Here is a 446,442-nt window from a genome sequence, read left to right on the forward strand (position 1 = left end):
TATTATCTCTAAAGTATAGAAATGCAAAGTTATTAACAACTGAGGTCATCTATTAATAAAATAAACCAATATATGGTCACAAAAGAAGCTCTGTTGAAGGATTATTACAGCAGGTTCCTGCAGAGAAACAGGATAAGGTACAGAACCATAAAGGAAGTAATACAGCATTGCCAAATCTTTCATAAACTCGCCAAACAAGCTTCAAGAGGTTTTCTGAAACGTGTGGGGTTCCTGGCCTGTAAAGAAGGAGAACAAATCAGAGTAAGCTCCATGGCGAAACAAACAATTTACTGCAACTTTAAAAGCAGAAAATGCTGAAAACTCTCAGCATGACGAGCAGCATCCGTGTGAAAAGATTTTAAGATCATAGATCGGAGATGCTTCATCACAAGTGGGAAAAGATAAATAACTTAGTTGTTTGGGAAAGGACAGGTAGAACAAAAAAAAACTTCTGATAGGGTAAACATATTAAAATGGCAGCTTTAAAATGTTGCCTGAACTTGTGAGCGTTTTCTGCTATTATTGCAGATTTTCAGCATCTGCAGATTTTATTTTGGAATCGACTTACTGCTGTTCAAGACAAAAATAAAGAGATGGTAAAACTTGAAATGGGATTGTGGTCATTTGTAGGCTTTGAATGCGTTTGTTTGAGTTTAAATAGTCTGTCAGGGCAGCTGGTGCTTTCAGAGTGAGTAATCAAATTTAAATTATAATAGCAATGAACCTTTGAAAATTATTACATAAATCACTGAGTTTAAGCTTGCAGTGTTGGCGTAATATAGATGGGCGTGTTAGAGAAAACCACAAGAGAAATGAAAATGAATCCAGTGCTAGATATTATAAAAATGCTAAGGGAAATAGAACTTGTTATCATTGCAGAAAAAAATGAGGAAACATTATTTTTCACGCAAGATCACAAGGAGGATAGATGAACGGGTTATTTAATTTGAATTATGAATGCAGAAGTTAACTATGCAGATATAAAATGAACCAGTTTTGAGCAGAATCTTGATTATGGCTACACCAGTATCTTTAGCAATGGCTGAGACACAAGAGACTGCAGATGTCTGAATCGGGAGCAAAAAAACAAACCTGGACGAACTGAATGGGACAAGCAGCATCTGTGGAGGCAGAAGAGGTTCCACAGATTTTGCTCGACACGTTCAGTTCCTGCAGTAGGTTGCTTTGGTAACCAGCAGCTATTTATATGCGGCCAAGAAAACAAATTGGAGAAAAGGAGCTCATGGTATTAAGTTTTAATAATAATAAAAATAAGTCATCAAAGTGAATTAATATCCAGAACCCGTCTTCTGCCCAAAACCCCAGACCTTCCTCTATATCCAGTAACCCACATGTTTTTTCCCATTTGATTGAAGGAGTGCATCTCACTCACACTTATTGTCTATCCCCAGTTGCCACTGAACTAAAGCACTAATTGAAGGGGTAACCACACTGGTAAGTTTAGAGCAGAGACAGCCCAGATATATCACACAAACCAGCCTTCCCACCACTGACACCGCCTACACTGCTCCATGCCTTGAGAAAGCAGGCGATACAATCAAAGAAACAAACAATCTGCTGGAAGAATGCAATAAGTTATGCAAAATCTGTGGTAGGAAAGGAATTGTCGACATTTTGGGTCAGACTCCTGCACCAGGACGGAGAGTGAAGGTCATCACATAAACCATTGAGTTTATGCTGGCAGTAATGGTTATCTCACCTCACTGGCTGGGAGTGGAGATCTCTCCTCTCCGCTCTCATTCTTGTCACAGGGTTTCGATACAAAATGTCGGCAATTAATTTCCTCCCACAGATGCTCAGTTCCCCTAGCAAATTGTTGCTCCAAATTCCAGCATCTGCAGTCTCTTTTCCTACAAAAGGAAAGACTCAATAAGCCCATAAGATATAGGAGCAGAATTAGGCCATTTGGCCCATCAAGTCTGCTCCACCATTCAATCATGGCTGATCCTTTTATTTTCCTCGCTTCAGTCCCACTCCGAGCTTCTCCCCGTAACCTTTGATGCTGTGGCCAATCTATCAATCTCCACTTTAAATCCACCCAATGACCCAGCCTCCACAGCTGCCTGTGGTAACAAATTCTTCCACATCTCTGTTTTAAATGGATGCCCCTCTATCCTGAGGCTGTGCCCTCTTGTCCTAGATTTCCCCTCCATGGGAAACATCCTGTCTAGGCCTTTCAACATTCTTAAGGTTTCAATGAGATCCCCTCTCATCCTTCTAAATTCCAGGAAGTACAGGCCCAGAGCTATCAAATATTCCTCGTATGATAACCCTTTCATTCCTGGAATCATCCTTGTGAACCTCCACTAAACCCTCTCCAATGCCAGCACATCTTTTCTAAGATGAGGAGCACAAAACTGTTCACAATACTCAAGGTGAGGCCTCACCACTGCCTTATAAAGCTTCAGCATCACGTCCCTGCTCTCGTATTCTAGACCTCTTAAAATAAATGCTAACATTGTATTTGCCTTCCTCACCACCAACTATACCTGCAAGATAACCTTTAAGGTATTCTGCACAAGGACTCCCAAGTTCCCTTGCATCTCAGATTTTTGGATTTTCCTTCCCAGTTAGAAAATAGTCTGCATATTTCTACTACCAAAGTGCATGACCATGCATTTTCCAGCATTGTACAGGTGCACATTCCTTTATCCGAAATTCTGAAATCCAAAAAGCTCCGAAAACCGAAGCTTTTTCTTGCCAACAGCTGACGTCACTCAGGTGTGACGTGGCAGCACTAGCAGAGGCTGCCAGACGTCAGTTGTGGCTCAGCGCTCGTACTGGTTACACGTGCATTTGCTGTTCACTGATATTTTGTGTTCACTGTTGACTTTGTGTTTAATTTCACTGTGAAAATGTTGAAAAGAGCTGCAGATACCCCTATGGGTAACAATGAGAAAAAGAGAAGGAATCTTCGCTATCAATAATGCAGAAAGTGGAGTTATTGCAGAAGCTTGATCGTGGTGTGTTTGTGCGTCGTCTTACTGAAGAAAATAGTGTCGGAACTACCACTGTATATAATAAACAGAAAGACAAGTTACTGAAGTTTTATAGTGACAGTGACGTTCTACATTTATTCCAATAAGTCATTTACCATGTGTTTGATTTGGTTCATTTGAAGCTGTATATTTTTATGCTTTATTGAATGTTTTTGTTGGAAATAAAATTTCTTCTTGTCATTATACTCTAAACAATACAGTATAACAATGATTTATATAGCATTTACATTGTATTAGGTATTATAAGTAACCTAGAGATGATTTAAAGTATACAGGAGGATGTGCATAGGTTTGGTGCGCCGCCGGGTCCTAAAGTCCACTGCACTGAGACAAGTTAAATAAGGGACTTGAGCATACATGTTTTTTGGTATCGGGGGGGGGGGGGTTCTGAAATCCTAAAAATTCTGAATTCCAAAATGCAACTGGCCCCAAGGATTTCGGATAAGGGATTGTGGATCTGTATTTCATTTGCCACTCTCTTGCCCATTCTCCTAATCTGTCTATGTCCTTTTGCAGCCTTCCTGGTTCCTCAACACTACAAGCCCCTCCACCAATTTTCATATTATCTGCAAATCTGGCAACAAAGCCATCTGTTCCATCATCTAAATCATTGATATACAGCATAAAAAGAAGTGGTCCTAACACCAACCCTGAGGAACACCACTAGTCACAGGCAACCAACCAGAAAAGGATCCTCTTATTCCCCCTCACTTCCACCTACCAATCAGTCAATGCCCTAACCATGCCAGTAACTTCCCCATACTATCATGGGCTAACTTGGTAAGCAGCCCCATGAGTGACACCTTGTCAAGTGCCTTCTGAAAGTCCAAAGATACAACATCCACTGCATCCCCTTTATCTATCCTACATGTAATCTCCTCAGAGGAACTCCAACAGGTTTGTCATGGTTTCCCCTGAAGGAAACCATGCTAACTTTGGCGTATCTTTTCCTGTGTCACCAAATACCCCATAACATCATCCCTAACAATTGACTCCAATATCTTCCTAACCACTGATGTCAGGCTTGCTGGTCTGTAATTTCCTTTCTGCTGCCCCCCCTCCCATCTTAAAGAGTGGAGTAACATTTGCAATTTTCCAGTCCCCCAGAACAATGCCAGAGTACAATTATTCTTGAAAGACCATTAATAGTGTCTCCACAATCTCCATGGCTACCTCTCTCAGAACCTTAGGGTGCAGTTCATCTGGTCTGGGTGACTTATCTACCCTAGGTCTTTCACCTTTTTGAGCAGCTTCTTCCTTATTTTAGTAACTACACTCACTTCTCTCACACCCTTCAACACCTGGCACACTATTAGCGTCTTCCACAGTGAATACTGATCCAAAATACTCATTTAGTTTTTCTGCCATCTCCTTGTCCCCTGTTATCATTTCTCCGGCCTCATTTTCTAGCGGTCCTATATCTACTCTCATCTCTCTTAGTTGTTACATACTTGAGAATGCTTTTTCTATCCACCTCGATATTTTTTAATAGCTTGCTTTCATATTTCATCTTTTCCCTCCTAACAATTCTTCTAGTTGTTTTCTGTAGGTTTTTAAAAGCTTCCCAATTCTCCATCTTCCCACTAATTTTTGCTTTGTTGTATGCCCTGTCATTTCCTTTTAGATTAGCTTTGACTTCCTCTGTCTGCATCGGTTGTACTATTTTGCCATTTGAGTATTTCTTTGTTTTTGAAATACATCTATCTTGCACCTTCCTCATTTTTCCCAGAAACTCTCGCCATTGGTGCTCTGCTGTCATTCCTGCCAGCATCTCTTTCCGATTTACTTTGGCCAACCACTGTAATTTCCTTTACTCCGTTGAAATACCGTTACGTCAGACTTTATTTTCTCCCTATCAAAGTTCAAGTTGAACTCAGTCATATTGTGATCACTGTCTCCCAAGGGTTCCTTTACCTTATGCTCCCTAATTGCCTCCAGTTCATTAGATAATATCCAATCAGGTAAAGCTGATCCCCTAGTAGGCTCAATAACAAACTGCTCTAAAAAGCCATCTCATAGGCATTCAACTAATTCTCTCTCTTGAGATCCATTACCAACCTGATTTTCCCAATCTACCTGCATGTTAAAATCTCCCATGACTATTAAACCATTGCCCTTTTGACACACCTTTTCCACTTCCCATTGTAATCTGTAGTCCACACCCCAGCTACTGTTTAGAGGCCCCAGTATAACTGCCATGAGGGTCCTCTCACCTTCACTGTTTCTCAACTCAACCCACAAGGATTCTACATCTTCTGATCCTATGTCACATCTTTCTAATGATTTGATGCCATTCTTTTACCAGCTGAGCCGTGCCACCCCCTCTGCCTACCTTCCTGTCTCTTCCTTACAATGTGTAACTTTGGACATTCAGATTCCAACTACAACCATCCTTCAGCCATGAGTCAGTGATGGCCACAACATCATACCCAATAACCTGTCCAAGTGCAACGAGATCATCCACCTTATTTCTTACACTCTGTGCATTGAGATGTAACACTTCCAGTACTGTATTTGCTACCCTTCTGATTCTGCATCGTTAATGCACTGATACTCATTCTGCCGGCTCCAATTCTGTCCTATTATCTTCCTGCTAGTCTGATTGCACGCTATCTCTGCTTTTTTTACCATCTGTCCTATTCTAAGTCCCTTCACTCTGGTTCCCATCCCCCTGCCAAATTAGCTTAAACCCTCCCCGGCAGCTCTAACAAACCTGCCCGCGAGAAAATTGGTCCTCCTCAGGTTCAGGTGCAACCCATCACTTCTGAACAGGTCATACTTCCCCTAGAAGAGATCCCAATGATCCAAGGACTTGAAGCTCTGCCCCCTGCACCAGTTTCTCAGTCACACGTTTATCTGCCAAATCATCCTGTTTCTACCCTCACTGGCCCTGGTTATTCTCTCTCCTCCTCCTCCTGCCCTGCCCCATCAGGCAGAAGACACATAAGCTTGAGAACACACACCACCAGACTCAAGGGCAGCATTGATCCCACTATTTTCAGAATCTTGAACAGAACTGTTGATCTCTCAGTCTTTGCACTTTATTGCCTACCTGGACTGCACTTTCACTGAACACTGTATTCTGCATTGTTTTTCTTTCTCTTGTACTGTACTAGCTTGATATACTTTTGAATGGAATGATCCATCTAGGTGACATGCAACAACACCATTTCACGGTACACGTAAACTAACTACCACACATTAGCTGGATAACGTAGGGACAGCAGGGAATCAAGATTGGGCTCAAGGACAACACTGTGATTTCATTACTGAGAATCCCTTTATTTTAATCCCAAATTTAAATACCCCTGGTGCCACTATTGAATATTGTTAATTGACTTTAAATCGATAGGATGATTTTGCAACCTGATATAATCCAGTTTAACCATTAATGTTTCTCATCGTAATTTACAAGAATAGAATATTTTGTTCAACAAAACAAAACCCATCTATTGTCAAGCTGCATGGACTACATTCTCTTGTCAACTAATTTTTAGCTGATCGCTCCTATTTTTCCTCTATTTGCAGATTAAAAATCACAAACAGACAACCTATTCTCTTCAACAATGCACAAAAGAAAATTGAATACTGTAATGGAATATAGGTTTGGAATTAATAAATGGAGTATATTTCAGCGATTTATTCAAATCAACTAATTGTGAATGAAAACTTCAGGAAAATGTACTTACTTCAACATAAAGATCATTTTGTTAACTGCAAGTCATCACATGGGTTGGAAAGTGTCAAGGAGCAGACCAGGTAAATCAAGTGTAATGGGTAAACAATGTGAAGTTAACAGGCATTGATCATCTAAGTAGCTCTTCAATAATTAAAATGAAATGCTGAATTCTATACTTCTCTGGCTTGTTTTTTTTTGTACACGATTGTATTTAGTGGCATTTGATAATTAATTGGCAGGAAAATGTAAATTGCTAGAGAATAATAATATAAAAATGAAACCTGTAATTCTGCATAACCTTCAGAGACCAGTTAAATAAAAATAATCACTGTAAGTACATGTGAAACTTACAATCACTGTAATTAGTATGAAGAACAAGCTTCTGAATAAAGGGACCCATAATTAGCTGAAAAAATGTATTATCTTTTGCATAATCATTACTCAGGAAAATAAAGGCTCCTATTGTTATGTCTGCTGCTAAGCTAGAGTATTACATAATGATTTGGTTGTTTTATAGATGTACTTAAGATCTTCATACTTAAAATGATGCCACTGAACCATATTCCGATATTCAAATTACAGTCCAGTGGGACCTCGTGGACCACTAGCACAGCACAATGGTGTATCCACAGGCAACTAAACAAAGTACCATCCACTAGATGATCAAGCTCAAGTTTATTGTCACTCGGCCACGTACATGTACACCGCCAGGGGCACAACACAAATAAATTAACAAATTATAAAATATATTCCACTCACAACAAAGTAAACAGTATCACGCTTCTAGTATTTCATAGGTGATGAGACCTGGGTGGTGAAAATAGTCTCACCCCCTGGGGGAAGAAGCTGCTTCCCACCCTAACAGTCCTTATGTTAATGCGACAGTATCTCCCATCTGAGGGTAGAGGGCCAAAGAGATTGTCGGACAGATGGGAGGAACCCTTGACAACGTTAAGAGCCCTGCATATGCAGTGCTTATAATAAATATCTCAGATGGGTAGAGGAGAGAAAGAGAGACCCCAATGATCCTCTCAGTAAGTCCTCGCCATCCTTTGAGGGGTCTTGTGGTCCAGTGCATTACAGTTCCCACTTCCAACCAGTGATGCAGCTGATCGGGATATTCTCAATGATGCTGCTGGAAAAATTGGTTAGAATGGGGCAGGGAGCCTCACTCACCTCAATCTCCCCGGGAACTGGAGACGCTGCTGTGCTTTCTTGACTAAAGAGGTGGTGTTGAGGCACCGGGTGAGATTGTCCATTATCTGCACTCCCAGAAACTTCATGCTGCTAACTCTCTCCATGGAAGAGCTGATTATGTCTCCGTGAGGAGTGGTCATCCTGCACCTGTCACATGCTGGTGATAATAAACCTGATTCTGATTCTTATCCTGATAGCTAAATGCAAACAGGCTTTTTCCACTGGGGTTGGGTGGGACTAGAACTAGAGGCCATGGGTTAAGGGTGAAAGGTGAAATGTTTAAGGAGAATATGAGGGGTAGCTTCTTCACTCGGAGGATGGTGAGGATGTGGAAAGAGCTGGATCTAGCAATCCATGCATTAGCAGCATGAACAGCAGCGGGCTGTGCACGCAGCCCTGGGGGCGCCGGTGCCCAGCGTGATGGAGCTGGAGATGTTGCTGCCAACACGGGACAGACTGTGGCTTTCGGTCAAAAAGTCCAAAATCCAGTTACGGAGAGAGGCGTTGGGTGTCGAAACCCAACAAGGACAGTTTATCCTCCAGCATCTGAGGGTTCATCATATTAAATGCTGAGGTGAAGTCCGTAAACAGTATCCTGATGGATGAGGCACTATTTTCCAGGTAGGGCAGAGCAGAATGGAGGGCAGAAGCAATGGCATCATCAGTGGACCAATTTGAGGGATAAGCAAACTGGAAAGGGTCAAATGTAGCAGGAAGATGGGATTTAATATGATCCATAACTAGCCGCTCAAAGCATTTCATTATTATTCAGGTCAGTACCACTGGGCGATAGTCGTTAGGACAGGTTACCGTTGCCCTCTTGGGCACCGGGATTATGGTGACTGCTTTGAAGCCTGCGGGGACAGCGGTCTATTCCAGAGAGATGTTGAAGATTTCTGTTGGCACCTCTGTTAACTAGTCTGCACAGTCTATCAGCACCTGAACAGATATGCTGTCAGGCCCCTCAACTTTACGTGGGTTGGCAGCGACTAGGGTCTTTCTCACATCCGCTGCGACCAGACAGAGTGCCTGATCGTCAGGGGGAGGGGTCCCTCCTCACCGGCAGCTCATTCCCTGCATCAAACCACGCATAAAAGACATTCAGCCTATCAGGAAGAGAGGAGTCACTGATGTTAAGGCATAGCGTGGACTTGTGGTCTGTTGTGATCTGAACGCCCTGCTACATGTGCCTCATGTCTTTGGTGTCACAGAAATGGCTGTAAATTCTCTGTGAATAATCCTTATCTTGCTTTCCTGATGGAGCAGGAAAGCAAAGATCTTGCTACCTTAAGAGCTCTCTTATCCCCCGATCTGAAGGCAGTATCCCAATCTCTCATAGTCATAGTCATACTTTATTGATCCAGGGGGAAATTGGCTTTCATTAGAGTTGCACCATAAATAATTAAATAGTAATAGAATCCTAAATAGTTAAATAGTAATATGTAAATTATGCCAGGAAATAAGTCCAGGACCAGCCTATTGGCTCAGGGTGTCTGACCCTCCAAGGGAGGAGTTGTAAAGTTTGATGGCCACAGACAGGAATGACTTCCTATGACGCTCTATGTTGCATCTCGGTGGAATGAGTCTCTGGCTGAATGTACTCCTGTGCCCAACCAGTACATTATGTAACACACATAAAAGTTGCTGGTGAACACAGCAGGCCAGGCAGCATCTCTAGGAAGAGGTACAGTCGATGTTTCAGGCCAAGACCCTTCGTCAGGACTAACTGAAAGAAGAGCTAGTAAGAGATTTGAAAGTGGGAGGGGGAGGGGGAGATCCAAAATGATAGGAGAAGACAGGAGGGGGAAGGGATGGAGCCAAGAGCTGGACAGGTGATTGGCAAAGGGGATATAAGAGGATCATGGGACAGGAGGCCCAGGGAGAAAGACAAGGTGGGGGAGAACCCAGAGGATGGGCAAGGGGTATAGTCAGAGGGACAGAGGGAGAAAAAGGAGAGTGAGAGAAAGAATGTGTGTATAAAAATAAATAACGGATGGGGTACGAGGGGGAGGCGGGCCATTAAAAGAAGTTAGAGAAGTCGATGTTCATGCCATCAGGTTGGAGGCTACCCAGACAGAATATAAGGTATTGTTCCTCCAACCTGAGTGTGGCTTCATCTTTACAGTAGAGGAGGCCATGGATAGACATGTCAGAATGGGAATGGGATGTGGAATTAAAGTGTGTGGCCACTGGGAGATCCTGCTTTCTCTGGCTGACAGAGCGTAGGTGTTCAGCAAAACGATCTCCCAGTCTGCGTCAGGTCTCGCCAATATATAGAAGGCCACATCGGGAGCACCGGACACAGTATATCACCCCAGCTGACTCACAGGTGAAGTGTCGCCTCACCTAGAAGGACTGTCTGGGGCCCTGAATGGTGGTAAGGGAGGAAGTGTAAGGGCATGTGTAGCACTTGTTCCGCTTACAAGGATAAGTGCCAGGAGGGAGATCAGTGTGGAGGGATGGGGGAGACGAATGGACAAGGGAGTCGCGTAGGGAACGATCCCTGCGGAAAGCAGAGAGAGGTGGGGAGGGAAAGATGTGCTTAGTGGTGGGATCCCGTTGGAGGTGGCGGAAGTTACGGAGAATAATATGTTGGACCCGGAGGCTGGTGGGGTGGTAGGTGAGGACCAGGGGAACCCTATTCCTAGTGGGGTGGCGGGAGGATGGAGTGAGAGCAGATGTGCGTGAAATGGAGGAGATGCGAACTAGGCACAGGAGTTGCTGTAGATAAGGTGACTCTGACAGGAAATGATAAATTAGTGGTGGTGGGGGAGGTATAGGGGGTGGGTTAGTAGGTTAATGTAGATTAAATTAGCTATAGCTTTATTTGTCACATATATACTGAAATGTACAGTGAAATCTGTTGTTAGTGTCAATGACCAACACAGTCCAAAGATGAGTGGGAGGCATCCTGCAATACTTGCCATACTTCTAGCACTGACATGCCATACTTCTAGCATGCTCATAACTTACTAACCCCTAGGTCTTTGCAACGCAGGAGGGAACTGTAGTACTTGGAGAAATCCCATGCGGTTATGGGGAGAACACACAAACCCCTAACAGACAGTGATGCCAACAACAACTCCTGACAGACGACTCCCTATTGAACCCCAATCGCTGGTGATATACAGCGTTACACTAGCCAATATTCTACCATGCTGCCTGGTTTAACACGTACTCCTCTTGCAGGACTTGCTGTAAGTGCTACATAAATAACTTTTACACCATGCACATTTAAACAGACACAGGACCATGTAACAGACAAATGCACAAAATTCTCGTACTCCCATCGCTGAATCCATGCTCTACCTGATTGCTCTCTTTGCTTCAGGGGTCCCAGAGACTGAAGTGACCACTTGACATCTTTCTGAAGTGGTGGCAGACCAATCATTTTCCATGACTCATTAAAGACTTTTAAAAAAAGACAGCTTTGTTTTCAATAATAAGTGAAGCTAGAAAAGTCTTTGCAGCAGTTTGGTTACTAAAAAGTTGCCACCACTTATTTTTTTTAAAATTAAGCACTTAGAAACTAATAATTTATTAGTAGGTATCCTGCACAAGTTCATACACATTTGCTAGCCAGGCTCTTATTTTTTGCTCTGTGTCTTGCTGAAAAAGCAGAAGTTTACAATGGGCTCAAATTACAGAAAAAAGAGTGCTGCATCTCCAGAATACAAATGGCCAAGTCATTTTACGTGGAGCACCTGCACCTACTCTTCAGGCACTTAGAAAGTGCCAATGGTAAATTATGTAGTGGATGGGAGACTTGGACAGCATCCTCTTTCCAGACACCACCATCAGAGAGTCCAGTTCCATCCCCACAACATCACTGGCCTTACGAGTGAGTTTGTTGATTCTGTTGGTGTCTGCTACCCTCAGCCTGCTGCCCCAGCACACAACAGCAAACATGATAGCACTGGCCACCACCGACTCATAAAACATCCTCAGCATCGTCCGGCAGATGTTAAAGGACCTCAGTCTCCTCAGGAAATAGAAACAGCTCTGACCCTTTTTGTAGACAGCCTCAGTGGTCTTTGACCAGTCCAGTTTATTGTCAATTCGTATCCCCAGGTATTTGTAATCCTCCACCATGTCCACACTGACCCCCTGGATGGAAACAGGGGTCACCGGTACCTTAGCCCTCCTCAGATCTACCACCAGCTCCTTAGTCTTTTTCACATTAAGCTGCAGATAATTCTGCTCACACCATGTGACAAAGTTTCCTACTGTAGCTCTGTACTCAACCTCATCTCCCTTGCTGATGCATCCAACTATGGGAGAGTCATCTGAAAGCTTCTGAAGATGACAAGACTCTGTGCAGTAGTTGAAGTCCGAGGTGTAAACAGTGAAGAGAAAGGGAGACAAGACAGTCCCCTGTGGAGCCCCAGTGCTGTTGATCACTCTTTTGGAGTGTTCGGACCTCTGCTGTCAACCGTGGAGTCTGATTCGGCCCCACAGAGATGTGTTTAATCATAGTGATGTCCTCAATGCACTACTCTACGTAGCCAGTCACAGATCCCGCGTATTCATCGATATTAATGTGATGGTCGTAGGCAGGCACCTCCCTAAACATGTTCTACTCTGTGTTTTCAAAACAGTCCTCTAATGCTGGGGTTGCTCCCTCTGGGCAAGTCTTTATCTCCCTTTGATCTGGTTTGACTTGTCCAATCAGCAGGAATTAGCATAATAGATCAGAGTATCCGAGGTTGATAGGGGGAGGGGGGCAGCCATTTAAGCTCCATGGATGTTGGAATAAACCAGGTGTAATGTATTCTCACCTCTGGTAGCAAAGTCAACATGCTGATGGAATTTAGGCAGGACTGTTTTTAAGTTAGCATGCTTGAAGTTGCCAACAACAATAAGGAAACTGTCAAGTTGTGTGGTTTGCAGGGGCCTGATGGCACTGCAGAGTACATGCAGCGCTTCACCAGCATTGGCACGGGGGAGGCAGTTGTATACAGCCACAATCACAATGGCAGTGAAGTCCTTCAGCAGACAGAAGGACCTGCACTTCACTGTTAAAAATTCTACCAGAGGTCAACACTGGATACACACACTAGTTCTTATTAGCATAGATACACAGACCCCCTCTGCGGCGTTTCTATCTGCCGGAAAAGAGATACACCCATCTAGCTAGATGGCACTTGCAGTGAATTCATAGTCATACCTAACACATTATACAAATTACAACAAAATAACAGCTTCTTGGAGATTTGAAAAATAATCTCCCCTCAACCTACTCCCATATTCAATCAGGTCCAAAAGCAAAAAAGAAAATTGCTTGAAGAGCTCAGGTGGTCAGCATCTGTGGAGGCAAAGCGATGGTCAACATTTCAGGTCAAGACCTTGCATCAGGACTAACTGTGTGGAGGGGAGATAGATGGTGTAAAAGGGAGGAGTGAGGTAGGCAATTGGTGGAACCAGATCAGGAGAGGGAAACAGTTGATAGAGTATGAAGTTTGGAGACAAATTGGACTCCAATGTTGCTAAAAGTATCACTACTTCTATTCTCTCCAATTTATTGCTGGCCTCAGTTCCACTTTCCCAGAGTAGATGTCTCTTGGCCTTTACTTTATCCAGTACTTTGTACTTCATACTTTATTGTCACCAAACAATTGGTACTAGAACGTACAATCATCACAGCGATATTTGATTCTGTGCTTCACACTCCCTGGATTACAAATATTAAATATTAAAAATAGTAAAAATCAGTAAATATTAAAAATTTAAATTATAAATTATAAATAGAAAATAGAAAAATGGAATGTTAGGTAGTGAAAATAAACCGAGAGGCAGATCTGGATATTTGGAGGGTACGGCCCAGATTCGGGTCAGGATCCGTTCAGCAGTCTTATCACAGTACTCTCCATCACTGCTATACAACACGTGGTATGAATCAAATCAGATGAATAATGGTATCTACAGTAATTCCAGTAGGCCTTACCTTGTTTGTTTCATGCTTGGTCTAGTAACTATGTCCTTTAGCAGTCAGCCAGTTCATTTGTTGGTAGTGCTACCTCAGTAGTGGCCATTTAGTGATAGACATTACGTTCTGACTATGCTATTCACATCATGGTTGTGAAAAAAAAGAAATAAAATTGTTTACAAAGTGGAGGTCAGAGGATAAGCAGCTTATTTTATTAAAGCAGGGATGCCTAAGAGGCTATCTACAGGAGCTTAATACAAATATGAGTTTTCATGAGATAAATAAAAAGTTGTGTTCAGCAGCTAGAGAGAAATATTCTGTATTTGATTGTCAGGAAATAAAGTGAACTTTTCTGTGGAGTGAAGTCCAATGATTCTATTGCATGATCTACTCAAGCCCATCGTTATTTAATTCTTAACCATCAAGATATGAAAACGTAAGTAAGATGCTACATTAAGTCATATAATAGTTATTTAGCATTATTGGAGATATAATAAGATAAAGTTGTATTGATAGCATTTATGAATAAAATTCTGCTCAATTTAAAAATTAATGTATTCTGGATCCATCAACACAAGGCTTTTAGGTATGGTATTGCCAGAGGACTTACTGACTCACTATCTGCAGAGGTCATCTAGAAGCTGTGTTCTGTACTGGTACAAATGACACAGGCAGGAAGAGAAATGAGGAACAGAAAAAATATTGAACTAGTCCTCAAGTTGAGCCTCAAAATTGGGGGTGTGGGGGGGGAGCGGTGAGGAAGGATTCAAAATGAAGCTCAAAATTCACCAGTCTCTGGCTAAAGAAATTCCTCCTCCTCTCTGTTCTAGTCACACCCTGATATTCTGAGGCTGTGCCCTCTGGTCCTAGACTCCCCTGCTGTAGGAAACATGCTCTCCAGATCCACTCTAAGTCTTTTTATATTCAATAGGTTTCAATGAGGTCCCCCATCATTCTTCTAATCTCCAGCGAGTACAGGCACAGACTCATCAGGTGTATCTCATTCATTAACCCTTTCACTCCATGAATCTTGTCTGGACCCTCTCCAATGCCAATACACTGTTTTTTAGATAAGGGGCACAAAACTGCTCCTATAAGAGTAAAGGGCAAGGCTAGCAGGATTAGGGAATCTTAGCTGGTTAAGGACATTGAGAGTCAGGTGAGGAAAAAGGAGGCAAATGTGAGATACAGGCAATTGCGATCTGGTGAGTCCATTTAAGAGTATCAAGGAGGTAAGATTACACCTAAGAAGGCAATTAGGAGGGCAAAAAGAAGCCAATGCATATCCCTGGCAGATAAGATAAAGCAAGATCTTAAAAGTTTCTATTAACATATTGAGTAAAAGAGTAGAAAAGGAGAGAGTATGTTACATTGAAGATCAACTAGGTAATCTATGTGTGGAGCCATGAGAAAAGGGAGAGATTTTAAATGAATTATTCCACATCTGAAATTACTAATATTTTTGGAGGCATGAACATTACAAAGGGGAGATGTTGGTGGCCCTGAAATGTATAAAAGATGGTTAAACGTCTAGACCCTGACAGATGTATTCTAGGATATTAATGGAAACTTTGGAAGAGTTTTTGAAGACCTGGCAGAGATATTTGCATCTTTATTTGTCACAGGTGAGGTACTACAGAAAACTGGAGGGTGGCTGATGTGGTGCCTTTATTTAAGAAGGGATGCAGGAGTAAGTCAGAGAACTACAGGCCAGTGAGCCTTACATCAATGGTGGGAAAGCTATTGGAAAGGATCCTGAGAAACAGAATATATTTGCATTTGGAAAGGCAAGGGCTGCTTAGGGAGAATCAGAATAGCTTTGGATGTAGGCAATCATGTCACATGGATTTTAGTTTTTTAAAAAGAGATGACCATGAATAATGAGGGCAGAGCAGTAGACATTGTATAAATGGAATTTAGCAAGATCTTTGACAAGTTCCCATGCGGTAGGTTGGTCCAGAAGATTGGAACACATGGGATCCAGGGTAAGCCAGCCAACTTGATAAAAAAGATTGACTTGGCAGTAGAAGGCAGGAAGTGGTAGTGGAGAGTTGCTTTTCGGATTAGAGGTCTGTGACTAGTGTTGTTCCATAGAGACTGGTGCTGGGACCTCTGCTTTTGATCACCTACATTAATGAAATGAATGGGAGTGTACTGTAGGTGGCATGATTAGTCAGTATTAATATTGGCCTTCCAGTAAACAAATTCAGCACACCCCATTCCCCACTCTGACCTTTTATCTCTTCTCACCTGCCTATTACTTCCACCTGGGTCCCCTCCACCCTCCCTTTCTCCTGTGTTCTACTCTCCTCTCCTTCCAGATTCTTCTTCTCCAGCCCTTTACCTTTCCCACCCAACCAGCTTCACCTACCATCTTCCAGCTAGCCTGCTTTCCCTTCCCGCCACCTTTTTATTCTGGCATCTTCCCTCTTCCTTCTCAGTCCTGAAGAAGGGTCTCAGCCCAAAATGTTGACTACCTATTCATTTCAATAGATGCTGCCTGACCTGCTGAGTTCCTCCAGCATTTTGTGTGCATTGCTTAGTCAGTTTACAAATGACACTAACATTGGTGGAAGAGTAGGCAGCAAAGTAGTTTGTTTTACGATACAACAGGATATTGATCAACTGGGAAAGTGAGCTCAGACATCGTAGATGGAATTAACTCAAGACAAGTGTGAAGGGATGCAACTTGCTAAGTTAAACCAGGGCAGAACATACACAGTGAATGGCAGGGCTTCTGGGAGTGTTGTTGAACACAGAGGACTTAGGGTAAAAGAACATAGTTCCCTGAAAGAGACTACATAGGTAGACAGGCTGATAAAGATGGTATATGGCTTGCTTTCATCAGCCAAGGCATTGATCACAAGAGTTGGGATGTCATGTTATGGTTGTACAAAATGTATGCAGTTGTACTCACCATGTTAAAGAAAGGATATGATTAAGCTAAACAACACACACAAGATGCTGGAGGAACTCAGCAGGTCAAACAGCATCTATGGAAGAGAGTAAACAGTCGACACTTTGGGCCAAGACACTTCATCAGAACGGAAGAAAGAAGATGAGAAGACAGAGCAAGAAGGTGGGCGTAGGGGAGGAAGATATGCAAGGTAGTAGGTGATAGGTGAATCTGGGAGAGAGGGAGGGATAGATGGAGTAAGGAGCTGGGAAATCAATTAGTGAAAGAGGTTCAGGGCGGGAGAAGAGGGGAATCTGTTAGGAGATGACAGAAAGCCATGGAAGAAAGGGAAGGGGGGAGGAGCGTAAGAGGGAGGTGAAGGGCAGGGAAGGAGATAAGGTGAGCGTGGGAAATGGGAATGGGGGATGCCAAAGAGGGGGCATTACCAGAAGCTGGAAAAATTGATGTTCATGCCATCAGGTTAGAGTCTACCCAGATGGAATGAAAGGTGTTGTTCCTCCAACCCGAGTGCAGTCTCATTGTAGCAATAGAGGAGGCCATGGACTGACATGGCAGAATGGGAATGGGAAGTAGAATTAAAATGAGTGGCCACTAGAAGATACCACTTTTTCTGCTGGATGGAGCATAGGTGCTCGGCGAAGCAATCTCCCAATCTAAGTTGGGTCTCACTGAAATACAGGAGGCCACACCAGGAGCACCAGATACAGTAGATGACCCCAACACCTAGAAGGACTGTTTGGGGCCTTGAATGGTAGTGGGGGAGGAGGTGTACAGGCGGGTGTAGCACTTGCTCCACTTGCAAGGATAAGTGCCAGGAGGGAGATCAGTGGTGGTGAGGGACGAATAGACAAGGGAGTCGTGTAGGGAGTGATCCTTGTGGAAAGCAGAAAGTGGAGGGAGGAAAAAGTGTGTTTGGTGGTGGGAACCCATTAGAGATGGTGCTAAGTGGTGGGACACCATTCATTCTGTCCCAACCTGATGGCATCAATATCGATTTCTCGAACGTCTGGTAATGCCCCTAACCACTTTGCCATTCCCCATTCCCATTTACCACTCTCACCTTATCTCCTTACCTGCCCATCACCTCCTTCTGGTGCTCTTCCCCCTTCCCTTTCTTCCATGACCTTGTGTCCTCTCCTATCAAGACTCCTCCTTCTCCAGCCCACTATCTTTTTCACCAATCGATTTCCCAGCTCTTCACTTCACCCCTCTCCCTCTCCCACTTTCACCTATCACTTACTATCTTGTATTTCTTCCTCCCCTCCCCCACCTTCTTACTCTGACGTTTCATCTTTTTTCTCCAGTCCTGACGAAGGGTCTCGGGCCGAAGTATTAACTGTACTCTTTTCCATAGATACTGCCCGGCCTGCTGAGTTCCTCCAGCATTTTGTGTGTGTTGCTTGGATTTCCAGCATCTGCAGATTTTCTCCTGTATATGATTAAGCAACATAGGCTGCAGAAAAGACTCACATGAAGGTTGACTGGAATAGAGAGTTTGAGCTATAACTAGAGAACGCACAGGCTGGAACTATTTCCCTTGGAGCAGCGGAGGCTGACGTGGCAAGGTAGAGGTATACAAAATTATGAAAAGCATACATATGGTAGAAAGCCAATCTTGTTTCACATGGAAGGGGTGTCTGAAAGCATGAGGCACAGGTTTAAAATGAAAGGGAGAAGATTTAAAGGGGATCTGGAATGAGCTGATGAAGGAGGAGGTGGAGGAAGGAACAATAAAAGCACTTAACAGACATCTGGTAAGGTGCTTGAAGGAGCAAGGTTTGGAGAGGTTTAGATATTACGAGCAAGTGAGATTAGGATAGACAGGAGTGATGGACTTGCAAAGGTGCAGTGGGCCAGAAGGCCCATTTCTATGCTGTACAACTTGATGACTCTAAGGTCGAGGATCTGAGGAAGATGGCACAGTCCTTAATCTCCTGTATTTAATGATGTAGTGTGAGGAATCTTTTCATTGCATAAAGAAATTCAAGGGCAGTTTCAAACAAGGAAAGTCTATTGATTCCCTTTTGCTGACTGATGCAATCACCTGTATGAAAGAGGAAAAATAAATGAGTTTCTTTGAGAAATTACAGTTCTAAATGCAGGTACATGAAAATACTGAAGCAAACATAGATCAGGAAAGGCTGCAGATCAGCCAGCCTGCTCTCCCACTGCACTGTGTGACAATCATGGAATCCAAATGAGGTGAGGCAACAATAATAAACTCCACTTTTCAAGGAAGGAATCACTGAAAAAAAAAATGGAGCAATTAGAGAAGTCAGGAAATAAAAGGATTTAGTGCAGAACAAAAAAAGATCTTGATAGAAATTTAGAAGTATTTATGAAAGTCACAAGTAGCGATGACAAATTTCAAGAAATGAAGGTACTTATTACAAAGGGAATGAAATAGTTGTGGGTGTCTTTAATCTACACACAAATGAGACAAGCTGGATTAGCAAAGCGTCCCAAGTGCATATCATGAACTATTGAGGATAAATTTGAGGACAATCAGAATCAGATTTAATATCACCAGCACATGTCGTGAAATTTGTTAACTTTACGGCAGCAGTACAATGCAATACATGATAATAGAGAAATAAAAATTGTGAATTGCAGTTAAGTGTGTATATGTGCGTGTGTGTGTGTGTGTGTGTGTGTGTGTGTATATATATATCAAAGGTTCAATTATTATCAAAGTATATATTAAATAGTTAAATAAGTCGTGCAAAAATAGAAATTAAGAAGTAGAGGAGTAGTGTTCATGGGTTTAATGCCCATTCAGGAATCAGATGGCAAAAAGGAAGAAGCTGTTCTTAAATTGTTGCAGAGATGAAACCTGTTGTTTTAGATCTGGTCACAGGTTGTGAGGGATCTTTTAGGTATGACAGAATTTGATTTTCAATTTGGAAAGCTGGAATTTAACCCTGAAACTAGGGTCTTTGATGTAAATAAAATTACATGCTGTTTGGAGGTGGGGAGGGGGTAAAGGAGGCAAATTTACATTGGGGAATTATATTAAAACTGCAGTGATAGATAATCAGTGAAAGATATTTGAACAGTTTCCGCCAGTAAGGTATGAATGGCGATAAGGATGATCTGTGGGATAGGGAGACATGGAGAGCCATGGAGCCAGGTGACTCTAGATTTATAGAGTCAAAGAACAATACAGCATGAATACAAGCCCTTCAGTGTAACCAATCCATCCCAACATGGTGTCCATCCAACTAGTCCCTGCATTCCTGCATTCAGCCTCTACCCTCTAAGCCCCTTCCATGTTCCTACCCAAGTGCTTGTTAAATGTTACCATTGTACCTGTCACAACCACTTTCTCTGGCAGCTCATTCCATTTACTCACCAGCCTCTACATAAAAATGTTGCCCCTTGCAACTTTTTAAAATCTTTCCCCTCTCCCCCTAAATCTATGCCTCCTGGTTTAGGACTCCCCTTCCTTGGAGAAAAGACAGATACCATCCACTTTATCTATGCCTCTCTTAATCTTAAACACTTCCATAATCCCGCCCCTCGTTCTCCTACGTTCCAAGGAATAAAGACCTAGACCAGCCAACCTCTCTCCATAACTTAGACCTTCTAGTCCTGGTAACATCCTCGTAAACCTTTTCTGCACTCTTACCAAGTTAACAACATCTTTTCTAATAATAGGGTGGCCAGAATTGTACACACTGCACTTCTAGAGTGGCATCACCATTGATTTATAGACAATAGACATTAGACAATAGGTGCAGGAGTAGGCCATTTGGCCCTTCGAGCTAGCACCGCCATTCACTGTGATCATGGCTGATCATCCACAATCAGTATTCAGTTCCTGCCTTATCCCCATAATCTTTGATTCCGCTATCTTTAAGAGCGCTAACCATCTCTTTCTTGAAAGCATCCAGAGACTTGGCCTCCACAGCCTTCTGGGGCAGAGCATTCCATATATCCACCACTCTCTGGGTGAAAAAGTTTTTCCTCAACTCCGTTCTAAATGGCCTATCCTTTATTCTTAAACTGTGGCCTCTGGTTCTGGACTCACCCATCAGCGGGAACATGCTTCCTGCCTCTAGCATGTCCAATCCCTTAATAATCTTATATGTTTCAATAAGATCCCCTCTCTGCCTTCTAAATTCCAGAGTATACAAGCCCAGTCGCTCCAATCTTTCAACATATGACAATCCCGCTATCCCGGGAATTAACCTTGTGAATCTATGCTGCACTCCCTCAATAGCAAGGATGTCCTTCCTCAAATTTGGAGACCAAAGCTGCACACAGTACTCCAGGTGTGGTCTCACCAGGGCTCTGTACAACTGCAAAAGGACCTCTTTGCTCTTGTACTCAATTCCCCTTGTTATGAAGGCCAGCATGCCATTAGCTTTCTTCACTGCCTGCTGTACTTTCATGCTTGCTTTCAGTGACTGATGTACAAGAACTCCTAGATCTCGTTGTACTTCCCCTTTTCCTTACTTGACTCCATTTAAATAATAATCTGCCTTCCTGTCCTTACCACCAAAGTGGATAACCTCACATTTATCCACATTTAACTGCATCTGCCATGCATCTGCCCACTCACCCAGCCTGTCCAAGTCACCCTGCATTCTCATAACATCTTCCTCACATTTCACACTGCCACCCAGCTTTGTGTCATAGGCAAATTTGCTAATGTTACTTTTAATTCCCTCATCTAAATCATTTATATTGTAAACAGCTGTGGTCCCAGCACTGAACCCTGCGGTACCCCACTGGTCACCGCCTGCCATTCTGAAAGGGAGCCGTTAATCGCTACTCTTTGTTTTCTGTCAGCCAGCCAATTTTCAATCCATGTCAGTACTCTGCCCCCAATACCATGTGCTCTAATTTTGCCCACTAATCTCTTATATGGGACTTTATCAAAGGTTTTCTGAAAGTCCAGGTACACTACATCCACTAGCTCTCCCTTGTCCATTTTCATAGCTACATCCTCAAAAAATTCCAGAAGATTAGTCAAGCACGATTTCCCCTTTGTAAATCTATGCTGACTCGGACCAATCCTGTTACTGCTATCCAGATGTGTCATAATTTCATCTTTTATAATTGACTCCAGCATCTTTCCCACCACCGACCTCAGGCTAACCGGTCTATAATTCCCTGTTTTCTCTCTTCCTCCCTTCTTGAAGAGAGGGACAACATTAGTCACCTTCCAATCCACAGGAACTGATCCTGAATCTATAGAACATTGGAAAATGATTACCAATGCATCCACGATTTCTAAGGCCACCTCCTTAAGTACCCTGGGATGCAGACCATCAGGTCCCGGGGACTTATCAGTCTTCAGACCCAACAGTCTATCCAACACCATTTCCTGCCTGATATAAATTTCCTTCAGTTCATTCATTACCCTAGGTCCTTTGGCCACTATTGCACCTGGGAGATTGTTTGTGTCTTCCCTAGTGAAGACAGATCCAAAGTACCTGTCAACTCATCTGCCATTTCCTTGTTCCCCATAATAAAAGCACCCATTTCTGTCTTCAAGGGCCCAATTTTGGTCTTAACTATTTTTTTCTTTTTCACATACCTAAAGAAGCTTTTACTATCCTCCTTTATATTCTTGGCTAGTTTACCTTTGTACCTCATTTTTTCTCTGCGTATTGCCTTTTTAGTTACCTTCTGTTGCTCTTTAAAAGTTTCCCAATCCTCCGGCTTCCCACTCGTCTTTGCTATGTTATATTTCTTCTCTTTTATTTTTATACTGTACATTACTTTCCTTGTCAGCTACGGCCTCCCCTTACTCCCCTTAGGATCTTTCTTCCTCTTTGGAATGAACTGATCCTGCACCTTCCGCATTGTTCCCAGAAACACTTGCCATTGCTGTTCCACTGTCATCCCTGCTAGGGTATTGTTCCATTGAACTTTGGCCAGCTCCTCCCTCATAGCACCATAGTTCCCTTTGTTCAACTGTAATACTGACACTTCCGAGTTTCCCTTCTCCCTCTCAAATTGTAGATTAAAACTTATCATATTATGGTCACCACCTCCTAATGGCTCCTTTACCTCGAGGTCCCTGATCAAATCCGGTTCATTGCACAACACTAAATCTAGAATTGCCTTCTCTCTGGTAGGCTCCAGTACAAGCTGTTCTAAGAATCCATCTCGGAGGGACTCCACAAACTCTCTTTCTTGGGGTCCAGCACCAACCTGATTCCTCCAGTCTACCTGCATGTTGAGGTCCCCCATAACAACTGTAGCATTACCTTTGTGACATGCCAATTTTAACTCTTGATTCAACTTACACCCTACATCCAGACTACTGTTTGGGGGCCTGTAGATAACTCCCATTAGGGTCTTTCTACCCTTAGAATTTCTCAGTTCTATCCATACTGACTCTACGTCTCCTGATTCTATGTCCCCCCTCGCAAGGGACTGAATATCATTCCTCACCAACAGAGCCACCCCACCCCCTCTGCCCATCAGTCTGTCCTTTCGATAGGACGTTTATCCTTGAATATTCATTTCCCAGGCCCTGTCCACTTGAAGCTATGTCTCTGTTATTCCCACAACATCATACTTACCAATTTCCAACTGTGCCTCAAGCTCATCCACTTTATTTCTTATACTCCGTGCATTCATATACAATACTTTTAATTCCTTACTCCCCTCACCTCCCATATCAGTTCCTATTTCACTTGGCCATACTGTACGATCCCTTCTTGAGCTTTCTGCTCTGTTGATTCTGCTGTCATTCTTAACTTTTCTTATTCTCACTTTCCCTTTATCTCCATCCTTATGTTTCCAGTTCGTCCCCTCCCCCCCACTACTTAGTTTAAACACACCCGTGTTGCAGAGGCAAACCTGCCTGCCAGAATGCTGGTGCCCCGCTTATTAAGGTGCAACCCATCCCTTTTGTACAATTCATCCTTACCCCGAAACATACCCCAGTGGTCCAAGAATGTAAATCCTTGCTTCCTGCGCCAGTTCCTCAGCCACACATTCAGATCCATTATCTCCCTGTTCTTGCCCACTCCAGCACGAGGAACTGGAAGCAAACCGGAGATGACCACCCTGGAAGTCCTGCTTTTCAGCCTTCTTCCGAGTTCTCTGAAGTCGCGCTGTAGAATGTCTTTCCTCTTCTTCCCCACGTCATTTGTGCCGACATGCACCACCACTTCCAGATGTTCACCTTCACTCTTGAGGATTCCCTCCAATCGGTCCGTGCCATCCTGGATCCCGGCTCCAAGGAGGCAACACACCATCCTTAAATCTTGCCTGTTGCCACAGAAACCCCTTTCTGTACCTCTCACTATGGAGTCCCCTACTACCACTGCTCTGCCTGACATCTGTCTCCTCGGCTTTGCCTCAGCGCCAATTGTTGACTTGCAGACCTGACCGCCTCTCAGGCTGGCATCATCTTTAAGGGCCAGTCTAGCACGTAAACAAAGACCACTGCTCTGAAACCTAAATAAACACACCAATTAGGATCGGAATGTGAGCTCTCTTCTGTCACTCATCAACTCAGTTCTCTGGAACCTCAGCAAATAGGTGTTTTGTTAAGTTAGGCTATTTTTAAAATTAACTTAATAAAACACATCATTATCACTAACATTCATTACCAGAGTTCTACACACATAACTTAACACCGAGTCCCAGGATACGAGCTAAAACATATGCGGTATACCACTTATAAAATATTTATGTATATTTTCCAAATATTGCAGTAAGTACTTTACTGAGTTGAAACAGCTTTGCCACCTGGTTTCACACAGTATTTTCATATTAATGTAAAATTGGCTGTCTCATCTCTATCTTTCAATCTACGTTTGTAGTTCTAGATGAAGAAGGAAACTTCATCCATCCATTTCCCTCCGTTGAGTTCGTTTCTTGCTCCACATTCCCAACACCTACACAGTCTTTTGGTTGACAGATCCTTTTCCTAAAAGAATGGGAATTATGATAACCCTATACTTGTGCAGAAATAAAGAAAATTCGGCACCAATTTCAGAACAACAAGTGAAACTGATTCTGTTATAAGAAGAGTTTATCAGTTTTTAGGAACAGCAAAGACAGGAACAGCTCCTTTGGGCTGGTTACATCAACACTTTCCCCATGTCTGCAACTTATTTGCTACAGAAGAAAACAAGAAAAAAAAAATTCCATGAACAATTCCAAATTCAAATGACAGGAAATATAAATAAAATGGAAAAGGAAAACCTTGCAAATGATCCCCAGATTGGATCTCATTATTGTTGGCCTGTAGGCAGACAAATTACAGCACTGATTATTATCTGGCTGCATACTGTATTTACCTCACAGGCAAAGTCAAGTAATTATCCAAGATGAAAATCTGTAACAATCAATAACTACAAGCAAGAAAATTAGGACTACTTTGAAATTTCAAGGATAAATGCTAAATTATTTGATTACTACAGCTTTAGAAACTCTGTGGGTACCTTTCAGTGTGCAACCTGGACAGGAACGGTGCGGTGTGAACACCCTCCCACTGGAAAACCTGGTCCATTTTCCTGCCTTTCATTTCAACAGGATGAAAATCTAGCAAGATATTCACTCAGGCACCTTACCATACAGGTAGCGTGGTTAGAACATAAAACGTAGAACAATGCAGCACAGTGTGGGCTCTTTGGCCCACAAGGTGTCAACCAATATAAACATACACCATGATCAATCTAACCCTTCCCTCATACACAGCCCATAACCCTCCAATTTCCTTATATCCATGTGGCTATTCAACGTCCCTATTGCATCAGCCTCCAACATCAGCCCAGACAGTGTATTCCAGGTATCTATAACCATACATAAAAATCCCTACCTCTGACATCCCTCTTAAATTTACCCTGACTCAGAAACAGATGTCTTCTGGTAATGGGCACTGCCACCCTGGGAAAGAGGTGCTGGCTGACCGCTTTGACTATGCCCCTCATAATCTTATATCCTCTTATCAAGTCACTTCTCATCCTCCATTACTCCAAAGCAAAAAGCCCTAGCTTGTACAACCTTTCCTCATATGACGTGTTCTCTAATCCAGGCAGCATCCTGGTAACCAACTCTGCATCCTCTCAAAGTTTCCACATCCTCCCTGTAATGAAGTAACCAGAAGTGAACACAATACTCCAAGTGTGGTCTAACCAGTATTTTATAGAGCTGCAATGATATTTCATGGTCTCGACTAACGAAGGCCAACACACCATACGCCTTCTTAATCCTATCAATTTGTACAGCAACTTTGAGGAATCTATGGACGTGGACCGCAAGATCTTTCTGTTCTTCAACACTGCTATGAATCCTGCAATTAACCTTATACTGTGCCTTCAATTTCAATAATCCAAAATCTATCTGTTCACACTTTTCCATATTGAACTGCATCTGCCACTTCTCTGCCCAACTCTGCACCCTGTGGTAAACTATGATAACCTTCTACACTATTCACAACACAATCAACTTTTGAGTCATTGGCATACTTACTAACGTACCCTTCTACTTCCTCACCCAAGTCATTTATACAAGTCACACAGAACAGCAGTCCCAGGACAGATCCTTGTGGAACACCACTGGTCACTGACATCCAGGTAGAATAGGCTCTGTTGACTATCATCCTCTGTCTTCTGTAGGCAAGCCAGTTCTGAATCCACACAGCCAAGTTTCTATGGATCCCATGCCTTGTGACTTTCTGGATGAGCTTACCGTGAGATAGTTTATCAAACACCTTACTAATATCCATATATACCACATCCACTGCTCTACCTTCAACTATTTTCTTTATCACCCCCTCAAAAAAACTCAGTTAGGCTTGGAAGGCATGAGCTGTCACTCACAAAGCCATGCCGACCATCCAAAGCAAGACTATAATTCTCCAAATGCTCACATATCCTGTCCCTAAGAATCCTCTCTATTAATTTTCCCGTCACTGTGGTATGACTCACTGGACGATCATTCCCAGTATCATCCACATTACCTTTCTTGAACAATGGAACAACTTCTGCCATACTCCAACCTCTTCCCTTGTTTCCTGTAGTAATCTGGAGTGCATCCTCTCCAGTTGAAAGCTACTCCTGGTGTTTTTCAGTTGCAATAGCAGCTTGTTTGAAATGTGTTTCAATTTGTCGTATTAGTTAAGTGAATATAAAAAAACAGAAGTAGTAGGCTGCCCAATTGAGGACCCGAGTTAGAGAGGGATGGGGCTGGCTAGGATTTTATTTATTGGAGTATACGCAACTGAGGGCAACCTTATAAAAGTGATGAAATCAAGAGGGGCAAAGATAAGGTGAATGCTAGTCTTTTCTCCCAGGGAAACAGACTCAAAAATGAGACAGCATAGGTTTAAGGGGAGAGAGGAAAGATTTAAAAGAAACATGAGGGGTATTTTCTTCATGCAGAGAATGATACGTGCATAGAGCAAATGGCCTGAGGAACTGGTTGAGGCAGGTAAAGTGATAACATTTAAAATATAGTTGGACAGGGACAAGGATAGAAAGGTTTAAAGGGATCTGGGCTAAACAAGGTCAAGTGGAACTAAATGGGTATCTTGACTGACTGGGCTAAAGGGCTTGTTTCCACACTACGTTATTCTACGTGCCTTCTCTGCTATTCAAAAAGGATATTTGCCATAGTCACTGCAATGAAAGAGTGGTACGTACAAATGTTCCACAATAGTCAAAAAGCTTAAACTCATAAGATGGAAGAATGATTAGGATGTCACTGCACTTAGGCCTTGGGGTTACCCGCACTTTCCGCCAAGGAAAAGAGCTGCCATTGACCTAATGATGTGCCCACGTTGAACGCACTTTAAATGATATTGTATATTGAATGAGACAAGAAGTAATCACAAAATCATAAATGTATGAGGAGAGACACAAGTGATGGCAGATGCCAGAATCTGGAGAAAAAATGAAGGAACTCAGCAGATCAGGCATTGGTAAATGGAAATGCTTCAGCTCAGTCGATGCTTCGGTTTGAACCCTTCATCTGGATTGAAAGAGTAGAGTGGAGATGGTCCGTATAAAGATGTGAAAAGGAGGAACAAAAGTTGGCAAATGGTATCAGGTGAGGAGGGTCCGATTAGCAGGTGGAGCAGAAGCGGGAGGGAAGGGTGGAAACAGCGAAAGGAGCTGAGGTAGGTGGAGGCAACAAGAGGCTGCAGATGATGATGGGATCTGACAGGAAAGGAAGGTGGAACATGGAGCCATGAAAAGGTGGGGTTGAGCAGGTGGGAATAGTGAAGGGAGGAGACGCAGTGAGAGTGTGTGGGTGATGGACAAATGGAGATTACAGGGAAGGGGAAAGAAACAATGTGATGGGCGGGGGGAAACGGGTGGATGTAGGAATGGTTGAAGGGAAGAAAAATGTCCAAAGGAAGGTAATGAAGGTTTAAAATGACAAAAAATAATGTTTTTTTTGGGAGATGAAAATTATATCTTAACAAATCCCTATCAAGGTCACTGGATTGCTCCAAAGACTACATCTCAAACCTATTATTGTATTTAGTGCTACAGTGGCAAATTTCAATGAATGTTCTTTTATGATGTGACAATAGAGTCAAAGAGTTTTACAGCAGAGAAAAAGGTTCTTTGGCAGACTATGTCTATGCTGACCAAGCTACATTCTATCCATACAAATCCTATTTGCTTACATTAATGCTGCATCACTTTCAGGGAACTGTATACTTGAACGCCTAGGTCTCTCTGTTCAACCGGGAATGACAATTCACTCTGTAGATACTGCCCTGGTTTAACTTCCCAAAATGCAATACTTCACACTTCTGTTAAATAAATTCTGCCTACCATTCTCTTGGCCACTTTCACAGTTGACCTATATTGGCAAAGTAGACTTGATAGTCTAATTCCGCTACTTTGTCTTAAGGTCTATATCCATTTGTAACCCTTAGACAAGCATCTTCACTGTCCACTGCACCACCAATGCTTAAGTCATCTGCTAACTTACTAATCATGCAACCTACATTCTCATCCAAGTCAATAATATACATGTTATACAACAGAGGTCCCAGCAGTACACCATGAGTCACAGACCTCCAGTGTGAAAATACCCCCACTACCACTCTTCGGCTCCTACCAACAAGCCAACTTTTTTTTAAAAATCCATTTGGCCAGCTTACCCTAGATCCCATGTGTTCAAACCTTCTAGACCACAGCATTGTGCAGGACTTTGTCAATGGTCTTGCTAAATTCCACATAGACAACATCTATAGCCTTGCCCTCATCAGTTTCAATGGTCACATATTCAAATTTGAGGCACATGATTTTTCACATGCAAAGTCATGCTGATTATCCCTAATCAGTCCTTGCCTTTCCAGATGTAATTTAATGTTGTCTCTCAGAAGACCTTACACCAATAAACTTTCCCACCATTGATGCAAATCTCACTAGCCTGTAGATCTCTGGCTTATCCCAAGCTACCCTTCTTAAATTAAGGTACAACGTTAGCATTCAGACATCCAGTACCTTGCTTATGTCCAAAGAAGATACAAAAATCAGCAATCTCCTCCCTTGCTTCCCAGAACATTCCTGGATATGCCTAGTTAGGTCCTGCCCATACATTCACTTTTTCAAATTTCAGGCTGTCCAGCATCTCTTCCTTTGTAATGTTGATATCTCCAATTCTTTCCCTCCTGAACTCACTCATTTCCATTTTTTTCTACACTAAAGACAGAAAAGTATTCATTTGAAATCCCTCCTATTTTTTAGTACACACATCCTTAAAGAGGTCAATATAACCCTAATTACCTTTATGGTCTTAATATATTTTTTTTTTGAATCTTTAAGATTTTCCTTTACCCATTTCTTGTCCTCCTCCTCTGCATTTTGCAACTCACATATTCTTTTGTCTATGATCTTTAGACCAAAAGACATAGGGACTGAATTAGGCTATTTGGCCCATCAAGTCTGTTCTGCTATTTCATCATGGCTGATCCAATCTTCCTCTCAGCCCCCATCTCCTGCCTTTTCCCCGTGTCCCTTCATGCCATGAGCAATCAAGAATCCATTAACCTCTGCCTCACATATACATAAATATGGCCTCCACAGCAAAGAATTCCACAGATTCACCACCCTCTGGCTAAAGAAATCCCTCCTCATCTCCATTCTAAAAGGACGCCCCTCTGTGTCCTCTGGTCTTAGACTCTCCCATCATAGGAAACATGCACTCTGTCAAGGCTTTTCATGCTCTTCATATGACCAGCCATTTAACCCAGGAGTCATTTTCTTGAACCTCCTTTGAACTCTCTCCATTTACAGCACATCCTTTCTAAGACAATGGGCCAAAAGACTGCTCACAATACTCGAAGTGAGGCTTCACCAGTGCTTTATAAAGTCTCAACATTACATCCTTGCTTTTGTATTCTAGTCCTCTTGAAATGAATGCTAATATCAGATTTGCCTTCCTCACCACAGCTCAATCTGCAAATTAACCTTTAGGGAACCCTGCACAAGCATTCCAAAGTCCCTTTGCGCCTCAGTTTTTTGTATTTTCTCTTCATTTAGAAAACAGTCAACCCTTTCATTTCTTCTGCCAATGTGCATGACCATACACTTCTGACACTGTATTCCATCTGCTATTTCTGTGCCCATTGTCTTAATCTGTCTAAGTCCTTCTGTAGCCTAATTCCTTGAAACTACCTGTCCCTCTACCTTTCTTAATATCATTTGCAAACTTTGCAACAATGCCATCAATTTCATCATCCAAATCATTGACATATAACGTAAAAAGAATCAGTCCCTACACAGACCTCTGTGGAGCACCACTACTCACTGGCAGCCAACCAGAAAAGGCTCTCTTTATTCCCACTCTTTGCCTCCTGCCAATCAGCCACTGTTTTATCCATGCTAGAATCTCTCCTGTAATACCATGGGCTTGTAGCTTGTTAAGTAGCCTCATGTGTGGCATCTTGTCAAAGGCCATTCCATCATGGCTGATTTATTATGCTTTTCAACCCCATTCTCCTAATTTCTCCTCATAACCATTGTTCTTGACTAATCAAGAATTTATCAACCTCTGCCTTAAATATACCCAATGACTTGGCCTCCATAGCCATCTGTGGCAGCAAATTCCACACATTCACCACCCTCTGGCTAAAGAAATTCCTCTTCATCTCTGTTCTAAAGGGATGTCTGTCTATTCTCAGGCTGCACCCTCTGGTCTTAAGACTCCACCACAATAGGAAACATCCTCTCCACATTCACTCAAAGTTCAAAGTATATTTATTATAAAAGTGCATATATGTCACCATATACTACCCTGAGATTCTTTTTCTTTTAGTCATTCACAGTAAATACAGAGGCACAACAGAATCAATGAAAAACTGCACACAGCAAGACAAACAACCGATGTACAAAAGACAACAGAGTAAATACAAAAAAAAACAAACAATATTAATAATAAATAAGTAAGCAATAAGAATTGAGAAAATGAGATGAAGAGACCTAGTTTGTGGGAATAGTTCAGAGTTGAGGTGAGTGAATTTGAGAGAAGTTATCTCCTCTGATTCAAGGGCCTGGTGTTTGAGGGGTAATAACTGTTCCTGAACTTGGTGCTGTGCACCTGAGGCTCCTACACCTCCTTCCAGATGACAGCAGCAAGAAGAGAGAGTGATGGGATGATGGAGATCCTTGAAAATGGATACTGCTTTTCTGTGACAGCGCTCCTTACAGATTTGCTCAATGGTAGGGAGGGCTTAACCCATGATGGACTGGGCCATATCCACTACTATTTACAGGCTTTTCCATTCAAGGGGATTAGTATTTCCATACCAGGCTGTAAAGCAATCAATGAGTATAATCTCCGCTGTGCATCTATAGAAGTTTGTCAAAGTTTTAGATGACGTGTTGAGTCTTCGCAAACTTCTAAGAAAGTAGAGGCAGAGTCATGGCTTCTTTGTAATTGCACTTACATGCTGGACCTAGGACAAATCCTCTGAAGTGATAACACCAAGGAATTTAAAGATTAAAATTTAAAGTTGCTGACCTCTCCATGTCTGATCCCATGATGAGGACTGGCTCATGGAATTTCAGTTTCCTCCTCCTCTGGTCAATAATCAGCTCCTTGGTTTTGCTGACATTGAACAAGAGGTTGTTGCTACAGCATCATTCAGCCAGACTTTCAATCTCCCACTGTATGCTGATTCATCGCCTTTGATTCAGCCAAAATCAGTAGTGTCGTCAGCAAACTTAAATAAGGCATCAGAGCTGTGCGTAACCTCACAGTCATAAGTATAAAGAGAGTAGGAAATGCAAGTGAGGAAATTCAGGATCCAGTTGCACAAGGAGATATTGACGCCTAGGTCTTGGAGCTTATTGATTAGTTTTGAGGGGATGATAGTATTGAATGCAGACCTGTAGTCGATAAAGAGCATCCTGATGTATGCATCTTTACTGTACAGATGTTACAAGGCTGAGTGGAGCCAATGAATTTCCCCCGGGATCAATAAAGTATGACTATGATTATGAAATGGCATCCGCTGTTGACCTGTCATGCCGGTAGGCAAAATGGAGCAGATCCAAGTCCACCTTGGCCTTTCAGTATTCAATAGGTTTCAAAGAGATCCGCCCTCAGTCTTCTAAACTCCAGCAAGTACAGGTCCACAGCCAGCAACCCTTACATTAACCCTTTCATTCCCAGAATCCTGCTCATAAACCTCCCCTAGACCCTCATCAATGCTAGCACAGCTTTTCTTAGACAGGAGGTCCACACAATACTCTAAGGACGGTCTGACCAATGCCAAAGCCTCAGCATTCCATCCTTGTATTTATATATTCTAGTCCTCTCGAAATGAATGCTAACATTGCATTTGCCTTCCTCACCACTGACGCATCATGCAAGTTAACCCTTTGGGTAGGATTCACAGCCTATTTTAAGCTATGGACCAATACCATTAAGCAAGGGGTCCATGGACCCTGCTTTAGGAAATCCTGTAAGAGGACTCCCAAAGTCCCTTTGTTACTCTGATTCTTGAGTGTTCTCCCCATTTAGAAAATGTTCTATACTTTTATTCCTTCTACCAAAGTGGATGACCATACACTTCCCGACACAATATTCCATCTGCCACTTCTTTGCCCATTCTCTTAATCTAAGTCCTTCTGCAGACCCCCTGCTTCTGAAACATTATCTGTCTCTCCACCTATCTTTGTATCATCACAAATTTGCCTACAAAGCCAACAATTCCGTCATCCTTATCACTGACATTTGACATGAAAAAAGCAGTTTGAACACTGACCCCTGCGACACACCACTAGTCACCGGCGGCCAACTGGAAAAGACTCCCTCTATTCTGGCTCTTTGCGTCCTGCCTGTCAGCCAATCTATCCATGCTAGTACCTCTCCTGTAACACCACAGGAATTCCTAACCTGTTACTTCCTCAAAGACTTCCAACTGATTTTTCAGGCAAGATTTCTCCTCAAGGAAACCATGCTGACTTTGGCCTGTGTTATCATGTACCTCCTAGTACTCTGAAACCTCATCCTAAATAATGGACTTTTGTCAATGTTCACACATTCCAGCTCAAAGCTCCTGTTTGCTCAGACCAGAGAACCTATTTACAACTTATCCCCATGGTCACTCTGGTTTTACCCTCTCAGAAATACTCCTTTCCCCAATCTTCACTGCAGCTTCATGAGATTATTTTTCCTCCTTTTTAGGTGTGAAAAAGGGTCTTTGACATGAAATGTCGACTCTTATTCTATTCCCACAGATGCAGCCTGACTTGCTGAGTCTATCCAGCATTTTCTGTTCTTGTTTTGGATTTCAGCATCTGCATACTTCTTGATTTTCAGGAAGGATTACTTCCACTGTTAATTGAGCTGCTAAATGCAATGGATTTTCACAAAGCTAATGTCGCAGCAGAAAGAAAAGGCGATTTGGGGAAGATCTTTTTCGTATGTTCAAAGATCATTAGAACATGAAATGAATTCAAGATTAATTGTGGAAACAAAATGCAGAACAGCTTCCAGATGAGAAGTCAATACTTATTTGAAAAGGAATAGTGTAACAGTGTGTGGTCAGAAAGCAAAGGAGTAAGGCTCATTTGGAAAGCTGGCATGGTGAAAAAGCAGAAATGGTACACGAATATGTCATTCAGGGTGTGAAATGTAGACAAATGCAAGTACAGCTGCCAGAAGTGGACCAATGGTGGTGGGGAGGGGGAGGGAGGGGAGTGTAAGAAACACACAGGAAGCAAGGGTGAGAGAAAAATCATACGACTGTGTGTTAATGGGCTGGAAAAGTTACAGGTGCAGGGAGAGATGACTCTATGAAGGATTTAAATTTAAGAGTTTGACTTATTAGGTATTAGGGAACATATGACAGTATAAACCAAGCAGCCTAGAAACAATAGAGAGGGGATTTAGTGCAAAATGTGAAGTGACCAACAGAGATTCAGATGAGCTAATATTTAATGTATAGATAGAGGGTCTTGCCTCCAAGGGGGCCACAACTTGAGGCCTGCCTGCATCAATGACCCTGAGACCTATGCTGGCTGGAGTCAGGGCTTTATGCTTTGGCTCTTGGTAGGGTCACCCATGGCAAACAGGTGAAAGGGTAGAGGCCAGACTGAGAGCGGTGCACTGATCCTCCAGGTACGGGGGTTCAGCTCAGGGTTAACAATCCTGACCGGTCAAGCAAAACAGTTACAGAAACAGCAATGAAGAATATTACTACATCGGTGTGCGACGGTATTCCTGAGTCTCCACCCAGGACTTGCGTGACTGACAGTAAACTGAGAGGAAGCTACTGACATGATGATGAAGGAAGCCACGAACACCAACAGAGATGGAGGCCCTTCATTGCTGCCATAAACGCCAGCAGCATAATGGGCAAAAAAAGGTCTTGACTCAAAACATTGACAGTTTCCCTCCATAGGTTCCACCTGATCCACTAAGATCCTCCAGCAGCTTGTTTTATGCTCCAGATTCCAGCATCTCCTTTGCCTCCTAATGTTTGAAGATGGATGCTAATGGGACACTAGCCAGGACATGCATTGTAAAGGGTTAATCTTTGTGCTTGACAAAAGGCTCACTACCGTGGTCAATGAGAATGCAACACATAGTGGAAACCCAATGTGACATCCATGAGAGTACAGCAGTGGGAACATTGAAGTTAGGTGAACACAGGGGTGAGACTCATGATGATTGGTTCTGGCCCTGTAGTTTGAGTTGGTGCTAATTTATTGGTCCACTTCCTGAGGAATTTTATATCAGTGGAGAGGGTATAAAAAGAGTGTTCTCAGGGGACTTGAGATCGTTGTTTGGGGCCTCAATGATGGTCTGGTTGTGTATGGCGTTGCGAATCGAGTGGAAGGTGTGCTGCAGTGAGAGGGGCCTACATACACATAGGTAAGTGTTTTAACGCTTGCCCTAACAGAGAAAGTTTTGCAGTTCTAAGTAGATAATTGGAACATCCTTACCAAGCCAATTCCAAGAATCTCTTGGTGTAAAGAAACAGTTTAAAAAAATGTGAAAATGATGAGGAATGGGAATTGGGCCTAGGCTGGGTGAACAGAATGATGGAACTGGAAGCTCAGCTCAGTCTCATATACAATCCCAAGTGTGAAAACCATCTTCTTCCCTCTGCGATAGCTAATGGAAAGGAAACTTGAACTTGCAGTGAGAACACAGCTTGTGAAAAGGCAGAATTTTTGGACTTTTAACATGAAATACAAATCGCCGTTTTATTATTTCTATATTTCCCTCCAGCCTTTGGCCTATTGAAACTGTAGTTATAGCTGTAACCTATTCTCCACACCTTCCACTGCTCGCATACCCACTAGGGGTCAACTTACAGTGGCTGATTGATTGACCAGCCCATAAATCTTTGGGATCTGGGAGGAGACCCACACAGACACAGTGGTAACTTACAAACTCCACAGACAGCAACAGGCTTCAGGATTGAACCCGGACTGTTGGAACTGTGAGGCAAGAATCTCTACTGGCTGTGCCTCAGTGTGCCCAACTTACTACACAAACAGAAACATTTCAGAAATGGGTAGCTGTTCTCTGTGAATAAACTACAGGTGCAATTTGATTTTTTACTCAGTTTCAAAACCCCATTGGGCCCAGGCTTCAAAAACAAATGAGAAATAATTTAAATGTTTCTGCAGAGTTAAAGATTAGTTTTATTTGTCACACATACATTGAAACATACAGTGAAATGTGTCAAATCAAATCAGAGAGGATCGTGCAGGGGCCCCCTGCGAGTGTCAGAATATCTCCGACATCGGCCTAGCACGCCCACAGCTTACCGACTCTGACCATACATCTTTGGAATGTGGGATGAAACTGGAGCACCCGGAGGGAACTCATGCAGTCACGGGGAGAACATACAAACTCTTTACAGAGAGCATGGGAATCGAACCCTAACCGGTGATCACTGGCACTGTAAGGCAATGTGCTGCAGAGTTAGTACTGTTACTAAGTTTTTTTGCAGATAGTTGTATTAGCATATTTGCAGATCATCATACTAGAAGCACTAACAATTACTGTATTATTAACACTGGTAACTTATAACTAATGTCCAGTAAAGTGTCAGTAATTGGCTCCACTTTGGTTAGTGGGGAACTTTCATGCTGAACACTCTGATGAGAATGATCCAGTGGTTGCGGATGATTCATTGCACTGTCATTATGTTGATACAACAGGCCAACTTGGTGAAACATTTCTTTCAAAATGTATCGTCTCTTTACAACAAATAGCTGTGTTGCAAAATAATTCATCACCTCATGGGGAACTGCAATATTTGCACAGAATTGAAGGCAATTCTTTTAAAAAGGTCAAGTAACAAAATTTTTACTCAAATTATGTCCTGTTCCTACCCATGGAGATGTTGGTGCTCCCCCTCCTTGCTTAGTCATCGTACTTACCACTGTATTAATAATTACAGAATTTACAAACGAGTAATTGTTTGCATTCAAACACAAAATAATTTACATTACCTTGGGGACCCAAGTTACAGGGAAAGGTTAGGTTAGGACTTTATCCCCTAGAGCACAGGGGAATAAGGGGAGATTTGATGGAAGTACATAAAATTATAAGGGGTGTCAATAGGGGAGGGTGACAAGGTGAAGATATGTCACTAGCAAAGGAGGTGTAAGGCGCTCCTTCCCTCCGCTAGCTTGCAGGTCACCATTGGTCAAGGTGTACCACCTGCTTAACCTCCCCCCCCCCCCCCCCAATGATCAGGGTCACGTGAAGCCATGGGGGCTGTGGTGGATGGTCGTATGAGCAGCTGGTGCACATCACTAGTACTGGTTATGCGATCACTGATGCCAGACAGACAATCCCAGAAGAGTATTGATAATGGCTGGGGTCGCCTGTCTTGCATCGACACTGCCCAGAAGGTGGCAATGGTAAACCACTTCTGTAGAAATATTTGCCAGCAGCAATCATGGTCAAAGACCATATTTGCCCATGTGACATGGCATAATGATGATGATAGATAGATAGGGTAAATGCAAGCAAGCTTTTGCCACTGAGGTTTGGTGAGACTAGAACTAGAGGTCATGGGTTAAGGGTAAAAGGTGAAATGCTTAAGGGGAACATGAGGGGGAAATTGTTCACTCAGAGGGCGGTGAGAGTGTGGAACGAGCTGCCAGCAGAAGAGGTGGATGCGGGTTTGATTTCAACATCTAAGAGAAATTTGGATAGGAGGGGTATGGAGGGCTATGGAGTGGGTGCAGTTCAATAGTTTGGCATTGACTAGATGGGCAGAAGGGTTAGTCTATGTGCTGTAGTGTTCTATGTTCTGGTCTGTGAATCCTGAACGGCACAGCTACAAATGCCAGACTAATATATTGCCGCTGAAAGAAAGAGATTGAGTTGTTTTGTTAAATCATAGAATGGTTATTTTATTAAAAAGGCCACTAGATTCATTATCTCAACGCCAGGTCCCTAGAAGTGCAAATCAAGGTTCATCCTAGTCTTTTCTACATAGTCTTGCAAAACTTTCCTCACCAAACGTTTATCCAATTTCTGCTTGACGGCCACCTGGAACCTACCTCTCTGCCTCCAACACATCTGCAGCGAACTCATCCTAGGTTCTTACATCATGCTGCATATCTTCCATAGGACCATAAGATACAGGAGCAGTAGTAAGCCATTCAGCCCATCGAGTCTGTTCTGCCATTCAATCATGGGCTGATCCAATTCTTTCAGTCATCCCCCACTCCCCTGCCTTCTCCCCATACCCTTTGATGCCCTGGCTAATCAAGAACCTATCTATCTCTGCCTTAAAAGCACCCAATGACTTGGCCTCCACAGCTGCTCATGGCAACAAATTCCACAGATTTACCACCCTCTGACTAAAGTAATTTCTCCACATCTCAGTTCTAAATGGACGTCCATCAATCCAGAAGCCGTGCCCTCTTGTCCTAGATTCCCCTACCATGGGAAATAACTTTGCCAAACCTAATCTGTTCAGGCCTTTTAACATTCAGAATATTTCTATGAGATCCGCCCCCCCCCCCCATTCTCCTGAACTCCAGGGAATACAGCCCAAGAGCTGTCAGATGTTCCTCATATGGTAACCCTTTCATTCCTGGAATCATTCTCATGAATCTTCTCTGAACCCTCTCCAATGTCAGTATATCCTTTCTAAAATAAGGAGCCCAAAACTACACACAATACTCCAAGTGTGGTCTCACAAAGCCTTATAGAGCCTCAACATCATATCCCTGCTCTTATATTCTATACCTCTAGAAATGAATGCCAACATTGCATTCACCTTCTTCACCACCGACTCAGTCTGGAGGTTAACCTTTAGGGTATCCTGCACAAGGACTCCCAAGTCCCTTTGCATCTTGGCATTTTGAATTCTCTCCCCATCTAAATAATAGTCTGCCATTTATTTCTTCCACCAAAGTGCATGGCCATACACTTTCCAACATTGTATTTCATTTGTCACATCTTTGCCCATTCCCCTAAACCATCTAAGTCTCTCTGCAGGCTCTCTGTTTCCTCAACATGACCCGCTCCTCTACCTATCTATGTTTCATTGGCAAATTTAGCCACAAATCTATTAATCCCATAGTCCAAATCATTGACATACATCATAAAAAGCAGTGGTTCCTACATTGACCCCTGTGGAACTCCACTGGTAACTGGCAGCCAGCCAGAATAGGATTTCTTTATTCCCTGTTTTCTGTCTGTTTTCTGTTGATCAGCCAATGCTCTACCCATGCTAGTAAGTCCCCTGTAATTCCATGGACTCTTATCTTGCTAAGCAGCCTCATGTGTGGCACCTTGTCAAAGGCCTTCTGAAAATCCAAGTACATCATATCTACGACATCTCCTTTATCTACCCTGCTTGTAATTTCCTCAAAAAATTGCAGAAGGTTAGTCAGACAAGATTTTCCTTTCAGGAAACCATGCTGTCTTAGGCCTATCTTGTCATGTGCCTCCAGGTACTCTGTAATCTCATCCCTAACAATCCCTAACTATAGCTATGATGACAGTTCTAATTAAATATTTCACACATTGTCAAATTTGCCCACAATGAAGGTGCAGGCCATTCAACTCATTGAACCTATCCCACTCTCAGAGATATTCCATCAGCCCCATTTTCACACTTTCTTACCTGACCATCAACTCCCAACCAACTCCTAGCTCCCAAATTTCCTGCCACCCAACTAGACCAGGGACAATCTACAGTGCCTGATTAATCTACCATCACATCTTTGGGACATGGGTGGAAACCAGAAATCTTTGTGGAAATCCCCACAATCTCGGGGAGGGCATGTAAACTATACACAGACAGCACTGAATATACAGTGCCTTGAAAATGTATTCAGTTCTCAACCTTTTGGTCACATAAATGAGTTTCATAACCAGCAATTTTGATCAATTTAACTGAGAATTTTTATTTGTGAATCACATGCTCCTTTTTTCACAGTAGAGCCCCAAAAAAAACAGGGGAAATTGTAAAGCATGAAAAGCTAAAAATTCAAAAACTGATATGTCAGCAGTTCGAAAGTATTCATCCCCTTTTGCTCAGTATTTAGTTGAACCACCTCTCACAGCTATTACAGCCAGGTCTTTTTGGACAAGTCTCTATTAGCTTTATCCATTAGATTTGCCCATTCCTCCTGATAAAATTGCTCAAACTAGGCCAGGTTAGTTGGGTAGCAGCCACTAAAAAGAAACATATCCTTGCCCATAAAGACTTTGCAAAGTGTCACTTAGAAGATACTGTAAAGATATGGAAGGAAGTCTTGTAGTCGGATGAGACTAAAGTGGAACTTCTTGATTTCAACACTAAGCAGTACGTGCAAATCTAACACTGTGCATCAGCCAGGTAACACCATCCCTACTGTAAAGTATGGTGGAGGTAACATCATGCTATGGGGATGCTTTTCAGCAGCAAGGACTGGCAATCCGGTCAGGATTGATAGAAAGGTGAATGATGCTAAATACAGAGATCCTGGATAAAAATTTATAAGCCTCTGCTGGAAAGCTTAAACTGAGGAGGAAGTTTGTCTTTCAGCAGTACGACGACCAAAAGCACACTGCCAGGACAACCATGGAGCGTCTTCAAGTGAAGAAAATTTATGTCTTTGAGTGGCCCAGTCAGAGACCTGACTTTAACGTCATCTCTGGTAAGACCTCAAGATTATTCTCCACTACCGCTCCCCAACTAACATGGCACAGCTTGAGCAATGGGCAAATCTTGCTCCATCACATTGTGCAAGGCTAATAGACACTTACCCAGAAAGACTACTGGCTGTAAGAACTATTCAAGTAGGTACAGAACAAAGGGGGATGAATACTTTTGAACTGCTGACATTTCAGCTTTTGAATTTTTAGTTTTTCATGCTTTACAATTTTCCCTGTTTTGGGAGTCTACTGTGAAAAAAGGATCATGTGATTCACAAATAAAAATTCTCAGTTAAATGGATCAAAATCACTGGTTGTAATACTCATTTATATGAATGGTTGGGGGCTGAACACTTCTTCAAGGCACTGTAAGGTTTGAATACTGGTCATTGATCATACTATTGTATTGAGAGCTTAATAGCCACATTAATGATCTCTTCTCATGTGAACTTCCACTACTGTTGTGCTGTATACAACTCAGACATATTAATGACGTGTATGCCGTACCTTCAAGTATTTAACTCCAATTCTACAAGATTTGGAAATAATAATTTGACTATTGTTGAAGATGAAAGGGTGCTGAGATTTCTTAAATTAATCCACATCATACTGAAGCAGTGCCAAAATTCTCCAAAGCAAAGAGGTGATGGGAAAGGCAAGAGAGCTCACTGAGATACACTAAATGTTAAACCAGACAGGAAAAATAAACTGAAATATTGTCAAAATGGGGTAGGCAAGCAGGATTAGAGTTAATAAATTTGTGAATATTAAACTTAAGAAAATTATTTAAAAGTTTTACTTTGCTTGAAATATTTCAAGAATAATCATCAGTGTTTATAACAGAGTTAAAGGGAAAACTGTGAGATTTGAGCATCCAATAGCCTATTCCTATCCCAGTTGCATTCACCGGACTAATACTCAGTGCGTTAAAATAATCTGCCCTGCTCTGCTGGGGGAGAAGCTGACAGCGATGCAGGTGGATGCTTCCCTGGTGTCATGGATTCTTGATTACCTGACTGGCAGACCACAGTACGTGTGCTTGCAACGCTGTGTGTCCGACAGAGTGATCAGCAGCACTGGGGCTCCACAGGGGACTGTCTTGTCTCCCTTTCTCTTCACTGTTTACACCTCGGACTTCAACTACTGTACAGAGTCTTGTCATCTTCAGAAGTTTTCGGATGACTCTGCCATAGTTGGATGCATCAGCAAGGGAGATGAGGCTGAGTACAGGGCTACAGTAGGAAACTGTGTCACATGGTGTGAGCAGAATTATCTGCAGCTTAATGTGAAAAAGACCAAGGAGCTGGTGGTAGACCTGAGGAGGGCTAAGGTACCGGTGACCCCTGTTCCCCTGTTTCCATCCAGGGGGTCAGTGTGGACATGGTGGAGGATTACAAGTACCTGGGGATACGAATTGACAATAAGCTGGACTGGTCAAAGAACACTGAGGCTGTCTACAAGAGGGGTCAGAGCCATCTCTATTTCCTGAGGAGACTGAGGTCCTTTAGCATCTGTCGGACGATGCTGAGGATGTTCTACGAGTCGGTGGTGGCCAGTGCTATCATGTTTGCTGTTGTGTGCTGGGGCAGCAGGCTGAGGGTAGCAGACACCAACAGAATCAACAAACTCACTCGTAAGGCCAGTGATGTTGTGCGGATGGAACTGGACTCTCTGATGGAGGATACTGTCCAAGTTGCATGCCATCTTGGACAATGTCTCCCATTCACTACATAATGGACTGGTTGGGCACAGGAGTACATTCAGCCAGAGACTCATTCCTCCAAGATGCAACATTGAGCGTCATAGGAAGTCATTCCTGCCTGTGGCCATCAAACTTTACAACTCCTCCCTGAGCTAATAGGCTGGTCCTGGACTTATTTCCTGGCATAATTTACATATTACTATTTAATTATTTATGGTTTTATTACTATTTAATTATTTATGGTGCAACTGTAACGAAAACCAATTTCCCTCAGGATCAATAAAGTATGACTATAAACAAGATATTGTTCTAAAAACAGAACCTCAGGAGTGTTTTCCAATGATTAAGAACTAAAATTAAATTCCACTAAAATCCTGCTAGCTACCATGTCCTACCTAACAACAATCCTTTTGTGAATAGAAGATTTAGGTACCTCAGTGGTCGGTCACACCTCAGGAATGCTTCAGTTGTTGAACTCAACAACTTCCATGCAGTTGAAAATATTCAGCAACAATGTAGTTCTTCTGGGTAATTTTTTTTTAAGGAACAGTGTTGTGGAGTTTTGCCTGTTCATGTAAATTATCAGAAATCACAATTGATTTAATTCTTTACCTAAAGGAACACTCTGATACATACCATAAACACTATAATTACCACAAACACAGAGCACAAATAGAACAGATACGATGGACTGGTATCACTACTGCAGTAAAATCTCTGGGCTTAGGAAAACATTACTTCTTGGCAATTAGTTCCATTTTCTCATAGGTCAATTATTTTAAATTGCTAAATAACATTTTTTTAATAAATAAATCCTGTTTCCAATGGTGGGTGGACATTCAAGGAGATAATCTATATGTCCCTTCCCTGCCATCGATATGATTGGCAAAGGCCCACCTAAAAGAGAAGCCATCGCTGCAGATGTTCTCAGATAGCAAAGACTGGAATCCATTGAGAACAGCCCCTGCAGCTGGACAATCAAGGAAAGAAATTATTCTGCAGTCCTCTGCTTCCAGTAAAGATCTGTAGATTCCGATGAGGCCAATGTAAGACCCATGACTCTGCCACAGCTTTGGTAACTGAGGATCAGCAGGCAGGAAGGTGAAGACACAATGAGTTGACATATTCCTTTTTCTCCTTTTACAGCATATGATGGCCTTCTATGTGCCCCTGATGAATGAACACAAAGTTCATAATGCTCCTTTGCTATTTTGAATGGTCATAAACCAGGGATTTCCATATGTTGGAGGGAAAACTTTGGAGAAATCCTTGAATCATTCCTTCAGTTCACCTCTTGCCACGGCAGAATTGAGAGTCAATTTCGGGAGTCTGATGTTCAGTATGCAAATGGCACAGCCCGTCCACTGGAACTAAATGAATACAAAGTGTGTGTCACTGCTGGGTATGTTGGTCTGGGAGAAGCTGCTTATTATTCCAATGGAATTGAGGATTTTCCAGAGGAAGGATAGTGGAATCTTCCCAGTGTGGGGAGAGACCTGTTGTAAGTGGTCTATGATTCAGAAGTATACAGGAGGGCAGCGATCACTGCTTCCTATTAGACCATAAGCTTCATTGTACATTTGAGCTTTGAAGGGAAGATGTTAGAACAGGGTCGAAGATGCAACCACCTGTATGTCAAAAACGGCAGAAGGTGAAAAGAAAACAAGATAGAGAGGAGGACTGGCAACCAAATCCAACTTTAAGATCCATTAAGAACCCTTATTATCCAGGACATTCTCTCTTCTTATTACTATCATCAAGGAGGAGGTACAGGAGCCTGAAGACATACACTCCATGTTCTGGGAACAGCTTCTTCCACTCAGCCATCAAATTTCTGAATGGTCCATGAATCCATGAACACTACATTATTATTTTACTGTCTCTTTACACTATTTATGTTTATATTTCTCATTGTAATCTATAATTTTTATTGCACTGTATTGCTGCCTCAAAACAAAACATTTTATGCCATATGACAGTGATAGAATCAGCTAATTCTGATTCTGAAAATCAGCAACTTTCAGAAAAAAAAGAGAATTAAAACTTGCGGTGAAAGAAATAAAACTGATATGGACCTAGGAAAAGATCTTGAGAGTTATCAGGAAGAGATCAAAATTAAGTAAAATTAATCAAAATAAAGGTGACAGAATGCAAAATATCAGCTTGCACCAAGTGATTGTCACAAGCAATACAAAGGTCTTGATCACAAGCTCAAAGTGTTGGAGGGGCAGCCCAGAATTCTCACCTATTTATGGTTACATCAATGCTGACAGAGGGTTATAACCTGTTGTCTATGTGAGGGGGTTTATTGGGAGGGGAGAGGCTGAAAAGAGGAGAAATGAATATTGCCTTGAAAATAATAAATGCGGATTTCTGAAGCAAATGGGTTGGATGCAAAATTATTTAGATTTATTGTTACTTTTACGAAAACAGCAGTGAAATTATCTTCTTCCAGGCTGCTACTTAGAACACGAAGAAAGCTTAAAATGGCGGACTAACCAGGTAGTTGGTGAATCACGTTAACTGATCTGACAACAGATCAATTTGAATGTTGGTTGCAATTCCATACTAATTAGTAATTAAGCTAAGTCATCCACAGAGCTCCCTGCTAGTCTGTCTCCACACTCAATTTACTATTAATTGCAGGCTTTCCATACAGGGCAATATACACCAGCTTCAACTGGATCATGGAAGGAAAAGTGATATCCTTAAAACAGAGCAAAAATATCCATGGAGGAAATCATCAAATTGATCACCCCACCTCCCTCTGGCTGGTAATTGTCATCTATGAGATTAATTTGATTAAAGTGAAAACGAAGTTGGATATAAAACCTGTTAAATAAAGGCAGGTTATTATTTTAATAAGCCTTCCCTCGTGTCCTTATTCACATTTTCTCAAATCTGTCAAATAAGAACTAAATAGTATTTCTAACTCATACGAAAGCGTTCGGCTCTGTAAAATTAATTTGACTGTTTCACTCTCAATTCTACACTTTTGGAAGCAAAAATAAAATGAGTCAGTTTTTTAAAATAAACATCAACTAAATATATGGGGGGGGGGGGGGAGTTAATTTTAAATTGTCAGAAAAGCCAATTCTCCCAATGTGGCATCTAACTGTTTGTTATTGAGATATGCAGTGTCTCTTCTCTTACAAGGCTCAAGGACAACTTCTTTTATTAAGCTGTGCAATTTTTCTTGCGTTATGGTAAATCAAGGTAGTCATTATTTCCATATAAACCCTTTCTCACCACCTCTACATTCCCAAGGCCCAGCTCTTCATGATATTCTTCTTAAAATTTGTCCTTCCGCAGTTTGAATCTCTGTTGGCTGGGCTGACTTAATTGCCTCAATTCAAATTGATATTCTTCATTTACTTGGCTCAACAGTATTGTACACATCTTGCTGAGATCCCATTAAAAATATTCTTTCCGTAGTCTGTGTTTCTTTAATCTTACTTCACAACTCAAAATCTCATGGTTTTACGAGGTTGTTCTGTTTGATAAATTTGAGGATATAGTGAGGATTTCCGATAATCACCACTCAAGCAGCTTATTACCTCTTATATTGCAGACAAAAAGAACTGACACTATCTTTTAGTTTTGCTTTAGAAATACCACAGGCCAGACCAGGACTAAATAACTCAGCTTCAAAGGAAATGTTGCTTTTCCTTTTTGTATCAGGATCAAGTGTTGTTAAAATGCAGATCAGGAAAACAAAGGCACATAAAGCAAGATGTAAACTCAAATTCTCAATTCAGAGTTTATTTTATAGGAATAAAGATTTTTTTCTGATTGTCTTTAGTTCTTGACTGAATATATGCAATTTAAAAATATTGAAACTTGTTTTATGTTCCTAATGTTTACTGATTTTCGAACAGTTCTGATTACCTATTTACCAGAAATAGAAAGGCTTTTTGCTGCTTAAATAACCTAGAAGCTCTAAATTATTTACCATGCAATTCTTTTTCTAAGTCAGCCAATCCTTATAAATGCAAGCATGTCAACCTAGGCACTTAATGTCCAAATTACAGAAAGAACCTCAGTGAAAAGGTTTCTTGTAAAGTGTGACCAATACAAAAAAAACCGTTTATTCAAAAGGTCAGAGATTAGATGAACCAGTATAGAGAGGAGTGATAGAATCTGGAGGAAGTCTACTGGAATGTGGAGAAAATAGGGAAATGGGTTTTATGTAGGACTACTGGCCTACGGCAGGTAAGATTTTTTGGCATGGAGTTGGTGGATTGAAAACCCTGTTTCTGTGCTGTATATTTCTAAGACTCTATGACTATGACTAGTAGCTGCAGATTCCCAAGCTACACAGCACTTGACTTGGAAATACATTGCCACTGGAGTTATATAACACATATTGTTCGCAGACGAATGGATCGTCACTAGGTCCTAGTCTTGGAAGTCCTCCCACACCAGCAATGTGGACACACCTTCAACTGCAGAGGCTCAAGGCTTATCACCATTAGCTTCTCATGGGCAATGAATAACAGACCTGTCAGCAATGCTCAAATTCCCCTAAATTAATAAATAAAATAACTGTGCCTGCTGTTATTACCTGCGCCTTTAAGAATTTTATTGGCTGCAGAACAACTTGTTGCTTGTCGGTGACAGTCTTTGTTCCTTATTGGCCAACAGGAGGCCTGATACCTTACTGAAGTATTTCCAAATCAAGCCACTGAGGAACCAACACAAGCAGCTTCTGTTTTCCCAATATGGAAGAGGCATCCTCACACGTACAAATGTTCCTCACTGAATGTTAATGCGAGACAGGGTCCCGGAGTGTGCTCAGAGAAACGTCTGGAGTTTAACCAGCTGATCCTACACAGCTACCTTTCATGGTGCTTAGCCATCCAGCACTATCTGTCAAAGTGCTAATTTGCAGGAGTGCTGGCGAGGTGAAAGCCACAATCCCTGTTGACAGGTTAACACTGGAAAGAACTCACACTACCTCCTGTAAACATTTCATTTGCTATATTTAGTCGCTGTTATTTCCCCAGGTCAGTAGTTGCAAGCTCTGACATTGCCATTGGGCGATGTTGCAGCACTATTTCCAAGCAAAAAAAGAAGAGTTATATTATGATCTGCGCCAAAGAAATAAATAACTTGTCTTTGTGCAGCACCTTACCAAGCTGCTGCAAACCCATGAAAAGGTCTATGAAACATGAATTGCATTCTGCAGGTACTGCTATGCAGTGAGAAAAAGACGCCACTATCTGCACACACCCAGGTCTCAGACTAGGTAGCACCATAAAATTTGAAGTACCCACACAAACAACTAGAACTGGCAAATTTAATTCAACGCCTGAATAGAAAAATCATTTCCACCAACACAGCATTCCCTCATTACTGAACTGTAATCTAGACTTGGCACTTAAATGCTGGAGCAGGGCTCAAACCTCCCACCTTCGAATCAGAGGAAAGCATTATCAATTAGACCAAGCTGCAAATAGAAACCTCTTAAAAGTATATATCCCCTTATTAATTCTCACGTTAATAAACTGGTCCTCCAGAAGATAGACTGATTATTTCTAGAATTCTGTTTTTCATTTAAGAATGCTGAACAACTTTTTCATTTTAAAACAGTATGTTGATTTTCACCATTATGGATAACACCTTTTTTGTTTTGGCATCAGTTAGAATGCAAAGCTAAAAAAACATATTTGGCTCCAGGCTCTCATGTGCATTTTAACTAAGTTTGTTCAGTGTACCTCTGAAACTAATATTTAGCTTCCCGAGAACACAAGTCTCTAATTATTATATCCAATCTGACAGCAGATGTGTTTTATTAGACAGATTCTGACAAAATGCATTTGTAAAAACTAAGCGTTGGTGGCAAGAATTAAATAATATTAACAAGAAATGTGAAAATGATGAAAGGTTGTTGTACTGCGACCAAGTAAATGACCCAAAAAGAAAAGTGATAAACAATTAAAGATTATCAGGCATTTTTCAACTCTCAAAGCTACCTCAGTCCCCGGGGATGGTGACAGCCAGCAATACCTAGTGTAAGTGATTACACTTTATACACAAGCTTCAACAATAAGTCAAAGGAATATTTGACAATAGAACTGTCAAAGTCATGAGTAATTACATCTACATCCAACTTCTGCACAAACAATAATTACAATAAAAGTAGAAACTGTCAAAAGAATGTTTTCTCCTTCCTTACTTCTGTGATAGATGACAATGGTAGTATTCCTACTCTGCCTTTGCTGCGAACACCTCACTCAGTACTGATGGTGGATATCCTAAAAGGCACGACAAACAGGGCCATATACTACAGGAAAAATATTAACATGAACAGAAGATAGACTGAATGGCAGGAGGCAAAGAGAGGGATCAAAGGAGGCCTCTTCTGGTTGGCTGCCGCTGGCTAATGATGTTCCACAGGGGTCGGTCAGGGATGGTTTCTTTTCATGCTATATTGTTAACGATTTGGATAATGGCTTTGTGGCCAGGTTTGCAGATGGTACGAAGGTTTCCCAACATGGACCTCTCAGTTAATGGTCCATGGCATAAAAAAAGGTCAGGAACCCCTGATTCAGATGGATTAGGAGAATGGGTAAAGAAGTGGCAGATAGAATACAGTGTCAGATGGTCATGGCCTTTGGTAGAAGATATAAAGGTGTAGGCTATTTTCTAAACAGGGAGCAAATTCAGAAATCAGAGGTGCAAATGGAGGTGGGAGTCCCCATACAGGATTCTCGAAAGGTTGACTTGCAGGTTGAGTTGGTTTTAAGGAAGGCAAATGCAATGATAGCGTTGATTTTGAGAGGACTAGAGTAATAAAGCAAAATTGTAATGCTGTGGCTTTATAAGGCATTGGTCAGACTTCACTTGGAGTGTTGTGAACAGATTTTCGGCCCCTTATCTAAGAAAAGAAGTGCTTGCATTGGAGAGGGTCCAGAGGAGGTTCATGAGAATGATTTTGGAAATGAAAGGGTATGGGGAGCATTTGATGGCTCTGGGCCTGTACTTACTGGAGTTTAGAAGAATAAAGGTGGGCATCTCGATGAAACATACCACATATTAAAAAGCTTCAATACAGTGGGTGTGGAAAGCATGTTTGCTATTGTTGGGGAGTCTAGGATTAGAGGACACAGCCTCAAAATAGAATGACTTCCATTAGAATAGAGATGAGAAGGAATTGCTTTAGCCAGAGCGTGGTAAATCTCTGCACTCCATTGCCACAGATGGCTGTGAAGGCCAAGTCATTGGGTGTATTTAAAGCGGAGATTGATAGGTTCTTGATTAGCAAGGGTATCAAAGGTTATGGGAAGAAGGCAGGAGAATGGGGTTGAGAGGGGTAATATGCTGGAATGGTGGAGCAGATTCAATGGGCCAAATGGCCTAATTCTGCTTTTATGTCTTGTGGTCTTATATGGGTAGAGATTAAAACCAAAAAGGGTGGTGTCATTTTGTTGGGGGTATTACAGACCTCCTAGTAGTTAACAGACCAAGTAGATGGATAACAAGAAGATGTAATAAATATAGTTTAAGGTACAGAGGGATTTCAGTTTCTCAAACATCAATTGGGATTGCCTTTGTATTACAGGCAAAATCTCTGACACACAATACGTTTACTGAGCTTTTCGATGCAGTATTTAGACAGTTCAACAAGGCAGGGAGCATTAGTCAATTTCAATGTGTGGCATGCAGCTGGTCAAGTGGAGCAAATACTCATGGGTACATTTTGCAGAGAGTGACCACAATTTTGTATACTTTAAAGGGGTTGTGAAAAAGGACCTGTAATAAAGGTCTTAAATTGTGGGAAAGCCAATTTCGTTATCATAAGGAAGAACCTTAGGTTGGAGGCATTCAATGGAGATATAGCAAGAGTTCAAGGCCACATGTTCCTGTAAAAGCAAAGCAAAGGGTAACAGGTATGAGGAAGCTTAGATGTCGACTGATACTGAGGGTAGGATAAAGAACAAATAAAGTAAACATATGTCAGGTTTAGGGGACTAAGGTCAGGGGAGTCCATTCATGACTGTGAGAAATGTAGGGAAGTGTTTAAAAAGGTAATTAGGAAGACTAAGAGAGGTCTCAAGAAATAGCCAGCAGGGACAATAAAAATAAATTTGAAAGCATTCTTTAAGTTTGTTAAGGACAAAAGACTAACCAGGGAAAAATTAGGGCCCGTTAGGAGAAATAGGGCATGGAACAAGTCCTTACTACTTGAAGATGCCAACATAGGTAGAAAACAGCAGTGGAAACCACAGGCTTTTTTTTATATTCCTGAGAGTGCACACCTCACATTGCCTCTCATGGGCCCAGAACCCATTCTTCACCATTAGGAAAGCTCACCAATGCCCTACTCTCTGAGGAGGCTGAAGAAACCAGGACTATACACATCTATACTCACTTCCTTCTACAGATGTACAACAAAGAGCATCCTACGGAAACTGCACTGTGGCACGCAGGAAGCCTCTGCAACAGGGAGTCAAAACTGCTCAATGCTCACCGGCACCAGCCTTTCCACCATCAAGGACATATATAAGGGAAGGTTCTGGAAAAGGGTCAGTGGCATCACGAAAGATCGCACCCACTCTGCTCATGGACCGTTTGTCCCACTCCCATCAAGGGGAAGGATACATAGCAGTCACGCCAAGACCACCAGACTGAAAAACATCTACTTTCCCCAAGCAGTAAGGCTGATCAACACCTCCACCCACTAACCCACCCCACCACCGTCATTTCCTGTCAGTCACCTGGTGTACAGCCACACCTGTACCACTCTCAGTTTATGGACATATGATCAATCTATGTATATAAGCTATCTTATGTATTTATCCTCACAGTGATATTTTAAAAAATCATTATTGTATTTGTTATCTTGTGTTTTTTTGCGCTGCATTGGATCCGGAGTAACAATTATTTTGTTCTCCTTTACACTTGTTTATTGGAAATGAAATTAAACAATCTTGAATCTTGTACATGGTTAGGAAGGCATATAGGATGCTGGCCTTCATTAGTAGGAACAATCCACACAGAAGCAGAGAGGTTATGCCCCAACATGATAAAATATCTCAGTGAAACATCATCTGGACTACTGTATGCAATTCTGGGGCCAGATTAGGAGTAAAGGTCAGGCAGATTGCAAGGAACTTGTTCCAATATGAAAGCTAAGTAAAACTAAAAAAACAGAGGTTTACGGTAACAGGGAAGGGGAAAAGATGAAGAGGGGATATGAGACGAACCTTCTTCACTTGGAGTGTAGGAAGCACGGGGAATGCACAGCCTGAGTGAGAGTTTGAAACTGAGTCACTGACAATGTTGTGCTTGATACTGAGGGATGGTGCAGAGCAACTGGTACCGAACTTTAATGATAAACCTGCTTGTACAGTCTGTGAACTCCTCCCATGTGGGAGTGGCATAGGAATAAACCTATCAACTACTACTACAGACAGTATTTAGGAAGTGTCTTGAATCGCTTAGGCACAGAGAGTAATGGACCAGGTACTGAAAGATGGGATACACATGGAAAGCTGCCAACTGGTCAGAGGGGATGAATTGGGCTGAGTAGCCTGCTTCCATACTGTAGGATTCTATCATTCTGGTTCAAGTCAATGATCCAATGAGTGGCTTCCATTCTGCATGGTTCAGTATCACAGCAAGTTCTGTACAGAACCGAATTTCCTGGACAGCAATGCCATGGAATTGATTTCAAACCTGCATTAATCATAATCATTCCTCCAACTCTAAAGCAAAAATGATGATGAGACAGGCATAAGGCGGGCAATGTCCCGCTGATAAGCCCAACCATTAGTCTTCTGTCAATCAATAATGTCAGTGGGTAGAAAGAAAAAAAATCACAAGATCAAAAAGCACAAACTCTATTGGAAGTTAAATCTATGAAAACGTTTTCTGACTGCACTGTAGCACAGAGTTTGGAAAGGTGCCCAGCTGGCAATTTTGGAATGCATTTCTAACATAAGTGATTAAAAATCTGGAATGCGCTGGCCTTATTGAAATCCCCTTGCCTCAGCTTCTCATTTTTCATTTTTTGTTTTAAAATAAAATATTTCTGTTCATGCCTGGCCCTTTCATTACTCTGTTCTGTATGTACAATGTCCTCAGGTTTTGGCCATTATGACACACACTCCATTATTTTTGAAAGCCACAGGTCGATGCTTCAGCCACTATCTGATCTGCACAATGCACATTGGATTCAATCAATACTCTGTATACTATAATATGACCAGAATAAATGATACACGTATAATAAGGTTTGTTTGGGATTGCTGCAATCAAGCAAGCTAATATGAAATGCCACAATAATAAACTTTTCTCTAATCCAGGGGGAATTTTAGGTGCTTTCTGTGGATATATCGAGTCAATGCACCAAGCAGTGGAAATTATGTAGTTGCTGAATTGTCATGACATCACTGCCTGCTTCAGCAACATTTTAAACAGGACAATTTGATAGTGCCAAATCTTACCCAGGGAAAGTTTTAGCTTTCTGTTTGCCTGCAATTCAAAATGCCACCTATCAAAATGAGGACTAATTTAAGTAAGCTTTCAAATAAATCAGGGTATATGTTTGAATTAATGACCATGAGATTCATCTCATGCAGTAGATTATGTCATATACTGTTTGCGACTGCTACCTGTGCTGCTAGTCACGCTAATGTAATATCTGTAATCATGCACTTGGAAGTGGAACTTAAACGAATGCAGTGATGACTCATTTGATCCCTGCGGCACGTACACTAGCTTGACTGTTCAAAACCCATAAGCCAACATTCGCTCCTCATTTTTCCTCCCTTCCCCCTCCTCAACTAAGTACTTGAAATGGAATATGAACAGTGCCTGGAGAAAATGGAGTGAGATTGTATCATTGCATCAGCTCAAGCTGCCCAGTGGCTTTTAATCCCTGCCCACATTACTTTAGTCCTGTTTCACGGTTAATGCAGCATATCTTTGTGTGTTGTCATTTAGCCCCTATAATTACATTCTTAATTTCCCCTGTTTGTACAGATAAGATTCTGCTTAAATATTTAACAGCAGCTCACTGCTTCTACTGGTATCACGTGGAACATGGATTGCGGTTTCAGGTAACTGGGGATATAAGATGGCAATCAGCCAAAAGAGGTTTACGGGACTATGGAAACCCTACACTGCACAACACTACATTTAAGCTGAATGCTCTGCAGATACTAATGAATGTTTTATGTGGCAAGCTTAGCTTCTAAACTAAAAGGTGCAGGAGGCTGTGCGGGGTGGATTAAATCCTCAGCCATCTCACTTACCAGATGTGGCAGGTGGGACGTGGAGTATATTCTCAAGGATAGGCAATATTCTAATAGGTGCATACAGTGTTACCACCATCACAGCCTCACCAGGAATATTAAACACGTTGTTAAATATATTAAAAATGCAAGCCCTGCTGTCCTGTAAAATGCCTAGCATATTAAATATACATTATTTTATAGAAGTACAATATTTAAATATAACCTTTCTGCTAAGTGCCTTAGTAAAGTGCCAGTTATCCAGGAATCCTTCAGATTTGTTTGGCATACAGCAGGGGGATAGATGTGCACGTTCAGCTTCTTCACGATTGGTAATTCACAGATCAACTCTAAACTTTCAGCGCTGTCCTGAATGTCTCTAACCAATGAAACAATTTAGTGGCAAACATTTAATGTGTGCACAAGAAGATGTAACTGTGGAAGTGGCAGCAGAGGCAATTACTTAGGGTTGCCAGAAGGTGGAATGAAGCTCACATTCATAGGATGTGGAAACATTTTACTGTGTACAAGAACAATGTTCACATGCTGTCTGTAAAGGTAAAGAAAGTATCAACAAGAGCTGTGTTTTGTTAAATTAAAAATATAATTCCTCTCTACTTACACTCACTTTCTCACTTTTGCGTGCAGATTCTTGTATTAATCCAGGACAACAGCAGAATGCTCAGGGGGACACACTGATTTATGCACTTGTGCTAAATTAGTAAATCGGAAATTCTAGCAGAGAAATAGCAGATGGAGTTTAACCTGGACAAGTGTGAGATGGTACACTCTGGGATGTCAAAAGCAGGAGGAACGTATGCAGTAGATGGCAGGGCTGTAGGAAATTTCCACAGGTGTATCATGGAGAGCATTCTGGCTGGTTGCATCTCCATCTGGGATGCAGCTCCAATGCACAGGATTGGGAAAATTCTGCAGAGGGTTGTAGATTCAGTCATCATAGGCACTGGCCTCCCCATCTTTGAGGGAATCTTCAAAAAGCAATGCCTTCAAAAGGTGACATGCATCATTTGAGTGGCATAGATCGCATAGATAGAGTCTTATCCACATGGACTTAAATGTCAAACACTAGAGAGCATAGAGTCATAGAAAAGTGTAACACAGAAACAGGCTATTCGGCTCATCTAGTTAAGATCATAACGCATAGGAGCAGAATTAGGCCATTCAGCCCATCGAGTCTGCCCTGCCATTTCATCATGGCTAATCCCGGATCCCACTCAATCCATACACCTGCCTTCTTGCCATATCTTTTGATGCCCTGACCAATCAGGAAACTATCAACTTCTGCCTTAAATATACCTACGGACTTGGCCTCCACCACAGTTTGTGGCAGTACATTCCATAGATTCACTACTCTCTGGCTAAAAAAAAGTTCCTTCTTAACTCTGTTCTAAAAGGTTGCCCCCTCAATTTTGAGGCCGTGCCCTCTAGTTCTGGATACTCCTACCACTGGAAACATCCTCTTCACATCCACCCTATCTAGTCCTTTCAACGTTCAGAAGGTTTCAATGAGATTCCCCGCATTCTTCTAAACTCCAGTGAGTACAGGCCCAAAGCTGCCAAACGCTCCTCATATGTTAACCCCTTTATTCCTGGAATAATCCTCATGAACCTCCTCTAGACTCTCTCTAATAACAAGACATCCTTTCTGAGATATGGGGCCCAAAACTATTGACAATACTCCAAGTGCAGCCTGACTAGTGTCTTATAAAGGCTCAGCAGCATCTCCTTGCTTTTATATTCTATTCCCCTTGAAATAAATGCCAACATTGCATCTGCCTTCTTTACCACAGAATCAACCTGTAAATTAACCTTCTGGGAGTCTTGCATGAGGACTCTTAAGTCCCTCTGCACCTCTAATGTTTGAAATTTCCCCCATTTAGATAATACTTTCTATTATTGTTCCTTTTACCAAAATGCATCATCATACATTTCCCAACACTGTACTCCATCTGCCACTTTTTTGCTCATTCTTCCCATTTGTCTAAGTCCTGCTGCAAACTCATTGCTTCCTCAGCACTATCTATCCCTCCACCCATTTTTGTATTATCTGCCACAAAGCTATCAATTCTATTATCCAAATCATTGACAACCAATGTGAAAAGTAGCGGTCCCAATACTGACCCGAGGAACACTAGTCACTGGCAGCCGAGCAGAAAAGGCCCACTTGCCGAACCACAAACTGTCTCCTCGCATCAACCTGCACAGGCACAGGGATCATAGCTCACCATATCCCTACTCTCCATGTACCCATCCAGACATCTCTCAAATGTTGAAATTGAGCTCGCATGCAACACTTGCACTGGCAGCTGAGTGAAGAAGTTTCCCCACATGTTCCCCTTAAACTTTTCACCTTTCACCCATGACCCCTAGTTGTAGTCCCACCCAACCTCTGTGGAAAAGGCCTGCTTGCATTAACCCCATCTATACCTCTCGTAATTTTGTATATCTCTATCAAATCTCTCAACCGTCTACATTCCAAGGAATAGATAACCCAACTGAACCCAGTTGTGCCAGGAAGCTAAAATTACCTTTGCAATGGAAATCTTATTTTGGAATTAAATTATACACAAGTTACATTGTTCAGTTCTGCAGTACTGAGCAATATTCAGATTAAATGAAACAAGATACATTCACGTAACTGGAGGAGTATCACATACGTCTTCATTTTTTGGCATATAACACACTTAAAGGGGTGGCACAATGCTTTATAGTACAGGCAACCAGGTTCGATTCTCACCACTGCCTGTAAGGGGTTTATACGTTCTCCCTGTGACCACATGGGTTTCCTTCGGGTGCTCCGGTTCCTCTCACCTTCCAAAGACGTACCGGTTGGTAGGTTACTTGTCCCGACTAGGCCAGGATTAAATTGGGGGATCACTGGGCAGCGTGGTTCAAAGGGCCAAATCCACACTGTATCTCAATAAATAAAATAAAAACGGAAAATGTATCCAAATTCAATTCTCAGGGAAGGTCTGGGTCGCAACCTCAGCTTTGGAAGATCCACAGGTAAATGTCCACTTCAAAGAATAATTAAACTCATTCCACTTACCTGCCCTTTCCCCACAGCCATGCAAAATCTTTCTTTTCAGATTTTATCCAGCTCTCCTTATGAATGCTGCAGTTTCTTGATTCTATCAACATGACAGAAATAACTCTGATGAAAGTCTCCTGCATGTTCCCTATAGCCTTTCGATCCTTCCTAAAAGGTGGTGACCAGAACATAATATTTCACTTGTGCCTGAAGTCTGGGTTTTGCAGAAGTTCATCAGTATTTCCATGCCTCCGTGGGGTTTATGGTGAGAGGAGGAAAGTTTAAAAGACATATGCGATGCAAGTTTATTCAGAGAAGTTGAGTGCTTGGAATGCGTTGCCATGTGAGGCGACAGGAGTAGATACAACAGTAACGCTGAAGAGGCATTTAGACATGCACATGACCCATTACAGTGGAACCTGTAGCTGTATGCAAGGGGACTTGCATAAATTCAAAGGGGAAGGGTGCAACTCTGGTTAATTAAACCCAAAGATGTAATGTGAGAAAACACCACCTGTGGAGGGATGAAAACGAGGTTTACTGAATTTTTTTTTAAAAAAAGAGAACTTGAAAAAAAGTGATGCGAGAATGAGGCGTGGATAAATGACAGATAACGCAGCAAACACTATAGAAACTAACTAAAGATAAAAACTGTTACTAGTAGTTAGTATCTCCACCCCACTTACTGGAAATCCTCAGGGTGAAACTCCTGGAGGAGAGACGACATCGATAAAAGATTTATTGAAGCTAAGACTATAAAGAGCATCAACTATAGCAAGACGATGTCGGCAGAGAGTAGTGTCCAAAATCTCTACCGTGTAACCAGGAATTAGTTCTGGTAAATCATACCAAGGGATTGGTCAGACTTTTTTTTGTGTAGGTTTGTGAGTCGACTTCCTGTGGATGATCCACTATTTCATCCAATGAACTAAGAAGCAAGATGGTGAGCCACTCAAGATTGAATAACCAGCGTGTTTCAAGGCGTAGTGGATTTGATATGGTCGAATCTATAAGTTAATTTCTCATTCGAAGGATCTGAATTTGATTTTTTGAAAGAATTGATTATTTTGCAAGAACTTTGATAAGTGACTGAATGAGATTTCAATTGAATGAATTGAATTGACTTGACTTTATTTCTTACATCCTTCACATACATGAGGAAAAATGTTTATGTTATGTCTCCGTCTGAATGTGCAATTTATAGTAATTTGTAATAAATAGTATGTACAACAGGACATACAGAAATACAGTTGTGTCAGCATGAATTAATCAGTCTGATGGCCTGGTGGAAGAAGCTGTCCTGGAGCCTGTTGGTCCTGGCTTTTATGCTGCGGTACCATTTCCCGGATGGCAGCAGCTGGAACAGTTTGTAGTTGGTTGACTTGGGTCCCCAATGATCCTTCGGGCCCTTTTTATGCACCTGTCTCTGTAAATGTCCTGAATAGTGGGAAATTCACATCTACAGATGCACTGGGCTGTCCGCACCACTCTCTGCAGAGTCCTGCGATTGAGGGAAGTACAGTTTGTTTAAAAAGTTGTGATGTTGGAGAATTGACATGAAAGGAGTTGAGCTGTATATTTATACTTTTGGTGTTGAATTTGAATTTGTAGACACACTGACCTGAATCTGAAACTGAAGTTATCCATAATACTTAAAAATAGGAATTCAATTAATGTCCTAACTAACTAGAAATAAATAAAAATGGAACTTGAAACTTTTAAGTGGCCTTAAAACATAGGATCTGATTAGTTAGAGAAACTGGAGTACTAAGTTATTCTAATGAAAATCACTGATTCTAACTAAAAAGAAAATTGGAGTTCGCTTGATATCTCTGAGATTTGGAACCTAAACAGAATATTGGAATTTGCATTGTTCTTACTCATGTAAATATTTTCTATATATTGCTTTCCTTTTATAAACAAAACTTAACCTCCAGAAGCGTGGATTTTCTACTCACTGCCTTCTTCCAATACCTAGAGCTTCTGATAGCACCTGATAGTACTATGTAATCTGATTTTCTCATAAAGAGTGCCGCGACCAGTCACACAAGATAAGCCAAGTACTACACAGGTGTTACATATACAAACAACATGCAAGGCAAGCTGATAGGATTAGCTTAGATTGGCATCACGGTCGGTGGGTCAAAGGACCTGCTCCTGTGCTGCACTGTTCTATGTTCCAGGGCATAACAGCATTTTACAGTAAGATTTATGGTCCAATGTGATAGCAAGAGAATGCTCACATATGCATTTAAACTCAGCAGGTTAATGATAGGCTCCTGTTGGAGTTGTGGGAATCCTGCTTTTTTGCCATGATTTAGACAACCTGAATGACAATATGCAGCAGGCAAGCCTAGATCTTCATATTAAGATTAACTGTATGGCACATTATAAGCTGGAGTTTAGGTCTCCCTGCAGTCTTCATCTGACAAACCTGAGGTTCACATTTGGCAAAACAGATCTTCCCTTTTGTTCTCCTCATTATCCAAGTTTATGCAGAGAAAGGGCTAGTTAGTTACTGCCTGTTACACCACAGGTGATTAAGGCAGCAATGAAGCTCCTCCATCTCTGTCTGCCCTTGGCCAAACACCTTCGCACACGGATATCGTAGGATTCTTCGTTGCTGCTTCCGTAACAGTTTTTATTTTGGCCAGTCAGGGTTGTTAGTCGTGAGCTGAACCCCCGAACCTGGAGGATCAGTAGACCACTCTTAGTCTGGCCTCTGCCCTTTGATCTGTTTGGCATGGTTGACTTTACCAAGAGCCAATGCATAAAGCTGTGATTCCAGCTAATATAGCTCTCCAGGGCACTGCGGCACACAAACCTCCAAACCATACCAAGGTTATGGTCCCCTTGGAGGAGAGAAAGGGTTGGGATTCACAGCTAAATGACAAAACATTTCTGTGTCAAAATGGAGAACTTTTTTGTTTGTGTTTTGCATCTTAGCGAAATAAACTTCCAATATTTTAAACAAAACACTGAGTGGCAATTATTCCCCCAACCAAAGTTATAAAAGGCACACTTTTCTACAGCCACCACCATTCCAATTACCAACACCAGTAATTGGAGCAACCTCATTAGACTCTCATGCATTAATGCACAAGAAAATTAGCCGTCCCAGAAAAATCCAATAATATTTAAAGATATACTAAGTTTAGATTAAACTTGTAGAATGGAAGGTTTCAGGAGTGTTCCAAATGAAAGGCCATAGCAGGAGGAGCACCAGGAGTACAGGATGTGAAGACACTCATTACTTCCATTGAATCCAGAGTGATTTTATGTTAATCTGACATCAGTGAGGTTCAAAGTACATTTATTATCAAAGTATGTATATTATATGTAACCTTGAGATTCATCTTCTTACAGGTAGTCAACCTGTAACCAATAGATCCCATTAAACAACCAATGTGCAAAAAAAAAATAAAAGTACACAACTAACATTCAGAGAGGAAGTTCACGAAAACGAGTTCATAGCCACGATCTAAGCCACAAACTCAGTTCAGCACAGAGACGAGTGAAACTCGTGGAGAAGCGAGCTGAACTCCGGCCCATCCCTTGCCTCCGGCCCCAACACCATGACTAAATCGGCCAAACCTTGGGTTGTTCCTCGCTCTCGGCCCCAGGCCCTGCCACTTCGATACGCTCTTGTACCTGGGCTCCGCAGCCTTGACTCGACTCGGCCCGGCCCATACCCATACCCAATCTTTCCAATCTGGCTCGATGCTTAAATCAAACAGTGGGTCATCCCTTGCTTTCAGGCCCCGGGCCCCACTGCCTCGACTCTGCCTCACCTTGGTCCTGCCACTTCAAATCACCAAGTCAGTTCCAGCAATGACCAAGCATTGGCTCAGTCCCCACTCTCGGGCTGAGGCCCTGCCAGCCTGACTCTACCCCCTCCCACCAAGCCACAAGTATCCTGCGCCACTTGCACCAAAGAACCGAGAAATGGTCCACGAAAGCACTATTACTTCCCTCCAAAAGAGATGAATTCTATAGGATGGGAAAGAGGGGATTATGCATTGTCCGCGTGTTTTTTTTTGGGGGGGTGTTAGGACAAAAAGTAAATTCCTTCAGCAACAAACTTCAGCCACTTCAGATCTGAATATGGAATGTAGATTGAACAGCTCTGAACAAAGGGTTCCTAAAAGTTGTGAACTGCAGTTAATTGGAAGACCAGACAATGCTGATTTAAATATTTTGGTGGCTTTGTGGAACAATCCATGTTCCAAGCCTGTACTGGTATCTGTTCCCCACTTTTCCTTCGCTACATCGACGACTGCATTGGCACTGCTTCCTGCACACATGCAGAACTCGTTGACTTTATTAACTTTGCCTTCAACTTCCACCCGGTCCTCAAGTTTACCTGGTCCATTTCTGACACCTCCCTCCCCTTTCTAGATCTTTCTGTCTCTATCTCTGGAGACAGCTTATCTACTGATGTCTACTATAAGCCTACGGGCTCTTACAGCTACCTGGACTATTCCTCTTCCCACCCTGTCTCTTGAAAAAATGCCATCCCCTTCTCACAGTTCCTCCGTCTCTGCCGCATCTGCTCTCAGGATGAGGCTTTTCATTCCAGGACGAAGGAGATATCCTTTTTTTAAAGAAAGGGACTTCCCTTCCTCCACCATCAACTCTGCTCTCAAACGCATCTCTCCCATTTCACGCACATCTGCTCTCACCCCATCCTCCCACCACCCCACTAGGATTAGGGTTCCCCTTGTCCTCACCTACCACCCAACAGCCTCCGGATCCAACATATAATTCTCCGTAACTTCCACCACCTCCAATGGGATCCCACCTCCTCTCTGCTTTCCGCAGGGATCGCTCCCTACGCGACTCCCTTGTCCATTCGTCCCCCACATCCCTTCCCACCGATCTCCCTCCCGGCACTTATTCTTGTAAGTGGGACAAGTGCTACACATGCCCTTACACTTCCTCCCTTACCACCATTCAGGGCCCCAGACAGTCCTTCCAGGTGAGGCGACACTTCACCTGAGTCGGCTGGGGTGATATACTGCGTCTGGTGCTCCCGATGTGGCCTTCTATATATTGGCGAGACCCGACGCAGACTGGGAGACCGTTTCGCTGAACACCTATGCTCTGTCCGCCAGAGAAAGCAGGATCTCCCAGTGGCCACACATTTTAATTCCACATCCCATTCCCATTCTGACATGTCTATCCACGGCCTCCTCTACTGTAAAGATGAAGCCACACTCAGGTTGGAGGAACAACACCTTATGTTCCGTCTGAGTAGCCTCCAACCTGATGGCATGAACATTGACTTCTCTAACTTCCGCTAATGCCCCACCTCCCCTTCGTACCCCATCCGTTATTTATATATATAATTTTTAAAATTCTATTTATTTATTTATCTATCTCTCTTTTTCTCCCTCTGTCCCTCTCACTATACCCCTTGCCCATCCTCTGGGATTCCCCCCTCCCCTTTTCTTTCTCCCTACGCCTCTCGTCCCACGATCCTCTCATATCCCTTTTGTCAATCACCTGTCCAGCTCTTGGCTCCATCCCAACCCTCCTGTCTTCTCCTATCATTTTGGATCTCCCCTTCCCCCTCCCACTTTCAAATCTCTTACTATCTGTTCTTTCAGTTAGTCCTGACGAAGGGTCTCGGCCCGAAACGTCGACTGGACCGCTTCCTATAGATGCTGCCTGGCCTGCTGCGTTCACCAGCAATTTTTATGTGTGTTGCTTGAAATTCACATGTGTGTCTGTAGAGTTGGTGCGAAGAGGGAGGTGCAAAAGTTATATGTAATTCAAAGGAAAGCACCTTAGGTACTTGTAAATATAGAATTGTCATTTGATCTTTAATTGTCATGTAGTGCTGGGTCTCCGAAAGGGTCTCAGTTTGCTGTGTCTTATTTTGTTGAACAAAGCGACTATTTAATGTCTACCAGTTACTTCTGTCCAGTGACTTTGTTCGTGCAACAGTATTGCCTTTGAACAGCTATATCTGCAGGAACCTCTTATTTGCAATATTTTAATGAAATGGACAGCGTGTTGGCATTGCTTCATCACTGAGTTGCATTTTAGTTTGATGAGTTTTCAGTGCTTATGATGGTGAGCTCCCGGCTTGGCAGGCTGCTGCATGCACTCTGCATTATTACAATGCAACACCTTTTGAAAATGGGTAATTTTAAAGTTATGATTTAGCTATTATCAGTTCTGGTCAAAGAAGGGGAGCATTGTGTGACAAAGGGAGATTTTATGGGTGTTCATATATGCACACAAAATCATTCATAAATCTGTTGATTACTACCTGTATTCTTCCAGTTTGCCATTGCAAGCAAAACCTTCCAAAGAGCTGGGAGTTACAAGGTGCCTAGGTGGGGATAGATGGAGTGGGAAGGACAGGAACCCAACTGCTGAGTTAACAGTACTTAATTCTTCTCCTTGTATAAATTCACCATGTTTCAAATTCCCTCCTGCAAGTGCAAAATGTGAATTATTTTTCACAACTGACAACGTGAAGCCACAGCCCGATGGTTGTATGACTCAGGAGACTTGACTGTCTGCTTGAACTGTGCTTGAAAAATGCGACTCATCTAAATGCTGCAGAGAAAAATGGATGAATTTAATTGATTCCGACTAAAGAAGTCAGAACCGGTCTTTTCCCTGGAGGAAAACACAAGAGCTGAAAACCCTTTCAATTTATAAGCCGGTTATCATATATATAAAAAAAGAACAAAATACCTGGTCTAAAGGATCACACATTAGTCAAAATTGTGAGCAAGAGGCATGAAATAACTAATGCAATAAGTTAAACCTGGTACAAATCACTATTTCTTGACAAGATCCATTTGTTATTTTGATGGATTACTAAATAAGAACAGACTAAGGAGAAAGGTGCTACCAGCAGCTGTTTGAGCACCTACAGCACTGTGGAGCAGCAAATATACAATTACAGACACTGAGTCACCAATTAAAAGTATCGGCTGTGCTAATTGAAAGTAACAGGTGCTGCTGCACATAGCACACATTTAACATATCTTTAAATAACCCTTGCACAAGTAAATGATACAGTATTGCAAAGTGCTCATCACTAGCTTTAAATAATTAGTAGACGTGGTTATACTTAAAGTGTACCTTTTTGCAGTTACATTTATATCCCGTCTTACAGGAACACAAGAGATTCAGCAGATGCCGAAAATCCAGTACATGTTTTGGGCCGAAACCCTTCATCCGGACTCATGAAGGGTCTTGACCTGGATGCCAGCTCTTTATTTCTCTCCATGGATGCTGCCCGACCCCCTGAGTTCCTCCAGCATATTGTGTATGTTAACTCAGTCTTAGAGTTGTTCTATCCCTAATCTGTCATAACATATTCTGGATATGTAGCGGGGTGAGTGAATTGGGATTATGAGAAAGAAATCATATTGGAAGGAGAGGGACAGGACATTTAATCCAATCAATTTATTGATTGAAATCAAATTTTTTAACAATCCAACAGCAATTTAGATGAGACATCTAAAATAGAATAGCTGAGTATTTCCAGTAATTATACACACTCTCCACGGTCAGTATTTCACAACACATTCCAACTTTTGACTGCAAGGAGCACAGTGCTGGTTATTATGTGTGTACTTATATAATTATGAACTTCAGTTTTTAGTGGACAATGCAGTCGGTTCTCCCGGAACCAGAAGCTTCGATGGTGACCTGGTCACACGCGTTCAGTGTTGAACAGAAATTCAGTAATAAAATATTCTAGCATTTACCCACGCCAAGTTTGTCTTTATGAAGAACAAACATAATATGGTGTCAGAAGTCAGCATGAGGTCTAAACATGGACAGTAAATGAATACCATGCATGGCTGCAAAAGAGACACTAGTTACAACGAAGAGTGATGGAGAGAAGCAGGCCATCAAGGCGACTGAGTACATTGCGTGCTGAAATTCACCAGATTCACCAAGAGAGGTTCAGGTGAGAGGCCGAGAGTTCCTGTCATGGATAATCTAAGTCCTCCTGCACCTATGCAGTTTACTGGCAATCTAATGGATAATTGGAAACGCTTCAAACAGCAATATAAATTTAGCTGCTAGCGGAGCAGGAGGGGCTGTTGAAAAATTAAAAGTGTCTGCATGTCATTGGCGAAATGCTTTGGACATCTATAGCAGCTTTCAAATTGATGAGAGAGCTTTTACATTGGATACCCTGATAACAACATTTGAGAAGTATTTTGTCTCAAGTAAAAACATCACATTTGAGAGATACGTTTTTTCCCAGTGACCAGAAACAAAATGTTAGCTTTAACCAATATTTAGCTGAGCTTCACACACTGAGCAAGTCCTGTGAATTTGGATATTTGAGAAACTCACTGATTAGAGACAGAATAATTTGCGGAATTTCAGATGGTGGACTTGGAGAAAGACTGCTCCATGAAAAAGATTTCATTCTGGAAATGGCTATGGATATGTGTATGGCAGCAGAGACTACACAAGCACAAGCTAAGCTGCACAGAACAGACACAGCAGCGTACGGTGTGAAAACAGGACCGGACCAGTGCACAAGGTGTTTCCCAAAGCATCAGCAAAGAGGACGGCAAATGTGGAGGTAGTCACATTCCAAAGATGTATCCTGCTTATGGAAAGTCCTGCAATAATTGTGGGAAGAAGAGTCATTTTGCAAAGTGCTGCAAAGCCGGGGCTACCAAGAGAAAGGGGCCCACGGTTGATGACAAAATGGAGAAGATCTTTGTGGATTCTCCGCAGACTGCTAGTGCTGGTAAAACAGAATGGGTTGTCCCAGCGACTGTGAATGAGACAGTAATTCCATTCAAGCTCTAGTCTGGAGCCCAGATGAAACGGTTATCCATGGATGATTACAAGACTCTCAAAGCAAAGAGCAAGGTTTACCCAGCAAAGTTAAAAATGACAGGCTATACTGGAGAAAATATTCCAGTAAAAGCAGGCTGTACAGTGACCTTCAAGCACAAGGGGCAGCACCTAAAGGCACAATTATTGATTACAGAAAAGAGAGTACAGCCAATATTAGGGTCTGAGTGCATGTGAATGTCTCAACCTGATGAAAAGAGTTTTCACAGTGGCTTCACAGACCAAAGATGACCACACCAGCACAAGCTAAGGAGGTCATGGAAGAGGACACAGATATCTTTGAGGGGCCTGGATGCTTACCTGGTGTACAAAAAAATTCAGATTGCTGAGACAGTGGCTCCTGTTTTCCAGGCATGCAGGAAAGTTCTGTTTGCACTTCGAGACAGACAAGAACTAGTATGCATGGAATGGATAACTGTCATACAGAAAACGGAAGAACCAACAGACTGGGTGTGCTCACTGGCCATTGTGCAAAAGAAAAATAGAGCATTGCAGATATGTCTAGACCCAAGAGATCTCAATAAAGCCATCGAGAGAAAGTGTTTTAAATTGCCATCCCAGGAGGAGATCATTAGACCATAAGCAGCAGAATTAGGCTATTTGGCCCATCAAATCTGCTCTGCCATTTCATCATGGCTGATCCATTTTTCCTCTCAGCTCAAATCTCCATATCCCTTCATGCCCTGACCAATAAGAATCTTTCAATCACTGCCTTAAATATACATGAAGACATGTCCTGATTTGCAGGTGCCAAATGGTTTAGCAGGCTTGACATATCCTCTGGGAGATGAAAGCTTGATGAGGCAAGTTCAAGACAATGTACTTTTGACATACCACAGGGAAGATACTGCTTTCTCAGCTACCGTATGGGATTCTATCCACACTAGAAGTCTACGATAAAACCATCCTCACGATCTTTGAGGGCATGGTGGATAATGTCATTGTCTGGGGAGTCCAGCAAGTAACAAACCTGATACACGACTGAGACAAATGCTGGATGTGACATGGAAATGTCAATTTGATATTCAATAAAGAGAAATGTGAGTTTGGTGATAAAACACTGATTTTCATAGGAGATGAAGAGGGAGCAGAAATATAATATGAGGATGATCTATACACTGGGAAAATATATGTTTGCAGCTAAGAATGACTGACCAATGTGCATTCAGAGATATTGGGCATGCAGAGCTGAACTGTCAGTAGTGGAAGATGCAGTTTTCAAAGGGAATGGGTTTATGATTTCAGTGTCCCTACACAAGGAAATGCTCCAGAAGACACACAAAGCACATCTTGCTGAGGAGAAATGTAAATGTACAGCTTGTGATATGATGAACTGCCAAGAATGAACCAGGGCATCAGCCAGACCACGGCTTCATGTGAAATATGACTTAACGACAGACCAAAGCAACAAGCAGAACTGCTTACACCACACTCCATACCAGGCAGGTCATACGTCAAATTTGGTGGGAATTTGTTTGAACGTAAAGGGAAGAGTTACATTGTTGTAACAGACTACTTTTCCAATTACCCAGAAGTTGCAACACTGCAATCAGCATCCAGCAAAGCAGTCAACGTCTCGGAGGCATATCAAAGCATGGAGTTCCATGTGAAGTAGTACCAGACAATGGTCCACAATTTTTGAGCCGTGAATTTGAGTCCACTGCCAATGATTAGAGGTTTTGACATATCACTTCAAGCCCATATCACCCAAAATCTAATGGCCTAGCAGAGAGTTCGGTCAATATAGTGAAGGGCCTCCTGAAGAAGGCACTGGATGGACAAGAGAATTTCCACAAAAGTCTGATGATTTACGGAAGTGCACCACTGCAGAATAGCCTCTCACCTGCCCAAATGCTGATGGGTTGATGCACAGACACTAACCCTCCAGTGCATGAAAACCTGTTGACACCAAAGGGAACACACAAGGTCAAATTGGCTTGAGTTAATTGGAAAGGAAAACAGAAACAGTATCACGACTAGACTGTGAAAAGCCTACCAGTCCTGAAGCCCAGAGATCAAGTGCAAATCAAGATCATGATTCCGGCACAGGGTTCATGCAAGGATACGTGCAAGAGGAAGTTACTCCACATTCCTACCAGATCCAGACGGAGCAAGGGACCCCTCTGAGAAGGAACCACACGGATCTACGTCCACAAGCTCCAACCCACAGCTGTAACACGTCACCTGTCAGTACACCAAAGGGGCCAGCAGATGTAAACAAAAAATGAACGTGTTGATCCAAGTTCTCAGAAAGACACAAATATTAATGCACCAAATACAAATAATGCACCTGTGGAAATATATAGCAGACCAAAAAGGATAATTAAAACACCTGAGTCTGATTGAGAGATACTGAGTGAAAAAGGGACTGGCTACAAAATGTGTATATCTTCTTTGGAAAGGATTATTGTTTTTGCATGTTTATGAGGACATAGTATTGTGTTTGTTTTTCTTTAAAGCGGGTAAGGTGTGTTATAATGTGTGTACATGAGAAAGAAATTCAGTTCACCCGGAACCTTCAATGGTGACCTGGGCACTCAATGTTGAACAGTAACTTAGTAATAAAATATTCCAGCGTTTAGCCACTCAGGTTTGTCTTTATTAAGAACAGTCATAACAAGTGCCCTTGGCTTGGTTCCTATTTTCTAACTAATGGCTCATAAAAATGATATTCAAACAAAAATCCAAGCATTTTGAAAAGATGGGCAAAGTTGACTGGGAGCAGCTACTTGTAAAGAGTCATTTATAAGAGTGAAAGGCAAGGCCAGGCCCATTGAACACAGGATATCATGGGACACAAGGCTGGATAAAGAAAAAATAGGAAGCATATGGCAAGGATAGAGAATTGAAACTGGAGAAGGTCCAACGGATATATAGAAAGCGCAAGTACAGGGCTAACAGGGAATGTCAGTAGCAGGTAATATTAATGAAAATCCCAAAGCATTTTGTAAACATGTGGGTAATGGAGCCATTAAAGATAAAAGGGGAAATCTGTGTGCAGAGTGAGAGGATATGGGCAAAATCTTATATGAATACCTACCATCTGTTTTCATCAAGAAGGACCTTATGGTTACAGAATTCAAAAAGGGGACAGCAAAACCCTAGGAGGTGGTAATAAATGCCTTAGGTTTAAAGATAGATGAATCCCCAGGTGCTGATGAGATGTACCATCAGCAGCTATAGGAGGTGAGGGAGACTGCAAGGGCTCTGATAGAGATTTTCAGATATGTGCTAGGTGACTACAGACTGTAAATGTTGTACATTTATTCATGAAGGGCAGCAGGGATAAGCCAGGTAATTACAGGCCTGTGGGTCTAATATTACTGGGGGAAAAATTCTGAGGGACAGGACTAATCTTTATTTGAAAAGGCTGAGATTAATCAGGAGGCATCCTACCTGATCAATTTGACTGAATTTCTCAAAGTTATCAATGAGGGCGGTGCACATCATGATGCTTATGTGGGAGTTCAGTAAGACCCGGCGTGAAAATGGTTGTTGTGATGCGTCTACTGTGATAGTGCAGTGGGTAGTGCTTGTCGCTCTCATTTTCAGCTTATACCGCTGGCTGGCAGTCTTGCGAAAAGGAAAGCTGAATGTGTAAGTCTCTCCCTGCCAGTACACAGTCTCTCCAAAAGCAATCTTCATGTAGTGCCTCCTCGCTGGCGACACACAGAAACTGAACTCCTTTCAGATTCAGGCTGAACTACAGAGGACGGGGAGGAGGTCCAGCCCCTGCACACGTGGACATGCCCTGGCGCTCGTGAACCAGATCCCCAGCTATGGGTAAATTACCCCACTGCCTTGTGAGCAGCCTCGGGAGAGACGAAGGCTACAGGAGTAAACCCAGACAGCAAATCTGAAGTGGAGCCCTTAAGGCGGCTGGATGCCACTGAACATCCTTCCAGCGGTTTCTGCAGCCAAGCTGCCAAACGTATTGCTTAATAAGCTTTCCTTTGGACTATGTCAGTGAGGCTGAGAGGGGGATCCTGACAACTGGGCATCTCAGGATCTCCATATCTTCCGCCCAGGCTTGTGATAATGATCATCACCCATTGTTCTTTGGGTCAGATGGATGCCAACTACCAGTGAGACCTTGACAAGGTGTTACATGGGGAGACTATTCCAAAATGTCACACCCCAAAGGTCAAGGGCAAAATAGCAAATTGGATCCAAAATTGGCTGGGTAATGGGAGCGAAGAGTGATAGTGAAGAGTTGTTTTTGTGTTTGGAGTCCTGTGACTCAGGGATCAGCGTTGGGACATATCATATACTTTGTCAACCAAGATAAACTCCTTCCTGTTGCATAAGGATGATCAAACGTTTCAGACAAGTGATCACGAGGTAAAAAATTCAAAACCCCAGCTGCAAAAACAGTATGCAGTGTTACCGGTTTTCACAGGAACTCTCCAATTATCTTTCAAAACTGTAGAAAATTTGCATCTATTGCACGTGCTGCTAACTTATTACAAACCACTTTAGATCTAAGCTGTCTTTATGCTTATGGAATGCAACATTTCAAATGTTTGCTGAGGCTCCTGTGAATTAATGTATCAGCTTACTGTGTTAAAGCAGTGATATTAATGCCAGCTGCTACGGCACATTCCATTCAACAGGTTTCCTTTTCCTTTCCAATTTATTAAATTCAAGTGACTATCTACGTGTACATAATCTGGTATCCTCATAATTTTGGATATATTATAAATAACATCTCTTGTAGTCTTAAATCTAACATTTCCAATTCTGTTAGGGTTTCATCATTATGTTAATAAAGTGACTTTTTCTCAAAAATTCTGTCCTTTCTACCAGAACTCAACATCAATCAGATTTTACTCTTAAAAAAAACAAGTAACACGTGCCACAATTAAATAACAAACTGCCAATAATTTATAGCAAAGAAAAACTGTTCAGTGAATTGCTGACCAATATGAGTTGCTTCCCAAAAACAGCACAGTACTTTCAGTGAAAAGGCAGCATTTGCAGTTTAAATGTCCAGCACAGAGTTAAGTCTAAAAAGTGACAGGTGAGGTATCTTTAATAATGGCTGCCAGTGAACATCTCCTGCCCAGAAGTCAGATATTGAACACAGTGTAATTCCCTTTCTGCAGCGATACCTGCAGAAAGATATGACGACTGGAGCTTCATTTACAGGCACTGCGCAGTAAAAGAGAGTTTGTGCTCACAATCCAGAAATTAAGCTAAAGTTACTGTTTCCCAACATGGGCTGAGAGAACCAAACGTTCTGAGTGCAGGCCGCCGGCTTTGAGAAACAGAACAGCTGTGTGACAGTGGGGAGTCAACAAGTCTGGCCACCTGGCTGTTTGTTTACCCAAAAGAATTAGCCTTCACAAAAATTGTCCTAAAATAGAGGTCCTATGCATCTGAATTTTAACCCAAGAAATATTTTGAAATACAGTACTGACATGTAGGGGTTGTTTGCTTACACATGGTTTGGCTTGGTTCAACGGTAGAAAGCAAGTGCTGGGAACTTTAAAACTATTTCCTCACTTAAAATACTGAGATAAACTAAGCCTGTGTAAATATTAAAATTGTAATTAGCAAGTTGACACAGGTAACAGGCAGGGAAGAAGATGAGAAAGAGACCTTTCAGGCCGAGTGCAAAAAATTTAAAATCAAAGGGAATTCTGCCGTTTCTTTTGGTTGTGGCAATGGAATATTTGCAGTCACAGAGTTAAAACATTCAGGACATGACCCACAGTCAAGTCAGAGATTTTAAAAGAAGATTAGTTTTATTTGTCACATGTACATACAGCAAAATGCATCAATGCTTCAAATCAATGAGGATTGTGCTGGGCAATCCGCAAGGATCGCCACACTTCTGGCACCAGTGTAGCATCCCCACAATTAAAGGTCTATAGTCAGCCGCAAGATTACTATAATCAGCATAGGAACTACTGTCGGGACAGAGTTGTAATAGTCAGGGCAGTGACTACAGTCAGCCACAAAATTGCCACAGTCAGGACAGGGACTACAGTTGGGACAGGGACTACAGTCGGGACAAGGGACTACAGTCAGGGACAAGGGACTACAGTCGGGACAAGGGACTACAGTCGGGACAAGGGACTACAGTCGGACAGTCAATACAGTGACGAGAGGAATGGAAAGGCATCCTAATGTCTGCTGTGCACCAAGATTATTGTAATCTTCCAAGTTCAAGTAAAGATATTTCAAGGCAGATCCATTAATTCTGGCTCATTGCCAATTACAAAAATGCAGTTTTTGGTATTCTGGCTAATTGGGCCAACTCTTATATGGGACAACTCTTAAAGAACTAAAACTGATCAAGAAAGTATCTGGGATTTTCTTTGTTTATTTGGGATACTATGCCACTTAAATAGAGGGGTGTCCTTTTAGAACAGAGATGAGGAGTAATTTCTTTAGCTAGAGAGTTGAGAATCTGTGGAATTCTTTGCTACAGGCAGCTGTGGAGGCCAAGCCTTTATATATATTTAAGGCAGTGGTTGATAAGATTCTTGACTGGTCAGGGCTTGAAGGGATGCGGGTAGAAGGCAGGAGATTGGGGCTGACAGGGATAAAGGATCAGCCATGGTTGAATGGTGGAGCAGACTCAATGGACAAATGGCTTAATTCTGCTCCTATGTCTTATGATCTTAATTGGGACAGGATGCCTTTGCTCAACAGTTTTGAACTACCATCAGTCGCATGCACTTGTGTGGCTGTTGGACGTTACACTGTGCTTAGAGAGAACCATTTTTAAATAGTGTCAGTTCTGTATACTTGTGTTATGTTATTCATTTGGGCAGATGGACACAGAATTAAAAAGCAGTGATTTTTTACACTACTTCATGCAGGAAAGCAAAGGAGGCAGTACATTATCTGCACTAGGTGTCTGCTGGTTTGCTCATTTAGTTAATCAAAAGAACACAGCAGCATACACTCGATGAATTCATCTCTCGATAACTGGACAGACTATTCAATAGTTCTCTCATATAATAAGTTCGACTCTTGATGGCACAATCTACCTTGTTATGAACTTTTACCATATTGAATATCTGCACTGTACTCTTTGTAGCTGATACACTTAATTCTGTACTGTTGTTGCTTTATCTTGTTTTGTGTAATGATCTAATCTGTGTGAACAGTATGCATGGCAAGTTTTTCCACTGTATCTTAGTACATGGTGATAATAAATTAATTCCAATTCATCTTGGAGTCCAGGTGTCATTTTAATAATGATATTGTAAGGCATTAAGAACATTTGACTGGTCTGCCAGCATGATTAACATTTCAGGTCAATGACTTTTCCTCTAAACTGCAAAAAGTTAACAAACAAGTATAAAATACAGTAAAATGGGGAAAGGGAGGAGAGAGCTAAAGAAGATATGTGATAAGTTGCAGGCAGGAGGGATTAAGTGACAAAAAGGGGATGATCTCTCCACTTGGTCTTGTAACACCTGAACAACAGAAATACCCATGTCAGGCTGCTGTTACAGCTCAGCACTCAACACCATCATCCCTTCAGTACTAATCACCAAGCTTCGAAACTTGGGACTCTGTACCTCCCTCTGCAACTGGATCCTTGACTTCCTCACCAAGAGACCAGTCAGTGCATATCGGACATAACATCTCTTCCTCGCTAACAGTCACACCTCAAGGATACGTGCTTAGCCCACTACTCTATTCTCTCTACACTCATGACTGAGTGGCTGGGCACAGCCCAAATACCATCTATAGTCTGCGATGACACAACTGTTGTGGCAAAATCTCAGATAGTGACGAGGAGGCGTACAGGAGTAAGATAGTTGAGTGGTGGTGTAACAACAAACTTGCGCCACAGACAGCATTCTGCCTGGTTGCATTACCGTCAGGAATGAAGGTACCAATGTACAGGATAAAAAAAGCTGCAGAGGGTTGTAAAATCTCCATCAGGAACACTTTCCTCCTGCTACTGAGGACATCCTCTAAAGGCAATGCCTCAAACAGGTGGCATCCATCATTAAGGACATACCCTCTTCTCATTCCCCTCATCAGAGAGGTGGTACAGGAGCCTGAAGGTACCTAAAACATTGAGGAACAGCTGCTTCCCCTTTGCCACCAGATTTCTGAACCCATAAGTACCACCTCATTATTTCTTCTCTCTCTTTACACATAAATAATGTTATAGAAATGTACAGTAAACACGAGAAAATCTGCAGATGTTGGAAATTCAAGCAACACACACAAAATGCTGGTGGAACGCAGCAGGTTAGGCAGCATCTATAGGAAGAAGTACAGTCAACGTTTCGGGTTGAGACCCTTCGTCAGGATTAATGGAAAAAAGAGATAGTAAGAGATTTGAAAGTGGGAGGGGGAGGGGGACATCTGAAATGATCGGAGAAGACAGGAGGGGGAGGGATGAAGCTAAGAGCTGGAAAGTTGATTGGCAAAAGGGATACAAGACTGGAGAAGGGGAAAGATCATGGGACGGAAGGCCTTGGAAGAAAGAAGGGGGGAGGGGAGCACCAGAGGAAGATGGAGAACAGGCAAGGAGTTGTTGTGAGAGGGAAAGAGAGAGAGAGAAAAATAATAAATAATAACAACTTAGGGATGGGGTAAGAAGGGGAGGATGGGCGTTAATGGAAGTTAGAGAAATCAATGTTCATGCCATCAGGTTGGGGGTAACTACCGTTCATGCCCCTCCTCCCCTTCTTACCCCATCCTTAATTTATTATTTATTACTATTATTTTTTTTCTCTCTTTCCCTCTCACAATAACTGCTTGCCTGTTCTCCATCTCCCTCTGGTGCTCCCCTCCCCCTTTCCTTCTTCCAAGGCCTTCCATCCCATGATCCTTCCCCTTCTCCAGTCTTGTATCCCTTTTGCCAAAATGTCTTCTCCGACCATTTTCGGTCTCCTCCTCCCCCTCTCAAATCTCTTTTTTCTGTTAGTCCTGATGAAGGGTCTCGAGCCGAAACGTTGACTGTACTTCTTCCTATAGATGCTGCCTGTCGTGCTGCATTCCACCAGCATTTTGTGAAATGTACAATAATTTTTGTTTTGTACTGTACTGCTGCTGCAAAACAAGAAATTTCACTAATGATAATAAACCTAATATTGATTATGCTAAAAAGCAAAGTAATTATCAGAAAAGGATGCTGGGAATCTGAAATAAACACAGAAAATACCATACCTGAAATTACTGCACTTATAGTTGAGCAGAGAAGGCACTAATGCAATGTCAGTAGATAATGTTCCTTGAGCTTATTATTGTACTTTCCTGATGTGCAGGAAGCTGAGGACAGAGTGGAATATAGAATTTAAGTGACTTTACATGAAACAGTTTTATGCTGTGTTTGTTCTTAATATTAAGAGCAGAAAATGAAATAGAGGTAGATCACTGATTCAAACGGAGAAGTTAAGTTTTAGAATGCCGGGCCCAGAAACAGTTTTTAAAAATTATTGTAAACTCAAGAGGTTCTGCAGATAGAGGAAATACAAAGTAACACATAGCAAATGCTGGAGGAACTTAGCAGACCAGTCAGCATCTATGGACCCCTGAAGGGACTCAGTCCGAAACGTTGACTGTCTATTTATTTCCATAGATGTTGTCTGACCTGCTGAGTTCCTACAGCATCTTTTAATGTGTTGCGGAGCAAGGATTGCGCTGCCTTCATTTTCACAGGAAGGCCCCATGGGAAAATGAATGGGGAATGGTGGTGACAAAGGAGTAGAATCTTTTCATGAAAAGGGAATTCACTGGTTCAAGCCCCTACGTTGAACAGCCACAGTCAATGACAACAACCTGTTAGTCACAATAGCATATACAGTGGCATTAAAATTTTGGGCACCCCTGGTCAAAATTTCTATTACTGTAAATAGCTAAGCGAGTAAAAGATGAACTGATTTCCAAAAGGCACAAACTTAAAGATGACACATTTCTTTAATATTTTAAGCAAGAAAACTTTTTTATTTCCATCTTTTACAGTTTCAAAATAACAAAAAGGACAAGGGCCCGAAGCAAAAGTTTGGGCACCCTGCATGGCAGTACTTAGTAACACCCCCTTTGGCAAGTATCACAGCTTGTAACCGCTTTCCATAGCCAGCTAAGAGTCTTTCAATTCTTGTTTAGGGGAATTTTGTCCATTCTTCCTTGCAAAAAGCTTCTAGTTCTGTGAGATTCTTGGGCTGTCTTACATGCTCTGCTCTTTTGAGGTCTATCCACAGATTTTCAATGATGTTTAGGTCAGGAGACTGTGAGGACCATGGCAAAACCTTCAGCTTGCACCTCTTGAAGTAGTCAATTGTGGATTTTGAGGTGTGTTTAGGATCATTATCCTGTTGTAGAAGCCATCCTCTTTTCATCTTTGGCTTTTTTACAGACGGTGTGATGTTTGCTTCCAGAATTTGCTGGTATTTAATTGAATTCATTCTTCCCTCTACCGGTAAATGTTCCCCGTGCCACTGGCTGCAACACAAGCCCAAAGCATGATCGATCCACCCCCGTGCTTAACAGTTGGAGAGGGGTTCTTTTCATTAAATTCTGCACCCTTTTTTCTCCAAACATACCTTTGCTCATTGCAGCCAAAAAGTTCTGTTTTAACTTCATCAGTCCATAGGATTTGTTTCCAAAATGCATCAGGCTTGTTTAGATGTTCCTTTGAACCCTTTGAATACAACATTTTGGCTGCAATAAGCAAAGGTATGTTTGGAGAAAAAAGGGAGCAGAATTTCATGAAAAGAACCCCTCTCAAACTGTTAAGCACGGGGCTGTATCGATCATGCTTTGGGCTTGTGTTGCAGCCAGTGGCACGGCATTTACTGGTAGAGGGAAGAATGAATTCAATTAAATACCAGCAAATTCTGGAAGCAAACATCACAGCCTGTAAAAAAGACAAAGATGAAAAGAAAATGGCTTTTAAAACAGGATAATGATCCTAAACACACCTCAAAATCCACAATGGACTACCTCAAGAGGCACAAGCTGAAGGTTTTGCCATGGCCTTCACAGTCCCCTGACCTAAACATCATCGGGAATCTGTGGATAGACCTCAAGAAGAGCGCATGCAAGACGACCCAAGAATCTCACAGAACTAGAAGCCTTTTGCAAGGAAGCATGGGCAAAAATCTCCCAAACAAGAATCGAAAGACTCTTAGCTGGCTACAGAAAGCGTTTACAAGTTGTGATACTTGCCAAAGGGGGTGTTACTAAGTACTGACTGTGCAGGGTGCCCAAACTTTTGCTTTGGGCTCTTTCCCTTTTTTGTTATTTTGAAACTGTAAAAGATGGAAATAAAAAAGTTTTCTTGCTTAAAATATTAAAGAAATGTGTCATCTTTAACCTTATGCCTTTTGGAAATCAGTTCATTTTTTACTCGCTTAGCTATTCACAGCAATAGAAATTTTGACTGGGGTGCCCAAACTTTTGCATACCACTGTACAATTGCCTATCTAACTCCAAATCCATTCCGTTCCCAGAGGACTTAATACATAGTTACTAAAATACTGGAAATATTCAACAGGATTTTTAGCACAAATTGGGTAAACTTTTCATTTGAACTGAGTGCATAAGTGTTTCACAAGACACAGGCTGATATTGGTTATATGGCACAACCTTTTGCCCTTCCCTTACCAGTTTTATAAAATTAGCTCTGCTCCCCAATTTTCCTCATAACTGCAAGTTTTTCCTTTTTAAATACTGTATATTATTTCCCTTGAAAAGTTAGTATTGAATCTGCTTCTATTGCTGTGCCAAGTCAATGTATGCCAGATCAAAGCAGCAAATCAATTTTTCGTCCTAAATCCATGTATTCTGGTTATCAACAAAACATTAATGTTTGTATTTAACCTTCTTCAACTAATTATTTGCACCACAAATTTCTGTCTGCACAACAGTGATTTCTTAAATACAGAATCTGTGTCACACATAGGTCACTGTTGAAACTTGAAAGTGAAATGGACATAATCACAAATTCATTCCATCTCTTAGATTATCTACTTGCTTCTACCTCTGCACATTTCCCATGTCCATCCCTGCCTCAGTTCACAAGCTGCTGAAGTCTTTACTCATGCCTTTACTACCTCTCAACCTGACCTTCAGCAATGTGTTCCACCCATCTTCCCTTCTCCACTAACTTGAAGTCATTCAAAATTCCACATTTTCCCCTTCAGTCTTCTCTGACAGACACTGGTTTCTGAGATTATCAAGCCTCGGTTTTAGAATTTACAGTATTATTTTAAAATCCCATGATAGCCTCACCCTTTACGTAACCTCCATCAGGTCTTTTCTCCTATCAGGCCTCTGTGTTGCTCTAATCCTGGCCTCTGCATTTCTTATTTTTATTGTGCCACTGGACCCAAGCATCAGGAATTGCTCCTTAGTTTTATGTAAAAGTCACCAGAAATAACATTGAATCCACTTTCCCAACCAAACTATGAAACAATGACAAATAGATGAGTGATCAGTGCAATAATGGTTGACCTTCAATTAATCAGGGTGTAGAAACTTTATTTTGTGGGCACATGGCCAAGTGGTTAAGGCATTGGACTAGCAACCTGAAGGTCGTGAGTTCGAGCCCCAGCCAAGGCAACGTGTTGTGTCCTTGAGCAAGGCACTTAATCACACATTGCTCTGCAAGGACACTGGTGCCAAGCTGTACGGGTCCTAATGCCCTTCCCTTGGACAACATCGGTGTCATGGAGAGGGGAGACTTGCAGCATGGGCAACTGCTGGTCTTCCATACAATCTTGCCCAGGCCTGTGCCCTGGAGAGTGAAGACTTTCCGGGTGCAGATCCATGGTCTCGCAAGACTAATGGATACCTTTATTTATTATTTATTTAGAAACTTTATTTTGATTGGCAATTATATTTCACTTGGCATAAGCATTAATGGATCTGCAAATTCTAGAAGGTTAGAGCACCAGATTATTGTGACATTGCATGACTGACAGTGTTGTTCTCAAGCATGTGTGGATTCTTACCCTCTGCCTAGATCTGAATGGAAATCATTGAAGTCAGTAAGTTAAAACTGTGTGAATGAATTAAACTGAACATCACACCCCTGAAAGTCTATGAAAGGTTGTTTCCTCTAGAAACTTTGTTGTTTATAAAACGTGGAATACCCTAGAAGAAACTCCATTTTAATTTACTCACCAATCATAACTTTATTATAATATTTTATGTACCTTGTGGTTATACCGTTAAAATGATAAATAAATCTGGGTCTAGAGATAAGGACCTAGAGACAGAATAATGTAATAGACACATAAGCTAATATGATGGAGTTGTTTTCCATATGGAAGTCTGGAGCAGGTGCAGGGTATTCCACAGTAAACAATTTATTAATCCTGAACAATCTATCTCATTTCTTGCTTGCATCTGTCAATGAAAACTATGTATGTAACAAAATTGTGCATTTATTGTAAACACAGAACAAAAGACCTGCAGCAGACTTCATGTAAGAAAACAATGGCAAGGTTGCATGTTGCAATACAAAGGCACTGCACCAGACCTTGCCAACCTGAAAATAAATTGTTTACTCCTACTGACTTTTATCCTTTAACCAATCTACTGTCCTTTAGCAAACTCACCCTCACCTGATCCCTCTTAGTAGTTCATAATTAATCTGATCTAAGATAATGACAGATACTTTACAAACACTTTGTCAGTTCCAGAATATCAGGGGTTGTTGGGCTAACAGCGACACTAAGAAAGAAAATATTTGAGGAAGGAAATTAAACTAAAGATAAAACACATACATTTGTCTAAAGAGTGCTGAAGCAGGACTTATGGAATTCTGCATTTAGTTTTGGAATATTTTCAATTTATGAGCTCATTCATTTTTTGAACAATGTCATTGACCGATTTTCATATTACCCAATCCCTCCTGTCTCCATAAATTCCTATTCCTGAGCACCCATTCCTCATAAAATCCATTGTAATCTTAGCTGATCTTTTACCTTAGTGGAATTTTAGTAGACTCACTGCAGCTTCAAGCATTCAGGCTTGGAGATGCCAGAAACAGCTGGAAGTGAAAATGAAATTACTTCACCATTTCAACAAGATTATTAATCCTTTTCCTTTTCTCTTTGGAGTGACAGAGGATAAGGTGTGACCTGATAGAAGTGTATAAGATGGTGAGAGGCATTGATCCTGTAGATAGTCAGAGGCTTTTTCCCAGGGTTGAAATGGCTAACATGAGAGGGCTCAGTTTTAAGGTGCTTGAAAGTAGGTGCAGTGGAGATGTCAGGGGTACATTTTTTTTTACACAGAGAGTGGTGGTGATGTGTGGAATGGGCTGCTGGCAATTGTGGTGGAGGCTCCTGGATAGTTACACGGAGCCTAGAAAAATAGAGGACTATGGGTAACCCCAGGTAATTTCTAAAGTAAGTACACATTCGGCATAGCAATGTGGGCTGAAGGGCCTGTATTGTGCTGTAGGTTTTCTATGTTTCTAAGTTAATAATCTTAAGTGTTACAATGAAAATGAAGAGTTGAAAAACGCAGTCATCTAAAGCATTGTATGAAAGCAGTCCTTTATCTGTTCCAGGTGTCTGCACTAATTTTGTTCACTTACAGTCTTTGATAACTATTAGGAATAGTTTAATAGTAGTGTAGAGGTGTTGGTAGTGTTTTAATTTGTTCTGTACTTCATTTAAATACGTAAATTATTTCTCAGTGAAATGGTAGTCTATCCTTTTAACTATTTCATGAAACTTCAGCTAATTAGGGCAGGCACTTAATTATGCCAAAATGTACTGTCCCGATGTGTCTCAATTAATCAAAATCCACTGTTATCATATTCCAGTTTGCAGATGTTACATGGAAAGTAAGCTGTTATAAGGAGGCTCATAGTTTGGAAAGGGTGTATAGACTAAACCGGTAATTAGGAAGGTGGCAAATGGATATATGAGTAAACAGTAATGGTGAGAAACTTGTGACAGTTGGTCTCATTGTGCTGGCTCATCAAACACAAGTGAGATTGTACAGGTCTTTCATCAGACCTCACTTGGAGCATGCTTTGCAGCAATCTCAATCTCTATACCTAAAGGAGGACATACTTGAAGTCAATACAGCATTGGTGCATTACATTAATTCCTGGGATGACAGCTATAAGATTGCCCTATTCTTGCTGAAATTTGAAAGAACACAAGCGAGCTCTTTGAGATGCTCAAGAGTCAGATGCACAAGATGCACAAGAGCAGTTGATTCCAAGCCACTGTTTCCTCCATTTGGAGAGTCTAGAATTTGGGTCAAAATCTCTGGTAAATTTAGGGCTGAGATAAGTGTTTTTATGCAGAGGGTTGTAAATCTTTGAAATATTCTGCTGCAGAGGACTGTTGAAGCTTGATGATCAAGTATTTTTAAGATTGAGACTAATAAACCTTGGGACACCAGAGATATGAAATTCCTTGCGAGTACACTTGAAGAATGGGCTCAGTCATGATTATACTGAATAATAGAACAGGCGCTAAGGGCAGAATGCCTTCTTGCAGCATCTATCCACTGGCAAATTTATAAATAACCAACTGATATTGAAAACAGTGTGAGGCTAGTGAGGAGAGACAAAAAGACTGAATAAAACTATGCAACGAATTAAACCAAATAACCTCACCTCACTGAGTGACTTCCACCAATGCTGTTCTGGCCAGCCAGATGAATCCATTGTATTAGCCACTGCTAATGTTAGAACTATTTGTGATGCCTATAATAGAAACCATGCAACACTTGGCAAACCTGGATAGTATCTGAAAATGAAGTTTCATGTTCTTTTATGGTACTAAACTTTTTTTTTGTATTTTTCTAGGACCCGCTGAGTTCTTCCAGTATTTTGCGTGTGTTGCTTGGATTTCCAGCATCTGCAGATTGTTTCGTCTTATGACCCATCCTTACTCGAGGCATAGTCACAGAAAAGTACAACACAGAGACAGGCCCTACGGCCCATCTAGCCCATGATAAACCATCTAAATTGTCCACTCCCGTCAACCTGCACCAGAACCATAACCCTCTATACCCCTACCATCCATAGACCTATCCAAATACCTCTTAAATGTTGAAATTGAGCTCCCATGCACCACTTGCACCGGCAACTCATTCCACACTCCTACGACATACTGAGTGAAGATGATTCCCCTCATGTTCCCATTAAATTTTTCACCTTTCACCCTTAACCCATGACCTCTGGTTGCAGTCCTACCCAACCTCTGTGGAAAAATCCTGCTTGCATTTACCCTATCTATACCCCTCATAATTTTGTATATCTCTGTCAAATCTCTCAACCTTCTACATTCCAACTGAATCTAATTGTGCCGTGAGGCTAAAATTATCCTTGCAATGGAACTTATTTTGTAATGAAATTATACAGAAGTTACATTATTCAGTTCTGCAGTACTGAGCAATATTCAGATTAAATGAAGCTAGATACATTCAGATTAACAGGAGGACTGTCACATACATCTTCATTTTTTGGCATATAACAAACTTTAAATATTACCTTCTAGATGTGCATGGTATTTTGAAACAAAATGGAGAATTTGGATACCTTTTAAAATCATTTTTCTTTTTTCTTTGCAAAAGAAACTTCAAAAAAAATTGAGTTTGGGTGTAGGCTGTTCCACCACCAAGTGAATATGTATCCAAATTCAATTCTCAGGGAAGGTCTGGGTCAGCTTTGGAAGATCCACAGGTAAATGTCCACTTCACAGAATAATTAAACTCATTCCACTTACCTGTACTTTCTCCACAGCCATGAAAAATCTTTCCTTTCTGATTTTATCCAGCTCTCCTTATGAATGCTGATTCAAATCCATCTTCATTAATACACACAGCCTTGTAAATAAGACCCAAACTATGGCGATGGGGAGCGTTAGATAGGACTCAAGTCACCTTTGGTTCTTTTGAAAATACTCTTCATTCTATGCCCCTGATTCTTGAAGCATCTGCAGTGGTGAGTGTCGTTCTACTCTGTCTGTACCCTTCACAACCCAAACACTTCCACTCCCCTTACAACCTTCTCTGCTCCAGAGTGAATAGTCACAGCTTCTTGATTCTATCTATGTGACAGAAATAATTCCAATGAACGTCCCCTGCATGTTCTCTAAAGCCTTTATATCCTTCCTAAAAGGTGGTGACCAGAACATAATATTTCAATTGTGCTTGAAGACCAGGATCCCACAGGTTTTTTTCCAACCAATTCCTCACCCTACTCTAAACTTTTAGTCTTATGGAAGCCCTTCATAATAAAAAATAACAATATACTGATATACATTTTGACCCACTGTAAGCATTCACCATTCAGGTCACCAGTTATCTGGCCCTTTTCCTCCAAATGGGAAAAATATATTGCACCATGCTCTCCAAATGGCTGCACGGGTAATTTAAGGCCATGATACTCTGACTCCCAGAGCTCAAATTACCATTAAGGAGCATATTAACTGACTGCTGAACCAAAGTGCTCTTCAGTATTCCATCTTTTATTCAAAACATGGTTGGCTAAAACAATAACTAGGCAGGTATTAAAATATCTTGAATCGGGATCTAATGTGTTCTGCTCATCATTACAATTTTTACAGCTGGCAAATTAAGTTCAAAATTCAAAGTTCAAAGTAAATTTATTATCAAAGTACATATATGTTACAATATACAACTCAGATTTATTTTCTTGCAGCCATTTATAGTAAATACAAAGAAACACAATAGAATCAATGAAAAAACTGACACAAGACAAATGACCAATGTGCAAAAGACCACAAACTGCACAAATACAAAAAGAAAAAAGCTAAATATTTTCTTAAAAACCTAAATAATAAGGATAATAACAAATAAATAAGCAATAAATATTGAGAACATGAGATAGAGTCAAAGTGAGTCCATAGGTTACGGGAAGAGTTCAGTTTGGCGGGAGTAAAGTTATCCCCTTTGGTTCAAGAGCCTGATGGTTGAGGGTTAATATCTGTTCCTCAGCCTGGTGCTGTGGGCATGAGGCTCCTGAATCTTCTTCCTGATAGCAGCAGCAAGAAGACAGAATGGCCTGGATGATGGGTGTCTTTGATGGTGGATGCCACTTTCCTGTGACACCGCTCCACGTAGATGTGCTCAATGGTGGGGAGAGCTTTACCTGTGATGAACTGGACTGTATCCACTACCTTTTGCCAGCTTTTCTGTTCAAGGGCATTGGCGTTTTCATACCAGGCTGAGATGTAACCAGATTTTCGAGATGACACTGAGAATAGACGGTGATGTTATGCAGGCTACTCATAAAACCTCTAGATCTACCTCTTCTGAAGTTATAGATTATACCTCTAATGTGAGTAGAAAACCATTCTAAGCCAACAAGGGGTTCAAGTGCATGTAAAGATCAATCAGGCGAAACACAAATGCTCCAGTACAGTTTCTGTACTTTTATTCCTCAGAAAACTATCTCCTGGGGCACTACTTGCAATTCCCTTTTCTATGATCAGTCAACAGAGTTCAATGTCCGTTTGAACTGCTGACCCAGGCACAACTTAAATCAAATCCAATCTGACTACTTACTTTGCTTACACACAGTAGACATGTCAATCACAAGCTATCATGGAGGATACGGAATATGTAAGCCTACACCAACAAGAGTCAGAACAAAGTCTCATGCAATTCCTTGGATTATCCAAAAGCAGTAAACAGGAAGATAAAATCCTCAACTATCTGTATATCCACAGTTTCCCCAAGGAGGTTCAAACATCTTCTAACTTCCTCCACATTCACTGATCAACTCTGCAGACATCCCCAGTTGTAGCATCAGGGTTAAACACCAGACATCCTGTCAACACCTCTGGACTGACAGCATTTCCCTGGTGGATGCATTTTGTTCCCAAATAAAAATACAGATGGTTTCTGAAGGAGACAATCGGAGCCCCTCATTCGAGCTGTTAGATAACAGTGGGCCACATAGTGTGCCAACAAACAGTTCTAATCAGATGCACTTTATTTTAACAGAATCCAATCAATACCTCCAACCTAGTCACTGGTTCATTTTACAGAACAGGTAAAATCATACCGGATTTTATTTTGGGCTGGGCTGTAACTGATGTTGGTCCTTATGCTGCTTGCTGATGCTACAAAATGACTCTCAATGACTCTCAATTTTTGAAATCTGTTTAAATGCCCTGATTTCAACATGATTCCAAACTAATTTAAGATTAACACCTGAAGAATCAAACTTCAACAGAGCACCATTCTTGAATGTGGTGCAGTGGGAAATCTGCCTTCCTAGAAACTCATCACGTGCAGTAGTACCTTCGATACATATTTGGTCTGATGCCCAGAAACTGCAATCTAATGTTTCAAAAAAATGTTAAGAAACATGTGCATCTGTATCAATAGTGTGAGCAGTTGTTTTAAATTCTAGATTTCTACAACTCATTTTCATGCAACAACTTCACCAAGAGATAAAAAAAAGCATTTATGTAATACATTCCTTATCACTCTAAAGGTATCAAAATGCTTTGTAATGGATTAAATTGTCGCAGGGAAGCACAGCATTTCAAAGTCACAAAAGCAAATGACCAAATAATGGTAGGAAGTAGGAAGAGAAGTAATTGCTGTAGATGTTCAAGAAATGATTGAACATCAGAGCATTCAATACCGAGTTTTAGATAAGAATAGTGTCGTAGACTGCCACAGAGGGGTTGGCAGAGTCATTTGTGATTCAGTTAAGTGTCAAGATCCCAAATCTGATTTGGTAACTGTAAAAGTGACAACGTGTAGAAGACCTGGGAAATAGATAATGGAAGGTTCAAGAGTGGATTTTTTTTTGTTGTAAAAACAGCAAAGAGAACAGCGAGATGTCAATGACATGGAGACTGAAAAGGAAAACTGGACAGTCACCACTTTTATTTTATCTTATTGAGATACAGCACAGATAAGTCTTATTGATATGATAAACTCACAGAGGACACAGAGCGAGTTGGAGGAGAAAAGAGAAGGCCTCGGGCAAAAGGGTAACAAGAAGAAGATTTGGCTTGCTGGGCAAAAGAAGGACAGGAAGCAGCAGAGAAAATCCAGGAGATAATCATAGACATGAGAGTTAGTGGCATCTTGAGTGAAATAAAAACATCTTGATAGGGTGGATGTGAATAACATATTCACTTCTTTAGGAACGACTAGAATTAGGAGTCATTATTTTAAGATGGAGATGAGGTGAAAATATTCTTCTCAGAGGATCACGTCTCTGCCATGGACGGTGCCAAGCCCAGCTGTGAAAGCAGGAGAGTTGGGCAGGAGGTTAGCAACCTCATCCCTTTGAAAACAAACGGTTGGGAGAGTGAATGTGGAGATGCCCACAGCAGACACATGAAACTATTACCCAGAGAATTAGAAGACAAATACAGAACATCAGAAAGGCAACAACGGATCCTAGATGGACTTGTGAAGGTAAGACATTTAAGGAAATGGTTTTATGAGATAGCTGTAGTGGAAACATTCCAAAAGAATTCTAAGGATATGACCAACATACAAGGAAGATGCCAAAAACTATTTTACCAGAAGTTCAAATGGATTAACTTGCCATGGACACCTCATACAGGATGTCATCTGTGAATCTTTGTTAGGGCTATTTTGGTATTGTAAATTGAGCAGAAGCCAAACTTAAAGAGTTCAAACAGGAATTTAAAAAGCCGTCATCTAAGAAATTTGTTCACATAAAGTTATAACAAAAAAGTTACTTGTTCATGTATAAGCAACACACATCAAAGTTGCTGGTGAACGCAGCAGACCAAGCAGCATCTGTAAGAAGAGGTGCAGTCGACTACACCTCTTCCTACAGATGCTGCTTGGCCTGCTGCGTTCACCAGCAACTTTGATGTGTGTTGCTTGAATTTCCAGCATCTGCAGAATTCCTGTTGTTTTCGTTCATGTATAAGTTCGTTCTTCTGAAACATTACCTTCTTAATGAGTTGACTGTATGACATTCAACTTATTTTTAAGTTACATCCATTGCAATAAACATGCACACTCAACATACAAGTAATTTCCATGGCATAGAGGAAATGCAATGTCAGTAACATTCGATTATTACAGTCTGTGAATTAGCACATCCCAATTCTGTAATTTCATCAAAAAATATTTATTTGTTCAAAAAAGTCAACTTTGAACCCCTTAGGCAGAGAAAAATTTGAACAAATTCACAGTACCAATACACTTGCTCAACTCAAAACATTTATTACAAAAGTAATCTAGTTTACATAAGAAGTTTAATCAAAAGACAATGTAATTGCATTTCTCCTAATATGCATTAACAAGATTGAGTAAATGTGTATCAGCTTTCATATTATGAAACAAAATCATTGTAGATTTTACCTAGATACAAATTAAGTTTTATTGTGATAATATGAAGTTAACAAGATAAAGAAGTAATCAGGTGGACTGAGATACATTGGTTTAGCTAAGGATGGAAAACAGATAATGAGAGCTTACGTAAGAAACCATGCTTTCTTTTTTTTTAAGCATTGCTGGTTGCAAAAAGAACTCATGATGATAACCTCCTATAACCCATCTTATAATACTGCATAAAAATGCTACGTCTCCTGGATCTCTGGTTTGCATGTGGTGGGTCTAAACCGAATGCAATGTGTTCCAGCCCACCTACTGCTTGACCTCATTTCCCAAGCTGTGTGTGTCTCAGTGAATTCAGCTGATATGGAAAGTGAGGAAGCAGAAGAAATGGCTGCATTAGGGAATGAAAGCTCTCTGCAATAAGATGTTATTAAAAATCTAACCTAATAAAGAAACATGGGATCATTATATTTACAACATTTAAGCTCTATTATATGAATCTTGGTACATAAGCCATTCTTGTGACAACTGCATTTTCAAAACTAAAAGATTGAGCTTTAGAAACCAAACATTAAAGTAAACTTTACATTAACACAAACAGGGCGGTCTTTACTTCCCTACTATCTTCTCTTCGACGTTTCCAATTCTACAGCAACTTTAAAATAATATTTAGGAAAATATACACTTCAAGGTTAACATTTCTTTAAAAAAACAACTCAGTAGTTAACACCATCTTGGTTTTATTATCTATTTATGTCTGGTTCCATTTATAAGCCAACCTGGTTTGAGCCTAAAACATTTCCTTTGATTACACATAACAGCCTTTAGATTTATTTGTATTCTACAATACTGACACAAAACATTTAACATCACACAGGTTATAACTGTTTTTCCTTGGGTAATGTGTAACTAATTACAGGCGCCAAACTACGTACATGTACACAAATGAAAGTTATCACTCATTTCTCAGAATCTCTTAAGTATTTTTCCATAAAGTAAATCTAAGAAAATTCTACCAATGGCTCCAGATAAACTGTTCAGCTGCAAGCCAATATAAAGTTATTCCAAGTCTTCCACTCTGTGGTCCTTCCATGAAAAACCCATTATCTTCTCTCCTCCGGGTATATTTTTGTGAGGGTCAGTGCTCACAAACTGAAGTGTTACTTAAAATTCAGGTTTGAATAGCACTTCTGACTCTGTTCCATCTCAACATCCTGTTTAAAGGGAGAATTCAATCTTCATGAGAGACTGAGGATACACTCAGAACAATTGCTTCAAGCAGGGATTTATTCAGTTTATGCAAGGAACACACCAGAAATACAAAAATGTGAACTGAAGTGGGGTGAGAAAGGATTAATGAACAGGTGGTATAATATCTAAACTTTCCATCAATGAAAGTCTTAGTAGAGCACTTACAGAGGCTATGTGAAATAATAATGTGCAAGAAAATTTGACACCTTGAAGGATTTGTTCTATCACAAAAAATGTATTACGCCACTGTGCCAAATGTTACATATTCCAGGTTATTTGACAATTCAATAGAGTTACCTGTTTTAATTTGTGTATGCAGGCAATTCCTGTGGATTCTCTTCAGCTCTACAAGTCAGATATATTAAATTAGTTAAAGTAGGATTTTTAGTTTCAATTCTTCAAACTATTGGGTTTTGATTTATTTTCCATTATCAACTTTCCTTGTCTCTCCTCAGTCCTACACTAATAAATGCTGTGCCATTTTTTGTGCAGCTGATTTGGCCTCTTCCTGTTCCCTTTCCTCCTCATTATTCTGGTGCCACACAACCACGTTGTTCCCTCTGCATGCCTGACAAATTCCATCTCCCACTTGTTCACACTGTCTATTGCAAGGATTTTCCGTACATTTCTTAAATTTCAAATTTTACATTCTATGGAATCCCCACTCAAACAATAAAACAGGACTTTAAATGACTAATCCACTGCTAAGTTCAAGGATCAGAGAGCAGCTGTGGTGTCATTTCCTCCACGCCAGCAACAAAAAAAGTGTACTGAAACAGAAAAAGAGATACAGAATCGAGGAGATGTCTTTGATATTTGATGCTTTGAAAGCAAAAGGCTGCAAATGGTACTGGAGCTCTTCCAAAATCAATGTAACGTAAGAAACCTAGCCAGACTCCTGCAGTGTTCTCTGTATGTAGATACTGCCCACCCATTCCAGCAGAGGAAGTAGAGAGTTTTAACACACAGCATTAGGGTTGATCAACTGGTTCTTTGCTGCCCTGCAAGTGACTTCTGGAGTCACAGAGTGACTCCTGCATGGAATCAGGCCTTTCAGCCCAACTGACCGATACTGACCACAGCATTCTCCCTGTGAGTCCCAGTTGCCCGCATTTAGCCCATAAGCCTCCAAGCACCTCCCATCCATGCACCTACCCAAATGCCTCTGAAATGTTGTAATTGCACCCGCCTCAATGATATCCACGCTGCATTGCTCTAAGACTATACAATAATACAAAAGAGGATGCCAAAAGTTGTTTTTCAGATATATAGAGAGTAAAAGAGAGGCAAGAGTGGACATCTGACACGAGAGAGATAGTAATGGGGGACAATGGCAGGCAAATAAGTATTGTACATCAATCTTCACTGTGGAAGACACCAGCATTGATTTCTTTGGAGGAAATCTTGCATAACAAATCTGCTGGAATTCTTTGAGGAGATAACAGGCAGGATAGACGAAGAAGAGTCAGCGGATGTTGTTTATTTGGATTTTCATAAGGCTTTTGACAAGGGGCTGCAGGTGAGGCTGCTAAACAAGATGAAAACTCATGATTTTAAAGGAAAGATACCAACATGGACAGATTATCTCACTGGCAGAAGGCAAAGAGTGGAAGTACAGTCGTTTTCTGGTTTGCTGACAGTGACTAGTGGTGGTCCGCCACTTTTCACATTACACAATAATGATCTGGACGACAGAATTGATGGCTTTGTGGCCAGGTTTGCAAATGATACAAAGATAGGTAGGTGGAGGGGCAGGGGAGTATTGTGAAAGCAGGGAGTCTGCAGACAGACTTGGGTAGATTAGGAGAATGGGCAAAGAAGCAGCAAATAGAATACAGCAAAGGGAAGTCTATAGACATGAAGTTTGGAGAAAGAATAAAGATGTAGACTTTTCTAAATAGAGAATAAATTCAGAAGTCGGAGGTGCAAAGGAACTTGGGAGTCTTCGTGCTAGATTCCCTAAAGGTTAATTTGCAGGTTGAGTCGGTAGTAAGGAAGAGTTTTGATCCCCTTATCCAAGAAAGAATGTGCTGGTAATGGGCTTCATTACTCTACTGCGAAAATGTGTCACACTATTTTCCCCAAAGTCCAGTTTTAGAGAACCTATACCCATCCTAGTTATAGACCAAATATCACTACAGATGGTCTTTTTTCCTTGCAAAATATCCCATCACGCTCATGTCAATTCTATAAGATGCCAACCATCATCATAGGCTGAAACAAGTTGTTCCCTGGTAATGTGTTTCCTTTCTAGTCTGAATACAGGTTAATATTCTCTCTAACATAAAGACTGCCAAATTCCACCTCCAAAACACTGTCAAACTGCACACTACTTCACTTCTTGGGTTACAGAAATCTCTATTCAAGGTAATCCTCACATTCATACCTTTTCAGGCTTCCATACTCCATATACTTGATCATCTCACTATCTGTAAGCTATCTAATCCTGCTGAACCATTATATGTACTGGTTTTTTAAAAATTATTTTAAGCTTTTGCTTTAAATCCTTCTGTAATCGTTTCTTTCTCCATCTCTGTAAACTCCTGTCATAAAAACTCTTACAGCATTTTTATACATCCACAACCTCTTCCCTTTCACCTAGTGATGCAAGTGGTGGTTATGTCCAATCTTTGAAAATTCCTCCCTAATCTAACTGTTTCCTTGTTACATTTTACTCCCCAAATCCCATCACCCTTACAAACTAGCTTCAAGCAACCATTCTGTCAGATTTCTTACTCGTTCCTTCTTGGTGAAGAACCTTGGGACCTTTCCCACCTTACCAGAAATACTGTAAATGCAAGTTGCAGTCATGATGGTGCAAGATCTGGATGAATCTTGTGAAAGGAAGAACAGCTTATTGTTAAACCTTCAGAAGTATTCATAGGACAAAACATGGAAATATAGAAGGGGCACTCATTGGAGAGGACCAAAAGTTTAAAAAAATAAATTGTAAACAGAGTTTGCTGTTGACTAACCAAACAAATCTTACCAAGTAAAACAAATTCATTTCCCCATTTCAACAATTCTTTCCATCAGATCTCCTGCTGTCATACCTAAATCTCCCACTAGCAAGCTGGAAACTGACTTGTTCTTAAGATTTAATCTGTTACAGAAAAATTCCAGAGCACTTTGCCAAAAAATACAATTGATCCCACACTAAAATAATAATTTGTCCCATACAAGGGTAATTGAAAATATTTTTGTTTTTTTTTTAAGCAGTGTGGAGGAACAGAGGGGTCTTGGAGTCCACATCCACAGAACCCTCAAATTTGCCATGCAAGTTGATAGGGTGTCTTTCTTCATTAGTTGGGGGACTGAGTTCAAGAACAGTGAGGTAACGCTGCAGCTCTATAAAATCCTGGTTAGATCAGACTTGGAGCATTGTGTTCAGTTCTGGTCATGTCATTATAGGAAGGATATGGAAGCTTTAGAGAGTGTGCAGAGGAGATTTACCAGGATGCTGCCTATATTAGAGAGCATATCATACCAGGATAGGTTGACCGAGTTAGGGCTTTTTTCTTTGGAGCGAAGGAGGACGAAAGGAGACTTAATAGAACTGTACAAGATGATAAAAAATATTGATGGGAGTGGTCAGCTAGTGCCATTCTTCCCAGGGAAGAAACAGCAAACACCAGAGGCATAATGTTAAGGTGACAGGAGGAAAGTATAATGGGATGTCAAAGGTCGGATTTTGACACAGATAGCAGAGGGTATACAGAATGTGCTGCTAGGGGCAGTGATGCAAGCAGATACATTAGGGACATTTATGAAATTCTTGGATAGGCACATGGATGAAAGAAACATGGAGGTCTATGCAGAAGGAAGCATTACATTTCTCTTAGAATAGGTTAAAAGGTCAGCACAACATCAAGGCTGACAGACCTGCACTGTGCCATACTGTTCTATGTTCTATTTTAACCTGTGCATGAACTAAACAAGGTTGAGTGAATTTGCTTTGCTTTCAACTCCATATAAAATTAATTACTTATGAAAGTTGGTTGTGTGTCACTTCAATAGTTTGTTTTTCTTACTTGTTACTAAGTCTTCCGGAACTCTTACTTGAATTTGAATGCATACTTCAATCTTCCAATTTATTCATACAAAGATTTTGTAGAAACTATACACAAAGTACACATATCAACATCAAGCAAGGATAGAAACAAATCCAGCTGTGATATTCCTAGAGCAAAATGATTGGTTGCAGTCACATTTGGGCTTAAACTCCAAAAGCTGCAACTGCCCACTTCATATTATACCTCCTTGCAAGGAGTGGGAAGGGAGGGGGAGGACTGAAGGAGAAAGAAAAATACTGCATTCAATGAAATATATCAATGAAACTGATAGGATAAATACTTCTTCATTTTCTGGACTCTTGGGGCACAGTTCCAACAAGGACACTACGAATGTAGTGTTGACTGACCATTTAGAACTGAGAAATAAAACATGATTTTTGCTTTCATGGCCACTAGGAGGAGACAACAGTGAGGGCCTTCTTGATGCCTCCAATAACAAAAGGAAGTACCACACTCTTTCATTTTACATGAATGTGTACATTTTAAAGTCAGGATATAAGATTTATACTTTAAATCTTGATTAAGATATTCAATTATGTTAACCAAGTAAACCATATGTCCTGCTGCTTTTATAAGTTGAGTTCCAAACAATTTATGATTGTCACCACCCAAGAAGCTCCATTTGTATCTATAAAACAATTAAACACTTTGCATAACTTGTTGACCTAATTCTTTCCAAATCATTCCCTTTTTCTTTTTAAGTTTGTACTATTTCCTATACTACATTTTATAGGATCCCAGGACAGTTTAATTCTTTGAAAACCTTTGCACAGTCTGATCACGTTTCTCCATTATGATACCTGGATATGCAAGCATAGTATATACTCCGCACTAACATTTGTGATTAATATATCATGTATCATGGTTCATGAAGGTTACAAACTCACCTTAGAGGTTCTGTCATTCCAGCAGCACGTGAATTTCAACCACAATGTTTAGATGAGGTACAGAACACTTGAGCTTCAAGACCCTTAACAGTTAATGGGGACTTCAGAAGGCACTTTGGGCACTGATGTTCAACGTCCCCTTGATGAAAAACAACCTCTTCACTGCTGCTGCTTCTGCAAGTTGTGCAGAAAAAGGTCTTCGAACAAAATGGACATGTTAACTGGGAAGAATCAAGAGACTTCTCGGTTCCGCCAATGCAATTGCTCAAATGTACCTTACACTGGTCTACAATCCTTCTCTCTTCATGGAGATCACAAAAGGACGTAGCATCTGTAATGTGTCTGCAAAAAGGTTCAGTGCTGACAGCACTGTGCTCTGATGAAATCTCAGTCTGTTCCTCATCAATTCTGCAATGATCAATTAAGGAATTAAAGATGGTCCATAGAACAGTGGGATCTTGGCACTTATGATAACTTTGCCAGTGCCTGAAAATTTCAGACTTGCTCCCATATTTCTGTTTGCATAAGATACAATTAAATCCAACATTTGTAAAAAATTGTAGTTTCTTAACCTCAGGAACTGTGCTCGAGTCTGCAGCATCTAACTGGAGCTGTTCTTTATAATGCAAGACCATATGCTTCTTCAACTTAAAGCAAGAGTGGAACGCTTCTTCACAAATACCACACTTTACCACGTTCTTCTTCTCGCCAAATTGCTTCCAATAGTTTGCTGCATGCTTGAAAAGCTCTCGTTCTGTTTCCGCACTAGAGTAAATAGGAAACCCACTGATGCATCTGCTTTTCTCTTTCACTGATCCTTCTTCCACCCTCAGCTGCAGCTCTTCCTCATGAACACACAGCAGGTGAAGTTTCATATCAATGAAAGTGGGGGTAACAATCTGGCAGCGGGCACATTTTATCTGCAGGGCACCTGGGACAGCTACTTCAGCTCCTGATTGCTCACCTTCAGCTTGCTTTCTGAAAAGACAAAATTACAGCAAAGCTAAAATATTTAACAAATCAACCTTGGGAAATTAACAACTTGTTGCTGCATCTTGGGAAGTACAATGCCAGAAATAACAGTTTTTAACATAAACACACACACACAACTACTGAAGGAACTCAACAAGTCAGGCAGCATCTGTGGAGGGAAATAAAGAGTTGACACTTTGGGCCAAGTTCTATGATGAGTTTTACAGGTGGACTGATAAGTATAATCCATCCAGCCTTGGTCTCCAGTCACTGGTGCTTAATACAGTAGCACTATCTGACACCAATTGTAATCACTTTGTCTCATATGGCCACAGTGAAATAAATGGGACAACACTGTGTGACCTGGAATACAAACAGTAACAATGCACATGTATTTAGTGCTAATAATCAAAAAGACTTCCCACCTGGGAAGCAAATATCATCTGCTAATGATCCTTCTGCCCTTACTTCAATGATTACCAATATATTGTGAAAGATGAATGAAGTCCGAGAAAATTGATTAACTTTGAATCTAGGATGGTAACATTTAAAATAAATTTTCACAAGAACACAAGAAAATAGGAGCAGGAATAGGCCCCTCGGCACCTCAAACTTGCCCTACTAGGCAACAGAATCATGGTCGTAGAGAATCATCCATGGCGCTAATCTGAAGCTAGTACCACTTGCCCATATTTGGCTTATATCACTCTAAACCTCTCTTACCAGGAAACTTATAATTGTTCCCATGTTCAATGTTATAATTGTAACTATTTCATCCACTTCTTGTAGCTCATTCCATAAATGCACCACCATCTGTGTTAAGAAGTTACCCCTTTCACCTCTCAATTTAAACCTATGCCCTCCAGTTTTTTAGTTCCTCAGGAAAAAAGCCATGCTGCATTCATCTTCTCTATACCACTGACGCCATAAGAATATCCCTCAACCTCCTACATTCCAAAAATAAATTCCTAACCTACCCTATAACTTAGTTCCTCGAGTCCTGGCAGCCACCTCATAAATCTAAGGAATAAGACACAGGAGCAGAATTGGGCCATTTGGCCCATCGAGTCTACTCTACTATTCAACCATCCCTGATTTATTATTCCTCTCAACCCCATTCTCCTACCTTCTGCCCAAAATCTTGGAAGCTCTTGCTAATCAAGAATTTATCAACCTCTATTTTAAATATACCAAACATCTTGGCCTCTACAGCTGTCAGTGGCAATGAATTCCATAGATTCACCAGCTTCTGGCTAACAAAATTTTCCCTCGTATCTCTATTATTTCTAGGTTAATGATGTTGTTCCTGTAATAGGGCTACCAAAAATGTACAAATACTCCAAGTGCAGTCTCACCAGTATCTTGTATAACTGCAATGTAATGTTTGAACTTAATATTGAATGCTCTGGCTGATGGAAAATCAATGTGCTAAACACTTCTTCACCATCCTGTCATCTGTGATGCTACTTTCAGGGAACCAAGTCCCAGAAAATACCCCAGGGCCTGATCATTCACTGTATAAGTCCTACCCTGATCTGACTTCCCAAAACCCAACTTGGATAAACTGAAAGCCAATTAAAAATTCTCAGCCCACTTATCTTGCGGATCAAGATCCCACTATATTTTTTGATTAACAATCATCAGTGATCAGTCGAAGCAAGCAGCTGAAGAAGAGAGTGGAAGAATTCGGGTAGAAAAAGTCATTTTTTTTTCTTAAACACTGCTCGGGGAGAAGGGTCTGCACTGCGCAGGCGCGTGACGTAGCGCGCCAAGGTTTAAAAAGCAGACCACCATATACAGCGGCCATCGTCGGAGTGGACTGAGTCAGAGTGGGACAGCCTTGGCTCAACAGGCTTCGGCGAGAACAGGCAGAGGCCAGGGTAGGTTCTGGTAAGTTTTTTATTCAGATTGTCTAGCGTAGAGAGAATGTCAGGCAGGATGTTGGAATGCTCCTCTTGCAGGATGTGGGAAGTCAGGGAGCCCTCCGGTGTCCCTGATAACGACACCTGCAAGAAGTGCATCCAGCTGCAGCTCCTGACAAACCGCGTTAGGGAACTGGAGCAGGAGCTGGATGACCTGTGGGTCATTCAGGAGAATGAGTAGATTATAGATAGTAGCTACAGGGAGGTAGTTACGCCAAGGGAGCAGAGCACAGGAAATTGGGTCACTGTCAGGCGAGGGAAGAGGAAAGGGCAGGCAGAGCAGGATTCCCCTGTGGCCATTCCCCTCAACAACAAGTATACCGCATTGGATACTGTTGGGGGGGATGACTTACCTGGGACAAGCTGCAGTAGCCGGATCTCTGGCACTGAGTCTGGCTCTGCAGTGCAGAAGGGAGGGGGGAAAAAGAGGAGAGCGGCAGTGATAGCGGTAGTTAGAGGTGCAGATAGAAGGTTCTGTGGTCGTGACAGAGAATCCAGGATGGTTTGTTGCTTCCTGGGTGCCAAGGTCAAGGATGCCTCTGATCGCTTGCATGACATTCTGAAGTGGGAGGGTGATCAGCCAGATGTCGTGGTGCACATCGGTACCAATGACATAGCAAGGAAGAGTGAGGAGGTCCTGGAGGGTGAGTATAGAGAGCTTGGTAGGAAGTTGAAAAGCAGGACCTCGAGGGTGGTAATCTCAGGATTGCTACCTGTGCTATTTGTCAGTGAGGGTAGGAATAGGATGCTCTGGAGGATGAACAAGTGGCTGAGGAACTGGTGTAGGGAGCAGGGTTTCAGATTTCAGGATAATTGGGACCTCTTCTGGGGCAGGTGGGACACGTACAAGAGAGACCGGTTACACTTGAACTACAGGGGGACTAATATCCTTTCAGGGAGGTTTGTTAGTGCTATTGGGGAGGCTTTAAACTAGATTTGCAGGGGGATGGGAACCAGAGTACCAGAGCTGACAGTGTGGCTGGGGTGAAAATAAATGGTGTTAAAAGTTCAAGCAAATCCGCTAATAGAAAGGTTGTGAGTGGTGGTAAAAATCTTCTGAGGTGTATATATTTCAATGCTAGGAGTATTGCGGGGAAGGCGGATGAGTTGAGGGCGTGGATTGACACATGGAATTATGACGTTATAGCAATTAGTGAAACTTGGCTACAGGAGGGGCAGGACTGGCAGCTTAATATTCCAGGGTTCCGATGTTTCAGATGTGATCGAGGCAGAGGAATGAAAGGTGGGGGAGTAGCATTGCTTGTTGGGGAAAATATTACAGCAGTGCTCAGGCCGGACAGATTAAAGGGCTTGTCTACTGAGTCCTTATGGGTGGAGCTGAGAAACAGGAAAGGTATGGCCACATTAGTGGGATTGTATTACAGACCACCCAATAGCCAACGAGAATTGGAAGAGCAAATATGCAGAGAGATAGCAGGTAACTGCAGGAAACATAAAGTTGTGGTGGTAGGGGATTTTAATTTTCCATATATTGATTGGGTCTCCCATACTGTTAGGGGTCTAGATGGTTTAGAGTTTGTAAAATGTGTTCAGGAAAGTTTTCTAAATCAATATATAGAGGGACCAACTAGAGGGGATGCAATATTGGATCTCCTGTTAGGAAACGAGTTAGGACAAGGGACGGAAGTCTGTGTAGGGGAGCACTTTGGTTCCAGTGATCATAACACCATTAGTTTCAACTTGATCATGGACAAGGATAGATCTGGTCCTAGGGTTGAGGTTCTTAACTGGAAGAAGGCCAAATTTGAAGAAATGAGAAAGGATTTAAAAAGCGTGGATTGGGACAGGTTGTTCTCTGGCAAGGATGTGATCGGTATGTGGGAAGCCTTCAAAGTAGAAATTTTGAGAGTGCAGAATTTCTATGTTCCTGTCAGGATTAAAGGCAAAGTGAATAGGAATAAGGAACCTTGGTTCTCAAGGGATATTGCAACTCTGATAAAGAAGAAGAGGGAGTTGTATGACATGTATAGGAAGCAGGGAGTAAATAAGGTGCTTGAGAAGTATAAGAAGTGCAAGAAAATACTTAAGAAAGAAATCAGGAGGGCTAAAAGAAGACATGAGGTTGCCTTGGCAGTCAAAGTGAAGGATAATCCAAAGCGCTTTTACAGGTATATTAAGAGCAAAAGGATTGTAAGGGATAAAATTGGTCCTCTTGAAGATCAGAGTGGTCAGCTATGTGCGGAACCAAATGAAATGGGGGGGATCTTAAATAGGTTTTTTGCGTCCGTATTTACTAAGGAAGCTGGCATGAAGTCTATGGAATTAAGGGAAACAAGTAGTGAGATCATGGAAACTGTACAGATCGAAAAGGAGGAGGTCCTTGCTGTCTTGAGGAAAATTAAAGTGGATAAATCCCCAGGACCTGACAGGGTGTTCCCTCGGACCTTGAAGGAGACTAGTGTTGAAATTGCAGGGGCCCTGGCAGAAATATTTAAAATGTTGCTGTCTACAGGTGAGGTGCCAGAGGATTGGAGAGTGGCTCATATTGTTCCGTTGTTTAAAAAAGGATTGAAAAGTAATCTGGGAAATTATAGGCCGGTAAGTTTAACGTCGGTAGTAGGTAAGTTATTGGAGGGAGTACTAAGAGACAGAATCTACAAGCATTTGGATAGACAGGGACTTATTAGGGAGAGTCAACATGGCTTTGTGCGTGGTAGGTCATGTTTGACCAATCTACTGGAGTTTTTCGAGGAGGTTACCAGGAAAGTAGATGAAGGGAAGGCAGTGGATATTGTCTACATGGACTTCAGTAAGGCCTTTGACAAGGTCCCGCATGGGAGGTTAGTTAGGAAAGTTCAGTCGCTAGGTATACATGGAGAGGTGGTAAATTGGATTAGACATTGGCTTAATGGAAGAAGCCAAAGAGTGGTGGTAGAGAATTGCTTCTCTGAGTGGAGGCCTGTGACTAGTGGTGTGCCACAGGGATCAGTGCTGGGTCCATTGTTATTTGTCATCTATATCAATGATCTGGATGATAATGTGGTAAATTGGATCGGCAAATTTGCTGATGATACAAAGATTGGACATGTAGTAGACAGTGAGGAAGGTTTTCAGAGCCTGCAGAGGGACTTGGACCAGCTGGAAAAATGGGCTGAAAAATGGCAGATGGAGTTTAATACAGACAAGTGTGAGGTATTGCATGTTGGAAGGACAAACCAAGGTAGAACATACAGGGTTAATGGTAAGGCACTGAGGAGTGCAGTGGAACAGAGGGATCTGGGAATACAGATACAAAATTCCCTAAAAGTCACAGGTAGATAGGGTCGTAAAGAGAGCTTTTGGTACATTGGCCTTTATTAATCGAAGTATTGAGTATAAGAGCTGGAATGTTATGATGAGGTTGTATAAGGCATTGGTGAGGCCAAATCTGGAGTATTGTGTTCAGTTTTGGTCACCAAATTACAGGAAGAATATAAATAAGGTTGAAAGAGTGCAGAGAAGATTTACAAGGATGTTGCCGGGACTTGAGAAACTGAGTTACAGAGAAAGGTTGAATAGGTTAGGACTTTATTCCCTGGAGCGTAGAAGAATGAGGGGAGATTTGATAGAGGTATATAAAATTATGATGGGTATTGATAGAGTGAATGCAAGCAGGCTTTTTCCACTGAGGCAAGGGGAGAAAAAAACCAGAGGACAAGGGTTAAGGGTGAGGAAGGAAAAGTTTAAAGGGAACATTAGGGGGGGCTTCTTCACACAGAGAGTGGTGGGAGTATGGAATGAGCTACCAGACGAGGTGGTAAATGTGGGATCTTTTTTAACATTTAAGAATAAATTGGACAGATAAATGGATGGGAGGTGTATGGAGGGATATGGTCCGTGTGCAGGTCAGTGGGACTAGGCAGAAAATGGTTCGGCACAGCCAAGAAGGGCCAAAAGGCCTGTTTCTGTGCTGTAGTTTCTATGGTTCTATGGATCTAACAGATTCAACTTCTTAGATAATCATTTCATCCGAAGAGTTAGTCTAGGGAATTGACTGTGGACAGCCTCTAGCAAGTATAATCACAATTATATAATGGGACAAAAACTGAACATGTGTGGCCTCACGAATAGTACAATTCAACATGCAAAAGTGATGAAACATACATTTCTTACATGAAGAAATATCTATAGCATCTTAATAAATTTGAACTATGCAGAAGTACAGGAAAAGACGGTGTGTCATTCGATATGTGTTAACAGGTTGGAAAACAAAATGAAGCCCTGCTGCAATCGTTGTCGATTCAGTGGGCTCTTTATGATATTAACTTACTTCTCTACAAGCTTATTCGCTTGAATTCAGCCTCTAAATAGGAAGCTTGCACATTTGGCTATAGGATGGGTGGTTGTCAGTTTGCTTGGAAGGGGAGGAGTTCTACTAAATTCGCTGGCAAGCTGAAGGAAACATGCCAACATGTGTTGTTCAGTCTCAGCAAGCACAGTATCCATGTCCTCCTCCAGAGAAACTCTACCAAGAAAAACAAAGGCCTGCAAGTGTCTGGATTACTTCATGATCTCAAATCCAACAAGTGTCCTTATATTGACTTGCATAAAAAATTTGAACTGGAAGAAAATGTTATGACATTGTACCTAATGCAATTATTCTAGACTAGTATTTGAGCAAGTAGTTTAAAATGTTTTACTGTTGAATGGGTTTTCTCCTTTCTTTCTCCAGCTGCCAGCTCAACTCAGCTGTAAACGAGTTTCATTCGCCAGTAAACCTCCTGGTTCTACACTGCTTTCCGCCCAGAAACATCACAGGGTCACAGAATAAAAGCCCGAGAGTACATATTAATAGCACAATCATTAAAGGTGAAGAAAAGCTGATCTGACGTTTTATTTCCACAGCACATGCACGGTGAGTAATGCGACACATTTCCTAATATGGTGTCCAACTATTCGTTACCTAATAAAACCACGAGTTACACTCTCCAACGCCCTAATCACAGGTTTGATAATCCTTTTCAAAAACTTGCAGCAATGAAGAAACATTGAACAATGCAGCACTTAGATTAAATAATCAACAGTGGAAAAGCTAATCCATCAGAAAAGCAACCTTCAAGACAATTTTACCGTTGAGAAATTCAAACATTCTGAAGAGGAATTAACTGTTCACTATCAGGACTAAATTGCGTTCATAAAGCAATTCATCTTTACAGTACTTCACATGAAAGAGAGGAATTAGGGTGAGGGAAGTGTTTTAACAGGAATTCAAAGGCACTTCTTTTGAGGAGCTTCTGCATTGGAAGCTGGAGTAAATAATTTAGGATAAACCTAATAGATAGCAGAGGTATTTAGTTGAAGAATTTCCCTCAAATAGAACACAGAACAGTACAGCCCATAATATCGTGCTGAATTAATCAAGCTAAAGGGTACTAAAGGAGGTGGCTCTGGAAATTGCGGATGCATTGGTGATCATTTTCCAATGTTCCTGATTCAGGATCAGTTCCTGAGGATTGGCGAATGGCTAATGTTATCCCACTTTTTAAGAAAGGAGGGAGGGAGAAAACAGAGAACTATTGCCCTGTTAGCCTAACATCAGTAGTGGGGAAGATGCTAGAGTCCATTATTAAAGATGAAATAGCGGCATATCTTGATAGCAGTGATAGGATTGGGCCGAGCCAGCATGGATTTACCAAGGGCAAATCATGCTTGACTAATCTATTGGAGTTTTTCGAGGATGTAACCAGGAAGATAGATGTGGGAGATCCAGTGGATGTGGTGTACCTTGACTTTCAGAAGGCATTTGATAAGGTACCACATAGGAGATTGGTGGGTAAAATCAGAGCTCATGCATTGGGGGGGAAGGATATTGACATGGATAGAAAACTGGTTGGCAGATAGAAAGCAAAGGGTAGCAGTGAATGGGTGTTTCTCAGAATGGCTGGTGATGACTAGTGGGGTGCCACAGGGCTCGGTATTGGGACCACAGCTGTTTACAATTTACGTCAATAATTTAGAGGAAGGCATTGTGAATAACATCAGCAAGTTTGCTGATGATACTAAGCTGGGTGGCAGTGTGACATGTGATGAGGATGTTGGGAGAATTCAAGGTGACTTGGATAGGCTGGGTGAGTGGGCAGAAACTTTGCAGATGGCGTTTAATATGAATAAGTGTGAGATTATTCACTTTGGGAGCAAGAACAGGAAGGCAGATTGTTATCTGAACGGTGTGGAGTCAGGTAAGGGAGAAATACAAAGAGATCTGGGAGTACTTGTTCATCAGTCTCTGAAGGTGAATGAGCAAGTGCAGCAGGCAGTGAAGAAGGCTAATGGAATGTTGGCCTTTATTACAAAGGGAATTGAGTACAAGAGCAAGGAAATCCTTTTGCATTTGTACAGGGCCCTGGTGAGACCACACCTGGAGTATTGTGTGCAGTTTTGGTCTCCAGGGTTAAGGAAGGACATCCTGGCTGTGGAGGAGGTGCAGCATAGGTTCACTAGGTTAATTCCTGGGATGTCCGGACTGTGTTACACAGAGAGGTTAGAGAGACTGGGCTTGTATACGCTGGAATTAAGGAGATTGAGGGGGGATCTGATTGAGACATATAAGATTATTAAGGGATTGGACAAGATAGAGGCAGGAAATATGTTCCAGATGCTGGGAGAGTCCAGTACCAGAGGGCATGGTCTAAGAATAAGGGGTAGGTCATTTAGGACAGAGTTGAAGAGGAACTTCTTCTCCCAGAGAGTTGTGGAGGTGTGGAACGCGCTGCCTCAGAAGGCAGTGGAGGCCAATTCTCTGGATACTTTCAAGAAGGAGCTAGATAGGTATCTTATGGATAGGGGAATCAAGGGTTATGGGGACAAGGCAGGAACCGGGTATTGATAGTAGATGATCAGCCATGATCTCAGAATGGCGGTGCAGGCTCGAAGGGCCGTATGGTCTACTTCTGCACCTATTGTCTAATGACAGCTAATCCCGACCACCTGCACATGGTCCATATCCCTCAATTCTCTGCATCTTCACATGCCTATCTAAGTGCCTCTTAAATACCTCTATTGTATCTGCCTCCACTGTGTGTGAAAAAAATCTGTCCTACACATCTCCATTGAACTTCCCTCCCACCCCTCAACCATCCACCACCCACCACTCACCTTAAATGCTAGACTTTTCAACCCTGGGAAAATAGACTGGCTGTTTACTCTATCTATGCCTCTCATAATTTTATAAGTGTTATCAGGTCTCCCCTCAGTTTCCATTATTCCAGAGAAAACAACCCTTGTTTCCTTGTTTGCATAACCACTTCTAACAGCACATGCCCTCTAAATCCAGCAGCAACCTGGTAAAAATCACCATTGCCTCCACATCTTTCCTAGAATGGGGCAACCAGAATTGATGCAATTCTCCAGAGGCGCCCTGACCAGAGTTTTACAAGGCTGCAACATAACCTCCTGATAGCTGAACCCAATGCCTCGACTAATAAAGGCAAACATACCATATGCTTTCTTTACTATCTTACCAACTTGTGCAGCCACTTTCTGGGAACTTGGATCCCCAAAATCCCCCTGCACATCAACCAGTTAAGGATCCTGCACACGCGCATGCTATATTGGTGTTGGAAGCATGGCAACACTTGTGGGCTTCCCCTTGGATTGTGTTGGTCATTGACGCAAATGATGCATTTTGCTAAATGTCTCGATGCTTCAATGTACATGTGACAAACAAAGCTAATCTTATTTCTTTATTTAAATTTCCCATTGTAGGCTTTACATTCGATCTCCCAATGTGCAAAAACCCAGATTAAGCTCCAACTGCCATGCCACTGTCCACATTTGCAACTGGTCTATACCCTGCTGTATCCTTTGACAATCTTCTAAAATTATCAATGACTATCCAAGCTGCTACCAGTCTGTGTTAACTGCAGATGGATGCATGAATAAGAAATGACACTCAGTCAGATTAAACAAGAGCTTGGCTAGGAAATACCTCTGGAGAAGATTTCATTCAGAACTGGATGAGTCTGTGGAGTCTGAGCAGATTGATTCTTCAGTATAACTGGGCAATGCCCTTAACAGTCTTCTGCAAAGTGAGCATGTAGTGTGACTAACGGGATTAATACAAGCTGGCAAAAACCTAGTTCATCCCTATTAAAAGAATGGGAAATTTGGAATCACTGAAGAATTGGTAACCAAATGTCATTTAGTTTCAGTGATGACACTGAGGAGAAAGCAGCACTCAGCCCAGATGATGCCACAGACATAATATTTAGAGACCAAATATAAAAAAATGAAGATGAGACTCCTAATCCATCCAAACAAATCATGGAGGGGGAAAAAAGGGATTTCAAGAATTACATAACTGCATGGGTCAACAATATTTGTACTGTTTGTGCAGTGGGTATAAAGTTACTTCACAAAATATGAGTCACAATTAGAGGAGAGATTGGGATGGATTTTAGAGTCTAAAGGATTTACAATACTAAGGCCAAAGAATGGGACCCTGTTCACTTACCAAACCAAGCCCAAACAGGATTTCAGAGGCAGTGTGTTAGGATGTATCAGGAGTGGAGAAGGCAGAAGCAACGCTAGAATGAGATATGGATGGAGAGTTAGTAGCCAAGATTATATGACTGTCAGTTGAAAATAATGATCAACACTACTGTAGTCACCAAAGAAGAATAGCCCTTAACTCAGCAGTGGAGTTATTGGGGCACCGTCATGACGGTGTTTCCGTAGAAAGCTATTCTTGTTTTTCCGAGGCCATGTTGCTAGCTCGACGCTCAACCCGACTTGGATTCGAACTTGGGAACCTTCGCTCCAGAGTCCGGCGCTGATATTATTGCGCCACCAAGCGGGACAGTCACTGAAGAGGTAGCAGAGAATTTGGTCATACTAAGCTACTGGTTCACTAATAGAGGAAACTTTGAGACCTTAATGTAGCTTAGAAATCAAGATTCTCAACAAGAACCTGAAAGAAGTTTAAACATAGAATTACAACAGAAAATGCTGGAAATGTCTGGCAGGTCAGGTAGTTAGAAAAACAGATTGTATGTTTCAGGTCAAAGGCCTTTCATCAGCTCTGGCCTTCCGAGTTCTTCCAACATTTTGTTTTTATTTCAAATTTCTACCATGTGCTGTTCTTTGATTTTGATTTTGGGTAATGGTAGACTGAAAGTGAAAATCTAATAGTTAAATCGCAGTCATTACAACTTCTCGCTTCCACATTTTTAATGCATTTGTTACTGTAATATTTCAAGTTTCCAGCCACCACACCACCCTTACCCTCCCTATAGACATGGTGCAGCACTGAATACAGCTGCTTTTGCAAGCTCCATTTAGGGCGATCATGGCTGATCCTCAAACATAACTCCACTTACGCTTGAAATTCAAATATCTATCAATTGCTGCTTTGAATTTATAATTGAACATTCAGTCCTGCAGGGTCGAGAATACCAGCACTGTGAGTCAAGGCATTTTTCACCTCAGTTCTAAGCAGCCAATCCTCAATTTTCAGACCTCTGTGGCCACCAGCTAAATGTTGCAACTTTATAGTTTGCATGTTTAGATTCAATCATAAATACTGGCAATGAAATTAATATATGAGGCAAAATTGCCATAATATAGAGTGCAGAGTGAACACTATATCTCCTGTTATCAACCCTTCAGCCAAGGTTATACTTGCTTGTGAATCCTAAACTGCCTTTTCAGCAAATCGACTAATATCTAACTTCACTTGAAATGGATCCTTGGGCTTGTAGGGGAAATTACCATCCTATTTTTCATTTCTTCACACTAATGGAATTTGTAATATTTTACCAGCCTCTCCTGTTTCCATTCAGAATAGTCCACCCACCATCAGCTATTCACGTAATCTTTCTCTCTCAAGACATTAACTTTTATTATGTTTCTTCCTACAGTCATATTGAAATATCTCTGCCATCTCACCGTCTCCTGTTTTTTCTTTAAGTTGCAAGTAATTTCACCCACGTCTTCTCTTTAATTTTGTTTTTCCTTGCTAAACCACTTATTTTTGCAGTTGTAATGTACAACTGCAATTAAAATTTTAAGTTATTTCTTTACCCTAGACGCTCACATACTTCCACATACTTCGTTATTTTCATATCTTGAATCCTCATCCACATTCCCAACAGGAATGTTGGCTAACTGTTAAATCTATCATTAATTAAAAATGAACTGTTGTGCTAATGGAGAAAATTTTAATCTTATTATTCATCTACTCATACCAATGGATTGTGTGTCATTTATCAGCCTCTCCTGTTTCCATGCAGATAATAGTCCAACCACCATCTGAGTTATTTGTGTATTCTTCACCTCTTTAAATGTTATTATATTCCTTCGCTCAGTCATAATGAAATCTTTTCCGTATCACTATCTGCTATTTTCTTGTTAAATAGAGTAGTGAGCAGCTTTTCTCGCATCTTCTCATTTTTTTTTGGTTTTCATTACCATGTGGTTATTTTTCCAGTTCTAATGAATGACTGCAACATTTTTTATTGATTCTTTAGCAACGCACACAAAGTGCTGGAGGAAATCAGCAGGAAAGGCATCATCTATGGAAATAAATAAGCAGTCGCTGTTTCAGGCTGAGATTCTTCTTCAGGACTGGAAAGGAAGGGGGAAGAAGCCAGATTAACAAGGTTGGGGGGGCTGGGGTGAGGGGAGCACAAGCTAGGTGTTAGGTGAAGGCAGGTGGGTGGAGGAGGTGGATGAAGTATGACACTGGAAGGTAATAAATGGAGAAGGACTCCAATAGAAGAGGAGAGTGGATCATGGGAGAAAGCAAAGGATGAACGTAACCAGGTAAGGTGATATGCAGGTGAAGAGAAAGGGTAAGAGGCCAGATTGGGGAAATGAAGAAGATGGAAGGAGAAGAGGGAAAAATTGCCATGTTGGAGAAACTGATGTTTATATCATCAGGATGGGGGGGGGGGTGTATCTAGACAGAATATGAGGTGTTACTCTTCCAACCTGGTAGTGGCCTCATTGTGGCGAAAGAGGAGCCGTGGAGTGACATGTTGGATCGGGAATGGGGATAGGAATTGAAATGGGACCAGCAGGAAATTTCACTTCTTACGGATGGAGCCAAGGTGCTCGACAAAACCGTCCCCCAATCTACGTAGGGTCTTACCAAACTAGAGGAGGCCACACCGGGAGCACCAGATACAGTAGATTACCGCAATACATTCGGACGTGAAGTGTTGCCTCACCTGGAAGAACTATTTGAGGCCCTGAATGAAGGTGAAGGAGGAGGAAGAGAACAGGCAGGTATAGTACTTCTGCCAAAGGCCAGGAAGAAGATTAAGAGGGAGGAACAAATGAATAAGGGAACCATGGAGACAGCGATCCCTGAAGAAGTCGGAGAGTGGAGGGGAGGTAAATATGTATTTGGTGGTAGGGTCCCATAGGGGATGGCAGAAGTTGTGGAGAATGCTGTGCTGGGTGTGGAGGTCCATAGGGTGGTAGGTGAGGACAACAGGAATCCTATCCCTGTTAAGTCAGCGGGAAGGTGGAGTGAGTACAGATGTCTGGGAAATGGAGGGGATGCGAGTGAGGGCAGCATCAATGGAGGAGGGAGGGAATGCCTATTCTTGGAAGAATATCATTACATAATCATAACACCACTACATAATGGACTGGTTGGGCACAGGAGTACATTCAGCCAGGGACTCATTCCACCGAGATGCAACACAGAGCGTCATAGGAAGTCATTCCTGCCTGTGGCCATCAAACTTTACAACTCCTCCCTTGGAGGGTCAGACACCCTGAGCCAATAGGGTGGTCCTGGATTTATTTCCTGGCATAATTTACATATTACTATTTAACTATTTATGGTTTCATTACTATTTAATTATTTATGGTGCAACTATAATGAAAACCAATCCCCCCCCCAGATCAATAAAGTATGACTATGACTATCATCTCTGATGTCCTGGAAAAGAAAGCCTCATCCTGGGAGATTAAGGAAATGAGAAAAGGGAACGAGCATTTTTTTTTTAAATTGGAGACTGTTACAGGAATCGGTAGGCTTATAAAAGACAGTTTGTCTCCAGTGATGGAGACAGAGAGATTGAGAAAGGGGAAAGGGGAAAGGGGAGAACAAAGTGAATGTAAAGGCAGGGAGGAAGTAGGAGACAAGTTGATGAAATTTACAAGCTCAGCATGGGTGCATGAAGCACCAATCCAATCATCAATATAGTGCAGGAAGAGTTGGGGAACCTTACCTGGGAACGCTTGGAAAATGGCCTGTTCCATATAGCCAATGAAAAGAAAGGCATAGCTGAGGTTAATGCAGGAGCCCATGGCTACACCTTGAGTTTGGAGAAAGCGGGAGGAGAGCCAAAAGAGAAATTGTTGAGGGCGAGGACCTGTTCCACCAAATAGAGGAGGGTGGTGATGGAGGGGAATTGGTCACGTCTTTTGTTAAGAAAGATAGGAAAGTCTTAAGGCCTTCTTGATGGGGGATAGAAGTGTACAGGGATTTTTCCATGGTGAAAATGAGTCAGTCAGGGTCAGGGAATTGAAAGCTATTGAAGAGATCGAGAGCATGTTAAGTGTCATGGATATAGGTGGGAAGGGACTGAACTAAGGAAGGTAAGATGGAGCCAAGGTATGCGGACACAAGTTCAGTTGAGCAGGAGCAGGCAGAAACAGTGGGCTTATCTGGACAGTTAGGTTGTGTATCTTGGATAGGAGGTAGAAACAAGCAGTGCAGGGTAAGGGAACCGTGTTTGATGGCCATGGATGGGAGATCTCCAGAGTTGGTGAGGTTGGTGATGGTATCGGAGACAATTTTCTGATGGTCCTGAGTGGGGTCCTCTTCAAGGGGTAAGTAAGAGGCGGTGTTGAGATTTTCCGCCTGGCCTCAGCAAGACAGACTTCAGTCCGCCACACTACAACAGCACCCCCTTTGTCTGTGGGTTTGATAGTGAGATTGGGATTGATGTGGAGAATGTGGAGGGCAGTGCTTTCAGAGGGGGCAAGGTTCGAAAAGGAGAGAGGAGTGCTGAAGTCGAGCCAAATAATGTTTCGTTGGCAATTAAAGATGAAAAGACATAGGGCAAGCAGAGTCCTAGAGTGGGGTGTCTAAGAAGAGGAGGAGGGTTGGACATGGGAGAAGGGGTCATCAGTGCAGAGTGGGGAATTCTGCCAACACAGTGGGGTTAGAAACAGGGATGTCAGAAGCAAGAAGAGCTTCTTGTTGTGGTGGGCACAGGACTCCCTGAGGTGTGGGCGAAAAGTTAAGGCCCTTGCTGAAAATGGAACATTCCACCTCAGGGAAAAGGTCAGAGAGAATGGTGAAGACATGGCAGGGATTAAGAACTGGGATCAAGGAGGGATGAGAATTGAGGGCATTAGAGGAGAAGGGAGGGTTGGGTGTTCAGGGAAATTAGGGTGGGGGGGGGGGGAGATGGAGCCTCAGAGGACCCAAGAGGTGATGGGGAGCCTGAGAATCCCAGAGTTCCAGTGCAGTGGTGGTGGTGAGGGGGAGGGGAGACCAGTGACCCAGCAGCAGTAAAAAAGGTCTCAACCTGGAGGTTGCTGCGGCTGGAGTTGAAGCTGGAGCAGGAGCAATCTGAACGCATCTTGGGCCTTTGGAATCAAAGTTGGCGATGGTGGGATATGCGGTCTGGAGGCAGCCAGGGCCATTGGAACTGGAGGGAGGAGATAGCAGGATCGGAGATGTCTCTGCATTCCACAGGGATCGCTTCCTCTGTGATTCCCTTGTCCATCCTTCCCCACAAATGTCCCTCCTGGCACTTATCTCTGCAAGCAGCATAAATGCTGCAAGCCTGCCCATTCTCCTCCTAACTCAACACTATTCAGGGCTCCAAACAGTCCTTCCAGGTGAGGCAACACTTCACATGCAAATCTGCTGGGGTCGTCTATTGTGTCCAGTGCACACGGTGTCACCTCATCTACATTGGTGAGTCCCGACATGAATTGGGGGAACACTTTGTCAAGCAACTCAGCTCCATCCACAAAAAGCGGAATTTCCCGGTGGCCAAACATCTCAATTGCTATCCCTGTTTCTGTTCCAGCATCTCAGTCCATGGCCTCCTCTTCTGCCACGATGAGGCCGCTCTCAGGAATATCTCATATTCCGTCTAGGTTACCTCCAACCTGACGGCGTGAACATTAATTCCTCCAACTTTTGGTAATCTTTTCCTCTCCCCCCTTCCCTCTTCTTCATTTCCCTGCTCTGACCTCTCACCTCTTCTCATTTGCTCATTACCTCCCCCAGGTCTCCCCCACCCCCCCAAACTTACCTTTCTCTCATGATCCATCCACTCTCCTCTCCTATCAGAATACTTCTCCAGCCCTTTGCCTTTTCCACATCACCTCCTAGATTCTGACTTCATTCCCCACCTACCTAGCTGCACGTATCACCTTCTAGCTTGTCCTCCTCTCTGTTCCCCACTTTCTTTACTGGCTTCTTTCCTTTTGCAAGAAGCCATTAAGTACAATATCTTGAATTTATCTCTCTGCCATTTGGAAACACTTATTTCATTGTTACATGGTGGATTGTGGGTCTAGAATTACATGGTAAATGTACGTACAAATCAATATCATAATGCTCGAAGTATTATCCTACCTACTCCAATTCACTCTACAATTGTTGGTGGAGTTACTAATTTTTTTCAACCTGCAACCAGTAAGGACAATAAACAGGATACTGGAAGAAATCAGTGGATCAAGCAGCATCTATAGAGGCAAAAAGAGTAGATCACTGTTTCAAATCACGACTGCAAGCTGCTTCACCTGCTGAGTTGTTCAAGCATTCTGTTTTATGTTCAAGGTTGGAGCATTTGTAATCCCTTTCAGCTTCATACTAAAAGACAACGCTTTCAACTAAGGCTTTAATTCAATATTGAGGAAACCATATTATTATAAGCCAACAATTATAACAGCCAGAAGATTTCTAAATAGTAACTCTTAATACCACACAAATTAAAGCAAGAGTAAGGTGAGATTTCTGAAAGCAATAGTTTTCAAATATTTGGGATTTTCTGCTTGTTATTCCTTTAAAGAATTCCAACAGATTTGTCAGACAAGATTTTCCCTTGAGAAAACCTTGCTGACTATTGCCTATTTTATCATGTGCCTCCAAGTAGTCCAAAACCACATCCTTAACAATCACCTTCTACATCTTCCCAACCACTGAGGTCAGACTAACTGGCCTATAATTTCCTTTCTTCTGCATCACTCCCTTCTTGACGAGTGGAGTGACATTTGTAATTTTCTAGTCTTCCAGAAGCATTTCAAAATCTGATGATTCTTGAATTATCATTACAAATACCTCCACAATCTCTTCAGCATCCTCTTTCAGAATCCTGGGGTGTACACCATCTGGTCCAGGTGACTTATCTACCTTCAGTACTTTCAGTTTCCCAAGAAACTTCTCCCTAGCAATGTTAATTTCACACACTTTATGACCCACACCTGGAACTTCCACCATACACCAGGAGGAGGAGAAGATGGCGACACGACACAGCACGTGCTGCCTCTCCGGTGAATGATATCTGTAATCTGTCAAGTAAAGGACCATGTACAATTCTGATTTGATGGAGAGAGGCGTGAGAGTACGGAGGAACATCTGGAGAAACTACTGAAATGCCCGGTTTGCTGCCGCAGCTACTGTGTGGTAATTGGAATCTCCAGAACAGAAGGCCCCGAATCCTCGGCTTTACTTGTTTCGGTGGCCGGGGCTAGGTCGAAGGTGCTCAGCAGAGGATGGTGCTCGGGAGGCTGTATCAGAGGGGTTGGTTGGAGGCTCGAAGTTTTCGGATGGACGGATTCGGTGTCGGCTGTGGTCGGCTGCTTCCAAGGCATCGACAGTTGTCAGTGCCTTGGAGGTTTGTGGCAGGGAGTTTCTCCCTTTTGCCGCCTGCTATCGGGGACTCAGGAGTCGATCGGGACTTGAGACTTTTTTTTTACCGTGCCCATGGTCTGTTCTTTATCAAATTATGGTACTGTTTTGCACTGCTGTAACTATATGTTATAATTATGTGGTTCCGTCAGTGTTAGCCTTTGGTTTGTCCTGTTTTCTGTGATATCACTCTGGAGGAACATTGTTTCATTTCTTAATGCATGTATGCATTTCTAAATGACAATAAAAGAGGACTGAGTGTTCTCATAATCTAATACTACTAATATCTTCTACCGTGAACACTGATGCAAAATACTTATCCAGTTCGTCCGCCATTTCTTTGTCCCTCATTATTATCTCTTCAGCATTGTTTTCCGGTGGTCTGACATCTACACTTGCCTTTCTTCTACACTTTCTGAAAAAACTTTTGGTTTAATATCATTGGTTAGCTTACTTTCATATTCCATCTTTACTTTCTTAATGATTTTTTTAGTTACCTTCTGTTGGTACTTGAATGCTTCCCAATTCTCTAACTTCTCACTAATTTTTTGCTTTATTATGTGCCCTCTCTTTGTCTTTTATGTTGGCTTTGACTTCTTTTGATAGCCATGGTTGTGTCATTTTTCCTTTAGAATACTTCTTCCTCTTTGGGATGTATATCTTGTGCCTTCCAAATTGCTTCCAGAAATTCCAGTGATAGCTGCTCTGACGTCATCCCTGCCAGTGTTCTTTTCCAATCAACTCTGGCCAACTCATCTCTCATGCCTCTGTAATTACATCTGACTTTAGCTTCTTCTTCTCAAAATTCACAGTGACCACATCTCCCCAGCTGTGGCATGCATGTTTCTTTTCACGAGGCCTGTTTTGTTCATGTTTTGGTAGAGTTTGATCTTGGAGAGATCCCAAACTGGGATTTTTAAATAAACCCCATTTAGACTTACAGATTATGGATGCTGCTTTTGTCACCTGAGTACACAAAATGCTGAACTACATACAAGAAGTTTAGAAAGTGGTGTCATGCAACTAGAGTTAAGAGCTTCCACTTGGCAGCCATACAAAACCAATGCCAAAGTCTAATGTGAGCAAAATTTAAAAAAAACTAATTCCACATCTGAAAAATCTGCCACATAACAAGCTTATATTATTGTTGCTGTAAGATCTGTTAATTTTTTGATGCTTTTGTTGTGAGATGGCTATATTTTGAAAAGACTTTCTTTTGAAAGGAAAGGACTTGCAATCTTAAGATTATAAGGCAAGAGATTTAGCACTAAGAGAAGAAATATCTTTGATCAAAGGGCAGTGAACCTGGGTAATTTACTACCTCAGAGCTGTCAACAAAATAGATGTATTTTTAAATCCCATAAACATTATTGGTATGAGGGGAAAGAATGGGGAAAACAGGGTTAATATAGATAATGACTCATTATTGATCAATCCAACTGGTGGAGTAGGCTAAAGGTGCAAATACCCCAAATACTCCTATTTTAAACACAAGAGATTCTGCAGATGCTGGAAATGCAGAGCAACACACATCAAATGCTGGAGGAACTCAGCAGGTCAGGCAGCAGCTATGGAGAGAAATAAAGAGTCGATGCTTCGGGGCAAATCCCTTCATCAGGACTGGAAAGGAAGGTGTGAAGAAGCCAGAATACGAAGATGGGAGGAGGTGAAGCAGTACAAGCTGGCAAGTGATAGGTAAAGTAAGGTGGATGGGTGAGAACGTGTGAGAGGGGGCTAGGAAGTGCGAAGCTGGGAGGTGATAGGTGGAAGATGTAAAGGGCAGAAGGAGGAGGAATCAGATAGGCGAGTGGATCATGGAAGAAAGGGAAGGAGGTGGGGCACTGGAGGCAGGTGATAGGCAGGTGAGAAGAGAAGGGGCAAGGGGGGAGCCATAGAGGAGAATGGAAAAAGACAGAAGAGAGGGGGAAGGCAGAAATCGATGTTCATGCTGTCAGATTGGAGGCTACCCAGACTGAACGAGGTGTAGCTCCTCCGACCTGAAAGTGACCTCAACATGGTAGTAGAGGAGGCTGTTTCCTTGACTTAAAATGAATACATTTTTCAACTCTCTGCAGAGCCAAGATTACACATGCCTAAACCTCTTTGGGCCAAACAATGCCGTTTTAATCACTGACAAAATAAAAATACTTCACATTTCTTCTTTCTTCATTGATCAGTTTCTCAACAATGCTGAAATACATGAAATGGAGGTACAATTGAATATGTACTATTCTGTCATGGATGATCTCCAACAGGAAGCAACTGGAGTTAAAAAAGCATAGATGGATCTAGTCATTAGTGTGACTATATTATGTTGACAAGCAGAAAAAGTTTGCCAAAACTTTACAATTCTCCTCACATTATTCACCTCAAGTCACAAGGTATTTCTTTCAAATTATAAAAATGCGAGGTTTAGTTTGGCACTGATGCTCCTAATATTTTCTTTAATATAATCACTGGGCTTCACTGGCTGAGCCAGAATTTAAATGCCCATTCCTGGTTAAGAAGGTGGTGGTAAGATGCTTTCTTGAACTGCTGCAGATACTTCTTAATGAAGCAGGCAGACTTTAGGTGCCTCTCTTTGAAGAACTACAAATCAAAATGAATTCTTGGATGAAACTAACATTAGAAGTACAAATAAGGCTAAAAATCCTACTTGTTTTAACTAGTCAGATGAACATTTAGGACATAATATGTTCAGTCAATGGAAAAGTTTCATAATTAAGGATGTAAGTGCATGGTAAAAAATAAATATGATTTTCTTTCCATTTACTTTCTCCAGAAAGTAAATTATGTTACCAGTTTTTGTCAACTGAAATTGAGGGTGTTTAAAGCAGACATTTGCTCCCATGAAGATGTAAGGAACAGTCAATTATAGGGCCAATAAATATCATTACCCGGTGAATATATCTAGAAAACATTCAGTCAAGTAAAAATGACACCAGACTTGGTTGTGATTCTCCTAAGACGGAATAGCTGTTAGCAATCAACATCTTACCCATGATCTCTTTTAGACTTCCTTCTGTCAAGCTATTACAGTCGAAGACAAGGACTGAGAGGACGGGTAACAGCTTCTCCCACCCCACCATGCTATGAGACATCTGAACACCCTGCTACCACCCAGTACACATTATTTATGACAGAGATCATAGCATTATATAGTTGTATATTTAACTATATGATAATATTATTTTAGATGCTGTATGGGATACTTGTACTGTGTTTTGCACCTCGCTCCCAGATGAACATTGTTTCGTTTAGCTGTATACATGTATACATTTGAATAACAATAAACTTGAATTTGAAGTTGAATTTACACAAGATTTAGGGTATTGTTGGCAAAACCAGTAAACTTACACTCAAGGGTTTTTTCCTTTTATGACCCAATGTGGGACCCCCAGTAACGGCAAATACAAAGCAGGGAAACTTGCAAAACATGCAGTTAGTGTTAACCTGAGTTTTTTGTGTAGAAGCTGCCACATCAAAAAGTTTCATAAGGATAACCTATATGATTGTCATTAAAACTACACTCCTGAATTTGAAGTATTAGTGTCTTACTTAAGACCAAACATGTTCTTTGAAATGGTACCAAAAGGTCAGAGTTGGATTTTAGTGGTTATATTCTGTTCACACATTTAGTAACCACAAATGAACAACTATTTGAAGCCAATTTTAAACAAAGGACATTCATATAAAGGGCCCGGCTCAACTTACCAATCAAATAGCACCATCCGTTCACACATTTTATTCAAAGATATACTTTATTTTCAAGATCCCTTTATGATGAATCTTACATGAACAGAGTTGTTTCTTTTATCCATTTGCTTACTGTGTTGGCTTGGTGTCTCATCTTATCTCACTGCCTCTGCTGGCAAATGTCTTCTTCAGCTACTAATTCTCCAGATTCTAAAAGTAGGGAAAGGGCTGGCAGGTTGCAGATTCTCTGGGCTTGAACTAGTCATATAAAGTCAGAGAATCACAGCACAGAAACAAGCCCTCAAGCCCATCTAGTCCACACTGAATTGTTATTCTGCCTGGTCCCATCGAACTGCATCTGGACCATAGCCCACCATACCCTCCCCACCCATGTACATATCTAAACATCTCTTAAATGTTGATATTGAACCTGCATCCATCACTTCCTCTGGCAGCTCATTCCACACTCGCACCACTGAGTGAAGAATGAAGTCCTATCCTATTAAACCTTTCTCTACAAGTCACATCGGCAAGTCGTGAAACTATAAAACTATAAAACTCTGGTTAGGCCACACTTGGAGTACTGTCCAGTTCTGGTCACCTCACTATAGGAAGGATGTGGAAGCATTGGAAAGGGTACAGAGGAGATTTACCAGGATGCTGCCTGGTTTAGAGAGTATGCATTATGATCAGAGATTAAGAGAGCTAGGGCTTTACTCTTTGGAGAGGAGGAGGATGAGAGGAGACATGATAGAGGTGTACAAGATAATAAGAGGAATAGATAGAGTGGATAGCCAGCGCTTCTTCCCCAGGGCACCACTGCTCAATACAAGAGGACATGGCCTTAGGGTAAGGGGGGGAAGTTCAAGGGGGTATTAGAGGAAGGTTTTTTACTCAGAGAGTGGTTGGTGCGTGGAATGCACTGCCTGAGTCAGTGGTGGAGGCAGATACGCTAGCGAAGTTTAAGAGACTACTAGACAGGTATATGGAGGAATCTAAGGTGGGGGCTTATATGGGAGGCAGGATTTGAGGGTCGGCACAACATTGTGGGCCGAAGGGCCTGTACTGTGCTGTACTATTCTATGTTCTAAGTCCCAGCAATATCCTTGTAAATTTTCTCTGTCCTCTTTCAATCTTATTGATATTTTTCCTGTGGGTAGACGAGTAGAACTAGATGCAATATCCAGATCTGGTCCCACCAACATCTTATACAACATCAACAAAAATCCCAATTCCTGAACTCAATTGTTTGATATATGAAGGCCAAAATGTTAAAAGATGCTTTACCGATTGTGAAGCCACTCTCAAGGAACTACAGATCTATACTTCCAGATCCCTCTGCTCTACTACACTCCTCAGTGCCCTACTGTTCACTGTGCAAATCCTACCCAGCTTTGACCTCAAAGTGCAACACCTTACATTTGCCTGTATTAAATTTCATCTAACATTTTTCAACCCTTTTTTCCAGCTGGTCAAGATCGTGCTGCAAGCTTTGATAACCTTCATCACTGTCTACTACATCCCCAAACTTGCTATCATCCACAAATTTGCTGAAACAGTTTAATATATTATCATCCAGATTGTTAATACAGACAATTATCAAATCCAATTTACTACGTCATCCTGAAAGCCAAGTGACTAAAATTTCTTGACCAGCCTCATATGCAGGAGTTTGTCAAATGCCTTGCTGAAGTCCATGTAGAAAAGAGCCACTGCTTGTCTTTCATCAACTTTCCTGGTAACCTCCTCAAATTAAGTGTGTTAAAAATCACACTTAAAAGACTGCTTTTTTCCCCCCTTGTGGGCTTTCAGCATTCATCTCTTCATACGATAACCCCTTTTCTGTCCAGTGCCCAATATACTCAGAAATGAAATAAGTCTAAAGAGCAGTAAGTAATCAGATAATCAATTGTGACATCATTTTCTTAAACGGATAAAATAAAGTTAAAAGTCAGTATTTCTCAAATTTTCTATTTATGAGATCAAAGAGCACACCCAGTGATCAAGATGATTCACCTTCAAATTTTCTTTCCAGCTCAGTTGGGAAATATTCTGTCTCCGCTGAGACTTCAGAAATAGCTTGGGTGAGCTTAAGAACTTCTACTGCAGGCAACCTGCATCTCAAACCCACATCCTGTTTCAACACTAAGACATTACATTAATTACCTTACTGGACAAACAATAACATCCCAATTTTCAAAACCTGCAACTCATTTTTTATCAGTGATATTATCTATGCTGAAGAGATATGGGAGGATAAGCTAATTTAAGCAGGGTCTTTTTGGTGAATAAAAGTATGCATTTAACACCCACGTGTGCACTTTCCAGTGAATAACTTTCACCGCTGCTTGAGTCAAAACTAGGCAATTCATTAGAATTTCAACCTATGACTCTTTACATCTATGTGATTCAATGCCACACCATTTGGAGTAGTCATCTGCCACAGCACCTATCATTCAAAATTCAGAAGTCATAATTTTTACAATATGTAACAGAATCCATACATATGTGGAATTGCAGCTCATAACACACAAGGCCAGTATAGACTTTCAATCCAAACTTGCCTGACTAGCAAATTTTCCAGAGTACTGGATGTTATTTATTAATGCACCAAAACACTTCTAGTTCACACTTTTCAGAAAACATGCCTCAAAACTGCAGTAACAAAACTTATACATTATAGCTTTTTTTTAAGTTCTGCTAAAATTACCAGACAGAACTTTTATAGCAGTACAGTACAATCTCTGAAGCTCAAAGAACTCAACCAGCACAATTCAGAGACAGAGTCAGAGAAAACTTCAGCACAGAAACAGGCCCTTTAGCCCATCCAGTCTGTACAAAACCAATTTAAACTGCTTTGTGGGAGAAGCCAGAGAGTGTTGGTAAAAGATTGACTGGAGGCCTATGACCAGTGGTGAGCCACAGTGCTGGGTCCTTTGTTGTTTGTCATCTATATCAAAGATCTGGAAGATAAAGTGGTTAACTGGATCAGCAAATTTGCAGATGACACCAAGATTGGGGGTGTAGTGGACAGTAAGGAAGGCTATCATGGCTTGCAGAGGGATCTGCATCAGCTGGAAAAATGGCAGATGGAATTTAATGCAGACAAGTGTGAGGTTTTGCTCTTCAGTGGGACCAACCAGGGTAGATCTTACACAATGAGTGGCAGGGCACTGAGCAGTGTGGTAGAACAAAGGGATCTGAGAACACAGGAGATTACTTCATTGTAAGTGGAGTCACAGGTAGATAGGGCAGTAAAGAAAGCTTCTGGCACATTGTTCTTCATAAGTCAATGTATTGAGTACTGGAGATGGGATATTATGTGTAAGACATTGGTGAGGCCTAACTTAGAGTATTGTGTGCAGCTTTGGTCACCTACCTACAGGAAGGATATAAACAAGATTGAAAAGAGTACAGAGAAAATTTACGAGGATGTTTTCGGGTAGGGGAACCTAAGTTATAAGATTAAATAGGTTATGACTGTATTCCTTAAAACGTAGAGATTGAGAGGAGGTTTGAAAGAGGTATAAAATTATGAGGGGTATAGATAGGGTAAATACAAGCAAGCTTTTTCTACAGAGGTTGGGTGGGACTACAACCAGAGGTCATGGGTTAAGGGTGAAAGGTGAGAAGTTTAAGGGGAACATGAGCAGAAGCTTCTTCACTCAGCGGGTCGTGAGAGTGTGGAATGAACTGCCTGCACAAGTGGTGCATGTGAGCTCAATTTTAACTTTTAAGAGAAGTTTGGATAGGTACATGGATAGTAGGGATAAGGAGGGCTATGGTCCCGGTGCAAGTTGATGGGAGTAGGCAGTTTAAATGGTTTTGGCATTGACTAGATAGGCCAAAGGGACTGTTTCTGTGCTATACTTCTCAATGACTATGTCCCAGACCCTGCCAACTGGGAAACAATGTACCTTCCAGGAATCTTTTGATGGCTTTGGGCCTACACTTGCTGGAGCTCAGATTAAGGGGGAAAGAGGTGGGGATCACACTGAAACCTATCGAATACTGAAAGGTCTAGCTAAAGTGGATGTAGAGATGATATTTCCAGTAGTGGGGGAGTCTAGGACCAGATGGCACAACCTCATTATAGAGGGACAACCCCTTAGAACAGACATGAGGAGGAATTTCTTTCATCAGAGGTAGAGATTCTGTGGAATTCTTTGCCATAGAAAATTGTAGAGGCCAAGTCTTTGGGAATATTTAAAAGTTTTTGATTAGTAAAGGTATCAAAGGTTATGGGGAGAAAGCAAGAGAAGAGTTGAGAGGGATAATAAATTAGCTATGTTGGACTGGTGAAAAACTTGACAATACGCCTTTATGTCATAACATTGTCTCTAAGATGGTGAGGGGACATTTCTTTTTGCATTTTCTACATTGTGATGCTTGATTTAATGAATGCCTTGTACAATGTCTGGGAAAATTGGGTAAGTGTTTAACGTAATGAAAAAGAAAGGACTGTGGGGAGAGACTGAGGCAGTGGAAATAGTTTTGAATTGTTTTTAGTGTGATTAATCTGTTTCTGCATGGTGGTTGTCCCTCGTGTCTGATGATGACAGGAACCCTGTGCGGGTGAGTTTTTAAAGTGGAAAAACTGTTGCATTGGGGCAGTTTCACTCTCTCAACCTCAGAAGTCATCCAGGTCGTGTGGTACGAACCAGCCTCACAAACTGGGGTCTATGTTCGTTGCAGTGGATGACTTCTGTGCTTTGTCATGCCCTTGGCTCTCCACGGAGCGTCACAGTACTGCCTTCCTGGCTATTGGATTGCTCTGTAGACCACATCCACCCGGTCCACCAAAACTGACTTTGCACGTTAGGTCAGGTATATCCCTATCTCACTGGGGTATGAAGTCGCTAGCAACCCTCACCTTGTTAGTCACACCTGTCAAAGCGGTGTACCAGAGTGTGGCTACTATTGCATGCAAACAGCTACTTGGAGCCACAACTGAGAGCCAAGTGTCTGGTGAAGACCAGAGGTGAGTGAGCTGCCCCAGGTTGGACATGATAGGCCCCTTAAATAGAGATGCCTCCCTTCCCTGGATAACCCACACATCCCAATGTCTCCTTGGGGACTGTGACAAGCAAAAAGTGCCGACTGCCTCCACTCACTTCTTTTAAACGCTGTGTCCCTGTACACAATCTGATGCCTCCTCAGAAACCATGGCACACAAAATGCTTGCTTCTATTAAGCTCACTTTGCCTCAGCACAATCTGATCTCCCCTCCGGAACTGCGGTATACAAATCTTACTCAGTCATATCGACATTTAAATGATTCTACATAATCATTGTTGAATGAAGCTCAACATTAAATAGTTCTGCAACAGTGAACTACTCTAGTGATCTTTGGTAGAATGTATTTTTTTATCTTAAAAACAGTGCACCTCAGTAAAGAATAGAAATCACCTGTGGCCCTCTCCGGAATCATTTAATTGAATAAGATTTTAAACTTCACAGTTCCACATATTGACTGGGACTACTGTATTGCAAAAGGGATGGATGAGAAAGAGTTTGCCAAATGTGTTCAGGAGATGTGTGGGATTAAGTTCAAGGTCTTACAGCTATACAAGACCTTGGTCAGACCCCACATGGAGTACTGTGTTCAGTTCTGGTGACCTCATTACAGGAAGGATGTGGATACTATAGAAGGAGTGCAAAGGAGACTTACAGGGATGTTGCCTGGATTGGAGAGCTGCCTTATGAGAATAGGTTGAGTGAACCTGGTCTTTTCTCCTTGGAGTGACGGAGGATGAGGGGCGACCTGATTGAGGAGTTTAAGATGATGAGGGGCATTGATCGTGTGGATAGTCAGAGGCTTTTTTCCCCCAGGGCTGAAATAGCTAACACAAGGGGGCAAAGTTTTAAGATGCTTGGAAGTAGGTACAGAGGGGATGTCAGGGGTAAGTTTTGCACAAAGAGAGTGGTGGGTGTGTGGAATGCACTGCTGGTGACAGTGGTGGAAGCGGATATAACAGGGTCTTTTAAGAGACTCTTAGATAGGTACATGGAGCGTAGAAAAATAGAGGGCTATGCAGTAGGGTAATTTGAGGCAGTCTCTAGAGTAGGTTACATGGTTGGTACAACATTGTGGACCGAAGAGCCTGTAACGTGCTGTAGATTTCTGTGTTCTATGAAAGTTTCCTTAGACTGCCACCAGAGGGTCATGGGCTACGGGTGACAGGTGAAATGTTTAAAGAGATCATGAGAGGTAACTTCCTTCACTCTGAGGGTAAGGCAAGGCAAGTTTATTTGTATAGCGCCTTTCAAATACAAGGCAGTTCAAAGTGTTTTCCATAAAACAAGATATAAAAATCAAACATCAAATTTCAGACAATATAAAGAGAATAAGACTGCACATAAAAATAAAGAAATTAAAGTTATAGTGCAGGAGATTCTAATTAAAAGCTGCAGTGAAAAGAAAAATTTTAAACCTCAATTTAAAGGAGCTTAAAGTTGGGCAGGCTTCAGATCATCTGATAGGTTATTCCAGATATGTGGAGCATAATAACTAAAAGCTGCTTCACCTTGTTTAGTTTTGGCCCTGTGGACGGTAAGCAGATCCACCCCAGACAACCTGAGAGCTCGGAAGGTTCATAATGCAGCAAGAGCTCAGAGATATATTTTGGCCCTAGATCATTCAGTGCCTTATAAACCAGTAGTAATATTTTAAATTCAATTCTCTGATGGACAGGAAGCCAGTGTAGTGATCTAAGAACTGAAGTGATGTGCTCTACTTTCTTGATCATGATCTTAGTGAGGACTCTAGCAGCAGTGTTCTGAATGAGCTGCAGGCGTCTGAGGATTAATTGTTTTTTACAGAGACCTATGAAAACGCCATTATAGTAGTCAAGCCTACTAAAAATAAATGTATAGACGAGTTTTTCTAGATCTTACTGAGACGCAAGATCTTAAACTCTCGCTATATTTTTCAGGGTAGTGACCGTGTGGAACGATCCGCCGGTGCAAAAGGTAGATGTGGGGTCGATTTCAATACTCAAGAGAAATTTGGATAGCTACATGGATGGGAGGAGTATTGAGGGCTATGGTCCAGTTGCCTGTCGTTGGGACTAGTCAGATTAATGGTTCTGCACTAACTAGATGTGCCAAAAGGCCTGTTTCTGTGCTGTAGTGTTCTACGTCCTATGATTGCAATACTGTCATAGAAACACACTTTACCATCAATCGACTTCTACATTACCTGTCTGATGGAGGCAAACAACACATGGTTTCCATCTGCTCTGACTTTCCACTTCGCTGGTTCTTATTTTGCATAAACAAATTGTTGGAAGGCTCATCACTGATTAAGACCTTGTGGATCTCCTTCAGGTGAAAAAAATAAACTCCAATATTTCCAAAAAGCTTTGCACAAAACTCGCAGCACATGAGCTTTTTCCGTCGTACTTCACCGTGACATCGTTTCATATGAGTGCTCAGGCTGCCTGAGTGACTGTAGGCCTTGTGGCAAATTCTACAGCAATAAGGCCTGGTTTTGGAGTGAATATTCAAATGATCTTGAAGATGATGTTTAAACTGAAATGTTCGATTACAAACATTGCATTTATATGCTTGTTCATTCAAGTGCTCAGGTAGATTTCTGCAGTAGACAGACGTGTTGGCGGCTTGTACAAAATTACCAATCTTACTTATTGTTGTACTGCTTGGTGCTGCCCCTGATTTTAAACTGTCATGGTTCTGCACTGCAACAATTCCTCCTGAGAATGCCAGCGGGGCTACAGCTTGCATAGCAGCCACAGGTTTTGGCATGATGTTACAAAACTTTTTCAACACAGCTGCTGTTTTGGCTGAGTTTTTATTTGTCATTGTTTTTATATTTTCTTCTTTAACTTTGTAAGTGCCACATTCCTGAAAAGAAACACATTTTGTCTTCTCCTTATCTTCCTGCACTTTGCTCAGATCACAGGTCTGAAACCTTTTTGTTTTACATACGGCCACATTGTCTGTGACTTTTCTTTTCCTTGCTAATCTGTGCTTGAGTATATTGCTGCTTGGCCTCTTTAATCTATTTATAATCACCTTTTTTGAAGTATGTGGACTAACTCTTTCTGCCGGTATAAATGTCAGCTGACTACGTGGTTTCTGAGGCCCCACCCTGTGAAAATCAGAAACCACACAAATATTTTTAGGCACATTAGTCGACTGATCATTTCCTGCATTTGCTGAGTGAACTCTAGACATGAACTGAGGAGATGGTGCCACAGGAGCTTGATTTTGTTTGGGATTAAGAAAGATGGTGCGTTTTACTTGTGAGTAGGGTAAAATGGGAACTTTGCCTTTTGGAGCAGGAGAAGGTGCAATAAACTGAACAGAATTTCCAAACTGCATCATTGGCAAAGAACCAACAGATTGATTTTGCTTTGAGATAACAGGGGATTGTTGGTCTGATTGGACAACAGACCAAGATGAAAGGCTACATGCTGCTTTCAACAAATCTGGATTTGATTTAAAAGAATCTTTAAATATCGCAGTGTTCAGCATGGATCTGTTCATGCTGGTTGAAACAGTAAGGGATACTGTTTGGTTGATTTCACTGCTTTTCAGATTGTCAGCTTTGGAGGTGGATGAGTGTCCAACATCAGCATCTCGGGGTAATGTGGCAGAAACTGTACTATCAACTGCTGCAATAGCTGTTTTCTCACTCTCAGTCAACAATCCTGTTTTAGGTGCTTCAACACTTGGATTAATTTGTGAATGCCCAGGTACTGGAGTTGGTTGCACCTGTACTGACGTCACTTTTGATAGACAATGAAGATTACTAGGCTTTACCACTGCTAGTTTTGAGGCTCGGCATTGCTTTGTGGCTGGTTTGGTCCAGAGGGACTGATACCGTGGTATTGGTAACTTCTCAGTAGCGGCAGCCTGAGGTGCTGTCTTTCCAAATACTACCGAAGACCCGCATCCTTTAGAAACTTGTGGCTGACCGGTGCAGGTTACAGTTGTCTTGTCAACTTTTAAAGAAGCTTGTGAGGGAGCTACAGCAACTTGTGACAACGCAACCAGTGAGTATGTTCCTTCTTTACCCACAATGGGCATCAGCGCATAGCTCCGAGCAGGCATGATAATGGGCTTTGGTGGACATTTATTGGACTGAATATCGGATGAGGTGTTGGATCCAGAAGAAATTCCACTGATGGTAGCAGATGGAGGGAGAATAGAAGCAGGTGCCATTACTGGTGAGAGACTAACTTTTGGAGCAATGGTTCTGAAATGACCCTTGGCCTGCAAAGTCCTCTTCTGCCCAGCCATACCTGATGAAGATCCTTGTGCATCTGTGGAAAGATGAATGTCACAATGAGCTATTTTGATTTACGAGACTAATACTGGTCATTCCTTTAAGTTTCTTCACCTAATGATAGAAAGATTACTGCATGGAAGGAGTAATGCAATGCAAGAGAAATGCATATTTTTTAAGCTTTATTCTCAAGCATTCATGTTCCTGTGATTAAAAATTAGAAATTAACCTGATGCACAAGTCAAATTTAGCCATTATGAAATAATCACAGCAACATCACAAGAGCAATCATCAAACCAAAGAATCTATGGAGCTGACGGTCAAATTATTCAAACGCTCCTGGGAATGCAATTGTCAGATGCACGGAAAAGGTACTTAATTCACACTCAACATCTCTTCAAGGAAGAAAGGTTCCTTAATTTATTTTTGAAAATTAAAGACAAAATTTATTTTTTTTATTTTATATATAAAATGATAAACAAAAATACTAGGGATTAAAGGCAGCACTTATTCTACATGCAAAGATCTTCAAACATTAGCAGTTGAATAGCAGCCTCAACATGACTGCTGGGAGCTACACACTGATGGCTGTTGCTAGTAACTTGTAGCCCTGCTCTGGTTGCTGCAGCTCCTTCCCCAGCACATCTAAAGGTTAACAAAACCAGCATAACCCATTTTAGTTGAGGAAACAGTTGGTCAAGAAACTTGGAAAAGCATCTTCTTCCTTAGTTCAACATTCTTTATCTGAACCACCAAAATAAAAATAGACATTAATATAAAGATTCATGCTCATGGCTTCACATTAAGCAATGGACCAAGAACCCAGCCGACAATTCTGACAGATACTTACCGATCTTACTTGCATTCTCCCATCCATACAAATCTCACTCCCCAACATTTTTCGTAAAAATCACCCAGGTGCTTTCAAATCAACATTTGCTCAAGGCAGGAAAATCCTTCCTAAAACTTGTATCCTCACTACAAACATTTTTGACCAATTGGTTTGAATTATATCTAGCTTCTGTGTCCCCACAAGAAGGTAAGCTGTTAGAAATGGGATGTGTTACATCGGGTTGCTCAAAACAAATGATGTGAAAAAGTAGAAAAGAAAATGAGAATTGAGGCATTTAGATTATGATAAATGTGTTGCCGTTGAAGCATTTGTCCAGCTTTGTTGGGTTTCCGCTTTAAATAATTTGTTTGTAACTACTTTCTAGTTGAAGTTAAAGATAAAATTCATTGTCTATGGTATATCGCAGCACGTGATGATATCATCTCCGGTTTCGCCGCGTCTTGTGGGTAACTTCTGGTTTGGAGAAAGAGAAAAGGTGGGGTCCCACGCGTGCAGCATAAACGTGAAGAGCTCCGTTTCTACCCACAAAGAAACATTATAGAAGCAACGCCGTAAGTCCATATGACAGTAGACATGTTGAAGTAACAATATTAACACGGATTCTGTTAAGGAAGCAGCGGTTGGAGCGGCGCGCATGGTGGCTTTTCAATTTCAAATGCAGGGTCGGCTCAAGCCTGGCGGCGGTTTGACGCAACCCCCTCCCTACTCTGGGCAGCTGTAGACTCTCACTAAAAGAAAAGAGCGCGCGTGTTCTCAAGAATGAAACAGACACTGTATATGTTTTTTTTTAATCAAACGTTTTCACCATACGAGGTTAATGTGGAAGAGTGAATAGTAAGTGGTTAACCTTACTACGACTGGAGTCGCAGAAAGAAGCGTAGAGCTTTGAGACCCGTCCTGACGAAGGGTCTTGGCCTGAACCGTCGACTGCACCTCTTCCTAGAGATGCTGCCTGGCCTGCTGCGTTCACCAGCAACTTTTATGTGTGTTGCTAACCTTACTACGACTCTGTCTTCATTGGCTCCGGTTTAACTTGGTGTTTAGTTAAGAGTTTCAACACACTGCACGAGGACACTACAATAAAAGTTATCTCTATTGAAAAAATAATTTGGATTTTTTCAACAGGCAATTTTGAAGAAAGCAATTTTCCATCTCATCAGCTTGTCCCAACAGCAATCCCTAATCCTTTCAACATTTGTTCACTTTCAACTAGTAAACAAAAAGCAAGTAAGAGTCAAAGAACTTGTCCTGCTTGAATTTAAGAAAAGATCTCAAATGGGTCTACAGAACTATAGACCAGTCATCTTTACTTGGCTCAATGGTAATATAATCTCCTCAGAAGGCAAAAGCACAAGACCTTTTAGCAACTAAAAATATATGAATACTTAAAATAATGTCAAGTGCAATGTCTATTGTATCTATATGTACAGCTTGATGACAATAAACTTAAACTTCAATTACGAAATAGTAAACAAAGTATTGTGGAATCCGATTAACTGGGTCACATCGGGACCAGTACATTTTAGCACAATTAAATAGCTTCTCCAATTAGCCGAACTTTGATGGATATAGTTAAAATGGTATAAAAAAAGACAAACCACCATTTAACTGAGTAACAAATTATGTATTTAAATTATATACAGGTGTAACACCCCTCATCCAAAATTCCAAAATCTGAAAACCTCCGATATCGAAATTTTTTTGAGTGCTGACATGACATCACAAGTGGAAAATTCCACAACGTGCTGGGAAGGTTTCCAGATGATGTGTGGGTCTCTGTGCATCACAGACAGTTCTTAGAACTGATTTCACATATGTAACGAACAGAAGTTGATGAAAAATAAAAAACTTCATAAAGCATATAATGAAGATCTCGATGTGTATTGAAAGAGTGGATACATCAATGTCAAAGTGAACATATGCCACTTAACAATATGCTGATCATGAAACAAGTAAAGATCTATCATGATGAATTGAAAATTGAAGGTAACTGTGAATATTCAACAGCTTGGTTGCTGAAATTTAAGATAAGGTAGGGTGTTAAATTTTTTTAAATTTGTGTTGATAAAACATCTGCTGATCACGAAGCAGCAGAGAAATTTTCTGATGAGCTTGCAAAGATTGTCACTGATGAAAATCTAACACACTGAATGGCTGCATCAGTTCATATGTGTGATGAATAAGTACAAGACAGACTGCTTAACAGTAGCACTTAAATTTAGAGTCAGCAATGATGGCGATGCCAAACAGCCACCGACAGACCACCTGGACGGTCGAAGTAGTGATAGTTTACGTTTCTGATGGTTCAACATGCACATTATTGACTCATGCAAAAAAATTATTCAAATATTATATAAAATCTTCAGGATATATGTATAAGCTGTATATGTAACGTAAATGGATTTTGTGTTTCAACTTGAGTCCATTCCTAAGGTATCTCATTATATAGATGCTAATATTCCAAAATCCGAAATCCCCAAGCACTTCAAATAAGGGGTGCTCAACCAATACAGAAAAAATTGGAATATTACTACTACAGTACTATAAAACTGTGTATTCGCTCCTAATAGTTATCAATAGAAGAATTCATTGAGTGTAAGCTGCTACGTCCTTTCGATTGATCATGGACTGCCTTCATACAATCCTTTCAATGACTGCATCCTCCAAATCTTCATTTTCAGAATCAGAATCAGGTTTATTATCACCGGCATGTGTTGTGAAATTTTAATTGTAACATTCAAGATGATTGTCGATACCTTCATTTTCTTTGTAGTTCCTGACTTGTTAAAATAGTGAAACAGTTTCATTTTCACTCCCAGCCACCTCTGGCATCTCCAAGTCTGAATACTTGAAACCACTGTGAGCAAAACAGTTCTGAATTGTCTTGCTGTTTATTTTGCACGAACAATCAGTGACAAAAATCACTGCATTTTGAACATGGTTTAAAAAATTAAGGCAAAGAAGAAGGAAGAAAATAAGTTATCAAGGAATATTCTAGAAGAATGCAGGGGGTCATGACAGCACACATTTTAATTGTTAATTTTATTTTAAGTTATAACAGCAAAACAAGAAATTGTAAAGAATTCATATTTGATCTGTCACACTCAGTGAGAAGAAAAACTGAAGTGGAAAAGGGGGGGTTGCTGAGAATGGAGAATAAAGAAAACTAATGAAAGGAATTTGGAATGGCTTGTTTCCTGTGTAGTTAGCACCTTTGGACGATCAGTTGCAGAGGTGTCCATCCTGTGGGCTGCATTTTCATCGCACTTCAAGTTACAGTGGTCCATAAACCTCACTTTTATTTGTGCTTTTGGATACAGGCATGGATAAGTAAAATAAGAAGGTGGTCATTCATGAAAAGCATTTGCCACTAAACAGAAAGCAAAGGAAATAACCCAACAGCAGTTGTTAAATGATAAAATGATGAGCGCCTACAGAGAGGAGGTGGAAGAGCTCGAGGCCTGGTGCCAGGCAAATAACCTCTTCCTCACTGTCAACCACTCTCATCCCTCTTTATATCGGTGGCACAGCAATGGAAACTGCAAGCAGTTTCAAAATCCTGGGAGTGAACATCCCATACAATTTCTCACAGTCTCAGAACACGTCCTACACAATCAAGAAAGTTCACCAATGTCTACTTCCCGAAGAGGCTGAAGAGCACTGGATTCTGCACATCTGTATTCACGTTCTTCTCTTGATGCACAGTAATATGCCACATCACTGCACGGCACAAAAACTGCACTGAGGCAGACAGGAACGCTCTAACAAAGGTAGTCAGAACCGCCTAATGCATTACCGGCACCAACCTACCCACCATCAAAAACAAACATACAGAAAGGTGCTGGACAAAGGCCAAGACATGAAGAATCCCCCCCATGCTGCTCGTGGAGAGTTTGTCCCACTCCCATTGGGGAGAAAGCTATGTAGCATCAATGCCAGGACCACAAGAGTCAAAAACACTTACTTTCCCCAAGCAGTAAGGCTGATCAACACCTCTACCCACTAACCCAACACACCACAAACCCCACCACCGCTACTTTATCATTTCCTGTCAGAGTCACCTTATGTACAATCACTTTTGTGCCTAGCATTACCTTATGGACATTTAATCAATGTATGTGTATGTTATCTTATGCATATTATTTTTATTGCATTTTTATTATGGTGTTGTTTATCTTATTGTATTGTATTTTTTGTGTGTACTGCTTCAACTACTGCACAGAGTCTTGTCATCTTCAGAAGTTTTCGGATGACTCTGCCATAGTTGGATGCATCAGCATGGGAGATGAGGTTGAGTACAGGGCTACTGTAGGAAACTTTGTCACATGGTGTGAGCAGAATTATCTGCAGCTTAATGTGAAAAAGCCTAAGGAGCTGGTGGTAGACCTGAGGAGAGCTAAGGTACCGGTGACCCCTGTTTCCATCCAGGGGGTCAGTGTGGACATGGTGGAGGATTACAAATACCTGGGGATACGAATTGCCAATAAACTTAACTGGTCAAAGAACACTGAGGCTGTCTACAAGAAGGGTCAGAGCCGTCTCTACTTCCTGAGGAGACTGAGGTCCTTTAACATCTGCCGGACAATGCTGAGGATGTTCTACGAGTCTGTGGTGGCCAGTGCGATCATGTTTGCTGTTGTGTGCTGGGGCAGCAGGCTGAGGGTAGCAGACACCAACAGAATCAACAAACTCATCCGTAAGGCCAGTGATGTCGTGGGGATGGAACTGGACTCTCTCACGGTGGTCTGAAAAGAGGATGCTGTCTAAGTTGCATGCCATCTTCGTCAATGTCTCCCATCCACTACGTAATGTACTGGGTGGGCACAGGAGTACATTCAGCCAGAGACTCATTCCACCAAGATGCAGCACAGAGCGTCATAGGAAGTCATGCCTGCCTGTGGCCATCAAACTTTACAACTCCTCCCTTGGAGGGTCAGACACCCTGTGCCGATAGGCTGGTCCTGGACTTATTTCATAATTTCCTGGCATAATTTACATATTACTATTTAACTATTTATGGTTCTATTACTATTTATTATTTATGGTGCAACTGTAACGAAAACCAATTTCCCCCGGGATCAATAAAGTATGACTATGCCTATGACTACTATAATGACATTAAACAATCTTGAAGGCACTGAATTGATTCACAGGTTCATTTAACTTTAATTCTTGTCCTTTCCCAAACCAATGAAAGTATAATAAAAAAAATCAAAAAAGTGAAAAAGTGAGGGGACCGCACATCACAGCAAAAATTCCCACACCTGCACCTTTCTCCGCCAAGTTTGTCTCAGCAACTACTGGTATTATTTTATTTAGAGATTCCGCGAAGTAACAGGCCGTTCTGGCCCAAGGAGCCCACACCATCCAAAATTACACCTATTGAACTACTAATTTGTACATCTTGGGATGTGGGAGGAAATCCACACAGTCATGGGGAACGTATAAACTCCTTACAGACACGGTGGAATTGAACCCATGTCAATGGCACTGTAATAGTGTTACACTAATTGCTACACTTCCATGCTGCTCTATTATGTCTACTCCAAATGGAGCTACTTGAAGCCCAGGTTCCAAAAGAAGGACAAAAGTTCTGATCTTCTGAACTACAAAACGAGAGGAATGTTGTAACATATTTTACTTAACCTTTATACATCACTAATTCCTGAAGCAAGAATAGCAGCTTCCAGGTTTTCCCCACAATATTGTTGTTTAGCCAAAAGATTTTTAAAAATCTATTTATTGAGATACAGCGTGGAATCGGCCCTTCGAGCCACACCGCCCAGCAATCCCCTGATTTAATCATAGCCTAATCACAGGACAATTTACAATGCCCAATTCACCTACCAACCAGTACGTCTCTGGGACTGTGGGAGGAAACAGAAGCACCTGGAGGAAACCCACATGGTCAGAAGGGGAACGTACAACCTCCTTACAGGCAGCGGCGGGAATTGAACCTGGGTCACCTGTACAGTAATGGGTTGTGCTAACTACTATACCACCCTCAAGCATCTCTAAAGATCTAGCTGATTTTCAGACTCTAGTGGCCATCTAGTTTTTGCATAGCTTCACTCATTATTTGACAGTAAATTGTTATGCCAGATTCTGTTGATTTTTGACACCCCCTTCCTCTCCTTCTAGTCCTGTATACAGAGAAAGATATTTTCCTTCATGCCTCTCATATTGATTATGCAAGTTATAACAAAATGATATTGTACACCCAGGAGAGAAAGCCATACAATTACTTCTAGTGTAATGTTGCTTGTGTGATGGTTAAAATTGTCAAATTGACTTCAGCAATTCTCAGTTATTCTTTTACTCTGCATTCATGGAAATTTTCTGATGTATATTATTTATTTATTGTTGTTAAATCATATGGTTTAATATGTAAAATGAATATAAACTACCATCATTTATCCAGTTTGGCTGGTATGTCGCACCTATCTACAACAGTATGGCCATCCCTTAACTGTTTTCTGAAATGGCCAAGTAAGCTAGCCTAGTTTGGATATATGAGAGATAGTCAACAAATGCCAGCCTGGTCATCTACATGTTTATTTATATATAAATAAAGGATTCCTGTGTATTTATTGCATCACCATTCTGTAATCCTGATTACTTATAATTAAAGCTAATGATTTACAATAAATCATACTCTGTTATGCAAATAATTTATCAATATCACTGTGACCACTATTCATTGTTTCATTAACCTCATAGTTTTCTGAATCCTTCAGCCAGTATGGCAAACTTACCAGGGTATGCCTCCTGAGGGAAAACCAGAAAATACTTTAAATACTGTTTTGATGAAATGCTAACTCTGTTTCCATCTCCACTGAAGCTGCTTGATCTGTTGATTATCTCCAACATTTCCAAATTATAGTTCAGATATGCAGCAACTGCAGTAGTTATCTGTTGACTTACTTTTTTCTCTTCCTTATAACTTACCACAGATAAGTAGCAATCGAAACAAAAATGAATGGGGTGTCTGGAATGGGCTGGGGAGGAGGGGTACTGCACAGGACCAAAAGAAGCTACAGAAAGTTGTAAAATTAGTCAGCTCCACTTGGCTACTAGCCTCCATAGTATCATGCCACCTTCAAGAAGCAGTGCCTCAGAATGGGTGTGTCCATTATTAAGGACCCCCATCACCCAAGGCATAAGACCATAAGATACAGAGCAGAATTAGGTCATTTGGCCCATTGAGTCTGCTCTGCCATTTCATTGTGGCTGGTCATGCCTCCTTTTCATTGTCGCCATCAAGAAGGTACAGAAGCCTTAAAACACACACTCAGCTATTCAGAAACAGCTTCTTCCCCTCTGCCATATGGACAATGAATCCATGAACACTACCTCACTTTTATACACACACACACTTACTGTAATTAATCTACTTTTTTTTTCTTTCTATATTATGTATCATATTGGACTGCTGCTGCTAAGTTAACAAATTTCACAACACATGCCGGTGATAATAAACCTGATTCTGATTCTTCACTCACCCTGGAATATCTTGACAGCAAAGATGCATACATGAGGATGCACTTTATCGACTACAGCTCAGTATTTAATACCATCATCCCTTCAAAACTAATCAATAAGCTTCAAGACCTTGGCCTCAATGCCTCCTTGTGCAATTGGATCCTCACTTGCAGATTCCAGTCAGTTTGGATTAGCAACAACATCTCCTTCACAATCTCCATCAGCACAGGCGCACCACAAGGCTGTGCAGTTAGCTGCCTGTTCCACTCACTCTACACTTATAACTGTGTGGTTAAGTATGCTCCAATGCCATACACAAGCTTGCTGACGAAGCCACTGTTGGAGGCCAAGTCAGATGTGGTGACGAATCAGCATATAGGACAGAGATTGAAGGTCTGGCTAAGTGGTGCCATGGCAACAGCCTTCTGGTCGGTGTTGGCAAGACTTCAGCAGAGGAACCCTGAGGTCCAGGAGCCAGTCTTCATCGGAGGATCAGAGGTGGAGAAAGTCAGCAACTTTAAATTCCTCAGTGTTATTATTTCTCAGGTCCTGCCCTGGGTTCAACATGTAATTGCAAAGAAGGCACGGAAGCACTTCTACTTCCCTTAGGATTTTGCGAAGACATGGCATGACATCTAAAACCTTGATAAACTTTATAGATGTGCACTGGAGAGTTTATCTTCTGGCTCCTGGTATGGAAGCACCAACACCCTTGAAAGGAGGAGGATCATGGGAAAAAGGAGAGTGAGAGAAACAACACCTTATATTCTGTCTGGGTAGCCTCCAACCTGATGGCATGAACATCGACTTCTCTAACTTCCGCTAAGGCCCCACCTCCCCCTCGTACCCCATCTGTTACTTATTTTTATGCATACATTCTTTCTCTCACTCTCCTTTTTCTCCCTCTGTCCCTCTGAATATACCTCTTGCCCATCCTCTGGGTCCTCCTCCCCCCGCCCCCGTCTTTCTTCCCAGACCTCCTGTCCCATGATCCTCTCGTATCCCCTTTTGCCAATCACCTGTCCAGCTCTTGGCTCTATCCCTCCCCCTCCTGTCTTCTCCTATCATTTTGGATCTCCCCCTCCCCCTCCAACTTTCAAATCCCTTACTCACTCTTCCGTCAGTTAGTCCTGACGAAGGGTCTCGGCCTGAAACGTCGACTGCACCTCTTCCCACAGATGCTGCTTGGCCTGCTGCGTTCACCAGCAACTTTGATGTGTGTTGCTGGAAACAATTCTTTACCATCCTACATTCTACCATCTTTGCCAGGTGAACACTCTAGTGGACACAGTCAGAGTAAACATTTAAGCACTCACCTAAAGTTATACCTTTTGGAGAGTGGCCAAGGATATCTTGACCAATATTAATGTCTCCTCTGATTCACATCTCTGAATACCAGGCCAGTTGCTCTGTTCCCAATAATGCAAATTTATTTGAAATGTCTGGGACCCAAAATTATCAAGGCCAGCTAAAACAAGATACAGCTCTGATCCCCAACCCCATTCCCAAGGAAAAATTCTCCTTCTTCCAACACAAACACATGAAAGGTAAAGCAGAAATCAAACTGGGAAAATTTGCATCAAGAATGCATTAATGTAGATAAGATGATACAAATCTGACTCGCAAGTACATAGCAAGTGTAACCCAACACAAAGTAGCACTTAGAAAAACACTAACTCCATGTGATACTGATTCTTCCCATGACTCCGTAATCATCTTAGATCTGAAGCACATTAAATAACTGCATATTTTTCAGAATTAGATCAACAATGTACTTCAGTAAATATTTGATTGGAAAATGCACCATTATCCTTTGAACTAAAATTTCCTCCTTTTTACCAAAATTCTTAAAAAGTTTTAATTGTAAATAATGTTGATATTCCATCAGCTATTTATAAAACGTCAGCAGTGTTTCGAAGCCAAGTTAAAATATATTTATATGTTGCTTCATTTTTAAACAATGATGAAGGCTAATAAATATTAAAAGTCCAGTTATATATGAATTTGCTCATGATGCTTGCTGGTGCGCATCAACACAAAAATATATCATGGAAGATAATAAAATTAGCAAGGTGAAAGTCTTATCTTAATCCCTTCAAGTCAGCCGTGTTACACCAGACTCCATTCATAACGAAGAGGTAAATTATTCTGGTCAAATTCCCTAAACACAGCAGGAAATGTCCATTGTTCCAATCACATTTTATAGCTATTAAACATCCCTCTTTATCAATTACCTATTTATTAAAGATAACACAAGATAACCATTACTTCGTTTTGTCAGCGATTAATAGCACAGTGTTGACAAACTACTCTCCCTTTCTCATTGAATGACTATCATGCAAACCATCTGCAATGTTAACATCTGTTGGTGGTCTCTTGGGCAGATGTTTTAGTCTTGCTTTCTTGTCACTGACCATAGCAACATTATTGTAACAGATGTATACAATAAAAAAAGTGCTCATTCCCATGGTGAATTATCCAGGACTGTTTACTATCATTTTGCATAAGCAAAGAGGTGCACCTGCACATTATGGTAATGATATAAAGGAGGGGCAAGCATTGCTCTCAAGAACCTCAATTACACGGGCATTTGGAACTGGATCCAAGATGGATTTTTAATCAGCAGCTATTATTCTGTACACCACAAATTACATAAGCTAACAAAATGTATAGGAAAAATACTGGAAATCGGGAAAACAGAAATGTATAATCTGGATGAATATTATGATGCCCTTTCACAAGAATGTAATAGGTTAGAGCATCAGTAACACAAGAAATTTGTCCAAATGCTGGAAATGCAGAATAATGCATCCAAAATGCTGGAAGAACTCAGCAGGCCAGGCAGCATCTAAGGGAATGAATAAACAGTTGACATTTCGGGCTGAGACCATTCATTGGTCCTGATGAAGGGTTTTGGCTGAAACGTCGGCTATTTATTTATTTCCTGCGAGATTCTGTGTTGCATTTCAAGGCCCCCAAAATATTTCTTCATTTGTTGAGATTACTATCACAGCCATGGGGCTCAGTGAAAGCCATAAGTGGAGTAGGCATTGATAGTGCAACCCTGCTATCAGAGATCTGAATGATGAATTCTACCCACCTGTGAACTAGAGCTTTTCTCTTTGGAGTGAAGGAGGATGAGAAGGCAACTTGATAGGAGGTACACAGGTTGTTGAGGGACATAAGTAGAATGGACAGCCAATGCCTTTTCCCCGGGGCGGAAATGGCTAATACAAGAGAGCATAATTTTAAGGCCATTGGAGGACAGTATAGGGGAGATGCCAGAGATTTTTCTAAAACAGAATGTTGTGGGTGTGTGGAACATGCTGCCAGAGGTGATGGTGTAGGCAGATACATTGAAAACATTTAAGAGACTAGTGAAATGAGTGAAAGAGAAATTGAAGGCTATGCAGGAGGGAAGCATTAGGTTGATCTTGCAGTAGGTTAAAAGGTTGCCATAACATTGTGGGCCGGAGGGCCTGTACTGCGCTGTAATATTGAATGTCCTATATATGTCACTAAAGACAGTAATCGTAATGGGCATGAAACACTTTTTCACAATGAACATTCACCTCATGCCAGATATTAATATAACATTATGTTGAATCACTGTAGGGTATGTCCTAGGTCTAAAAATATATTCATAGTGTTTCAGAGGTCTGCTGGTAGGATGGAGAAAATAGACAGATACAGAGAAAATAAAAATCTAATGAAAGAGACCAGAAAAAATGCACAAAACAGTTCCAGAAAAAAAAGCAAAGGGATGCAGAATACTAAGTGATGCTGAGTAGTTGAAAGCATTCTCAAAGAATAACAAAAAAGAAAACACACAAGCAAAGATCCAACAGTAGGACATCTGGTGGCTTCATTGTGGTTACATTATGAAAGTCAACATTATTGATGTGTTTGGATTTGCAAGCAATGAGTCAACCTGGATTTACATCCAAAATTATCAAGCATTTGGTCATCAAATCCATGTATTTAGACGTTTGCATGTAATACTGGAAGGAATTTTGACCTGAGCAGTGAGACAAATGCATTAATTAAAAGGAAGCAGAGTACTTCAAATATAAATCTGACATATAAAATTAAGTATTGCAACAACATTGAGTGCTTCACTCAAATTTGAACTCGGCATAAATTCAACACAGTTTAAAGCCATTTCTTCCTGGTTTGCAGACTTCAGGCTTTGGTGAGAAAGATTAACAACGGCAAATTGTAAGCATCACCACCCACTGATGAACAAATCTGAATGTGATACACAGCTCCATACATTAGCATTTAACAAAATGACAGGCAACATTGTTTGCAGTCTCTGAAAGAATCTTGTAATTTGGTTGCTCCTACTTCTCATGACATTTCATTCTTATAAAACTTTATACCAGTTCTTGTAGCTATTGTGCAAGCAAAAGACTGGCAAACTTTGCCATAACTTCTAATCATAATACAACTGCCAAAAGATAAAAATAGATCATTATACAGGACTGGATAGAGAATACAGTTTCAACAACCAAAAGGCAAAGTGAGAGGCAAGTAATTAGAGTAATAGAGTCATAGAACAATACAACACAGAAACAGGTCCATAATTAACTCACAGAAATTAAACTACAATCACTTTTGTAAGTGAAAAATACATACTTCATCTTATTTCTATTAATTAGTCTATCTATTGTTAGATAATACTTTACCAGGGTACTTTGATGAATCATAGATAAAATCTTGCATCTGCCCACAGGTTGATTTTTTGCTGTTGTCTACACTGCCTGCTTCATTCCTGCAACAAATGAGGGTTGGAAGATGTTGGAAATTGCAAAAGGATTTATAGGAAGAACAAAAACATAATATATTTAGAAACATGTATCACTGGTATTTTGCGTCTCTTTCTTTCAGTCAAGCAATTATTTTTTAATTGGTCCCCATCGTATAATTCAAAAGCAATATGGCATAGCTCACATGGCAGAACATTCATCTCTCATCCCAATCATAAAAGAGGACCACAGCCCCAAAAGAAAAAGAGTTGCTCAAACACAAGTTATAAAAGGTGTCATTGGGAAGAGAGAATGAATTATTAAGTTATGTATGCACTCATTAATTACAATGAGTTTACCACCACTAGCTAGTTAAGTCTTATTCCAACATTGTAGTTGTACATTAATCAATGATAGAAACTTATTTTCAGTCACTTACACAACACTGTTGTACATTGTTGTCCACGTGTGAAATACACTTCATTTAAGTTAAATACAATGAATTGCTGAATGAGGGCAAAACATTAATTTAAAGAAAATTAATTTCAAACAACAGATTTTAGCTTATTTCATAGTAAGGTTTTAACAAAAAGCACCATGTTTACCCACTTATTCAACCTAATGAGGAACTATGGCATAGTTCAACAACTGGCCAAGTAACCTAAGAGTTCGATCTAATAATCCAAGGAAATGCAAATTGAAAGCTTAGTTTGAGAATTAGATTCAGTTTAGAAGATAAAATGGAACACAAATCTTTTCATCATGAAAGAACAATTTGTTGCTTTCTGAAAGGAAAATTATTATATATTGCTCCACATTTTACAGTCTCTTCCACCCCTAGACCTTTAGAACTGCACTCATCAAATTCTGGCATCTTGTTCATCTCCAGAAGTTATGTGTTCCATCACTGCTTTACATATATCCACTACAAATTTCTCCCCAAATTGTTCTGCTTTTGAGATACTTCTTAAAAACATTAACTTTGACCAAGCATTTGGTCAAATGTCCTGATATATGTTTGAAGCTTGATGTCAAATTAGGTTTGGCAAGTAACACTGGTGTTTTACCATAACTAGAAAGCTCGTTTAATACAAACATAAAAGGTCACATAAGAAATATTGCAGTAACCCCAATATTCCTCAACTCTGTTGATATCTAAAAATCCACCTATACCAGTCTACAATATACTGAGTCTCCAAAACCTTTGTGATTAATTACAAATTTCACTGCCCTGAAAGACCTACCCCTTTTTGAGAGGCTGTGGACCAAGGTTCTAGACACCTATCTACATTTTTTTTCCCTACCTTCTCAACTTTTCTGAAACTCAATAAGATCATTTTTCATTCTGTAAACTCAGTCTTCTTAATCACTTCTCATGACAAGCCGACCTTCCCACCTATTGTTCCTTATATGGGGAGAAGAGACTTTTACACAAAATACTCTGCAGATGCTAGGGTCAAAGCAACACTCACAACACGCTGGAGGAACTCAGCAGGTCGGACAGCATCTGTGGAAACGATCAGTCAACGTTTTGGTCAGTCCTGACGAAGGGTTCCGGCCCGAGACGTTGACTGATCGTTTCCACGGATGCTGCCCAATCTGCTGAGTTCCTCCAGCATGTTGTGAGACCTTCACACAATATTCCAAAACGCTGTCTTACTAGGGTCCGATATAATTGGAGCTGGATATCTCAACTCTTGTGCTAAAGTCTTCTGGCAATATAGTTCAACAGACCATTTGCTTTCTTAATTGCTTGCTGTATCCGCATGTCATCTGCTTGTGCTTGGTGCACCAGGATACCCAGGCCCACGAAATACCCAACAACTATGAAACTCTGATTAAGACATACTCTGCATTTTTAACCTGTTCTTCCACATTACCTTTCATATTATATTCTTACCCATTCATTTGTCAATGCATTTCAGAAGCCTCCTTATATCTGTTGAATACCCTGCACTGCCCCCCACTCCCCAAGCTTTGTATCCTCATATCATATCATCAGCAAACCTGGATATATCACACTGGATCTTCTGATCCAAATCAAGCCGGTACAGTGAACAGCTGGGGCCCATAATTTGCACTTTATTTCATCTGTATTATCCACAAGAGTACATTACTCTCAGTATCTTATGCTCTAATTTTGCATTAAAATTTTGCATATAGAACAAGATACTTCTAGCTTTTGTGATCATATTCTGTGCCTGCCTAAAATTCCCAGTCTGAAAGAAAATGCCATATTCTATAAATGCCAATTGTTATTTCAGTAAAGAAGCAATCATCTTAACTGTACCCTCACAATTCACTGAACTACTCAGGTAGTAAGAGCAATTTAATTAAACATGTATACATCAATCCTTGCTTGGGTCATGCAGGAAAACTATGAACATTTGAACTCCAAATCATGAATATGACGTAAAAACAAAAGAGGACCTTAAAAGATTATTAGAATAATACAATAAGTAAAATGTAATACCTCAGTGCAAAGACCGAATAGAAAAGATATCCATTAGATAGAAGTCTTTAAATAATGAAAGGGTTAAATAAGGTGAAGCTATAAAGGGTGTTTTCATTTGCAGACAAGAACAGAACTATGGGTTCTGCAAACAAGATAGATGCTTAAAAAGTTATTTTAAAAGTTGGAAAAGAAAGCCAAGATCCAATTTAGTCAAAGACCTTTCCCCAGAGGATGGTTAGAACTTATTACATCAAAAAACGGTTTTTACTCTGCAAAGATAAAAATACCCAGATGGGAATTAAATACATCCAGCCATACATGTGCCACCCCACCACGGGAAATAAATTTCAATGGGAAATAGAAAAAGCATGAATTAAGGGCAATGTTACAATAGTCATGGGGGTTTCAAAGTTCAGGTAGATTGGGAAAATCAGGTTGGCACTGGATCCCAAGAGAGGGAATTTGTAGATTGCCCATGAAATGGCTTTTTAGAGCAGCTTGTGGTTAAGCCCAGTAGGGGAAAGCCAATTCTGGACTGGGTCCGGTATAATGAACCAGATTTGATTAGAGAACTTAAGATAAAGGAACCCTTAGGAGGCAGTGATCATAGTGTGATAGAATTCACCCTGCAATTTGAGAGGGAGAAGATAAAGTCAGATGCATCGGTATTAGTTCAAGACTTCAGGATTGTTTGTCATTTCCTGTACACAAGTGTATGGAGAACAAAATAATTGTTATCCTAGATCTGATGCAACACAAAAAACAAACACAATAATAATTTTTTAAAAACACAACATAAGATAGTTTATATTCACAGATGACTGTATGTCCATAGAGCGAAGATGGGCTGTACGTCAGATGAGTGACAGGAAATAATGATGTAGTGACAGGAAATAATGATGGGTTAGTGGGTGGAGGTGCTGATTAGTGTTACTGCTTGGGGAAAGTAAGGATTTTTGAGTCCGGTGGCCCTGGCGTGGATGCTATGTAGCCTCCTTCCTGATGGGAGTGGGACAAACAGTGCATGAACAGGGTTAATGGGATCCTTCCTGATATCCTTTTCCAGCACTATTCTGTACACTGTCTTTGATGGCAGGTAGGCTGGTTCCAGGGATGCGTTGGGCAGTTTTGACTACACGCTATAGTTTTCCAACCAAGCAGTGATGCAGTTTGTTAGGATGCTCTCTACAGTGCATCTGTAGAATGACACGAGAATGTTGAAGCTTGGTGAACTATTTTGACTGTGTAGGATGTGTTCTGGGACTATGAGAGATTTTGTGTGATGTGCACTCCCAGGAGTTTAAAACAGGTTGCAGTTTCCACTGCTTACCGCAGTGGAGTAAAGGGAAATACAGAGGCATGAGAGAGGAGCTGGACAAAGTTGATTGGAAGGGGACACTAGCAGGGATGACAGCAGACAGCAATGTCTGGAGTTTCTGGGGGCAATTCAAAAAGTGCAGGATAGATACAGCCCAAAGAAGAAGGGCCAATGAGGCAACCATCGCTGTCAAGAGAAGTCAAAGACTGCATAAAAGCAAAAGCGAAGGCATAGAACAGAAAAAAGTGGGGGAGTTCGAGCATTTAAAAACAGAAGGGAACTAAAGAAATCATAAGGAGAGAAAAGATGAAAGATGAACGATGAAGGTAAGCTAGCCAATAATATAAAAGAGTATACCAAAAGTTTTTTTTCGACAAATAAAGAGAAGTCAGAGTGGATATTGGACCACTAGAAAGTGACACTGTAGAGGTAGTAACAGGGACAAAGAAATGCATATTTTGCATCATTCCTCACTGTGGAAGAAATTAGCAGTATGCCAGAAATTCGAGAGTGTCAGGGGGCAGAATTAAGTGCAGTTACAATTACTAAGGAAAAGGTGCTTGGGAAGCTGAAACGTCTGAAGGTAGATAAGTCATCTGGACCAGATGGACTATACAGCAGGGTTCTGAAAAATGTAGCTGAAGAGATTATGAAGGCATTAGTTGCAATCTTTCAAGTATCACTGGATTCTGGATTGGTTCTAGAGGACTGGAAAACTGCAAATGTCACTCCACTCTTTAAGAAGGGAGGGGGCAGAAGAAAGGAAATTATAGTTCGCTCAACTTCAGTGGTTGGGAAGATGTTGGAGGCCATTATTAAGGAAGAATTTCGGGATACTTGGAAGCACATGATAAAATAGGCCAAAGTCAGCATGCTTTCTTGAAGGAAAAATCTTGCCTGACAAATCTGTTGGAATTATTTGAGGAAATAACAGGCAGAACAGATAAAGGAGACACAGTGAATATTGTTTACTTGGCTTTTCAGAAGGCCTTTGACAAGGTGCCACACATGAGGCTACTTAACAAGATACGACCCCATGGTATTACAGGAAAGACACTAGCATGGATAGATGATTGACTGACTAGCAGGAGGCAAACAGTGGGAATAAAGGGTGACTAGCAGAGTTCCGCAGGGGTCGGTACAGGGACTGCTTCTTTTCATGTTACATGTCAATGATTTAGATGACGGAATTGGTGGTTTTGTGTCGAAGTTTGCAGATGACACAAAGATAGCTGGAGGGTATGTAGTATTGAGGAAGCAGGGGGTCTGCAGAAGGACTTGGGCAGATTGAGTCAATGGGCAAAGAAGTGGCAGATGGAATATAGTGTCGGGAAGTGTATGGTCATGCCATTTGGTAGAAGGAATAAAGGTGTAGACTATTTTCTAAACAGGAAGAAAATTCACAGGTGCAAAGGTACTTGGGAGTCCTTGTGCCAGTTTCCCTAAATGTTAACTTGCATTTTCAGTTGGCAGTAAGAAAGGCAAATGCAATGTTAGCATTCATTTTGAGAGGACTAGAATATAAGAGTAAGGATATGTTGCTAAAGTTTTATAAGGCATAAGTCAGACCACACTTTATTGTAAGCGGTTTTGGGCCCCTTATTTAAGAAAGGTTGTACTGGTGTTGGAGAATGCCCAGAGAGATTCATGAGAATGATTCTGGGAATGAAAGGGTTAATGTAGGAGGAATGTTTGATGGTTCAGGGCCTGTACTTGCTGGAGTTTACAACTTTGGGGGGTGGGGGGGAATCTCTTTGAAACCTATCGAATATTGAAAGGCCTAAATCGCGTGGATGTGGAGAGGATGTTACCCATAATGACATAGTGGATGAGTCTAGTACACAGCCTCACAATAGAGAGACGTCCACTTAGATCAGGAATGAGAAGGGATTTCTTTAGCCAGACTGTAGTGAATCTGTAGAAATCATTGCCACTGATGGCTGTGGAGACCAAGTTATTGAGTATTTTTACAGTGAAGTTTGATAGGTTTTTAGTTAATCAGGGTGTTAATGATCACAGGGAGAAGGCAAGAGAATAGGATTGAGGGGGACAATAAATCAGCCATGATGGAATGTCAGAGCAGACTTGATGAGCCGAGTGGCCTAATTCTTATGGTATCTAACAATTGAGTAATATAGTATCGAAATGCTTAAGAAGAAACTTAATGGGCACCTGAGATAAGAAGAAACAGAAGGATAGGTAAAGGAAAGGAGATGACTTATGAAGAAATAATACATTTACGAATTGCTTAGGGTGTCTAGTCTATTCCTGAGTTTTAGATACTTCACACAAAAAAGGCAATTCTAATAAAGCCAGCATTGCCTTATTTATATGACACTGTTGATCTGGTAACTTTGAGGAAATTCTTCACAATTCTGCTCTTCTCATCACAATGACAAAAATATTGTCCCTATAATGGTCATAACAGTTCATAACTATTCAGTCCATTGGGTCCATGGCAGCTCTAGTAATTCTTTTAGTTCCATCCTTCCCCTTCATTAGTTCCCGTATGGATTTCTGGTAACAATTAGAAACATTATCATTTTAGCTTTGAGACAGAAACTAAGTTGTAATCAAATGTCTGCTGTTTCTATGGCAAGAGATCACTAATCGAGCAAGCCAGGAATTTTGCCTGAGCTCTTGTTGATCTGTACAGTTGCAGAGCACATTAATCATCAGCACTACAGAGGAGGTCAGATTGTTGGCCCTAGTTTATAATCAAATGCATTCACATTAAAAGAAAGGAAAAAGAAGCAACATGGTGTTGGAGTGTGGAAGGCATTGCAAGATCAGCTCATTTACCAAACAGGCTCCAAGTTCTTTCAGTACAACATTATGACACTGGTAATGAGATGTTGAAACTATTTTAAACCAGGAATCTAATACATACGAACAATTAATTAACCTCTCTAAGTGGCCAATAGAATCCGCAAATAAATGCAAACCACAGCCCTGTTCTGATGTGGGAAATGCTCCAAACTGAAAAGCTGTATTGATCAAATAATCGATTTTTAAAACATGATTGAAGGATAAACAAGGGCTGGAACACTGAGGAAAACACTCCCGATATTTCTTTGAAAGAGTGCTGTATGATCTTCTACACCCACCAGAGAAAGTGGATAAGGCTATCATTTAACATCACATCTGAAAGATAATTCATTCATACTGTAATTGTACTTCAGCTCAGACAAATTGGATTTGCCCTGCATGTAGTGAAGTCCAAGCTACAACCGCTGTATAAGTTTAATCACTGGAGGGGGGAAAACATTGAGGCATATACTTTGCAATAAGGTAAAGAATCTTTACTAATACTGAAGAACATTATTTATTTATTGAGATACAGCACGGAATAGGGCCTTCCAGCTGTGCCGCACAGCAAACACCAAACCCCCGATTTAACCCTAGCCTAATCACAGGACAATTTATAATGACCAATTAATCTAATAATCAGTACATCTTTGGACTGTGGGAGGAAACCACAGCATCCGGAGAAATTCCACGGGGAGGATATACAGACACCTTACAAATAATGTCGGAATTGAACTCCGAACTCCAACGCTCTGAGCTGTAATAGCGTCATGCTAATGATCTTCGTGTGACTGAAAAACAAACCTTTCCTTTTCTTATATTGGTAGGCGTTTGGCATTTTTTTTAATGTGACATGCTGTCCGACAGGTAACCAGGTTAAAGATTTTTCACAGGAGGCATTTTGAGCACTGTACTGAATCTTTTTAACATTCGGTGCCTGGTAGAAGGTGAAATATCTTAAATATATTTAATGTATAAAAATATTTTAGAATTCAGTATGTTTTGTGATACTTACAAGAGGGCAATTACAATCTACACATAGAAATCTGCTTCAATAGGGCCAAGTAGTTGTTATGAAGTAAATCAGGCTTGATAAACTATATTCAAACACCCACAATAGCCAATAGAGAAATACACACAGAAATGGGCCAGCCCATTAGCCCAACTTGCCCAAGCTGACCAAAATTGACTAAGTCTGCCAGACCCATATCCCTACAAGACCTATGGACTTATCCAAGTCTTTAAATGTTGTTAATGTACCTGCCTCAACCACTTCCTCTGGCAGCTCATTCCATAAACTGACCATTCTTCTAAGTGGGAAAAAATTCACCTCTCAGGTTCTTATTAAATCTCTCTAATCTCAGTCTATCCCTCTAGTTCCTGGTTCCCCAACATTGAGAAGTTGGGGAAAAGACTGCACAATCACCCTATTTATGTCCTCATGATTCCACACACCTCTGTAAGATCACCCATCATCCTCAGTACTTCAATGCACTATGTCCCAATCTGTTCAACCTCTCTCCATAACTTATTCCCTTGAGTCCTGGCAAAATCCTCATAAATTTCCTCTACATTCTTTCCAGCTAAATAGCATCTTTCCTATAGCAGGGTGACCAAAACTGAAAACAATATTCCATATGTGGCCTCACCAACGTCTTGTACAAGTGCAACAGAATGGCCCAGTTTCTATACTCAGTGCTCTGACTGATGAAGGTCAACAAGCCAAAATCATTCTTCATCACGCTGTCTCTCTGCACTGCAACTTTCAGCGAGCCATGTATTTGTACTTCAAGGTCCCCCTGTTCTACAACTCTGCCCAGAGCACTACAGTTCTCTGTGAAAGTCCTGCCCTCATTTATCTTCTCAAAATGTAACACCTTGCACTTACATTAAAATTTATTTGCCACTCCTCGGTCCACTTACTCAAATGATCAAGATCCCTCTGTTGATCTTGATGATCACATTCACTGTCAAAACATCATCTACTTTAGTATCAAATGCAAACTTACTAAGCACAGCTTGTACATAATCATCCAAGACAGTGAGACAAGAATGGAACTGACAGCACTAGTCATGGGCCAAACTCCCTAACTTTCCTGAACACGTTCAACAAATTCCACCCTTTCTAAGCCTTTAGTACTTTGGCAGTCCTGGTCTAGATTTTCATAGTTAAAAAGCACCCTACTCTGAAAATCATGTTATTCTTGCAACTTTCTGCAGTCTTCCTGCATTCCTCTAATTCTTGTTGAATACAAGGCAGCCTGCAGTGTAATCCCAACAAGATGACCATCTGAGCTCCACCCACCAAGCCTCATTGAACAATCGCTTTGTAATTTCATCTTAAACTATTGCCATGGTGTTCTCCTTAATCAGAAATGTCACTCCCAACATGCACACCATTCCCACCCCCACCCTTTCTTCCACTTCTATGCAATCTGTAACACTGTACCCTGGAACATTTAGTTCCCAGCTAAATTCCCTTATTATTATTTTATGCTCTTGCACTTCATTGCTTAGTTGCACTGCACTTTCTCCGTAGCTGTTACACTACACTGTATTCTGCATTGTTATGGTCTTACCTTGTTACACTTCAGAGCACTGTGTAATGATTTGATCTCTATGAAGAGTATGCAAGACAAACTTTTCACTGTATATCGGTACCTGTGACAATAGCAAACCACAAGACCATAAGACATAGGAGCAGAATTAGGCTATTTGGCCTATTTATCTGCTCCGCCATTCAATTATAGCTGATCCTTTTTTTCCTCCCCTCAGTCCCACTCCCTGGCCTTCTCCCTGTAACCTTTGATGCCATGTCTCATAAAGAACCATCAAATTCTGCCTGGCCTCCACAGCTGCCTTTGGTAATAAGTTCCACAAATTCACCACCCTCTGACTAAAGAAATTTCTCCACAACTCTATTTTAAATGGACACCCCTCTATCCCGAGGCTGCGCCCTCTTGTCCTAAGCTCCCCCAACATGGGAAACATCCTTTCCACATCTACTCTGTCTTGGCCTTTCAACATTCGAAAAGTCTCAATGGGATCCCCCTCTCATCCTTTAAAATTCCAGTGAGTACAGACCCAGAGCCATCAAACATTCCTCGTATAACTTTTTCATTCCCGGAAACATCTGTGTGAACCTCCTCTGAACCTTCTCTAATGCCAGCACATCTTTTCTGAGATGAGAAGCCCAAATCCGTTCACAATACTCAAGGTGAGGCCTCACCAGTGCCCTATAAAGCCTCAGCATCGTATCCCTGTTCTTCTATTCTGGACCTCTTGAAATGAATGCTAACATGGCATTTGCCTTCCTCACCACCGATTCAACCTGTGAGTTAACCTTCAGGGTGTTCTGCATAAGGACTCCCAAGTTCCTTTGCATCTCAGATTTTTTTTATTTTCCCCCCCGTTTAGAAAATAGTCTGCACATTTATTTCTGCTACCAAAGTGCATGAGCATGCATTTTCCAACATTGTATTTCAATACATGGTAAAGCAATAGCAATAATCCAACAGTCTTTCCTTGCTCCGTGCCATGCTAATGAACTTGCTGTCACTGAATTCAGTCTCAATTTGCAGCCTCACATCTGCCTCACCTCTAATTCGGATCCCACCATCATCAATCTAGTTTACATCCTCCCTAGTAGTACTAGCAAATCTATCGAACAGAATATTGCTTCTCCTCCAGTTAAGGGGAAACCTTCTTGCTTATACAGGTCAACTCTGTCCCAGAAGACATCTAATAGCCTAAAGGACTGAAACCATGCCCACTGCACCAATTCAATACAACTTTTGTTGGCTGGCAGAGTTTCAGATGATGATGAGGAGATGTACAGGAACAAGATAGATCAGCTGACTTAGTGGCGGTGCAGCTACAATCTTGCATTCAGCGTTAGTAAGACCAAGGAATTGATTGCAGACTTCAGGAAGGGGAAGTCCTTTTCGAGGGATCAGAAGTGGAAAGGGTGAGAAGCTTCAAGTTCTTGGGTGTCAACATTTGAGGATTTATGCAGGGTCTAGCATACTAATGCAATTACAGGGAATTACAAATACAGCAGCTATTTCATTAGAAGTTTGAAGAAAATTGGTATATCACCAAAGACACTCGCAAATTTCTACAGATGTACCATGGGGAGCATTCAAACTGGTTGCAACAATATCTGGTATGGAGGGGCCACTGCACAGGATCAGAAAAAGCTGCAGAAAGTTGTAAACTCTGCCAGCTCTACTTGGAGCCTCCCCAGCATCCAGGACACCTCCAAAAGGTGGCATTCCTCATTAAGGAATCCTATCAACCAGGAAATATTCTCTTCTCATTGCTACCGTCGATGAGGTGGTACAGGAGCCTGAAGCTACACACACAACGTTTCAGGAACAACTTATTTACCACCACCATCAGATTTCTAAATGGACAATGAACTCATGAACACTACCACAGTATCTTTTTCCTCTCCTTTTGCATTACTTAAATTTTTTTTATATATAAACTCTTTATTGTAATTTATAGTTTTTATTATACATTGTAAAATACACAAAACAACAAATTTCACAACATATGGCAGTGATATTAAACTTGATTTTGATCTGTTCAGTTGCACATTCATTTCCTATTTGTACCCTGAAATATTTTCATGGTGTTTCATTGCAAGACTTGTTGACAACCAGTCATCAATTTGCATTGACTGTTGTGAAAGAGACTCTGCCAGCTATAGAAAAGTGAATTAATGAGTGGTTACTTGTTGACACTGAGCGTATATGTGGTAATTCAGCATTTGCTACCAGTTTAATGGTGTTGATTGAGCATAACATTGATAATTTAAGCCTCCATACGTGTCCAAAGTCTGGCTCTGAGAGTTTCAAATAAATATTTAATGCTATTGATATTTGTAGACATGTTTTTGTATGAGATTTTAAATTCCATTTACAACAGAGAAAATACAGGCAACTACTCGAAGGACTTCATTTACAAATATCAATTTTTGTCTTGCACTCCTCTATTCTCATGGTATGAGACATTCCCAAAAATAGTGAGCCACATGGAGAATATGCATTTCACTTTATCCAATATGCACATGACATTACTGCATTCTGGTACTGACTTGTATCTGCAATAGGAAAACATTACTTACATGAGGACACCAAAATATTTCAACAACCTATGGACTCACTTTCAAGGACAGTTTGTTCACAATATTTTTTGCGTATTTATTATTATATTTTTTCTTTTTTTTTGTATTTGCACAGTTTGTTGTGTTTTGCACCTTGGCTGTTTGTCTTTGTTATGTATGGCCTTTCATTGATTCATTATGTTTATTTGTATTTACTGTGAATGCCCACAAGAAAATAAAATCTAGGGCTGTACATGGTAGCATACATGTACTTTGATAGTAAATTTACTTTGAACTTTTAACATATTAATTTCCAAATTACTGCATGCAAGCTATAGAACTAATAAAATAGGTAACTAAAACAGAGTCATAATCTCGATGGTGTAAAGGTGAAACTATTTTCTTCTGATGACTGTCAGAATTATTTATCATACTGTTGAGATAATGAGGAAAAGGATGCAAGTGATAATAATTAACCATGGAAACAGACTGAATGCACTGCTTTTAATAGTTAGAAGAAATACCTTGTCCTTCACTGTTTACTTCAGGGAATCGATTACCTTGTCAGGAATATGTAGTGGACAAGCTATCCTGGAAGAAAGGAAGATCTGGAGCATAGTTTCAAAACTAGATAGAATAAAACTTTTTGGAGGTTTATTTAACACATAATAACTACATTATAAAAACAGGTTTTATTTACATGTTGCAGCTTCAGCCATAAAAAGCGATAGCATTTCTTAATCAGTTCTGTACATTGAGCATCCTGCCACAGGAAGAAGGTTACAACATTTTTTGTATCAAGCAGTAAAATCAGCCACCTGATGGGCAAAAATTCTGCAACTAAACATGAGATGTAAAAACTGTTTTAAAGTGCATGCAAGTGAGTCAAACATCCACAGAAAGGGACATGAGCCTCATAATGAACATAAAACATTAACTTTGTTTCTCTGCCAAACAATGCTACATAACTATTGAGTGTTTTCAGTATTTTCTCATTTTGTTTCAAATTTTCAGCATCTGCAAAGTTCAGATTCTCATTATGGAGTAACAACTTTTGAACAGGCACTGCATGGGGAGGATTGGACTCAAAGTAAGTACAGTGAATTCCGGTGAATTGAGACACATTAGTCCAATTAAGCCACCGCCCGAATTAGCCAAGGTCTCATGGAGATAGTTAAAAACATACAAAAAGGACAAACAATAGTTAAACCATAAATACATAACAAATTAGAACACCACTAATACTACTACAGTACTATAAAACTATGTATTAATTTCTAATACTTATTGACAGAGGAATTCATCTGTGTCGCATTCTTCTGACTGTATATGAACAAAATCACCTCACACACCTAGTGCTGAGAATGGACAGCCTTTTGCATCCTCCAAAATCTTCACTATAATTGTAACATTCAAGGTGATTGTTGATACCTTCAAACTGTTCGTAGCTCCTAACTTGATGAAGTAGTGAAATCATTTTATTTTCACGCTCGGCCATTACTGGCATCTGCAACCTGAGTGCTTGAAATGGCAGAGAGGAAAAACACTCTGAGTTGTCTTACTGCTTATTTCTCACTAACAATCAGTGACAAAAATCACTGCTTTTTGAAGACAAACACATGCAACTAACACTGTTTAAAAACTGTTAGCTCGGAACACGTGTATTGTTGAGTGGCCACACCAGCGACTGGCGCTAGTTAGAAACTGTTCAGCAACAGTTTCCTGCACCAAGTGGCACAGCATCTTAAATAAACGAAGAGAACCCCGTCCACTTTCTCGATTAGTGTTTGTTCTTTAAGAGTTCTGCCAAATAAGCGGCTGCCCCATTTAACCAAAAGCCTAATCAGAATCCACTGTACTTTCTTCTCTTGACTTCTTTTATGTACTGGAGCAAAGAAACAATTTTTTTCCCCACATCTTGCACTAGTCTATTTTCAATCTATTTTATCTACCACTTTATTCGTTACCTTTTGCTTTTCATTTAAATGTTTTTCTTTTAGCTCTTTTACGTATGAACAGCATTTCTTTTCTGGCTTTCCAATGGCGAAGGTTTATACCAAGACTCCAGCATATTAATACAGTAAGTGTTGCACTGTCCGGAGCACCTCATACACAGGAGATATTAAACAAATGCACAATAGACAAATGATCCCTTCATGCATTCAACAGTTTATCCTCAGTGTCCTATTCCTCAATCAATATCAGATTTCTTTTCAGTTAAAACTTTGCTCTTGTTAAATTGCCTGTTGCACATCCGAATGTATAATGAATGTAACAAGTACTCCAGTGAAGCACCTTGAGAGGATGAGGTCGTAAAAACATTTATACATATTTACACATTTTTCCTTACATATCTCAATTCCTTTTATTATTACTAGAATTTCTCATCCAGCTTTATCAGTTACAAAAATGCTGCTTACAATATTTGTGATGACATACAAGTCACTTCTTCAACTTATGATACATTATCTTAGAAATCACTCACAAAATTAATTTTAAGTGTATAAAAAAATGTAAACCAAAAATTATATTTAACATTGGTTGCAAAATTTTATGTAATCAATGCCTTAGCTAACATCAAAGTTAAATGAAGTGGTTTATTGATAAACTGAGAGCAACAGCCTGATTTTTGAGGTAACAAAACTTATACTTCTCATTCTAATAATACCACAATGTCCAATACTCATTTCCAATAATGTCACTGTTGACTCATTTTCTTTGAAAAAAGAAAAACAAGTGAACCTGATACCTTGAAATAAAGCAAATATTCCGAAACATTCTCCTGCTTGTACCTGACATCTTTGGCGGTGGGGGGGGGGGGGGGGGGGTGAAACTGACGTAATACAGTATCCTTAAACTTACTATTTCTCTGATATTGAAAATGAAATATTCTGAACTATAATGTGAAATATAACCTGGTTTTGCTCTATTTGTACAACAAAATGCAAATAAAATTGCATTCACAAGATCTCATTTTATCATTATTTTATCACCTACATCCAGGATATTTTTGGCCATCTATTAGCAAAATGAAATAGATTTAGAACATGTCACCGTTGATCACAATCAGGATTCAGTCAAGGTTAGTCTGAAATCCTCAGGGCATTGTTCACCATTTCTGGTCTATGGGTGGGAACTTCCTATAGCAGCAGCTGTAACCTTGTCATCAAAACAGAAATGCTCACAAAAACATCTGGCATTTATGTTCAGGATAATGATACTAACATTAGTTTAACACATAAGAATGGCATAACAATATACTTTCTAAACCAGGAGTTCACTTGATTTAATTTCTGCTGATTTGCATTGCAGTCAGTGCACCTGTTTCAGAAATTGTGAAAGCTTAATATTTGTGAAAATTGTGATGATTTATTAAAAAGGGACTAGTTCACAAAAAATATGCTCTTTCCAGCTCTTGGTTTGTAATTGAACAACCAACAAGATCAGAAGATTCCAGCCTCCATTTCTTTTAATTCTTAAGCCATCCATCAGGACAGAAGATAACTTACTTCCATTTCACTTTTGCAAGCTTTATATTGGTATAATGCCCTGGTTAAGATTTTTTACTGGTAATGCTGTAGGGCATTTCATTTAGTTGCTTTCTTTAGAAGTGGTGTGTCCTGCTGATAGCATGTTTGGGTTTCAGGAAAAAGAAGGGGCTATGATGTTCAATTTAGGAATGTTGTGTCAGCCAATCAGGTTGGTGGAATTGGGAGAAGGTTCTGAGGAAAGCGGGGCGGAGAGAGATTTGTGAGGTATGCGAGTGGGGTTGATGGTCTTTTTGGTGGGAGGACAGGAAGGATGATGACTGAGAATGCCATGGGAAGGTGTGTCCCCGTCGCAAAGTGCTTTGTGCAGATGAGTGCCTCCAAGATAGAAGGACCAATACCCCTATTTGTTCCCTGTACCTAAAAAGACCAAGGTAACATGTCTGAATACCTGGCATCCTGTCGCACTCACCTCAATAATAAGCAAATGCCTTGAGAGGCTGGTCAATGACTACATCTGCAGCATGCTACCACCCACACTGGACACCCCTACAATTCGCCTACCAACTCAACCGATCGACAGATGACACAATAGTCACAGCTCTACACACCGTTCTTACACACCTGGAGAAGAGGGATGCTCATCTAAGAACCCTGTCCTTAGACTACAGTTCAGCATTCAACACCATAATTCCCTCCAGGTTTGACAAGAAACACAGAGACCTCAGCCGTCAACCTGCCTTGTGCAGCTGGATCCTGAACTTCCTGTCAGATCGCTGGCAGGTGATGAGAGTGGGCTTCCTCACCTCTGCCCCTAAACACAGGAACCCCTCAGGGCTGTGTCCCAAGCCCCCTCCTTTACTCTCTGTATACCCATGACTCTGTGGCTACCCACAGCTCCAATCTGCTAATTAATTTTGCAGATGATACTACATTGATTGGCCTTATCTCAAATATTAACGAGGCAGCCGACAGAGAAGAAGTCATCACCCTGACACAGTCATGTCAAGAAAGCAACCTCTCCCTCAATGTTGCAAAAACAAAAGAGCTGGATGTGGGCTACAGGAGGAATGGAGACAGGCTCACTCCTATTGACATCAATGGATCTGGGATTGTGAGGGTGAGCAGCTTTAAATTCCTCGGAATACACATTACTGAGGACCTCATATGATCTGTACACACCAGCTGTGTGGTGAAAAATGTACAACAGTGCCTCTTTCACCTCAGATGGTTTAAGTTGCTTGGCATGACTCCCCAAATCCCCTTTTTACAGGGGCACATTGAGAGCATCCTGACTGGCTGCATCACTGCCTGGTATGGGAACTGTACTTCCCTCAATCGCAGGACTCTGCAGAGAGTGGTGCGGACAGCCCAGCACACCTGTAGATGTGAACTTCCCACTATTCGGGGCAGTTAGAGCGATAGCTGCATAAAAAGGGCCCGAAGGATCATTGGGGACCCGCGTCACCCCAAACTGTTTCAGATGCTACCATCCAGGAAATGGTACAGCAGTATTAAAGCCAGGACCAACAGGCTCCAGGACAGCATCTTCCACCAGGCTATTAGACTGACTAATTCATACTGAAACAATTGTATTTCTATGCCGTATTGACTGTGCTGTTGTACATACTATTTATTACAAATTACTATAAATTGCACTTTGCATATTCAGGTGGAGACCTAATGTAAAGATTTTTAGTCCTCATGTAACTGCAGGATGTAAGAAATAAAGTCAATTCAATTCAATTTACTTCAATGGATTTCGAGTGACATTCGGAATGTGGTGTGTGCTTTCACATAGATTCAGGGATCCAGTGCAAGAGTTAAAGATGACTCCAGTATGAGCTCTAACTTTATGTGCACATTTTTAACCAAAATGGGCCCTGTATTTTTTTCCTTCTCTTTTTGCTACTAACTGTTCAATAAAGCAAAAATTTGTTGATCTACTTTCTTTACAACTTTATGCAGTGTACGATTTGTTACTTCCTACCGACCGACAATTATGCATGGGCAGTACTTACACTGCATTCACTCAAATTGAGGTTTCTTTCATCTTGATAAGAGTGTGGTAGGTTCTTGATTGGACACGCCATCAAAAATTATGGGGAGAAGACTGGTGAGTGGGGCTGAATAAGGGAAAATAAAATCAACCATAATTGAATGGCAGAGCAGACTCAATGGGCCAAATGGCCTAATTCTGTTCCTATTTCTAATGGTCTTAATCAGAACATCACAATGTTCCTATTTGACTGAACCCCAAATCATATCGCCCCCCAAACATATATTGTTTATGAAAGGTGGCATTCTTGCTGCTAAGTCCCATGGGTGCTGGTGAGGCCGGTGAGGAGCCAAGTTTCCATATGAGCCTGGAGATCGGCAAAAGCAGCCACTATGCAAATCACAGACTCATCCACAGGTGGGTCAGGAAGTGCCTGAAAGAGCGACCTGAACAGAATTACTGACATATTGAACATAGAATGGTACAGTGCCGAACAGGCCCTTCAGCCCATCATATTGTGTCAAGTAGGTTCCAAATGCACACTCCCCACATTGTGAAAAAAGGTTCTTCATCAGAACCGCTCTGAACCTCCTACTCCATACCTTAAACATACACCGTCTAGTTTGAGCAGCTCTGTTATCTGCTGCAACCATGCTCTCCTTAATTGGGCATACCTCCTCAATCTCTACTGCTCAGGGTTATTAGACCACAGTAAGGAACTTCCTTCTCCTCACCAGTCCTTCTGTCAAATCCCACATCCTCTGTCAAACACTTACTGTTATTCTCATAACACAATTTAATCAAACAAAAGCACAAAGTGAGTCCATTATCAAAGTACATACATGTTACCATATAAAACCTGAGATTCATTTTCTTGCGGGCATTCACAGGAAATATAAGCAACACAAAAGAATCAATAAAGGCAACACACAAATAGCTGGAGGAACTCAGCAGGTCAGGCAGCACCTATGGAAATGAATAGATAGTCGGTGTTTTGGGCCAAGATCCTCCTCAAGAAATCTTCTTCAGGAAAGATCGTGCCCTCTCCCCCCAATATGATGGAATGTGCAAATACAAAATGTGGGGGGAAATCAGCAATAATAATAATTAAATAAGCTATAATTATCAAGAAAAATAGTTGTAGAGTACTTGACAGTGATGCCACATTGTGGGAACAGTTCGGTGATGGAGCGAGTGAAGTTAGTGACTTTACCCCTCTGGTTCAAGAGTCTGATGGTTGAGCTATTCCTGAATCTGGTGTTTTGGGTTTCAAGGCTCCAGTACCATCTTCCTGATGGCAGCAGCAAGAAGACAGCATGACTGGAAGGTTATTACCATCAATTTACCCCCAGATTCTACCATTCATCAACACCCTTGGAATTAATCTATCTCCACAGAAAATAATCCCAATCCATGCAATTTCTCCTCTGACTGAAATGGTGGGATGAACAGAGCGTGTTTTGCTGTTGTGTTGTTGCTTCTTCTGTTCTGTATTGTTTGGATGAACATTTTGGCATGCTGTGTTGACACCAGAAAGTCAAGCAACACTTGCGGGCTGCCCCCAGCACATCCTTGGTTATTAACACAAACAACAAACTCCACTGTATGTTTTGATGTACATGTGATAAATCTGAATCTGAGTGTCTATTATCCCTTGTTTACCACTTGATCTACATGTGCTGCTAATTACAGGGATCCTTTTATCTGTGCACAGAGGTCTCTCTGTTCCACAACACTCCCTCCAGCTCTAACGTTCACTGCTTGTAAGCTATACTATTGATTCTTTCAAAGTGCATTACCTTGCACTAATCAGCATTAAATTCCATCTGCCTTTGCTGCCGATCTATATCTTCCTGAAGAATATGACTACCCTTCACACCAATAACAGCCCTCCTGATTTCAACATCATCTGTGAATTTACCAATCATACCTCCTACATTTCAATCAATAAAACAGTTTAAGACTCTTCCCAGGGTGTCGACTTTGGGAATCTGACGGCCATACATGTAAGTGGTTTGGCCTACCAAAGAGGATACAGCCATTAATTCCCTTCGCCATCCTGTGAATATGGAGGAGTTTTTGGAGACATTATTGGTAGTGTTTTTCCAATGCCTTATGGTGCTTGCCGTTGGGAATCCAGATCTCAGAAACACAGATTACTGCTATCTGTGACTAAACAATGAATTTTGTGCCAAACCCAGCATTTTGATCTTCAAGCATTTTGTGTGTGTTGCTCAGATTTTCAGCATCTGTAGATTTTCTCTTGTTTGTGTTTTGATTTTCAAATATCTTTTTTCCAAAAGGCAGTGCTGGCAAATTTACAAGGTGAAGTTTAATTTCATCATCAACTGCCTTGACTGAACGGTGCCAAAGGAATCAGAAGTAATCCACGCTTCCAGGGTCTCGACGTAAAGTTCTAGTGCTGAGAGACCGTTTCGTGCAGGGAGTAGGTCAATAACGAACTTTGTCTTGTTGATGTTGATCTTCAGCACCATCCTCTTGTATGCTTCAGTGAATCCAAGCATTCTTAACTTTACAATTTTCTCCCTTCGTTTCTCCTCCTGTGACTGAACTAACACTCCAATTTACACTTCCTTTTGAATGCTTACACTGTTAATTTAATAATCCTTTAAGTTGATAGGGTGGGGAAATGCACAGTTGGTTTTCCTGCTCAGTCAGATGCCAGATGTGCTGTTTCTCCTGCAGTTCTGACTTGAGTTCAGAACTTGGTAGGTAAAAATCGGAAGTCAGCTAAAATTCACAGGTGTCTAGCTTGCTTTTACAGGGGCTACACTGCAAGCACATCTTGAACAGCCGCCTCCATAATCAAAAGACAAGGAGAGTCATGAACTTTTGTAGACCAATAAACACAGTACGAAAAGTTGGCACAAATGTACTCTAGAACAAGTACATACTTTACAGTGTGATGTCTAATTTAGTACCAAAACAACTGGCACTAACAATAGTACTTAAAAAGTACAGATTCACATTTTTTCAAAATGTAATTATTATAGATTTTAAAAATAAAATAACTTTACAATTTTCCTCTACTTCTCTCTTTATCTATCTTTCTTTACCATTATTTTGACTATTGTACACCATTTTACAGTGTACTTAGATCTAACTCGCAGCTGCGGTTTCAACCATCTCAGAGAGGATTCTTGACCCTGACTGCTTTAAGAGCCATGATGCTCTTTCTCTCTTCACAAAGACCACAGATTCCCCACAGAGGGTACTGTGCTAACTCCGATTCCCACTGAAGTAAACTACTACTCTGAAACCTACAAAAAGAATCTACAGGCAACTGCAAACATAATCAATGTCGAATACCGCTGTGTTACCGGGGACTGAAGAAGTTGGGCTTTTAAATGTAGGTGGTTTACTCTAAATCTTAAATTTTTACAGAAAATTAGCAGTCCTCTCTCTACCTTCTCACAGTCCAGTTCCCCCCTCCTTTCTGCAGTTCCTCCGCTTACAACCTTGGCTCCATCCCATCCATTAACTGAACTGCTTTGAAGCTTTCAAGCATTCATCTGCACTTTGACTGAAACTTCAGCAGTGTTAGAGAGGCATCATTTCAGCTTCAACCCTCCACTATTCAGCATCCTTCTCTCCTCCACTCTGATGTTTTCAGTGCACTGTCAGTGCAGAAGACCAATGTAATCCAGCTAAGCCACTGATCTACAGCAGTTTCACATCTGCTGCGACGAAGACAAGCAATAGAATTGATTGAAAAGACAAGTAGAAAAGTGTGGAGAAATACCGGAAAAAAAAAGTAGTAATCCCCACTTCCATCTTTCCAATGATCTTATCACTGGGGCTTCTTCAGCTTGCTATTGCTTACCCACTAGCTCCTGTTATTTCAAACACTGCAGGGTACTGGTGCGATAACAAGGATCAAGATAGAAAACTCAAATACGGGAGGACACAGGTTTGAGGCGGGGATGGGGAGTTTAAAGGAATTTTGTACGGCAAGTTTATAAATAAAAAGAGTGGTAGGTGCCTGGAACAAACTTCCAGAGTGATGATAGGAACAGATGTGATAGCGACATTTAGCAGACATTTAATAGGCTTAGGAACAGGTGGGGTAAAAAGTGATGAAGAAGAGGGTTATACTTCAGTCGGTGTCTGAGGAGATTTGGTATATCACCAAAAACTGGCAAATTTCCACAGATATACCAGGGAGAACATTCTGACTATTTGCATCACTGTCTGGTATGGAGGCTCCAATGGACAACATCAAAAGACACATCCCTGCTCTTATATTCCATACCTCTAGAAATGAATGCCAACATTGCATTCGCCTTCTTCACCACCGACTCAATCTGGATGTTAACCTTTAGAGTATCCTGCACAAGGACTCTCAAGTCACTTTGCATCTCTGAATTTTGAATTCTCTCCCCATCTATATAATAGCCTGTCCGTTTACTTCTTTCACCAACGTGCATGACCATACACTTTCCAACATTGTATTTCATTTGCCACTTCTTTGCCCATTCCCCTCAACTATCACAATCTGTTTCCTCAACACGACCCGCTCCTCCAGCTATCTTTGTACCATTGGCAAATTTAGCCACAAATCCATTAATCCCATAGTTCAAATCATTGACATACATTGTAAAAAGCAGCTGTCCCAACACCAACGCCTGTGGAACTCCACTGGTAACCGGCAGCCAGCCAGAATAGGATCCCTTTATTCCCACTCTCTGTTTTCTGCCGATCAGCCAATGCTCCACCCATGCTAGTAACTCCCCTGTAATTCCGTGGGCTCTTATCTTGCTAAGCAGCCTCATGTGCAGCATCTTGTCAAAGGCCTTCTGAAAATCCAAGTACACCACATCTACTATATCTCCTTTGTCTACCCTGCTTGTAATTTCCTCAAAAAATTGTAGTAGATTAGTCAGGCAGGATCTTCCTTTCAGGAAACCATGCTGGCTTTGGCCATCTTGTCATGTGCCTCCAGGTATGCCATAATCTCATCCCTAACAATCGATTCTAACAACTTCTCAACCACTGATGTCAGGCTAACAGGTCTATAGTTTCCTTTCTGCTGCCTCCCACCCTTCTTAAATAGTGGAGTAACATTTGCAATTTTCCTGTCATATGGTTCAATGCCAGAATCTATCAATTCTTGAAAGATCATTGTTAATGCCTCCGCAATCTCTCCAGCTACTTCCTTCAGAACCCGAGGGTGCATTCCATCAGGTCCAGGAGATTTATCCACCCTCAGACCATCCTGAACACCTTCTCAATCGTAATTTTCACTGCATATATTTCACTTCCCTGACACTCTTGAATGTCTGGTATATTGCAGGTGTCTTCCACTGTGAAGACTGATGCAAAATATGCATTCAGTTCCTCTGCCATCTCAGCGTCTCTCATTACGATATCTCCAGCATCATTTTCTATTGGTCCTATATTTACCCTTTATATACCTAAAAAAGCTTTCAGTATCTTCTTTGGTATTAGTCACCAGCTTCCATTCATAATGCATTTTTTCCTTTTAATGACATTCTTAGTTTCCTTCTGCAAGTTTTTAAAGCTTCCCAATCCTCTATCTTCCTGCACAAGAAGGATGGGTTGATTCTTAACCGGAGGTGGACCAAGATCCTCTGAGAGAGGTTTGCTAATGTTACTCAAGAGGTTTTTGAACTAGTTTGAAGGGGAAACATAGCTAGATCAGCAGGTCAGAATGTTAAGAATAAAAAATTAAGAAAGTTAAGATAAGAATTAAGTAGGTGGTAGACGTCATGACCAGAAAGAACAGGTAATGGACAGAATGGGACAGATGGGTTGAAGAACCTGCATCTTAATGCAAGGAGCATTATGGGTAAGACTGATGAACATCATAGTTCCATGCTGTTATGACCATAACATAGACTTGGTTGAGAAAGAATCAAGAATAGATCTTTAATATTCCAGGATTTAGATGTTTTAGAAAATACAGAGATGGCGGGGAGGGAGTTGTGCCATTAATCAGGGACAAAATAATAACTGCACTCAGTGGGGACACAATGGAAAACTCATCCACTGAATCTATGTGGGTAGAACTCAAAAGAAATAAAAGTGCAATCACTCTGATGGGATATACTACAGACTGCCCCAGTAGCCCAGGAAATTATAGACCAGTGAGTCTTACTTCAGTGGTTGGTAAGTTGATGGAGAAGATCCTGAGATGCAGGATTTATGAACATTTGGACAGGCATAATACGATTAGGAATAGTCAACGTGGCTTTGTGAAAGGCAAGGTCGTGCCTTATGAGCCTGATTGAATTTTTTGAGGATGTGACAAAACACATTGATGAAGGTAGAGCAGTAGATGTAGTGTATATGGATTTCAGCAAGGCATTTGACAAGGTACCCCATGTCAGGCTTACTGAGAAAGTAAGGAGGCATGGGATCCATTGCTTGTGGATCCAGAACTGGTTTGCCCACAGAAGGCAAAGAGCGGTTGTAGATGGGTCATATTCTGCATGGAGGCCGGTAACCAGTGCTGTGCCTCAGGGATCTGTTCTGGGACTCCAACTCTAGATGATTTTTATAAATGATCTAGATGAGGAAGTGGAGGGATGGGTTAGTTAACTTGCTGATGACACAAAGGTTGGGGGTGTTGTGGATAGTGTCAGAGGTTACAACAGAACGTTGATAGGATGCAAAACTGGGCTGAGAAGTGGCAGATGGAGTTCAACCCACATAAGTGTGAGGTGGTTCATTTTGGTAGGTCAAATATGATGGCAGAATATAGTATTAATGGTAAGACTCTTAGCAGTATGGAGGACCAGAGGGATTTCGGGGTCCGAGTCCATAGGACACTCAAAGCTGCTACGCAGGTTGACTCTGTGGTTAAGGGGGCATAAGGTGCATTGGCCTTCTTCAATCATGGGATTGAGTTTAGGAGCTGAGACGTAATGTTGCAGCTATATAGGACCCTGGTGAGACCCTTGGAGTCTTGGACTACTGTGCTCAGTTCTCTTCCCCTCACAATGGAAGGATGTGGAAACCATAGAAAGGGTGCAGAGAAGATTTAGAAGGATGTTGCTTGGATTGGGGAGCATGCCTTATGAGAATAGGCTGAGTGAACTCGGCCTTTTTTCCTTGGAGAGTCGGAGGATGAGAAGTGACCTGATAGAGGTGTATAAGATGATAAGAGGCATTAAACGTGTGGATAGTCAGAGGCTTTTTCACAGGGCTAAAATAGCTAGCATGAGAGGACACAGTTTTAAGGTGCTTGGAAGTAGGTACAGAGGAGATGTCAGCGGTAAGTTTTTTTAATGCAGGGAGTGGTGAGTGCGTGGAATGGGCTGCCAGCGACGGTGGTGGAGGCGGATATGGTAGGGTCCTTTAAGAGACTCCTGGATAGGTACATGGAGCTCAGAAAAATAGGGGGCTATGGGTAATTTCTAAGTTAAGGACATGTTCAGCACAGCTTTGTAGGCCGAAGGGCCTGTATTTTGCTGTAGGTTTTCTATGTTCCTAGCCAGTGGGACATTGGTGAACAGATATGCAGGCTGATTAGGGAAAGATGTAAATACAACAGGGTTGTTGTAGTGAGTGATTTGAACTTTCCTAATATAGAGTGGGGCTCCTGGGTGCAAGAGGTTCAGATAGGCAGAATTGGTTAGGTGCATTCAGGAGTGTTTCTTACATAAATATGTAGATAGTCCAACAAGAGGGGGGACTGTAGTGGACTTGGTGTTGGGTAATCAGCCTAGCCAGGTAAGTTACCTCTCAGTGGGACAACAGTTAGGAACAGTGAGCACAACTCAGTGAGTTTTAAGACAGTTATAAAAAAATGGCAATGTGTGGACCTTGGGGGAGCACAGTAAATTGGAGTTGAGCAAATTATGTATTAGACAGGAACGAGGGAGATTAATTGGGAACAGCTGCTTTTGGATAAGTCCACATCTGACTTGTAGAGAGTGTTTAAAACCAACTACACAGGGTTCAGGATAGGTATATTTCAGGAGAAGGATATGTATTAAGCAGCATGGACAAGGACAGCAAGGAAAGGGAACCTTGCATATTGAGAGAGTGGTGAATTCAGTTAAGAAAAAAACGTAAGTGCATATAAAGCTAAAATCAAAGAGTGTCCCAAAAAGCACTAAGAAGTGTAAAAAGAACTCGAAGAGAATTAGAAAAACCAGGAGAGGCTATGAAAAGTCCTTGGCAAGTAGGATTACAGTAAATATTATATATGTATGTGTGTATTTTATAGGCATCCATTAGAGTCATGAGACCATGGATTTGCGCCTTGGAAGGTTTCCAGGGTGCAGGCCTGGGCAAGGTTGTATGGAAGACAGGCAGTTACCCATGCTGAAAGTCTCCCCTCTCCGCAGCACCAATGTTGTCCAAGGGAAGGGCATTAGGGTGGATACAGCTTGGCACTGGTGTCATCGCAGAGCAATGTGTGGTAAAGTGCCTTATATATTAAATAAATAGTGCAAAAAGAGGGAAAAAAGTCGTGTTCATGGGTTCAAAGTCCATTTAGAAATCTGACAGCAGAGGAGAAGAAGCTATTGCTGAATTGTTTAGTGTGCCTTCAGGCCCTGGTACCTCCTCTCTAATGGAAGCAATGAGAAGGCATGTCCTGGGTAACAGGGGTCCTTAATGATGGATGCTGCCTTTTCAAGGCATTGCTCCTTGAAAATGTCCTGGATGCTTGGGAGGCTAGTGCCCATGATGGAGCTGACTGAGTTCACAACTTTCTGAAGCTTATTTTGATCCTGAGCAGAAACTCCCACCCCCCACCCCCCCATACCAGACAGTGATGTAGCCAGTTAGAATGCTCTCCACGGTATATCTGTAAAATTTATGAATGTCTTTGGTGATATACCAAATCTCTTCAAACTAACGAAATACCCTTGGCATCTTTGTAACTGCATCGATTTGCTGGGCCTAGGATGGATCCTCGGAGATGTTGACACCCAGGAATTTGAAATTGCTCACCGTTTCCAATACTGTTCCCTTGATGAGAACTGGTGTAGGGGTACCCTTGTCTTACTCTTTCTGGTCTACTATTAATTCTTTGGTCTTACTGATGCTGAATGCAAGGTTGTTGCTGCGACTTTTGTACACCTCATCACCATCTGAAATTCTGCCAACAACAGCTGTGTCTTCAGCCATTTATAGATGGCATTTGAGCTGTGCCTAACCACACAGTCATGAAGGAAGAGACAGAGTAGAGCAGTGGACTATGTACACGTGTCTGAGGCACGCCAGTGTTGATTACCAGCAAGGTGGAGATGTTATGTCCAATCCGCACAGACGATGGTCTTCCAGTAAGGAAGTCGAGGATCCAGTTGCAGAGGCCCTGGTTTTAGAGCTTTTTGATCAGTACTATTGGAATGATTGTGTTAAATGCTGAGCTGTAGTCAATGATGAGCAGCCTGGCGTAAGATTTAGTATTGTCCAGGTGATCCAAGGCTGCATGCAGAACCAATGAGATCGCATCCACTGATGATCTATTGCAGTAATAGGCAAATTACAACGGGTCCAGGTCCTTGCTTAAGCAAGAGATGATTCTAGCAGGGGGATTTTGGGGTCCAAGTTCTTTAGCTCCCTGAAACTGGCTATGTAGGTTGATAGGGTAGTAAGGAAGACAGATAACATATTTGCCTTTATTAGTCGAGGAACTGTGTTCAGCAGTCAGGAAGTTATGCTGCAGCTTTATAAAACTCTAGTTAGGCTGCATCTGGGGCCATTGTATTCATTCTGGTCATCTCATTACATGAGGTGATATCAAGGCTTTGGAGAGGGCGAACAGGAAATATACCAGGTTGCAGCCTGAATTAGAGTGGAGGGCATATGCTATAAGGAGAGGCTGGACAAACTTGGGTTGCTTTCTCTGGAATAGCTGAGGATGAGGGGAGACCCGACAGAAGTTTAAAAGATTATGAGAGGCACAGATAGAATTGACAGCCAGCATCTTTTTCCCAAGTTGGAATGTCGAATACCAGAGGCAATGCATTTAAGGGGAGATGGGGTAGGCTCAAAGGAGGTGTGTGGGGTAATTACAATTTTTTTTATATGCACTGAGTGTGGTGGGTATCTAGAATATGCTACAAGGGATGGAGTGGAGGCAAATACGATAGAGCTGTTCAAGAGGCTCTTAGATACTTGGATATGCAGGAAATGGAAAGATATGTACATTTTGTAGGCAGAAGGGATTAGTTTAGCTGGATATTTGATTACTAATTTGTTTAGCAAAACATGGTGGGCCTGTTCCTGTGCAGTACTGTTCTACATTACTGTAATTAGTTGCGGAATCCCATTGTCCACACCCTCAACTGGATCCTCAGCCTTTGCAATATCCAACCTGTTTTTTTAATATTATATGCAATGAATTGTCTTGGCTGAAGGTTGACTTCTGTGATGGATAAGGCCTCAGGAAACCAAGATGGATCATTGCTTCATTCTTCAGGCAGAAGATATTTGCTGAGCAATCACATGTGGCATTCTGGCATCACTGAGGATAGATGTGACTTCGTCCCTTTAACTGCCTAATATCATTAATAACCAGTTTATCAAATGGAATAGGTTTATTACTCTTTACGTTTCCCTTCCACTATTTTAAATTATGGGTTGGACCGAAAAAGAATTGAGTGAATGCTTTGTATCTTCCAACTCAGTCTGTATGCATATCGTCTCTAGCTATTGAGGTGATGTTTGATCATTGATCAGACTCAACTGTAAATGGCATGCAATTAGTCATGCAAGAAAAGCTAATTGAAAACCCAAATTCTGTACTCCATTCCAATCGGTAGACTGGACTGTATTCAGGGATTCAATTTCAAACCTGGATGAGTATGCTGCAGTTGTTACCAACTTCATTAAAACCTGTGTGGATGAGTGTGTGCCCACAAAGACTTGCTGTACATTCCCAAACCAAAAGCCGTGGATGAACCAGGAGGTGCGTCGTCTGCTGAAGGCCAGATCTGTGGCATTCAAGTCTGGCAGCCCAGGCCTGCACCAGAAAACCAGGTATGATTTGCGAAGAACAGGAATTCTGCAGATGCTGGAAATTCAAGCAACAATTCAAGACTACTGTCCTGACGAAGGGTCTCGGCCTGAAACGTCGACTGCACCTCTTCCTACAGATGCTGCCTGGCCTGCTGCGTTCACCAGCAACTTTGATGTGTGTTGCTATGATTTGCGAAGAGCTATTTCAAGGGCGAAGAGACAATTTCAAATGAGGTTGAAGGCGACAGTGGATGCACGGCAACTCTGGCAGGGTTTGTAAGACATTACTTCCTGTAAATTTGCTGTCGATACAACCATTGTTAGTAGAATCTCAGGTGGTGATGAGAGGGCGTGCAGGAGTCAGATATGCCAACCAGTGGAGTGGTGCCGCAGTAACAACCTGGCACTCAACGTCAGTAAGACGAAAGAGCTGATTGTGGACCTCAGGAAGGGTAAGACGAAGGAACACATACCAATCCTCATAGAGGGATCAGAAGTGGAGAGAGTGAGTAGCTTCAAGTTCCTGGGTATCAAGATCTCTGAGGATCTAACCTGGTTCCAACATATCGATGTAGTTATAAAGAAGACTAGGCAGCAGCTATACTTCATTAGGAGTTTGAAGAGATTTGGTATGTCAACAAACACACTCAGAAACTTCTGCAGTTGTACCGTAAAGAGCATTCTGACAGGCTGCATCACTGTCTGGTATGGCGGGGGCTACTGCACAGGACCAAAAGAAGCTGCAGAAGATTGTAAATCTGGTCAGCCCCATCTCGTGTACTAGCCTACAAAGTAACCAGGACACCTTCAGGGAGTGGTGTCTCAGAAAGGCAGCTTCCATTATTAATGACCTCCAGTACCCAGGGCATGCCCTTTTCTCACTGTTACCATCAGGTAGGAGGTACAGAAGCCTGAAGGCACACACTCGGCGATTCAGGAACAGCTTCTTCCCCTCTGTCATCCGATTCCTAAATGGACATTGAATCTTTGGACACCAGCTCACTTTTTTAAAAAAATATTCAGAATTTCTGTTTTTGCATTTAAAAAAAATCTATTCAATATATACTGCGATATACTGTGTCCGGTGCTCCCGATGTGGCCTTTTATATATTGGCGAGACCCGACGCAGACTGGGAGACCGCTTTGCTGAACATCTACGCTCTGTCCGCCAGAGAAAGCAGGATCTCCCAGTGGCCACACATTTTAATTCCACATCCCATTCCCATTCTGACATGTCTATCCACGGCCTCCTCCACTGTAAAGATGAAGCCACACTCAGGTTGGAAGAACAACACCTTCTATTCCGTCTGGGTAGCCTCCAACCTGATGGCATGAACATCGACTTCTCTAACTTCCGCTAGGCCCCACCTCCCCCTTGTACCCCATCTGTTACTTATTTTTATGTACACATTCTTTCTCTCACTCTCCTTTTTCTCCCTCTGTCCCTCTGAATATACCTCTTGCCCATCCTCTGGGCCCCCCCCTCCTTGTCTTTCTTCCCGGACCTCCTGTCCCATGATCCTCTCGTATCCCCTTTTGCCTATCACCTGTCCAGCTCTTGGCTCCATCCCTCCCGCTCCTGTCTTCTATCATTTTGGATCTCCCCCTCCAACTTTCAAATCCCTTACTCACTCTTCCTTCAGTTAGTCCTGACGAAGGGTCTCGGCCTGAAACGTCGACTGCACCTCTTCCTAGAGATGCTGCCTGGCCTGCTGCGTTCACCAGCAACTTTGATGTGTGTTGCTTTATTCAATATATGTAATTGATTTACCTGCTTATTTTTAAATTTTTATTTGTTATTATTTTTTTTCTCTGCTAGATTACATATTGCATTGAACTGCTGCTGCTAAGTTAACAAATTTCGCGTCACACGCCGGTGAGAATAAACTTGATTCTGATTTTGTTTCTGAAGTCAGGCATGGCTTCAAAGAACCCTCTTGCAAAGGTGTAAACTTTATTTGGCAATAAATTTTAAAATGTCAATCATATTGACTCGCAAGAAAGAGCAGAGTGAAAATGCAAGGTTGCCGAACAGGCAATTACTTAAAAGGTAATCAAAAAAAAAATCAAATCTCAGCTTAAATTTTCATGCAAGGTTGGCTAAAAACACACATGCCTTTTTATTACAGCTACAAAACCAGAACTCATTTATTTGCCTGTATATTTCTGTACCTTTCTACACTGACAAACCAGAACATTCCCTTTTTAAAAATATCATAATTTTGTTGCATTACATTCTGCACTCAAAGGCTAAAGCAGTGAGTATGCATTTAGCCCTACGAAAATGACAGTTTGGTGGACTATTCTGACTTGGAAATCAGAGGGTTGAGGTGTTTTTTTTTCTGATTAGAGGCCAGTGACTAGTGGTATTACAAAATGTTTAAAAGACACCTCGAAAGATTTATGGATAAGAAAGGTTTAGAGAAAAATCAAAAATCAAAAGTGCAAAGGGACTTGGGATTCCTTGCAACACACATAAAAGTTGTTGGTGAACGCAGCAGGCCAGGCAGCATCTCTAGGAAGAGGTGCAGTCGACGTTTCAGGCCGAGACCCTTCGTCATGCCCTGACAAAGGGTCTCGGCCTGAAACGTCGACTGCACCTCTTCCTAGAGATGCTGCCTGGCCTGCTGTGTTCACCAGCAACTTTTATGTGTGTTGCTTGGATTTCCAGCATCTGCAGAATTCCTGTTGTTTGGGATTCCTTGTGCAGGATTCCCTAAAGGTCAACTTGCAGCAGGCTGAGCTGGTGGTAAGGAAGGCAAATGAAATGTTAGCATTCATTTCAGGACAAGAGTATAAGAATAAAGGTGCAATACTGGGGCTTTATAAGGCACTGATGAGACTTCATTTGGAGAACTGTGAGCAGTTTTTGGGCCCCTTATCTAAGAAAGATTTGTTGGCATTGGAAAGGGTCCAGAGTAGGTTCATGAGGATGATTCCAGGAATGAAGCTGTTAATGTATGAGTAGCGTTTGATGGCTCTGTGCCTGTACTCGCTCGAGTTTAGAAGAATGGAGGGGGGGAAATCAATGAAACCTATCGAATATATAAAGGCCTAGAAAATATGGATGTGGAAAGGATATTTCCTATAGTAGGGGAATGTAGGGCCGGAGGACCAGAGGACACAGCCTCAGAATAGAGGGATATCCATTTAGAATGGAGATGAGGAGGAATTTCTTTAGCCAGAGTGGTGAATCTGCGAAATTCATTGCCACAATCAGCTGTGGAGGCCAAGTCACTGCGTATATTTAAAGTGCATGTTTATAGGTTCTTGATTAATAACAGCATCAAAGGTTACGGGGAGAAGGTAGGAGAAAAGGGTTGAAGGATAATCAATCAGCTGTAATGGAATGGCAGAGCAGACTGGATAGGCCAAATTGCTTAATTCTGTTCCTATGTCTTATGGTCTTATATGGGCTGGAATTTTAGACTGCATGCTATGTTTCAGATTTCCAAAGGATAAAATTGCTCTCTATCTATATTTTAAGCAGAATTTTGAGGCATCTCAGTTAAATTGCCCCTCTAAGCAGTGTGTTGGATGGGGTCTGATCAGGCCTCTATATAGCTGAAACTTAACTTTTGCTTCCTTAAACATAAAGACCACATCAAGTTTTAAATTACATTTTATCATTTGTGGTGAGACTTGCCCCACAAGAAAACAATTGGACTATGCATGCCTGGATTTCCCTCCTCCCTCTATCATATACAGGTCCTACCCAAATTACAGTTCTTGAGAGAATGGGGAATGAGATGGGGATGGATTTCCCAGCTGCAAGCAATTTAGGACAGGTGTGAACACAGAACAGTGCAGCACAGGAGCACACCCTTTGGGCCCACAATAGTGTGAATTGGGCATTGTCAAGCGCTTTCTTTCCCCAACCAACTGCTACCCTCCCCCAAAAAGCTGCAACAATTGGTGCTGGAAACGCTAAGCAGACGCTCACTGAATCTTTGGCCGACTGGCAGCCGCTCTTGCCGCACCTGCTCGCTCTCCTGTCACAGCTGTTTCAGTGATCCCCTTCCACACACTGCTTTTGTTTACTTCTGACTTACAAACGGTCCAGGTCACAAATGGCACTCAAGAAAGGAAGCCTGTTGTAACTGGGGGCTGTGGAATACACATCAAAAACTGAACCAACACTTCCCAAGTGGAATGATCTATTTTTTTTCTTCAGGACTGAACAGGGCTCTCTGCCATCCACTATTCAAGGCCCATCAACTTCCACTTAATTCTTATCTTGCTCAGACTGAGTCTGATCTGAACAGTCAGGTCTGAGGAGGCCCAGGGATTACAACTGGCAGGGCCCCATTGGAAGTCAAGTTCATACAGGTTCTCACCCAGACGTAAAACTAAGTCTCAAGTTCCTACCATTTTTAATATAACTCTTCTGATTTTTTCATCTGGCAGTGCATCTTTATAAAACAGAAACCATTTATTTTTAGCTCTGTGTAAACAGAGAATGAACTTTCTGAATTAATATGCTCCAAGTAATTGATAAAAACCTAGCAATCTCACAACTATTTACAAGGTTATTTCAATAGGCAAATGTTTACATGGAAGTGAACAGAATTCAGATTAACTGCTTACATATGCACAGCATGCAAGTCAATCCAGACAGTTATGCCAAACACAGGCATAATGTCATTGAGGCTTTCTGCAACAGTTGTTACAAAGCTCCCACATCTCCTATTTCTGAATTTTCTCATTTGGTTTGGCAGTCCCAGACTTCAGACACATGCACAATACAACTGTCACAAAAATGCATCCTGTGTAAACAAGTAGCACATACAGGAGAAAAGATTTAGCTACTTTGAGTTATCAGTTTACTGAGTAGAATTCTGAATCACAAATGAGAAATGTAAACAGAAAAAAGCAGCTGCTATGCCAAGGTAACAGTTTTCAGAGTGTGAATGAACTGATTTAATTTGCAACTTTTTACAAAAGGGTCAGATCGGCATCTTTTTTTAGATGGGTTGAATTAAAGTGAAAAGCTGAGTGAATGGTGAATTGCTGAGTATATAAGGGAGACTAAAGTCATTGCCCATCTACAGTTGGGACACTGATGTAATTAACATTCAATGTGCATGCTGCAATTTACAAGGATTTATTTCCCTCGCCCCTCTCTTGCTGTTTCAGTAATATGTACAAGGAATAGTGCAGTAACCCAAATAATGTCCATGCAGACTTTCAGGGAATGGAGACTCAACCAAACAAGAAAAAACGATATACAAAACAAGAACAAAGAAGGTTATCAATGCAGGAGTCCAACCAAGGAATAAAATCTAGTCAGTCTCCCATCAACTTCAAACACCTACACTGATTTGATACAAATGTTATCATATTCCAGATATGATAAAAGATAACATGAACAGCACAGAAGTTACCAGACTACACAAGAAAAACATTTAGTTGACCAGGTGGGGTTTAACTTCTGTAGTCTGTGAAAACAAGACTTGTGGCAATTGGATCCTGGATTTCCTCACTTGTAGATTCAGTGAGTTCTACAACATCTCTTCCGTGATGTCCATCAGCACAGGTGCACCACAAGGCTATATGCTTAGCCCCCTGCTCTACTCACCTTGCGCCAATGATTATGTGGCTAAGCACAGCTCCAATACCATATTCACTGTTGGGGGCTGAATCAGCATACAGGAGGGAGACTGAAAATCTGGCAGAGTGGTGTCATAACAACAACCTCTCACTCTGTATCAGCAAGACCAAGGAACTGATTGTAGACTTCAGGAGAGGGAAACCAGAGATCCATGAGCTAGTCCTCATAGAAGGATTAGAAGTGCTGAGGGTTTGCAACTTTAAATTCCTGTGTGTTACTATTTCAGAGGACCTGTCCTGGACTGAGCAAATAAGTGCAATTGTGAAGAAAGCACGGCAGCACCTCTATTTCATTAGGAGTCCGTGAAGATTTGGCATGATATCTAGAAAGAACTTCGACAAACTTCTACAGATGTGTAGTGGAGTGTATTTATTGGCCACATCATAAACTAGTATGGAAACACGAATGCCTTTGAATGGAAATTCCTACAAAAGGTCAACACGAGGAAATCTGCAGATGCTGGAATTTCAAGCAACACACATAAAAACTGCTGGTGAACGCAGCAGGCCAGGCAGCATCTATAGGAAGAGGTACAGTTGACGTTTCGGGCTGAGACCCTTCGTCAGGACTAACTGAAAGAAGAGATAGTAAGAGATTTGAAAGTGGGAGGGGGAGGGGGAGATCCAAAATGATGGGAGAAGGCAGGAGGGGGAAGGGATGGAGCCAAGAGCTGGACAGGTGATTGGCAAAGGGGATACAAGAGGATCATGGGATGGACAGGAGGCCTAGGGAGAAAGAAAAGGGGAGGGGGGAAGCCCAGAGGATGGGCAAGGAGTATAGTGAGAGGGACAGAGGGAGAAAAAGGAGAAAGAGAAAAAGAATTAATAATAATAAAAGACAAATAAATAACAGATGGGGTACGAAGGGGAGGTGGGGTATTAACGGAAGTTAGAAAAATCAATGTTCATGCCATCAGGTTGGAGGCTACCCAGAGGGAATATAAGGTGTTGTTCCTCCAACCTGAGTGTGGCTTCATCTTGACAGTAGAGGCGGCCGTGGACAGACATATCAGAATGAGAATGGGACGTGGAATTAAAATGTATGGCCACTGGGAGATTCTGCGTTCTCTGGCGGACAGAGCGTAGGTGTTCAGCGAAACGGTCTCCCAGCCTGAGTCGGGTCCCCCTCCCACTTTCAAATCTCTTACTATCTCTTCTTTCCGTTAGTCCTGACGAAGGGTCTCAGCCCAAAACGTCAACTGTACCGCTTCCTATAGATGTTGCCTGGCCTGATGTGTTCAGCAGCAATTTTTATGTGTGTTCCTAAAAAAGGTAGTGGATTCAGACCAGCACACTATGGGTAAAGCCCTCCCAACCATTGAGCACATCTACATGAAATGCTGTCGGAGGAAAGCAGCATCCTTCATCAGATATCCCCACCACCCAGATGATGCTCTCTTCCCGCTGCCGCCATCAGGTAAATAGTACAAGAACCTCAGGTTCAAAAACAGTTATTACCCCTTAACCATCAGTCACTTTACCAATCATTGAAATGTTCCCACAACCACTGATCTCACTTTTAAGGACTCTTTATGTCATTATCTCATACTATTTTATTTATTGCTATTTATTTATATTTCAATTTACGCAGTTAGTTGTCTTCTGCACTCTGGTTGATCTTTTACTGATCCTGTTTTAGTTACTATTCCATAGATTCACTGAGTTTGCAAACAAGAAAATGAATCTTAGGGTTGTATATGGTGACATTTATGTACTTTGATAATAAATAATAAAATTTACTTTGAAAACCTTTTTACTTTGAAATTTACCAGTGATCCCTGTTTCTATCCAGGGGGTCAGTGTGGACATGGTGGAGGATTACAAATACCTGGGGATATGAATTGACAATAAACTGGACTGGTCAAAGAACACTGAAGCTGTCTACAAGAAGGGTCAGAGCCGTCTCTATTTCATGAGGAGACTGAGGTCCTTTAACATCTGCCAGACGATGCTGAGGATGTTCTACGAGTCTGTGGTGGCCAGTGCTATCATGTTTGCTGTTGTGTGCTGGGGCAGCAGGCTGAGGGTAGCAGACACCAACAGAATCAACAAACTCATCTGTAAGGCCAGTGATGTTGTGGGGATGGAACTGGACTCTCTCACGGTGGTGTCTGAAAAGAGGATGCTGTCTAAATTGCATGCCATCTTGGTCAATGTTTCCCATCCACTACATAATGTACTGGGTGGGCACAGGAGTACATTCAGCCAGAGATTCATTTCACCGAGATGCAGCACAGAGCGTCATAGGAAGTCATTCCTGCCTGTGGCCATCAAACTTTACAACTCCTCCCTTGGAGGGTCAGACACCCTAAGCCAATAGGCTGGTCCTGGACTTATTTCATAATTTACTGGCATAATTTACATACTACTATCTAACTATTTATGGTTCTATTACTATTTATTATTTATGGTGCAACTGTAACAAAAACCAATTTCCCCCGGGATCAATAAAGTATGACTATGAACTACCTGCAAAACAGGCTACAAGTATACAATGTTAACAGCACCATTGTCAGTTAACTTAGTCAAACAACTCAAGTTGTTCAGACTTGATATTTATGCCACTAATTTGTGCTGACTTTCGTTGACAGATCATAATTTCCAAATGCCAAATGGAGATTTAAATGTTGACTCCAGGTTATCACATACTGTCTTAATCTGTGTTTCTTTATGCTTAACAACACTTGGCAGAAGTAATGAATAAAGCAAAGGCAAAGAATATAATGGGCTTCAATGTCCCAACTATCTACGACTGCTTAATTAATAACCCTCCAAATTTCACTAGATCAGAAGTGGAAATGTTGCCTGAAAATTGCACTCTTCAATTTCATTCAAAACTCCTCAGCAAATAAACAAAACATATTTGTATATAATTAGAACTAGACAAAATTCAGGCATGGACTCATAAATGGCAAAAATATGCTTGGCAATGTCCATCTCCCACATATTGTTCCAACTATCTACCCTTGACATTGAATGGCATTATCATCACTGTGAACGCATCAAAAGTGGGTGTCATCACTAACCAGAAACTAAACTGACCAAGATTGGGAAATACAGTGGCTGGCTTTCCTGTCGCAGGCAAATCCTGGCATCACAAAGACTTTCCACCATCTACAAGGCACTAATCAGTAGTGTGATGGAGTACTCTCCATCTACCTGGATGAGTGTCCTACCCTTAACGTTCACTCAGTCTACCAGAGCAAGGTGACTTCATACATTACAGAGTACACTTCACATGCTTATTTGGGCAACTGCAACCGCATATCTCAAATCTGCAGTCTTCATCACCAAAGAGGACAAGGGCAAGAAGTGAGTGGCAATACTATAATCTGCATTTTGACCCTCCAAGTCGTACATGATCCTGACTTGGAATGGTCACAACAATTGCCCCGTTTTAATACTGAAACACCTTAGCACACCGAGTTAGTTACTTCCACCACTTAATCAAGGACAAATATGAACTTGGCAGGAATATGCAAATCCTAATTTTGTTTTTAAATTCCATCATTACAAATCCTGATTGTCAATAGACTTATTGAAGAAAATTACTCCTGGGGTATGTTGCTGTTAAAGTGATGTAACTTTTTCATAGCCTTTAGAACAGACCATGGTCTAGTAATGAATTACAGGAAATGAACTCGAAAAAGATTCAGAGTTTAACAAAAGGTCACAAATTTTAAAAAAAGAAAAACCCCAATATAACCTTTTTTTTCTTTTGCATCACCAGACTGAAAGGATGGGTGGTGCCAGAAGACTGCATTTACATTTACAGAAAGGGAGAGGGATAAATCCAGCAACTTTAAGTTAGTATAAAGTCACACTGGGGAATAGTGAAAATATACAGTAGTGTTCTCCGCATTACTATTAAGCCCACTGTTTTTATTTAGTCATACATTTAATAATCTGGATTTGAGCAAACAAGGCAGAAATTCAGCATTTGTTGCTGGCCAAAATTCTTCCTTTTCCTTTGGACTGACAGGGTTGGAGATCTTGCAATCATCTGTGATCTCAATCAATACGATTGGTTAACTCCTGACAGGACTCCTCAAGTTAGAGAAGTCGGAAGATAGGCACCAGCTTGAAATCTGGAAATTATTTCTGACAGAGGCTGTCAGAAAGGCAATAATCTCTCTGGTACAGTTTTACAAATGTCACAATTACCTGTAGAAAACTATAATCTGTTGGACGATAACAGATCATCCAGTCTGCTCTGGATAGACAACAGTGTACAAAATGGTTACAGACTTGAATTCACATTAATTCATCTGCAACACATACTAGCAAGAATAAATTACTGTTAGACATGAGTGTTTTAGGCGAACAATAAAATGAAAAGCTAAAAAAGATTTTTATTGGCTAAAGATCCTTTTATTTGAACAAACAAAATGAGGAAATTTGACTGGGGTGACTCACTGTGATAATTGTAATGCTCATAAGAATGTTTCTATTTATGTACAACCTACATCGGTATTGTCAGTGAACCTGAAATGATGTCATATTACAGGAAATCACAATCTCCTGCAGGGAAAGAGATTATGAATAACAATCCAGACACATGAGCATTCAACTGTCTCAGAGCTGGTTTATAATGACTAAACACATATTCCCTTATGAACATCTGTATCAAAGTTATTGAAATGAAGAGTATACATTAATTAAAAAAATAATTAACAAGTCAAAATAGTTACTGGTAAAAAACAGATTAAACTGTGTCATGTTAATCAAATCAGTCAAATTACCGCTAAATTTTCTACAATAAACAAATAGAGTCGAAGGTACTAGACAAACTTTCCATATACCAACTTTTAAAGTGCTTTCTGAAAGCTCAGCTTGTCCCTGTAATTATTACTGTAAACATTCCTTCTATCTGGAATGCAGATGTCAAGAATGTGCAATTCACTCTGTATTTCAGAAATGTTTCCATCTTTGTTTTCTCTTTTCTCAAGCATTGTCTACGACTTTAGAAATTCCACAAGATGTCCAAGATAAAGAGACAGCCAAAACTTAGTTATGAGTTAGCATACATAAGACCATAAGACATAGGAACAGAATTAGTCCATTTGGCCTATTAAGTCTGCTTCACCATGCCACCATGGCTGATTTATTACCCCTCTTATCCCCATCCTGCAGTCTTCTCCTCATAATCTTTGACACACTTAATAATCAACAGTCTACAAAGCTCCACTTTAAATAAATCCAATGACTTGGTCTCCACAGCCACCTCTGGCAATAAATTCCACAAATTTACTACCCGCTGGTTAAGAAATTTCTCATCATCACCGTTCTAAACGAATGCCCTCTATTCTGAGGCTGTGGTCTCTGGTCCTGGACTCCCCAACTAAAGGAAACATCCTCTCCACATCCACTCTATCAAGGACTTCCAATATTCAACAGGTTTTAATGAGATTTCTTCCTCATTCTTCTAAACCCCAATGAGTACAAGCCCAGAGCCATCAAAAGTTCCTCATATTTTAACCCTTTTGTTCCCAGAATCATACTCGTAAACCTCCTCAGTATTCTCTCCAATGCTGGCATATCCTTGCTCAGATAAGGGGCCTAAGGCTGCTCACAATACTCCCAAGTGTAGTTTGACCAATCCTTTATAAAGCCTCAGCATCACATCCTTTCTTTTATATTCTAGTCCTCTCAAAATGAATGCTAACATTGCACTTGCCTTCCTTTCATTAACATTTAGGGAACCCTGCACGAGGACTTCCAAGGCCCCATCGCACCTCTGTTCTTGAATTTTCTCCCTGTTTAGGAAATAGTCTACACCTTTATTTCTTCAACAAAAGTGTACAACATACACTTCCCTATAGAATATTCAGCTTTCTGCCACTTTTTTTTGTCCATTCTCCCAACCTATGTTCTTTCGCAGACTCCCTGCTTCCTCAACATTGCCTACCTCTCCACCCACCTTCGTATCATCCGCAAACTTGGCCACAAAGCCATCAATTCTGTCACCCAAATCACTGACATTAACGTGATAAGAAACGGTCCCAACAACAACCCCTGTGGAACACCAAGAAGTGAAAATGTGCAGATGCTGGAAATCCAAGCAACACACACAAAATGCTGGAGGAACTCAGTAGGCCAGGCAGCATCTATGGAAAAGAATAAACAGTCGATGTTTTGGCACGAAAGCCTTCATCAGGACTGGAAAAAAAGATAAGAAGAGCAAAAAGGTATAGGGACAGGAGAAACAAGTACAAGGTTGCAAGTAATCGGTGAAACTGGGAGAGGGGGAGTGGTGAAGAAGAGAACTGGGAAGCTAATAGGTGAAAGAGATAAAGGGCCAGAGAAGGGGAAATCCGATAGGTGAGGGTAGAAGATTGTGGAAGAAATGGAAGGGAGAGGAGCACCAGAGGGAGGTGATGGACAGGTAGTTAGGGTGAGAGAGGGAAATAAGAATGGGAATGATGAAGAGGGGAGGGGAGGAGGCAATTACCGGAAGCTTCAAAAATTGACGTTCATGCCATGGGGTTGGAGGCTACCCAGATGGAATACAAAGTGTTGCTCCTCCTACCTGAGTATGGCCTCATTGTGGCAGTACAGGAGGACATGGACTGACATGTCAAGTGGGAACGGGAAGCAGAACTGAAGTGGGCAGGCACCGGGACATCCCGCTTCTTCTGGCAGATGGGGGGGGGGGGGGGGGGTAGGTACTCGGCAACGCAGTCTCCCGATCTACATCAGGTCTCAGTGATATACAGGAGGCTGCACAGGGAGCACTAGGTACAGATGACCCCAACAGACTCAGAGGTGAAGTGTCAACTCACCTGGATGGACTTTTTAGGCCCTGAATGGTAGTAAGGGAGGAGGTGCAGGCTCCGCATGCAAAGATAAGTACCAGGAGGGAGATCGATAGGGAAGGATGAATGGAAAAGTGAGTCGCATTGGGAGCGATCCGTAGGGAAAGTGAGAAGTGGGAGAGAGAGAATGATATGCTTGGTGGTGAGATCCCATTGGAGATTGCAGTAGTTACGGAGAATTATGTGCTGGATGCAGAGGCACAGGATATATACATCCCAAAGAAGAAATATTCTAAAGGCAAGATGATACAACCATGGCTAACAAAAGTTAAAGCAACATAAAAGTCAAAAAGAGATGGATAGATATTTTATTGTTCCCAAAGGAAATTAAAGTGTCACTGTAATCAAGTGCACAGATATACAAATACTAGAAGAGAAGTAAGAAAGAATAAAAAAATAAGTTACCAACAGTTTAAAAGGAGGAGGTCATCACTTCCCCAGCTATAGATTGACTCATTATAGGGCCTAATGGCCGAGGGTAAGAATGACTTTGTATAGCGCTCTTTGGACCAGCACAGTTGTCTTAGTCTGTTACTAAAAGTGCTCCTCTGTTCAGCCAAAGTGGCATGCAGAGGGTGAGAAACATTGTCCAGAATTGCCAGGATTTTCCGTAGGGTCCTTTGTTCTACCACAGCCTCCAGTGTGTCCAGTTTGACTCCTATAACAGAGCCAGTCTTTCTAATCAGTTTATTGAGCCTGTTGGCATTATCTGTTTTGATGCCATTGCCCCAGCAAGATCGTACTGGTGACAACAGACTGGTAGAACATGTGAAAGAGAGGTACACATACTCCAAAGGACCTCAGTCTCCTCTGGAAGTAGAGACGACTCTGGGCATTCTTGTACACAGCAACAGTGTTGGTGCTCCATTCAGGTGTGTCATCCAGGTGCAACCCGAGGTACTAGTAGGACCTCACTACATCCACGTCCTCACCATCAATAGTAACAGGGAGCAGAGCAGGCTTAGTCTTCCTAAAGTCCATCACCATCTCCTTTGTCTTACTGATGTTGAGCTGCAGATGATTCAGCTTGCACCATTTGACAAAGTCCTCCACCAGGGCCCTGTATTCATCCTCCCATCCTCACATTATACACCCAACTATTGCTGAGTCATCAGAGAATTTCTGCACATGACATGACTCAGTGTTGTATCTAAAGTCTGAGGTATACAGGAAGGGAGCCAATACAGTCCCATGGGGCCCCAGTGCCGCCTATAGCCATGTCTGACGCACAGCTCTGGAGCTGTACAAACTGTGGTCTGTCAGTCAGGTAGTCCATTGTCCAGGATACAATGGAAGTGCCAATCTGCATTGAACAAACTTTTCTCCCAGCAATGAGAGCTGCATGGTATTGAAGGCACTTGATAAATCAAAAACCATGATCCTCACAGTGCTGCCCTGCTTATCCAAATAGGAGTTGGCTCTGTTCAGCAGGTAAATGACAGCATCATTGACTCCAATGTGCTCCTGGTAGACAAAATGCAGGAGATTAAGTGCTTATCTGACCAGGGGTTGGAGGTGAGCCAGGACCAAGCACTCTTAGGGTCTTCATGATGTGTAAGGTCAGATCCACTGGATGTATACTAGACCAACACAGAGGACATATAATTGAGCAAAAATTAGTAAGAAATTAGGGGATTGGGAAGCTTTTAAATACCAACAAATAGCAACTTAAGAAGCCACTTCAGTAAGTTAGCCAATTACATTAAGGAGGGTACCAAAAGTTTCTTCAGATGCATCAAGTGTATAAGAGAGGCAAGAGTGGGTATCAAACCGTTGGAAAACGATGCTGTAGAGGTAGTAATGAGGGACAAGTCAAAGGTGGATGAACTAAGTAAGTATTTTGTATCACTCTTTACAGTGGACAACACGCAGTATGGTGGAAACTCTGGGTGTCAGGGGTCATGAAGTGTGTGAAGTTACCATTACTACAGAGAAGGCATTTAGGAAACTGAAAGGTCTGAAGGTAGATAAGTCACCTGGACCAGATGGTGCACACCCCAGGGTTCTGAAAGAAGTGGCTGTAGAGATTAGGGGGCATTAGTAATGATTTTTCAAGAATCATTAGATTCTAGAATGGTTCCAGAAGACTAGGAGATTGCAAATGTCACTTGACTCTTCAAGAAGGGAGAAAGGCAGAAGAAAGGGAATTATAGGCCCATTAGTCTGATCTCAGTGCTTGGGAAGATGTTGGAGTTGATTATCAAGGACAAGGTCTCAGGGTACTTGGAGGCACATGATAAAATAGGCTGTAGTCAGCATGGTTTCCTCAAGGGAAAATCTTGCCTGACAAATCTGTTGGAGTTCTTTGAAGAAACAACAAGCAGGATAAACAAAGGAAAATTTATTGATATCGTGTACTTAGATTTTCATAAGACCTTTAACAAGGTGCCACAAATGAGGCTGCTTAGCAAGCTACAAGTCCACGATATTACAGGAAGTATTCTAGCATGGATAAAACAGTGGCTGATTGGCAGGAGGCAAACAGTGGGAATAAAGGAAGCCTTTTCGGTTGGCTGCTGGTGACCACTGGTTTTCCACAGGGGTTCTGTGGTGCGACTGATTCTTTTTACATTGTACGTCAATGATTTGGATGATGCAATTGATAGCTTTGTTGCAAAGTTTGCAGACAATATGAAGATAGGTGGAGAGGCAAGTAGTTTTGAGGAAATAGGCTACAGAAAGAATTACACAGATTAGGAGAATGGGCAAAGAAGTGGCTGATGGAATACATTGTCGAGAAGTGTATGTTCATGCACTTCTGTGGAAGAAAAAGGTTGACTGTTTTCTAAGTGGAGAGATAAAACAAAAGTTTGAGGTGCAAAGAGATTTGGGAGTCCTTGCACAGGATTCCCCAAAGGTTAATTTGCAAGTTGGGTCCATGGTGAGGAAGCCAAGTGCGATGTTAGCATTCATTTCAAGAGGATGAGAATATAAAAACAAGAATGTACTGTTGAGACTTTGTAAAGCACTGCTGAAGCCTCACTTGGAGTATTATGTGCAGTTTTGGGCGCCTTATCTTAGAAAGGATGTGCTGAAACTGGAAAGGGTTCAAAAGGAGGTTCACAAGTGATTCCAGAACTAAATCGCTTGTCATATGAAGAGCATTTGATGCCTCTGGGCTTGTATTCACTGGAATTTAGAAGAACGAGGGGTGACCTAATTGAAACCTATTGAATGGTGAAAAGCTTTGATTTAGTAGATGTGGAAAGGCTGTTTCCTATTGTGGGAGCGTCTAAGACAGAGGACACAGCCTCAGAATAGACGGGTGTCCTTTTAGAACAGAGATTAGGAAGAATTTCTTTAGCCAGAGAGTGGTGAATCTATGGAATCAGCTGTAGAGTCCAATTCTTTACGTATATTTAAGGCAGAGGTTGATAGATTCTTGATTGATACAGGGGGAAGGCAGGTTGGGGCTGAGGGGAAAAATGGATCACCATAATGAAATGGTGGAGCAGACTTGATGGGCCAAATGGCCTAATTCTGCTCCTATATTTTATGCTCTTATATCACTAATTCTGGACCAATTCTTATTGCACTAGAAATGTACTAATAGACAAAGAAAGAGCAAAAAAAGCATTTACTAGATACTTACCTTGAGTCTCAGCGTGTTCTTACCTAAGCCTGTTGAGCCAAAGCCTGACCACTAACACAGGCCCACTCGAACAATGGCTGTTCCCATAATGACTACTCTGCTTAAGGTTTGTTTCTTTTTATTGGCGCAAATGAAACTCACTCCCAATGAGACTTGAACTTTTCAAATGGCCCCCTCCCAGAAACGGCCCTGCTCTCTCACTCGCTAATTCATACGAGAGCAAGGTCAACATTAGAAGAGAAAGGAAAAATCAATTTGGTATGCTTGCCACTAAGTGCTGTCAAACAACAACTGAAACTGTACTTCTGATACTATCCAAGGACGAGGTCAAGCTTAGTTGCCAGTTACTGTGCTCAAATGCTCACTACAGCCTTCTTTAGATAAGCAACGCACACAACGTAGACTGGAGCACCATATAAATTGCTAATGTCTTTACAGGAAAAAAAAGCAACAACAACATTAGCATTGAAAGTAAAGAATTAAGCAAATCTGCTCTAAATTTAATTTTTGACTGTCTTGCTCTTAATGTTTACAGATTTCAATGTTTAAAACTAATACTGACTTGATATCATTTTGAAGAATTCCTCTTTGATCAGATTCTCTTGCAATATCTTCAACATGAAGCATTGGCTTTACATCCTGTATCAAGACAGAAATTTTTGGAATTAAATATTTTTCCCAAATTTATGATTTCTGGTCAGAAGAAATAATACAGACACATCAAAAAGGAAGCAGGGGCAGGGGCAAGTTCTTGAATGGACACCTATTCTTATTATCGTGTTTAATTCAGTATTACCTGACCACTTCAAAAAAAAAGGGAAAGCAATTTAACAATCTATCCATCCATCTATTTATTAATTTGGAGATCCAGCACCATAACAACCAGGTAACAGAATGGGATAAAAAGGTAGTCTTAGTGCAAAAATGAAGAGAAGGAGAAGGAGAAGGAGGTGGTGAAAAGGATATTGAAATGTGATTTTGGAAAGCAATGAATGTTGCTCTAACAATGCAACACCCCATAGTACTGCAATGGCCAGTTTAGATTACACCGGACAACAAAAGATTTTCCTTCTTTAATACCGTTGGGTGTATCTTAGAGATTTTGGGAAGCTGATCATGAAAATCACCATGAAATTTACCTATCAGCACCATTTTTTAAAATCGCCTGTATTTGTTATTTCAATTCAAATCAGAATATCTGGTGTCAACATCAAGGAATTCATTTTTGTGGGTCCATAAATCAAATCAGTCATCAATGAAAGGCAATTCGAAGAACTTCTAGTGGGTCTGGAGAAAATCGCCTGGAAGTCATTTAAGGATGTTGCTGAAAATTTTCTTGGCAACTACAGAGCACTAAACTATGTGCAGCTTGACAACATGCTTCAAGCAGACAAAACCATGAACTGCAACATGTCACTCAAAATTCATTTTTTGCATTCCCATCTGGACTTCTTCCCTGCAAACCTTGGTGCTTTCAGCGACAAGCATTGCGAAAGGTTGCACCAGGACATTGCAGTCATAGAGAAATGGATATATGGGCAACTGAAATCCATCAATACTGGAGTGAGAAGCATCAGATACTCAGCACAAATGAAAATCTTCTACAAAACATTTTTAGGTTTGTTGAACTATTGCAAAGCACCAGTACCATAATGCAATTAAACACATTATATTCAATAAAAGATAATGTCTTGTTTCTTCAAGGTACCACATGATACATGCAGTCTGAAATTATATTTGTGTTCAGCATCACGTGGTCTAGCATAACCAAAAAAAGATTCTGAGGAAGCAACACTTTCAAAAAAAATTGTTGTCCAGTGCTCATGTCCTACAGAGGACTTTGTTTCCAAAATCTTGTGAATCATAAGGGGCACATCTATCAACTGCTCAGTCAACCCAAAGAACAAAAGGTGTAGATAATTATAGTCCTTCATTGACAATCACATACAGAAAAAATAAATAAAATTGGCAGTGCAACTTGCTTCAATTTTATTACAAGTTTTATTAGGCTTTTTTTTTTGTGTCCTGGCTCACTGGTAATTTTAATATTTTTTAGTAAAACCATAGGAGAAACGAGAGGAAACTATATTTAAATAAACCAAATTTACTTCCGTTACTTACCTGAAACACCATTTCTTTCTTTGCAGACGCTTCACTAATTTCTTTAAAACAGCCATTTGGATCTTCATTCATCAATATTTGTTCCTTGGCTGTGAATACAATTCAAGAATTTAGATACCATTAGAAAACAGTGATGAGTAATTGCTACAACCTCAGCCAAAACTGAGTCGACACATTTTCTCGAAGAGTAAGATTCTTCTATGTCCAACTAAAGTTCCTCTGGAAGTGGTACTCTTACATCTTATCATATTGCAGAGATAACAAAAAATGGTGCCAACGCCACTGATCAGCACAAATCTGCCGTCAGGCGCAGTGCTGAAATGGCATAACTGAGCAACAATCATCTGGTGATGGACAACCTGCGATGATAAAATGATGACAAAGAATAGCCATCTCCTTTGCCAACAGAAAATCAAATAAATTTTCATATACAATTCCATACTTGAAAATTAGGCAATGAATTCCACTGTAGAGCCAGTGACGCATGGCTGAATTTCACCACTTTCCTAAACACACATCAGGCAACACCAGAGGCCATAACTGAACTTCAAATCCTGGACATAACCTGACGATTAGATCTGCAACATTAAAATGATATCTAACTAAACTATTGCTGAGAAAATGAAAAGAAATTGCTAGATTAGGACAAATTCCACTGACAGAAATTTGGAGAAACATAAAACATTTTTGACCCATGCAAACATGAGGAATTCTGCAGATGCTGGAAATTCAAGCAACACGCATCAAAGTTGCTGGTGAACGCAGCAGGCCAGGCAGCATCTATAGGAAGAGGTACAGTCGACGTTTCGGGCCGAGGACTAACGTTAGCCCTGACGAAGGGTCTCGGCCTGAAACGTCGACTGTACCTCTTCCTACAGATGTTGGCTGACCTGCTGCGTTCACCAGCAACTTTGACATTTTTGACCCAGGTGTGCTATCTAGTTCATTTAAGATTAGATCAGACACGATAGTGCAACATAACTTGGTTTGGAGAAATGAAAGTCTCCTCAGGTAGTGTTTCACTCAAATTCTAATCTAAACATACAAGAAACATGAACTCTGCAACAGGGGTGACTTCAGCCATCAATACTCAGCATTCCACACACTTTGCCAAGCTGACTACCTGGTAGGAGTCCAAGAGCATATCAGACCAATTTGGTACATCACTTTTCCTGCTGTTGTGCATTCTGCAACAATTTCTAACTGATACCTAACAGCCATGTTATAAAAACTTCATTTAGGGCATCTTAAAGTAGTGATGTTCAACATGATTTGTTTCTAAATGGAACTTAACATTAATAACTGCAGTATTGAAGCAAGTTCCTCACAACCTCTCCTAACAGAATGTCTGGTCAACATAGATCACTCACTGAACATGTTCCTGGCTTGTTATTTATGTCACCAGTTGCACCTTGCAAATTATATTCCTCTTCCAAAGGAGCTCCTTCTTGCCCATTTGTTACCCTCCTTCAAGAGGAAATCACGCTGATACATTTTTTCAGTTCATAAATATGAATAAAATGTTAATAATTGACGTCAGTTATTCTTCCAATCTACTTCCTACCTAACAAAAGATGATTTCAAGGAAACTACATCTACTGCTAATACAAGAACATGTTCCCACATGTCTATATCTAAGACTCATGACTCAAGATAATTTAAAGCAGTGGGTAGCAGAACTTTATAGATCAACAAGACATCAAGTTCTATCCCTGATCAATGCAGTTAGTTCACCTCACTAAGACAGCCCTAGCTGAAAACAACTGACAACTCAAACAAAGAAAGGGGGAATTAATTTGGATTGGAAGTTAAACTGTGAATGCTAGAAATCGAAAAAACAGGAAATGCTGGAAACACTTAAATGTTCAAACAGCAAATATGGAGAGCAAAACAAATATATCACTTAATGTAAGGACTCAAGTGAATAATGACCACATGTGTGAGATCAAAGACATGGGCTGTAATGTATGTCGAAAACTGACTGGAAAATTCACACAAACATCAGGTTACCTACAGATGAAAAGTCTGACAAAGTGACAAGGGATTACGTTTGATAACAGGGTATTATGAAACAATTCTTCATATAGATAACTAGGAGTATTTGAACAATGTTTCTAAAAATCATATTTTGTTCTGAGGTTGTTTTCAACTACATCACCTCACACTTGCTCTTATAATTAAAACAAACAGAAATATTAAACATCATTGCAGGATTCACAGGGTTTAGAGATTCAGTTACCTGCTCAGATTCACAGTAGGATAAAGGCCATGCCTTATGGGTCCTCAAAATATATCCTGTTTATACCATACATTGAAAGTTAATTATGTAAATAAACCTTAAACGCAGCTTGTGTTTAAAGAGGCAATATATTCCTTGGTGGTTTGGCTTCCAGCACACCTGTTATAGTGGGTGTGCTAAGTAGATTAACATAATTCTGGGTTTACAAATTTATTCCTTAAACAATTCCTTCAAAATGAGATTTTTGAAGAACACCTGAGCAAGCAACAAATTACCAGCTATTAGCAAGTCATGCTTGCTACAGACACACTCTGTGACTATTTTATTAGGTACACCTGTACACCTGCTTGCTAATGCAAATCAGCCAATCATTTGACAGCAACTCAATGCATAAAAAGAAACAAACATGGTCAACAAGTTCAGTTGTTGCTCAGACCACACATCAGTAAGGGAAAGAAATGTGATCCAAGTGAATCTGGTGCCAGACAGTGTGGTTTGAGTATTTCAGAAAACGCTGATCTCCTGGGAATTTCACGCACACAATCTCTAGAGTTTACAGAGAATGGTGCAAAAAAAAAAGGAAAAAATATCCAGTGAGTGGCACTTCAGTTCGTGAAATTGCCTTGTTAATGAGAGAGGACAGAGGAGAATGGCTAGACTACTTCAATCTGACAGAAAGGAGACAGTAAACTCAAATAACTATGCGTTGCAATAGTGATGTACAGATGAGCATCTCCAGACACACAACACATTGAACTGTGTAGTGGATGGGCTACAGCAAAAGACGACCATGAACATACTCACCTCACAGTGGCAACTTTATTAGGTACAGCAAAAAGTAGTGGATGCAGCCCGGTCCATCGTGTGTAACGTTCACCCCACATCTACAAAGAGCTTTGCGAAAAAACAGCAGCCATCAGCATCCATCATGAAGGACACCCACCATCCAGGCCATGCTCTCTTCTCACTGCTGCCATCAAGAAGGTGGTATAAGAGCCTTAGGACCCACATCAGGTTCAGGAAAAGTTATTACCCTCAACCATCAGACTGTTCAACCAAAGGGGATAACGTCAAACAACTTCACTCACCTCAACACTGAATTGTTCTCACAGCCCATGGACTCACATTCAAGAGCCCTCCATCTTATGTTCTCAACATTTACTGCTTATTTATTCTCTTGGCCGTAAGATACAGGAGTAGGATTAGACCATCTGGCCCACCAAGTCTGCTCCACCATTTCATCATGGCTGATCCAATTTTCCTCTCAGCCCCAATCTCTTGCCTTCTCCCCATATCCCTTCATGCCCTGACCAATCAAGGATCTATCAACCTCTCCTTTAAACATACATAAAGACTTGGCCTCCACAGCTGCCTGTGGCAAAGAATTCCACAGACTCACCACTCTCTGGCTAAAGAAATTCCACCTCATCTCTGTTCCAAAACGACACCCCTCTATTCTGCGGCTGTATCCTCTCATCTTAGACTTTCACACCATAGAAAATATCTCCTCTACATCCACTCTATCAAGGTCTTTCACCGTTCAATGTTTCAATGAGGTCATCCCTAATTCTGCTACATTCCAGGCCCAAGAGGCAACAGACTCTCTTCATATGATAAGCCATTCAATCCTGGAATCATTTTTGTGAACCTCCTTTGAATCCTCTCCAGTTTCAGCATATCCTTTCTAAGATAAGGGGCCCAAACCTGTTCACAATACTTCTAAGTGAGGCCTCATCAGTTTCAACATTACATCCTTGCTTTTATATTCTAGTCCTCTTGAAATGAATGCTAACATTGCATTTGCCTTCCTCACCACAGACTCAACCTGCAAATTAACCTACACAAGCATTCCCAGGTCCCTTTGCACAACAGTTTCTTGTATTTTCTCTCCATTTAGGAAATAATCAATCTTTCATTTCTTCTACCAAACTGCATAACCATGCACTTCCCAACACTGTATTCCATCTGCTGCTTCTTTGACTATTCTGCTAATCTGTCTAGGTCCTTCTTCTGTAGTCTCTCTAATTCCTCAAATCTACCTGCCCTTCGACCTATCTTCTTATCATCTCCAAACTTTGCAATAAAGCCATCAATTCCATCATCCAAATCACTGACATATAATGTAAAAAGAATCAGCCCCAAGACAGACCCCTGTGGAACACCATTAGTCACCGACAGACTATTTTATCATGTGCTTCCAAGTACCTGGAGACTTCATCCTTAATAATCAACTCCAACATCTTCCCAACCACGGAGGTCAGACTTGGAACGTCCACCATACTGCTAATGTCTTTCATGGTGAAGTCTGATGCAAAATAGTTATTCGGTTCATCTTCTATTTCATTGTGCCCCATTCTACCTCTCCAGCATCGTTTTCCAGACATCTAATATCAACTCTCTCCTCTCTATTACACTTTCTGTACCTGAAGAAACTTTTGAAATCCTCTTCAATATAACTGACTAGCTTACTTTCATATTTCATTTTTACCTACTTAATGAGTTTTACAGTTGCCTTTTGTTGGGTTTTGAAATCTTCCCAATCCTCATAGAGGAATCAGAAGTGGAGAGAGTGAGCAGCTTCAAGTTCCTGGGTGTCAGGGGGCGTCACGTGATGACGTGGGATTGAGACGTGTAAATCCAGCTCTCCCGCAACAAATCAGTAAAGTACCATTTAAACAAAACAAAGTTAGTAAATATTTTCTGAAAACTATTTATAAACTTTGTAAGACTACTTTACGATATGCCTCCTAAACAGCAACAAAAGAAGTCTGCTGTTGCGAAGCAGCCACGAGACGGGAAGAAAAAAGGGCCTACTGTAACGATGGAGCCTCAGACTCAGGTTGGATCTCCTTCGGTAGAACAGGGAACAATAGCGGTGGTAACGGCTTCTTCGAAGAAGACACCGGAAATGCGCATGCGCAAATCGACGCAACGCAAACTACAAGAACCGACAGCCACTGCAATTGAAAATGACTCAGAGTCAGTATTGGATTCTGCAGAGAACACAGATGAAGAAGAGGAGGAAGAATTGGAAGCGATTAGAAGTAAAGGAGATGATAGAGATATTTGAGAGGCTATATTGCAGTTAACAGCTGAATTAAGAAAAGTAAGAGAAGAGCTTAGAGATACGAAGATGTGCTATGATAAAGTTATGGCAAGACAGGACAAAATGGATAAGAAGCTTCAGAAGATGGAAAGAGCAATGGGGCATATGAATGATAGAGTGGAAAAAACAGAAAATGATCTGCTTGTCTGGAATTCGGAAAGAAACCGACTCTTGGAGAAAGTGGACATGTTGGAAAATTTTAGTAGACGTAATAATATTAAAATTGTTGGTCTTAAAGAAGGTACGGAGGGAGATAAACCAATAGAATTTTTTCAAAGATGGATCCCGGATGTTTTGCAAATGGAAGAGGAGGTTGGACCAATTGAAATTGAGCGGGCACATAGAGCTTTAAGACCAAAACCAAAAGATGACCAATATCTACGATCGATTTTAATAAACTTCTTAAGATTTCAAGACAAGGAAAGGATTCTACAGGCAGCTGCTCGAGCTGCCAAAGATAGAAAAGGGCCATTGATAATTAAAGGGAACAAAGTTTTTTTCTACCCTGATATAAGTTACGAACTTTTGAAGAGAAGGAAGAAATTTAACCCAGTGAAAAAAACCCTATGGGATCATGGTTATCAATTTACACTGTGTTATCCTGCAACCTTGAAGATTTTTTTGCCTGGTGGAGAAAAAAGATTTTTTGATGACTACCAGAAAGCAGAGCAGTTTGTGCGAGATTCTCTGAATATTCACCAGATACAGGAACAAACCCAGGAGAGCGAGATAGATTGAAGATGAAGATTGGGTTAAAGAATGGACTTGTTGGATTTTTGAAGCTGGATGAATGTATAAATATATTATTAATTATACGAGGGGGGTAAAAAAGGTTAAAACTGGAGGAATATTAGTTGGGAATAGTAATACTAATTTTGCATATATATATATAATGTTTTTTTTGTTGCGGGGGAGCTGGAAGAAGCACTGATCGATTGCTACGCTAGTCATGTGTGCAAGCGTGGCTTTTTCCACGACCCGTAAAATGGAGGGGGGTAGTGTTGTGTATCCTTTCATTCACAACATTAGTGGGGGGGTATTTTGTTTTTTCTTTTTTTGTTTTTTTTCTATCTCCTTTTTTCTTTTTGCCTGGAAGGTTGGGAGGGAGACACATAGCAACATGGTGAAGTTTAAAGAGATTCCCCAAGGAACTATGAGAGTTGAGAAGATAAATAATGTTTTAGATTGGAGTAACTTGTTAAGAATAATGACTAATTTATTGAATTTTTTGAGTTTTAATGTTAACGGGCTTAATGGACCAGTGAAAAGAAAAAGAATCTTAACACATTAAAAAAATGAAGATAGATTTAGCTTTTTTACAGGAAACGCACCTAACGGAAACAGAACATCAGAAACTAAAGAGAGATTGGGTGGGTAGTGTTGTTGCGGCTTCATTTAATTCAAAAGCGAGGGGAGTAGCAATTTTGATCAATAAAACGTTACCAATTAGAATACAAAATCTAATAACTGATTCTGCGGGGAGATATGTGATTATACATTGTCAACTTTTTTCTGAACTATGGACTTTTATGAATATTTATGCACCAAACGAAAATGATGCAAAATTCATACAAGAAGCTTTTCTGAATTTGGCGGATGCGCATGAAAAAATATTAATTGGAGGAGATTTTAATTTTTGCTTAGACCCAGTCCTAGATAGATCAACCAAGGCTGTTATAAAATCGAAGGTAGTAAATTTAACTTTATCATTGATGAAGGATTTAAATCTGATTGATATATGGAGAAGAATCAATCCTAAAGAAAGAGACTATTCGTTCTACTCCCATAGACATAAAACTTTTTCAAGGATAGATTTGTTTCTATTATCAATGCATATTCAACACAGAGTGAAAAATATGGAATATAAAGCAAGAATATTATCAGATCATTCCCCTTTATTAATGACAATAATAATGGCTGATAAGGAAGAAGTGGCTTATAGATGGAGATTTAATTCAACATTATTAAAACGTTAAGATTTTTGTGATTTTATGAAAAAACAGATTCAATTTTTTTTGGATACAAATTTTAATTCAGTGGATGATAAATTTATATTATGGGATGCGATGAAAGCATATCTTAGGGGCCAGATAATAAGTTATACATCTAAAATTAAGAAAGAATATATGGTAGAACTAGATCAATTAGAAAAAGAGATTACAAAATTAGAAAAAGAATCTCAAAGATATATGTCAGAAGAAAAACGAAAACAACTTGTCAATAAGTTACAATATAATACACTTCAGACATATAGAACGGAAAAAGCAATTATAAGAACTAAACAAAGATATTATGAGTTAGGTGAGAGAGCACATAAAATTCTTGCCTGGCAGTTGAAAACAGAACAAGCTTCCAAAACAATAAATGCAATTAGAACAAGGGCAAATAAAATATCTTATAAACCTCTTGAAATAAATGAAACCTTTAAAAAATTCTATTCTGAATTATATCAATCAGAATCCCAAAATGATGTTAACGAGATAGAAAGGTTTTTATCACAAGTTTCTCTTCCAAAATTGAATTTGGAAGAACAGAAGGGATTAGATATGCCTTTTACATTAAAAGAAATTGAAGAAGCTTTAGGATCACTCCAAAGTAATAAATCTACAGGAGAAGATGGTTTTCCACCTGAATTTTATAAAAAATTTAAAGATTTATTATTTCCTCTTTTTATGGAACTAATACGTCAAGCAGAAAAAATACATAAACTTCCAGAATCTTTTTCAACAGCGATTGTAATAGTATTGCCAAAAAAAGACAGAGATCCTATGAAACCCGCATCATACAGGCCTATTTCTTTATTGAATACGGATTATAAAATAATAGCAAAAATTTTATCGAATAGATTATCTAAATATTTACCAAAATTAATACATCTGGATCAAACAGGATTTATTAAAAATAGACAATTGGCAGATAATGTAACCCGGCTACTCAGTATAATTCATTTGGCACAAAAAAGGGTTGAGAAGAGTATAGTAGTAGCTTTGGATGCAGAAAAAGCATTTGATAGATTAGAATGGGATTTTTTATTGAAGTACTAGAAAAATATGGGTTAGGAACATCTTTTATAAATTGGATTAAAACTTTAAATTCTAACCCTAAAGCTAAAGTAGTGACAAATTCTCAAATTTCAACACCATTCCAGTTAAAAAGGTCAACTAGACAAGGTTGTCCACTATCACCTGCTTTATTTGTATTGGCGATAGAGCCATTAGCAGAACTAATTAGAATTGATCCAGATATTATGGGTTTTAGAGTTAATCAGGAGGAATATAAAATTAATCTTTTTGCCGATGATGTTTTCATCTATTTAACAAACCCACAACATTCGTTACATAAATTATCTTCTAGATTGGATGAATATGGGAAGGTATCAGGTTACAAAATAAATTGGGATAAGAGTGGAATTTTACCTCTTACTAAAGGAGACTATAGTCAATGTCGATTAGTAACCCAATTTAGATGGCCGGTAAATGGTATAAAGTATTTAGGTATAAGACTTGATAATGATGTAAAGAATTTATATAAATTTAATTATTTACCACTATTGGAAAAAATTCAAGAAGATCTTGACAAATGGATGATATTACCAATAACATTAGTAGGTAGAGTCAATGTTGTAAAAATGAATATATTTCCTAGATTACAGTATTTGTTTCAAACATTACCAATACAATTGCCACAGAAATTTTTTCAAGAGTTAAATAAATGTGTGAGAAAATTTCTTTGGAAAGGTAAAATGTCAAGAATATCATTGGAAAAATTGACATGTAAATTTGGGTTAGGAGGGTTACAACTTCCAAACTTTAAAAACTATTATAAAGCAAATCAACTTAGATTTATTGCATCTTTCTTCGATGATCGAAAACCAGCATGGATTAAAATAGAACTAGACAAGATAGGAGAAAATAGACCTGAAGATTTTATATATAAATGGGAATCTAAATTGATACGGGAAAAGAAAGAATCTCCTATATTAACACATTTGATTGATCTATGGAATAAGATAAATGTTGATAATGAAACACAGAAATCTCTATTAGCAAGGAGGCCTTTGTCCCAAAACAGACTTATTCCTTTTACAACTTTTATATAATTGGTACCAAAAAGGGATTAAATTTATAGGAGATTGTTTTGAACGAGGTATATTGATGCCATTCGAACAATTAAAGGATAAATATAAAATATCTAATAATACTTTCTTTTGTTACTTTCAATTAAGGGCTTACTTAAAAGGTAAGCTGGGTCAAACAACGTTTTTGCCAAAACCTAATGAAATTGAAATTTTAATACAAAAAGGGAAAATTAAAAAATTTATTTCTTGTATGTATAATTTGATTCAAGAACAGACAATTAAACAAGGAACCCATAAGTCAAAGCAAAAATGGGAAACAGATCTGAATATTAATATTGATGAAACAAATTGGTCAAGACTTTGTCTTGACAGTATGACAAATACAATAAATGTTCGACTTAGATTAGTACAATATAATTTTTTACACCAATTATATATTACACCGCAAAAAATAAATAGATTAAATTCAAATCTATCTGATAAATGTTTTCGGTGTAATCAAGAAATTGGTACTTTTATACATTCTACTTGGTCTTGTTTTAAAATTCAACCCTTTTGGATAAATTTAAGAATCTTATTGGAACAAATTACTGGAACTCAACTTCCACATAACCCTGTATTATTTTTATTAGGTGATATTGAAGGGATAAAACCGAAACTTAAATTGAATAAATATCAGAAAGAATTTATAAAAATTGCATTGTCAGTAGCTAAGAAGACTATAGCAGTTACTTGGAAATCTGATTCGTATTTAAGTATGGATCGTTGGAATAATGAAATGGCTAGTTCTATTCCACTCGAAAAAATTACTTGTAATTTAAGAGACAAATATGTAACATTTTTGAATATTTGGCGCCCTTATTTACAAAAGATAGGATGGCATATTTAAGTGTTCCGATAAAGACTTGGTCACTTGGGGAAAGTAACGAATAATTATACCAAATTTATTCTGAATCCCATGGAGCATGTGGAAACCTTCCAACACCCAGGCGGCTCTTTTCTTCCTTTCTTTCTTTTTTCTTTCTTTTTAGGTACGACTATATATGGGGGGGGGAGGGTTAAGGGGAGGGGGGAGGGCAGATTCTATTTTTTCATGTATTCCTTTTGAAAATTCAATAAAAATTATATTACAAAAAAAAAGTTCCTGGGTGTCAAGATCTCTGAAGATTTAATCTGGTCCCAACATATCGATGCAGTTATAAAGAAGGCAAGACAGTGGCTATACTTCATTAGGAGTTTGAAGAGATTTGGTATATCAACAAATACACTCAAAAACTTCCATAGATGTACCATGGAGAGCATTCCGACAGGCTGCATCACTGTCTGGTATGGGAGGGTGGGAGGGGCTACTGCACAGGACCAAAAAAAGCTGCAGAGGGAGTAAATCTAGTCAGTTCCATCTTGGGTACTAGCCTACAAAGTACCCAGGATATTTTCAAGGAGCGGTGTCTCAGAAAGGAAGCGTCCAATATTAAGGACCTCCAGCACCCAGGGCATGCCCTTTTCTCAGTGTTACCATCAGGTAGGAGGTACAGAAGCCTGAAGGCAGACACTCAGTGATTCAGGAACAGCTTCTTCCCCTCTGCCATCCGATTCTTAAATGGACATTGACATTGGACATTGAACCCTTGGACACGACCTCACTTTTTTAATATATATTATTTCTGGTTTTTTTGCACAATTTTTAATCTATTTAATATATGCATATGGTAACTGAGCTACTTATTTATTATTATAATTATATTTTGTTTTTTCTCTTCTATATTGTATTGCATTGAACTGCTGTTGCTAAGTTAACAAATTCAACAACACATGCCAGTGATAATAATCCTGATTCTGATTCTAGCTACCCACTAATTTTGGTTCTATTATAAGCCTTCTCTGGCTTTTATGTTGTCCTTGACTTCTCTTGTTAGCAATGGTTGTGTCATCTTGCCTTTGGAATACTTCTTCCCCTCTGGGACGTATATATTCTGTGCCTTCTGAATTGCTTCCAGAAATTCCAGCCATTGTTGCTCTACTGTTATCCCTACCAGTGTTCTTTTCCAATCAATTCCGGCCAGCTCCTCTCTCATGCCTCTGTAATTCCCCTTACTCCACTGTAATACTGATACATCTAAGTTTAGCTTCTCCTTCTCAAATTTCAGGGTGAATTCAATCACTTGTCCCTCAAGTTTCTTTTACCTTAAGCTCTCTAATCAATTCTCATTCATTACACAACACTCAATCCCGAATAGCTGATCCTCTAGTGGGCTCAACCACGAGCTGCTCTAAAAGGCCATCTCTGAGGAAGTCTAGAAATCCCCCTTCCTGGAATCCAGCACCAACCCGATTTTCCCAATCTACCTGCATATTGAAGTCCTCCATGACTATTGTAACATTGCCCTGTTGGCATGCATTTTCCATCTCCCATTGGAATTTGTTGGCCACATCCTTACTACTGTTTGGGAGTCTATATACAATTACCATCAGGGTCTTTTTACCCCTGCAGTTCTTTAGCTCTATCCACAATTATTCAACGCCTTCTGACCTTATGTCACCCCTTTCTAATGATTTAGTTTTATTTTTTTTTAATGAACAGAGCAACACCATCCCTCTGCCTTCCTGCCTTTCCTTTTGATAAATTGCGTATCCATGGACATTAAGCTCCCAGCTATCATCTTTCAGCCATGATTCTGTGATACCTGCAACATCATACCTGCCAATCTGCAACTGTGCTGCAAGTTCTTCTACCTTATTCCGTATACTACACACATTCAGATACAACACCTTCAGTCCTGTATTCACCATTTTTGATTTTGTCAAACCATGCACAAACTTTTGATTCCTAACTTTCTCTGAGGTCTTACCAACATCTGCCGCCATAACTCTCCGCTAACTGTTCTGGCACTCTGGCTCTATCCCCCTGCAACTCTAGTCTAAACCCCACCGTACAGCATAAACAAACCCTCCCACCAGGATATTTCTCTCCCTCCAGTTCAGTTGCAAACCATCCCTTCTGTACAGGTTGCACCGTCCCTGGAGAGAGACCAATGATCCAAATTCTTATGTCCTCCCTCCTACACCAACTCCTTTGCCACATATTAAATCGTATAATCTTCCTAATTCTAGCCTCACCAGCATGTGACACAGATATCAATCCTGAGATCACAACTCTGCAGGACCTGCCCTCTAACTTAGCAGCCAGCTCCCTAAACTCCCTATGCAGAACCTCATCACTCATTCTACCCATATCATTTGCACCTACATGGACCATGACTCCTAACTGTTCACCCTCCCACCTAAGAATGCCAAGAACATAATCTGTGATATCCTGGACCCTGGGCCTGGCATCCAGGAGGCAACGTGCTATCCGGGAATCTCAATCTCACCAACAGAACCTCCTGTTCCTTCTCCTAACTAACAAATCCCCTACCATCACATTGTGCCTCTTCTTCTCCCTTCCCGTCTGAGTCACAGAGGCAGACTCAGTGCCAGAGACCCAACCACTGGGACTTTCCTCTGTTAAATCATCACCCTCACACCCCCAACCCCCGCAGTCAGTATTCAAAGAGATACACCTATTGTTAAGGGGGATGGTCACAGTGGTACTCCGTACCAGCTTCTTCACCCCTTTCCCTTTCTGACTGTTATCTAGTTTCCTGGGTCCTGCATTTTGGGTGTAATTACCTTTCTACATCTCCTATCTATCACCCCTTCAGCCTCCCGAATGATCCAGAGTTCATCCAGTTCCAGCTCTGACTCCTTAATGCAGTTTGTTTGAAACTGCTGCTCAGAATCAGAATTAGGTTTATTATCACCGGCATGTGACGTGAAATTTGTTAATTTAGCAGCAGCAGTTCAATGCAATACATAATATGGAACAGAAAAGAAATAATAATAAGTAAATCAATTACAGTATATGAATATTGAATACATTAAAAAACATGCAAAAAACAGAAATACTGTATATTAACAAAAGTGAGGGAGTGTCCAAAGATTCAATGTCCATTTAGAAATCGGAGGGCAGAGGGGAAGAAGCTGTTCCTGAATCGCTGAGTGTGTGCCTTCAGGCTTCTGTACCTACTACCTGATGGTAACAGTGAGAAAAGGGCATGCCCTGGGTGCTGGAGGTCCTCAAAAAATCAATGGTGCCTTTCTGAAACACCACTCCCTGAAGATGTCCTGGCGCCCAAGTTGGAGCTGACTAGATTTACAACCCTCTGCAGCTTCTTTCAGTCCTATGTAGTAGCCCCTCCATACCAGACTGTGATGCAGCCTATCAGAATGCTCTCCATGGTACATCTATAGAAATTTTTGAGTGTATTTGTTGACATGTCAAATCTCTTCAAACTCCTAATAAAGTATAGCTGCTGTCTTGCCTTCTTTATAACTACATCGATATGTTGGGACCAGGTTAAATCCTCACAGAGCTCAACACTCAGGAACTTGAAGCTGCTCACTCTCTCCACTTCTAATCCCTCTATGAGGATTGGTATGTGTTCCTTCTTCTTACCCTTCCTGAAGTCCACAATCAGCTCTTTTGTCTTACTGACGTTGAGTGCCAGGTTGTTGCTACAGCAGCACTCCACTAGCTGACATATCTCACTCCTGTACACCCTCTCATCACCACCTGAGATTCTACCAATGGTTGTATCATCAGCAAATTTATAGATGGTATTTGAGCTATGCCTAGCCACACAGTCAAGGGTGTATAGAGAGTAGAGCAGTGGGCTAAGCACACACGCTAGTGTTGATCATCAGTGAGGAGGATATGTCATCACCAATCCGCACAGATTGTGGTCTTCCGGTTAGGGAGTCGAGGATCCAATTGCAGAGGGAGGTACAGAGGCCCAGGTTCTGCAACTTCTCAATCAGGGTTGTGGGAATGATGGTATTAAATTCTGAGCTATAGTCGATGAACAGCATCCTGACATAAGTGTTTGTGTTGTCCAAGTGGTCTAAAGCCGTGTGGAGAGCCATTGAGATTGCATCTGCCGTTGAACTATTGCGGCGATATGCAAATTGCAATGGGTCCAGGTCCTTGCTGAGGCAAGAGTTCAGCCTAGTCATGACTAACCTCTCAAAGCATTTCATCACTGTCAATGTGATTGCTACTACGCGATAGTCATTAAGGCAGCCCACATTATTCTTCTTAGGCACTGGTATAATTGTTGCCTTCTTGAAGCAAGTGGAAACTTCCACCTGTAGCAATGAGAGGTTGAAAATGCCCTTGAATATTCCCCCTAGTTGATTGGCACAGGTTCTCAGAGCCTTACCAGATACTCCACGGGGACCTTCCGCCTTGCAAGGGTTCACTCTCTTTAAAGGCAGCCTAAAATCGGCCTCTGAGACACAGATCACAGGGTCATCAGGTGCAGCAGGAATCTTCACGGCTGTAGTTATATTCTCCCTTTCAGAGCGGGCTTAGAAGGCATTGAGTTCATCTGGTAATGAAGCATTGCTGCCATTCATGCTATTGGGTTTCACTCTGTAGAAAGTAATGCCTTACAAACCCTGCCAGAGTTGCCATGCATCCAATGTTGCCTCCAACCTCGTTTGAAATTGTCTCTTTGCCCTTGAAGTAGCCCTCCGCAAATCATACCTGGCTTTCTGGGTTGCCAGACTTGAATGCTACAGATCAGGCCTTGAGCAGATGACTTACTTCCTGGTTCATCCACGGCTTTTGGTTTGGGAATGTACAGTAGGTCTTTGTAGGCACACACTCATCTACATAGGTTTTAATGAAGTCGGTAACAACTGCAGCATACTCATCCAGATTCAAAGATGAATCCCTGAATACAGTCCAGTCCAACAATTCAAAGCAGTCCTATAGGCGCTTCTATGCTTCCCTTGTCCATACCTTGTTGGTCCTCATTACTGGTGCTGCAGTCTTCAGTCTCCAGTCTCTGCCTATACTCAAGGAGTAGAGTACAGCCAGGTGATCAGACTTCCCGAAGCGAAGGCATGGAATAGCACGATAGGCATTCTTGATGGTGGTGTAGCAATGGTCCAGTGTGTCGTTTCCTCTGATATTGCAAGCGATCTGTTGATGGTAGTTGCTAAGTGATTTTTTGCAGACTGGCCTGTTTAAAATCTCTCAAAACGATGGCGAAAGCATAGGGTGCACTTCTCACAGTTGTAGTGGTCATGGATACCGGAGGTCTCCCTGCCTTACACATCCCACAGGAGGAGCATTTCACTATCCCGTCTGTCATACCTACTGTCCTAGCTAGCAGATATAAAGAAGAGAATGAAAAAAAAACTTTTCTTTCCTTTGCTTTCTCTGAGTGAAACCTCTCTTTGCTGAACCTTTGAAGAGCTAAAGCCGTAAGATCACCACTCAGACAACGGCCACTGCAGTGATGGCTGCAGTGCTTGTCCCTGCCTTCCTTTAACTTGCTCTTACTCGTCAATCTGAAACACTGACTGGCTGCTGGTCAAACCTCTATTACACTGCCATGACCCACTCGTGCCTTTTATCCTCAGGCAGTGGACCTGATTGAAGTCTCCTCCTCTCCAAACTTCCAGTGTCCAGATTGGCCACTGGTCAAAGCTCTATTTTGTTTTTTTCCTGTTTGTATTTGCATAGTTTGCTCTCATTTTCACATTGGTTACTTGTTGCCTGTCTTAGGTACATTTTTTTTCCACTGATTCTACTGTGTTTCTTTACATTTACTGTGAATGCGCACAAGAAAATGAATCTTAGGGCTGTGTATGGTGACATATTATATACTTTGATAATACAGTATATAATCTAGGGTGCTTAAGATTTTTGTATAGTACTGTAATTATCAATGTGGAATGGAGAGCAAGTTTGTATATCTGCCAGGAGTGAAAAAACATTGGGAATGCGCCCCGGGAAGGTTGTGGGACAGGTGGTAGAGAAGGAGAGCCAGGGTGGGGTTTGGTACAGGTGCAGATACACCCAGCCCTGACACAAATTCATTTGATTCCAAACAATTGTTTTATTGATCATTACCAAATGTCTCACTGGTGCTACCCACTCCCCACCTCTCCATTCCCCTTTTCCCTACAATTTGCTCTTCCTGCCCCCTTCCAACTCTCAATCCACTATCGGGGCCCATATCAGACTCAGGTTTATCGTCATGTCCATATCATGAAAATTGTTTTTTTTTGCAGTAGCAGTATAGTGCAATACATACTGTACTGTGCAAAAGTCTTAGGCACTCTATAAGTGTGAGGTGGTTCATTTTGGTAGGTCAAATATGATGGCAGAATATAGTATTAATGGTAAGACTCTTGGCAGTGCGGAGGATCAGAGGGATCTTGAAGTCTGAGTCCATAGGACATGCAGAGCTGCTCCACAGGTTGTCTCTGTGGTTAAGAAGGCATACGGTGCATTGGCCTTCGTCAATCATGGAATTGAGTTTAAGAGCCGAGAGGTAATGTTGCAGCCATATAGGATCCTGGTCAGACCCCACTTGGAATACTGTGCTCAGTTCTGGTCGTCTCACTACAGGAAGGATGTGGAAGCCATAGAAAGGGAGTAGAGGAGATGTACAAGGATGTTGCCTGGATTGGGGAGCATGCCTTTTGAGAATAGGTTGAGTGAACTTGGCATTTTTTCCTTGGAGCAACAGAGGATAAGAGGTGACCTGGTAGAGGTGTATAAGATGATGAGAGGCATTGATCGTGTGGATAGTCAGAGGCTTTTTCCCCCAGAGTTGAAATGGCTAGCACGAGAGGGCACAGTTTTAAGGTGCTTGGAAGTAGGTACAGAGGAGAGGTCAGGGGTAAGTTGTTGGTTTTTTTTGTACGCAGAGAGTGGTGAGTGCGTGGAATGGGCTGCTGGCGATGGTGTATATATAGAGAGATAGAGATACATATATATATATATATATAAAAAGCCGTTTGCACAGTGCTGTAGATTTAATTGGAACTTTGAAATCCCATTACCAGGGTCCTGATAACTTGAGCTAACAGATTCAAGAATACCTCTGAAAAATGTCAAACTTTGTACAGCACCATATTTCTTTTCATCACTATTACTCAATTTTAAACTTCCTGAATGTAATACTTACAAAGAGTTACACAAAATACTTTAAAGTCTACAACCTGTTATGAAGCCTAGGATGGTGAATCAATGGAACAATCTGCCAAAGGAAATGGTAGAGGAGTGTATAATACAAGTTAAAACGCATTCGGATAGGTTTGGTGAAGAGGGATATGGCTCTAATGCAGGCAAATGGGATTGGCAATCCTTTGTCAACATAGACTGGTTGAGCCAAAGGGCCCATTTCTGTGCTATAGGTTCAATGACCTGCCATTTCAGGATTGTGATGCAAAAAGCTTCTAATAATCAACTGCTCGTCAATAAGCAATGACAGTCTGGAGATCCATCAGTACAAATATAATCGTCAAAAGCTCCCAAGTGAAGCTGCACTGTGATAAGATTTTAAACCTGACTGTGTTAGAAAGGTTGTGAGAAACCAAAGATTGCGGATACGTTGAGTAATAATGAAATATCAAAATACCCTGACTGTGTTACCACATAAGGTTTACTCAGTAACCTTTGAATGCTGTTTCCTTTGCTCTTTTAATAGCAGCATGTGATAAGAGGTAAAGAAAAATAAAATTGACTCCGAGACTTCTCTCAGGACTGCAAAATGAAGTTGACAATTCCCAGTATTAAGAGTAACAATGCTGCCATTGGCTACATCCCCTCCTTGCCCTGCACCTACCATCCACACATCTCCACATACTAACAACTACTGTCTCAATCTTCATCCCCCACCGGCTCCCACCTTCCACCAATTCCCCAGTCACCTTCACTACTGAGCAGGTGAGAAGGGCTTTGGGGAAACTCTGACCTGGCAAAGCACTGGGGCCGGATGGTGTGAATCCCAAGGTCCTGAAGGAGTGAGCTGAGCAGGCGTGTGGAGTCCTCCAGCGCATTTTCAATTTGAGTCTCAGCCTGAAAAGGGTCCTGACTGTGTGGAAAATATCATAAATGGTCCCAGTACCTGAGAAGGGCCAACTGGAAGTCTTGAGTGACAACCATCCAGTGGCCCTGACCTTACACATCATGAAGACCCTGAAGAGGCTGGTTCTGGCTCACCTCCAACCCCTGGTCAGATCAGCCCTCGATCCCCTGCTGTTTGCCTACAGGAGCACGTTGGAGTCAATGATGCTGTCATTTACCTGCTGAACAGAGCCGACTCCCAATTGGATAAGCAGGGCAGCACTGTGAGGATCATGGTTTTTGATTTATCAAGTGCCTTCAATACCATACAGCTCTCATTGCTGGGGGAAAAGTTTGTTCAATGCAGGATGGCACTTCCTGGATAATGAACTACCTGACTGACAGACCACAGTTTGTGCAGCTTCAGAGCTGTGCATCAGACATGGCTATAAGCAGCACTGGGGCCCCATGGGACTGTATTGGCTCCCTTCCTGTTTACCTCAGACTTTAGATACAACACTGAGTCATCTCATCTGCAGAAATTCTCTGATGGCTCTGCAATAGTTGGGTGTATAAAGGGAGGAAGGGAGGATGAATACAGGGCCCTGGTGGAGGACTTTGTCAAACGGTGCAGGCTGAATCATATGCAGCTCAACATCAGTCAGACAAAGGAGATGGTGATGGACTTTAGCAAGACTAAGCTTGCAATGCTCCCTGTTATTGATGGTGAGAATGTGGATATGGTGAGGTCCCTCAAGTAACTTGGGGTGCACCGGCATGGCAGACTTGAGTGCAGCACCAACACAGATGCTGTGTACAAGAATCACCTCTACTTCCTGAGGAGATTGAGGTCCTCTGGAGTATGCATGCCTCTCCTTCAAATATTCTACCAGTCTGTTGTTGCCAGTACAATCTTCTATGCAGTGGTGTGCTGGAGCAATGGCATCAACACAGATAATGCCAACAGGCTCAATAAACTGATTAGAAAGGCTGGTTCTGTTACAGGAGTCAAACAGGACACACTGGAGGCTGTGGTAGAACAAAGGATCCTACGGAAAATCCTGGCAATTCTGGACAATGTTTCTCACCCTCTGCATGCTACCTTGGCTGAACAGAGAAGCACCTTAGTAATAGATTAAGACAACTGTCTTGCTGCAAAGAGCGCTCTGTGAGGTCAATCTTACCCTCGGCCATTAGGCTCTATAGTGAGTCAACCCACAGCTGGGGAAGTGATGACCACCCCTCCTGTTAGGCTGTTAGAGGTAACTTGTTTGTTTATTCTTTTTTTACTTCTCTTCTAATATGTGTATATTTGTGTACTTGTGATGCTACTGTGACACTAATTTCCTTTTGGATCAATAAAGTATCTATGCATCTAGAGTAACTGGAACACTTTAGATATAATTCCTCACTCTGGACGGACACCTTAATTAGTATTAAACACAGGGAAAATGTGTGCACACATACAGAATCAACACTCTACCTTGTTCAGTAACTTGCCAGTCATTTGGTTTAGTAGCAAGACCGACCTGTCCATGACTAAGAATGTCACAATGACTCACATAATTTAGAAAATCCAAGCAACAACCTGCTGACAGAACTCCATGGCTCGAGCATCATCTGTAGGGGGAGAGGAATTGTCAACAATTTGTTCCTATGCATCTGCAGTCTTTTGAGTCTTGGGAATCTCCAAACTTTTGTCTAGTATGGATTGTTTCCACAAAACTATTAAAACTTGCATCAAATATCTGACTGAGACAGTACGGAGGGGAGGTGCATGTCAAATGGCTTCTCCAAATAAACTGACCTTTGTTTTCTGATAGAATCATGATTACTTTTGTGAGACAATACAGTGCACCCAGCACGGATTACTGCATGTGGGTAAGAAAATCAGTCACAAATTGCGAAATTTTAAGTGTTGAATAAGTTCTTATTGATTAGGAGCAACTGACACTCACTCATTTTTAATGCACTTGAAAGACACAAAATGCAAGATTAGTGGGTTCATAGTATTGTTCAACTCCCTTCAAACCCAGAAGACTGTGAAGGAAACTGAGACACCCAAGATGATGAATCAGAAGAATCTAGTTTAATATCATTGGCATATGTCATGAAATTTGTTGTTTTGCAGCAGCAGTACACTGCAATACATAGTAATGAAAACTATAAACCAGAATAAACAGCTATAAATTACAAAAATATTAAAAATTAATTAAGTGGTGCAAAAAGAGAGCAAGAAAAAATAGTGAGGTAGTGTTTATGGGTTCATTATCCATTCAGGAATCTGACAGTAGAGGGGAAGAAACAGCTCCTAAGACATTGAGTGTGCGTCTTCAGGCTCCCATGCCTCCTCCTTGATGGTAGCAATGAGAAGACAGCATATCCGGGATGACGGGGGGTCCTCAATGACAGATGCTACTTTTTTGAGGCATCACCTTTTGAAGATATCCTTAATGCTGAGGAGTCTAGTGCCCATAATGACGTTGGCTGAGTTAGAGACTTTCTACAGCTTTTTCCAATTCTGTGCAGTGGCCCCTCCATACCAGACTGTGATGCAACCAGCTAGAATGCTCTCCACAGTACATCTGTAGAAATTTGCGAGAGTCTGTGGTGAAATAGCAAGTCTCCCCAAAAACCTAATGAAATATAGCCACTTTTGTGCATTCTTTATAATTGCATCAATATGCTGGACCTAGGAGAGACCTTCAGAGACGTTGACAGTCTACGTTTCTATCCTAAAAGGGTCAAAATTGCCATTTTTCTCCTTATGATCAGTTAGACACCTATCCTATGTTTAGGCTCTATGATAGTATTGGGTTCATTGTCCACAAAATCCTAAACTCAAAAGGAGATTTTCCCTGTCCAATATATGTATTATGGGTACCCTCACCATAGGGAGTTTATAATACATCAACCTACTGTTCAAGGACCAGCTAATTTCCACACCTAGTGTCTGCAGCGAAGTCCAGTTGCCAGTACTCACTCTGAGTGGTGGGTCCCCCTTCCCTACCATGGAAAAGATATTTCCAGCTAACTAAGTAGTTTACACAGAGTTTGTTTAATTTTTAATGATACACATTTAAATTTAGACAAATAGATCTTAAAACACATTTAAAACTCAGAGAATTCCTGATTTATAAAAATTTCAGAATAACAAAAGATTTATAAGTTACAAAGAATTTCCAAACACAAGTACAATTCTTACAAACTTAAAGAGTATAATAGTCTGTCACACAAACTGAAGGAAGAGGAATGAATTCTAGTTCTGCTTTCTGTCTCACCGTCTTTGTCATTCTCCTTGCCATTCCTAACAATCCCAATTGCTTTCTAACATCTATACCGTTTTGCTACTAGTTGACATTATTTGCATGTGACGTTCTTCAAATACCCTTGATGAGACAAAGTAATTCACACAGATGGTCCAAAAGCTTCAGGGGAAAGAGATCCGAGACACCCAATATTATTGCTGAGGGGTGACTCTCCGAGTACAGAAATTTCCCAACTATCAACCATACCTGCAATACACATAAAAGTTGCTGGTGAATGCAGCAGGCCAGGCAGCATCTCCAGGAAGAGGTACAGTCGACGTTTCACGCTGAGACCCTTCGTCAGGAAGATGCTACCTGGCCTGCTGCGTTCACCAGCAACTTTTATGTGGGTTGCTTGAATTTCCAACATCTGCAGATTTCCTCGTGTTCGCGTTTTTAAAACCATACCTGTAACTATTTTTAATGTGCTAAGTGACAAAATCAACGCACATAAATTGCTGGAGCAACTCAGCAGGCCAGCATCTATGGAAGAGAGTATAGTTGACGTTTCAGGCCAATGCACTTCATCAGGTCTCTGCCTGAAATGTCAACTATACTCTTTTCCGTAGATGCTGCCTGACCTGCTGAATTCCTCCAGCATTTTGTGCGTGTTGCTCAGATTTCCAGCATCTACAGATTTTCTCTTATAAGTAACAAAATCAGACAGAACATAGAATAGTACAGCACAGTACAGGCCCTTCGGCCCACAATGTTGTGCCGACCCTCAAACCCTGTCTCCCATATAAGCCCCCACCTTAAATTCCAGGTCTGCAAATTTCCTTGAACTCAGTCACAATGGACAAATAACTGACCAGTGTTGCCTGGTTCAATGCAGACCAATTATTATAACTCCTTTGGCTTAAGTTGATTAAACACGGGCCTACATGACCTCCTTGTTTACTTGTTTACAACATTAAGATGAACAAGGAATATTGGTTAGAAACTTTGTTATAAACAATTCTGACCCTTTGAAAAAGTCATGCTGCTGTGCTAGAAGTCTCTTGGGCCCTGTAAAGTGAATAATTATCACAGTTTAAGGTAAAGGGTAGGAGATTGTTTGGGGATTTAAGGAAGAATTTTTTCACCCAGAGTGATGCTGAAATTTGGAACACACTTTCCGAGGGGCAGTACGCCAAGGGATCTTTACAACATTAAGTACTCCATTGAGTACTTGAAGGCTGGCAGAGATGTCCATAAACCAAGTACTGACCTTCATGTTCAGTATACACGATAAGCCAAAAAGACATCTTTCACCATTTTTGCAACATCACAGATTTAAAGATGATCTAACAGCATTGTGAAAGTTCTTTCATCTCTCAGACCACAGTCATTCAAGCTAGTAGAACAGGACTCATTACTTTGCTAAAAAACACTAAACAAAAATAAATTCCAGCCTTTCCAATGACCATCATTTCTGGAGGACAAAATTTTGAAATGTGTGTATTTTTGATTTCTTTGAACATCATCAAATGGAATTTTTTGATACAGTGAAAACCACATAGTAGATTTCACTTTCAAAAATATGTAGAGTGCAGCTAAAAGCTCTTAAAGTAAAAATTAACTAAAATTTTATATGAAATTCAATCAAGTTTTGTACTGTGCATTACAAACTGAACAGTACCAAACAGCATCATAAAAAAAACTAAATACATTAAAAACACTTGTAAACAACAATTTATTAAATGTGCTATGTTCAATATCTGAAATTATTGATGTTTTCACCACCAACTTCGACTCCCAAGATATCTCTTATTTTTTGTAATATTGTTTCACTGTACACATTAAACAAATCAGGGGAGAAAACACACCCTTGCAAGTATGGAGGAAGAACTACAAAACTTTATTGATATAGTTGTTGAAGAAAGTGCAAAAATGGGTCTATCTATCAATTGCAAAAAGACAATGTATGGTGATATCCAAAAAGAAGGAGAATCCTTTAGGAACTGGGTGACATCAGATGGCAGGTGCAACATGGACATCAAAAGAAGAATAGGGATGGCAAAAGGCACCTTTACGAGAACGAAGAGTATACTGACCAACACTAAACTAGGCCTGACAACCCACCTCAGAGTACTGAAATGTTACATTTATCCAGTTATATGGCTCAGAATGTTGGACAATATCTAGTAATACCAGGAAATGAATTGAAGCAGCAGAGATGTTGTTTTTGAGGAGGATGCAAAGAATATCATGGATGAAACAAATATCTAACAAGGATGTCATGAACAGAGCAAACACAAAAAGAGAAATAGTGTATGAGGTCATGAAAAGGCAACGTAACTTCATTGGACACCTGATTGCGAAAGAGGAATTAGAATGCACGGTAATTATGGGAAAGATTGAAGGGAAGAAAACAAGAGGAAGACAAAGACAAATAATGATGGACACAGCAGCCAGAGAACTGGAAATGAATACCAATGAATTGATCCATTTGACCTGAAAGAGGAGTGTGTGGGCCATGGCAGTCAAAGCTCAAACTGGGCACAGCATCTGATGATGATGATGATGATGATGATGATGTTCAGTATCATTCCCTCATATGAAACACTGTGGTTTAAGAATGCTTGCAATATATTTTTTATACTTTTGGTCTCCTGATGTCTTATTTACAGATATGTGCTTCTCTTTTCATATGATTTAATTCTAATTCACCAATGTAATTTCTCCTCTTTCACAATTTCTCAGTCATTTACGTTTCATATGATAAGGATAAACTCTGGGGTTTGCTGCTAACAAAGGAATACTTGATAATTAAAACATTATGTTCTGGAAATATGAAATAAAACAAGAAATGCTGTAAACACTCAGGAGGTCAGGTAGTATCCACAGAAACAAAATCAAAGCCTCAGTTCTGAGCCCCTTTGTCAGATGCATTAGATGTCCTGTTAGCTTTCCCATCATCACCTTACACTTTCATGCTATGAGATGTCCCTCTTCAGCTCATAAACTCCACTCAGAACTGAAGTCAGTAATAAAGCCAAATAATTGCAACTTCAGAATCAGAATAGGCATCCGTTAGTCTCGTGAGACCATGGATTTGCGCCTTGGAAGGTTTCCAGGGTTTCCTGGGCAAGGTTGTATGGAAGACCGGCAGTTGCCCATGCTGCAAGTCTCCCCTCTCCACGCCACCGATGTTGTCCAAGGGAAGGGCACTAGGGCCGATACAGCTTGACACCGGTGTCGTCACAGAGCAATGTGTGGTTAAGTGCCTTGCTCAAGGACACGACACACTGCCTCAGCTAAGGCTCGAACTAGTGACCTTCAGATCACTAGACCGACGCCTTAACCACTTGGCTACATGCCACAGAATAATGCTTAATGTTACTGTCTTATATGATGTGAAGTTTGTTACTTTGCAGTAGCAAAGTTTGTTACTTTACATTGAAAGATTTTATTAAAATTACTACAAACAGCAAAATAAATTGTGCATTAAAGATTAATAATGAGGTATAATCATGTGCTCATAGGACATTCAAAAATCTCATGACAGAGGGGCAGAAGCTGTTCTTGAATCTTAGAGTGCGGGGGTTCAGGTTGATGTACCTGCTCCCTGACAGTGGGAATGAGAACAGCGAGGGACCTTAATGATTGATTCCATTTTGTTGAGGCACCACCATTTGAAGATGTCCTCGATGGCGGGTGGGTTGTGACTGTGATGAAGCTGACTGAGTCTACAATCTTCTGGAGCTTCTTGCTATCCTGTACATCCATACCAAACTGAAGTGCAACCAGTCAGAATGCTCAATGCCACACATCTAAACAAACTTGCAAGAGTTTTTGGTGCCATACCAAATCTTCTCAAACTCTGAACAAAGTAGAGCCACTTTGTGTCTTCTTCATGACCGCATAGTGTTGGAGATGTTGATAAATGTGAACTTAAGCTGCTCACACTTTTCACTGCTGACTCTCGGTGCATGCTCTTCCGACTTCCCTTTCCTGAAGTCCACAATCAAATCTCGGTCTTGCTGACGTTGAGTGTGAGGTTCCTGTTGCAACAATCATCAACCAGACGATCTACCTCACTGCTCTACACCTTCTCGTCACCGTCTAAGACTTTAGCAACAACTGGGCTGTCAACTGCAAATTTATAAATGCCATTTGAGCTTTGCTTAGCCACACAGTCAAGGGTGCAGAGAGAGTGGAACACTGGTCTAAGCATCCTTGAGATACACCTGTGTTGATTGCCAGTAAGGAGATATTATCACTGATCCATGCTGACCATGGTTTCCCAATGAGGAGGTTGAGAATCCAGTCCCAGAAAAAGGTACAGAGGTCCAGGTTGAGAAGCATGGAGATTAATAGTGAGGAGATGATAAACTCTATGCTCTAATTAATAGACAAGAGCTAAAATATCAACTCTTTATTTCTTTCCATAGATTCTGCCTGACCTGGGTTCCTTCAGCATTTTGTGTGTGTTGCTGTGGATTTCCAGTATCTGCCAATCGGTTGTGTTTCCGATGTATGTCCTGCTGTTTTCTAGGTATTCCAAAGTTAAAAGAAGAGCCAGTGAGATGAATCTTCCAGTAAGAGGGCAGTCCACTTGGACACAGTGACTTCCCTGGGTCAAAACAAAGATGCAATTGTTTATCCTTCATGTTGTCTTCTTTTTAAAAAAATAAATCACGAGACACTACTAGACATTAAGAACATCAAGTATGGCAGGTCTATGCCACTAGCAAGTTGCTGGATAGCAATGGAGCTTGACTTGCTGTGCACAGATTCACAGTCTGCTTTAACCACCAAGGTGGTGTGTGATCCAGCAAACAGTGGAAATGATTGCCTTTTTCATTCTTCTTGTGATTGCAAGACCGACCCTGTTGGACATTGATAATGTAGAATATTGCAAGTCCGATTCACTCTTGCATTGGCAAGTCCGACAGCAGGGCAGCTGTATTGCCTCGGACGTTGCCAAAGTTAAGTCACTGGAGGCACAGAAAGCATTCTTGGTGGTTGAAGATTGATTTCATTAAACTTTGTAAATAATTCTGACAAATAAGCAATGTCATGCCTAATATTCTTGAGTTGATTACTGAATGAAGCATTTGAGTCTTCTAAAGACTTTATCAGTTTCAAAAAAGCACATAAAATGTTTCAGACAGTTTCCTTCTAGGAGCCATCTGACTTCCGTGTTCAACAGCAAGCATACAAACTGTTCATCATTCTCAATACAGTGTATAAAGTTCTCTAAATAATCAAGAACTGAGAGCATGGGAGTTGATTTTAATTACCGCTGTGATAACAGTATTTAATGATTTGTGCAGCCAATCATTTGGGTTTTTTGCAACAAGAATTTGTCTGTGAATTACACAATGAATGGTAAATAAGTTGGGATTCAGCTTTCTTCTAGAAAGTGATAACCCCACAGTGGCGTTTTGTTATTAATGGTGCCCCATCCGTTACCCAAGCAAGAAAGTTGGTGAGTGGGATGTCTTTCTTTTTGAAAAATTGCTCAACACCCGAAAAACTGACTCCCCGAAATAACAACTCTTGAACCATGCTTTCACCTTTTATTAAGCAAACGTAACCAAGAAGCAAAGAGTCGTTGCCTGGCAAAATAGGCTCATCCAACTGCAGGGCAAATTCTGTTGTCCTAGATATGTTCCACAATGTGTCTTCCACATTTTCAGAGTTGTCACTGAGCAGAATCTCTCTAATTATTTGGTCCAGTGACTTATGCAAAACTATACTCAGAATCTCCCTTAGTGTTGGCAGAATCAGTTCCTCTCCAATCGTATGGCCCTTGTGGCTACGGGGGTCAGGGGGTATGGAGGGAGGGCTGGGGCGGTGTTCTGAGTTGGATGATCAGCCGTGGTCATAGTAAGTGGCGGTGCAGGCTCGAAGGGCCGAATGGCCTACTCCTGCACCTATTTTCTATGTTTCTATGTTTCCAGATTTAACAATGAGCAATTAAATGTTGTATAAAGTGCACAAACCATCACTGTTTTGTTGTGAGATGTTGGCATTTCTGAATGTTTTCACAAAGTAACTGAAAATAAGCCAAGTTTTTGTTTGCTTTTTCAGAGTGTATTCTCTTCAAATGTTCAAAGAACCTGGATGGTTTCATTGTCTCATTTGAAAACAACTTTTTCACACAACGGACACATTGGCTGCTGTTGGTTGCTTGGTGCTGGAATAAATCCGTATTTCAGATACTGTCCACACTTCTTTTTCATTTGGTTTGCTTCTGTCATTTTCATTATGGATTAATAAGCACAGTCAATCACCTATTGTTTAAGTCCAACCTCAAGCGCTGCAATCAATAAAGGGGAAATTAATGACATCATCATAGCTCAGGCAAAACCTGACTTTCTGCCTGAAGGTAGATAAAGTGGGGCAGCAGCATCTCTGTTCGCCTTGGGCTCGAGAAGGGTGGTCAAGACTATTCGATAGGGCAGGTTCTGAACTTTACTCCGTTGAATGCAATACCCTAATTCACAGGAATTGGCACTGTGTGATTAGAATATGGGAATCGTACTAGCAAACACTGTACTACGGTAGTGAATAGCAATAATGTGCAGGCAGAAACAACACAATTTCTTTAAACCAGATTTCTCATGGTGTTCCATATATAGAAGTGTCCCATTGCTTTTCAACAACTAGAATGTGCTTCAAGCAAAATCTTAAGAGAATGGTGGGTTAGCAAGAGTTGAAGTGATTACATGATTACTGTAATCAATTATGGAAGCACTGTCGATCAAATGCATATAATAAATAATTCCTTTCTTAAATTAAGCCTGTAATCCCTCAGTTACTCCCCTTGCTACCAAGTGCACCCCTTCATGACCCCTTTATATTTATTGCCCCCTTAGAAACTCCTACCAACCCCTGGGTGCCCACTTTGGAAAACAATTAATTAGAGCAAAGTTTTCACTAACTTGATAGTGAAAGTAAGAAAGACATTTAAAAACTGGTTGTGTGGGTCTTGTAACAAACTGATACAGGAAGTACACTAAAATACAGAGCTATATAAAGAGGGAGTACTTTCTTATTTTTTTAAAGAACCAACCTACTCATCTGTAACGTCAAAAAGAGACAACATCTACAACACAAACCACACTCGAGAATACACTGAATTTTTTGAAACTTTCAATCAGTATGGCTACATTCTCAATATAACAAGAACACAACTCAGCCAATGTCTCCCCCATCCAAATTTCCATATAATCATATAACAATTACAGCATGGAAACAGGCCATCTCGGTCCTTCTAGTCCATGCCGAACTCTTACTCTCAGCTAGTCCCACCGACCTGCACTCAGCCCATAACCCTCCATTCCTTCCCTGTCCATATAGCTATCCAATTTAACTTCAAATGACAACACTGAACCTGCCTCAACCATTTCTGCTGGAAGCTCATTCCACACAGCTACCACTCTCTGAGTAAAGAAGTTCCCCCTCATGTTATCCCTAAACTTTTGCCCTTTAACTCTCAACTCACGTCCTCTTGTTTGAATCTCCCCCACCCGCAACGGAAAAAGCCTATCCACGTCAACTCTATCTATACCCCTCACAATTTTAAATACCTCTATCAAGTCCTCCCTCAACCTTCTATGCTCCAAAGAATAAAGACCCAACTTGTTCAACCTTTCTCTGTAACTTAGGAGATGAAACTCAGGTAACATTCTAGTAAATCTTCTCTGTACTCTCTCAATTTTGTTGACATCTTTCCTATAATTCGGTGATCAGAACTGTACACAATACTCCAAATTTTGCCTTACCAATGCCTTGTACAATTTCAACATTACATCCCAACTCCTATACTCAATGCTCTGATTTATAAAGTTTTCTTCACCACCCTATCCACATGAGATTCCACCTTTGGGGAACTATGCACCATTATTCCTAGATTCCTCTGTTCTACTGACATTCTTCAATGCCCTACCATTCCACAAATAAAAGAAAGTTTATCTGACTGCTGAGTTCCTACAGCATTTTGTGGTGTTCATCTGTCTTGGTTCACATTCAGAAAGCACAAGCAAAGAAAGTGACCTGGTCACAGGTCAGTGGCTATCTGTAAACAGCAATTACAGAAAAAGGAAGATACACTGCCTGATAAACTAGATTACTTCTGCCAGGGCCTCATTTGCCTGCCTGCATACACAGCAGATTTGAACACATACACTGCAATCAACACAGAAAAACATAGAAACACAGAAAACCTACAGCACAATACAGGCCCTTCGGCCCACAAAGTTGTGCCGAACATGTCTCTACCTTAGAAATTACTAGGCTTACCTATTGTCCTCTATTTTTCGAAGCTCCACGTACCTATCCAAAAATCTCTTAAAAGACCCTATCGTATCTGCCTCCACCACCGTGGCCAGCAGCCCATTCAACGCACTCACCAGTCCTGCATAAAAAACTTAACCCTGACATCTCCTCTGTACCTACTCCCCAGCACCTTAAACCTGTGTCCTCTTGTGGCAGCTATTTCAGCTCTGGGAAAAAGCCTCTGACTACCCACAAGATGTGAAGTAAAACTCAAGTGAAGGCTCAAAGTCAAAGTAAAACTCAGCAGCCTTAGGATTTTAGTGGCAAGATGAGCAGCTTTGCCAGAGTACTGAAATATTACTCTACTACCCCGATGCATGATTACTTTGTTTTTGTTCAGTCTGTCCCCTGGTTATGAACTCCCTATTTTTGGACAAGCTCCTGTAACATTATGAAATTTAAAAATCCACTATCAACATATGTTCACTCCTACAAAATACAAAACTAGATTTCTCCTTCTCGTGTCAGTCTTATGTCCTTTCTTATCAGTTCTGCGTGTTTTTGACGCCATTCCATGCAGACATGGTTACTTTCTTCGGGACAAAATCAACTGTAAACGTCTGTAAAAACAGAACACATTCATTATCCAGGGAAGGCCTGTACAGACTATAATAAATTCTCCAGTAAATCTAGAGTTTAAAAGGAAACCTAGTGACTTACAGCCTATATGTTTCAGGCCCACACTCCCAACCCATGTCTGGCCACACATCTGGACTACAATATGGGCCCTGGCTCTTGCTGCAAATCTACTTGCATACCTAACTCTCAGTAGTCCCTATCTTGTTGTACTCCTGGCTCATACTCCCAGCAATTTATGACAGATCCTCAGATAACAAGGGCTTATCAAATCAAGTTTAATTGCTATTCAAACCATACATGGATACAGCCGAAGGAGACAGCTTTTCCCTGGAGTCAAGGTGCAAAAACATACATATGCATTCAAAATAACGAGAAAGGAAAAAAAATGAACATAGCCACGTAAGAATACACATTTTCAGTCCAAGGCCCTGAGCGATAAGTCCCGCAAATTGATAGTTCCCCGCCATCCAGCCTGTAACTCCACTGACCCACCACTTGGGACAGCATCAACAGCAGCGGCCACCCCCAACCGAGCCCAGACGCCAGGCTACAACACAAGCCCGAGGCTTGAGGCCTAGTCGTTGCCACAATGAAATGACACTGCTGCTTCGTCACCTGTCTTGCCACCAGACAAGGGAAGCAGGCCTGTGGCAATCAATGTCCAACAGGGTCTCATGATTGCAAAAGAAACGTCCAAGACAGTCACTCACATTTTCACTGCATGCCACCTTCACGCCAACTTGAAGGGACCAACTCCAGTGGCTCCGAGTAGTGGGCAGCAGCACGGTCTGCACTCAGGTCAAACCCAATCCGGCTTCTCCTGCACCCCAGCACGGCAGCCCAACTTGAACCTACCAGACCAACTGCCCAACTCTCCAACTCGAACCTCTTGGCATGACGGCCCAACCAGACTCTATCACTCCTCCTCTGAACCACCAGCCAGCACTTATGACACCCCATCTGGATACTCCAAATAATGAGCAACTCACTGATGCGGTGGACCTGCTGTACACGTAGTTATTGGAATCAAGAATAGTCTTACTATGTATAAAAACACACAAAGAAAGAAAGAAAAATTATCTTTTGTTCCCCCCCTGCCCCCAAGAGACCACGGCCTTATACGTGCCACCATCTTAGTATACCAATGACTGAGCCATATGCTGATTCATTGAACAATTAAGCAATTAAGACACGTTGAACTCAGAGTTACGTGTTAACTTAACATAGCAAAGAGAAAGGATTAGAGTAGAAAGATCCCTATTGTACGTAATCAGAACATGCTAACCTGACAAACTGCACACTAAAATTGTTGCACATGTTGCTCAGCACACAAGCAGAGGCATTTTCCAGCACAGAGTTTCTCAACAGCCACCCACGTTCTCAATGAGGCATCCATTATGTCATGACACCCACCTTAACTGATACCACACTTTTAAACATACCCTATTTTACCTACATTTCGATGTTAACAATATGGGGGGAATCTCAGAAAAGTTTCTACATATGTTGTGTTAAAGCAAGAGATGGGAATCCACATTGCTCCTCCTACTGAAAAGCAAACTTTGAATTACTGTCAAAGTAAACAGAGTGACTGTAAAAATTAACAGGGGCAGACACAAAAAAACTAAGCTGTAAAGTGAGTACTGTACATTAAAATGGGAACAGGGGTAGGCCAGTAGGTTCATCTCAGCCGTTCATCAAGATCGTGGCTGTTCTCCTACTTCAAGATTCCTTCTACCTCATTTTCCTGGGTTACCTGGGTTCCATAAATTTCTAAACATCTATGGATCTGTTTCGAATGAATTAAATGACTGAGCCTTTACAATATGCTGGGAGGTAAAATTTCAAAAGAACTGTTTTATTTTGTATAAAGAAATAGCCTACCCTTTATTCTGACACTGTGGGCCCTACATCAAACCTCTTCAGCTAGGAGACTCCTCCCCAAATCCACCCTAATGAGCCCTATAAGAACTTTATTTCTGTCAATGAAACCCCTGATTCTTCTGAACACTAGAAAATACAGACCTACTTTACTTACTTTTGCCTGGTATGACAAACTCACTGTTCCTGGAATCAATATTATGAATTGTGGCAAGTACATTTTTTCTTAGGTACACAATTCTTGAGGTGTAGTCTCACCTAAGGTTGTATACTAGTGCAGAAAGGCATCTTCATTCCTTATCCTCTTATAATAAAGGGCACATAGCATTTGCCTTCCTAATCACTTGCTGCACCTGCACGTTGAGTTTTAGTGACCTTCACCCAAATCCCTTTGAACATCAACATTACCCAATCTTCTTCATTAAAAAAACTGCTTTGCTATTTTATGCATTATTTTTCAAGTTCTACTCCATCTGCCATGCCAAGCGCTTACTCACTTACCTCATCTATGTTCCCTGAAACTTGTTTACACACTATCCCACCTATTTTGTTCTATTGCCAGTAAATTTGGAAAGATGACAATTGGTCCCTTCAGCTAAATTGTTGATAATGATTATGAAAAGCTACAGCAAGGCACTGGGAAAAAAACTACTGCAAGTAGTACCCAAGCAGTCCCCACCCCCTGATCAGAGAGAGATTCATTTATTCCCACTTGCTTTCTGTCCAATAACTTATTTTAAATACATGTCAGTATATAACCCCCAATTCTGTATGGTCTAAAATAAACAATAGAAATGCTGGAAAAAAAACAACAGGTTAAGCAGCATTTATGGAAAAAGGTGAAAGTCTGCTGATGTTGATAATCCAAGCAACACACACAAAATGCTGGAGGAGCTCAGCAGGCCTGAAACTTTGACTGTTTACAGCAATTTGGACATCGAGGGAGAGAGGAAGAGGAGAGCCATCCACAGTACCACCGATGTGGCAGAGAGGACCTCAAGATGGCTGTGGCTCAAAAGAGGGGAGCCATGGAGTCATAAGTAGCTAGCCATCTGGACACAAGCTGGGGTCTGATCAGCCCCGACTGGGTCACCTGGAGGAGGTTGTATGATGTTGAAAGACCTGAAACACCCGATGATTCCAGGAACATCACTGAAGATGTGTCCAGAAGCATCAGCAGATGTATGTACACAATTTGCCATATATGCTGCCTGGCCTGCTGAGTTCCTTCAGCGTTTTGTGTGTGTTGCTTCAATATAGGACCTGTTCTCTTTCCATAGGTGCTGCCTCACCCAGTGCGATTTTCCAGCAATTTCTGTTTTTTTTTTATTTTAAATTTAGAGCATCTGAAGCTTTTTTTCCTCCTTCCATATGCTCTGGCTTTGCTGTCCAACCATCTGTGTGAGGCCTTCTGAAAGTTCCAAATATACTACATCTACTATGCCCCCCCTCCCTCCCCACAGCCATGCTACAAGTCATATCTGCAATGAACTCCAGTAGATAAAGTAAAACATAATTGCTCTTTTATAAATCCATGATGACTTTGTTCCAATCTATTATTTCCCTATTATGACCCTGTTAATACATCCTTACTGCAGATCCCAGCATTTTCCCTACTAATATAGCATTAATGGTAAGACTCTTGGCAGTATGGAGGATCAGAGTCCACAGGACACTCAAAGCTGCTACGCAGGTTGACTCTGTGGTTAAGAAGGCATATGGTGCATTGGCCTTCATCAATCATGGGACTGAGTTCAAGAGCCAAGAGGTAATGTTGCAGCTATATACGACCCTGGTCAGACCCCACTTGGAGTACTGTGCTCAGTTCTGGTCGCCTCACTACAGGAAGGACGTGGAAACCATAGAAAGGGTGCAGAGGAGATTTACAAGGATATTGCCTGGATTGGGGAGCATGCCTTATGAGAATAGGTTGAGTGAACTCGGCCTTTTCTCCTTGGAGTGACGGAGGATGAGAGGTGACCTGATAGAGGTGTACAAGATAATGAGAAGCATTGATCGTGTGGATAGTCAGAAGCTTTTCCCCAGGGCTGAAATGGCTAACACGAGAGGGCATAGTTTTAAAGTGCTTGGAAGTAGGTACAGAGGAAATGTCAGGGGCAATTTATTTATTTGTTTATTTATTTGTTTGTTTATTTATTTATTTATTTATTTACACAGAGAGCGGTGAGTGCGTGGAATGGGCTGCCAGCGGCAGTGGTGGAGGCGGAAATGATAGGGTCTTTTAAGAGACTCCTGGATGGCTACACGGAGCTTAGAAAAACAGGGGTCTATGGGTAAAGCCTAGATAGTCCTAAGGTAGGGACATGTTCGGCACAGCTTTGTGGGCCGAACGGCCTGTATTGTGCTGTAGGTTTTCTATGTTTCTATTAATATGCAGTAATCCCCCTCTCCCTCAGAGAATGATGAGCTTAGTGTGATTGCTATCAGGAACTCAGCATGCCAGGCAACATCTATGGAAAAGAGTACAGTCAACGTATCGGGCTGAGACCCTTCTGCAGGACCATGTCGACTGAACTCTTTTCCATAGGTGCTTCCTGGCCTGCTGAGTTCCTCCAGCATTTTATGTGTCGTGCTTTGGATATCCAGCATCTGCAGATTTCCTCTTGATAACTAACTTTTTTTAAATTAATTCTTATTTCCTTCAGTTACTCCTTCTTGCTAGTGTGTGTTCTTTAGTATTTCAGGCAAGTTTTCTGTCTTCTTCTGTGAAGATTGGTTCAAGGTCATTGTTTGGTTCCTCTGCCATTTCCCTTATTCTCCATTATGATCTCTCCAATCTCTCACTAGTCTTTTGCTTTTTACTTCCCTATATATATATTTTTTGTTGCCAGTTTGCTCTCATCTTGTTTTATTCAATTTATTGGTCCACCTTTTCCAAGTTTTGAACTGTTTCCAGACCTCAGGTCTACTGCTATTTCTACCAACTTTATAAGCTTGCTCCTTACATTAATACTGCTGTAGACACTTAACTGTTGTATATCTAACTTCAATAGTCAAAACCTACCACTACAACTAACCAAAAGCCAAGGTCTTTAAAGCCCCTAATATTGCTTGAGAAGATTTTTAAACAATTGGTTCCTCTACTAAACAAATTTGATCCTTTATATTGTGAAATCTTTACGCAAAGTGATGAAATATACAACCCTTTGCCATTCAGTTATTCCATTACAGTTTTAAATGTCCCTCTATCAAATCCAGGATTAGTACTTTTACTTGTGCCCACATGACTTAATCCCTTCAGGGAATTCAGGACAAATTTCCTAGCTAATGGAAGTCTCATTCAGCTCTGTAAGCTCTACCCATAAAGCAACGTCTTAGCATCAGTAGGGAATAAATGGTACGAGCAATTTTTGGTGATCAAAACCAGTTCATATCCTCTGGAACTGTTGAGTGTAACTTAATTTACCCTGTCTATCATTATTGGATTTTGTACCTGAAGGAAAGCATCTTTTCTGCAATTGTGCTTTATTTTAAATAAATTTTAAATATTTTACCTTTCAATGCATTTTCCCCATCAGCAATAGCCAACTCTCCCTTCCGTTTGTTTAGATGCAAGATGGCAGTTTAATTCAAAACTAATTCTGATTCAAACTCTATGTAAAATTTTATATTATGGCCCTATTACAACTGTATCAATCAACTTTTACTCTTTTCACTAATTAAGACCGAAAACAGCATTTTCCCAAATTGGATTCTCAATATATTGATCTGGAAAACTACCTTGTATACATGCCAAAATTTTGCCTACCCCCTACCTTTGATAATTTAATTTGTCCTGTCTATTCCCCAAATGCAAAATCAAACCTGGGCCCAGCAGGAAGTGCAAATATGAAGAAAGCATGGCAGCACCTCTACTTCCTTAGAGGTTTGCAAAGATTCTGCGTGACATCTAAAATTTGACAAATTTCTACAGATGCGTGGTGGAGAGTACATTGACTGGCTGCATCACAGCTGAATAGGGAAATACCAATGCTCTTAAATGGAAAATCCTACAAAAAGTAGCAGATGCAGTGCTGTCCAAGACGTCTAAAGCCCTCCCACCATTGAGCACAGAGCAAGAACGTTTTCACAGGAAAAGAGTGCCCATCATCAGGAACCCCAGCTTCAAGGTCATGCTCCCTTCTTGCTGCTGCCACTAGGAAGAAGGTGGGTGATAAACTCAAGACTCTCACCACCAGACAAAGGAGCAGTTATTACACATTAACCATCAGGCTCTTAAACCTGAGGAGATAACTTCTCTCAAATTCCCTTGCCCATTACTGAACTGTTTCCACAACCTATGGACTCACTTTCAAGGATTCTTCATCTCATGTTCTCAATATTGATTGATTATTTATTTATTTCCCTCCCTCCCATCCCTTTCTTTTAGAATTTGCACAGTGGTTGTCCATCCTGTTGGTGCAGTCTTTCATTGATTCTTTTATGATTATTGGGATTTATTCAGTATGCCAGCAACAAAATGAATCTCAGGGCTGTATTCTTTAATAATACATTTACTTTGAACTTTGAAACCACACCAATCCCCCACAGCCCCTTCCCTGTCCTCTGCAAGGATATTTCCCTGACCTGCTGAAATGCAATCCGATCTGCTCATCCCACTTTCCCTAGAAAAGACCACAATGAGTTTAAAAGCTCTCCAAACAAAATTTGATTTACAAAGAAACACAGAAAAGCTACAGCACAATATAGGCCCTTCGGCCCAAAGTTGGCCACAAATTTACATTTCATATGTCCCAAGCAAATAATTTGCCAGTTAATAATGTGCTAAATGTTAATCTTATTCAATGATTATCTACCCTTGCAGATAGGGACTAAAGCAGCGTGTCATAGGCATCAGATGCAACTCAATTGGGCACATTTGAACTCAATCAGGTTGTGAATTTGTCACGTGCACTGAAATATTGATACACATTTCAGTGGAAGACCAAAGTGCTATATGACTAAAGGCGGCATTTTTCAGATGAGACTGAACAAACCAAGGCTCCATCTGGAAAACTTTTACACTTTCCATGAATTTATCCTCCTATTTAACACTATAATATTGCAATCACCTATCTCTGATAAAACCCAATGTCATAGCTAATTTACTCATTCAATATTACCAAAACAGATACCTGATCATTACCACAGAGCTGCTTGTAAGAACAGATTGTGTACAATTAGGCTGCCATTTCTCATAAATACTTCTGACACACTTCAATAGCTTCAAGATAATTTGAAATACAGTATCCCAAAAGGCATTTGCAGTGTGGTTTAAAAAGAAAATAACTTTCTTATCATCTTCACTTCTTGGGATTACAAATGTCCATTTTACTATGATAAGGGATCTACGCAGAAAAGGAAGGTCCATCGGAATAAAGTTCAAGATAGCAACTTAAAAAATAACTATGGAGGGAATTGTCCAGGCAATGAGCTCCTGATAAACATATAATAAACCATGTTAAATTATACTCCAATATTGAGTCTTAGGCAAGGGGCGGAATATGAATCACAGACATATGCACATGGAAACAGGTCTTTCATGCCTCGAGACCATGCCAACCATCAGCACCCATATTACATGAATCCCTTTTTTTTTATTCTCCCCACATAGCCTGCATTGCTTCCTGTTACTGTTGATGGTGAAGACGAGGATGTGCTGATGACCTACAAATATCTGGGGATGCACCTGAATGACAGACTTGAGTGGAGCACCAACACAGATGCTGTGTACAAGAAGGGCTAGTTATCACTACTTCCTGAGGAGACCGAGGTCGTTTGGAGTATGCATGCCTCTCCTTCACATGTTCTACCCATCTGTGGTCACCAGTACAATCTTCTATGCAGTGGTATGCTGGGGCAATGGCATCAACACAGGTGATGCCAACAGGCTCAATAAACTGATCAGAAAGGCTGGCTCTGTTATAAGAGTCAAACTGGATACACAGGAGGCTGGTGTTAGAACAAAGGACCCTACAGAAAATCCTGCCAATTCTGGACAATGTTTCTCACCCTCTCTATGAAACCTTAGCTGAAAAGAGGAGCACTCCTAGTAATAGACTAAGATAACTGCACTGCCCCAAAGAGTGCTACACAAGGTCATCCTTACCCTTGGCCATTAGGCTCCATAATGAGTCAATCTACAGCCGGAGAAAATTACCCCCTCCTGTTAGACTGTTTGAGGTAACTTATTTCTTTATTCTTTTTTTACTTCTCTTCTAATATTTATATCTAATATTTATATCTGTGCACTTGCATTGCTACTGTGACACTGTAATTTCCTTTGGGATCAATAAAGTATCTATCTCTAACTCTAAACAGTGTCCAGACATGGTTTACCCACTTTAAGAACCTGCTGGGAAGCCTCCAATGATCGTGGAAGAAGAAGAAGAAGAGGACATACCCACGATACTAACACAAGTCGACAACCATGACGGCCCATTCACCACTGAGGAACTGAAGGCAGCCAAATATGCACTCAAACAGGGCAGGAGCACTGGACCAGATGGGATACCACCAGATGTCCTGAAGAACTGCGACCTGGACGACATCTTGCTGGACATATGTAATACGACACTGACGAAAGGCGACAAACCAGAACAGTGGTCATTCTCAAACATTATCCCAGTCCCCAGGTCTGGATCCCTCACAAAGACATAACTACCACGGTATCAGCTTGACCTGCATCTTAGCAAAGTTATACAATCGGATGATCTTGAGCAGGATTTGCACTGCCATTGACCCTAAGCTAAGATTCAATCAGAATGGTTGGCAGAAGCACACAACAGTAATGCAAATACTTGCTGTCTGTAGAATCATCGAGGAAGTCAAGAAGAACAACCTACCAGCTGCGCTTACTTCCATCGATTTTCGCAAAGCTTTTGACTCCATTCACCGAGGTAAAAAGCTGAAGATCCTGAAAGTTTACGGAGTGCCAGACCATCTACTGAGAGCAATAGAGTCCAGCTATACCAAAACCATGGCGAAAGTTGTATCACCAGACAGAGAAACAGCAGTGATCGAGCTCCTAGCTGGTGTGCTGCAAGGAGACACTCTGGTACCCTACATCTTTATAATCGTCCTTGATTACGCTCTGCGTCAAGCTACCAAAGATCATGACATGCTTGGTTTTACCATAAAACCAGGACAAACCAAAAGGGTCAGACCAGTTACACTCACAGATCTCGATTTTGCAGATGAATTAATCCTGCTCTCTGACCAGATGGAGGGAGCATAGCAGCTACTGACAAAAGTGGAAATTGAGTGCAATAAAGTTGGACTTCACCTAAACACTAAAAGGACAGAGTACACGGCGTTTAACTGCAACGAAGGTACTCTCAAGACCGTAAAGAATGATACCATTAAGAAAGTCTTTGACTTCAAATACCTCAGTTCAAGAATGAGGAGTTCAGAGAAAGACATAAAGATATGTAAGGCGCTGGCGTGGAGGGCTATGAATGACATGAAGGAAATCTGGAAGTCAAACCTGACCAGAGGGCTTAAAAAGAGGATCTTCATAGCAGTCATAGAGTCCATTCTCATGTACGGATGCGAGACATGGACAGTCACCAAGACTATGCGAAAGTCTCTAGATGGTTGCTATACACGAATGCTCCGGATGGCTCTTGACGTGAGTTGGCAACAGCACATGACGAACATCGAGCTCTATGACGACCTACCGATGCTCACCACTAAAATCGAGGCGAGAAGACTGCAACTAGCGGGGCTCTGTCTATGCCACCCCGAGCTACCTGCCAGCCTAGTCATCATATGGGAGCCCAAGCATGGGAGGATGAACCCTGGGCGCCCTCCCAAGACTATGGTCAACACGCTCCTAGAAGACAGTGGTGCGGCTAATGTAGATGAACTGAACACACTGATGAGGGAGAGGGAGAATTCAGGAAACTCATCCATGCAAAACCTTAATATAGGCCACCTGTATAAATCGTAATAGCAGTTATCAAGCAGGTTTCTGGTGGTATTGCATAAAGAACTGAATGATCAAGTGCAAATAAATATTTTTGTTTCATTATTTTTTCACAAACAAGGACATTCAGTGATACTCCAATCTCAACTATAGGATGGCTTGGTAGATTCTGAGAGGTGAAGAATTGCCGTGCATTCAAGTTTTCACAGCTGAAAAAAACAATTAAAAATCACAGTGAAGCACAACTTTATTTATAATTATTCTTTAAAGAAATATAAATCAGAATAGCCAAGCCTACTTTCTTATCTTTACCATCTAGCATACAATAATTCCCATTCATTTCAGAACCAGTACTGACCATTATATGGTCAGGGAAAGGGATTCTGTTTTGTTTTGCCAGGGTATCCTGCTGGCAGTAAAAACTGTGTTTGCTGGCAGTTTCAATCCATGCATCTTTTGGCATCCATTCAGGGTAGATGAGCCGTGTTATAGGACACCAATTCAGTTTGGATTCAATGTGCCTTGCTCATCAGTAAATGAAAAGAGGAACTTTATTGGTTGTCCTCAATGCCATTCAGCAGAAGTAGACAGTTTGCACTCTATGTGAAAAAGCACTAAAAGTGCATGAATGGAAAATAAAGCAGGATGAAGAAGAGACCTCTCAGCCCATCAAGCATGCTCTGTTATTCGATACAATTATGGCTGATTTGCTTCCAGCCTTACCTTCACTTTTAAGTCATCTCCCCACAGTCCTAAATTACTTGAGCTTTTGGGAGTTTAATTGTGCCAGGGGTCCAGATAGGTCAGAAATTAATTGGTTCATCCAGGAGGATTTCTTGTAGCAGTATGTAGGTATCTAAATAGAAAAGAGGCCTTACCAGATCCTTCACTGGGATCTGGCCAGGTAATCTGATTTTCAGTGGGAGAACATTTTGAGAACAGGGATCTGGGAACTCAAGTTTTAAGATAAAGACTAGCTCTCCAGTGTAAGTGCTAAATTTGGAGGAACCAATTTTACAACAGTATTCGGCAAAAAGTAAAGAAAGTAGATGGGAAGCAGCTGTTTGAGGTAAATTCATAACTATCACGTTGAAATCCTTTAAAGGCCAGCTGGTTAGGATAGTATCTGCTGTGAGGATGAAAGATACAAGACAAAATTTGGGACCTTGAATGACATAGAATATTGCAAGTTTCATCAAAAATTTAAAAAAATACTGCATGTAAGAATCAGGAAGCTGAAATTAGACAAGGTTCTTGAAGCAGGAAAGAACTTAAACAAGGAATTTAAAGGGATAAGAGGCCACAAAATGTCCTTCAAAATAATTGAAAGGCATTTTGTCTGTACATTAAAAGCAAGAGAGCAGCTTAGGAAAGAGCAAGTTTCCTTAAGGCAGAAGAGATGATTTATGTGTGGAGTCAGAGGAAGAGTGCAATATCCTTAATGAGTATTTTGCATTGCCATTCACCAAGGAGGACAAGGATGATGCCGAGATCAGTAGGGGTATATTGATATTCTAGGCACATCAGACTTAGAACTAAGAGCTATTGGATGTCTTGAAAAACACCAAGATGGGCAAATGCCCAGGGACTGATGAGATGTATGCAATGATGCTGATGGAGGCAAGGGAAGAGATTTCTGGGGCATTGACAGAGATCTTTGTATCCTCTTTAGCCACAGGCAAGATATCAGAAGACTGCAGAATTGCCAATGCTCTTGCTTTAAGAAAACCAACAATGATAATCCAGGATATTATAGGCCAGTGAGCTTTACATCACTTATAGTAAAATTATTGGAGAAGACTTTTAGAGACAGCACTTCTCACATTTGGAAAAGCATCTCCTCACATTTGGAAAAGTATCAATGTATTAGGGATAATCAGCATGGTTTTAACATGGGCCAGAAACTGCCTCACAATTTTAACAGTGTTCTTTTTAAGGTTTGTAGAGTCATAGAGAAGTACAAGCACAGAAGCAGGCCCTTCGGCCCATCATAATCAATGCCAAAACCATTTAAACTGCCTATTCCCATCGGTCTGCACCAGGACCGTAGCCCTCCATACCCCTACCATCCATGTACCTATCCAAACTTCTTTTACACTTGAAATCAAGCCTGCATACAACATTTGTGCTGGCAGCTCATTCTGCACCATCATAACCTTCATATTCCCATAAACATCTCATCTTTTACCCTTAGCCCATGACCTGTGGCTGTAGTCCAACCCGACTTCAGTGGAAAAAGCCTGCTTGCATTTACCCTATCTATACCCCTCATAATTTTGCATTCCTCTGTTAAACCTCCTCTCAATCTTCTACGTTTTAAGGAATACAGTCCAAACCTATTCAATCTTTCCTTATAATTCAGGTCCTCCAGTCTCGACAACATCCTTGTAAATGTTCTCTGCCCTCGTTCAACCTTGTTTACATCTTCCCTGTAGGTAGGTGACCAAAACTGCACACGAGACTCAATTAGGCCTCACCAACGTCTTATACAACTTCAACATAACACCCATTTCCTGTACTCAATACTTTGATTTATGTAGGCCAATGTGCAAAGCTTTCTTTACGACCCTGTCTACCTGTGACACCACTTTCAACAAATTATGGACCTGTATTCCCAGATCAGTGCCCTTTCGTTCACTGTGTAAGACCTACCGAAGTGCAAAACCTCACACTTGTCTGCATTAAATTCCACCTGCCATTTTTCTGCAAGCCATGATAGCCTTCCTCAGTGTCCACTACACCCCCAATCTTGGTGACATCTGCAAATTTTATGATCCAGTTATCCGCAGTAAAGTACTCTTTGAAAATCACAGAGAGTGGTGTCTGTGAAACGTGCTTCCTGGGAAGGAAGCGGAAGTAGACAAGGCATTTAAACTGATATCTGAACGGGCATTAGATGGATGCAGTCAGAAGGGTGAGTTTAGACAGCAAGACATGACAGGGCAAAGGACTGTTCTTGTGCTGTACTGCTTTATGTTCTTTTCCAACTTTTTCTACATGACAGCCAGGTTTTCATGCTAACACTCCTCCTCTCGTGCCATGGGCTCTTAGTTTAAGCAACAGCCTCTTTTGTTGCACTTTGTACTGTACTTAATTCCCAAAAGCATTTGGCATCTAGAGGGTCCCTTCCATCAACTTTCTTGTCACAGTCATAAAGGATTCAAGCACATTTACTAAACATGGATTTACCTTTCATAAAACCAAACAGACTAGGTTTAATAATATTCACCTTTCTTAAATGAATACAAATACCTTCGTTGATTACTGATTCTCCCATCTTGGCAACAATAGATGTTAAACTAATACTTCATGAAGGGCTAAGCTGCTGAACCAGGTATCCCTTATCATTCTATGCATTTCACCATTTCAGGCAACAGCTGCTTGCAACCCAACCAGAAAGCTGGTCTGTGAACTAATGTTTACTGGAGTTTATGTTCACACTGCCAAAATCCACTTTTACTCATACAATTCTCCTACTCAACCACCCCCACAAAAAGCTATTACAGATACTGGTATTCACTTCAGCAGCAATTCTAAACAATTTTTGCTGTCAGAATCACAAAGGATTCTTACAATGTAACTGGACACCACAGCATCAGATGGAAAGGCAGCATAACTCAAAAAATTAGTTATTTGCAGGAAATAACTGCACATTTGTTTTAATATTTCAGTTGCAGTAAATGTCTCACCTGAAACAATAACTGGATTTGAACCTACACAATATCACAGTACATTATTGATTTATGTAATTATTAAAATCACTTACAATATCTGATTCCCTGGTTCTAAATTCTCCCACAAGAAGCATCCCCATGCAGTCTGGCAAGGTCGTTCATGATTAAATTTGTTTCAATCAAGTGCCCTCTCACTCTCCTAAACTTGAGCGTAGCCAATTAAATCTTTCCTCGTAAAATAACCCACCTATTTCAGCAACACACATAAAAGTTGCTGGTGAACGCAGCAGGCCAGGCAGCATCTCTAGGAAGAGGTACAGTCGACGTTTTGAGCTGAGACCCTTCATCCGGACTAACTGAAGGAAGAGCTAGTAAGAGATTTGAAAGTGGGAGGGAGAGGGGGAGATCCGAAATGATAAGAGAAGACAGGAGGGGGAAGGATGGAGCCAAGAGCTGGACAGTTGATTGGCAAAAGGGATATGAGAGGATCATGGGACAGGAGGCCTAGAGAGAAAGAAAGGGGGAGCGGGGAACCTAGAGGATGGGCAAGGGGTATAGTGAGCGGGACAGAGGGAGAAAAATGAGAGAGAAAAAGAATGTGTGTATATAAATAAATAAGTAACAGATGGGGTACAAGGGGGAGGTGGGGCATTAGCGGAAGTTTGAGAAGTTCATGCTATCAGCAATCAGATTAGAGTCATGCTCTCAGCATGATAACAGGACCTTCAGCGTAAGAAATCCACCACCAATTAAAGTTCAAAGTAAATTTATTATCTGAGTACATACATGTCACCATATACAACCCTGAAATTCATTTTCTTGCTGGCATTCACAATAAGTATAAAGAAACACACAAAAACTGCATAAAACAAACTGTACAACTACAAAAAAACTAACGATAATAAATACTTTAGCAATAAGTATCAAGAACATGAGATGGAGAGTCCCTAAAAGTGAGCCCATAGCTTGTGGGAACAGCTCAGTGATGGGGCAAGTGAAGCTGAGTGAGTTTATCCATCCCCTCATTTCAAGAGCCTGATGGTTCAGGGTTAATAACTGTTCCTGAACCTGCTAGTGGTGCTGAGCTATATTTCATTAGAAGTTTGAACAGAATTGGTACATCACCAAAGACATTCGGAAGTTTCTACAGAAAGGCCATGGAGAGCATTCTAACCGGTCACATCACCGTCTGGTAAGGAGGGTCCACTGCACAGGATCAGAAAAAGGTGCAGAAAGTTGTAAACTCAGTCAGCTCCCCCATGGGCATTAACCTCCCCAGCGTGGAGAACATCTTCGAAAGGCAATGCCTCACAAAGGTGACGTCCATCATTGCTCAGGACATGCCCCCTTCTCATTGCTACCATTAAAGTATAAGAGCCTAAAGAGACACAGTCAATGTTTTAGGAACAGCTTCTTTCTCTCCACTTCATAATGTTGAAAAGACAATGAAGCCATAAATATTACCTCAGTATTTTTTCCCTTTTTCCTCTTTTTGCACGACTTACTTTTTTTTTAAAATATATACACTTGTTGTAATCTATAGCTTTTAGTATTGTGCATTGCAATGTACTGTAGACCTATTACAACAGTAGACAAACTGCAGTTGGCTCAGCTGCTTGCCCAAGCAGGAGTTGATTCTGGCTATAACCAACCTTCCAAAGCACTTCATCACAGTATTCATCAGTGCTATTGTGGATAGTCATAAAGGCAGCACACCCCGTTCTTCTTGCACATTGGTGTGACTGATGCCCTTTCAAAGCAAATAGAAATCTCCAACTCCAGCAGTAAGAGACTGAAGATGTCCTTGAACAGTCCTGCCAGTTAGATGACACAGGTTTTCACCGCCCTGCCAGGTACACCATCAGGACCCATCTCTTTGTGCAGGTTCACCTTATTGAAAGATGTTCCGATGTCAGCCTCCAGTACAGAGATCATAGGGTCACCAGGTGCTGCAGGAATTCATACAGGTGTAGTCTTATTCTTCCTTTCAAAGCATGCATAAATGGTGTCGAGCTCATTTGGGACTGAAGCATCACAACCATTCACGATGTTAGTTTCAACTTGTAGGAAGTAATGGTCTGCAAACTCCACCAGGGCTGACTTGCATCCAATTCCATCCCTAATCTCAATCAGAATTGTTTCTTAGCTCTTAAAATAGGCTCTATGGATCATTCCTGGACCTCTTGTACAGTTGTGGATCACCGGTTTTGAATGCTACAGATTTAGCCCTCAGCAGACTGGTTCATCAATGGGTACATCTGGGATGTTCTCATTCACAAAAGTCCTGATTCAAAGAAAAATCCCTGAATGTTGTCCTGTGCACCAATTCAAAGCAGTCCCATAAGCGCTTAACCACCTCCCTTGACCAGTAGTCCTCACCATTGGTACTACAGTCCTCAGCCTGTCTGCTGGGAATAGAACTACAACCAGTTTAATACAGAGCTCCAGCAATCTGCTCAGTGACACAGCATCAACTATTATAATTTTCCTGAATTCTTCCATTCATTCCAATTTCTGATCTACAAATATTTCTGGAATCTTACCTGCATCATCCATAACAATACAAAATATCTTTATGAATCATCTACCATCACTATTTCCAAACTATGCATTTTTCAGTTTATTTCTTTATTAAATATCTATCAAATTCATGTTCTTTACAGTTTTGTCTAGTTTTATGTCACATTCTGGGGTTTCCTTCCATATAATTTTTATTTATTTGTTAAATATTTTTCATACTGCTGTCAATCTGCTGTCCTCAAAGTTTGCTTATAATACTAGTCTTAGACTCACTCCTTCCTTCATCAAATTTTACCCACATCATGATCAGTTCTACCATGGGATACCTTCAGAATGAAGTCATTAATTAATACTTATCATTGACAAGAATAGATCTCGTATAGCCGACTCTTTATGCTGTGCCATTCTAATAAATTACAGCATCCAAAATCGTCTTAGAGAACAAGATTTTCTTGACATATGTTTTTTACAGCCTAACATATCTTAAAATGTTTTATCATTGTTGCCATACCTTCCTATTAAGCTTCTTTCCAACTACACCGTGGCTACTGTTGGGAAACAGTTTCCACAAGTGAATTCTTCTTTATATTTTTTTCATTTCAAAACTAAATGCTTCTCTATCCACCCTTTATTCTATGCAGAGACCATCATTAATACAGCCAGACATTACCATTTGCTTGCTTCCTGTTCTTCCTAAATGTCAACTACCCATCAATATTCACAACTTGTTCCACATTATCCTCTACTCTTGTCACTGTAATACCTATAAGATGTTTGTTTCTATTTGTGCACTCAGTTGATGTTCTTTTGAATGCTATGTACAGTCACATACAGTTACAGTCTTTAGTTTTAGCTCTAGCCTAATCCATTGATTTAGTGTTAGATTTGGACACTGTCTTTTCCTGCATTAAATTCTGTGGACTTTAAAGAAGCACCAGGATGATATGTTGCTTCCCAGGTGCGAGGGTCAGTGATGTCTAGATCGGGTCCTCAGCATTCTAAAGCAGGGTAGGGGGAGTGAGCAGCTGGAAGTCCTGGTACATATTGGTACCAATGAAATACGTAGGAAAACTGAGCAGGTCCTGAAGAGACAATACAGGGAACTGGGCAAAAAGCTGAAAAGCAGGACCTCCAGGTAGTAATCTCAAGATTGATGCCTATGCCAAGTGCCAGTAAGGGTAGCAACTGGTACAGGGGGAGGGCTTCAGATTTCTGGATCATTGGGATCTCTTCTGGGGAAGAGATGGTCTGTACAAAAAGAAAGGGTTGTGCCTGATCCTGAGGGTTTAAACCAATTTGGGAGGTAGATCAGAATGGGAGTGATAAGGCTGAAGATGATGTAGTTGGTATTTTTTGGGAGATACAGCGTGGTACAGGCACTTCGAGCTGCACCGCCCAGAAACTCCTCATGCAACCCTAGATTAATCATAGGACAATCTGCAGTGAGCAATAAACTTACTGACCAGTACAGCTTTGGACTGTGGGAGGAAACCGAAGGACCCAGAGAAAACCCACACATTCCATGGGGAGAGTGAGCTGACTCCTTACAGATGACATCTGAATTGAATTCCAAACTCCAATGTCTCGAGCTGTAATAGTGCTGTGCTAACCATTATGTTACAGTGGCACCTGGACTTAATGTACCTTGGTATACAAGTAGATGCAGTGTGTTGTGAAACCGAGCAAGGACAGGCAGGTGATACAGGAAAACTGCAGTCAGTGGGATGAATTGAAGTGTAACGTGGGGGCAAAAGTGAAAATTAAAAGGGTGATGAAAACAGGACTGAAGATGTTATATTTGAATGCATGCAGTATACTGAATAAGGTAGATGATTTTGTAGCACAGTTAGAGATTGGCAAGTATTATGTGGTCATCACAGAGTTGTGGCTGAAAGAGGATAATATTTGGGAGCTTAACACCCAAGCATAGGCAGGTAGGCAGGTAGAGTGGTACTGTTCATAAAAATGATATTAAATCCTTAAAAAGAGGTGGCATGGGATCAAAAGATGTAAAATCCTTGTGGGTAGAGTTCAGAAATCGCATGGGTAAAAGGTCCTGATGGGAGTTATGTACGGGGCTCCCAAAACAGCCAGGATGTGAGATACAAATTACAACGGGAGACAGAAAAAACAAGTCAGAAGTTTGCAGACAATACAAGGGTAGGCAGAGAAACAGGTAATGTTGAGGAAGTAGGGATTAGATTAGATTAGATTAGATTATGAGGACACTCAGTCCTCGTTTACTGTCATTTAGAAATGCATGCATGCATTGAGAAATGATACAACGTTCCTCCACAGTGATATCACAAAAAAAAAAGACAAACCAAAGACTAACACTGACAAGACCACATAATTATAACATACAGCTATAGCAGTGCAAAGCAATACCATAATTTGATAAAGGGCAGACCATGGGAATGGTAAAACAAAAAGTCTACAATCTCGAAGAATTGTCTATCAAGCTTGAGGCCACACAGCATACTCACGCTTTCATTTTTTTATGCTCTTTCTGGTGAACTGCTTCCTCAATAATTTTGTCCAAAATAAAATCATCAGCAACTTCACATAATTTTTGCTTGTCTAGATCAATCTATGTGTTCTACTTCATGTTGCTTTCTACAATTCACTTGGAGTTGTCACACAATGAAGATCAGGAGCAAATTATGAGCTTGAGGAGAATTTTTTGATCACTAAGAGAAAAAATTGGTTTTCTGCAGAGATTTGTACTGGGCTACCAACTGCAGTCACCCAGTTACCAACTATAGACACAAGAGATTCTGCAGATGCTGAAAATCTTCAGCAATACATACAAAATACTTTAACAGATTAGGCAGCATCAATGGTTGGGAATGAGCAGTCAACATTTTTGGCCAAGACCCCTTAGCAGAACAGGAAAGGAAGAGGGCAGAGTAGAAGCTGGCAGGTGATAGGTGAGATGGAAGATGGGATGATATGAGAAGCTGAGAGGTGATAGGTGAGAGCAGTAAAGGGCTGAAGAAGAACAAATCCAATAGGAGAAGACAGTGAACCATGGAATAAAGGGGAAGGAGCTGGGGAACTAGAGGGAGTTGACAGGCATGCCATGAGGGCAAGAGAGGAGAAGGTAACCTGAATGATGAAGGAGAAACTAAATTCCAATGTGTCGGTATTTCAGTGGAATATAAGAAATTACAATGGCTCGAGAGGGGAACTGGCCAAGGAGTGGAAAGGAACACTAGCAGGAAGGACAGCAGAGCAGCTATGGCTGGAGTTTCTGCGAAAAATGAGGGATGAGCAAGACGGATATATTCCAAATAAGAAGAAACTTTCAAATGGAAGAAGGACACAAGTGAAGTCAGTGCCAAAGTAAAAGCAAAAGAGAGGACATACAAGGAAGCCAAAGCTAGTGGGAAGATAGAGGATTGGGGAGCTTTTAAAAACTTGCAGAAGGAAACTAAGAAGGTCATTCGGAAGGAAAAGATGAATTCTGAAAGGAAGCTGGTAACTAATATCAAAGAAGGCACTTGAAGTTTTTTTAAGTATATAAAGGGTAAAAGAGAGTTGAGGGTAGATTTAGAACCAGTAGAAAATGGCACAGGAGATATTGTAACGAGAGACACAGAGACGGCAGAGGAACTGAAAGCATATTTTGCATTAGTCTTCACAGTGGAAGACATCTGCAATGTACCGGACATTCAAGAGTGTCAGGAAAGGAAGTATGTGCAGTGAAAATTACGACTGAGAAGGTGTTCAGCCTAATGGTCTGAGGGTGGATAAATCTCCTGGACCTGATGGAATGCGCCCTCAGGTTCTGAAAGAAGTAGCTGGAGAGATTGCGGAGGCATTAACAATGATCTTTCAAGAATCGATAGATTCTGGCATTGTACCGGATAACTGGAAAATTGCAAATGTTACTCCGCTATTTAAGAAGGGTGGGAGGCAGCAGAAAGGGAACTATAGATCTGTTAGCCTGATATCAGTGGTTGGGAAGTTGTTGGATTCAATTGTTAGGGATGAGATTACCAAGTACCTGGAGGCACATGACAAAGCCAACATGGTTTCCTGAAAGGAAGATCCTGCCTGCCTAACCTACTGCAATTTTTTGAGGAAATTACAAGCAGGGTAGACAAAGGAGATGCAGTAGATGTGGGGTACTTGCATTTTCAGAAGGCCTTTGACAAGGTGCCGCATATGAGGCTGTTTAGCAAGATAAGAGCCCATGGAATTATAGGGGGGTTACTAGCATGGATGGAGCATTGGCTGATTGGCAGAAAACAGAGAATGGGAATAAAGGGATCCTATTCTGGCTGGCTGCTGGTTACCAGTAGAGTTCCACAGGGTTCGGTGTTGAGCCTACTGCTTTTTACAATGTCTGAAATAAACGGGTGGATTATTTAGTTGGGGAGATAATTCAAAATGCAGAGATGCAAAGGGACTCATGAGTCCTTGTCTAGGATACCCTAAAGGTTGAGTCGGTGGTGAAGAAGGCGAATGCAATGTTGGCATTCATTTCTGGAGGTATAGAATATGAGAGCAGAGATGTGATGTTGAGGTTCTATAAGGCACTTGTGAGACCACACTTGGAGTATTGTATGTGGTTTTGGACTCCAGACTTTAGAAAGGATATACTGACATTGGGGAGGGTTCAGAGAAGATTCACGAGAATGATTCCAGGAATGAAAGTGTTACCATATGAGGAACGTCTGGCAGCTCTTGGGCTGTATTCCTTGGAGTTCAGGAGAATGGTTGGGGGGGGGGGGGGGGGGGGATCTCATAGAAGCATTCCAAATGTTAAAATGCCTGAACAGATTAAATATGGCAAAGTTGTTTCTCATGGTAGGGCAGTCTAGAACAAGAGAGCAGTATTGAAGAACATCCATTTAGAACAGAGATGCGGAGAAATTACTTTAGTCAGAGGGTGGTAAATCTGTGGAATTTGTTGCGTGGCTGTGGAGGCCAAGTCATTGGGTGCATTTAAGGCAGAGATAGATAGGTTTTTGATTAGCCAGGGCATCAAAGGGTATGGGGAGAAGGCAGGGGAGCGGGGATGACTGGAAGAATTGGATCAGCCCATGATTGAATGGCGGAGTGGACTCAATGGGCCGAAAGGCCTACTTCAGTTTCTACATCTTATGGTTTTAAGGAGAGGAGGGGGTGGGTAGGAAAAAGGTCAGACCAGTCAACATTTACTCCATCAGACTGCAGGGAACTATGAGTTACTAGTAAATAACTATGATTTGGACATTTCTATCCCCATCAGAAAGGCCTCAAGGCTCTGCACTTCTGTCTGGGCAACAGACCAGAAAGGAGTGGAGCGTTCCATTTTGCTCCAACATGTCCAGCAGAACTGGTTACCTTCAACAAGTTCCTCACACTTGTTTCAACCCAAAGGTGTTGCTACGGGCACTTGCATGGGCCCTGAATTGTAATTGGCTACATGGAGCCGTCCATTTTCCAAGCCTACTCTTCATGAGTTACATTGATGACTGCATTGGTGCTGCTTCCAGCATCCATGGTAAGCTTGTCAATTTTATCAAGTTTACCTCCATCTTCCACCTTGTCCTCAAATTCACTTGGTTCATCACTAACACCTCATTCCCTTTCTCGATATCTGTGTCTCCATCACCGGTGACAGAATATCTGTAGATATCTTTTATAAACCCACTAACTCTCAGTTACCTTGACCGTATCTCTTCCCAGCCTGTCACTTGTAAAAATGCTATCCCTTCTCTCAGCTCCTCCATCTCCGCTGCAACTATTCTCAGCATGAAGCTGCTTTTCTACAACAATTAAGACTTCTGTTTTCTTTAAAAACAAAAAAGGGTTTCTCTCCCACCACCATCATTACTGCTCTCATCCACATTGCCTCCATTTTCTGCACATCTGCCCTCACCCCATTCCCAAGCCATTGTAACAGAAGTAGGATTCCCCTTATCCTTACATACCTATGAACTTCCATATCCAATACATCATTTTCTGCCACTTCTGCCATATCCTATGGGATCCAACCTCTAAGTGTACCTTTCCTTCTCCCTCTCTTTGCCCCTCCCCAGCTTTCCGTAGGGATCACTCTCTATGTGACTCTCTTGTCCACTTGTTCCTCACCACGATCTGACCCTGTCACTGATCCCTGCATGGGACATGAGCTACAACTGGTATTCAGGGCCCCAAACAGTCCTTTCAGTTGAGGCTACATTTCACTTGCGAGTGTCTCGGGGTCATCTATTTTTACCCTAGTCTGACATCCTCTACATTGGTGAAATCAAACGCAGTTTAGGGAACCACTTTGTCAAGCACCTTTGTTCCCTCAACTGCAAAAGGCAGAATCTCCCAGCAGCTACCCACTTCAATAGGACTTCACATTCCCATACTGACATGTCTATCGATGGTCTCATCAATTTTCCAAATAAGGGTCAAACTCGGGTTGTAAAAGCAATACCTCATACTCTGTCCTGGTAGCTGCCAACATGATGGCATGAACATTAATTTCTCGAACCTGGCTCTCTTCTACCCCCACCCTTTTCACTTTTTCCATTCGCCATTCTGGTTACCCTTCCACCCAATCTCCTTACCCTCATGACCTGCCATCATCTCTCTCTGGTTCCCTACCTCTCCTATTACATTCCCTCATCTTCAGCCTTTTGCTTTTTCCACCTATCCCCTCCCAGCTTTTTACTTCACTCCCCCCCCACCCACCCAAGTTCTCAACCACCTGGTTTCACCTATCACCTGCAAGATTGTACACCTTCCCCTTCCTACCCCACCTTCTTATCCTGACTTCTTCTCCCTTCCTTTCCAGTCCAGCCCAAACCAGAGACTGTTTATTTCCCTCCACAGATGCCACCTGACCTGCTAAGTACTGCCAGCATTGTGAGAGAGTAACCTGGAGGGATGGACTTTGGAGAATGAAAATGGATATTCCTTTTTTTCTCACCATTGTACCTCGTCATGTTTTATGCCAAAATTTGACTTTCAGTTACAAGTCAACCTGCTCATTTTTGCCTCTAACACATGATGCTCATGTTCAGGAGTGCTGTGTCTTTTTCACTAATTCTATTTTAGATCTCAGGTTGTCCAAGGGGCACTGATTAATTTTCAAGATCCCTTGAAATAATTCAGTTAAGGTCTCCGTTGTTGATGACATTCAAATGCCTCCACAGCACTAACAAGTTCTTTATCTACCCAGGACCTCAAGCTAGAACCAAGCTCCCTGTATATTCATGACTGTATTGCCACCCACAGCTCCAAACTGCTAATTAAATTTGCCGATGAAACAACATTGATTGGCCTCATCTCAAACAATAAGGAGGTGGCTTACAAGAAAGAAGTCATCTCTCTGACACAGTGGTGTCAAGAAAACAAGCTCTCCCTCAATGTCGCAAAAACAAAGGAGCTGGTTGTGGATTACAAGAGAAATGGAGACTGCCTAACCCCTATTGACATCAATGGACCTGGGGTTAAGAGGGTAAACAGCTTCAAGTTTCTCGGCATCCACATCACTGAGGACCTCACATGGTCTGTACACACCAGCTGTGTGGTGAAAAAGGCACAACAGCGCCTCTTTCACCTCAGTTGTTTGAGGAAGTTTGGTATGGGACCCCAAATTCTAAGAACTTTCTACAGGGGCACAATTCAGAGCATCCCGACTGGCTGCATCACTGCCTGATATGGGAACTGTGCCTCCCTTAATCACAGGACTCTGCAGAGAGTGGTGCGGACAGCCCAGCGCATTCGTAGTTGTGAACTTCCCATGATTCAGGTCTTTTACAAGAACAGCTGTGTAAAAAGGGCCCGTAGGATCACTGGAGACCCAAGTCACCCCAACCACAGTCTATTCCAGCTGCTACCATCCAGGAAGCAGTACCGCAGCATAAAAGTCAGGACCAACAGGCTCTGGGGCAGCTTATTCCACAAGGCCATCAGACTGATGAACTCATACTGATTTGAGTGTACTCTATATTACATTGACTGTTCTATTTATTATAAATTACTATGATTGCACATTGCACGTTTAGATGGAGACGTAACTTAAAGATTTTTACTCCTCGTGTATGTGAAGGATGTAAGAAATAAAGTCAATTCAATTCATAATCGGCCAAGCACCAGAAGCATTCTTCTGCATGCTTCTGAGTCACGGACAACCTACAGGAGGCACCTCAGAACACTCAAGAAATATCAAAGTCATCTCCACAATTACCCGTGGCATTATTCCAAGTAGTTAAGTGGCCAAGTGGTTAAGGCATTGGTCTAGTGATCTGAAGGTCGCTAATTCGAGCCTCAGCTGAGGCATCGTGTTGTATCCTTGAGCAAGGCACTTAACCACACATTGCTCTGTGATGACACTGGTGCCAAGCTGTATCGGCCCTCGTGCCCTTCCCTTGGACAACATCGGTGGTGTGGAGAGGGCAGACTTGCAGCATGGGCAACTGCCGGTCTTCCATACAACCCTGCCCAGGCCTGCGTCCTGGAAACATTCCAAGGCGCAAATCCATGGTCTCACAAGACTAACGGATGCCTATTAATTCCAAGTAAGATACACTACACAAATAAGTGTTGCATTGGCTGTCTATGTGTTTTTTTTGGTAACTCTGGAGCTTTATTCAAAATCTCACTTTGCAGTTCATCTGTTTCTGTCTCCACCACCACTCAAGATGACATCCAGTGTAGGTACATTAGGTGCTGATTTATTTTAAAGTAAATGGACAAGTAGATTTAATACAAAAGCAAGCAGATTTAAAGAATTGAAGTCAGGGGGGGAGAGGAAGAAGCAGAGCATAAGGGACATTTTTGACATGACAAATGGAGGGGAGGATACTATAAAAGAAATGTCAATTATCTGATCCATGAAAAAAGTAATAAATTGAAAAGGCATTAATTTATGGGAGATGTCATAGAGCTACCACCTGATATTTAGGTGGTTGGTAGAATTCCTTGTTCTGCCAAGTCCTTCGTTCAAAAAGAGCCCTCTGGTAATAGTTATGGAGATCTTTCAGTATGGAAACTCACCACATTAATTCACTGGGTTCCACAAGTTTTCCTCAGTGATTTTCATGGATTGACTAGCAACAATCATTTAACCAACAGGAAATTTAGAAATCTACTTGATTAACACAATACCAAACCGTAACTAATAAATGTGCAAGCAATAATCATTAAGCATTCAAAGCTTTTTTTAAAAAAAGATTATTCATGAAATCCTACAACCATACAATTAAACAAAATGTTTACAAGCAATCAGAAGGTTAAATTTGGGCTTAGGCTCTGCTAAGAGGACATGGAAAATCGCCTACATTTTTAACTGGCCATTAAGGCCTCAGTAACTTTCATCGATTGGAATCTTGACAACTGATTAGCAAGGGCTCCAATACAGACAAATATCATTGAGAAAATTTGATGCAATCTGACCAAACATGGCTATCACACTACCTTGTCATTTCTCCCTGAAAAGTTAGGCATGATAATGCGTTCGACAGTTTCTCACTCAAGGATTTAAAAAAATATAAGCAAGGTTCCTGAGCTTTTTTTCTCTTCTTGTTCTCTATTGTTCCTTCCTTTAAGCAAATGACTCAAAATTAAAATTACAAATAATCACAGAAAAGGAAATATTTGAGACATGTTTGAATTATGAATTCTGTTTCAAAATAAATGAGAGTACCAGTACACATCTGTAGTTGCAATGTTTCAGGTAAAAACAAATGTTTTTTTAAAGTAGAAATTGGCAGGTGAACAAAAAATATGCGTTGGCTCAACTATTAATCTCGCAGTAAAAATATTTTGACAGGATAAAAATGATTGCAATATGCCAACACATTTTACTTCATTTTTTAATTGCTTTCAATATTTCTTTCCCAGCTTCAAGTACTTGACATAATAATGTCTGGGAAAATATAAGAGCTATTTCCAAAAATAAGAAAGCTTCTACCAGGCATATCACTGAAAGCAAATCATGCCATTAACAAAAGGTATGTCTGGACATACTTCCTGTCATGTGGCTATCATACTGATAATTACTGCCAATAAGTAGCAAAAGGTAGAGAATGTATGAAAGATTAAGCCAAATGGCTATAAAATTAAATGAGGTATAGCAACAGCATTCCTGATTAATTAACCGATAAGGGCAAAGCATGCTAAATGGGTGAAAACATTATTTTTTAAAAACTTTGCAGATGTTTCTGATCTTGATCGGCTAATGGAATCATTTCAATGAGGTCTCGAACATAATGATATAGATCATTTCATTCAGACAACTGAATGTGTAATGTGTATTTTTAGCAGCTTGATGGGAAAATCTTTGTCTTTAGCTCAATCAGTACCTGCATTTTAGTTTCTCAAAATAATATGTAAGAAAATAGCCCAAGTTTGAAGTCCAAGTGCTTCATTAAAGCAAAATGAATTATGGGCAAAACCAGAGTGTATGTGGTTACATGCAAGAAAAGAAATGCTGAAATAATAGCAAGAACACAAACCAGTATTAATAACTTGCAGTCCTTGCATTTGTTTATTTTTGAATTCCAGAACAATATTTTTCCTTTCAGTAGCAAAGTGCTTAATATATCTTCAATTTAAGTGTTTAAATTTGATATCGAATTTACTAGGAACATATTTTTAGTCACTTAAGGTCAAATACAAAATTGCAATTTGCCTTAATATCTGAAAAAAAGTCATCCATAAATAGTGGCAGGGATATAAAATTTAACCTAATGCTTACATTTGTTGACTGGTGTTTGCATAGCGGAGGCGTTTTTGTGGAGCTAATTCCTTTCGTGTAGTTGAACAGAAAGCCACCGTGATGCAATGAGTGTTTCTTTGCATAATAACCTGGCTGGTAGGTTAACAGGCAACAGTAGCTTACACCTATGGGGAAACAACTAGGGTAATAAGATTGGTGGGATTGCCAGCACAGACTTAAGATGAATGGCATCATTTTATGTTGTAAAGAAATACAAAGAATATTAACAAAAACTTTCAGTAGTTCTCAAAATTCTCTCTCCCACTCCACCCGCCCCTATCATTTCTGTAAAATAGTTTCGAAAGTGTGTTGTTGACCAGATAAACCAGAGAGACAAAGAGGTGCGAACTGTTTGACGTGCTGGTCACAACAATGCTGTTTCACTAATTAAAAGCAAATGCAAATACTAGTAAAATAGCCACATGTTTACTTACAATACCAGAGAACCAGAGAAGGGACCATATAGAAAGTAATAGAATCTGATATTTACTCAGCTGGTTTATTCTGTGTTCTAATGAAAAACATTTTTCAAAATCTACTTGCTGTGAAGCTTTACCCTGGTTCCTTCCAAGATCTGAAGACACCATCTCAATCTTGATGAAATATTTAAAAGTTGATTATTTGCCAAGTAGGAACATTTTCCATTTTAAAGCAGTTGTCCAGTCAAGGACAAACAGCCATTTTAAAGCAGTTGTCCAGTCAAGGACAAACCACCTCCCTGTGTTCAGCTATAACCTGCACGTTTATCAATCCCAAATTACAAGTTTGCTCCATTGGTCAGTCAGTGACCTGTTCCAGTCACTCAAACAACTCCGCATTTCCTCTCTTTGCTTCCAGATCCAGGGGTCACAGTGTGACAATCAGTGTGACAGTGTGACATCACAAAGTGAACAGAACTCAATGACGGTGTTTGTGAATTATGTAAAACAGTTTCTACTATGAACAACATGTGACATGTCACCCATTACATTTCCGTACAATACCATGGTGATGGCATTAAAGCTGTCACACCCTAGGATTTGTACCAAATTTCTTTTCAAATCCAATTGCTTTTCTGGAGCAAAGGTGCATCTCAAAGTTACGGAGTCCCTTAAAAATCATTAATTCCACAAACGGAACAAAACCCCTTGTCTCTACCATCCTATCAAGTGAATACAGAAACAAATTTGTTTAGTGTTTATAATCTCCATTCATATTACAAATCCGATATTTGCACACACTTCCTGTCATTCTGTTTCCATTAGAAACTATTTAATTTTTTTGCCCTTCCCAAACTGGCTGAGGGGTTTGTATACTTTTCAGAGGAGATTACACATGTGTCAGTAACAGGAAACCTTAGGAGACCTGGTACATTGTTGTAGAGTGACCAACAGAGACTGTCTTTTCCTGTCAGGCTTCTTGTATATTTGTAAATTAACAAATTATTATGTGAAGATTTAAGAAAACCTATAGGTGTCACCTTGCTATCCAAGTGGAATGCTGAAGTACAACTACTACCACAAAGATTAATCATATTGGCACATGGAAATAATAGAAATATAGAGTAAGTTTGATTTCAAACCAAATGCTCGCACCTCCTGGTCCAAACTTGTCACAAGCCACTTCAATTAATAGTCATCTTTCATTTTGCCATGCTTAACACTGAGGGAATTTGCACTGTTAAATATAAAAAAAAACCCTTGCACACATCCTGCATAGCTGTACTTTCTTACTAATCACACTTTGTTAATAACATCTCCATCAATAGATTACTGCATATTGTTCACTACCATTAAAGATGACAGATTACCTAGCTAAGATTGGAAAAACTAGCACAAATTGCAAACTTGCTGGAATAAATAAAATCAGTTAAATCTTGCCCCTCATGCTTGCCTGAAATGGATAAATATGCCTTGTGGTGCTGGCAGTTGTCCAGCCTCACTGCATAAACATTTCTGCGTGCTTACCACACAGTGGCATTGTTCCAGTCTCCTTACATTTATGCTGTGCAAGGCTTAATTAATTTAAAACATTGCAGTCCAATTCCTAAGCTTTAGGTCCAAGGAAATCAATGACTGCAAAATGAGTTGAACAGCCTTCTAGAATTCTAACATGCTGCTATAGACATCCCCATCTTCTCTTTCCTTGGTAGCTCTCCTAACAGTGATTATCAGAAGATATCAGTCTTGTTTTCAGACTCACCATAGCTGACTTCATACTTTTTTCATTAGCTTAGATTCCCAAAACCATATTCCAATCCTCTTCCACTAAACTTTTTTTCCCCAAACTCATTACTCTTCTCTGCAGAAAAGGCATTGTCCAACTACAACCAACATGCCAGGATGGCCCAATAACAACTAATTAAAGCCCCCTCCAATAGAGCAAGGACTATACCAATTCAGAAACCCAGGTTAATGATCCAAAGAAGATAAACAACAGATACCTCTAAGGCAGTTTTCAGAATTTAATTTTAAAATATATTTGAGGTAAACTATATAACAATGGTGAAGAAGCTGGTTTAACTGTTGAAATAAACTAACCAACACATTAGTGTTCTTTAAAAGGAGGGAAACTGCTGCTGTTACACAAAAGCACAGAACATTAAAAAATGGAACAAAAATACACAAGTCAGTCAGCATCTATGGAAAGAGAAACAGATGAAGGATCTCTACAGCTCAATCAGAATCATACAACACAAACTACTGGTCCATGACAATCAAGTTGCCTATCTACGCAAATTCCTTTTTCCTACAATTGGCCCATGTCCCTTTACTCTTTTCCTATCCATATATCTGCCCTGATGCTGTTTAAATGTGATTGTACATGCCTCTATCCCTCCTTGGCATACCAAGCACTCTATGTGGAAAATCCTGCCCCACATATCTTCAGATATTTAGCAACACACACAAAATGCTGGAGGAACTCTACTAGTCAGGACCCGAAACAGTCCTTCCAGGTGAGGTGATGCTTCATCTGCAAGTCTGTGGGTGTCATCTATTGTACCCGGTGCTCCTGATCCAGCCTCCTCTATATCAGTGAAACCCAAAGCAGATTGGGGGACCAATTTGTCGGTCATCTCCCAATGATCATGCTTTTCAATTCAACATTCCATTCTGAATGTTTGTCCATGGTCTCCTCCACTCTCATAACGAGGCCTACCACCTGCCAGCTTGTACTCCTTCCCCTCCCACACCCTCCTCCTCATTCTGGCTTTGCTCCCTTCCTTTCCAGTCCTGTTGAAGGGTTCAGGCCCAAAACACCAACTGTTTATTCCCCTCCACAGATCCCTGACTTGCTGAGTTCCACCAGCGTTTTTTGTACATTGCCCAAGACTTCCAGCTCTGCAGAATATCTTGTGTTTATCCATTAAATATTTCGCCCCTCACCTTAAGCATAGGTCTTCTCCTTGGGGAAAAAAAGACTATGACTACCTACTCTATCTATGCCCCTCATAATATTTATAAGCCACAACATGATCACCCTTCACCCTCCTGTACTCCAGTGAGAACAATCCCACTGTATCTGGTCTTTTGTTTGTATCTGAAGGCCTCCAATCCAAGCAACATCCTAGTGAACATCTTCTGTACTCTTTCTCACACTACCACATCCTTTCTACAGTGTGGTGACCGGAACTCCTTATAGTATTCCAAGAATGACCTAATCAATGTCTTATATAACTGCTGAATGACCTCGCTACCTTTATACTCTATACCCTGTTAATTCTCGCTACCCTTTTCCACCCGTGTTGACATTTTTAGGGAGCTATGAACTTACACCCCAAATTCCCCTTGCGCAAATGTTAGCAACATTTCTTTTTGCAAACATCTGCTATCCAGCTGAGAGTTTCCAATATTTTCCACTTTTGTTTGCAGTTTCTGATTTTCATAGAGAAAGACTGGACATTAGAAAGCACCTTATATTTTAAGAAACATTTTCAGTTATATTGTTTTTATCATTGCATTTTAAAAATCTTCAACATCTTGCACATATTCTTTCCACAGAAATGCTGCCACAGTTTCATAAGATGTGCAGTGTCATTAGAAGTTAAATGACAGGGCAGGCAAAGTAAGCGCACCCTACACAGTGAAACTCCAATAATGAAACATGCCAATTTGTGACTGCCTACATAGAGAATTGCATGAAGAACTCAAAAGCACAGAAGTGTCTCCACTTCCCGAGGAGATTGAGGCGAATGAGGCTCCGCACCCCATTCTAACAAATATTTACTAGAGCACCATTAAGAATGTCCTGAACAGGACATCACCGTCTGGTACGGGAATTACAAAACATCTGACTGCAAGATCCCACAAAGGATTTTGAGGACTACTGAGAGGATCATCGGAGTCTCTCTTCCAACCATCAGAGATATTTATCAGGAGTCCTGCATACGTAGGGCACTTAGCAATATCTATGATCCCTCCCATCTCTCCAACAATCTCTGAACCCCTACCATCAGGCAGGAGGTCCCATAGCATTAGGACAAGAACCATTAGGATGGGAAACAGGTTTTTCTGAACTCCCTACCACCACCATGGTCTCATCATGCATGAAGCACCAGTAGCATAACACTATTTACTTTTTAAACATGGGTCGCAAATGCTCTTTATTATTTGTTGATTTATTATTGGTAATGTTACTTCGTATGTTGTGCGTATAAGTTATATATATGTACAGTGCTGTGCAACTTGATCCGGAGGAACGTTGTTTCAATTGGTGGCATACATGTGTGTGCTTGAATGGCAATAAACTTGAACTTGGAACATGAACCTGAGCCCAAGAGACTTCGGTGGTGCCCAACTAGCAGGTTCACAGATTGTTGAATATTATTCACAGCTGCCCAACACCTTTGAATTATACTTCTTATATCACAGGGTACTATAATAAATTCTCCATTTACAAAAACCTTCCTTCAATGCTATTAGATTGTGGGTGGTGAACAGCTTATACCTTGTTCAGCAGAGAACCAGAAGTCAAGTCAGTTGTAAAAGTCAATTGCGACACAAGGCTGCCTTTTTGGTGGCCAGCATCCTAAATAAGAGGTAATGATATTTGAAAAGACATTTCTCATATTAATAAACATATAAAATTCCCTGTTTTCTCCCCATCCCCACCCCTGTAAAGTCCATCAGTGCACTATTCTGAAGGGAGAGACCCTTTCCTTTGGTTAACAAAAGATGAAGATTGTTGCAGGGTCATCACAGTGAGCCAAGTTTGGAGATGCAGGAATGTAGAGACCTTCTGGTTTGTCTGTAGCGCAGGTGCCACCCATAGATGAAGCTGGTGATTCTTAAACGTGAACATTCATTTGGATGCTTGATGGGCCACGGCTTCCACTCATAGCTGAAAGGGGAAGCTAACTATAAAGCTCATGGTTTCTTGTATAATTTATGGCTATCCCAGATCCTTTTGTGCAGCACTTCAGCTATGGGAAGAGACCACACAGATTAAATTTATCTCCGCGGCAGCAGTAAAAACAGGGAAGACACAGATGAAGTGCATAGGTTGGGTGGATAGTAAGAAACTTCTCCCCAGAACACAAGTGTTAATGACCAAAGGATTAGGTTCAATGTAAGGGGATAGGACATTTAGAGCACATATGAGGAAAGGTTTTCCCACGTAAAGGGTGGCTAGAATCTGGTATACACAGCCAGAGAAGATAGGGGAAGCAGGTACACTCACAATGCTTAACTATTTTAAGGGGTACCTGAAACATTCCTTCAGTTAGTCCTGACAAAGGGTCTCGGCCTGAAACGTCGACTGCACCTCTTCCTAGAGATGCTGCCTGGTCTGCTGCGTTCACCAGCAACTTCTATGTGTGTTGCCACAAGAAGACCTTGGGGAAGTGCTGTCATGTGACAATCTATCGCTATGCAATCTCCTTCCTCCTTACAACTCAAAAGGGTACTGACAAGGAGAGAGTAAATATTACAGTGACCCCGCTAGAATAGAAGCTTTAATCATTAACACCAAACCATACCCACCCATATTTGTCAAAGTCAACTTTAACACAGTTGGTGCCATGATGGAACATTTTGAGTGGGCTGACACCAAGTCTGAGCAGTACAAGTTCTGTAAACACTGGGAAAATAGGGAAGGAAATAAGTGAGAGTCTCAGCATCTGCTTCAGTGTAAAGACAACTGGAAGCAGAATGGCAGAGATCCATGATTTCAAAGAAGGATGGCTCTGCAATCTTTCATTAACCAATAGCCAGATGTTGACTGGCAAGTGAACACTATTGCACTAAAAACCGGAGAATTTCCACCAGATGGCTTACTTAAAAGGATTGACAAAAGACATTTAGCTGATGCTTATAAACCCTACTGACCCCTCAAGGAACAGTCTTCTTGGCACCGAGGAGACAAGTAGCATCCTTCACTTCCAGTTACACAGATCTTGCACTTCACGAGTCGCAGGATACTTGTTCCCCAAACTGATGGAGTTCTGCGTGACCATTGAATGTTTCCAGCATTCCATGTGTTTGTTTTATCATTATTCCCCATTTTCTTGATCCTCAGCACCATATTGAATAATGAGGCCTTTTCTTTGCTACGTACTGCAAGTCACGTAGAGAAAGAAGTGTATGATTTGTGTGTGGAGGTCCGGGATACCCTTTGTTGCAAAACCCGATCCAAAATACTCCCATATGCTGTGCAAAATATGCCTAAACTATAAAGTGCTCAGAATTTTTGTTTTCTTTTACCTGGCTCATCTTGCTATTATTACAATTGTTAAATCACCACATGGTTTGAAATTTAAATTCTTATGGTTTAACAAAGTTGTGTTTCAAGTGTTATTACAAGCAAATGCTTCACTAATTACTCAATTATCTACAATTTTTTTTAGTGTTCTCCAGTAAAATATTAACACTGCTACTATTTTGCTCACAGTGATATATTTATTTAATATCTATAACAAAGTATTTTTGTATTACTTTTGAAAATACACTTGACTCACCATGAGGTCTGCACTGCAATTGGGTTAAAATGTCAATGCTCCTTCCCAAGACACTGGATCAGCACATCCACATTTACACTGTGCTGACTTAAAGGTGCCAGGAGCTATTACTTTGTGGAAACACACGTCACTGCAGAATATATGCAACTCCTTCCATCTTTTAGCTAACTAAATCAGTATACCGTGAACAGCAGAAACTACATGGGCATTTCTAATGTGCTCTGAATTAAACAGGAACCTCTGGCCACTGCTGAGAGTTAATGTATTCAATGAAACATATCACTTCCATTAAGAAAGGAGGCATATGTCAGGTAAAGGCAAGTGGGGTCAACAGAGTTCCTTCAACAGCTTAGGGGATGCAGGAGTGCACTTAGAGAAAATTAGGAGGGCTGAAAAGAGCTCCATCAGATAAGGTACAAGAGAATCCCAAAAGACTATATACATATATTAACAAGTATATGAGTGGCTAGGAGCAAACAGATTCCCTTAAGAATCAACATGTCAATCCATATGTAGAGCCGCAGGAAATGTCAAAATCAGAATCAGGATCAGGTTTATCATCACTGGCATTTGACGTGAAATTTGTTACATTAGCAGCAGCAGTTCAATGCAATACGTAATCTAGCAGAGAGAAAAAAAATAAAAATAATAAATAAACAAGTAAATCACTTACTTTTAAAGAATAGATTTTTTAAAAAATGTGCAACAACAGAAATACTGTTTATTAAAAAAAGTGAGGTAGTGTGTAGTGTCCAAAGACTCAATGTCCATTTAGGAATTGGATGGCAGAAGGGAAGGAGCTGTTCCTGAATCACTGAGAGTGCGCCTTCAGGCTTCTGTACCTCCTACCTGATGGTAACAGTGAGAAAAGGACATGCCCTGGGTGCTGGAGGTCCTTAATAATAGACGCTGCCTTTCTGAAACACCGCTTCCTAAAGATGTCCTGGATACTTTGTAGGCTAGTACCCAAGATGGGGCTGACTAGATTTACAATCTTCTGCACCTTCTTTTGGTCCTGTGCAGTAGCCCCTCCATACCAAACAGTGATGCACCCTGTCCACAGTACAACTACAGAAGCTTTTGAGTGTATTTGTTGACATGCCAAATCGCTACAGATTCCTAATGAAGTATAGCCACTGTCTTGCCTTCTTTATAACTACATCAGTATGTTGGGACCAGGTTAGATCCTCAGAGATCTTGACCAGGAACTTGAAGCTGCTCACTCTCTGAACTTCTGATCCCTCTATGAGGATTGGTATTGTTACATACCTCAAGGAGATCTTGTGACTTTCTTGTGAGAATGATGTAATGGTCTTTTGGAGGTCACCTGATGGAATTTTCCCACCAGTGTGAGGTCACGTGATGAAATGTTCACCACAGGTATAAAATGGAAAACCTCTGGTGATGCAGTTTTTTTTCCCCAGCTAGAACGTTCATCATTGTCTTCGATCCGTTGCGTATTTGTTTTATGACGCAGTTTCATTTTTAAAACAGAGTGTTACGTTCTGTTGCAAGGTACAATAGTGCTGGACTGGCAATATCTGCTAGATTTGTTGATGTACCTTTTCAGTAGTATTGGAGAGTGAAGACTTTATCGAAGTACAGGATATGAAGGATTAAGAGAAGTCGGGAATGTTCAGCAGTTTAATAAAGGATTGACCTTACTGAGTCTTCGGTGAAGTAGTGACCTGCATCGCAGATAACTCTTGCCAAAAGAGTAAGTTCATGCAAGTTGCACTCTAGAAATTAAGGTCAGTCGTTTTAAGCCGTTTATTTCCTTCCTCGTGAATCCTTTGGACAGAACCAGCAGGGAAGTCGCGTCTATGAAGAAATCCTTCTCCAGAGAAGTTGCTCCCAAATGAATGTATAAATCTGTTGGACTTTCAAATTTACCATTTTAAGAACTGTATTTGACTTTACTGCTTTAAGAACTGTTTTCGCAATTATCGCTTTAAGAACCAGTATCAAGTGATGGTTTGTTGAACGGCCACATGGCGGTTAACTTCCGGTTAAGGTTTTCGTTTGTTTTTTATTGTTTATCCGTGTTTAATAAATGTTTGGTTGTTTTTATATAACCTAACTCGATTGATATTTCATTGTTGCCCGTTACGTAACAGTATGTGTTCCTTCATCTTACCTTTCCTGAAGTCCGCAATCAGCACTTTCATTTTACTGACGTTGAGTGCCAGGATATTGCTGCTGCACCACCCAACTAGTTGGCATATCTCACTCCTGTATGCCCTCTTGTCACCACCTGAAATTCTACCAACAATGGTTGTATCATCAGCAGATTTATAGATGGTATTTGAGCTATGCCTAGCCACACAGTCATGGGTATACAGAGAGTAGAGCAGTGGGCTAAGCACATACCCCTGAGGTGCACCAGTGTTGATCGTCAGTGAAGAGGATATGTTATCACCAATTGGCAGAGATTGTGGTCTTCCGGTTAGGAAGTCGAGGATCCAATTGCAGAGGGAGGTACAGAGGCCCAGGTTCTACAACTTCTCAATCAGGATTGTGGGAATGATGGTATTAAATGCTGAGCTATAGTCGATGAACAACATCCTGGCATAGGTGTTTGTGTTGTCGAGGTGGTCTAAGGCCGTGTGGAGAACCACTGAGATTGCATCTGCCGTTGACCTATTGTGGTGATAGGCAAATTGCAATGGGTCCAGGTCCTTGCTGAGGCAGGAGTTCAGTCTAGCCATGACCAACCCCTCAAAGCATTTCATCACTGTCGATGTGAGTGCTACCTTGCGATAGTCATTAAGGCAACCTGCATTATTCTTCTTAGGCACTGGTATAATTGTTGCCTTTTTGAAGCAAGTGGGAACATCTGCCCATAGCAATGAGAGGTTGAAAATGTCCTTGGATACCCCCGCCAGTTGGTTGGCACAGGTTTTCAGAGTCTTAGCAGGTACTCCAACGGGACTTTCTGCCTTGCAAGGGTTCACTCTCTTTAAAGACAGTCTAACATCAGCCTCTGAGGCAGAGATCACGGGGTCATCAGGTGCAGCAGGAATCTTCACAGCTGTAGTTGTGTTCTCCCTTTCAAAGCAGGCATAGGAAGCGTTGAGTTCATCTGGTAGTGAAGCATCACTGCCATTCATGCTATTGGGTTTCGCTTTGTAGAAAGAAATGTGTTGCAGACCCTGCCAGAGTTGCCGTGCATCCGATATCACCTCTAACCTTGTTCGAAATTGTCTCTTCGCCCTTGAAATAGCTCTCCGCAAATCATACCTGGTTTTCTGGTACAGACCTGGGTTGCCAGACTTGAACGCCACAGATCTGGCCTTCAGCAAATGACGCACCTCCTGGTTCATCCACGGCTTTTGGTTTGGGAATGTAGAGTTAAGTCTTTGTGGGCACACACTCATCCACACAGGTTTTAATGAAGTCCGTAACAACTGCAGCATACTCATCCAGGTTCAAGCATGAATCCCTGAATACAGTCCAGGCCACTGGTTCAAAGCAGTCTTGTAGGCACTCCTGTGCTTCCCTTGTCCAAACTTTCTTGGTCCTCACTACTGGTGCCGAGTCTTCAGTCTCTGCCTATACTCAGGGAGTAGAAGAACAGCCAGGTGATCAGACTTCCCAAAGTGAGGGCGTGGAATAGCACGGTAAGCATTCTTGATGGTGGTGTAGCAATGGTCCACTGTGTTGTTTCCTCTGATATTGCAAGTGATCTGTTATGGTAGTGGCTTAGTGATTTTTTCAGACTGGCCTGGTTAAAATCTCCCAAAAAGATGGTGAAGGCATTAGGGTGCACTGTTTCATGCATGTTGATTCCATTACTCAGATCATCTAAAGCCTGGTTGACATTGGCCTGAGATGGAATGTAAACTGCTACCAAAATGGCCCCAAAGAACTCCCGTGGTAGGTAAAAAGGAAGGCACTTTACTGCTAGATGTTCCAGGTCTAGTGAGCAGAATTGGGACAGCACTGATATATTTGTGCACCAAGATCATGAGGCATACTCCTCCACTTCTGCTTTTGAGAGACTCTATAGATCTATCCTGACAGTGTATAGTAAACCCGTCAATCTGGATCGCTGCATCCGGTATGGAAGGGGTTAACCAGGATTCCGTGAAACAACGGACACATGCAGACCTAATGTCCCTCTGACTCAGCACCCTGACTCTGGGATCATCGAATTTATTTACCAGAAACTGCACGTTCGCCAGCAAGATAGTCGGTATAGGGAGGTTAAAACCCCGTTTCCTTAAATGCACTTGAAACCCTGATCTCCACTCGTGCTTCCTCCGAGGTGTTCTCCATGGGCGCTTCCGACCACAATCAGTGTTGTTTCCATTGGTTTTAAGCAGCTTTAGTTCATTTGTGTGAGTGCTCATGTTTACCTTAGAGGGCATGGAAGCTGCTGAGTTTAGGAGGGAATGGTGATATGCTATGCTGAAAAGCAGAGTGTGTTGAAGGTCCTAAAATATATAAAAGGTGGATACATCATGGGGCCTAACTAGGTGCCTAACAGTGCCTTATAACTTCCCAAGAAGTTATAGAAAGCAAGGGAGGAGGTTCTTGGGGTCCTGGCAAAAAGTCTGCAACTTTAAAGGTAATTGTCTGTCATGTCTGATAGTGACAGGAGACCTGTGTGAAAGAGCTTTGAAAATGGAAAAGACAATGCATTGGGCAGCTCCACTCTCTCAACCTCAGAAGTCTAGGTCCGGGTCCAGTGATACGCACAAACCTCACAAAGTGGGGTCTGCCTTGGTTGCTGTGGATGACCATTGTTAGGGTATAAAGCAAATATTGACTTCAGTGAGCAACCTTCAGATCTGAATATGCATTGAAGATTAAATCAAAAGTGCAACTCTGAACAATGGGTAGACAACACTGATTTAAATTTGTTATTTGTGTTGTACTTGGATGTCTGTAGTATGGGTGCAAAGGAGGGAGGTGTGAAAGGGGTGTGTATTTCAAAGGAAACATTGTAAACACAAGACCACAGACCACAAGACATAGGAGCAGAATTAGGCCATCTGGCTCAATGAGTCTGCTCCACCATTGTATCATGGCTGATCCTTTTTTCTCCTCCTCAGCCCCTCTCCCTGGCCTTCTCCCCATAACCTTTGATGCCATGTCCAGTCAAGAACCTATCAAACTCTGCCTTAAATACACCCAATGATCTGGCCTCCACAACTGCCTGCGGTAACAAATTCCACAAATTCACCACTCTCTGGCGAAAGAAAGTTCTCCACATCTCGGTCTTAAATGGACACCCCTCTATCCTGAGGCTGTGCCCTCTTGTCCTAGACTCCCCCACCATGGGAAACATCCTTTCCACATCTAATCTGAAACCTTCTGGATGTTTAAAGGCCTAGACAATGAGATCCCTCCTATCGTTTTAAATTTCAGGCAAGTACAGACCCAGAGCTATCAAGCATTCCTCGTATGATAACCCTTTCATCCAGAATCATGAATCATCCTTGTGAACCTCCTCTGAACCTTCTCCAATGCCACCACTTCTTTTCTTACATGAGGAGCCCAAAACTGTTCACAATACTCAAGGTGAGGGTTCACCAGTGCCTTATAAAGCCTCAGCATCACATCCCTGCTCTTATACTCTAGACCTCTTGAAATGAATGCTAAGATGGCATTTGCCTTCCTCACCACCGGCTCTACCTGTCAGTTAACCTTCAGGGTGTTTTGCGCAAGGACTCCCAAGTCCCTTGGCATCTCAGATTTCTGGATTTTCTCCCCACTTAGAAAACAGTCTGCACATTTATTTCTACTAATAAAGTGCATGACCATGCATTTTCCAGCATTGTATTTCTTACGTCACTTTCTTACCCATTCTCTTTATTTCTCCAAGTCCTTCTGCAGCCTGTTTCCTCAATTCTACCTGTCCCTCCACCAATCTTCGTATTCCACTCTCTGACTCTCAACACAGGAGCTCCTCATGGCTGTGTACCGTCCCCTCCTTTCCTCCCTGTATACCCATGACTGTATCGCCACCCACAGCTCTAATCTGCTAATAAAATTTGCCGACGACACTACATTGATTGGCCTAATCTCAAACAATAACGAAGTGGCCTACAGGGAAGAAGTCATCTCTCTGACACAGTGGTGTCAAGAAAACAACGTCTCCCTCAATGTTGCAAAAGCAAAAGAGCTGGTTGTGGATTACAGGAGGAATGGAGACGGGTTAACCCATATTGCTATCAATGGATCTGGGATTGAGCGGGTACAGCTTTAAGTTCCTTGACATCCAGATCACCGAGGACCTCCTTCACATGGTCTGTACACACCAGCTGTGTGGTGAAAAAGGCACAAAAGCACCTCTTTCACCTCTGACAGTTGAGGAAGTTTGGCATGGGCCCCCAGAATCCTTTCTGCAGGGGCACAATTGAGAGCATCCTGACTGGCTGCATCACTGCCTGGCATGGGAACTGTACCTCCCTCAATCACAGGACTCTGCAGAGAGTGGTGCAGACAGCCCAGCACATGTAGTTGTGAACTTCCCATGATTCAGGACATTTACAAGGACAGCTGTGAAAAAAGGGCCTGAAGGATCATTGGGGACCCGATTCACCCTAACCACAAATTGTTCCAGCTGCTACCATCCGGGAAACAGTAGTGTAGCATAAAAGCCAGGACCAACAGGCTCCGGGACAATTTCTTCCATCAGGCCATCAGACTGATAATCGCACGCTGATCTGAGACTATTTCGATGTTACATTTACTGTTCAAAAATAATTTATAATAAATAAATTACTATGATTGCACATTGCACATTTAGACAGAGATGTAACAAAGATTTTTACTCCTCATGTACGTGAAGGATGTAAGAAATAAAGTCAATTCAATCATCTGCAAACATGGCGACAAAGCCATCTATTCCATCATCCAAGTCACTGATACACAGCAAAAAAAGCAGTCCCAACACTGACCCCTGTGGAACACCACTGGTCACTGGCAGCCAACCAGAAAAAGATCCTCTTATTCCCACTTGCTAACCCTTACCAATCAGACAATGCTCTAACCATGCCAGTAACTATAATTTGCATTTGTTTGAATTGTCCTGAAGTTTTCTTTGATCTTTAGCACATAAAATGTTGTGTAGGGCTGGGCCAAACAGACCTTCTTCCACCGAAAAGGGTCTCCTTATGATGCCTGCTTATCTTGTTTTGTCGAATAAAGAGGCTGCTTCAAACCTATCAGTCCTTCTCTCTGGTGACTTCATTTACGCAACAACCATGATATTTTCTGTGCCTTGTCATGCTCTTCACTGTCTGTGGAGCATTGCAGAACTGCCTTCCTGGCTGTGGATCTCACTGTAGATCTCATCCATCAAGTCTGTCGCAGCCGACTTTGCATGCTAGGACCGGCATGTCCCCAACTCACTGGGGTATGAAGCCCCGAAACTTCTGTTGCTTTATATGTGGCTACTGAAGACCGGAATATAGCTAACGCTGTGTCTTTATTTAAGAAGAACAGCAGGGAACTAAAGTCTGGTGTGCCTTGCATCAATGGTGGGGAAAGTGACTGGAAGGGATTCTGACAGCTGAGATTTATTTATATTTCTACAGAAACAGGATGATTGGTGATGGGCAGCATAGTTTTGCACATGGGAAACCATGAATGAGAGACTTTTATGAAGAGGTGATCAACAGCATTGATGAAAGCAGCGTGGGAGACATTGACTGCTTGGACTTTAACCAGGTTACAGCAGAGTTTGCTAGTGAACTGGATACAACATTGGCATGGTGGTAGAGGGTATTGTTTAAATTAGAAGCTCATGAACAGCAGTGTACTGCCAGATTACATAGCCAGATTACAAACCCAGCACCCGAGTGCCCTCATTACCATCTCGGGTGACTTCAACCATGTTACCATGGCCAGAACACTGCCCAACTTCACGCAGCATGGGAGCTGTTCAACCAGAGGGGAGAGGACTCTGGATTTGATGTATGCTAACGTTAAGGATGCATACAGCTCCTCTCCCCTCCCCCCATTGGGAAGGTCAGACCACAACCTGGTGCATCTAAAACCCTGTTACGTGCCTCTGGTGAAGAGTAAACCTGCAGCCTCGAGGACAGTGAGGAAATGGTCAGAGGAGGCTTATGAGGCGCTCCAGGGTTGTTTTGAGGTGACAGACTGGCAGGCACTCTGTGAGCCACATGAAGAGGATATTGATGGGCTCACAGAGTGCATCACTGATTATGTCAACTTCTGTGTGGACTGCAATGTTCCGACAAGACTGTCCTTTGTTATTCAAATAACAAGCCATGGGTAACAAAGGACATTAAGGACATCCTGAATGCTAAAAAGAGGGTGTTTAGCAATACAGAGGGACCTGAAAGCCAGGATCAGGGAGGCTAAAGACAGGCATAGGAGGAAGCTTGAGTGGAAACTCCAGCAGAACAACATGAGAGAGGTCTGGAGTGGGATGAGGACCATCACTGGGTTCCGGCAAACTAGCAACAGAGGAGCTGAAGGCAGCGGACAGGGCCAAAGAACTTAACCTGTTCTTTAACAGATTTGACATTGTGGCCCCTGCCCATCCCCCACATGATTCATCTGTTGTCGGCCCCCAACCAACACATATTCCACTCTCCCCTCCTACCCTTCCTCACAGTCACCCACCCTGCTCTCATGACTATACCTCTTCCCCACACAAAACCACCACGGTGGGCTTCACAGCTGAACAGGTGAGAAGACAGCTGAAACCCAAGCAAGGCTGCAGGCCCGGATGGTGTCAGTACCAGGGTGCTCAAAGCCTGTGCCCCTCAGCTACGTGGAGTACTTCACCATGTCTTCAACCTGAGCCTGAGGCTCCAGAGAGTACCTGTGCTGTGGAAGACGTCCTGCCTCGTCCCTGTGCCGAAGACGCTGCGCCCCAGCGGCCTCAATGACTACAGACCGGTGACATTGACCTCCCACATCATGAAGACCCTGGAGAGACTTGTTCTGGAGCTGCTCCGGCCTATGGTCAGGCCACACTTAGATCCCCTCCAGTTCACCTACCAGCCCCGACTAGGAGTTGAGGATGCCATCGTCTACCTGCTGAACCGTGTCTACGCCCACCTGGACAAGCCAGCAAGCACTGTGAGGGTCATGTTTTTTGACTTCTCCAGTGCGTTCAACACCATCCGCCCTGCTCTGCTGGGGGAGAAGCTGACAGCAATGCAGGTGGATGCTTTCCTGGTATCATGGATTCTTGATTACCTGACTGGCAGACCACAGTACGTGTGCTTACAACACTGTGTGTCCAACAGGGCGATCAGCAGCACTGGGGCTCCACAGGGGACTGTCTTGTCTCCCTTTCTCTTCACCATTTACACCTCGGACTTCAACTACTGCACAGAGTCTTGTCATCTTCAGAAGTTTTCTGATGACTCTGCCATAGTTGGATGCATCAGCAAGGGAGATGAGGCTGAGTACAGGGCTACGGTAGGAAACTTTGTCACATGGTGTGAGCAGAATTATCTGCAGCTTAATGTGAAAAAGACTAAAGAGTTGGTGGTAGACCTGAGGAGGGCTAAGGCACCAGTGACCCCTGTTTCCATCCGGGGGGTCAGTGTGGACATGGTGGAGGATTACAAGTACCTGGGGATACGAATTGACAATAAACTGGACTGGTCAAAGAACAGTGAGGCTGACTACAAGAAGGGTCAGAGCCGTCTCTATTTCCTGAGGAGACTGAGGTCCTTTAACATCTGTCGGACGATGCTGAGGATGTTCTACGAGTCTGTGGTGGCCAGTGCTATCACGTTTGCTGTTGTGTGCTGGGGCAGCAGGCTGAGGGTAGCAGACACCAACAGAATAAACAAACTCATTCGTAAGGCCAGTGATGTTGTGGGGATGGAACTGGACTCTCTGACGCTGGTGTCTGAAAAGAGGATGCTGTCCAAGTTGCATGCCATCTTGGACAATGTCTCCCATCCACTACATAGTGCAGCAGTCCCCAACCACCGGGCCGCAAAGCATGTGCTACCGGGCCGTGAGAAAATGATATGATTTGGCGATATGAGTCAGCTGCACATTTCCTTATTCCCTGTCACACCCACTGTTCAGCTTGAACGCACGCGAGGTCATTACCCGCATGTCATCCATGTCAGCGCAGGAAAAAGATCAACTCCTTGAGCTTACAAATGATGGCGGGCTGAAATGTATGTTTGACGTAGCATCTCTGCCGGCATTCTGGATCAAAGTCAAGGCTAAATATCCTGCGATAGCCACGAAAGCACTGAAAACGTTGCTTCCATTTCCAACATCATATCTCTGCAATGAATGCAACGAAAACTAAATTGTGGAATAGACTGGACATAAGGAAACTGCTTCATTATCGCTGTCTCCCATCACCCCTCGATGTTGCAGGGAAACAAGCCCAGGGCTCCCACTGATTCAGCGATATTGGTGTGTTGCGATGATTTTATATGTTCATACGGGGAAAATATGCGCTGTGTGTTTAATATCCAAACGTTACTTAAAATGTTATGATGCTATTGACAAATATAACTATATAACAATTACAGCACGTAAACAGGCAATTTCTGCCCTTCTAGTCTGTGCCGAACGCTACTCTCACCTAGTCCCACTGACCTGCACTCAGCCCATAACCCTCCATTCTTTCCCTGTCCGTACACCTATCCAATTTTTCTTTAAATGATAATATCGAACCTGCCTCTACCACTTCTACTGGAAGTTCTTTCAATACTTACTTCAAGCTCCCCTGTCCTCCCCTGATAATTGACTTATCACTATATTCATGCGAGGAAAATATGTGCTGTGTGTTTAATATTAAATTCATTAGATAAACCCTTTTAGAAACGAAACTGAGTGTATTAGCCACTGATCACCTATATTCCGGTCGTGATTAACAGCGCCCCCCACCCCCCAACAGAATGATTTGTGGGGGAAAAAATCAGAACGTGCACGCATGCGCACTGGTGCCCATGCAAGGCTTCATGGTTAATGTAGTCTTTCTCTGGGTAAACACAACATATTTGACTGCTACTCTTGTCCATTGGCAACGCTCCCCCCCCCCCCCGCGTCGGCCGGTCCGCAAGAATATTGTCAATATTAAACCGGTCTGCAGTGCAAAAAAGGTTGGGGACCCCTGACATAGTGGACTGGTTGGGCACAGGAGTACATTCAGCCAGAGACTCATTCCACCGAGAAGCAACACTGAGCGTCATAGGAAGTCATTCCTGCCTGTGGCCATCAAACTTTACAACTCCTCCCTTGGAGGGTCAGACACCCTGAGTCAATAGGCTGGTCCTGGACTTATTTCCTGGCATAGTTTACATATTACGATTCAATTATTTACGATGCAACTGTAACAAAAAACAATTTCCCTCGGGATCAATAAAGTATGACTATGACTAGATCGGTCCTCGATTCTCTGTTGCCTGTCATATACAGGATATTAATGATTCTAGATGAGAATGTAGATGACATGATTAGTATATGCTTGCAGATGACACCAAAATTGGTGGAATAGTGGAGAGTGAGGAACATCGCTTAAGATTATAACCAAATATTGCTAAACAGAAAGTGAGCAAAAGAATGGCAGATGGAACTTAACTCAGACCAAGAGTGAGGTGATGCATTTTGGGAAGTTTAACCACTCAGTGGCAAAATGTTATAGAACAGAAGGATCTAGGGGTACAAGTACATAGGTCTTTGAAAGTAGGAACACAGGCACAGTCATGAAGAAGGCACAAGGCATGCTTGTCTTCATCAGGTTGAGGAGGCACTGACTGAAAGTGTTACAGCTGCACAAAATGCTGGTTCGGCTATTTTGTTTGCTAGGCCATGGGTCCCCAACTTTTTTTGCACTGCGAACCAGTTTAATATTGACAATATTCTTGTGGACCAGCCGACCGGAGGTGGGGGGGGGGGTGTGCTCCAATAGGGTTAAACTCACTTCAACATGTCTTTTACAGTTGGGGTTGCCAACTTTCTCACTCCCAATTAAGGGACAAAAGTAGCAGTCAAATACAGGACACTTGGCTTTACCCCGAGAAAGACTGCCATGACCAGGAAGCTTTGTGCGGGCACCTGTGTGCGCCTGCGTCACGTGTGCATATGTGATGTGCGCATGCGCGTACGTGCCGATTTTTTCCCACAAATCGGTTTTGGCTTAATCTTCCCGACTACACTGTACATATATTATTTCTACTTCATATAGCTGTATTTATCATATCATTCCTTCTTTTACTATATCTTAGTGTTATTTTAGGTTTTGTGTATTTGGTAGGTTATTTTTTGGATCTGAGAACACTCAAAATTTTTTCCCCATATAAATTAATGGTAATTACTTCTTCGCTTTACGCCATTTCGGTACGAAAGGTTTCATAGGAATGCTCTACCTTAGCGGGGGAAATACCGTACAAACCAACTTAGCCCAATATACGGGATGTCCCAGCAAATGCCGGACAGTTGGCAATCCTATGTTCAAGTTCAACAGTGCGTGACAGGGAATGAGGAAAGGTGCAGCTGACTCATATCATTTCCTCGCGGCCCAGTAAAGATACTTTTTATTTTATAGAGAGGATGTTCAGATTGACAAGGATGTTGCCTGACTGGAAAACTTCAGTTACAAGGAATGATTGGTGAGGCTGTTTACCATGAACCATGGGTGCCTGAACGGTGATCAGAGAGAAGTATATAGAATTACGAGAGGCATGGATACGATAGACAGCTAGAGATTGTTCCTTACAGTTGGGTGTTTAAATCTAGATGGCATAAACTTGAGTGGAATTGGAGAAGTTTCAAAGGGATCCAAATGGTAAATTTTCAATGAAAGGACAGCTGTTTTCTGGAATAAGTAGCCAGTGGAGGTGGAGGCAGAGATAATCACACTTAACAAGCAATGACCAGATAACTGAATGAGTAGGGGATAGAGGGACATGGATTTAACACAGGCATGTGATTCGTTTAAATTGACACAATGCTGAGCACAGACACAGAAAATGAAAATGGCCCTTTGGATCACCCTGCTGTAGAATCGATAACTCATGACTCTTAATTTGACAGCTAAAGGCAAAGCTGGAAATACCATCAAGATGAAAGTATACATTTTCAACCTCTCATTGCCACAGCTGGAAGTTCCCACTTGCTTCAGAAGGACAACAATCATACCAGTACCGAACAGAAGAGCACAGTGAGCTGCCTTAATGACTATCGTCCAGTAGCACTCACGTCTACAGTGATGAAGTGCTTCGAAAGGTTGGTCATGGCTAGAATCACTCCAGTCTCAGCAAGGACCTGGACCCACTGCAATTTGCCTATAGCCGCAATAAGCCTACAGCAGATGCTATCTCACTGGCTCTTCATGTGGCCTTGGATCATCTGGCCAATACTAATACCAATGTCAGGACGCTGTTTATTGACTGCAGCTCAACATTTGACACAATCATTCCTGCAGTTTGATCGAAGAGCTCCAAAACCTGGGCCTCTTTACCTCCCTCAGAAACTGGATCCTCGACTTCCTCACCAGAAGACCACAATCAGTGTGGATCGGAAATAGCATCTCCAGCTTTCTGATAATCAACACTGGCACACCTCAGGGATGTGTGCTTAACCCACTGCTCTACTCCCTCTACACCCATGACTGTGTGACTCAGCACAGCTCAAATGACATCTGTACATTAGCTGACGACATAACTATTGCTGGCAGAATTTCAGATGATGACAAGAGGGCATATAGGAGCAAGATGAATCAGCTAGTTGAATGGTGTCACAGCACTAACCTTGCACTCAACATCAGTACAACCAAAGAACTGATTGTGGCCTTCAGAAAGGATAAGACGAGGGAACACACACTAGTCTTCACAGAAAGATCAGAAGTGGAAAGGGTAAGCAATTTCAAGTCTCTGAGGATCTGTCCTGAGCCCAACATATCGATGTTCCTTCTTTGTAACTGCAACATGACTATATTTCATTAGGAGCTTACAGAGGTCTGGTGTGCCACCAAAGACATTCACAAATTTCGACAGATGAACGAGGAAACCATTCTGATTCTGGCTGCATCACAGTCTGGAATGGTATCCTGTGCTACTGCACAGAATCAAAATAAGCTGCAGAGACTTGTAAACTTAGGTTAGGAAGAGGGTACATAAGCTTGAAGGTGCACACTCAATGATTCAGGAACAGCTTCTCCCCCTCTGCCACACTGATTCACATTTTTTCTCCATTTTCCCTATTATGTATTGCATTGTACTACTACCACAAAGACAACAAATTTCACAACATATATTCGGTGATATAAAACCAAAATCTAAATGCTAAGAACAAGAATTAAGGAACATTAATGTCTTGCAGAATTTAAGGACTGCAAAAGGTTGTAAAGATTGTGAAATCAGAGGCTATGATAAAGACACAGGTGACAAATGATACTCAGCTGAAGTTTGGCCTATGAATATTGCTCAATCATTCCCTCTTCATGTGAGAAAGGAAGGAAACCTGTTATCTCAGTCCAACATCAGGCTGTGGTAATTCACATGATGTGGCTGTTCCTTTTACTATACCTCCAACAATACCCTTGAAAATCCCAAGTGAATTGCCACTTCGACATCAAGAGCACCAAAAATGCACAAATCTCAAAAACTACTCCTATCCAAAACAAACTGGAGTTTGGATTGCAAGGGACACAAAAATAGGCTGCCAAAACAAAATAAAAACCTTGAAAATCTCCCAGAACAATTTCCAGAATGCAAGAGTGAGATTTCACAATTGCAATAGCCCTTTTGTTGGCCTCCCAAATTGAGACACTTGCAAGCGCAACAAATCTCATCGTTACCACGTCTCAAAAAATTACTTTCCTTCTTTAAGTGAGTACAGCGATTGGTTCTCACTCAGGTCAAGACATTGCCAATCTCTGGACAATCCGTCAAATAGTCATAGCCATACTTTATTGGTCCCAAGGGAAATTGGTTTTTGTTACAGTTGCACCATAAATAATTAAATAGTAATAAAACCACAAATAGTTAAATAGTTATATGTAAATTATGGCAGTAAATTATGAAATAAGTCCAGGACCAGCCTATTGGCTCAGGGTCATAGATGCATCCAACTATGGCAGAGTCATCAGAAAACTTCTGAAGATGACAAGACTCTGTGCAGTAGTTGAAGTCCAAGGTGTAAATGGTGAAGAGAAAGGGAGACAAGACAGTCCCCTGTGGAGCCCCAGTGCTGCTGATCACTCTGTTGGACACACAGTGTTGCAAGCACACGTACTGTGATCTGCCAGTCAGGTAATCAAGAATCCATGACACCAGGAAAGCATCCACCTGCATCGCTGTCAGCTTCTCCCCCAGCAGAGCAGGGCTCTGTTGATCACACTGAAATTGTTAAAATTACTTCCAACCAACATGTGCACTTCAAAATTGATAAGAAGTATAAACCAAAGGCTACAATTTTAATAGTAAGTGCAGAGATTCATGTGCATAAATATTCAAAGGTAGCAGGACAAGTGACAAAGCTGTCATAAAAGCACTAGTGACCCTTGGCACTAAAAATACAAATGCATAGTAAAGCTTTATTAAACACTGGATAAACCCAATCCAGACATTGTGCTTTATGAAGGACATCAAGGCTCCACAGAAGACTATCACCAAGACGGAACTTCAGGAGATAGACTTAAGCAACATGGAGAGACTAGAGAGACGGGGGTATTAATCCTGCATCCACAATGATATTGGAGTACTGGAAAAGAAAATGAGGGAAAAATGTTTCACTAGTAGGTTTGTCAATAACTGCAGGATAAACTTAATTTCAAAAAGGAGAATTTTATTAGAAATCATAATCCATGTGATCTGCAAAGCATAGCCTGAAATAGATGGTGGATGTTAAAGTGTAGCTTTCAAAAAAGAATGGAACAGTTACTTGAAAAGGGGAAAAATAGGCTTCAAATAACAATGTTAACATCACTTCCATGTGTGTGTTCTGTGATACAGTAACTATGGAAGAACCTTAAAAGCTAAAAAAAAAATCAACATCCCTATTATATCCCTGTTACAATGCCGAAAGCATCTAAAGCAGCTATACAAATAGAAATGTTAGTCACTTCCTACTATATTACCCTGATACTTCCCCAAGTAACAGTGCTCTCACATACAAATGGATATCAAACTACAGAAAATTAACTAAGTGAATTCATGCATGTTAAGGGAAAAAGCACTTAGTTATACAGTCTTACCACCTAAAGCTTAAGTCATACTGCTGGCTGAACATGATATTGCACAAGATGCAAGCTGTTTTACTTATAGTGCTAAAGTTTAAATACCAAGAAACAGCTATAAATTTAGTACTGAAATATTAGTTTGATCACTTGTGCAAAATTTATTGAACTCCTTACTCTGATTCTTTATGAGCTAGGTCTTCGCCCAGAAGGATTTAGTTTCCAGAGGCACTGAAAAAATTTTGCGATGTGAACAGGAAGACAATGGTGGGAAATTCATCAATCAGCCTAATACTACTGAAGAATTTTCAATTAGTTAGCACAAAATGCACCACTGCTCTCATCCATAGCACCTACATCCACAGTGATGAAGTGCTTTGAGAGGTTGCTGAAGAAACACATCAACTCCTGCCTGAGGAGGAACTTAGATCCACTCCAATATGGCTGCCTTCACAACAGGTCAACAGCAGATGCCATTTCATCGGCTTTCACTCAACCCTGGAACATCTAGACAGCAAAGATGCATACATCAGGATGCTCGTTTATCAGCTACAGCTCAACATTCAATACCATCATCCCCTCAAAACTAATGAATAAGCTTCAAGACCTAGGCCTCAATACCACCTTGCACAACTGGATCCTCGATTTCATCACCTGCAGACCACAATCAGTTCAGATTGGCAACATCTTCTCCACAATCACCATCAGCACAGGTGTACCACAAGGCTATGGGCTTAGCCCCCTGCTCTACTCTCTATACTTATGACTGTGAGGCTAAGTGTACCTCCAATGTCATACTTAAGTTTGCTATAGACACCACTGTCATTGGCCGAATCAAAGGTGGTGATGAATTAGCATATAGGAGGGAGATTGAAAATCTGGCTCGATGCTGCCACAACAACAACCTCTCACTCAATGTCAGCAAAACCAAAGAGCTGAAAAGCCTACAAAAAGTAGTGGAACCAGCTCAAGTCTATCACGGGTAAAGCCCTCTCCACCAGTGAGCACATCTAAAAGGAACAGTGTCACAGGAAAGCAGCATCCAACATCAAGGATCCCAACATCTAGGTCATTTCTCTTCTCACTGCTGCCATTGGGAACCGGGTACAAGGGTCCCACAGCACCAGGTTCAGGTACAGTTATTTCCCCTCAACTAACAGGCTCTTGAAATAGATGGGATAACTTCACTCACCCCAACACTGAACTGATTCAACAACCTATCGACTCACTTTCAAGGACTGTACAACTCTTGTTGATATTTAATTGCTCATTTAACATAATTGTGATTTTGTTTTTCTCTTTTTTTTGTTTCTGCTCAGTTTGTTGTTTTTTTTCCACATTGGTTGTTTGCTAGATTTTGTTGTGTATTGTTTTTCATTTGATTCTATTGTATTTTTATGTCTTTAGAGTGAATGTCCACATGAAAATTAATCTCAGGGTGACATATATGTTCTTTGATAATAAATTAAAGTTAAAGGACACTCTTCTATTTAAAAAAAGAGGAATGCAATCTCAATGGCTCTCCACACGGCTTTAGACTACCTCAACAACACAAACACCTATGTCAGGATGCTGTTCATCGACTATAGCTCAGCATTTAATACCATCATTCCCACAATCCTGATTGAGAAGTTAAAGAACCTGGGCCTCTGTACCTCCCTCTGCAATTGGATCCTTGACTTCCTAACTGGAAGGCCATAATCTGTGCAGATTGGTGAATACAGCACATAATTTAGCTTATTGGGAATTTAGCAAGTCTATACATACACTGTATAATAAGTGCAACTAATGCACAAGAGACAGACAGACAGACAGACCGAAGAGGCAGACGGAGAGGCAGGTGTTTAGAAGTGGAAATATATAAATATCCATTTTTGGGTTTCAGCATTGTGAAATGCAGAGCGAACTTGAAATAGGCCGAAACAACGCATACAATAGCCACAACCTTCCAAAAGCAACCTGCAGAACAGTACATGGTCTGATCCTACTATTTCCCACGCACTCATCCTTGCAGCTGAAGCAGAAACTAATTGATGCACAAAGAAGCAAAGTTACTAACATTAACGTTTTTAACTGAGTTGCGGCTCTTTTGAAACATTTTAAGTTGCAGAACTGAGTGCAGCAGGGAGCTTGAAAATGATGATTTGCCTCAGAAATGTGGGTTCATGTCAAAGATAAAGATTTAAAGAGTTGCTGGCTGAGTAAGTCTTTTCCAGTGCCAGGTAGTTCAAATTTACAATATTGGTGCTATCTTAGAAAATGAACTGCTTATAAAAATTCATTAGTTTAATCAGTAACGCAAATTTTTATACAGCTAAATCTTTAGGCGATTATATTTGATATGAAAGCAAAAACTGCTGAAACTAATGTCAGGCGGTCTCTGTGGAGTGAGAAACAGATACAACTGCAAGCTTTCCATCAGCTGAAAAGAAATGAAATTGAAAGCTGCAAGCAGTTGAGAAAACAAAATGTGATAAGGTGGTGGACTCTGAGACAAAAATGATGGAAAGGTGTTTTGTGGATCAAGAGAGATGTTTGAGAGAGATGTAGAGCCAAAGGGAAGCTCAGTTTTTTATGAGTGTGGAGGAAAGAGAGGTAGTTTACAGAAGCGAGATGGAGGGATGAGAGAGAGGCCAGAAAGTGGTAAATTAAACCAGATTTGGAGGTGGGGAGGGGAAATGACAGAAAGAGCTGTGGAAAGGTAATGAATCTGGTAGCAGGGTGCAGGTGGAGGGGAATAGAAAAAGCAAATGAAGGGTGAAAGACCCAAAGTGGATTGGCAAGAATGGAAAAGAAACACAAGGAGAGAGTTACCTGAAACTGGAAATAAAAAGTAATTAGGCTCCAGGCTACCCAAGTGGGATATGAGAGCTATTCTTCAACTTTGCATTTGGCTTCACTGTGACAATGGAGAGAGCCAAGGACAGATATGTCAATAGGGGAATAGGAGTTGGAAACAATATGCAACCGGTAGCAACCTACAGCCCAATATTACAAACACACTCCCCGAGTGTTCCTTTGCCACTCCCAACAGTCCACCTGGGTCTCTCTCCCTTCATTGTCTTCATCTCTCCTCCAACCCAGTTATCATTATACTCCCCCACCTGGTTCTAACTGCTCACCCTCTGTCCCTTATCTGGTTCCACTCATCACCTACCACTTGTCTCAACCCTCCCTGACTCTACACTTTCAGTCCTGATGTAGGATCACAATCCAAAACACTGGCCATCCCTTTATCTCCACATGATGCTTGACTCGCTGAGTTCTTCCAGCAGTTTAGTAGTTGCACTATTGACCACTGCACATAGCCATTTTCCACTTCCCGATGTTGCTGCTTCAAGCACTTTGCTTCATCTGCCACAAGAGGTGGGATTTCCCAGTGGCCACCCATTTTAATTCTACTTCCCATTCCCATGACAACATGTTAGTCCATGGCCTCCTCTACCGCCACGATTACACCACTCACGGATTGGAGGAGCAACACCTCATATTCCATCTGGGTTACCTCCAATTGAATGGTATGAACATCAATTTAAACCATAAGACCATAAGATATAGGAGGAGAATTAAGCCATCTGGCCCATTGAGTCTGCTCCGCCATTCAATCATGGCTGATTCTTTTTTTCTATTTCCTCCTCAACCCCAGTTCCCGGCCTCCTCTCCGTAACCTTTGATGCTATGATCAAGAACCTATCAATCTCTGCCTTAAGTGCACCCAACGACCTGGCCTCCACAGCATGTGGCAACAAATATCACAAATTCGCCATTGGTAATTTCTCCCCCTTCTCCTGCTCTCTCTTTCCATTCTCTATTCTGGCTCCTCCTTACCCATTCTCTTCTCCTCACCTTGCCCATCACCTCCCTCTGGTGACCCTCTTCCTTTCTCTTCTCCTCTGGTCCACTCTCCTATCAAATTCCTTCCTCAGGCCTTTACCTGATTCACCAATCTCTTCCCAGCTTCTCACATCATCCTCCCTAAACCCACCCACCTTCTCCCTCACCTTTTTTTCCACCTATCATCTGCCAGCTTGTGCTCCTTCCATTCTCCTCACCTTCTTATACTGGTTTCTTTCCCCTTCCTTTCCAGAGAAAATATCACAAAGATGATCTCACAGTCTCCTTGAAGAAATGTTAATATCCTGACTGACTTGCGGTTTTGCTCTCACCCCTGACCAACCAAAATAGTGCAGGTTGATCCAGGAAGGCAAAGGGAATCTCTTCACTGTGAACTTAATTGGCCCAAAATAATTGGTAGAACAAGCACATCACTTCTTAATACTCTTCCATCTATGGTCCAGGCTGTAGATCCTATTTAATACTCTTCACTCACTTTTCAACCCAAAAACCAGAGTGAAAATTGTTCTTGATCACAATAAACTACCGAAGATGATGCAAAACCCTCAGAAATAATACTTGGATTGCCAAATAATGATGCAAAAAGTATCATTAAATTTAGGCAGGCAGAATGCTAAAATAAGAGATTCTAAAAAAATCCAGAGCAACACACACACACAATGCTGGAGGAACTTAGCAGGTCAGACAGCATTTATGGAAAGGAATAAAGAGTTGGTGTTTCATGCCAAGACCCTTCATCAGGCAAAATGCTTAGCCTCATTCAAGCCACTAAAATCGAGCAATGCCTAAACGGACTATGAAAATAACCTATATGAAGAAGAATTAACTTGGAGTATGTGTCCAAGTCAAATCACTTAAGAATTCTTGGAATTGCATACAAATGGACAAAATCTACTGACTCATTCCCCAACCAAGCAAGTAGACCTACAGAATGTAAAGAATTTGTCTTCCATTTATATTGGAAGAATACCACTGCTCACTCCGATATCCTGATAGCCATCAACAACCAGTGTTCAAACAGGTGCGTTGCAGGTCCATTGCAGACCTGGATGAAACCACTATCCTCATTCAATCTCTATTGTGTAGATGTAACAGGCCTTTAATAGTTGATCAAAATGAAACAAACCATACAAGCTATTCATTTGTCGACCACATCTGCAGCAGCTCCATTAATCTTTACAAGTGTTCATGAATTCTTTTTGCATGAATGGTCAGAAATAGACATGAAGTTGCAATTGATGTAATTCATCATGGTTGTTTTATGCCTTTTGCTCAGCAAATAACTCTCATTTATGTGGCACAGTTCATATTTAGCATCTTTAGCAATCGTTGCAACTGCAATCATTTCACCTTTAATCAACTGGGGATACATTTACTACAGATCTTTCTATCCAGAACTTTGAGCTTTACTATAGATGAGAAAAGCTCATTAATATGCATTTGTTGGTCAGTATTTTCTTGGTGATTCAAAGGCTCAAGCGTTTTTAAAATGGTGTGACCCATCCAGATCTCAAGAACCCCCTTGCTAAAAATATTCTTGCTTAGATTTTCCTCCAACCCTCCTGCTCCTCAGGAGGAGTGAATAAACAAAGCAGTTTCTCTTGTCTCCTGGAAACAGAAAGCTGAAGGGTGTGCAAAGAGAGTTCTTAAAATATGAATACTCTGATAGTAGACAGTAGAATTTGGTTTCTGGGAAAATCAAAACCAGAGATCATCAATAAAAGAAGCCATTAAATAAAAAAAATTAAGCAACCTCCATATTTGATAATATTGGTTTAAATTTCAGGATTAGGAATTCAGAGGTCAGGATTAAGGATAAGAATCTATAAATCTCACCAAGGCAAATGGAGAATTTAAACCTAGCCTAAAAAAGTCACTATTAGCTGCAACAAAGTATCGGTATCAACCTGTCAAAAAACAAATAGGTATTTTGAGGATGATTGTTCTGTGAAATATCAAATGGAAATGATTAAACTAGCCCTTACTGGAATTTCCACTTCCTGATGCATGTACGATTTTTCTTGATTCCAGTGACATTAGTTTTATATGACACCACATTCAGTCAAATGCTACCTCTGTGTGGAACAGCCGTCAGTCTCATATTTCTAGAATTCAATTCTCTTTTCCATATTTGGATTAATGTTGTAAATGACAGACAAAACTAAGCAATAATAGCAAAATCCAGACTGAGAATCAATAAGCAGGTTGAATAGGCAACATCTTCCGGTTCTTTACTGATGGTCCAAGAGTACACTAATGGGGTGATAATTGGTAGATGGATATTCCTCCTTGTGGGAAAATAACTAGACACGTTTTTCATATTTTTGGATGGATGCCGATGTTCAAGCTTTAGCAGAGCTTGGCTAACAGAAAGGTATTTGCACCATATCGTTCTGTAGGCAAGGCAAACTGTTCTTAAACTGAATTTGAAATGTTAGTTTCAAATCTCCCCTCACAAAAAGCTGGAAAACACAGTAACAGATGTTAGTTTGTTGGTCACACTACTACTGGTTCAATGTACACAGCACATTATGGGGTGCAGAACACAATGTGGAAAACCAGATTATCTTTTAATTGCTCTAAAAACCTCAATTAGCAAAAGTAAGCACACTAATAATGCAATGAAGGGTCTCGGCCTGAAATGTCGACTGCACCTCTTCCTACAGATGCTGCTTGGCCTGCTGCATTCACCAGCAACTTTGATGTGTATTGCTTGAATTTCCAGCATCTGCAGAATTCCTGTTGTTTTTGTTTTAATGCAATGTTATGACAGTTTCTAATTGTATATAAAACAGACTTTCCCCAATCACAGTTAATAATTAAAAGAAAATTCCTGTGGATGTATTTTTGCCAATTTTGTTCCTACAACAGGAGTTTTGCATCTATGTAAACTTAGGTGTCCTCAATCAAATAGCCAAATGAGAGACACACAAGTTTTTGTCTCCTTAGACAGTTATACAGTTCAGACCTCAATATTATTGTTAACCTTAAAATTGCCCACAAAATATCTTCAAAGGCACAATATTGTAATCAGCAGACAAGGGAAATAATAGATAATCACACAATTAACATACTAAATGAGAATAAAAGACCACACATATTTGCAATGCAGATACTGCATATTTTCAGCACTTTCCATTTTTTTTTAGCAGATATCTGCACTCTTAGTAAAAATAGATTAGCTTTATTTGTCATGTGTACATCGAAACATCTAGTGAAATACACTGTTTTGCAACAACAACCAACACCGTCTGAAGATGTGTTGAGGGCAGCCTAAAAGTGTTGCTGTGTTCCCTGCCACAACTTTCTAGCCCTAACCTCTCTGCCTTTTGGAATGTGGGAGGAAACCTGAGCATCCAGAGGAATCCTACATGGTTATGGAAAGAATGACAAAGTCTTTACTGGCAGTGGCAAGCATTAAACCCCAATTGGTGATCACTGGGGCTATCCAACCGCAATGTTATTGTGCCATCCCAACAATCATAGAGATATTGTGGTAAGGATAATCAGAGAGAATTACACATCACCTCTCCCTTTGGAAGTAGAAACCTTAGAAGCTGTTACAGTTCTTTCCTTTGATGAATTCTTCTAAGTCTTCTCCTTAATTTAAGAGAAAAATAGCTGAATATCTTATCCTTCTTACAGCAGAGATCTGAAAAGAACAAGTCCCCTGCTGCCTCAACATATTATATAATGGTTAGAAAGCCCACTGTGAACAGGAGTATCATCTCTATTCGTAGAGCAAGAATGCAGCTTTGAAAAATGCAGTCTGCCGTGCTCAAAATTATAATCCTCTAGCAAAGACACGCAACATAGTACAGCATAGGATCTGGCCCTTTGGCCACCATGGCTGCTTCAACCACAATGCCAACCTAAACTAATCTGCCTGAATATCAGAGTCCTTCTTTTCCTTGCATGTTCATTGGAGTGTCTAAATTTTTTTTTAAACATTGCTTCTACCACTTCCTCTGGCAGTGCAATCCAGGTACCCACCACTCGGTGTTAAAAACTGTTGCATCACACATCTCCTTTAAACTTTCCTCATCTCATCTTAAACTGATGCACCCTAGTATTTGACGTTTCCATACTGGGTAAATGATTGTGACTACCTACCCCACCTGTGCCTCTCCTAATTTATTCTACATCATCAGGTCGCATCTGACACTCCAGTTTATTCACAATCCAAATTTGTAATTTAGCCAATACAGACCAATCCAGTTGATATTCTGTTGAACCTCCTTTGCACCCTTTTGAAAACCTCCACGTCCTTCCTGTGGTGTGGTGACCAGAACTGATTCAAATGTGGCCTGCCCCACGTTTTATACAGCTGCAACATGACTTCTTGATTTTTATACTCAATGCCATGACTGATGAAGGGAAGCATGCCATCCATATGCCTTCTTTACCACACTAACCACTTGCGTTACAAATTTCAGGGAACTATAATCTGCACCTCAAAATCCTTCTTGTACATGAATGCTCCCAGGAGCTCTGCTGTTCACTGTGTACTTGCACAAAATTTTACCTCCCAAAATTCAACACTTCATAATTGTCCAGATTGAATTCTCCCATTTTTCTGCCCAAATTTCCAACTGATTTGAATCCTGATGCACCCTTTGACAATTTTCCTAGCTATCCACAACTCCACCAATTTTGATGTAATCATTAAACTCGGTAACAGGGAAATTATGTGTTGTCAGAACATCTAGATTCGACAAACCCTCTTATTACCGATTCCTGGGTGTGATGGAAGCTGCTGCCTTTCTCCTACCTTTGCTGCACAACCGTAGAGAGAGATTAATTTCAATGATCAGCAACAATATGCCTTTCCTGTAATGGCTGCATCATAAATCCTGCTCTCACTTCAACACTCATGATTCTAGTTCAGCAGCTCCCAAGGTTTCAGACCTCTCTCTCTCTCTCTCTCAGCCATTTTCCAGCCTGCTGTCGGGCCACACAATCCCAAACTGCACATCCGTAGATTGGAATGATCAACTACAGCACACCAAGTAAACTGCTCCATAGACATGGTATAATAGTATGAGTTAATATTTTAGAACATAGTTTTCCCCTTCCCAAGAAGCCATCATGCAGAGTGATTTTTTTTAATAAATAAGTTTCACAATTAAAATGCTACTTTATATTATTTTATCTATATTGGCTAAGGCTTAGATGCATTTTTTAAAAACTTTTATCCTGCAACCTAGTTAGAACTTGAAGTATTTCATTACTGTTGGATTTACTACCCATGTAAGCTTGTTACTCAAGATACAAGCAGAAGATCAGAAGGAATCAAGTTAGGACCCAAGATCCACAAAAAAGTCTCTCAAGTGTGCTTTGCCATCCCAAAGGTTCAGTCATCTACCTCACTTTCCTGTGCAGTCATGACTTTTGATTCCATTATTCTCCAAAGATTTTTGGTCTGTCTTTAATATGCTTAATGACTAAACATCCAAGATACAGAACTTCAAAAGGTTCACAATTTTTTCAGTGAAAAAAGCTCAGACTGTATTTTATTCACTCTTCAGTCTGAATACATAATTCTACATCCTCCAGCTTAGCAAATTTTTCTTGTATTCATCCCATCATGCAAATCCTGCAACTTCCTTCATTGCATAATATGGCAACAATAATATTCATAAATGCCTAATTTGCCAAAAAAAACTTCAAGAGTCCCTTCAATCGTGGAATTTGCCTTATTCTCAAAATCTATACAAACACAGTGTTTGGCCAAGCAGACAGAGGGCATGCCTTCCAAATCCTCATCCAAGAGAGTAAAATGAGTAACTACAATGAATGTCAGTGGACTGCAAACCCTGCACCCAATGGACATGTTCTTGTACTTCGCACCAGTGGAACTGAAAAAGCATGTGTGAGCAAGGAGGCGTACAAACCTGACTCGGTTACACCAGTTCTGTCTGGAGGAATGGAACAAAATTCCAGCAACTTACTGTGAGAAGCTTGTGGAAGGCTACCCAAAATATTTGACCCAAGTTAAACAATTTAAAGGCAATGCTACCAAATACTAACAAAGTGTATGTAAACTTCTGACCCACTGGGAAAGCGATGAAAGAAATAAAAGCTGAAATAATTCATTCTCTCTACTATTATTCTGACATTTCACATTCTTAAAATAGTGATCCTAACTGAACTAAGAGAGGGAATATTTTCTAGGATTAAATGTTAGGAATTGTGCAAAACTGAGTTTAAATGCATTTGGTTAAGGTGTAGGTAAACTTCTGACTTCAACTGTAGATACTGATTCCATGGGGTCACTTGCTTTTCTGTTCTCCAGGTCAAGATGCTGAGGGAGCCACCATTTATCCCCAACTTAATCAGTCAACTCCATTCATGCCGACCAACCCCAAAAGCAGTCTGACACAAAATCACAAAAGTACATCCTTATGCTGATCCAGCTTTTATACGTGTATTATTACTTTTCCTTACGTACTGGGATTACAAATGAGGAAATCATTTTATCTTTGAACACTGTTATTACCAACAAAAGGATTTGAAGTGTTGGGGATTTTAGTCAAACTGCTCATTTGTTAAATACAGTAGTTCTCTAATGTCAAAATGCTGCACCATTCTCCTCTTAATGAAGCAAACAGATTACTGTTTCTCAATGTGGAATATATAACCAGAAAACCTTAACTCCCAAACTATTATGCGGTGTTTTAATTAGAAGTGGGGTGCAATCTCATTTGGCAGTCATTTACAACTATTACTCTTGCAAATATAGTAGACGCAGCATGTTTTACTGAGCCTATCTCCATTCATTGCCTCTACTTTCGACTATAAAATACTTGCAGCTTCTCTTGCATATCTACCCTGGTAACCCAACTGTGATCTAAAATGATTTATCAATTGTCAATAAAACTGGGATTTCTACATCTTGTACATTTGATTGTGTTTGGTCCTGTAGCCCCCTCACCGAGCTTGTATACAAACTTGGTTCATTAGCCAGCTCTGCTAACAGCCACGTGACTCAGTGGTGGAAAGACCACCTTTCGTAAACAATATACATCTAGGTTCAGTATGATTTGGGGTTCAATCAAACAGGACAGTTGAAATGTTCCGATTAACATAACCCCGATTTGAGGGAATGCTGTGTAAATACTGCACGCAAACAATTATCAGTTGGGAAGAAGCAACAGATTGTGTACCGCATACAATTATAAAGAAAGATTGTTTACTAATAACAGCTATAATAAGAGAAACCAGTCTAAATGTGCACATTTAGAGTGTACAAATGAGTCCTGATGAAGTCTCAGCCTATAACATCAACTGTTTACACTTTTCCATAGATGCTGCCTGGCCTGCTGAGTACCTCCAGCATTTTGTGGTGTTGCTTAGATTTCCAGATTTTCTCATTTGTAAATGTGCACATAATGTTGGAGTTTGTATTGTCCAAAAGTTGGGTATGAATGTCATTCATGACACTGACTTCTCATCAGCAACCACCAGTAAAGCTTCCCATCTTGGACCTCTTCGTCTTGCTAAGTATTACTTGCAATCACATCATCCCGTTGCATCGAATCCTATGATCGTCTCTCCTGATCTTCTCTGCAACTCCTAACAAAAAGACCACGAACCTCACCTGTGTCCATCACAAATCTCTCTCTGCCCGGCTCTCTCCAGCACCTTCTCCCAATTCCACCATCCTGATGGCTGACACTGCATTCCTAAGTTGAACACCAGCTGAAACCAAAACATTCTACCAGCAGGACACTGCTTTTACAGAAAGCTACGACATGAAATACCCCATAGCATTAGCAATAGAAATCTTAACCAGAGCATTACAGTCGATAACTGGTAAAGATTTTCTTTCTAAAATTTGTATATCATTCGCAAAATCAAAAATCAGGTAGCATTGTTACATGTACCATGCATTTACAATTCTGTTGAATATTGTGACTTAGAAATACTTTCATACCTAAACAGCTGTCTTAATGTCATCTTCCAGAGGGAAGTCTGTGCCCACTGCACATAAACATACACTAAGATTTTTTTCTGCAGGCTCCACAAAATTGGGTAGGCTGCGGGTCAAATGTAAAAATAAGAGATGGTCAGATATGAAACTGGAAGAGTCGCTGTACTCCATTCAGTCTTTCTGACGTGGCCCCCTCTACACTGGAGATATGGAGTTTTGGTGGCTGACTTGCAAAACATCTTCAGTCCATACTTGTCCTTGAACATCCAGTTGCTTGTCACTATAATCCGTGTCCCACTCTCACTCTGACCTCTCTCTACTGTACCAGCAAAGCCCAAAGAGAAGTACCTCATCAGGTATAATATTGCCTTTGGGACTCTATTTTGAAATATCCTTTCCTAGCTATGTCAGAACTGGCCAGCTCTAATTTTAGGGCATTGCCTTGTAATGTTAACTTGGATTTTCTCTCCCCACACATGTACCTGATTTAATGAGTGTCTTCAGCTTAAAACAGACTTGCTTTCTCACTTTTCTCATTCAGATAAAGGATTATTGACCCAAAATGCTGGCCCCTTTTCCAACTGCCATTGATGCTGTCTGACTTTCCAGGTAATTACTTTTTTTAAAAAAACTTAAGTATCCTTATGATACAGGATATCATAATAGAGGATATCGAAGGGTTTTGGCTCAGAAAATCATTAATATTTTTATCCATGGAAGCTGCCAGGCCCATTAAGTTCCTCCAGCATTTTGTGTGTGTGTGTTGCTTATAACAGAGGAGGCCATTTAGCCAATCAAACCCTTGCTGGCTTTCAGAACAGCCCCACCTATCTTTCCAGTTCAGCTTTTCAGTTTTAGTTCAGACTTCTTCCATCAGCCCATTTTTGAATTTTATAGAGTCATAGAGTACTGTGGCACAGAAGGAGGCCTTTCAACCCATCTAGTCTGTGTTGATGTGGTCTACCATCTACCCGTAACTGGACCATAGCCTTCCAAATGCTTCACACCCAGGTACCTATCCAAACTTCCACAAAATATTCCAATTCAAACCACGTATACCACTTCTGCAGGCAGTTTGTTCCACACTCATCACCCTTTGAGTGAAGCAATCTTCCCTCAAATTTCCCTTAAATATTTCACTTTCCACCCTAAATCTAAGACCTCTAGTTCCAGTCTCACCCAACTTGCATATATTCACCTTATCTATATCCCTCATAATATTGTACGTATACCTCTACAAGATCTCTCCTAACTCTCCTATACTTTAGGGAACATAATTGTAACCTATTCAACCTTTCCTTATAACTCAAATCCTCTAGTCCCAGCAACATCCTCGTAAAAGTTCTCTGCACTCGTTCATGCCTGGTGATATCTTTGCTGTAGGTAGGTGACCAGAACTGCACACAATACTCCATACGCACACTCACCAATGTCATTTACAACTTCAACCTAATATCCCTACTCCTGTATTCAATGCCAATTTATGAATGTCAATGTGCCAAAAGCTCTCTTTATCAACCTGTGATGCCACTATCAAGAAATTATGGCTCCATATTCACAGATCCCTCTGTTCTGTCACACTCCTCAGTGCCCTGCCATTTCAATGTGTAAATTTTGCCTTGGGGTGTCCTTCCAAAGTGCAACACCTTACACTTGTCTACATTATACTCCATCTCCCAGTTTTTAGCCTATTTTCCCAGTCAAGATCACACAGCAAGCTTTGATAGCCTTTGTCGCTGTCCACTACACCCCCAATCTTGGTGTCATCTGCAAATCTGCTGATTCAGTTTAACACATTATCATTTAGATCACTAATATAGATGGCAAACTACAATGGACCTGGAACAGGTCCCTCTGGGACACCAACAGTCACAGGCTCCAGTCAGTGAGACAACCATCTACCATCATGCTCTGGCTTCTCCCACTAAGCCAACATTGAATCCAATTGACAACTTCATCCTAAACGATAAGCAACTTAACCACAGGACCATCTCATTACTACTGTTGGGTGAGGTATTTTATTGATTCTACTTTTTTTTTGTATTTACTGTGAATACCTGCAAGAAAATGAATCTCAGGGTTGGATATGGTGACATATATGTAGTTTGATAATGATTTTACTTTGAACTTTAAACCTCCCATGTGGGATTTTGTTATTAAAGGCCTTGCTAAAGTCCACTTAGACTGTATTCACCACCTTTCCTTCATCAACTTCCTGGTAAGCTTCTCAAAAAACTACCCTTAAGAACCCCTATCCATCCAAGTCCTTTGGGTGGAACTTTTTATCCAGGGCAGAATGTAGTATAAAAGACCTTGTAGACAATGTCCACCACCTTACCTTCATTAACTTTCTTGGCAAGCTCCTTAAAAAACTATCCCTGAACAAACCCCATCCATCCAAATACAGTGGATTCCATCGGCATCCTTAACTAATTATTCCATCTGGTTTATTCAACTCTATGTTGATACAACTGATGGCTTGCTAAGCAGATACCAAAGGCACATACAGTTCAATAACCCTGATACCCACAACAGTGGCATAATTCCTCCCATCTCCAATATGATGGAAGCTAATTACTTACACCTGACATTCAATGGCATTACATTACCGACACCACATCATGAACATTTTGGGTGCACCAGTTACCAGAATGCAATAAAACCAATCGTATAACTACCATGGAGACACAAAAGACCGTAGATGGCAGAATCTGGAGCAAAAGTAAGCTGCTGGAGGAACACTCAGCAGGTGGAGCAGCAATTGAGGCGGGGTTGGGGGTGGAGAAATGAAATGTTGAAATTTCTGGTCTAGACTGTGCAAAAAGTAGCACAGTTCAAGACAGGTATCCTTATTCACCTACCAAGTACATTGCATTGAGTCATTCACCTCCTCCTCACATCCACAAGGTCTTTCTATTCTCTACAAGATCAGAGTCAGAAGTGTGATAATTCCCATGTGCCTTTACAAATGCAGATCTAACAGTTCTCAGGAAGCTCAATAGCATCTATTCAAAACTGTTAGCTTTATCAATGGAAAAGAAGTGAACAGATCTAACAACTTAAAACTGGGCATCCAACTGAGTGCCAGAACAGATAGTGGAGAGGTTGTGTCCTGAGCTGCATCTATTTCAATGCATGTAGTATCATAGGAAAGGCAGTTGAGGTCAGGCCATGGATCAACACCCGGAATTATTATATTGTAGCATTAGTTTGACTTGGTTGCAGAAGGAGCAGGACTGGCAGTTCAACAACAGGGTTCTGTTGTTTTAGATGTGACAGAGAATACAAGAAGTGCAAGAGAACACCTGCACTGGAGAGGTCTCACCTTGAGGTATTGTGAACAGTTTTGAGCTCCTCATCTAGGAAAAGATGTGCTGGTATTGGAGATGGTTCAGAGGAGGTTCACAAGGATGATTCCAGGAATGAAAAGGTTATCATACGAGGAATATTTGATGGCTCTGGATCTGTACTCACTGGAATTTAGAAGGATATGTGGGGGGGGGGGGAAATCTCATTGAAACTTTTTGAATGTTGAAAGGTATAAACAGAATAGATGTGGAAAGGATGCTTCCCATAGCAGAAGAGTCTAGGACAAGTGGGCACAACCTCAGGATAGAAGGGAGTCCATTTAAAACAGAGATGCAGAAAAATTTCTTTAGCCAGAAGGTGATGAATTTGTGGAATTTGTTACTACAGGCAGCTGTGGAGGCCAGGCTGTTAGATGTATTTAAGGCAGAGGTTGATTGGACAAGGCTTCAAAGGTTATGGTGAGAAGGCTGGAGAGTGGGGCAGAGGAGGGGGAAAAAGGATCAGCCATGATTGAATAATGGAGCAGACTTGATGGGCCAAATAGCCTAATACTGCTCCTATGTCTAAAGAAATCAGGAGGGCTAAAATAAGGCACAAGTTTGCTCTAGCAGACGAGGTGAAGGAGAATCCTAACGGATTCTACAGATATGTTAAGAGCAAAAAGTTTACAAGAGATAAAACTGGTCCTCTGGAAGATCAGAATGTAATCTATGCATGGAGCCAAAAGAGATTGGGGGGGGGGGTGGGAAACAGACTAATTAGATATTTAAAGTACAGGCAAATACTTTCTGCACCTGTGATTTAGTTACAAATAACGTGATATGATTTGCTGAAATACAGGCTTCATTTTGTCACGGATCACCGATTACCTAGAGAATCTGAACTAATTTTAGCTCATGCTTCTCACGAACAAATTCCAGACCCAAACATATACAAATTCCCTGCCCAGTTTACAGCTACAGTCAAGGGTCTGTGCTCCTTAACGTATTGATACTTGACAAACGCTCAAGACAACATCATTAATATACGTCACCTCCATCACACCAGCTATTATGTCTGAGCCCAAGAGAGCAGAGTTAATTTCAGGTTACTCCCAACCAACAAGTATCTTTGCTTTATGGGCACACTGCCATAAATGACTGGATTACCCAAGTCTGATTCAAACCAATCTGCAAATTCAAATCCCACCCCAGAGATTTTACATCTCAGCTGAGATACCATTCTGATCTAAAACTACAGAAATGCTGCAGTGTCATTTTTCAATTAAGATGCTGAACCAAAATTATGTCTATCCTCTCAATTGGAATCCTAATGATCCTATTGTAATGTAGCCAATTGCAGTTTGTTGTGCAGAAAACTGCTGCCATGTTTCAGTTAGTCCTGACGAAGGGTCTCGGCCCGAAACGTCGACTGTACCTCTTCCTATAGATGCTGCCTGGCCTGCTGCATTCACCAGCAACTTTCATGTGTGTTGCTTGAAATTCCAGCATCTTCAGATTTCCTTGTGTTTGCATTAAAACTGGATTTGCTTAAAGGTGCTTCAGGAAGTCTTGGTTGTCAAGGGTTTACTTTATAAATATTTACCTTGTCTGTCCCAATTCTTTAACCTCTTGGTACTTTACAGTACATCTTCAAGTTTCTCCAAATCATTTTCTCATGTATTTCATGATTTTTTAAAGTCCTTGGAACAATTCACACTGTTAAATATACTACATAAATCTGAGCTCATTCCGTTATCCAAATGGAAAGCGAGAAATGACCACCTCATTGATTTTTAACGAAGACCTTTATCACATCATTAGGGGTATTTTCATGAGCTACCCCACAACCCCAGCTTTGAAAGAATTGCGCTCTCATGATGTCAACAACATCTTACACCTGCAATAACACCTGTAACAGTGTTTTTAAAAAAACATGCCCTCTGGTATCAGACATTTCGAACCTGGGAAAAAAGATACTGCTAGTCCACTCCATCTATACTTATTAACTTATTAACAAACCTCCATCAGACCTCCTCTGCTTCCATTGCTCCAGAAAACACAACCCAAGTTTGTCCAATCTCTCGTTATAGCACATGCCCCTAATCCAGGCAGCATCTGGTAAATCTCTTCTGCACCCTCTCTGAACCCTAGACATCTGTCGTATAATAGAGTGACCAGAACTGTATGCAATACTTCAGATGTGGCCTAATTAGTGCTTTGTAAGGCTTCAAAATAATGACTTTTGAACTCAGTGCCACAACTAATAAAGGCAAGTATGCCATATGCCTTCTTAACCACGTTATCAACCTGTCAGTTTGGACTGGCAAAAACATCTCCTCCACAATCTCCATCAACACAGGTGTACCACAAGGCTGTGTGCTTAGCCACCTGCTCTACCCGGTTTACACATATAACTCCATGGCTAAGCATAGCTCCAATACCATATTCAAGTTTGCTGCTGACACCACTGTCACAGGCCGAATCAAAACTGCTGACAAATCAGTATATAGGAGGGAGATTGAAAATCTGCTTGAGTGGTGTGACAGCAAAAACCACTTGCTCAATGTCAGCAAGACCAAGGAGCTGATCATTGACTTCAGGAGAATGAAACCACAAATCCATGAGTCGGTCTAATCATAGGACCATAAGATATAGGAGCAGAAGTAGGCCAATCGGCCCACCGAGTCTGCTCCACCATTCAATCATGGGTTGATCCAATTCTTCCAGTCATCCCCACTCCCCGCCTTCTCACCATGTCCTGGCTAATTAAGAACCTATCTCTGCCTTAAATGCACCCAATAACTTGGCCTCCACAGCTGCTCGTGGCAACAAATTCCACAGATTTACCACCCTCTGACTAAAGTAATTTCTCTGCATCTCTCTTCTAAATAGACTTCCTTCAATCCTGAAGTCGTGCCCTCTTGTCCTAGACTCCTCTACCATGGGAAATAACTTCGCCATATCTAATCTGTTCAGGCATTTTAACATTCTAAATGTTTCTATGAGATCCCCCCTCATTCTCCTGAACTCCAGGGAATACAACCCAAGAGCTGCCAGATGTTCCTCATATGGTAACCCTTTCATTCCTGGAATCATTCTCATGAATCTTCTCTGAACCCTCCCCAATGTCAGTATATCCTTTCTCAAATCAGGAGCCCAACTGCACACAATACTCCAAATGTAGTCTCACGAGTGCCTTATAGAGCCCCAACATCACATCCCTACTCTTATATTCTATACTCCTAGAAATGAATCCCAACATTGCATTCGCCTTCTTCACCACCGACCCAACCTGGAGGATAATTCTTAGGGTATCCTGCACAAGGACTCCCAAGGCCCTTTGCATCTCTGCATTTTGAATGCTCTCCCCATCTAAATAATAGTCTGCCCGTTTATTTCTTCCACCAAAGAGCATGACCATACACCTTCCAACATTGTATTTCCTTTGCCACTTCTTTGCCCATTCCTCTAAACTAGCTAAGTCTCTCAGTGGGCTCTCCGTTTCCTCAACACTACCTGCTCCTCCACCTACCTTTGTATCATCAGGAAATTTAGCCACAAATCCATTTATCCCATAGTCCAAATCATTGACATACATCGTAAAAAGCAGTGGTCCCAACACCGACCCCTGTGGAACTCCACTGGTAACCAGCAGCCAGCCAGAATAGGATCCCTTTATTCCCACTCTCTGTTTTCTGCTGACCAGCCACCCACGCTAGAAATTTCCCTGTAATTCCATGGATTTTTATCTTGCTAAACAGCCTCATATGCGGCATCTTGTCAAAGGCCTTCTGAAAATCCAAGTACACTACATCTACTACATCTCCTTTGTCTACCTTGTTTGTAATGTCCTCAAAAAATTGCAGTAGGTTAGTCAGGCAGCATTTTCCTTTCAGGAAACCATGCTGGCTTTGGCCTATCTTGTCATGTGCCTCCAGGTACTCTGTAATCTCATCCCTAACAATCGAATCCAACAACTTCCCAACAACTGATGTCAGGCTAACAGGTCGATAGTTTCCTTTCTGCTGCCTCCCACCCTTCTTAAATAGCGAAGTAACATTTGCAATTTTCCGGTCATCCAGTACAATGCCAGAATCTATCGATTCTTGAAAGATCATTGTTAATGCCTCCGCAATCTCTCCAGCCACTTCCTTCAGAAACCGAGGGTGCATTCCATCAGGTCCAGAAGGTTTATCCACCCTCCGACCATTAAGTTTCCTGAGCTCCTTCTCAGCCGTAATTTTCACTGCCCATACTTCACTTCCCTGACACTCTTGAATGTCCAGGATACTGCAGATATCTTCCACTGTGAAGACTGATGCAAACTACGCACTCAGTTCCTCTGTCATCTCTGCATCTCTCATTACAATATCTCCAGTGTCATTTTCTATTGGTCCTCTATCTACCCTCAACTCTCTATTACCCTTTATATATGTAAAAAAACTTCAAGTACCTTCTTTGATATTAGTTACCAGTTTCCTTTCAGAATTCATCTTTTCCTTCTGAATGACCTTCTTAATTTCCTTCTGCAAGTTTTATAAGCCCCTCAATCCTCTATCTTCCCACTAGCTTTGGCTTCCTTGTATGCCCTCTTTTTTGCTTTTACTTTGGCTCTGACTTCACTTGTTAGCCACAGTAGTGTCCTTCATCCATTCGAAAATTTCTTCTCATTTGGAATATATCTATCCTGCCCTTCCCTCATCTTTCACAGAAACTCCAGCCTTGCTGCTCTGCTCTCCTTCTTGCTAGTGTCTCTTTCCAGTCAACCATGGCTAGTTCCCCTCGCATGTCATTGTAATTTCCTTTATTCCACTGAAATACCGCCACATCGGAACTTAGTTTCTCCTTCTTAAATTTCTAAGTGAACTTGATCATATTCTGATCACTGTTCCCTAAGGGTTCCTTAACCTTAACCTTAAGCTCCAGATCATTGCAGAACACCCAATCCAGCATAGCCGATCACCTAGTGGGCTCAACAACAAGCTGTTCTAAAAAGCCATCCCTTAGACATTCTACAAATTCTCTCTCGAGGTCCAGTACTGACCTGGTTTTCCCAATCCACTTACATGTTAAATCCCCATCAATTGTCATGACATAGCCCTTCTGACACACTTTTTCTATCTCCTGCCGTAATTTGTAATCCACATCCCAGCTGCTGTTTGAAGGCCTGTATACAATTGTCATTAGGGTCCTCTTACCCTTGCCATTTCTTAATTCAACCCATAGACACCCTTCACCTTCCAATCCTATGTCATACCTAATGATTTAATATTATTTCTGATACACAGTGCCACACCACCTCATCTGCCTACTAACCTATCTTTCTGATACACTATATATCCTTGGACATTCAGCTCCCAATGGCAGCCATCCTTTAGCCAAGTTTCAGAGATGGCCACAATGTCATACTTGCTAATCAGCAGCTGAATTTCAAGATTGTCCACTTTATCAGAGGTAGAAGGGTCAACAACTTTAAATTTCTCAGTTTTATTATTTCAGAGGACCTGTCCTGGGCCCAGCATGCAAGGGCAATTATGAAGAAAGCACGCCAGCACCTCTACTTCCTCAGGAGTTTGTGAAGATTCAGCACAACATCTAAAACTTGAACAAGTTTCTATAAAATATGTAATGGAGTGTATACTGATGGCTGCGTACAGCCTGGTATGGAAGCACCAATGCCCTTGAACAGAAAATCCTGCTAAAGGTAGTGTAGCCCTCTCCACGATGAAGCACATCTACACAAAGCGTTGTCGCAGCATCAAAGCGTTGTCACATCAGTCAAACCCGCATCCGTCGTCAGTGACCCCCACCAACCAGATCATGCTCTCTTCTCGCTGCAGTCATCAGGAAGGTGGTACAGGAGCCTCAGGACCCACACCTCCATGTTCAAGAACAGTTACTGCCCCTTAACCATCAGACTCTTGAACCAAAGGGAATAACTTTACTCAACTTCACTTGCCCAATCATTGAAATGTTCCCTCAACCAATGCACTCATTTTCAAGGACTCTTCGTCTCATGTTCAGCTTGCTGTCTTTTGCACACTGGTTGAACGCCCAAGTTGGCGCAGTACTTCATGGATTCTATTATGGTTATTATTCTATAATGGAGGTATTAAGTATGTCCACAAGAAATGAATGTCAGGCTTGTATATAGTGATGTGCATGTACTCTGATAATAAACTTACTTGAAATTTTTCCAACTTTGTGGAGCCACTTTCAGGGAGCTATGAATTTGGATCCAAAGATCACACTGCTCAGCAACATTGTTAAGGGTCTTCCCCTTAACGGTCTACTGTCTCTTCACATTTGATCTACCAAGGTGCATCAGTTCATATTTAGCCAGGTTAAACTCAATCTGTCATTTCTTTGCCCATATCTGTAACTGATCTATATTATGCTGTATTCTTTGCCCGTCTTCTACACAAACTTTGTATCATCTTGTCGGGCTTCACAAACATCCTCCTTATCCTACCACATGTTTATCCTTGAGCAGTTCTACATTCTCCCGAGAAATCCTCTTGCCCTTGATGTTGGTATAGAAAGCCTTGGGACTCTCTTTAATTCTACTTGCCAAGGACATTTCATGACTCTTTCTGGCTTTCTTAATTCCCTTCCTGAGGTCTTTTCTGGCTTCTTCATAATCCTCAAGGGTTTTGTTTGATTCTGGCTTCCAAAGGTTTACACACCTTTCCCTTGACGAAATTCATCAACTTTCTCTACATCCAACGATCTCTTACCTTACCATCCTTGTCCTTCCTTCTGATGGGAACATATCTGTCCTGTACTCTGTTGTGCTGTTAATCTGTAAACACCCTTCACATGTCAGAAGTAGCCTTGCCCAAAAACAGCTGTTCCCAATTAACTCTCCATAGTTGCTGCCTAATGCTCTCATAACTTGCTGTACTCCAATTTAATACTCCCCACAAGGTCCATAATTATCAACTACAGCACTGTTCAAACTTAACACGTTCTGGTCACAATCTTCTAACTGCTCATCCACTGAAAGGCCAGGCTCATTATTCAACACCTCAACACCAGGTACAGTATAGTACCTCCTCTCGTTGGACTATCTCGATACTGATTTAAGAAACATTCCTGGATGAGCTAACAAATTCTGCACCATCTAAAACTCTTGCACTAAGATCCCAGTTTATATTTGAGAAGTTGAAGTTCTCCATGACAACAAATCTATTGTTTTTCCACTTTCCTTATCGGCCTAAATACCTGTTCCTCAATGTCCAGGTGGCTATTGGGGTGGTCTCTAGTACAATCACAGAATGATTGCATCCTATTTTTGAGTTCTACCCATATAGACTCCATTACGTCTTCTCTGAGTGCAGTTATGGCAATGTCCCTGATTACTTGTACAACTCTATCAGGGCCTGGTATGGAAACACTAATGCCCTTGAACAGAAAATCCTACAAAATGTAGTGGATCCAGCCCAGTCCATCATGGTAAAGCCCTCCCCACCATTGAGCATAACTACGTGGAGTGCTGTCGCAGGAAAGCGGCATCCATCATCAAGGATCCCTACCATCCAAGCCATGCTGTCATTTCCCTGCTCCCATCAGGAAGGTGGCACAGGAACATCTGGACTCAATAGACAATAGGTGCAGGAGTAGGCCATTCGGCCCTTCAAGCCAGCACCGCCATTCACTGTGATCATGGCTGATCATCCACTATCAGTATCCAGTTCCTGCTTTATCCCCATAACCTTTGATTCCACTATCTTTAAGAGCTCTATCCATCTCTTTCTTGAAAGCATCCAGAGACTTGGCCTCCACAGCCTTCTGGGGCAGAGCATTCCATATATCCACCACTCTCGAGGTGAAAAAGTTTTTCCTCAACTCCGTTCTAAACAGCCTATGCCTAATTCTTAAACTGTGGCCTCTGGTTCTGGACTCACCCATCAGCAGGAACATGCTTCCTGCCTGCAGCATGTCCAATCCCTTAATAATCTTATATGTTCCAATAAGATCCCCTCTCAGCCTTCTAAATTCCAGAGTATACAAGCCCAGTCGCTCCAATCTTTCGACATATGACAGTCCCGCCATCCCGGGAATTAACCTTGTGAACCTACGCTGCACTCCCTCAATAGCAAGAATGTCCTTCCTCAAATTTGGAGACCAAAACTGCACACAGTACTCCAGGTGTGGTCTCACCAGGGCCCTGTACAGCTGCAGAAGGACCTCTTTGCTCTTATACTCAATTCCCCTTGTTATGAAGGCCAGCATGCAATTAGCTTTTTTCACTGCCTGCTGTACTTGCATGCTTGCTTTCAGTGACTGATGTACAAGAACACCTAGACCTTGTTGTGCTTCCCCTTTTCCTAACTTGACTCCATTTAGATCAGCGGTCCCCAACCACTGGGCCGCGGACCGGTACCAGGCCGCAGAGCATGCGCTACTGGGCCGCGAGGAAGCGATATGATTTGGCGATATGAGTCAGCTGCACCTTTCCTCATTCCCTGTTACGCCCACTGTTGAGCCATTACGCATACTAGGTCATTACCTGCGCGTCATCCATTTCAACGCAGGAAGAAGATCAACTCCTCGAGCTTGCAAATGACGGCGGGCTGAAAAGTATGTTTGACATAGCATCTCTGCCGGTATTCTGGATCAAAGTCAAGGCTAAATATCCTGAGATAGCCACGAAAGCACTGAAAATGTTGCTTCCATTTCCAATGTATCTCTGCAGTGAATGCAACGAAAACAAAATTGCGGAATAGACTGGACATTAGGAACCCCCTTCGAGTATCACTGTCTCCCATCACCCCTCGATAGGACCGTCTTGTTGCAGGAAAACAAGCCCAGGGCTCCCACTGATTCAGCGATATTGGTGCGTTGCAATGATTTTATATGTTCATACAGGGAAAATATGTGCTATGTGTTTAATATCCAAACGATACTTAAAATGTTATGATGCTATTCACTTATATAACGATATAACAATTACAGCACGGAAACAGGCCATCTCTGCCCTTCTAGTCTGTGCCGAACGCTACTCTCACCTAGTCCCACCGACCTGCACTCAGCCCATAACCCTCCATTCCTTTCCTGTCCATATACCTATCCAATTTTTCTTTAAATGATAATATCGAACCTGCCTCTACCACTTCTACTGGAAGTTCGTTCAACATTTACTTCAAGCTCCCCTGTCCTCCCCTGATAATTAACTTATCACTATATTCATGCGGGGAAAAGATGCGCTGTGTTATTAATATTAAATTTGTTAGATAAACCCTTTTAGAAACGAAATTGAGTGTATTAGCTAATTATCATCTATATTCCAGTCGTAATTAACATCCTCCCCGAACAGAATCGCCAAAAACGATTTGAAGAAAAAAATCGTACACCCATGTGCGCTGGTGCCCGCGCAAGGCTCCATGGTCTTTGTAGCCTTTCTCGGGGAAACCCAGTGTATTTGACTGCTACTCTTATCCGTTGATAACCCTTACCCCCCGCCCCCCCGGTCGGCCGGTCTGCAACAATATTGACAATATGAAACCGGCCGCAGTGCAAGAAAGGTTGGGGACCCCTGATTTAGATAATAATCTGCCTTCCCATTCTTACCACCAAAGTGGATAACCTCACATTTATCCACATTAAACTGCATCTGCCCACTCACCCAGCCTGTCCAAGTCACCCTGCATTCTTATAACATCCTCCTCACATTTCACATTGCCTCCCAGCTTTGTGTCATCGGCAAATTTGCTAATATTACTTTTAATTCCCTCATCTAAATCATTTATATTGTAAACAGCTGCTGTCCCAGCACTGAACCCTGCGGTACCCCACTGGTCACCGCCTGCCATTCTGAAAGGGACCCGTTAATCACTACTCTTTGTTTTCTGTCAGCCAGCCAATTTTCAATCCATGTCAGTACTCTGCCCCCAATACCATGTGCCCTCATTTTGCCCACTAATCTCCTATGTGGGACTTTATCAAAGGCTTTCTGAAAGTCCAGGTACATTACATCCACTGGCTCTCTCTTGTCCATTTTCATAGTTACACCCTCAAAAAATTCCAGAAGATTAGTCAAGCACGATTTCCCCTTCGTAAATCTATGCTGACTCGGACCAATCCTGTTACTACTATCCAGATGTGTTAAAATTTCATCTTTTATAATTGACTCCAGCATCTTTCCCACCACCGACGTCAGGCTAACCGGGTCCAGGAACAGTTATTATTCCTCAACTATCAGGCTATTGAACCAGAGGGGATAATGTCACTCAACTTCACACAACCCATCATTGAACTGTTCCCACAACCTATGGACTCATTTTCAAGGAATCTACAACTCGTTCTCAACATGTATTGCTCATTTATTTATTTACTTACTTATTTACTATTTTGCATTTGCCTACTTTGTTGTCTTTTGCACATTGGTTGTTGTCCATCCTGTTGGGTGCAGTCTTTCTTTGAGCCTATTGCATTTTTTGGATTTACTGTGTATGCCCACAAGAAAATGAATCTCAGGTGTGTTTGGTGACATGTGTGTACTTTGATAATAAATTTACTTTGAATTTTTTTCTAAACTATCAAAACCTTGGGACATTAATCACCCATTCCTATCCTTCTCTCAACCAAGCCTCTGTAATGACCACAACATCATGGTTCCGTGTACTGATCCATGCTACAAGTTTGTCACCTTTACCCGTAATTCTCCTAGCAGTAAAATACACACACTTCAACCAGTCCATCCCATATCTATTACTCTGCTCCTCTCTGTTTTTACTGACCCTGATGTCTACTTTCCTCTTCATCCCTCCACTTTCTGATATGGTGTTCTGATTCCTATCCTCCTGCCAAACTAGATTAAACCTTCCCAAGTAGCACTCATGAACCTCCTGGCCAGCATTTGGTCCCCCTCCAGTTTTGGTGCAACCCGTCCCTCTTGTACAGGTTAACCCTGCCACAGAAGAAATTCCAATGATCGAAGAACCTGAAACCCTGTCCCCTGCACCAGTTCCTCAGCCACTCATCTATCTGTAATATCATCCTATTCCTGCCCTGACTAGCATGTGGCACCGCAAGCAATCCAGAGATATTACCTTGAAGATCCTGCTCTTCAGCATCTTTCCCAACTCCCTATACTCACTACACACAACCTCTTCCCCGTTTCTACCCATCATGTCATCATACCAGTGCGCATCATGACCTCTGGCGGCTCACCTTCCCCTTTGAGAATATTCTGAGCCATCCTTGACCCGAACACCTGTGGGTCAACACATCATCCTGGTGACTCTTTTGCGGCCACAAAATCTCCTGTCCATCCTCTACTATCAAGTTTCTTATCATCACCGCTCTCCCTTCCCTACTAAACCTCAGAACCAGCTACAGTGCCACTGGTCTGGCTGCTGCTGTTGTGCCCTACGGGTCAAACACCCGCCAGCAATATTTAAAGGGATGTACCTGTTGCTCAGGGGAATGTCCACAAGGGAACTCTGCACCAACTGCTTACTCCCCTTACTTCTCCTGGTAGTCACCCATCTTCTACCTGAAGCCTGCACTCTGGGTGTGACCACTTCAGTCAAAGTTTCATCTGTAAGGTTTCCAGCCTCCTGGGTGGTCCTGAGTACATCTGCGAACTTACACACTTACCCGTCTACATTTTCATACATCACAAACAGCAGAGGCCCCAGTAGGACTCCTTATGGAATACCACTAATCATGGACCTACAGTCCCATCAACTACTAACCCATGTGTTCTATGGCCGTATCACCAAGGATCACATTTAACTTCACCTTCATTATTCTTAATTTGGGTACATACTTATAAAGATGCTATGCTACTTATCTCATTTTATTTTTGTGCCCACTTTTTTCCTATTAATTTTGTTTATATTGGAGGTAAAATCAGAAGGTTACTGAAAGAGTTAACTCATACCAAGTTGAAAGCTGCATGATGCAGGAAATGTCACGGGTTCTCTCAGATGCCAATCTTTTGTTTTGGAAATCTTTAACTATTACTGCCACAGCTTATTAAGCAAAGGGAGGGGGAAAAAAAGCAAAAATTGCTTTTTACAAAAATAATTTGTCCAGTGCATTGCATAATTGTTTCCAAACAGAATTTTTTTAAAAAAGGATGTAGTAAGAACATAAAAGACTACACAATGTTTATCAAGAAGACCCAGTCAACCAAGGACCCTCAATGTCTCCAACTTTAACCTCAAGTCAAGCTTCACCAAATCAGCAACTGCACCTTGACACATCAGAACAAAAATACTGTAGAATAGATTGCAAAATACAGCAATAAGCAATCATGCGACAGAGTCTAATTTCAGTTGCCAGATCCATTGTTTTGGAGGGTGGAGAAAGCTTCACTATTTTGCCTTTAAGTGTTGCAATTTGGCAGCACACTATAATTGAAGTCACTGAGTATCTGAAATACATCTTGTCTTGCTTTGTGTTTCTATGGCAATACTCTTAAAATCTGTAGAAAGGTTGTTTAATTCACTAAAAAAGGTCTCTCTCATGCCAGTTCGTGTAAAAATTCAGTTCAATCTCATTTCTATTTCAGAACTTGAAAACACATGATAATGAGCTGAATAATTACTATTTTATATATCACAAGCACAAAGTTTGGACTTGGAAACTGCCAAATTAAATTCAGAAAGTTGTGTTCTGGCAGCAACCCAAAAGACTGCCGCTACCTTTGCAATAACATAAGTTACCACCTGGGCCTAGTTTCTCAGGAGATGGTTCAAAGAGCTGAAAGTTAAGCAACAGAATCTCTCCTACACAGGAAGAGGGTTTACATTTATCCTCCACAAAAATGTCCTGCCCACACAGTCACCTGGGACATTCTTGGCTAGAACTTGCAAGCCAAGGAGGCTAAAGGAGCCTGGGAACATTCAACACCAAGACAATAATAACAAGAGAGAGAGCGAGCAGAGGGAATAGCACAGGAAATATAAATGTAACTCCTTCAGAACAAAAACATAACTAACGTTTCTTTGCTGCCAGACTTTGAAACTGGTTGCGTATGGTTATTGATTGCAATCTGTGCTCATCCTAGATTCTTAAAAACCTAAAAATAAGCAGAATTTTATTTCCAAATGCTTGAAAAGGTGTACCTTGATCGCTGCTGCTTCAGCCAAATATACAATTACTTACCTCAGATTTTAGACAGAAATAAATTGAAATGAAAATTGTCCTTCAAACGTGGGCATTTCAATTAGAACTTGGACATCTTGCAATCCTGGCAATCAGTAATGCTTTCTGTCACACCTCAAATATACTGACTTGCAGAGCACAGAAATATTATGGGAAAAGAGTTTTGTAATTTAGCACAAATGCCAAAACTACAATCACCATTTGTTTTAATGCATCTTAGTTTCTTCCCACTTAAAATATTCTTTTTAGGTATCTATTATGCTGCCAACAAGATGCATAGAATTGCATTTTAAGTACAGCTCTGCAAAATGTGCTTAACCTACTATTCTGGGTCCATGGAATTCATGACACACACATGTATTTCAAGGAGCCTTGGCCTGAGTTCTTGATTCCAGTGGCCTTTGAATAGTGAATTCCATTGCAAAGATAATTTTGGTAGATCTACAGCAATTTTTCAATAATCAGCAGCCAATTTAGAGAAGCCAAAAAGAAAGAAAAATCAGATGTATAAAATAAACATGCATGCATTCTTTTTCTATTCTCTCCTGCCAAGTTATCTCATATCCTAAACACAAAATACTCTACAGATGCTGGGGTCGTATCTCATATCCTGTAATTCGTGTGGCACCAGACTCAAGGGGCCACATTTTACGACTGTGCCTAAACACAAAGTCTCAACAGATCGATCTATTATGGGGGCATCAGGGCCAAGTCCAAACATGCCCTCAACAAATCCTCCTGTACTTATAACTTTTCAACACAAATTACCAGAGCAGAAACTTAGCTGATTACCCCTATCCCACACACAATGACACCAAAGTCAATTGGAGCCGCAGTGCTGCTGGACTGGTTGAACCATAATTATGCTAGGTCATGTTCTATATGTGAACAAAGACCAGATTTAGACACACTCAATTCATTACGTGTTGCTCAAAACACTATGAAGTTATAGAAGGTGCTATATCAATGTAATTACTTGATATCACTCACATTTAAAGAGTAGTGAAATGTGATGAAATCACTGTGTGAATAATTTCTAAATACAATAGAACATTTATTAAAATACTTTCTCCATATTATAGTTGGTTCATTACCATAAATGTGTAATATTTATAGATGTATTACAATAAGCTTTTAAATCTGCTGTCATTGGGCATATTCAAATACAGAAAATTACATTAGAGTTGCTATAAATAGCCATTTTTGTAGCATTAGGGAAGAAAGTGCTTTGTTAATAATGTGCAATTTTTCTTCAGTACAAAAATAGAGAAAATAATGTAAAAGTAAAACTTACAAAAAAAAAATCCAATCTCATGAAGAATGGCAAGGGTGGGTGGAAAGGCTTGCGGTAGGTCGTCATAAGAGGCAGCATATAGCCAATGACTTGCAACATACAAAATGAAATGGCAATTTTTGACTTCAATTAAATGGACAAGCAAAGCTTCAAAAAATGGGCACTTTTTGGCACTGCCTGCGCAATACCTCTAAAATGGGAAACACTGAATAAATATACACCCACCTGTTGACATCTACCTATTCTGTAATGATCATTCTGTCCACACCAGATTTATCTGTCATAATTCAGTCGAGCAACGGGCACAAAATGCTGCAGGAACGCAGCAGGCATTTATGGAAAAAAAGCATACTTCTTTTCCCCCACAAATGCTGCCTGGCCTGCCTGTGTTGCTCAGATTTCCAGCATCTGCAGATTTTCTCGTTTACAATATTCCTTACAGACCAAAATCCACATTAGGATTGTACAACACTCTTACCAGAATTGAAGTCAATAAAATTATCCCCCTTTATAATGCAGAATTATCTACAGTAGATAGAGAATTCTTACAAAAATTATTTTTGAAAATACAAAATTCTTTTTGAAAATACCTACAGGACCCAAATTGAAATAAAACAATAGTATCGGTACCTTGCTTGTTCATTTATTAACATTACATCGTTTGTTATGGTATTAACTTTATAGAAAGTCACATGGTTTCCTGTGGACACAAAACTTCAAAGGAAATCTGGACCAAAAGCAGTTGTGTGTTTGAGGAAATAGCTACTTTATAAAGAAAAAGAGGAATGCAGAGAAAAAGAACATGTAGGCCGAGTCTAATCATGCTACCTTTAGGTTCGTCAGTTAACAGAACTTATCTGCATAGTATCAACCAAATCAAGCGATTTTACACAATCTTACAGAAGTGATGAATATCCAGCAGTTTCCTGATTTCAACTAACCAGCTGTATGCTATTATCCAGTTAGAGTTTCACAGGAAAAGACAAATCACTTTAGACTGACAGGAACACCTTTAAACCCTTCAATGTTCCTTCAAATTCTCTAAAGTGATAAACTGTTATTTTGGAAGTAAATTTCACACATGTGCCAAGGTCAAACCAATATCTTCTAAGAATCTTGGATACAAAGGGACGGTTGGGGGGGTGGTTAATGTATTCTGGAATTTGCAAAAGCAAACTGCCAGCACCAATGCATTTAGTACAGAAAATAGCACTAAGTCTCCTGCCTATGAAATGCCACATCAGTCTCCAGTGAAAGGTGCTGTATAAACTGAAGCTTTGCATACCTGATGCTGAAACATACAAAATGTTTAGTAAAGTATTTTAAACAGATCAGCAATAAACATCTAATAGTAAAGCCTGTGAATCATATGTATTTGTGCTATGTATCCACTTAAAACTAAAATCCTTATAGGTATTTTACTACTTGTGTTAAGCTACAACATTGGTCAATTTAAATAAGTTTCTTTTTCTTATCACAAAAAGGCCTACTGTGCAATAGATGCTTCTCGCTGCACTTTGGAAGCCCACAGAGAACATTGTATTTTGCTTAATAAAAATGTACATGTCAAGTTCTTACCTCCTGATGTCTATTATAAACCCACTGACTCTCGTTACTTGCACTATATCTCTTCCCACCCTGTTACTTGTAAAAATGCCATCCCCTTCTCTCAATTCCTCCATCTCTGCTGCATCTGCTCTCAGGATGAGGCTTTATAATCCAGAACTATGGAGATATCCTCCTTCTTCAAAGAAAGAGGCTTCCCTTCCTCCACCATCAATGCTGCCCTCAACTGCATCTCTTCCATTTCGCGCATGTCTGCCCTCACCCCATCCTCCCACAACATCAGGAATAGGGTTCCTTTTGTCCTCACCTACACCCCACCAGCCTCCACTTCCAGTTCATAATTCTCCACAACTTCTACCATCTCCAGCAGGATCCCATCACTAGGCACATCTTTCCCTCCCCCCTCCCACTTTTTGCAGGGATCGCTCCTTACACAACTCCCTTGTCCATTCATCCCTCCCCAATGATCTCCCTTCTGGCACTTATCCTTACAAGCGGAAAAAGTGCCACATCCGCCCCTACACCTCCTCCCTCACTACCATTCAGGGCCCCAAAGGGTCATTCCAGAGGAGGTGACACTTCACCTGTATGCTTGTTGACATCACATACTGTATCCGGTGCTCCCAGTGTGGCCTCCTAAATCTCAGTGAGACCCGATGCAGATTAGGAGGCCACTTCGCCAAGCACCCACGCTCTGTCCGCCAGAAAAAACAGGATCTCCCAGTGGCCACCCATCTTAATTCCACTTCTCATTCCAACATGTCAGTCCATGGCTTCTTCCACTGTCGTGATGAGGCCACACTCAGTTTCTGTGTATTCCATCTGGGTAGCTTCCAGCCTGATTGCATGAACATCGATTTCTCGAACGTCCAGTTATACCACCCCACCCCACCACTCCCACTTCCCACTCCCCACTCATCTCATCTCCTTACCAGCCTATCACCTCTCCCCCTCTGGTGCTCTTCCCCCTTTTCCTTCTTCCATGGCCTTCTGTCTTCTCCTATCAGATCCTCCCTTCTCCATCTCTATCTCTTTCAGTCCTCCTGGTTTCACCTATCACCTTGTGTTTCTTCCTCCCCACCCCCCACCTTCTAACTCAGACCCCTCATCTATTTTTCCGGTCCTGACGAAGCACCTTTGCCCGAAACGTCGACTACAATCTTTTTTATAGATGCTGCCTGGCCTGCAGAGTTCCTCCAGCATTTTGTGTGTGTTGCTTGGATTTCCAGCATCTGAAGATTTTCTCTTGTACATCAAGTTCTGTCAATTTTCAGCTCAGCCATTGCTTAAGCCATTCTAACTGGCAGAACGGAACAATAAATGCAATGTCCTGCTACTTGATAATGGACGATCAGAAATACCAGACAATTTCTCGAAGCCCAAGGCCAATTTCACATCTATCACTTGTATAACAATATCTCCCCCTCCCCAAATAAGAGATGGTATGTTAGCTCATTTTTTCCAGACAGCATACAGAAATAGCAAGAATTCATTGCTACAATATGGCGATAAGAATAAAAACGTTGAGTAAAATATTTAAAACTAAATGTTGTCTCAGTTGCTTGCTCTGCATGTAATTGGATAAGCCAATAAAATTATTTCAGCCCTGATAGTAAATGATAAAACATTCTAAAATATTGAAGTTATCAATTAATGATTTTTATAGAATCACATAAAACAATCCTGAAATTCAATTCAACATAATCCAATTCCACATAATGAAAATGGAATTTGATTACAGTCAACTAAAGTTCCAACTAAAATTCTAAAGAAAATAACTCAAAGGTACCTTAAGCATGAATCATCAAACCAAGGCAGAAATGTCTTGTTTTAAAAAAAATCCTATACCTACTCTATCCCGCTATCTAATGCAATGTGGTGAGAACCTTTTCAATCTGGCACTGACCCACTATGTGCCTAAAATCATATACATCCTGACAATGAATTCCTCATGGCTACCTCGTCTACAAGTTTCCAACATTAAAGGCTTCACAAAGATAGCCTGGTCATTTCCCCTCAAACTTAGAAGCACAAGATACTGATAATAATTTCCTTTTTTGTGATTACCTCAAAATCCAGTTAGAATGGATAAATAATTTTCTTTGCTACAAATAATGAAACCCATCTCCAAAATACTCTTAATAAACTGCCCTGGTCTGGAGGTACAATATTAATCTTTGAACCAGAAATTCCAGAATTCAAGACTCATTCCAGAGACATAAGCAGGTAATCTGGGCTGAAAGTGAATTTGGCAGTATACTCATCATTCAGAGAGGAACATCTGCATCCTTACCAGGGTCAAGCCTACAGTGAACTGCAGACTCACCACCACGGCTGAATCTCAGCTATCCCCTCATACAGTTTGTCAGTCAGTTCCATTGTGGAGAATGATAACTGCAAACTCAGCCAATAGATCCTATGAATCATTCTTGTGAAAACTGAAGGCCAGGGAACCTTTATATGCAACTGAGAGAGAAAATGGAACACAAGATCTGAAACTATTCTGAAGAGTTTAAAGAGATCTTAAGGTGAATGCCAACATGTACCACTCAATCATCATTTACAATAGATCTGGTGTTACATGTTATTATAGACCGACTAAGTTATATGGCATCTATACTACTGTGTTTTCAGTTCAAATTTATATCAATGATATGTGGAACTTTCAGATGTTTTAAAAAGTAGTGGCTATTGTTTTCTTTCCTTGTGCATTTTGCTGGCCCTTTAAATCGTCAGAGAGAGATTTCATGTTGTAATAAGTTCTTATGTTTGAAAATGGCATTAACCTAGAAATATTTCACAAAAATATGAAGCACTTAGAGACAACCCAAGAAAAGGAGTGGTGTTTCTTAAATGCAAGCTCCTTCCTTCCTATCATATGGTCTTCTCAGACAAGCCAGAAGTGCAAAAAAAAATCCAATGTGACCAACACAGTCAGAAATTACACTGAGATATGAAACAAGCTTAAAACCAACTTTTCAGTATTGACTAATCCCCATTCCAGGATACTGATCAAACAAGCTGATCACTCAACTTCCTGACCACCAAAATGCTGCTCTTTTCGTTGGCTACTTTCTTAAATGTTCCAAGGTGAATAATGATTATTTTTTTCCTTCAAGAGTAGAAGACAAATACTTATACGTTATACCACAAGTTTAGTCATTCAATTGACAAGTTTTCCTGAAAATCTAGACAGTCTAAATACCAATTTGATTGATCAGCAATGAGCAGGGCTTTAAAATACAGCACAATAATTGAACAGGGATTCATGCACATACAGTTGAAGTCAGTTTACATACACCTTAGCCAAATACATTTAAACTCAGTTTTTTACAATTCCTGACACTTAATCTGAGAAAACATTCCCCATCTTAGGTCAGTGAGGACCACTACCTTATTTTAAGAATGTGAAATAGACAATAGACAATAGGTGCAGGAGTAGGCCATTTGACCCTTCGAGCCTGCACCGACATTCACTGTGATCATGGCTGATCATCCACAATCAGTACCCCGTTCCTGCCTTCTCCCCATAACCTTTGATTCCACTATCTTTAAGAGCTCTATCCAACTCTTTTTTGAAAGCATCCAGAGACTTGGCCTCCACAGCCTTCTGGGGCAGTGCATTCCAGATATCCACCACTCTCTGGGTGAAAAAGCTTTTCCTCAACTCTGTTCTAAATGGCCTACCCCTTATTCTTAAACTGTGGCCTCTGGTTCTAAACTCACCAATCAGCGGGAACATGCTTTCTGCCTCCAGCGTGTCCAATCCCTTAATAATCTTAGATGTTTCAATAAGATCCCCTCTCAAGCTTCTAAATGTCAGAATAATAGTAGAGAGAATGATTTATTTCAGCTGTTATTTCTTTCATCACTTTCCCAGTGGGTCAGAAGTTTACATACACTTTGTTACTATTTGGTAGCATTGCCTTTAAATTGTTTAACTTGGGCCAAACATTTTGGGTAGCCTTCCACAAGCTTCTCACAGTAAGCTGCTGGAATTTTGTTCCATTCCTCCAGACAGAACTGGTGTAACTGAGTCAGGTCTGTACGCCTCCTTGCTCACACATGCTTTTTCAGTTCTGCCCACAAATTTTCTATCGGATTGAGGTCAGGGCTTTGTGATGGCCACTCCAATACCTTGACTTTGTTGTCCTTAAGCAATTTTGCCACAACTTTAGAGGTATGCTTGGGGTCATTGTCCATTTGGAAGACCCATTTGTGAACGAGCTTTGACTTCCTGGCTGATGTCTTGAGATGTTGCTTCAATAAATCCACATAATTTTCCTTCCTCATGATGCCATCTATTTTGTGAAGTGCGCCAGTCCCTTCTGCAGCAAAGCACCCCCACAACATGATGCTGCCAACCCCATGCTTCACGGATGGGATGGTGTTCTTCGGCTTGCAAGTCTCACCCTTTTTCCTTCAAACATAACGATGGTCATTATGGCCAAACAGTTCAATTTTTGTTTCATCAGACCAGAGGACATTTCTCCAAAAAGTAAGATCTTTGTCCCCATGTGCACTTGCAAACTGTAGTCTGACTTTTTTATGGCGGTTTTAGAGCAGTGGCTTCTTCCTTGCTGAGCAGCCTTTCAAGTTATGTCGATATAGGACTCGTTTTACTGTGGACATAGATACTTTTCTACCTGTTTCCTCCAGCATCTTCACAAGGTCCTTTGCTGTTGTTCTGGGATTGATTTGCACTTTTTGCGCCAAAGTACGTTCATCTCTAGGAGACAGAGTGCGTCTCCTTCCTGAGCGGTATGACGGCTGCGTGGTCCCATGGCGTTTATATTTGCGTACTATTGTTTGTACAGATGAACATGGTACCTCCAGGCATTAGGAAATTGCTCCCAACGATGAACCAGACTTGACATCATTTTCTGTCCTCAATCCAATAGAAAATTTGTTGGCAGAACCGAAAAAGCATGTGTGAGCAAGGAGGCCTACAAACCTGACTCGGTTACACCAGTCCTGTCTGGAGGAATGGAACAAAATTCCAGCAACTTACTGTGAGAAACTTGTGGAAGGCTACCCAAAACGTTTGACCCAAGTTAAGCAATTTAAAGGCAATGCTAGCAAATACTAACAAAGTGTATGTAAACTTCTGACCCACTGGGAAAGCGATGAAAGAAATAAAAGCTGAAATAAATCATTCTCTCTACTATTATTCTGACATTTCACATTCTTAAAATAGTGATCTTAACTGACCTAAGACAGGGAATGTTTTCTAGGATCAAATGTCAGGAATTGTGAAAAACTGAGTTTAAATGTATTTGGCTAAGGTGTATGTAAACTTCTGACTTCAACTGTAACTGCTCAACACACAGATGCTAAATTTAAATACCCAATGTTTTGAGGGGAAATTCTCAGGCCAATTGCACGTAGAAAGCTCAAGAGATAAAGCCCATGACACAGCTTGCAAGAAGAAAATTGGGCAGGAGCATGTGTGGCAGAATGTTTCCCTCAATGGAGAGCAAGATTTTGAGATTAGTTACGCTATTATTTCTTCTTGATTCAAATTAACAGGATAACTTCACAATGCACCATATTGTAAACAGTTTGAGAGGCACAAGATATAAGCAAATGCAAAAGAACCTTTTAGACACCTGTGCCTGTATTGCTATTCAATAAGATGATGGCTGATTTGTTATCTCAGCAAAGCTTTCCTTTACCAAACCTATTCTTTAATTTTAAAAAAGGCCTACAAGCAGCCCTTATCTCCATTCAAGGCCCCAGTCCTTCCAGGTGAGGCATCACCTCACCTGCAAATCTGCTGGGGTCACCTATTGTATCCAGTGCCCCTGATGCTGTCTCCTCTACATTGGTGAGACTGGTTTTAAATTTGGGGACTGCTTTGGCAAACACCTCCACTCCATCTGCCAAAGGAGGAATTTCCTGGTGGCCCGACATTTTAATTCCACTTCCCATTCTAACATGCCAGTCCATGGACTGCTCTTGTGCCATGATGAGGACAGTGAGGATGAACAACACCTTCTATTCCACCTGGGTAGCCTCTAACCTGATGGCACAAATATCAGTTCCTCCTTCCGGTTAAAAAAAAATTCCTTCCCCCTCCACTCTTCTATTCCCCACTCTGACCTCTCACCTCTTTGCAACTGTCTATCACCTCCCCCTCGTACGTGTCCTTCCCTTTCTCATATAGTCCTCTCTCCTCTCCCATCAGACCAGCCCTTTACCTTTCCTACCCAGCTGGCTTCACCTATCACCTTCTAGTTATCCACCTTTTCCTCCCCCCACCTTTTTATTCTGGCGTCATCCCCCTCCCTTTCCAGTCCTGAAGAAGGGTCTTCGGCCCTACAGGTTTGTTCATTTCGATGGATGCTGCCTGACCTGCTGAGGTCCCCCAGAACCTTGTGTTGTGTTGCTTAGCATTTCCAGCATCTACAGACTTTCTTGTGTTTAGTAAAGACAAAAATCCAACCTGCTGGAGAAGCAGTCCCTGTGGAGGCAAAGGGATGGTCAACATTTCGGGTCCAAGACCCTGCATCAGGACCGAGAGGGCAGAGAGCCAGTACAAAGTAGTGAGCGTGGGAGAGAGTGAGAGATGAGATATGACATGTAGGTAACAGTTGAACCAAATGATGGGCAGACTCCAAGAAAGAGTGCTCTTGCTACAAAGGAAGTAGGACAAAGATTCATGAGATTGATTCTTGAGATGATGGTTATGTTAATGTTGACAGAATCTGCACTCAATAAGGTTAAGAAGAATGAAAAGAGGTCTCCTTGAAAGTACAAGATTCTATCAGAGTCCAACAGTCTGAACAAATGGAGGTCATTTCTCATGGCTAAAGTGTGGTGGCAATCTTGACTCGGGGGTCATAGCCTCAGGCTACAAGTCAAAACCAGTACCAAACAATGTTTAACAAAACATAACAAAAACATCAAAGACAGGTTATTTTAAACATTGAACTTTTTAAATCAGAAGAGCTATTTCTATACGTTAAAGCTTTGTGGGATTCTCTGCTTTCTGTGGGCCAAGTCATTGATTTGAGAAGGAGAAGGTTCTTGAGACAAGGGACACAGGGAGAAGCCTGAAACAGAGGATCAGCCATCATCATATTCGAATGGTGGAACAGGTTGAAAGGCTCAAATGCTGCCTCAAATCTTCTGTATTTTAAAATTTAATCCATTTACAGCAATATATCTATCCCCTTCATAATTCCCATCAGCAAGAATGCTGAGGACTGTGTACTAAAGAGTACAATTCAAGTGTTCCCGAACTCCCAAACTATGGATGAACTGGGAGATTTACTCCTTACTGCAGTCTAGGACTATGGCATTCAAATCAGGTGACCCTAACCTTTACGAGAAATCAAAATATGACCTTTGTAAAGCCATCAGTAATACCAAAAGAAAACACCAGCTCAAAATCAAGTCCCAGACCAGTCATCAGTTGTGGCAGGGCTTATATGCCACAACAGGTACCAAAACCAAGTTGCCATCTCTCTCTCGCTCTACACTCATCTCTGGAGCAACTAACTGGGCAGTAAAGAGACCCATGTTAGACAACTGTTTATTGACTCAATCTGCAATACAATAATTACAAGCAAACTCATCTACAAACTCTGAGATCTGGGACCCAACACTATCTTAGTAACTGATCCTCGACTTCTTGACCAACAGCCCATGATCAGTAACAACAGGCAGCGATACCCCCACCATGATTATCTTCCATCTGTCAATCACCCCTCAACTGAATCCACCTATCATCTGCCAGCTCATACTCCATTCCTCTCCCTCATATCTTCATACTGACTATCTACTCTTTTAAAAGTCTCAAAGATGTCAACTACCCACCTCCCTCTACAGATCCTGCCTGACTCACTGTGATCCTGCTAGAACTCACTTATTGCTCCAGATTCCTGTATCTACCACCGCATGACTACAAAATCTTCTTATTCACCAATATAATTTCCCAGTTTTCGCCTGGTGAAGTCCCATATCAATATTTGCTAATCCTTCAAGTATCAATGAAAGCTTTTAAATGGGTTTACGACTTATCAAGTAGCAACAGTAACTAACGTAGTAACACCAATAAACTGCAAGCATCACCTTCACAAGCCCGCCGCCAGATTAAGAAAGTTTTGACTTTCCATAGCTTTATTTTCAATCTTCTCCAGGTTGTTGCTCTACCAATGAACAGGTGGGGACCGTGTGAACAATTTCAGACCAAGTATTAGTATCAATTTAATCTTCCAGTACCTTTCAGAATATTTAATAAGAAACACAATGAGCTGCAGTGACTGATGACATATTCAAATGTGGCAACTCATATGTACAGTACCCGCCGATAAGGGGGGTGCTGTTGTAGTCTGGCGTACTGACCTCTACCTTGCCGAGGCACAGCGACAACTCGCAGATACCTCCTCTTATTTACCCCTCGATCGTGACCCCACTAAGGAGCACCAGGCCATTGTCTCCCACACCATCACTGACTTTATCCGCTCAGGGGATCTCCCATCCACTGCTACCAACCTTATAGTACCCACACCCCGCATTTCCCATTTCTACCTCCTACCCAAGATCCACAAACCTGCCTGTCCTGGCCAACCTATTGTCTCAGCTTGCTCCTGCCTCACAGAACTCATTTCTGCATACCTCGACACTGTTTTATCACCCCTTGTTCAATCCCTTCCGACCTATGTTCGTGACACTTCTCACACTCTTAAACTTTTCGATCATTTTAAGTTCCCTGGCCCCCACCGCTTTATTTTCACCATGGATGTCCAGTCCTTATATACTTCCATCCCCCATCAGGAAGGTCTCAAAGCTCTACGCTTCTTTTTGGATTCCAGACCTAATCAGTTCCCCTCTACCACCACTCTGCTCTGTCTAGCGGAATTAGTCCTTACTCTTAATAATTTCTCCTTTGGCTCCTCCCACTTCCTCCAAACTAAAGGTGTAGCTATGGGCACCCGTATGGGTCCTAGCTATGCCTGCCTTTTTGTTGGGTCTATGTTCCGTGCCTATTCTGGTATCTGTCCCCCACTTTTCCTTCGCTACATCGACGACTGCATTGGCGCTGCTTCCTGCACGCATGCAGAACTCGTTGACTTTATTAACTATGCCTCCAACTTTCACCCTGCCCTCAAGTTTACCTGGTCCATTTCCGACACCTCCCTCCCCTTTCTAGATCTTTCTGTCTCTGTCTCTGGAGACAGCTTATCCACTGATGTCTACTATAAGCCTACTGACTCTCACAGCTATCTGGACTATTCTTCTTCTCACCCTGTCTCTTGCAAAAACGCCATCCCCTTCTCGCAATTCCTCCGTCTCCACCGCATCTGCTCTCAGGATGAGGCTTTTAATTCTAGGATGAGGGAGATGTCTTCCTTTTTTAAAGAAAGGGGCTTCCCTTCCTCCACTATCAACTCTGCTCTTAAACGCATCTCCCCCATTTCACGTACATCTGCTCTCACTCCATCCTCCCGCCACCCCACTAGGAATAGGGTTCCCCTGGTCCTCACCTACCACCCCACCAGCCTCCGGGTCCAACATATTATTCTCCGTAACTTCCGCCACCTCCAATGGGATCCCACCACTAAGCACATCTTTCCCTCCCCCCCTCTCTCTGCATTCCGCAGGGATCGCTCCCTACACAACTCCCTTGCCCATTCGTCCCCCTCATCCCTCCCCACTGATCTCCCTCCTGGCACTTATCCGTGTAAGCGGAACAAGTGCTACACATGCCCTTACACTTCCTCCCTTACCACCATTCAGGGCCCCAAACAGTCCTTCCAGGTGAGGCTACACTTCACCTGTGAGTCGACTGGGGTGATATACTGCGTCCGGTGCTCCCAATGTGGCCTTTTATATATTGGCGAGACCCGACGCAGACTGGGAGACCGCTTTGCTGAATATCTACGCTCTGTCCGCCAGAGAAAGCAGGATCTCCCAGTGGCCACACATTTTAATTCCACATCCCATTCCCATTCTGACATGTCTATCCACGGCCTCCTCTACTGTAAAGATGAAGCCACACTCAGGTTGGAGGAACAGCACCTTATATTCCATCTGGGTAGCCTCTAACCTGATGGCATGAACATCGACTTCTCTAACTTCCGCTAAGGCCCCACCTCCCCCTCATACCCCATCTGTTACTCATTTTTATGCACACATTCTTTCTCTCACTCTCCTTTTTCTCTCTCTGAATATACCTCTTGCCCATCCTCTGGGCCCCCCCCCCGTCTTTCTTCCCAGACCTCCTGTCCCATGATCCTCTCATATCCCCTTTTGCCAATCACCTGTCCAGCTCTTGGCTCTATCCCTCCCCCTCCTGTCTTCTCCTATCATTTTGGATCTCCCCCTCCCCCTCCAACTTTCAAATCCCTTACTCACTCTTCCTTCAGTTAGTCCTGACGAAGGGTCTCGGCCTGAAACGTCGACTGCACCTCTTCCTACAGATGCTGCTTGGCCTGCTGCGTTCACCAGCAACTTTGATGTGTGTTGCTTGTACAGTACATATGCTGCTCTCTAAGTCACTACCTTCCAAAGTAAGCATGTAGGCAAAGGCACTTTCAAATGGAAATAAGTAAAACAGAACAAACATTAATATACTTAAAGGATTGACCATAGGAGTTGTTAAAGGCCAATTTAAAGGAAGTAGATGTATAGTTTTTTTTAATATTGGGACTGCAACTTGTTCAAGTTTACAAGTAAACAGCATTGAAGCAAATATCAAAATTTAGCAGAAAAAAACATAATTAAAAGAAATCTCTAAAATACAAACACACTGGAACACTAAAAAATTGAATTGCCATAGCTTTTCTTTAGTTTTAATCTAATTTATGATATTATAATGGGAATATTTAATGTTTCATAAACCTTTGAAGAGTATAAGGTTCCACTGCAACATTATGATCAAAGGAAAAATCAAGCCTTTGCAGAGATTAAAGTCTTAACTAGCGGGTCAGCTTGGCAACGGTACAGGTTTATGCTGCAGCAGACCTAGAGGTGGGATGTTTCTACAGATATTCCAGACAAAATCTTTCTTTGAATACAGATGCAACATGGTTTTTCAAAAAAAAAATTGAGTAAGTTAGAGCGCATTGATGACTTTCATCTGAATACTGCTGTGGGCAAATGAAGCCAGAGCAAGGTAACAAACACAACTGGAAAAGTCTAACAGTATTTTTTTCTTGTAAAATGTGGTTATCTTTGAGGATACTTTATCATACTGGTTCCTGAAATAGAACAATGGTTGAAGGGCACGTAGGACTGGCAACTCAGAGCATACAAAATTTTCAAGTGTAATTGAGCAGTGTAGTGAATGGGGAGGTGATATTACACTCTTGGTCAAAAACTACATCATGTTAGTATTGAGGGAGGATACAGAGGAGGCTCCTCAATTGAGGCTACATGGATACAGATGAGAAACAAAAATTCTGTTAATACTTTGCAAAACGCGTGCAGGACGGCTGGGTGGATTACAGAACTTCCAACAGCCACATGAAGTAAGAGAAACATATGTACGCACATCAGAAAAATGCAATAAAATATGGTCATCATACTGCAGGATTTCAATTCCCCAAATATTAATCGTGTGCATCTTAGAGGTCAGAACAAGAGGAATTTTTGATATATTCCCAGGACAGCTTTTTTTTAAAAAAAATGTAGACTGTTAGTAAATCAATAAGGGAAGGTGCATTACTGGACCTTGGGAAATAGAGCTAGTCATGTGAAGGGAGTGTCAGTGGGGCTGCAGTTTGGATTTAGTGACCATGACTGTACATTTGAAAGAGGTTATGAAAAGAATAGGGATGAACTTATAACAAACATCTCCGTTCAATTGGTGGAGGTGCAGGGGCACCAATTCTACTAACATAAGGAAAAATCTGGAACAACAAACCCATTCACTGGCAAATCAACATATGAACAATGGGAAGCATTTAAAAAGAGTTACGAACCCAACATGCTCCTCTAAAGTAAAAGTCGGGGTAACAAGTATAGTAAACCTGGATTTCGAGGAATATTGAGAGTTGGATAAGGAGATTAAAAGGAAGCATATGACAAGTATAGGGAAATAATGCCAGGGAGGCCAGTCAAGGTGCAGGGAGCGGCTTAGGCAGTAAGTTAGGAAAGCCATCAGTGGTCTTTGGGGCGGGGGGGGGGAGAGAGAGGGTGGGGGGAATATCGATAAAAGTAAATCCAAAGACTTTTTTTTAAAGTAAGTATACCAAGGGCAAATGAGTAATCAGGGAGAGAGCAAAGCCCATTAGAGACTACATGGGCAATCTCTGCATGGAACCAGATGACGTTCTAGGTAAATCCTTTTCATCAATATTCAGAAAGGAAGCATCTTAGTTAAAGAATTCAGTGAAGAGGGCAGGCAAAAATCTCGCAGTTCTCCATAAATAAAGAAGAAACTCTTATTGCCACGGCAGACTTAAAAGTTGGATAAATCCCCGGCACAGGACAGGACTAGAATCACGGGTTAAAGGTGAAAGGTGAAAGGTGAAATTTTTAAGGGCAACATGAGGGAAACTTCACCCAAAGGGAGGTAAAAGTGTGGAACAAGTGGACGGTGGAAGTGGTGGATACAGGCTCGATTCAACATTTAAGGAAGTTTGGATGAGTACTTAGTTAGGAAGGGTATGGAGGGCTACAGCTCAGATACAGGTCAATGGGACTAAATAGATTAATAGCTTGGCATGGACTAGACGGGCAGAAGGACCTGTTTTTGTACTGCTCTATGACTCTCTATGAGATTTATCCCAGGTTGCTACATGAGGTAAGGGAAGAGTTTGCTGAGGCTCTACTGAGATGTTTCAAATCTTTGATGAACACAAGTGAGGTGCTAGCTGTCTGTAAGGTAGCCAAGTTTCCTTTTGCAAGTTTGGTAACTATAGAACTGTGCATCTCACATGGTGGGAAAGAAATGGGAAAACATTCGAGCAGGTTAATGAGAACTTAGAAATGCAGGGATTAATCAGAGATGCCCAGGTGGCTTTGTCAAAGGCATATCCACTTTGAATGAATTCTGTGAAAAGTTTACAAAATGTATTGATGAGGACAGCGCTGCAGACATGACTTAGATGTACTTTAGTAAAGACTGAAAAATCCTACATGAGAGTCTGGTTTGAAAGTTGAGGGCCCATGAGGGTCCAGGTAAATTGGTAAACTGGATCCAAAATTTGTTTGGCAATAGGAGGCAGGCAGTACTGAATTGAATTGACTTTATTTCTTACATACTTCACATACATGAAGAGTAAAAATATTTATGTTACGTCTCCATCTAAATGTGCTATGTGCAATCATAGTAAATTATAATAAATAGTCATAGTCATACTTTATTGATCCCAGGGGAAATTGGTTTTCATTACAATTGCACCATAAATAATAAACAGTAATAGAACCATAAATAGTTAAATAGTAATATGTAAATTATGCCAGTAAATTATGAAATAAGTCCAGGACCAGCCTATTGGCTCAGGGTGTCTGACCCTCCAAGGGAGGAGTTGTAAAGTTTGATGGCCACAGGCAGGAATGACTTCCTATGACGCTCTGTGCTGCATCTTGGAGGAATGAGTCTCTGGCCAAATGTACTCCTGTGCCCACCCAGTACATTATGTACTGGTTGGGAAACATTGACCAAGATGGCATGCAACTTAGACAGCATCCTCTTTTCAGACACCACCGTGAGAGAGTCCAGTTCCATCCCCACAACATCACTGGCCTTACGAATGAGATTGTTGATTCTGTTGGTGTCTGCTACCCTCAGCCTGCTGCCCCAGCACACAACAGCAAACATGATAGCACTGGCCACCACAGACTCGTAGAACATCCTCAGCATCATCCGGCAGATGTTAAAGGACCTCAGTCTCCTCAGGAAATAGAGACGGCTCTGACCCTTCTTGTAGTCAGCCTCAGTGTTCTTTGATCAATCCACTTTATTGTCAATTCATATCCCCAGGTATTTGTAATCCTCCACCATGTCCACACTGACCCCCCCGGATGGAAACAGGGGTCACCGGTACCTTAGCTCTCCTCAGGTCTACCACCAGCTCCTTAGTCTTTTTCACATTAAGCTGCAGATAATTCTGCTCACACCATGTGACAAAGTTTCCTACCGTAGCCCTGTACTCAGCCTCATCTCCCTTGCTGATGCATCCAACTATGGCAGAGTCATCAGAAAACTTCTGAAGATGACAAGACTCTGTGCAGTAGTTGAACTCCAAGGTGTAAATGGTGAAGAGAAAGGGAGACAAGACAGTCCCCTGTGGAGCCCCAGTGCTGCTGATCACTCTGTCGGACACACAGTGTTGCAAGCACGCGTACTGTGGTCTGCCAGTCAGGTAATCAAGAATCCATGATACCAGGGAAGCATCCACCTGCATCGCTGTCAGCTTCTCCCCCATCAGAGCAGGGCGGATGGTGTTGAACGCACTGGAGAAGTCAGAAAACATGATCCTCACAGTGCTCGCTAGCTTGTCCAGGTGGGCGTAGACACTGTTCAGCAGGTAGACGATGGCATCCTCAACTCCTAGTTGGGGCTGGTAGGCGAACTGGAGGGGATCTAAGTGTGGCCTGACCATAGGCCAGAGCAGCTCCAGAACAAGTGTCTCCAGGGTCTTCATGATGTGGGAGGGCAATGCCAGCGGTCTGTAGTCATTGAGGCCGCTGGGGCGCGGCGTATTCGGCACAGGGACAAGGCAGGACGTCTTCCACAGTACAGGAACCCTCCGGAGCCTCAGGCTCAGGTTGAATACATGGCGAAGTACTCCACATAGCTGAGGGGCACAGGATTTGAGCACCCTGGTACTGACACCATCCGGTCCTGCAGCCTTGCTTGGGTTGAGATGCTTCAGCTGTCTTCCCACCTGTTCAGCTGTGAAGCCCACTGTGGTGGTTTCGTTTGGGGAAGGGATATAGTCATGAGAGCAGGGTGGGGGACTGTGAGGAGGGGAAGGAAGGGGGAGTGGAATATGTGTTGGTTGGGGGCCAACAACAGATGGCTCATGTGGGGGATGGGCAGGGGCCACAATGTCAAATCTGTTAAAGAACAGGTTACTAAATAGAACAGTCAGTATAATATAGAGTACACTCAAGCCAGCCTGAGTTCATCAGGCTGATGGCCTGGTGGAAGAAGCTGTCCTGGAGCCTGTTGGTCCTGGCTTTTATGCTGCGGGACCGCTTCCCGGATGGTAGCAGCTGGAATAGATTGTGGTTGGGATGACTTAGGTCCTCAATGATCCTACAGGCCCTTTTTACACACCTGTCCTTGTAAATGTCCTGAATCATGAGAAGCTCACAACTACAGATGTGCCGGGATGTCCGTACCACTCTCTGCAGAGTCCTGCGATTAAGGGAGGTACAGTTCCCATTCCAGGTGATGATGCAGCCAGTCAAGATGCTCTCAATTGTGCCCCTGTAGAAAGTTCTTAGGATTTGGGATCCCATACCAAACTTCCTCAACCGTCTGAGGTGAAAGAGGCACTGTTGTGCCTTTTTCACCATACCAACTGGTGTGTACAGACCACAAGGTCCTCAGTGATACGGATGCCAAGAAAGTTAAAGCTGTTCACCCTCTCAACCCCAGATCCCTTGATGTCAATAGGGGTTATCCCCTCTCCATTCCTCTGGTAAGTGCAACATTGAGGGAGAGGTTGTTTTCTCAACACCACTGTGTCAGATAGATGACTTGTTTGAGATAAGGCCAATCAACGTAGTGTCGTCGACAAATTTAATTAGCAGATTGGAGCTGCAGGTGGTGATATAGTCATGGATATACAGGGAGTAAAGGAGGGGACTCAGTACGCAGCTCTGAGGGGCGCCTGTATTGAGAGTCAGGTTGCTTTTGCAATTGGATTGATGTGACTAGTAGTATCCCACAAGAATCAATACTGGGACCTTTGTTGTGAATGATATGGATTTGAATGCGAGAAACAATATAAGCAAGTTGACTGATGACACAAAGATAAGCAGAATTAATGAACGTATGGAAGGCAGTCTTAGAATGCAGGAGATATCAATTTGTTGGTGAAATGGTCTGTAAAATGGTGAAAAACATTGTAAAAAATTGGTAAATGAGACTAGGACATGCACATGAATGGTATGTCATTGTCTCATTCACCATTTGAATGGTAGGATCTTGGAGATTACTGAGGAACAAAGGAACTTTGGAGTACAACTCCAAAGATGCTTAAAACCAACACAGGTAAATGACAGTTAAGAAGGCATACAGGATACAAGCTTTCAATAATTAAGGCAATGAATACTGAAGCAAGGAGGTCAGGGTTCATCTTTATCAACCCTCAGTCAGACCTCAAGTGGACTTCAAAGTGTTGTAGGGTAAAGATTAGTGAGGGCTAATATTCTATAAATAGGGATGTAGAATGTGCTCATATGGAAATAGGGAACTGCAGACAGAGCACAGAAATAGACATGGAATGCAGGAGTGATGGCACACAAGTTTCAGGAACTTCATTAATTATTATAAATACATCAGAAAAACCATGGGCCCACATGAAATCACACCTGCTCCTCTACCTTGACCTTCCTATCCTGTCCTGTCCCAACATTTCTCAACACTCTTACAACAGCCTCAAGAGATAATAAAAAATGGTGCAAAAACAAAAAAAAACATCCAGACAGGGCAGTCCTGTGCTCAAAAACCAGATCAGCGGAGAATAGCCTGACTGGTTCAAGCTGACAAGAAGGAGACAGTAACTCAAATAATAATATGTGTGGTGTGCAGGAAAATCTAGCTCTCCTGCTGTGCTGAGACTAAAGTTAGCTATTGTCCCCAACCAATATACTTGTCAGCTACATGGCCAATAAGACACAAGGCAAGACAAACACATTGAAAGAGAAACTAATCAATCACTAAAACTCCTCTGACTGGTTGGGGAAAAAATTACTCATAGAAAAATTCAGATTAAGCACACATGCTCATTAATGCAAATATCCAATCAGCCAATCATGCAGCTATAACTCAATGCACAAAAGCATGTAGGCATGGTCAAGAGGTTCAGCTGTTATTCAGACCAAACATCAGAATAGGGAAGAAATGTGATCCAATTGTCTTTAACCATGGAATGTTTGTTGGTGCCAGACAGGGTGGTCTGAGTATCTCAGAAACTGTTGATCTCCTTGGACTTTCACTCACACCGTCTCAAGAGATGACAGAGAATGGTGCGAAAACCTAAAAAGCATCCAGGCACAGGAGCAGTTTTGAGGGCAAAAACCAGATCAGAGAATAGTCTGAATGGTTCAAGCTGACAGAAAAGTGAGTATAACTTAAATAATAATGCGTTACAACAGTGGTGTGCAGGAAGGCATCTCTGAAGAAGGTACCTAATACAGTGGCTATTGAGTTTAGTTGCAACAATAAATCTTCAATGCTATAAGAGGCAAGGATCTAGATTTTTGCATGTTTTTCCAGTGTTCCCTTATCATTTACTATGTAGACATTAACTTTTAATTGAGCAATATGCAACTGCTGTTAATATTTTTTGTATTACTCTTTGTTGTAAATCTTAAGACTTTTAACATAGTGAAACTAAATGAACTTCATTTCCAAACTGGCTTGGGCGAGTCTCTATTTGTATCAAGATCATCGTGGTGAAATGTGTTTGTATGAACATATTTGTATATCTGTAATGCCCTAGTTCATATTTTTTTATTGTTATGCTGTTCTGTGAGTTGCTTGTTTTCAGCTTACGTTTGGGTTATTGTTGAAGATAAGAGATGAGGAGAAAAGTGTGCCATCCAGTTAGGATGGTTGAATTGAAGGGGAGGCTTCTCTGGTGAGGGACACTAAGGTTGGGCTTGGGACTTTTGTTCGAGAGGAGATGAAGAGAGAAGATGCTGGGGAGAGCCGGTCATAGCGTACGATCCAGTGGGAGACCAGTTTGTTCAAGACGGATTGCGAGTTACATTCGGAAGGTGGTGGGAGCTTTCACGTTGACTGAGGGCCCAGCGCGCGAGTAACAGAGATGCTCAAGATGAGCTCCAGCTTGTGCATATTTGACTGTTTAATTAGAATAGGCCCCTTTCTTTTTGTTATTCTTTACTAACCCTTCAGTTAAGATTCATAAATATAATTCCTTTAATCGTATGCAGTGTACTGTGTTATTTCATGGCCTCAATTTGTAACAGGGTAGCAAACGACACAGTATCCACACAAACCAGGATTTGGGGTGGGATTAGGCACACCTCAACCTCACTAGTTTGGTGGTTGTTTTCCCTAGACTTAGGTAACCAAGGAAACCGGGGGCTTCATATCATTCTACGATTTATTTAACTCTTACCTATACCACACAAATCAGCCCTTAATAAAAAAAATGAATATAAATGTAGCTTTCAATCAGTAGCATACATAATATTAGTGCTAAAATAGTAGTGTCATTCAAATTGCAATTTACAAAATTTTAGATTTTTGTTTTTCTTAAACCCAAGATTCCATTGTAGACTACTAAACCAATGAAAATGTTATGTTCTCAGTGGGGCATCAATATTAAGCACAATTATCATACTCCAAAGCACACTAAAGTTCTCAAAGTGATCTGTTTTCATAGTCAATCTTCAAGATCTGTCAAGTACTAGAAAACCTGGCTGAATGGTGCTACAACAATAACCTATTACTCACTGTCAGCAAGTAAAATCAAAGTGCTGATAATTGACGACAGGAGGAGAAAACTGGAGGTCCATGAACCAGTCCTCACAGGAATTAAAGGAAGAAGAGGGTCCATAACTTTAAATTCCATAGCACTATCATTTCAGAGGATCTGTTCTGGGTCCAGCACGTAACTGCCATTACAAAGAGTTTCCAAAGATTTGGCACGCTATCTAAAAACTGGGCAAACTTCTATAGATGTGTGGTGGAGAGTTGTATCACGACCTGGTATGGAAACACCAAAGCCCTTGAATGAAAAAGGCTATAAAAAGTAGTGGATACCTTGTAGTGGGTAAAGCCCTCCCCACTACTGAGCACCTCTACAAGGTGTGCTGTCGCAGGAAAAAAGGATCTATCATCAAGGAACCCCACCATCCAGGTCATGGTCTCTTCTCACTGCTGCCACCAGGAAGGAGGTACAGGAGCGCCAGGACCCACACCACCAGGTTCAGGAACAGTTACTACCCCTCAACCATCACATTCTTGAACCAGAGGGGATAACTTCACTCACCCCAACACTGAACTGATTCCACACACAATGTACCCACTTTCAAGGACTCTACAACTCAACTTTTCGATATATTTATTATTATTTTGGTTTCTGTTTCCATCTTTTTATGTCTTCGCAATTTGTTGCTGTCTTTCACACATGTTGTTTGCAGTTTTTCATTTTTCTCTGTATTTACTGTGAATGCCCTCAAGAAAATGAATCACGAGTGATACATTAACTCAAAATTTATTGAAATGGTTTTACGATAAAATCCATGATATATGCATCTTTGCAACAATAGCCTAATATTTCAAAATAATTACTTTCTCTCCCTTTGTCAAATATGATTTCAAAAATTCATGACAGCTCATCAATGGCTGCTAACTCAACATGTTCAGCCAAACATACTGAGTTTTGTTGTCAATTTTATTTACCCAACTGTCATATCAGACATAAATAAATTTCTCATCATGTACTCAAGTACAAATGGCAGCATGAAGATTTAAAGCAAATCTCTCCATTCCATATTCATTATATTGTTGTTATTTCACTGGAAAACTAAAATTAAGCAATGTGTTAACCTGTCAATGACTTATACGATTGTCTGTCTCAGCTGTGAAGATGTAACTTGACAATAAACTAGTTTTCAAACTGCTATGGGAAGTTTTATAATGTTATTTCATTATAAATAAGAATTGATTGGAAAACAGAAATTAAAGTTTTCTTTAGGAATCAGTCAATTACTGATATGCAGAAAAGGTAGAAAGATCAGTCACATTGCTGTATGTTAAAGAATTTCCAGAATCTGGTTGCGTGTGTTATGCGTACTATGAAATCATTACTGACTCAGGTATTTATGCAGTTTTTCCCATTTCCTCTCCAAAGGTCTCTAGTCTCTCACAGAACATTCCTGCCAACTCCCACCTAAACACACACTTCCTGTTTATACCAAAATTGGCTGTTCTCTGGCAAGATTTCCAAGATCAGGTGATTAATAACCTAACTCACAGTGGTTACCAAATAGCTGGTCAATTGTGTTTTTCTAAAAAACTTCTATGCTTCATGCATTTTTACATTTTCCTGCTTGAAAATCATGTCATTTATGAAAAATGTGAATTGTGTTTATTAAATAATCACAGCCTTCACCATTAATGTTACCACAAAACAAGTTCTTAGCCCATGAATTCAGGACAACATAGAGCCACCTCCCAGCCAATCCTAACACTGTTTTAATTATTCCAGTATAGCTGCCGTGATTGTCACATCCAGATGTCCCATCTAGATGTTCAATACTGTGCATGAAGACTTACTGACAAATTTACAATTGTGTTTTGCTGAATTGAACTTGGGCTCTGATCTCATTGTAACTCAACATATGAAATGATTATTCTGCTTCCTCTCACCACAAATGCTGCCTAACATGAGAATTTCCAACAGTTTCTGCTCTTATTACATATTCTTTCAATGTGTTCAAACTTTCTGATACCTAGGTTCATTATTGACACAACGTAAATTTTTCTCTCATTAACCTATTCTTTCATCAACAATTGTTAAAAATACACACCATTATTTTGAACAACCAAATATCCTGCAGGTTATCAATGATCAGAAACTTATCTTGAAGATGTGGCCTCTAGGGTCAAGATAAGGTCAGTGTATCTTGTGGCATATGGCTCACCTCCCATCTCACCACGTTAGCCAAATTTGGAAATAGAGTGTCATTCCTTCAGTTTTGCTGAGTCTAATGGAACTTACCATTCAACAATCTGCAATGATTTAAAATGGAGGTTTGCCACCACCTTAAAATATCAACAATAAAACAGTGATCTTGCCAGCACAGCTCCTGATATCCTTTAGATCATTTTTTTAAAAATTCTGTTAATTCTAATGCGATTTAGAAACAGCCAGTTCCTGTACTCTTAACACAACAGCTCAATTATCAGGTAATTAAATTTCATCAAATAATAAAGAAAATACAAATAAGATGGATTAGACTGCAAAATATTTTGATAACAAGAGACAAAACAGTATTTTTAAGTACCAAAAAATAAACAGATTTTTGCATTTATCTGGAGCTCTCATCTGGCTCTCCAAGATGAAGCAAAGAGGGAACTGCATCTGAATTCCCCAATAAGATTCATGTATCCCCAGTTTCTAGGTCTGGGGCCAAGGGCTTTGATATCACTTTTTGCAATGCAAATAGGCCACATTTGCTTCCACATATTCCACCCTTTATGAGGAAAGGTGAGGCGCCTGGTGGCGTAGTGGCATCAGCGCTGGACTTTGGAGCAAAGGCTCCCGAGTTCGAATCCACCCGGCTCCCTTGCACGCTTTCCATCCGTGTTGGGTTGAGCGTCGAGCTAGCAACTCGGCCTCGTAAAAATAAGAAAGCCTGCTAAAGAAACACCGTCATGATAGCACCCCGATGACTCCATTCGGAGTTGAGGGCTTTCTTCTTCTTCTTCTTAACTATGAGGAATGGTATACCTTGATAGCAATGACTCAAAGTACTTCAACACAAACATAAGCAACACAGGTTAAAAGGACCTAAAGATGAGCCAAATAATTCTCGTGGTTTCTGGGTCTGTATACCAAAGACCAAAAATATCAATTTTTTGCAAATATGGTTGTTTGATGGCAAAAATCAATGGGAAAAAATCAAGAATGAAATAATTAAGAAACATTGGTATTAGTGAAGGGTTTTTACACTAGTAAGAGTTTTGTATGACTAGTACAGATACAGCAGGCTAGCTACTGACAATAGCTATAAAATATTAAATGATAGTCATCTTTAAAAACCCAGGCAAAAATGAAGAAAATACAGCAAGAACAAGTTATATTTTTTTAATTAAATCTGAAAGAGAAAAGGAAGACACACATCTTCCAATTACATTTTGCATTTCTGCTTAAAGAAACTATCAAAGTCGAATATTTCCTCTCACGAAAAATGTGTGAGCAAAGCTGAAATTGTGCATTTTCAATTAGCTGTTCAATTTTTCTTTTCCATTTTAGCAGAGTTTTTGTTTTACAAGGGGGATTTAGTCAGCTTTGGGCAGAGACTTCCCACTGCTGAAGTCCAAATTAATCTTCCACACCTGCAAACTCTAAATGGGAATTGGAACTAGTGCAACCAGTCCAGTTTCTTCCACAGACACATAGGAATTAAATCTGTGTCTGCACAGCTGACTGGAAGAATTTACATCTGACATGCATGAACATTTTTCTTATACAGGCACAGCCAACAAACCAGTAACAGCCAAGCTAAGTGAAAGTACTGAGGAGGAAACAAACAGGGGTAAAAGAAAAGGTGGTCAATCAAAATTGTGCTCAAGGTTATCTATTCAGCCAACTTTTCCCATTCCTTCAATTTCTTTTTCTAGTTTTTCTTCGTCAAAGTGGAAAGATTTGTAAAAACAGTAGTTAGAAATTAGGATTGGGCCAATAAAACACATTTTGTTCCGCCTCCTCTTCACCTCCAACACCATCACAGCCTTCCACCTCCCAGGGAGAAACAGTGACCCAAGAACGTACAACACATGTTGCCAGTAATAACTTCTTGCAGGCAGCTGTAAATCTGTCTGGAACTTCCACCATATAGGATATGAGCAACATGGGAAATGAATGCAAGATAGACCACACCTACATATTGACTGCAGATAGGAATACAACCATTGCTACAATGCAGAATTTGTCCCTTTAGCAATAAAGCCATAACTTTTCACGTTAAAACAAGTATCAAGAGAGGAAATAAATGATCCATTTTTGTATCAAAAGTCTCCAGCATTTTGCCTGATAATAGACCAGGAAATTACAAAGCTGCGACATTTTGGACCAGGAGAAAAAAAGTAATGCATACAAGTAGAAAATGCTAAAAGCTGTCAGTTACAAAGGAGTGCTGAATACTTACAGATTTTAGTGTAAACTGAAAGGCAACAGTAACACACTCTAAAAATGTCTAAATGGGAAATAAATTGCAGCCTGATGCATCAAGTCCTACGGTACATCTTCATGATAGAAACCATGTCATATGCAAAACTACCTTGGATAAATAAAAAATCAGCTGAGGTGGTACAGGGCAAATCTCTTCACTGTACCTTGCCCTGCATCTTGCACTGGTTGAACACTTTATGATAACAATTAGAAAGCATTAGCAAAATAGAACCAAGTCCGCACAAGATTGTGAAAGGAAAATCATACTTAAAACAAAATCTCCAGTGGATTTGTTAGGGCTATAGCTAGCAGAATGGATAAGAACAAACCAGTGGATGTAGTACATCCAAGCTTTCAAAAAACTTTTGTTAAGCTTCATTATAAGGAAAAAAAGGGTAAGGCAAAAGCACTTGGGATAGGAGGCAACATACTGGCAATGGATTGAGAATTAAATGACAGAGAAGGGAAAAAAAAAACAGAATGTAGGATCATCCAGATATCAAGCACTAGCAAGTGGCAAACAGTCAGGAATAGTGCCTGGGCTTTAGCTATTCACAATACATAGAAAGAAGTGACAGAGGCAGATATAATTACAATACTGTATTTAAAAGGCATTTCTATAGTTACATGGATAGTAAAGATTTAAGGGATATACACTTTATTTAAGTACACCTGTACACCTGCTCGTTAATGTAAATAATTAATCAATCATTAGGCAGCAACTTAATGCATAAAAGCATGAAGACATGGTCAGTTGATGTTCAGATCAAACACCACAATAAGAAAGAAAAGTGATCTAAGTAACTTTGTCTATAGAATGATAGCTGGTTCAAGTATATCAGGAACTGCTGAGGTCCTGAGATTTTCATGCACAACAGTCTTTAGAGTTTAAAGTAAATTTTATTATCAAAGTAAATATATGTCACCATATACCCCTGAAATTCATCTTCTTTTGGGCATACTCAATGTATCTATAGAATAGTAACTATAACAAAATCAGTGAACAACTGCCAAACTGGGGCTTTCAACCAGAGCACCGAAGATAACAAACTGTGCAAATGCATAAAGAAGAATCAATCATATAAATAGATAAACAATAAATATCAAGAACATGAGATGAAGAGTCCTTGAAAGCAAGTCTATTAGTTATGGGAATATTTCAATGAAGGGGCGAGTGAAGTTTGTTTCGGGCCGAGACCCTTTGTCAGGACGAAGGGTCTCGGCCTGAAACGTCGACTGTACCTCTTCCTAGAGATGCTGCCTGGCCTGCTGCGTTCACCAGCAACTTTGATGTGTGGTGCTTGAATTTCCAGCATCTGCAGAATTCCTGTTGTTTGAGTGAAGTTCCCTTGGTTCAAGGGCCTGGTGGTTGAAGGGTAAAAACTGTTCCTGAACCTAGTGGTGAGAGTCCCAAGGCTCATGCACTTTCTTCCTGATGGCAACAACGAGAAGAGAACATGACCTGAGTGGTGGGGGGCCTTAATAATCAATGCTGCTTTCCTATGATAGCATTTCATCTAGATGTGCTCAATGATCGGGAGGGCTTTACCCGTGATAGGACTAAGCCGTATTCACTACTTATAGAACTTTCCGTTCAAGGGCATTGGCTGTGATACAGCCAGTCAATATACTCTCCATTACACATCTATAGAAATTTGTCAAAGTTTAGCACGTCATGCCAAATATCTACAAACTTCTAAGGAAGAAAAGGCACTGCCGTGCTTTCTTCGTAATTACACTTACGTGTTGCGCCCAGGACAGGTCCTCTGAAATAACACCTAGGAACTTAAAGCAGCAAACCCTCTCCACTTCTGATCCTCCAATGAGGACTGGCTCATGGATCTCTGGTTTCATCCTCCTTAAGTCTACAAACAGTTTCTTGGGTCTTGCTGACATTGAGTGAGAGGTTGTTGTGATGACACCACTCAAATTTTCAATCTCCCTCCTATATGCTTTTTCACATTTGGTTCAGCCTACAACAGTGGTGTCATCAGAAGACTCAAATATGGCAATGAGCTGTGCTTAGCCACACAGTCATAAGTGTAAAGTGAGTAGAGCAGGGGCTAAGCACACAGCCTTGTGGTGCACCTGTGCTGATGGAGATGGTGGAGGAGAGGTTGTTGCCAAGTTTACAGAGAATGGTGTGAAAAACAAAAAAAAAATCCAGTTCTGTGGGTAAAAATGCCCTGTCAATGAGAGAGGTAAGAGGAGAATGGCCAGACTAGCTGACAGGAAGGCAACAGTACCTCAGAAGAATCTCTCTGAACACACATCACATTAAACCATGAAATGGATGGGCTCCAGCAGCAGCAGACCAGTTCAATAGGCAAAGGAATTACATAATAAAGTGGTCACTGAGTGTAAACCAAACACAGGCAAATAAGAGTAGTTCAAGTAGCCAACTTGGTCAGCAAAGAGGAATTGGGCCAAATAGCATGTTTTTAACTCTAACTCTTTAACAAGCTTTGAATAAAGTAACAGAATGTCATGTATACAAATTTGCAGACAACATTGACCTGGGGGAGGGGTGGAGGGAGGAGAGGGAAGTTTGTGCTGTGAGGACTACACTAAAAAAGACAGACTATCTGAATTGTAATGAATTAAGAAGAGGAAGGGAACAAGAAGATCTATGTCCTTGTATAACAAATCAATTAAAGCAAGCATAACAGGCAAATGGTATGCTGGCCTTCACTGCAAGAAAATTTGAACGCTTTGCTACAGCTGTGAAGGGATTTGGTGAGATCCTATCCAGAATTCTGCAAACAGTTTTGATCTCCATATTTGAGAAAATATGTTCTTGCCTTGAAGAAAGTGCACCGATTTGTGGAATGACAGGACTCAAGTACAAGGAGAGATAGGACCAGGTAGGCCTATATTCACTTGAGTTTAGGAGAATGAGAAGAAACTTTATGAAACACAAAATTTTAAACAGGACTGCACAGACTCGATGCGAGGAGGATCTTCCCAGTGACTGGAAAGTCTAGAACCAAGAATAACTGCCTCCTAAGATGGGGTTTATAATTTTAGAAGCAAACCTTGAGAAATTTCTGCACCCAGAGAATGAGTTATTTACCACAGAAGGAGTGGTAGCCAAATCATTAAATATTCAAGCAAGTAATTCTGAAAAACAAGATCCATCATCACCTGGATAGTCATAGCCTGATCAGAAATAGTCAGCATGGTTTTCTGCATGGCAAATCATGCATGATAAATATTTTGAAGTTTTTTGTGAAGAGGTAACCAAGGGAGAACAGATGAAAGTAGCATAGTGGATGGTGTCTCCTATATGCAGACTTTACACCACAAGTCAAAGGAGCAAAATTAGGCCATTCAGTCCATTGAGTCTATTCTGCCATTCCAAAATGGCTGATTTATCATCCCTCTCAACCCCATTCTCCTGTCTTCTCCCCATAATCTTTGATGCCTTTACTAATCAAGAACCTATCAAACTCCACTTTAAATAGACCCAATAACTTGGACTCTACTGCCGTCTATGGCAATGAATTCCACAGATTCATCACTCTCTGACTAAAGAAATTCCTCCTCATCTTAAGTTATAAAGGAAGACCTTCTATTCTGACGCTGTGCCCTCTGGTGCTGGACTCCTCCAATATAGGAAACATCCTCTCCACATCCACTATTTCAATATTCAACAGGCTTCAATCATCCCTTATTCTTATAAAGTCCAGTGAGTACAGGCCTAGAGCCATCAAATACTCCTAGTACATTAAACTTTTCATTCCTGAGATCCTTCTTGTGATCTTCCTCTGGATCCTCTTGAATGCCAGCACATTTTATTGTAGATAAGGAACCCAAAACTAGTCATAATACTCCAAGTGCAGTCTAACCAATGCCTTATAAAGCCTCAGCATTACATCCCTGCTTTTATATTCTAGTCCTCTCAAAATGAATGTTAACATTGAATTTGGCTTCCTTACCAACAACAGACTTCAGTAAGGCTTTGACAAAGTCTCGCATGGCAGGTTGATATTGGAAGTTAGGTCACACGGGACTTGGTATCTATTGAGGTGGATACAGAAGAGAAAGCAGGGGGTGATGGTTGAAGTTTGGTTCTCAACAGGAGTCATGTGTGTAGTGGGGTGTCCAAGGGATCAGTGTTGGGGCCTCTTATCATTATATACTTAATTTTCAAAAATCTAAATAACAGAATAGATATGTAGACACCGTTACTCTAACTCTGCTTTCCTTTGTCTTTCTGTTGTCCACCTAGGCAATAAATTTACATTCATGTGCAAAAGAAGTAGGATCTGCCCTGTGTCAATTGTCAAATGTTACTGATTGCACATGTTATAGATGAATCATCTGCAGCAAAAAGTACAATGGAAATTACAACAATCTGGATGCACTGACAAGCTTCAAACCTGCGGGGAAATGGAACTAAAAGGTGGGTGGAAACCACCACCCATTTTAACAGGTGCCCCAGCATCATATCACATCAGCTTCTTGTGCAGGGTTCTCCACAAGCAGGTGCTACATGTTCTGCATGACTCACTTATCATATAATCTAATTACATAGTTAAAAAAAGACAAACTTCAAAAAATTGCTGCTCTCTTATTATCTGGCAACAACCAATGAGTTTTTAAAAACATGGGTAAGCAACCTTTCATATACTAGATTCAGGTTATCAAAATATCTGCTACAGGCGATTAAGAATGCCTAAAATTTCCACTTAGTTAAATCAAGTTTTCTCTCAGAAAACAGAAACATTTGAAAAAGATAAAGCTTCTCTTTTGTTGCCAGACATTTCAATGAATTCTAAAGTTTTCATTCTGCTGATATTTCCAGGTTCACATATACAAGGCAGCCAACAACAGCATTTTAAAAAAATCATACCAAAGAAGTCTTCTTTCAGAAGAAATAGTAAATCTCAATGAATTTTTTTTTAAAATCGCTTTCAAGTCTGTCTGACTATAGACCAACAGAAAAAAAATTGTGTACTTTACAGCAAAAATAATGGTACTTATAAAACTGTGTACTGCGTGCAATACACAAGAGATTCTGCAGATGCTGAAAATCCAGAGCAACACACCCAAAATGCTGGGAATCCAGCAGATCAGGCAGTATCTATGGAAATTAATAAATAGTTGATGTTTCAGGACGACACCATTCTTTAGTCCTCAAGCTGATTCCTCCAGCATTTTGTACGAGTTGTACAGAATGCAAAGACTCCTTTCAAATAAAACCTGATCACTTGGTTTTGAAAAGAAACCAGAATCAATATTATACCCAGCTAAATCCAAGTCTCCCTGGTCCACAACCAAACTTATTAAATACAGAAGGCATGGCTTTCTTTGAAAGGAAAGTAGTGATCATCTTTTCTTAATCTGAAGATCTGTAGGCCAAAGGATTAGAAAAATCTGCTTTTGAGCAACAAAACACTTTATAAGGAAACTGAATAAGCAGCCTAATCCATCAGTGTCAAGGTCTTACAGTCCATCTAAGTAAACACTCCATATCATTTACCTACGCTGGAGTAAATTCAGTTAAATAACTTGCATGACTGACTTTTTCCTGTAAGTGTAAAGTAAATGGCTCCACAATACTCACATCGGCCCAGCTTTCAGCCCCCTCCGTGCACTTGCACAGATGGCATGTGAACAGAACTAGTTAGCTCATTATAAGATGCATCTCAAACCTCACGAAGAACAATCCTAAATGTCTAAGGATATATATATCTGTTTAGGAAGTTGTTACAGTATTCCTGACAATCAGATGACAATCAAGGTTCTGGAACAGTACAAACAAAAGATTGTCCTCCACTCCAATAAGAAAATGGAATTCAAGGGAAATGCAATGCAAGTGTGAGACGAACAACCAGTACGATAACACCGCAGAAAAGAGATTCCTATCAAACTAACATCCACACTTTAATTATGATGCAACAATTAATATACAACAAAAGCAGCTACAAACAAATGAAATAGGGAGGTGATTCCACAGCCAAAAGTCACCAAGGCCAGAAAGACAGCACAAAATATCTTCAGTAGTTAAACTGACTTGCCATTTCACAGGAACAAAGGAATTTCAACACTGAAGAACAAGGTGACAGAATTCACTTGGCAGTCAATTGTCTACCACTTTTAAAAATAACGATGAGAAGCAAACTTAGTGTTACCTTGTTAAAAACACAAATGCAGGTGGCTTGTACAAACATGCAAAATGTGTATCCTGCATGTTGGAGTACAGTGGTGCTGAAATTAGAATAAGCAAGTTGATCTCATTTGAGCACCACTGATCCACAGAATATACTGTACATCTCTAATTTTGTTTTTCACCTCATATTTATTGAGAACTTGAAAGATTTGGTGCTGTTTCAGGAGCATTTTTTTTAAAAGCAAGTATAAAACCATAGCATTACATTATACAGAATATTAAGCACAGTAGCTCGTCACTCACCTCGATCAATCCATTTAGCTTTCTTGCACTATATTTAATGTATCAACATGACCCTTTGCTTTCTTATCCCATATACTCTAATATTGCTTTAGATTAAATCAAATTATTTGTCACAAGTGCAATGCTGTAGCTGCAATTTTCACATTCCCAGTGAAGAAGCTTTATCCAAATTATTTTTTATCTCACGTTGACAGCCTCTAGCTTTGTTCTTCTCCACAAATGGAAATGCCATGTGTATCTATCCTTTCATAACCAAAAAAAACTGTTAGGGCACCACTCAACCTTTCCTTTACAAGGCTATTTATCCTAACAGATACATTCTCAAGCTAATCAAATTGTCTTTGTAGTGCTGAATGCGGTCAAAGTCTGTTTAGAGTTCAGTATAACATTTTTTTATCTTAGCTTTACCCTTCTTTCAAAAATAAACTGTTTACACATTTTTATTTTTACGATTAAGATGCATTGCTGCTTTCAGTTATTTAAGCAACCTAGATGACTTTGCTCTTTTACCCCATTTAGATATTTTTCAAAATAAACACCACACACTTATGAATCAGAATCAGGTTTATTATCACTGACATATGACCTATTTCGTGGCAGCATTACACTGCAAGTAATAAATTACAATGAATTACAATATTGCAAATAAGTATTCATGAACCATAGATAAATCAGAGAGAGAGAAAAAGCCAGCATAAAGGGAGATCTTATGAATAGTCCCCTTTATGAAAATTCCGTGGCTATCTTTAGCTTCACGAAGTGCAATGGCCAAGGGTTCCAACACCAAATTAAATTACAAGGGACTTAACGGACATCCTTGACAAAGGAGAGACTGTCTAAAATGTTCCCTAATGTTGATAGTCAGTGTGATAGATGTAAAACTGAGACAGCTACATTAACACATATGTTTTGGTCGTGTTCTGTATTGAAACATTTTTGGAAATCTACTTTCTCTACACAATTTCTAAAGTTTTAAAAATTACTTAACAACTTAATAAATTGACAGTTTTGTTCAGTATAATCCCTCAATATACTCATGGTATTTCTATATCAGACCAACATGTAATTGCATTTGTTACATTACTGGCCAGAAGGGCTATTTTATTGAAATGGAAAGATGCCTCTGCTCCCACTTTGATACAATGGTTCTCTCAGGTGATGCTATGTCTTAGCTTGGAGAAAATCAGAAGTCAAACTTTTGATCCTCGATTTGACTTTGAGAAATGGTGGGGTTCATTTGCCCGCTACTATCATCTGATTTGAGTTAATTAAAATGGTTTCCTTCTGATTTTTGATTAAATGGATTTGTGTTGGAGGATTGATGTTTTTCTTTTATGGAAGCTTGTATGGCGTATAGCTCCAGGGTTGTGCTCCCAATGGGTTTTTTTCTGTTAGTAGGGGTTTTTTTTGTTTCAGTTAGTAGGGGTTCTTATTTTTCCATCTTTTTCTCCCCAAAAAAAATTCTTAACACTTTTTTTTCTTATTATTATTGACATATTGTTTAGCTTTGTTAATAGTCATAGTCATACTTTATTGATCCCGGGGGAAATTGGTTTTGTTACAGTTGTCCATAAATAATAAATAGTAATAGAACCATAAATAGTTAAATAGTAATATGTAAATTATGCCAGTAAATTATGAAATAAGTCCAGGACCAGCCTATTGGCTCAGGGTGTCTGACCCTCCAAGGGAGGAGTTGTAAAGTTTGATGGCCACAGGCAGGAATGACTTCCTATGACGCTCAGTGTTGCATCTCGGTGGAATGAGTCTCTGGCCGAATGTACTCCTGTGCCCACCCAGTACATTTTGCAGTGGATGGGAGACATTGACCAAGATGGCATGCAACTTAGACAGCATCCTCTTTTCAGACACCACCGTGAGAGAGTCCAGTTCCATCCCCACAACATCACTGGCCTTACGAATGAGTTTGTTTATTCTGTTGGTGTCTGCTACCCTCAGCCTGCTGCCCCAGCACACAACAGCAAACATGATAGCACTGGCCACCACAAACTCATAGAACATCCTCAGCATTGTCCAGCAGATGTTAAAGGACCTCAGTCTCCTCAGGAAATAGAGACAGCTCTGACCCTTCTTGTAGACAGCCTCAGTGTTCTTTGACCAGTCCAGTTTATTGTCGATTCGTATCCCCAGGTATTTGTAATCCTCCACCATGTCCACACTGACCCCCTGGATGGAAACAGGGGTCACCGGTACCTTAGCTCTCCTCAGGTCACCACCAGCTCCTTAGTCTTTTTCCACATTAAGCTGCAGATAATTCTACTCACACCATGTGACAAAGTTTCCTACCGTAGCCCTGTACTCAGCCTCATCTCCCTTGCTGATGTATCCAACTATGGCAGTGTCATCCGAAAACTTCTGAAGGTGACAAGACTCTGTGCAGTAGTTGTAAATAATCAGTTATTTGGTAATTTAGTTCTTCATTGTACATATTGACGTGTTGACTTGATTACCTAAAAAAAAAAAGAAAAAAGCCATTCTTAGATCACTGAGTGTGGACCTTCATGCTCCAAACCTTCTTTGCTGATGGTAGTAATAAAAGGGGGTGCCTGCAATGCTGAGTGTCCTTAGTAATCGATGCCACCTTCTTGAAGCACTGCCCCTTGAAAATGTCCTGACGGTGGGGAGTGTCATGCTTGTGATGGAGCTGACTGGAGTCTACAACCCCCTGCAGTCTTTTGCGATCACGTGTCGGAGTTTCCATATTATGCTGCAATGCAAGTTGTCAGAATACTCTCCACCATACATTTACAATAGCTTACAAGAGTCCTTAGTGACATACCAAATCTCTTCAAACCCTAGTGAAATCAAGCTGCTGGTATGCTTTCTTTATGATTTAAAAAGTATGTTGGGCCTAAGGTAGATCCTCTGAGACGCAGACACCCAAGAAAATGAAGCTGTTTACCCTTTATACCACTGGCCCTCAATGGAGATTGGTGTGTATTTTCCCAACTTCTCCTTCTACAAGTCCACAAACAAAATTCCTTGGCCTTGGTGGTGTTGAATGTGACGTCAGTAAACAGGCTAATCTATCTCATTTCTGTATACCTCTTCATTGCCACTTGATATTCTATCAACCGCAGTGGTGTCATTGGTGAACTCATATGTTGCGTTTGAGCTATGCTTAACCACAGAGTCACCGGTGTAGAGAAAGTAGAGCAATGAGCTAAGTACGCATCCTTGACATGCACCTATGCTGGCAGCAAGGAGATGTTATTTCCAATCCACATTGATTGTCGTCTACATGCTTTGAAGCACATTGCAGAGCCAGTGAGATTACATCTACTATAAACCAAGGACTGATGTCAGCAAGGACTCTTGCAAACTTCTGTAAACATATAATGGAGAGCATTCTGACAAGCTGATATGAAGACTTTGCTGTGGACATTTGTAGTGGTAGGCACACCGTAGCAGATCCAGGTCCTTGCTCAGGCAGGAGTTAATTCAGCCATAACCAATCACAATAGAGGTGAGTACTACAAGGCAATTGTCACTGAGGCAGCTCATCCTGCTTTTCTTGGGCAATGGTATATCGCTGCCCTTTTGAAGCAAGGGAAACCTCAAACAGTAGCAGTGAGTTTGAAGATATCCCACAACACTCCAGCCAATTGGTTGGCACAGATCTTCAGTAATCACTCAGATACGTCATCGCAGGCTGATCCCTTGTGAGGGTTCACCCTTTTGAAAGATTTTCTGACATCGGCCTCCAAAACAGATCGCAGGATGCTGTGGGGATTCACACAGGGATGTAGTGTTATTCTCCCACTCAATGTATGCACTGAAATTATTTGTCAAAAATTATTCACTACTCTGCAAGTTCATTACCATTGGTATAATTTTTTGGAGTCCTTTTTAGTGTAGACTATTGCTTCCAATTTAATCAAGCTTGCAAAGCTGGATATTATAAGTTAATACTAATACTGTTTAGGTACTAATAAACAATTATGTGGAAAATATCAGTTAAATATACAAGCAAATTTTTAACTGTCTGTTGAGCTCTATGGCATGTTAAATGCGATGTCAAAAAAAATGACATGTTAAAAGTGCAAATCTTCAATGCAGGAAGTGTCTTCAAGAAATTAAATTCTACAACTAACGACTGACCTGACCAAAATTGCCCTGATCCAAAAATCTAGGTCAAGATCAGAACTGCTCCCGTGGATAAGTACCAGCCAGCACAGGTTGAGATGAGCAAGCATGCCAAGGAGAACTCTCCAGTCTTCAACTGCTAAGTGCCTGGGTAGCTTGCACAGGAAATCTTACCCTCCCTCCCACACCACAAAGTCACTAAATTTGCTGCATCTCCTTTCATCTCTCAACACGTTGGACAGACTTCTAAATGTTACCAGTTTTTTTATAAATTAAATCTGATATTTTAATAAACTATGAAACCACTTGGATTTTTTAGATTTAGTAACAGTATTTTAAGACTACTTCACATCAAATATCTATGATTTTAAATTCAACCATTTTTTTGCATTCAAATCATTTTAGCTAACTTTCAGAATTAAAACAACAGGGGTACACAAAGTCCTTAGCAAATTTTCTTCCAGCATACTGAAAACTGTTTATTGAAATTTGCAATGAACAAATTCTACCTTAATATTAGAAAATTTCATATTGCATCCATACATTTTGGATGTAATTTGTTTTAAATGTATTTTCGAATATGAAACAAATGAAATATTTCCTTCATCTTTCAAAGGCAGGGAATGTATTTCCATTATGTTCACTCACAGAATATTAGGAATTATTTTAAATTGGCAGTTTACAATCATAAACACCTGTGTTTGCTCATTCATGAAAGTCACTTATTGCAAAATTGCAACTTAGGAAGCTATCAACCACAGAAGAAAGTGAACATGTTTTAGGTTAATTAGTCTAACGCCACATACCTTAATCATATCTGTTTCATGTTAAACTGCCAATTTGTTGAAGAATGTTATTAGCATTTTTGTCAACAGTTTGAGAAAATAGTTGATCCACAAGCACCCTAATAGTATTAATATAATGATGATTTTTATGCTGATCCTGGAGAAAGTTCAGAAGTCAAAGAGAAGCACGTTCTCCTCTAATTTTGACCAACATAGCATCAAATGGTCCAAATTTAGGTACAGAAACTGGCACCAAGTTCAGAAGTAATCCATATCCCCTGCCACAGCTGAAATCACCATGTTGGAAAACATATAAGATACAATATTGTTTAACATCATTTCCAGTACACAAGTGTAACAGAGAACAAAATAATTGGTACTCCAGATCTGATGCAGCACAAAAAAAAACACACAAACACAGTAATAATAGTTACACAATAAATATAAATACAGAAGATAGCGTGTATACATAGGGTAGCAGGGTGATGATACATCTCGACCAAAGGAGGTGTCAGGTGCTCCTTCCCTCCACTAGCCTGCAGGTCACCCTTGGGCAGGCTGTAGCAGCTGCTCAGCCCCCTGATCAGGGTCACATAAAGCCATGGGAACAGGTGGTGGATGGTCGTATGAGCAGCTGGTGCATATCACAAGTCCTGGTTAAGCGGTCCCTGACACCAGGCAGACAATCCCTCCAGAGTACTGATAATGGCTGGGGTCATCCGTCTGGTAAAGGCACTGCCTCAAAGAAGGCAATGGCAAACCACTTCTGTAGAAAAATTTGCCGAAAACAATCATGGTTATGGATAAAGAAGGAAGACCGTGATCACCCACATCATATGACGCAGCACATGATGATGATGATGATGATGATAATGATGATAAGCCTATATACATAGATTGATTGTACAATGACTCCTGCACAAGTGTAAGGGGTTTCATCTTTTATGTTACTGTAATGTTAGAATAAAATGGCTTCTTTGTTATGTTAACTGCTGAGAAAGCGTTTCTTTCTGGCTGCTTGTTTGGTTTATAAAGAGAATTGTATTCATTTGCTAACCAATTGGGATAGATGTTATTCTTTCTTGTGTGTCTGTAAGCTATTGTTTTTCGCGAACTTTGGGGCAGAAGGCGGATGGAGACAGAGAGAGGAAACGCGATGCTGTAAGCTGGGCGACGGAACGGACCCCGAGCGGGAGTCCGAGGTCCAGGGTTTTGGGGGGGAGGAGAACCGAAGAGGACTGGACGTGCTGGACGCGCTCTGGTCGACCACCGTGGTTGGTCCCAGGCAGCGAGGCGAGGAGGTCAGTGGGGATCAAATGGTGGAAAGAGGACTCCATTAACTGAGCTCCAACTGTTGTGCACGAAGAGGTTGAACTTTGATAATTTTGGCGCCTTTTATTTTCCTTTTATTATTTTATCTCTATTAATTACATAGTCCCAGTAAGATCTATAAAGTGTAATCATTTAATCGCATATGGTGCACTGTCTGTTATTTGGCGGGGTGGGGTACATCACACAGCATCCACACAAACTTGATTACCCAGTTTGGCGGGGCTGAGGACTGCTCCCCCTAGACGAAAGTGAGATGAGCGAGCCTGAGGCTTACCAGGAGGCTACACAAGTTTGTTGCTATATGGCAAACTTGGCTGGAAGTTGGTACAAAAGGGATTGGTTGCTCTTGAACTAATTAAGGGTCAATATCCTTTCAGGCAGATTTACTAGGGCTTTTAGAGAGAGCTTAAACTAGATTGCCATGGAGATGGCACCCAAAGCAGCAGTGAGGCAGATGTTCTGGAAGCTGAGACAGAATTTAACATCAGTAAGTTCAGGAGACAAGGCAGGCAGCAGCATGGCAGAAAGCAAGTAAGGACTGTTGAATTAAATTGCATTTATTTTCATGGAAAAGTAGATGAATTCTGGGCATGGATAGCTGTGTGGGACTGGGATATTTCAGCTATTACAGAATCATGGCTAATGATGGGACAGCACTAGCAGTTAAATGTTCCAGGATATAGGTGCTATAGGTGGGGAAGAAAGAGGAGGAGGAGCTGCTTTTCTGACAGCAGGAGGTTAGTGAGGTAATCATTGAGTGGGTCCGGATGAAGGGTCACTGCCCAAAACATTGACTGTTTATTCTTTTCCATAGATGGTGCCTGGCCTGCTGAGTTCCTCCAGCATGTTGTGAGTGTTGACTGAGTGAGGCTTTATGGATGGAGCTGAGTAATAACAATGGAACGGTAACCTTGATAGGATTTCAAAGTTCAAAGTAAATTTATTATCAAGGTATGCATATGTCACCATTTTCTTGCAGGCACACTCAATAAATCCAATAACTATAATAGAATCAATGAAAGACTGCACCAACAGGGCAGACAACCCGTGTGCAAAAGACAAAAAACTGCAAAGAGGAAAAAAGAGATACTAATAATAAATAAGCAATAAATATCAAAAATATGAGATGAAGAGTCCTTGAAAGTGAGACTACAGGTTGTGGGAATAATTCTGGTTCAAGAACCAAATGTTTGAGGGGTAATAACTGTTATTAAACCTGGAAGTGCAAGTCCAAAAGCTCCTGTACCACCTTCCTGATGGCAGCAGTGAGGAGAGAGCATGACCTGGGTGGTGGACCTAATAGTCAATAAGAATTAGAGACAAATAGTTAAGGATACTGCAAAAATCTGCAATAATAGGGCTATCATTGTAGAGGATTTTAACCTTCTTAATATAGACTGGGTCTGCCATAGTGCAAAGGGGTTAGATAGGGTGAAAGTTAAGTGTGTTGAGGGAAGTTTCCTCAGGCAATATGTAGAGGGACTATCTAGGGAGATGGCAAAGCTTAACCTGCTGTTGGGAAATAATCCAGGAAAAGTGACTAAGGTGAAAGTAGGGAGCACTTTGGAATCTACGATCATAGGTCTATTAACATTAAATTAGCTATGGAAAGGGACAGATCTGATCTACAAATTATGGATCTAAATTGGGGCAAGAAGCATTTTGACAACATTAGATAAGAATGTTTAAAAGTCGATTGGAGATTGATTGTGGGCAAACAGGTGTGGGATTGAGACTCTAGTCAGGAAAAAGGAGGTACAAGTCACGTACAGCCAGCTGGGATCAACTGAATCCCTGGAGATGCAGAAGTATTCTCAACAAGGAAAGCAGAATGGCAAAAAAATGGCATGAGTAAGTTTTAGCAGACAAAATTAAGCAGAATACAAATTTTTTTTTAGTACACAAGACAAAAGGAATAACTCAAGAAAGCAAAGGGCCCCTCAGTGTTCAAAGTGAACATCTACGTGTGAAGCCCCAGAAGATGAGAAAGGACTTCTGAATACATCTCCTCTGGTTTATTGTAGAGAAAGACATCGTGGGCCCAACAAACTGATGTATTCAATGGCTCTACTTCAGGGGGAGTGCAAGGAGATTTGGTATATCCTGCAAATTTCTACAGGTACACAATGATGGAAAGCATTCTGCCTGGTTTCATTAGAGCCTGGTAATGGGAACTGCAACACACAGGACTGCAAGAGGCTGCATAGACTCAGCCAGTTTCAACAAGAGCAAAAACCACTCTACCATCGATGACAATTCTGCAAGAGGTGTTGCCTCAAGAAAATGGCATCCATAATTAAAGACAGTCGCTATCCAGGACTTGTCCTCTTCACATTAGGGAAGTCACACAATCAACAACTTAGGAACAGATTCTTCCCCTCCTCCAACAGATTTCCAAGAACCCAGTAACACTACTTTGTCATCCATCTTTTGCACTATTTACTTCTGTAATTATGTTACAAAACAACAAATTTCATGACATAAGTCAGTGACAATAAACATAATTCTGATTCTGACATAAAGGCTTTGGAACTTGCGAGTTGATACTGATGTCCTAGCATTCCCCAAGACGTTTTGGACATATTAAAATTAACAGTCACCACAGCTTTGCGCATAGGAGATCATGTGTCACAAATTTGACTGAGTCTTTTTTTTAAAAAGTAACATGGTCGATGAAAGCATAGCATAGATATAGTCCAATAAGGCCTTTGATAAAGTTTGTATAGTAGGCCACAATGGAAAGTTAGATTACAAGGGATCCAGGGAGAGCTTACTAATTGCTTACACTATTAGTTTAATAGCAAAAAGCAGAGATGGCAGAAGTTGTTTCTCAGACTGGAGCCCCAAGACTAGTGGTGTCCCTCAAAGGTCAGTGCTGACTCCATTGTTATTTGTCAAATATATCAACAAATTAAATGAGAATTTACAAGGTAAGTAAAGTTGCAGATTAAAATTTGTGGTACAACAGCATGATCTTGATCAGCTAAGCAGATTCACCATGGAACAATAAATAGAATTTAATTCAGCCGAGGGTGAGGTTTTGCATTTTGGGAAGACAAATCAGGGTAGGCCTTTCCCAATTAACAGTAGGGCTATAAGGAGCGTTGTAGAACAGAAGGACCTAGAAGCACAAATACATGTTTCCCCTGAAAGTGACGTCACAGGTAGACAGGCTGGCAAAGGCTTTTGGCCTTCAGTCAGGGCATGGAGTATTGAAGCTGAGATGTCATGATGCAGTAGTATTAGACATTGGTGATGCTGCATTTGGAATATTGCATTTTATTTTGGTCACCCAACAGGAAAGATACTATTAAGGTGGAAATAGTGTAGAAAACATTAATGAGGACGTTGCCAGAATCTGAGGAACTGAGTTATAGAGGGAGATTGAGCAGGCTAGGACATTATTCACCGGTGTGTAAGAGAATTAAGTAAGGGTGATTTTATAGGGGTGTATAAAATCATGAGCAGCATAGAGCCGATGAATATGCACAACCTTTCTCCCTGGTGTTGGGGAATCAAGAATGAGAGGACATAGGTTTAAGGTGAAAGGGGGAGAGATTTAATAGGAATTTGAGGGGCAAATTTTTCACCTAGAAAGTGATCATATATGGATTGAGCTGCCAGAAGTGGTTGAGACAGGTACATTAATAACACTTAAAAGGCATTTGGACAGGTACATGGATTGGAAAGGTTAAAGGAATATGGACCAATTGCAGTCAAATAAATCTAGTTCAGCATTGAGCAATTGGGCCAAAACATCTGTTTCCAAGATGAACAAGTCTTAAGAAATTAGCCAGGATATCAGAAGGAGAAAAATAGAAATAAAGATAAAGATAAAAACAAATACTGCTCATCTCCAATTCTGCACGAGATGGAACCTGAATTTCAATATGAATAAAAGGTCATCAAGTATTCCAAACCCCCAATCAGGTAATAAAGGTGCTTTAAACACAACTATGCAGAAGATAAAGGCAGAATTTTGATATCAAAGTGATTCAGCAAATAGAAGGGGGGGGGGGGAAGAAACATAACAATATTCCTGCAAATAGAGCCAATTTTTTGAAAAAGGGCACTCCTAAGGAAAAGTACAATTCTTCATTAGTGACCTTAATTGAATGAAGGCAGTTATATATAGACCTCCCAACAGTGGCTAGTAGGTGGACCACAGGTTACACAGGAAATCCAAAAGGCGATTCAAGAGGGCATTGTTATGGGAGTCATGGGAGATTTAACTTGCAGGTCGATTGGGAAAGTCAGGTTGGTAACGGAGCCCAAGAGAGTGAGTTTGTTGAATGCCTAACAGATGGCTTTTTAGAGCAGTTTGTTGTTGAGCCTACTAGGGGATCAGCTATACTGGATTGGATGTTATGTAATGAACCGGAGGCAATTAGGGAGCTTAAGGTAAACAAACCCTTAGGAACCAGTGATCACAATATGATTTTGTTCAACTCAAAATCTGATAGGGAGAAAGTTAAGTCTGATGTAGCAGTATTTCAGCGGAGTAAGGGAAATCACAGTGGTATGAGAGAGGACTTGGCCAAAGTAAATTGGAAGGATTTGCTGGCAGGGATGTCAGCAGAGCAGCAATGACGTGCGTTTCTGGGAAAAATGAGGAAGGTGCAGGACATGTGTATTCCAAAAAGGAAGAAATACTCAAATGGTAAAATAGTACAACTGTGGCTGACAAGGAAAGTCAAAACTATTGTAAAAGCAAAAGAAGGGCATAAAACAAAGCAAAAATTAGTGGGAAGATAGAGGATTGGGAAGCTTTAAAAAAACTACAGAGGGCAACTAAAAAATCATTAGAAGAGAAAAGATGAAATACGAAAGCAAGCTAGCAAATAATATCAAAGTGGATAGTAGAAGTTTTTTCAAGAATCTTAAAAATAAAAGAGAAATGAGACTGGATATAGGACCGCTAGAAAATGAGACTGGAGAAATAATAACAGGGGCAAGGAGATGGCTGATGAACTAAATGAGTATTTTGCGTCAGTCTTCACTGTGGAAGACACTAGCAGTATGCCTGATGTTGTAGTGCGTGAAGGAAGAGAAGTGGGTGCAGTTACTGTTACAAGAAAGAAGGTGCTCAAAAAGCTGAAAGACCTAAAGGTACACAAGTCACCGAGACCACAGGAACTGCACCTTAAGGTTCTGAAAGAGGTAGCGTTAGAGATTGTGGTGGCATTAGAAATGATCTTTCAAAAATCACTGGACTCTGGCATGGTGCCAAAGGACTGGAAAATTGCAAATGTTACTCCACTCTTTGAGAAAGGAGGAAGGCAGCAGAGAGGAAATTAGCAGTTAGCCTGACCTCAGTGCTTGGGAAGATGTTGGAGTCAATTGTTAAGGATGAGGTGATGGAGTACTTGGTGACACAGAACAAGATAGGACAAAGTCAGTCAGCATGGTTTCCTTCAGGGAAAATCCTGCCTGACAAACCTGATGGAATTCTTTGAGGAGATTACAAGTAGGATAGATAAAGGGGATGCAGTGGATGTTGTATTTTTGGACTTTCAAAAGGCCTTTGACAAAATGCCACACGAGGCTACTTACCAAGTTAAGAGCCCATGGTATTACGAAAAGTTACTAACATGGTTAGAGCATAGGCTGATTGGTCGGAAGCAGCTAGTCGGAATAAAAGGATCCTTTTCTGGTTGGCTGCCGGTGACTAGTGATGTTCCGCAGGGGTAGGTGTTGGGACTGCTTCTTTTTATGCTATATATAAATGATTTAGCTGATGGAATAGATGGTTTTGTTGCCAAGTTTGCAGATGATACGAAGATTAGTGGAGGGGAAGGTAGTGTTGAGGAAACAGATCGGATGCAGAAGGGCTTACACAAATTCAGAGAATAGGCAAGAAAGTGGCAAATGAAATATAATGTTGGAAAATGCACGGTCATGCACTCTGGTAGTAGAAATAAATGTGTGGACTATTTTCTAAATGGGGAGAAAATCCAGGAATCTGAGATGCAGAGGGGCTTGGGAGTCCTTGTGCAGAACACCCTGAAGGTTAACTTGCAGGTTGAGTCGGTGGTGAGGAAGGCAAAGGTCACGTTAGCATTCCCTTCAAGAGCTCTAGAATACAAGAGGAAGGATGTGATGCTAAGGCTTTATAAGGCACTGGTGAGGCCTCACCTTGAGATATTGTGAACAGTTTTGGACCCCTCATCTTAGAAAAGATGTGCTGGCATTGGAGAGGGTCCAGAGGAGGTTCACAAGGATGATTCCAGGAATGAAAGGGTTATCACACGAGGAACGTTTGATGGGTCTGGGTCTGTACTCGCTGGAATTCATAAGGATGAGGAGGGATTCACTGAAACCTTACAAATGTTGAAAGGCCTAGTCAGAATAGATTTGGAAAGGATGTTTCCCATGGTGGGAGAGTCTAGGATAAGAGGGCATAGCCTCAGGATAGAGGAGCGTCCTTTCAAAACAGAGATGCAGAGAAATTTCTTTAGCCAAAGGGTGGTGAATTTGTGGATTTTGTTGCCACATGCAGCTGTGGAGGCCAGGTCATTGGGTGTACTTAAGGCAGAGATTGATAGATTCTTGATTTGACATGGCATCAAAGGCCAGGAACTGGGGTTGAGGAGGAGATAGAAAACAATGGATCAGCCATGATTGAATAGCAGAGCAGACTTGATGGGCTAGATGGCCCAATTCTGCTCCTAAGTCTTATGGTCTTCAGTAAAACTATTAAGTTTTCAAATGAAGGGATAAATCAACAAATATTTATACCTGCATTGCTACTGGAAAGGGAAAGAAACATTTAATCCAAAATAGCAGTAAAGCAGTAGTTCTCAATTAATTTGAGCTGTTTCTCCTACTTATCAGATACATATGTAAAATTCATCTCCATTTTTATTGAAAAATTACAGCATGCGAAGGATATGACAAAGCTGCTGCTTGAAATCTTCAGTTCTCACAACATAATGTGTATAGTTTGTCATTTTTAAACAAGAATGGATTGTTAACACCTCATACCAAACTGATGTATGTGAACCACCCGATTCAAAATCAGTTACTACCCCTCAACCATCAGGTTCTTGAACCAAAGGGTGATAACTCACTCAGCTTTACTTGCCCCACCATTGAAATGTTCCCACAACCTATGTACTCACTTTCAGGGACTCTCCATCTCATGTTCTCAATACCCATTGCTCATTTATCTATCTATTTATTTGTACTTGCACAGTTTGTCATCTTTTGCACAGTGGTTGAGCACACAAGATGGTGCAGTCTTTCATTGATTATTATGGTTATTATTCAATTATGGATTTATTGAGTATGCCCGCAAGAAAATGAATCTCAGGGCAGTATATATGTACTTTGATAATAATAATAAATTTACTTTGAACTTTAATCAAGCTTATCAGGATAAGCCAACTGCATGTTGTTTGTGATTACAGAACTATCAGTGACAGGCAAGATACTGGTCTAATATAAATCACAACACTCTTGACTTCAAATTCCATTTCTTCACAACAATCAAAACCGAGGGCTGTTACATCAGAGATAAGATATAGATAAATTCTCTAAACAAGGACAGCAAGACAACTTTCACAAAATTTGCAAATGTGTATGGTCAGCTCAAAGACAACAGACTGAGGTCATCCAATCACAAACAAGAGAAAATCTGCAGATGCTGGAAATCCAAGCAACACACAAAATGCTGGAGGAACTCAGCAGGCCAGGCAGCATCTACGAAAAAAAAGAGTACAGTCAACATTTCAGGCCAAGACCCTTCGATACCATCTTCTTCCTTAGCATTTACTCTCCAAATGACAAAACATTTGTGACAACCTCATCATCCTCTAAGAATAAATGAAATTATAACACGAGAACCTTTTTTAATTTCTTGAGAGATTACATACATAAAATAAATTAAAGATAACTGGATTGATAATCCTTTTCTTGTTTACAAAACAAATGAGCCAAACAAGTGTATCCCATTCAACACAATTGATGGAATACTCTCCAATTGCCTAGATGAGCTGAGCTGCAACAACAACATTCAAGGAGGCAAGACCTTACTGAACATTGTGATTCAAGGAGACAGCTTACTACCACTTCCTCATGGGCAATTACATACTGACTCAGCCTGTGAAGTCTACATCTCTTGAATAACTAAAAAGCAAGGAAACTGTGAAAGGATAGTCTTGAAGTCATTGACTGAAGGGGTAGAGTGTGTCACACAGCAAGATGTACTCTATTCCATTTCTTTCAACAACTTCAATAACAATAAATGTTCCAATTTTCTCTATCAGTAGTTGAACCTCAGGATAATTTTACGACAGTTATGGACAGAAGACTGGCTTGCTAACAGGAAACAAGGTAGTCAAAAGCAAGTCTTTTTCTTCTGGTCGATGTGCCAAAGGGATTGTCCCTGAAGGTTCTCTATGTCATAATTTATATATTGATATCGATGAAGGGATCAAAAGTTTATTATTCTTTTCTGATGACACAGATAAGTAGGAAAGTAATGTGTAAAGAGGATATAAAAGGGTTTATAGATAGGTTAAGTGAGTGACCAAATGGAGTAAAATGAGAAAATAGCAAGTTTTCCGTTTTACAAGAACAAAATAATTTTAAAAATCTAAATAATGAGATTCTATATACTGTATCTGATTACAGGATCAAAGTGTCAAGTGTATGATTTGGAAGATTATTACGCTGGCACACTATGTAATTTGAAAAGTTAACGTAGTTATTATTTATTACTAAGGAAATTGGATATTAAAATAGAAATATTATACTCCAGTTTTATATGGCATTGGTAAGACATCTTGTTCACATTAATAATTTACTGATTGCAGAAAGAACAAAATACCTTGAAAGCAGTTCCAGAAAAGATTTGACTAGACTGAACCTTTGAATGGACAGGTTGTCTTATGACAAAAAGCTATCAAGAACTAGGCTTGTATCTGCTGGAAATCACAAACACAAGAGATTCTGCAGATGCCAGAAATCCAGAGCAACACACACAAAATGCTGCAGGAACTCAGTAGGTCAGTATTCTGGCATCTTCCCCTTTCCTTTCCAGTCCAAAAGGAAGGTCTCGGTCCAAAACATCGACTGTTCATTCATTTCCATTGATGCTGCCTGACCTGCTGAGTATCTCCAGCATTTTGTGTGTTGATTTGTATCTTCCGGAGTTTAGGTGACTTAACTGACACAATGATAGCTATGGAAGGCTGTTACCTTTCCTGGAAAGAATTAAAACTAGCTTTATGCCCACTTCAGACAGAGAATTTAAGACGATGAATTTTTTTCCCTCTGACAATCATGAGCATAGTGAAGCAAAATATTTAAATATTTTTAAAGTGGAGGCAGTTAGAAAGCTGATAAGCAACAGGATGATGGGTGTAAAGGGTGGATAAGAATACTGAGTTGAACATACAATCAATTTGGACACAATATTATTAAAAGGTGGAGTGGGCATTTCAAGACTGCTCCAGTTCCCATTACAGGTGTGTGTGTGTGTGTGTGTGTGTGTGTGTGTGTGTGTGTGTGTGTGTGTGTGTGTGTGTGTGTGTGTGTGTGTGTCCATCCGTCCTTAACTCCTGCTGGAGTCGTCCGGGCGCCATCACAAGCTTTTACTATGCTCATCGTACAGCGTGTCCTCGGCATCTGAAACCTGGCGGAGCCCATCCCTCTCCAGGGCCTCTTATAGGTTGATGTGTAAATCCCAAACAGAGGTAAGGGTCACAAAGAGAAATTTTTGTCATCCCTATTGAGATTTCCAAATACTGAAATAAGAGAAAGTAACAATATGCACAGGGAGGATGTAAAATACATTAACAGTTTGAAAAATTAAACTGGCTTGCAAAAACAGCAAATCATTAAAGAAAGAAATAAAATGATGGTGGAACTCAGCAGGTCAGGCCAGTCCTTTTTGTGTTGCTCCTGATTCCCATACCTAGAGTCTCGTGTCTCTACACTGATGCCAGCTAAGGAAAGGAATGCATAGGAAAAGCCAAATGTACTAATGACCAGGTAAAGAATGCCTGTGCTAAAAATATGGCATGGTCTGATGAATTCCTGGTTATTCTACAATTCATCATGGAATTATTACATTTTAACCAATATCAGTACTACTTGGCCACACGTAAACATAACCTGGTGTTACAAAAGAATGTACAACTTCTGATACCGGAGTGAAAGTTCAGACAGGATGGAATACAACTTATCTCAATCTACTTCTAATATTAATAACTGCACTGACATGTGTCTGACTAGCAAAAATCAAGATTAACGATACTAATTAAGCTAAAATTTACTTTTGTTCAGAGGTTCTACACTTAAACCATTAGCTGCATAAACAAACACATTCTATTTTCTCTCTCCTTGATAGAACTGCGATTTTATGAATATTTTAATCAATTCCTTCTAAAAACCTAAAATTTATAATCTAATCTTCATAAGAGTGCATATTGACATATCCTGAAGCCGTTATTCTATCCAGTGCTCTGAGTTGTTTAAAGTCACAAGGAGTGACAATAAATTGGTTTCAAGATTATTTTCTTTTGTTTGGTTAAGGCCAAAATCACACACTCAGAACCTATGCATGAACACAGTTACAAATACAACTTCTCTTTGGCAGAATAATTTTTACCAAAACTTTGCTACAACTAGAAAATGTTGGTGATACGATTGAATAAGCAGGAATGGTACATTTTTTTTGCAACAGAGGCAGCTAAAGGGAGACATAATTAGAAGGCATAAAATTATGTGGTCCCTAGATAGCTATGTGAGGTATTATCATCAAAGGTGGCCAACCTACATGAACCTCTTCATGACCTCTGCACAGCAACACTTTGACCACTTTGCAATACAATCGACCTTGGCTGTTTTTTTTATTTGTGTTCCTTCATGTAAAGATTGTGTATAATTAATGTTTTCCCCGTGAAAACATTATCTGATGCTCTATGCCCGTTTCGCTGCTGCAAAGGAGTTTTTCACTGCACCTGTACTGAAATGCACTTGTGCATTTGACAATAAATTCTACAAAATTTATACTTTGACTTCAATAAATGGTATTCTCCCAGCAGAGGGGTTTAAAGTTAGGGGATATAGATTTCAAATAATAGGCAAGATTGCAAGGGAAATGAGGAAATAATTTTTCACCCAAAGGTGTTTGGAGTCAGGAGCTTACTTCACGAATGGGTGGTAGAGCCAGAAAATCTCAAGCTACTTAATACACAACTACTTGTGTACTTGAGGAACCACTAGCCTCAAGGCTACAGATCAGGAGCTAGATGCTAGGATGAGGGCTCATTCTTACTCAGAACACATACGACGAACCAAATGGCCTCTTAACTCTGTGATGTTATCTATTATTCTATGATATTTTTTCATAACATTAACAGGAAAATATTTCTCAAACACTTAGATCACATTCTGTTTCACTTTTATTTTTGTGACAAATTTTACAAGAACAAAATCATTGATATAGCCAATCCCAATCATTCCAAAAATTTTGAATTGTATTTGCACAAAAGTTTGAAAACTATTGATGTATTGTAATAAATTGGATGATCCAAATAAGTGCCACAAGATAATTTTACGATCTTGAAACATTCTTAAGAAGTTCAATTATTGAATGGAATTACTATCATGGTATATTTCTGGTTGTAGTATTTAGAGAGGTCAAGTTAAATTACAGAATGACAATTTTAATGACATGCAGTTTACATAATTAATCTAAATTTTTGATTTAAAATATACAGACTGCCTATCATCAATTTTAGTGAACTCATCAACAATACAGGGCCCATTGTCAGTTACATCTAATGAAGGTCCTTGGCCCAAAATGCTGACTACTTACATTTTTCCATAGATGCTGCCTAGCCCACTGAGTTCACTCTTTGTGTGTATTACTTTGATTTCCAGCATCTGCCAATTTTCATCTAGTTTGTTTCTCAGTTATATCTACTTGGTTGTCTTCTTAGACAGTCCCTCGGGACAGAGGACAATTTGCTATCAGTCTGATTTTATACATTCTAGGGTGGCTAATAAAGCAACAGGGGAACAAGGAACTCTTCCATGTACAAGGCAGGAAGCAGCTAACAGAATGAGTGGGCTGTAGAGATGCATCCCTTCAGCCGCCTCTGCGAGAAGTTTTGTCTGCTCCCCATGCATGGCACAGAGGTCCTCAAATGCTTTTTCTCCACTTTGAGCTATCATGAGTGAGAGGTTCCAAAAGTTGGTTTGAACTGCTTCAAAAAAAAAAACTTGAACAGACTCTTAAATCTTTTATTCTGGTGATTACATCGCTTGGAGTAGAGTATATTTTTCAGAAATATGGTTGTGAGGAGAGGACATTAACATTTGATTCATTTGCTCTACAAGTGAATTTGAGAATCTTGCTGAGACAGCATTGATAGTATTGACACCCTGCTCATTTATAAGTACATCCCTCCTAAACCACAATATTAGGTAGGTAACATCCTGGGTAAAACATGTCTTTTTCTTGTGTAACACACAAAAAAAGTTGCTGGTGAACGCAGCAGGCCAGGCAGCATCTCTAGGAAGAGGTACAGATTCCTCTTCCTAGAGATGCTGCCTGGCCTGCTGCGTTCACCAGCAACTTTTTCGTGTGTTGCTTGACATTTCAGCATCTGCAGATTTCCTCATTTTTTACTTTTTCTTGGGTATGCGGGAGGAATAAAAATAATCCATTTCTGGCACCTTCATGGGACAAATTTCAAAAAAGACAGGTGTGCATTTCTGTAACTAGTATAAAACTGGTTTATTTTTGTTAAGAACAATGTCTAATGCATTTCTAATCTTTATAGCAAATTAATCTAAAATGATGTAAAACAATCCTTTTCACCTAAACAATGGTAACATTTTCCACCCTTTTTTAGTGCTTATCATTATCTGAAATAGATTACAAAATATTAGGCTGAGGAAGAATACCCAGACGAGTGAACTTAGTAACACCAACTGACAGAAGCATGTTGACCAAGATACCGATAGTATTTTTTTAAAAAAAAACAAAGAGCTGCAGCATCCGTAATTTCCATCTGTAACCACATCCAAGTCTGACACCTCCAGCAATGTGGCCTATTGGATACCAGCCAAGATAACGGTACTGGAATGGAACTGAAAGGCAGCATCCACTGAAAAAAAATTATAAACATTGCCACCAACAGAGGCATGCAAGCCCTTATTTATAACTGTGGAATGTTCTTCATAACTTACATGCACTGTGAACACAACACTAATTTAGTTAGAATTATACAGTAGCAGTCATCATCTGCTACAATACCCAGATAAAATTCCCACGTCAGATTAGTATTTTCGTAACAACTTGAAGTAGCTTATTCTAGGATTTCCAGCATATAAATTTTTCTCTTTCTGCACTCCACCACTCACTTATCCAGCTGGCAAATAGCACAGCCTTTGGGCTGAAGGAAATTGTAAGAACATCCTGTCTTGTTTTAAATCAGGGGTTCCCCACCTGGGTCCATGGCATAAAAAAGGTTGGGAATCCCTGTCTTAAGCATTGTAAGCTTACTGTTGAAAACCTCTATGTATTCCTTTGCTTCACCACCCGCAATTTGAATATCTTGAGTAATTTCCCCCACCGTTGTGGTTTTAAGACTATATTCATTTTCAAAAGAAATGACAGTTAATATAATTAAACATGCTGCGGTATTTTACCTATAGCTGATTTAAGTGCACGTTTTGTAGGTAGAAGTTTCAAAATAGCTGTTCTCTCGGATGGGAAACTGAGACTTGTATACATTCTTTCTACATCTGCAGCAATTCAAATTTCAGTCTGATATTATGCAGCAGCTATAGTTACTGTATTTATATGCAAAAGCAAGAATGCCCCACCTGGGAGAGTTGAAATCAAATAGCAATTTTTCACCACCACAAGCATCTCTGAAGAGACAGAAATACTGATCTTTAGGATTAAGTTCTCTTCCTGTCTTGCACTGATGAGTTCCAAATAGACAATACACAGGTTAAAACAACTAAACTGTAAGGGAAAACAAATGTACCACATCTCATTGGAGATAGAGCTCCAAGGTGCTCTAAAACAGATGGCATAGAAGCAGCTTCTTTAACCCGTGGCATCCAAGTTGACTATCATGTTTATCTTTACCAATCCCACTTGCTTGCATTAATTCTATATCCCTTTGCTTTGCTGATTCAAGTGTCTCTTAACTATTCCTGCCTCCATCGTCTTTTCTGGCAGCTCTTTCCAGGTAGCAACTATTTTATATGTAAAATTAATCCCCCAGATCCCCTTCTCCCTCTCATATTAAACCTATCACTCTGGTTTGAGACACCCCAATGTTGAAAATGAACATTACACATTTATTGCAATTATCTTAATTTTATAAGATAAAATTCAATATAGTCACCTCTCAGCCTCCTTTCCTCAGGGGAAACAGCCTCAATCCATCCACACTCTCTTTCTAAGTCGAGCCCTCCAATCCACGCAACAACAGTATGAATGTTTCTGCAAACCCTCTCTAGCTTAATCACATCTTTCCTGTTGCCTAGCAAACTGAACAGCATAGATCACTCCAAGTGGGGTCTCACCAACAATTTGAATATTATCTTTGCCATTTTTATATCTTCAATACTTTTTATATGGGACATGAACGAAAGTCTGTTTCTCTCCAATTAAATGATGTTTTAAAACCTGATACCGAAATTCAAACAAAATGTTAAACAATACAGAAACAGGCCATTCAACCTATTTGCTTCTTTTAAGTTAATGCTCCCATAAAAAGCATAGAGAGTAATAAAGCATGCAAACAGGCCCAACTAATCCATGCAGACCAAGATGCCTGCGTTTGCTCATATCATTTAAACCTTTCCTACCTCTGTTCCTGTCCAAATGTCTTTTAAATTTTGTTACTGAACCTGCCTTAACCACTTCCTCTGGCAGCTTGCTACCATAAAAGCACCACCCTCAACTTGAAGAAATTGCCCTTTATGTCCCTTTTAAATCTTTCCTCTTTCACCTTAAATCTATGCCCTCTGGTTTTTGATTCCTTTCGCAAGGAAAAAGACTGACATTCATCCTATCCATATACTATGCACTTCAAAAATATCTGCTAGATTCAACTAATTTTACTAATCTCACCATTGTCGTTTTAACCTTTCTTCTGAATTCAGCTTGATAATGAGCATTCAGAGATTCACAATCTGATTTTAAGAGGTAATTATGAGCCACACATGAAAACAACTATTTGGAACATAGATAATTTAAAGCAAAGCTACAAAAAGAAAGTTTTCTTAATTTACTTGGCTCTTTCTTAAAATTGGTACCACATTCTACCAATTCATCTACTATTCATTACTTTGAAGACTTCCATCAGCTCACAATTTAACATCATAATTCAATGAGAGATGATCAGGCTACCTCCCCCCAACCCTCACTTCGTTAAACGAAGTCAACTTTGTACATTTATCAAGATTAGTTTCCCTACACACAATCCCTCTGGCCCCAAACCCCACTCCACTCCAACAGCTGCTAATCTGCCGCCGTTTTGGTGAAATCCTTAACGTCACCCATAGTCTTCCGTTCTCTCCATATATTCTACGATAGTGGTCTAAAATTATGAAAGCCTGACCTATTAAACTGTAAAAGAAACCCTGAAAAATTGTTACTCACCAGTTTACTCATTCATAATAATGAATGTGCCCGACACCAGCCCCCTAGGCCTGAGTCAACGTAGTTGTAGTTACTCATTCGGGAGAAGAGACTTTTTAGAAAGAAAAATTTTAATGATCTACAGTCTTCACATGCTCTGACATCCATTATTATTGATACACTATGACTTTTTCCTTCTTTGTCTGTTTCCCTCATTTTTGCTCTCATACATTTCACAGCTTCCTTTAAAAGCTAGAAAATCCTGGAAATCCTCAGGGATTGAACAAAAGCATTGACTATCATTGGACTACACAAAATAGATCAGGCTTGATCAAAGTTTTCCGATGTTAAAAGAAACTTATAAAGATGGAAATTAATTGCACTGACTTAAAGTCTGGGACTCCAAATATTCAAGTCAGATTTTTAAGAAAATAGTTTAAAATATATATTTCTACATCCAAGACAGTGATAAAAATTTGGAATTTTTGGACAAACAGAAATTCTGGCTCCTCCACAATGTCCATCAACACGAGTGTACCACAAGGCTGTGTGCTTGGCCCCCTGCCCTACTCACTTTACATGAATGACTGTAAAGATAAGCACAGCTCCAATTGCTGACTTATTCGCTGTCATAGGTTGAATCAAAGGTGGTGACAAATCAGCATATAGAAGGGAGACTAAAATACTGGTTGAGTATTGTCACATCAGCCACTTCTCACTCAATGTCAGCAAGACCAAGGAGATAATTATTGACTTCAGGAAGAGGAAACCAGAGGTCCACAAGCCACCCTCATCAGGGGAAATCAGAGGTGGTGAGAGTGAACAACTTTAAATTCCTCACTGTTATTATTTCAGGGCGTCCTGGGTTCAGCTCGCCAAGTGCCATTACAAAGAACGCAGTGCAGAGCCTCTACTTCCTTAGAAGTTTACAAAGATTTGGCACGTCATCTAAAACGTTAACAATGTGTGGTGGATAATATATTGACTGCTGGCTTCACAGCCTGATATGGAAACGCCTACAAAAAGTATTGAATACAGCCCAGTCCATCATGGGTAAAGCCGTTCAGCACATCTACACACAGCACTGTCACAGGAAAGCAGCATGCATCGTTAAGGACCCCACCATCCAGGCCATGCACTCTTCTCGCTGCTGCCATCAGGAAGGTACAGGAGCCTCAGGATTCACATCACAGGAACAGTATTACTCCTCCACCATCAGGCTCTTGAACCAGAGAGGATAAGTTCTCTCAACTTATCTCGCCCCATCACTGAACTGTTCCCACAACCTCAAGACTCTTCATCCTATGTTCTTGATATTCATTGTTTATTACTATTATTATTATTTTCTCTTTCTTTGTAATTTGCACAGTTTGTTGGGTTTTTTTTGTACATTAGCTGTTTCTCTGCACTGCTGGGTGCAGTCTTTCATTCATTCTATTGTGCTTCTTGCATTTACTGCAATTGCCTGCAATAAAATGAACCTGAGTTATACATAAATGGTGACATATCTCTACTTTGATAATAAATTTACTTTGAACTTTGAGCAATTATCAGCCTTCAACATTAAGAGATATAAAACATGATCTCCCCAAGAATGGAGCATGCACAAGGAGTTAAGTAAATTTCTTGTGTTCCAGTGTTGCTTGAACCAATTAAATTGAGTTACCAAAATATTTTCTGCAAATCTTGCCAATCATTTGGGATTTGTCTGCCAACTCTTGTTTCTGGCATCTGCAAACAAAATAAGTCCATGCTACACGCAGAGCTTTTCCAATTGTTTTTTTTTAGGAAATATTAGCTACAAAACCAATACATATGGGGAAATAAAGGAAAGAAAGAAGATCAAACCGATGATGGAAATGTCAGTAATCTTACATCACAACTCAAAACCATGCGAAGCGTCACGAACATATCATCCCACAGATGCAATTAACTCATCAGGTGGATGTAAAATGTGACGCTAGCAAGCATATTGATGCAATGGGGCACTTTGGAAAGATAGATATGTTTAGATTTTTGATGAAAAGTTTTCTTCTGCTACTGTAAATGATTTCAACAATATGAACTGCAGCACCACTTGTCAAAATTGATCAAAAGCACACATCAGAAATACTGCTCTTAGAGCTGCAGATTTAGCTCACTTGTCACTGCAATCATCTATTAACAACAGACAATGCATTAATATCACTGGTATTCCTGTGAACTGATACACACAAATCCACACAAAAATTTGCAGGAATTAAGTTTCCTTTCTAGTAAATATATCAAAACAGATTTTTTTAAAAAGTAAAATTCTAAAACAGATTAAATTATGAAAACAGTTCTTGTTGTGCAGTTTAGATTGTTTACCTATATTTAAAACAAAATTCCAAATAAATAAATGTATCTGTGGTTTGTAATTACCTCTTAAATCAGATATTGAATTCTCCTCACTTCCAGGTCTTTTCATGATGTACACTTTTCCCCATTAGGTGGTATGTAATAACATCCCATGGTAACTGGCCCAGAAATTTCTTTCCCTCCAGGGAGACGTCTAGCCTCTACTCATCAATTCACTTCAATAACCTAGACAAGTTTAGGAATTTCCCTTGCGGCAAACTGCTGCATAAACACACATATGATCATCCATTTTTAAAAAAATCATTCTCAGTACGTGGGCGTCATTGGCAAAACAAACTGTACTTCTTTAGTACTGCTAATTAGCACAGCAGTATACTGCGCTAGGTATTCATTTTTTTACAGCCTTAGCTGATTTCCAAAAACAATGAAATACATTTCTATAGGCTGTTAGCTGCACTCAGTTTAATGTTTCAAAACCTTTTTTTCCCTCTTAGGTACAAGATAAGGTATACGATGCAAGTGTTTTCTTAATTTCAGCTTTGATTTCAGTGTCCAACATGACAGACGAAACTAACAGAATGGAATTTGTTTCATGTTGTACACCCACAGACAGCATCAAGAAGTCAGGAGTGGCACAGGAAGTAGCAAAGGAAAACTAAGCTAACCACAGACCTCAGCCTCAATTTGACAAGAAAATCCCCAAAACACTAGTGTAACATTTTCCCTGTTTTTCTCCTATATAAGCTATCCTGTTCCTAAAAAGATAATAAATTCTCAGCAAACGTACAGTGAGAATTTGCACTAATTTCATATTGGACTCTTACAGCCAGAGGATTTTTATTTCATCAACCTGAGTTTAAACCCAAACCACAAAGATTAAGCCAGTTGCCAGTCTATTATGTTAACCAAATCTCATTATAAAAGTTTAAATTTAAGCCAATGAAGCCAGTCAATTTACTATAACACTCTGAAGATTCTATTAATAAAATTAGTGTCAACACTAAAGTCAACAGTAACAGGTGCAGCATAAAGAATGTACTAGAATTCTGAACTTTGTTGTAGTTGAGTTCATCAATTGGAAAATTGCTCTATTCGACATGATAGCTGAACTGAAATGGTCCAAAAGTAATTGCTGTTTAAAATGAACTGATGTCAAGAATGTGCAAATCAGCAAGCACAATCCTCTACATCTACTGACAACACTCACGCTAGTTATTTTGTACAAGCTTAATATAAACTCCAATTATTATTAATATAATACATAAATTAATAACATCTTTAAGAAAGGCAATAGCTCATCTGGTATACCAGTAAATCAATACCTAATACGAATACAAAGATAATCTCAGAGGGACAAATGAGGTGCATAATATTTTGTTCCCAAGTGTAAAGTATAATCACTATCTTATCAGCACTCAACAATATGTGAGATATCACACTAAAACAATGCAAAACAACTCCGAGTTACTCCTATATGACATTATGAAACTATTAATCACTTGCAATGAACAAAAACTAAATTCAACTATTTACACCAAAGAAATTGACTGTAGTTTAATTAAGAGGAAATAATGTATCATTTCTTAATGCATGCATTACTAAATGACAATAAAAGAGGACGACGTGTCTTCATAATCCAAAAATTTATGAAATACTATATTGTTATTTGCTTTATTTGCTGTCAATTATATTCTCTAAAATGCAAGCAAAACTTAATTACAGCAAACAACAATTTCACGTCATCCAAGTCAGTGACAAATAAACGTGATTCTGATTCTTAGGCTAGTTGACAAAAACTTCAGGATGTAGTCAAAAGGTATTTAATAGATACGACACACTCAAAGGTTTAGTTAATTCAAGGCATCAGAACGAAGTACAGCGCTACTTATTCTTATGGCTGATATACATTAGAGTCGTTTATTTTTGAGGCCCTAATACTTAGCAGCAGACACATCTGTGTTGGTTTTACTCGGGAATTAAAAACATGAGAGTGGATGATTTGCATGTGTCATTCATTCACTTATCCCATCGCATTGAGTGTAGCAAGTATGTAAACCTGGACAATAATTCAAAACAGTGCTTGAACGGGACGGAGGAAAGAGAAAGAGAGGACAACCCCCGCCGGCCCTACCCCGTTTGAGAGCTGCAAAAAAATTGCATTAGTTGAATCTTTAAAATCGCACCAGGGTTCAGGATGTTGCTCGCTGCAGGTGCTCGCACGTCACACTCCACTGTCGCCCACACCGGCCCAGCTCAGCAGTGGAACCGACCCGTGGGAGTTGGAGGCTCCGAGTAACCCGCTATCCGTCCAGGCAGCTCAGCCGTCCCAGTGACAACCACTGCCCGCCTGCAGCGGGCGACACCAGATTCCCACACCGCCCATGTCTTTATTCACAAACAGACGAGTCATGGTTAACGATCGTCATCCTGCAGCTTAAAAAAAAACATCAGTCAGCAGGTGCTGATATAGAAGGCCAGAGCGAAGACCGCTACAGCGAATGGGCGTATAGGCCAGGTAAAGCAGGCCGAGCAGCTTGCAAACTTGCTGCTGCACTCAAATCGTTTTTCGCTACAGTTCATCACTTCTGAGAAATCCCGAACCAGGTCAAGCACCCGTGGGGTTTGACCCGCCACCTACCAATGATAGAGGTTAAAATACGGCCTGACTCACCGTGCTTTCTCCTCGGATTCGCCTGCTTTCTGTGCTTGCACCTTGAGGCGTCCGCCATGATCCGCTCTACGTGGGCGCCGCCATCTTCTTTCCTTTCGTCCATCAACTCCAGCGGGAAGCGGCGGCGGCGGCGGCACCGATCCCTGCTCCCGCCACTGCCGCCTGCGCAGGTCCCGGTCCCGGTGTCTGCTCCTCCCCCTCTGGTCCGGGTCCGTGCCCCTACCCCGCCAAACCTTGCTCCAGTCCTCCACCCGCGGTGGACCCTGGCCCTTTTCAACCCCGTCCAGCAACAAGCTGAAACTCAGAGAAACCCAGCCATGCCTGTCAAACGCCTCGGAAAGTTTACAATGCTATGCTTATGGAAGTTTTCACAATTAAGCGTGGCTGCTTGGATTTTCAATGTCATGTCTAATTCTTACCAGCCTGAACTGACAAGACTTCAGGACTGTCTTGGCCCTGCATGCCCCAAAATAGCTCAAATCTCCTGGTTGTTGGTGCGAACATCTCAAGAGAAAACACAATCGTAGGGGAATCGATTTATCAGGATAAAAACTATTCAAAATGAGCATTAAAAAGGGCAGTTACAAGAAGGTCATGTGATGAATTTTGCAACAATTAATCCAAATACTATTGGCAGCTTTAAACAGTCCTGAGAAATAAATGATACAAAGTTAATGTTTTTTTTCTGTCGGGGAGGGGGAATTATTGCATTAAAATGTGACCTACGCATCAACCTTTTTCGATTGAGATTAACAAAACACTATTCCTCTATATACATTCACTTCCACACAGCAAATTTTAATATGAAACTAGAGAAAATTTAGCACCAATGTCAAAAGGTTGTAAGTTTAGGTGAATATACCCTTTACCCATCCTCTGGGTCCCCCCCACCTTGTCTTGCTTCCCGGACCTCCTGTCCCATGATCCTCTCGTATCCCTTTTGCCTATCACCTGTCCAGCTCTTGGCTCCATCCCTCCCCCTCCTGTCTTCTCCTATCATTTTGGATCTCCCCCTCCCCCTCCAACTTTCAAATCCCTTACTCACTCTTCCTTCAGTTAGTCCTGACGAAGGGTCTCGGCCTGAAACGTCGACTGCACCTCTTCCTAGAGATACTGCCTGGCCTGCTGCGTTCACCAGCAACTTTTATTTGTGTTGCTTGAATTTCCAGCATCTGCAGAATTCCTGTTGTTTAAGTTTAGGTAAATAACGTTTTTAATTGATCTCAAAAATGCAATCCCAAACATTTAACTCGTCTATCCCACTACCTTGTCTCAACTTTGATGATAAGATTAAAGGGAAATGCAAAAGTGACACTGTGGCTTTCTTGAATGTGTATTTCATGAATTTTGAGATGAGAATGGAGGTCATGTTGGCGTGGTTAGGTTCTTGTCAAGTGCCAAGTCTGCAACAAAGCTATTATTGAAAACAGAAAATGTAGAATATACCCAGTGTCAAGCAGAGTATATCGACAGAGTGCATGTATAGGGAGATAGAACTGGAAGAAAGTCAAGATCTTGCAGTAGAACACTGTGGGAAAATTGGGTTAAGGAGAGGACAAAAAAGATATATGCTGGGTGATAGCCACTGTAAATTCCCTCTACCATGCAGGTGATGAGAATAAGAGGAGAATAAAAACTAGGATTAGTTTAAATAGGCAGTTGATGGTTGGCATTAACAGAAGGTCCTGTTTCTGTACTGTATCTCTCTCTGACTCCATTTGTTTTTAGGGTGTGTAAGAGTTCATGGTATGGTTATGATATACTGTTGTATCCAGATATTGCATTTCAGTTGTGAGATAAACACAAAATACTCTGCAGATGCTGGGGTCAAAGCAACACGCTGGAGGAACTCAGCAGGTCGGGCAGCATCCATGGGAACGATCAGTCAACGTTTCGGGCCGGAACCCTTCGTCAGGACTAAAGAGGGAAAGGGCAGAGGCCCTGTAAAGAAGGTGGGGGGGAGGGTGGGAAGGAGAAGGCTGGTAGGTTCCAGGTGAAAAACCAGTAAGAGGAAAGATAAAGGGGTGGGGGAGGGAAAGCAGGAAGGTGATAGGCAGGAAAGGTGAAGAAGGAATAGGGGAAAACACAATGGGTCGTAGAAGGAGGCGGAACCATGAGGGAGGTGATAGGCAGCTGGGGGAGGGAGCAGAGTTAAATAGGGATTGGGGAAGAGAGGGGGAGGGAATTACCAGAAGTTGGTGAATTCTATGTACCAATAGAATAGGGCTGGAGACTAACTAGACGGTACATGAGGTGTTGCTCCTCCAACCTGAGTTTAGCCTCATCATGGCAGTAGAGGAGGCTATGTATGCACGCATCCGAATGGGAATGTGAAGCAGAGTTGAAGTGGGTGGCAACCTGGAGACCCTGTCTGTTGTGGCAGACTTAGCAGAGGTGCTCGACGAAGTGGCCCCCCAACCTGCTTCAGGTTTTACCGAGGTAGAGGAGGCCGCACCGGGAGCACCGGATGCAAAAGATGACCCCAATAGACTCACAAGTGAAGTGTTGCCTCACCTGGGAGGACTGCTTGGGGCCCTGAATGGTGGCAAGAGAGGAGGTGTAGGGACAGGTGTAGCACTTATGCTTTTAGGGATAAGTTTCGGGTGGGAGATCCGTGGGGAGGGACGTGTGGATCAGGGAGTCGTGGAGGGACTGATCCCTGCGGAAAGCAGAGAGGGGTGGAGAGGGAAAGATGTGCTTAGTGGTGGGGTCCTGTTGAAGGTGGCAGAAGTTGCGGAGGATAATGTGCTGGATCCGGAGGCTGTTGGGGTGGTAGGTGAGGACAAGGGGAACTCTGTCCCCGTTGTGGTGGCGGGAGGATGGGGTGAGGGCCGAAGTGCGGGAAATGGAGGAGATGCGGGTGAGGGCATCATTGATGACGGCAGAAGGGAAACCACGATCCTCAAAGAAAGAGGACATTTGAGATGTCCTGGAACAGAAAGCCTCATCCTGGGAGCAGATGCGGTGGAGATGGAGGAACTGGGAATAGGGAATGGCATTTTTGCATGTGGCGGGGTGGGAAGAGGTATAGTCGAGGTAGTTATGAGAGTCAGTGGGCTTATAGAAGTTGTCAGTGGACAGTCTCTCCAGAGATGGAGACCGGGAGATCAAGAAAGGGAAGAGAAGTGTCCGAGATAGACCAAGTGAATTTGAGGACTGGGTGGAAGTTTGAAGTAAAGTCGAAGAAATTGACAAGCTCAGCATGGGTGCAGGAAGCAGCACCAATGTAGTCGTCAATGTAGCGAAGGAAAAGTTGGGGAACAGTACCAGAATAGGTTTGGAGCACAGACTGTTCCACATAACCAACGAAGAGGCAGGCATAGCTGGGGCCCATGCGAGTGCCCATAGCTACACCCTTGGTCTGAAGAAAGTGGGAAGAGCCAAAAGAGAAGTTATTAAGTGTGAGAATCAGTTCCGCCAACCGGAGGAGGGTAGTGGTGGTGGGGAACTGGTGAGGTCTATTGTCCAGAAAGCAGCGGAGGGCTTTGAGGCCTTCTTGATGGGGAATGGAGGTGTATAAGGATTGGACATCCATAGTGAAAATGAAGCAGATTGGGACCGGGGAACTGGAAGTTATTGAAGAGGTGGAGGGTATGGGATGTATCCCGGATGTAGGTGGGGAGGGACTGAACTACGGGTGACAAAATGGAGTCCAGGTGGGCAGATACAAGTTCTGTGGGACAGGAGCAGGCAGAAACTATGGGTCTACCGGGACAGTCAGGCTTGTGGATCTTGGGGAGGGGGTAAAACCGAGTGGTACGGGGTGTGGGAATTATGAGTTTAGCGGCTGAGGATGGAAGGTCTCCGGAGTTACTTCAAGAGAGGAATTTTGCTGTAGCTATACCTCAACCTGATAGCTTGTGTTGGCAACACCATAAAATAAATCGGTAGATATTTCAGGGTGGAAGGCAGAATAGATTATGACAAAGGTCATAATAGTACATGCCAAACAATGGGTGGTAGGGAAACAAGATGGATAAGGGTAAGATGAAAATGTTAAATGGAGAAGCATTACCTGTAAATGATACCATAAAATTAGAGCAACACACATAAAAACTGCTGGTGAACGCAGCAGGCCAGGCAGCATCTATAGGAAGAGGTACAGTTGACGTTTTGGGCCGAGACCCTTCGTCAGGACTAACTGAAAGAAGAGATAGTAAGAGATTTGAAAGGGGAGGGGGAGATTCAAAATGATAGGAGAAGTCAGGAGGGGGAGGGATGGAGCTAAGAGCTGGAAAGCTGATCGGCAAAAGGGATATGAGGCTGGAGAAGGGAGAGGATCATGGGATGGGAGGCCATCCAGAGAAAGAAAGGGGGAGGGGAGACCAGAGGATGGGCAAGGAGTATAGTGAGAGGGACAAGGGGGGGATGGGGCATTAACGGAAGTTAGAGAAGTCAATGTTCATGCCACCAGGTTGGAGGCTACCCAGACGGAATATAAGGTGTAGTTCCTCCAACCTGAGTGTGGCTTCATCTTGACAGTAGAGGAGACCGTGGATAGACGGCCTCATTCTGATTCATTCGACATTTCATTCTGATACGTTCATACGTTGGCATGAACATTGACTTCCCTAACTTCTGCTAATGCCCCACCTCCCTTCGTACCCCATCCCCTATTTATTTATTTATTTATTTATTTATTTATTTATTTATTTTTCTCTCCCTTTTTTTCTCCCTCTGTCCCTCTCACTATAACTCCTTGCCTATCCTCTAGGCTCCCCTCCCCCTTTCTCCTGAGACCTCCTGTCCCATGATCCTCTCCCTTCTCCAGCCTCGTATCCCTTCTCCTATCATTTTGGATCTCCCCCTCCCCCTCCCACTTTCAAATCTCTTACTATCTCTTCTTTCAGTTAGTCCTGACGAAGGGTCTCGGCCCAAAACGTCAACTGTACCTCTTCCTATAGATGCTGCCTGGCCTGCTGTGTTCACCAGAATTTTTTATGTGTGTTGCTTGAATTTCCAGCATCTGCAGATTTCCTCGTGTTTGCAATAAAATTAGATCCCTGGTTAAATTTCAAATTGTTAAACACAATATTGAGTTCAGAAGAGTTTAAAGTGAAAATTAAAAGTTGAAGTTTTCAGCTTTGCTTTGTCACATACACCATGATACAGTGAAAAGCTTTGTTTTGCATGATGTTTTGCATTTCGAAATATAAGTACTGAATAACTGCAATAACTGGATGCAGAATTTCTCCTGTGGTCCACCCTGCTCTTCTATCAAATTCCTTCTTCACCAGCCCTTTATCTTTCCCACACACTTGGCTCACCTAGCACCTTCTGGCTTGTCTTACTTCTCTTCCTCCCTCCACCTTTTTATTCTGGCATCTTCCCCTTTCCTTTCCAGCCCTGAGGAAGAGTCTTGGCCAGAAGCATCAACTGTTTATTCATTTCTATAGATTCTGCCTGACCTGCTGATTTCCCCCAGCATTTTGTGTGTGTTGCTCCGGATCTCCAGCATCTACCCAGAATCTCTTGTGTAAATGAATGCAGAATATAGACTTATTGCCGTAGTTACAGAGAAAGTGTAGTGTAGGTAAACAATAAATTGCAGGGCCTTGGTGGAATAGATTATAAGGTTAGGAGTTCATTTTAACATAGAAGAGGTCCATTCAAGAGTTTCATAACAATGAGATAGAAGTTGTCCTTGAGCCTGGTGGTATATGTTTTCCAATGGAAGGGGAAGAATAGAGAATGTCCAAGATAGGACAGGTCTTTGATTATGTTGTCTGATTTTCTCAGGCACTGTTAAGTGTAGACAGGAGTCCATGGAGGGGGGGCTGGCTTTCGTGGTGAATTGAGTTGTATCCACAACTCTGTAATTTCTTCAGGTCTCATACAGAGCAATTGCTGTACCAAGCTGTGATGCATCTGGATAGGATGCTTTCACTGGTGCATCTATAAAATTAGTGAGGGTCAATGAGGACATGTTATATTTCCTAAGACCTCTGAGGAGGTAGAGGTGCTAGTGTGCTTTCTTGGCCATACCTTCTACATGGTTGAACCAGGACAAGTTATTGCTGATGTTTACATCTAGAAATTCGAAGCCCTCAGCCAGCTCCATCTCACCAGAAACATACAGGGGCAAGTGTCTTTGGGGTTTAACCTAAAAGAAACTGAAGAGTGAGAAATAAAAATTCTGCATTGCAACACTATATTTTGCATTCATTTTTCCTTTTTCTACCCTGATGTATAGATGCATGGCAAGGCTATGGGGTTGCCACATAATGATATAAGCTTTTTCAATGGTTCATGTGACAATAAACCAAATTAGGGTTTGATGGTGGGTGGTGAGAGATAAAGACGTAAGAAACAGAAACGAGTGGCTATACTTGAACATCGATTTCTTGAACTTCCGGTAATGGCACCTGCCCTCCCCATCCCCTTTTCCCTCTCTCACCTTATCTCCTTGCCTGCTCATAGCCTCCCTCTGATGCTCCTTCTCCCCTTTTCTTTCTTCTATGGCCTTCTATCCTCAGCTATCACACTCCCCCTTCTCCAGCCTTGTACCTCTTTCACCGATCAGCTTCCCAGCTATTTACTTCATCCTTCCCCCTCCCTGTGCTTCTCTCTCCCCTCCCCTGACCTTTTAAATATGCTCCTCATCTTTTCTGTCCAGTCCTGCCGAAGGGTCTCAGCCTGAAATGTTGACTGTACTTTTTTCCATAGATGCTGCCAGGCCTGCTGAGTTCCTCCAGTATTTTGTGTGTATGTTGCTTGGATTTCCAGCATCTGCAGATTTTCCCTTGTTAGTGGCTATACTTGCCCATTTTGCTGTTCAATAAGATGTTGGTTGATCTATTACCTCACCATCACTTCCCTGAAGCTGATTCTCTCAACCTCTAAAACTCTCTTGAATCTACTCAGCAACTGAGCCTCGTCGGCCAACTTGAGCAGATGAGTTCAAAGCTTCATCACCCTTGGTGTGTTGAAATTTCAATCTCAGTCCTAAATGACCAACCCCATATTATGAGATTATAACTCCAGGTTCAAGACAGCCCAGTCATCAAGAAACTTCATCCTTATATCTATCCTGTTCAGCCCCTTATGAATTTAATACATTTTAGTGAGGTGATCACTCATTGTTCCAAACTCAGGAGAGTATTCTCTAATTCTGTTTAATCTCTTCAAACATACCTGTAGCCTCTGGAACCAATCTGCTGAGTCATCAGTGCACTCTCTATTGCAAGAGTATCGTTCCTTAGATAAAGAGACTAAGGAAGGAAAGATAGCCTTGTACTCAACATTGTAGAAGCAGTCTTACCAGGGCTCTTTATAACTGGTACAAGACTTCTCCATTCTTGTACTCAAGTCTTCTTGATAGTTAAGGCCACCATAGCATTTGCCTAATGAACCTGCATTTTAATTTGAAATAATTCATGCCAAGGAGCATTCAGATCGCTCTGAACATCAACCCTTTTCGATATGCTTCCATCTATAAGATATCCAGCCTTCCTAATTTTCTTCTAAACTGAATAACCTTATGTTTGTCTACATTATACTCCTTGTGTCACATATTTCCCTAAATTGTTCGTTCAGCATCTCTGTATCTTCCTCATAGCCCATATTGCCACCTGCCTTGGATGCCATTAGGAGATAATCACAGATCCAGAATATAAAAGGCGGAATCTAAATGGGAATCAAAATTGACAAAGCCAGAAGGAGAGAGAGTTTCTGTAGAAGGAGATACGGCCATGAGTTGTTCGTGGCAGATTGTATGATCATTCATGAGAAAGAAATATAAAGTAGTGAAGGTGAACAAGGGGAGGAGAGGCACATTATGGACAGAAAGAAGAGCAGAATCTGATTTAAAATCACCAGCATATGTTGTGAAATTTCTTAACTTTACGGCAGCAGTACAATGAAATACATGGTAAATAAATATAGAGAAAAAAAACTGAGTTACATTAAGTATACAAACACGAGAAAATCTGAAGATGCTGGAAATTCAAGCAACACACACAAAATGCTGGTGGAACGCAGCAGGCCAGGCAGCATCTATAGGAAGAAGTACAGTCAACATTACGGGTCGAGACCTTTCGTCAGGACTAGCGGAAAAAAAGAGATAGTAAGAGATTTGAAAGTGGGAGGAGTAGGGGGAGACAGGAGAAGACTGGAGGGGGAGGGATAAAGCTAAGAGCTGGGAAGTTGATTGGCAAAAGGGATACAAGGCTGGAGAAGGGGGAGTATCATAGGACGGAAGACCTCGGAAGAAAGAAAGGGGGAGGGGAGCCCAGAGGATGGGCAAGGAGTTATAGTGAGAGGGAAAAGGAAGAAAAATAAAAATTAGGGATGGGGTAAGAAGGTGAGGAGGGGCATTAATGGAAGTTAGAGAACTCAATGTTCATGCGATCAGGTTGGAGGCTACCCAGATGGAATATAAGGTGTTGTTCCTCCAACCTAGGTGTGGTTTCATCTCAACGGTAGAGGAGGCCATGGATCGACATATCGGAATGGGAATGTGACGTGGAATTAAAATGTGTGGCCACTGGGAGCTCCTTCGACAGTAGAGGAGGCAATGGATTGACATATCGGAATGGGAATAGTCGACAGTAGAGGAGGCCATGGATTGACATATCAGAATGGGAATGGTCGACATCCTTACCCCATCCCTAATTTTTAATTTTTTTTCCTCTCTTTCTCTCTCACAATAACTCCTTGCCTGTTCTCCATCGTCCTCTGGTGCTTCCCTCCCCCTTTCTTTCTTCCAAGGCCTCCCCCTCCTGTTTTCTTCTATCATTTCGGGTCTCCCCCTCCTCCTCCCACTTTCAAATCTCTTACTATCTCTTTTTTCTGTTAATCCTGACAAAGGTTCTCAACCCGAAACGTCAGTTGTACTTCTTCCTATAGATGCTGCCTGGCCTGCTGCATTCCACCAGCATTTTGTGTGTGTTACATTAAGTATATATATGTCTATCAAATAGTTGTTCAAATAAGTACTGCAAAATCAGGGAAATAAGAGTGAGGTAGTGTTCATTGGTTCAATGTCCATTTAGAAATCAGATGGCAGAGGGGAAGAAGCAGTTCCTGAATCGCTGAGTGTGTGCCTTCTGGCTTCTGTACCTCCTTTTTGATGGGAACAGTGTGAAGACGGCATGTTCTGAGTGTCCTGAGATGCTTAATGATCTTCAAGGTGGTTATTCCTTCATGAGAGTTGCCATTGAATGAAACATACATGTAAATTCAGTTACTGTGGCTGCCAGAAATCTAAACTTAAAATATATCAGAAAAACTGGAATAACAACTCTTCTGTCAATTCATATGGTGAAAAGTCAACAACTAAAATATTGTCTCTGTTTCACCCTTTGCCAATGAGTTCCACCATTATTATTTCCAGTATTGTTATCTTTAAATTGCCAATGTCCACGGTATTCTGTGTCTGGTAATTCTATAATCTGATTGAGAACCGTACAGGTCAGCCTTGGACAATATCAATGGAGAGGGCTGGTCAGAGATTAGGGAATGGAGTTTGTGGCAGAGGTCAAAGGAAGCAGAATAAATCTTTTAAAGTTCAAAGAAATGTTTTTATCAAAATACATATATGTCACCATAGAATAATAACCCTAATAGAATCAATGAAAAACATAACCAACTTTTTGGTCAACCAGTGTGTAAGAGACAACAAGATGTCAAACACAACAATAAATAAATAAGCAATAAATAATGAGAACATGAGATGAAGAGCCCTTGAAAGTGAGTCCATAGGTTGGGGGAATATTTCAATGTTGGGGAAGTGAAGCTGAGAGAAATTATCCCATTTGGTTGAGGGGCAGTCACTGTTCCGGAACCTAGTAGTGTGGTCCTGAGGTTCCTGTACCTTCTTCCTGATGGTAGCAGTGGGAAGAGAGTATGTTCTGGATGGTTGGCATCTCTAATGATAGATGCTGCTTTCCTGCGACACCTTTCATGTCGATGGGCTCAATGTTGGGGAGGGCTTTAACTGTGATGAACACTATATTTGTAGGATTTTCCATTCAAGAGCATTGGTGTTTCCATACCAGGTTGTGATGCAGGCAGTCAATATACTCTCCACTACACAACTATAGAAGTTTGTCAAAGTTTTAGATGTCGTGCCAAATCTTTGCAAACTCCGAAGGAAGTAGAGGTGCCGCTGTGCTGGGCCCAGGACAGGTCCTCCAAAATAATAACACCGAGAAATTTAAGGTTGCTGACCCTCCCCATCTCTGATTCTCTGACAAAGACTGGCTCATGGACCTCTGGTTTCCTCCTCCTGAAGTTAATAATCACCCCCTTGGTCTTGCTGACATTGAGTAAAAGGTTGTTGTTATGCCACCTCTCAGCCAGGTTTTCAATCTCCCTCCTATGTGCTGATTCGTCTCCACTTTTGATGCTGCCCACAACAGTGGGATTGTCAGCAAATTTAAATATGGCATTGGAACTCTGATTAGCCAACTTTTTGTTGAGAAATTTCTGCTCTTCCAACACGGAATACTGAACAAGCAACCTGTCAAACAGGTCAATGGAAGGGTGAAGAGTAGTAATGGTTAGGTGGAGCTGGATGTTTTCAGTATACAATGTTTTCAGGTAGTTTTACTGAGGGACAACATGTAGATTAGAAAAAGAAAGGTGCCTTTTAAAGACCTATAGGAGAATGCCAGATGAAATGGTGTGGAAATTACCACAGTCAATATGAATTGGCAAATAACATCTCCTCTATGCTGACAATCAATATATGGGACTCAAGGATGCTTAGAGGTCCTCTGCTCTGCCCTCTCTACACTTATGACTGTACACAGCTCAAGCACCGTCTATTCGGGATCAAAGATTGCTTAATGTCATTTCCGGTACACAAGTGTAAAGGAGAACAAAATAATTGTTACTCTGGATCCAATGCAGCATATAAAAATACATTAAGAAAAAAGCACAATAAATACAAATAATAAGATAGCTTATGTATTTAGATTGATTATACAGTGCCTATAAAAAACATCCCCCCCCCCAGAAGTTTTCATGTTTTATTGTTCTACAACATTGAATCACAGTGAATTTAATTTAGCTTTTTTGACACTGATCAACAGAAAAAAGATTCTTTCATGTCAAAGTGGAAACAGATTTCTACAAAGTGCTCAAAATTAATTACAAATATAAAACACAAAATAATTGACTGCATGAGTATTCATCCCCCTTTAATATGACACTCCAAATCATCACTGGTGCTGCCAATTGGTTTAGAAGTCACGTAATTAGTTAAATAGAGATCTGTTTTTCGAGACCTGTGTGCAGTCAAGGTGTTTCAATTGATTGCAGTAAAAATACTCTTGTATCTGGAAAGACCAACTGCTGGTGAGATAGTATCCCCGCAAAAACTGTACCATGAAGACAAAACAACACTCCAAGCAACTCCACGAAAAGGTTATCAAAATGCACAAGTCACGAGATGGATACAAGAAAACTTTCAATTCACTGAATATCCTTTAGAGTACAGTTAAGTCAATCATCAAGAAATGGATAGAATATGGCACAGCTATAAATCTGCCTCTAGTAGGCTAACCATTCTTGATTGTGTAGGATATGTTCTGGGACCATCAGAGATTGTGCAAGATGTGCACTCCCAGGAATTTGAAACTACTCACCGCTGTACTACCAATTTTTAAAGAGAGGTTGAGCGGTGTGAGTTCTCCTGAGTCAGTAACCATGTCCTTTTTCTTATTGACATTGAAAAGAGGCCATTTGCCCTACACTAGGCCTCAAGCTCTTCCACGTCCTCTCTGTAGGCCATCTCATTGTTGTTGGTGATGAGCCCCACCATTGTAATGCCATCGGCAAACTTAGCAATGTGATTACTCAGGTGTATGGAGATGAAGTCGTGGGTGAGCGGAGTGTACAGCAATGGGCTCAGCACACAGCCTTAGGGGCACCTGTGTTGAGGATGATGGAGAGAGAGGAGCAGTTGTGCATCCTGATTATCTGAGGTCTGTTGGTTAGAAAGTCCAACAGCTGGTTTTAGAGTTGTTCATCACGGTCTGTGGGACAATGGTGTTGAATGCTGAACTGAAATCCAGAAAAAGCATTCGAATGTACAAGTGTCTTTGTTTTCTAGATACATCAGGGCCAGGTGCGTGACAGATGCTATGGCATCTATCGTGGAGTGGTTCTGTTGGTCAGCATATTGGTGAGTGTCTAATGTGGCAGGAATGGAGTTTTTGATCTGTGCCATTACCAGCTGCTCAAAGCACTTCATTTGCAATTGACGTTGACACGACTGTTTGTGGATGAAATCTCAGATGGCACTGTATACGTTGGAGAGTATTCTGAATGGTTGCATCGCTGCCCAGTATAGAAACTCCAATGCATAGAACCACAAGTAGCAGCAAAGTAGTCTCAGCCCACTCCATCATAGACACAACCCTCCCGACTATCAAGGCCTCCTTCAACAGGAATCGCTAAGGACTCTCACCATCCGGGATGTGCCATTTTTCTCACTACTACCTTCAGAGAAGAGGTACAGGAGCCTGTGCAAGTTGGTTAGGTCTTTCATTGATTCTATTATGGTTATTATTCTATTATGGTTTATTAGGTATGCTTGCAAGAAAATGAATCTCAGTGTTGTGTGTGGTGACATACTGTATATGTACTTTGATAATAAATTTACTTTGAACTTTGAACTTAAGACACACGTTCAACAATTTAGGAACAGCTTCTTCCCCTCTGTCATCAGATCTATGAATTGTTCAGAACTCATAACTACTACTTTAATATTCCTTTTTTGCATTATTTATTTGGTAATTTTTATATCTTTGTACTTTACTGCTGCCACAATATAATAAATTTCATGACGTATAAGTCAGTGCTAATAAACCTGATGCTGATTCCCTTGCTAAGCCTGGTAAGTAAGAACAGAATCAAGTAAGACAAGTCCCACTCAACATCGGCAAGGCAAAGTCATTGTAGAAACACACACAAATAGAGGAGAAGGAGGTCTTTAAATTTTTGAGGGTTATAGATTAGATCGGTTATAGGAATCCTTTCTGCTTATCAGAGGTGAATAAGATTATGGAACAAACATTAAAGGTAAATGGTAAGAGATTTAGAGGCAATCGGAGAGGAGAGCATTTTCATCCAAGGAGTGTTGAGTATCTGGAAGTAAGGAGTTCATGAGGTTGGAGGATCATCACCTCATATTCTGTCTGGGTACCCTGCAATCTGATAGCATGAACATCGATTTTGCAAACCTCCAGTAATTCCCCCCCCCAACTTCTCTCTTATTCTATTCTCCATTCTGATTCCCCTTCTTATCCATTGTCTTCTCAGCTACTGTTCACCTTCTCTCAGTGTTCTTCCTCACTGCCTTTCTTTCATGGTCCTATCATATTCCTTCTTCATCACTTCCATCTATCATCTTCCAGCTTCTTACTTCATTGCCTCTTCCCCAACCACCCACCTCCCCCCCTCAGCTGCTCTCACTTATCACTTGCTGGCTTGTACTTATCCTCCCCCCATTTTCTTACTTTAACTTCTTCCCACTCGCATTCCAGTCCTGATGAAAGTCCTCGGCCTGAAACATGGACTGTTGATTTCTGTCCATAGATGCTGACTGCCCTGATGTGTTCCTCCAGCACTTTGTGTGTGTTGTTCAAGACTTCTGGCATCTGCAGAATCTCTTGTGTTTATGTCGCTGGAGAAAGCTGGTGTGTGACCAGCAATGGCAAAGACTACAAACATATTAAGATATTTTTATTGATTGCACTACTTACTTAATTGTCAATTCTCCAGTAGAATAGAGGTGGTTCAGGTTTTCTTTATCAGTTGGTTGTAGTTGATTATCCTCAAGCTTAAATCATTGAAGTTACAACAGTTCGCTTGAAGCAAAACACATCTTTCTGAACTCAGCATCTTCAGATCTGAAACTCTCTGTTCTGTATCTCCTGTAAGTTTGTACTTAAAGCCAGTCTTTTCAGCCAAGCTTTGGTGATCTGACCAGGAAAATTACTGATACTTAGAGACTAACTGAACCCCTAAACTGTAATAGCCAGACATTCACAACTATTTTCTTCCAATTCTTACAATTCATTGAGCTTGGAAAGAGGCCATTCGATGCACCTCATCCATAAAAATCCCATCCTCCAGTACTTGGCCATGTCAGGGCCATTTAAGTGCTCGCCCAGTGATTGTGCTTCCAACACACTCTCTCTCTGACTTCCTGGTACTCAACACTCTCTGGTGAAAATGGCCCCTCTCATATTCCTTCTAATTGTTTATCCTTACTCTAAATGTTTGTCCTATAGTTTTATTCAATGCTGATAAGGGGGGGAGAGGTTTCTGCAGCTATCTTATCGATACCCTTCATAATTTTAAATATCTCCATCCCCCGCTCCACCTGCTTTGCTTCAGGAAGAACAGACCAAGCCTCTCAAGTCTTTCCTCACAAATGAAACATTTCACCCCAGATAACATTTTGGTGAATCTCTGCTGCACCCCCTCTACCACTAACACACTTTCCCATAATGAGACCAGTATCCATACGTCCAGTTAACCACTGTATCTCCTTTCGGTGCTACTTTGAAGGATCTTTGGATTTTCACATCAATTTCCTCTGTTCCTCATTACTCTTTAGGATTGTACCACCTATGGTGTCTGTCCTGTCCTGATTTATAATCCCAAAATGCATCTCCTCACATTTATCACAATTAAATTCCCAACTGCCATTCTTCAGCCCATTTCACAAACACCCTGTAGCTTAAATCTACCCTCCACATGTCAACAACTCCATTAATCTTTGTGTCATACTGATAACGCCTCTTACGCCTGCATCCAAATCTTTCACATATGTTTCAAATAGCAAGGATCACAGCATCAATCCTTGTGGAACACCACTCATCACAGACAGCCAATCATAAAAAAAAAGCCTCCAATATCATCTTACCTCTTTTTTTGCCAAGCCAGTTTTGGATCCAATTACCAGCTTGCCCTGGATCCATGGCCATAACTTTCTGGACCAATTTCCCATTTGTCAAAGTCCATGTAAACTACATCCACTGCACTGCCCTCATCAATAGATGTTGTTACTTCCTCAAATATTTCAAATTAGTCAAACAAGAGCTGTCCTTGGAAAAGGTATCTAATCCTTTCCAAGCAATCATTAATCCTACCCTTCAGATTTTTGTCCAATGCTACTGATATTAGGCTTAAAGATCAGTGAAGGCTTTTCCTTGCTCACCTTATTGAAAAGTGGGACCACAATGTCAACTTCCAGTCATCTGCTAGCAAACAAAAATTTAATATTCTTAGCATAGCCTCAGTAATATTTTCCCTTGCCTCCTATAGCGGCATCCGGCCCTGAGGATTTATCCGCCTTTAAATACGTTCCTTTTATTTCTGGAACCCTGAACTAGAATTTCACTCTGTTTTCCAACCAAAAAGTCTGGTTCCTCTGTGAGTACAGATGAAAAGTATTAATTTAAGATCTTGAACTTATTTTCTAGTTCGACAAACAGAACCTTTAAGGTTATGATTTTGTCCTTCATATACTTATAAAGTATCACTGTAGTTACCTTCACAAACAAAAGGAAATCTGCAGATGCTGGAAATCCAAGCAACACACACAAAATGCTGGACCAAATCAGCAAGCCAGGCAGCATCTATAGAAAAGAGCCTAGACCCCGTAGTTAGCTTTATTCTTTTGGTCAGTGATATTTTGTGACCCCCTTTTACCTTTCTAATTTCATTTTAAAGCATTACACTACATTTTTGATACACTTGCCAGGCCTCCCCTGTCTTTATGCTATCTTTTTTTCCCTTTCTCTGTCCCAGAATATACTGGAGAAACTAAAATATTATAGTGCAGGAACTGAAATTTCGTGTAAAATTACCAGACAACACTTTCCACGCATCGCACAAAAAAAAATTGACTGGTTTTGCCAAGTTAAAAAACTGCTTTCTTACTAGCTACAACACAGAAAAAGGCTACTCAGCCCATCAAGACTGTACTAGCTCCAGCAGATCATTCACATCTATTACGTTTCCTCAATTCTTATATTCCTGTAATCCAGCGATTTATTCTCTTTCACAACTCCACCAACTTCCCTTTGACTCTTTCGCCAATTACCACCTTTCGGAGATAATTCATAGTAGCTAATTAACCTAACAGTGTGGCTTTGAGATCTGGGTGGAAACCAGAGTCCCAGCCAACCACAGGGTGCACATACAAACTTCACACAGCACTCAGGGTCATCATCGAGCATCAGGCCCTGGGGCTGTGCAGGAAGAGCACTAGCTGCCACACTACACTTCTGTCCACTTCTCACACTTCTATATATCGCCCGAAAAAGTTTTGAATTCACTGCAGATTTTCTACATTTATCACAAGTATATTTCTCAAAAATATTTGCTTGGAGGCTTAGGTTTCCCACTGCAGCCTTGTGATGGCTCTTACAAGTATTTTGATGAGTGATGTGGGCTGCTTTGAAGCCAGTTTGGCAAAGTCCAGGCTGGAACTGAAGCGTTCTCATGGGTATTACCTTCGCTTTACTTGCACTAGTGTTTCCATAATGGAGTGCCAGAATAGGAAATTACATCACTAAGTCCTGACATGCAAAAGTAAACGCATCCCCTCTCTTGGACTCTGCGATTCTGGCATTATTTACTTTTCTGTTATGGAGCTGTTGCTAAGTTGTCCACAATATGCTCCACTGAATTACTGAATAGTTACAGATTTCCAGCTGAGGTAACTCAGATGGAATAGCAATGCAAATTGAGTCAAAGTGAATATTCAGATTTTAGCAGCAGTTTGGTGTTTTTTTTTCCCCCTGGCTTGGCGTATCTAAATTTGACAAATGGGGCCCTAAAATTCATCTTCTTCCATGGTCTCCTCCCTTAGCTGTGCCCAACTGGTATCACTTTTTGGTGGTACGATGCCAACAAACTAAAGGAGCTCCATAGTGCTCCAAGGATTTCATGTTAAAACCTGCACCGTTTCTGTAATTTGAGTAAGATGTCTGTCATGCATTCAGTAGAGACTTGGTAATTATCTGTATCAGTTGTTTTCTAATACCTCACATGTTGCATAAAATACACACAAACAGATCCAAAACATATATTTCTAATAATTTTTAAAAACATTTATTGATAAAACTTACAGGTGGGAAATCCAGCCTGCTAAATGAATATATTTCCAATTGTATTGTGCTAAGAAAATAATCACTTTCTGATATTCAAAGAAATCTGTTCTGAGTGCAGTGCTGTTCCAAAATTTACCACATTTAGTTTTTTTAGAACACATAGATGCAAGATGCAATCATACTTTGGTTAAAACAGGTGGCATTCTATGGAAATATTCATGTTCACAGCACAGATCAGAGACCCTGGTATTGCTGCAAGCTGGAATTGATACTGCACCAGCTTAACTGAATTCTGGTGTAAGCCCCTCAGCTCAGTTTCTCAGTGAGAGTAGGGTGAATGTATGACTCATTTTAGTCTTAGAGTGCAACCTTAATTGTAAGATTAATTTATTGCAAATTTTCATCCAGAATTAAGCCTCTTTTTTAAAAAAGACTATTGTAACCTTCTGCAATATTATCACCAAGATTTAGTTCTCTGACCATTTGATTACAGACTGAAAATGTGCCACTCAAGATAACTTCAGAGCTACAGTCAAGTACCAATGATCAGTTGCAGCTACAGATATGGTACTCAAATGTTTTATCCCTAAACTGAGAATGTAGTGCAATGTAAAGTGTACCACTGTCTTATGGCAGCTCAAGTGACAGAAATATTATATGGAATTCACAAATCATGACCAAAAATTTTGAGAAGCAGGATAAAGATTAGCTCCTACAGAATTTAAGCAAGAAAAATATATGAAAAAGCACAGATTTTGTCGGGGAATTGTATTAAAGAAAATCGCAATATGGATGATTTTCCAGGAACACAACCTCTCCGTGATATAGGGGCTGTACTGTACATTGATCTGAAAACATCTGCTTCAGACTCTGCTCTCTCTCAGCTGTACATTTGTCACAGTTATACTTTTTATATATGTTGAATAATTGGACACAATTTCTTCACGCAATAGCAGGTTAGACAAATACATCTGTCTGAGAGTAAGTTCATAATGTAAGCGACACCTAAGTGAACAGCTGTGATGGAACTGACACCACTGCAATTGTAATATTTAGCATAATGCGGACAGCTCCTGATCTACCAAGAATGAAAATGTTAAACATAGAACACAGAATAACACAGAAAACCTACAGCATAATACAGGCCCTTGGGCCCACAATACTGTGCCGAGCATATTCTTACTTTAGAAATTACCTAGGGTTACCCATAGCCCTCTATTTTTCTAAACTCCATGTACCTATCCAGGAGTCTCTTAAAAGCCCCTATCATGTCTGCCTCCACCACCATCGACGGCAGCCCATTCCATGCACTCACCACACTGTGCATAAAAAACTTACCCCTGACATCTCCTCTGTACCTACGTACTTCCAAGCACCTCAAAACTGTGCCCTCTCATGCTAGCCATTTCAGCTCTGGGAAAAAAACCTCTGACTATCCACATGATCAATGCCTCTCATCATCTTATACACCTCTATCAGGTTACCTCTCATCCTCCATCACTCCAAGGAAAGAAGGCTGAGTGCACTCAACCTATTCTCATAAGGCATGTTCCCCAATCCAGGCAACATCCTTGTAAATCACCCCTGCACCCTTTCTATGGTTTCCACATCCTTCCTGTAGTGAGGCGACCAGAACTGAGCACAGTATTCCAAGTGGGGTTTGACCAGGGTCCTATATAGCTGTAGCATTGCCTCTTGGCTCTTAAATTCAATTCCATGGTTGATGAAGGCCAAGACACCGTATGCCTTCTTAACCACAGAGTCAACCTGCGCAACAACTTTGAGTGTCCTGTGGACTTGGACTCCAAGATCCATCTGATCCTCCACACTGCCAAGAGTCTTACCATTAATACTATAATCTGCCATCATATTTGACCTACCAAAATGAACCACCTCACACTTATCTGTGTTGAACTCCATCTGCCACTGACGAAGGGTCTTGGCCTGAAACGTCGACTGCCCCTCTTCCTAGAGATGCTGCCTGGCCTGCTGCGTTCACCAGCAACTTTTATGTGTGTTGCCACTTCTCAGCCCAGTTTTGCATCCTATCGATGTCCCACTATAACCTCTAACAGCCCTCCACACTATCCACAACATCCCCAACATTTGTGTCATCAGCAAATTTCTAACCCATCTCTCCACTTTCTTATCCAGGTCATTTATAAAAATCACAAAGAGAAGGGGTCCCAGAACAGATCCCTGAGGCACACCACCGGTCACCAACCTCCATGCAATATATGACCTGTCTACAACCACTCTTTGCCTTCTGTGGGCAAGCCAGTTCTGGATCCACAAAGCAATGTACCTCACTCCTTCTGCCAAAAGTTACAACATTTCTGAAAGAGTCAATTCTCTTTTGTTTTCCTGCTGAGGGGGACTGCCCTCAACTGGTTGCATTCTTACATATCTATATGAATGCAATGGCTTTTCGCTATTTCCACATCCGTATCTCCAGATTCCTCCAAGAGTTTATCCTTAAACCCCATTCTGTTTTCCATGAAGGGGATAAACAGTTGACATTTTGGGCCAAGACCCTTTAGCAGGACAGGAAAGGAAAGGGGAAGAAGCCAATATAAGAAGGTGGAGGAAGGAGAACGAGTACAAGCTGGTAGGTGATAGGTGAAACCAAGTAAGGGGAGGGGAAGGTGACTGGGTAGGGAAGGGGGGACGAAATGAGAAGCTGGGAGATGATAGGTGGAAAAGGTAAAAGGCTGAAGAAATAGGAACTTGATTAGACACAAGAGTGGAGCATGGGAGAAAGGATAGGAGGAGGGGTACTAGAGGAAGGTGATGGGCAGGTGCCTACCCCAAAACATCAACTGTTTATTCCCCTTCATAGATGCTGCCTGACCTTCTGAGTTCCTCCAGCATTTCCTTTGTTGCTCTGGATTCTCAACATCTACAGAATCTCCTGTGTTTCAGTTTTCCATACCCCCATTATATTACTGAACGACATCAAACAAGAATATAACTTCATATTTTTTGGGCTAATACTAACCTACTTCTAAAGCTTTCACCATCCTCTGTGTCTATGTGGTCAATCTAGCTGTCCGATACCTCCAATGTAGATATTGGGACGACCAGAGCCATAGTCTCTTCACCTTTAGAAATTCTGTTCACTTACCACCAAATGCATCCCATTCTCATCTATTGTCTTCAGCTAACTGACTTCTCACTGGCTCACCAATCAAAGTTCAAAGTAAGTGCAAAGTAAATTTTTTAACAAAGTACGTATATGTTACCATATACGACCCTGCAATTCCATTTCTTGAGGGAATACTCAATAAATCTATAGAATAATAACCATAACAGGATCAATGAAAGACTGCCCAACTTTCTGGAGAAGATGGTGCCAGTGAACAATGTGACCAAAGGCGACATCCTTCAAATAGTTCACAAAATTACTTCTACTTTCTTTACTTCTTCTTCTTCTTACAAATATAATTTAGCTACTATTGGAGCCTGTAATCTACAGTTTGATGGTGTGTTTTTGGACCTATTGAATGTATCTGGTGCTTTGCTAAGGTTTCATGCGAGGTTTTGGTGAGGTTTTGACCAAAGTGTGCGGACTGGAGGTCAAAAAGCCTGGAGACGGGGGCACGAGACCCTGATCAACTCCATTTCTTGCTGATCTCACCAATTAAAGTGGTGAGGAAGATTGAAATCAACGAGGACGAGAGTGGTGAGGTGTTCAGCGCTGCCTGCCTATGAACGACCAGTCTCTCACTCTCTTGATCTCACTGGCTGATGCCAGAAGAAGGTGCCTCTGTGTAATCGGTCCCTTTCTTGATCTTACTCACTACTCCCAGTGGAAGGTGCCTGCTTTTGATTGGTCTCTCTCACCGTCTCACTTGTTGCTGCCTGACGATGGTGCTGGAGCCTTCGGTCTTGGGCAAAATGTAATCAATGCAATTTGTGGACTGGACTCTGAGTTCATGTTATGATGTGTTTCTGGTTCTGGTTGCTCCTTTTTTTGTTGCTATTTTGTGTGATTTTGACCGGGACAGACTGGCTTTGCGGCCTCCAGTTAAGAAACATCACAATGCCACATTGAACTGAGCTGAGCTGAAACTGAATTTTGTTGACTTTGTGGTTTGATGTTTTATATTCTGTGTTTATCACTCTTTTTTTGCTGTTTGTGCAATTTGTTTGTTTTTGCACTTTGGGGGCTTGAATGGATTCCATGGTTTTCTTTGTTTTGTGGCTGTCTGCGGGAAGCTGAATCTCAGGGTTGTATACTGTGTACATACTTTGATGATAAATGTACTTTGAATCCAATCTTTGAAATTGGGTGTTCAACCAGAATACAGAAGACAACACTGTGCAAATACAAAAAGAAAGGAATAATAAATAAGTAAGTAAGTAAGTATCAAGAACATGAAATGAAGAGTCCTTGAAAGTGAGTCCATTGGTTGTGGGAACATCTCAATGCTGGGGCAAATGAAGTTGGGTGAAGTTATCCCCTTTGGTGTAAGAACCTGCTGGTTGAGGATTAGTAATTGTTCATGAACATGGTGGTGTGAGTGCTGAGGCTTCTGTATCTTTTTCCTGATGGGAGCAGTGAGGAGAGAGCATGTCCTGGATGGTTGGGGTCCTTTATAATGAACGCTGTTTTCCTGTGACAGAGCTTCATGTAGATGTGTTCAATGATGGGGAGGACTGTACCTGAGATGGACTGGGCCGTATCCACTACTTTTTGTAGGCTTTTCTGTTCAAAGGCATTGGTGTTTGTTTCCATACCAGGCTGTGATGCAACCAATCAAAATACACTCCACCATACATCTATAGAAGTTTGCCAAAGTTTTAGATGCCCTACCAGATGTTTGCAAACTCCTAAGAAAAAAAGATGTTGCTGTGCTTTCTTCATAATTGCACTTATGTGCTGGGCCCAGGACAGATCCTCCGAAATAATAACACCAAGGAATTTAAAGTTGCTGACCCTCTCCACCTCTGATCTTCCAATGAGAACTGGCTCCTGGACCTCCCCTGAAGTCAATAAACATCTCCTCGGTCTTGCTGGCATTGAGTGAACTCCTCCATCCTGATCAAAAAGGTGCAACAGCGCCTTTATTTCCTGCGGAGCATCAAGAAAGCTCACCTCTGTCCCAGGATACTGACGGACTTTTACCGCTGTACCATTGAGAGCATACTCACCAACTGCATCTCAGTGTGGTATGGCAATTGTCCCGTATCGGACCACAAAGCACTCCAGCGTGTGGTGAAAACTGCCCAGTGGATTATCGGCACCCAATTGCCCACCATTGAGAACATCTACCATAAACGCTGCCTGGGCAGGGCGAAAAGCATTATCAAGGATGCATCTCACCCTAACCATGGACTTTTTACTCTCCTCCCATCCGGTAGGCGCTACAGGAGCCTCTGCTCCTGCACCAGCTGGCACAGGAAGAGCTTCTTCCCTGAGGCTGTGACCCTGCTGAACCTCACATCACAGTGCTAAGCAGTATTGCACCCATATTGGACTGTCTCAGTACTTTTATATTTGTGTGCTGTAGCACTTACTTTTTATTCGCAGTTTTTTTGTAAATAACACTATTCTTTGCATTTCTGGTTAGGTGCGAACTGCACTTCATTGGCTTTGTATCTGTACTCGGCACAATGACAATAAAGTTGAATCTAATCTAAAAAGGTTGTTGTTATGGCTCCACTCAGTCAGATTTTCAATCTCCCTCCTATATGCTGATTCATCATCACCTTTGATTCAGCCCATAACAGTAGTACCATCAGCAAACTTGAATATGGCATTGGAGCTGTGCTTAGCCACACAGTCATAAGTGTAAAGCAAGTCCAGCAGGGGCAAAACACACAGCCTTGTTCAGCCTATTTATCTGGGCCTTTTGCCACAATAGGTCAACGGCAGATGCAGTCTCAATGGCTCTTCACACACCCTTAAACTACCTGTACAATACAAACACCTATGTCAGGATGCTGTTTATCAACTATAGCTCAGCATTTAACACCATCATTCCCACAATCCTGATTGAGAAGTTACAGAACCTGAACCTCTGTCCCTCCCTCTGCATTTGGATCCTTGACTTTCTAACTGGAAGACCATAATCTGTGCAGATTGGTGATAGTATCTCCTCCTCACTGATGATCAACACTGGTGCACCTCAGGGGTGTGTCCTTAGCCCACTGCTCTACTCTCTCTATACCCATGACTGTGTGGCTAGGCATAGCTCAAATACCATCTATAAATTTGCTGATGATACAACCATTGTTGATAGAAACTCAAATGGAGATGAGAGGGCGTACGGGATCGAGATATACCAACTAGTGGAGTAGTGTCGCAGCAACAACCTTTCACTCAACGCAAGGTGGAAGAGCTGATTGTAGACTAGGAAGGGTAAGACGAAGGAACACATACCAATCCTCACAGAGGGATCAGAAGTGGAGAGTGTGAGCAGTTTCAAGTTCCTGGGTGTCAAGATCTCTGGGAACTTAATCTGGTCCCAACTTATCGATGAAGCCATAAAGAAGGCAAGACAATGTCTATACTTCATTAGGAGTTTGAAGAGATTTGGTATGTTAACAAATACACTCAAAAATTTCTACAGATGTACTGTAGAGAGCATTCTGACAGGCTGCATCACTGTCTGGAATGGGGGGGTGGAACTACTGCAGAGGACTGAAAGAAGCTGCAGAGGGTCATAAATTTAGTCGGCTCCATTTTGGGTACTAGCCTACAAAGTACCCAGAACATCTTCAAGGAATGGTGTCTCAGAAAGGCAGCGTCCATTATTAAGGACCCCCAGCACCCAGGGCATGCCCTTTTCTCATACAGAAGGTACAGAAGCCTGAAGGTACACACTCAGCAATTCAGGAACAGCTTCTTCCCCTCTGACATCTGATTCCTAAATGGACATTGAACCCGTGAGCACTACCTCACTTTTTTAATATATATGTTATTTATGTTTTTGCACAATTTTTAATCTATTCAATATACACATACTGTAATTGATTTACTTATTTATTTTTTTCTTCTAATCATGTATTGCATTGAACTGCTGCTGCTAAGTTAACAAATTCCACAATGCATGCCGGTCATCCATCTGATTCTGATTCTGATCTATTCGAAACTAAGCTGAGCTTTCAGCCCCATTGTCTATTCCATCATCCAGCTCTTTCCTCCAAAAATTGTCTTGGTTAATAAGTATTTGGTTTCTGAACTTGTGCATAATCCGGTAGTGCTCCACCCACCCCTCCTGATGCGTTATGATATAACAAGATCACAGCTGTAGATCTAGATTCTTGTGTGAGAGTACAGGTGCATTCTCAGGGGCCAGTGCTACCATAAAAGGTAAATAGCATGCGTTTCTATATTTAACAGTGAATTTGGTATAGTTGCTATTTCTCTACCTACATCTGTCCTGGAAGGCCATTCCCACCAAATCACAGCACTGCTGTTAGTATAATGTCCTTGTGCTATTTTCGCAGAAAGTGTCAGAGGGGAGGGCTGGGAATGTGGTCCAAACAATAACATCCTTATTTTTCCCAAGAAGATGGCAAAGGAAGGTCCTTTGTACCTCTACAGCCAAGAAGCTAACCAGGGACACAATGGAATTGACAGAAAGCAGCCACAGAACTGATTAATACTGAAAGAGATACCTTCACTGAAAATACCAGAGTGAAAGCTGTAGCTCCACATCATTGCCTTCAGTTGTTACAGTCAGTCCCCTCATATGGCAATTCACACATTCAGGCACAGAGGAATTATGTAAGACAATCAAGTCATGGTTGCACATTGAGATAACGTTTCCCAATTGTCTCACAGTTTAAAACTTACAAGAAAATGAACAATTCCAACAAACAGGAGAAGATCTCTCCTGCGCTTAGAGCCTAACCAGGCCGGAGGAGCAGTTGCTTATTTTCACAGGCTTTAGGACAGCATAATTCCATGATGCTGGGATGCTGGCACTTCAGAGGAATCTCTAAATCCCTCTGGTGTGTGCCCCTTACATTCACATTGGAAAATTTCTTTGAGGTGAGGTCCTAAGGAGAATCCTTAGATGGAAACACTTAAGCATTATTGAAGAAGACAGATGAACTAGGTTTGTCTTTCTATCAAGTACAAATGGTGGAATTCAATGTCTCAGGCTGATCCAGTCGCAAGTCTACTTCAGCTAAGAGCAGATTTCCATCCTTCTGAGACAGAAAGAATCAGAATCAGGTTTATTATCACTGACATAAGTTGTGAATGTTTTTGTTTTGTGACAGCAGCACCGTGTGATACATAAAAAATATGTTAAAGTTAGAAATATTATATATTTTAAAAAATTAGATAAATAAGTGGTGTAAAAAGAGAGCAAAATACTGACCTGGTGCTCATGAATCTTGTTCAAATCTGAGATGCCACAATGCACTGCACAGGGACCCATCCACCAAGCGAGGGAGGGGACACTGATTTGAGTTGGGAAACATGGAACACTGGTTGAATCTGCATGAGTGATGGTAGGTGCAGCCTATAGCCTCCCACACATCATGGGGCCAACTTGCGGCTCTCTACTCTCAATGGGAGATCTCTAGAAGCCAGCAAGACTTTCTCCCTTGACTTGAGAGGCCACACTTGTTGGCAAAGTCAATCAGCTTGGTGGGCATTTTGTTTCCAGAAGCAAAGCAGTGAAGCCCTGGCCCATTTCCCTGTGTGCTTGTAGCATGTCCCAGAGCACATCATTGACCAGTGCCTGAAAAACAGCAGGGACATTGGCCAGACCAAATGGCATCACAAGGTACTCATAGTGGCCAGTGGGAGTGTTGAATACTGTCTTCCACTTGTCCCCTTCTTGGATGCAAACCACATTGTATGTATTGCTCAGATCTGTCTTAGAGAATATAGTTGCTTCCTGGAGATGTTCAAATGCATAGCCAGGGAGGAGGGTAGCAGTTCTTCACCAGGATGCTGTTGAGGGACCAATAATAAATGTAGGGGTACAGCATGCCATTCTTCTTGCTCGCAAAAAGGAGCCCACCCCTATTGGTGAAGTTAGGTGGATGGGTAAGTCCTATGGCCAATGCCTCCTTGATGTATTCTTCTATGGCTATAGTTTCCAGATGAGAGAGGAAAAAAAGCCAGTCCCAAGGAGGACGAGGATAAGAGGTCAATGGTGCAGTTGTATGGCCGATGTGGAGGCAGAGAGGTGGCCCTCTTCTTTCTGAAGACCTCAAGAACATCAGCATATTCAACTGGAACACCAGACAGGTTCACACTAGCAATTAGCCCAGAAGGAGATACACTGACAGGGGCTTGAGTTGGACATAGACAAGTAGACTGGCATACCAGTCCCCAATCTTGGAGTACCTTTAGGAACCAATCAATCTATGGGTTGTGTCAAGAGAGCCAGGGAAGGCCCAGCACCAGCAGCAGTTTAGGTGAATCAACAAGATCAAAGGAAACTGTTCCCTCTGGTTGCCCTCTGGCACAAGTTGGAGGGGTGCTGTGGAAAAGTGGATTTTGCCAGTGCCCAGAGGCCAACTATCCAGAGCTTTGATATCAATGTTCTCTCTCAAAAGTATTCTCTTCATCTTTGAGCTGGAGAGATATCCATGAGGTTCCTGGCTGCCGTGGTGTCAATAAATGCCTGAATCTCATGACTCTGGAATCTCTACAACAGGGAGTTACTCGGTTAGGGAAAGATGCTTGTAGGGAGAATTAGGCTATCAGAATTCCCCTTTTTACTGACAAGTCTCCTCTTTTACCATGTTCTTTGAGACACAATGCCTAGAAGTGACCTGGGGAGCCACAATAACGGTAACAATTTGTTCGTCTGCACTGACATAGTTCCTCCTGAGGTAGATGCAGGCCACCCATCACCCACCACTCCTCCATGGACTGCGTACTGAGCTATAAGACAGGTGTGAAGTCAGGGCGATCTGATGAGTAGGAGGCTCGGGGCATTCTCTGTCTTCACCGACCTGCTTGTCTATTAGAACGGCCAGATTTATCAGTTATCCAGGTTGTCCTTTTCATCACACACTGTGATCTCATGCCAGACCGCTGTGCTCGACCCTTGCAGGAAAGCAGTGATGAGAGATCTTTCATTCCACCTGTCTCAAATGTGAGAGTGCAAAACCTTACTGCATAGTTCTCTCACTGACTCCCTTGGCACAGGTGGGCAGCCTGCTGACCCCGGACTGGAAGTTCAAAGTTGGAAAGACTGGGTTGCCTTGTTCTTGTAGGGAGTTGACCAGGCTGAGTGGGGGCCCTAAGAGATTCATTGTGTAAGCCAGTTTACATGCATCATCACTGAACTGACCTGGCTGGGCTTGGAAAGACAGTTCATACTGGGTAATGATGATTCTGCAGATATCAGGGTCACCAGAGTATCTCCCGAGTGGAGGAATGCTCGGTTCAGGTCCAGAAGCAGCCAAGGGAATCAGGACATCAGTGGCTGAGGCTACTGAGACCGGAGGGGGAGGTGCTGGTGTTGGAAGTGGGACTGGCCTGGTAGAGAGCTGCAGAATAGCGGCAGTGAGAGCAGTAATGGCTGCCACCTGATTCTGCTGAACCATTGATGCAAGTGCTGACACCTGTTCTTCCAGCTTGGACTGGGCTTGCCACTCTGAGAGTAGTTGTCACACTGCCAGCCCAGTCTCCACTGACTTTAACTTCTTCCCCAACTGACCAACGGAGTTCCGAGCCGACGTAACCTGTTCTCTGTCCATTGATGGTCAAGTTTTACTGACAAGTGTCCAGTGATGGCCCAAGTGCAGAGGAAGTGACACAGAAACAGAATGAATGTTTCACTGAGTTTTGGTGAGAACTGTACAGGACAAAGGAAAATAATAAAGGCTAGGCCAACGGGGCCATTAACTAAAAAGCTCTAAAATCTAAAGCTATCACTGCAGCTCGAAAGCATTTTAACCAAAAACTAAATTAACAGTATCTAACTAAATCACTAATCTTCTTTCAAGGAATGTGACCTAAGGTAAACAGGGAGCGTTGTTATGCTGTGCTTCAATCAAGATTTGAGTCATAGAGTCAAAGAGAAATACAGCACAGAAACAGGCCCTTTGGCCTATCTAGTCAATGCAAAATTGCCTGCTCCCATCACCTTGCCCTCCATGTACCTATCCAAACTTCTCTTAAACGTTGAAATCGAGCTCACATGCACTGCTTGTGCCAGCAGCTCATTCCACATGCTCCTCTGAGTGAAGAAGTTTTGCCTCATGTTCCCCTTAAACTCACCTTTCACTGTAAGTCATGGCCTCTGGTTGTAGTCCCACCTAGCTCATGGCCTCTGGTTGTAGTCCCACCTAGCCTCAGTGGAAAAAGCCTGTTTGCATTTACCCTTTCTATACCCCTCCTAATTTTGTACACCTCTATCAAATCACCTCTCAATCTTCTATGTTCTAAAGAATACAGTCCTAACTTATTCAATCTTTCCTTATAACTCAGGTCCTCCAGACCTGGCAACATCCTTGTGTTACAACACACACCCATCCCCATGCCAGCTTCTGAGGTTTAGACGCTCTAACTCCCCCGGAGTATGGATAACTGGTGTGGCTCCTTTGAAGTTTCAGAACAGTCCTGCTAACTGGCAATCATGTTTTGGGCACCAAGCATTGAGCATTTATGGAGCACCTGAACTGAGGTTTGATGCTGAATTGCCAGCCACCTTGTGATTTTGTCTCCTGTCTCAATCCGAGCCTCTGATACTTCAGCATTTGGATCCAAGCCATTCTCATCAAGGCCTCTCGTTCAACCTTGTTTACATCTTTTCTCTAGGTTGTGACCAAAACTGCACACAATACTCCAAATTATGCCTTACCAATGTTATATACAACTTCAACATAACGTCCCATTTCTTGTACTCAATACATTGATTTATGAAGGCCAATGTGCCAAAAAACTTGAAAAGACTGAAGAAAAAGGAAGAGAGTTCAATACAATTACAAAAAAATGCTAATTGGCTGGAACATGTGCATTCTCGTGTGTGTGATTGCCGTCTTCTTTCAGTTTCCTGCCTGCGAGAGCGCTCAGAGTCTACAGCAGTGTCCACAGTTGTGACAGGATGTGTGTTTACTCTTTGTTCTGTAATAGAAAAGCTCCATGAGTGGGGAGGGGGGAAATCCTGTGGAGCAAGGTCCTTAGGAAAATCTGCAAGTGATTAGATTGTCATTAATTGGAGCTTCAGAGAGGGCTACCCATCACCACTTGTCATGATAATCAGCTGTTTCCTACTGTGCGTGATGTTACTCCTCTTCCTTCACTTCTTGAGGGCCTCAAGCATAGGCTTGTCTTCCCTGATGCCCAGTTTGTGCAGCAAGAAGCAGCTGACTGAAAAACCGTGCGTAGTGAATAATGGAGAGCACTCGGGATTCATGCAGAGAGCAAACTGGCGCTTGGAGCAGCCGGGTGGGATTTTCCCATGGACTTCCATCTGATGGGCTATCTAGAGCTTAGAAAGGAGCTAAAAGGCAAGGAAGGAAGGGGTAGTTTTGTAACGGACTGCAAAAAAATGATGTAAAATGCATGAGAAGCCTCTAAATCACCCTGTTGCTCAGAATGCAGAGTTCTGACAGTTTGCTTCTTTGGTGATTGATCAATGATAGGTCAAACCTGGAACAACATGATCCTATTGGGCTCTGTGACCATCCTGTATGCCAAGCCACTCACTTGTGCAAGCATGCTTTCTAATGGGGTTGTCCAGTCCAACTTTGATTCAGTGGAAAAATAGAGCAATTGCATTCCAGTACAGAATGATTGTTACAGTAAAAGGCAGACATCACAGAAGAATTTCTCGGTACCGATCCCCACTTCTGCATTAACCTTTCTGCTACTGAAAACCTTCCCCATGACTGACCCCACTCTCCTCCCCCTATCATTGGCTCACTATCTCATGCATTCAAATCAAATGGTTCAACTTAATATCAAAGTCTACACTGTGCAACCTGAAATTCTTACTCTTCACAGGCATCCATGAAACAAGAAAACCCAAAGAATGAATTATAGTAAATATCAGAACCCGCAAAGCCCCTCCCTCACCCACACACAAGCAGGAGCAGAAGATCCTTCCCTCTCGGTTCCCCAATTACACCAGTGAAAGCACCAATCACCCCCCACTTTCCCAAACCATGCCAGCAATAGCAAAGCCCCCAAAGAGATGCTGAACTAGAGTCCATCAAAAACTATAGTCCATAACCCAGCACTTCAGTATCTCAGACAAGCTTTCCCTCACCAGTGAGGGAAAGAGAATTCGCTCCTGCAACAACAAGAGCAGGAGACCAGCAGCTCGTTCTTCCGATGTTACAAACTTCTGTGTCATTGTTCCGAGCTCCCCCACCCCCCCAACTTCAGGACTGACAGGCTCTCCCTCACCATCAAAAGAGAGGGAGCAGGAAAGAGGGACTGCTCGCGTACAGGGGCCTTCTTCCGACAGCAGCACACACCGCCTGCTGTCCCGATGTTTCGGTCTGCTGCAACACTTCATTTGGCGACATCAGCAAGCAACTGGGTCGTCTATGGGGCTGCACCCTGAAGACGGACGTCTTCCAGGCCACTCCTGGAGATATCAAAACACTGGGCCGCACGGCCGGTGTGAAAACCCGCCACTTGCAGAGAACCGTAGCTTGAGCTGCAGCTGTAGATCACAGACTCTGACAGAACCCCAGCCACCATGAAAAGAAAAGAGAGACATGTGAAAAGAAAAAAAAGCTGTTGCATGGACAAACTGGAAAAAGTTACCTGGGTCTACAAAAGCCTCTGGCGCATATTTTATAACTCCTCCTCCAAATACTGCCCAATTCCCCTCCAAAACCTGTAGCTTTAAAAATTGGCCATCATCCAATTTCTCCCATATACCCCAGAGTAGTCACATTGTAGTATTTGTTATGAACAACATTCCCTCTAATTTTTGTTGACAGCTGCTCTGAGCAGGAAATTTTTGCACAGCCTGAAAACCTGCGCAGGACATTATGTAAGGTTCCAGCTGCCTGGCCACACCACATAGGCTATGTATGTGAGAGCATTTCAGTCATTGCGTGGCCATGCACCCACACAGCTTAGAGGGAAAAGTGGTTATGAAGCTTTGATTATGCACCTCTATAGTATGTCATACCCTCTTTTCACTTCCTCTTTTAGTTGATAATAAAAATTTCCATTAAAAGCTTAGTCACTGATATATGAACTACTATACCGCACCTTCCACACACAAGGAATAACAGAAGCAACGAAGCCTGTAAACTAAAATATTGTGCTGAACGTTCTCTGTTTGAACCTTTGGGACTTACCTAGTTATCGACAGGGGAAAGTACGAGGCCACTTGCTGTTCATGAGTCACCGATCACAATGGCTTTGAGATACTAAAATTAAAACATTTCTGGAGTAAAACGTAATGCTCTTAACTACTTCCCAAAAATGTATCTGAGGGTCAAAGACCAAAGACCTGAGTTATCCCAGAAATTAACTCATCAGCACAGGAAGAGAAGCCATTGGATAATGTATACTTATACAGTTGTTAGATTTTGGTTTTCTATCTGATGCATATCGGGGCTTTTTAGTGGCAGAAGAATAAACTTTTCCAGGCAACCTTGCCTGTACCTTCCATTGCAAGCAGTCAGAATACTCCAGAAAGTATACCCACCCATGAACAGAATACTGTTCCCATCCATCTATGAGATTGATTACAGTTTTTCTAGTTGCATTCTGTCATGGCATATGAGAGGAATAGCCTACCTGTGATTATCTACATAGAGAAATATAGTGAAAGTCATCAAGAATCCCTCAAAGATATCAGCTCATTGCCAAACAAATAAACTTTAATAATGCACACAAGGATGCTATCAATAACTACCCATAGTTTGAGAACTTCAACAAGTTGCTCAAATTGTGCATTCCTTATATGCAATTGTTGGGAAATGAGATGACAATGTCATCCCATATATTATTTTATTATACAGTAGCTATGACAATGTGCTGTGCAATTGAATGCTCAGGAATTACTGCTGAGAGCAGGCATAAACTTACCAAACATTTATAGCATTTTGCTTGAGGTAGTGGATGGTTGTATTTTTCCTTGGGCATATGTCAAAGAGCCATAACCTCCTCATTTTTCAACCTTATCTTTTTGTGGTTTGTTTCTGTCCTTGCAAGATATTCTTTGCTGTAAATTGAAAGAAAATTGAACTACTTCCAAAAAAAAGGCAAGAACAAAACCAGCAGCATGTTTTTAACGTATTCTTTCACCTCACGCAGACTTACCGCACTTTTTGAAACTGTCAGCAGTGTAAGTAAGAATTTTATGTGTAGAGTGAATACACCCAATGTTTAGTTAGCTTCCCACTACATCAAAATTCGTCTCCTCACACTGCAAGGCCACCACAAAACACACATTAAGTCTAATCTCTAAATCTGAAAGGCAGGAATCTGGAAAGAAATGGAGCATATAAAGGTGTACAGTTCAGCGATCCACATTATTTTTCAAGGAGTAAATACTCCTGCAGTTAAACTCTGTGGAGAAGACTTGATGGACCGAATGGCCGTATTCTGCCCCTATGTCCTGTGGTCTTATGGCAATTCCCCTTTAGTTCAATGGTACTGCTGCGACAGTGTTGAATGCAGCTCAGTGTTCAGCACTATCATCCTCTTGAAACTAATCACAAATCTAAATCTGACCCTCGATAACTTCTTGTACAACTAGATCCTTGATTTCCTCTCTTTCTGACCCTGGCAACAACTTCTCCACAATCTCCATCACAAGGTGCATCACAACGCTGAGTGTTTAACCGCCTTCTCTGCTCAGTTTATACTGTACATATGATTTTTGGTGAAGTACATCTCCAATGCCACACTGAAGTTTGCTGATGACACCACTGTTCTTTGTAGAATCAAAGGTGTTAACAAATTGGCATATAGGCGGGAGATTGAAAATCTGGTTGAGTGGTGCCATAACAACCTCTCACTCAAAACCAAACAGCTGATTATTGTCTATAGGAGGAAGAAGCCAAAGATCCATGAGCCAGTCCTCATTAAGGTATCGGAGGTGGAGATGGTCAGTAATTTTTAATTCCCTGGCATTGCCATATTCAGAGTATCTGTCCTCGGGTTAACACTTCAATTTCATCACTAAGAATGCATTACACTAAAACTTTGACAAACTTCTATAGATGCACAGTGGAAAGTATCACAGCCTGGTATAGAAATACCAATGCCCAGGAATGTAAAAGTCTACAAAAAGTGGTAGACACAGCCCAGTCTATCACAAGCTAGTTCCTCCCCATCATTGAGCACATTGACAAGGAGCGCTGCCATAAGAAAGCAGCATCAATCATCAAGAAGTCCAGTCATCCAGGTCATAGTATCTACTCACTACTGCCATCGGGTAGAAGGTACAGGAGCCTTATGTCTTCAACCAGCAGGTTCCTGAACCATCACTCATAGGTGAACTCTTCTCGGGCCTCCAGCTGGGTTTCAGGTATTTCGATGACAATGAAGATGGCGGAGCTTGTCATGGAAACGTCAGTTATCATCGATACCTTTATCCGGCTGGAAGCCTGAGAAGAGTTTGTCATATGCGCTGAGAAGTCCTTTTTCACTTCACTCACCTCAATATTGAACTGACTCCACAACCTATAGGCTCACTTTCAAAGACTCTGCAACTCAGTATTATTAACTTAGTCTTCTTCTGTACATCAGGCGTTTGTCAGTCTTTGTTATTTATAGTTTTTTATGAATTTGTTTGTATTTATTTATTTTCCTGTAAATGCCTGCAAGGAAACAAATCTCACGGTAGTACATTGTGGCATGGAGGTACTTACATAATAAATTTACTTTGAACTTTGAACATGAATAAGCTGGGATGTAAAACCTGAATCTGTACTGCGCAAGTCTGTAACCCACAATGTATTTTTGTCATTGTGTTAATTGCTGCAACACCAAGTTTGGAAGACCAATAAGAAATAGCAAAAGACTTTTCAACCATTGGTACTTCCCATTCTAATTAGTGAGAACTGATGATTAAAAGTTTTGCCTGATTGTGACTATCAAAACCTTGTTGCACTGCAATCAGGATGGAATTGTGCAAAATTACGCAAAGGAGGTGTTTGAATTAAATGAGTTACGAGTTCTTAGAACTACTTATGTATTTATATTGATGAAAATAAAACTGCTATGCATGCAATCAGAATATTGCATCATTTATCTTCCTTGCAAGGAAATAGTTCTCATAATTCTTAACCTTTATCCAATTATGAACAAACGTGTAATAAATGCCAGCTTTGGAGATGACTATCCACATCTGTATAGTCATTCTGCTCTGATTGGCTTCTTAAGTGCTCATCTTGGTCCTGCATTTAATTATGCATCAATGGCAACTCATGCTTCACCACTTCAGAAACATCTCAATCTATCATTTCTATCAGTATAAAGTATCATGTGCTTCCGAAAGTATTTGAAAGATTACTCAATATTTTTAAAATTTTCTTTGAAAATTGTATTTCTTAATTCTCAGTTTAGTGAGAAAGTTGTGGATTTGTGATCCACTCTAGAGATTTGAGTACGAATATCGTAAAGGAAATGCCACACTGTTGTAGGTGTGATCTGTTGTTTCAGTTCCAAAACAGGGTCCCCACAGCTATGGTGTATTCATTCAGATCTCTAGACGAGTGCTTGAACACAGCCAAGTCCACTGACTCAAATTGGTCCCCTAATCGCTCCTCTGTCTTCTGTGACCACCTCCTGGTTGTCCTAATCTCTGGAGCATTGATTTAGGCTCTGCCCATGTGCAGGTAGGAGAAGGATGGCAAAGTGATCCAATTTACCAAAATGCAGTCTGAGTAAGGGACGGTAGGCATTCCTTATGTTAGGCTAGCAATGGACTAGTATATTGGGACCTCGGATGCTACAGGTTACATGCTGGTGACAATTGGGCAGGGTTTTCTGCAAACAAGCCTGGTTGAAGTCTCCAACAATAAATTGAAATGTGTTGGGACACACCTCAGGACATCCTAGAGTTACAAAAGGTGCTACAGGAGTGCATCTAACTTTCTTCATGAATTTTATATGGATCAGCACACTATACTGCACACAGTCTATACCTCACAACTGAGGCCTATTGACATGTTTATGGACTCATCATCAGCCAATTGTTAGAAATAAAGTAAAGTTTCTTTGCAACTCATCTTCTACAATGTTATTATGGTTAATTGCAGGGGTGATTACACTTCAGTGTTGAGGCCTTTTCAAACAGCAGACACTCATTATTGTTCAGTTGCTTTCAATCAGGTAACTCTATCATCCTGCAAGCAAATAGGTATGGGCTGTTAATTATTCCATGCTTGTAATTTACTGTGCATTCTTCTGCTCTGGTCTTTCATGCCAAGTATCACTTTCACTCATTCACTCAGATACAGAACTTCAACTAGCAGTGTATGGTCCAGGACAGCCTGCTAAAGGTGTGCTGAAACTGGGTTCAGCCACTACAAACACACTATGTATAAGGGCCACCATTCTTGTCTTTATCGATATTGCACTCTGGTAATTTGAAAGTTACAGTATATATAGTTGATGATGAGCTTGCATTAAATAATGTGAATAGCATGATTTGTGATGAAAAGGTGGACTGGAATGCTTTGTATCTCAGAAATGAATAAGCGCCATTGTTGTGGCAGTTGGTCCTCAACAGAACTGCAAGCAAGGTACAAAATATGATCTTGCTATTTCTTAAGGTAACAGAAGCACACCAAATTTAAGGTAGCACTTCCCTCCATAGTAATGATTAACCACTAAAGTTTTCTAGCACCTACACAATAAATGCACTCCACTGAAAATGTGACCTCTCTCTTTAAAACGCATTCCGAGAAATAAATTGAAGAAAACTGTATTGGATTAGCAGCTACTGAATCATTTACAGTACGTTTCAGTATTATTAGGATCAAAAATTACTAATAAGGCTTATGACCTTCTTGCATATCATTCAATTGTTTGTAATAATTTTTTGACTATTGGCTACACCACACCTATACAGAATTGTGTCATTACCACATAAATGCAAATACGGCAGAGGCATGTGAAATGGGGCAGGTCACTGAGGACAAGATAGTCCAGGATAGGCCGATTATTTGAAGGTAGAGAGATCCACCATAGTGATCCCACACAAGTGACTGTGTGGAAGCTGACAATCCAAAACCTGCATATCAAAAAATTGCATATCAGGGGCACTAGAGGTACCAAAATCAACAACCAGTTTATACTTTCACAAATCATGCAAGAAGCTTACTACATTTAAATTGAGAGCAACAGTCAACTAACTAAAATTGATGGCTCCAACAACTGGTTGGCAGCTGACTAAGATTCCTGTGGAGGAGACATGATTACTTCCGCTGGGCAACATTCAAACAAGCAGGAAAAACCAAGGTTAAAATCTAATTACTACATTGTGCTCATAGAGAGAGCTGGCTGATTGAGATTATTTGTCCTTAATGCTAATGCAAGCAATATTTTCCAGGCGCTATCACAACCTTTATGGTGTGTGGTATGTGAAGTTTAGAAATTGCGAATGTCAGATTAAGTTGGGTTTTGTATATTCCATGGTTGACAGATCACTTTCCCAAAATTATTGGCAGAAGTAATGATCTCAATACAGTGTGGTGATGATATCAGTGAGAAACCTGACCATCAAAAACCTGAACTTCCTCTGATGTCTTCCCTTATGACAAAGCAAGGTGATGCAGAAACTAGAAGAAAGCTTAAAAAAAGAACGTTAAAAAAAAGAGCAACAGAGTTTGTGCCCATGACATTGACCTTTCAAAAGAAGCAAAGGGAGAAACAGAGTTTGCTTTATCAATCTGGAATGCTAACTCTGTTGTCTTTTCCTCATTTGTTGAATATTTCCAGCACCTACGTATTCTTATCCATCTCCATCATTGCTACTTCTGTTGCATCTGGCTAATTGGACCACGAGTTAATTGGGACAACTCTTAAAGAATTAAAACTAATAGAGAAAATAGCCCAGATTTCGTTAGTTTATTTGGGACACTGCGCCACTTAATTGGGACAGAAGGCTGTTGGCAAAAAGCACTGATAGTTGGTGAGTAATAAACAGTAAGACAATTCAGAACTATTTTGCTTATTACAGTTGCTCATTCAGGCTTGGAGATGCCAGAAAAAGTCGGGAGTGAAAATGAAACAATTTCACTACTTCTGCAATTAGGAACTATGAAGAACTTGAAGGTGTCGATAATCATCTTGAATGTTACAATTAAAATGAGGATTTGGAAGATTGCATTAAAATTGCAGTCACTGAAATGGAGCAATTCAGTTCACTTTACCCATGGCACTTAACTTATGCTCCTTACAAAAAAGAATTGCCAACATTATAAATGTTCTTGTTTTTAACACACTCTCTCTCTCTCTCTCTCAGTTTCCCCCTTTTTTCTACCAATTTCTTTTTTTTAAAGAACAGTCTCATTTGTGAAATGTTTCCAACATTAGAACTCTTTTTAAAAAACACTAATGGAAGTCAGGGTAGACTCCCTGAACACTCTGGCAAAGTGAGAGGATTATTCTGCCTCTTTAGTCACTTGCCCTAAGCTATTAAGCTATAAAGTATATCTCTGTGGTGGGGCAGATAAACGCCCATATCTGGTATAGGTTCCTGGAAGTGTTGGAGCAGAGATTCTCGGGCAGGTGTATCCACCTCAGATAAGTAGTCCTTGTCATAAGGATCAAGTCACTCTATTTCATCCTCTACCGTTCATGGACTTTGAAGGTGCACGAGCACACATCTGTTCCGCTTGAGTCCACCTTGTGATGTTCTGATCACAAATGATCTTGGTGCATGCTACCGGACTATTGTTCCTTTGGTGAATTGGTCTGGGAACCCAAAAGCTTCACCACTCCTGAGTGACGACAAAGATTTTGCTCGGGGTCTGAGATCATACTTGCTCTTCATTTTCTCACGCTGTGTTGTCTCAAAATTTCTCACTCTGTCTAAGTCCAGTATGTGAGGTGGGAGAAGGGAAGGAAGAATGATCAGGCTTGTTCTCTGTCATGGTCCGGTCCGTGAAATCCGGATTCCGGTTAACGGTCCGGTCCATTACTCCTTATTCCAGGTTTTCTGGTTTTCCATTGTTCTGTGGGGTGCTCTAATTAAGGCACATGATTCTCGTTCGGGCAGACACATAAATACCTTCAGAGACCTGTTAAAACCTTCTGTCTGAATCCCTTCTCAGCCTCTTCCTCCTGAAGCCTTGTCTTGCCTGTAACCCGTGCCTGCACTGCTGTCAAGTTCAACCACCAGAGCAAGATACGGAACTGTCTATTGTTGTTTTGAACTGTCTCTGTGTCCATGCCTTCACTAGGTAGGTCTGGCTGTTTGCTGCTACCTAGTGTTAGGAACTGTCTTTGTGCCCTTGCCTCCGCTGGGTAGGTCTGGCAATTTGCTGCTACCCTGAGTGGAGATCTCTCAGTGTTCTGTGTATGAGTCCTGACCCTATGTCCTGTTTTCAAGGAGGGGTCCCAGCTCTGTGTTCCTGTCTCCCTTGACCAAGGCTCTGTGTTCCTGTCTCTCTTGACTAAGCTGAGGCTTTGTGTTCTCATTCTGACCTGTAGCCTCGCCTAGTCCTGTCTCCCAAGACCACGTCATGTGTTTGCCTAGTTCCTGAGCCTGACCCAAGACCCGGGTCCTTGTCCAGTCTCTGGCTTGGAGTCTGAACCCAAGCCTTTTCATGTCCTTGCCATGAAGTACCCAAGCCATGTCCAGTCCTGTAGCCATGTCATACCCTTGCCTAGTTCTGGGGTCCGAGCATGAGTCAAGACTCAGGTTCTGGGTCCTTGTCCAGTCCAAGCCCAGGCTCCTAGTTCCCAGTTCCTTGTCCTGGTCCTGCTTGCCTAGCCAATGCCCTAGCCCAAGTCTGTGTTCTTGTCTCAACTCTAGTCAAGTCCTGTTCCTAGTACTTCAATGTCTGTGTCTTGAATTTGGGTCTGCCACCAGTGCCCCCCCTTTTATGACATTCTCAGTCTCCAGCCCATTGACAACTCTGATGGACTGTAGCCATTCACAAGAGGTAAGGAATGATAAGCTAGCAGCATTTTGTAGGGATCTTTTGCCTTCAGTAGGAGACTCTTAACAGTTTGTACTGCTCTTTCCACTTCCCCATTTGCCTGTGGGTACTGTGGACTGCTTGTCTGGTTTTGAACTCGTAGTCCTTAGCAAAGGCTTTGAATTCTGAGCAGCTGAATTCTGGACTGTTGTCTGATACAAGTGTCTCTGGTATTCTATGGCAAGTGAATACAGCTTTCAGGTGTTGTGTAACTGCTGCTGAGGATGCAGAGGACATCTTGAACAACTCAATATTCCATGTGAGGAGATTTGTCTCTTTTCAGCTCAAAAATGTCTGTGCCTTCAATTTGCCATAGGAATTCTGTGTGACAGAGATTCAGCATGACTTTTGTATAGTTCTCTGCATTCTTCACATTGCTTTATGTAATCTCCCAGCTGTGTGCTCAAACCTGGCCACCACATGGATTGCCTTGATCTTAGGCAACATTTTTTTAATGTCTTGATGTCCTTGGTGGATTCCACTGATGATTTTGGCATGCATAGAATCAGGAATGATGGGTCTGGAGCTCTTTAGCAGCAAACAAACAAGAATAGTGAGTGGGTCTGCTTCCTGCCAGTAAGGTCTGAGTTGTGAGCTCCTTTTGGAACAATTGGCCATCCATGCTCACAGTTTTGCATGAACTTGCTGCAGATTAGGTCATTTTTCAACTCAGTATAGATTTTGTCCAGTTTTCTCTGTGATACAGGTAAGCTAAGTAGATGTTGGTATCTTCCATGAGGGCAGAGTCAGCTTCCATCTACTCACTTCTGCATGGCATCCTCAACAGAGTGTCTGGTGTTGTGAAAGATTTTCCAGGGACATATTTGATGTCATAACAATATCACCTAATTCTCATTCTGAATCTTATGTAGATGTGGAGGTAAGTCATCCAAGTGTTTCAAGCTGAGGGGGCTGACAAGTGGCTTGTGGTCTGTTTAAAGTAGGAATTTAGTGCCTATCAAGTAGCAGCTGAAGTGTTCACAAACCCACACAAGAGCCAGTGTCTCCTTTTTGATTTGGGCATAACGTTGTTCAGTTGGAGTCAGTGCTCGATGCATATGGCATCGGTTTCCATCCACCATTGCAGTGTTGCATGAGCACTCTCCCCAGGCCAAAGGTAGAGGCACCTGCTGACACATTGGTTGCTTTGTTCAGATCAAAGAACGTCAATGTTGATGGAGAGAGAAGCTCTGCTTTAATTGATGAGAATGACTTCTCCTGTGCTGCATCCCAGGTCCAAACATTTCTCCGAGAGGAGGTCATGTAGTGGCTTTGTTCTCTCTACAAAATCTGGATTGAACTTTCCCATCTGGTTTACCATGCCAAGGAAAATGAGGATCTCTGATACGTTTGTAGGTTGTTCCATATTCCAAACTCTTTTCAGTTCATCTGAATCTGGCTGCACTCCTTCTGAAGACATCTGGTGGCCTAAGAATTTCACCTTCAACTTTGCAAGTTTGCATTTCTTTTTGTTCAGGGTGATTCCAGCCTGTTTCATTTTCTCCAAGGCAATTTCCACTCTTTTATCATGTTCCTCACTTGAGCCTCCGAATGAGTATATCGTCCATGTGGCAGACTACTCCTTCCTATGGTGTGATAAAGGTTGTGAGATTCTGTGACTCGAGCTAAATGGTTCTGCCAGAACTCTGAGTTTGCATCTGAAATGAAATATCTTTATTGTCATTGCATAGTACAATTTGTCATACACCAATACAGCGAAAATGAGTTTGCAACTCTTGCACTCAATGCTATAAAACAACAAATAAAATAAATAAACAATAAATAAAATCAAGTAACCAGCCAGTACAAGCAATGTCCAGCAGTACAAAAGCGCAACTCAAACAAAACTCAGTTTGGTCAAGAGCTTTGCTCCACTCAGCATACTCAATGTGTGCTCAACATAGGGCAGAATAAACTTCACTCACCTCACTGCATTATGCAGTTTTGTTAGATCAACATAGATCTTCACTGTGTCATCTGGCTTGCTAAAAGGAACAATGCCCGCTCACCAGTCAGTAGGTCCATTTACTCTAGTTATGATGTCAAGCACCTCCATTCCCTTAGGCTCAGCTTTGACTTTGTTCAGCAATAGGACTGGTCTACACTTTGCTGTGGTCAGAGAGTAGGGTGTTACTCCTGGCCTCAGTACACTTATTTCAGTACCTCCAGGCCTGTGAACAACTCTGGGTAGTTCTCCTGTCACTGAACGTTGTTTAGAAAATCCAGGTTTACAACCAGGTTCAGCTTCTCAACGGTATAGTAGTCATAGTCATACCTTATTGATTCCAGGGGAAATTGGTTTTTGTTACAGTTGCACCATAAATAATAAATAGTAATAGAACCATAACTAGTTAAATAGTAATATGTAAATTATGCCAGTAAATTATGAAATAAGTCCAGGACCAGCCTATTGGCTCAGGGTGTCTGACCCTCCAAGGGAGGAGTTGTAAAGTTTGATGGCCACAGGCAGGAATGACTTCCTATGACGCCCTGTGCTGCATCTTGGAGGAATGAGTCTCTGGCCGAATGTACTCCTGTGCCCACCCAGTACATTATGTAGTGGATGGGAGACATTGTCCAAGATGGCATGCAACTTAGACAGCATCCTCTTTGCAGACACCACCGTGAGAGAGTCCAGTTCCATCCCCACAACATCACTGGCCTTACAAATGAGTTTGTTGATTCTGTTGGTGTCTGCTACCCTCAGCCTGCTGCCCCAGCACACAACAGCAAACATGATAGCACTGGCCACCACAGACTCGTAGAACATCCTCAGCATCATCCGGCAGATGTGATAGGACCTCAGTCTCCTCAGGAAATAGAGACGGCTCTGACCCTTCTTGTAGACAGCCTCAGTGTTCTTTGACTAGTCCAGTTTATTGCCAATTCGTATCCCCAGATATTTGTAATCCTCCACCATGTCCACACTGACCCCCTGGATGGAAACAGGGGTCACCAGTGCCTTGGTTCTCCTCAGGTCTACCAGCAGCTCCTTAGTCTTTTTCACATTAAGTTGCAGATAATTCTGCTCACACCATGTGACAAAGTTTCCTACTGTAGCCCTGTACTCAGCCTCATCTCCCCTGCTGATGCATCCAACTATGGCAGAGTCATCCAAAAACTTCTGAAAATGCCACCCCAGCTGTAGTGAGAAGAGATTCTGAACAACATAGACATCCTCGTTTGGCTGTTTCTCGTTTTACAGATGGAAATGGTAAACATTCCTTTCACACTGAGTTCATGTTGCCCTGGCCCCATGAGCACTTACTTTTTTTTGGGTTTAGCGTAATACCAGTCTTCTTTGCCAGCTTTGTGAACGTACATCTGCCCCAGTGTCCATTTGAATGCCACTGCCTCATTTTGCAACTGAACCATAGCAAACTAGCCTTGCCTGTTTGAATCTAGAGTCCCAAGGAAAGCTGCCTCTTTGTCTCATGGTTCTCTTTGACCTCCTGAAGAGCTGTTTTTGAGTGACACTGGCTTTTATAATGGCCAACTCTACTGCATTGGTGGCATTTCATTTCTTTTGCTGGACAGAGCTCTTTGACATGGACATTTTACCTGTGCTTTGTTTTGCTAGTCTGTTTTGTTTGAGCTGAGTGCTACTGTCACCTCTTTCTGTAGTCTTTCTGCTTTCTGACTGCACCTTGTTTGTACCCTTCTTTAGTACAGCTTCTGGCTTTACCTCAGCGTTGTTTTCATACCTGAGTTCTGCCTGTTGCTGATGAACATTCTCACTCTGACCATAGTTACAGCTTTCTCTAGTGTGAGATTTGCCTGCGACTGAAGTTTCTCTGACAATTTGGTGTCGAGTAGCCTGACACAATTCCATTCTCTAATGAGCTCATCTCTCGGATTTCTATATGCACAGTTGTCTGACAGGGCATACAATGCTGTGATGAAGTCATTTACACTTTCATCTGGCTCCTGTTTTCTGGATCTGAATTTTACTGTCTAAAGTAAAGGCATCTGTTAGTCTTGCGAGACCATGGATCTGTGCCTGGAAAGTCTTCACTCTCCAGGGCACAGGCCTGGGCAAGGTTGTGTGGAAGACCGGCAGTTGCCCATGCTGCAAGTCTCCCCTCTCCACGACACCGATGTTGTCCAAGGGAAGGGCATTAGGACCCATACAGCTTGGCACCGGTGTCATCGCAGAGCAATGTGTGATTAAGTGCTTTGCTCAAGGACACAACACGTTGCCTCGGCTGGGGCTCGAAATCACGACCTTCAGGTCGCTAGTCCAGTGCCTTAACCACTTGGCCATGTGCCCATATCATAATTCATTTTCCTGTGAAATACTCTTTGAATTTGTCCTGCTCTGTTTGTACTACTTTTTCTGAGCATCTGTCAGTCCTAGTCCACCCATGATATCATTTGCTTTGGCCCCTGTGCAGTGTATCAGTGTGCTTACTTGATGGTCTTCTGAAGCCTGAGTGAAATTGCTTTCAACCCTGAATCTCTCAAAGTGTCTGAGCCATCTTCCAGATCCCATGGTTTAGAGAAGTCAAATGTCTTCGAGGGTTTTATTAGGTAAGTAGATGTAGGTATTGCAAGTTTTTGCCCCATTTTTTAATTGCTTTATTTATTTCTTATTTTATTTATTTGGACTACAAAATTCATCTTTTCTCTCCCTGAGAGTTTGACTGACTTCTCTGCTGTGCCTGTGTCTCTGTGCACTCCCTGAGACTAGTGGTCCACAGATAATTACAATTTATCCACTTTTGGGTGTAGCTTGAAAGTGTTGCCTAGCAATCCAGCCAGGTCTCAGCTCACGCACATACAGTTAGCAACTAGATTGACAAGACTTCAGATATTTTCCATAGGTATACGTGAGTAAGAACAGTCTTACTGTAAATTCTTGCTTGCTGGGGATCTCACTTGGTCTGTAGCCAGAATGGATCGACAATGAACCACTTCTGACTCCATATTGTGTTCAGTATTGAGGGAAAGTACAGAGAGACACCCAGAAGCCAATGTGCAGGCTATTCAACTGAACTTTTAATAATAACGCTGCTTGTTCAATATGTGAATTCCTCCCATGTGAGAGTGGCTAACAGTGTGATATAGGAATAACCCCATTAACTACCACACAAGAGCTACAAAGAACTTGAAGGCATCAACAATTATTTTAAATGTTACAATGAAAATGAAGATTTGGAGGATGCAATCATCTAATGCATTGTATTCTTCTGGTTCAAGGTGGCGTTGGTGAATCTCAGCAACTTCTGGCTGTGGCCGATGAAACAAGGAAAACAACTAAGTACTTTGCTAATGATTCTTTGTCTGGTAAATGATCATCGCAAGTCTTTAGCTTCCCTTTGGACTTGAAGGCAACGCAATATGGCAGAACCTACACAAAGCGAGACAGCCTCAACAGAGAGGAAGACTCGAGATTTGACCGATTTAAGCGCCATGCCAAATTGGAAAGGTCAGGTAAAGGTCAAATTCGAAGTGGTGGGGTCCATGCCCCAGGATGTATCAAAACCTAATGTTTGGACAATGATTTAGGTGCTGGACCAGATTGAAAAGGTCAGGGTGTCGGGCCCTGAGGCAAGGGATGGGCCGGTTCAGCTCACTGCTCTGCTCTGTGCTGAACTAAAGGTCTATGGACAGACTCTCTTTGTGGGCTTCAATTCAGCATTCTACTTGCTTGCATTTATTGTTTACATGATTTGCTTTTTTTCTGTGCATATTGAGTGCTTGACAGTTTTTTTTAAATGTGTTCCTTTTGGACTTTGTTTTGTGGCTGCCTGTTAAAAGATGAATCTCAAGGTTACATAATGTATACATTCTTTGATAATAAATGTACTTTGAACTTTGAACTGTGATGAAGGTGCTCCATTATCTGCAGGGTACTGATTTTTGCTCATTTAAAGTCATTAAAAGGAGCACGCAGTGTACACTGGATAAATTCCTCCATTGATAGCTATTAGGAATCAATACAATTTTATAGTACTGTAGTATATTGGTAATATTTTAATTTGTTTTGTATTTCAGGTCCTGATGTGTCCCAATTTGCTGGATTCCATTGTAGTAGGAAACTATATCCATTGTCCTTGTTCTATCACAAACATGATTACCCTATAACCTCCAGCATTTTCTGTTTTATTTTGTCTTAGATTTCCACCATCTGCAATTTTTTAAGATTTTCTACCTTGTTTAAGTTTGACAAGATGAACTTCTGATCCCCTTCCTGTGCTGTCACTAGAAGAGTTTAATACCATCCACCAGACATTATCTCTGCTTTTGCCTCTGTTGCGGAAAGCCTTAACCTTACCATCTTACCTTCAGTGTAGTCCTGGCTGACCTCCATATTCCATCCTCCCTAAATGTGAGATGATGCCACACTTTGCTGTTAATGTTCTGACTTGAACTAAGTCCTATTTGTGAGTTACATTAGTGCTCATTGGGCCAATTTTTTTTCAAGTGTCTTCGTGGTCTCATTGTTCTCAGAATCAGGTTTATTATCACTGGCATGTGAAGTGAAATTTGTTAACTTAGCAGCAGCAGTTCCATGCAATACATAATCTAGCAGAGAGAAAAAAATAATAACAAATGAAATAAAACATAATAAATAAATCAATACGTATATTGAATAGATGATTAAAAATGTGCAAAAACAGAAATACTGTATACTAAAAAATTGAGGTGGTGTCCAAAGCTTCAAACTCCATTTAGGAATTGGATGGCAGAGGGGAAGAAGCTGTTCCTGAGTCGCTGAGTGTGTGGCTTCAGGCTTCTGTATCTCCTACCTGATGGTAACAGTGAGAAAAGGGCATGCCCTGGGTGCTGGAGGTCTTTAATAATGGACGCTACCTTTCTGAGACACTGCTTCCTAAAGATGTCCTGGGTACTTTGTAGGCTAGTACCCAAGATGGAGTTGACTAGATTTACAACCCTCTGCAGCTTTCGGTCCTGTGCAGTAGCCCCTGAATACCAGACAGTGATGCAGCCTGTCAGAATACTCTCCATGGTACAACTATAGAAGTTTTTGAGCGTGTTTGCTGACATGCCAAATCTCTTCAAACTCCTAATAAAGCATAGCCGCTGTCTTGCCTTCTTTATGACTACATCAATATTTTGGGACCAAGTTAGATCCTCAGATATCTTGACACCCGGAAACTTGAAGCTACTCACTCTTTCCACTTCTGAACCCTCTGAGGATTGGTATATGTTCCTTCATCTTACCCTTCCTGAAGTCCACAATCACCTCTTTCATCTTACTGATGTTGAGTGCCATGTTGTTGCCATGGCACCACTTCACTAGTTGGCATATCTCACTCCTGTATGCTCTCTCATCACCACCTGAGATTCAACCAACAATGGTTGTATTGTCAGCAAATTTGTAGATGGTATTTGAGCTATGCCTAGCTACACAGTCATGTGTATACAGAGAGTAGAGCAGTGGGCTAAACACACACCCCTGAGGTGCCCCAGTGTTGGTCGTCAGTGAGGAGAGTGTGTTATCACCAATGCGCACAGATTGTGGTCTTCCGGTTAGGAAGTCGAGGATCCAATTACAGAGGCCCAGGATCTGCAACTTCTCAATCAGGATTGTGGGAATGATGGTATTAAATGCTGAGCTATAGTCGATGAACAGCATCATGACGTAGGTGTTCTCTGTATCTGTGATCTGCTCCAGGTCTATAACCTACGAAGATGTCTGTGTCAATCAAGCACTATGCTAACGAGAATCCCCAATTTTAATTGTCCCGTTACTGATGGCCACTGCTTCTGCTGCTTGGCTCCGTGAGTCAGAGTTTTACAGCACAGGAACAGCCCTTTGACCCCCTCATCCATGCCAATGTAAATGTCTATCTCAGATTCGCCTGACTTTGGCCCATATCCTCAAAATATTTCCCCTCTATGTACCTATCCAAATATCTTTTAAACATTGTAACTAAGCCCACGTCTTCAGCTTCCTCTGGCAGCTCCTCCTACGTACCCAACTTCCGTGTGGAAAAAGTTGTCCTGGGGTTCCTTTTAAAATGTTCCCCTCTCACCTTAAACCTATGCCCTCTCATTTTGAACATGCCTATCTTGGGAGAAAGACTATTTACTTTATCATTTGTCTCTTGTGATTTTACAAACCTTCATAAGGTAAGCCTCAGCCACCTTTGCTCCAGGGAAAACTGTCCCAGTCTGTCTAGTCTCGCTCATAACTCAAGTCCACCAGTACCAGCAACATTGTTGTGAATCTTTCCGTTACCCTCTCCAGGTAATCACATCCTTCCTATAGTATGGCAAACAGACTGGGCGTGATATTCCATGTGAGCTCTCACTAAAATCCACTGCAGCTCCAACATGATATCCTCTTTAATGCTCTGTCTGATTTTTGGCAAGCATACCATACATCATCTTCACTATTTTGTCTACCTGTGTTACCACTTTCAGGAAAAATATACTGATATTCTTCAGACTCCTTACCTTATCATATTGCCCAGGGTCCTGTCACTTTCTGTGTTTGTTCTGCCCGAGTTTCACACTTTGGTAAATTCCATCTGCCATTTCTTTGCCCCTTCCCCATTCAATCTAGATCCTGTAGTAACCTTAAATTATCACCTTCACAGTCCACCACACCACCATTTTTAGTGTCATCTGCAAACTTGTTAATCATTCCACCAACATTCTCATCAGAACGGCTCTTGTATATGAAAAACAGCAAGGTTCAAAATTTCAAAATCATCTTATTATCAAAGTACATATATGTTACCATATTCAACCCTGAGATTCATTTCCTTTGGGCATAATCAATAAATCCATGATAAAATAATAATAGCAGAGGACCCGGCACCAATCCCTTTTGCACACGACATGACACAGGTTGAAGAACAGCCCTCCACTATCACCCTCTGACTCCTTCCACCAAGTGAACTAGCTAGCTCACCATCTCAACTTCCAGACCAATCTTTGGAATTCCTACAATAAGTCTGTTGTATACCTCATTTTCCACCTCTAAAATACTCTATAAAATTTGCCAATTTGACTGAAAATTTGGACATCTTTCCCTGTATATCTTAATATGTCTCATTGTGAAGTTTGTTACCTTCTCTCAGAGCCTCATGTTTTTTGTCTGTGCTCAAGGTGATTCACACATGTAAATTGTTGTTGCAAAGGTCCCTTTAAGAGAAGGTCCCAGTTTTGATGGGGATTTGGTGCCAGCCTATAAAACAAGTGCTATACATGTCCTTACACCAGCATTCAGGGCCCCAGACAGTCCTTCTAGGTGAGGCGACAATTCACCTGTGAGTCGGCTGGTGCGATATACTGCATCCGGTGCTCCCGATGCGGCCTTCTATATATTGGCCAGACCCGACGCAGGCTGGGAGACCGTTTCGCTGAACACCTACGCTCTATCCGCCAGAGAAAGCAGGATCTCCCAGTGGCCACACATTTTAATTCCATGTCTCATTCCCATTCTGATATGGCTATCCATGGCCGCCTCTACTGTCAAGATGAAGCCACGCTCAGGTTGGAGGAACAACACCTTGTATTCTGTCTGGATAGCCTCCAACCTGATGGCATGAACGTTGACTTCTCTAACTTCCGCTAATGCCCCACCTCCCCTTCGTGCCCCATCTGTTATTTATTTATTTATTATTTTTTTTCTCTCTTTTTCCTCCCTCTGTCCCTCTCACTATAACTCCTTGCCCATCCTCTGGGCTTCCCCCTCCCCCTTTCTTTCTCCCTAGACCTCCCGTCCCATGATCCTCTCCCTTCTCCAGCCTCGTATCCCTTTTGCCTATCAACTTTCCAGCTCTTAGCTCCATTCCTTCCCCTTCCAATTTCAAATCTCTTACTATACTTCCAGTAGAAGTGGTAGAGGCAGATTCGATTTTGTCATTTAAAAAAAATTGGATAGGTATATGGACAGGAAAGGAATGGAGGGTTATGGGCTGAGTGCAGGTAGATGGTACTAGGTGAGACTAAGCATTCGGCATGGACTAGAAGGACCCAGATGGTCTGTTTCCGTGCTGTAATTGTTATATGGTTATATCCCTTCTTTCAGTTAGTCCTGACGAAAGGTCTCAGCCCAAAATGTGGACTGTACCTCTTCCTAAAGATGCTGCCTGGCCTGCTGCGTTCACCAGCATTTTTTGTGTGTATTGCTTGAATTTCCAGCATCTGCAGATTTCCTCGTGTTTGCATTTATAAAATATACTTTTTTTGTTTCTAATTTTGTGAACCTCCTAGCTAGAATAAAACCACTCGAGTGAATACTTAAAATACACATTGCTACATGTTTTAATATCTTCTCAAATGGGTAATTGAATCGCCTCTCTCTACACAGATGATTTAATGAACGTTAATGGTCGAGTCCGCATACATGACAGAAACACTTAATGTTGTTTATCTGGCTGCTTGTGGAGACATTGCTAATCAGTTGTGATTGGTTATCTAATGAGGGTTTTCTGCAAGCAAGCTGCACATCGTTGTGTCTTGTTCCAAAAAGTAACCCCACATTTTTTTTGTTAATCGAGAAGCGTACTGAATGACAATAAACACATTGTGAATTTTTAGAAAATTGTTGCCTGTCTCCAGGTTTTTTTTGATTGAATTTTATGCTGTAAAACCCTCACAGGTAGGTGCTAGCAAGAACTTCATGTGAACATCTGATATCACAAAGATCCTGATTCATTTTCAGAAACATGACGAACTTTCAAACATAAACACAAGAGATTCTGTAGATGCTGGAATTTCAGAGTAATACACACAAAACAGTACAGGCACTCAGCAGGTCAGGCAGCACCTATGGATTGGATGAACAGCTGACAAATGAGCTGTTAAATTCCTCCAGCATTTTGCGTGTGTTACTCTAAACTTTCAAACACTTTTGAACTAGAGCATAATGCCGTAAATACTCAGTTGGTCAGGGAACATGTGTGGAAAGAATGGTGAGATGTTATTCAAGTACAGGTTTCCACAGAATCTTTTCAACCTTTCTGATGGTTGTTGAAAACCCCAAACCCCAGTATGTCTGTTCTGCCCACTGATGTTGTCTTACCCGGATACATTGAATAATTTGATTTTCTGATTTTTGTTTGAGAAATCCTTTTGCTGCATTGGATTGAGTAAGTTTTAATCTGTATATTTTAGGTGATGTACAAGGCTTGGCTTTGGTACAATAATGTCCTTTTTTGGCCTCAAAGATTGGCTCTTCATCTGGGTCAGCTGAGATGCATAATGAATGTATGGAAAGATTAAGGCTTGGCTCAGTGGAGATGTAGTTAAAAATTGCAACTAAGTCTGATAACATCAGTTCTGATCCCTGTATCTCATAAAAAAATCAGAAATAATAGATTGATAAATCAGACTCCTCACAAACTCCAAATCAAATTTGGAATGCAAATGTTCAATTTGATGGAAGAGTTGAAAAATGAATTTTTAAATCTGTAACTATACACTGACGAATTATTCATAACAGAGAAGACTAGCCAATTTAAAATTACTAACTTTATTGCATATGTGACAAAGGCATTTGAAATGGGGAAGTTAGATACAGCTGCTTTGGAAAGGCTGGTTATGAAAATAGTGAAAGCAAGTATTAATAGAAATATTTTACAATGGATGTGCAATTGATTAACTGATGGAACCCTGAGGCATTGCAGTCAGATGAACCAGAGGAATGTTTCCGAAGGATAACTGAGAGATTTGTTTTGGAACTGCTTTTCTTTAAATGTTTTCGTAAATCATTTGGAGCTAGGAATCAGAAACGTAGCCGATAGATACTTAGATGAAAAAAGCTAATACCTAGAACAGCATAATGCAAATCAAAGGGATTTGAATATATCTAGGAAAAGTGAAAATATTGTGAAGGTGAAATTCGAGGTGTAAAATGGTTTACATTGTGTCAAAGCAATGAAGAGGTTAGTATTTTAAATAAAAGGCAATGAAAGATATCTGAGGATGGTAATATTGTAAAAAAGTCAAAGTTATGGTAAAAATCCTAATGCCATTTTTGACCCAACGTCCACAATATTTTCTCTCCACAGATGCTGCTTGACCTTCAGAGTTCCTCCAGCATCTGAAGTTTCTTGTGTTTCTACTATTGCAAAAATGGCTGATGACAGAGAATGAAACAAGTCAAAGGTTTGGACTTGTGATTAATATTTATCATAATCACTTTCATTAGGAGAATTGCATCCAGAAGACTGAGCAGTTCTGATTGCTGGGCCATTAAATTATTATTGCAGCTATTGGCATGGTAACACAGCAAGAAGTCTTTCTGTCTCATAGCTCCAAGAGCCAGGTATGATCCTACATCAGGTGCTGTCTGTGCAGAGGGTTCATTTTTTTCCCATGACCATGGATTTCTTTCTCCTGAAAGATAGAAATACAGTTTAGATGTGCTGAGCTAAAAGGCCAATGGACTTCATATCCAACCCTTCAGCTTTATGCTGGCCGTAACTCTTCTACTTATTGCAACTCTATTCATCTGAATGGGCTCAAAGTTCAAAATTCAAAGTAAAATTTATTATCAGAGTACATACATGTCACCACATACAACCCTGAGATTCATATTCCTGCGGGCATACTCAGCAAATTCTATAGAACAGTAACCATAAACAGTAACCATAAACAGGATCAATGAAAGAGCAAGTAGAGCATAGAAGACAACAAACTGTGCAAATGCAGATATAAATAAATAGCAATAAACAATGAGACCATGAAATAACAAGATTCCTTAAAGTAAGGTCGTTGGTTGTGGGCACATCTCAATGGATGGGCAAGAGAGTATAGTTATTCTCTTTTGTTCAAGAGTCTGATGGTTGAGGGATAGTAACTGGTCTTGAACCCAGTGGTACGAGTCCTGAGGCACTTGTACCTTCTACCTGATGGCAGCAGTGAGAAAGGAGCATGGCCTGGGTGGTGAGGATCTTTGATGATGGATGCTTCTTCCCTATGACAGCATTTCATGTAGATGTGCTCAATAGCTGGGAGGGCTTTACCTGTGATGTACTGGACCGAACCCACTACCTTTTGCAGGATTTTCCATTCAAAGGCATTGGTGTTCCAATACCAGACTGTAATACAACCAGCCATCACACTTCCCACCAAACATCAATAGAAGTTTGTCAAACTTTCTGATGACATACCAAACCTCGCAGATGCCTGAGGAAGTAGAGATGTTGTTGTGCTTTCTTTGCAATTACATTTATATGATGGATCCAGGCAGGTCCTCTGAGATAGTGACACCCAGAATTTAAAGTTACTGACCCTCTCCACCTCTGATCCTCTGAGGACTGACTCATGGACCTTTGGTTTCCTTCTCCTGGTCTACAATCAATTCCTTGGTCTTGCTGACATTGAGTGAGAGGTTGTGGTTATGACACCGCCCAGCCAAATTTTCAATCTCTCTCCTGTATGCTGATTCATCACCGCCTTTGATACAGCCCACAACAGTGGTGTCATCAGCGAACTTGTATATGGTGTTGGAGCTGTACTTAGCCACACAATCATGGGTGTAAAGCAAGTAGAGCATCAAACTTGATTAAACAGATAACAGTTTGTTATTTTCTTTTTTTGACTAGTCTTAAATTTCAGAATTCTTATCTATTCCTTAAACTTGATCTTAAGTGCTCTTATGATTTTTAAAATTTTTATTACTTTACAACATCTTTTTAAAATTATCTAAACACATTTAAACTGTTTTAAATGTTTTTGATAATCTCATCGGGGATATTTGAAAATGGCTCGAAGGTCTTTTACAGTGGGATGTTCAGCATACCAAACCACTCTCCCTATCTTCAAATCTTTGAATTGTGGAACTGTTTGACATTTAATGCTTCATATTATCAATTTTATTAGCAGGTAGGGATTCATACTGTATGGAAGCATACCTCATAGTTACAAGTGCAGTGAATTAAATATTATCGGTAAACTATTTCACCCACTTTCTGGTGACATCCAATTAATGGGTTTGCTTGGAGATACCTGCTGAATATTGTCAATGGATATTGTTTCCCTCTGCACATATCTGACAATCCAATTAACAATGACATCAATCCAATTAACAAAGGCCACCTTTGTAAATCAGCAGAAGCGTTAAGCATCCAAATGAAAATCTAGCAAATTAAGCCATCATATTTGAAATACTCAGCAGATTGGATGATGAAAGCATTACCCCAGTTTCTTTCTCCATGGCTGTTACCTGGCCCCTGAGCATTTCCAAAGTTTTCCTATTTCAGATTTCCAGCACCTGCAGTTCTTTGCTTTCGAATGATTTAGTTTTCCCAGTGTTCATTGCTCAGAAGTGTTTCAAGCTCATTTTCCTTCTCCAGGTTCCAGGCTGGAGTGGACGGAACTGCAGAGGGGAAGTAGTTGGCCATTACGAACAATGCTGGTCGCACCTAACCTGCATAAGTACGATGCCAGACTCTGGAAATAACTCAGATGCAGCCTGCAGTCCCGGTTTCAGACGCGGCATTTTTTGGTAGAAATAACACTGGCAGTGTACCACACACAAAATGCTGGAGGAACTCAGCGGTCAGGCAACATCTATGAAAAGGAATAAAGAGTCGATGTTTCAGGCTGAGACCCTTTATCAAGCCATAATGCCTCTTCATCAGAATATCTGGTAATGTGAGCGGAGCTATGGAAGGAGAAAATAAACCATTGAACTTCTGAACCTTTGAATGCATATTTTTAGAGCCTTCAAGTTTACTATATTACACTCACATCAGTGGCTAATGAAAAGCCATCCAGAGCATTTTGACTGTAAATTATGCTGTTGTATATTGGCTTGAAGTGCAAAAAATTGTAATCTATGTTCTACTGTTTAAAGGGACTCTTCCTTGAAACAACATGTCATGGCAACTGCTCTGCCCAAGACTACAAAAAATTGCAGAGAGTTATTAAAACATCATGAAAAGCAGTCTCCTCCGCAGGATTCCGCCCACACTCCCTGCTGCCTCAGGTAAGTAGCTAACATGATCATGGAGCCCACTCACCCCAGACATTCTCTCTTCCCCCACCTTCCATAAACAGAGATACAAACGCCTGAAAACATGCACCAACAGGCTCAAGGACAGCTTCTATCCCACTGTTCTAAAATTATTGAATGGACCTCTATAATAAAGATGAACTCTTGATCTCACAGTCTACCTCAGCACAGAATTTGCACCTTATTAAACTATAAGGCAAAGGAGCAGAATTCAGCCATTCAAATTTGCTCCACCATTCCATCATGGCTAATTCATTACACCTTTCAAACCCATTCTCCTGCCTTCTCCCTGTAACCTTTGACACTCTCAAGCTCCACTTTAAATTACACTTCCTCTGTAACTATAACTGTAACACCCTATTCTGCATTTTGTTGTTGCTTTTCCCACTGTACTACTTCAAAGTGATTATTTTTTGAAATTATCGGAATGGCTGGCATGCAAAGCTGAATTTTCTACTTAATCTCTGCACTTATGACAATAATAAACCGATTACAACTCACCAAAAGTCCTATGGCCCGATCTTCATCCATTTGGATATCTACATTCGAGGAGACTTCTCTGACTGTATGTCTGGCATTTAAATAATCGTGGCTCTTCCATCAGGCAGAAGATACAAATGCTTGAAGGCACATGCGGCCAGAGTCAAGGACAGCTTGTATCCCACTGTTATTAGACTCCTGATCTGACCTTTTATATGTTTTAAGATGAACTCTTGATCTCCCAGTCTACCTCATCGTGGCCCTTGCACCTTGTTTGTCTCTGTAAATGCAATACTTTATTCTATTTTTGATTTTCCTTTAATGACCTTGATATACTTGTGCATATCATGATCCTTGTGGATAACATAAAAACCAAAGCTTTATCATTTATGTCAGTACATGTGACAACAATAAACTAATAATAAAACAATAGACTACAGGGATTTGTGTTTAAGTTCAAAGTAAATTTATTAGTGAAGTCCACATATGTCACCATATAGCATTGTAAGACTTATTTTCTTGTGTGTACTGTATTCATAGTCATACTTTATTGATCCTGGGGGAAATTGGTTTTTGTTACAGTTGCACCATAAATAATAAATACATAAATAGTTAAATAGTAATATGTAAATTATGCCAGGAAATAAGTCCAGGACCAGCCTATTGGCTCAGGGTGTCTGACCCTCCAAGGGAGGAGTTGTAAAGTTTGATGGCCACAGGCAGGAATGACTTCCTATGACGCTCAGTGTTGTATCTCAGTGGAATGAGTCTCTGGCTGAATGTACTCCTGTGCCCAACCAGTACATTATGTTGTGGATGGGAGACATTGTCCAAGATGGCATGCAACTTGGACAGCATCCTCTTTTCAGACATCACCAACAGAGAGTCCAGTTCCATCCCCACAACATCACTGATTCATAAGGCCATGAGTTTGTTGATTCTGTTGGTGTCTGCTACCCTCAGCCTGCTGCCCCAGCACACAACAGCAAACATGACAGCACTGGCCACCACAGACTCATAGAACATCCTCAGCATCGTCTGGCAGATGTTAAAGGACCTCGGTCTCCTCAGGAAATAGAGATGGCTCTGACCCTTCTTGTAGACAGCCTCAGTGTTCTTTGACCAGTCCAGTTTATTGTCAATTTGTATCCCCAGGTATTTGTAATCCTCCACCATGTCCACACTGACCCCCTGGATGGAAACAGGGGTCACTGGTACCTTAGCTCTCCTCAGGTCTACCACCAGCTCCTTAGCCTTTTTCACATTAAGCTGCAGATAATTCTGCTCACACCATGTGACAAAGTTTCCTACCGTAGCCCTGTACTCAGTCTCATCTCCCTTGCTGATGCATCCAACTATGGCAGAGTCATCTGAAAACTTCTGAAGATGACAAGACTCTGTGCAGTAGTTGAAGTCCGAGGTGTAAATGGTAAAGAGAAAGGGAGACAAGACAGTCCCCTGTGGAGCCCCAGTGCTGCTGATCACTCTGTCGGACACACAATGTTGCAAGCACACGTACTGTGGTCTGCCAGTCAGGTAATCAAGAATCCATGATACCAGGGAAGCATTCACCTGCATCGCTGTCAGCTGTATATACAAAGAATATATAGAAACAATATATACAAAGAACATATTCACTGTATATACAAAGAAACACTGTAGAATGAATGGAAAACCACACACAACAAAGACGGACAACCAGTGTGCAAAAGACAACAAATCGTGCAAGTACAAAAAAAAACCAAAATAATAATATTAAATAAATAAGCAATAAATATTGAGAATGTGAGTTGTAGAGTGCTTAAAAGTGAGTTCATAGGTTGTGGAATCAATTCGGTGTTGGAGCAAGTGAAGTTATCTCTCTGGTTTAAGAACCTGATAGATAGGTTAATAACTGCTCCTGAACCTGATGGTGTGGGATTTGAGGTTCCTGTACCTCCTCCCTGATGCAGCAGCAAGAAGACGGCTTGGCCTGGATGCTGGGGTCCTTGGTGATGAATGCTGCCTTCCAGCACTGCGTTCCGTGTAGATGTGCTCAATGGCCTGAGCCCGACACATTGATGCAGCTATAAAGAAAGCAAGACAACGGCTATATTTCACAAGTTTGAGGAGATTTGGTATGTCATCAAAAACACACAGATTTCTACTGATGTACTGGAGAGCATTCTAACTGGCTGTATCACCGTCTGGTATGGGGGTGGGGGGGGGGCTACAGCAGAGGATCAAAATAAGCTGCAGAAATCAGTAAAATTTCTCAGCTCCATCATGGGTACTAGCCTTTGTAGTATTCAGGATATCTTCAAGGAGCAGTGCCTCAAAAGGGCGGCATTCATCATCAAGGACCCCCATTACCCAGGACGTGCTTTCTTCTCTTTGCTACCAGCAGGAAGTGGGTACGGAAGTCTAAAGGCACACACTCAATGATCCAGGAACAACTTCTTCCCCTCTGCTCTCTGATTTCTGAAGGGACATTGAACCATGAATACTAACTCACTACTTATTCATTTCCATTTTTCTTGTTCTACTTATTTAACTGTTTTACATATATTCATACTATAATTCACTATTTTATTCTTTATAATCATGTACTGCTGCTACAAAGTTAACAATATTTCACAAAATATGCCAGTGATATTAAACCAGATTCTGATTCTGAAAAGTGGGGAGAGCCTTACCTGTGATGTCCTGGGTATTCACTACTTTTTGTAGGTTTTACCATTCAAGGGCATTGGTGTGATCGTACTAAATTGTGATGCAACTAGTCAGTATACTCCACCGTACGTCTTTAGAAATTTGTCAAAGATTGAGATAACATGCTGAAACTTTGCAAACTTCCAAGAAAGTTATGGTGCTGCCATTCCTCCTTTGCAATGGCACTTACATGCTGGACATAGGGCAGATCCTCTAAAATCATAACTCTGAACAACTTAAAGCTGCTGACCCTCTCCATCTCTGACCCCCTGTTGAGGAGTGGCCCATGTACCTCTGGTTTCTTCCACCCATAGTCAATAATCAATTCTTTGGTTTTCCTGACATTTAGTGAGAGATTGTTATTATGGGACCATTTTAGATTTTCAATCTCCCTCCTAAAACCTGCCTATGTACTCACCTCATTCTACAGATGTGCAGTAGAGAGCATCCTAACAAGCTGCAACACTGCATGGCATGGAGACTGCACTGCGGTGAACAGGAACGCTCTACAACGGGTAGTCAAAACTGCCCAACACATCACTAGCACCAGCCTACCCGCCATCAAGGGCATATATATACAGGAAGTTGCTGGAAAATGGCCGGTAACATCATGAAGAATCCCACCCACCCTGCTCATGGACTGTTTGTCCCAATCCCATCAGGAAGGAGACTATGGAATATCCATGCCAGGACCACCAGTCTTAAAAACAGTTACTTTCCCCAACAGTAAGGCTAATCAACATCTTCACCCACTGACCCACCCCTCCACAACCCCCCACAACTCCCTACCACCACTACTTTATTATTTCCTGTCAGTCACCTTATGTACAGACACTCCTGTGCCCAGTATCACCTACAATCAATCTATGTATATAAGCCATCTTATATATTTATATTTATCGTTTTTATACTTACTGTGTGTTTTTGGGCTGCATTGGTTCCCGAGTAACAATTATTTCATTTTCCTTTACATGTGTGTGCTGGAAATGACATTAAATAATCTTGAGTGTGCCAGTTCATTACCACCTTTGATTCAGCCAACAACAGTGGTGTTGTCAGCAAACTTAAATATGCATTGGAGCTGTAATTAGCCTCCCAGCCTTAAGTATAAAGCAAGTAGAGCAGGGAGCTAAGCACACAGCCTTGTGATTGCCAACCCAAACTGACTGGGGTCTGCAAGTGAGGAAATCAAAGGATCCAGCTGCACAAGGAGGTACTGAGGCCTAGGTCTTGGAGTTCATTGATTAGTTTTGAGGGGATTATAGCGTTGAATGCAAAACTGTAGTCAATGAAGAGCATCCTGTTGTATGCATTTTCACTGTCCAGATGTTCCAGGGTCGAGTGAGAGCCAATGAAATACCATCTGCTGTGGACATGTTGTGCTGGTAGGCAAATTGGAGCCGGGAACTATGTTGTCTGAAAATACTTAGATGGCTTGAATGAGAATGTAAGTGTACATAAGATGTAAAAACTGGAGAAGTTGCAGGAAATTTCAATAGAGCTGGATGTAGATGGAATTTAATCCAAGTATTTGTGAGGTAATGCACTTCGGGAAGGCAAATTTGAGTACGACATGTAGACTAAATGGCACGGACCTTAGGAACTTTGAGGTACAGAGGATAATGGTGTGCAGGTTCATAGCTCACTGAAAGTGGTGATGCGGATGGATAAGGTAGTGAAGGCATTTAACATACTCACCTTCATTGACTATAAGAGCTAGAACATCCTGTTGCAGAACAATAGGAAAACCACACTTGGAATATTGTGTACAGTTCTGGTCACTGCACTGCAGGAAGGATGTGATAGCAATGGAGAGAGTACAGAAAAGATTCATCAGGATGTTGCCTGGAATGGAGGACTGTGGTGATAAGGAGAGACTGATAGGCTGGGCTTATTTCCACTGCAATGCAAGAGACTGAAGGGAGACCTTGTAAAAGTTTGTAAGATTATGAGAGGTAGAGATGAGATTGGTAGTCAGAGTCTCTTTCCTAGGGCAGTGGTGTAGAACAGGGAACAAGCCATTCCGGATTTGGTGTTAAGTATTGAGGCAAATTTGATCAGGGAACTTAAGGTAAAGGAGACCATGACCATAATATGATAGAATTCACCCTGTAGTTTGAGCAAGAGAAGGTGAAATTTTGAGTAATAGTATTACAGTTGAGTAAAGGTAATTACAAATGCATGAAGGAATTGACCAGAGATGATTGGGCAGCAATGAAAGCAGTTTCTGAGAGTAATTTGGAAGACAGAGCAGAAATTCACCCCAAGAAGAAGAAGCACATGAAGGGGAGAATGTGGCAGCCATTACTGACAAGGGAAGGCAGGGACAGCATAAGACAGAAAGACAGGGCATACAGAAGGCACAGATTAGTGGGAAGCCAGACGACTGGGAAACCTTTAAAAGCCAGCAGATGACAGCTAAACCACAGCTTAATGGAGAGAAGATGAAGTGTGAGAGTAAACTAGCCAATAATATAGAAGAAGATTCCAAGATCTTTTTAAATACTTTTGGATTAGAGAGAGGCAAGAGTGCACATTGGATTGCTTAAAATTGATGTTAGAGAAGTAGTAATGGAGAACAGGGAAGCGTGGGAGGAGCTAAATAAGTATGTTACATCAGTTTTCACAATGGAAGATGCCAGAAATTCTGAGAGCGCTCTAGTTCAAGTTCAAGTCTACTGTCATTCAATTGTACACACGTATACAACTAAATGAAGCAATATTCCTCCGGACCAAGGTGCAAAACACAGTAAATAGAGCACATAAGATAATGTTAACACAATAATGTTAACAGTTAATAAAAAAATATTCTATAGATGTTCAAGTTGATATAAAGTGCAACATACTTTATGCAATATACAGTTAAATAACATATGCAACATGCAGTTAAATACACAATTCTCTAATCAGAATCAGGTTTATTATCACCGGCATGTGACGTGAAATTTGTTAACTTTTTTTTGGCATTTGTTAGTCTCGTGAGACTATGGATTTGCGTCTTGGAAGGTTTGCAGGCCACAGGCCTGGGCGAGGTTGTATGGAAGACCAGCAGCTGCCCATGCTGCAAGTCTCCCCTCTCCACGCCACCGATGTTGTCCCAGGGAAGGGCACTAGGGCCGATACAGCTTGGCACCGATGTTGTCCCAGGGAAGGGCACCAGGGCCGATACAGCTTGGCACCGATGTTGTCCCAGGGAAGGGCACCAGGGCCGATACAGCTTGGCACCGATGTTGTCCCAGGGAAGGGCACCAGGGCCGATACAGCTTGGCACCGATGTTGTCCCAGGGAAGGGCACCAGGGCCGATACAGCTTGGCACCGATGTTGTCACAGAGCAATGTGGTTAAGTGCCTTGCTCAAGGACACAACACGCTGCCTCAGCTGAGGATTGAACTAGCAACCTTCAGATCACTAGACGGACTTGTTAACTTAGCAGCAGCAGTTCAATGCAATACATAATCTAGAAGAGGGAAAAAATAATAATAAATAAACAAGTAAATCAATTACAGTATACGTATATCGAATAGATTAAAATACATACAAAAAAAAGAAATAGTATACAAACCCCATTTCCAGAAAAGTTGGGATATTTTCCAAAACGCAATAAAAACAAAAATCTGTGATATGTTAATTCACGTGAACCTTTATTTAACTGACAAAAGTACAAAGAAAAGATTTTCAATAGTTTTACTGACCAACTTAATTGTATTTTGTAAACATACACAAATTTAGAATTTGTTGGCTACAACACACTCAACAAAAGTTGGGACAGAGGCATGTTTACCATTGTGTCACATCACCTTTCCCTTTAATAACACTTTTTAATCGTTTTGAAACTGAGGATACTAATTGTAGTAGATTTGCAATTGGAAATTTTGTCCATTCTTGCTTGATATAAGACTTCAGCTGCTCAACAGTCCGTAGTCTCCGTTGTCTGATTCTCCTCTTCATGATGTGCCATACATTTTCAATAGGAGATAGATCTGGACTGGCAGCAGGCCAGTCAAGCACACACACTCTGTGTCTACAAAGCCACGCTGTTGTAGCCCGTGCAGAATGTAGTCTGGCATTGTCCTGCTGAAATAAGCATGGACGTCCCGTGAAGAGACGTCGCCTTGATGGCAACATATGTCTCTCTAAAATCCTAATATACACCTCAGAGTCAATGGTACTTTCACATACATGCAACTCACCTATGCCGTGGGCACTGATGCACCCCCATACCATCACAGATGCTGGCTTTTGCACCTTTCGCTGATAACAATCTGGATGGTCGTTTTCATCTTTGGCACGGAGAACTCAACGCCCGTTTTTTCCGAAAACTAGCTGAAATCTGGACTCATCTGACCACAGCACACGGCTCCACAGTCTTTCGGTCCATCTGAGATGAACTCGGGCCCAGAGAACTCGCCAGCGTTTTTGCATAGAGTTGATGTATGGCTTCCTCCTTGCGTAATACAGTTTCAAGCTGCGTTTCTGGACGCAGCGATGGACTGTGTTGAGTGACAATGGTTTTCCAAAGTACTCCCAAGCCCAGGTGGCTATAATTGTCACAGTAGCATGATGGTTTCTTAGGCAGTGCCACCTGAGGGCTCGAAGATCACGCGCATTCAACAGTGGTTTCCGACCTTGCCCTTTACGCGCTGAGATGTCTCTGAATTCTCTGAATCTTTTCACAATATTATGTACTGTAGATGTTGAAAGACCTAAATTCTCTGCAATCTTGCGTTAAGAAATGTTCCTTTTGAACTGATTTAACAATTCTCTCACAAATTTTGGCACAAAGGGGTGAGCCACGACTCATCCTTGCTTGCAAAGACTGAGCCTTTGATGGACGCTACTTTTATACCCAGTCATGATACCTCACCTGCCACCAATTAGCCTGCTTAATGTGGAGTCTTCCAAACCGGTGTTACTTGAATATTCTGTGCACTTCTCAATCTTATTTTAACTCTGTCCCAACTTTTGTTGAGTGTGTTGCAGCCATCAAATTCTAGATTTGTGTATGTTTACAAAATACAATTAAGTTGGTCAGTAAAACTATTGAAAATCTTTTCTTTGTACTTTTGTCAGTTAAATAAAGGTTCACGTGAATTAACATATCACAGATTTTTGTTTTTATTGCATTTTGGAAAATATCCCAACTTTTCTAGAAATGGGGTTTGTATATTAAAAAGATGAGGTAGTGTTCAAGGGTTCAATGTCGATTTAGGAATCGGATGGCAGAGGGGAAGAAGCTGTTCCTGAATCGCTGAGTGTGTGCCTTCAGGCTTCTGTATCTCCTACCTGATGGTAACAGTGAGAAAAGGGCATGCCCTGGGTGCTGGAGGTCCTTAGTTATTGATGTTCCCTTTCTGAGACACCGTTCCCTGAAGATGTCCTGGGTACTTTGTAGTCTAGTACCCAAGACGGAACTGACTAGATTTACAACTCTCTGCAGCTTCTTTCAGTCCTGTGCAGTAGCCCCCCCCCCACCCTGACCCCCCATACCAGACAGTGATGCAGCCTGTCAGGATGCTCTCCAGAATACATCTATGGAAGTTTTTGAATGTATTTGTTGACATGCCAAATCTCTTCAAACTCCTAATGAAGTATAGCTGCTGTCTTGCCTTCTTTATAACTACATCGATATGTTGGGACCAGGTTAGATGCTCATTAGATCCTCAGAGATCTTGACACCCAGGAACTTGAAGCTGCTCACTCTCTTCACTTCTGATCCCTCTATGAGGATTGGTATATGTTCCTTCGTCTTACCCTTCCTGAAGTCCACAACCAGCTCTTTTGTCTTACTGACATTGAGTGCCAGGTTGTTGCTGTGGCACCATTCTACTAGTTGGCATATCTCACTCCTGTACGCCCTCTCGTCACCACCTGAGATTCTACCATCGATAGTTGTATCGTCAGCAAAGTTATAGATGCTATTTGATCTATGCCTAGCCACACAGTCATGTGTATATAGAGAGTAGAGCAGTGGGCTAAGCACACACCCCTGAGGTGCACCAGTGGTGATCGTCAACGAGCAGGAGATGTTATTGAGGATCCAATTGCAGAGGGAGGTACAGAGGCCCAGGTTCTGCAACTTCTCAATCAGGACTGAGCTATAGTCGATGAACAGCATCCTGACATAGGTGGGGTGGGGGGGGGGAGAGGGAACCACAGGATAATAGATGAAACCTGAAGGGAGACCAATCAAATTCCCAGCCTTTACTTCATCCCTCCCCCTGCCGCCATGTTTCCCGGATGGTAGCAGCTGGAACAGTTTGTGGTTGGGCACTTTCAGGAAGGCAGCATCCATCATTGAGTATCTCATCATCCAAGATATGCCCTCTTCCCATTACTACTAACAGGAAGGAGGTACAGGGGCCTGAAGACCCCACACTCAATGTTTTAAGAACAGCTTCTTCCCCTCCACCATCAGATTTCTATAAAAATACCATTCCCTTTTCTCAATTCCTCCCTATTAAAATATTGTTGTCCCACTGCCAGAACTGTATTGGTGCTGTATGTCAGCTGTTTTATAGGATTTATACAACAAATTGGCTAAAGGCTGTAATGGTGTGGATGTCAGAGAGTGGTAATGTTCATCATCTGCTTCTGGCTGAATACCGTTGCGAGTTCATCTGTTGTGTCTTTTGCATTTCTCTTTTTTCCACACCGAGCTGAGGACGTACTTGGGAATTTAATTGGCTACCATTAGGTAGCATGCTCGCACATCCTCAGTGTTATAGAGCAATCAAACGTGCGTGCATCCATTGCCTCATTTTCTTTCCTAGTTCAATATTGCTGTTGTCTGGTATCCCTGCCCTTTGCTTGCATGGCAATGACTGAACAGCGTGCTGTCTGTACCACTTCTGAGGAACACACAAAATGCTGGAGGTCTCAGTGGGTCAGGCAGCAGCTATGGAGGAGAATAAACAGTCAACATTTTGGGTTGCTGCTGTGGCACCATCAGGAATGAAAAAGACGAGGGAAGAAGCCTTTCTTGTGGTGAAACGATTGCTTTACTATTTATTGGCTCACCTCTTTCCCCTATTTTGAATGGGACTGTAATAGTTTCCACTGTCAGGTTCATCCAGGGGACAAGTGCTGGCTGAAGTTGCAATGGATTTGCAGCTGCCTGGTGGTTCCTGCAATTAACGAGATTATCAAGGTGAGACATTTGCAACAAATAATTGGCTGAGAAATAGAATGTTAAATAGGTAACAGTAAGAGATTACATCAAAATCAATAAAAGATGTTATTACATTTGCATAATATGGTTCCATTACTTTAACTAAATCAGTTTGGTCATGTGAGAAGTTTTTTTTCCGCTCGCTGATGTTATGGCTGAAGTCAACAAGCAGGATGCTCTGTTCAGTGGTATGTTATAACATCCTTAGTAAGAGACTAAACTGGTGACATAATCATTGTAAGATTATCAGAACTGAATCAGCCATGGACTTCTGGGGAATATCAGAGGTCCACGTATTGTAAATATTTAGGTACTACAGTGGATTGTTGGTTTCACAGTAGAATTTTAGTACCCTACCATCCATGAAAGTAGGCAGCTCCATTAAATCAATAGCCATCTTTTACCAGATACTGTTTCATATTCATTGAATTGAAGAACTATGTAAGCTGACATAGTTCTTTTTAAATATGTTTCAAAGCTATTGAATTGTTACTGTTTTAAGTTTCCTAGGATGAAATGCAGTGGCATGGATATGCCTGACATTTGGAAATCACTAACCAACTCAAACAAATGCCAATTCTTTGTTGATTTACTGCTACTTTTCTATGAAAGTAACTTTCTTTTTCAGAACTGCGCAAGTGTTTTAAGGGATAAAACTCCAAATGTCATTATTCTACAGAACACAATATTGACTTTTAGGCATGAAACACCCACAGAAGCATCAGTGGAAATGCTGTATTTAATAATCTGGTTTCTCATTTAACTAATGAATCCTGTCAAGTTCCTTAACAAATCCAACAGCCCAATGCTTCACAAGACTTCTTCCACTTCATTATATCCCCTTCCCCCACCCATCTCAACAATGAGCACTGAGGCTACCAATGCCATAGAAACAAGTAACCTGGGAGATGTTGTTTTGTGTCTCTGATTTTAATGTCACCTATCAAAAATCCACAGCTACAAAACTGACACTGGCAGATATGTGTGTGACACAATGTACCCTGTTTATTGACTACTGTGATAATCAAATGGCAGGTTTCAATTATGCAACAGGACATAAAATTAAAACGCCACTAACACAATGAAAGACCATGCTGAAACATGATCCTTTCAAAACCATTTTTAAAAGGATTTCAACACAATATTCCCAAAACATTAAAATGCTGCAGCTCAGTCGCTAAAACATTAGTTAGGGAAGCAGTAATACTCAGAATGCTTCTTCAAATATTTTAAAATATGCAGCTAGACACCATCAAAAGTGGAACACAACAGATTCAACTGTTGTTAATTGCCCATCCAGAACAATCACATTTCACCATTTATTCACTGCCCCGCTCAATGAAAGTAAGAGTCCTACACTCGCTTAGTTCCCCACATTTCGATTCCCTCACTGCAGAATTATTAAATGCTACGGATGGCTTTAATTCAGTTAATACTTTACTTCAAATGAAACATAGTAGAACCTGAAGGAGTAACACATACAAAGTGCTCGAGCGACTCAGTAGGTCAGGCAGCATCTATGAAAAGGAATAAACAGTTGATGTTTTGGGCTGAGACTCTTCATCAAGACCTGAAGAATAGTTTCAGCATTAAACATTGACATCCCTATGAAGGATCTCAGCCCGAAATATCAACTTTTTATTCCTTTCCATAGGTGCTGCCTGACCTGCTGAGTTCCTCCAGCATTTTGCATGTTACTCTGGATTTCCAGCATTTGCAGAACCTCGTGTGTTGATGAGATCCTGAAGGATCTTGGTATGGTGGATGTGGAGTAAATGAGGGGTCACAATTTTAAAATATGGGATTGATCTTTTGAAATAAACTGAAGCAATCTTTTTTCCTGAGCGTTTGGAACTCTTCCTTAAAGGGAGATGGAAACTGATATATAAGCAATAAGAAAGGTTATCTGGCAAGGCAAGAGTTCAGAGATGGGGCTTATAATCAGGTCAGCCATGATTTTATTGAATGGAGAAGCAGGATTAAGGGGCTCACTGGCATATTCCTGTTCCAAATTCATATCTTCATAAGAATATGTACAGTACCTGCATGCCAAGATGTGAATTAAGACTAGTTATAATGGGAAAATCTGACCAGTAATATACCAGTAGGGTGAGCTTTTTTTGCACTTCAGCAAGAACCTCACAATTATATGGTGGTTGTGTCTTAGTCGAAGTGCCTTCCATTAAGTTTTAGACATATTAATTTTACATCTTATCATATATCTCGAAACTGATTACAACATTACTCAGCAGCTATTTTGTGGGGTGTCAGTCATGTGTCATCCATTGTTAATTTTGTACCTGCGAACTTTTGATCACATGTCATTCGAATCTCCCAGGTTACTTGTTACTATGGCATTGGTAGCCCCACTGCTGATTGTGGGATTGGGCTGGGGGAAGGGTCGTAATCATGTGAAAGAGGTGTTGTGAGGCACTTGGTTGTTGTGTTTTCCTTCGGAATTTGAAGGTGCCCAGATTTCTTGCTCCCTGCTTGTTTAGAAAGAGAGATTGTGCATGAAGCAATGCGGCAAACCAGATCTCCTGATTAGTGCCACTCTTAGAGCTACAAGGAGGAATGTCAGGTTTTAAAACACTCTGTAGTACTGCTAACAGTAGTTCACTCTTTGAGCTTCAGAAGAACTTTTGACTGTCTATCAATGGTGATTTTCTTGATTGTGTTACCTAAACTAAAGTACTCTTATCTGCTGTCAAGAATGACCTTCAGCCTGTATTTTACATGTCTGGCCCTTCCTTCAATGGTTAAACTGCTTCAAGAGTTTAAACCATTGTGATAAATTCGACATCCATTGTCTGCAAGTAAGGTAAATAAATCACGGGACAAGGAGGCTTCACAACAGCTGCCAAGTCTGTCAATGTGAAAACAATCATACAAAGGGACATGGTTTCAAAAATTCTGGTCAGAAGGCTGAAATTAGTAATGGATTTCTGACCTGTGGCTTCCTGTGCAAAGCAAGAATTTTGCTACCTACTGCCTTTGGTGCTGCTGATGTCATGAGAAGAAGAAAAAATATAACAAAAAGACCATCACAAATAACCTACTTGCACGGAACATATGACTTGGAAACACATTGCTTGGCCCAATCGCTGACTGTTTGCATTTATCTTCCACGCGAACAGCAGTCCTAATCTCATTGCCTGACCTGTTCCAGCCAATTTCCTTCACACTCTGGTTACAGAAGAAGGCATGGTGGGAAAAGTGTAAGGATTACATAGTAAAAACAATAGATAGGTTCACATGCAAATTAAGATATAGGGGCACTTCAAATAGTGCTTCTTTGTGTTACCTTTCAGTATTGCTTTGTTATGATAATTGAGTGTGAGTCTGAGAAAACACATTTTTAATGGTTGGGTTTGAGGGTGGTGCTGATGTGATTATGTTTAACGTGACGACACTATCTGCTTCTCAGAGTCGTGTGGGCTATGAAATTGCAGGCCCCGATGCCTGGCTGAAATTTGTTATCGCCCTTGTCTCTCTCTGGAATGGGTACAATGTTTGAAAGTTTGGAGCTGCTGTCACTTTTATGCTAACAGAAAGCACAGAACAAATGAGGTATCATTACTTTAGGCCTCCTCTGTAACTGCAAGGCACTGCCGGCATTCCTGGCCACCTCCATGATTCCAGCTTTCACATACTTACTCGACTGACTACTGGCTTAAAAACAAACCCCTCTGGCTGCACTGTTTAGCAATGTCCCCTGGGGACTTCCATTGTTATTACAGATGTATTGAGGAATCAGACACCTTTTTTGGATGTTGTTTTCCTCTCTGGCATCCTCTCTTATTTCTTGTTCCATTCCCTTCTTGGAAAGTTTCAGCAGGTCAGGCAGCACCTGTGAAAACAGAGTTAACTCTTTAGGTTGAAAATTGTTCATTCTGATGATAGTTCATCAACTTGAGACATTTTCTCTCTTTCCTTCTCCGCAGATGCTGCACGTCACTCCTGCAGGGGGCAATGGTTTTGTTTTATTTCAAATTTCCAGCATTTGCTATCTTTTGCTTTTCACTTTTTTCCCCCCGGGCGTGAAAGGGTTAACATATGAAGAGTGTTTGAGGGCTCTGGGTCTGTGCTCGCTGGAGTTTAGAAGAATGAGGGGGGAATATCATTGAAAGCTTTCAAGTATAGAAAGGCCTAGATAGAGTGGACATGGAGAGGATGCTTCCAATAGTAGCGGAGTCTAGGACCAGAAGGCACAGACTCGGAATTCAAGGCCATCCCCTTCGTACAGAGATGAGGAGGAATTTCTTTAGCCAGAGAGTGGTAAATCTGTGGAATTCAGTGCCACACAGCTGAAGAGACCAAGTAATTTAAAGTGGAGGTTAACAGGTTCTTGATTATTAAGTTCATCAAAATTTATTGGGGGTGGGAGGCAGGAGAATGGAGTTAAGAGGCGTAATAAATCAGTCAACCATGATGGAGTGGCAGAACAGACTTAACAGGCTGAATGGCCTAATTTTGCTCTTTTGTCTTATAGTCGTATGGTTTTATGATGCATAAATGACGGTATTGGGGCTGAATTGTAATATAAAAAAGGATTGCTGTTAACCATCAGCAAAAATCTCCTCACTCCGGTTCTGTTAAGCTATGTCATTAATAAGACTCCTGGTGTTCCAAATAACATTTTCAATGGCACTTAGTGCTTACCTTACGCAGGGCAAGTAGAATCTGAATGGCAGTCAGTGCAGATGTGGACATCTTTGTTTCGTTAACAAGAAGCCTATCTTACAAAGGTGAATGGATACCTCAGTTCCAAGGCCTCTTAGATACTGTAACAAACTTTATCCATCCCAAGTTGAGTTGAGTTCTTTTTTGGGCAGAATGAACAAGTTGCTCATTTCCTCCCCAGAGCCACGGGCTCACAGAAAGCCCCTCTGCCATTAAACCAAGTCTTGCTCAGTCCTACTGGGTATCCACACACCTACTGGGGGCACCATTTTCATCACCTGAAATCCAGTCGTTGGAACGGCTGTGTGTTTTCTGTGGTGTTGGACAGTAGACTGAAAGAGGTCTGGCCAGGCAATAACTACAGTTGGACATGCTCCATCCCTGACTTTGGCCAGAAGAGTAGAAACAGAAAGATGAGAAAACAATCTGAAGAGAACAGAAGTGCAGACAGAAAGTAATCAGTAAAATTTTGTAGAGCATTTTTGACAGAAACAAAGTGCTGGCACTAAGCTACTCCACAAAGGTTAGGGGCAATGATTGATGTGTCTCAAGAAGTCCTTCAATGGGCAAGAAAGGGGGAAGGAAACCACAGGGTATGCAAAGAGAATTCCAAAGAAAATGGGTGGAATGAGAGGAAGATTCATAAGAGGCTGGAGTAAATGAATCAGAGGACTCAAGTGAGCTTCGAAGTGAAGAGATCTGAAAGGTACAGTTGATAGGCCAAACATGTTGTTTTTGCCATGCTGTATAGGTTCATAACAGCCAAGATTGTTTGAAATTGAAGAGAACAAAAAATTGAGTATTCCATTTTTTCCATGCTCTGAGATGCAACACTTGAAGTATTCAGTAAATTATGGAAACGGGTATGATTTAGTGGCCATTACAAAGATGTGGTTTCAGGGTGAACAGGATTGGGAATTAAGTATTCAAGGATATCAGGTAATACAGGAGGATAAGCAGGAAGTTAAGGGAGATGGGGTATCACTCTTAATTAAAGATGGGAGCAGGGCGATAGTGAGAGACAATAAGGAGCAGAATGTTGAATCCATCTGGGTAGAGATTGGGAATGGTAAAGGGAAAAAAATCACTGATGGGAGTTGTCTATTGGCCACCAAATAACAACATTACAGTGGCACAGGCAATAAAGAAATATCTGGGGCATGTAAGAATGGAACAGCAGTTATCATGGGGCACTTTAACTTGCATATAGATTGGGTGAATCAAATTGGTTGAGGCAGTCTTGGGGAGGACTTCACAGAATGCATCCATGATGGCTTTTTTGAACAGCATGTTACTGAACCTACAAGGGAATGTGCTATGTTGGATCTGTCATGGTTCTGTTTGGTTGTTCCCGTTCAACGCTCCTTTCTCCCTGATTACGCCCTAATTTCGGCCATTAGATTTCCAATTGCTGCTGGTTTACTTAATTACAGTACACCTGGTTTGCATCAGAGACTGTGGAATAAGTACGATGGCGTCACTGCACAGGTTGCCAGTTTGTTGGTCTATTCTTGTGTGATACTCTGTTCTCTTGTCTGCTTATAACCATTAGTTCTAGGATTAGTTCCAGGTTCTACTCTAGTTTCAAGATAGTCCCTGTAGATCCTGTCTCCTTGTCAAGATTCCTCCGGTTTGCTGTTGCACAGTCACGTCTATGCCAGCATCCTCAACTCAGTTGACGTACCAGTGTCCTGCACTTGGGTTCTCCTCAGTCGCCCCGTGCAACAGGATCTAGTCCTGTGCAATGAGACAGGTAAAATTAGTGATCTTGTAGTTAGGGATCTTTTTGGAAAGAGTGACCACAGTATGATTGAGTTTCTCATATAAATGGAGGGTGCAATAGTTTGATTTAAAAATAGTGTATTATGCCTAAACAATGGACACTACAATGGGATGAGGGGGGATTTGGCTAGTATAGACTGGGAACACAGGCTATATGGTGGGATGGTTGAAGAACAGTGGAAGACTTTCAAAGAGATTTTTCACGGTGCTCAACAGAAGTATATTCCAATTAAAAGCAAGGACAGTAAGGGTGAGGAGAGCCAGCCTTGGATAACTAAGGAAATAAAAGAAGGCATGAAACTAAAAGCCAACTGTTTGGAATGGAGAGCAGAGTGTGACAAAGGGTCTCGGCCTGAAACGTCGACTGTACCTCTTCCTAGAGATGCTGCCTGGCCTGCTGCGTTCACCAGCAACTTTGATGTGTGTTGCATGAAACCAAAAGCTCGTGTGTAAAAGGTTGCCAAGAGTAGTGGGAAACTGGAAGACTGGGAAAATTTTAAAAAGCAATAAAGAACCACCAAGTGAGCAATAAAGAAAGGGAAGATAGATTATGAAAATAAACTAGCACAAAATATAACAACGGATAGCAAAAGTTTTTATAATTATATAAAGTGGAAAAGGGTGGCTAATAGCTCCCTTGGAGGACAAGAAGGGGGAATTGATATTGGGTAATGGGGAAGTGGCAGAGGCTTTGAATGACTACCTTGTGTTGGTCTTCACAGTGGAGGACACATCCAACATGCCAGAGATGTATGGAGGCAATGGGAGGTGAAGACCTCGAAGCAATAGCTATTGCGAAAGAGGTAGTGCTGAGCAAACTTGTGGGCTTGAAGATAGATAAGTCCTCTGGTTCTGATGGAATGCATCCCTGGTTTCTGAACGGAATGGCAGAAGTTATAGTAGAGGCTTTGGTGATAATTTACCAAAGTTATCTGGACTCTGGGCAGATCCTGGTGGATTGGAAGACGGCGAATGTCACGCCACTGTTCAAAAAAGGATGTAGGCCATTTACTTTAACATCTGTAGTTGGAAAAATGCTTGAAGCTATCATTAAAAAAAATAGCGAGGCATCCGGAAGGAAATGGATCCATCTGGTAGACACTGCATGGATTTAGCAAGGGCAGGTCCTGTTTGGCAAACTGGAGTTCTCTGAGGATATAACGAGTGCAATGGATAGAGGGCAACAGATGGACATTATTTACTTGGATTCCAGAAGATGTTCCATAAGGTGCCTCATAAAAGTCTTATGCATAAAATAAGGATGCATAGAGTTAGGTGAGATGTATTTGCATGGATAGAGGATAGGTAATTGTTAGAAAGCAGAGGGTTGGTATACACAGGCGTTACTCTAGGCAATCAGTAGTGAGCAATGTGCCGCAGGGGTCGGTGCTGAGCCCACAACTGTTCACCATATACATTAATGATCAAGAAGAGGGGACTGAGTGTAGTGTATCTAAGTTTGCTGATGAAACTAAATTGAGTGGAAAAGCAAATTGCGCAGAAGGTAGAGATAGGTTAAGTGTGTGGGCAAGGGTCTAGCAGATGGAGGAGAGATTGAGTTGCCTTGGACTGTACTGGCTGGAATTCAGAAGGATAAGAGGACATCTTGTAAAAACATATAAGACTATGAAAGGGATAGATAACATAGAGGCAGGAAATTTGTTTCCACTGGTAGGTGAGGCTAAAACTAGGAGACATAGCCTCAAGATTCGAGGGAGTAAATTTAGGATGATGAGAGGAACTGCTTTTCCCAGAGAGTGGTGAATCTGTGGAATTCTCTGCCCAATGAAACAGTGGAGGCTGCCTCAGCAAATACATTTAAGACAAGGTTGGATAGATTTTTGCATAGTAGGGGAATTAAGCATTATGGGGAAAAGGCAGGTAGGTGGAGATGAGTCCATGGCCAGATCAGCCATGATCTTAATGAATGGCGGAGCAGGCTCGATGGGCCAGATGGCCTACTCCTGCTCCTACTTATGTTCTTGTGTACAGATTTGAAATTGGCTTGCCACAGAAGGCTGATGGTGGTAGTGGATGCAAAGTATTCTACCTGGAGGTAGGTGACTAGTGATATACACAGAGATCTGCTCTGGGATCACTACTCTTTGTGTTTTTTATAAATGGCTTAGATGAGGAAGTGGATGGGCAGGTTAGTAAGTCTGCAGATGACATGAAGGTTGGTGGTGTGGGTAGTGTAGAAGGTTGCTGTAGGTTATAATGGGGTAGAGACAGGATGCAGAGCTGGATGGAGAACTGGCAGATGGAGTTCAATACAAAAAGTGTGAAGTGTTACACTTTGGATGATTGAACTTAAAGGCAGACTAGAAGGTTAATGTCAGGATTCTTAGCAGTGTGGAAGAACAGATAGATTCTTCAAAGTTGCTGCGCAAGTTGATTGAGAGATTAAGAAGGTATATGGTGTGTTGGCTTTCATTAGATGGGGGAACGAATTGTAGAGCTGCAAGAGAACGTTGCATCTGTATAAAACACTTGGAGTATTCTTCCCACCCTGTCACTTGCAAAAATGCCACCACCTTCTCTCAGTTCCTCCATCTCCACCACATCTGCTCTCGGGATGAGGCTTTTCATTCCAGAACAACTAAGGTGTCCTTCTTCTTCAAAGAAAGGGGCTTGCCTTCTTTCACCATCAATGCTGCACTTCCCCACATCTCTTCCATTTCACACACATCTGCCCTCACCCCATCCTCCCACCACCAAGCACACCTTTCCCTCCCCCCCCCCCCCCACGGGGGTCTGACCCTACACCACTCCTTTGTCCACTCGTACATCCCACTGATCTCCTTCTGGTACTTATCCTTGCAAGTGGAGCAAATGCCACACCTGCCCCCTCACTACCAAACTGTCCTTCCAGTGAGGCAACACTTCACTTGCAAGTCTTTTGGGGTCATCTACTGTATCTGGTGCTCCCAGTATGGCCTCCTCTACTTTTGCAATGAGGCCTCACTCGTTGGAGGAGCAACGCCTTATATTCCGTCTGGGTAGCCTCTAGCCTGATGACATAAACATCGATTTCTGGAACTCATAATCAGGTTTAATATCAACAGCATATGTTGTGAAATTTCTTAACTTTACGGCAGTAATTCAATAAAATACATGGTTTGTGTCTGTTAAATAGTTAAGTTAAAAATAAGTCGTGCAAAAAACAGAAATTAAAAAAGTAGTGAGGAGGTAGTGTTCATGGGTTCAATGTCTATTTAGAAATCGAATGGCAGAGGGGAAGAAGCTGTTCATGAATCACTAAGGCACCGCTGCTTGAAGATGACTTGGATACTACAGAGGTTAGTACCCATGAAGGAGATGACTAATTTTACAAGTTTCTGGAACTTACTTCAGTCTTGTGCAGTAGCACACCCTGCACCACCATGCCAGACAGTGATGCAGCTAGTCAGAATGCTCTCCATGGTACATTTGGAGAAGTTTTCAACTGTTTTAGTTAACAAACCAAATTTCTGGTAATGTCACCCTCTCCACTATTCCCATTTCCCTCTCCTTACCTGCCCATCACCTGCCTCTAGTGCTCCTCCCCCTTCCCTTTCTTCCATGGTCTTCTGGACTCTTCTATCAGGTTTCTCCTTCTCCAGCTCTTTATTTCTTTCATCAACCAACTGCGCAGATCTTTACTCCCCCTCCCTTTCCTGGTTTCGCCTATCACCTGCGACATTGTACTTCTTCCTCCCCTCATCCCACTTTCTCACTCTGATTTCTCTCCTTCCATTCCAGTCCTGAAGAAGGGTCTTGGCCTGAAACATCGACTGTTGACTCTTTTGCATAGATGCTGCCCGGCCTGCTGAGTCCCTTCAGCATTTTGTGTGCGTTGACTTGGAGTGTTGTGTTCAGGTCTGGCCATCTCATTATGGGTTGGAAGTTTTGGAGAGAGTACAGAGGAGAGTTACCAGGAGACCGCCTGGATTAGAGAACATGTTTTATGAGGGAACATTGAGTGAGCTGTGTCTTTTTTCCTTGGAGCAAAGGAGGATGAGAAGTAACCTGATTACAAGATTATGAGTAGCATAGATAGAGTGCACAGCCAGCATCTTTTTCCACCAACTGCAGGGTACAAACCAGGGATGTGATGGTCCTTCCACTCGCCCAGGCAGGTGCGGCACCAACAACCCTCAAGGAACTCAGCACCTTCCAGTACAAAGCAGCCCATTTGAACGGTACCCCGTTCACCACATGAAACCTCGTTCCTTCCACCACTAGCGTACAGCGCCTGTGCTGTGTGCCATCCACAAAATGCACGGCAGTTATTTCTTCAACAGCTTCATCAGTAGTGAAAATGAATGCTGGATGTAGCAATTCAGTAGAAGAGGAAGCAGTATAGGAGACTGTGTGGGCGCCAGTAAGTCTTTGACATTATTGTGAAAGTGAAGGAGCCCAAGAATCAGAATAACACAGTCATATATGACATGAAATTTGATGTTATGCAGCAGCAGGAATGGATATAAGTTACAAAATAAACAGTGCATTAAAAAGAGACCAACGAGTGTTTGTGGGTTCACAGACCATTTAAAAATCTGACAGCGGGGAGAAGAAGCTATTCCAAAGATGTTGAGTGTGCATCTTCAGGCTCCTGTACTTCTTTCCCAATAGTTGTAATGAGAAGAGGGCATCTCCTGGATGGTGAGGGTCCTTCATATTGGATGCCACCTTCTTGAGGTACAGCCTCTTGAAGATGTCCTCAATGGTGGGGAGTGTTATGCCTGTGATGGACAGACATCCCACCTCTCCCGGAACTTCCGGGAATCTCCCACACATCAATAGTGGCTCCCTGATGCCCGCAAATTATATACAATATCACGGAAATCAATTTTTTTGAGAGCGAGTGAGAGAAAAGCGAGACCGTGCGAGAGAGAGCGAGAGAGAAAGCGAGTGAGAGAGAAAGCAAGCGAGAGTGCGCGAGCGACCACAAAAGAGAGAGAGAGAGCGCGAGAGAGCATGAGCGTGAGCGTGCCATTGAAGAGTGTTCCAAAAAAAAAATAAAACGTACGTCACCCCAGACTACACTAAAGTGTACCCCTGCCTAATAGGGGTCAAAATAATGACAGTGTTGCTCGCTGCACTGTTTGCAACAATGACTTTTCTATTGCCCATGGTGGGTTAAAATGTAAAAGACATGTTAAGGTGAGTTTGACAGGTGTCATTCGTTCATTGGCATAGCTAACATTATTTAAACTAGCTGGCTGGCTGCTAAGGAGCTACTCTATTGCAGACATCCCACCTCTCCCGGCAGTCTCCAGCAAATTGATGGTGCTACCTCGCTGAAATGAGTTTTTGCAGGTTGGGATGTCTGGATGGAACTCACTAAGTCTACAAACCTCTGCATCCTTTTGTGATCCTCTGCATTGGAGTCTCCACACCAGGCTGTATTGCAACCCTTCAGAATGCTCTCCGCTATGTATCTGCAGAAATTTGCATAAAACTCTTTGCTTACTTATCAAATCTCCTCAAACTCCTAATGAAGTAGAGCTGCTGGCATGCCTTCTTCATGGCTGCATCAATTTGTTGGGCCCAGGACAGATTAACTGACATGTTAACATCCAAGAACTTCAAGTTACATAAAACTAGCCATCCAGTCTTTGCTTTGGCACAAATACCGACAGATACTTGGTTTGGAGGACAATCTTCCCAGACTATTCTGAAATGGTTGAAGTTCTGCAGCCTGTTGTCAAAGCGTGCTAATCTGTCTCTGAAGATTAATGCTCCATCCTCTGGTGACCCTATGTCTTTTTCATTAAAATAAGTCTTTAGCGTCTTATCCACTTTTCTCTTTCCAAGCTTCCTTCAAACCTCCCATTTTCATTGCTTTTCCTTCTAACTCCCTCCGCTCAACTCCCCACCAACTACCTTTGTCATCCCCCTCCTATATCTGCCCACCACACCCATAGTTCACTCGTAGCCCCACGCCCCTCCCCATCTAGTTCTGGTCAGCTGTCATTCATTTCTCCCTTACTGGTTCCCTTTATCACTTCCTTCATTCATAATATTACTGCACTGATAGTTCTTTGTGTTCCTGCTCATCTCCCTCCAGCAGCTGTCTCCAACAGCGTTTTCACATTCCCCTTCCCCCACTTTGCTTTCTCTCCCTCCCCTCCCTCCCCTCCCTCCCCTCTCTCCCTCCCTCCCCTCCCTCCCCTCTCTCCCTCTCTCTCCCTCCCTCTCCCTCCCTCCCCCATTCACTACTATTTCCCTCCAAGAACTGGTGTCATCTGCCAGCCACCTTTTATTCCTCCGCAATCCACCAGTCAGCTTGGACGTGTCTCTTCATTTCCTTTCCCTTTTTTCTATTGGTCATCCATCTCAAGGATGGTCAGAATAATTGGGGCCTGCAACGATTTTCAGATCAGACAATCTAGGACTTACAAAGTTAAAGTATGCAGAGATGTAATTAATAACGCATTTGCAGCAGCATCACAGGCACATAGTACCAAATAGATAGCATTCACACAAAAAACATAAATATAAGTCATGCACAATGTGTCAAGCTTTGTGCAAATTAATCGAAGTGGTCATACTGTTGCAAAATGCCAGTGATTAGGGTTTTCCTGTTGGTTCAAGAACCAAAGGGGATGTAGTTGTTCCTGAACCTGATGCTGCAATCTCTCAGGCTTCTGCATCTCCTGCCCGATGCCAGCTGTGAAAAGGTGGCATGGCCTGGATGGTGGAGACCTTTGATGATAGGTGCCACCCTTATGAATCAGTATCTCCTGTCAATACTACCAATGGTTGAGAGGGATGTGCCTATGATGTATTGAGTAGCGTCCACAACTCTCTCCAGCTTCTTATGTTCCTCTGAACTGGTGGGACCAGAACATGAAGCAACTAATTTGTATCCTCTCAACAGTGCATCCTCTCAGAAGTTTGTTAGGATGTTCGGTGACAAGCTGAGCCTCGTTAACCTCCTAAGAAGGTAAAGACACTGGCGCACTTTCCTAATGATTGCATAGGCCCAGTACAGGTCATCCGATATGTTAACAGACAGGAATTTAAAGCTACTGAATCTCTCCACTGATGATCCACCATTATAGACTGGCAAATATTCACCTTCCTTCCCTTTCCTGAAGTCAAAAACCTGCTCTTTAGTTTTGATGGCACTGAACAAGAGGTTATTGTTACAGCATCACTCAACCTGGTGCCCTAATTCACTCTGGTAAGGTGACTCATCGGCACCTGTGATTCGTTCAACTATTGCAGTGTCATCACTGAATTTGAAAAAGGCACTGGAGCTGTGCTTAGATAACTCTTTCATGTGTTTATAGAGAGCAGACGGGGGATAAACACATAGCCTTCAGGTGCACTTGTAATGATAATCAGCAAGGAGATGATGTTACTAATCCTCACTGACTGAAGTCTACCGATGAGGACAGAGTCAAGTATCCAGTTGCAGAGAGAGGTACAAAGGCCCAGGCCCTGAACTTCAATGATGAGCTTGGCTAGAAAAAGCAGGGCCAGCGAGCACGATAAGAGAATGTGTGGCCTTCAAATATGGCCAGAGAATCCGAGGTTTGAGAACATGGTGAAAGAAAATGGGGATTGCAAGGAAATTCTGGAGCCTAAAAATACAGTCAAAGAATGTGGGATGATGGCCCAAAAGTCCAATGTGTAAAAGGTTGGTCAGAGGGCCTGAGGACTTCAAGGAAGGCCAGCATTCCTGTGAATTACAACAAGTGGGCAGAGATCCAACAGGGCCAAAAAGTTAGTCACAGGATCCAGGGCCTGCAAGAACAGTCGAAGAGAAGGGGACATGCAAGATGATTTGTGGACCTTACAGTGAAAAGCTATACCTGATAGGTTGGCCTATGCAGAGGGTCAGAGGACCGTTCATGACCTCCCACACCTGTCAGGCCACACAAGCATATCTGAGTCCAGAGCTACAAGAATAGCCAGAGTTCAGGGCCTACACTGATAGCCAGAGAATAGGGGCTACCTACAAGGGCATTTTAAAAGTGCAGCATCAGTAACTACGTTCAAAACAATATATTAATTGCTATGCAGGTCTATGATCTTAATTAAAGGAGGCCAATTTTCCGAAATGCTGATATAAATAAACTAGATGTCCATTAGTTTTTTAAACTGAACACTTGGCCACCAGCAGTTAAGGATTATTGACAGTTTTTTGACCTATGCTGCAATTCCCAATGTATGCAATTGGATTAAGTCAAATACTTCAAAGCATTGCAAAGATCGTATTCAGGGGTATATTTATTAGAGTGACAAATAATGGCATATTCATAAATGATTAAGTGATTATTCAAGTAACAGTAAGACAATACATCATACCAGTAAGAAAGTGCACTAAAATAAAAGTATTATCTCAGCTTTGTGTATGTTAGATGCAGGTACCATCCTCTCAGTCTTAGCAATAAGGTCTTACCAGCGAATGCTGAAAAAACTTTTGGCTCTACTGTCAGATGTCAGCTCTAACTTTCTACGTGCTGCTTACATGTCGATAGCCCACTTATCATAGCTGAAGCTCAGACTCAGTAACAAATAAACGTTTGAGCTATTTTTACAGCCGTGTTTGATTTTAATTTAAATTATGGATATGTTTCACATGATGAAAATGGATTGGCAATTCTCTGAACAGAAATTCTGCAATAAGCAGCCCCAGTGTTACACATGTTATCATCGTCTGTCACCTTGGGTCTCCACCCTCAGTGGCAAACACCGCTTTCAGCAGAAACTGCCTTCCTGCAAAACAAACTGAACAAACCTTAGCTGAAGACATAAACATGAACAGTCGATTCTGTTAGATTTGTTACTGGTGTAGGGTGAACTGTGTTCTAGTGTATGCTGTTTTATTTTTGCACCGTGTTACATTGCAGGATAATGTAATAACAGTTATTACATTGCATTTAAATACTAATTCTGTCATTTTTAGCTGTAAAAAATTTCCCTTGACTTCTCTAGGTAAGTTAGGTGACAGTGATGATAGTATATAATTATAGCTCTTTCTGAACTAGTTTATTGCAGTATTTTATCAGTTATGATTTAATGACTTTAAAATAATACATTCTGTTCATTGTATAATTGGTGCTGTTATCTATTTAAAAACAAAGATACAAGCCCTCTTGACACTGAATGTCAATGCCCATTCTCCTGTTTTAGCAATGTCCTGCAGCTTTTTGGGATCTTCTAAAACATTAACAATGTGTCCTAATTGATAGCTTCCGCAAATTTAACCATTAATTTCTGTTGGCTACATCAAAATAATTGGCATATTCAGTGAGTGGATGTGCTCCAGAAACCAAACCCTCTGGGAGACAATAATCTACTTTCAGCCTCTAAAAGATTGCTTTAACTCCTAATCACTGTTTTGATAGAGAGCCAGTCAATACTCACTGGAAGGGACATGTAGGGATAAGATTTATGATCACTTGGAAAGGCAGAGAATGCCTGCTTGACTTTGTCAAGGCCATATCTTGCTTTACCACTTCAGTTTAATGTTTTTTGAAAACATTTGTGAGGTGTAGTGATGAGAGCAGTGCAGTGGATATGGTTTATGTGAACTTCAGCAAGGCCTTTGATAAGGTGCTGCATGGAGACCAATCCTAAAGGTCAGGGGTCATGGGGTCCTGGGCCAGTTGGTAAATTGGATCCAAAAGTGGTTTGGCTGTAGCAGACAGGGAGTTATGGTAGAGGAGACAGCAGAGACTGCAAATGTTGGAATCCAGAACAAATAATTTGCTGGAGGAATTCTGTGACTCATGGGGCGTCTGTGGGAGGAAAGGATTTGCTGATACTTCAAGTCATACCCCTACATCAGTGGTGGTGGGGGCTGGGCTGGTGGTTTTCCACAGAGATCTGTGCTATAATCCTTGCTGTTTTAATCTATGTGAATTAATTGAATGTGGATGTATGATCAGCAAGTTCACTGATGACATGAAGATTGGTAGAGTTGTTAATAATGTGGAAGGTAGTCAGGCCAAGAGTGATATCGCTGTGTTGGTGAAATGGGCTGAAAATGGCAAATGGAGTTTAATCCTGACAAATGAGAGATGAGGCATTTTGGGAGTACTACTGAGGCTTGAGCATAGATGATGAAAGGCAATCTATGGCATGCGTACCCAAGATGGCATGCGAAAAAACTTTGGCACATGGCACGCAGTGTTGCCCCTCAATGCTTTAAGCTCCGCCCATAATAACTAGGTACATAATGATTACCTTTACTGCCAAATGATTTCTTATAAGCTGAGATGTTATGTTTTAATAGGCAATGTCTCACGACAGCTTGGAGCCATCTGGATGGTTGCAATAACATGTGACGGAGCTGGATACGTTTGAAATCCTTGCAGACCTGGTGTACACATCAGTACTTGGATAGTAAACGACTGGGCCAGTTGGCATTGGCTTGCCTTGCTTTTATTTTTTTCTTCTGTTGTTTGTGAGTAAACACCTGGATATTCAGTGATACTAACGGTAAATACTACAGGCACCTTCATGAATATTTATTTTTCAATTGTCTTTTTAACGGATTAATATTATTTTTAATAGGGTTTCTAAAAGGTTTTATTTATTTCAATCTGTATTATTCTTTTATTGATAGTAAAACAAAGAATATATGCTTTGCCTGTTGCTTGGTGGCTGAGGCCAGGGTCGAAGCGCTCGGAAGAGATGGTGCTCGGTGTCGGAGGGCTGGTCGGAGGCTCGAAGTTTTCGGACGGACTCCGAGTTGGACTGTGGTTGGGTGCTTCCAGGATGCTGCATCGGCAAGTTTGCGGCGCTGGAAGCCCACGGCTGGGAGAGTTTCTTCCTCCTACCATCTGTGTGAGATGTTGGGACTATCGGGAATTTGAGACCTTTTTTTACCTTGCCCATGGTCTACTCTTATCAAATTATGGTATTGCTTTGCACTGTTGTAACTATACGTTATAATTATGTGGTTTTTGTCAGTTTTAGTCTTAGTCTGTCTTGTGTTTCTGTGATATCATACCGGAGGAACATTGTATCATTTTTTAATGCATGCATTCCTAAATGACAATAAACGAGGACTGAGTGTCCTCATAATCTAATAATCTAATATGTAAATAAGCAACATTTTTCCTTAAAAAGTCCAAAATTATTGTTACTAATTCATGATCATCTCTGCTCAAAATTACCATAACATGTGGGAGAAATTTTTAAAAGATTGTCGCCAATTTGAGCAGATGTGCTCGAAAAGGTTCACCATCCCTGCTCCAGTGAGTACTGAGAGGCAGAGTGACATTGGAGCACAAGTCCAAGTGTCGTTGAAGATGACAGTTCAGGCAGATAACAAGGGTAAGGAGGCATATGAGAGGCTGGTCTACAAGTCAGGAAGGTTACGTTCCATTTTTGTAAACATTGGTCAGACTTCAGCTGGAGTACTGTGTGCAATTCTTCACCATACGAAAAGGTAATAATGTTGAAGAGATTCAACAGGATGTTTCCTGAGATGGAGTCATAATTTCTAGAGAAATTAGATCTGTTTTCTTCGGAGCAGAGGAGGTTAGGAGAGGTATATGTAGAGTATATATTTAAAATTATGAGGGATATATGTAGGGTAGAATGCAGGACACTTGTCCCCTTAATAAAACTGGAACAAAACTTGAGGACATGGATTTAAGGTAAGAGGTAAGAGAATTAGAGGGTTTCTCAGGGGGACTTTATCCATTCAGAGAGTAGTGAGTAACTGAAATACACTGCTCAAGAGAGTGGTCAGAGTCACTTGTAGCATTTATGGTATGTCTGGGCATGCACATCAATCACCTTGTTGTAGAGGCTATGGGCCAAGAGCTGGAAGATGGGATAAACAATAGACAGATTCCCTTTGGCCTGTATCCATGTTACATGATTCTATACCAAAATGAGAAAATCTCTAGATGCTGGAAGGACAAACAACACACACACACAAAATGCTGGAGGAACTCAGTACGCCTGCTGCGTTCCTCCAGCATTTTGTGTGTGTTGCTTATTGTGTTCCCCTTAAGGCATTTATTTGACTTTGTTGGGTCTACGTTTTAAATGATTTGTTTGTAACTATTTTCTAGTTAAAGTTAAAGGTTGATAACTATGTTTCAGTCTAACAAAGGTAAATTCATTGTCTATAGTATAACACGGCATGTGATGACGTCACCTCTGGTTTCGCCACGTCTTGGTTCGGAGAAAGTGTGAAGGTAGGTGCCATGCATGCAACATGATCGTGAAGAGCTCCGTGTCTACCCACAAAGAATCATTATAGAAGCAACGCCGTAAGTTCATAAGATTGTATTTGAAGTAAAAATATTAACGCGGTTTCTGTTAAGGCAGCGGCGGTTGGGGTGGTGCACGTGCCGGCTTTTCAATTTCAAACGCGGGGTCGGCTCGAGCCTGATGGCGGTTTGACGCAACCCCTCGCCCGCTACTTGGGGCGGCTGGAGACACTCGCTAAAAGAAGAGAGCGCGTGTGGTCTCCAGAATGAAACAGATGCTGTATATGTTTGTATTTTTTTATCAACAGTTTTCACCATACGATATTAATGTGGAAGAGTGAACAGTAAATGGTTAACCTTACTACGGCTCTGTCTTCATTGGCTCCGGTTTACCTTGGTGTTTAGTCAGAGTTTCAACACACTGCACGAGAACACTACACATATAATTCTATGTTTTTTGCTAATGTTTAACTGTCCTTGATGTGAGCATCCTGAACTTTCTTTCTCACTGGTACCTAATCCTGACCCTCCCTGATTCCACTCCTGACAATGTGAAGTCGAGAAAGCCATATCTTCAGGGCACCATGGCAGCGTAGTGGTTAGCATGAAACAATTACAGCTTGGGGAGTTCTGGGGTTTGGAGTTCAATTCCAGCGCCGTCTGTAAGGAGTTTGTACGTTCTCCCTGTAGACCAAGTGAGATTCCTCTTGGTGCTCTGGTTTCCTCCCACAGTCCAAAGACGTACCAGTTAGTAGGGTAATTGTCGTGGTAAGTCATCCAGTGATTAGGCTGGTGTTAGTAGGTGGGTCGCTGGACCGCGCGGCTCATTGGGCTGGAAGGGCCTGTTCCACACTGTACCGCTAAATAAAATTAAATCAAAAATATCACAGCTCAAGAAAAGTCGTCCCTGTGCAGTTTACCACTGAGCTCCTCCTCAACCATTCTCTCCCAGTTGCCAAAGTGACATTAGGAGAGCTTAGGATCAACTTGTCAGAGTGAAGGGCAAGGCCAGCAGAATCAGGGAACCCTGGGTCACAAGGGATATTGGTCAGGAAAAGGGAGCAAATGTCAGACAGCTGCAATGAAGTGAATCCCTTGAGGAGTACAAGGGATGTAAGACTACACTTTAGATTAGATTATGAGGACACGCAGTCCTCTTTTGTTGTCATTTAGTAATGCATGGATTGAGAAATGATACAATGTTTCTCCAGAATGATATCACATAAACACGACAAACCGATTGAAAAACTGACAAAAACCACAAAATTATAATATATAGTTACAACAGTGCAAAGCAATACCATAATTTGACAAAGAACAGACCATGGCACAGTAAAAAGTTTCAAAGTCTCTCGAAAGTCCCATCATCTCACGCAGACGGTGAACCTCCAGCGCCGCAAACTTGCCGATGCAGCATCCTGGAAGCATCCGACCACAGTCCGACTCCGAGTCCGTCCGAAAACTCTGAGCCTCCGACCAGCTCTCCGACACTGAGCACTGAGCACCATCTCTGCCGAGCGCTTCGACCCCGGTCCCGGCAACAGGCAATAGGCAAAGCCAGGGATTTGGGGCCTTCCCCTCCGGAGATTCTTGATCGCACAGTAGCAACGGCAGCGAAGTGGGCATCTCAGAAGTTTCTCCAGGTGTTACTCTGTGCTTCTCATAGCTGTCACCATCAAATCAGGATTGTGCACGGCCCCTAGTTAACACATACGATATCATTCAGAACAGCCGCGCGCGCTGCGTCGCGCCGCCATCTTCTCCTCCCTCCCCCACTTAAGAAGGAAATCAGAAGGGCAAAAGGAGACATGAGATATCCTTGGCTGATAAGGGTATGGAGAATCTGAAAAGATTGTATAAATATATTAAGAGCAAAATTGTAGCTAGGGAGAGACTAGATCCCTTTAAGGATCAATGTGATCATCTCTGCGTGGAGACACAAGAGATTGGAAATAAATTAAATGACTACTTCTCACATGTATTTACTGTAGAGAAGGTTGTGAATACTAGGGAATTCAGAGAACAGTGATGCCCTGAAACATGTTAGCACTGCAAACGGGAAGGTGTTGGCGACCTTATGGCGCATGGAGTTTGCAAATTCTCTGGGGCTGGATCAAGTGTATCCCAGGACATTGTGAGAAGAAATGAAATGGTTGTGGCAGAAATATTTGCGTTATCTTTAGCACAAGCGAGGTATCAGAACACTGGATGATGGCTGATGTTGTGTCTTTACTTCAAAGGTGCAAAGTCAAGTCAGAAAACTACAGGCTGCAGAACTTAATATTAGTGGTGGATAAGTTACTTGAAGGGATCATAAGGCACATCATCATTCTGCATTTAAAAGACAGTGACTTATCTGGGATATTCAGAATGGCTTTGTGTGCAGGAACTCGTATTTCACAGATTTGATTGACATTTTTTGAAGAGGTGACAAAGAGGACTGATGAGGGGAGGAGAGTAGATGTTGACTACGTGGATTTCAGTGAATGTTTTGAGGCAGGCTGGTCCAGAAAGTCAGATCACATGGGATCAACAGTAAGCTACCCAATTGGATATAAAATTGGTTTGGGGAAGGGTGGTAAGTGCAGAGTTGTTTTTCACATTGCAGGCTGGCAACTAACTATGTGTTGCAGAGATCAGAGCTGGGTCCCCTGTCTGTCATATATATTTACGATCTGGATGAGAATGTAGGTGCCATGACTAATAAGTTTGCAGATGATACTAAAATTGGTTGTATGGTGGAAAGTGAAGACAGTTGTCTAAGATTACAACAAAGTTCAATGATTCAAAGTTCAAAGTAAGTTTATGATCAAAGTACAAATATATCACCAGACACAACCCTGATATCTATTTTCTTGTGGGCATTCACAGTAATTACAAAGAAACACGGAAGAGTCATTGAAAGATAGAAAAGCAAACAATGTGTGAAAGACAACAAACTGTGTAAATATAGAAAGACAAAAATAATAAATAAACAATAAATATTGAAAACATGCAATGAGGAGTCCTTCAAAGTGAATTCATTGGTTGCAGGAACAGTTCAGTGTTGGGGTAAGTAAAGCAGACATCCCATCTCTCCCGGAAGTTCCAGGAGTCTCCCGCATATTAATAGTGGCTCCCTGATGCCCGCAAATTATATACAATGTCCCGGAAATTGATTTTTTTGAGAGCGAGTGCAAGAGCAAGAAAGCAAGCGCGAGAGAACGAGCACGAGTGAGAGCAACCACGAGAGAGAGAGTGCACACGCGCGTGAGAGAGAGCGAGAACAAGTGCGAGAGAGCGACCACGAGAGAGAGAGAGATCGAGCGCGCGAGAGAGTTCCAAAAAAAGTCAGAGTGGCAGAGTGTTGCAAAAAAAGAAAATATAAAACCTATGTCACCCCAGACTACACTAAAGTGTTCCCCTGCCTAATAGGGGTGAAAAATAATGACAGTGTTGCTCACTGCACTGTTTGCAACAGTGACTTTTCTATTGCCCATGGTGGGTAAAGACTGTAAAAGACATGTTGAGGTGAGTTTAACAGGTGTCATTCGTTTATTAGCATAGCTAATGTTATTTAAACTAGTTGGCTAGCTGCTAAAGAGCTACTCGATTGCAGACATCCCACCTCTCCCGGAAGTTCCGGGAGTCTCCCACAAATTGATGGTGCTACCTCCCTGAAATGAGTTTTTGCAGGGTGGGATGTCTGGTAAAGAAGAGTGAAATTATCCCCTCTGCTTCAAGAGCCTGATGTCTGAGGGGTAATCACTGTTCCTAAACTGGGTGGTGTGATCCTGAGGCTCCTGTACCTTCTTCCTGGTGGCAGCAGCTCGAAGAGAGCATGGCCTGGATGGAGGGGGTCCTTGATGATGGCTGCTGCTTTCCTGTGACTCCATGTAGATGTGCTCAATGGTGGGGAGGGCTTTACCAGTGATGGACTGGGCTGTATCCACTACTTCTGTAGGCTTTTCCATTCAAGGGCATTGGTGTTTCCATACCAGGCTGTATAGTCAATATACATACAATACATTCAGTCAATATACTCCCCACCACACATCTATAAAAGTTTGTCAAAGTTTTAGATGATGTGCCGAATCTCCAAAAACTTCTAAGGAAGTAGAGGTGTTGCTGTACTTTCTTTGTAACGACATGTAAGTGCTGGGCCTAGGACAGATCCTCTGAAATGATAGCACCAGGGTCTACATCAACTGGTAAAGTGGATCAAATGAAATTTAACTCAAAGAGGTGCAAAGTGATGCATTTTTGGTCATTAATTCAAGCCAGAACATACACAGTAAACAACACAGCCCTTGGAGTTTTGTGGAACCAGGGGTACAAGTACATAGTTCCTGAAAATGTGTGACACAGGTAGACAGGGCAGTGAAGGGGGCATATTACACACCTGTCTTCATCAGACAGATCACTGAGTATAAGAGTTGGGACATCATATTGCAGCTGTTTTGAACATTGGTGAGACTACAGTTATTGTTGCCGTCTAATGAGAATCATGCCATTAATCTACAGAGGGTGCAAAACAGAATCAAAATGATGTTTCTGAGACTGGATGGCTTGAGTTATAAGGGTCACTGGATAGGCTGGTACTGATTTTACTGGAGCGTACAGGCTAAGGTGTGACCGTATAGAGGTTTAAAATAAAACATGAGGGGCATTTGTCACAGCCTTTTTCCCAGGATAGAGGAGACCAAAATTGGAGAGCATAGGTTTAAGCTGAGAGGAGATTTAAAGGGACCCTAACAGGCATGTTTTTCCACACAGTGATGTATATATGGAGTGAGCTGCCAGAGGAAGTGATAGTCGGGTGTACAATTACAGCATTTAAAAGACATCTGAACATGTTCATGGATAGGAAAGATTCAGAGGGGTATGGGCCAACCTCTAGCATAGGCAACTTGCTCAGGAAGTCTATCTTGATCAGTATTAAAACGTCGGGCTGAAGTTTCCCTGCTATATGAATCTGTGAACCACTCCCTGGTTGTTTCCCTGCCATATGAATCTGTGGACCACTTCCTGAACGACGATGTGGATTCCGTTCACCTAGAGGCACAGTGAGCACGCTCTTCACCATATGACAAACTCTTTTTAAAAAAAGCAGAAAGTGGCACTAGCTATTATACATGGATATAGGGAGGGCCTGTGAAACAATTCCCAACCCCTCCCCCCAAATTTGACTGTCCCCAGAAATGCCACCATTTTGTGCTTACTCTACAATGGCATGCAAAGATTGAGTCAAGCAATGTTATAACACTGAACCAACGCTTAACTCAATCTTTTCTGCTGCAACCCAAATCCCTCCTGGGTTAAGTCCTGTAACCTAGAGATACTCATGTCATTTTTTTAACTCTAAAATTCTGATAGGGCAGAAATTCTGGAAAGTGTTGCGTGTGTAAAAGAGGGACCCAGGAGTACAAGTACCTTAAAGTGGTGTTACAGGTAGACAGGGCAGTGAAGAAGGCATTTAGCATGCTAGCCTTCATTTGTCTGGACACTATAGGAATTGGGATGCTGGGTTGCATTTACCCCCATTTTACCTCGGGATCTAATTTTGGAGTGACTGTGGAAGCGGAAAAGAAAAGCACAATTCTGATGATCTGAAATATAAACAGGGTCTGAGGCTAGAAAGCTGCACAGATGCACTGCACAACATTAGGGAGGGAGAAAGCTTGCTGTAGCAAATAGGTCAGTGGGCGATTCCTCCTGGGTTTCCAGGGTTACCTGGCTGTCCAGAGACAATGGAAGAAAGCAACAGGCAGTACTCTGGAAATTGCAGTGACGTTGTGAGACCATAAGACATGGGAGCAGAATTAGGCCATATGGCCCATTGAATCCACTCCGCGATTCGATTGTGGCTGATTTATTTTCCCTCTCAACCCCATTCTCCTACCTCCTCCCTATAACCTTTGACACCCTTACGAATCAAGAACCTATCTACCTGTGCTTTATAACTGGGCCTCTGCGGCTGTCTGTGGCAATGGACATTACAAATTCACTACCCTCTGGCTAAAGAAATTCTTCCTCATTTCTGTTCTAAAGGGACGTCCTTCTATTCTGAGGCTGTGCCTCTGGTCCAAGACTCTCCCATTATTGGAAACATACCCTGCACATCCACCTTACCTGACCTTTCAATACTCAGTAGGTTTCAATGAGATACCCCACTCATTTTTCTAAACTCTAGTGAATACAGCCCCAGAGCCATTAAATGCTCCTCATACATTAATTTTTTCATTGGAAAATAGTCTAGGTCTTTATTCCTTCTATCAAATTGCATGACCATACACTTCCCTACACAATATTTCATCTACTACTTCTTCGCCCATTCTCCAAATCAGTTCAAGTCCTTCTGCAAACTTTCTGCTTCCTAAACACTACCTGTCCCTTAGCCTATCTTTGTATCATCCGCAAATCTGGCTACAAAGCCAACAATTTGGTCATTGAGATCATCAGTATATAACGTGAAAAGTAGTGGACGCAACACAGACCTCTGTCGAATTCCACTAGTTACTGGCAGCCAATCAGAAAAGGTCCCCTTCATTCCCACTCTTTGCCTTCTACTAGTCAGCTAATCTCTTGTCATGTTAGTATCTTTCCTGTAATACCATAGATTTTTACCTTGTTTAGCGACTTCACGTGCAGCACCTTTTCAAAAGCATTCTGAAAATCCAAATAACCAACATCCGCTGACTCACCTTTGTCAATCCTGCCTGTTACTTCCTCAAAGAATTTGCCAGGAATTATTTCTCCATCATAAGACCATAAGACAAAGGCGCCCATTGATTCAGCTCCACCATTCAATCATGGCTGATCCTTTTTTTTCCTCTCTTCCTCAACCCTAGTTCCCGGCCTTCTCCCCATAACCTTTGATGCCATGTCCAATCAAGAACCTATCAATCTCCGCCTTAAATATACCCAACGACCTGGCCTCCACAGCTGCATGTGGTGACAAATTCCACAAATTCACCACCCTTTGGCTAAAGGAAATTTCTCCACACTTCTGTTTTGAAAGGGCGCCCCTCTATCCTGAGGCTGTGCACTCTTTTCCTAGACTTTCCCACCATGGGAAACATCCTTTGCACATCTACTCTGTCTAGGCTTTTCAACATTTGAAAGGTTTCAATGAGATCCCCCCCTCATCCTTCTGAATTCCAGCAAGTACAGACCCAGAGCCATCAACTGTTCCTCATATGATAACCCTTTCACTCCTGCAATCATCCTTGTGAACCTCCTCTGGACTCTCTCCAATGCCAGCACATCTTTTCTAAGATGAGGGGCCCAAAACTGTTCACAATACTCAAGGTGAGGCCGACTCAACCTTCAGGGTGTTCTGCCCAAGGACTCCCAAGTCCATCTGCTTCTCAGATTCCTGGATTTTCTCCCAGTTTAGAAAATAGTCTGCACTTTTATTTCTACTACCAAAGTGCAAGACCATGCATTTTCCAACATTGTATTTCATTTGCCACTTTCTTGCCCATTCTCCTATTCTGTCTAAGTCCTTCTGCATCCTACCTGTTTCTTCAACACTACCTGCCCTTCCACCAATCTTCATATCATCTGCAGTCTTGGCAATAGAGCCATCTATTCCATCATTTATATACACCATAAAAAGAAGTGGTCCCAACACCGACCCCTGCAGAACACCACTAGTCACTGGCAGCCAACCAGAAAAGGATCCCTTTTCTTCCCACTCACTGCCTCCTACCAATCAGCCAATGCTCTAACCATGTTAGTAACTTTCCTGCAATACCATGGGCTCTTAACTTGGTAAGCAGTTTCATATGTGGCACCTGGTCAAAGGCTTTCTGAAAGTCCAAAAATACAACATCCACTGTATCCCCTTTACCTATCCTACTTGTAATCTCCTCAAAGAATTCCAACAGGTTTGTCAGGATTTTCCCTGAAGGAAATCATGCTGACTTTGTACTATCTTGTCCTGTATCATCAAGTACGCCATCACCTCGTCCTTAACAATTGACTCCAACATCTTCCCAACCATTGAGGTCAGGCTAAATGGTCTAGAATTTCCTTTCTGCTGCCTTCCTCCCTTTTTAAAGAGTGGAGTAACATTTGCAATTTTCCAGCCCCCTGGGATCATGCCAGAGTCCCATGAATTTTGAAAGATCATTTCTAATGCCACCAGAGTCTCTAAGGCTACCTCTTTCAGAACCATAGGGTGCAGTTCCTCTGGTCTGGGTGACTTGTGTACCTTTAGGTCTTTCAGCTTTTTGAGCACCTTCTTTCTTGTAACAGTAACTGCACCCACTTCTCTTCCTTCACACATTACATCAGGCATACTGCTCGTGTCTTCCACAGTGAAGACTGACGCAAAATACTCATTTAATTCATCAGCCATCTCCTTGTCCTCCCCCCCCCCCCCGTGATTATTTCTCCTGCTTAACTCCACCACCTCTGCCATTGCAGTTTGCCAGCTTCCTCTGTCCTGGGTCAATCTTTCAAGTTGTCCCTAGGGTTACGCTTCCTCTCCCAGGGATGAGGTCTTTGGAGCTTCTGTTGGTGTTTCTGTAGCTCTTGGTTTTGACAGGATGTGGTTGCTAACCCCATGCCTAACCCTCCTTTCACGGCTGGCCTTGGGACTGACGGTCTATGGTGGAATTTGGCAAAATTGCTGCTGAAGGAAACCATGTTGACTTTGGACTATTTTATCATGTGCCTCGGAGTCCCCAAAAGTTCACTCTTAATAATGGATTCTATATATGTATTTCTAACATTATTTTTATAATTCTTTATTCTTAATAATTGTTTTATGGAGCATCAGCACACTACAATTCCTAATACTATATATACATATATATATATATATATATATATAAATGCACTGTATATAGCGAATGAAGTTGATCGTTAATCCTAACCTCTTGCCGACCATAAAGTCAGACTAACTGGCCTATAATTTTCTCTTTTGCCTCTCTCCCTTCTTACAGAGTGGGGAACCGCGCCGAGCTGCAGTTGCTTTTCAGCGAGAAAAATGATGGAAGTGTTAAAATGCACCAGTCACCACCTGCAGACGCCCCCGTGGGCGTCTAGAAAGCAGAGCCTTCCTATGTCCACGGAGGCTGCTAAAAGTGTATTGCGGGGCTTACAAAGCGGTTGCAACAGAGAGGAATGTGCAACTCCACCAAAAGTGCGATTTATCTCATTTGTTCATTGTAACACCTAGCTGTCACAGTTGTCTACACAACGGTGCTAATTGAACTTCAAAAGTAACTTAATGGTTGTGAAGCATATGGACGGCTTTCGGGAACATCATAAGATAATTTTTAAAAAACGCTTTGAATTCGGCCAGGAGATGACTAAGTGTAATCGGCCATTTTAGCGGAGTGCGCTGCCCTTGCGCCGTGTAATGGGATCTGACCTGCCGGCCCAATCATTTCCAGGGGATTTGACATTGAAACCAAGATTTCTCCACCACCAGAGCAACCGTACAAAGCGAGCCAGTAGGGGGTTCTCAGCTCATTACTTGTCGGTGCCTAACAGCCGATGCTAGATAGAGGAAAAAAAAGTTGGTTGGATTACTGTATAGCAATCCAGGGCGGTGGAGGTGCTTCCGCGGCGGTCTGGGCTGGCTGTGAACGAACCCCATTGCAGCGCCCAGTCCTTGGCACCCAGCTCTTCCAATGAGAAAACACCTGCCAAGTAACGCGCAGCCACACAGAGTTCAGTTTGGATTGAATGTTGATTTGCGAAAGAGGATGGGGTACGATTTTATCCCTTTGCCTTTACACCGTTCTGTTCGCACCAAAGAACAAGGAGCAAATCAAACCTTGTAGCTACAGAAAGGCACGCAAACTCAGCCGATAGTTTTAGGATCTGCAGTTAGTTCCAGACGTTTGTATTCACGGAGGGGAATGCAAAGAACTTAAATAATGAATGCGAACGTTTTTAAACTGTGCAATCAATCAGAGAGAGAGAGAAGGCTACCGAACAAAACTATTTACGCGAGAGAAAACCATTCCAGTCCCAAAGTTCTCAAGGGCACAGTTGTGAAATAGTTTTTAAAAATAAAATTAGGTAAACAATAGGACTGACGAATGTCGTGGATACCGTCATTAAAGAATGAACAAAACAAGCAGATTATTACATCACAAACGAGACAGTCTCTCTTGGAAAGGCTGTATGTACTTAAACAGATTTAAACCTTCTTGCTTAGTTTGCAACCGCGTCCTACACGACTGAGAAATGCAGAATAAGATTTCGTACATCAATGTCACAGACCGTTACGTAAAGAAAAATATGGTCAGATGCTCATAATTGATAACACGGGTAATTCCTGTTCATCTTACACTAAAATAGACTGCCCCCTGAAAATCGGAAACACACCGGGTAAATGTATGGTTTTCCTTCCAGATCATTAATCTGTTTTCAAGGAAGTGTGAACTCGCAGCAAGTAGGCTTTTTTAATGCCTGGCAATCCATGTTCTGACGAATAAAACAGTCTCCTATTTTTATTTTGCAGTAATTTATATTCCCGTTGTCATTTGATACATTGGCATAAAATCTACGCGTTTTGGAGGTAACCAGTTATTTCCCCCCGTTACCGCCAAAACGTGTGAACAGAGATTACAGATTTGTAAAAAGCTTAGATATTATGTTTAATTGTTGAATGTGATTAGTAAAATATATGTTTAAAGTGCCATACACTTTGCACCTGAATAGTAAATGCTCTTCAGCCAAAATATGTTTTCAGAAATTTGAATTTCCAGTGTTGCTACTGGTTTCATACTCCTCTCTTGGGTATGTGGACAACAGGACCCCGACCAGAAGTAATCTTAAGAACAAACAAGTTCTTAAAAAAGGGAAATTACTTTGCCTACGATTGTGAAATTAGCATAAACTGTAGAGTGATTAGAACACAGAAGGGGCCTGTTCAGCCCATCACGTTCAAGTTGGATTTCTATCAGAGCAGTTCTTTAGTTCCACTCCAGCCATGTGAAGTTTTCTTCCCCATGGATTTATCCCACTGAACCCTCCACTACATCTGTAGGCAATGCATTCCAGATGCTGCACAAACATCTTTCCTCACGTCACTGTTAGTTCTCCTACTTTTCACTTTGTACCTGCGATCTCCAGTCTTCAAACCTTTCACCAGAAGGAACACCTCCACTGACCACATTGTACAGGCCTATCATTGGGCGACACGGTAGCGTAGTAGATAGCACAACACTCTACAGTACCAATTACCACTGCTGTCTTTAAGGAGTTTGTACGTTCTCCCCGTGAGAGCATGGGTTTCTTCTGCATGCTCCAGTTTCCTCCCTCAGTCCAGAGGTTACTTAATTGGTCAGTATAAACTGACCTGTGTTATGCTAAGGTTAAACTGGGGATTGCTGGGCAGCACCACTCGGAAGGTCGGAAGGGCCAATTCCAGGTGGTATCCTAATAAATAAATAACCTTTTTATATAGTTCCATCAAATCTGCCCTCAGCCTCAAGTTCCTTTAAGCTAACCTTGTGTCTCAGCATCTCATCCAGTAAGTCTTTTCCGAACCCTTTGTAATGCTTTCACATCCCTCTGTATTGTGAAAAACAAATCTGAACACAGTATTTTTCATCTATGTTTTTTTACACCATGCCAAATGGTCTATTCATGATGTTTGGAATTAAATCTGATTTATTAACACTTTGTTCATCTGCCCTGCTACCTTCCATGATTTGTGCATGACCCTTATACTCCTGCACCCCTTTTAGAAAAATCTTTTCTATTCTATTACATCTCTTTCTTTCCATCAAAATGGACATTTCTTTGCATTAAACTTCTTCTGACACAGGTCTGCCTGTTCCACCAGCCTGTTTATAAACTTTCATCCTGTAATGGGTCTCAGCCCGAAATGTCAGCTGTACCTTTTTCCATATATGCTGCCTGGCTTGCTGAGTTCCTCCAGCATTTTGTGTGCATTGCTCGGATATTCCAGCATCTGCAGATTTTCTCTTCTTTGTGGTATAAATTTAGAAGTTGTGGCTTGCATCCCTAAAATCCTAAAAAGCAATGGCACTAACACCAATCCAAGGGGAATGCCACTACTCACCTTCCTTCAGTCAAACAAACTTTAACTATGACA

General features: G+C 41.4%; 1 protein-coding gene and 1 long non-coding RNA gene across 9 annotated transcripts; one reads left to right on the forward strand and one right to left on the reverse strand.

Annotated features, from left to right (window-relative positions):
* Positions 1-85,976: 85,976 nt before the first annotated feature.
* Positions 85,977-352,241, reverse strand: znf438 (zinc finger protein 438). 6 transcript variants are annotated; one of them, XR_011885493.1, is made up of 8 exons: positions 351,326-352,241; positions 183,660-183,748; positions 182,101-182,177; positions 137,325-137,410; positions 122,250-124,338; positions 92,630-93,607; positions 87,967-88,014; positions 85,977-87,632 (listed from the first exon to the last, which is right to left on the reverse strand). XR_011885493.1 is itself a non-coding variant. In XM_072253953.1 (7 exons), exons 1-6 carry the CDS (start codon positions 351,426-351,428, stop codon positions 92,665-92,667), a joined length of 3,387 nt encoding a protein of 1,128 aa, XP_072110054.1. In that variant the 5' UTR covers positions 351,429-352,241; the 3' UTR covers positions 85,977-87,632; positions 92,630-92,664. The 6 variants fall into 6 exon arrangements, 5 of the variants coding, with proteins under 5 accessions (XP_072110054.1, XP_072110056.1, XP_072110058.1 ...); XM_072253953.1 differs by lacking the exon at positions 87,967-88,014; XM_072253955.1 differs by lacking the exons at positions 87,967-88,014; positions 351,326-352,241 and adding an exon at positions 350,838-351,100.
* Positions 350,757-406,239, forward strand: LOC140195513 (uncharacterized). 3 transcript variants are annotated; one of them, XR_011885494.1, is made up of 4 exons: positions 350,757-352,525; positions 395,656-395,889; positions 402,450-402,546; positions 404,739-406,239. It is a non-coding gene; the product is annotated as an uncharacterized lncRNA (long non-coding RNA). The 3 variants fall into 3 exon arrangements; XR_011885496.1 differs by lacking the exon at positions 402,450-402,546 and having other exon boundaries at positions 350,758-352,525; XR_011885495.1 differs by lacking the exon at positions 395,656-395,889 and having other exon boundaries at positions 350,760-352,525.
* Positions 406,240-446,442: the final 40,203 nt, after the last annotated feature.

Source organism: Mobula birostris, chromosome 3 (genome assembly GCF_030028105.1).
Source record: "Mobula birostris isolate sMobBir1 chromosome 3, sMobBir1.hap1, whole genome shotgun sequence".
Taxonomy (NCBI): Eukaryota; Metazoa; Chordata; class Chondrichthyes; order Myliobatiformes; family Myliobatidae; genus Mobula; species Mobula birostris.

What these genes read in the sequence shown, in the direction of transcription:
- znf438 (XM_072253953.1), bottom strand. Translation starts at nt 351,428, where the DNA reads ATGGACGAAAGGAAAGAAGATGGCGGCGCCCACGTAGAGCGGATCATG. An exon ending in ATTCTTCAAAATGATATCAA is followed by an intron (nt 137,411 to 182,100) that starts GTCAGTATTAGT and finishes CATTTGTTGCAG; the next exon opens with GAATGAAGCAGGCAGTGTAG. An exon ending in TGTTTGCCTCCATCAGACAG is followed by an intron (nt 93,608 to 122,249) that starts GTAATGTAGAAG and finishes TTGTCTTTTCAG; the next exon opens with AAAGCAAGCTGAAGGTGAGC.